The 543,515-nt window shown below is 29.1% G+C and overlaps 16 protein-coding genes across 28 annotated transcripts; 4 read left to right on the forward strand and 12 right to left on the reverse strand.

Annotated features, from left to right (window-relative positions):
• Positions 1 to 8,386: 8,386 nt before the first annotated feature.
• Positions 8,387 to 147,977, reverse strand: LOC119601847 (voltage-dependent calcium channel type A subunit alpha-1). Of its 3 annotated transcripts, none has more exons than XM_037953039.1 (35): positions 147,260 to 147,977; positions 123,045 to 123,363; positions 122,647 to 122,786; positions 121,271 to 121,371; positions 117,341 to 117,496; positions 117,001 to 117,221; positions 112,546 to 112,649; positions 112,181 to 112,296; positions 108,120 to 108,179; positions 107,951 to 108,055; positions 107,337 to 107,393; positions 99,073 to 99,240; positions 98,372 to 98,885; positions 88,821 to 89,156; positions 85,006 to 85,569; positions 75,186 to 75,329; positions 74,791 to 74,992; positions 71,763 to 71,927; positions 69,726 to 69,836; positions 67,534 to 67,617; positions 66,039 to 66,044; positions 62,002 to 62,109; positions 55,073 to 55,075; positions 48,886 to 49,068; positions 43,830 to 43,924; positions 37,971 to 38,249; positions 35,684 to 35,886; positions 33,277 to 33,488; positions 32,724 to 32,738; positions 17,726 to 17,847; positions 17,511 to 17,653; positions 14,092 to 14,292; positions 12,533 to 12,681; positions 8,804 to 9,021; positions 8,387 to 8,652 (listed from the first exon to the last, which is right to left on the reverse strand). In XM_037953039.1, exons 2-35 carry the CDS (start codon positions 123,261 to 123,263, stop codon positions 8,502 to 8,504), a joined length of 5,655 nt encoding a protein of 1,884 aa, XP_037808967.1. In that variant the 5' UTR covers positions 123,264 to 123,363; positions 147,260 to 147,977; the 3' UTR covers positions 8,387 to 8,501. The 3 variants fall into 3 exon arrangements, with proteins under 3 accessions (XP_037808967.1, XP_037808965.1, XP_037808966.1); XM_037953037.1 differs by lacking the exon at positions 32,724 to 32,738 and adding an exon at positions 31,771 to 31,833 and having other exon boundaries at positions 147,260 to 147,976; XM_037953038.1 differs by lacking the exons at positions 32,724 to 32,738; positions 107,337 to 107,393; positions 121,271 to 121,371 and adding exons at positions 31,771 to 31,833; positions 117,784 to 117,884 and having other exon boundaries at positions 8,502 to 8,652; positions 99,073 to 99,270.
• Positions 126,576 to 399,937, forward strand: LOC119601849 (alpha-protein kinase 1). Of its 5 annotated transcripts, none has more exons than XM_037953042.1 (8): positions 126,576 to 127,232; positions 158,371 to 158,391; positions 300,202 to 300,225; positions 393,829 to 395,230; positions 398,646 to 398,772; positions 398,835 to 399,004; positions 399,069 to 399,424; positions 399,509 to 399,790. In XM_037953042.1, exons 4-8 carry the CDS (start codon positions 394,019 to 394,021, stop codon positions 399,675 to 399,677), a joined length of 2,034 nt encoding a protein of 677 aa, XP_037808970.1. In that variant the 5' UTR covers positions 126,576 to 127,232; positions 158,371 to 158,391; positions 300,202 to 300,225; positions 393,829 to 394,018; the 3' UTR covers positions 399,678 to 399,790. The 5 variants fall into 5 exon arrangements, with proteins under 5 accessions (XP_037808970.1, XP_037808975.1, XP_037808971.1 ...); XM_037953047.1 differs by having other exon boundaries at positions 398,838 to 399,004; XM_037953043.1 differs by having other exon boundaries at positions 393,832 to 395,230.
• On the reverse strand, positions 167,684 to 196,215 carry LOC119601853 (voltage-dependent calcium channel type A subunit alpha-1-like). Its single transcript, XM_037953051.1, has 2 exons — positions 196,086 to 196,215; positions 167,684 to 167,936 (listed from the first exon to the last, which is right to left on the reverse strand). Exon 2 carries the CDS (start codon positions 167,933 to 167,935, stop codon positions 167,684 to 167,686), a length of 252 nt encoding a protein of 83 aa, XP_037808979.1. The 5' UTR covers position 167,936; positions 196,086 to 196,215.
• Positions 239,723 to 245,387, forward strand: LOC119601850 (serine protease gd). Its single transcript, XM_037953048.1, has 5 exons — positions 239,723 to 240,105; positions 242,183 to 242,333; positions 242,827 to 243,094; positions 243,317 to 244,030; positions 244,682 to 245,387. Exons 1-5 carry the CDS (start codon positions 239,893 to 239,895, stop codon positions 245,226 to 245,228), a joined length of 1,893 nt encoding a protein of 630 aa, XP_037808976.1. The 5' UTR covers positions 239,723 to 239,892; the 3' UTR covers positions 245,229 to 245,387.
• LOC119601851 (41 kDa spicule matrix protein-like) lies at positions 247,244 to 248,127 on the reverse strand. Its single transcript, XM_037953049.1, has one exon. The coding sequence runs from the start codon at positions 248,040 to 248,042 to the stop codon at positions 247,326 to 247,328; it is 717 nt and encodes a 238-aa protein (XP_037808977.1). The 5' UTR covers positions 248,043 to 248,127; the 3' UTR covers positions 247,244 to 247,325.
• LOC119601842 (ribosomal RNA processing protein 1 homolog A-like) lies at positions 251,433 to 252,161 on the reverse strand. The gene has a single exon (XM_037953032.1). It carries the CDS (start codon positions 252,159 to 252,161, stop codon positions 251,433 to 251,435), a length of 729 nt encoding a protein of 242 aa, XP_037808960.1.
• On the reverse strand, positions 258,726 to 259,313 carry LOC119601844 (cyclic AMP-dependent transcription factor ATF-4-like). Its single transcript, XM_037953033.1, has one exon. The coding sequence runs from the start codon at positions 259,311 to 259,313 to the stop codon at positions 258,726 to 258,728; it is 588 nt and encodes a 195-aa protein (XP_037808961.1).
• On the reverse strand, positions 264,594 to 280,086 carry LOC119601845 (nucleolar protein dao-5-like). The gene is made up of 7 exons (XM_037953034.1): positions 279,433 to 280,086; positions 277,002 to 277,604; positions 276,191 to 276,290; positions 273,907 to 274,499; positions 272,900 to 272,960; positions 271,618 to 272,187; positions 264,594 to 265,255 (listed from the first exon to the last, which is right to left on the reverse strand). Exons 1-7 carry the CDS (start codon positions 280,013 to 280,015, stop codon positions 264,664 to 264,666), a joined length of 3,102 nt encoding a protein of 1,033 aa, XP_037808962.1. The 5' UTR covers positions 280,016 to 280,086; the 3' UTR covers positions 264,594 to 264,663.
• LOC119601846 (protein twisted gastrulation) lies at positions 292,955 to 293,810 on the reverse strand. Its single transcript, XM_037953035.1, has 2 exons — positions 293,259 to 293,810; positions 292,955 to 293,182 (listed from the first exon to the last, which is right to left on the reverse strand). The coding sequence occupies exons 1-2, from the start codon at positions 293,808 to 293,810 to the stop codon at positions 292,955 to 292,957; spliced, it is 780 nt and encodes a 259-aa protein (XP_037808963.1).
• Positions 298,493 to 299,196, reverse strand: LOC119601852. The gene has a single exon (XM_037953050.1). It carries the CDS (start codon positions 299,081 to 299,083, stop codon positions 298,682 to 298,684), a length of 402 nt encoding a protein of 133 aa, XP_037808978.1. The 5' UTR covers positions 299,084 to 299,196; the 3' UTR covers positions 298,493 to 298,681.
• LOC119601848 (sushi, von Willebrand factor type A, EGF and pentraxin domain-containing protein 1) lies at positions 302,997 to 355,956 on the reverse strand. Of its 2 annotated transcripts, none has more exons than XM_037953040.1 (14): positions 355,681 to 355,956; positions 351,019 to 351,401; positions 313,207 to 313,944; positions 310,656 to 310,808; positions 309,714 to 309,863; positions 306,565 to 306,741; positions 306,145 to 306,440; positions 305,675 to 306,083; positions 305,428 to 305,607; positions 305,245 to 305,371; positions 304,609 to 304,721; positions 304,193 to 304,546; positions 303,644 to 304,132; positions 302,997 to 303,576 (listed from the first exon to the last, which is right to left on the reverse strand). In XM_037953040.1, exons 2-14 carry the CDS (start codon positions 351,299 to 351,301, stop codon positions 303,443 to 303,445), a joined length of 3,603 nt encoding a protein of 1,200 aa, XP_037808968.1. In that variant the 5' UTR covers positions 351,302 to 351,401; positions 355,681 to 355,956; the 3' UTR covers positions 302,997 to 303,442. The 2 variants fall into 2 exon arrangements, with proteins under 2 accessions (XP_037808968.1, XP_037808969.1); XM_037953041.1 differs by having other exon boundaries at positions 351,019 to 351,273; positions 355,681 to 355,948.
• A 583-nt stretch (positions 399,938 to 400,520) lies between the features above and the next one.
• On the reverse strand, positions 400,521 to 430,150 carry LOC119601840. Of its 4 annotated transcripts, none has more exons than XM_037953027.1 (10): positions 429,994 to 430,150; positions 429,346 to 429,475; positions 411,737 to 412,596; positions 404,251 to 406,551; positions 404,096 to 404,192; positions 403,532 to 403,658; positions 402,725 to 403,464; positions 402,520 to 402,654; positions 401,931 to 402,454; positions 400,521 to 400,958 (listed from the first exon to the last, which is right to left on the reverse strand). In XM_037953027.1, exons 3-10 carry the CDS (start codon positions 412,588 to 412,590, stop codon positions 400,823 to 400,825), a joined length of 4,914 nt encoding a protein of 1,637 aa, XP_037808955.1. In that variant the 5' UTR covers positions 412,591 to 412,596; positions 429,346 to 429,475; positions 429,994 to 430,150; the 3' UTR covers positions 400,521 to 400,822. The 4 variants fall into 4 exon arrangements, with proteins under 4 accessions (XP_037808955.1, XP_037808954.1, XP_037808957.1 ...); XM_037953026.1 differs by having other exon boundaries at positions 429,586 to 430,150; XM_037953029.1 differs by having other exon boundaries at positions 411,860 to 412,596; positions 429,346 to 430,150.
• Positions 412,420 to 433,720, reverse strand: LOC119601841 (GATOR complex protein NPRL2). Of its 2 annotated transcripts, XM_037953031.1 has the most exons (6): positions 433,485 to 433,720; positions 433,174 to 433,425; positions 432,993 to 433,113; positions 432,776 to 432,912; positions 432,159 to 432,717; positions 412,420 to 412,596 (listed from the first exon to the last, which is right to left on the reverse strand). In XM_037953031.1, exons 1-5 carry the CDS (start codon positions 433,593 to 433,595, stop codon positions 432,163 to 432,165), a joined length of 1,176 nt encoding a protein of 391 aa, XP_037808959.1. In that variant the 5' UTR covers positions 433,596 to 433,720; the 3' UTR covers positions 412,420 to 412,596; positions 432,159 to 432,162. The 2 variants fall into 2 exon arrangements, with proteins under 2 accessions (XP_037808959.1, XP_037808958.1); XM_037953030.1 differs by lacking the exon at positions 412,420 to 412,596 and having other exon boundaries at positions 431,939 to 432,717.
• A 4,916-nt stretch (positions 433,721 to 438,636) lies between these two features.
• On the forward strand, positions 438,637 to 439,518 carry LOC119601854 (density-regulated protein homolog). Its single transcript, XM_037953053.1, has 3 exons — positions 438,637 to 438,883; positions 438,951 to 439,203; positions 439,268 to 439,518. The coding sequence occupies exons 1-3, from the start codon at positions 438,770 to 438,772 to the stop codon at positions 439,450 to 439,452; spliced, it is 552 nt and encodes a 183-aa protein (XP_037808981.1). The 5' UTR covers positions 438,637 to 438,769; the 3' UTR covers positions 439,453 to 439,518.
• LOC119601855 (DNA-directed RNA polymerase III subunit RPC9) lies at positions 439,503 to 440,154 on the reverse strand. 2 transcript variants are annotated; one of them, XM_037953054.1, is made up of 3 exons: positions 440,034 to 440,154; positions 439,703 to 439,970; positions 439,503 to 439,633 (listed from the first exon to the last, which is right to left on the reverse strand). In XM_037953054.1, exons 1-3 carry the CDS (start codon positions 440,039 to 440,041, stop codon positions 439,532 to 439,534), a joined length of 378 nt encoding a protein of 125 aa, XP_037808982.1. In that variant the 5' UTR covers positions 440,042 to 440,154; the 3' UTR covers positions 439,503 to 439,531. The 2 variants fall into 2 exon arrangements, with proteins under 2 accessions (XP_037808982.1, XP_037808983.1); XM_037953055.1 differs by lacking the exon at positions 440,034 to 440,154 and having other exon boundaries at positions 439,703 to 439,978.
• Positions 440,155 to 441,138: 984 nt separating this feature from the next.
• LOC119601856 lies at positions 441,139 to 443,964 on the forward strand. Its single transcript, XM_037953056.1, has 2 exons — positions 441,139 to 441,422; positions 442,851 to 443,964. The coding sequence occupies exons 1-2, from the start codon at positions 441,327 to 441,329 to the stop codon at positions 443,799 to 443,801; spliced, it is 1,047 nt and encodes a 348-aa protein (XP_037808984.1). The 5' UTR covers positions 441,139 to 441,326; the 3' UTR covers positions 443,802 to 443,964.
• Positions 443,965 to 543,515: the final 99,551 nt, after the last annotated feature.

Genomic DNA, 543,515 nt, shown 5'->3' on the forward strand with positions numbered 1-543,515 from the left:
AAAAATAACTCTTAAGATTTTCTCCTTAGTAGTTCTTAGACGGTATTTAAATTTCCTCAATACGATCCCCCAATTGAGTTGTACCTGTTTGGATATTGCGAGCTCTGAAGAAACTATGGATTTTGTTGAGAGAAAACCCGAAAACCGATATTACCAAATTTTAAGAAAATATATTTTTTAAGAAGTGTTCTAATCTTAGTTTATATATATTATATATTATTCATATCAGTGATATCCATATCACTTAGATCAGCAAAGAGCAATTTTCTCTCAAGTAAGCTCTCTTGTAGTCTTCCATTAACGCATATTAACGTATGCTCACACATATACTAAAACAAACAAACAAAACTAGTCAGAGAGCTAATTGCTAGACACCCTGCCTTTCGCTCAAAATTCTCTTGATCTCTTTACCGTTACTGCATATATAGCCGAATTCGAATCTTCTTTAACACTGTCGCTCACGGCTACATTAGCGAGAACGTGCACTTTATAGCGAGATATTCAACCAAAATTTATTGAACATATTTCTAATAGTGATCTCTGAAGGACGAATTTAGCAATATTATAAAGTAGAGGATACATTTCTTTACGGATTTTATGTTTAAATTGATTCGGCTCTATGTAAACTATATCTTTAACTCTTAACAATGGCCTCAAAAGGACGTTTATAGTGATATTACAAATTTTACGAAATACCTAATCCGTTTTATATGAAATTCTGTATAAAAGTAGTAGATGAGTATTCAAGTTTAGACTTAAAGGATGTGGTCTAAAGTAACTGCTCAATGGGTGCTTAAAATAGGGCATCTAAGATCTTTTAAACAGCTAGCAATTGAATTTTGAGAACATTTTTTATATTTTTACAAAACAACGGGTAGTCATCCTTGTTGGTTAGAAACTTTTAATATCAAGGATCTTATATAAGTTTGAATTTTCTAAATAACTAAAAAAATAACTTTCCAGACATTTAAGAGTTTTTTTTCACTATTAAAGACTAAAAATATTAAAAAAAAAATTAATTTTGATTAAAACTTTAAAAAACTAATTCAAACAAAACAATTTCATAAGTATATAATTTACATTACAACTACCACCTCTGTCTGCATACAAACGGCTGCCTTTCCCTTTCCTTACACTTTTTGCCAAAATGCAAATTTCTTCTATTTTTATTATTTTATGTTCTTAAATTTTGAATTAAAAATTTCTATTTAATTAGTACTCGTATCTATCGTATTAATTAGTAATTTTTCTTTCTTATATATTGTTTAAATTTCATTTTTCTATATATTTATATATATAATTTTTGTTAATTTATTTAACCTACTATTAGGTCTACAGAGGTTTTTGTTCTATGCCTAATAATGGGGGGGAGGAGGAGGAAAAGTAGAAGTTGAAGAAGGGGTTCTTTGGGGCGGAGTAGGATATTTACGATTTCGAATGTAATTTCTTGTGCGCTCTCGTCTTAAAAAAATTGTATTTTATTTTTTAGTTTTTTCTATAAATTTATTATTAATATTTTTTTCTTCTGTTTGTTTGTTTTTATGAATATTAATAACTATTATAAGAAAATGTCCTCGTTCTGAGAGTAAGTTGTTAGTGTTTATTTGTATGATGTCGCTTAAGATGTTTTGACATTTTACTGCATATGTATGTATGTATGTATGTTACGAGTATAATTTGTTAATGTTTTTTAATAATTTTTTTTTAATGATTTATTCGTTTTTTTTATTTATGTATATTGTAGTGTGTTATGTGTTTTAATTATTTACATTAAAATAATTTTAATAAAATTAAAATATTGTTGAAAGTTGTTGTTTTTTTTTATATGAAATTATTAGGCCCTTGATGTTTTTTTAGTTTTTTTTAATTAATGTTTGTATTTTTAATGTTTATGTTAATGCTTTTTGTTATTGTTTTATTATAAAGTACTAGTATGTATGTTAATCTTAATTTATTTATTTTAATTTTATTGAGTTTGTGTTTATGTTTTCTTTCTAATAAAGAAAGAGCGTAAGAGAGAGAGAGTGAGATGGGTTGGGAATTTGTTTATTTTGTTCAATTAAATATTGCGATCGCTGGCTGTAAATTTCAGTTTCCTTTTCCTTTATTTGTTATTACCAATTGTTCTAGTTATTTAGTGTTTCAATAAAAAATTGTTTTTCTATTGTGATATTTTTTTTATATATTTTTTTTATTTTGTTGTTTATTTTCTTTTTATTAAATATATAAATTGTCTAACTACTGTGTGTTGTATGTGTCTGGGATTGTTGTTGTTACTGTTGTTATTTATTTAATATTTAATGATTTTATTTTCAATTTTTTTCTGTATTGTTAATACGATGAGTATAAAGTTATAAATGTTTATCTTTTTTTATATATTTATTTAATATGGTTTTATATTGGATTGATTATTTTTGTTCTTTATTATTTATAATGATAAAATTGTTTCTCTATTCTGTTGATTTTTGCTTGTTTCCATGTAAATTTTTCTAACTAATATTTTTGTCTAATAAAATGTAAAAAAAAATTAGAAAATAAATAATAATTCCTTTAAAAAATAACAATTTTACCAAATTAAGCACTTTTATCGCTGTGTTTATTATTAGCAAATATTTAAGTACATTTTTTTAAAAATGCTTTATTATTCCTTTATTTTTTTACGCGTTTTATAAATAATTCTATGTTAAGTTTATTAAAAAAAGGCAAACACTTGATATAATTTAAAAAGGTTTTAACAAAAGCTTTAGCTTACCAGTAAGCTGATTTGTAATGCTGAAAGAAGGCCTGATTAGTAATCGTTTGTGTCTTACGGTAGTTTTTAATACGTAATGATCTTTTCAAGCCTTTTCCCTTTCCCAGACGGAGCCAAAAAGTACTTCTTTCAAGCTTTGTTAACAGTTCAGATTGTGAGAAGGGCTGAGTTTTATTCAGAGGAATTTGTCTACTATATCAGACAGTTTCTCGAGAAATCATGACATACATTTCGTTAGGTTGATCATCTGAGTCCCTTTTCATTTGTTTTTTAATGGGCCATATAGCGAGCCGGTAAAGAAAGGTCTCTTGGTTCTTAAATTCATTTTCCCAAACAACAAAGTTGTCCCTGAGTTGTAACAGGGAGCGAATGCAGTTGATAAAACATTTTGACTTTATTATGTTGTTGGAAATTGTGGAGATCGGAAAGACATGTGATCACGATCACATTCCCTGTACCAATTGCCACCATCTCATTCGGAGTATATAAAGATCATCCTTAAATTGAATATATGTACGTTTATTATGTAAGATACGTGAGGTTTATAAAATCGTTAGATTTTATACTCCGATCTATTCCCTTCGTTCACCATCACCATCTGTTCCCTCCGATCACACGATCGATATCAAACCCTTGGATTCCAACAATTCTCATTTTACTGATCAGAGCGACGTGATCATAACCTATACTGTTGTTTGAAAAATGGCCTGATGTACAACCCAGATCGCTTCCTTTTAATCCCGAGATCGTAAACAAAGGCTTTGCTAGCATCAATTCTCTTAGTTTACATCGGAGTGGGTCACCTTTTGGCTTAAAGCATTTCTTTCCGTTCTTAGAATTAAATAAAATAGTTTATAGCAGGCCCAGATATAAAGCGAACTGTCATACATGTAAAAAAGAATAAAATATTAAACACTCTTCTATTTAGCACCGATATCTTCTGCAATGGCGTTGATATAAACGTCTTTTTGGCAATAAAATTCGGGATAAAATCGCGAATCTCTTTATTCTAACTCTTTTAAGAAAAATCCTAGAATTTTATGAAAATCGTTTCTATTTAGCACCGATATCGTGATAAAATCGCGAATCTTTTTATTTTAACTCTTTTGAAAGAAATCTTAGAATTTTATAAAAATCTTTTCTATTTAGCACCGATTACTTCTTTAATGGCGTGGATATAAATGGTTTTGCGTGAATAAGATTCGTGATAATAACACGAATCTTTTTATTTTAACTCTTTTAAGAAAAATTTTAGAATTTTATAAAAATCTTTATTATTTAGCACCGATTTCTTCTTCAATGACGTGGATATAAATGGTTTTGCGTAAATAAGATTCGTGATAACATCGAGAATCTTTTTTTATTCTAACTCTTTTAAGAAAAATCTTAAATTTTTGTAAAAATCTTTCAGTGTTTGCCTTCTACATAACTTACTACTTCTTCCTTATCCATTGAGATCATATCTTTAGTAATAATCTTGTTACGTTATATAACTTTAATATTTTATAATAAATTCGTGTTTTTTTCTTGTTAAAAAAATTAAGCAATAACTACAGGAATCTAAAAAGTTTCATAACAGGCTGGATGGTATTTTCTTTTAAAGTTAAATTATTAAAATAGTTTTTTTTTTAATATGTATATTGCATTCGTTTTAATTAATATTAAAATTAAATATAGCATAAATTTAACAAATTTAATAAAAAGAATTTAACACAACAAGAGATCCATAAGTTACTTTAGTGTTTCATTTAATAATGTAAAATTTCTACATTCTATTATTCACTTACTTTAAGCAAAAATTTGCTAACACGCTTTAAGAGCCAATATTTCAAAAAACTACTATCCTCTAGGGTTTGGTTAAAATTAGCAAGTGCTTAATTTGGTAGGTTTTATATTTTCTATATCGTTTAGCAAAATTAGTTTCTTTATAAAATTTAAAATTAAATTATTGTAAGCTTTTTATAGGTTTTTCCTTTCATTTAAATATAGAGAAGCTAAAATCTTTAAATATTTTCTTTTTTTTTATGAAAAATAATAATTATCGTCATAATAATTTAAGTATAATAATAATAAATAGCTTAAAAATAAATCTAAAAACAATTCTTTGGCCTTGTTTTAATTCTTGCTAGAGGTAAAAATCTTGATTTTCTTTAACGTTTTATTATTATTTATTTTTTTATAATTTTTGTTGTTTAAAAACTTGTAATAAATTTGTTATTATAACATTTTTATTATTTAGGTTTTGTTATTTATTTTGTTCAAGGTACATACTTAAAAATCTTTTAAAGCTTGGTTTACAATATTAAAAAACTAAAATGAAGCTAAGGTTTTTTTTGTATTCAGTTAATGATTGCGAGGGGAAATTGTTTGTCTTAACAACAATTTTGGTTAAAGTTTTCGATTTAGTGTAGCTGATTTTGTAGTTAGGCTACAAAATATTGTCTCAAGATCGCTTATTTCGTTTGCCAAAAGCCTTCATCAACCACATTATTTAGAAAGAATAGAAGATCTATTCTTCTCAGAACTATGTTATTTAAATGCCTTTATATTTGATCTTGCTAGATCTTGTTACTTCTGATCTTGCTAGATCTTGCTACTTCGGATCTTGCTAGATGTTGTTCTTAAGGGTCGTGTATTGCAGATTTTGTATTTGGAAATCAGTCACCTTGAATCTTGCGAGACTTCTTTGATTTATATTAAATCGTATTTGTACATTTACATTTTTTGTACTGATTGTATATCAGAAACCATATCTCCGGACCTGAAATTTATAAATTTCTGTGATCGATCGTGTTTTATGAGTTTTGTATTTGAAAATCATACATCTTAAAATGTTGCAATGTTTGCATAAAACGACAGTAGATCATTGCAGAAAGGATCCTATTTAGTTTCCGTTAGATCTGATCTAGCTAGACTGAGTTTTGCAAATTCTGACAGAGACACGATCACTCTAAACCTACAATTTAAACAAAAAATTCTATAGAATGATCTAATCCATTGAATAACCATTACATCCGATCTTGCTAGAAATAATTTTGTATTTTAAAATGATCCAATTGCCATCTCGAAAATATTTCTACACATGATCGTGATAAACATCTAAGATATTTTCTTCACTAACTGTGACTGATCCATAATCATTCTATTGAATCGTATTTGTACTAACTATTCCTCGATCACTCTACAAATGATCCAATTGTATGACTTGTTGTCATCTCGAAAAAATTTCTACACCTGATCGTGATAAACATCTAAGACATGTTCGTCACTAACTGTGACTGATCCAGGATCATTCTATTGAATCGTATTTGTACTAACTATTCATCGATCACTCTACAATTATTCTTTTTTTTAATTTTTCATTGTAAAAAAATAGTGGTTCATTGCATATCATTTAAATGCCATTTTGTATTTGTTGCGATTATAATGGACCTAATGTTGATAGATATCTTTAATCGATCGTGTTTGTTTATCAAAATGTTGCAATGAGTGCATAAACAACAGTAGAACATTGCATAAATGATCCCATTTAGATGCCGTTAGATCTGATCTTGGTAGACTATGTTTTGAGAGTTCTGAGAGAGATACGATCACTCTATACCTACAATTTTTTAAACAATTTTATTGTATAAAACATCTTAGAATGATTTAACCCATTTGAAAACCTTTATATCTGATCTTGTATTCCAAAATGAACCAATTGTAACACTACAAGTCATCTCGAAAATCTAAGTCTAAATCTGCTCGTGATAAACATCTTAGACATCTTCGTCATTGCATATCAGAATGATCGCATTTAAAGCCTTTTTATATTTGAAAATCAAACATCTCAAAATCTTGCAATTATAAAGGACCTGATGATGATAGATATCTTTGAGCGATCGTGTTTTATGAATTTTGTATATCAAAATGTTGCAATGAGTTGCCATTTGATCTGATCTTGCTAGACTGTATTTTGGGAATTCTACAGAGACACGATCACTCTATATCTACAACTTTTTAAAAATGGTATTGTATAAAACATCTTAGAATGATTTAACCCATTTGAAAACCCTTTTTTGTCATCTTCAAAAAAATTCTAAACCTGATCGTAATAAACATCTTAGTCACTAACTGTGACTGATCCATGATCATTCTTTTTAAATGAAACTCTTTTCTGTTGGCAGGTAGATACGATTAAAGCCTCTCAATTATTTAATTCGTTTGCGCTATTATATTGCAATAGCTTTCTTGAAAATTGATCTTACTATAGATTTCTGGGTTAGAATTAAGTTGTATCCGTACAATCCGTGGCAAATACTTCGTGATTCCAGTTCAATGGGGATCTTTTCATAATCAATGTGATCTCTATTTTCATTTAAAAAATTCCCCAATTTCATGAGTTATCAAAATATCATGAAGATCTATTCACAAAATGGCAACAGAAAAGATTCTCGCAGATCCATTACGATCAGTTTTTATCTTCTTTCTACAAAAGATCAAAATATCAAGGAGATCAATGCCGATCTTCATCTTTGTTCATAAAATGAAATAAGAGCAAATCAGAGCGATCAAACATTACTTCTCTATTTCTTTGCTACAGATATCTAGGGTCAACAGCAGGTATCGAAAGTTTAGCAATCAGAATCGTGGCGTTCTAAATCAGTAAAACTTGAAAATGCGTTACGGAGAGCAACTAAGAAATGTTTAAAATCTCATATTTGTAATTATAATGTTCCTTTCTCCATTAACTCCGAGGCTTTAACAAGATTTTGTTGTGACAAACAATTCCCTCATTATCATTATCTTTAATAATCATGATTTTTTTTTTAAATTTAAAAAACTATTTTTAAAAAGTCTTTGTTTAATTTATATGCAATATTAAAAATAAATAAGATTAACAAAACATTTCATTGCTGTTGATGATAATTTTTACTATTCTATCTTATGGAGGAGTTCAACTGGGGGGAGATGTACAAAATTTCTTTATGATATTTCTGTATAGTTAATGTTTGTTGTTGCAGTTATTGTTGTTGTTATCATTTTGACTATGATTTCAGTTATACGTTTTTTTTTATAATGTATGATAAAGATGTTGTTCTTGTTTATGTTGTTGATCTGCTGCTGTCATACTAATCATTTGATTAGAAATTGGTGGTTCCTCGAAACCACTTGCGGGTGAATCTATTGTGGCGATAGTTGTTGGTAGTTGTGTTGTTATTGTTGTTGTAGTTAAAGTGCTGCTATTGTTGTTATCGATTGTTGTTGGCGGTGTTGTTGTTACTGTAATTATTGGTGTGTCATTGGTCTCATGATATCTACTCGAATAATAATTTATTTCATGATCTGAATAGACTTTTGTTGTTGCAATATTTGGTTGCATGAATGAAGTCTCTGCAATAATTGCTTCAATGTCAATATCGTCGTCATCATCATCAATATGATAATTATGCCTTAAGATGGTTGTTGGTAGTTGTTGTAGTAGTAGTGGTGTTGTTGTAGTTGTTGGTGTAGTTGGTGGTGGCGGCGTTATAAGTCTTTGGTTGTTGTTATTATTATACTGTAATAATGTTAATAAATCATTATGTGACATGGCGGCTGGTATTGTTCTTCCTGTTGCTGTTGGTTTTATTGTTTTATCAAAATGTTGCATTGGTATTGTATCAAAATTATGATCTAAGTCTGGTGCGGATAGTGTGGTTTGTAAAATGGCCTGATGCTATACCCAGATCTGTTCCCTTCGATCACGCGATCGCAATCAAAGCCTTTGCTAGCACCAATCCTCTTCGTCTGAATCGGAGTGGCGTGCATGAAGGCCACCCTTTGGCTTATAGCCATTCATAACGGGTGAGGGTAAAACTCTCCCCGTTCTGCCCATAGCTACCGCCTGCTCAAAGGACAAGGGTGCTACGTATTCCAGTCTGTAAATGGAGAGAATATTTTAAAGAAAGAAAGACAGAAAAATGGAAAACATTTTATAAGTATTATTTGCTTCTTAAAAAAACTTTCTAAATACATTTTAAAACATATATATATATATAATTTATTGCTTATTTTGTTTAGGTTTGTTACCTTTCTCTTTCATACTCCAACTCACGATCTCGTTCTCGTTCATATAACTCACGCTCTCGATCCCGATATTCATATCGTGGATCGATGCATAAGCGGTCCCTATAACGAGCGCGATCACGCTCACGTTCTCTACTACTATAATACAGATCTCTAGGGTCCCGCAACAGATCGCGGTGGTGTGGCAACGAGTGAACACTATGAGGTGTTGAATGATGTGTCTGCAACAAAAAAACCATAAACAAAATGCAAGTTTATCGAAATTATAAAAAAAATAAAACTCAAAATCTTTTGTTTTGTTGGTCTTTGTAAGAAACGGAACATGCTTGGTAGTAGTTGATGGTGATTAGGTAAATGGGTGGTGAATGGTTGTACGAATTTGTTAATGATACTGATCACTCGTATGTATGATTTTGTTTGGTTTGTGGTTTTAGGAGGTAGAAGTAAAATTGTGTGTTAATTTAAATATTAATTTTGTTATAATAATATTTTGTTATATTATATCATATATCTTTATATGCTATTGCCCGGTTTATTACTTTTTTAATTGTGTGCTTTAAGAAAGAAAATGATCCTTTTATATTTGTATTTTATGAATGTTTTCAATGTCGTTATGATTTAACTTAAGAAAATCTAAACGTTTAAATTAACCAATTCCTATAAAAATAAGCTGCAGGTAACATGCAGTCATCGATGATGATGAATTCATTCATTTTGCATGCACTTTGAAACTTTAGCAGTTCACGCGTTTCGTTAGGAGGTTTCAACGAGTAAATATTTTGTTTTAATTGTTTTGCTTAAAAGTGTTGCAGTACCGATATATCGAGGGAAATATTTAGTATTTGTTTTCTTTAATTTCGATTGCATTTTATGAAACTATTGTACAACTCGTATGACAGTGGATTCTATAACGTTTGCTGCTGGTATATAAAATCAAATTTAAATACTTATGTTCTTTCAAAACCGAATGTTCTCCAGCAAAAATAAAACGAAGTACTTCTAGAGGAAGAACATTTATCACCACTTCTAAAGTAGCACTAAGTGATTTTTTTTACCTTCTGTGGAAGCTCTGTTTAATGACTTCCGAAGAAGCGAAAATAATCTAATTCTATAAATGCTGAATATATATTTTTGTTGTTCTTGCACTTTTATCAGTTAAAAATTTTATTTTTAGACTTTTGTATTAAATGTGTCTATTTCCCTTATTAATGTTAATATTATTTAAGTCAAATTAGTTGTATTCTATAATATTACAATTTCACTTCCGAATAACTTCCAAAAAAGAGCATTAAAATTACTTCTTGAGAATGACTTCAGAAGTAGTGAATTTGGATTCAAATAAAAAGGCCATCTCACCTATTACAAGCCTGTGTTAAAATCGTCATATCTTCAGGTCTTTTTCAGTACGTCCATGGAGTAAATTCTACTTCTTTTTCGCTTCTTTGGAAGTTCTTTTTTGGTGGGTTCAGGTCGTCTTGTGTGGTCCTAACGGCTTCAATGATTTCGAAGATTGGTCATGAAAGAGGATTGTATTAAGATACCCCAGATTCAGATCTTTTATCGAGTTCTTTTGAGATTAAGCTACAAGGTTATCTAGGGACGATCGTTAATTGGGCAATTTCAATTCTCAGAATGTTGTCTGAGTTGAGTTAGGAAATTCGTGGAAATTGCTATTATTACGTGGGACTCGGAAGTCCAGATATATTCTTCTTACGATCGTAAATTTTCGGTTTATCTATTAGATAATGTGAGGATAATCCAACACAGAAACTTCTGGCGCTAAAAAATATTCTGGGTGGCACGTATCCATAATGTCCAATTTTCCATAAATCAAAATTAATTGAAAGAAAGGAGAGGTATGTTATGTTGGCTTTGATGGCCTATAATTTTTGGCTTATTAACATAGGTCTGTAACTTAATCTCGTGATCATGGTTCACATCACTTTCAAGTGAGATGCCCATACCCTTAAATCCCTCGTACAAAATGTCAAATGTTGTTAATTGTTGTTGTCCATATCATCCAATTTCGGTCAAAGGAACTTATCAAACATCGATCTACAATGCTATCCGTTGACAGCGATATCCAGTCTAACATCGTACCCAAAAATATGGGCAATTTCTGGTCGAACAACCTAATGTTTAAAATGGTGTCTTCTATTTTGGATGAAATTTCCAAGATTGGTACTATTGGATAGAAGCCAAATTTAAAAATTTACAGCTTTATCGATCAAGAACTGCCGGAGTTAGAGGGGATCAAGGTTGGACATTTTGTTCATGTAGGGTTTTTTCAAATGAGTGTAACTTTTCAGCTATAGCTAAAATTGTCCAAAGGCCTTTACGCAGAGAAAAAAGAAATATACACGCCTGGTACCAAATTGACACCAAACTGTTTATAATTTTTCAATAGCATCCGTTGTCAAAGTATATACATACGTACGACAACACTGTAATGTTGACAACATTGCAACAAATCGTTGTCGAAATCTAAATTTTATACACATTCGTTGTCTAAATGTTAACAAACGTAGTAGCTCACTATTGACAGACAATCCGTTGCCAATAGTGAGCTTACCACGTTTGTTAACATTTAGACAACGGATGTTGTTGCAATTTTTGCAATGTTGACAACGTTACGTTGTCAACATAACATAGTGTTGTCGTATGTATGTATACTTTGACAACGGATGTTATTGAAAAATTATAAACTCTTTGTTGTCAATTTGATACCAGGCGTATAAGTTTCCTTTTCCCTCTGTGTAGATATCCATTTCATAAATCCAAGTTGCCAGGTTAGCATTTTGAAGGCCTCGAAATTATTGTTATAGCTTGTGACTTTTTCTAGCCTTTTTTCCGTTTTCTTTAAAAGGCTAAAATTTTAGAATTTTTACTCCAGTTTTAAGAGCTTATGATAAGAATATTAAGAAAATTTTTCAGATTTAAAAAATGTATATTAAGTAGTATCATCTTCTGATTACAATTACCACTACGTGATAAAAGACAAAAAAAAAAAAAAAAAAAAAACAAACACGTGTCTCAAAGTTTTTTCCAAAGTCATGCACTTTTGTATATGCCCCCAAAAATTAGGGGTCTCGGTGGCATTTTTGCAAAAAAGGTAATTTTCTCAGGCTCATATCTTTCAAACCGTTCGGAATATTGATTTACTCTCTGAGGCTAAGTTGTAGTAGCTCTTGGCATAAAGAAAACAAATCGTGAACATATAGAATAATAAAAAAGTCGCCTTCATTTTTTTCACTTAATGTGGAAAGTTTTACATTGTGAAATTGCACTGTTTTTATTGACGACACCTGTACGTATACGTGTTAATGATTTATCGATATTACAAATATTAAGTATACGCCTAATTTAGAGAAGCACTTAAAGTATTTTTTTAACTCATAAAAAATCAAATCTTTTAAAGATTTTTTGTGATTTTGATCTTGAATGAATCGTTTATTTTTTTACAAATTCTGTGAGAATTTGTAATTTTGGCTCTAGTGCCATTCTAGAAGTTTCAAATTTCATAACTTTTATGTCAAGAAAAACACCTTTATCAATAAAAATCCATCAGATTTATTTTGTAAAATATAATCCTAACACTAACAACGTGTTCACATCCTAAAAAATATCTTCATCCATCGCGTACGTTATAAGAACCTTTTAAATTTAGCCAGTTATTGTTATTATGCCAATAAAACTAAATATTATCATATTCACTTGACAAATTATACTTACATGTGTTGGACTTGCATTTAATTTTGGAAAATTAATATTTGTTGGCTTTAGCTGCAGTGTCGATGGTTTACTTGGTGTCGGTGGTAGACGTCGACCTCCACCACGACGATGGTTTAAATTTGGGTAACTATGTTGGCCATGGGGTCCACCTAAGAGCGTGAGAGCGAGAAAAGAAAATACAAATGAAAAAACAATGTTCAAATTAAAATAAATAAATATTTGCCATGAATGAGAAAATATGCAAATATGTTGTTTTTTTTAATATTTTATAAATAATAGTATATGACATAAATTTGAATGAATTTATTAATAACACACATTTAATGTAGAGTTTTATTAGTTTAATACTGATAAATGTATATAGCATTTTGTTGTAGCTTGTGTGATTATTGTATTTAATGAAATCGCAGTTATACAAAAATTTAGACATCAATTAATTAAAAATTAAACAGTTAGAAAAAAGAGAGACAAAGTGCTCTAAAACCAAAGGAAAGAAAAAAATTACCAAATGATAGACATGCATGACATTTAATAAAAAAAATAATATTTTTTAAAACAATAAATTAAAAAAAAAGTAATTTTTTTGAAAATTATATTCAACTAAAGAAAGCCAAACTAATGGCCTTAAAAAAAGCCATACAAAATTATCTGTCCAAAAGAAATTTTAAAGAAACTAATTAAAACGAAAGTAATTCAACTAAAAAAAAACACAAATTTGTTAGTAACGCATAAACCCACTTAATAAAACGTTATGATGACATGTTATGACATGAGGGCGCACATTGACATTGACATAATTTTGTTAATTAAATGTTGACATTTTAGATGACATTTAACACATAACAAGACGACGATTGTAGTTTGTTTTTTAAGAGCGAGAGAAAGAGAAAACAAAACATATGTATGATAAAGATGGATTGATCAAAAACTTTTGAGATGATTTGTTGTTTTTAAAGCTATTTAAGTAAAATGAGAAATATGAGTCCTAAACGATAATGATGACTGCAACTGACTGAAGACTTTTGTTTAAACATGACACGATCAAAACTATTTTCAAACCAAAAAAAAAAAATGCATGACTCTAAGAAAAAGACAACAATGACTGTAACAAATGATGCTCTAAATTGTTGTTGTTTGATTAATTGACTTGATTCTAGTGTTTTATTGTTGTTGTAGTGAAATTGACAGCTAGTGTGGAATGATAACAGTCCTCAGAAGGACCAACATTTTCTAATACTGAAACAGTGTTTTAATGTAAGTTTCATTTAACAAAGCAAAAATTTAGTTAAATTTGATTTTTTCTAACACAAGTTGTAATTTAGAGCAATTTTTTTGTTCTGTAATTCCAAACTGATTAAAAGCTAAAAATAATATTGTTTTATATTGTTGTTGTTGTTATTTGTGGGTGATTGATTAGTCTGTCAAAGTGTTGTTGTTGTTTTAATATATATGAGAGAAAAAACAAGTTATACTGAGTATAATTGGCGAGAAAGAGAGATAGATATAGAGAAAGAGTATAACAGTGAAAAATTAATATAGAGAGTGTGTATAGAGAGTACCCATATCAATCCCATAGCCAAGTCTATCTCTTTCACGCATCTCCTGTAGTCTAGCAGGACTTGGTGATCGTGATCTTTGACATAGACTTGTTGTCCCATATGTGGGATAAGGCAGTTCAGGGCGTCTGGTGCGCGGTAAATGGCCACCATAACGTGAAGGTGAAGGCGAGCGGGCCGGACTTGTCGATGCTGACCATGAACCTGTTAGTTGGTATACATTAATATTTGAAAAAAAAAATAAAATAAACAATAATTGAAAAAAACGAACAACAACAAATAGGCAATAAATAATAGAGAAGGGGAAAAAAGTATATTGTAAATTTTCTTTTTCTTGAAATTTTTTTTTTTTTTTTGTAAAATTATTTATTTTTATGTAAAATATGGCAAAATATTTTTAGAAATATTATTATTTTTTTTAATATAATGAGCAATTTAAATTTAAATAAATTATAAATTAAAAAAAAAAATGGCTTAAAAAGCTTATTTACAAAAACAACGAAAGAGTTTTAAACAAAATCTAAGACATTAATTAAATATTAAAATGTTTTTATTATTAGTTTATATAAAAATTGTAAAAAATGTTTTTAAAATATTGTGTAAGTGTATGGTAAAAATATGTAAAAATAAATTTTGCCCCCCTCAGAAAATCACATAACAGCTTAATAAAACGAAATTAAAAAGACCCGTAGATTTATAATTGACCCTACTCTCCCTATATATGATAGACGGAATTCAACAATGGGGATTGATCCAATATTGATCCAACCTCCCATACAAAATTTTGAAAGTCCACAGAAACTAGTTTTATATAAATTTAAAATTTTCGAATATAATTGACCACATATAACATTTCTAACTGAAATTATGGAATTAAAATAAAATAAATTCGACAAAAAAAATACTTTTTGGACATTTTTTTTTAGAATTTTCCATTCTGTAGAGTATATTCCATAACTGAATCAAGCCTCCATTAAGCATCTAAGATATATGTAAGTATGGTCACCTTCTTTGATGGTGTGTATATAAGATTCGGTACAAAAGACAAATTTTTTAAAGGAGACCTTATATAGAGTCAATAATGATAATCATACGGCAGCAAAAAGTGGCCTATATTTGGATCCAAACATTTCCAGTCAATTCACACCTTCGGATTTTAAAACTAATATTAAACTCTAGGTTAAAAACAATCAATTGGATGTTTTAAAGTTTGTTTTTGTTGCGTTGATATTTTTGACCTGTTTTGATCTCGGTGCCATGGGTATCGATGTTTTTGACATTTTTAAACTTTATGATCTAAAAATGTATCTGATAAATCTCGAACGCCTAACACTATTTATTAATTAACAAATGGGAGATCGAAATAAAATGTTTAATATTATTATAAATTAACGTTTCTATAAATACATATGGGCAATTTCGTGTCAAGTGTACCAATTTTGAAAATCGATGTCTTCCGATTTAAATATAAACGTTATTAATTAAAGTAGGAGAGCAGCCACTTCCATATAAAAAATGAGTTTTAAACGTCGCATATCAGAGAAACTGCTATAATATTTGCGTGGACAACTCTAACATCCATATAAACACTTGGGTATAAAATGGGCGGTCTAGGTACAGTGGGTGTGGCACATAATAAAAAAAGTAATCCATTTTTTTAACCACTTTAGTAGTAATATGAATATTTAAGTCAGTTAGGTTAGGTTATGTGGATTGCTTGCTAGTTAGCGAGTTCACTTGGAGGCCTTGTGGCCAATTGTGATACCCTTGGTATTACCATTCTATTATGTTGAGGTAATGGCTTCCCCTCCCTAATTTCGTTGACTATTTGGTTCTTGCGGTCCCCGTGAAAACCAGTCGGTATTTCAAAACCGATCAAGTTTACTAGTAACACATCTCTAAGACAGTCCAGATCATGGAAAGAGCTGTATCTAAATATAGTAGTCTGGGCTCTTGAAAGGTTTGCGCTACAAACTTTTCAGAGTGAAAGCGAAGCTTAATGCGCGAAAACAGATCGCATCACTTGTAGCGCCCACTCTGACATCAGCCTAAGGCTTCTACAGTAGCTACAGAGTGGGCCAGAGCAGTATCGATATTCTGACCAACTGAGTTCCGTCTCTCTTAAAGCCCAGTCATCTATCAATTTTTATAGGGTCACCAGAAGAGTATGAATATCTCTTTGTGCAATAGTTAAATAAGTCTAGTAATGACCCTTTGGTTGCGCATTCATCAGATATTTCATTTCCCCGGTTGCCCTCATTTCCTGAACTCATATCAACTCAACGAGATATTGTGTCAATTGTGCCAATGATTGAATACAATTAAGAAGACATTTCGACTTAATAACATTGGAGTTAAGAGCCTTGATTTTCGAGATTCAATTCCCGGATCAATCACGCTACTATATCGTTGGCATATATCTCTGCCTGAAAGACACGTGCACGGTCAGGTAGTGGAAGAGATAGCAGAAGATTCAGTTGTTCGAAGAAGATTCACGATCTCGTGCCCTTTTCTGTCAGTGAACCATCAGTGTAGATTGAGATCACGTAGTCCCTTAGGTCTGTGTCCGCGGCCCAATCATACCTTGTCGGCAGCATTTATGTAAAAATGGGCGCACTAACAATAAGGGGCGTGATACCTCTCATGAGAATTAATTACAAAACTTCGAATATCTGGGAAACTATTCGATCTAGAATCTTCAAATTTTATACGAAAATCTTTTACACTCATGTGAGTGAAACTGGACGGACTAGCAATCGGACAATATGGTTATCGAGTTAATTAGATCAATTATGTCATAAAATATTAAATTTGCTTGATATGTTATGCTTTCTCCAATAAGTAAGCTACTTGTCAGCTACTACTTATTACATAGTAATCTGTATAATAAGAAGTATCCATTAAAAAGTATATAAAAGTTTAATGTATTCCAAGTAATGTATTTTCTTTTGTGCTGTATATTAAAAATAAATTTATTAAAATTTACAATAAGTTAAACAACAATTATTGACACTTTTATTAAACTTTTCCAAAAGTGGTTAAATAAAAACAATTGTTTGTTTTGATTTTCGATTTCATACAAACAACATTTAACAGTGTCATGCAATTGTTTTATTTATTTATTATTTTTTTTTTTTTTTTTTGTCATTTTAACATTTGTTGTTGTAGGTTTTCTGGTGTTTTATGTATATTGTTTATACAATAAATAAAAAAAATTTAAGAAAACAAATAAAAATTATAAAACTTATAATAAACCAAATACAATTAGCATGCCTTTCTTCTGTCTTGAAAAAAGTATAAAGTTTTTTCGTAAAATATTTATTTTGGAATTATAAAAAGCTTAAGGTAATAAAAAATAAAGTTTAAAAATTATATATAAAAAAGTATTTGAGTAATGAAGAAAATAAAAGAAAATTACATACCTCTTGGATAACGCGTATGATGACCGTAACCACGAGGATGACGGGTCTCCTTGACCATCTCTACAACATTAGATACAGTATCCGAAAACCCAATATCATGATGTTGATATGGATGGCCACGCCGTCTACTTGGACTAGGTGATCTGTAAGGAAATTTAAGGATACAAGTTTTTAAGAAAATTTTAGAAATATGGTAAACAACAAGATTTAATTACCTTAAACTAGGTGATCTTCTATGACCATTTTGATAAGCGTGTCCAGGATGTAAATGACCAGCATCGGCACCGGTTAATGATTCCTGAGATGGATGTCTGGGCGCATCCCGCAGTTCCAACATCTATATCAAGATTATTGTTTGTAAAATAAATTAAAGTTTAATTTTAATAATTTTTCTTTAAAAACAACTATAGGTTTAATGTAATAAACATTTGCAAATTACTTTTTTTTTTTTGTAAATTTAAATAAAAGTTACAAAACTTTAATAGGGGGGGTCTAGTATATAAATATTTGTTTTTTTTTTTTTTTTTTTGTTTAATAAAGGTTGGGATACAATGCAGGAGGGTTTTTAATAAAAATATTTAATATATATATTTTAAATGTATATTTTTATTATAAATATATATATGTAAGTATAGTTGTATGTATAATAAAATAAATAAATCACATTTAATTAAAACATTTTTAACATTTCTACTTAAAAATAGTAACTTTATGTTAAAGAAAAAAACCCCTACTAATAAACAATTCAATTCAAATCAAATCAATTTCAATTGTAAACTGTTTACTCTAATAAATTAATTTGAACACTCTAATTCTTAATTAAATTTTCAGTAATTATTCTTTTCAATTGTCATTAAAATTGTAATTTATTTTTGTTTTTGCAATTTGTCCTATATTTATGAAATATTTTTTAAACTAAATTTTTTATAAAGAAAAATTAATTAAAAAAAATAAAAACTAAAATATTTCTAAATAATTAAAAAAAAAACACATAAAAAAGTGCTACGTTTAATTTTAACTATTTCAACCAATTTTTACAAAAAATATATTTTAATTAAAATATTTTACTCATGCATTTTAGTAAATTTTTTGCTACATGATTTGCTCTATAAAATGGTGAATTACTTACCCCTGTTTGAATTTTAAAATTAAAATTAAAAATAAATTTACCAAAAATCTCAAAAATTTTAACACAAAATATGATATAATGATTGATTTTAATTATATACAGTGTTTTATGTACAGTGTGGTGCAAAAATGAATGTATGAATTTTACGTGTTGGTATTTTAACATTTACTAAATATTTGTTTTTCTAAACGAAGAAGTAAATATTTTCAAGTTTTACACGGTAGTTAGACGAGACGCGTATCACATTATTTTTTTGTTATTTAGGACACAGCAAACGTATATATTTTTATATGGTCTTAGGGGAGTTGAACAACGATTTTGAAGCACAATATACAATATATTATACATAGCATAGAACATTTATTACACATCTTGATTACAATAAATAATTGTCATTTAACCTGAATTTTATAAAACCTTAATAATAAAAGGAAGCTAAGAATAGTTTCAGTCTGTTATAAGAACTTTTTCGCCTTACAATTAAAGTTGAAAATGTACGATATTTAACATATCTTATCTCTGTCCTGCTATTTAATAGTAGTAATAGTATTTTTCTTCAATGATTATATATTATTTCATTCATCTCGCACACTCGACGCACTCACTACACGCAGAGAAAAAACATTAACCGACATGGTTGCAACAACTAAAGTATGTTCATCGTAACAGTATGTTATGGTTGTAAACAAATAATTGTTATTTTGATATGATACGAACAATATGTTTACGGTAAGTAAACATTTATATGTTCATTGAAATTATAAATTTTAGTATGATTCACTGAAACAGAATTATTTTTACATCAACTAAAGAATGGTAACTATGCAAACATATTAAGTTATTTATAATCGTTTAAGCTTGTAAATAACCGTTAAATTTTATATTACGATCTTTTTGAATCATAATATGATCATTTTTGATCAAGAAGCGAACTATATTTTGATCATATTATGATTACAACTGTATTTTATCATAATATGATAATTATAGTAGTATAATAATCAGCATATGGTTAGAGAACAACATTAAATCTAACCATAATATGTTGCTCTTAGAATATGGTTGCAGTAGTTATGGTTTTTCTGCGTGCTGCGATCAATATTCACATATCTGTCTCAAAGGATACAGAAATTTTTATACTTTCCGAAAAATGGAAAATTTTAACTTTTTCATGACGTTTAAAAAACTAAAATCGGATCTCAGATATTTGAGATGTAAATTTTTAAGTCCAAAAACAATTAAGTATAGGGGTTTTTTTGTGTTATGAACTGCTATACTAGACTTTGAACTGCAATAGGGCTCTTGTCACGCCGCGTGACAATAATAACTGAAACTGATTCTGTTATTGGGTTATATAGTCGACATTAGTTCAATGAAAGTTTCTGGATTAAGTGTTTTCAAGTGACAAACACTTTCGAAACTGGTCGATCGATACAATTAGAATCGGACCAAGTCCTTATAATCAAAACGACTTTTAGAATATATCGTTAAATCCCAATAATTTCAAATTTGAGATATTAAATAAGTAAGAAAGTATAGTCGAATTATCTCCAAAATTAAGACATGTAGTTTGATTAAAAGTTTTACATGGACAGACAGACAGACGGATATAATTTTTTGAGCCGATTGGTATACTTATAGACCATTTGTTAATTTTAATCAGAGCTTTGCTGATGTACCACTTTGGGTACATAATCGTGGCGTACCTTAGATGATGTGCATTTATTTAATTGTTCATCAAATGTACAACATTTTTAGTTATACTCGAATACGTGGATTTTCTGCAATTTGTAAGAATTAATAAACATGACTTTACCACCATATTTTTCATTCACTCAGAAGTAGGGTTCTATAAATCGCCTTTCGAATAATCAAACAATCCACTTTTTGTCGAAAACAATCAAAGGCGACTATTTTGTTCCAAAAAAGTCGATAACTCGACTATCGTCTATTGAAAACGTCCAATTTGTAAATAAAATCGAAAAATCGAAAATTTTATGTTTTTTCCAACAGTTTAAATTAAGTTAAATATTTTTATATTTTTAAGTTAAATATTAAATATTTTTATATATTATTTTTCCTTTCGGAAAAAGTCGAATTTTCATAAAACGAAAAAAGTGGACTTTTCATAAATCGTTTTTTGTTTCAACTACATAACCCTACTCAGAAGTTATGGTTCTATAGTTTAAACGAATAGCCGACTTTTCGACTTTTAGCATTTTTTGAAAAGTCGATTTTTAAACTTTTCGACTTTCGTCTTTAATTAAAAGTCGACTTTTCGGCTTTTAGTATTTTATAAATAGTCGACCTTTTGACTTTTTCCGACCTTTAGACTTTTTCGAATTTTCGAGTTTTTTCGACTTTTTCCGACTTAATTTCGACTTTTCGATTTTTCGACTATTTTCGACTTATTATCGACTTTTTTCGAATATTTTTTGACTTTTTTCGACAATTTTCGAGTTTTTCCGACTTTTTTCTAGTTTTTGACTTTTTTAACTTTTTTTCCGACTTTTCGACTTTTGACGACTTTTCGACTATTTTCGACTTTTTATCGACTTTTTTCGAATATTTTATTACTATTTATTTACAAAGTCGACTTTTCGACTTTTTTCATAGACGATAGTCGATTTATCGACTTTTTTGGAACAAAATAGTCGACTTTTTTTCGAATATTTTTTTTTTACTTTTTTCGACTATTTTCGATTTTTTCCGACTATTTTCGAGTTTTTGACTTTTTTCCGATTTTTTTAACTTTTTTTCCGACATTTGGACTTCTTCCGAGTTTTCGACTATTTTCGACTTTTTATCGACTATATTCAAATATTTTTTACTTTTTGACTTTTCGACTATTTTTCGACTATTTATTTACAAAGTCGACTTTTCGAATTTTTTTTTAGATGATAGTCGAGTCATCGACTTTTTTGGAACAAAATTTTTTTTCGACAAAAAGTCGATTGTTCGATTAATCAAAAGTCGATTTACTCAGAAGATCTTCATAAAATTTTCGAAGGAACTTTAGCAATATATTGAGTTACTCGTATATAGTACATCTATGAAAGTCGAATTTCTAGTTTAACTTGTCAAAGTATCATTTATTCAGTACTGTACAAAACAATTTGTATTAATTCTTTAAAAGAGTATGAAAGTCAGTTTTATCGATGTCGGATTTAACGATATAACTACCATAACATGACAGCAGTGTTCCAGAGAACTAGTTCTTAAAGTGCTGGCAATATTACTCATTCCAAAGCTGCTAATCAAGAATCTGAGATGGTTCTGTTTGCTTTTGTTCTAGAACCAGTTATTTTGGAAAAAAGTTCAAAATGTTTTCTGGTTTATATTTTACAAGTTTTCTTGAATGTATATTAAGTGAAAAACGATTAAACCGATCTCTTAGAATCTTCGTCTATTAAATAAATCTCGATTCTCAACAAAACTCTAAGGCCCGTTATCTCAAATTCCAGTTATCGTTTAGCCAGTAGATGTCTGTCAGTTAAAACAAAATTTTATAAGAAAGCTTTTAACTTAACGTTAGGATAAAAACTAACCAGACTTTGAGATAAAGGGAATAAATCTATATAAACTTAAAATAAGATCTAAAAATCCTATTAGATTTTAAACTATGAAATATAAAATAACTAATTTAAACGTGTGTCGTTAATGTTTTATTATTTAACATTAAACTACAACAAGCTCTATACGGTGTCAAAATTAAATTGAAAATAACTTTTTCGACTCCACTAAAAAAACTGATATGAGTCTATTGAAAAATTATATATACACAAAACTATAGCTTCGTTTCTAAGTTCTTTTTTTTTGGCAATTAAAAGGATTTTTTTTATACGAAACACAATTAAGAAATTAAACAACATTAAATTTTTCATTAGATGAATAATTACAATTAAGATAAGAAAACATAAAATACAGGACACACAGATATTAAGAGTAAGTAAGTAGTAGTACGATTATAGTATACATAGTTATAGTAAGTAACCACATCGATTTTTTTTTAATATTATTTTTTACACACACACACACTTATTATTGTTTAATTAATTAATTAGTTTAATATACGTTTTAAGAGGACTTTTAATATTGTTTTATTTTTAAAACATTTTTTTTTTGTGTTACCATTTGCTGTTTAATACAATTATTCACCTTTTTGTTTCTGAAATTTGAGAAAAATTATATAAATTTAAAATGTGAAAAATTTTTTTGGGGGGGAATTTTTTGGGATTTTGTTTCTGGTGAAGTGAAGTGTACAATGATGCGGAGTGTTCGATAAATGATTGTAATTTTGGATAATTAAAGTTTTTATTTAGGTATAAAAATGTTAGAGACATAAAACTGTGATGTACAGTAATCTTAGGTTATATGAATCGCTCACAATTTAACGAGTACTACTATCGAATGTTATTTGGGATATAGTGAAACCCCTAAAAGGGTCCAATTAAAACATAGTCAGCTTTGTGGTAGATACTGAGAGCATCCGGTACTCTTAGCAAATTTTGTAGGATTCTGTGTTCCTGTTAAAGTCAGAACTAGTGAACTATGTTTCCGAATGGTGGTTCCGCATATAGCGTTCGTGATTGTCCAAAGTTTGAGACGAGGTTTTCAGCTTTGTACAAAAGTGTCTGTAGTTTTAGTGTTTAAATATAGAAGATTGAGTCCATAAAACCGATCTAGTTGGACCCGATTTTTAGAAAATTACAGGCACAATAACCCAAACTTCGAAATTCCAATTGAGAAATGTTTAACTAAAAAATTATCTTCAATAGTACAACATGACGACTGATACATCACAATTAAATTCTTCAAACATTTTCAGAATCTATTACAAAACAAGTATGAAATTATAGTCGGGCGAGGCCGACCATATAATACCCTACACCTTTGACAAAAATATAATGTGATTTATTTGCCATAATAAAGCATTTAAATTGAATTGTAACTTGCCTCAGATATACATACTTAAGCCGTTCATTGTTGAATAAAATTGTGGACATTTAAGTGAAATTTTGATGGGTGCTTTTCATAGGGACTAGGGTCATATGAGGACCTATTATTATGGAATTCGTGAGGGTCATCAATTCTTGTATAGAACTTGGTTTTTGCAGCTTTTTTTCGAGATATGAGTATGTTAAACATAATTATGAACTTAAAAGCCCTATTCGGCGGGTTCAGTTGTATGGGGGCTAGGTGAAATAATGGACCGATGTAAACCATTTTAAACAGGCTTCGTTTACGGTACCATAAAAGATCAAGTGCCAAATTTCATTGAATTATCTCCAAAAATTGCGACCTGTAGTTTGATTACAAAGTTTAAAAGCCCTATTCGGGGGTTCAGTTGTATGGGGTCCGTCAGACGGACAGACGGACAGACGGAAGGACGGACGGACATAGCTAAATCGACTCAGAAAATGATTCTGAGCCGATTGGTATACTTTAAGGTGGGTATAGGACCAATATCATTGTGCGTTACAAAAATCAGCACAAACCCAATATACCCTCCCCACTGAAGTGGTGTAGGGTATAATGATCATGAACGATAATGGAAAAATCAAAATAATTCTTAAGGAGTATTAGTGACTAAATGATCTGATGTTAAAGTGTCATAATGAGTGATAAAGGGGTGAGAAAAGAGTGAGAGAGAGAGAAAAATATTACCTAACAGAACGTTTTCTCATTGTACTCCGACGAGCCAGTGTTGCCAAACTACCATGTTCAGCATCACCATTTGCATGACCATTATTTGCTAATAAATGCGTTTGTGAATTGGCAGCATCAGTACCATTTGGCTCATAACTGATGGAACCCTGACGCGATCCACCTTTATCGAGGGCAGCCATATCGAGCAAACAATCAAAGAATGATTGCTTCTAGGCGCAATCATAAATTGTTATTGTTTGATTTTTGTTATTTTTAATAAAGTTGTTTTTTTTTTTTTTGATATTTTGATGACATTATTGTAGACATTGTTGTTATTTATTAAAAATTTACAAAAATTTTAACGATTTTTTTTTCACATAGTGTTTGATTTTTAAGAGCATTATTTTGTACAGTGCATTTAATAGAAAATATTTCATTGTTAATTTTAGTTGTCAAGTGATGCGTGATTTTTTTTTTTATTTATTTGAATCCAAGTGATGAATTTTTGTTTTTGTAATTTTTGAGATTTTATGATTTTAAATTATTATTTTACAGAGTGTTGTTTTGAGATTTTGTTAACGCGTTCGTACCAAAAAAAAAGTTTATTGAATGAAGAAAAATAAACATGATTAATATGAGTAAAATTGTTGTTTTCGTTTTAAAAAAATTTTAAGTTTATAAAATTATATATAATTATGCTTAAAAATTGTATAAATTAACAAATATGTTTTTACGATTATGTATAAGAAAAAAGAAAGTAGCGTCTGTTTTAGTTTATAAATATTAAAGAAGAAATTTACAAAATTTTACAAAATAAAAGATTAGCTAGATACGTTTAAGTTTATATTATAAAATCTAATTTAGTTTAGTTGTTTGTTTAATATACAAGCAATTTTAAGAAAAAAACAAATTCTATTTATGATTTTCTTTATTTAGTTTATATTTTATTATTTAATACTAAGAGATCTTGTTAGGTGCAGTTTTATTTTTGAAATTTGAAAATACAATATCAGGTTTTTATTATTTTTTAAAAAGTTTTCGAAGAATATCATAAGATTACTATTTGAGGATTAAAAGTACTAAATGATGTATTTATTAGTCTATGGTCTAGTATATGTACTATTCTCTAGATTTGTGCTTTACTAGTCTTTGGAGTGATTAAGGGACTTGTCTATAGTCAATTCTACTGATTAATCCATGGACTAGTTTATAGACTAATCTTTTAAACAGTCAATTTACTGTGGACTATTTAAATGAGTGGTGTATTGGATAGTCTATTGACTAATCTGTGAAATTATGAATTAATTGATATATTATAGTCTATGGAACGGCGTTTGACAAGTCTTGATCAGTCTGTTGGCTAGACTATGGACTATATTGACTAGCGTACACCGAGGGAAAAAAGACGTTTTAAAATTATACACGCCTGGTATCAAATTGACAACAATGTGTTTATAATTTTTCAATAACATCCGTTGTCAAATTATGTACGGATAGTTGTCAAATGAATAACAGAAATATAAAAAATACACGACGTTATCAAAAAAAACAAAAAATAATGTAATGTGTTACCAATGACAACGCTATGTTGTTAAACAGAACGTTGTGTTGTCAAAATGACAACTATTTGTTATCGAAATAACAACAATGCGTTGTTGCAATAACAACGATGCGTTGTCAAAATTACAACGGTGATTGTCAAAATGATAACTAAGTGTTATTTACATTTCATACACATACATACATTGTCTAAATATTAACAAACGTGATAAGGTCACTATTGACAACGGATTATATCAATTTCATTACTATTCTACCGGTTCCCTCTGTGTACTGACTAGTCTATTGAATAGTCTATGAACTATAATATTGGATAGTCTATGGACTATGGATGAATTAGTTAAATGGGTGGTCTACTAGAACTGATCCATGAGTTAGAAATTTTGCTAGTTTATGGACTAGTCTTTAGTATAGTCTATTGACTTGACTACGTATAAGTCAATGCATTCGAATATTGATCAGTCTGTTGATTCGATCAATATGGAATAGTCTTTTAACTATTCTATTTATTAGTCTATTAACTAGAATATGGTTTAGTCTAATAATTAACCTGCTGACTAGTCTTTGGACTAGCCTATTGTATTATATATAAACTAGTTAAATGACTGTTCTACTGGATAGTTTATTTACTAATCTAGAAGCTTGTCTTTGAACTGATCTAGCCTATACAACTGGTAAGCCTGTGAACTAGCCTATTTTATAGTCCATTGACTAAACTATAGACAAGACTATTGACAAATCTTTGGACTAGAATATCAATCAGTCGCTTGACTACACTGTTAACTATGAAGTCTAGAATGGTCGTTTGACTAATCTGTGAACTAGTCTATCGAATGTACAATAGACTACATAGACGGAAGACCCGCTAGAAAAGTACCGAAGTACTTACGTTTGTTAGCATTTAGACAACGGATATGCACACAATAAAATTTAGTTATCATTTTAACAATTCGTAATTTTGACAACGCATCGTTGTCATTTCAACAACGGATTGTTGTCATTTCTGCAATGCATCATTGAGATTTCGACAACCAATCGTTTTACGAAAAAAAAACCCATATAAATAAACAAATATTATAGATCGAATTTGCATTTATGATTTGACAACGTTAAATATTATTTTGTTGTTGATTTGATAAAGTCGTTTACTTTTTATATTTTTGTTGTTGATTTGACAACTATCCATACATACTTTGACAACAGATGTTATTGAAAAATTATAATTGGTTAGACTAAGAACAAGACTAGACTTTTGATTACATTATGAAGTAATTTGTTGACTAGTCTACGGACTAGACTGGACTGGCTTATAGACTAGCCTATGGGCTATATAATAGACTAATCTGATCTAGTTAATTGACTAATTATTGGCATTAATTAAAAATTAAGTATCGATCCTGACAATAATAAGTAGTGCGATGTCTAATAATAAGGAGGTCAAGGAGGTAATAGAAAATTAATTCTATTTAGGAATAAAAAATTTTGACAGAACGACGGAAAACGTTATGTTGACTTAATTTTAATTTGTCGATATTGTATTTTCATTTTACTTTATATTTTTATTTATAATTCACTATTTGTTTTAAAAGATTTCTAAAGAAATTTAAAGATTTAAAAGTTTTTTATTTTAGAAAGTAGAAAAAAGAAAACATGCGGAAGACTAAAAAAATTTTAATTTTTACAAAGGACTTAAAAAAGAGTAAGACAAAGGATTTGGAATAAAAGACAAACAAGGTGTTCGTAAAAAACAATAATAAAAATAATTACAAAAATAAAGAAAATCATAAATAATTTTCCATAAAAAATATAAAACCAAAACATGCGTTTTCTTTAAAAACAAAAAAATTAAACAAACATTATTTACATGCCTATAAAGTAAAACAAATAAATAAAAACTTATAAGAAATAATTAAAAAAAATATTAAAAGTTAAAAAATATTAAAACTAAAATAATTTTATAAATTAATAATAAAAACTGAAAAACTTATTAAATATAGGACACATTTATTCCTTTTTTTGGTAAATATTATTATCTAAATTTGTTTGTTGGTATTACTAATTGTTTGATATTTTTTTAAAAATTTCAATTATTTTTTTAAAATATTTTTTGGTGTAAATTTAGTTAAACTATAGTATTTTGTTTGATAAAATAAAATTGTAAATACATTTACTCTAGTAATAAATATTATTTTTTTTTGTATATATGTATATAACTAATTTAAAACAATGAGACCATAGCTTTGTTTTTTAACATTTAATTAAGAAATTTAAATAACGTCTAATATTGTATAAAAATGTGCTTAAGTGTTAAAAGTAAAAATATAAAATGGTGCATAATTAATTAATAAATGTTTTTATCAGTAACTGTTAATGAGGTTTAAGATTTATTTTTTGTTATTATTTTTGCAGAGGGTTGTTTGTTTCCACGCAAATTCTTTTTAAAACCAATTTTTTTGAAATGTTGTATTTTTGTAGTTTTTATATGCCGAATATAAAGTTTTGAGTTAAATGCCAAAAATATGTATGTTTTGTCAATTTTGTATTGTTTTTTTGTTGAGGAAAATTTGCGTTGAAATTTTCTGTTTATTGTTGGTTTTATACATGATTTACACATAATTGGGAAATGATTGATTTTGTTTGATTTTTATTAAAAAATTAACCGTTGATTTATTAAATATTTTTTTTAAAGATCTATGCTCATAGTGCTAAAACATTTTAAATTTTATATTTTTTTTATTAAAGAGGAAATATTGGTCAGCGATCCGTACAAAATGTTCTTTTCTATTTAAATACCCAATATTAGGAGTGGATGGATTATTGAGTACAATTGTACTTTTCTACAAAAGTTTTGAGAAAGATGAATACTGCAGTTTTGCTACTAGTCCATGGATGCCACAAAGTACTAATTCATCGATAATCAATGGACCTGTAAATAGACTAGTCAATAGACTAGAGAATTGACTATCCCAGAAATAAGTAGACTGTCTACAACTCAGACTAGACCATAGATTAGTAAATAAACTTCTCAAGAGGCTAGTGAACTGACTAGTCCATAAGCTAGTCGACTGACTTTTTCATATATAACTCGCCTGACTAGTCAATAGGCTTATTATTTGACTAGTCAAAAGACAGGTTAATAGACTAGTTAAAGGACTAGTCACCGAAGAAGTCAATAGTCTATTCAATTGATTAGTCTAGAAAATAGTCCTTAGACTAGTAGTCGACCGTCAATAGACTGGTCCTCAGGCCATTTCATAGTTTAGGTCGTTATACTAGAAATATACTAGTTAATCAGTACTTTTTTGAAAAAGTAATCTTTTTGCAAAAATTTAGTAATATTTAGAATTTTTCTCTCTAGAAACATTATTTTAAAAGCTTTGGATTATAAACTCGAACCAGTATCATATGCTTCAATCTATTGAAACCTGACGAAGCCGTATAACACTACCATCCCATCTACACTGCCATATCTCCAAAACACATGCGCTCAACACAAACTCTCCTTCCTTCACACTCAATCCATCCAAATTCCTATCATTCAACAATTCCTACACAATCATATCAAGCTCCCTTTTTAAACTAGAGGTAATGCAATAATGTATCACTTGGAGGTCCAGGGGAGGGGTTCCTGCATTGCCTGCGTATAGACTGTACGTTACATGGGAATATACCCTAACTATATAGCCCTCTGATACCACAGTATCTTACGATACCCTACAATCGACCAGAATACACGGCGCCATATCGCGGCAGAATGTCGAAGCGCTTTACGTGAGTACCTGCCGTGTTGGCCTATCTCACGGTGGTCTTTTCCAACCACTGGGTGAGCTTTTGTGACGATTCACCACCGCCCATTGTGCTTCTTACACGCAGGTGGCAATTTACGTATATGGAATTTCAGGTCCATTATACGTGGACTTTGCTCAAGTACTTGAACTATCTATTCTCTGACCATTGCTGTCCCGTTGCTTAACTTCCGAGATGCAAAAACATCGCTTCCGGTTACAACCACGCAGATGGGATGGCCTCTGTTGAGTCGGCAATAGCACCTAGAGACGTAACCGGTAGACCGAAGTACGAATCCATCAAATAACCCGAGACTTTGTTCTTACTTACAGTTTTGAACATATCTGTACAAGGAAGGAAAATTTAATGGTATCATTTGTATATGATACCTTTCATCCATCATCATTCAACCCAGCACACACTTTTCATTCATCCGACATTTTCATAAGAGAAAAATATACGACACACTTATTCTAGGTAAATGGATGGGTGAGGCCCGCATACCCCACATTCATCCCGTACCATATAGAATTAACACCAACTCATTTCCAACGCTTAGTCCCACAGTCGCTCCTCTGTGGGGTATCTGTTGTTCTCGGCAACTGCACCGAACTTATCCCAAAATATTGACTTTACCTTACATAAGTCTTTTAACAGCCACATACTATTCCCGCGAATTTGGGTTTAAACCACAGCCATTACGTGGATCCCGAAGGAACCTCAACCAACTGACCAGTCAGGACATAGTCCTGCGGGCAACTGGCCACCACGTAGTACCAGATTATGTGGTTCTCTGGTTAAAACCCATGTCACATCATACCAAGGACTAGCCGAGGAGTGAAGTGACATCACCAGTTTATAGTCCCGGCAGACTAGAGTTATTGGTAGCACCTCTCTCCCTCCGGATGGCAATACACTATCATCAAGGAAACATGCCCGGGGATCCCCCATACCGCGGCACAATAAGTTTCACAAGCAACAGTCCCTCGTATATATGGCGTAAAGCATGTCTACTGAGGCCCCATTCACTGCTCAAATTCCGTTGAACACACCCTACTACACCAACAATCTTACCATGCACACGATACAGATGCGGCGAAATTTCATCCTCAAACACAACTGCACCCTTAGATAAACGACCGACCTTAGTCACATATCTGAGAGGAGTTTCGGTTATTATAATGGCCTAGGGTCAAATATAAACCGATTTCCCCAATTCTGTAATTTCTTAATAATGTCTCGATTGCTCCATTGATAACATATTTAGGAGCTTTTTATTAGGACCCATAATATATGTAGAACTGTCATAGCAAGCATACAATACAATTCCCATTTAGTTAAGATTAAAGACATTTCTTTCTCCTAATGACGAGTTTTAAGAGGTTTAACAAATAGAGCATAGATCTTAACTTAATATTTCTTTAAATATTTAAAACCAAATAAACATGCGATTTTTTTGAAATTTATTTTTAATTATGTGATTTTTAAATGGTTAAACTTTACGTAAGTTATTTTTAAAAAATATACCATGATCTTATTCATGCCTTTTTAGAAGCGTACACTTTGTAACGTGCAAAATTGCTCTTTAAACTTAAAAGATATTTTCATCCAGCTATTTTGTACTAAAACACTTTTTAAAGCAAATATTTTTTCTCTTATATCTTTACAGATATCATCTTTAAATATCACTTACTGGTGAGTAGAGCATCACTATACAATAATACATCAATCATAACCCTTTTTATAAATGAAAATTTATTTAAGTATTTTTTTATTATTTAATTTAAAAGGGGGATGCAGTTTTATTTATAACATTCCTTTGACAAAAAAAAAGTTGTTTTTTTATCAATAAAAGCGCAAGAAAGTATTAAAATAGTTGTGTGTGGTTTGTTTGTTGTTTTTTGGTTCCATTTAGCAATAAAAAATATTTAGGCATAATAAGTTAAAGTAAAGAGGTTTATCTTCAGTGGAAGTTTGTTTTTTTATAAGGGATTTGTTGACGTTTATTAAAAAAAAAAACAGAAAAAACGAGCATTATTTTTGGAAGGGCAATTTTTTTTGTTTATACATTCTCTCTAGCAATTGTTTGTTTCTATTTAGAAAGGAAGGAGGAAAAAATAAAATTCTTTTGTATACCGGTTCATCATCAGCTGTTGGACTATGTAAGGGTTCTTCCTCTTCATCATCTTCACGCTTCCGCTGAGTTTTTATCGTTTTCGATTTTCATTTGAATTAGTTTTGTTTGTTGGGTTTTTATTTTATTATTTGTTTGGTATTGATTTGGTTTTTGGTTACGTTTTTTTTTAATTTATATAAAAAATAAAAATAAAATATGTATGAACATTTTTGATGAATTTTGAACAACATTTAATTGATTTAATTAATATATTTCATTAAGCTTAGAAAATGTTTAATTAAATTAAAAAAGTTTTAATATTAAAAGGATTCAAACATTGAGGATTTTGAATTTCATATTCAATCACTTTTTACATATATTTTGCTTTTAAATATTATCAAATCTGTTATTACAATTTTATCAAAATTTTATTTAAATCCTTTTAAATTTTTAAAAAACTAAATAAAAATCAAACTAATAAATAACCTTAAGAAATATTTCAATTCTAAAAAAATAAACCAATTAACATTAATTAACTAAATTAAAATAAATAATGGCATGCCATAATAAATATGTTATACCATTAATAATCAATTAATAGTTTAATTAATACGAATATAACTAATATTTAAAATGATTATTTAATCATTTAATAACTGTTACACGCTATGGTCTTAACGCAGAAAATGTTAATTATGTTAACTTTTCAAAAAGAAACCTAAAATACTAAAACACTTTTCAAGAAAATATCAAATGCTATAAAATACTTCAAACTTTTATATAAAAATTGATTAAATTTTTAATTGAATAATATTAAACTCATTTGATTAAATATATAAATAACAAAAAAATTTTAATACAACGTAGTAATTGAACGGAAATAAATTCTTTGTATTTTTTTTTATAATAAGGAGTTTTGGCAAGAATTTTTTGTTTTTAATTAAAGGGGACTGGTTAAGAGAGTAATAAGTACCTCTTTCCAATTCTGCTATAATTATGAATCGAATTTCATAATCATAATTAAAGACATTTTTTAAACAGTTTAACGTGTAAGAAAAAGTTGAAATAATATATTAAAATTAAATTATTTTTTAAATTATTGAAATTATTCTAAATTAAATTACTTTATATATAGTAGAATCTGCTGTTAGAAAGTGTTATAGTTACTACCAATTAATTGTTTTTTTTTTTTAAATAAATAATTTTTGTGCTTTTTAAACTTTTTTTACTAAGTGTTTGTTTAATATGTTTTTAAATTAATTAACGCTAATTTAGTTTTAAAAAACCAATAAAATTTATTACTTGTACTAAATTTCTTTAAATTACATTTCAATAAAATTTTCGACTTCTGTAGTTATTAAAATTAGTTAAAATTAAAATGTTCTGTATACCTATTAAGAATTTTTTTTAAATTATATAAAAAAGTATTTTTTTCAGTTAGTTTTTAAATACCTAAATTGTTTTATAAGACATATACATATATAGGTTTCTTTATGTTGTGTAAAATTTTTATCATGATAACTTACCCCCATGCCTCCTTGTGGCTGTCCTCCTTCTCGTCTAATGCGATATGCTTCATATATTAACAGTCCCGCATAGACTTTACCCACTGTCAATTTGCCCTTATTCAATTGATCATTGGGTGGCACCAGTAGATTCAGCATTTTCTTGGCCTGCAATGGCCATATATTTGTAATAGTATCCCTAAGTTCGGAATCGGCTTGGTCCATTTCTTCCGCTAAATTGGGGAGGAAGAAGAATGAAATCAATTAATATTTTTTTGTTAAAAAAAATTTAAGGCGGAAAAAGTTTAGGTCTGAGTTGTTCAAACATTTTGCGAATTTTAGAATTCCTTGGGTTTTATAAGAGCGTCTTTGCCGGTCCGTTAAGATTATATAAATACTATCTTCTTCTGGAATAACCATTTCATTCCTAAATAGGGGCTAATTCTATGATGTTGCAAAAAATATATTAACACTTTTCTTATATTCGTGGTAAGTTACTTATTTTGGAAGGTTCTGAATGTAGTTTCATAGAAATCAGTATTTCGAAAACCAGTTCTTCACAAAATGCCTTTTTTTCATCAAAAACCCGTTTTTTTCATCAAAAGCCAGATTTTTCATTTAATACCAGTTTTTTCATTAAAAACCAGTTTTTTCATCAAAAACCAGTTTTTTCACCAAAAACCAGTTTGTTCATCAAAAACCAGTTTTTTCATCAAAAACCAGTTTTTTCATCAAAAACCAGTTTTTTTCATCAAAAACACATTTTTTTATCAAAAACTAGTTTTTTCATCAAAACCCATTTTTTCATGAAATATCAGTATTTTCATCAAAAAGCTGATTTGTCAAAAAAAAATTTTCGTCAAAAAGTTTTTTAATTTTTAAACCCACCATCAAAAGGGGTATGTTGATTTTAACATTCCGTTTGTAACACATCGAAATATTGGTCTTAAACCCACAACACTAATATATTCTGGGTCCTTATTAAAATCTAAGACGATCTAGCCAAGTCCGTCCGTCCGTATGTCTGTTGAAAACACGATAGAGTCCGAACGGATTGAGCTAGAGGGTTGAAATTTTCCAGAAATATTCTCTATATGTATAAGGTTTGTTTGGTATTGAAAATGGGCATTAAATGCTCCAGGTTTTCGGATAGACCCCATACAAGTGGATAACCGAAAAACAGCTTTAACGGGCATATATGTTTTAAAAGTGTAACTATAGCGATGAAATTCAACAATAATAAGTTTCATATGGACCAAAAACTCCCTGCCAAATTTTATGAGGATCGGTCCATAATTAACCCTACCCCCCATATAAGGTCCCCTTCTGAAAATGACTGTAAAGCTCATTATTCTCTTAAAAATACGACTACAGCAATGAAATTTGACATAATTAAGTGTCTTACTATCCAAAATCTCTCTACCACATTTTATGTGGATCGGTCAATAATTGACCATACCAACCATATAAGATCCCCATCAGAAAATTACTTTAACGCTTATTACTGGCGTAAAAATACGAGTATAGTGATGAAATTTTACATAAGTAAGTTACTTTCAAGCCATAACCTCTCTACCAAATTTTATGTGGATCGGTCCACAATTGACCCAAACCCTTTCAGAAAATGACTTTAAAGTTCATTACAGGCTTAAAAATACGAGTAAAGCGATGAAATTCGACACACATAAGTTTTATACGAGTGAAAATCTCCCGCATATAAGGTCCCCTTCAGAAAATTACTTTGATATAAGAAAATTTTATAGAAACTTAAATCTTCCTATCGAATTTCATGCGGAAAGTATCGGTACCTTACCCTACCCGCCCATATAAGCCTGCCTCCAGAAAATTACTTTAGCGCTAATTACTGACATACAGCGATGCTATTCGATTTAAACATGTTTATATGAACCAAAATCGGTCTGAAAAATTTTATGAAAAACTGTCAGTTAATTTGATGAGTGATCATGATGATAGTGCAGCATTCCTTTTATGGCATACGGTTTGATGGTGAATATTTGAGATTTGGCACAACCGAATATAACACTCTCACTTGTTTTTGTTAACATTTTTTGGTTTTTATCAAAATCCAATTTTTTTATTATCGTGTTTTCAACCGAAAGACGGACGGACATGACTAGGTGGTCTTAGAATCTGATATGGGTCCAGAATATTTAACTTTTATTGGTCTACTAGCAATATTTTAAGTGCTACAAACTAAAAGACAAAATGGTGGATATAAAAAGAAAAATAAAAGAGAGAGAAAAGTCGACACCTTCTGACATTTCATTAAACTTATAGGGAATATGTAACTTCTAACTAATATTATTTTTTGATCCATTAATCCAACACTTAGACCACATTTCAAAACAGTCACTTACTTAACTATTTTTTTTTTTAATACCCATAGAAAATTAGATTTCGTACTTACCCGCTCTCATTTTAATACTAAGATTTTCACGTATCAATGCAAATAGTGTGGTGGTAAATTGTACTCTCATCTCATCGTCCAGGGGCATATTCATACGTATCAGTTTCTTAAAGGCGAGGCGATTGGGACATTTGTTACCGAACCCCAACGGAGGATCCATATTTTTTAACATATCATACATTTCCGTATAATGGATTCGGCCACTATACAGTCAGTAACGTACAATTGCGATATATAGACGAATTTTTCGAATCGTTGTGAAGTTCAATTTTGAAGATAAAATAAAATAATTAAATTTTTAGAATTATATAAAATTCAGAGAATTTCAAATTTGCAATTATCGAGTTTAGCAAAATACACACACACACATATATATAAAACAATGAAAATAATTAGAGTAACAACGTTTACTTTTAAAGTTTTTTTTTGTTAAAGTGATTGATTTTTTGTTTATATTTTGGTGGTACATTTAGGTGTACAATTATAATAAAATAATGATAATTTAATTATTAACAATTAATATAAAGGAAATTATTTATTTAGTAAATGTGTTTTGTTTTTTTTTTTTTGCGAGTTTTTCTGTTAAAAGGAACAGTGTTTGGTTTGGCAGCTTTAAGTTTTTCTTTTGCTAATAAAGAGCTTTAGTCATAAAAAAGCTTTAAGAAAATAGTAAAAGGTTTTAAATATTTTTATGAAAATTATGGCTTGAGAAAAAAAAAACTTAATTTAAGTATATGGTTTTCATTAAGCTTTTAAGTATAGCTAGCTTTACTTGTTTAAATATTTATTGTTATATAGGCTTAGGTGAAAAAAGAGCTTTAAGCTCAAATTATTATTAAATTTGCTTTAAAATTAGTTTACCTTTTGTGTTGGCAACGTGTAACGTTTTCGTTTTTTTTATATATATATATGAAACAAATACGATCAAATAATAATCATTTAATATAAAAGCTTTAAAGCTTTGTGCGTAGAGCTATTTCGTTTGTTTTTTAGCTTGTTTTATTGTATCTTATTGCTTTTTTTATTTTGTTTTTGTGTAATTTAACTTAAATGTGTATTAGTTTAGAAAAAAGCATACAAAAATTTATTAACAACAAATTTTAACTACATACTTTAAATCAAAAATAGAACTTAAAAGGAAGAAAAAATAAAAGTTTATCAAAATTTCTTTTCAACACATTAACAATCAAACTACAATCACAATACCAATTATTTTACAGCAAAAAGGGAAAAAGGTTAGATTTGTCGTTAATTCTGGTGGTGTAAGCTTTTAAAGAATATAATTTAATGTCGTTTTAGAGCTTAAAGCTTAAATGTTTCTTCAGTTTCTGTGTAAAGATTTAAAAAATACTATTGAATGAAATTTACTTGTTTGAACTTATAAAAAGTATTTTTAGAACAAGCTTTTAAAAGCTTAAAACATAAAGCTTTAAGATTTGAAATTTGTAGGAAAGCTTTTAAAAGCTTTCAATTTGTACAGTTTTTAATATTATGATATAGTTACACTTGATATGCTAAAGTTTCAACGTTTCATTTCATTTTAGTAAAAAGCTTTAACAGACAACTTTTCATACACAGTTTGTTCTACAAAGCTTTCATAAAATTGTTACGAATAAGTTATTATATATTTAACCTTTTAGATTTCAAGAATCCAAGCTTTTTAACGCTTTTAGTAATATGTTTTTAATTAGTATATTTTAAGTTCATTTATTGAAAAAAGTTTAAAGAGTTTAAAGCTGAAGCTTTCAGTTTTTAAAATAATGAAATAACTAAAAATTTAGCTTTCAGGTTTATTTCTTTAGTGTGCATTATAAAACCGACCCTTAGGGCTTAGAAGTAAGCTTTCAATAAGCTGAACTTTTATGTTGTTTAAATTTATAAGCTTTAAGCTCTGAATTCTTGTAAGCATTTTGAAGACATTATTCTTATAAGCTCCACCATTTCTTTGAGTCTATTTTATATAAAATCAATAACAAATCTACCTTAAAAGTAAAACTTAAAAACTTTTATAAATTTAAACTTTTCAAATTTCAACATTTAAAAAACCCAAAATATGCAACATATTAAATAAATACAAACACAATAATAAAAAAATTTTAGTTAAACAAATTATTAGCAAACTAAAAATCACAGTAACCAATTAGTTAATTAATTTTTTTACAAAAAACACATTTAAATAGAAAATAATAACAGTAGAAGTAGTAGTAGTAATAGTAGTAGTAGTTTAAGAAATATATAACATATATAGAAATAATTTTGTTTTGAATTATATTAAATTGATAATTACGTCGCATTTGGATCATATTCAGCCCATATCCGTACAAATTCATCTAAATGATGTGCCCCCAATATACTGGAATCTCTTGTTAAATAATCAAAATTATCCATAATAACAGCCACGAATAAATTCAACATTAGAAATGAACAAAAGAATATAAATGATACAAAATAGGCATAGGCCAATGTCGAGCCACAAGTCTCATCGCCCTTTTCGGCTTCGTCATCGCATGGCCTCCCCTTAAGGCACGCCAGCATAATGTTCGGCCACGCCTCGCCCGTTGCACATCTAAAATAATACATTATTAGTATCGTCTATTCCAAATAGAATTTTCATTATAATAAATACAATATTTCAAATTTTAAATAAATATAAAATAAAATGTTTTTTTTTTTCAAAAACTATTTAAAGTTTGTACTAAATATTTTAAATATAAGAAAATTAAAAATGTTATATATATTTAAATCTAATTTTAAAATATTTAGTAAATATATATAAGAAAATTTTTAAGATTTTCTTTTATTAACTTTTTTTGGTTAATAGATTTTTTTCTCTACGAAAAAAATTATTCAAAATTTATACTACACAATTTGTTTATTTTTCTATATACTATAATTTGATATTTTTTTATGTTAAATAAAAGTTTAGTTTTTTTTTAATTAAATATATTTATATATTTATCGAACAATATTGAAAACTCAAATTATCTACTTGAAAAATATTTAGTTATTTACACTATAAATATTTAGAAAACAATTTTTACCAATTTTTTTTTTTATTATTTTTTTAACAAAATTATTATTTTTTTAGCCTAATTGTAAAACCTAAATGATAATGTTAATGAATTTGGAAGAAAAAAGTAGAATTTTGAATAGAAAACTAAAACAGAAAACTAATTTCTCTATTTATTTAACTAATTGCCAATTGTTTTGAAAAAGGTTTGGAACTGAAAAATGTTGCAGTAAAAATTGCCGAGAAAATAATAAAAAAGAAAAAGTCCACAAAAGAAAATTAATAAGTTTACTGAAGAAAGTTTAAATTTTTTTAATAAAAAAATAGTACAGGCATTTTTACAGTTTTTTTTTTTTAATTTTAAAATATAAAATCGTTTATTTTTCGATCCACAACTGATATTGATCTCAACTTCTTTGTATGTTGTTGGTAATTTAGTTGTCTAACTCTATTCAGTTTAAAATTACGCCCAATATTTAAACACAAGCGGACCAAGGTACTGCAAAATCTTATCTGGAACCAACTATTTAGCAATGCCAGATCTATTCAAAAGAATGATATTCTGGCCCACTCTAAGTCTAGTCTAATGGTCGAATCTATAGTCTAGTGTATAACCAAGTCTACAATAAAATCTGTAGCCAAGTCTATAATCTAGTCTATAGTCTAGTCCATAGTCTAGTCTATAGTCTAGTCTATAGTCTAGTCTATAGTTTAGTCTATAGTCTAGTCCATAGTCTAGTCTATAGTCTAGTCTATAGTCTAGTCTATAGTTTAGTCTATAGTCTAGTCCATAGTCTAGTCTATAGTCTAGTCTATAGTCTAGTCTATAGTTTAGTCTATAGTCTAGTCTATAGTCTAGTCTATAGTCTAGTCTATAGTCTAGTCTATAGTCTAGTCTATAGTCTAGTCTATAGTCTAGTCTATAGTCTAGTCTATAGTCTAGTCTATAGTCTAGTCTATAGTCTAGTCTATAGTCTAGTCTATAGTCTAGTCTATAGTCTAGTCTATAGTCTAGTCTATAGTCTAGTCTATAGTCTAGTCTATAGTCTAGTCTATAGTCTAGTCTATAGTCTAGTCTATAGTCTAGTCTATAGTCTAGTCTATAGTCTAGTCTATAGTCTAGTCTATAGTCTAGTCTATAGTCTAGTCTATAGTCTAGTCTATAGTTCTAGTCTATAGTCCTAGTCCTATAGTCTGAGTCCTTATAGTCTAGTCCTATAGTCTAGTTCGATAGTGTCTAGGTCTATAGTCTAGTCTATAGGTCCTATCTATAGTCCTAGTCTATAGTCTAGTCTATAGTCCTAGTCTTATGCTAGTCTATAGTCTAGTCTATAGTCTAGTCTATAGTCAGTCTATAGTCCTAGGTCTATAGTTAGTCTATAGTCTAGTCTATAGTACTAGTCTATAGTCTAGTCTATAGTCTAGTCTATAGTCTAGTCTATAGTCTAGTCTATAGTCTAGTCTATAGTCTAGTCCTATAGTCTAGTTCTATAGGCTAGAAATCAATATAGTCTAGTCTATAGTCTAGTCTATAGTCCTAGTCTATAGTCCTAGTCTAATAGTCTAGTCTATAGTCGTCTATAGGTCTAGTCTATAGTCTAGTCTATAGTCCTAGTCTATAGTCAGTCTATAGTCCTAGGTCTATAGTCCTAGTCTATAGTGCCTAGTCCTATAGTCTAGGTCTATAGTCCTCGTCTATCGTCTAGTCTAGAGTCTAGTCTAGTCTATAGTCTAGTCTATAGTCTAGTCTATCAGTCTAGTCATAGTCTAAGTCTCGTCTAGTCTATAGTCAGTCATAGTCTAGTCTTATAGTCTAGTCTATAGTCTAAGTCTATAGTCTAGTCTATAGTCATAGTCTTATAGTCTAGTCTAAGTCTAGTCTATAGTCTAGTCTATAGCTCTAGTCTATAGTCTCGTCTATAGTCTAGTCTATAGTCTAGTCTATAGTCTAGTCTATAGTCTAGTCTATAGTCTAGTTATAGTCTATTCTATAGTCTAGTCTATAGTCTAGTCTATAGTTATAGTCTCATAGTCTAGTCTATAGTCTAGTCTATAGTCTAGTCTATAGTCTAGTCTAGTCTAGTCAGTTAGTCTATAGTCTAGTCTATAGTCTAGTCTATAGTCTAGTCTATAGTCTAGTCTATAGTCTATGTCTATAGTCTAGTCTATAGTCTAGTCTATAGTCTAGTCTATAGTCTAGTCTATAGTCTAGTCTATAGTCTAGTCTATAGTCTAGTCTATAGTCTAGTCTATAGTCTAGTCTATAGTCTAGTCTATAGTCTAGTCTATAGTCTAGTCTATAGTCTAGTCTATAGCTAGTCTATAGTCTAGTCTATAGTCTAGTCTATAGTCTAGTCTATAGTCTAGTCTATAGTCTAGTCTATAGTCTAGTCTATAGTCTAGTCTATAGTCTAGTCTATAGTCTAGTCTATAGTCTAGTCTAGTCTAGTCTATAGTCTAGTATAATCTAGTCTATAGTCTATAGTCTAGTGTATAACCAAGTCTACAATAAAATCTGTAGCCAAGTCTATAGTCTAGTCTATAGTCTAGTCTATAGTCTAGTCTATAGTCTAGTCTATAGTCTAGTCTATAGTCTAGTCTATCTCTAGTCTAGTCTATAGTCTAGTCTATAGTCTAGTCTATAGTCTAGTCTATAGTCTAGTCTATAGTCTAGTCTATAGTCTAGTCTATAGTCTAGTCTATAGTCTAGTCTATAGTCTAGTCTATAGTCTAGTCTATAGTCTAGTCTATAGTCTAGTCTATAGTCTAGTCTATAGTCTAGTCTATAGTCTAGTCTATAGTCTAGTCTATAGTCTAGTCTATAGTCTAGTCTATAGTCTAGTCTATAGTCTAGTCTATAGTCTAGTCTATAGTCTAGTCTATAGTCTAGTCTAGTCTAGTCTATAGGTCTAGTCTATAGTCTAGTCTATAGTCTAGTCTATAGTCTAGTCTATAGTCTAGTCTATATCTAGTCTATAAGTCTAGTCTATAGTCTAGTCTATAGTCTAGTCTATAGTCTAGTCTATAGTCTATCCTATAGTCTAGTCTATAGTCTAGTCTATAGTCTAGTCTATAGTCCTAGTCTATAGTCCTAGTCTATAGTCTAGTCTATAGTCTAGTCTATAGTCTAGTCTATAGTCTAGTCTATAGTCTAGTCTATAGTCTAGTCTATAGTCTAGTCTATAGTCTAGTCTATAGTCTAGTCTATAGTCTAGTCTATAGTCTAGTCTATAGGCTAGTCTATAGTCTAGTCTATAGTCTAGTCTATAGTCTAGTCTATAGTCTAGTCTATAGTCTAGTCTATAGTCTAGTCTATAGTCTAGTCTATAGTCTAGTCTATAGTCTAGTCTATAGTCTAGTCTATAGTCTAGTCTATAGTCTAGTCTATAGTCTAGTCTATAGTCTAGTCTATAGTCTAGTCTATAGTCTAGTCTATAGTCTAGTCTATAGTCTAGTCTATAGTCTAGTCTATAGTCTAGTCTATAGTCTAGTCTATAGTCTAGTCTATAGTCTAGTCTATAGTCTAGTCTATAGTCTAGTCTATAGTCTAGTCTATAGTCTAGTCTATAGTCTAGTCTATAGTCTAGTCTATAGTCTAGTCTATAGTCTAGTCTATAGTCTAGTCTATAGTCTAGTCTATAGTCTAGTCTATAGTCTAGTCTATAGTCTAGTCTATAGTCTAGTCTATAGTCTAGTCTATAGTCTAGTCTATAGTCTAGTCTATAGTCTAGTCATAGTCTAGTCTATAGTCTAGTCTATAGTCTAGTCTATAGTCTAGTCTATAGTCTAGTCTATAGTCTAGTCTATAGTCTAGTCTATAGTCTAGTCTATAGTCTAGTCTATAGTCTAGTCTATAGTCTAGTCTATAGTCTAGTCTATAGTCTAGTCTATAGTCTAGTCTATAGTCTAGTCTATAGTCTAGTCTATAGTCTAGTCTATAGTCTAGTCTATAGTCTAGTCTATAGTCTAGTCTATAGTCTAGTCTATAGTCTAGTCTATATAGTCTAGTCTAGTCTCTATCTAGTCTATAGTCTAGTCTATATCTAGTCATAGTCTAGTCTATCTATTCTAGTCTATTAGTCTAGTCTATAGTCTAGTCTATAGTCTAGTCTATAGTCTAGTCTATAGTCTAGTCTATAGTCTAGTCTAGTCTATAGTCTAGTCTATAGTCTAGTCTATAGTCTAGTCTATAGTCTAGTCTATAGTCTAGTCTGCAGTGAGTTTACCAGTGAGAATATGGTCGAAATTTGGGCTATAATTTGAATTTTATTCGAGTCAAAGACATTCCACGAAAAAAATATATTATTAAGTAGTAAAAAATAAATTAATAAATTAATCTTAATTCTATTAATATTTTTCTCAACATTTTACTGCAACATTGACTACAAATGAATAATATGAATAAAAAAATTTTGAATTTTTAGAACGAACCAAAATTTGAAACGAAAATAATAAACTATTTTTTTTTCAACTATAGTAACAAATAAAGTGCAAATTTTGTTAAAATTATTTTCATATATTTTTTTTTAGTTTTTCAATATTTAGTATTTTAACCACCATATTAAAACCACAAATTAACTCTTAATTAACAATGCAAGCTTTTAATTAACAAATCAACTGAACAGATTTTCAAGTGACAATTATAACTAAAGGGAAAATAGAAATAAAATAAATTAAAAAAATATGCATTTAAATGATGAATGCGATAAGAGTGTGAGTTTAGTGTAGTTTTTTTATTATTTGATTCGTAAGTAAAAGAAAACAGCTAAGAATTTCAGTTTGTTTTAAACTATAAGATGTAGAAACTAATTTGTTGGGTGTGGTGTTGACCTTTTGGCTAAGACATTTATTTAAAACCTAGAAATAACATGTATGTAGTTAATTAACAAATTGTATCCTAGAAAATATGTTTAAAGCCTAAAGCTTTAAGCTAAAAATTTATTAAAACTTTTGTATCGTCTAGTTAAAATTTTTACTCGTGTTAAACTAATTTTTAATAATTTTTTACGAACTTAAGAAAAAAACATAATTTTAAATTTCGATTTTTTAGTTTTATCATTTCGTGATTTTTGTTTTTAATATAAAATTTCAAAGTAGATAATTTTAGAGTTTCATTGTTAAAACATGATTACATACCTGAATAGGAGCATGACACCTTGTATAAATGATTGGAAGTTGTTGTGCCTAGTAATGGAATTTTCCACTGTACCTAGTTTGATATTTCCAAATACCTATTTGCGATACAATACATACAGACATACACGAAGTGGCGAATGTCATAGAAGTTTTAGTTTTTTGATATGTGATTTTTTGGTTTTAATTTTTTAAAAAATTGTTTGTTATTAATTAAAAAGTATTTTAAATAAAAATGGTGTTTTGTTAGAAAAATAAAATTAATAAAAAACAAATTAAAATTTTGAAAAATAAAACATTGTAACTGAAAATTTAAAATTAGGCCAATTGTTTTTTTCGTACTAAAGTGTTTTTTGAATGTTTTATGTAAATGATTAGAACGAAATTATTATCAAAAGCGTTCTAAAATTTTAAATACATTTAAAAATCAAATTATAACAATAATAATAAATATTCAATTTTATTAACTACAAAGAACAACTGTTTATTAACTCTGGTTTTTTATTTAATCAAAATAACTAAGGTTTTTTGGTTTTGGTTTGATTTTTGAGGGAGGCTCTATATATAAATAAAATACTAGATAAAATGTTCTGCAAATTCGAAATAAATATTGTTTTGTTATTAATTTATTGTATTCCATTTTTGAACACTATTTTAACTATTCAATTAATTTTATGCATTAAGCCATTAACTGCTTAGTATTTGGTATATCTGTTCAAAATGGAAATATTTTATAAATTTTATAAAATTACATACATATACAGAAATAGGATTGAAACGAAAATGACATATTTTTTGTTTTTTTGCATAAACATGTTTATATTAATAAAATTTTGGTCCGACTTTCATTATTTTGGTTCTTGTATCATTTTGTTAAATGCTATTCCATAGTATGTATTTGTTAAAAATATAAATCAGAGATGTGAGAACTGAACTACAATACTCTGAACTAGAACAGAACTAGAAGAGAACAAGAATAGAACTAGAACAGAACTAGAACGGAACTAGAGCAGAACTAGAACTAGAACAGAACTAGAACAGAACTAGAACAGAACTAGAACAGAACTAGAACAGAACTAGAACAGAACTAGAACAGAACTAGAACAGAACTAGAACAGAACTAGAACAGAACTAGAGCAGAACTAGAACAGAACTAGAACAGAACTAGAACAGAACTAGAACAGAACTAGACATAACTAGACAGAACTAGAACAGAACTAGAAACAGAACTAGAACAGAACTAGAACAGAACAGAACAGAACTAGAACAGAACTAGAACAGAACTAGAACAGAACTAGAACAGAACTAGAACAGAACTAGAACAGAACTAGAACAGAACTAGAACAGAACTAGAACAGAACTAGAACAGAACTAGAACAGAACTAGAACAGAACTAGAACAGAACTAGAACAGAACTAGAACGAACTAGAACAGAACTAGAACAGAATTAGAACAGAACTAGAACAGAACTAGAACAGAACTAGAACAGAACTAGAACAGAACTAGAACAGGAACTAGACAGAACTAGAACAGAACTAGAACACGAACTAGAACAGAACTAGAACAGAACTAGAACAGAACTAGAACAGAACTACGAATAGAACAGAACAGCACTAGCAGACTAGACAGAACTAGAACAGAACTAGAACAGAACTAGACAGACTAGACAGAACTAGAAACAGAACTAGAACATAACTAGAACAGAACTAGAAACAGAACTAACGACTAGAACGACTAGAACATACTGAACAGAACTAGGCAGACTAGACAGAACTAGAACCATAACTAGAACGAACTAGAACAGACTAAACAGAACTAGAACAGAAACAGAACGAACTAGAACAGAAACTAGATGCAGAACTAGAACAGAACTAGAACATAACTAGAACAGAACTAAAACAGAACTAAAACAGAACTAGAACAGAAACTAGAACAGAACAGAACTAGAAACAGAGACTAGAACAGAAGCTAGCGAAAAATAAGAAAAGATATTTTTGAGAAAAACAATCAAATATAAAATCTCTGATAAATATTTTCACCAAATAGTTAATAATTTATTATATATTTAATTTTGTATTATCTTACAAAAATAATTAGTTAATAAGTTAATCAATTTTCATATAAACTCTATACTAAAATAAATATACTTTTGTTTTAATAGGGAGGAAATAATTTTAGACTATTACTCAAAAATAGGGATAGTAAAAAGCTAAATCCAATTTCAAGGGGCTGAGGAGTAGGAAAAAATGTGATTTATTTTTTCAATTCTATATTTAAAAATACAAATAAAATACGTTTATACAAAAACAAATTATTTTTATAAAATAAAACAAACAATAAAAGAACTCAACAAAATCTAAATATTTATACGAGTAGTTAAACTCTATTTGCTGATTTTTTTATACACATATAAAATTAAATTAATTAAAAAGAAGATAAACCATAATAAAATGAAATATATAATTAACTAGCATTCAAGTAAAATCAACAACGTTTATGTTTTTTTTTTCAAGTATCCAACAATATATATAAAACTTTTTCCAAAGTAAAATAATTGTTTAAATCTCTAACTACTTTTAAAAGATAATAAACCCTGCAAAAATATATATTGTATTTATAGTTGGTTTTTTTTCCAAAAAATTTTATAAACAAATTCTAAAACATTTACTTTTTTTTATTAAATATATATGTATAATATATAGTATATAGTTAATAATATGTATAGTATATAAATTTCAAATTTTTACTTTTTTTGGTTAAAATTTTAATTAAAAAAAGTTTTCTTGCAAATTATTGTTTTGTTAATTTAATTAATTTGTTTTTGGTTTTGGATTACGAAAAATACTTTTTTAAAAAAATAATTACTTTGTTTTGCAAATACTTGTTCAAAATCAACAATGGTTTTTACCGAAAAAGCAGCATGATTCCTCCGGAGAATGATTGAAAATTATTGTGCCGGTTAAGTTGCGTATCCGGATCGTATTTTATATTGCCAAAAACCTTTTCAGTTTTCGTATGGTTTGATTTTTTCAGAAGGATTTATTTGTATACGTTTTGATTTTGTTTGGTTGGGTTTTAAAATCGTTTCGTTTAGATATTTTTGAGGAATTGTTTGATTTTTGTTTGTTAAAATATAGTAGTAGTAGTAGGATTTTTTGATAAACAATAAACAAGTATACACGAATTAAGATTAATAGTTTTGTTAGAAACAATTATAAAAATGACTAAAAGTTTACATAAGTGGTTATAATAAAAAGAACTAGATTTTTTTTAGAAAATGGGAAGGAATCGTCGTGTGAGTTTCTAGAAATTTGTCATGTTTGATCTCCCACTACTTTATTAATATAAAATGTAAAATATCCATTACAAAGGAGTTTTATGAAAGTGACACTATGTTTAACTCTGATGTGAATACACAATATCGATAACATCGATAACATTTGAAAAACACTCCAATATTGGCCGATCTATCAAAATGGTTTTGATTTGCGGTAATTAGCTAAAATAGAATTAAACTTTTCGGAAGAATCTTACAATAGATTAATTATATCAGAATTAAATACCCAAGTAAACAAGAACTGAACTAGAACTGAACTAGAACAGAACTAGAACTGAACTAGAACTGAACTAGAACTGAACTAGAACTGAACTAGAACTGAACTAGAAACTGAACTAGAACTGAACTAGAACTGAACTAGAACTGAACTAGAACTGAACTAGAACTGAACTAGAACTGAACTAGAACTGAACTAGAAATGACTAGAACTGAACTAGAACTGAACTAGAACTGAACTAGAACTGAACTCTAACTGAACTAGAACTGAACTAGAACTGAACTAGAACTGAACTAGAACTGAACTAGAACTGAACTAGAACTGAACTAGAACTGAACTAGAACTGAACTAGAACTGAACTAGAACTGAACTAGAAACTGAACTAGAACTGAACTAGAACTGAACTAGAACTGAACTAGAACTGAACTAGAACTGAACTAGAACTGAACTAGAAACTGAACTAGAACTGAACTACAACGAACTGAACTGAACAGAACTGACAGAACTGAACTAGAACTGAACTAGAACTGAACTAGAACTGAACTAGAACTGAACTAGAACTGAACTAGAACTGAACTAGAACTGAAACTAGCAACTGAACTAGAACTGAACTAGAACTGAACTAGAACTGAACTAGAACTGAACTAGAACTGAACTAGAACTGAACTAGAACTGAACTAGAACGAACTAGAACTGAACTAGAACTGAACTAGAACTGAACTAGAACTGAACTAGAACTGAACTAGAACTGAACTAGAACTGAACTAGAACTGAACTAGAACTGAACTAGAACTGAACTAGAACTGAACTAGAACTAAACTAGAACTGAACTAGAACTGAACTAGAACTGAACTAGAACTGAACTAGAACTGAACTAGAACTGAACTAGAACGAGATATCATTTTTCATTTTTGATTCCTTCCCATTTTCATACTTTTTATACTTAATTTTACATATTTTAAATAATTGTTATAAATATAGCTAAAGTAAATGTGATACTATAAACTAACATTTTTAGATAAGTCTAAGACTTAATACTAACTCCTCCTTCAGAGACTAATAAACTCTAAACCCTAAACAAAATAAAAACTTAAAATCAGTAATGAAATCAAAAATAACAACATATTACCTAATTTTTAAATAAAAAACACCTGTTAAACAGTATTAAGAAAATCTATAAACCTAGACCTTAACTTTGGTTTAACTAAATCTCTATTAAACTAATTAAAATCTGTATTTGAACTATTTTCGTTTTATTCAAAAAAATTGAAAAGTGTTAAAAAATCAAAAAGTGTTTAAAAAACTCAATGTTATAAAAGAAACAAATATAAAAAAAGTTGTGTGTGATTATTTTGGGTTCTTTTATAATAATAAATATTTTTAATAAATTATAAATAGTTTGATATTTTAATATTAAAAAAAGCGTTATTTTGTTAAGGATTTTCTTTTTTTTATCAAAAATATAAAATATGTTCGGTAATTTGGAACGTATTTTTTTGACTTACCTGCATGCCAATAATGGCATAGATAAAAAATAGCATGGCTATCAGTAGACAGACATATGGAAGTGCTTTAAATGATTGTACAAATGTCCACAGCAGAATACGTATCGTGTATCCTTGACGCAGTAATTTAATTAAACGCGCCGCACGAAATAAACGCAGGAAGCCAACGTTGATTGAGTTCGACTGTAAAATATTTTTGGTCAAACAACAATATGAATGTGATGAACGGAGGGCGAGAGGGGGAGAGAGAGATAAAGAAATAGAGAGAGAAAAAACAAAAAACAAACAAACAGAGACAAACAAATAAACAAACAAAATTCATCAAATTAGCAGAGTTTTTGTTGTAATTGTTGTTAATGTTAAAGTTATTATTTTTTAGAAAATTTTTGTTGTTGTTTGTAATTGTTGTTTATTTTTTACAGTAAAAAATAATAAATGTTAATACATTTTATAATTTATTATTTTTTTAATACAATAAAATAAAATAGTTATTTTTTTTAATTTAAATTTGTTAGTAAAAGTTAGGTAGAGTATTTAGTAGTAGTAAGTTGAAATAAAGATGTGAGTTCATTTTATAAAAATTAGTCCGAATTTTTTAAACACGGTGCCGCAGAACTATAACATAACTAGAACAGAACTAGAACAGAACCAGAACAGAACTAGAACAGAACTAGAACAGAACTAGAACAGAACTAGAACAGAACTAGAACAGAACTAGAACAGAACTAGAACAGAACTAGAACAGAACTAGAACAGAACTAGAACAGAACTAGAACAGAAATAGAACAGAACTAGAACAGAACTAGAACAGAACTAGAACAGAACTAGAACAGAACTAGAACAGAACTAGAACAGAACTAGAACAGAACTAGAACAGAACTAGAACAGAACTAGAACAGAACTAGAACAGAACTAGAACAGAACTAGAACAGAACTAGAACAGAACTAGAACAGAACTAGAACAGAACTAGAACAGAACTAGAACAGAACTAGAACAGAACTAGAATAGAACTAGAACAGAACTAGAACAGAACTAGAACAGAACTAGAACAGAACTAGAACAGAACTAGAACAGAACTAGAACAGAACTAGAACAGCACTAGACAGAACTAGAACAGAACTAGAACAGAACTAGAACAGAACTAGAACAGAACTAGAACAGAACTTAGAACAGAACTAGAACAGAACTAGAACAGAACTAGAACAGAACTAGAACGGAACTAGAACAGAACTAGAACAGAACTAGAACAGAACTAGAACAGAACTAGAACAGAACTAGAACAGAACTAGAACAGAACTAGAACAGAACTAGAACAGAACTAGAACAGAACTAGAACAGAACTAGAACAGAACTAGAACAGAACTAGAACAGAACTAGAACAGAACTAGAACAGAACTAGAACAGAACTAGAACAGAACTAGAACAGAACTAGAACAGAACTAGAACAGAACTAGAACAGAACTAGAACAGAACTAGAACAGAACTAGAACAGAACTAGAACAGAACTAGAACAGAACTAGAACAGAACTAGAACAGAACTAGAACAGAACTAGAACAGAACTAGAACAGAACTAGAACAGAACTAGAACAGAACTAGAACAGAACTAGAACAGAACTAGAACAGAACTAGAACAGAACTAGACTAGAACAGAACTAGAACAGAACTAGAACAGAACTAGACAGAACTAGAACAGAACTAAAACTGAACTAGAACTTGAACAGAACTTAATAATATCTTCGAGTTATTTGGTGTTGGATACCGATTAAAGAATTGTAGTACTCAAGGATATTTTGTTTCAAAGCTGTTCATTTAATAAGACAAGGAACAGGGAAATATTCCCAAATAATTCAATTACAAATTCTGCGACTTAGTGTTATTGTGGTACTGTTTTGTCCTCTAAAGTCGTCTGAACTAATGTAAGGCATAACAATTATACAAAAATTAAAATTATTTACTTTAAATTTTTTAGCATAAATTATTTTTTAATATTTTCGAACAAAAGTAATGCGCAAAAAACTAACTTTGGGGAATTTTTAGAAAAAAGTAGAAAAAAATATTTTTTTAACTAATATTACATACAAACACCAATTAATTTAATATTTAAAAAAATAAAAAAAAAATAAATTAAAATTTGTTACATATCACAAAAAAAAAAAACTAAAAATTTCAAACTGAAAAATTCAGAAAGTAATTTCATTTTTACAAGTCGAAATTTATTGTAAAATCAAAAATAATAAGTTTTCAGTTCTTAGCAAATTTTACAGTATTTTATATTTTGATATTTATAAAATTAATTTTGCATTTCATTACAGCAAGAGAAATTGGGTGAAGAAAGAAGGGTGTTAGTCGACAGTCAATAGTTTTATTTATATATTTGTTGGTTTCTTTTATGTTATAAATTATAGTTATTCAATTAATTAAGCTTTTTTTTTAAATAAAGATCAAATCAAAATTTAAGCCAATCCAAGACATTTCATAATAATTATATATTACAAATAATATTTGGTAAGAAAATAAAATCAAAAAAATTATAATAAAATTATTTATACAAGTTATAAAAAATTATAATTTGTTTTTAAATACACCTAATATGTTTAAGGCTTTAGTAAAATTTTAAATATGCCAATTAATTTTATTTCATATAAACTAAAAATAATTTAGACTCTAATTTTAATTTAGACAGATTTGTTTTAATTTTGGAAATTTTAATGAATTTTTAAGGAAGTTGTTTTTATTTGATAAATTTTGTAATATTTTGTTAAAAATATTTTTATGGTTAATTTTTCATTATCCTTAAAAATTCACCTTTAATTTTCATAATTTAGCTAAATAAATTAATTTTTTAATTAAACTAAAAATAAATTTTATAATTTTGTTTATTTCTATACAATTTGGGATTTTAAAAATAAGGAAAACAAACACACTTTATTTTGTAATAATATAAAATTTTACGAGTTTAACTAAAATAAATGTTAATGGAGGAATAGTAAACTTATTTTTTTTTTTTTTAATTTCTAATGCCAAATAAAAATTGAAAATTCAAACGTTTTATAAACGTTGGATTTTTAAAAGACATTAAAAATTCATTTAAATGACCAAAATATTTTACGACACATCAGTTGTGGAGTTGGAGAAAGAAGAACAACCGATGTAAAGACGCATACCGCCTCGCAGTGTGGCCTCACAGCTTTATTTTTATATTTTCTTTTCACTTTTTTATAGTAAACTCTTAATAGTTTTGTTAAAAGGGTTAAACTTATATTTAAACGTTTTTTTTTATAATATTAGAAATAGGTTTATATTTAGTTAAATTTGTGTTCTATACTAAACTACTTAAGATTCTATAGATAAGAGAAAATTAAAATACTTAAATGTTAAGAGTTATAATAGTTAGAGATACATTAGCAATAGGTAGTAAACTATTTAAGAGCTAATAAATAAAAAATTCAAGTGAAATCTAAAATACTAGATATAAATATAGTAAAAAAATATAGTAAAATAAAAAATAGCATAGTGTTAAAGAGACCTAATTGGTCTATTGGTTCAGTTTTTATACATACAGAATTGTTATAACTATTCTTGTAAATCTGTTCGTTAATTGCACAATACGCTCACGTAGACAGTAAGTTTCTGTGATGAATCTGGTGATTCGTTATTGGATTAAGCCTGTGCCTCTTACAAAAACTTTGGCTGTTAGAAATGACCACTTCTAATATTGCTGATCTGTCCGTTTTATGCTCTAAATATCTATTATAACTTTTGTATCTATTGCTAGTCCGCCAAATTCTTACCCAAATGTTCACATAGATACCAAAGTTATTCTTGCAAAATTGGAAGATTTTAGCTCTAATAGTTTCTCAGATATACGAATTTTTGTATTTAATACATATGGAAGGTGCCACGTCCCTATTTCAAGTCCGATAATTTGTTCTTTAGCAACTTAAAGTCGTTCCGAAAAAATTTGAGGACTCTTACTGTTATATTTTCTCAGCTATACTAATTTAACATTTTCTTAATACGGGAGGTGCCACGTCCACTACAGCTATGCCATTTGTTCATATAGATATCAATGTTGTCCAAGCTAAATTTGAGGACTCTAGCTGTGTTTTTTTTTCTGAGATATGCGAATTTTAATAAAATACAAGAAGGCACTGTGAAAATTTTTAGAAAATCGGGTTAGGCAATTCGCCATTTATAGACTTCAAACAAATAACCCATATTAATTTTTATATATATAGAAGATGGAAATCTGTTGTTGTACGGAAATTTAAATCAGCTGCCTAGTAGAATCTCCGTGCTATAAAGGAATGCGTAAACTAGATTTTAATGAATATGACGCCAACAGACGTTATATTTTCCGAAAGCCAGAAGAAAATTAGGGCTAGATTAGTTTAGATTTAAGGGACACAAAGAACTGCGATCTATGTGCGGATCTTTTGTGCAGCCCATTGGCTCATCATACAAGTTTTGTTCACGAAGGTAACTGGTATAGTTGGTGAGAGGTTTATTTTTGGGTTGGAAAGGCAGCACCCAAGATCTTAGCTCTGCGGGACCCTAATGTTGGGAAGTTACATATTTGATATGTTCTGAGGTTTCCTTTTATAGGCCACAGAATCTGCATAGATTCGTTGAAGTGTTGCCTAGAATGAATTGATGGTATCTGAGACCACAATATTCAGTAAGTAATCCCGTTAGTACTCTGAGATCGCTTTTATTGAGAGCTAGTATAAGACCATATTGGATGATCTATATAGACAGCAACAATAGGATACGATTTCAGTTGGGAATTATGAGACATTGATTCCAGATAAGAGATCGCGATCCAGGCAAATATTAAAGCAAACTATTTCGGAAATGTGTCATTAAACTGTCATTAAACACCGAGTATTTACTGAAAACCCGGAAACCAGGCAAGTCCGTGCTTTCAGAGAATATATAAAATTGTTTAGATTTAATAAGGCGCTTTTCCTTCGACAGGAAGAAAGTATCCTATGTTGTTTTGCAGAAAATATTCCAGTCGAGTTATATCTTCAACTGGAAACTTCGAACACCTAGAAAAAAGTTCATTTTTAATGGTACTCCACTAAAAGATTCCAGAGTTCTCAACCTGTATAAAGACTGAGTATTTCGATATCCACTAGTCAAAACCTAGCCTCACTTTGAGATAAAACGAAAGCACGCGGTAATGATGATAGAAGTAGAAGTTGGAAAAGTTATATATACTAATACAGCCAAAGAACAGTTATCGTGATTGTCTTCAACTTAAGTATAAATTGAGACTGGCTTGACTAGACTACTTCTATGTTATCAGCACGATATAAAGTAGTGATTGAAAAGTATGTTAATAGGTTAGGATTAGGAAAGAAAAATCCAGCCTTAATGTTTTAATATTTTTATAACCGCCATCAAAAAAGATGGGGGTATATTGATTTTGTCTTTCCGTTTGTTACACATTGAAATATTGATCATAGACCCACAAAAGTATAAATATTCTGGGTTCATATTGAATTTTAAGACGATCTAGTCATGTCTGTCCGTCCGTCCGTCCGTCCGTCTGTCTGTCTGTCTGTCTGTCTGTCTGTCTGTCTGTCTGTCTGTCTGTGTGTCTATCTGTCTGTCTGTTTGTCTGTCTGTCTGTCTGTCTGTCTGTCTGTCTATCAACCTGATGTTTATAGGGGAGAATCCATTTTGCGGAATACAGTTTGATGGTGGGTATATCAGACTCTCACTTGTTTTGAATTGAAAACAATTCTGTATGTTTAAATTTTTGTCCAAAAACCAAGGTAATTTCGCTAAAAAAATAATATTAATAAGAACTAAAATGGTTTAAGGCCTATTAAATCAACCTCCGGTTATCTTTTAAACGATAGATATTCTGCCTGTATTAAAGAAAACTAGCAATATATCGTTACGATAACAAAATAAACCAGATATTGAGAAAATGGCGGAAAAAATAATCATTTAAAATTAACTAAATTAAAGGCTATTTTAAAAGTAAACACATTAAAGCGTAATTATACAGGATGGCATATAATTTTAATTAGTAAAATATTAGAATATGTATGTTAGTAGTTAAGCAAAAAAGTATAAATATTTTTAAATATTTTAAGAAATAGTAAATAAACCACAAGTAAGTAAGTATGAGTATATACAACAATTAGATTTGTTAAACTACCAGTACTTACATCCTGTGTGTTAAAAGAGATTTTGTAATATTTTTAGTTTGAATTTTTTTTTATTTATTAATATTTTACGTATTGATTTTGTTTTTTTCAATAATATTTTTTTTGTGGTGGTTGGTGTTTTGTAATTGTTTGTTTTTTTTTTTCAATAATTTTACAATTAAATGCAAATTGATGTTAAAAATTTTACCATTTCATAAATTGGCATTTAACAAGTTGATTTGGTTGGTTGGTGGTGGTGATGGTGGTAGTAGTATAAGAGAGAGAGAGAGTAACGGTATCGGTAGTGGGTGGTGGTGATAGGTGGTGTTTGTTATATTGTACATTGATATTTTTTATGGTTAAATTAATGGTGTTTTATATATCATTATTATTGTTTATAATAATTGTTTTATTTAGAGAAATTTCAAAATATTATTGCAAGCATTTTAATATTTTTTATATTTCATTTTTTATATATCCCATAATGACGTTATAAAAAAAACACAATGCAGTATAAATTGTTTATTTTTGTTTTTTTTTTTTTCATAATTAAAAAAGTATAACGTTTAAAAGATAAACACAATCATTCACATTTTGTTTTAATTGTTTGTTATTGTAAAAAAAATATATTTTTGTTTTTTGGTGGTTTGTCAATTATTAACAAAAATTCAAGTTGCCATACGCGCACATAAGCCCCACAGTTGATTGTTTAGTTTTTGATTCAAATTTTTGTTTTTTTGACGATTTTTGTGATTTTTTAATCAAGATGTTGCAGTTGTTTTGTTCAAAAATTCATTTTTTTTTTTTTAATTTTAGAAAAAAAGAAGAAGAAAAATATAGAAAATTTTTATTTTAAAAATTTGTTCTTATTAAAATGGCTAATTAAATTTGTCAACAAAAAGGAGGGTTTTTTTTGGAGTTTATAGTTTGGTTTGCGCAAATTATAATTGTAATAACAACAACAATTGTAGGTAAATTGTAATAAAAGCTTTTTTGAACATCAAAAGTAATAGTACATTTAGTGTGGTCTCTGGTAAATAACAAGAACAAGCAGCAACATTTTGTAACCAATACAACATTATTATTATTTAATTATGCTTTATTTTAGTTGTTTATTTAATCGATTAATGGATATTGACTAAATAAATATTACCATATAATTTGTTTTTACTAAGTAATTTGATAGTTTTATATGTTACAGTTTTAAATTTGGTTTAACTGATTTTTACTTTTTTTGTCTTTGGGTATTTATTGGTAATAAAGCTAGGGGTATGGTACAACTTTGTTTTTTTGGTTTAGTTTTATATTTTTTTGGAAAATAGTATAGAGTTGTGTGCTAGAGTTTGGTAAGCAGTTTCTTTTTTAATTTATTTTTAAATACAAATACTAAAAAAATACATATAGAGTTAAGAATTACTATAGTGAATGCTTTGATAATGTTATTAATTTTTAATGTTTGATAATTTAAAACTAATCCCAATTTGTATATTTTATAAAACACTTATTTAAGATGATTAAGTTGAGATTATGACACGATTACCTACGTTATATTTTTAACATAATTTTTCTGAGTGTATTTTGTTTATGAATTAAAATTGAGAAACTAAAAGCTTTTTTAAAAATCTTCATATAAAAGGAAATCTTCTTTATAAAGAAAATTATGTCAAAATTTTCTCATAAACACATTTATATCAATGATTTTTTCATCAACAAATTTATATGAGCTTTTTTAACAAATATTTATGAAAGTTTTTATATAAAATATATAGGAGTTTTCCAAAAAATATATTTCATTAAAAGCTTTAATACAAAAAAATTTAAATGAAAATTTCTTCGCAAACAAGAACTAATTTTAATTATTAGGTACCTAACAATCCTATTACGTAGAAGCTTTTATAAAAGCTTTTAATGTAAAATATTAAACTTTTTTAAACAGATACATATTTTTATAAAAATGCGTTTAAAAAACTTTTATCAAAAGCTTTTTTAGAAAATTTTATAAAAAGCTTTCACGAAAAAGTTGTTTAAAAAGCTTTCTTCTTAAAAAACTTTTTGTAAAATAATTTTTATGAAAAAGCATCTTCTTAAATAACTTTTTCTAAAATCATTCTTATAAAATTTGCTAATAAAAAAGCTTTATTATAAAATTTACTAATAAAAAGGCTTTCACAAATAAAAAAAAAAATACACTTTTTTAGACGCGCAACTGATTAATCAACAACTGATTAATTAAAATTTAAATTTTATAAACAGAAGCATATTTTTATAAAAAGGATTCTTTCAAATTTTTCATCAAAAGCTTTCATTAGAAAATTTTATAAAAAGCTTTCACGAAAAAGTTGTATAAAGAGCCTTCTTCTTAAAGAACTTTTTATGAAAGCATTTTATAAAAAGGTTTCGTATAAAATAAAAAAAGCTTTCATAAACATATAGGCGTTATTTCATAAAACTTTATACGAAAGCTTTTCCCAAAAAAAATATTTTTTATTAAAAGCTTTAATGCAGAAAATTTTAAAAGAAAGCTTTTTTCAAACAAATTTTAAAAGTTTAACTGAAGAATCTTAAACAAATTTTATGTTAAAGCTGTTTTTAAGTATTTTTTATAAATAGCTTTTTTTGAAAAATTTAGAAAGTTATTATATAAGACATTTTCCTGAAAAGCTTTATGTAAAACTTTTTTTTTACAAAAACCTTCAAATGAAAGTTTTTTTTATGAATATTAATATCAATCAATTTTCACATATAAATAATTACTTGAAAGTTTTATTAATTTAAAGCTTTATATAAAAGGTGTTTTTTAATGAAAAGCTTTTTTATTATAAAAGTTTATGTGAATGCATGTTAGAACAAACATTGTTATATAAACTCTTTTTTCATAAAAGATTTTAAAGAAAAGAAATTTTTTATTAAAAGCTTAACATGAAAAAGACATTTTAGTTATACAAAAAAGCTTTATATAATATTTTTCCACAAAAAAATTTTATGTTATGACTTTTCTCTTTGAAAAATTACTTTTAATAAAATGGGTATAAAAGCTTTTTGTTATTTTTTTTGCAAAAGCTTTATCATAAAACGTTTTTAAGGGCTCTTTTATACACAGTTTCATAAAATGTTTTTTATAAAAGCTTTTTCATAAAAAGTTTTTTTTAGAAAAACGTTTTCATAAAAATGAAACTTTTAGCAGATGTTTTTAATAAAAAGTTTTCTTTTTAAGTAATAAAAAGCTTCAAGAAAAACTTTTTTCATAAAATGCTTTAAAAAACTTATTTGTTAAAGCTTCTTTCAGGTATCAAGTTGTCATTGATATAAAAGATTCTAGTTAAGATATTTTATACAAAAAATTAAATTAAATACACTCAGAAAATAATATGTTTTTTTTTTTAAAGTGATACCCCCTAATGGATAGAATAACTACAAACATACATACATTAAATACATGATAAAATTATTTATGTTTTAAATGCGCTATAATACCATGATTATTAATTGTTACATGTTAACCCATCAAAGTTTTATTTAAATTATTTTATATTCTTCACTTTTATTAAGTTATCATTATTTAATTTACTTTATGTATTATATTACAATAAATAATAGAAAATTATTAAAGAGAAATTATAAGAAAATACTTTTAAAAATTAATACTCTTAAATAAGTTTCAATAATTAATAACAAGTGTTTTTATTTTTAGTAGCAGTGTTAAAAGTTAGAAAGGAGCTTAAGGAGGGAGATTAGTAAGATATTTTCTTTAAAAAAAGTGTGTAGTTTGAAAAGAATATTTATAAAAATGTATAAAAATGAATAATTTAAAAAAAAAGGGAATTGAATGAATAAATAAAACATGCCTTATTTTAATACTCAATATGAATAACTACTATGGTGCTTTTTTTAGAATTTATGTGTTTTGCTGCAGATAACAAGTGTTCAATTCATACATTCATAAAATTGGTGGTGATGTTTAAGTAAAAAATATTGTTGTTTTTATCATAATGCTTAAAAATATTATTAAATGGTGATATTTTAAAAAAAAAAAAATAAGAATTTTTTGAAAGCACTTTTTGAAATAAATTTGGTTGTTTTGTTATTTGTAAAAATAGAAAATTAACCTTTAGATTACTTCAGGATTATTAAAAAAATATATAATTAAAACTGTTAGGGATCTTCTACTATCACATTCGATTTTTTTCTCATAATTTCCTTTGATATAAATTTTTACGATATAACAGTGGCGTATGAGTAATTTATAATTATTATTTTAATATATATTGATTATACGTTAAGTATTGCCATTAAGTAATTTTAATTATATAATTTTCTGTAGCATACTTTAGGGAGCTTGAAAATAATTGTTGAGTATGAGTGATATTATTGTGTAAAATTAAATATTAAGTATACGACTTACGTTATACAATCAGTAACGAAAGTAGTATGTTTTTTGAAATTTTTTATACATTCGTGTCATTTATGTATGAAATCTTTTAATATGAGGAGTTAGTTATGTGTTCTGTCATATTCCGATCATAAATTATACTTTTGTCGCAAGAGAATACTACTCTATCAGCGACTCTTCTTTCGATTAATTTTTGCTTTTGCTATATTATACACATTACTATGGATCATTTTCGAGCCTTTTTAAAAAGCGCAACTGATTAATCTGTTTTCTGTCATAAAAAAATTGCAAAAAAAAATAATTTTGGTGATTAGGTATCTAACAATCTTATTACGTAGAAGCTTTTGTAAAAGCTTTTAATACAAAATATTAAACCTTATTACATATATATTTAAAAAAAAAAACATATTTAAAAAAAAAAATTCTGAAAAACTTTTCATCAAAAGCTTTCATTAGAAGATTTTATAAAAAGCTTTTTCATAAAAGTTTTTTTTTTTTAAACGTTTTTATAAAAAGTTCCTTTAGCAGATATTTTTCATAAAAAGTTTTCTTTTTAAGAAAACGCGCAACTGATTAATCCATTTTTTGTCATTAAAAAATGTCACAGAAAACTAATTTTTCTGATAAGGTACCCAACAATCTTATTACGTAGAAACTTTTGTAAAAGCTTTTAATGCAAAATATTAAACTTTTATAAACAGTTACATATTTTTATAAAAAAGTTTCTTAAAAACTTTTCATCAAAAGTTTTCATTAGAAGATTTTATAAAAAGCATTCACGAAAAAGTTGTATAACATGCTTTCTTCTTAAAGAACTTTTTCTAAAATTATTTTTATGAACAAAGCTTCTTCTTAAAGAACTTTTTATAAAATAATTTTTATGAAAGCTTTTTACAAAAAGCTTTCGTATAAAATGTTCTAATAAAAAAGCTTTCATAAATAAACAAAACGTTACTGAGCCTTTTTTAAACGCGCAATTGTCGCAAAAAACTAATCTTGGTGATAAGGTACTTAACAATCTTATTACGTAGAAGCTTTTGTAAAAGATTTTAAAACAAAATCTTAAACTTTTATAAACAGTTACATATTTTTATAAAAATGTTTCTTAAAAAATTTTCATCAAAAGCTTTCATTAAAAGATTTCATAAAAAGTTTTTTATAAAAGCTTTTTCATAAAAGGTTTATTTAGAAAACGTTTTTATAAAAAGTTCCTTTAGCAGATATTTTTCATAAAGTTTTCTTTTTAAGTAAACGCGCAACTGATTAATCCGTTTTTGTCATAAAAACAGTCACAGAAAACTAATTTTGATGATTAGGTACCTAAAAATCCTTTTACGTAGAAGCTTTTGCAAAAGCTTTTAATATTTTTATAAATAATCATATTTTTATAAATAAACTTCTTAAAAACTTTTATCAAAAGCTTTCATTAGAAGATTTTATAAAAAGCTTTCAGGAAAAAATTGTATGAAAAGCTTTCTTCTTAAAGAAATTTTTACAAAATTAGAAAAGTTAAGAAATTAAGAAAGCTTTTTTTAAAAAGTTTTCGTATAAAATTTTCTAATAAAAAAGCTTTCACAAAAAATTTTAAGAAAACATTTAATAAAAAAGACGTTACTAAAAAGTTTTTTATATAAAATCGTTTATAAAAAGTTTTCTATTAAATGATTTGTATACAACAAATCTTATATAAAGCTTTGTATAACCCATGTTTTTACTCAAAACCGCTTCAGTAAAAAATCTTTCATGAAAAGCTTTTTTATATGAGACAAAAACCATCCTTAAACAAATCAAACAGATTTTTTAATGAAATTATTTTTTTATTCTATTAAAAAAAGTATGCTTTAAAAAGCTTTCTTAAGAGCTTTTTTCAAAAAAGCTTTTTTAACAATTTTTTTAGAAAGCTTTGTTATTTTATAAATTCTTAAAAAAGCATTTTATAAAAACAACGAAAGCTTTTATTTAGAACTCTTTATTAAGAAAATTATTAAATATTTTTTGAAAAGCTTTTCGAGATAAGAAACTTTAATTAAAACACTTTTCAAGAAATAGAGTATATTTTTACGAAATGTTAAAATTGTTGATAAAAATTTTTAAAATAAATCCTGAACAATCACAAAGCTAATAATCGAAATATCAGTAACCAAAGTCATTTCAAACAGTGCTTTTTTGGTACCAAATTAATAAAGTGTTTAATTATGTGAAAGTAGAAAAAAGAAGCCAAACTAAAATGCAATTTAAGTTGGTTTTCAAAAACGCAAATTAAGAATTAATAAGTTTTATACAAATATTTAAGCCAACTTAATAGAGTTTACAATTCTTTTTTTTTCATCAAATGCAACTAATTAGAAAAAACTTTAAATTATTTAATTTATTTTTTTGGTAAAAGGTTTCAATAGTACAAGTACTTAAATCTTGTGACAGCAAATCACAAAATTATACAAAAAAATTTGTAAATTATTTTCAATATAGATTTTTTTTTTTTTTTTTTTTTGATAAATATTTAGCAATTATTATTTTGTAAATTTATTCAATTAAATTGATTTGGTAAATTCTTACTTACAGTTAAAGTTTGCTGATGATTAATATGGACTGTAAATTGCCTGGCGGTGTTATTTGAACTGATATAGTGGTTGTAGGTGTAATGGTATTGTATAACTGGTGGAGTTTGCTGGTGGTTGTTTTAGTTTAATATTTCAATATATATATATTGTTAAGTTTTGAAAAAGGATTTAAAATGTTTTGGTAGTGGTTGGTTGGTTGTTTGATAGTAGTAGTAGTAGTATTTTTAGTTTGGTGGTGGTAGTTTTTGATGGTGGGGTGTACATTCAAGAGTTCAAGCATGTTGTTTATTTTGATATTTTATTTAAGGTTGAAGTAGTAGATAGTAGTTAGAGTTAATTGCCATTCAATAGATTTATAGTTGAATTTGTTTGATGTTTGAGTATTTAAGATGATGATTAGTAGTTTGTATAGGTTTTTTTTTTTGTTTTTGGTTATAATGAGTGTTTATTTCAGTTTCAATTTTTAGCCATTTGTAGCGATTTTTTGCCAGTGTTTCAATTCAATTGTTAAAATTTTTGTTTTTAAGGTGTTGTTTGGTTTTTTGTGTGTATTGATTGTTTTCAATTTGTTTTGAATTTAAATTTGCATTCGCATTTTGTTAGAAGTATATGGGAGTAGTCGCATAGAGATCACAGGATTTTAAATAATAATTTAATATATATTTTTTTTAGGTTTTTTTTTTTTGTTGTCATAGTTGCAGTTGAGAAACATTTAGTATTTGTTGGTGTGTTGTGGTTGGGAATTGTTTTGATTTTTATTTAAAAATTATTTCAGTGTTTGGTTTTAATGAATAAATTGTAAAAAAACGTAATAAGTAAGTAAGGTGTTAAAAATTATATTTTTTAAATTAAATAGTTATAAAAAGGACTTGTTAAGGGTTGAGTGTTAAAACAGGAGAAAAAAATTTAAAATTAGGAAAGTGGGTGAAAAGTGTTTCTTTAATCAAAAAAAGTGTTTTGTTAGTGATAAGAAATTAAAAAAATAATATATAAAAAAGCCAAAAACTTAAAATAAAAAGTAATTGGAAACTTTTCCAAAATTAAAATCTTCTTTAGATGGGTTTACATATTTTTTGTAGTTTATGCCAATTTTGTTACTACTTAATAAGAGAAAAATAATGCTTAAAAATAAATGTTAGAATATGTTTTTTTTTTATTTTTTGTTTGATTGATAAAATAGCATTCCATGTTAAGAAATTTGTTTACAATAAATAATTTTTTTTTTAAGAAACTCAACATTTAGAGACATTCTAAAAGCGTTATGTTAAAATTTTGTTTAGTTTATATTGATAATTATAAGTTATGTTTTCGATTTGATTTTGTTAAATGTTAGTGTTTCTTGATGTAATTTTTTCTTGAAATAATGAGGATTTAATGTTAAACATAAAGATTTAAAAACATATAATAGTTAAGGATTATTACAACAAAACTCTATGAGAATTTTTCTTAAAGTTGTAAAAAGTTTTTGATGTAATTTATATTACTATAAACATTTATTCTAGTTTATGAACTAAAATATTAATATTCATTTGGAAATATGAAGAACTACTTTAGACAAACGTTGTTTTATAATTATACATTTAAAGCCTTCTTAGTAAGTTATGCTAAGACCCCTTTATAATCTGCTAGAGCACTAATCAGCTTCACATTCTATTCATCAAACTATGACAGCCAAAGTATCTATGACATATCTTATGTATAATAAATCAAGTAAGAATTTATAGTCGGGCATGGCCGACCATATGATACTCTACACGAGTGATTATGTTACAAATTTTTATTGTTTTTTTTAATAATAAAGTATTTAATTTCATGTTTACCTTAATTCAGAAATATTTTAATAGTTTGTTGACAAAAAAAGGGATTTTATAAACGAGGAGTTATAAAAATTTTGGTAGAGGGATTTACACCTACATCAATTATTTATGCAGAATATCATCATAGTGATATTAGTGTTTATAAGTGAATTTTGACCATCTGAAGGGGACTTAGTAGGGGGGATAATGTCAAATGAGGCCCGATCATTATGAAAATCAGCAATATCATTAAGGCTTACATACATCTAAATTTTTGTAGAGTGTAGAGTGCTCACAAGGTTTATATGGACACACAGACGGACGGAAAGACAAACAGACCGACAGACAGACAGACAGACAGACGGACAGACAGACAGACGGACAGACAGACAGACAGACAGACAGACAGACAGACAGACAGACAGACAGACAGACAGACAGACGGACGGACGGACAGACGGAAAACAGAAAGTGGTTCTGAGCCGATTGGTATACTTTTGGGTGTGAGAAACATCAGCACAGACGAATAATACCGTTTTCAGCCGTTAACTTTTTGGGTATTAAAAACAATATATAACAACATATAACAGTGAAGCTGCGTGTTTTTGTTGTTTTCACAGTGTTCAGCAAGAGATGGTTTGTGCAATTCGGAAGTAGTGACATAGAAAACAAAGATAGTTCAACTCAGCCAAAAAAGTATAAAGTCAAGAATTGGAGGCATTACTCCAGGAATGAAGTAGAGAAAATGGTGTGAGAGGTGAGTGATAGCATAGCTACACTACCAGTTACATAGAAAAGACTTTCTGGAGCACAGAGAAGGAAGTTGAAAAAGATTGCTCAGGAAATCCCACGACACTCCCAAGGAAAAATCAGTCTCTCTCACATGATCTGAGGCAAAGAGGATCAGGTTTCTCAAGGAGTTTACAACTGAGAATAAACATAAGAAGAAAAAGAGCTCCCCGTCATCCAATATACAACGCCAAGGTAGTGTATCTCAAAAGAAGCCGAAAAAGCTAGGAAGGAGAAGCTAGGCGGTGGAAAAGGAAAAGAGCCGCCATTTTACGCCAAATTTGCCAGAAGAAGACACCAGTTTACGATGCCGGTAATCCGGAACAAAGTAAAATAGAAGACCTGGTCAACAATACGCAATACGGAGTACGCAATCGCTTCATAGGGCAAACAACCCAGAGAGAGCGTAAGCTAGTTTTACCATGGGGGTGATATTGATGCTACAACTCACCAATGTTTTAGCATTTGGTGAAAAGTATCCCTCTTCCCTGGGAGAGTGGTAAGCTGGGACTGGCAAAGAAGAACGAGCTTCCAGTGCTCTTAAAGTCTAGACTTAAAAGGATGAGGCAATAAACTGGCTAATGAACGTATACTGGAAATTCTTGGTGGTCAAAATGCTGAGCTGGTCGTGGAGGGATGTCTTTTACAGGAAAGAAGAATGGGAGGGAACTTTATTTGTAATAGGTATCGACCAGAACTCCATGGCTCATCAATACAACAAGTCTCGAAAAGGACACTAAAAAACCTAAGAAAACAGCATCAGTAGCCCCTACTGATACTGAATATTTAACAGCTCATAGTAAAATTGTTTTTTATTTTATTATATTCTATTTATTATTATTATTTTAAAAATACTACTGGCTAAACATTTAAATAATTTACCAAAAATTACACCAAAAAATTTTGTTAACACTAAAATTCTCATAGAATTTGGTTTTTTGAACTAAACATAAAACACATGAATAATATAAAAATAACACCGAAACTAAACAATTATAATTTAAAAAAAAGACATTTAAATAAATAGATTTTTTTAATTTTTTCCCAATAAATAAAGACAACAATAAAATGCAATTATACAAAGTTGGGGAATGTTATTTCACATGTATTAATAAGTATCAATTAAAAAGGGTATTAGTAAAGATTTCAATTGTTAATATGAGAGTTAGATAGAAAGAGAGAGAGATAGATAGTTTTCAATAAATTTTGAAAAAAAGGAAAAGGATATTGAAAGTTTTTTTTTTGTAATTTTTAATTTAAGTTTAAATTTTAAAAAGTGGTTTAATTAAAATTTTTATCAAATTAATTAAATTGTTTGTTTAAAGCTCAATAACCTTTTCCTTTTGTTTAAATGTTTATGTATGTAAGTGTTAAGTATTATAGGAGCGATCGAGAGAGAGATAGAGATAGATAGAAATTGAGATAGTGTTTTAAAGTGTTTTTGTACTTACATCGTGCTGTTGTTGTTGTTGAATTGAGAATAGAGTACGTGATGAAATTTAGTTGGTGTTTTTATTTATTGGTTGATGATGAGTTTTATTTTTTTTTATTTCAATAATTGTAGAAGAAAATTGTTGTTTTTTTTATTTAAAATTTTGATGAGATGATATAATTGTTTATTGTTGTTGTTAGAGAATTTTAAGAAGAAATTGGAGAAAATTTCAGATTGGCAAAAAATTTGTTTTTTTTTTATTTTTTGGTTTAACGAAAGATTTGATGATGTTGGATAAATGGAATTTGTTTGTATTTATTTGTATTTTCATGAGTGTTTTAGTGTTTTAAATTGTTAGTTTGAAAAGGTGTTGTTGGTTTGGTTTGGTTGATTTGTTGTTGGAGTTGTTGCATGTTTTAGGTTTAATTTTATATAGTTTAATAGTATAATATATTTATAGAGTATGTAGATATAGAGAGTTGTATATAGTTTATTTTTATATATTGTTTTTTTTTTATCATATATGAGTTGCATATAGATTTAAGGTGTTTTGTAGGGATTTGTTGTTGTTTTGGTGTTGGTGGTTGTTGCCAGTGTTTTCAAATTTGTTGGGTGTTGTTTTTGATCATATTTTTGATATTTGTTTATAGTTTTTTTTTTAGTAAAATTTTGTTTTTTCAGACCCCATTTTCGTAATTGGTTAACAGTTTTTTTTGAATTGATTTTGTATTGATTTGATTTTTTTTGTGGTACACATAAACAAATTATGAAAAAAAAGGAAATTAAAAAAAAGAAATATATGAGATTAATAATATTCAATGACTTATGATTAAAATGAGTATATAATATTTTTATAATAAATAGTATTTTATATATATATTTTTATAATAAAGTAATAATATCAATAAACATAATCATATCATATTCATAATAAATAGTAACGTTAATAATAATATTATTATTATAATAATTTTAAAAAATATTTATGTATATATTTTGAATATTTGCTGTGTAAATATTTATGTTTTTTTTAGTAATATTTATATATATATTTATTAAACTGTCACCTATTCAAGTTCTTAAAGTTTTACTAAAGCTTTAAGTTAAATTAGTGATATTTTTCTTGTCTGTTATTTAAATATTTTTCATTTTGCCATAAACTGTAAATTAAACTTTAGTTTCTTAAAAGTTTAAAAACCCTAAGTTTTTTTTTTAAACAAAATTAAATAAAGTTAATAAATAATTAAATACATAACACATACATTCCAACGAAAAAAATTAAAATATTTTTTTTCTCTCAATAAACATGACAAAAAAAGATAGTTTTGCTTAAAACAAAACTCTTTTAAAAGTTAATATAAATGTTAAAGTTATTTTATTAAAATATCTTTTTTCTTTCTTTTTTGTCCTCCTTAAGTTTACACAATCTCGTTTATTTTTTGTATACAATTAAATAGTTAAATAAAATACTTATGAAATAGGTTTAAAAAAGATAAAAAATTTTCAATAATTACCCCAAATTCCATCCATAAGGCATCCACTATACTGCCCAAGACTGTGATTAAATCAAAGATATTCCAGGGATCTTTAAAGAAATTCTAGAAATAAATTTACCACAAATGATTAATTTCATAGAAAACAATTCTTTCAATTCAAAAACTGAAATTTGCAATGTTTTTTTTTCTGTTTGCTCCTTTTCTAACCTACCGTTATGCCAAATGCTATAACTTTTAAAATTGTTTCCGTTAAAAAGAACAAGGTAAATATTTGATTCATATTCGCTAAGGTCTCGCTGTGTACGCTGGGTGCATCGTGGAACTTTTAATTTTAGTTAATGAATTTGACAGACAAAGTGAGGAAAAAGTTAAATGAGATAGAAAGAGAGAGAGAAAGAGGAAAAAGTATATGCCAGTTTTGTAATAATTTGTTGAATTATTAAAATGTCTAAAATGTTTATGCCTTTTGGATTTCATTAATGCATTGAATCTTAAATAAAATAAGGATTTAAATAAAAAACTGAAATTTTTCTAAAAAAGTTTTTGTGTTAATGTACAGTGTTTAATTGAAGTGTATTCAGATAATTACATATCGGCCGAAAGTGCAGAATTAAAGCGAACATTCCAAATCTCTTAAAACATTCGAGAACTAATAGTCCTTGATCTTAGAATCTACTTCTAAAGACCTCAGAACCCGATTTTTGTCTTAATTTATACATATGTCATTTTGAAGAGTACATATCTGTCATTTATTCTCTCTTAGCTATTAAACATTATAGTGTTTTTTTGCATATGAGTGCGACTGAAGCACAGCATCGGTTTCAATGTCCCAGAGGCAAATTTTGCGGTTCAGAAAATCTCACAGGCCGGTCAAAAAAAAATTGAAGTCCAAGAATCGGAATATTGTTGTCAAACTCCTCCAGAGCATGCAAAGTCATAGGAATCTATTCACGTAGCAATTTCAAAACATTAGTGAGAAACAAGATTCACGAGATGAGTTGAAAGACGATTTTGCTCGAAGAACCAGCAATTAAACAAGTAGTAAAGTAAAATATAGGAGTTAGGGTCAAATTTGGGCCGATCCTCAAAAAATTGGGAGGAAGGATGTATTTTTATATAAATGTTAGTTATGTTGAATTTCATAGCGATACTAATGTCAATTTTTGGACGTTTAAGATATTTTCCAAAGGGCGGTTTGTATAGGGACTAGGGTCAAACGAAGGCCGATCATTATAAAAATCGGCATGGTCATTTTGCATATATAAAACTTAATTGTGTTAATTTTTGTAGAGATAGTAGTATATTTGACGTAGTTCTGACTTTAAAACCCCAAATCCGAAGGTCAGGGGCTAGGTGAAATAATGGACCGATTAAAATAGACATCATTCTTGTGCAGAAAAACGCACATCGTAAAAACTACATATTTTAAGAAAAATAGCAGGGAAGTTTATAGTACAGCCGCTTGTCCGTCTATCTACTATTTGTTTCGATCCGGGATACGCTTCACTTTAGAACAGGGTACCCGAAATGGTCTTAAGTTATACCTTCTCCGTCCGTCATCTTATGATCACAAATATTTTATATTCAAATGGGCTAAATTGAACAATTTGAAAAATATTTTTAAAGAAAATGTCCGCCTGTAATTTGATTTTCGGGATATTTATATAAAAACTCTAGCTGTTAAAGACGCCTGACATACGATTTTTCATATTTTTTTGTATGGCAGGTACCACGCCCACCATTGCTTGGATGGTTATTTGTTCTTGTGAAATCTTTGGTTGAGGTGCCACGCCCACTATTGTTAGTTTAGCATTTTTGATCTAATATTTTTAAACTTTTGTACGATTATCTTACAATAGTTAGTATCTTACTATAAAAGCAGCTTTATTTTAATGCTGAAACCTATTTGATTCCTTTGCAGATAATTGGTGCTCAAATATACTTAGAAAAATATCATGCTCCAATGCAATATTAATAATTAAAAAAAAATCTGTGACTTGTATTAAAACTTACAAAAGCTGTTCTTAAAACTCATGCTTAATAAAGCTTTACACAATTTACCATATTCACTTACTTATTCACTTTTTAAGCCCCAAAAAAAAACATTCCACATTTCGAGACAAAAAAAAAAACATTGCAAATTTCAACGTTTACTTTTTTAATTTTAAATAATCTACTTTTTACAAATATTTATAATTAATAACACTTACCTTTACACCAAATCCAATTATTTTCAGTACAGTTTCAACACTGAACATTCCTGTGAATCCCATGTTGATATACTTCAGCGATTTCTCATACATTTCACCTTGATTATGGTACTAATTTTTGAGGGGGAGGGAGTGTTTTTTTTTTATTAAAAATATTTTATTTTTTAAAAATTAAAATCTTTTATTTCAAAAAAGATTTTATATACTAGACATTTAAATACTAAACTGTAGCAGCAGTTTGTTTAGTAGACAAAGTTTTTACATTGATTGAGCTTTAAAAATAATAATGATTGTTTAAAGGAAAAGGACATAATTTTTTAAAGAGTTGGGAAAAAAAAGGAAAACTATCGAAGGGGGTTTAATTTTAGGAAATTTTATTAAAACCAGAATTAATATTAAGATATATAATATCAAAATTATACCTTTTATTTTGAGTAAACAAATCGAAAATGGATCTTTCTTTTGATCAATACTCTTGCCGCTTTTAATAATTTAAAATACTTTTTGTATATCGAGGAATATGAAATTAGCTTTTAGTGATTTTTCATTGGAGAATATGATAATGTCAGATTCCTTTTATATTCTGTGACGGCTCTTACTGATTTGAAAGAGACATGGAACATTAAATACTACATATTGTACATTTTGTCATCACGTTGTATATGTATATACTTTGACAACGGATGTTATTGAAAAATTTGGTACTAGGCGTGTATATTTCTTTTTCCCTCTGTGTAGGTATCAAAATTACCAATAGGCAAGTGCACGGACCATTCCATAGAATAGTCAGTCGAAAATTTCATACACTAGTCAATCGACTAGTATATAGATTAGTCCATGGAAAGGTCAATAAGTAAGAGCAGAGACTAGTCCATAGAATAGTTTATAAGTAGTCCATAGACTAGTTTATGCAATAGAATATTTAAAAAAATAGTCAATCGACTAGTCAATGGAGAATAAAATAATCTCATTAACAGATAATTGAAGAGACTAGGCAAGTGCAAAGATTAGTCCATAAAATAGTCAGTCGGCTAGTTTATGGAATAGTAAATCGAATAGTCAATTGACAAACCAACAGACTAGTTGCCAATAACCTTGTCAATAGGCAAGTGAAATGACTAGTCCCTAAAATAGTCAGTAGACTAGTTCATAGAATAGTCCAAATAATAGTGAACAAACTATTCAATAGATAAGTGCTTAGACTAAAATAGCCCATAAAATAGTTAGTCGACTAAGTAATCCATCGAATAGACAATCGACTAGACTATAGAGTAGTCAACAAACTTGTCAAAAAACAGTCAATCGACTAGTCAATAAATTTTATAAGACTAGTCCATAGATATACATACTTATGTAAATCTGGACTAGCCCATGGACTATTTCAAAGTCTAGTTCATAGACTTAAGCATGTACTATAGACTGGTTAGTAGACTCGTCCATAGATTTGTTTACTCCAGAAATATTTTCATGAGATAAAAAACGAAAAGTAACTTAGTACTTTTTGATAGAAGTTCGGTCTATTTGGGATAAATATCATAGTTGATGAGCCCTATTAAATAAGATTACTAAAGGCGGTACTATATTCCTATAGTTATTATACCCTTAATAGTTTAAAAACATTTTAAGAAGTTTGGAGATAAATTTTATTTTAATTTATATCCATCAAACTTTCTTAAATTTCTTAAAATATGAAATAATTTTTCAAATTAATAGATTTTACACAAAAAAATACACAACATGCTAAATTAAGAAGAAATATGAAATTTAATTATGAGTTATAATTACTTTAAAAGGCCGTTAAAATAAACATAAAGCACAGATTTTTGTATAGAATTTTGTTTAGCAAAATATAAACAGTCTAAACCAATAATAATAGTGCTTTTTTGAGTATTGAAATAGTTTTTTCGGGAAATTTGGAAAAACAAAAATGTAATAATTTAAATTAAACTAAATAAAATGCATTTTTAAAATCCATTTTTATATAACTCTGTATATAATAAAAATTAAAATTATATATTTTTTCATAAAAATACTTACCTTCATCATTAATAATAAGGTATTGAACACAATTAGCATCATTATAAAATATTCGAATGGTGTCGATACGACAATACGCCATACTTTATATTTAAATGTATTACGATTTTTGGGCATGTAACGTTCTAATGGTCGTGCTCCTATTGTAAAGTCTATACATGATTTCTGTAAAATATATATTTATATTTTTAAATATTAATTAAATTTGTTTTTGTAATTAAAATAAAATAAGTGCTTGTTATTTTTTATTTTAGGTTAGTTACACATATAGTTTACATATACTATTTTTTTTTTTTATTTTTTTGTTAGCTGATTTTATGGAAATAATATTTTTTTGGTATATATGTAAGTATATAAATGACATCTAAAGCAGAGTTAGTTGTTAGATATTTAGTATAATTTTTTATAATTATATATAATCTATATAATATTTTTATATTTTCTAATTATAATGTGTTTTAAAGTAAATTAGATGTGGTTCAGGGATTTATTTCAAACCCTAAATGTTTAAGGAAGGATTTTCACACAGTTCTGAAAGTACTTTTCGAAAGTGTATTAGTAAGGGTTACTTTGTTAAGATTTGACATCACTAAGATAACCCTTCAAAAAATGTGGGCAGTAATAACATGACCACGCCCACTTTATTTGCCGATTTTGATTTTATGTTTTACGAATTCTCTTTTGATTACTATTTAAAACAAAAGTTTACGAATATAAGAATTTACTTTAATAATCAGAACTTAAATATCTGTATGGACCACGCCCACTTTTAGAAATTTAACAAATATATGTATATACAATACATTTAAAAAATTCCTTTTAAATTTGACTCACAAGGACCCTTACCGTGAAAGGACATAGGCCTGTCTGCTATGCAGACGATGTCGTAATAATTTTAAAGGGAAAGGATCCAAATTATCTGTATAGAAGAGCTGAAGAGGCTCTGAACACGGCCTTGAGCTGGGCTCAACCGAGAGTTCTCGTTGTTAACCCGGCGAAGACGGAAATCTGTATGATCACAACTTTGCTTCCTAGACAAGAAGATACCGGTGAAGGACAAAGTTAAGATGTAGTCCTTGACCGGAAATTATAATGGATGACTAACACAAAACCATTCGACGCAACAAAAACTGAATTCAAAATATGGGTGAGAGAATCCCAAAGATCCTATGGGGTGGCCCTGATGAGAGCAAGACGAGAAATCTCCTCAAACTAAGCAAGTCTGAGGTACGTATTCTAAGTGGACACACATGATTAGGAGCACATCTACACAAAGTTGGACGTGAGGATTCAGACGAATGTAGAATGTAGGCATTCGTCCAGGAAACAGAGTTTCTGAACATTGAAAAATAATACATTCAGTGAACAAATTTTTTTTCATGAAAAGAAGCGCACAACAGGCCCTTTAGTGGCCTAGGTGTATTTCTTCAGATTTGATGTAGTATACATCCTCTTATTAACCTAAACGAATAAATATTCTATATAAAAAGTAGGCGTGTCCTTATTATAACTACGCCTACTTATTTAAAGCATTTTCTTATAAGTCTTGATTCAGTTTATTAGTTTTTAAGTTATTGCTTTGTACTCAATAATACCGAAAATTGCACTAACACACGAAGTGTACGTGGGCATGATATAACCGCCCTTATTTTGATGGGGTTATTCTAATTCTTATTATGAACATATGTAGGTAATATGAAGTATATACTTCTAAATTTAGACTTTTGTGATTGCAGTTAAAATCGTACAATTTCTTAGAAGTGTTTGGAATATCAGCCAACGTGAAGTTCGTACTATTTACGTGGAGGTAAAAAGCCTTATTCGTGGAGTATGCTTGTATAGAGGCTCACCGACTTCAAGCACAGAAGCGTCCGCGCCAAATTCAATCAAAATTGCGACTTGTAGCGTGCGCATAAGATTTACATGGAGACACAGACGGACATACTGACGGACAGACCGATGGACATAGCTTAAACGACTTAGAAAGTGATTCTAAACCGATTAATGTATAATATTTTAAGGTGGATATAGGACCAATATTTTTGGTTATAATATCCTTTCCACTATAATGGTATTATGAATAGTTTCTTACCAACATCTAATTACTTCAAAAACACATTAATTAAATGATGTTTGCTCTATTTATTTTAATTATGTTTCTATAAAAAATAATAAGCATTTTAAAATAAAAAAATAAAAAAAAAATATTTAAGTTTAAAAGCAGCTCACTATAAAGCAACATACAAACCTGTTTCAATAATATGTTATTTTTTCATTTTTTTTTTTTTTTTTTGTTCGATAAAGAAGCGATTCTATCAAAAACATTTTATTTTGAAAGTGTTTTTTTTAAGCAAAATAAAATGTCTCAGATAAAATATATTTTAAACAAATTTATACACTGAAAAGTACATAAACTTAATGAACTTCCGGAAAATGTTCAACATTTATACACATTAAAAATGAAAATATTTAAAAAAAATTAAAAATTTTTTTAACGAAATAAACATATATGAAATGTAGTGATAGTTGACCGTAAAGGTCTTAAATCTAAAAGATTTGGAAAAAGGTTGTGAAAGATTTTTGGAAATTTTTATTTGCAAAAGGAGAGACTAAAAACTAGCAAATTTTAGTTATTATTATTTTTTTTTTTTTTGCAGCTAAATTTAAGTTCAGCTAATTGTTTTTATACATGAGACTATAAACTAAACTTGAAAATGTTTAAGTTTGATTTTTTTTTTTTGGAATTTTTTTTAGCAAATTTGGAAATATTTTTTTGTAATATTAGTAAAAGCAGTTTTAATTTACACTAAAGGCTAAATTTTTTTTGTAATATATGATTAAGACAAACATTTATGGTACAACAAACACATCTATTATTAGTTTTTTGGTTAATAATTATTACAATCAATTAAGTTTTCTGGCAATACCAATTATTTTGATTTTTTTTTTCGATAGTTAATAAATTTAGATAATTTGTTTTTTTTTTGTTAAGTTGGTTTTAATTGTGACATAAAGTTCTTAATCTCACCTGATTTTTATCAATTTCACCGTCTTGTAATTCAGCTTCGCCTTGTTCTTGGAATGTAATGATAATCAAGGCCACGAATATGTTTACAAAGAAGAATGGAAATACAATAAAATATACGATATAAAATATGGACATTTCGATCCGGAAATTTTGTATTGGACCCCTATCTTCATAAGTGGCAGCCATGGAGTGTTGCAGTACTCTAAATTAGTTTTTGTAATACAAAATTGTTGATTTTGTTTGGTTGGGTGAATATATATTTTTTTAAATTTTTTTTAATAAATCAATTAAGGTGTTAAGATTAAGTGTCAAGTGTTTTAAGTTAATTAATAATTAGTAATAGTAGAAATAAAAATATATTTATAAAATAAAACTTAGTAAACAAATGATCTTACTGTGGCCATCCTTCGCCCGTTTGTACTGCAAATAGTGTTAACATCGCTGCTGCCACATTGTCGTAGTGAAAGCTACGTGGTTTCCAAATGCGTAACTCCGGTCTGGGCAGCAGTTCTCCTTCTTCATATTTAAAATATGAACCCCTTTTTTTATGGTTTGATTTAAAGTTGTGTGTTTGTTTTTTTTTTCAAAAGTTAAAGTTGAGTTTGGTTTTTAAATTTTGTTTTATAAAAAATTTTTATAATAAAATTAAATTTTTTAAAAAAAAATTAAAACTACAAAAATCATAAAATTGTTAGCTATTTTTTAAAATAAAATAAAAAAATGAAAATCTTCTACAAAATGGTTTATGTTAAAATGGCTTTTTAATGGTTGTGTAAGTGTTGGGTTTGAGTTTTGTTTGTTGGTGGTGGTGGGGTGTGAAATAAAGCTGTTTTCTTAAAACTTAATTTACAGTTTTATTTTTTTCAAATAATTAGAAAGATAGTTAGAGAGACAAATAGATGTTACACAAATAAGGCGTAAAAAATAGCAAATGTTACAAAATCGATACATAAAAAAGCATTTTGGTTGATAGGAGTATTTTAGCTGTTGTTAAAAGAAAATATTTTTTAAAAATATTTCAAAATTATAAAATTAAAAAAGCTTTAACTTAAAATGTTTTCATAATGAAATATATGAGTTTTTGTATGTAGACTGTTTCAAATGTTTTAGAAGAGTATATTTGTGGAGTTTTTTTTGGTTTTTTGTAGACCTAGTTTATTTTTAATTTTTTTAAGGAAATTATGTTTCAATATTGTGAGCATTCTTTTTAAATTTAAGCGTTATTTATTTTTTTTTTTAGAAAGTATGAAAGTTTTATTACGTTTTACAAAAAGTTTAAATGATACAGTGTTTTTGTTGCGGGTTGAGCAAAGACTTTATGAAATTGTAAAATTTTGTTTAAAACCTAAATTAATACCTCTGGCAAGTAAAGCAAATGGTTTTAATATTATTTTTTTCTTTTTATTTTACAGATAAATTCTTCAAATCCGAAAAGGTAAGCAATATATATATTTTATTACATTTTTCCAAAAATGTTTTATTTTTTCTTACTTATAGCTGTATTATGACAGGGTTTTATAATGAATTTGGGAAGTTTTTTTAATTTTCTTTAGAAAATTTTCTTTTTAAACTTTATACACGCTTTATAGCAAAAGCTTTTTTTAAGAACTTGAAATATCTTGTTTAAAATTCCTTATCTCTTTCACATATATAAGAACCCTTAGTCCCATGGATATTTTAAAGTTTTTTTGAGGGTTAAAAAGCTTTTTCTGAAAAAAAATTTTTTGTTTAAATTTTTACTTACTTTTATGGTATAACAGTTTGAGAAAAGTATTTTACAATGACTTAGTAAATTTATTTATTTTTAAAAAGCTTTTAAAAAACGAATTCAAAGCTGTGTAAAGAATGTTAAGCAAAAACGTCCACTTCTTAAAAGCTTTTAAAAACCCTTATAAGTGTAGACGTCTTTGCTTAACATTCTTTACACAGCTTTCAAAATATTTATAAAAAAATCTGTTAAACAGAAAGTTTTTCAAACAATTATAAAAAAGCTGTTTTAAAAAAGCTTACATTTGCTTCGAATACACTTTTTTAAAAGTTTTGTTAGTAGAATTTTCTTTAATAAAAATCTTTATAAAGTTGTTTAATATTTGTAAAAAAAAGCTTTTTATTTGGAATATTAAAAAAAAGCTTTTACAAAGAAAAGTTTTTTATATATATTTTTACTTTAAGAAATGTACTTTTTGAAAGCTTTTTTAGAAAAGCTTTTTCAAAAGAAGTGGAGGTTTTTCTTTTTATAAAAAAGTGGTTTTAGAAAAAAGCTTTTTTTTAATGGATGTTGGGTGAGGCTTTTGTTAAATATTATTTAAAATATTTTCAAAAGTGTTGAAAATCTTTGTAAAAAAGTTGTTTTAAAAAAAGCTTTTGGTCATAATTGCATTAGCATGTTATTTTCCAATAGGATTTAAATTGCTTTGTTTAATAGCTTTCAAAAGCTTTTAAGAAAACTGTTATTTTGGAAGCAAAGCAATATAAGTTTTAAAGTCTTAGATTTTCATTAGAAAATGTTTTTCAAATTCTTGGGAAAACCATTCCGAAATACATATTTATGAAAGGCTGTTTTATAAAAAACCTTTTGAGAAAATGTACTTTTTGAAAACTTTTAAAATTCTTTAAAAGCTGTTTAACACTTTCTACAAAAAGCTTTTGAAATATTTCAAAGAAAGCTATGTTTGAAAAAATAGCTAATGCTTTCTTCACAGCTTGCAGCCTGATATAACAATAAATTGATAAAAACTTCTTTTCGTAGTTTTTGAGATATCGTGCGTTGAACTTGACGGACGGACAGCATCGTTAAGTGGAATGAGAAAGTGATTTTGTGTCTATTTAAACATCCTCAGATAGGTGTGGATTCTGAATTTTTATTCGTTTTAAACAATATTTACAAAACATAATACCATCCGCACTATAGTAGTATAGGTTATAAATGCCATAAATATACCGAAAACCCAGAGTTTTCAGGATTTAGGTGAAGTTATTTCAAAGAAGAAAAAAGATATGTCAGATATTAGGCCTTTATTTTAAAGCTTATAGAATAGAGTTTCAGATGGCATACACTTTTGGATTGGCGCGGTTATAATGTCTCAAAATTCCGTTTTCAGGACACGATATCTCAAATTTTAGACGTCATGGTGATGTAGATTCGGATTCAGCTCAATCTTTTAGAAACGTTTAACTTAGTCTCATGTTTTCGACTTTTTTCAAATGTTATCGACCTGTGTAATTCCTTTTACAGAGGAGTATTTTTCTCATAGCGTCTGAGTTTCACTAAAGTAGTATATAATGGTTCTTTTCCTTAATTCTGGTACTTTTTCCTCATTATGGTACTTCTGCTTATATATGTATATTTAAATACATATTTTGAAGTCATATGCTTTTATAAAGTGGATTCCTTTTTAAAAATCTTTGCCAAAAAAAAACACTGTATCATTTTATAATCAGTAATTAATAAATAAATTCTTTTTGTAAAAGTTTCATTGCACACGAAGGCAAACAATCAAAAGATTTAAAATCTTTTTATTTTGTTTAAAAAAATGTTTCTTGTGGAAAAAAAACGTTTCTTTTGTATTATATTTACAAAAACAAGTAATGAGTGTGTTGTAAGATTATTAGATTTTGTTTTTTTTTTAACTTTTTAGAACATTTATAACAAATAAGAAATAAAACAGATAGGAATGGTTTATTGTTTTTTTCAAAAATTAAATTTTTTAACTAAAAAAAAATGCTAAATATTATATCTTCGATTTTTTTATGAGTTTTGGTTAACAACTAATGAAGCTAAAATGTTTATATATAATAATTTTGTTTTGTTTACGTTTAGCTTTAACTATTTGCTAAAATTTTAAGCTTTTTTTTTCTTTTGGAAAATTAACTAATTTAAGAAAAATTTTTTTAACACTAATTGTTTAATAGTTTTAGAATTTTTAACTAATTAAATATATATATTTTTGGATATATTGTTGCTAGCAGCTTTAAAGTTGGGCAATTATGTTATTTAATTTTAATTAAAAAAAAAACAAGGTAATTCAACTAATTAAAAATGAGCAGTAATATTGTTGTAGTTGCTGTTTTGTAGTGTTTTATTATTTCTTTTTTACTAATAAATCCAGACTTGAGAATTTCCTGCGTTTTTTTTTCATTACTTTAGAAATATGCAAAATCAAAGGCATATCTCTAAGTTTATGGTTTGTTTTTAACAAATTGCTTTAAGTGAATTGGAATTTAGAGCGCGTGTAATTTTTTTAGTTTTAAAAAGCTTATTAAGAAATCTTCTGGCAGTAGTATGGACTCTTTGGTATTTTAACAAAAAATAAAATACCCAATTCACAAGTCAGAAAAAAAAATTAAAAATTAACGCAGTTAATAGTTTATTTAATGTGATATGATTTAAAAATTATCATTACTTTAAGTTCAAGTCCTTTTACTACTCAAAATGCAAAATTTATTTAAATGTCAAGGCAATTCTCAAATAAAAATTCCTCATTAGCTGAATTTTCTTTCTTATACGAGTTTTGTTACAATATTATGGATCTTTTGTTAGTTACTCTTTTTGAAGCCAGTGTTTTGATTTTCAATTTGTTGAATTTTTGTTGATCATATTTTTGTTTAAACTTTCCATTTTTTGGGGGGATATTTTTTTGATTTAGTTTAGTTTTTTTCATTTTCAGCATTGTTTGCTTGCATGATTTTATTTACTGGTTGCAGTGCAGCAGCAGCAGTAATCAGGCAAATAAACAAGCGGGGAAACTTTAAAATGCTACTCTTACATTCTGTAAAATCTGTGCACGCATTTTGTTAAAATTTTCTTAATCAACTAAAAAAAAATGTCTGCAAAATTAAAAGAAAAGAAAACTATTCATTTAAGTCTTTTTTTATATATATATACATTTATGGGAAATTTAGAACTTTTTATTGCACGTTAAAATACCGTTTGTCTATTATTGCATGATTCCAGGCGGGCCAAAGTTGTACTTTCGTAAGAGTGTGATCTTGTTTTGAATGTTATTTGGTTTGAATGTGTGCAAGTTTCAGTGTGTTCTTGTTGTTTGATTTTGAAAGTGTTTCAATTGTTTATTTGTGTACAGACTTTCAGTGCAATTAAAAGTAATTATTTTAAAGTCGTCTTCTTCTTTTTTTTACATGGAACTTTAAAATTTTATTTAATATTTATTTCTTTTTAAGTTTTATTGATTTTACTTTTAACACTTGGCGTCATCGATGGTCATTGCTTTCATTTTAAAATAGAAATATTAGAAGAAACAAAAAAAAAACATCCTGAAGTTTAAATTGTTTTCATTTGAAATATCTAAAAAATGCGCTCTTTTCACAGAATCTGGTAGAATTCATCAAATCTGATTTCGTTTGCTAATTTCCTATAACTTTGCGAATGATGGTAGTTTCTAAATTAAGTTTTTTTTTTAGTTTTAATTGTGTTGAAAGATTATAACTGTTATAAAGAAATTGTAATTTAGGCCATAAGTCCATTTTATGGCATAGAGTCTCTGACGAAAATCAAACTTTTATCTTATAGATTAAAGGGCCAATTCATTCTTTACTTCTATTAATTTTATAGTATATACATACACAGAGGAAAAAGAGTTATACACGCCTGGTACCAAATTGACAACAAACTGTTTATAATTTTTCAATAACATTCGTTGTCAAAGTATATACATACGTACGACAATACTATTTAATGTCGACAACTTTGCAACAATTCGTTGTCGAAATCTAAATTTTATACACATCCGTTGTCTAAAGCTCACTGTTGACAAACAATCCGTTGCCAATAGTGAGCTTACCACGTTTTTTAACATTTAGACAACGGATGTGTATAAAATTTAGATTTCGACAACGAATTGTTGCAATGTTGACAACGTTGCGTTGTCAACATTACATAGTGTTATCGTACGTATGTATAAACTTTGACAACGGATGTTATTGAAAAAATATAAACTCTTTGGTGTCAATTTGGTACCAGGCGTGTATAATTCCTTTTCCCTTTGTGTAGATATTTGTTTAGAAAATGTTTAAGTTTACCAATATCATTAAAACAAATTTGTCTGGAAAACATCAGTCGCCGATTTCGCAAATTTTTACTTGCGGCTGTTAAAATCTTAAATGGGTTCTTAGAAATTCTGCTTTTTTATAATAAAGCGGAAATTGCATGATTGAATTTATCAATCTGATTTAAAATTTTCATAACAAAAATTCCAACTTAGTACAAATAAAGAACAATGTCTAATAGACTTTTGGCCTTATAAGTTTAGCAAAATTATCACTTTATAATCTTTCGTTTTTCCACAATCAAAATCTGGCTAGCTAATTAAACTCCATCATTAAATATTTAAAATATACATAGATACTTATTTAACACTTTATATTTCTATATTATTAACCTAGTTTTAGTGATGACATTTTTCAACTTTTTAATATTATTCGAATAATATTTTGATTTACTGTAACATCTAGCAAACGTTATCTAATATTAACATTGAATACAACATTTAGTGACTAACGGCTCTGCAGCAAAATTGATTTATATATAATATATTGCTAATTGTGTGATGACTGCAAAACTATATCAAAATTATTCGAATAATATTGGAATACTTTAGTTGAAAGTTAACACATACGTAAATTTATTCGAATTAAATTCCTTTAAAGATTTTATAGTTGCTTCTCTTGCACTTTTGGACGAGGTGGTCTACTGGCGCCATAAGACAGACATGTCTTGTGACATTTTTAGTGTGTTCTCTAGCAGCTAGAGCTAGAGTGGGCGTGGCACCTCCCATATAAGGAAAATCCTAAATTAATATATCTGAGAAAATATAACAGTTAGAGTCTTAATTTTTTTCGGAGTCACTTTAGTATTAACATCAATGTTTAGGACAAAAAATGGGCGGACCAGAATGGGGGGCGTGTCACCTCCTATATGAATTAAATACTAAAATTCGTTTATATGGAAAACTATTGGAGATAGAATCTTAAAATTTTTTTTTCATAAGGAGATCTTGGCACCTGCCATATGAATTAAATATAAAAATTTGGTATATCTGAGAAACTATTACAGCTGAATTTCTAAAATTTTGCAAGGACAACTTTGACATTCTTGTGAATATTTGGATAATAAATTGGCGGACTAGATTTTATTGGCGTGATATTTCCCATATAAATTAAATGCAAAATTTCGTTTTTATAGGGAACTATTGGAGCTTAAATTTAATAGGGGCTTGGCACCATCCATATGAATGAAATAGAAAAATTCTTATATCTGGAAAACTGTTACAGCTAGAATTTTCAAAAATTGGTAAAGTAGGGTTTCCATTATATTGATTTTAAGGTAACAAAGCAGTCTGATGTGTAACTTTCTGAACTTCACGACTTCAACACAGCATCAGTCCTATCAATATCTGCAAGGCAATTTTTTTCTTCCTGATCCTGGTTTTAATCTAATATTCAAATTTTCTTTTTCTCGTAGTCCATTTTGACCGAAATACCAGTTGAAAATTAATGATTAGCAAAGATAATTTCTAGCATACGTTTTGAAGCTATCAAAAAAACTATATAATAAGACCAATGATATTTTGGCTAAAAGAGTTTTTTTTTTACTCATAGGAGTGGTTCAGAACTGAGGTCAGAGAAACCTATAAAATCTATTAGATAGTATAATAATTTTGGAGCTTCATGGTGCACTGTTTCGGAATATATACCACTTTGCATAATTTTAACTGACATGTCAGTCTGGAACCAATGGCGCTTATACATTTGTGATTTTCTACTAAATCGTGGCTTAGACTCAGAGAGTCCTGCGCAAAACATCATCCAATTGCAAATATAATGGTTGTCTATAGAGCAGAAAATAGACTCGAAATCAGATTACCGACAAGGGATAGTCATCTTTTGTATGCTAATACTGCTCTTTAAGACTATGCGTTCTAAAACCTGGATTGTCTTATTGTAATAGGTTTGAATGACTTATCAATAATTAGAGTTACTCTCTGTCAACTCCTCTGCAAAAATTGAGACAACTCCGCAAACGCATGTAAAGAGTACTCCTCAAAGGACTGGTCCAAAGCTATACCAAATATAATGAAAAATCATAGTCCTTTTAACATTGAGATGTCCTAGGTGAGGTCCACGTAATCCATCAATGCATTACATCGGAGTAATCCCAAAACAAGTCCCTTACTGAAATTTTTGTTGTACATGAACCACAACATGGTCCTATGTAATGCCCGGCCATGGATCATGTTGTTTTCAAAAATAATAAACATGATCCATACCTGAATTACATACAGGATTACTAAACGGATCATGTAATACAATAAAGTTTACAGGCGAGTAGTTTTTGGATTAGGTACACCAATGATTTTTGCAGGATCAGACTTCACTTTATCGAATTGATATTGGTTCTTAGTTATGAGGTGAATTACTACTGACAAGGAATATTCAATTATAAAAATGTTCATAGTGGAAACTTTTCACAACAGAATGCTCACATTCCTCTGGCCACAGAAACTAACATGATCTATGAATGAACGATAGGAAAATCGAAAATTAGAATGCTGTACAACACCAATTTTACAACAGCACAGTTTGAACTCAAAACTGTGTCGCTAATGAATCTAATCAAATTCATTAGTAGCAGTTGGTTTCCTCGGGAACAATGTTCCTTGTGAGCTTCCCATGTAACCCCAATATCAAAGCAATTTTCTATAAATTCATATTTTGGAATATTGATAGTACCAAGTTCTGGACTATATCCTAGTTATATAAATGATGCTTAAACAGTTTACTTAAATAATTTGACAGAAATTACGGAAGGGATTCAAGTTAAGTCTAAACATTTTTTATTAAAATTCCAATAAATGTACTCAGATCAACAAATGAATGCCTCGCAAAGGCTTACCCCCTTATTTTGTAAAACACTTCACCTTGCGTTGAAAATATTTTCATACAAATTTTTTAAAATACAAAAACAATTTATATGAAAAATGAAATAAAGTGAGGGGAAGGGATTTACAAAATAACCCCCTTAATCTCTGCATTGAAATATTTATCTAAAATAGTTCGGAAATTGATTTGCACATCATTGATAAGTTTATGCGACTATTTATAATAAAAAGTTATTAATATCGAGATATTAAAATATGTACATATATGTATTTCTATAAAATTACCTTTTATGCTGAAAAAAATTCATGTATGTGTTAATAAAATTAAGATATTCTCTAAAATATTCTAAAGTTTTAAATGTCATCACTAAATTTGTAAATTTGTTTGCTGCTATTTAGCAAAACAACACAAATAATATGAAATACACTAAATGTATTTACAAGAAATGAAAATCATCTAAAAATATTGGAAAAACTAAATAAATGAAAAATTAACATTTAACATTTAATAATGAAAATCATAAACATAAATATTGACTAGAGCCAAAACTATACATATAGTTAGTCAATATGGGGAAACGGAAATAAGTACATGTATAAATAAACAGGAAAAGAGCGAGCGTACTAAAAAGGAAATCTCAGAAAGAAAAAAAAAACATAGAAGTAGTAGAGAAATAGCAAAATTAATATTTCTTTGTTTCTTTAGTTGTTGTAGTAGTTTGTTTTCTTTGTAATTAAATCATGGAAAATATGGACTAGGTTCGAGACAAAAGATATTCGCGAATCTAGTACGTTGCGTAAAATTATTGAAATGAAAACGAAGTCAATACAAATGAGTTTGAGAAGAAATAAGTAGAAAACTGAGTGTAACCGTGTGTGTGTGTATGTTTCATTTAGCTGTAATTGTAGCTGTTGTAAATTATTATTATTATTATTAGTATTGGTAAAATTAAACACTACTTTGTAACTGTTTAAAAGTTTTTACATTTGTATTTGGAAAAAATAACGACATTAACTCATCTAGCTGTTTTAGAAACGTTTTAGTATTGAAATGAAGATTTGTTTTTGACAACAAAAAAATATAGACACATGTTAAATTAGTTTGTTACTAGCACTCTAAGTTAAATGATGTTTGAAAATAATAAAAAAAATATAATTTGTTTTCCTAAGACAAAACAGAAAACTAAAAATGAATTTTTAAAGAAATTTTGTAATACTGAATTTGGTTAAAAACAAAAAATAACAACAATTTCGAATAAAATTTAAATTAAAAATTAAAAAAAAAATAAGAATTAAAATTTGTTTTTCTTTTACTTACTGGCACTCTTCGGCAGTATGTTTACTTTCGTCCGTACAATAAAAAAATTTCCCATTGAATAATTGTACACCAATGACAGAAAATATAAATTGAAATAATATGTACACGATTAGAATGTTAACAACATTTTTCAATGAATTTACTACACAATCGAAGACGGCTTTCAATTTGGGTACACGTTTGATTGTTTTTAATGGTCGCAGGACACGTAGGACACGCAACGATTTGATTGTTGATAAATTTTGTCCAGCACTGCTACCGCTCATATCGAAACCAAAACTAACAGCAGCGCATATAACGACCACAGCATCCATAATATTCCAGAATTCTCTTAAATAGCTGCCAGGATGTAATATAACACCTAAATCTACAATTTTCAGTAACATTTCTATTGTGAATACGCCGGTAAATGCATAATCGAAATAATTTAAAATTTTATTTCGTGGTGAATTCTCACGAACGGGATCTTCGGCCGCTAACGCTATCGATGACAATGAGATGACGACCATAATGAAAAAATCAAAGTAACGTAAATTAACAACCCAATGGGCGCCACGTCGTATGCTGTGTTTTTTGATTTTTTTTTTTTTTTTGAGAATTATTTTCAATATCCAATTTTCAAATTTTATTTTGATATAGATTTTTGTGTTTTTTTTTTTCAATCCAATTTTTAGGGCGCGGCGCATTATTTTTGAATTTGGTGTTTTTTTATTTAATTTTCAAGTTGATGGGTGTTTTTTGTTGTTGTTTTTTTGAAAATGTTCATGATTTTGAATTTGTTTGTTGAATGATTTTTGATTTTTAGCAATAATGATTTTGTTTGTAGTGGTGTTTGATTGATTGATTGGTTGGTTGGTGGTTGTTACGTGCATCATGCAAGCATTATGGAGCGTTTGATTTTTGAAATTATAATTTAAAATCATAATTTTAAGTTAATCAAAAAGGCAAATAATAAATGTTTACCATAAAAATTAAAAATGGAAAATATAAAAGAGAAAAATTGTTTACATTAATCATTTGTTACGTTTACCTTGTTCAATAAAATGTTTTTATCTTTTTTGTTTTTTTCTTTTTTAAGAAAATAATCTTAATAACTAACTTAGAAAGTTTAGATATTAGTTTAAATAATTTTTAAAGTTTTAAGAGATATTTTGTAAATTATAAAATTAATAAATATTTCGGCAGAAAAAAAAGGATCTGGAAAAAGTAAGAGTAAAAACAAACCATTACGTTTTTCACTTTCCTAAGGAACTGCGAGAGAAACTGAACTAAATATAGTCTTTGTATTGGTATTGGGACTATAAGTAGTCCTATTTCTTAAAAATGGCTTAAAAAAGATACAACAACAACATGTAACTTTGTCAACATTGCAACAATTCGTTGTCGCAATCTAAATTTTATGCACATCCGTTGTCTAAATGTTAACACACGTGGTAAGCCCACTTTTGGCAACACATTTTGAGATTGCCACGTTCGTTAACTTTTAGACGTTCATAAAGTTTAGATTGCGACAACGAATTGTTGCAACGTTTACAAAGTTGCGTGGTCTACGTTACATGTTGTTGTTGTATGTATGTATGTATATACTTCGCAATGGATGTTATTGAAAATTTTGGTGTTAATATGGTACCAGACGCGTATATTTATTTTTCCCTCTGTTGGCAGAACTTTACTCTCTCAGGTAAACTAGAGATTGTCAGTTCACTGTAACTTGGTTCAAACTTTAGGCAGAGTCATATGTATTGCCTTAGTAATCCAGATATTAATATATTTTCCTTATATATTTCCCTTACATAAATCAACTTTAGCCAATAATGTCTTTTCTGATTTAAAATTATCTATCGCCACTTACGATCCCTGATAGCCAATAAAGTGATAAGTTTGAAATGTTTTCATGCTAGAGTAGTACTGTTTTCTAAAAAGGAGTTTATACAAAACATGATTTATATAAAAATATTCAGATATCTCTAGACTTCAAATTATCTTACGTTGGTTCACCGTATTGTCTCTTAGTAGTTAGAAGTGTGGACATCTTACTATAAAAGGATTTTAAAATATTTCAGCAAATACCTTTTTGTGTTTATAGGGTAGAAGGGGGATCATGCGCCATTGAGGCACATCTGTCCCCCTTCTACCCTTCAATTTAACGTTCCAATATTATGTGTTTTTCCCCTGCACATATTATGTTTTTCTTCTGTAATCTACTGTAAATATCACACGCCCCTTTACTATTCCTTAGTGCCCGTCTACACTAGGAAAATGTTTTTTTGGGAAACTTTTGATTTTGCGTGAGAGAAAAAAGAAGGAAATATCATTCATCTTCCTCGCGGTACGAAGGTTCGCGTATTCGGAAACTTGTTTTGTTATTCTTCTCATTCGTACAATAAGAAATCAATGCAATTAACACGTAGTTTCTGAAACAAAAGTTTATTTGTGTAGACATCAACTTAAGATTCCTAGTGTGGACCAGCACTTAGTAGTCAAGAGTGTAAGTCGGTTGGTATTTATTGTTGCTTTTAAAGATGAATTTTATCTTTCATTTTCATTCAATAGATAAAAGACCCTATGGGGGAGGTATTAACAGGAATACTGTATATATTATAACTTTTGGTGCTATTTATACCCTACACCACTATAGTATTATAGCTATTATGCGTTTGTGCTGATGTTTGTAACACCCAAAAATACCTACCTTAAAGTATACCTATCGGCTAAGAATCACTTTCTGAGTCGATCTACCTATGTCCGTCTGTGTGTCCATGTAAACCTTACGCCCGCTACAGGTCGTAATTTTCATTACAAGATATGACAAGGCCTATTGAAAATTGTTAAAATCGGTCGATTATTTCGTACCGTATTCCCCGAATAGGACTTTTGGGTTATAAATATGTTAAATGTTCTTGTATCACTTCAAAAATCAGCAAAAATTAGTTTCATCTAAATGATACTGCTGATTTTCGTAATTAACCGGCCTCATTTGACCCTATCCCTCATACAAAGTCCCCTTCAGAAAATAACTTGATGTTAAAAATTCACTTATAAACACTAATATCACGCTAATATTCTGCATAAATAACTTATATAGACGTAAATGGTCCTTTATAAAGATAGGACCATATTAACCCCCCTACCCCCATATAACCCCTCTTTTAGAAAATCCATTTTTTGTCAACAAATTGTTAAAATGTTTCTGAATTAAGGTAAAAATTCAATTAAATACTTTATTATTAAAAAAATAATAAAAATTTTAAACATAATTACTGGTGTAGGGTATAAAATGGTCGTATATGTCCAACTATAAATTTCTACTTGTTTTATCTTTGATACTTTTAAATTATACTAAAACTCGAAAACTTTTCCTATAAGTACTTTTTACACTAGTGTTTTAGTACTTTATTTACTTTAAATCATATTTAAAATAGATCAATTCTTCTTGAATCAATGAACTACCTGAGTAAAGAATGAGTACAATGATATCTCTAAATTAAAGAAACTGACCAATTATATACCCCGTCAAATAAGAGGTCAAAATAAAGGACATAAAAATACTTATTATATCCCTAAATGGTACATTTTAACAATAATGCTAAAAGACAACCTATTTTTTTTAATAACAATTTCCAGATCCTTTTTTTCCCCTAAGAACACTTAAAAAATACATTATATACTTAAATTCTTAAAATACAGATACACACATATATATAAAAAAGATCAAGAGAGATTATTTCTAAAATTAATTTTTCTTCAGAGAGAGAAATATATATAAAAAAAAATATATGATAAATTAAAGAGAGAAATAAAAAAAGAGTATTTACGGATTTGTTGGTGATAATATAAACATTGATGAGTATGGCAACATTGGTTTTGGACCCTCCGTAACTTCTTCCTCTTCTTTCTTTTCCTCCTCTTTCTTTTTGCTTTTCTTAACGGCCGCCGTGGAACCATCACCGCCATTCTCCACATGGCTACCATCACCTTGTAGCGCTTCCATTTCTTTTTCTAATTCTTGTAATTGTTTCTCTTTATCTTCTTCGACTTGTTCCTCTTCGGCAGCAGTTAATTCTTGAGCATTTGCCAAATTATCGACGGCGATAGCCAAGAACACGTTTAGCAATGTATAATTACCGAAGAGTACCAAAACGATAAAGTAACTGCTCGATACAGGATCGTAATTGTTTGTTTGATCGTTTGGCATTTGAAGTAGTAATTGTTGTTGTTGTTGTTAAGAATTCATGCAGAAGAAGATATAAATCGTTATGGTTTTTTGTTTTGGTATTTAAACGTTGATGTTGGAAATATTTTAATTTTGATTTATTTTATTTTTTTTTATTTGATTTGGTGTTTTTTTATGATGAGAGAGAGAGTCAGAGAGTAAGATAGTGTGTTGTGTTGGTTGAAAGAGAAAAATATTTGTGGGGAAAGAGAGAAATATATAACATTTCGGTATGAGGATTAAAATTGCTTATATGTTTAAGTTTAACATGTTTTCATTATTTCTTTAAAAGTTTAAAAAAGTTATAGTTTAAAATAAAGAAGGGGATAGAGATTTTAGTTTTTTTTTGTTTTTTATAAAAAAAAAATTAAAAATAAATTTGCTTTAAGCTAAACTTTAAATTTAAAGCTAAAATAGTTTAATACACTTGAGTTTTATTTTTAAAAAAGTAAATTAAAATTGATTATTTATACATTAAATTGTAATAAATGTTACAAATGAAACTGATAACTAATGAGAGGAAAGCTTTAAAGATGAATAGTTTGTAGGTTAGAAAAGGTTAAATGATTTTTTGTTTTAATTTTAAGAAATTTTAAGAACATCTATTTATTAAAGTGGTGAACAATAATAAAATAGATTTTCTTAAATTTCCTAATTGAAGACATCAAAAAGTTATTGTTTGTTAATTTTTATAACAAAAATTTAAACAAAACTTTTTTTTGAATAAAATTCTCTGTTGCTCGTTAACGTTAGTCTTGCCAAGTGAGAAAAAAGCTCCCGTAAATTCAACGTTTTTTTTTTAAACATCAAAAGAAATTGTTAGTTAGAGAAATAAGGTTAAGTAAATATTTAGAAATTTTTTTGTATAATAAGTAATATTGTTAAATATTTATAAAATTAAGCAGTTATGTATATACATTAAAAATATGTTTAAAATAATATAATTAAATTTATTATTACTGGGAAATATCAGTAAAATTACAAGAGAATTAGACATTTTTTTAAAGAGAGAGTTAGTGATAGCAGGATTTTTGAGAGTTATAAAGGTTTAGCTGTAAAACTTTTTTTCAATAAGCTTTAAAATACTAATCCGTTTAATAGGTAGAAAAAAACAAGCTGCAAAAATTACATAGAAATATTAGTTAAAAAGTATAAAGAATTAAGTTTTTTATAAAATAAATTTGATTTTTCGCTAGAACTCGATTAAAATCCATCACCTAATTTCATAAGTAAACTTTTTTTTGTAAAAGCTTTAAGCAAGCTTTTCTTTTTATTTCAATTTGCTGAGAGTAGTAGAGAGTATTTACATGAAATTATATTTTTTTGCAACATTTTTATAATCTTTTTCTTTTGATGTTTTTTTTTGAAAGTTTTGAAAATTTAACTTTAAATTTTACATTTTGTAAAATAAAATTGTGAGTTAAATTTTCTTGTTTGTGGGAAAAGATTATAAAAATGTTTAATTTTATATTGTTCCCTACAATTCTTTGTTTAAAGTTTTCATTTATTTTTTTATTTTTCTGGATAAAAGTTCAAATTTTGTTTCATGCATCTCGTTTCGAACATGCCTCTAAAAATTTTGCATTTAAGTGTTTTATTATTTGCTTTTTGTTAAAATTTCTGTGTAATTCTAGCTGTGTAATTAGTTGCGTATTTTATTTAAATATTTGACCGATAAATGACATTAAAAAAATTTATTGGATTTGGATTGATTTGATATCGAATTTTTAATGAAGAAATAGCATTCTAAACTCCTTTGGACAATTTTTACTAGGACCAATAGGTGCAAAGTTACACTCATTTGAATAAAACCCTGTATGACCAAAATGTCCAATTTTGACCCCCTCTAAGTCCGGCAGTTTTTGACCGATAGAGCTGAAAATTTGTGTCTGGCCTACTATCCAATAGTACTAACCTTGAAGAAAATTTCCTCAAAATTGATTTTTTGAGTTGGGTCACTTGACATGAAATTGCCTTTACTTTGTTATTACGTTTAATATGTTTTAACTCAATTTCAGTTCTACTTATTATACATATATCAGAACTATCATATTATAATGCCGAAGTTCTATAATGGTATCAATCGACAGTTTTTGCATTCTGTTAAGGTGTGTATTTCAACAAGTATATAAGGCACTGAAGCTTTTTGTTGGACCCACATCCTTTTTCCACTATCATTTTAATCTATTATTACTACTTGCTGCATCAGCCTTCTTAAAAACTATTCTGAACTACAATTAGTACTTACATAAGTATCTGAAGTAGTTTTCCATTGGCTCTTCTTTTAAAAATCTTGGAAAAATAACTAAAATTATTATTATTATTATTTATCATTGATATAGAAATGAAAATTATAAAAATTTCTTACAGTTTACAACTCTGTGTCATTTATCGGTCAAATATGATTTTGTACGTAACGTAAGCAATTAACTCATGCAATTTTAGGTTAAAGCGGTCGTAAATCGTACACCACTTGAAATGATTCTGCTAATTAACAGTCTGCTTTTATTAAAAAGATCGTGGTAGTATATAAGAACATCCTGATCGAAATTATTAAATATAATAAGATTTTCAGATTTTATATTGAAGCTTTTCTTTAAGAAAATATTGAAAAATTTTCAAGCTGAGAATTCTGTTGATTGTATGATATGAGGGTCTCAAATCGGGGTTTCCATTACATTGCGACCAATTAAGGAACGCTAAACGTCCCTAAAATAGGCATTCGAGTTCTTTGATCATGACGACCGTATTGTCTCAATTAATTTCCCTCGAGCATATCACCTTGATTGATTTGTAATTGCCATCCCAGGGTAAATAGATGCTAGCAATACCTCTGCCGGGACTAAAAATTTGTGATGTCTAATGTATCTTCAGCCTTTTTTTGGAAATGATTTGACCTGGGATCCAAACCATAGCAACTATCTTATCTGGTATTACCGAACCGGAAGGCCGCAGGTCAGGGTTTCGAACTTTGTCTTGTCCCGGTTATTGGAGTGGTACACGTGGCGGCTGTGGTTTAAACCCAATGTTGGTTAATAGTGTAATATATACCAGTCTGGATGCCTCATTGATGCTGTTGCCAATTCAACAGAAGTCTTTGGAAGATGTGACAGTGTTCTGGAATAGCCTTAAACCATTGGGTATATCTTAATCTTTGTGTAGTATGGCCTCAGTATATGTATGTTTGTGAAATTCAGTCAGGTTGACACTTGGTTGTTGCTTGTCACTCCGTAGATGATCTTTATGATCAGAGAATGGAACTAATGTAAAATTGGTAAAATTTCGGGAAGTGTCATCCACTTCCTGGTAGATTACTACTTGCTTAGTACCTGGTACCAAATTGACACCAAACTGTCTATAATTTTTCAATACCATCCGTTGTCAAAGTATATACTATGTACTGTTGTCAACATTGCAACAATTCGTTGTCGAAATCTAAATTGTATACACATCCGTTGTCTAAATGTTAACAAACGTGGTAAGCTCACTATTGACAAACAATCCGTTGCCAATACGATACGGTATCGCTCATGAAAATGTTGTATTAGAATTGGTCCATCTCTGATGATAAAGTAATACAACAGATGCGTTTTTAGGGCTTGAGGAAGCCCCTCGCTGTTGATCGGGCTGGTAATTGTCTTCTACACAGAAGGAAAAAGAAATATACACGCCTGGTACCAAATTGACACCAAACTGTTTATAATTTTTCAATACCATCCGTTGTCAACAATGTCAACTGTTGTCAACATTGCAACAATTCGTCGACAAACAATCCGTTGCCAATAGTAAGCTTACCACGTTTGTTAACATTTAGACAACGGATGTGTATAAAATTTAGATTTCGACAACGAATTGTTGCAATGTTAACATTACATAGTATTGTCGTACGTATTCCGCAACGTTGACACTTGGAGAGAGTTAAGATAACTCGATTACTGCAGCAAAGCTCTAGCACATGATGCCGGCAGAGTTATGTACAAAAGTTGCCACCTCAGTGTTTTTTACTGAAGTCACTCAAGAGCTACCGACGAACCGGACAAAGTCCTCAGGACACTGTCATGTTAAGCCCTAATGAAAGGAACTCATTTAAAGCACATTGACATTCTTGTCTCAATTTAATATCTGTTAGATCAATTACTACATTATTATCCCGTAGTAATTAGTAATGTAGTCGATTATTTTTCTTCAATTTTTTTTAAATCATTCTGAAAATTATCATTTTGTAGAATCTATCATTCATAGAGAGATTAATTACACATACACTTTAGTGTAAATTACCCCTGATCTTTTCGATCCAAGGTATCCGCAAGATGTCCCGATTTTCTTACTTAAGATCTTATAGTTCCAGTTGCAAAAGCACCTCTAGATCGGATTTTAACACTCCGTTGTTCGGATGCGAAGAATTGTCGATAAAAGTGACCCCACATTTTGGATTTGTTTTGGACCAAAAATAGATAAATATAATTTTTAACACATTTTCAAGTGGCGTAGGTTAGACAAATACAAACCAACCGCTTTAAATATTTATAGAAAATTCTCTAAATTGCAGTTAAAATTTGTTGATTTAAAAAAAAGCACTTGTGTTAAATTTGTAAGCAATGGATATATAAACAAAACTTTTAAGCTTTTGTAAATTTAAATAAAGCTTTTAAAATTTTCTTTAAAACTTAAAAAAATCAAAATTTAGAATATTTCAAAAGCGGTGTAGCGTTGTTAAGAAATCTTTTTTTATAGATTTAAGTGCTTTAAATTATAAACGTGCAAAGTTATTAATATTTTTAGTTAAGTACTTTATTAAAATTTAAAGTTATTTTTTTTTAATTTAATGCCTTCAATTTTAATATTTATTTATTTTTAATGATTAGGTGTAAAATTTGTTTATTAAACTAAATATTGCTTTTAAACATGCAACTAAAAATTTACTCTAAAAGGCATAAAATTTAAATATTGCCAACTAAATAAAAAAGGAAATTATTTTTTTAATTGTTTTCATTACTATTAAAAATATGGCAACGCTACTTGGTTTAAATACATTTGATACAAAATTGAACTAGTTATAGTAATTAAATATTTGAATGTTTGTAAATGTTTTATTTCAGAAAGAACTACTACGGTTTGTTTTTTTATTTGTTATTAAAGTATTATTAACAAGTATTTATGTAAGGTGAGAAAAAAGCTTTTGTTTGGCTTCTTCAACTAAGTTTATGTTTGAATGAGAGTTTATGTTTGTAAGATTAAGTTTAAAGTTTAAATTGGAAAGTAACGAAAAGCTATCTAAATTAAAATGAACTTTTAAGTTTTGTAACGAGAAACTTGAACAAAATATTTATATAACTTGTAAGTTATGTAAGTTGTAATTGTTGTAGTATTTATTTTTTTATTAAATAGTTTATAAGTAATTAATATGAAATCAAGCTATTTAATACCTGAACGAACGATTAAACGATTGATTTAGCGAACTATTAAAAGTTTGTTAATTTATTAACTCTGGACGAAAACAATTTCAGTTTAAGAAATTGCTGGTTTATAAAATTTGTAAAAATGGTCAATAAATTGTAACAAACTTTTAATGGTTTTGGTTAGATTTTCAATTATTTTGAATATTGTTGTAATAAGGATTAATAATTTGTTTGAACAGGAAGCAGTTTAAATGATGTTTGTTTATATTGATTTTATTACTTATCCTTATTTTGATTTGAATTAGCACATGGATTGTACACATTAATGGTTCGACGTTCTAAACATCATTATCAATTGTATGAAATTTTGATTTGAATTAAATGATTGATTGTTTGATTGATTTATTTACAACAAATATTTTTGACAACTTAACAAGTAATCAGTACCCTTCGAAGCTTTTTTTTCGTTTTGTAAGTTATGTTTTCTTGTTATTGTTGTTTTTTGAATTTTTAATGATTTTTGATTGGATTTTCTTTTGGTTACAAATTATTTTTGTTTTTTTTTTTTCATTTGTTACAAAGCTCTATTTGACACTAATTTTATGTTTGAAATAAAAAAGTATTAAATAGTGCTTTTTTATCCTTGAATTAAGGGTATGGAAGGGATTAAGGGGTGAAATGCTGTTACTATTGTTTATTAAATTTTTTGTGGGTTTATAAAATGTTTAAGGAAAATACACAAGAGCAAACATTTGGATATGAGGGGCACGCTATGAAGGTATTTAGTATATGAGATTTGGAATTGATAGTGACTATAACTAGTAATGGATTTTTAATTGTTTTTGTAACTGTTTTGGGAAAATTGCTGTTTTGAAACTATAAATTTGTATTTTATAGTTAATCTAGTAATTTTTTAACTAAAACACCAATTAGACTATAGAAGAGATTTATGAAGATCTATAATTTTAAGGTTTATAAGGGTCCTAATTAAATCCAAATAATACTTCGTTTTAACATCAGGCTCGGATCTTTATAAAAAGGCTGTAAGCTAAATTACAACTCTTGTTGGTATGTAACGTTTGGTATATGGGGAATTTCGCGTCAAGTGACCCAACTTTAGAAATCGATGTCTTCCGATTTGGATGAAATTTGGACCAGGATGTTAGTACTATGCGATAGTAGGCCAGACACAAATTGTCAGCTCTATCGGTCAAGAACTGCCAGAGTCAGAGGGGGTCAAAGATGGACATTTTGGTCATACCGGTTTTTACTCAAATGAGTTTAACTTTTCACCTATCGGTCCTAGCAAAATTTGTCCAAAGTAGTTCAGAACGCATAACTCTTCACAAAAAAAATTATTTTTTTATTTTGTTTTTTAATAATTTTCGTATAGAAAAAGTCTGTTTTCGTAGACAAAAAGTCTTCCTAAGGAAGACTGGAAAAAATAAAGTGCCAGATATTGAAAAAAATGTTATTCTTGAGTTAAAAATAATTTTCTTTGGTAGATATCCCACTCGCATCCCATTATGGGACTATAAAGACCTTCAAGGAAATTGTTTGAGCTTTCTTTTGAGCAAAAAAAAAAAAAAAATTATTTTTAAAATTTATAATTTTTTTTAAATGAAGTTATGAAGTAATAGCAATGTGAACTCCTTTGAACAATTTTTACTAGGACCAATAGATGAAAAGTTACACACATTTGAATAAAACCCTGTATGACAAAAATGTCCAACTTTGACCCCCCTCTAAGTGCGGCAGTTCTTGACCGATAGAGCTGAAAATTTATATCTGACCTACTATCCAATAGTACTAATCTTAGTGCAAATTTCGTCAAAATCGATTTTTTTTTTGTTGGGTCACTTGACATGAAATTCGACACTTTGTAGTCTTGATAATAGTTCCCTCTGTAATCTTGACTATAAATTATTCTACAGAGTGGTCTAGATTATAAACTATATAAATCAATCCGTAGTCATAGACCACTCTGTGGTTTCAGTGTATATCAGATGTATAGTCTTGACTATACATCAATTCAAGATCTTGCCTACTGATCCACAGTCTTTACTATAGATCAATCTATAGTATTGACTACTGATCAATCTTTAGCCTTGACTATATATCGATCCACAGTCTTTGCTATAAATCAACCTATAGTATTGACTACTGATCAGTATAGTCTTGTCTATAATTCAGTCTATTTTCTTGACTATAGATCAGTTAACAGTCTTCATTGTTTATTAAATTGACTATCGATCAGCTTATAGTCTAGACATTATATGGTAGTATCGACAATAGATCCGTTCACAGATTATATTGTTCAAAAACTAATTATAAGACTTTATATGAGTGCAATGGGATAATTGATCCGATTCTACTATTAAGACTTTTTGTATATGAAATCACTTTTTCGTTGATAAATCACTGAAATCTTGTGCCATTGTTGCTCATTCATCAAAGTTTTGTTCAGAATCGGTCCTATATTTTTCAAATATTGATCAAAAAATTTCGATCTTTTAATGTAGACTGATTAAGGACCTTCTTTTAACTCGATTTCTTTTAAAAATTCTGAATAGTTTCTTTCTTTATGATATTTTTTCATAAATGTCGTGTCGGTTAATTTTTTTAGTTTAACTTAACCAATAAGTGATTCCCAGATATTTGAAGTTTTCAAACTTCAAAACCAATCTGGTGCAAATATTTCAAAATTGTTATACAACATTAAGTTTATAATTAAAATTGTTGATATCACCTCTTTAGCAACATTATCTTTATCAAAAAATAATCTTTATCAAATAGTTCGTTTGCAAAAAGCACTCACATCAAATTTGAAGCTTTCACGGCCGGCAGAATTTAAAAAGCTTTATAAAGCAATATTAAGCAGTTTTATTTTAGAAAAATAACATTAAGCATAAAAACAGCAATTTTTAAATAACAAATTTGAATTCAAAACCAATTAAAAACATAAAACTAAAAAATTCTAAACTAAAATCAAAATGATTGCTCCTGTGTAGATCCCTTATTTTAAAAACGACGTTAAACTAAGTTAGAAAGAGAGAGAGAGAGTTCTAAAACTTTTTTACTAGCCCAATGAGATACTTCTGGTTTTGTTGGGTGTAAAAATTAAATTATATAAAATATATATAATAATGATAGTTTGAAAACTCTAAAAATATTAGGAAAGTTGAACTACAATTAAGAAATTCGATTAAATTTTTTTGTATGTAATTTTTTTTTTTTTTTTTTTTGATAAAAGATGATGATAGTACATCAAAGGTATCTGAAGAAGGAAAGATTCGTATCAAAAAACTAAACTAATAATATCCTAGTAAGAGTTTTTTTTGGTTTTTGTTAATTAAAAAAGCGATACCACATTTAGTTAAATAAATTAAAAAGTACAAACACAAGAAGACATAAAATTATACAAAACTTAAAAGATTTAAACAAAAAAACACAAAAAAAGCTACAAAAATCTTCAGACTTTTCTCATCATACCGATCTAAACTAATTAGTAATTTAAAAAAATTTTTATATTTTTTGTTTTCAATTCTGAAGAAAAGGGTTTTAAAAAAAGCTTTAGCAATAATCAATCACAATTCTTGTGTTTAATTTGAATTTGTATATTTTTACAAGGAGAAAATTTTCAAAAATTCAACTTAAAATTTAAATAGAATAACTTAAAAATAAAATAAATAAAAATAAAAGATAGAAAGAAAATGAAGAAATAAAATAAAACTGAATCAAAATTAAAACTTACACAGAGTAAATCATTCCTCTTTTAGCGCCACCTTGTGATATAATACCCTGATACATAACTTCATTCCAATCTTCACCGGTTAGAATTTGAAAGACAGTCAATAAGGCTATAGGGAATGTGTTGAAATTTGTTTCGGGGGTACCGCTACTAAAATTAAATTGCCCACCAAATAATTGCATGCCAAGTAGGGCAAATATCAGTATGAACAAGAAGAGCAGGAACAACAATGAAATGATGGATCTCATCGAGTTCAATAACGAAATCACAAGATTTCGCAACGATGACCAATATTTGGTCACTTTAAATATACGCAGCAAACGTAAAGCTCTCAAAACGGATAAACCGAATGAGCCACCCTTAACTTCAGACCATATAACTTCGAATATCGAACCACTAATGACGACACAATCGAAACGATTAAACGATGATTCGAAATAAATCCTTGGACTCATCGCATACATTTTTATGAACATTTCAGACATGAAAAGACCCAAAAATACATATTCAGCATAGTCTGTAAATAGAAATACAAAAAATAGAGAGACAGAGAGAAAAAGAAAACGAAATCAAATTAGTTATTTTATGGGATTATAAGAGAGACTTACACGTTTTAGTTGAAATTTTTGGAACATATTAAATGTCCTTTTGTTATGTTTACAGGGAGATTTATTTTTATTATTTTTTTCGAAATGATAACTTACATAAAAAATCTGACAGATATTTGGGTTGACCATAATGTTCCACCGCCACACATACGGTATTCAGAAACACCAGCACAATGACAAACCAATAGAACCATTGTTTCTTCACGGTCTTACGGATCCAATAGCGAAAACTTTTCTCTTTGCGCCAGAAACCCGTACAACTTCCTTGAGGTTTTGAACGAGTTTTCAAATAACCTAAATAAAAAAGTGAAGAAAATGAAATATTTGTATTATAAATATTACAGTTAAATAGAGAATAGAGAGAGAAATTTTTAGAAAAAAATTAAGCTGTAAAAATTATTACAATTAGTTTCTAATACTAATGCATTTTATGTTATAATTTTTATTGGTTTTGATTTACTGGTTTCGATTTTTTTCGAATCTGTTGGTTTTAATGTTCGATTTTGATAAATGTTAAAAATTTTATTTTAAAGGTTTTAGCGAGAGGGTGTTCTAAAATGCTAGCGGTTTTTCTTTTTAATGTATTGTATGAGTGTAAAGGTGCTTTTTTTGGTTTGTTGTAATATTTTATAAATGATTTGGTTTGATCTTATAGGAATGTAAGTCGTTTTCTATATTTTTGTGACTAATTTATACGATTAAGAGGTTTTTGTTTTCAGTTTTACTTAGATATTGAAATTTTATGATCTATAATTTTGAAGTTAAATTATGATATAGAAAATTATATTAAAATAGAAAATTATATTTAAAAAATGGTATGTTGGAGAAAAACTAAAATGGATTTATTGATTGTTAAGCGACCAAAGTAAGAGGTTTGATTAAAGTTGAGCTTCTTTCAATCGACTAGGTTTACGATCGAAAAAGCTCTCAAACCGTTATTAGAATAGTGTACAACGGTTATGTATGTGGTTTACTAAAATATTGCAATATACATGGGTGTACTAGATGGAAAGGGAGATTAACTCCAGTTTACAGGGATAAAACTTTAGCAAACATGAAACTGCTAATCAGACGTGAAATTATTAAGGATCATGTATTCAAAATTCAACACTACTTAAAGTAAAAGTCTTAAAACTTTGATAGTCTTAAAACTTTGATAGAGATAAAACTTTGGTAGGATATTGAAGAGATAATGCCAGTAGAAAATATCCTAGAACAGGCTCAAAGAATTGAAAAACTCCAGGGAGGTATCTCCCAAATTACTTGTGTAGAAGAGCCGAGGAGGCTCTGAATACGGCCTTGAGCTGGGCTCAACCGAGAGGCCTCAATGTTAACCCGGCGAAGACGGAAATCTGTCTTTTCACAAGAAAGACAAAAATTTCTACATATACTGAACCTTGCTTCTTGGGCAAGAAGATACCGGTGACAGACAAAGTTAAGTACTTAGGTGTAATACTTGACCGGAAATTAAAATGGAAGCACCAAATAGAGGATAGGATCAACAAGGCACATCGGTGCTGGGCGATATGTAGGAGAACCATAGGCATGAAATGGGGTCTTAGTCCTACTATGACAAATTGGCTTTATAAAAGTGTAATTAGACCAATTCTAGCTTATGCTTCAATAATCTGGTGGACTGCTTTGGACAAAAAGTGTAATATCAAACTACTACAGGGAGTTCAGCGTACATGCTGCTTGGGTATAAGTGGTGCCATGTGTACTACTTCAACCAAGGCTCTGGAAACGTTGCTAGATATTCCACCCATTGAAACATATATAAGATATGAGGCGGCGCTTACAGCCGAACGGCTCTTTACTTTAGGCGAACTGGCCAAAAACGGTTATAGGACACGTCATCAATGTATACTGGACACATTGGAAGGTTATACACATTCATCGGACGTGCCTGATCGCATACCAGACACTGAATATGTCGGAAACTTTGAAACGCTAATCCTAAGAAACGCTAAGATAGAATGTCTTGGTCAAGCGGAACATTAGAGCAAATACCAGTAGGAATCCGTTGCTACACGGATGGCTCTAAATTAGGGGACAAAGTGGGTCTGGGGTTCTATATTGAAGACCCAGAAACAGAAATATACCACCGTTTACCTAATCATAACACAAGCTTCCAGGCAGAAGTACGAGCAATAACGGAATGTGTAAATTGGATTAGAATAAATATGGCGCCCACAGGGCTTAATATATTTACCGACAGCCAGAAGGCAATTTGTGCGATATCAGGTGATAGAATTAAATCTAAGACCGTATTGGATTGTAAGAAAGCTTTAACTGAATACTCTCCCAGAGGTAAGGTTCACATCATATGGGTACCAGGCCACTCGGGAGTAATCGGCAACGAAAGGGCGAATGTAATAGCTTTAAAGGGAAGGGAGCTCGATGTAGTTAACCTGACAAACGCAAAACCATTCGACGCAACAAAAGCTGAATTAAAAATATGGATGAGAGAATCCCATAAGGCCTCTTGGAATAATGAAACGGTGGGTAGAACCACAATATTTCTATGGGGTGACCCTGATGAGAGCAAGACGAGAAATCTTCTCAAAATGAGCAAGTCTGAGGTTAGTATGATGGTACGTATTCTCAGTGGACACACAGGATTACGAGCACATCTATACAAAATTGGACGTGCGAATTCAGACGAATGTAGAGCATGTGGAGAGGACAGTGAAACTCTGGAGCACTTTCTTTGCCATTGTCAGGCATTCGTCGAAGTTAGATCCAAGTATCTTGGAAGTGATGTTATTCCGGAAATAACATTCTTAACCAACACCGATTGGAAGATTCTTAGGAATTACGTCCAGGAAACTGAGTTTCTGAACATGGAAAAATAATACATTCAGTGAACAATTTTTTTTTTCTTGAATTGGAGCGCACAACAGGCCCGATAGTGGCCTAGGTGTATTTCTTCGGATTTGATGTAGTATACATCCTCCTATCAACCTAACCTAACCTATCTCCTTAAGGACATATTAATCTATGACCCTTCTTTCATTACATTATTGCAACCTTGATTTATATTTGTCCTATATGAAGGATACAAGCTATCCCATCTTTTTTCTCATATAGTACATTACCGTACCTTCCACTCTGCTACTGAGTCATATTAAGACGGAGGTATACATTGATCAAATTCGCCTTTTACGGTAACACTAAATGGGAAAACCGCTCCTTAGTCATATTCAGGTGGAGGCTACACCTTTAAGTTCCATTGAGTATCCTACTTGGACGATGAGGGGGACCTGTTCATGATATTCTCCCTCTGTCTTCTGAGGAATAGCACATGAAGCTAAGACCTATGTATATCTATAACTTAAGGAAGTGTAAGGAAATACCAAATACTACCATTAATAAGGTCAAGCAAATACGTACAGGAACCGATCAGAAGCCAAAAAGACATACATATAATTACACATGACTGCATCTCAACAATCCAACTCTAGACCAAAGTTAGTTCAGAATCCCTTACAGAAAAAACACGAAGAAACATCTAAAGGCTTAAGAAATGGACAAATTAATCTGATCTGACGAGGTGTTCCAAAAATACCCCTTGCTATTTTATAATACTTATGGCTAACCGGCAGCACAACAGGCCCTATAGTGGCCTAGGTATGTTTCTTCGGATTTGATGTACTATACATCCTCCTATCAAACTAACCTATGGCTAATTTCGTGTCAAGTGAACTGACTTTTAAAATCGATGTCTTCCGATTTCGATGAACCAATGTTAGTAAAAATTTTCAGTTCTATCGGTCAAGAGCTGCATAGGGCATGACCACAAAGCTCTGCCTAAGGCTGATGTCAGAGTGGGCGCTATAAGCGATGCGAAGCTTTGAGCTACAAACTTTTGCTTGTGTTTTCTTGCATCAAACTTCGCTCTCACTCTGACATGACACATAGGAAAACACAAGCAAAGGTTTGTAGCGCAAAACTTCGCATCGCTTATAGCGCCCACTCTGACATCAGCCTAAGCTGTGAAATGTTACACTTATTTGAATAAAACACTGAATGACCAAAATGTCTAACTTTGAATCCCTTTAACTCCGGCAGTTTTTGACCTATAGAGCTGAAAATTTGTCTCTGGCCTATTATCCAGTACTACAAATGTCATCAAAATCGATTTTTTGAGTTGGGTCAGTTGACATGAAATTGCCCACATAAATATTTTTAAACACTTGGATATACCCACAAAGAAAGTCCACAAGTTTTCGTCATTACTGAAACCTACTTGTGTAACTACTGTTTTAGTCTGTTAGACCGAACAAAAAAGCAGAGCACAACAGACACGTTGGAGGACGGATTTGATGTATCATACACCCTTCTTTCAAACTAACTAACAGAAAACTGCTTTAGTTAAATCTAACGATCTGTGGTGGGATAACACACTATTTTACTTTTTTAAAAATATCGAAAAATTTCTTCAGAATTGGATCAAACATTTAAATTTATTAATTTCTTAAAATTGATGAGACTAAGTGAATTGTTTTAGCTGATTTATTGAGGAATGAAATTTTTAAATTAATTCTTCAATCATTGAACTATTTTCCCTAACGAACAACTAATGAATAAAATTTGAAATAAAAACCATAATAAATAAAACAATGTCTTATTACAACTCAGATGTCTTCTACAAATTATGAAAATGATTTGCCAAAAGCCATTTTTATAATATGACCAAATTCTAAAATTTGCAATTTCTTTCAATTTCAAATTTGTGTAAATTATACTATAAAATGTTTTTAAAGTGATACAATTTCATTGTTGAATTTTTGATAAAAAACAAATTGTTAAATGATTCTTAGAAAAAAATTACTTACACAATTGATAAAAAAAAGTTTCGTTGTTTTTTTTTTTTATAAAAGAAATTAAATAAAATTATAGCATTAATATAAGATTTAATAACTCGAGAAAAAAGAAATATATATATATTTTTTTTTTAAATATTTAATAATATTTTTACATTGTTTTGTAACAAACAACACATTTAGAAGGAAACAGGAATTAATAAAAAAAAATTATTTAACAAATACCATAAAACAAAGAAATACAAATACAAAATTAACAGAGAGTTTAAAAAACAGGACAATATAAAATAAATTATTAAATATTTTATTTAATAACGAATAATTTAATACTACAAAAACCATAAAATAACACTGTCCAAAATATATATGTACGTTTATTTTAATATTAACATATAATTGTATTCTTCAAAAACTTTGACTAATCTAGGGACATTTTTTTCACTTTATTTAATTAAAAACTTTTTTTTTAACTTTTTATACAAATAATAAAGAATAAATTAGGTTTTAAAATAAAAATTCAAGCTTTAAAATATAAAAGGATTTATAATTTTAAGTATTGAAAGGTTTTAATAAATGTGTATTAATCTTAAAAGTCATTTAAAAGGATTAAAGTTGTATATCGGCGGAGAAGCTTTCTTCTACAATACGAACTATAATATGTACTAGTTCTTGTTTTTTGCTACTTCGCTCCGGATCAGGGTCCGGTAAATATCTGAATATTAACCAAAGAAGTGCTTAATACATAGTTGAAAAGGAATACATTTTTGCTTAAAATCATAGATCTCACGGCTATATTTCATTACTGAACAATAAAAGTCTTCAATGGAAAAAATTACATCGAAAATCTAAGTTGAAGAAATCCATTAATGTAATTCTGAAAAAGCAACCCATTAAGGAAATGCTCAGCAAAAGCAAAAACCTACATAAGATCGAGTAAATTTTAAGTAAAGGCTCTAAGAGAGCAACAAGATTTAACGAGAGCCAAATATATGTAGTTCCACAGAGACACTACAATATAATGTAGAGAATCCACTGCTCTAGACTTAGAAATAACTCCTTTGAAAAATGCAAAACGCATTCGCGATATAAAAAAGCTTTTACATGGTCCTTCGAGCCAGATTAGTGCCATGGTAAGTGACTAACAACCACTTGGATGTGAAGAAACTTTTTTCATTATCAATTATTCTCTATTTATCGCCCCTATGATTTTTGATTGTTTATCTAAACTTCTACGAAGTATAGAACAATCACCACTAACTACATTTTTAAAATATTTTTTGAAGACAATGTGATTTTAAAAAGTGGTCCTTAAATAAGACGAATTATGGTTCGATTATCATAAAAAATCTAACCCGATCTGTGCAGTATAAGTAGATCTGTGTCTTAGAAACAAGTAAGAGGATGTACAACTCCTAGAAATACATATCTCTTATGGAAATTCATAAATTATTCAACCTCACAATAACGCTTGTATATGGTCCTTCGAACCAGATCAGTGAAACTTTAAATTCATTAAAAGGATTTCAAAGTGATTTATTGGGGTTAGAGTAATATTAAGAAGTGATTATTAAATGTCTTACTATTGAATTTTATTTGGAAAATTAAAATTCCAAGAGAGAGAGAGAGTTATAGGGATTATTTTTAATCTTTTAAAATACGTATTCAAAGGATGGTTATTAAGAATATTTAACTTAAAGACAGACTTATGTGGCTTTAGAGAATATATTTTCTGTTCTCTGTATAGCATCTATGACCAGAGAGAATAATTCTGGTTTCTGTAGTGATAAATTAAGCTTCTGACTAATTTTGCTTGTTTTTAATAAGGGGGCGAGTTCTTAAGCCCGTGAATTTTTGAATTTCGAGGTTATTAAATGACATCTGTCAAATAACTTTTGTAAAAATTCGATCAAAGTGTTTCATTTAGTTTGTGTTTGACAGCTATTGATAAGGTGATATGAAAAGAACCATCACATACCAAGGCTAAGCTTGATAATAATATGGGAACTGTAAACCATCAATTACAATACACTGAAAGTGGTGACTTCGCAGACTCGGAAGATATCGAACGTCCTGTACGACTAGTCGGTCGGATATTCAAAGTATGAAAGATTTTCGATGCCATAGGCATCTCACATGGCTCTACGAATTAAAAAATTTAAATGATCACATGATAATTTAAATGAAGAAGCTTTCCGCTATATGGGTGCTGCATTTAATCACCATCAATGCAAGAAATAGGTGAACGCATGAGAAGTTTTCATGACAAAAATTCATGATTTTTTTATATTATTCTGCGGATTTAGACCCGAGTGACTATTTCTTGTTTCCAAAACTGAATAAATAGCTCTGCGGAAAGAGATACGTATATCGAAGTGCTTTACGTGAGCAAATGCCCTGAGGGCCTTATTTCACGATGGAATTTTTCATCCACTGGGTAACCTTGTGAACGGTTTACCACCGCGCCTTTACATGAACCGGCTGAGCCGGTTCATGTAAAAGCACTTTGCTGAAGTACTCGAGCGATCTAATCCCTTGCCATAACAGGTGTAATGAGACAAGCTCTAACTAGATCTAACTAGATCTAACCCCGACAAAGGAGAACGCAATCATTGGTTAGAGTCGATAGAAGCAGCGGACCCAACATCAGGTGAAAACACCCTATTTATGTTATGAGAAATGCTCTGTCCCTACAAACATTCTCATCATCTAAAGACTCACCCCAGTTCATTCCTGGACCTCTTAAAGTCGACCAACCACACTACTGAGATGAATTTTGTTGGTTTTGCAACAGCACCTAGAAATCTATTCTGTAGCCCGAAATCCCATGATCACTCGAATGGAAGGCAATCACTGAAAGCTAACCTGACAATTCTCCAGCATATACCGGCTCCCTACTACACGACCGGTAAGAAATACCGATCGGGTTCAGGAATCCAGCATATGCTTCTTTATACACAGACCTGTGTCATTTGAAAAGAGAATTAACCAACGAATTATGTATAGGATATATCAGCCCTTAAACCTTAAAGAGACCAAAAAAAAGAAATCATCGCACAAAAAATTACTTTTTTGATGGCCTGTACAAATCTTGTTTTTTTTTTTGAATACGCAGATTTATTGACTCGCCTTCGTAAATGTGTAAGCTTACAGTCATGTGAAAGAGAACAAAAGAGAGCTCTTTACCTATACTTGATATAGAGATAACAAAAATAGAGTTAAAGCTTCAAATATTATGAAATATTTGACCAGATAAGCTTCCCTAAGTTACCATTCTGTTGCAATAAAAATTTTACGTAAGTGATTTACACTGAACATAGAAAACTAAATTTGATCATGAAAATATTACTTAAAAATTACTTTTAAGTTAAATACACTGAACGCATTTAACAAATATTAACAAACTAACAACTCTTGGAAAAAACAACTCAATTTAAACACAAAAGGGAAAAAAATTAACAAAATTAAAAACCAAGAACATTATTAAAACTAAAGTTTTGGCAAAAACAAATTGGAACTTAAATAAAAAGAAATTACCTGCTTCGCCTTTTTCGCCACCTTCTGTAGACATATTAGCGAGTTTTATTAAATAAACAATTTCACAAAAAATAAAAAAATAATTAAAGATAAAAAAATTACACAAAAATGTTTAAAACAATGGAATGAAATAAAAATTGTTAGAAAAAAAAACATAACTCAAAAGAAATAAAATCATACAAATTAAATACATTTGAAAATGTGATAAAAATTAAATAATAAAGTTTTCCAAAAACAACATTTATGTACAAACAATTTGTATTAAAATTAATTTGTTTATAATAGAAACTTTTTCATTGGTTAGTAAAGTAATGCCTGATAATAATTATTTCTGTGTAAAATTTATGTCACATGTGCTTTTTTCAGTATTTGAAAAGTTTTAGTACTCTGGTTTTTTCAGGTTTTGTTTTTCTCATTTGCAAATTTATTTTGTTAAGTGTAGTTTTGGTAGTAACGAATTTAAATGTTTTTTCTTGAACTGGTTTTGGTTTTTGAAAAAACAAATAGTAATACAATAATTGAATTGATTTTTACACAATTTATACAAAAGTTTTGTATGTGTTTTAAATTGAATTTGACATATGACAAATGAAAATCAATAAATTGAAACATACCATCATCACCATAGTCCTCTTCACCCTCCTCCTCTTCGGTATCTGTGGACTTGGATTTACCCAGACTTTTCAGTTTTTTTCTTTTGGCAGCATTACGACGTCGTGCTGGAATGTAAATGGAAAATATATTTAATATAATTTTATAAAATTAAGAACACGATTTTAATACCCTCCATAATGTGCATTCTTTCCTCTTCGGTTGTACGCTCTTCGGCTAATATCACTTCCTCTGTGTAAACATTAAGAGAGAGAAAGAGAAAACAATATTAATAACAAATTCTCTTAAGCATATTTAATTAAATATGTTAATAATAATTTAATTAAATTATTAATTAATTTTAGTGTTTGTTATATTTTTTTATATGGTTTTAAACATTTCACAATAAAAGTGTATGTGTTAGTGTTAAGGATTAGTAAGAGTTTAAGTTTATTTTAAGTATAAATTAATTGAGTTTTATTTTGATTTTTAACAAAATACTATACCAGCTCTACATATCCACTGAACATAGCCGTTTAATTCTCTTTCTAGTTGCTGTTGTCTTCTAAGTTTAAGAAACTCTTGTCTATTTTCTACTTTTTCACGTTCTTTTGCGAATTCACTACAAACAAAAATATTTTTCGTTTTGGTTTTTATGTTGTATATTTTACAAATGAACATAAAATTATATAAAAAAAAATTAAACATTTACATTCACAGAGTTTTATGAGAAAGAGTTTAAAATTAAAATATTTAAATTTAAATAATAATTAAAATCTAAACAAGGAAATAAATAATAATTTTAGAAAAAACGCAACTAAACTAAAAGGGAAATGAAATGTTAATGTTTTCGGTTTAAAGCTTAAATAAATAGACTTATAAAACTTAGTAGACAGAAATGAATTATTAACTAAAATTAAACTTAATTCTGAAAGTTAATTATTCAAATATTTTTGTATTTCTTTTATGTATTTTAATTATGAATTATTTGACGAGGATGAGTTAGTTTTTACCAGGTTACTAAAGATCAACTTCTAGTTTTGGAATGTTAAATTTAGGTATTTATTAGTTAACGGGATAACGAGCGAAATACTTTTTCATTCAAATGTTTGTTAACGTTAGGACTAAAATCAACTTTCTTAACTATTAAAAGGATTTAGGAAGATAAGTACATACAATGTTTTCCTTGTGTGGGGATATCGGTTTACTATTTGCATAGTATTGACCAGAACTTCACTATGTGATTTGCGAAGTTTAAAAAAGGTTTTCTGATTCTGAAGACGTTTCCAAACCACAGAATCAAATGCTTAACGTATTCGAGGACTTACAATATAGTATAACACATACACTGGGGTCTTAAAACAGCCCACCACCACCCCCTAGGGTTACAAGGAACAGGTGATCGGATCAAGTTCAACTGTTTGCTTAAAAGCTTGAGCTATCTAATCTTTTGCGCCCCGCTGATCCGACAAATGAAGAGTCAAATACTGACTTCTAGTGAGGATCCAGCGTATCGCTAGAGACCGTAATGGCTCCGGAGACATTAATACAAATGCTCAGCGATACTTCTGAGGTGACATCCCTTCATTCGGCAAAATTAACTAGAGACATATTAAGTAGCTATAAATATGTCACTAGTCCATATATCAGACCTTTTCATCTACAGCGACAATAGGACTGGACAAGTCCAGCTGGCAACTGCTTTTCACTGTACTATTGTATACCAGTTAGCAGTGAGTTTATAAACTGCTTAAGCTCTCGTAAACATACGGTGAGAATGCAATATAAATGAGCTTTTAATGAAGGAATAGCTATGAAGATTATTGATCACAGTCGGTGGAAATCCTTGATTTTCCCCAGATTGAGACAGCCAAAAACCCAAAGTATTGCGAACATTTTTTGAACTGAAGGCACTAAGGAAAACCAACGTAGCAAGTCTCTAACAAGGCATGTCGGATTCTTTTGGAATAGTAGAACTCTGATGACGCAAAATGTAGCATTGATTCGAATACTAACGATCCCGGTCGATATAAACAACTGCTTTATGATATAATTTCTGTTAAAACGAGACAAGGAGATTTCTTAGTAAAATTGTAATACTACTTCATAGATTATCGTTAGATCATGAGCTATAGTTGACGCAGAAAGTAGTTTTGATGTTTCAGCTGTAATAAAAATGTAGGAATAGATTCGAAGACTAAAGATCCCGGGCGGTGGAAACAACTGCTTAATTACATGATTTCTGTTATAACGTTAATCCACAAGGAGTAAAATTGTAATATGATTTCATGGTTTGACCTTAGATCATAAGTCATATTTTTCCAAAATTTAGGTTTTAAAAACAATGTAGTAATGATTTGTTTAGTCTTAGGCTGATGTCAGAGTGGGCGCTACAAGCGATGCGAAGTTTTGCGCTACAAACTTTTGCTTGTGTTTTCTCGCATCAAGCATAGCTTTCACTCGGACATGAAACATAGGAAAACACATTGAAAGGTTTGCTGCGCAAAGCTGACATCAGCCTTACTTGATACGCCAACCTGATATTTGACGACTCCTTGGTCTGACTCTAGAAGTTTTATGGTTCATCATCTAAAGACAAGGAATGCATTTAACTACCCCATCTTATGGAAATGTCAAATACAAAACCCCTTCATGCCACTGGAACTAATATGATCATAACTAATCAAACATTAGCTATTATTGGGGTCACAGACTGACTAGACAAACAAATTTCCACTCCAATACTTCATTGATATGAATGAATATGAAACTTTGTGAGACCGAGGTTAACAACCTTCTAATGGTAACTTCTGGTTTCGTAGATCATTCCCACGACAATAACATCTTCGGTCTGGAATGAAACGAATCATACAGTGCATAACAGTAGAGCCACATGATCGTAGAGGTGGTATAATTAATATAATAGCCACCTAGTGTTCGTGCTAAAATCCAAGCGTCCTATACAAAATTTCAGCATTTGAAGTCGGACTGCCCAACAGATTGATGCCTCAAACGCGGCCATGTATTAATTATACATTCCGAGTACCAACACTACGAATAATATTAGTAAGAGAGATCATCTGAAATGTCAACGACTAGGGTGAAAGTGATTCCCACAATTAAAAGTCAGACTGCCCAACTGACTGAAAAGATCTTCTGCAGATTATTTCTCTGACGCTGCCATGTATTAGTCATACATTCCGAGTACCAACACCACGAACTATATTTGAAAGGAAAATCACCTGAAATGCCAACGACTAGAACGAACGTAGTTTCCACAAGTTCACTTTTGTTAAATTGATCGAAAAATGTGAAATAGAAATGTATGCGATCGATGATTTGAAAATAATTGAGTGAGTCCATAATTTTTCAAGTGTATTGATTGACAGTGCATTTACAATTATTCAGAATAATAGTAGTTGTATTTATTATTTAGTTATTTGTTTGTTGATTTGTTGTAGCAAATAGACTTGTGGTGCATAAGTGTAGGTATTTTATTATCTTGTAGCTTATTGTATTGTTATTGGTAACATATTTTATAATATTACGATGATTTTTTACTTTTTTCTTATATTTTATATAGAAACTTGCAATCAAAACACCATCACAGAAATACAAATGATCCATCCAATGTAAAAAAATATATCATTATTAATATTTTTATATGTATATGTTTTTTTTTTTTAATATAGAACAACGTATAGACATACAAACGTATTTGCATCAGCTGGTATAATTTATTAATAACTAAATGACTAAAAAACACTGAGAGCATACACTCTAAATACTAAAGATATTTATAAGATTTGTGTTGTTTTAGGAAAGGAGAAACAAAAAAACAAAAGACACTTGATAGTAAGCGGAGAAAATTGTTTTAACATTTAAGCCATTGAGAGTGATCAAATATTAAAAGCTTTTAAGCTTATTAGGTTTCAATAATCTTAAACTCTTTTTGACTCAAGTGTTTTTTATTTTTTAGGGGTTAACTAACTAATTTTTTGGATTTGAAAAAAAAAATTACATGATTTGAAGAAAGAATTTTGTAATATTTATAGAAAAAATGTTTTGTTTTAGTTTGATTAAATTAACATGTTTTTTTTTTTTTTTTGAAAAGGGGAAATAGTAAATTGTATATAACTCAGAGGAGGACTTTTAGCAATAATTGCTTTGATTTTGGTTTCTAAAACCAAATGTGTAACTGATTGTTTTGTTGGGAAACTGATTTGGTTTTATTTTTGAAAGTGTATATAAACCTGCTTGTGTTATCCAATCAAGATATGATACCATGGCCGTTTGAAACATTGCACGAAAACGACATTTTTGAAATTCCATACGACGTTCAACGCGATTACGTTCATTGGAAAATTCACTTGAAAAATTTCATAAGAAAATAAAATAAATAAACAAAAATTAAAAATTTTTTTGTTGGCTAACAGAAAAACAAACTAAATAAATAGAAAGAAACTTAGTAGTAGAAAGTTAATTGAGAGTAAATTATTAGAAATAATAAATTAAGTTAGAGTTTAAATAAATTATATTATTAAAATAGCAGAAATTTGTTGATAACTTTAAAATACATATATGTAATAGGAAAATTAACAAAGTCTTGCAAACTTACCCGCTAAGAACACCAAGAACTAAGTTGAGCATAAAAAATGAGCCTATAACTATAAGAGGCACAAAATATATCCAATTAAATTGTGAACCTAAAGCGTCGTTGGTCTGGAAAAAGATGTATGGCATATTGGTTGATTTTAATTAAATTATTTTTTTTTCAAATAGAAAAATAAGAGAATAATTATTAGATTATTAATATTGTTTAAGTTACAGGTTAGATTGAAAGATTTATTAAAGAGATTGAAAATAAAAGCTTTTAAAAGCTCTGCTACACAAAATGTTCTAATTTTAAAAGAAGTTCGATTAACAACTGGAACAATTGTTAAAGCTTTTGAGTTATTAGTTTTCTGTTAATAAAGAAATGGATTAAAAAGCTTTCACTTTATAAAAGTTCAGCTTGAACTTTGAAGAAAGCTTTTTTGATACATGTTTAAATGACATATTTAGAAATAAATATAATTTCAAGATTTGTTTAGAATAACGAATTTCCTTGAAATCATAAAGAAAGCTCGTATATAAAAAAGCTTACATTTGCTAAACTTTAATTTACTATTAAATTTTACAAGATTTCAAAAAAACTCTTACAAATATTAAAAGCTAAACAAATTTCATACATATTTTGATTTTATAAAACGAAAACTTTAAAAGTTTACTGCTGGGACATAAGGCTGATGTCATAGTGCCTGCTACAAGCGATGCGAAGCTTTGCGCTACAAACTTTTGCTTGTGTTTTCTCGCATCAAGCTTCGCTTTCACTCTGACATGACACATAGGAAAACTATGACATCAGCCTAAGGCTTGTGCTTTAAGAATTTCATATGTTGGGCACAGAAAAGCTTTTATATACAAAAGTTCATAAGAAAATATAAAATTAAGCTTTTTTTCTTTCAATAAATATTTAATCTCTATAAGAACTCATAAATTAAAAGCTCAATGTAAGCTTTTAACTTATATATTACCAGCTTTTAAAATATTTTCAATCTCTTTAAATAATTCTCATATTAAAAATGATATTACATAATATCACGACAACATTGTTATTATTTACAAATAGTGTTTAAAATATTAAATATTTTTTAACTATAATATTTAGATACTTGTATACATTTTAACAATGCAATGATGCCTTATAGTTATGTCATGAAATTAATGAAAAATGTCAGTATGTTTAAGCCATATTTAAAGCATTTGATTTTTTATAAATTTTTGATTTAAATTTTTAATTATTATTTTCAATTTTAGCATAAACATTAAAGTAATTGTAATAAGCTCAGATTATAAGCCTAATTATTATAACTTTTTTTTGCCAAGCATTTTATTATAAATTTGTATTTTTTGTGTGCGCTGAGTGTTTTATTTATTATTTTAGAAATATGAATAAAATTTAGTTTTAAATAATTTACCAATTCAGAATGATTTTACTACTTTAAAAGTTATACATTTACGAGCAAAACTACTTACACATTTAGATATTTTAGAGAGTTACATTTATATTAAGAGATATATTGTATTTTTATATGTATTTAAGATACAAGTTCAATTGATGATGCATTTTGCTTTTCAAAAATGAATTCTTTTAAGTTTTTGTTAAGAATTTTGTTAACTAATTGTTTTTATAATTAATGGAAGTTTAACTTAACATCCTGTCTGGATTATTTACCAATTGTGGTATAAATCGTAATCAGAATAATATTAGTTCTAAGATCAGACTTTCTCCCCGCGACCCTATTAGACAGATGATTTTTAGCGCAAACTTTATAGCCAAGTTACAAATAGAGTGTTAATTCATTGTGCCAACCCACTACATTCATAGAATAAACTGCAAAATGGAATGTCGGACATTCCATAACAACAATATTTGCATCCAAAGTAGAAGGTACGATCGCCAAAGTTCGAGAATATTCCTTGAAATTTTTTTGATCTATTTATTGTAAAGTCGTTTTCGGTATAACTCATCATCATTCGACTATTGCAATCCTAAATTTATTCTGATACAAAACAGAGATCATATGTCATCCGAAACCACTAGACTGATAGTCAAATTAAAAATCAAAAAAAATTGAGGCAGTCGGCCATTTGACCGACTCACTTGCGTCCTAGTGGTCCCGTTGGGATACCCTATAACGGATATTATAAGGAAGACATTACATGTGCGTGATTGACATGGTATTAAACCAGCCAGAGGCACGATTGAACGATTCTATCTTATATTAGATAGAGCCGCAAGTTCATGCAATGTTGGACTGTTTAGAAACTCAGTCCTGATATTTGCCAGGGCCGGACAGAGGCAGCGGAAGTGTTCTACGGTTTACTCTTCATCCTCACTTTGACAACTCCTGCAATAGTCATTGTATGGAAGATTTAATCTTCTTGCATGCGCACTTATAATACAGTGCCCTATAAGGATGGCTACCAATATACGCAGTCTCATCCTGGAAAGCCCCATCAAACAAAAAATCCATCGTTTATAATATAGAGGCCAGGTCATTCTTGATGTTGAGCAGTATGTCAGTGATGACCATCTGGTCTGAACAGACCCATAAAGTTCATGCTGAATAAAGGCTTTACAGCATGAAATCGGAACACAAACTAATGTATCAGTATCCCTTATGTGAAGGCGGGAACCAGTTTTTACCAGTTCGTCCGCTTTTCTATTTCCGGGAATATTAGAGTGACCCGGTACCCAGTGTAGTTCTAGGCACGAATGATTCGCCATCTCGTCAAGAGACACCCAACATTCGCGAACCAGTCTGGATGTCGTGTAGACACCAGATAAAGATTATTCCATTGCATATCCTATAGTACCTCATCAATTAACCGCTCTTTTTATAGCTGAGATTTCAGCCTGTAAGACGCTACAGTAGTTGTCTAGCCTAAAACACACCGCCTTATTTAAGCGGGGGATAAAGAAATCACCATCCACGCCTGAAGAGGACTTAGATCCATCAGTATAGATGTGAAGTGTTGCACCCTCTGAGAAGGATGGATCGTTCAAGAATATTCCGAGAATTTTTTTCATCTATTTGTTTTTATCTGAATAGATCTGAAAAAAGTATTACATCAAAAGAATAATCTACTATAACTGCTGTTGGAGAATATTCCTAGAACTTTTGTTGTAAAGCCATTTTTAATATTTTAATTAATAACCAGAATATTTGACTATTAAAAACATGTCTTAAAACTATTCTACCCTCCTTTGGCTGTACAGATTTGATACACGACAATAACAGTAACAGTGATATTATTAAATTCGGGCCAAAGTTTTGAATATTATGTTCCAGAGGCAAAATTGTAAATCTTTATCTAAACAGATTTGAGACAATTATCTCGGGCAACAGATCGTTCATGATGAGAATTATTACTTTCTGTTTGTTATAAAGCCTTTTCTAAGTAAAATTTAAATGAAAATTATTGCATACCACTATAAACCCTAAAATTTTTGATTCACTAATTGATATTACAAATCTTATTACATATAATTCATGTTTTCATTGAAAATGCATCAAAATAGAACTTTCATTAAAATTGTTTTCATAAATATGGATTTGTAAATGAAATGAAAGAAAATAAGTTATTTTTGTCTATTCTTTGTTTTTTTAGCAATAAAAAATTAGAGCGCTACCGATAAACGATAGGCAATTCTGTATTAGGTAAATTATTATACACACACACACATACGCACGAGAAATGGTTCAAGTCAGAGAGAGAGAGAGTAGAAATATGTTACAAAAAGGAACTCAGCTTATATTTTTTTATTAAATTTTTCTTCAGAAAATAGCACACTTTTATCGTATAAAAAAAATTTTATGGAAAACAACGATATCATTTAACAATAATAGAAAATGTTTTAACAAAAAGTAGAAAGATCAACGTTGTTTGAATGTTTTTGAATATTTAAAGAAACATTTATACAATTAAGAGAAAAATACAACAACATGCGTTTTTTGTTAACAAATTAGTAGTAGAAATGAAGTTATTTTTTTACAAAGTTTTACTAGAAATTAGAAAAATTAGCAAATATTTAAGAAAAGTTTTTAAAAAGCTTTAAGTGACAGCTTTTAAAAGACTTTATCTTGAAAATAGCTTAACTTTCTATTTCTGGTTGTAAACTTTTAAAGAGAAATAGCACTGAAGTTTGTAAAAGCACTAAAGCTTTATATTACAAGTGATAGTGTTGTATTAGAAATTTTTTTAACATTAGCTTTAAGTTCTCCCTTAATTATATTTATATAGCTTATGGTATTTTCTCTTATATATCAATAATTATACAAATTCAACAAAAGCAATGAAAGTTTTATAATTTTAGCATTAGAAGTTTTAGAAACATAATGAAGCTTAAATGATTTTTTTATGTAGATCATATACAGCTTTCACGATTATTAGATAGAAGAAGTATTTTTTATTTGTTTGTAGTTTTAAAAATTTAGAAAATATTTGGCCTATTATTGGCATTTACCCAATACAGTATTGCTGTCCAGCCTTCCATAGTGATACATTGGAATACAGTCAACATGGCAAAACCGATATTGTCAAAACTAGTTATGCCAGAATTTGGTCCATCCCATTTTTCCAAACACATACTCGTCGTATAATTACACATATATGCACCACCGCCTTTATCTGTTAGAGTATCCGTATTACACGGTGTTTCTGATTCACCTTCTTTCACAGGTTTATCTGTAATAATGAAGAAAATCATATTAAGTTTTTTCTTAATAGTTCTATGACGTAAGCATGGAAAAAGGATTAAAGCTTTTTTTTTATTAAGTTTGTTTTAATATTGGAGCGATAAATACTTGGATCTTCTAAACTATAACAAGTCTTATGTAAAGCACCCGAATAGAACTCGAGTCCAATGATGGCAAATATAACGATCGCAAACAACACCAAGAGACCAATTTGTAGTAACGGTGCCATTGCTTTTATAATGGACTTTAAAACTACTTGTAAACCTGTGAATGAAATTCAAATTTTGCATAACACACAAGAAAGAGATAAAAAGAAAAAAATATATTAGTAAAAATTTCTTTCAAAATGTGGAAATATTAAAATTTTAACTACTGTTTTAAATAAACTAGTTATGGCTAGTAAACTACTATTTTTGATAAAATATTTAAATATTTATATTTTTTTTAATATACTACAACTAAAAACCAAATTATAATTTAAATTTACTCTAATTATTTAGTTTAAAAAAAAAAATAAAAATGATATATGTTATTACTAATTAACTACTCACTAGGAATTCCAGAGACTAATTTTAAGGGCCTTAGCACACGTATGGCCCTAAGAGTTCTTAGATCTACTTCGGGCCCTAATTGTGGGAATTGTGTCATGAATCTGCTCATATGACGTTTTTAATATTTTGATATTTATTTATTTTGATTTTAGCAATAGTTTCAAAATATTTTTTTTTTTGATTGGTTTTAAATAAAAAAAAGAAATTAAAAAAATACAAATATATTTATTTAATAAATATAATTCAACTGGCATTAAATTTTCTAATTAAAGAAAAAAAATGTTTACACATTAATTTGTTAATAATCAAATGAGTAGAAAATGAAAACATAAATTATAAAATTAAAATTAAATTTAATGAAGCTACATTTAAAGCAAAAGTTGAAATTAAAAGAAGTTGAAATCAAAAAGAAATTCCACACGTTTTTTTTCGTTAACAAAAAATAGACCCAAGCAGCTAAAGCTAAATATTTTTGAAATTAAAGTTTTTATAATGAAAACTAAAATAATGATTTCTAAATTTATATTTGGTTTAACCACTAGTAATAAAATGTTTTTGTTTTCACACAAAAAAATTATAATTATAAATATATTTTTCTTTACTACCTCTAGGTTCGTTTGTAATTTAAGTTTTTTGACAGTTTTATGCTTCTTTATAACTCCTCAGTTTCTGAGTTATATGCTTAAATCTAAGAAACTATATTTTTTATAACTAATGAATGAAAGTAGTGAAACAGTTTTTAATAAGTCATTATTGTTGTATCTTTAGCTTTAATGCTACAGAGAAACTGTTTATTTGTATTCTTACCGTCATTATTTGAAACGACAAAAAGAAACCGTTCTACCAAAACAATTAAGAACTCTGATTAACTTGTTTGACTTGAGGCCAACAACTGAAAATTTGACTGAATTCGACTGCAAAAAGCATTAAAACAGATATAAAGTTCATATCTTGAAAGACTTTCACATTGTACCCCGTAAGTCTACTAGGATCTACATACGACGAAAAAATACGAGATATCGTTTCCTGATAGAGTACTTAGGTTAAATCATATTCTGCATTTAGACTTTCGTTAAGCATGAATTCATTGATCAGATTCAATACAAATGATTTATGGTTTAGTTGCTTTCAAAAGCGCTGGCACGAGTGAATACTTCGTAATGTCTGGCCGCATATTAAGGGCGTTTTTTTGGCGCATACTCGCTTCAAAAGAATCAGTTGCATTTGGTACAGGGTGCATGTGATGTTCTGGCTAGATTTAAGCAGCTTTTACTTAAATGAGACATTGATTTTTGGCTTTGATATCAAATTGGTTGGTGGGGCAAAATGGATGCATTATTCGTAGCAAATAATGATTCGTTACAGAAGTATTTCGTACATGCATATCTTTCAAGGTCTCTTTTTTTCAATATAGTATATGGTATATAATATCTCTGCTTTTGGATGAATGCAGCTGATCTCAAAAGTTTTGGAATTGCTGTCTAAATAGCTTTTGTTGCGTCGAATGGTTTTGCGTTCGTCAGGTTAACTACCTTGAGCTTCCTTCCCTTTAAAGCTATTATATTCGCCCTTTCGTTGCCGACGACTCCCGAGTGGTCTGGTACCCACATGATGCAAACCTTATCTCTGGGAGAGTATTCAGTTAAAGCTTTTTTACAAATCAATATGATCTTAGATTTAATTCTATCACCTGATATCGCCCTAATTGCCTTCTGGTTGTCGGTAAATATATTAAGCCCTGTGAGCGCCATATTTATTCTAATCCAATTTACACATTCCGTTATTGCTTGTGTTATGTTTAGGTTAACGGTGGTATATTTCTGTTTCTGGGTATCCCAGGGCCACTTTATCCCCCACTATCCACTATAATTTAGAGCCATCCGTGTAACAAACGATTCCTACTGGTATTTGCTCTAGTTTCCCGCTTAACCAAGACATTCTATCTGGGATTAGCGTTTCAAAGTTTCCGACATATTCTGTGTCTGGTATGCGATCAGGCACGTCCGATGATTGTGTACAACCTTCCAATGTGTCTTGTGTACATTGATGACGTGTCCTATAACCGCTTTTGGCCAGTTCGCCTAAAATAAAGAGCCGTTCGGCTGTAAGCGCCGCCTTATATCTTAAATATGTTTCAATAGGTGGAATATCTAGCAATTGACAATAAACTTCATAGAGTAATGCTTCTAATTCTAGGTCTTTCAACTTTTTGCAAAGCAAAATCTTCACACTACATTAGAGGGAATAAATTTTATTTATGTATCCTTAAAAATAACATCAAATAAAGATGACAATCAGGTTCAGGTATTTTGAAGTTTTACTACACCCAATGTTTTTCAGCAATCTTTTAAGATCACGGGGAAAAAATTTTAGAGCATTTCTTAAAAACGCGGTTCCTCGAGACACTCTAGTATACATATGTATGTATATAGGTTGAAAACCTCGTTCCTTTAAATAATATTCTTTCGTAAATATACTGTATTTGTACACGACTAAAAGTTGTTTCAGCTCAACTTTCTTCAATATTATTATGTACTAGTATAAATATCAATATGACCGCTTAGTTGACAAGTTGATACAGGTCTGTTGTCAAGTTGAAACCAGTGCGTGGACAATTTTCTGTTGTCGAATTAAGTACGGCATGGTGATAACGTGATTCACACAGTAATAGTGTCTTTTGTTAAAAAGTGAAAAAGTTCTTCTTTTTTTCGTAACTTATATCGCATTGATGTCCAAGGATATACCTTTCTAAGTGGATATTTAAGTCTAAAGTTTTCTTTTAATAATAAACTTATAAAAACTGTTTCAAATTATTTATTTATTCAACTACAAAATTAAAAATTTTATTAATAAAAATTAAGACACATTTAATGATACATATATTTATTACACACACACACACACACGTTAAAAAGAAGTTATCTAAATTCTTCGCAGTTTTTCTAAAAATAAGAGATTATTATAAAAAAATATGTTTTAAAAAATTAACGGCTACTCATAGTCTTAATATGAAGTGTTAGAAAATATTTATTTTCAAAATTTAAAACAGACTTTTAGGAAATTATTTATTTTCTATATTTTATTGTCAAAAAAATAATAACCTAAAAGTAAGTCTCTTAGACAAAAATGAACTTTCATATAAAGATCTAGGAAGCCGGGAAATATTTATTTTAGTTAGCACGGCTAAAGAGACACATTTATTTTTTATTTAACCAATTACTAAACTAATTTTAGACCATAAAGTTTTTATTAAAACTACTAGTTTTTGATAAATTAAAAAAAAAAATAATGAGACCCTAGCGGTTACTAGAAAAAAATTTAGATTGTTTTTTTTTATTGGAAAATGTTTATAGTATTAAACTAGCCTAATAAATACGATATCAGTTGGTAATAATTTTGCGCTAATTTTAATATGATCTCTAGATATTTAAACCTACGTAATGTATTATTGCGTTAAAGAAACTTTTATGAAAGAGGAAAATCTTACTTGGAATTCTTGAAACAAGTTTTAACGGCCTTAAAACACGAAATGATCTTAACATTCGTAGATCGACATCTATATTGGCCTCGGCAAAGATTGTCATGGCACTAATTACGTAACAATTATCGGGGTTTCAATAACAAAAACACGATCGTTTGATCACACGAGATAAAGTTGTAAAACCGTGAATTGGTAGATAGTATTTTTTTTTTATTAAAAAAAAAAATAATTTCGGTTGCGCAAATCAAAAAAAAAAGAAAATAAAATTAAAATAGAAATTAAAAACTCAAATCAAAATTTAAAAATTTACAAAAAAGAAAAAAAACGGAATGCAGGATATTAAAGTTCAAATAAAAGATAGTAATAGATGAAAGAGAGAAAAACAAGATGTTAGAAAAAGGAAAAACAGCACAATATTTGCAAATAAAATAAGTAAAAAAACCATATATAAACAATTTAATAAAACATAACCAAAAACAACTAGTCATTAAAAGAAAATTAAAAAAAAGGAATGTAAAAAAATATAAAGAAATTGTTGGTTTCCTTTTTTCGAATATAGACTTAAAGCTGTAGAGAGTTTTGTTGTTAAAAAAAGAGAAATACATTTGCACATACACTCACAAATACATACAAATTTCCACACACAAACACATACACACATACACACACACACATAATGAAATGAAAAATAAAGAAAATTGAAATGAAAACATTAAAATAAAAAAATAACATTAAGTCGTTAAGGACCGACTTTATGTGATACCCTACACCAATATAAAGTAATTTTAGAAAACTTATAATCGGTTTTTTTTTTCGTCTTAACGGATTTGATCTAGTTTACGTGATTTTAGGAGCTCGGATATGGAAGTTATGGTTTGATCCAAATATGTCTTCATTGCTACTGTTAATTGTTCTGAAAATTCTATGAGATTTAAAAGTGATTTCCGAAAGAAAACTTTATAATGGGGCCGATCCGCCTACTATTTTAATGTTTTCTTTCTAGTTAGAAAAACCACAACATTTTTAAAATTTTGTATGAATTTCTTACAGTTGGCATCTTGCGTCTAATCTCAGAGGACCGAGAAATGAAACGATTTCAACCATTTCGAAATATCTTCATAATTGAGACATACAATTTATCTACAGACAGATGGACGGACATTGCCTAATACTTCAAATGAAAAACAATGGTGTAGGGTAACCTAATTAAAGTCATATTCACACACAAATTGAACGCTTTTCAGAAAAGTGTCAAAAGAACTTTAAATATTTTCCAAATTCATTTAACACTTTCAAACCACCCCATCAATTTGTGTGTGTGTGTGAAAGAAAAATTTAAAGTCTTCGAAAAAACCAAAAAAGAAATTAGAATTAATATTTACCCCGTTACTACTACGAAGAAATCCATGATGTTCCAAATATTCCTGAGGTAGGAGTGTTTATGCAAAACTAGACCTAAGGCAAGGATCTTGAGCGATGCTTCTACACAGAAAATGCATAAAAAATAGGTCTCCGTTTTTTCCTAAATAACAAACAAAATTTCCATACATTAGTTACACTTTTACGTGGTTAAGCATAACAGTTGTTGGCCGTTGTTGGCTATTGAAATTAAATATTAATTGAAAACAATTGCCAACAGTTTGAGATTAAATATTCCACACTATATAGTAATTATGTTAAGCTGTTTCACATTTCTAATTGTTTTATTTTGTATGTGTTTTTTTTTTTTTTGGCAAATCAAGTTTTTTTCTTTTAGTTTGTTTTGTGTTTTTGTACTTACCAGCTTTTGGGCCAATACCGTTTTATCACACTCAGGCAAATGTTCTTCTAATGCCAACACAACACAGTTGGCAATGATTGTCAATAACACAGTGTACTCGAAGGGCGGCCATTCTATTATGAAACGTGTGTATTTTCTAATTGGATTATCCTCGGTGAGGATAAATAATGATGTGGGACCACCACCAGGTGGTGTTTCCTCTTTCTTTGGGCCACCCATTCTATCAGCTAAGCGATGGGCTCCCCTTCGACCCGAGTGCCCCCCGCTTGTGGAGCCCTGTTGATGCCCTGCTAGCGCCGCTTCCTGAGCCGCTGCCAACCTGCAAATGAAATGAGAAAGTAAATTAAGATTTTAATAAAAATTTAATTTTAATTAAAATAAAATTTTTATTATTTCCTACAAAAATTTACTAAATTTCTAAGTTCTAGAACAGATGCAAACAGAAGCATATCAGATTCATGAACAGCACCAATCTTTGCCATGTGGCCATTACTTCTGGAACTTAATACTTTTAAGATGTAGGTATTCAAGCAACCAGTTCTTTTTTTTTAAAAAAATCACAAATTTAATTTTTAATAAGAATTTTCTGCCTTAATTAATTTCCATTAAAATACAAAATGTTATAAAACAATTAACAGTTATATATTCGTCTGTGCCGAATGTAATATATGTATATACCCTTTTCCATGGTGTGTTAAAAAACAATCGACTTTTACAAAAAAGTACCACAAAGTCCCCTACTATAATTTTTTTTAATCAAGTTTAAATTAAAAAAAATCAAAAATCATCAACGAAAAAGTACTTAAAAGTTTATTCTTATAAATTTTCATTTCATCAGGATCCTATATGAATGCTACTATTCAAAAAAGTACCACTTGAATGACAGAAAAGTACCTTATATAAATTTTAATTCATTTTATTTAAACACTCAGCATGTTTAATTTTGCGTTTTTTAGGTTAAATATTATAAGTACCAAAAAATACACTCTTCTATCATAATAGAAAACTTATCAAGTACCCTTTGAAGATCGAAAGAGTACCTAAAAGTCCCTTTTCATAGGTTCTCCTTTATTCCGAACTCTACATGCTTTATTTTTCATGTTTCTAGGTTCAATATTAGAGAAATTTCAAAAAGTACCTTTTGAAGAACGAAAAGTAACAAAAAGTCCCTTTTCATAGGTTCTTACTTATTCCGAACTCTACATGATTAATTTCATGTTTCTAGGTTCAATATTATAGCAAATTCAAAAAGTACCTTTTGCGGAACGTAAAAGTACCCAAAAGTCGCCTTTTATAGATTCTCATTTACTCCGAGCTCTATATGATTAATTTCATGTTTTTAGGTTCAATATTATAGGAAATTCAAAAAGAACCTTTTGAACAATGTAAAAGTACCAAAAAGTCCCCTTTTGTAGATTTTCATTTACTCCGAGCTCTACATAATTAATTGTATGTTTCTAGGTTCAATATTATAGAAATTCCAAAAAGTACCTTTTGAAGAACGAAAAAGTACTAAAAAGTCCCCTTTTAACTCACTCGGGCTTACATTCTTAATTTCATGTTTCTGGGTTCAATATTATTGAAAATTAAAAAAGTGTCTTTTGAAGAACGTAAAAGTACCATAACGTCTCCTTTTATAGATTTCAATTTACTCTGAGCTCAACATGATAAATTTCATGTTTCTAGGTTCAATTATAGAAAATTAAAAAAGTACCTTTTGAAGAACGAAAATGTACTTATAAGTCCCCTTATATGGGTTCTCAACTCATCCGTGCTCTACATACTTAAGTTCATGTTTCTGGGTTCAATATTGTTGACAATTAAAAAAGGACCTTTTAAAGAATGAAAACATACAAAATGGTGTCCTTTAAAATGTTCTCACCTACTCTGGGCTCTACATGTTTCATGCTTCTAGATTCAATATTATAGAAAATTCAAAAAGTGCTTTTTGATGATCGACTCCGGGCTCTTCATGCTTAATTATGTTTTTAGACAATAACGACACACAGCTTCATTCGTAACGTGTTGTTCTTGCTCTGTTTTATTTTTGTTTATAAACAAAGTACAGGAACAAAATTTACCATTTAAAGCTTTATGTTGATGTGTTTTTTTTTTTTTTCTTTATGTCAAGGCATGTACAACAAATTCTGATTGATGAAATTTTCAGAGGTTTTCTCGCATTTTTGCTTAAATATCCGTTATTTATGGACCGATTTCTCGAAAGAAATGTCTGGCAGAATTGATGAAGATTTGTCTTCATAAAATTGTTTTCGACAAATATACAAACGGACAGACAAACGGACATAGGGCATTTGGGCAATTTCATATCAAGTGACCCAACAAAAGTCGATTGTGATGAAATTTGCACCACGGTTAGTTATCGGTCTATTTGTTTCGCTCTATCGGTTAAGAACTGCCGGGAGTGAGGGAGTCAAAGTTGGACATTTGGGTCATACAGGGTTTTAATCAAATGAGAGTTCACTTGACACGAAATTGCTCATATGTCTATATTTTATAGGATCGGAAAATCATATTATAGAAATTATAAAGGCGAAAGTTATAAGTCAATTATGGACGTGTAAGTCATTTTCTAAAGGTGAGCTTGTATGGGGACTGGGGTCAATTGAGGTCCGATCCTTACAAAAGACACCAGTGTCATTTACGTTTATATAGCACTTACTTGAGCCGATTTGTGTGGATTTGGGCTAAAAACCTCAAATCGGAAGGTCCGATTGTTTGGGGTCTAGGTGAAATAAGGGACCGATTTCAACTATTTACTATGGGCTTCGCCTTGGTAGAAATTTCATTAAAATATTTTGATAATTGCTGCCTGTACCTTGCTCACAAGATTAACATGGAAAGCCAGACTGCCGGACGAACAGACGGACTTGTGTTAATCGATCCAGCAAGTGATTCTAAGGTGGGTGTAAGTTCAATATTTTTGTGCGATAGAAACATCAGCACAAACTTATACTACCATCCCCACTATGTAGGTGTAGGGTATAAAAAATACCAAAAACTCAGATGTGATTTTATAGGGCAGGAATATATCTATATATGTATGTAACTAAATTACAATAATCAAATATTAACCCCCTAAACTTTCCGATTTCCTATAAACCCATAACCAATTTTATATCACCATTTACTTTTTCTATAATCAAATTATATTAAAATTTTCTATAATTACTTTACTTGAAATATTATCCCGTTATTGCTACTATGCACATAAAAGAGAATCCTGACTGTATTCCATTAATATTTCTTATTTTGCTAAATCATAATAATACTCAAATTTACATATTAACTCATTGATGACGTCACACACTCAACATTGGTATTCAATCAATTCAAACACTCAACAATTCATGTAGTGGTTGTTATTGTTTTACAATTAACAAAACAAACAAACAAAAAAATAGAGATCATGATCTCTTACTCTCAATTTTACACGAGAACTCATTAAAAACAAATTCAAGCATGAAATCGATATTTTCTTTTCTTTTTAATTAGTTTATTTTTGCATTTGCAAAAGCGTGGTTTAAATTCGTTGATCTCAAGTAAGTGTTTTAAAAAAAGTGTTTTAAAATGTAAAAGTGTGCTAATATTAAATTTAAAATAAATAAATTTTAATAAACTATAAAAAATATTAATTTATGTGAATGTTAAATATAATATACATCCTTGTATCGTGATTTTAATACGTGTCGTGAATAGTGTCGGAAAATGTTTGTTAGTTTAGTAGAAGTAATCAGCAGTGCAATAATTTTCTTTAAATATTAATAATTTTATAAAAAAAATTAAGTAAAAGTAATAATTTATATGAAATTATAATAAAGGAACCCCTTTTTGTTTTATTATAATAAATTTAAATAGAACTTTTTGTGTATGTAATAATTTTTTTAAATGTCTATTTACTGCGATTATGTACGTGTTGTTGTAATACACAATTTCATGTCAATGCTTGCTTTCGTCGATTCCTTTTTGATATTTCGTCTTTTGTGTTTTTTGCAAAAACAAATTTATGTAAATAAGAATCATAAGAGAGTATTGCTTTTATTAGAGAGTTTTTTTGAGAGAGCTTTAAATAGAGATTATTCAAAAACATGTAAACAAGTACAAGTAATAAAAAAGTGTAAATAATATCAATGTTAAATCGCTGCTACATATTTTTCTTCTATTTTAAAGGTGAGTGTAGTTTTGTTCAATAATTTATTTAGGGAATTAGTTTATTTAATATACATACATATTTAAAACATTTTGCATTATATTTGTTGTAATAAATTATTACACTAAATCATAATTTATTATACATATTAATTTTGCAATTTTGATATTTCCTGCCTTTTGAAATTAAAATAGACCTTAAAGGGAATAAGCTAATTGGAACTTTTTTCACAAATAAGCTTTCTCTGTTGATAAGGTTGATCTGGTATTAAAAATAAGTATATGGAAAAAGTAATGCCGATATATGTATGTATACACATGTCATATGTATATTGATATTAATATGAACGTGAAGGATATTTTCAGCAAAAGTAATTTTTATTGGGGCTTAAGTGAATTGTGGACCAAACCCTATATAAATCAAAACCGTCTTTAATTTCTTACAAGAAATCATTTTTGTCGATTTTCTTATATATTTAATTATGGACTGATATTTGATACAGACACTTGGTTTACATAGAACTTGAATTTGGGTTCTTATAAAACTTGTTTATACTAAAGTACATGGTTATACCTGTAATTTTAAACTAAGTAGATATGAATGTTAAGGAGATGCAACATGTAAACCCGTAATTTGGTACTTTTTTATAACCCATGTATGTTTTTAACCAGTGAACGTAGAAATTTAGAGAATAGAAATTTTTAATTCGTTTGTAACTTATCGAAAAAAAGGAATATAAATTAAGTACTTTTTTGAATTCCAACGTTTAAGGGGTGAAAATTGTACCTATTTTTATACCTTTATCATAAAATATTGTTTTCTGTTTATTATCTTATACTAGCACATGAATACTGACTTCCACTACAACTTTCTGGAACAGAAATTTTATTTCGTTAATGGGGAGGGAAAAAGTACAAAAAGGGGTAAAAACGTAAAATTCGGTTTTTTTTTAAACTCAATTAGCCAAATTTGCTAAAATTTTTAAAATTGGTATATTTAATAACACTTAGGGACGTTATCTCAACCTACGGTCATCGTTTAACCGGTGCATACTCCGCTAGTTAAATTAATTTTTATATGAAAACTATCAATCTATGGTTTCTATAAAATATAACCAGACAATGAGAATGCTAATCCGGTACCAATTGCTAATTTGGTACATTTTTGTTCTTAAAATGGCACTTTTTGAGTTTTCTTTAATATTAAACCTAGAAACATGAAATTAATCATGTAGGCCCCGGAATTATGTATATGAGAACCTATAAAAGGGTTTGTTTTTTTTTTTTTTTTGTTTTTCAAAAAGTAATTTTTGTATTTTCTATAATATTGAACCTAGAAACATGAAATTATACCCGGAATTTTGATACTTTTTCTTTCTTCAAAAGGAACGTTTTTAACTTTCTATAATATTAAAAATAGAAACATGAAATTAAGCATGTAGAGACCGGAGTAAGTGAGAACCTGTAAAATGGCACTTTATGATACTTTTTCGCTCTTCAAAAGGTACTTTTTAATTTTTCTCTAATTTTGAAACTGGAAAATGTGAAATTAAGCATGCAAAGCTCGGAGTATCCGGAGGATCCAGAAAAGGGAACCTTTTGGTACTTTTTCATACTTCAAAATAGAATTTTTAAATTTTCTGATAGAAGGAAAATTTATAAAAGGGTACTCTTTGGTACTTTTTCGTTCTTCAACTGGTACTTTTTGAATTTTTTTATAATATTAAACCTAGAAACTCATAACTTAATAATGAGCTTTTTGGTACTTTTTCATCTTTCTACTGATACTTTTTTGATATTCTGAATTATTGAACCTAGAATAATAAAATCGAACACATAAGATCCTGATGAAATGAAAATCTAATCTTTGGTACTTTTTCGTTTCAAGATTTTTACCTTTTTTTCAAAAGAGTTTTAAATCAAATATTTGTTTTGTACTTATTTATAACAAATTAATGTATCTAACAACCACTTAGGCTAACAGAACGTTCACACCTATTAAATATTTGAAGAAAAATACGTAACCAACGGTTTTTTGTATCTTACATGATATTTAAAATGTCAAAACACACAATAACATCTAAGGTATTAAATTTAAATCAAAATGTGTATGTATATTTTAGGGGTCACGTAATTTTCGTCTAATATTTGTTAGATGAGAACGTATGAGAACGTTTACATTAACAAACAAATATTTTATTTATTCCCATTGGTGTATTTATAAACACATGTACATAATCAAAACCTTTTCATTTATTTATAAATAGCATTTACTAGGATATCTAAAACTTTTACAATAATTACAAGGATTCAAATAAATCTAATATAGTTTCAAATATACAATACATATGTACATATGTATGTATTTAGAAAGAAACAGGTGAATAAACTATTAAAATTAAATGTTCCAAAATACTTATTTACATATAGATCAATGGTGCCCAAAATCACTGTTCCCTATCACGCGAGATAGGGCAAGAATATTCTGCTGACGTTGCGTTGACTCACCTACACTATAAGCTTACTTGTGTATTTTCTTATTTGAGCATGTGCTAGTTGATTATCTCTCAACTTGCAAAACAAAATCAACTCAGTTGCTGATCAGCATTTGTCGAAGTAAGATCTGTACGCAACTTTTTTAAAATCCACACAGAAATACAACAACAAAATTTTGAGAAAGCCGAATTTATGTAGGTGAATGAGAGAGCACAGCTGATAGTTTTTTATATATGAACTTTAATGTGCGCTGTCTGTCAAAATCCATAATATCAATTTGACAGTTAGAATATACTTTTTAGTATGCAGTCATTTTATTAGTACAGTTTTATTTTGGGTTACATTTTGTTCTCTGCTGCTTTACCAATACAAATGAATGTGTAACAGTGTGTGTATGGGCAACACTGATATAGATACATACAGACACACATATATTTGATTTTTTACGGGTCGCTAACGATTTGTAATACTTTTGTAAGTTTTTATATACATAGGAACTTAGGGCAACATATTACACATTCTGATTTCAACGTCTATGTTAACACAAAAATAGTAATTTTTTAAAGTGCTTTAATTTCGTTTTGAAGTAAAAATAAAAAAAAATCTTTCATTTCAAAATTAACAAACAAAACCATAAAAAAGGACCCCAAATACATACATAGTTGTATATTTATTTATGTTTCTATTTCAAGTTCATAAAATTTAATCCAGCTGTAGACAATACTACTCGTCATTTTCCCTGTTTACTTTATTATTTGTTTGTTTTTGCTAATATATTGACGTGTTTTTTTTTCTTTCATTCAGTCATATCGACATTATGACGTCAATGTTTGATTAAATGTCCTAAAACACAACTACAATAAATTAGACACGCTGAATGAAAATTTTTAGTCATGGAGCTTTTATATTTACCAGCCCCATAAAATGTTACACGTTAAAGTAAACAACGAGTAAACAAACAATCTATAAAATTTTCGAGATTACGTTGAAATCAAAATAATATTTTATGAAAAAGTACTAAGCAAAAAATAAAATATATGACTAGTGTTTATAAAAAACCGACTTTTGGAAAAACCGGTTTTTCGGTTAACCGAAAATTGACCATTTCTAGAAAACCGGTTTGTCGGTTAACCGAGTATAAAAAAACCGGTTAAACCGGTTAACCGAAATGTTTGGAAATCTTTAAAATATTATAATATTTAGTTGAAAAAGTCATTATTATGAATTACTTAATAAGATATTTGCACTTTTTAGTATAGATATGCACATTAATATATCATAAGAAAACAAACTTATATAGATCTGAAGATATTATTGATTCGTTAGGTATATGGAAGTTGCCATAGGAGGGATAAATTGACCTTTGAATATATAATCCATCTATATCAATAGCAAAAATTATGTCCAGAACTATCAAGGCTCGCGACGATTTATCGGGAACGGAAGTAGACGACGACTGTCTCGACATAGACAGTGACCTCCCTTCGCTCGCTACGCCTGTGGTTGTTCAAATTACTGTGAATGACTCTTAGGAATATTGACAGGTGTCATTCTGACTTCCTGTCAATCAACCTAAGCGCCATTACAGTTTGTGAAAAACCCCAGCAGCATAAGTTCTCGGACGGCAACAACAATCCTTATGTTTCGATAAATAAAGTCCGTTTTGAGAACGTTTGTGAAACTTCTCGATTTTTATTATACTCACGCAGTAAACAAGTAAGTGCATCCTGAATTTTACCATCAATGTTATTTATCCGTCTTAATAAATAACAAATTTCTTCATATAATGGTTGGAATTTGTTTAAATAGTTAATTTTTTATTGGTTTAAATGCCAACTTTTTACTAATTTCCTGATTATCTGAAATTGTAAATCTCCATTTTATATACATAACATTTGTTTAACAATCTTAGGTCTGTTTTCATATGCACAAACGGAAATAATGTTTAGAATTATCTATCCAAAATGTTTAAAAACCACAATAAAAAATCAGAGAAAACATACAATTTTGTACCAAAAATTTGTTTTTTTTTGGAACCGGTTAACCGAGACTTAAAACCCGGATAACCCGGTTAACCGAAAACCAATGTTTTAAAAAAACCGGTTTGCGAAAAACCGAAATATGCAATAAAAACCGGTTTTTCGGTTATCCGGTTAACCGGTTTATAAACCCTATATATGACAGTTTTTTTGTTATTGTTTTGTAGAATTTTCTTTAGAACAATCAGCGATTTTGGGGTTTTAAGCGATTCCTCGAAGTTCTTTGTAAAATATGATAGTTTCAGGACGTTGTAGGATAGCTACTATTTGTATATGTTGAACAAAATTTGTAAGTGCTTTGTAGAGGAAATTTTTACAGAAATCTGATATGTAATAGAAAACATTGCTAGACATTTCAGTTTTTTTTTTTTTTGTATGTCATTGAGAAAGGTTTAGAATCTCTTAATTGTATTTTTTTTAATTAAATTACAAATTATATTATCACTTAATTTGAAGAGCAGGGTGACTATAACCGTAATTCCGTTATCGTCAAACATACCTGAATATCAAGAGCAATTCGAACCAACGACTCCCAAACTTATGGAACTAATCTTAAATTGCTATGTTTTTTAACGTCTGGGAGATCTTTTTAATTCTTAAGGGAAAGTATTTCGATATTTGAACCATCATTGCTTTTGTTAAACAAAGAAATATTGATCGTTCCGAGTCCTTATTAGATTCTAAGTCGATCTAGCCATCTCCGTCCGTCTGTCTGTTGAAACGGTAGGAATAAGATAACAGAAATTTTAAACAATTTTTATAACACATTGCATTGAAAATAGGCAAAATCGGTCCACATGTGTCCATAGCCCTCAAATAAGCCCTCAAATAAGCCCTTAACGTTTATTTCTGGCTTAAAAATGAAAGTAGAATGATTAAATTGGACATAACCAAATCCTGTAAATCTCTTATAACAACCGGTTCAAAATTTGGTCTATTCCTCATACATACATATATAGATAAAATAAGTTATTATACGAAATTCTACAAAAATGATTTCTTATTAGAAAATAATGACTCTTTCGAACTCTTAAGAGTTTCGGTCCATATTCTAATATAACATTCACACCTGCTTTTAACAAATTTTTGAATTTGGCTTTTTTAGTAACACTGGACCAGATATACTTTCCAATTCCCATTTTTACAAAATTCAAATTTTCACTAAAATTCACATCTCACCCAAAATAAATTGTTTTACTTAGAAATTCCAATTATTCTAGAAATTCAAATTTCTCTAAAAATTAAAATTTCCCTAAAACTAAAAAATGAAAATTTCACTAAAAATTGAAATTTCACCAAAATTAAATGTCACTAAAAGGGCAAACGCAAAAATGGCAAGGGAGCACGAAAAAGGCAAAGGGCGAAAAAGGCAAAGGGCACGAAAAGGAAAAGGGCACCAAAAAGGCAAAGGGCACGAAAAATACAAAGTTTTCACTAAAATTCAAATTTTACAAAACGAAAAACACTAAAATAAAAGTTTCACGAAAAACAAATTTTTACTAAAAATAAAAATTTTCACTAAAAATTCAAATTTTTATTAAAAATAAAAATTTTCACTAAAACTTCAAATTTTCACTAAAATTCAAATTTTCACCAAAAATTCTAATTTTCACTAAAAATACAAATTTTCACTAAAAATTCAATTTTCACTAAAAATTCAAATTTTCACTAAAATTAAAAATTTTCACTAAAACTTAAAATTTTCACTAAAAATAAAAATTTTCACTAAAACTTCAAATACTAAAATACAAATTTTTACTAAAACTTCAAATTTTCACTAAAAATTTTAATTTTCACTAAGAAATTAAAATTTTCACTAAAAATTTAAATTTTCACCAAAAATTTAAATTTTCACTAAAAAAATCTAATTTTCACTAAAAATTAAATTCTTTACTATTAGTTTAATTTCTAAAACTTTCTTGCAAAATTCGAATTTCTAAAAAACTGTTGAGGAATTGAGAAAACCTAATAGATACTTTAATTTGACCCTTTCCCAACAACTGTCAATACTGTTGGTGACTAAAAAAAGCTATTCAAGTTAAAATTTAACTGTATTCTCCCCATATGTTTCAAGTTTTGGTGGTAAGCAATAAATACTGCTCCTAATTTAAATTAAGTAGTCTACAATCTGACCTAATTTTTTATTAAAAAATATATAATTAAAAGACGCAGTCTACTTTTGAAAATCCCTAAATTATGACTTGATATAAAAAATCAACTTATAATTAATCATAAATATCATATTTGTTACTAACTTTTGCGGTTGTTTAACGTATTAAAGATAAAAAGAAATATGTGATATCGGCAGCAAATATCTTAAAAAGCCAGCTTGTTAAAGTGAAATTGTTTTGGACTCTTTTTTTTTTTTTTGCTAAATTCTGCCTCTAAACTTCAAATAACATGGGAGATGGCACATGTTTTAATACTAAAATAAATTTATAATCAAAAAGCGTCATGATGTCGAGTAACACTGGCGCTAAGCCATTGACAAAAATACGAAAAATTTTCTTTAAAGGAGGTTAAAGATTTTGTGGAACACTCACACACTTATACATACTCATCAAAGTTAAGGGAAAATAATATTTATGTATCTCAGTGTATAAGTTCCAGAGTGTATGTGTGTGTCTTTAAGTAGAAGTAAATAGGAATGTCAGTTGGGTTTGTGTTGAAACTAGGAGCCGGAATGTCTAAAAACATCATACTACTTAACTATTCAGTTGCGTATACGTACATATGTACATATATATATAAATAACTATAGAACGCCGCAGCATCACTAACAGCAAAAACCATTCTTTCTCAAAGATTTTCGGTAAGGGAAAGTGTTAGTGTGTGATATTGCGTTTACTTGTATGCGTACTATCTGAGTCACACAGTTAGTTACAATAAAACCAAACATCTTAAAGGGATAGATATGTATATTTCAATATAATATAATTACATATATCGCTATCCTTTGTACTTATTTACTCCCTTTTTCTTCCTTTTATGCAAAAGTTCAAGTTATAGTTCTATAAAATCCTTCAGTTTAAAGATTTTTCCGGAAATTTTATAATTTCTATTATATTCATACTTTTGTTTGTATGGCAACCAAAAATATCCCATAAACCTAAATTTGTCATTGTTTGTTTATTTATTTGTTTGTTGTTTGGTGTTTTTTTTTTTTTTTTGCTTTGGCAAACATTGATATAATCCTGCCATCCATTGTGCATTGTAAGTGAGAGTAACCAGCATTGTAGGCTCATAAACAATGACATTGTTGTCACCATCATCGTCGTCGTCATCATCACCAGCATCATCCGTAGTAGTACTAAAAGCAAGAACAGCATGAGGTGCTACATCATCAGTATCATCATAAATGGTTACAGTAAATAAAAACATTATACATATTTGTATGTGTTTGCAAGCTGTAACGAGGGTTATACAAAAATTTCTTGAAATATTTCATTATTTGATTTCTTTTGTTATTCAGTTTTTAACACATGGAAATACAGGTCGTAGACCCTCAAAAGTTTGTATGTAAATGTGTATTCATACAAACCTTCCTTTCTGTTAGAAGCGATAGAAAGAGAGAGGAGAAGCGATGAGTAGAATACTAAATTGAACTTTATTTTTCGCAACACATTTCTTTCATTCCAAAAACTTATTCATTCGCAACTTAACATATAATTCCCATATAGTTAAGAATAATTTTACAATAAGTAGTTTTTGAAAAATGATATCATCATATTTAAATGTTAATGAATTCTAAAATCAAGTACGAGTCGAGCTTAAATTAAGCCTATTTGGGATTAATTCAATCTTTTGCATTCATAAATCAACCATATTTTGTTATCAAATCTGGGACCTTGTCAACAAGCACTCTTTAACATGCATTATCATGTCGATATTAAAAAAATTTTATAATAAATAACAACCTAGACCCTTAAAATATATCCAGCAATAGTTTTAGTAGGTTTAAAAAACAGATCTTAAAAAATATAAGCTTTCAAAAAATGGTGTCTGGTAAAATAGTTAAGAAAAATCTTAATCAAACAGTTTGATCCAAAAAAGGCTTAAATAAAGTTTTTCAAAAATTTTATACTTGCTTCAAGGAAAATCGTACTTATTGTGCTTCTGAAACCGCTCTGGAGAGCGATTGAGTCAGGATTACTAACTTCATTTTTGTGTAGAAGAATGACAAGTTCCCAAAGTTGGCAACCCTTTCGTTACTGTGAAAAGATATGCTGCGGAGCTCAATCCTTTAAAAATGTATACTTTTCTTTGTGGATTTCTATTTTTTTTACTCTTTTAGATTCTAAAAATCTCATGTAATAATTGATTCAAGCTCTCTTTAAAAGCCATATACACAGAATCATCCCAATGCTTCTGAAATTCACCTAAAATTTAAGGGCACATGTGTTAATGGTGGTATCGTAGATGTCCAATGTCATAGTTCCAATAGACACTGTGACACTCTTTATACAGAAATGTATCGGAATATTTGTTTATGATTTCAGAAAGAGATACTCTTTTCCTGTATAGAATTGGTCCTAACATTGGTGCATGTTAAATTTTGGATTCCCTCAAAAATAAGTGTCTTATAGAGGCGGAGTTTGTGCAAGGGTTTTAAATTCTGGGGAATTTTGAGCACCGGATTTTTCTAATCTAACTCCAAGAGGATCGGCAATGGCTATAATAACGAATTTGTTTCCATTACTTCTAAACAGGTTTGGGGAGTAATGATTACATTTTCAATTACAATTACATTTGAAGTAATTGTAATTAAAACATTACCAATTACAATTACTTGTAATTGAAATTTTACCAATTGTAATTACATACTTGTAATTGTTAAACTTAAATTACAATTACAAGTAATTGGTCAATTCCACATTACAAATAATCATAACTGGAAAAACATCAACTATAATTACTTGTAATTGGTTATTGCTCAATTACACTTTATATGTAATTGACAATTATAATGAATTACTTTGTGTAATCATTACCTCCAAACCTGCTTCTAAAAGACTGTTGCTGCTACCATCGTACATAAATATAAAACGTGTGTATTTGTGTTTATTATTTGCGTAAAATTGCATATTTTATGCACATGTCACTGATTCATGAGGATTTTAGCACTTTTTTAGACGTGTTTTTTTCCTTATTTCTACTCTTGGTTTAGTTTTATGTATATGTCGTTATATTTACATTAGTATGTACTATGTATATGAATAAAACGTTTATAAACTCATACTAATAAATATTTAAACATACATACATACTTATGTATATGAGAATGTATGGGTATATTTGTATTTCCCTATAACTTGGCATAAAATGATGATAAACAAAAGGATTTTTTTTTGTTTTGAAACATATTCTTTTCTCTCTAGTGTGCAATTAACAATGATTTATTGTCAAATGATGTAATTTTTATTTTATTTGTTTCAGTTTTTATTCTTAAAAGCAATACAACAATTGCAACAAAAAAAATATGCCAAAATTTTTTTTATTTAACAAATAACCACATAATGCATTATATATTTACATTTACATTCATATATACATTATATGTTTATATTTGTGTATGTAAATATGTATAATTTTTATTGTTTTCATATCTATGTCATTCATTCTATGCACATACATATGTGTGTATGTACATATGTATGTTATTTATTTAAATAAATAACTTTTTATATACATTTATAAAAATCTGATAAATATTAAATTGTATTCAATTTTTTTTTTGCTCATTCGATCTTTTTAGTACTATTTTATATCAATAAATTCTATATTTAATATTTTTTAAAATATGAAAATTTGTTGATTTGTAGATAATATTTTTGGTTTCTATAAAAATTTATTCATTGTCTTACGCCTTTTGTATAACAAATTAAAATTTATTATATTAAAATTTTGCAACTTGCGTCATTTAGACGCATATTTGGTAATCAAATTTTATTCTACTTATAAGTACCAAAAATATATATATATATATTTTTTAAACATATACATATAAAACATTGTTGATAATGTGATGCTGACTAATTTTTTTTTCTAAGGCCTCAAGGACATTTGTAAAAATTTTATTTTATTTATGAATCTTAAACAATAGTTAATATTGTTGAAAGCATTTTATTTTGTAGAGGGGTAAACTAAATATAGTCATATTTAGAAATATATATTTATATACATGTGTATGTATTCTAATTTTGATAGTTAGAAAATTACAAAATTCTTTTGTAAGGAACATTATCGTTTTGAGAAGAGTTTCTTTATGTTTAATTTTAATGGTTAATTTGGAAGACTGTATATGCAATCTGTGAAGTATATTAAATATTACTAATAACTTGTCAGTAGTCTTGTAAATATATAGATTAGCCAATAGACTAATCCCAAGACCAATTGCTTTTTTAGCGAACTAAACCATGTATGTCAATAGGCTGCTAATTCACTAGTGAATATGCTAGTCCATGTATTAGCTAATGGACTAAACAATATATTGGGCCATGGGTTAGTCAATAGACTAGTTAATATACTAGTCCATAGAGTAGTTGATAGTTAAGTCTGTAAACTAGACATTAGACTAGTTCATAGTATTATTTTTCACTTTTATTAAAAACATTACTTTTTATGGATTAAAAGTACTAAACAATTTTTCTTCTTTTTTTTCTATTAAATAATTTACTTTCTAATCTATCGAGCATTTGGACAAGATATGGATTAAAAGTACTAAATTGTTTTTCTTCTTTTTTTCTATTGAATAATTTACTTTCTAATCTATCGAGCATTTGGACAAGATAATGGACGATAATCTGTGGACTAGACTTTTGAATATTATATAAACTAGTCTTCGTACTAGTCTTTAGAGTAGTTAATTGACTACTTAACACTGAGAGAAAAACCCGGTAGAAAAGTACAGAAATCAATACAATCCGTTGTCAGAAGCGAGCACGTTTGTTAACATTTAGACAACGGATGTGTATAAAATTTATAACACCCAGTTATCATTTCGGCAATGACAACAATGACAATGCATCGTTGTCATTGCAACAACGCATTCTTGTCATTTCAATTACGCTTTGTGTCATTTCGGCAATCCTTCGTTGTGATTTCGACAACGAATCATTGTCATTTCAACAACGCAACGTTTCGGTTTGACAACGAATTATAATTTTTTGCTGATTTGATAACGTTGTGTATTGTTTATATTTTTGTTTGACAACTATCCGTACATACTTTGACAACGTTCTTGAAAAATTATAAACACTTTGGTGTCAATTTTATACCAGACATGTATAATTTTATAACGTCTTTTTTCCCTCTGTGTACAGTAAGTTCCCAATTATAAAAAATACTTAATCAGTCGCGAAGTATTGCAGTATTTTTCTATGTCCAAAAAGTACAATAAATAGTACTGAACTTTCCATGCCTGATATGCAATAGACTACTCCATAGACTAGCCAATATACTGGTCCATTGTTAACAGAATTGGATGTAGACTAGCCTATAGACTAGGTCGACGAATTATACAATAGACTAGTTGTAGACTAAACAATTCTATAGAATCGTCAATAGACTAGTTTGTATGCTAGTTATTAGATAAAAAATTTTGAAATTATTTATTAGTTTCGACTGAATGTACTCTTTTGGTGAAGTTTGAATTTGCATTCATACAGCAAAAAACATAAAATTGAGCAACCCGTATTCAAATTAATCCGGAGCCGTTTCAGAAGTACGATAAGTACGGTACAAAATACTTGATTCAAGAACGAAAGTACTAAAAACATGATTTAGCCTTTTTTTGGGTCAAAGTAATTTTACAATGTACTTATTTTGTAAAATTTCTGTTTCATTTAGTCTTAGATGCTCAAAGAGCTCAATTAACACTTGTAAAACAGAGTATATGGGAATTGAACCCTAGACCTCCAGAACGATAGACTATGATCAATATATTGATTATAGAATAATCCTCAACTAAGCAGATTCAGAATAAGTGTCATTCTAATAGCAACAGCTTACAGTTAGAACCAAAATCATAAAACCACCATCTCTACCTTATCATTAGAACAGTGCAGTTACGTTTGTTTATTTATATGTAGTATTCGGCCATGTTAAAGGGTTTTAAAATTGCGTAAAGCTACTAAATACTTTGATTGAATCTCAAAAAGATAATTCTTTTATTTAAATGAGACACATTTACATTACCCCCAAGTTAGTTTTATAAAAATGATTGCCAACTGAAGTCCATAGAAATAAATCTTTTGATTTTATGCTTATGTTTTATTTAATGATTTTTTTTTCATATTTCTGCATAAATATTAATCAAAGGTAAATTAAGTATGAATGTTTGTGGCGAAAATGCAAACAAAAATACAAGAAAAAAATATTGTGTTTTTTATATTTTTTAATGGATTTATAAAACGTTTATCATTTATGTATATTTTCCTGTTTGCAGTTGTTTTGTTTTTCTTCTTCTCTATTTTTAATATAAGAAAAATATCGGTCAAATACGGAAAGTGACCTCATTTCTTATTTTGCTAATATTGTTGTTATTGTTTCTGTTGTTTAAGTCTTTTTTTTTTTTTCTTTTCTTCTTAATTGTTGACCATTAAGGGCAATGTTTTCTGCCTTGAGTTTTCATGTCATAGAAGAAAAACTAAAAAAAAAAAAAAAAACGAAAAGAAAAACGAACACGTATTTTGTACAGCAACATAGTAATAAATTAATATGTACATTTTCAAACAAGACAAACCTATACATATATTTTCCATATACCCCGGTTTTCTCTAAAGTACATACAATTTAAGTTTTGTTGAATTCCATAATGCAAAAAAAATATAAAAGAAGAAAGAAAGCAAAAATAAACAGCAGCATACTTTTGCTGTCGTTATTTTTTAAATCTACTAAGACCCTGCGACCCTTGCGCAATGTATATACATATGACTTTAGTAGGCAAAATGTAGACTTTTTTTACTTCATAGGAATTTGTATCTCATACATTGCTATTTCTTGCTATTTTGATATCACATGCACGATATATAACCAACAATATTGTTGTTGCTTGATACATGCTAACATTACAAAACATTAAACTTCTTACTCCTCGTGAATATAAAGTTCTTTGCAATATAATTTTATTGGTTACAACAACAATAAGGGTTCAGTCCAGCTAAAAAAAAATAAATAAACTGAAGTAAAATTTCAAAATTTATTGTGGAATGAGTGAAGAGAGCACAAACAAGAAATAGCAAAAACAATGTAGAATAAAAACAAGTAAAAATATATAAAAATAAACTGTGTCACTACTAACACACATTTATTTCAACATACATACATACACGTACTTATATATCTGAACACTTGTTCATAATACAATAATGGGGATGTGATACGATTGCGTCGAGCAAACTTGAGTCCACCACCACCATCATCATCATCGTCACCACCAAACAGCCAACTAAACAATCAAATATTGAACCAACCACCACAGCATTAAACGGCAATAATACCATTACAAATATACACTTGTATTATGGTAACTGTGGAACTGAAACTATTGAAAGTTTTGGTTTTAAAACGTATCAAAAGCTTTTGAAGATGTTAGCTATTGTTTGCTAGACCTTTAGAACCGGTTTAACCCTGTCCGTCCGTTCTTCTTTGTTTCTATTCATGTAAAACTTGTAATCAGACTAAAATGTTTAAAATAATTTGATAAAAATCTTAGACTACACATGGTTTAGTCCAATGAGTAATCCTTAGACCAAGCAATACATTAGTCACCTGACTTGTCCATAGAATTGTCACTAGTCATAGACCAGTGAGAAAACTAGTTTTTTTTAGCTATTCAATTAACTAGTCAATAGACCAATCAATGGACTAGTCAGTATATCACATCATAGACAAGTTAACAGACTACTCAGTAGGATAGTAAATAGCCTCGTCAATGAACAAGTCAATCAACTGGTCCACAGATAAGGTGACACAATAGCCCAGAGACCTATTCATCGATTAGTTAATAAACCTGCTAACAGACCTAGTCAAAAGACCAGTCAATAGACTAATTTATGTACTAGTTAATAGACTACTCAAAAGACTAGTCAATAGTCCAGAAAGGTTAATATATCTTCTTGATCGTTCCTGCTGAAAATTTTTGTCTAAACTTTTATTCAGTAGGACTAACATCACGATCGGAAGACATCCCCCATATACATGTAATTAACATTTTTGCAAAAATATTCAGATCACTTTGATCAGATTGTAAGATCACTTTGACCAAATAGTCCAATTAAGACCTAAATTAGGTGGTTCGTACTTTAGGGATCCGTACTTGAATCAAGTATTTTGTACTTGGTTTAAGGACCATACCTTTTACGTACTTCGAAAATCAATCTTATTTTTTCTAAAATCAATCTTATTTTTATCTCAAATTAAGTATGCAGTTCAGATTGTAAGATCACTTAAATGAAATAGTCAAATTAAGCCCTTAATTAGGTAGTTCGTACTTTACGAATCCATACTTGAATCAAGTATTTTGTACTTGGTTTAAGTACCCATACCTTAACGTACTTCTGATTTGAGTACGGATCACTCAATTATTTTTATTATGTATACTGGATAGAATAATCAATAAACTGTACAGACAGATCCTTATACTAGTCAATAATTCGAGAGACAAGTCTACAGATTATTCCATAGAAAGTCAATATGCTACTTAAGAGACCAGTCAATAGACTACTAAATATACAATTCAATTTGTTAGTCAGTTGTTCAGTCAATGGACTAGTTAAAAGACTAGTAATCAGTCTACTAGAAGGACTAATCAATTAACTGGTCCAAGGACTAGTCCATATACTTGTTAACAGACCAGTAAATAGACAACTCAATGGTCTAATTCACAGACTAAGTACTCAATAGATTAGTCAATGAACTACTTAGTCAATATAATTTGACTAGTTAATAAAATAATAAAAATAATTAATACGCTATTCAAAACCAGTCCATGAGCTGGTCCAGAGAATAGTCTCTTGCCCCATTTTAGTAAAACTTTCAGAATTTCAGTTTTATACCAAATGTCAACCTGCAAAACATTTTGTGGAAAAAATCTTCTTTTTTAACCACTGTATGGCATATGTACTTGTAAATCTATGCCTATGTTTATATGTTGCATGCAATTTAGTTGAAAACTAAAGTTTAAAAAAAAGCATATACACACCATAACTTAACATTAGTCTCGTTTGAACCATGGCATACTTTCACTTTGATACAGTTTGTGCGTGCGTGTGTGTCTTTAAGCATGTTTGAGTGTAAGTTTATTTATTTATTTTTTCTACTTCTTCATTTTTTTACTCTTTATTTAATACAACTCAGAATGTGTATATGCAAGTTTAAAAAAAGTGTATCTTTTATACCATAAAAAAGGATATATGTTTGTTTGTATATATGTTCCAGCTAAATGTCTCCTATGTTTATGCACAATACTGTAAGAAGGCTGTTGCTATAATTGTACAATGTACATACATGTATGTAAAAAGTATATAAAAGTCATTTATTAACAACATTGAAACCATAAATACTGCATGTTTTAGTACTTGCTATTGGTATTCATACCAGGATATAGAGACCCCTTCCCTTTAGGTTCGAAAAAAAGGAGCCACGAATACAAACCAGCATGAGTAACTAGTGTTATTTTTTCTTTACACTGCATGTTGCATGTTGTTAGTTGTTTTTAAAGGAAAATAAACACATGCGTATTTTTTTTATTATTGTTGTAGTATTTTTAATAATAATACGAGAAAAAAAAAACTTTGACTTTTGTATGACAAAAACAGACAAAAATATATAAAGCAGGCAAAACGACAACGATTGAAAAAATTGTGTATGTATGTATATAAAAAAGGACACAACAACTTTACAGGACATGTGACTGCAGTAAATTTTTTCACTATAATAATTGAAATTAATTAAAATGCACATGAATGTATGTCGGTATATATAAAGTATGTGCATATAAGAAAAACAAGTAAGAAAGTATTGTCGGGCGTGACCGACCATATGATACCCTACACCAGTTATGAATATTAAATGTGATTTATTTTTCATAATAGAGCATTTATCTTCAATGTGTTCTGTTGTATGGGGGCTAGGTGAAATAATGGACTGATTTTAACCATTTTAACCATAAATAGGCTTCGTCCTTGAGCCAAAAATAGCGTGTGTGCCAAATTTCATCCAATTATCTTTAAAATTGCAATCTGTACTTGTGCACAAGGTTTACATGTACAGCCCGCCAGACGGACGGACAGACGGACATAGCTTAATCGACTCAGAAAACAATTCTAAGCCGATTGGTAAACTTTAAGGTGGTAAAGTTTTGTATGTTACAAACATCGGCACAAACCCAATATACCCACCCCACTAAAGTGGTGTAGGGTATAAATATAGACTATAACTATACTAGAACATTTGCTTTAACTAAAAATTTTTTCAATTTTCTGATGAGTACTTTGGGGAAATTTAATTTTATGTTCTTCATATATAATCGAACAAATTAGATCATTTTAGTAGAATATATACAGTCAGCAAGTGATACATACTCAAATCGATTCGGAGCGGTTTTCCTTAAACTAAGTACAAAATACTTGATTCCATTTTTTTTTTTTTTGGGTCAAAGTGATCTTACAATGTACTTATTTTGGGAATTTTAGGTTTGATTTAAGCTCAAATGCATACTTAATGTGAAACAAATATAAGATTGATTTAAGAATATAAAAGAATAAATTAATCACTATATGGGCTTGATTTGAGCTCGATTTGTACTTGATTTCAGAATTTAAAACATTTCAACAAAAATATTAATTCTAACAAATAGATAACTTCTAATTTAAGTTCAAATTCATACTTAATTTGAAATAAAAATAAGTATGATTTAAGAATGTGAAAAATTTAATTAATTAATGGGCTTGATTTGGACCCGATTCGTACGTTACTTAAGAATTCAGAAAATTTGAGGAAAAATGTTATTTACAAAATAACACAGTGCTAACTCAATTTAAAAAATAGTAATAGTAAATTTTCTTAAAACTGTATTCTTTACTTACTACACTCTTGCACTAAATGAACGATATAGTATAAGTTTTTGTGTCTATATATTTATATAAATTTTAAAAAGATTAATTTTAAAATAGTTCGCTTGCAATTGCTAAGTGCCCCAGATTGATGGGAAATGTAATGAAATAAAACAGTTATTGCCCATTTAGTTGCTAAATAATTTGAAAAAATATATTTATTGTCCATTCGCATAAAAATTAATGTATAATTTAGTGAACTATTAACAGAAACAATTATCACTGGATATTTATAACACTTTCTGAGTCTTTCCAGAGAAATTAAATAAATGTTCCTAAAATTATAATAAACCAATATATTGTTTTTTGCAATATTACATTTTATTATGAACCGATATATAGAAGTTTACAAATTTGATTGAATTTTAATTGAACCAATTAATTTTTTAATTGACTCAACGGGTTTTTACAGCCTACTTTTTTATTTTGGTTTTTGTTTCATATTTTCTTTGTTTATAATGCATAAAATGTTTATAATTATTAAATAGTCAATAATATTTTAGGCTTCAATGGAACTTCACAGCTATAGTTGTACAAAAGTTGTTTATGTCTAAACTATTATGATGCTTTTAAACAAATTATATATGTTAAAGTAATTTTCTGAAAGGGGTCTGACATGGGGCATCAATTATCAACCGATCATAACATTTGGTAGAGAGACTTTGGTTCTTCTAAAGAGAGTTTGTGGTAAATTTCACAGTCATATTTGTATTTTTAGGCCAATTGTGAACTATAAACTCTTTATATAAAGCGAATGGTCAATTATTGACCGATCTTTTGTGTAAAACTTGCTTTTAAAGAATTTCATCGTTATACTGGAATTTTAAAGCCAGTAATGAGGGGGGTAGGGTCAGATATCGAATGATCTTCAATAAATTTGATAGGGAGATTATTTAGAAAGTAGTTTGTGTTGAATTTTATAGCTGTACTCGCATTTTTAATCCAGTAATGAGCTTTAAACGCATTTTATAAAGGGGAGCTTATTTGGGAAGTCGGTTCAATTATGAAACGATCCTCAAAAAACTTGGAAGATATATTTCGTTTCTTATAAAATAACCATATATAGAGAATTTCATCGCTATACATGCTTTTTAAGAGTGTTATAAAAGAAAGTCATTTCTGAAGGGAACTTTCTATAGGATTAATTATGGACCTGTGCTCACCATAATTTCTGGGTACTTAAAACAAACTTTAACAAAATTTCGTTACAATTGCTACCTAATGTTTAAGTTGTATACCGCGGTTTCACTTATATGGGGGACAGGTGAAATCTTAGACATATTTTGTTTATTTCAATACCAACACTTCAACAATACAATTTCAGCTCTCTAGCTGCTTCGTTGTGGCCTCTATCGTGTTTTCAACAGACAGACGGACATTGATACATCGTCTTAGAACGGAGCTGGCCTTGTGGTCAGATCATACCATGATCAATGGTTGTTTACAAAATACGAAGGACATTGATCAGGCGAGATAATGTTAGAATTGAGTGGCGTTATGTAGCATAAGGCGACAGCAAAAATTTTATTTATAAAAATTTACCTATCAGTTGGCCTTCAAGATCAAGGGATTTAACAACACTCGATTATTTCTTCTGAGGTCACCAGCAACCCCCACGATAGAATCAATATAGGTGCATATACATACCGTTCTAATTAAAGCCCCCTTTACACGAGCACATAAGTAATATGGTCTGTCAAAATTTTGTGTAGAAGAGTACGATGGAATCGTCTAAACGCAATATGTAATGAAACCATCACACATTGAGAGAAAATACGGATGCAAAACTTGACAGTCGTATGGCTCTTGAAATGATTCAAAAAACAAGCAAGTCGCATTGATCAGGGATGTATTTCTATGTAAACACATACAAAAAAAGTGAAACATCTTTTTCCATCTTAATTTGTTATTGTTTTATAACAACCGTGTAAACACAAAAATATAAATGATACGACTTTTATTCTCTATTTTGTCATACGAATAGAATTTCATTTTACTTTTTCATTAGACTTTACATACGTAAAGTGTGATCATGTAGAGGGCTCTTATATAACCTTTTGGATTTTTGATCAAGATCAACAGAACTGGACTTTCGGAGCAAAATTGCATAGCAAAGTAGACGTTTAAAGCAAACATTTTATCGAACTTTTATAACGCCACTTTATGATATATTAAAATATCATAACTTGTAGTCTATTCGTAAATTGCTAGCTCTGATTTGGTGATATGACAAAGATAAGTTCTGAAAAATATATTTCAAAGTTCCTCCGATTTTTTTTCTTTTAAATCATATATAAAATGAGCGGATTTTTTGCAACTTATAACATAGAAATTCAGTTAAAATTTAGTTTAAATTTGATTCAAATTTCAATTAAAAAAAGTTAATAAAAAAACCTACCGTCAATATATCCAATTTCTGATAATTATAGGACGACCGCTCGGCCATAATTGTGTTACACCAGATGTACGGCAACACACATTTGTGTAGATTGACACGTCATACACATGGCATGTAATCAACGATGTCAAACTATTAATTTATTTAATATTTATTTTTATATAGATTTTTGTTTTTGGTTGTGTTTATTATTATTTGTTGTTATTGTTATTATTATAGTTGTTGCTATTATTTGTAGTTTTCTTGTTGTTGATATTTGTTTAAACAATTTTAATGGCCTCAGACGGCGACGTTGTGTAGAACACTCACGCACTTTTTTTCACTCACAAACACAATCCTTTGTGTGTATGTGTAACGAAATAGAAACAGGACTAAGTAGGAATGAATATATAGATTTACAGGTTATAAGTAGTGAATAAATACAGCGGAACGACTGAACAATTTGTTGTTTGGTTTAAGAGTTTTTTTCTTGTTAAAAAAAACTTTTTTTGTTTTCTTTTTTTTAAGTATTAAAAGCGGTTTTATTAAATTTTCTTTTTCTATTTTTTTTGTTTTGTTTTAAGGAAACTGGACGCGTTTTAAAATTTTTTCATACTAGTAATTATTGATTTTTCTTTTTTATTTTATTAATTAATTTTATCATTAATATTTATACATATTTTTTTGTTTTTTAATGATGTGATTGATTTTTGTTATATACAGATGATTATTTTTTGAATATATTTCATTTCTTGTTAATATTTTTTTTTGTATTTGTGTTTTAATTTTTTTCAAACTTTTTTTTATTTTGCACGAGGAGAGAGAAGAAGAAAAATTAATTTTAAAATAAATCACAAAAATCACAGATTATTTTTTTATTACTTTTATTTTTAATTATTATTTTTTTTTTAATTAAAGATGGAAATTAATTTTTTTTAAAGTGGAGTTAGAAAGACAGAGATCTGTTTTATTTGAGTATTTTTTACGAGTTTATTTAATTTATATGATTTTTTTAGTTAGCTGGTATTTACATATGATGCTGTTGAAAATGATGAATTTATTGCAGATAATTTTCTTTGATCGTTTGCGTATTTTCTTAGGATTCTTTCTTTTCTTGGAAGGCCTTGAAAAGGCACCTCTTTAAATACGTTTTTTACACTTTATACAGTTGTGTTTTTTGTGTTAATTTATTGCACAAGTTTATTTTTGTTATTTTCATTCTTTTAATAATTTTTAGATTTAATTGGTTTTTTCCCATTCGTTTTCCAAACTTTATGTCCAGACTTTTTGTTATTTTTTTAGTTTAATTTTTTTTCACTCAATTAACAATTTCTGGCTTCCAAAACGAACCTTTAATAGGTAGATAATTTACCAATTTAATTTGATGTTTTATTTCATGATTTTTATTGATGTTACAGTATCTCAAAAAAGTATTCATATGTATTGATCATATATTTTTTTGGTAGAAACTCTTAAAATGATTTAAATTTAACTTCAACAAAAAGTAGAGAGTTTTAATGAAAAATCAAATTTTGTTGGAAAATAATATAACTTTTAGTCAAAATTCGAACATTTTGAGATTTTTTTTCTATTTTTTTTTAAATTTGAAAGTTTAAGTAAAATATCAAAATTTTGGTTCTTTAATACAAAAATGAAATTTTTAGTTAGAATTTGAAAAAAAGTCGAATTTTTAGTGAATTTTCTAATTCCTAACGAAATTGTTATAAAACTTGGAATACTTAGTCAATTTTGGTTTCTTTAGTGAAAAACTAAATTTAAATTAATTAAAAAAAAAAAAATATTGAATAATCGAATTCTTAGTGAAATTGAAATTTTTATTCAAAAATCTAATTCTTAGTGAAATTAAAATTTTTAAGTCAATTTCAAATTTTTATGAAATTTCAAATTTTTATAAAAATAAAATTTTTTATAAAATGTATTATTTAAGAAATTTCGATTTGTTTTTGAAATTTCAAGTATTTAGCTTGTGAAAATTACATTTTAAATGAAATTTAAAATTTTTAATGAAAAATTGAAAAATAAAATTTTTAATAAAAATTCGAATTTTAAGTAAAAAATTTAGTGAAAAGTCTAGTAAAGTTTTAGTGAAAAAACCAATATTGAAAGATAGAATTTTTAGTGAAACTTTTTTTTTCTATTGAATTTAGAATTTTATATTGAATTTCGAATTTTTATTTAAGTTCGAATTCTTATAAATTTTAAATTTTTTTATGATATTTTGATTTGTTTTTGAAATTTCAAATGTTTTGTAAGTGAAAAATTAATTGTTAGTTTGATTTAAATTCTTTTAGTGAAAAGTCGAATTTTAAGTGCAAAATGTAAATTTTAATTAAAAGTCTAAGTTTTATGAAAAATAAAATTTTTAATAAAAATTCAAATTTTAAGTAACAAATTTAATTTTTATTATAAAATCGAATTCTTGGTGAAAATTCAATTCTGTCTATTGAATTTAAAATTTTTCTGAAATTTTAAATTTTTATAAAAAATTTTTTTTTATGAAATTTCAATTTGTTTTTGAAATTTCAAATATTTTGTGAAATTTTCTAAACTTAACCTATTTTTTATAATTATAAATATTTAATATTAAGGGAATATTTTAGGCCCGTACTGTGGGCCTAGACATAGCTCGATTGCCTTAAGATCCGTTCCATAAAATTACGTAATAGGAATAGAGAGAGAGAGAGAGTATAGCACAAAATCGTCAAGAGAAATATGCTCTATCCAGATGTAGCGTATTTTGTGATACATGGTAATTCAAATAGAATCAGTTAGCCTTACTAAATATGAAATAATTAATAATAACACCCTGTAACAATTTTATAATCAGCTCTTTTGTCCTAATAAAAGGACTTCAAAATTTAAAGGACTTACAATTTCAAACGAATATTTAAAATATTTATATGTATTTTATGATGCTAATATTGGTATGAAATAAAAGCTGGGAATCTATACATTCTATCTATATTATTATCGAAAAAGAAATTAAATTTGAAATAGGTCTCATTTTCGAAACAAAAATGTTAAACTACTTTTTTGTAACAAATGATCTAAGCTTCCATTTCTTTTTTAATCCTAATGAATTGAAATAAATCATATTATTTTGAAGCAGAGGTTCTTAGCTGCATTTGATATTAATATTAATACCAAAATTTTTATATAAATTTGGAATTCCATCTTTTGAAATCGCATGCCCTTTAAATTTTAAAGTCCTTTTACAGGAGCATAAGAGCTGATTATGAAAAACTGAGTACACAGAGTTAGTACTAATGGTCCACAGTTTCCTGTGCACATAGATTTTTTCATGTATGGAAATGACTGTTGCACGGTGTAATAGCATTATACTAATGTCGATATTATAAGGTTATTTTTCAGAAGAGAGTTTAAAGGTTTGGGCCAAATATAACCGAAATGTTGGTTGAAATAGATTTAAAGGGACTTCGTTTTGACAAGACAACATCTGCAAGTCTGCTTAGTATCCAATGTCCAGTTATTACTGCAAGAAACCTTGGATTGATGATGATTCATCAATCGTCATCATTCTGTCATTGACATCCAAGGAATTGATGACGATTCATCTAATTTGTATTTTAGTTCTTATAATAAGAATATTTAAGAGATTTCAAGAATGTTATTTATAGTTTCTGAAATTTAAAAGCTCCTCGTGAGATAAAAGTTTAACATGATTTGAAAATTTATGAATAAAACATTCTACAGAATAAAACTGTGTGTCCTACCAATTTCAAAATATTCCTTACTTTGTACAAAACTCTCTCAAGGAGATATAAGATTCGTTGTTGTAACTGAATCGATTTAGGCAACAAAATTTGAATAGTTCTTGTTACTAAATTTTAATTTGATTGCTTATATTCTGTTGTTGTAACTAAAAAATTGATTTACTGACATCGAATCATGTCATTTGATGAAAATTACTTTGTTACAACTGATCTAACTACTGCAGGTCTTCAGAATATCGTTTTCAGAGTTGGAGCTTGTAAAATTATAAATTTTATCAAACTAATGCCAATTTTAAGCAATAATAACAAAACTAAGATTAAAATCCCTCTGGGGGTTTATGAGCCATTTGACCTTGTTTTATACTTCAATGGAGACAGCCAGACTGGATGTTGTTAACTCTAAAGGCAAAATTATAAGGCAGAGTTTATATAGAATATTTTATTTTAATATTTATTTTTCTTAACTTCATATAACTAATTAAAACAAATTAGAAAATGCTTTAATTATTTAAATTTTATTAAATACTTTTTTCAGAATTGTCACTTAATATTGTACATAAATTTCGATTTCTTTTTATTACTATTATTTTTCGAATTTTGTTTAATTCGTTTGCTTTTTAAAATACTTTATACGTTTACTTTTTTAAGACACTGTTTTAATTATTTAATTAAGATTTTCTAAATGGAAAAAATTAGCAAAAATATAAAAATTTATTAAATTATAAATTAATTATTAGATATTAGTTAAACATTCTTTTATTTTTTAATTTTATTTTTATATATTTGAACACTTTTGTTTATATATTTTTATTATTTTGTTATTTATATATATTTTTTATTTAATTGTAATACAAATTTTACACTAAAATTGTTTTTATAGATAAAATTTCTTTTATAATTTTTTTGTTTATTATTTTTATATTATTGCTTTTCTTTAAAAAACTAAAACATTTCTATTATAATTTCCAAATTTATTTATTTTTTTTTTTTAATTTACTTATTTTTTCAATTTAATTGTTCCCTTGTAAATTACTAATTAGATTTTAACATTTCTCTATTTGTAAACGAAATGAAAATGTTTGTGCTGAAAACTCAACGGAAAACCCCAGTGATTGTTTGTTATGCTGTCATTTCAGCCTCTTTTTTCAATTTCGTTATGTTTTTTCTATTCTTCAAAATTCGTTTTTTATGTTTTATTCTCCTTTCGGTTTTACGCATTTCCACTCTCATTCGTGTGTAGTTGTACGTATACTCATGCATAAATAAGTACATATTTTTGTATGTGTAAGTTTGTATATGTTTAGCACGTGTGTCAAAAAAAAAAGATGAAAAGAAAATGTATTAAAAGAGACTAGAAAAAAGTTTCGTTAAGTTTTATTTTTACTCCATTATTATTTTATTTGATTTCCTTTCGTTACAGTTTGTTTTTCATTCATTCTTTCCTTTCGTGTATGTATTATTTTTTTCTTTGACTTTCCAGGCCAAATTTTGATTTTTTTTTTTTCATTGCTCATTGTTTATTTTTTTGTTTCTTTCTTACATTTATAATCATTGAATTAATTTATAAACTCTCACATACAGACTTGTACAAATTCACTTCATACATAAGGGTACATAACAGGGCAAAAGTAAAGAAAAAAAACTCAAAAATTACCATATTTCGTGTATTTGTATGGGTGCTTCTCCACCTTTCATTTTGTGTTGAGCATGCATAAGCATGTTTATGTTTCATAGTTTATTTTCTAGCTGATTTGTTTGTTCGGTAAGGAATAATATCAGTGAAACTTTGACAACTATGCTATGGTCCATTTTTGAAATAGTATATATACGTCCTTTATTGGGAGTTTTAAATCAATTCTTTAGCTGTCAATAACAAAAAAGTTATTGAAATAACATTCCAAGAGCTTTTTAATCTCTTCGGAAGTTTTAAAAAAAGAACATGTCACCTTACCAAAATGCTGCAGAAAAACGAAAGCTGGTTAAATTTATTCATTTCAACAGTAATACCATGTGTAAATTACAGGGCTTTTTCTTAGAAAGTACTAGAGGTAGAGCAACTACAATCCACAAATTGTATAAAAAATATTTAATTGTTTGTGCCACAGTATTTAAGAAAATTCCGATTAGTTGATCTTAGATTAATTAAGAATGGTGCATACCAAACGGGTTCATTGTGTTTCCTTTCAGAATAAAGTAAAGAGAAAAAGGAAAATAAAAAGAAGATAAAAGGTAAATCTATCATTTGAAATAGAATGAAAAATGAGAATGAGAATCCTAGCCAAAATATACCATTCAAAAAGCCGAAACATTCCCCTGATAAATCTTTTCATTTTGCACGATTTTTGTATGATATTCAGTATTCTATTTTCTAAAGCTATTCAGCATCCTCTAATAACCCAGCAATGACTTGTACTAACACAACATGTTGCTTTTCAATGAATACTACATATCGTCTGCATTACTCTTAAGTAATCTAATAACCGAGGTTCGAACTCCCTAATGACTTATTTAAGTACTTACTTGTAATTGTCAATGTAAGTTTTTGCTGGGAATCTGATATCATCCAACTTATTGGATGAAAATCTAATTAAACGATGACCAGTTAATTTAATATCAAAGTCCTTAGAACACTTTTGTCTTTGAATCAAATCCAGACCATAAAGCATAAGACACTTTGGTGTCCAACTTACTCTTCCAGAACCGATTTAGAGTGCCGCGGAATGTATCAGAGATCACAATATAGTTATAACAAGTGGAACGTAGTCTTTTTCTACAACAGCGTGAGCTAGAGGCTACTCACCATAGCCCCTCTCTGTGACTTGTAAAGAACACGCTAGTGGCGATTTTGTATATGGTTTCGCCAGTCCATATACAAACATTTTATTCGAATACTTGAGCTTTCTAATCTCTGACCATCGCTCACACGTTGCTTAACTTCCGAGATTCGAAAACATCACTTTCGTTTACAATCACGCAAATGCAATGGTCTCTGTTGATTCGACAACAACACCTAGAGACGTAATGGGTAGACCTATATACGAATCCTTGAAATAAGGCAAAGACAAGTTCTTCAACCCAGTACATTTTTCATTTCGATACATTCATTCTAGGTATACAGGTTGAGTGAGGTCCGTATACCTCTTCATTCATTCACTTAACATCAACTGATTCCCAACATTTAGCCACACAGTCAGACTTATGTGGGGTGGCAACACCACCGAACTATTCACCTTACATCATTCATTTAACCAACATTCTCTTTCCGCATTTTGGGTCTATCCACCGGAAAAAGACAAAGTCCAAAACTATGTGCAGAGGGCTACCAGTTCCCGTGGTACCAGCTAAGTCTTCTGGCCCGAGCCAAGGAAAGAAAAGACCGAGGATACATTTGGCGCCACCAGTTTATAGTCCAGGCAGACTAGAGGTACTGGTAGCAAGACTTTTACCCCGAGAATGCAATCACACCAAGATATGAAAAGTTCAACAAGGTGTCATCCACCTCCAGTTATAGTACTGATAGCACCTCTTTTATCCCGGAATTGTAATCACTCTGAGATATGGAAAGTTGATCTACCGAAATTGTGACTTTTTCTTAAAAGAGCAAATTTTCAAGAATCGGAGGAAAGCCTTAAAGCCAATATAGAGACCACTTCTTTCCGAAGTACATAACAGTTAATTGTGTGGAATTTTATTGCGATAATAATTCAATTTCGGTTTATGTCATGATATTTTCGGAAGCTTATAACTTCTACGTAAATTGCAATCTGTAATTTGATTACAAGGTTTTTGTGGAAGAATCGGCGGACTGGAACTCTGACAGTCATTCTGGGCGGTATATAATATTCCTTTATAATTGCTCCATTGGCATTAGATTAACTAATCACAGTCCTTATAAAAATACCAATGTTTAAGTATTATAGCTGCGTGTTTAAAATGCATTTCAAATTGTATGTAAATTTTTGTTATAATTTTTTTTTTTTTCATTCGTTGTTGCCTTTAGTTCTTTAGATTATAAGTATTACAAGTGTTTTTTATGTCTGTTACAACTGTCTAAAATTGAATTATATTTATGTATGAATTTGTGGTTCTTTTTCATACTTTTCTTTTCTGTTTTTAATTTCTAGTTTCTTTATTATATGAACATACAAACACACACACACACACACTTGACTGCTTCTGAAAGGTGTAGTGTATTGTATCTGTGTTTAATTGTTTATAATTGAATTATTAGGAAGTGAAAATATAATATTGTTTTATAAGTGTTATTGTTTCGAATGGTTGGCTGTCTTATTGGATTTTTTTGTTTTCTTTTTTTGTAAATTGATTTTGACATTGCTCATGAACTTTTAGGTCATAAAATGTAACAATGAATAAGAAACTAACAAGACACAGTAGATACATATTGTAAATTTTAAGTTATCTAAACATACATAACCAAAAGTCAATTGAATTTCACAACTTTTAAATTGTTTTTAATATAACAATTTTTACATTTCTAGTTGTTCTATATATATATTTTATTTATTTTTTGTTTTTCTATTAAATTTTGTATGAAATCAATGTTTGTTATTAGTCATCCGACCACTATCATCGCCGCCTACACACACACAAAAAAAAAACAGTCAACTGAATTTTTTTGTTTGTAATTCTAAAAGAGAGAGTTGTTTGTTGTTGTTTTTTTTTATTGCAAAAACTACAACGACAAGAACAAATTAATTTTTGTAAAGCTTCTTTTTTTATTGTCAATACATTTTATAGTATAAAGTTATTCTTATTATCCCTTAAGGGTAAAAAATATCACATACAATTTCGTCAAGAAATCTACAGTTTAGTTGAAAGTAGAAGTTTTTTTAGAAGATGATGTCCGTTGAATTCTAGAAAATTTTCTTCAAATTATACAATATTTTTGTAATAGAATTATAGAGTATATGTAAACGGCTACTTAATATTATTGGTGTAGGTGGATTGTATCTTACATCAGAGTTGTAAAATTATCTTTAAGAAAAAGATGGGGTTTCCTTTAGCAACTTTTATTTAAAATCTTGTTAAGTATACAGCTTTTTTTATTCTTAAATAAAAACTAGCTTTTTTCGAAAAATTTTGCTCAAATTCTAAAATTTGTAATAAATTCCTTTTTAAGAAATATTTTAAAAATTTTCTTTAAATACAGAATTATTGATATATGAATTTTCTTTCTATGGATACGTTTTTATAACTTTATAATAGAAAATTTTTTGTGAATTTTTTTTTACGCAGACATTTTATAGTGAAAAATGCTCTAATTAATGAATACTAAACACAATTGGAAAATTTCAGCACAATAGTTCAACAATCGGGCATACATCTGAGAATCTTAAAAAGCTCGATAATATACAGGGTGAATTAATCACTGGTATCTTTTAAAATCATTTTTCGATTTGAAATATTGTCACACTTACTCGGACTAAAAGGATCACTTTACACGCAAACAGCTTTTCAATAGTTTATTGCAAATTTATGACTGTTGTGTGTAAAATATTCGTGAGTCAGGTTTCCTTGTATTCAACTGTAATAAACCCCGATTTGGCACGAAATTTGTACCAACGGGCAGCATTGCCTACTTTTAAAGGCTGAAGTATAAGATGAAAACTTGGCAAATTTTTGGTTTATATTGTAAGTTGTTCCCTCGGGGACAAGTAAGCTTGATGAAAGACCTCATCTTGATGTCATTGCAATCCCGGAGAAAAGAGGTGCTATTAGTACTTTTAGTCTGCCGGGACTATAACTACTGATGATTAAATGTATCCTCTGCCTTTCCTTGGAATGATTTGACATGGGGTGGAACCAGAGCACCACGCAATCTGGTACCACGGAAAACGGTAGCAAGTTTGGTGCTGATAACCCACAGACAACAGATACCCCATAGAGGAGAGACTGTGGGAATAAGCTTTGGAAAAGAGTTGGTGTTAAGTTTATATGATACGGTATGGATGTAGGGTATATGGAACTTACGCATTCGTTTACTAAGAGTGAATGTGTCGGGTGTTGTTCTCTAAGAGTGTGTCAAATTAATGAAAATTATCTGGTTTGAATGGTCATGGATGAAAGGTATCTTATACACGTGATATTAGTGCTGTAGCCGACTCAATCCATCCCATCTGCGTGGTTGTAAACGGAAGTGATGGGTTTGCATCTCGGAAGTTAAGCAACGGGCGGCAATGGTCAGAGATTAGATAGCTCGAGTACTTGAGCAAAGTGTTTGTACATGGACCGGCAGAACCAAAAGTCGTCAAACTCTTCCAGCACATCCCAACCACTCCATTTTTTCATGGAAAACTATCGAGCGCATTGCTAGGCGTCACAGCGTCAATCCCAACACTATGGAGCTTCCAGAAATAGTCTATATTGTAGGACAAAAGTCTTCTGGTGCGGCGAAATTGTATTGATTATCCCGCCAAAATAGAATTAGATAAGGTGAGGTGCGAAATCTGAGGAGGAGCCTTCAAATTTTCTTTCTCAACAGCCGACAACTTAACGTCCCAAATTGTCAACGTTAATATACCTTTTTTGTAAACATTTCGATGTTGTAGGAAGTTCTTCCCTGGTGAAAAATATATACATATATATATATATGTATATATGAGTTGACTATCTTTAGCCGATTGGGATCGAAAATTCTATTGTTATGGGAACGTTATTAGATCATTTAATGAGTTTTCTAAAAATCCACTGATAAGGACTAATGAACATAGAATCAACGACGGAGCCTTAAATGGGGGTAACATTCATTACAAATTTCTGAGAGTCTATTGGAAGATTTTGTCGTCTCCAAAACGTCATCTAGATGATGTCAAAAAAGCTGCAGACTTTTTCTTTAAAAGCCACACATTTAAGTCTAATATAGTCAAAGGCAGTGATATAGAACCAGAATAGTATTGGATAATTAGACTGAATGGATAATCTTCTGTAACCATGTGTCAACCATATTAATGTAATTGTGTTTTATAAATAATAAAAATATTTCCTTTTACGAATAAACCTCTAATTTACCGAAATAAAGTTCACTTCCATTTATCTCATTTAACTTTACTCGTGAATCACCTTTGTGAGAAGGGTATTTATAAATTTGTCATTCCGTTTGTAATTTCCACAATATAATTTTCCTATCCTATAAAGTATTGTGGATCCTTATAGATAGCGGAGTCGATTAAGTTATGTCGGTCTGTCTGCCTGCTAAAATCAATTTTCTCCCTCTATTTGGAGAATTTCCCCTAAACTTCCTCTTTTAACAGAATTTTTGAAAAATTTCTTATTTATAGAAAATTTTTCATATTTATTATTTCACTTTTACCAAATTATAAGCTTTCAACTAATTTTACCATTTCCTCTCTTTTGCAGATAACACCAAAGATATAATCGGTAAGTTTATTTATCATACTTTACAATTGGTACAACTTACATACAAAATAGTATTTTACAAAATACTTAAAAATATATTTGTATAACCTCTAAATCTTAACATAGTTTACATCTCAATGCATTCACAGAGCAAAAAATCTTTTGCCAAATAAATATACCCAAGAAGTATGTTATAATACTTTTTAAAAGCACTTTAAAAGGAAACCCGCATTAAGAAAATGTCACAACTACAATAAACTGCATACATACTTAAAAATACATCAAATGTAAAAATGTTTCTAATCTTTAAAGTCATAAAATGTAGGACAAACATTTCACATGAAAAGAATAATAATATTGCGAATGTCAGCTTTTATCAGGAAATTATTGTGAAAAACAAAACATAAAAGAAACTACTTATTTTAATCGTTATTAAATGGAATCAAATGTAAAAACATGCTATAAATTTGAAAAGAATAACTTCCCTTTTATAGTTCTTATATAACTATACTTAATTATAGTAATCGTTTGATAGAGAAAATCTCTAAAAATGTTTTTCTCATATTAACTTTTTCATAGAAATTGATAAGAAAATGGATTTTCTTAATAAGGATTTACATGTATATAAATAATATTTTGCTCAAATAATTTTGGCATAAATAGTTTTTTTCTTCTATTTTAAAGTTTTTCAACCGAAAAATTTAACACCGTACGCGACAGGTCAATGAATTTGGTATTTTTGTATTGATTTAATGAACTATTTCTATTGCAGTTGTTGTTATTGTTGTTAAATATAAACAACTAAACATGAATAAACAAAAACAAAACAATAGATACATTCTTCACAAACACTTGAACTATAAAGATAAACAAACAAACACATGTATATGAATAGAACAATAAAAAATGAAGTGTATTTTTTACATACAAAATTGTATCTGTGAGACATTTTGAAAAAAAAATATTTTTATCAAAACGAATTTGAGTTAAATATTTGCTTTCAATATTCATTATAATTTTGACACCTGATAATTTCCTGATCGAAATTTAAATGTAATAGAAGTAGAAAAATAGCTTCTACCTAAAACAAAAACAAAAAAATCGCATAAATTTACTTTATTTGCCTCAACATTAGTCTAAAACTGTAATTATATTTTCTCTAAATTGTTCAGATGATTTCAGAAATCAGGTACGAATCGAGCTCAAATCGAGCCGTCTATATTGTAGTACCCCCAATATGCTAACCTCAAGAATAAAATCACTTATTTGATTTCACAGAGAACTATAAAATGTTCTTCATTATGCACAGTGGGACATAATCACATTTTTGGAAATTATTCTGGTTCGACCGAAATTTCTGGTTCGATCAGGACCAGGCGTAATTAAGGAGTATATCAGTTAAATTTTGAAAATAGACCCCATAACTTCTCCAGGAGCGGTGAAATGGGGGCTCAAATTACCTTTAACATGTATATTTTTTAAGCTGGTGTCAATTCTTTGTTTTCCATCCGATTTTAAAAATTTTATTTTTTGAAAGTGCTCAGAAAGATTATGATACATGCTTACGCGTGCTAATTATCTCGTATAATTTTCAAGTCATAGTCATTTTAAAATTTAATCATCTTTCCATACCTTGGCCAACTTCTCTTTAAAATATCGGACGTAATTTTATTCCAATATCTTTAGTGGATTAAAAAAAACGATTTTGAATTTGAAAGTACTATCCAATACGAATAACATTGTTTAATACCGATCGGAAGACATCGGTTACAAAAGTTAGGTTACTTGCCATGAAATCTCGCATATTTTAGTCGATTTATTGACAATAAATCTGAATGTTAGTACAGAAATTTCTGTTCAATGTTCGCCATACTTTGCGGTACAATTTCTCGTTTTATAAAATTAACTTGTGCTGTCACGATCACCGTTTAATCTACATATTAACATGTAAAAGCATTGTTGTTGTTGCTTTTTCCTGACAAACCATGCAAAAAAAACTCAGAGGTTGTATAGGTTTTTTCACATACAATGCAATATATATTTTTGGAAAGGTGGTTAATTAGCAATTTTTATTTTTGCCTATACATCGAAATTTTGAGATAAAGTGGTTTTCATTTACCATCCCAGCAAAAAATCTGAAATTTTGGTAATATCCAGTAGTTATTTCATACATTACTTGGTAATGAGTGTTCATTATCATCCACATTATTTCATTTAGCTGAATAGGTTATTACTGGTAAAGAACAAAACAATTTGGATTTTTTATGGCTCAATTGTCTAGGTCGTTCATTTAACAAACAGGGGGTTCGTGGTTCGAGCTCTGCTGGAACCACATAGTTCATTTCTTACATTCTCATTTATACTTTTTTCGAAAAACTCTTGGAAATGTGAGTGATAAAAATGGCATCTATTCACCAAGATTAAAGATCACTGCAACGGAATTTTTAATATTTTTGAAACAGGAATCCTTTGTTAGAGTGTTTAGAGAAAGACCAGTCAAATTTTGTATGTAAAATATAACTGCAACTCTAAATATTAAATTTTTTCCCTACTAACCATTTTTTAGCATTTTCCTTCTCTATGAATAATTCAAAAATTTCACGTCCTAAATTTTTTTAAATATTTTTTTTGGACTTAGATACCCAAAATAAAGTTATCCATATAGGATTTATATCATGAACAGATCGTTGTAAACTAGTCTTATTGATTGTTTCACAGTCAAAAAAAGATCTTCCAAAGAAGCGAAAAAGAAGTAGAATTTACTCCATGGAAGTACTGACCTGAATAAGTAAGAAAAGACCTGAATATGTTATGATTTTAACACGGGCTTGTCATAGGAAGGATGTCCTTTTTATTTGATTGCAAATTCACTACTTCTGAAGTCATTCTCAAGAAGTAATTTGTATGCTCTTTTTTTTGGAAGTTATTTGGAAGTGAAATTATAGTATTATGGAATACAACTAATTTTACTTGAATAATATTAACATTAATAAGGGTAATAACTTTGGAAGTACTTCGTTTTATTTTTGCTGGGTTTATTTTCAAATATCGATTTCTTTTTTAATTTAAATTTTAATTGAAATGATTTTTTAATAAATCCAAACTTCCATCCATCCAAACGATTTGAATCATTTGATTAATAACTTAAGTCTGATCTTGTCTTAATACCGCTGTATTTAAATGATTTATTGATGAAAATTCTCTTATAAAGTTGTTATGAGATTTCTAGAACGAATTATGAACTGTTTCTCATATATATATCATACATATTTGTATGAATGTTAAATATAGCTATAGATGAACCGATTTTAATCATACCCAATTCATCAGTGGATTTGATTACAAGGTTTAGCAAGGTATTATAGAACCAAATTAGAACTAATTCCTAGGGAATTGGTATATCTTTAGATGGGTGTAGGTTCAATATTTGTGTATTACAAACACTATCATATTTACACATATAAATTTAAAATAAGATCGCAAATATAAATTCCTTAAATGTTATTAATTCAGATTACTGAAGGAGATATTTTCCAAGGGTATACCCTTGGAAAATATCTTGATTTTACGAATTTCGTGATAGGTCCTATTTTAGTAAAAAAAATACTTGGCTTTATGAATTTTTTGTTTGATTTTGAAATCCATTTTTGTCTGTGTAATTACTCAGCCTCTTCAAACTGACATATAATCTGATTTGTAAGTACTTATTTTAGGATTTTGTCAGTTTGTGTTAACAACTGTTTTATAAGCATTTCCATGCGAGAGTTGTAATGACTTATTTAACTCCCTATTTGTAAGCGTGTGTGGTTACAAATAGGGAGTCAAATTATTGATTTCTGCTGAAATGCCAATGTGTAAGTAGCATTTTAACTGAATTTAAGTCTATGTTGGGAGATTTGTATTTTTTGGGTTAGTAAAAGATTTGTGCCTTTTTAGAGTGTCTATACATATATGTATGTATGTAGTTAAACATCAGCAAAAATCTCTTCATTTACGGAAGTTTCAATTTTATATTCGCAAACACTATAACCACTTTTCATAGCCTATTTTCCTAGTAAAAGCACATTGAACTGTCTGATAACAACTTACTTTATAATGCTGATACATTGAAAAATAAACCAAAAGCAAATTGAACAAATAAGAAAGTATAGTCGGGCGTGACTGACCATATGATACCCTACACCAGTTATGAATATTAAATGTGATTTGTTTTTCATAATTAAGCATTTATATTAAATATTACCTTGTTCCGATACATTTGAGCAATTTATGGATGAAAAACTAATTTTCTGAAAAAGGCTTTATATGGGGGGCTAAGGGCATATATGGACCAAACCCGATAAAGTTTTGTGAATGTATTTATATTTATATAATATTTATTTAATATTTATTTGTGCTGAATTTCATCGCGATATTTGTGTTTATAAGTTCATTTTGGTCATTGAAGCAATTTTCTGAAGGGGACTTTGTATGGGAGCTAGGGTCAAATGAGGCCCGATCTTTATGAAATTTGGCGAGGTCATCAAGTATATTTAACTAATTATGAGTTCAGAAGACCTTTTCGGGGGGTTCTGTTGTATAGGCTTCGTCCTTGGGCCGAAAAAAAGCATGTGTGCCAAATTTCATCCAATTATCTTGAAAATTGCGACCTGTACCTTGTGCACAAAGTTTACATGGACTGCCAGCCAACCAGCCAGACGGACGGACGGACATAGCTTAATCGACTCAGAAAACGATTCTAAGCCGATTGGTATACTTTTATAGGGCGAATATTTTCGTATGTTACAAACATCAGCACAAACCCAATATACCCTCCCCACTCAAATGGTGTAGGGTATAAATAGATATACCTAGTATAAGTATTTGTTAAAATATCGGAAAAATTTTTGTGAATTATTCACACATGTAATAATTATTTTAAGATTTAATATTTACTTTTAGAAAATATATGTATTTTTTCCTTGCACTTTCTAAAGGGTCACTAGCATTTTAATTCACATAAACTTAAAAACAATAGAAACCCACTTAATTTTAATTTCGAGGGGGTTGTAAAATGTTCTATTTATTTATTTTTTTCCTTTTTCTATTGTGTATGTGTTGAATGATTTTATTTCTTTTATATATGTATGTGTGAGTGTGCGTGCATGTGTGTTAGAATATCTGTGTGAGTTCAAACAATTAAAATCAGCTGTGTTGGGGATACAACGACCTGTCAAGTTATAACAAAAACAACAACCAAATTAAAGTAAGGAAATACGAATACGAAGTAAAATAAAAATAACAACAAAAATTCTTGTTTTTTCACTTTATCTTGTTCTTATTCTATATGAGAGAGAATAGTATTTGTAATAAAACAAAATTTAACGAAACTTTGTTGATGATTTCCTTTTTGATTTTACTTTTTGTTGTGTTTTTTTTTCTATTAACATATACACCACATGGTAAATTTCTCCCAGAAAACAAAAAGAGAGCTAGAATGAAAACCAAAAGAAACCCGAGTATTTGACAATGTAAAGTGAAAAAATACAATATGATAAATGCAAAACACCGCTAACGAATACACCATATATACAATTATAAGGATAAAGGAATGCACTAATCAAGTGTTTCTTTCTAGCACGAATTTCTAAGGATATTTGGAATCGAAAAAGGATCAAAGAAAACTGGGAATAACTTGACAAGAATAGAAATAAACGCACTTTTTTTAGATTATTAAGCATTTAAGAATTTAATTTTTTTTTATCAATTCTTAATTATTTTAAATGTTTATAGTAAATAAAATATTAAAAATTTTGACACACACACATATAGAGGGAGCGAGTTATACAAATACACTTACAAACTTTTGCATAGCTATACATATGTGTACAACATACATACATATACACGCATGATTATGTTCAAGGAAAATTTGACCGAATTTTTCCGTTTCTTGTGTTCGTTTAACTAACGACCACGATTGTGTTGGTTACGGCGACGATATGTCGTTTATATGTAAAAATAAAAAAAGATTTTTCTGCTTGTTTTTTTTTTCTTCTATTTTTTCTAAAGGGAATGGGTCCTTTTTTCAAATTCTGGGCATCAAGAATTCTTAATTACTGATTTATATTACACACTCTAAATAAGTTTAATAAAAACTTTATAAAATATTTGTTTTTTAATTAACTAAAATTTTTTAACATTTAACATTATTTAACTTTGTTTGAAATGTTTTAATTTTCATACACTTTCAGCACTTTTCATTTCATGTTTAAAGCCAGAAAAAAATGGTTGCCCCTAAAATTAGGTTAAACTTTACTTGAGATATTTTCTTTCATTTCGGGGCTTTTAACCTTAATTCTCTACTTAAACCCGGGTATTTGTTGTAATTCTTTTTAGGTATTTATTTAGTTGTAATTTTAAAATCGAGATTTTTCTTCTTCATTTGGGGAAAAAAATTAAATTTTCACACTTGCTCCACTTTTTTCTTCATTATTATTTTTTTTTAGAATTTCATGTAGGTATAAGGATTTTGCCTCAACCTCAGTTTAGACCGCGCACACCCGCTCTTGTTCACTTTTCATAGATTCACTTGTATCAGCACCAGCCCCCTGACCCAAAAACCTGCATACATGTGTATTGAATTTTCCGTAAGCATAGAAAAGAAAAAATTTGTCTTCACAATTCTTTTCACATCACGCTGTTACGTTTTCCCAAAACGAAACACTTTTTTCAAATCAACTTTTAACACTCGAAATCCATGTTTTTCTTGATAATTTTCATACAACTAGTTTCATTACTCTAAATACTTTGATTTTTTCACAATTTTTAATTAATTTATTAGGATTTTACCAATTTATTTTCAATTTTTCACAGAGCTTCTAACGATTTAAGTCTAACCATTTGGGGAAAAAATTCAACGAACCTTACACTTAAACTTGGTCACAATGTATTTTACAGCTTTAAAACACCAATACATTCACACGCAACGACCAAAATTTTCACTTCATTTTCCCTGTATGGGTGACGATTTCAGGTTAGAAATGTCAAAACGAAAAGAAATGTCCATAGACTACCAGAGAGTAAAAATAAATTGGCGATGGCAAAGAGTAAATAAGAAAAATATATGAATTTAACACATTTTGGGGGTTGTATAGTTGTCTTTTTTACGAGGCCTATAGTCGTTTCGCATGTGGTCGAAAAACAACCCCCTCTTCATTCACACGTACACAAAAATTCAATGTATATGTAAATGTACTTAAATGAAGTTATGTATTGTTGTTGTTGGATTGGTTGTATTCCCTCTTAAAGCACAATAATAACTTTTTTGTAATTGTCAAAATAAAAGCTTTCGTAAATACAACTGTGAGCTGTCAACATTTGTTAGAGCAAAATTTATAACTGAAATATTTAATGAGTAATTATTAACATTGAGTTTTTTTATGGCCTTTTAATTAGCATATATGTAGCTTTTTTGTAGTTTTGTTTTGTTTTGTTTTGGTTTTTTTTTTTTTTTTTTTGAAAAAGTAACCTTTCCACCTAAAGGTTTTTGTCCATACTAAAGCTTTTTTCAAGGGTTGTTTTTATTTTTAGGAAGCTTAATTTAATGTACAAATATTAGATTTGTAGCACAAATTTGCTTCTATATTCAACAGGTGTTTTCTGGTACTGACCCCAGTAGTTGTCTGGAAGTCAATGTATCCTTTATAAACAATTTTGCCAAATATCTTAATACCTGTTCTTAATTTTTTTGGTTATTTGTTTATTTATATTCATTGTCATACCCATAATATGCTATAGACTGTACTATAGACTGCATTATAGACTTGTCTATAGACTATATGCTAGATTATAGACTAGACTATAGATTAAAGTATAAACTATACACTAGACTATAGACAATACTGTAGACTATACTATAGACTACACTATAGCCTAGACTATAACCTAGACTATAGCCTAGACTATAGACTAGACTATAGACTAGACTATAGACTAGACTAGACTAGACTAGACTACTATAGACTGGACTATAGACTAGACTATAGACTAGATTATAGACTAGACTATAGACTAGACTATAGACTAGACTATAGACTAGACTATAGACTAAACTATAGGCTAGACTATAGACTAGACTATATCCTAGACTATAGACTAGACTATAGACTAAAATATAGACTATACACTAGACTAGACTATAGACAATACTGTAGACTATACTATAGACTACACTATAGCCTAGACTATAGCCTAGACTATAGACTAGACTATAGACTAGACTATAGACTAGACTATAGACTGTACTATAGACTAGACTATAGACTAGACTATAGACTAGTCTATAGACTAGACTATAGACTAGACTATAGACTGACTATCGACTAGACTATAGACTAGACTATAGACTAGACTATAGACTGGACTATAGACTAGACTATAGACTAGACTATAGACTAGACTATCGACTAGACTATAGACTAGACTATAGACTAGACTATAGACTGGACTATAGACTAGACTATAGACTAGACTATAGACTAGACTATAGACTAGACTATAGACTAGACTATAGACAAGACTATTGACTAGACTATTGACTAGACTATTGACTAGACTATTGACTAGACTATAGACTAGACTATAGGCTAGACTATAGACTAGACTATAGCCTAGACTATAGACTAGACTATAGCCTAGACTATAGACTAGACTATAGACTAGACTATAGACTAGACTATAGACTAGACTATAGACTAGACTGTAGACTAGACTATAGACTAGACTATAGACTAGACTATAGACTAGACTATAGACTAGACTATAGACTAGACTATAGACTAGACTATAGACTAGACTATAGACTAGACTATAGACTAGACTATAGACTAGACTATAGACTAGACTAGACTATAGACTAGACTATAGACTAGACTATATACTAGACAATAGACTAGACTATAGACTAGATTATAGACTAGATTATAGACTAGATTATAGACTAGACTATAGACTAGACTATAGACTAGACTATAGACTAGACTATAGACTAGACTATAGACTATAGGCTTTACTATAGACTAGATTATAGACTAGACTATAGACTAGATTATAGACTAGACTATAGACTTGACTATAGACTTGACTATAGACTAGACTATACACCATATATTTTAGAGTATTTTTTTTTTTTTTTTTGTTAGAATTTCTTTCAACCGATCTACCTAAAGTTTAACTTTATATCTATTAATATGCAATTGTGAAAATATTTCCTAAATATAAAGAAAACTAGTCAAAATTTAGTTGTATATTATTAGCATTAAAATCTATATACTCACATGATATCCCCCAATTTCAGTCTAGTTTGTATAAGAGCACAACTTTTGTGATCACTAGTAGTAACGGCTCGTCGACGTCTGGGTGGTATTTTCGGTATATACGGAGAATTCATACCTCCACTACCACCCTCACCACCAATGCTGCCATCTATGCTGCCAGCATTTACTACAGTGCCGCTCAAGCGCACCATTGGTGATGAACCACGTCGACGATTCGACATGTGTCGACCTGCTACACCGCCCAGCATGCTGCAACAAAAAAAATATATTTTGTTAAAAAATAAATCATTTTAAAGAAATCTATTGAAAACAATATAAATTTAAATATATTTACAACATTACGCCTGTTGTAATTGATTTATCTTTTGTAAGTGTGTAACTATTCATATACAGTTGTTAGTAGTATAAAATAGCTTTAAGTCATGTGGCTGTTGCAAGTATGTAAAATTACATTAACTGTTGCTTTTGTTTTTATATAAGTTTAAGTGGCAATTATCTTTGTACTTGTAAAATTGTAATTGTAAAGTTGTTAGTTTTTTATATATGTACATATGTATATGATATTATTTCAAGTATAGGCATAAGTGTACTACACTGTTTTGTATTAAAGTTTTTCCACATAATTTCAGTAAAAAGCAATAAACAATTTAATTACAACGATTTATTGCAACAACAACAGTAATATAAAGTTTAAAAAATATATAAACGAGTTTTTATTACCTTTAGCAATAATACATCGAATAATAGTCAAACTAACCATTAAATAATCATGTGTTTTTCAAAGACATAAAGAGTTTATCCCTTTTTTAATTAAATTTAAGGATTTTATTGAATTTTATTTTTAAGTTTTAAAATCTTTCTTTTTGGATGACTAAACATCCAAGGAAAAAATATTAAGAATTTTTTTAAATGAATAACAACAAAACAACAAGTAATTTAATGCATTATGTTGTAAATGTTTTCTTTGATTTATTTTTGAAACTTTTAGCCACTGGCGTCATGTATTTTCTTCAAAAGAAGACATTTTGGGCTATTACTTAGTTATAAAGTTTTGTAAATAAAAAATTTAATTATTTCAATATTTTCCAAGTTAATTGGAAAAATCCAAAAATTATCACTGAAATAAGCTAGCTGAGGAAAAATAGGGAAAATTCTAAGATCTGCTATAGAATCATAATTAACAAACCAACCAAGAGAATAGATTAAGCTTAATAGAATTGTTTCGCATTTTAAGGCTTTTTGTTATGTATTGTTATAGAATGAAGTGGAAATAGGAAAAATAAATTAAAATTTGTTTGCAAATTTTTTGCTGAAAACTCATATTTTCCATCAGAGATCAGTTTTAAATCAACAACCTAAAATCGGCTCTAAAGCCTTTAATAAATATCTAATCATGAAAATGTTAAAAATGTTTTATAAATCCTTAAATAAAACTCAAATCAAATCAATATTTTCTATCAAATATCGACTTTTGTATAAAAACATAAACTGGCTGTAGATTGTTAAATGACGTTTCAATTGAGAAGCGAATTATGTGATCAGTCACAAAAAAAATTAAATAGGCTGCAAATCCGCACATAAAGCTAGGCTATACTAAAGACTACAATTAGGTTAGGTTCATAGGAGTGTTAGTCAAGAATGTTATTTCCCGAAAAACATTACTTCCAAGATACTTTGATCTAACTTCGACGAATGCCTGACAGTGGCAAAGATAGTGCTCCAGAGTTTCACTGTCCTCTCCACATGCTCTACATTCATCTGAAACCGCACATCCAATTTTGCATAGATATGCTCGTAATCCTGTGTGTTCACTCAAACTACGAACCATCATAATAACTTCAGACTTGCTCATTTTGAGGAGATTTCTCGTATTGCTGCCATCAGGGTCACCCCATAGGATCTTTGTGGTTCTACTCACCGTTTCATAATTTTAGGAGGCCTTATGGGATTCTCTCACCCAATATTTATGTGTAAATACAAAGAAATCTATGGTCACTCTTATTTATCATAAAAACAAGTAGGAAAGTATAGTCGGACATGGCCGACTATATGATATATTTTGAAAATTATTCATTTTAAATAAAGAAACTTTTATGTTGGATTTTACCTTAATTCCGATGTATTTAAGCAATTTGTTGATGAAAAACTAAATTTCTAAAAGAGGCTTTATATGGGAGTTAGGATCAAATATAGGCCTATCCTCAATAAATTGGGAAGAGGGATGTAATTTTATATAAATTTTAGTTATGCTAAATTTCATAGCGATACTAATGGTCATAAGAAAATTTTTGTAGTTAAGTTATTTTTTAAATGGGGTTTTGTATGGGGGTCTAGGGTCAAACGACGGCCGATCGTTATAAAAATTATCACGGTCATTTATGCCTATATAAAACTTGGTTGTGTAAGGTTATATGGGGGCTAGGTGAAAATTCTATCAAAATATCTTGAAAATTGTGGCCTATAGCTTGCACCCAAGGTTTACATAGACAGCCAGCCAGCCGGACAGACGGACGGACGGACATGTCTCAATCGACTCAGACAGTGATGAGTCGATCGGTATACTTTAAGGTGGGTGTAGGACCAATATTTTTATGCGTTACAAATATCTGCACAAACGTATAATACCCTCCCCACTATAGTGGTGTAGGGTATAAATAGAGTTTTATATGAAAACCGACAATTTTTCTGTACCTCCTTACATAACGCTTCAATTGAAAAGTAACGAAAATCTATAGGTTTTGATCAAAAATATATGAACACTGAAAATCGGCTCCATATCAATAATCCCTTGTCCATTCCGTTAAAAAAAATTGTTTTATGTAAAAAATCTTAAATCGGCTATAGATCGATATAAAACGACCATATTTAGAAAATACCAAAAATCTGTGATGACATATAAGTATTTCCGATCAAGTATCTCAAATGGACTCTAGATTCTTAAATAACACTCAAATTAATAACATAAAGAGAATCTATGATGTTGATATATATCAAAATCGATCAAAATATTAATTGGTCGTAAATCCTGTGAAAAAATCTAGTAAAAGTTTCGATAGGAAAATATGATATTCTGTACAGTGTTGAATAAAATTATTTAATTTATTAATATGTATTTCACCCCATTTTATTGTCACAATCAAATTGCAATAAAATATTCATAAAATAGCTATTTATAATTTACATATCTACAGGTGTAAACGCATCAAGCAGTTGTTATCTTAACTTGTCAAATAAGTACATATATATTTTCAAAAAAGGCCTAAAATATTTATTACTAATATAATAATTATGTAAATTATTAAACAAATCAATCAAGAATAATATTTCCCTTTAAGCGTAATAAGAATTTTAGTTTAGTTAATAAAAATTTACACCTTAATAGAACTTTAAACATATTTTCAAGAAAACACACACATATACTATCTATTTAAAATATTAAAAACCTATTTTTAAATAAATTTAATAATATCTTTCATTTAATAACGTATCTATAACTACTTTATTATAAATTTAATTATAAATTATTTCAATTATTTAATTATGGTTTGTCTGGTTATTCAAGCAAACTTTTTTTCTCATTTCTTTTTGGCTTTCTGTGTACATGGGTCTTGCTAAAATATTATTTCTTGTATTTGTTCGTTTCTCATTAATTTTATTCAAGATACTGGTCATTCATTGTTAGTTGAGTTTAGTTTTCAATTTATTTTAATTTTCTTTCTTTTTAATTTTATTATAATTTCATAAATTCATGTATATGTCATTTTTATTAAAAAATAATAAAAATGTCTTCATACTATGTTTAACCGCATGCATAACCCAGGTGTCCATATAATCGAGAGGGTATTATGAAAAAATTTATACATTGTTTTCAGAACAAGAAAATACTTAAATTTGAAATCAAGAAAATATCCTTAAATAACGCTTCAATTGAAAAAAATGGCAAAAGTCTGTGATCTCTCGTGTTTCGTTGTCACTACGCGCAAACAGCGAAGTAGAGGGACTCCGTTCATATTTTTATTACAAATTGATTTTTGCTTGAAGAAGCTAAAATCGACTATATATCATAATTTGATCTAATTGTTAAAATAACAAAAATCGTTGATAACTTCGATTTTTCATTGAAATTTGGATTTTTATATGAAAAACCTCAAATCAGCTTTAGGTCATTTAATAACGAAGTGATAATGGTGATATTCTCAGCAAAAATCGATTTTTATATAAAAAAAAACCTAAAATCGGCTGCAGATCATTAAATAACGCTCCAATTGAGGTAATAGTGAAAACCTGTCACTCATATTTCCCACCATAAATCGATTTATATATATAAAACTAAAATCACCTGTAGATCCTTAAATAACGCTTCATTGAGAAAATTGTGAAAATCTGACAGAAAATCGGGCGTAGATCATTCAATAATGCGCCAAATCCTGAAAATTTGTGATCTCCCATATTTAATACCAAAAATCGATTTTTATATAAAATCGTCTGTAGATCCTCCTGTAACACTTAAAATCAGAAAATAGCAAAATCTCATATTTTCTATTGAAAATTGATTTTGTCACAAAACAATTGTAGATTCTTAAATAATGCTCCAAAAATTTGTTATCATTATACCCTACACCACTATAGTGTGGAGGTCCTACACCCACCTTAAAGTATACCGATCGTCTCAGAATCACTTTCTCAGTCGATTAAGGCATGTCCGTATGTCCGGCTGGCTGGCTGCCCATGTAAACTTTGTGCATAAGCTACAGGCCACAATCTTCAAGATATTTTGATAAAATTTCGACCATACGAGTTTTTCGACACAAGGTCGTTCATTATTTCACCTAGCCCCCATACAACCTGACCTTTCGAATTGGGGTTTTTAACTCATAACTCCGTCAAATATACTACTATCTCTCCAAAAATTAACACAACTAAGTTAAGCATAAATGACCATGCCTATATTTATATGATCGGCCGTCGTTTGATCCTAGCCCCCATACAAACCTCCCTTTAAAAAATATCCTAAACGTCCAAAAAATTCAGCATAGCTAACCTTTACATAAAAATACATCGCTCCTCCCAATTTGTGGAGGATCGGCCCATATTTGACCTCAACTCCCATATAAAGCCTCTTTTAGAAATTTTGTTTTTCATCAACAAATTGCTTGAATACATCAGAATTAAGGTAAACTTCAACATGAAAATTTCTTTATGAAAAATAAATAATTTTTAAAATATACTAAATATCATAAGTCGGCCAAGCCCGGCTAAACTTTCCTACTTGTTTTAATTACATAGATTCCTAAGTAACGATTGAATTGAAAGAAGTTAAAGTCCGTGATCGCTTTAAAACAAATTTTTAAATAAAAATCTAATATCTGAAGTCTTGATGATCAAAGAAATTTAATTTTCTATTAAAACCTAAAATTCTATCAAATTGTAAGAATGCGTAGATAGGAAAATTTGTAATAAATTTTAAACATTTATTTAAATGTTTTGCTGGGTTATATTCATGCTTATAATATGACACATTCAACACCTTCAAGTCATTTGCAAACACACTCTTTATTTTATACATATTAATTATTTAAACCCTACATCAGCATAATAAAAAACTCAAAAATTTTGATCGAACATCCATTCTAAGATATATCAATCAATCTGCTCAGATAGAGACAAGTCAGTCTAAATAAATTTTGAAATAATATAAGAGTTCATAATTATGAAACCTATCCGAACTGCCCTAATTATATATGATCGGATTATAACTAATTTTAAACCTTTAAATACATGTAGTCAACCTTTTACCTTATTTGATAGTAAGCTTCATAAAAAAATGTCCATTGATGTACCCCGATGAAGGGCTTATAAAATTCGTTAAATATTAATTTAATAATTGAACTCGTTTTCATCACAAATTATTTTTACTTTTTACATAGAATGGTTATTTGCCACAACATTTTTTTTCCTAGTGACCATGAAGGGAGGTGTCTGGTTAAAAGAATGAAAAAATGATTGACACAACAAAAAATATGTAAATTCATTGTTTGAAGTGTTCGTAGTGTGAGGTTTATTAAAGTTTTTTTTCCCTAAAATAAATACAAATAAATTTTCACAAGTAGTGTGTGAGGTTTTCGATAAAATTGGGAAAAGCATTCCCATGACATTTACTGAAAAAAAAATAATATTCAATTTAAGAAAATGTCAAAGTATATTTTAAGTAATTTTGAAAGTTATTTAAGGAAATTTACTTAGAGAGGAAATAATAATGAGAAAAAACTTTATATTTATTTTAATAAACCTTAAACAATTGCAGTAGGATATATAAAAGCTTTAGCATATCTTTTCAGTATCAATTCGTGAAGAAAATTTTGACCTACTCCTTAATTCCTTTCCAAAATTACTTCAAACGTACTCATATCTAATGTAGGGAATCATTTATGTTTTCCAATTCATAAAAATTTCTTATCCCTAACAACTTTTACTAATGTTAACATAAAATACATAAAAAAATTGAAAAACAAAAAAAAACTTATCGTTCAGGGATTATCTAAATAGCGCATTAACAACAAAATTATTTTAATTTCTAATATCATGTTATAAAGCATTAACAACGGGCGTTATCAAGAATATATTAAAATTTCTTTACCGTTAATTTATAACCACCTTCCATTTACCTGTCATAAATTAAATTATAAAACTAACGATATACCGTATTAAATATGGGGTCTCATTTTAATCTATAAAAATCATATTACTACGAACCCTTTTACCAAAAACACCCTCCTCATTATAATGTGTAAATAAGCACACACACACACTTCATAAGGAGTTTACTAAACAGGGATGGGAAAAAACTTTAATCAAAAAGTACTAAATATGTTCTAGATTTTGTACCAAACATTAGGACAAAATTAAAAAAGTCCATCAGTTGTCAGTTGCAGCTAAATTCCTTTAGAATTGAGAGAGTTTTTGATTTAAAAACATGCAAAATTTACAATAATATGTACAAAATATATGTATGTATATATCATCATCGGTTTCTAGTATAGGTGAGCTAAGTAGTAAAATAATCCTAAAGCTCTGTCATCTAATACTCATATCGTTTCTAAAAGTAATTATTTTCAATATTCATAGCTGTCATTTGCCAAAAATCGTATACATATACAAAAATGGTATGTAACCAAACACTTTGATTCTTTGCTCTCGATATTGTTGTTGTTGTTGCCAACATCGATGTTGCTGCTATTGAAGTCATTCGTTGTTATTATTGCTGTAACTGTTTGGAAAATGATTATTATACTCTTACACTCAACTCAGTCACTCATTTTATGTTTAAAACTTTATTAGAAAATATTGTTTATAAAACCACAAAAATGTGTTGATAAAATTTTACTACCTGTTAAGTGTGACTGATATACAGTTAAACATACATACATGCATATATATTAGGGTTGTTCATGTACACAATTCCTAAAACAAGTAAGAATTTATAGTGTGGCATGGCTTTGAAACACGCTATTGACTAGAATATGGACATGTCTGTTAACTGATCTCTATAATCTACAATATTATGAAACTCTGACTCACTTCTCATACCAAAAAGCTAAATTTTTATACCCAACATCAAAAAAGATATTGATTTTGTTATTCCTATTGTAACACGTCGAAATATTGGTCATAGACCCACAAATGTATATATATTCTGGGTCCATCAAAGCCCTCGAATGAGCATACCTCGAATGACACATACCTAAAAAAGGAAGAATTTATAGTCGGAAATGGTCTACTATATGATACCCTACATCAGTGATTATGTTAAAAATGTTTATTATTTTTTTTAATAATAAAATATTTAATTTCATTTTTCCTTAATTCAGAAATATTTTTGTTAACAAAAAAGGGATTTTCGAAATGAGGAGTTATTTGGGAGCAGGGGCTTAATATGGTCCTATCCTTATAAATTTTAGTAGAGGGATTTAGGTTAGTTTAGTTATTTATGAAAAATATCATCATGATATTATTGTTTATAAGTGTATTTTGACCATCAAGTCATTTTCTGAAAGGGACTTTGTATGGGGGATAGAGTCAAATGAGGTCCGATCATTACGAAAATCAGCAGTATTATTAAGACTTATATAAAACTAAGTTTTGCCGACTTTTGAAGTGATACAAGAACATTTAACAAATTTATGAGCTCAAAAGCTCTATTCGGAGGGGACGGGGCTATACGAAATAATGGAACCATTTGGAAACATTTTCAATAGGCTTCCTTGGGAAGCAATGTGCTAAATTTCATCAAATTATCTTGAAAATTGTGACCTGTAGAGTGCGCACAAGGTTTACATGTACAGACAGACGGATAGGCAGACATAAATCGACTCAAAAAGTGATTCTGAGCCGATTGGTATACTTTAAGGTGTAGGACCAATATTTTTGGGTGTTACAAACATCAGCACAAACGCATAATACCCTTCCCACTATAGTGGTGTAGAGTATAATAAAAAATCAGACAGCACATTTGCAACTTTCTGCCGATCACTAATCTAAAATAACAAAGTGTGAACATAGACCAGTCCATAGAATAGTCACCAAACTAGTTAATAGACTTGACAATGAAATATATAATAAATAGAACAGACAATTAACTAGAATTCAGACTAGCCAAAATACTAGACAATAGTCCTTAGATTTGTCCATTGTAAAAAAATGTTTGGCTCAAATACTCTGAATTCTGAAATCAAGTACAAATCGAGCTTAAGTCAAGCATATTTTGGGATTAAAAACATAGTAAAATCACTTTTACTCGAAAAAACTTTAAATTAGTTTTTATTACATAACCGATCCGTACTTAAATCAAGTACGCTCTGGATTGATTTGAGTACCGATTTCTCAATTTATTTTTTGATTGTAAACTTGTCAATAGACTAGTGAATAGTCTATCCACTAGACTAGTCAATGGTGTAGACAATATATTAAGCCATAGATTATTCAATCAGTATATTGCGCTAAAAAATTTAAAAAATGGAGTCCCCCTAGTTCAATACATACCTTAAAAATTAATTTTAAGTGAACGTATCTATATGCGAGCTCTATAACAATATGGTAATGAAAGTAATGGGTAAAACACATTTAAGTGGTGTGATAAGTAAGTCTATACAACAAAAAATTTGGGTTAAATAAATAAATGAATCAAAGTGTCAATTGTTTTCTGTACGTGAAAACTTAAGTGAAAAAGAGGGTTAGTTTGTATATGATTTTAGGCTTAAAGAGTCCTTAATAAACATTGAAAACTATATTTATTTTATGGATATACATATAACGATAAAACTAAGTTTCTTAAAATTTAAATTTATGACTTCTTGAGAAATTTTTGAAACACTTAAAACCTTTTTTTAGAAATTTTTAATGTTTGTCTGTAAAAATTTGCATAATTTTTATTGTATATTTTTAAAAACGTGTCATATTTTGATTGATATTAATCAGTTTGAGGTCGACATAACGGTTAATGAATCATTGGAGGAGCGTTGTGTAAAGTAATTCTGAATCGTCTGGTATACATTAGATTCAACACATTAAAAACTTCTCTATGTAGTGATGTACACTATAAAATTGTTCAATGTAAGTTCTTGCATAAAAGATTAAAAAGAGAGATCGTTTTCATACATAATTCATTACAATATGCTGAATGAAATGTTAAAACAAGTATTATTCATAACATTAAATTTTGTTATTATGATATGAAAATGACCATCAATTGATTGCAAAACTATTTGAATGTATTCAATCAAAAGTTTGCAGAAAATGCATAAAATTTAGAATTAAAATCTAATATTTTGCAAAAGCAACTCTATGTAAATTTTTATGAAATTTGTTTTGCATAAATAAAAATAATAATAAAAATCGATTTAATCTCTAATAAAATTCTTAAAACAACATGTACATACATATGTATGTATGTATAAGAGCGAGTATGTGTTAGTTGAAATAAAATGCAATAAATGATTTTAAGAAAAAATATATGAAAATATAAGTGGTGGGTGTATGGGTATCATATATAACCCAGTATCTCTCCTGATCTAGTAATTTTAAATATCATTTAAAGATGACATTCGTAAAAATACTTAGACTTGTCTATTTTCATATATGGACTAATCTATCTATATAAGGACTAGTCTATGGACTTGTCAAGACTAGTCTTTAGAGTATTGTATGGACTAGTGTATGTAATAGTCTATGTAGTTGTTTATTGACTGTTGTCTAGTCTATTGGCTAGTCTGTGAAATACTTCATTGACTAATCTGTGGGAAGTCTATTGACAAGTCTGTTGACTAGTGTATTGACTAGTCTGTGCACTAGTCTTTTGACCAGTCTCTTGAATAGTCTATAGTCTCTGGACTAGACTAGATACATATAATCTACAACATTATGAAACTCTGACTCACTCTTTCATCTCATAACAAAAAGCTACATTTTTATACCCACCATCATAAAAGATGGGGGGTATATTGATTTTGTTATTCCTATTCTAACATATCGAAATATTGGTCATAGACCCACAAAAGTATATATATTCTGGGTCCATATTAAATTCTAAGACGATCTAGCCATGTCCGTCCTTCTGTCCGTCCGTCTGCCTGTTGAAATCATTATAGGGACCACATGGGAGGAGCTAGATAGTTGAAATTTTGCATAAATATTCTCTATTGCTAAGGTTTGTTTGGTGTTGATATCGGTCCACGTTTTCGGATAGCCTCCATACAAGGGGACCTTCAAAAAACAGTTTTTACGGGCATAACTGTTTTAGAAGTACACGTATAGAGATGACATTTTACATAAACAAGTTCTATACAACACATAATTTATATACAAAATTTTATGAGTATCGGATCATAATTGACGCGTATAAGGTTCTCTTCAGAAAATTACTCATACGCTCATACGGTTTAAAAATTGAATAAAATTTTTTTGTTTTTAAAAATTAATATTTTGTTAGTTTAAAAGATCTCGGTCCATAATTGACTTAAGCCATATTCCAAATATCACTCTGATGTTTACAAGCGAGCATTCCTTTTTAAATTAAATACTAAATACTTAGGATCCCTTAACTCCTTACGTAAACTACTGGGTTTAAAATCGAATTAAAACTGAACTCATACAATAAAAATCATTTTTCTCGACTCCATTAATATAAAACCTCAAGAAGAAATCATATTTTTTTATATGCAACCATATTTACTCGTACTCAAAACTATGGTTTACGATGATGTATGTGGTTTCCTGAGTTGTTTGAGTAGAAACTATAATAATTTTCTATATATATTTTTTTATTTCCATAGTCTGCTTTATCCATCAAGTTATCTTTTTTTTCAAGTACTCTACAGTACATACACACATACATACATACATATTAGTGGCTTAAGATTTAAATATTTTTATTTTTAATTTAAATAAACAAACAAATCAAAAAATTTATATAAAATATTCTTTATAAATCTTTAGCAAAATTTAAAATTAGATTTATATTTATATAATTTTCTTTAATTTAATTTTCAAAGACATATAAGGTATGTCTTTTTCTAACCCTTTTCGCTTATATGCCTTTTATTGAATTTATTTTGTAAAGAGTTTTAAAAATGATAAATAAAACTAAACTATTGTGTCCCTTTACCCTTTTAGTTTAGTTTAAAAAATAGAAAATTTAAAATGAAAGACCATAAAAGGTTTCTTGATTTGCAAATAAAGAATGTAGTTTACATACAAAAAAACTGAAATTATGATTTACACTTTTCAAACGGAAGGGAATAAAATTTTGAAAAAATGTAAATTTTAATACCGTCTTTAAAATTTCCATTGAAATTTTCGGTTAAATCTAGTAGATATGATAAGCTCATTGTGTTAGTATCCGTTTATATTCGACTAATTCTTCTTGTTTATCACTATTAATCGTGTTAATTTTCTATACTCCTCTATTTTGCTCTAAAAGTACATAAAGCATAAAAAACTAAACTACCAAAGCCATTAGTAATATATTTTTTTTAATTTTTTCCTTTTCTTTATTATTTTGAATTCAATATAGTGTAATGTATGTAATGTATATACATTATTTTGTGCACATTCATAAAGTTAAGTACTCATACGTACACAGCTACACCTATTTTTCACAGCAGATATATACATTAGGGTAGCCCCAAAATGGAAGTTGCTGATGTTCCCACAGAAAATGAAAAATTAGACCATTCTAAGATACCACTTCTCAAAATGTTTGTTCTGAAGTGAATATTTGGTGAGCTGGATCAAAGGATAAAAATGAAATTTTTAAAAGTTTTTATAACTTTTCTCAAAGAAACCATATGCAAATTTAGTATCACATGAAAGGCATTTCAGAGACGATTTCAATGACATAACACAATTTTATATACGCCCAGCAAAAATTTTCATTACCTAGTAATCTAGAAAGTAATATTGGAATCTCGTGGAAACTAATTACTTTTGGGGTGAATAACTAATTATTTTTGTTCGACGAGGTTCAAATAATATGTACCTACCTTAAACAAATTAATAAATGGTTACTAATTTGATTACAAAAACTTTGCGAAATAACTAGTTACAAATAAACCTACAAATATGTTATGTGATAGCTAGTTATTTTGGGCCGACTTTGTATGTAGAAAACAAAAAATAAAAATATAAAATTCTCGGCCGGGATTTGAACCCAGGCATTCAGTTGTTTTCTGTGTTTCTCACTCCAGCCGCTTACTCGATGCTCCATTAACATGTTGCTTTTTGTAATTTTGAGAACGGCATTTTAGAAAAATATATAAATGAATGTCATTTTGAAAAAAAATAAACAGTATCCAGCAGGGCTCGAACCACGAACCCCCTGTTTGTTAAATAAACGACCTAGACAATTGAGCCATAACAAATCCAAATTGTTTTGTTCTTTACCAGTAATAACCTATTCAGCTAAATAAAATAATGTGGATGATAATGAACACTCATTACCAAGTAATGTATGAAATAACTACTGGCTATTACCAAAAATTTCAGATTTTTTGCTGGGCGACTCCAAAATTATTACAAATGTTGTAATTTTTCGGAAAATTTTTAGAATTTTAAAAATTTTTAGAATTTTAAAATTTGTTTCATAGAATTATTTAATGTAATTAATTGAAATGGTAACATTATAAACCTCAGTCCACAATCAGTCCACGTGAAATAACGGACCGATATGAACCATTTTCAATAGGTTTCGTCCCTTGGATAATAAAAGTCCATATACCAAATTTTATTGAATTATCTTAAAATCGCTACATGGATGGACGGACAGAAGGTCAGATGGACGGAGGGACGGACGGACGAACATAGCTAAATCGACACAGAAAATGATTCTAAGTAGAATTTAGGTGGCTGTAGGATCAATATTATTGTGCGTTACAAACATAAGCACAAACCCAAATTATCCTCACCACTAAAGTGTTGTAGGGTATAAAAATTTACAACAAAATGTAATGTTTACCTTTTTAAGATTCATAAATGTTGTGATAAGTAAAAAAGAATCATTATTTTAACAATATCCTCAAATCTCTATTTACCTACTCTAAAACATTTTGTCAAAAAGATTAAAAAAAAATAAGAATATAATTTTTTATAGATATAAGTATTGAATATAAAAATAATGATCTCAATACTTTTCATAGTTTTGCCGTAACTGCCATTTGAAATTGTAGTAAAAAATTATATTATTCCAAATTTCTAATTTTGACCTAAATTCCTATTCAGAGAGTTAAAATCGAGATCAAAATCCAATTTCCTATATTTGATAGTCTTTATTTTTATCCGAGATTGTATTCGACCAATCTTAATGTATATGGGTCATTTCGTGTCAAGTGACCCACTTTAGAAATCAATGACTTCCAATTTGGGTAATTAATTAAAAAAAAAAACTTGGAAACATTGAAGAAATATCTATCTGAACTCCTTTGGACAATTTTTCCTGGGACCAATAGGTGATAAGTTACACACATTTGAATAAAACCCTATATGACCAAAATGTCCAACTTTGACCCCCTCTAAGTCTGGCAGTTCTGGACCGATAGCGCTGATTGGTGCAAATTTCATTAAAATCGATTTTTTTAGTTGAAATTGCCCATATATAAATAAAAACAAATATATTCGACTGTGTATATACCCTTTACCATAGTATGTTAAAAATATGTTAAAATATTTACAAATTTTTCATTGGTTTTTAATTAAATCTGAAAGTAAATTATTTTTTGTGGATCTACGTCCAGTATATGTTACAAATGGGTTGAAAAAAATCAAAAATCAACCCTCGATGTCTTTTAATGGTGGGTACAAAGAATATAGTGTATTAACACTATATTTTTTCCGTTGTATGTATTGTATATATTTTCCACTTTATAAATATGCAATTTAAAAGAGTATATAAAATATTTATTCTTTTACACAGACTTTTACCTCAATATTTATACATTCTTCATTTGCATAGTAATAGAAACAATTTTATACAAGCACATTCATATTATTTAATTAACTTTACATGCATGTATCCAGCAGTTTTACAAGGACTCACCAATGTATCCTTTTAGAGCGTATTTTAGGTGACTCACTGTAGGGAAGAAAGGGAGCCAATTGTCACTTGGATGTAATATAGGGAGGACATACTTTAAAGTTTAAACTATTTTTTTGTTTTGTTATAGAAGTAATCTATTGCAAAGGCTTTTGTTCATTTGTAATCGAAATAAATTGTCAAATCTATTGACATTCTCCTAGAACAGGCACTTATATATTACTTTGAAAACTACAGGGTATACTAACATCATCACCATAAAAAAATGTTAAAATCTCTAGTAATTTAATATGAAAAAGTTTTTCCTATCATCCATGATTGTTTCTATATAGAACAATTGAATTAAACATTTTTACACCTTTTTTTGTTTGGTGCAAATTCCAGGTGAAAATTGGTTTTATAAACAAAAATGTGAACATATGCATGCATGCTGTTCCTGAATAGGAAACCAATTTATCATTACGAACAATAGTTATATTTTTATCGCAACCACATTTTTTATAACAATCACTATTAGCAACTGTAGGAGTATGCGGCTTTTTTTTTAACCAAATACATATATACAAAAAAATGATAAATAAGTGAAATTATGAAAAAAAAAAATACTAATATCAATAAAAATATTGTGACAATGATTTATTACTATTAACAACAACTGCTACTACTAATATTGTTATTTTGAATGTTATACAATAGATAACAGGGATTTAGATTTTTGTCTGGTTATATACTTCAAAGGAAAGTTTAATACTTAATCGTTTTTAGTATATGTACAGTGTTTATCATTATTTCTGAAAAAATCAGCTGATTGAAATCCAAAATTAGTTTTTTTTTTAATAAACATTAAACTGTAATTCAAAAGAAGTCCATAAAATTAAATAAAGGGATTATAATATCAATGCAATTTCTGATACGGGTTTAAAAAGTTTCCTATTTAAATTTAGCAAAACTGCTCCATAAATAACGAAGTTATGTTTGATTATATTTAATTTATTTATATTTAAAAAATGCAATGTTCAAAAACATCATACAATAATATACATAAATATTCATACATAAGTATATATATACATTAGGTTGGCCCCGTTTGTATGGAGGAAAAATAAGGTGTCAATGTTCCCAACTAAAATTAAAGTTTAATTGATTCTAAGATACCATTTCTCAAAATGTTTGTCCTGGCATCAATATTTGGTGAGCTGGATTAAAGGATAAAAAGGTCCTTTTTTGAGATTTTTATGATTTTTTCATATTTCTTCCAAAGGAAAGATATGAAATATTGGTATCATTAGAAAGGTCCTTGAGAGACGCTTTAAATTCTATATTAGAAATTTTTTCGTAACAACAAAAGTATTCGAATTTTTTTATTTTTTTCGGGAAATTTTCAGATTTTTTGCATTTTAACACAAATGAATTTAATATAAACAAGTAAGAAATTATAGTCGGGCGAGGCCGACCATATAATACCCTAAACCTGTTACAAAAATAAAATGTGATTTATTTTTCATAATAAAACATTTAAATTTAATTGTACCTTGTCTCAGATATACATACTTAAGCCATTTATTGTTGAATAAAATTGTGGACATTTAAGTCAAATTTTGAAGGGGGCTTTTTATAGTGGTTAGGGTCATATGAGGCCCTATAATTATAAAATTCATGGGGGTTATTAAGGCTAGTATAGAACTTGGTTTTAAAGCTTTTTGTCGAGATAGGAGTTTATTAAACTTAATTATGAACTAAAAAGGTCTATTCGGCGAGTTCAGTTGTATGGGGGCTAGGTGAAAAAATGAACCGATGCTAACCATTTTCAATATGCTTTGTCTCCGGTACAATAGAAGATTATGTACCAAATTTCGTTGAATTATCTCCAAAATTGCAACCTGTAGTTTGATTACAAGGTTTACAAGCCCTATTCGGGGGTTCAGTTGTATGGGGACTAGGTGAAATAATGGACCGATCTTAACCATTTTCAATAAGCTTCGTCCCTGTGACAATTGAAGATCATGTACGAATTTTATTGAATTATCTTCAAAATTGCGACCTGTAGTTTGATTACAAGGTTTACATGGACGGACGGACATAGCTAAATCGACTCAGAAAATTATTCTAAGCCGATTGGTATACTTAAGGTAGACTCCACTAAAGTGGTGTAGGGTATAAAAATAGCTAACATAATACCGAGGAGAAAATCCTATTTAAATAAAATACAAAACATATCGAATTTCAAAAAACAGAAAAAATCATTTCGGTGAAGTTATATGTGGTTTATAATGAAATAATTTCAATTAATTACATTAAATAATTCTATGTAAAAATTTGAAAAACTTAAAAATTTTCCGAAAATATACGATATTTGTAATAATTGTGGAATTGTATACAAAATTGTGTTTTGTCATTGAAATCGCCTCCCATAGACCTTTTATACGATATTAAATATGGTTTATTTGCAAAAAAATATGATAAAAATCATAAAAACCTTAAAAAGGGACCTTTTTATCCGTTGATCCAGCTCACCAAATATTGACGTCAGGACAACAATTTTGAGAAATGGTAACTTAGAATTAACTAAATTTTCATTTTCGGTGGGAATATCAGCAACTTCCATTTTGGGGTCACCCTAATATACAAAGATATTTTTCAATTCATCAATTATTTATTAATTTATGTACATTATTTTTTCTAAAAGCCATATGGTAAATATGTATATTAGAGTGTCCCGAAGAACTGCATCTTTAAGAGTCTCATATAGGAATACTTCTCCATTAATGTACTACACACGAGAAAAATAAAATATTTTTTTGAAAGTTCCCCACCAGCGATTGAAAATCTTGATCTCAGTACAATATGTTCAAATATATTTTCTGAAATCTTTTCCAAATGGGTCTCAAAATTCTCTTATTTTGAGCTGATTACGGAAAATTTTTTATTTATTTCCTTAGAGTATTTAGTCCACGAAATGATTTTAGTGGGTTCGAAGGACACATTGTTTTCGCTTTTTATCGAAATAGGTGACAAAATTGTCATAACTTTTAGCTTATACAGAAAAATATTTAAGAAATTATTTGACATTTGTTTTGATGAATTTCAGAATTTTTTAGATTTGGAATTTATATGCAGTAAAAGTCCTTTTGTGGATCAAAAATACACTAACAAAAAATTTAATTATTTTTCTCATATCTAGTACCTTAATACGCATCGTTTGAGAGCTATTGCTAAAAAAAAGTGGTTTACGGGACACCCTAACATTATATATGATTATAAATTTCTTAAAATTTTGATAAAAAATACAATTTATTATACTTTTAATAATTTATTAATTAATTTTCATCAAATATCAAATTATTTGTAGAACATAAATTTCATACAATCCAGTTGACATTAAACATGAAAAATATGCATGACTAGAATAATAATTTTTTTGCAAAAAGTACACACTTTTAACTACAATTTCATAAATATTCAAAATACACACACACACACAAATTTATATAAAATACCATACAAATATAAATATTTGCTTGGTCAGGCTTTATAAATACTTTTAAATAATTTTATGGTCATACACATAAACACAATGAAAATATTTGGAAAAATTTTTATTATACAATTCGAAATAATTTGCAACAAAATAAATTTAAAATAACTTTTCAAATGTTTTTGTTGAAATAAAAAAAAGAATAAAGAAAAAAATAAAACTACAAACAAATGTCATCGTACTTGCTGGTACATAGTATTGTTGTATTGTGATATAATTTTATTTCACTTCATTTTTTTTACATAAATATGTATGTATTGGCAGTCTCTTGATAATGTTAAATTCATAGTAAATAAATATGTATGTATATCACAAAAGTCAGTTTAGCGTAAAGATACCCAAATCAAATAAAATTATACTGAAACTGAAATATACCTATACAAAAGTGGAAGGGGCGATGCCTGTCAGAGGAAAGAAAGGAATAAGAAGATAATAGAACTAAAGCTACAAATAATGGTCACACAACAGGACCTCGACCTAAACACAAACATCAAAACAACTACATTAATACCCGGCAGTTCGAATGGCTGATTTGAACTAGTGATTCCAGTTATCGTTTAGGGTAAACTCTAGTTATAGGATATTGAACTGCTTTTAGCATATTTAAGGTTCAAATTAACTTCTCTTTATATTATTTACTTAGGGAGCACCAATTGACCTTTTGTACCAAAAGAAACTTACTATTGAATTAATGCAATACAAATAAGAAACATCATAGATTTACTTTGTGATGAACAAAAAGATGAAAAAATTAACATCAACAATGTTAAATTATATCCCAAAATAGCACAAACCCAAAAATACTACATAAGAGCATAAAAAATATGTAGTCAAAAATGACTGTCAATGTAACAAAAAACAAGTAAGAATATATAATCGATCATATCCGACTATACGATGAGCTATGAAATTTTAAAAATCCGTCTTATGTATCAAACCAAATGCAACAATACCAACATGTATTTTGTTATTGCAAAAGTTAACGGTTGAGTCAGGGATGGAAGATTTCCTATCTTTAAAAATTAAAATAATTAAATTCTTTAAAAAATACAAAACTAATTTATTAAATTATTTTTTAATATTTTTTGTAATACAATTCTAATTAACTTTTTTTAAAACACACTATGGTCAAGGTTATAACAAATAGTTGTACTTTAAGTAGTGTCTTTATTTTTTGGGTGTTACAAGCAGCAGCTTAAAAGCATAATGCTTTCCTAAACACTGTAGCAGTCTAGAGTGAAAAAAATAAAAGTATTTTTCCAAACCAATTGGGTATTGTCTTCCCTTTGTTCACAAGTACAACGGCTATAGTTCATATATTGGTATTAAATTGCACACCATACACAACTGTAATATATTCACTATTGTAAACAGTGTGTTGTTAAATTTGGCAAATCGTTGCTGTTAAACAAGGGTAAAGCGATTTTTATCACAATTTCAAGCACTTCATTCGGACAACCAATAAGAAGCATTATTCCATCGCCAAAAAAATGGAAATGCGTTTGGTCCTTAATTCCGGGTTTAACACATACAATTTTGGGTGAATTACATTAAATTATAGATCATAATTTTACATAAAATCAATAAAAAAAAACTATTGATATTAATTAGGGTTCGAAACACTCACCTCTTGATTGTTAGATAGGTGCCCTACATAATAATGAGGTTAATAACAACCACTCATTACCAAGTAATGTATGAAAAAACTACTTTGTTGGGAACATTAACTTGTAAATAAAAGTTTAAATAAACGTTAATAATTTTGCATTATTAAATTTAGGACAACTTGTTCGTCTGTCTCTTCTTTAAAAAAAAGTTAACTACTGAATATTGATTTTAATAATTTAAACTTTTTGAGAAAGGAGGGTCCTTTACTATATTTTTATGTATTCTTCAATAATTTTCCCAGGATCAGCAAGACAGTCGTTTAAAATATTTCAGACATTTGGAGGTAAAGTAATTTTACCTTCAACTCTTGCCACTGTGAGATTCTCTATTATAGATTTAAATAATTTCATCCACAACTGAATCAAAAAGACTAAAAAGAAACAAATTTTAAAAAAATTTCATACAAAATACAAGCCATCTCGTTGTCCTATAATAGACAATTTCCGCTACATTAAATTAAGACGAAAAGGCGGTCAGCAGCCACAACATTAAAGCAACACCATAGAAACATACTAAATAAAAGGACAAAAGATAAAAAATCCTGCACATAAAAAAGGGCGAATAAAATACACCCTTCTTAGCATAATAATTTACGGCAAAAGAATATTTCAAAAATAACAAACAAATTTGAGCAACAAATATTTAAGGTGATTAGATTTAATTATAGCAAGAAAATTTAAATTACTAGCCGTACCAAAAAAAAAATTACAATTTGTATAAAAATATTAAAAAAATCTAAATATTCCTAGAGATATATTATAAAAAAGATATTAATATAATTTTTGTTTTCATTTGAAATAAGTTTACTTTTGTACCCAGAAAAACAAGGCAATGACTTGTACTTATTTTACTTTTTCATGACTGCTACATACAGTCTGTATTACTTAAAAGTAGCCTAGTAATGACTTACATATAACTATATACGTACAAACTTACTTTTTAGCTTGTAAGTGAGCATAGTAAATACTTGCCTCCAATATAATCACCATATTAAAATAATGACTTAAAATGCTATTGTGAAAGTACATGATTGCATTTTAATGCAAGTTTTTGCTGGGTATGACAGCATTCAGCTGTCTAACAAACTTAGTAGACTTCCTTAATATTTCATTGTGGTTTAGTTGGTTAAACTCTGGTCATAATCAAACATCACCATCACATTAACACTTGTACTTTTATCCATTTAAACTTGGAAATATAAATAGAGAAAATCTCTTAATAAAATATTAAGTGTTTTCGAGGTTTTGTCTTGGTTTTGCAAAGATTTCTTTATTTTATGTGTATGCTGTCTTTTTGTTTTTGGCTGCTTTACATAAAAATAGAATATTTTGCAGTCCTAAATGTTAAGAGTCACGTGCTTGATAGAGCATAAGTAATGTGTAGAATTTGGTCTCCAACATATATAAATATTTATAAGAAAACGAATGGAAATATTGTTAAAAAACGAAAATAATTACTTCTTTAAGACGTTAAAAAAATATAGGCCAGACTACAGACTACACTATAGCACGACAGAACTAATAGACTAGACTATAGACTAGACTATAGACTAGACTATAGACTAGACTATAGACTAGACTATAGACTAGACCTATAGACAGACTATAGACTAGACTATAGACTAGACTATAGACCTAGACTATAGACTAGACTAATAGACTAGACTATAGACTAGACTATAGACTAGACTTAGACTAGACTATAACTAGACTATAGACTAGACTATAGACGAGACTATAGACTAGACTATAGACCTAGACTATAGACTAGACTATAGACCTAGACTATAGACTAGACTATAGACCTAGACTATAGGACTAGACCTAGAAGACTAGACTATAGACTAGACTATAGACTAGACTATAGACTAGACTATATACTAGACTATAGACTAGACTATAGACTAGACTATAGACTAGACTATAGACTAGACTATAGACTAGACTATAGACTAGACTATAGACTAGAATATTACTAACGAGAACTGAATATGCTAGACTATAGACTAGACTATAGACTAGACTATAAGACTAGGACTATAGACTAGACTATAGACTAGATCTATAGACTAGACTAATAGACCTAGACCTATAGACTAGACTATAGACCTAGACTATAGACTAGACTATAGACTAGACTATAGACTAGACTAGACTAGACTATAGACTAGACTATAGACTAGACTATAGACTAGACTATAGACTAGACTATAGACTAGACTATAGACTAGACTATAGACTAGACTATAGACTAGACTATAGACTAGACTATAGACTAGACTATAGACTAGACTATAGACTAGACTATAGACTAGACTATAGACTAGACTATAGACTAGACTATAGACTAGACTATAGACTAGACTATAGACTAGACTATAGACTAGACTATAGACTAGACTATAGACTAGACTATAGACTAGACTATAGACTAGACTATAGACTAGACTATAGACTAGACTATAGACTAGACTATAGACTAGACTATAGACTAGACTATAGACTAGACTATAGACTAGACTATAGACTAGACTATAGACTAGACTATAGACTAGACTATAGACTAGACTATAGACTAGACTATAGACTAGACTATATACTAGACTATAGACTAGACTATAGACTAGACTATAGACTAGACTATAGACTAGACTATAGACTAGACTATAGACTAGACTATAGACTAGACTATAGACTAGACTATAGACTAGACTATAGACTAGACTATAGACTAGACTATAGACTAGACTATAGACTAGACTATAGACTAGACTATAGACTAGACTATAGACTAGACTATAGACTAGACTATAGATTAGACTATAGACTAGACTATAGACTAGACTATAGACTAGACTATAGACTAGACTATAGACTAGACTATAGACTAGACTATAGACTAGACTATAGACTAGACTATAGACTAGACTATAGACTAGACTATAGACTAGACTATAGACTAGACTATAGACTAGACTATAGACTAGACTATAGACTAGACTATAGACTAGACTATAGACTAGACTATAGACTAGACTATAGATAGACTAGACTATAGACTAGACTATAGACTAGACTATAGACTAGACTATAGACTAGACTATAGACTAGACTATAGACTAGACTACTAGACTAGACTATAGACTAGACTATAGACTAGACTATAGACTAGACTATAGACTAGACTATAGACTAGACTATAGACTAGACTATAGACTAGACTATAGACTAGACTATAGACTAGACTAGACTAGACTATAGACTAGACTATAGACTAGACTATAGACTAGACTATAGACTAGACTAGACTATAGACTAGACTATAGACTAGACTATAGGCTATGGGTTTAGACTATAGACTATGTTTTTAGACTATAGACTAGACAATACACTTTTGAATTTTTCTTATTAAAATTTATACCAAGAAAGCTAATTTATTAACTTGGAATACAAATACATACATTATGTATGCTGATACTTTTTAAATAAGGAAAATACATATATATTAAAGTGAATAGATTTATTTTCATTTTATCTTACTTGTTGGCTACAGGGCTAAAAACATAATGAACCTACCAAAATGTTATACTTAAGAAACTTAAATTATTATTGGGTTTCAGACACAATTTTAGTTTTCTTAATTTTTGCAAACTTATTTGATATTATCCTTAGAGAATTTCAACGAGAGCAAGAAACCCCTTAAAGAGTTAAATAAATATCCAGAAAATCTACGAACAATCAAAAAGCTTGAAAAATATATCCTTTCTTAATTTTTAAGCGAAAGAAAAAAATTTAAACTTCAGAGAATAGAAAGTTTTGAAAAAAAAGATTTAAGTTTTAGTAAATTTAACAATACACATATACAATAAAAATAATACCCATTGCAAACAAACAAAACAAGTAGTACAACAATAAAAGGAAAATGGACAAATTGAAAATTTGAAGTTTTGAAAAAAAAAAACGGAATAATGGAAACAAGAAAACACATTTCATACAAAATGCTAAAGTTAAATAGGCCCTTTACTTTTACTACTTACTTATGAAAAGCCAAAAGGAAGATGTTTAAGAAAAAAGACTTTTAAATAAAAAATGGAAACACTTTAACTATTGTTGTCATCTAATAAAAGGATTATAGAAAGGGACTTCATTCCCTTCAGTGCATATAGAAAACTTGTATGTATTTGTGTTGATATTTATCATTAGTAGCAAATTTATTTTCTTAGAAAACTTTCAATGTTTTATGGGTGACATATGAATATGTCAAATACCTTATATTGTTAGATTTCAAATATAAAAATTTGTTAATTCTTAATTGTGACTTTAACTGGTTATAACCTTCATATAAAACTTAACCTCTTCCGATATAATAATGTAGGGCACTATAAGTTCGCATTTGACCGACTGTAGTTTTTTCTTATTCAATTTTAAAGATAGCTAATCCAACAACAAGTTTGAACTGATAAATTATAACAAATTGTGGTCGTTATTTTTCACCTAAACAATAGAAATGTGTTTGTATTTCTTAGAAATTTCTTCATTGTATTTAAGAAAAGAGGAATTTATACAAAAGTATACAAAGACGTTAGTCTAGCTTCAAATGTTAAGGAAGATTTCTATGGAAAAAGTTTTTTTTTTAACAAAGGTGAGAAATGTGAAATAGTCAACATGTTGATTTAATTTTTTTAATTATATTTTTGTCTATAGAAAACTTTGTCTATTTAAGTTTAAATTGAAACTAATGCCATTATTAGCGGTTAAAGTTTAAAGAATTTTGAAATGAAAATTATTATTTTTGTTTAGATTATATTAATTTAGAAATAAGTTAATTTGTATGTATTTGTTAATTTCAGAAAAAAATATCTTCAGTTTGCGAGGTGGTGTATTAAGGAGACCTTGCGATCTGTTAATAAAAATCGTTTCTACATGTTTTCTACAGAAATTATTTTAACAAATTATATTATAAAATATCAAATTTAAACGTCAAATTTACTATAGCGAAACTATTTTAACTGATTTTTTCGAAAATATTTGTAAATATTTTTAAAAGTAACATTTCAACTTGTTTTACATATTATATAGATAGATTTTATAGAAGATGTTTTTATAAATTTTCCAAAAGAAACATTTCGACAAGTTTTATGTAGAAAACATTTCGACATTTCCTATAGAAAACACTTCTTCTTTATTTCCTTTTAAAGAAAACATTTCGACAAGTTTTCTACAGAAAAGTTTTAGAAAAGTTTTCTGTAGAAAATAGTTCGACGAGTTTCCTTTAGAACTAATTTTGACAAATTTGCTATAGTAAAAGTATTTTAATTGATTTTGTAGAAACTATTTTATATATTTCTCAAAAGTAACATTTCGACTAGTTTTACATAGAAAACGTTGCAACAAGTTTCTTATATAAAAAAACTTCTTCTTTACTTCTTTCTATAAAAAGTATTTTGATTAGTTTCCCTCAAATAAAAATAAAGAAAACTTTTCGACAAGTGTTCCATGGAAGTAGTTCCTAAAACTATTCAAATTTTCAATATAAAACATTTCGACATGTTTCCTATAGAAAACATTTCATCTTTATCTCCTTCTTCAGAAAACATTTCTACAAGTTTTCTACAGAAAACATTTCGACAAGTTTTCTATAGAAAACAATTCGACAAGTTTCCTTTAGAACTAATTTCGACAAATTTACTATAGAAAAAGTATTTTACCTGATTTTGTAAAAACTAAACTAAAAAACTTTTCATTTCTTCTTTCTATAGAAAGTATTTTGATTAGTTTCTCTCAAATAAAAATTAAGAAAACTTTTCGATAAGTTTTCTATAGAAGTAAATATAAGATAATAATTTCGACCAGTATTTTGTAAGAAACATTTGGATCAGTTTTTCAGAAAAAGTTTTGAGAACGTTTTTAAACCAAACTTTTCTAAATAAAAGTAGTGATTTTCTTAGTTACTCTTGTAATCATTACGATAAGAATCCTTAAAATCCTTAGACACTAATTAAAATTATTAAAAAAATTTTTAAATTTCCTGCAAAGATTATCGGTCATTATAGTTTTGTAATGTTTTACATTAAAAAATAAATTCCCTTAAAATAAACATTTAACTACATAAATATGATAAGAATTCTTTAAAAGTTTTCTTTTTCAAAACTTTATAATTAATTTGCACTGAAAAAAATACCAGATTCATCATTTCAGCTTTATTCTACACCACCAAAACAGTAATATTTAATGATGCTGCTACTTTACGTTTTTTTTTTTTTTCATACAGCATTTTTTCACTCTGATAATTTTCTAAAACTTTATCATATTATTCAAAATGAAATGAGAAAATACTGTATATAATCTTTTTCTATTTTCTTTTCATTTTGTAAATTTTAAAGTGGATTTTCATACAAGAAACAAAAATATACTCAAATCATTTTATTATTTCATTTTTTTTTTTTTGTGTTCTCACAGCAACAACCTGATAAATTCACGTAAATTTGCATAACTTTTAAATAAACAACATCAGCAGTGTTAGCAATAACAACAACAACAACGGCGTCATCGTTGGCAACAACATCATCATTGAAAATCATTTAATGGTAATAATACGTCGTGGCAAGTAATAATAATGCGAGTAAAACATGTTATAGTCAGTCCGTCCGTCCGTGTGTCTGTCTGTCTTTTTGTTGTATGGAAGAATATAAATTTAGTTGTTGGTGATGTTGTTGCTGCTGTTGATGTGTTGATTTGTTATTGTTCTTGTGTTTAAGCACAAATACACACACCCACCTAAAATTTAGACAATAAATGTACTTATAAAAGGGTGGTCCCGTTTATAAGGAGAAATTATTAAGAATCAATGTTTCCGACTGCGTTTTAGAAGGACCGTTTCCCTTTCAATCGAAGGACTAGTTTTTTGGCTAGTCTGTCAACTAGTTCTGACTTATCAGAGGACTGGTCAGTGACTAGATCTTTGAATATTCTATGAACTAGTCTATTGGCTAGTCTATGAACTAATCTATTGAACAGTCTAAGAAAGAATTGATTGACTAGTCAACGGTACGGTATATTGACCAGTTTGTTGACTAGTCTATTGACTATACTTTGGACTTGTATATTGACAAGTCACGGTCTATTGACCAGTATATTGACTAGTCTGCTCACTAATCTATTGACTAGACTATGAACTAGTATATTGACAAGTCAATGGACAAGTCCGTTAAATAGTCTATGAACTAGTATATTGACTAGTATGTAAACTGGTCCATTGAATAATCTATAGACCAATCTATGAACAAGTATGGAAGAATCCATTCACTAGTCTATAAACTAATCAATGCTGCGGTCTATTGACCAGTTAATGAAGTAGTCTATTGACTACGGACTAGTTAATTGACAAGTTAATGGAATACATAGTCTATGAACTAATATGTATATTGACTAGTCTATGAACTAGTCTATTGACTAATCTATGAACCAGTATATTGACCAGTCTATGTAAGAATCCATTCACTAGTCCATAAACTACTCTGTGATGCAGTATATTGGCCAGTTAATGAATTAGTCAATTGGTTAGTCTATTTACAAGTCAATGTACTACTCCATTGACTACGTATTAATCTAATCATTAGCCTATGCACTAGTCTATTGATTAATCTAGTCAATTGACAAGTCAATATGTAGACTAATCTATCGATTAATCTTTGAACAAGTCTAATATCTATAAACTAGTCTATGGACTAGTATAAATATGGAATAATCTATTAACTAGTCTATTAATTAGTATATTGTCTAATCTATCAACTAGATTATTGAATTTTCTATGGACAAGTCTATTGACAAGTTCCTTTCATTAGTTTCCGACAAAATAAAAACACATTGAGTCACCTCATTTCATCTCACAGCAGAAATTGTAGGAATAACTGGAACATTTTCGATTCAGTTAGGAAAAATGATTATATTTAGGAAGCACCTTAATATTTATATAAAACTCAAATAGGGTGTTTATTTATTTATTTAGCTTAAGCTACTTTATGAACATCAGCAACAACAACAAATCTAAATCGAGAAAAAAAAGAAAAACCTTTTTCCATTTTTTCCCTACGTTCTTTGTTTACAGTGTTCTGATGGAAATTTAAACTCAGTCGCACAAAAAAAAAACAGGCATATGGTGTATAAACAAATAAACAAGAGGAAAATATAAATGAAAAAGTGGCACAGTGGTAGCGAATAATAATATTACAAAGAAATAAAATAACTAAATAACGCTATAAAGAAAAATACAACATTTCCTTTTCGTAGCCTTGACTCCACTGTTAAATGTTGAACAATAATACACCCACTAGTTTATAGGTTTTAACATAAATTCTAGAAAAAAAAACAAAAACATTCAATAAAGCGGCAATAGCAAGAAAATAAAAATTAAAAGTTATATGTTTTTTTACTAACGTTTTTCCAAATGCCATTGCATGATATATGATTTAATGTTTTTTTTTCACTCACAATTCATTTAGATCAAATGAACAATAATGTTTTTAAAACGTGCATAAAAATACAAATATTTCATAGAGGGCGAGAGTTAAAAAATGGCTACCATTAATACAATAGAAAATAAAATAAACACTTACCTTTTAAATTGACTGAGGATAATCCGTATTATATCCAATTGTCAACTGTGACACAATTTTTCTTTTAGTTTTATACATTTACTATACAGCATGATTTACTGTAAAAATATTGATTGGAACATTTTAAAGTAGAAGAAAACGACGACGACATTACTTGATTTCCTCTTGTAGTTTATATCTTTATTTGTATAGCTTTACTTTATATTTATTTATTTAGGATACTTTTAGGACCTTTAATTTTTTTATTTCTTATTTTCTTTTCTTTTGTATATGTATTGTAGGTTATCATTAATTTTAATTTGTTTTAATAAATTAATTTTTGTTATATGTATTTTATTAGATTTTTAATTGAACACATTTTTTTAATTTATTTATTCTGATTTTTGTAGCATTTTTTTGTGTATATTTTCTTTTTAAATTTCAATTAAAATATTTATTAATATTTAAATTTAATTACCTTTGAATTGATTTTTTATATAAAATATTTTTATTATTGTTTTTTTCTACGTTTTGATTTGTATTACATAAAATAATCTCTTTATATAAATAATTATTTTGGGGATTTATGGAGTATTAATAAAATTTGTTTAATAATTAAAATTACTCATACGCGGTGATGTACGTTAGAGGGGTTCAATATAAAAATTAATTAGAAAAATTTTTTGATTGTAATTATTGCTCTGTATATCCGCTCATATGGTCGTCTATGTGTATGTTTGTCCTTATAAACATATGTCTGTCTGCCTGTCTGTCTGTCTGTCTGTCTGTCTGTCTGTCTGTCTGTTTGTCTGTTTCTCTGTCTGTCTGTCTGTCTGTCTGTTTGTCTGTCTGTTTGTCTGTCTATCTAACTGTCTATCTGTCTTTCTGTCTGTCCGTCTTTTTATCTGTCTGCATATCTGCTATCTGTCTGTATGTGTATAAGTCTGTCTGCCTGACTCAGACCATTAGACAGCTATTTACATCATTAACTTGTCTATCCGTCCTTTTGTCTATGTGTCACATTGGCGATTGGCTTTTGATCCATCTAGAGCGATATAGCGATATATTTTCAGTTTGTAATGCTTATTTGGTTTTAAAAATGGGAAGTATTGTTCTCTGACTTCACCCAGATGCCATACAAATGTCCTCCCTAAAATTTTTTTGCTCAAAAAAAAAAAAAAAGTCTCATATGATGAAGATTTCATTTTAAGCAGGTTGACCCACATATTTTGTTATGTATCAGACAATATGAATTCTTGTGAAGTTTTCTAATGTTATGATTTTGGATTAAAAATTACTCATACGCATTTATGTATATCATATGTTGACACCTCGTAATATCTCACGTTCAAAAACATTTTTTTTTTAATTTTATTAAAATCAGATTTAATTATTAGTTATTAAACAAAGAATTTGTTTAGTATAATTATTAATTGGTTTTGTCTACATATAGTTATTTGTTGACCACAAACATTTAAAAAAAATTATAAATAAAATCAATACTTTAAAGGCTAAACTTCTTATTTGAAGCCAAACATATGAACGTATAACACGAAATACAAATTTAATGAAAATATTAATTATGTTTACATCACATACAGTCATTACATTTACATTTTTCTATTGTAAAAATATATATTTGAATTTCTATTTTGATTCGACAAACTCCATTCCCCATCCTCCTTACTCGTGCCAAAACGTTCTTTCCCACCGTAGGCATGATTTATTTTTAACAAAAAATAATTAGTAGCAAATTTTCTTAAATTCCTTTTTCACATGTTTACACATGATGGAAATAAAAACAAGAGGAAACGAACGAAACAAAAATAATATATAAAAAAATACCCAGTAATGAAGGCAACGAAATATTTATTTTTTAATTAGTACAATGAAGCAAAAACTCAAAGAATTTTTTGTTGATTAATAAGAATTATAATGAAAATTTCGTATCTGTTTGTGTGAGTAGAATAAATATTAGGTTAAAGTAAATTTTAAATACAAACATATTATGTTACGTTACTTTTGATAATTTTGTTTAATAACAAATAATTTAGGGGATTTTCTTTTTCAAAGTTTACATACGAATTTAGGAATTTTGTTTAGCAATTAAATACAAATATTAAAGAAATTAATACAGTTATTACCAGAGAGTTTTTAATATGTATGTATATGTTATGGGTAAGTTTGCCAAATTTGTTACCAACGTCACAAACAACTAGAATTTTCTCGAATCTGGATGTTCTAGAAAATTAAGTCTGAATCGATTTAATGACATCCATTTATGCTTGATAGATCAGTTTAATATTTTGTAAAACTTATATATATGTATGTCTTTCTAAAAAGTAACGAATACCCCTATTTGTTATTTATATTTGATAAAGTAGAATTTTCTCTTCCAATTAAAATGCATTTCCGTTTTGTATGTATGAACATGATTGGTCTTTCCAAACGTTTGTTAAGAAGTCTGTATTCGACGTTAAATGCATTACAAAGACCTTAAGAGTAAAATATCAAGACTGAAAGATTATTACGCACAGCAAGTATTGAATTGTATTCAATTTAATCTATTTTTTCTATAAAAATGTTTAAATCTCTGTCATATAAAGAAATTAATGGAATAAACATTGAGAGTTTATAAGTATTTATTTTAAATATTATAACTCGATTTCTGTACAAATATTAGGGAGGTTAATATCTAACAAAAAGGAGGCTCATATTAACCGATCATGTCATACAAACGATCAATAAAAGCATACTTTTTGGTTGAACCGAACTAGGAATGCATTATCCAAATATGACTCCACATGAGGTTTTTGAGATATACTAGCTATACTCTGATATCTGGGTAAAAAATTTGTTTGGCTATCGTACCAAAGATTGAACTTATCCATTTCTACAATATTATTGCCGTTTGTGTGTTAAAATCGATTTTCTGAAGGCCCCAAATATCTTCTTGGTCTAAAAGGTTGAAGTAATTGTCTTTCTATTGCCTTTTCAAAAAATTTTAATCGGATTAAAGAAGTTAAAAATGATTTTTGGGGGGTTTCTCCGAAAAACTTGTTTATATATTGAGTCAATTTTAGCTGTCACACAGTGTTATTAGTTAAGAAAAAGTAATTATTTTCACCCACTTTTTCTTCATTTTGTCACAATCGGATTAATTTTTCGAAAGAAAAATATCGACTATTGACGCTACCAATTAAAGGTCTAACAAAAAGACAGGAATACAAAGAGAGTTGTAATGTATATTGATATATTAGCATTAAAATTAGCCTTTTCTGCTCCTATAATATATAAACGCTATCACATATACGTATAAGTAATTTATTCAAACTCATACGCACTGATGTTCATTCATTAATTTTGCTTTTTTGGACATTTTTAAAAAGTATAAAAGTTTTTAGTTTTTCCGTTTAGTTTAAGGCGATTGTAAGTAATATAAATTTTCTAAAATCAGATCAAACTTCATTTAATTTTAATTTAAACAATTTCTTTTACCAAACTTTACATTACAACACATGATTATTTTTGCTGATTTTTCAACCACACTTTTACATATTTAAGCAGTTTTTTGTGATGCCAAATAAAACTTAATACTACCTTTAACAAACTGTCATATAGTAGAAGGACAAGTATTTTATAAGGACTCTTGATTTTTGCATAAAAATAACCACGACTGGCAAGTTGTTCTACTCAAAAAAAAAAAAAAAATACAAATGAAATGCATAACAGACATTTCCGTTGAAAAAAATTTACATTTTCCACAATTTAAGAATTCTGCGACAAATATGTATATAATTATTATAACAATTGTAAAACGACTTTCGAGCAACAGGTGTAAAATGTATTTATTTCAATTTAATTTAAATTTTGCAAAGAAATATGAAATTCCAATGGATGTCATCCATTGAGAAGGGGAGGTGCTTGTTTCTTTTAGCTTGCTGAGTTATTTAATGGCAACAACAAAATTCTTATTTGTAGTAAGCGTTAATTTTTGAAATATGTATATAAGTATTAAATAACAAATAGGAAAATAATTTGTTTAATGTTAATGTAAACATATGTTAACAATATTTTGTTCATGTAAAATGTGTAATTTAATTTTACTTAATATAGATGTTTACCATAAGTACAAATGTTTACATGTATATGTATATATTTGCTGAGTAGATATTATACAATAAGTTTTTGTACTAATGTACATATCACAGTTTTGTAATAAAAATAGCTTAACTCAATAATTTTACTTATTTTTTTACAAAACTCGACTCTTTGTTAGCGTTGAATCTAAAGCCACACACTATAATGGGGAGGTTATTATGCGTTTGTTTTCTTAGTTTCGTACAAATTTCAATGATTCTGATTTTCGTGATCGGGCCTCATATGACCGTAGCCCCCATACAAAGTCTCCATCAGAAAATGACTCAATATTCACTTTTAAATACTAATATCACAATGAAGTACTCCAAAAATAACTTTAATGCCAATGTAAATCGCTCTACCAAAATTTATACGGATAAGACCATATTTTCATTTGCCCAGGGGTTATATTCTGAGTAGACTTAGCTGTGTCCGTCCATCTGTCCGTCCGTCCGTCGCATTTTTGAAGCTAATTCAATAAAATTTGGCACATGATCTTCTATTGGTTAAAGTATATCTGAGACAAGGTACAATTCAACTTAAATGCTTTATTATGGACACTAAATCACATTTTATTTTTATAACTGGTGTAGGGCCCGCCCGACTATAACTTCTTACTTGTTTTTAATTTGGTTTACAATTTTAAATTTATATAAAAATTCTAATTTCGATTTATTTCAAAAATGAAGTGTCATTATTTAGTTTAAGTTGTGACTGTTTTGTGGCAAATGCAAGATATGCAAATTTTTATATTCAATCAAGTGTAAACTACTTCTAGTACTTATGTCTATAGTAACATATTTTTTAATAAATAATTTTCAATATAAATGTTAAATTAACCATGAAATATATACATACATACTTTAATATTTCATGGTATAAAAATTAAAGTCGAAGTTTTAGATAATCATCGCGATTTCATAATAAATACAAGGAAAGTGAACTAAGCAACAGATTAGTCACTAGACTAGGCTGTAGACTAGGGAAAGGACTAGTTAAAAAAATAATCATTAGGCTATGTAATAGACTAGTCAATAAACTAGTCATTAGGCTAAGGAAAAGAATGGTCAATAGTCTAGTTAATAGATTAGTCAATAGGCAAGGCAATATACTAAACAATGACTAAATACTATACATTAGTCAATAGAGTCAATCGATTAGGCAATATAATAGTAAATAGAGTAATGCGTAAACTAGACAATAGACTAATCAATGAACTAGTCATTAGATTGGTGAATAGACTAGTGAATAGTAAATCGACTAGACAATAGACTAGTCAATTGGTCAATAGACTATTCAACAGATATATTAACAGACTGGTTAGTAGACTATTCAATAAACTGTTAAAAATACAAGTCAGAATAAAATTTGTTCGTAGATTTATCAAATTAATTGACTGGTCAGTAACCTAGTTCATAGACTAATTAATAGACCACTTCATAAACTATTGACATTTGAAAGAAGGAAGTTAATATATTACCTTTTTGTAAAACTTCCGATATATACATAATTCCCTAAAATTTAAAAATTAAATTGTAAACTAAAACTCAATAAAATTCAGTTTTTTACTCTATGACAACCAGCTTTGTGTCCCTTTTTTTATAACACTTGAAAAGGAAACGGTAGACATGTTTCATATTAACAGAGAAAATAAAAAGAAAATTAACCAAAATGATTTTTTCACAAATAAAGTTCGTTTTACACCCTTCACCTAAGCGAGAAGGGTAAATATAAGTTTTTCATTCCGTTTGTAACTTCTATAGAAGTATACAATATAAATTTTCGACCCTACACGCAGAGAAAAGACAGGGTTCGACAACTATTTTATGTTTTTTGTAACAATATTTTGTTGTCATAACCAAACAATTTTTATTTTTATTAAATTTCATCAATATTTTAGTTACTGTAAATATTTATATTTTTATGACAATTATAAATTTGAGAATTATTCTTTGAAAAATAATTATTTTTACAACAAATAAATAATGATAACTATGTAAAAATGTTATATTATTTAGAACGATTTAAACTTTCAAACAACCATTAAATGATAGGTTTTTAATGTTTAATGTTTAATATATAAGCAAAATACGTTTACTATTAAAAATATTTCTGTGTCGTCATTTTTATACCAGTGCTTAGAAGTTTTGTGTTTGTTTAAAAGAAAACTAAAAATATAATTATAATTTATGCCGAACACATTAGATTAAACATATTATGTTTAATATGTAACCATAATATGGTTACTTGAAGCCACGTAATTAATTGAAACAATAATATGATTACTTGAAACCATTATATGATTACATGAAACCATAATATGGTTACTTGAAACTGTAATATGATGCTACAACATCACACTACGATTAATAAAACAATATTATGATGCAATATATCTTATTATACTAATAATGATCGTAATAATAATATAATATGTTTTAAGTTTAACCATAATATGTTGCTCTTATATTATGATTACCACAACCATTTTCTCTGCTTGTATAAAGTGTGTATAATATGGAAACTTATAGATAGCGAAATCGATGATATGTTCGTCTATCTATTTGCTGAATTCAATTTTCTATAGACCCTAGATGTCTTAATTCTATCAGATATGCTTTCGAGGAGTTTTCTATTCAAAATTAGCAAAACTGTGACAATATTTTCACAGTTAACAGCAGGGAAGGGAAACACTTTTTTTGGAAAAGTTAAAGAAAACATTACTTACTTATAATTTTTTAAAATTTAAAAAATTGCACTTTTGTATAAGCTATATAAGATTCAGCATAGTCGAATATTGCTCACTTTCTTGTTTTCATTGCAAATATTGCAATTCAAACTAAAAGTATGTACTTTATTAAAAAAAATATATGAAAAAACTAACGCACACTACAAAGTTGCCGGAAAAAGTAATTAAAAGTTATTTTTAATAAAAATTTTAGATTTTATTATTAATAATTAAAATTTAATTTATTGAAAAAAAAAATTTGCTTATGACTGTGGGTATGAATGGTATGGTAAACAAAAAAATATATACATATAATACAAATGACCTTTCTATGCTATAACCACTACTGTGACATTTTAACATTTGTTTCATTCTTTTTTTTCTTCTTCTAGAAGAAAATATAGAAAACTACAATTTTCTGTTTTAAAATTTTTTTCGATATTTCTTTTTACACTATTTTGCACACTCTCAGATACTTTAAGTGAAGTGCAAATGTATGGAGCAAAAAAAAAAAGTTATATGAATAGTATGTTTCGAATATAAAAGCATAAAACGTAAAGTTAGTTTTTTTTTATCCTGCTGGTTGTTTACTTTTTTCAGTACATTTTTATTTCCTTTAAATATGTCAAGTGTTAAACGATGGTGCATCGATTTTTGTTTCTAGATTTTTTTTTGGTATTTTAAATTATAATTTAAATAAAAATCTCATAAATAAATACAATCCACTATGGACTGATATTCATACAATTAACTCAGAAAGTAGAGATTTATATAGAGCCTGATAATATATATATAATAAATAACTTAATGTAATATTTAACCTCAAGGATGTGTGTTACAAAGAGAATGACAAAATCGTATATAGAACTTTATTGATGGTCGATATAAAAAGAATTTAATTATAAAATTGTTCTACTTTTGTCATTTAGTATATTGTTTAATTTTTCAGTAAATTTAAACAGTTATTTTGTTTTCGCATTTCACCATGATGGCATCTATGTACCACAATAATACTGTTTATATTTTCATTAAATACATTTTAATTACAATTTGTTTTTATAAACAATTGCTGTTGCTACTTTAGCTTGTTTTCCATTTCATATTTTTTAATTGCAAACTCTAAGAATTTCTCGAAATTCCCAGTAAAATTAAGATGAAATAGAAAAATGAAGCAACAATATTTTCCATTAAAATATTTAATAGAATATGATTGTTCTAAAAAGCCATAAAATTTAATTTAATTTATGTACGAGTTATTTAATTCACTAAATGCTTTATGGTTGGTTGGTTGATTTGTTTTCATGTCTTTTGGTTACCACCGCCCCCCCAAAAAAAACAACAAATGTTTGGGGTTTGTATAGCAATTTAACCAAATGAATGTGAAAATAAACTCTCAGATTCATATTGGAGAAAAAATTGGAAATTGAAGCAAAAAAATCCACTACCACAGCTAGTACGAGGACTATCACAACTATAGTTGTTATAATTTTATAGCAAAATGTGAAATGTTCATTTCCACTTGACGAGTATACTTCCGGAATTTTGTCAGTTTTTCCTTTTTTGTTTTTCCTGTGTGTGCGGGTGTATACAATTAATGTGCAAGTACGTGTGTGCGTAAGAGAATAACCCAGCAGTTCGGTCGGACAGTCCCGAACTGCTACCACATAGGGTTACACCTAGCCACCGACTGTCCAGGTGACTACCTATTTTAACATGTGCTTGTCCTACGAGGAAGTCAATCGTCACCCCGTAGGTTACGAAGAGGCAGACAAGTGCTTTGTAAGTGTCCCCTCTCTCGCTTACAAAGGGAACACTAAAGTGACGATTATCTTCACCCTCGTTTACAAAGAGTACATCCGTGACGAAAGACGAATTAGAGTCAACCAGGTGGTTAAACTTTATTGGAAATCACTATCTTTTTCGGATGCATTGACTCTTTGTCGAACTGCAGGGAACTTTTTGTATGAGTTTGTGTTATAAAGTAGTAATCCTGCAGTTCTGATTGGCAAGCGAGATCTAATGATTTTATCCCTGTTACAGATTTCGCTATGATACAGATTTTGTCCTCTAACGAAAATGACCTATTGACTTCGAAATAGACTACCAAGAGGCATATCAGTAGCGGGTGACATCCTCTTTTCACTACCTATGCAATTAAATAATCAAATAATTAGACATTTGTGTAAACTATTATATAAATAAGATACTTGTCAAACTTCAGGATAAGGATAAGTTTAGGTTTATGTGTATGCGTGTTTTTTTATATTTATTGTGGCATTTAACTTTTATCCTATTAGTTGTTGTAGTTTGTTGATTTTCTCTGTTTTAACTACTATAGCTTCACTTTTAAGCTGGTTTATCCTTGTTTTATTCTGTTCTTAGCTTAGTTGTTGTTGTTGTTGTTTTTTTTGTAATTTTGTGCACTTGTCTGCTTTTGTCAGTTTTGCTAAATGTGGTTGCATGTATTGGGCTATGCACTTATTCCCAACAGTTTAACAAGGACTCAATGTATCCTTTTTAGAGAGCATTTTCCTTAAATGCAATTAATTTGATTCTTTTATAGTTTTGAGAAATTTAAAACTCTTTTTGAATCGTTTAAGATGTTTGTATTGTTAAAATAGGAGTTTATGAAAATTTACATTATGTAAACAATTTATAGTTATTATTACATTTATTAATAAAAACATTTGTAATCCAGAGAACACTTTGGTGTCACTTAGTAATGTACAAAGAAGATTAAAAGTCATTTTAGTATTCCTAATTCGGCTCAACCACCTCAAACTGCCGGGTATATAAACGTACATATGTGTGCGTGTCTCTGTCTATGAGACTACACATTGTCTATTGTAAAAAGTTGGACTTTCAACAGGTCCTTTTTTGTTATTTTTGTTTGCAACTTTTAGTATTATAAAGTTTTTTAACTCAACTTTAGTATTTTTTTCTAACTATTAAAGTTAATTAGTCATTTTGGTGTTTATATTTGCTGAAATTAGAGTTTTAGTTTTTACTTTTTTTTTTTGCTTAAGTCAACTTAGTAAACGGTAAAGTTTAAGTTGTTTTGAAAAAATGCAAACTATTTAATCTGTTAAATATTGTCTAAAGATGTTGACTACATAATTATACAGGCACATATAGTTGCATTTAATTATAAACAAATTAATAAATATTTTAAATTTTTTGAAAAATTTGTAGCAAAAAAAAATCATTGGTTTTTCTCTTTTTACAAAGAAAAGTTTATTGTAAAAACATTTTTTTTTTTTCTATAGAAAATTGTATTCGAACTGTATTAGTACTTTTTTCTTTACAAATCTGCACTCGAACTGTTCGAATTTATTAAAGTTAAATAAATATTTATGTAAATGAACCCTTAATAGAAATTTAATAATATTAGACAAAAAACTTTAACTTGCGAATATCATTTCCCTATCTTATAAATAATTTTATATTAATTCTGCATAAATAACAAATATTTAAAAAAAGACTCCCCTTCAACAGAAGATACTCATCAAATACCAATATTCAATGAATCGAACTCGAAAACATTGATGAACTTTCATTTCAATAAAAAAAATTTGTTTATATAAAAATGCATTTATAGCTATACATTAGGAAAGCCCAAATAAATATCTTTCCTAGAAGGTGAAAGCTATAGAATTACAAAAACCTACAAAAAGGACCTTTTATTCATTGATCCAGCTCATTAAATATTGACGATAAGGCAGTTATTTCAAGAAAAGTATTCGTATATTAAACTTGTATATTAGATTTTAGAACACATTTCTTCTCGGATCCCCTTACTATATATGTATACAGTTTTATTACCCTCTTTTTATTCATTATACCAAATAAAATAACAAACTTTTGAAGCATATTTCTGATATTTCTTGTCATATTTGAAGTAGTTACTTAGATAATTAAACCAAAAATTTATAATATTTTATTTTGCGAAAAAAAATCTACTCTGGTTAATAAAGTAATAACAAAAGTTTTATAAATTTATATATTTTTCAATACAACTACGTAAACTAGAGTAATCTTACACAGTAACCTTTTCATTACAAAAAAAAGAGAAAAACACAAAACTTTATACAATAATAACAATTCAAACAAAAATATCTAATAATAAAAATATTTCATCTAGTATCTGTTATAATACTTCAATTGACGGAAAAGACACTTGAAAGTCACTTCATTTCTTTGCTATAGTTTGTTTGTTTCTTTTATTTTTCCCTTATTTCTTCATTTAGCTTTTTGCAGTTTAGCGTAAAATTTTAGTTTATTGTTTTTCACATTTTATTTATCTTACTTTGGTATATTTGTTTTACTACTTAGTAGAGAAAAAAGGGAACAGGAAATAAAAAATTATGGTAATATTTGTAATGTTACACAGACAGTTCAATGATGTGTAAATTCTTTTTTTTTCTATACAGGTAGTATTCATACATATTGCTATGTTTTTAACAAAAGATTAACTGTGGTTTAACTAGCAAAAATTTAAATAATTTTATACTATTTTGCCCCTAAAACTGTAAGAAATTGTATTTTAAATTCTTCCAATATCAATTTAAAAATGTTGCTCTTATCATTGGTAAAGAAGTAAAATTAAAATTAAATTAAAATTAAATAAGTGAAACGTGTTAAATTTCACTAGAACAGAATTTTTGCAAAGTATTGAATATAATAATACATTTTTAGCGAAATAATAAATACAAAGTATATAATACATAATAAAGAAAATAATTAAAGTTTTAGTTAGAGTGTTTTTGGTTCGAAAAACGACTTTTATTGTATTATAAGGGGCATATAAATTTCAAAAAAAATTTAAAAAAATCTGAAACAGACTAAACTATTTATACCCTACACCACCTTAGTGGGGAGGGTATATTGGGTTTGTGCTGATGTTTGTTACGCACAATAATATTGGTCCTATACCCACCTTAAAGTATACCAATCGGCTTAGAATCATTTTCTGAGTCGATTTAGCTATGTCCGTCCGTCTGTCCGTCCGTCTGTCCGTCCGTCCATGTAAACTTTGTAATCAAACTACAGGTCGCAATTTTAAAGATAATTCAATAAAATTTGGTACATGATCTTCTATTGTCATAGGGATGAAGCCTTTTGAAAATGGTTAAGATCAGTCCATTATTTCACCTAGCCCCCATTCAACTGAACCTCCGAATAGGGCTTGTAAACATTGTAATCAAACTACAGGTCGCAATTTTGAATATAATTCAATGAACACGATCTTCTATGGTATCGGAGACGAAGCCTATTGAAAATGGTTAATATCGGTCCATTATTTCACTTAGCCCCCAAAGAACTGAACCCGCCGAATAAGGCTCCTAAGTTCATAATTATGATTAATATACTCGTATCTCGACAAAAAGCTGCAAAACCAAGTTCTATACTAGCCTTGATGACGCTCAAAAATTTTATAGTTATAGGGTCTCATTTGACCATAGCCCCTATACAAAGCCTTCTTCCAAATTTGACTTAAATGTCCACAATTTTATTCAACAATAGGCTTAAGTATATCTGAGGCAATTCAACTTAAATGCTTTATTATGAAAACTAAATCACATTTTAATTTTGTAACAGGTATAGGGTATTATATGGTCGGCCTCGCCCGACTATAATTTCTTACTTGTTTTTAAATATTTTTCTGTATGACCTAAAAATTACGACAATTTTGGCACCCATTGTGTTAAAAAGCGAAAACAATATGGCTCACCAACCCACTAAAAATCATTTTGTGGACTAAAAATATTGTACAAAAATTTAAAAATTATTTTTCCCGTAATCAGCTCAAAATTGCAGAATTTTTGAAACCCATTTCGAAAAAATCGGAAATATTTTATTTTTCAAAAATTATACTGAGGTCAGGATTTTTAGTAGCTGGTAGGAAACTCAGGATCATTCCAAAAAAAAAAAATATTATTAAAAATTCCTATATGAAATTCTTTAAAAGGCTGTTCATCGGAACACTCTAATGTATATATTTAAAAAAGAAACTTTTTTATTTTTTAATTTTTGAAATTTTAATTTTTTTTTATAAACTTAAAATTTTCTTTTAGATTTAAAAATTTTTATTCTTTTTTTAAATTTTGATTTTTAAATAATTTTGTTCTAATTTATTTCTTTTAATTAAAAAAAAACAAAAAAAAATCATAAAATATGTCCATCCCTGATTTCAGCCGTTAACTGTGACAAATTTTGTGTATAATAAAATCAAAAGTATACAAACATATGTTATATATTTTTGTTGTTTTTATCCATTAACTTATTGTGTATAAAAACTAAATACAACAACATATAATGAAAATGTATGTTGTTGTTTTTCTTATATCTTCCTATGTCAATAATTACTCCAAAGCATATCTGATGGGATTATTTGATTTGAACCTTAAGATATCTAGCATCTTCAAAAAATTGATTGCAACAAACATACTGATTGACAGACAGATATAGCTTATATGACTCAATTATAATAACATGTTATTTTACGCATCCTTTTTATTTATTTAGCTCGTTATAAAGTTCCTAGAGTATCTGTCTTGACGACCTTATCGACTAAGCACTTGGTTAGTTTTGTGACTTTCAAAGAACACGATTTTACAAGCACTTTGCTGAAGTATTCAAGCTATTTAATCTCAAGCTATTTTTAAACAATGAAAGGAATACACCTCGATTCCAACACCTGCACACCCTCTATTAACTTTGCATATTTTCCGTTTGATATCAACTCATTTCCATCATATAGTCCCCACAGTCATTCCTCTGCGGGGCCCTTCATTCACTTCCCGCGATTTGGCTTTCACTCCCAACAGCCACGTGTACCCTGTGGTTTAGGACCTCTATACTCTGAGTTTCTTATAACACCAAATTGAGGGAAGTTCACTAAGGTAACATGATTGCCTTAAATTTGAAACATGTCTTCCCTATTTGTAACTTAAAGACAGATCAAAGACTGGTTATTATACTAAAAAATAATTTTGTATGTAAAAATCATCTGAATTTTAATGTGAGGCTTCAATTTTCAATAAAGAAATGTATAATCAAAAAAACATAATATATTCTTTGACTGGAAAATTATTTATCATTTGATGACATCAATACGTCAACAATTTTCATGTTTAAATGGGCAAAATATAACAAAACACCAATATATTTTACCACTAAATTTATTAGTAGTACATTTGGTACTACTAATAATACTTTACGAAATAAAACACAATAAATATTAATCATACGCACCCTGAGTTATATCTGTTTATATCGTATAAGCAATATTTTATATGACCATTTATCAATTTGAATAAAAAGTTTCGAAATTAGTCTGCCTTTGATTTGGAGATGATCCTTTTCGTTTGAAAAAGTTTCTCTGAAGTCTGTCGTCTTAGGTTGACTACAGAGTGGGCGCTACAAGCAATGCGAAGCTTTGCGCTACAAACCTTTCCTTGTGTTTTTCTATGTGTCATGTCAGAGTGAAATCGAAGCTTGTAGTGCTTGTAGTGCCCACTCTGACATCAGCCTAACACATTACAGTTTGCTTTGGCTTTGACTTAAGATGTAAAATTTTCATATTATAAACCACTGTGCAAATAAGATTACAGCGATGGTGTTTTTGATCTCTCTTACAAACTTTACAATCAATTCCCCTCCGCCATACTTTCCACCTTCCACAACTTCGTATTTTGTTTTTGTTTGTTTTATTGCAGTCATTGAATTGTCGTTGATGTCTTTAAATGTTTTACTGAACGAATACCAAATTGGTAACTGGAATTATGTGGTGAATGAAGTCAATTTTCAATTTTTTTTTTTTAAATTTTTCTCAACGTTGTTCCTTTGTATAGAAGTTGTAAATGTATGTAAGTATGCTTGTGTGCACCAAGTGTGGCTGAGTATGTGTATTTATCTACATGTAGTATTGTGAAAACAATACCAGGATAATCTTATAAATTCAATGAAAACAACAATAATAAAAAAATAAAGCGAATGAAAACTTTAAGGAAAAAGTTTAAGTAAACTGGTAGATTTTTGACATTTTCATTTAAGTTGAGAATAAAATATGTAGAAAGTATGTAAGAGTAAAAAGAAGTGATTTGAGTTGTATTTTTCCTATTTAGCCAGAAGTTGAATACAAAAAAACTAAAGGGAAAAAAATATAATAAATGAATTTCGATGTTTTATATTGTTAAATATTGAGGCAATAGCTGGTGGTATTTTATTAAGTGTTTTACAACAAAAACCAAACCGTACACTTGTTTACAAGGACCAGAAGAAATGATGTATTATTTGTAGTTTTAATAGACTTTGGGGATAACAGAAATACATGTACACTTTCTTATATTCTCACATGTAAAACTGATGATGATCAGTTTAATAAAGTTGTAACAAAAGCTACAACTATAAATAAAAAAAATATAATAAAATGTTTACCATGTTTTCTATGGGTAAAAGTCCTTTTTAGCTCATAGTTATGGTTGTCATGTGATTGTCATTTATCAAAATCTAAAAGCAATTTCTCTACAGAAATATGCAGCAGTCGGTAGTAGTTTTTTTTTTTTTTGTGTTTTTGTGTATGTAACAAGTTGTTGTCTAAAATATTATGTCAGAAAAAACATTCATACAGCTCCAATATGACCCTAAATTATGATTTAGCAAAAAATGAAAAATTGATTATTTCTTTATTAGGTGGTATTAAGTTATCAGCTACGATTGTGCATTAATCGATTTATATAAAAAGAATATAATTTTATATACTTCTAAAGCTTTCTTTTTTACATGCATTGAATTAAAATATTTTTGAAATTAATCTGCTTTTTATAAATGATGGATCAGATTGGAATAAAATTTTAAAAGATAGAAAAAGAGAAGTTTGAAGTTCAAGTTAAGATGAAGATTTTAATCTAAATAAAAACATTTAAATATAAATTCAAAATAAAAAAGCCACTTTTTAATGATTTTTTAAAATTATTTGAGAGTGAATGATGAAACAGAACACGACTGCAACTTCAAGCAAAAACGTTGTCAAAACGACATAAGCCCATAATTAAGTTTTTAATAAAAAAATGTATAATATAAGAAGCATAATATATTCTTTGACTGGAAAATTATTTTTCTTTGATGACGCTATTTCTTCATTGTTTCCAAAAACATTTTTTTAATTTAATTTTTTTTTATATTTTTTAAAAAAAACTCCTATTTTTTTCCTCAAAGAAAGCTTATAGTTTCAGAATGTGAGGCGAGTGGGATAACTATGAAAAAAAATTATTTCTTAACTAAGGAATAAGATTTTTTTCAATACTTATTTGGCATTTAATTTTCCCCAATTTTTTCAAAATGGAAGTTTTTGTTGTATTTTTTTACATAATAGAAAGCTGAGTAACAAAATACAACAAAAACGTAAATTTTGAAAAAATTGGGGAACATTAAGTTCAAAATATTGAAAAAATCTTATTCTTAAGTTAAAAAATTATTTTTTTTTTGATAGATATCCCATTCTGGGACTATAAAGCCCTTAAAGTAAATTGTCTAAGCTGTTGAGCAAAAAAATTAAAAAAAAAAATATTAAAAAAAATTTTTCCAAACAATGAAGAAATAGCTATCGGAACTCCTTTGGACAATTTTTGCTAAGACCAATAGTTGAAAAGTTACACTCATTTGAATAAAATCCTGTATGACCAAAATGTCCAACTTTGACCCCCTCTAACTCCGGCAGGGCTGAAAATTTGTGACTGGCCTACTATACAATAGTACTAACCTTGATGAAAATTTCATCCAAATCGGAAGACATCGATTTTAAAAGTTGGGTCACTTGACATGAAATTACCCATAAGCAATATTTTATCTAGAAATATGACCAGTTAAAGTCGATTTGAAAAAAATGTTTAGAAAATTTTCTGCCTTTGATTTCGAGATGATCCCTTCTTTGACAATTTTAATGAATTGTTTTCAAATTCCGTCCTGTGTGTAGTTTGATTACAAAGTTTACATGGACGGATGGACTGAAGGATAGACGGACGGACATTGCTAAATCGACACAGAAAATGACTCTAAGCCGATTGGTATACATTCAGGTGGGTGTTCGACAAATGTTATTGTATCAAAAATGTAATTAAAAATGTTTTATAGAATTTGTTGCAAAGAAACAACCAGACCAGATTCATATCATTCATGGAACTAGCAATATCGTCATTACAGCTGGAATTCATTCTCAGAAGCATTGCTGTTATTATAAAGAACCACTTTCTAATTTTTCATGGATTATATTCAAAACATTTATTATAACTATTATACAGCTTTTCACTACTTATTCATTGGCCAAGCGATGCAGATTAAGTACGGGAAAATAAAAAAAAATATATTTCTTTGTTTTGAAAGTGCCCTTAGTTTCAGCTATTGAAATCTTGATCTCAGTACAAATGTTTAAAATATGTCCAAAAAATTCTCTAACATTGAACTTTGAAATAATTAACAAGTAGGAAAGTATAGACGGGCATGGCCGACCATATAATACCCTACAACATGAGTATATTTTAAAAATTTTTATTTTTCATAAAGAAACTTTTATTTTACCTTAATTTCAAAGTATTTAAGCAAATTATTGATAAAAAACTAATTTACTAAATGAGGCTTTATATAGGGATATAGGTCAAACATGGGCCGATCCTCATTAAATTTGGGAAAGGGACATATTTTTAAATAACAGTCAGTTATGTTGAGTTTCATTGCGATACAAACGGTTTAGACGTTTAAAAAATTGTTTTGAAGGGGGGTTTGTATAGGGGCTAGGTTCAAATAAGGGCGGATCATTACGAAAATCTGCAGTATCATTTATACGTATATAAAACTGATTTGTGCCAATTTTTGGAGAGCTAATAGTATATTTGACGTAATAATGGCATAAGAAGCCCAAATCGGGAGGTATGGTTGTATGGGTGATAGGTGAAATAATGGACCAATTTCAACCATTTTCAATAGGCTTCGTCCCTGTACGAAAAAACATGTTTGATCCAAATTTCATAAAATTACCTTGAAAATTGTGGCCTGTAACTTGCGGACAGCCAGCCAGACGGATGGACGGTCATGTCTTAATCGACTCAAAATCGATCGATATACTTTAAGGTGGGTGTAGGACCAATATTTTTGTGTGTTACAAACATCAGCACAAACGTATAATACCCTCCCCACTATAGTGGTGTAGAGTATAAAAATTTTTGTAAGATTATCTTTGGTTTGCAAAACGACTTTTTGTGCATTATAAGGGGCATATCAATTCCAAAATAATCTAATTTCTGAAATAGACCAAATCAAATGCCAAACAATTTTATACAAATTTTTCTGCGTAATATGCCTCTCAAACCCACTTAAAACAATTTTTGGTCTGAAAATACATTTATTTTTTGAAATAATTTTTCCAATAATCAGCTCAAAATTATGTGAAAAACAGTTGGAGATATTTTTTCACAAATTATATTGATGTCAAGATTTTAGCTCATGAGTGATTACGATCGATTACAAAAGTTTGTTATGTACTCTTCCGTTTAATAAAACGATTTTGTTCAAAAAGGGTGACAAAGCTCCAACATTGCATATGGCACCACTTTGTCTTCATCTTCACACCGTTTGTCGATGAAAAAGAATTTGGAAATACCATTTAAATGATTTTAAATGATATATTACGAATACAAAAATTCTGTAATTCAAAATATGTTTCGAAAATTTGCAACACATTTCTACTGTAAATACTTAAATTTTCAGGGTATAAACAGAAACTATTATTAGATTCATTCAAACAACTTATACTTAATTTTGTAAAAAAAATCCCAACAGCCTGCAGATTTTAACATTGAAATGTTATATAAAAAAGTATTTCCTGGTAAATCTCACAAAGATCGAAAAGTCAACTACAAATAAAGTTTATTCTTATAATTTCACAATAATTCCCAGAACAGAAGAAATAAAAAGTAAAAGCACAATTTGTGGTTTTACTCAAAAGTGCAGCAGCAGCAATCAAACAGTTTGAACTAAAAGAAATAGCTTTAGAATGTTTGATCTGGTTATTTTCCATTCATACAGTTTTATGTTTATTTGAAGAACTGGCACTACACAACGTATGAGTAATTTAAAATATTTATTCAAAAATCACTTTATATATAAATTGCTTTCTCTTATTATATTCTTGGGTTTTATTTGCATATAATATTACATTTTTTTTTGTCACATAGAAACCAGAAAAATACATATTTTTTATGATACCATTATGTATTGAAATAGAGAATTATTATTTTATATACATTTATCTTGTTCTTTTTTTTTTCTTTTTTATAAATAGAAAATTAAATTGTCTTGAGTTACACTTAATAATATTTTTAAAATGAATGACAAAGCAAAAATATATATTTTTTTTATATTTTAAATTTAATTATATTTTATGTTATTATTCAACTTTTTTAACTAATGCTTAAAGACACTAGCAAGTGCACTTCTTTTCTATTAAAAACTTTTTTTAATTTTTCTTTTATTTTTTTAAAAACTTATTTTTGTAATATATTTTCCAGAACTTTTTACTTATTTAGGTATTTTCATACAAGTAGCTTGTATGTATACATATTTTTCTTTCTATAATTTCTATTAATTAACTTTTTCACTATAATTTTCCTTCTATTTTAATCTTCTTACAACTTTTCAGCATATTTTTTCTCACAATTTTTCTTTTAATTTTCTAAAAAAAAAATTAATTTTTTCAAATTTCTAAAGACGCCGATCTATTCACACTCACACACAGACGTACACGCACACAGGAAAATACACACGCGCCTGCTGTGTTCAGTGTTAAAACTTTCTTTATTTCCTTCTTGCTTTTTATTTCCCGTTTTTCTTTTTTTTTCAAAATTTTCTACGAATTTCTCGTACATTTACGCGCTTTCGTTAATGCGTGCGTACGTTCAGCACTACGTTCGTTTAGAACTGAAAAATACTGTAAATGTTAAAATAAAAGACAAAAACGTACGTGTTGCAGACGTGATGGAGTGTTTGAGGAGGTCGGGTGGTTGGTTGTAGCAACATTAAATGTGGGTGGTTGACTGACTGGTTGTTGATTGCCAACATATGGCAACAGTAACTTTTCATCGAAAAGTTCGAATGTCTACATCATCACATTCTTAAATCATACAAAAACAACAACTACAACAACATCATTGACTGTTTGAATACTTATCGTTGTTGTTGTGAAGCAACAATTGTGTAGCCGTGCGGTATTTTTTGGCGGGAACAGGAAATTCCTGAATTCGCCGCACCATTGGAAAATAGGGGTATATTGTGTTATTCGCCTTGTATGCAAATGGAAAAATTAGAACAACAAGAAAACATTAAATTGATAAGATTCAATGCAAACATATGTTATATACGAGTGGTATTTGAATATTTAAAATGAAATGTTTGTATAATTTATGGCAAAAATATGATTGAGGTTTAAGCTTTTTGATTATTACTGAAAACTCATATATTGGCATTTTCAAGGGAGCTATATTGGCATTGTATGTGTTGATGTTACAAATTTTAGTAAAATCTTTGTAATTTAATATTTTTCTTTTTCTTATCGAGCTAAATTAAAATCAAATATAATGAAAAGTGTTTTGATTTCAAATTAAAAGTTTATACATGTTATTTTTTTGCATATAAAATTTCATATGAAAATAAGTTTTTACAAATTAATTTTCTAATTAAAATGTATCTTCAAAATTAACCTTTAACCTCTGTTTTATCTTATGGGGAATGGTAATGGTGAAATATAAAAAATCGAATTTTAGATTAATATATAAGTATCAAAGGATGAACAATAGATAACATAGATTAAACCTTAAATTTAAAACCACGAAACTAAACGCAATAACTGAGAAATCTCTTTCTCTTTATACCCTACACTACTATAGTGGGGAGAGTATTATGCGTTTGTGCTGATGTTTGTAACACTCAAAATCATTGGTTCCACATATACCTTAAAAAGCTACCTATCTAGAAATACTTTCTGAGCCGATTTAGCTATGTCTATCTGTCCTTCCGTCCGTCTGCCTGTCTGTTTGTCTACGTAAACCTTGTACGCACGCTACTGGTTGCAATTTTCAAGGACGAAGCCTATTAAAAATAGTTAAAATCGAACCATTATTTCAACTAACTCCCATACAACCGTAACCGTAAGTTCCTATAAAACTTTTTTATGCCAAATTTTATTGCTATATATGCTTGTCATTTCAGATATGAGCATTAAAGAAGCCATTTTCTGAAAGGGACCTTATATGGGGGGTAGGGTCAATTATGGACCGATCCTTACAAAATTTTACAAAGAGACTTAAGTTCCTATTAAATATGTTCCTGTCGAATTTCACCGCTATAGATGTTTCTTTTAGACAGTTATGAGCGTTAAAGTCATTTCCTGAAGGGGACTTTATATGAGGGGTAGGGCCTATCCTTGTTTTAACATTTATTTTTTTTTTTAATATCTACAATATTTCATGATATTAAACAACGGTTCTAAATGCGTTGTACCACATTTTTGGTCTTCAAATGATACATTTTGATTATTGTACAACAAAACCGTTCAAATTCATAAAAGGAATAGGATAGGTTTTTTTCTAATGGAACTTTTAGAATTTCCCATAATATTAAGCCTTACGAAATTTAACGTTTAAATGTATGTAATAAACTATACCACAAAATAAGTATGTACTATACATATGTATGTATAGTATCTCCAATATGCAAGCAATTTTCAACCTAAACACAATTATTTAACACATATAACCGCAAGCAATCAACCCAAAATATAACACACAAAATTGATTACATATCCGAGTACTTTGAACAATTTGTATGGGGAATTGATAGGCATAACATAATTGAAGAAGATTTTATATGTTTTTTTTTTTTTATTTTACATAAAGTTGTACATTTTTAACGTATTATGAAAATATCTAGAATATTTCTCACTATTATATTCGCATAGTAGATTAATTATGAACGGTTATATTACATATGTAATTATTGATTTCTAACTATCTAACATGAACATAATAATAAATTTATAAAGAACTCATTTGTTGCACAATGTGAACATCAACAAGTATGAAAGTATATTTAAGCAAGGCCAACCATAAGGTGCCTTACACCACTTATGAATATAACTAAAATATGATTTATTTTTAATAAAATTTTATATTTATACATATATTCCAAATATATTGAATTTGTCGTTAATTATAAAAATATAGCTATTTTAAGAAGTTATTGATAATTTTCTGAAACAGCCTATATATGGGTCCTAGAGTCTAATATGAACCAATCCTATCGATGGATTAAGCTATATCCGTCCCGTCTTACAGAATATTATTCAACCGTGTATGTTAAATAATAATGTGTTTTGAATTCATATTATAGAATGTACAAAGAGTATCATTTGAAGAAATAAAAAGTACCTAAAGTGAAATTAATTCTACCTTAGTGGAAAGTATAATAAAAATAGTACAATTTTTCCCATTTTCGCTTAGAAATATACTTTTTTGAGAATTAAGTTTACAAAATGATCCGTATTTAAATCTATATATCAGAGATAAAACTCAAACGATTCAAATCTGCTTTCATTTGTTCCAGAAAAATTGTGCTTTCAAAAAGTACCAAACAATTTACTCGAATTTGGTCCTATATAGCCCTTAATACTCGAATTCTAAAGTAATATATCAATAGCTTATTTTGTGTGAATAAATAAACTACTTTTTCAAATTTTATAAAAATTGGGTCAATGAGTTTGAATAAAATTAAATTTCCCATTTTCCCCTTTTTGGTACTTTTTTCCCCAGTGAAATAGAAAAATTTTTTTTTAATAAATATTACAGAGTTAGTCCGTAATTTAATAGGAATACTTAAATAAATCGAAAAAGTTTTCTTAATGTGCTAAAAAAAAGTACCAAAAATACAGTTTTCTCAGTCCAAAAGGACTGAAATTTAAAAAAGTACAAAACAGGTGTCTCCTAATTTTGGGATATATATTCAAAATATTTACAAAAATGTTATTTTGTTTATTAGTTAAAAAGTTATAAAGTTATAAAGGGCCAAAAAGGGTACCAAAATCACCTTTGTTACACATTTTCACCCCTTTAAAGTATGAATTTCAAAAAAGTACCAGCAACCCATCTGCTTAGTTTAAGAGTAGATACGGGTGCATTTAAAAATTTTCTTGTATCACTAATATTAGGTAAGATAATTAAGAAAACCTGTTTTACCCGTTTTTCCCTTTCTTACCCCTAAATGTAAAAATTTCCAAAAATCCCTCCTTAGTGGATATACTGTCAAAATTTCATGATTCTAGGTTCAGCCGTTTGGGCTATGCGATGATAAATCAGTCAGTCAGTAACGCTACTCTTTTATATATGTATATAGATTGTATATAGTTATTGGAAATGATGTCCATGTTTTGATATATTTATGAACTTGTCTAATGTATGTATATTTCTAATAAAATGTTTAACTAAAAGATACTCTCACAATAAACCATAATACTATTAATAACATGGCAATTAGTAATATTTTAACAAAAGATAACCCAGCAAATACTATAGCATCAATCTTTATTTAATATTTCGATATATAATGACAAAAAACAAATCATATGTATATGGGGTCTTCAGTCAATTTGTTGATAATTATTTTTGTTTTTAAATTTTAGAACACTAATAAACTATATAAATATACATACATGTATGTATGTACATTGTACATATATGATTTTTACACTTCATCTTTTTAGAAATATCGTTCGTTTACCCCAACCAATGTTTACCACCAAAATTTATTATGTCAAATGTTTTTCGGGAGTTATAAAAGATTTAGAACAACGAAATATGTTCCCTAGTTTGATCATTTATTTTGCTTTTTAATTTCCCTAGGTCTTAAGTAAATTTTTTAAATCAGACATAAACCATATAACCTATGAATGTTAACGGGGCTATGTAATGCTAATATAGACATAAAACTACTGTTTTGTGTTTTTATGATAAAATACAATGACAATATTGAAATTTATCAACAGATATTGTTCAATATATGTACGTAGACACCACACGTATAAAAATTCCAACACACAGAGTAAAGAAATACACCAATGTTGCCCAACAGTTTTAAATGAGTCAGTATATCGCTTTAGTCTGGAGTTTTGATCAAATGAATTTCTTAAGTTTCATGGCTGTCACTAATATATATCAGCTTTTTGACCTTTTTATATCACTAAGTAATATAGCGGGAAGCCAGTCGCTATCTTAGGGTTCTCAAGTAATCTTGAGAGAAGTGACCTGTATTATAAAAAAAACTTTTTCATCCACCAAAAGTATTTTTTATTTGTCACCCCAAACTGCAGGGTAAACAAGTAGAAACGCACATACCAACGTATAAGAATCATTAATGTAAATTTATTCATGCAAACACATCAGATGGTTTATAACATTCAATTAGAATACCCACAATTAATTAAAATCAAATAATTTTACAAATGCACAGCCAGACACAGCAACTACAGCTGGGCGACTTAAGTCAAAAGATACATTATTTTATGTAATGAAGATAGTATGTAGTAGTAGTTGTGTCAGGCATAAGATAGAACATTAAAACCACGCACTTGTTCAGTGACTTTTCTACTCGAGCCGGAATGGTATGACTGAGCCACAGTTAAAGAAACTATAAGAAAAAGGAAAAAAACGAAAAATGGCATCAAACATTGTCATCATCCACTAAGAAGTCATAACAACGGGATACTAATAATAATAACTACGATGAACAACAACTAACTAAGTATAATATAACTAACTAACTATCTACAATATTATAACATATTTTAGTTGTACTCATTGCCTTTAGTACTGTTAAAACCATGATGTAACAATTTACTTAAGTTAAAATATGGACTGAGACAAACACGCTTACCTACATATTTAAAAGAGATATAAAGCCCTGTCGTTTGGGGTGGATATCGCGAAAAAAACTTCTATTGAAAAGTAATGAGTTAATAAGCTATTAAAACTTCTTTATTTTAACACAGCGTTATCATTGGAGGCAAGCACTTACCACGCTCGATTACAAACAACTACTTAAATAAGTACTTATGAATAGGGAGTGTAGAAATTGTTTTTCTTTTTTTAATTTTGTGAGTGTAAAAAACAGTTGCTAGTGCGCTATCAAATAAAATTTGAAAACTCGAAATAAGTACTTACGTACTGATAATATGTAAGTCATAATTAAAGTACTTAAAAGTTAGACAGGCGGTATGTATTAGTCGCTGAAAAGTAAGTTGTTGTGTAAGTGCAAAACATTACCAAGTTTTTGGTGGATATTTTGATATGGATATCATCTTTTCTATTATTATATATTTATTTTGTTTAGTTGTCGTCAATTGATCCTGTACAATCAACTCTGGAATAGAATACTTTTAGTCAACTTTAACTTCTTTCTAAGATACAGTCGCGGTATTGGAATACAAAATTGATTATTGACAAACTTTTATAAAGTAAAAATGTGTCATTGATCCAAAAAATAGTGCATAAAAATTTGTAGCAACAGTAATTTGGGATACATTGACTACCTATAAAACTGTCGGATGGCTAAAACATTTACATTCCTTAATTATGCTGTAGTTGAGAACTGACTGACTGACTGATTCTCCTGTACCTTGCCTTTCTCTGTCTTCTAATAATAAAGTAGTGTCACTGTTAAATAGTTTAGTTTATTTACTATAGACAACTGCGAAAAAAGAAATGGTTTCATAAATGACGACAGGGACTGCTACTCCAGTTGGGTTTTTTTCTAGTTTTTTGCCATTACCATCCCCTGAGACAATTAAAAATTAAATAAATGTTTTTGCTTTTTCATTAAAATTAAAATAAAATTACATTTGCGAATGGAAAAACTATTTAGGCCATAAGTTAATGTAATTTTTATTTGATTGTTACTAAAAATTCTGATATACTAGGGAGCATAAAAAAGATAGGTATAGTCAGATGGTCTAGTAGAATTTTTTTTTTTTTTTTTAAATTTTTAAAGGTGAATTTTTGAAGACATTTTAAAATATAACAGAAATGTTTTGAAATCGATTTTCCATAATTTTTATTATTTTATTATAATTACGTTACATTAATGATTAAATTTTATCATATATTTACATAACAGACTGTTATTTACGCTTATTATTTTTGTGGTAAAAATATTAAACTTTTGAACCTTTTATATTAAATGAAAATAGGTTAATATCAGGCGAAGAAAACAAATTAATCTATTTTCATTATATTTTTCAACCCTATAGAAGGATATTTGATGCCCCGCCTCTTTTTACTGCCACTTTTTGCAAAACAGTTATGGTACTAAATACATTTCAGTATAAAAGCCAAAAAAATGGAATTAATTTAATGTCCTTCTAAAGTTCTAAAAATGAGTTGTCCAGTAAATAATTCTGAAATCAAATTAAGAAAGTAATGAGTTAACAAATATTACTTTCGTATTAATTACGCCAGAATTTGTATAATTTTATACTTTAAAATCCAAAAGAGAAGATAAAAATTACTTTAGTAAGAATCGAAAATTACTGGAGTAAGAATCGAAAAAGGATGTCTATCCTATGATAAGATTGTATTGTAACCGATTTGTTTGAAAGCTCACCTCAGTAGGAAGGGTATAAATAAGTTTGTTATTCCGTTTATAATTTGTCCTTCTGTGTGTCCGTCTTTCTGTTGAAATAAATTTTCTAAAGACCTCAGATATTTTCAATATTAACAAGTAAGAAATTATAGTCGGGCGAGGCCGACCATATAATACTCTACACCTGTCACAAAAATGAAATGTGATTTTATTTTCATAATAAAGCATTGTAGTTGAATTGTAATTGAATTGTATTTTTGCCTCAGATATACTTAAGCCATTTATTGTTGAATAAAATTGTGGACATTTAAGTCAAATTTTGAAGGGGGCTTTGTATAGGTGGTATGGTCAAATGAGACCCTATAATTATAAAATTCATGAGAGTCATCAAGGCCATTTTTAATAGGCTTTGTCTCCGGTACCATAGAAGATCATGTGCCAAATTTCATTGAATTATCTTTAAAATTGCGACCTGTAGTTTGATTAAAAGGTTTACAAGCCCTATTCAGGGGTTCAGTTGTATGGGGGCTAGGTGAAATAATGGACCGATGTTAACCATTTTCAATAGGCTTTGTATCCGGTACTATAAAGGATTATGTGCCAAATTTCATTGAATTATCATCAAAATTGCGACCTGTAGTTTGATTACAAGGTTTACAAGCCCTATTCAGGGGTTCAGTTGTATGGGTGCTAGGTGAAATAATGGACCGATGTTAACCATTTTCAATAGGCTTTATCTCCGGTACTATAGAAGATCATGTGCCAAATATCATTGTATTATCATCAAAATTGCGACCTGTAGTTTGATTACAAGATTTACAATCCCTATTCAGGGGCTTGTAATCCATCTTAACCATTTTCAATAGGCTTCGTCCCTGGGACAATAGAAGATCATGTACCAAATTTCATTGAATTATCTTAAAAATTGCGACCTATAGTTTGATTACAAGGTTTACATGGACGGACAGACGGACGGACATAGCTAAATCGATTCAGAAAATGATTCTAAGCCGATTTGTATACTTTAAGGTGGGTATAGGACCAATATTATTGTGCGTTACAAACATCAGTACAAACCCAATATACCCTCCCCACTAAAGTGGTGTAGGGTATAAAAATCTAAAATAATTGTATTAGACAAGCTTTCGAGAAGTTTGCTATTTAATATCAACAAAATCTGACCATAATTAACGCCGATATAAGCAAAATTATGAAACAATCCCCCGATTTACCTAATTCAGTACCTTCAAATAACATAATATTATTTTCTTAATTAGTTTAGCTTGCCTGCAGTTTAACTACATCCCTCGATTAACACCATAAATGAAAAAGTGGTGTTAAACCAAAATCGTGTAAAACGCGTATAGTGTAAATCAAGGGATAGATGTACAACTAGAATAACAAGTAACATATTAAGAAGCACATACATATGTTGTACAGACGGACGGACATAGCTAAATCGATTCAGAAAATGATTCTAAGCCGATTTGTATACTTTAAGGTGGGATTAGGACCAATATTATTGTGCGTTACAAACATCAGCACAAACCCAATATACCCTCCCCCCTAAAGTGGTGTAGGGTATAAAAATCTAAAATAATTGTATTAGACAAGCTTTCGAGAAGTTTGCTATTTAATATCAACAAAATCTGACCATAATTAACGCCGATATAAGCAAAATTATGAAACAATCCCCCGATTTACCTAATTCAGTACCTTCAAATAACATAATATTATTTTCTTAATTAGTTTAGCTTGCCTGCAGTTTAACTACATCCCTCGATTAACACCATAAATGAAAAAGTGGTGTTAAACCAAAATCGTGTAAAACGCGTATGGTGTAAATCAAGGGATAGATGTACAACTAGAATAACAAGTAACATATTAAGAAGCACATACATATGTTGTTGTTATTGTTAATTTTTTTTTAAGTTTTAAGGTAGAGTCATGGTTGCAAGAATTAAATTTAATTCCTAAAAAATTGTTAAAAATAAAAACAATTAAATTAGTTTTGTTTTTTAACAGTCCAATGCCAACTGTAGTTCCTTAAATATGCTTGCAATCCCGTAAGGTTTATTAAATATATATTTTAAATATCTCAGTAATACTTTAAAGAATTACCAAACTCTTCTTTTCATTTATTTATTTGTAGTTTATTTATTTTTTTTTTTTTGCATTTTCCTCTCTAAAGGATCTAAAACGGATTTATATCTATTTCTATTTCACTTCATGTTTATTCCATGTATTTCTATGCTTTCACATACTCAAATAAATTTTTAGTTTAGTTTATTTTTTCTATGGCAACTGCAAAATATTTCTATGTATGTATATGTATTGGATTTTCCATAGTTTTGCATACATTTGAACATCATAAACTTTGTAACAAAGTAAAAACATACAACTGTTGAAGCAGATTGTTTTGCTGGCATAAATCGGCTGGCATGAATATGCAACAAATAGAAGTGATGCAATGCAATAAAAATAAAAGAGTATTAGACAGATATACTTGAAATATGATCACTATATTGACACAGGACCTAATAACTAATAGGCCTTGTCTATTGTCGCAGTTACACAGTAGTTATTGTATTTTTAACATTTGAGCATTTTTCTTGTCAAAATTGTTGAAATTTATGTTCAAATCAATTTTATAAATTGTTTAGGTTTAAGTCCTTAGATTTTTTAAGTTTTCTTTGTTTACTAATTTTTATTTTTCTTTTTATTCTTTTCAGGTAAGTCATCTTGATTTCCTTCTAATGGTAAGATATAAAAAAGTTTCTTAAATATAAAATCGTCGACAAAAAAGAAATTCCTTAAGGTCTAGTGTAGTTGAATGGTCGTTGGAGTAAAAAGTAGTTATTCATACAGGCCCTTCCATACCCCATAATATGTACTACCCTGTTTCAAAAGTTTATTGCTGTTGGTTAGTTAAAGTTTTCAACGCGCAAACATATACTGCTAACACGTTAATAACAAGATAAACTTAAAAACTTGAACCTCCAAAAAAAGTTGAAAACTTTCAACAAATGTTGTAAATTGATTTAAATTCACAGACAACAACGATTCACACTAAAAGTCATGCATTTATGTACATACATATGTATGTATGAATGTCACTTTTTTGTTAGTATTTTCTCGTGATGTGACTCAGATTACCTTGAATACTAACTAGGAAATCATGATGGTAGCATTTAAAAAAGGAAAAACACTGAAAATAGGTTACTATAACCCGCATTCGAACAAGTGTGTAGTCACACACACGCCCGCATTTGCTAACAAATTTCTTTCTAACGTGTTCAATTTCATTAAAATGCAAATGATTTAAGTTACTTGTCATCAGTATGAGTGCCTTGCTATAAATGTGTCTAAATTTGTATAGTTCATTGCAAAAAAAAAATAAACTAAAAAATAAATTTATGAAAAATAATGCAAAAAATAAAAAAGAAATCAACAGTAGTCTGCTAGTAAGATAGAGTGATTGACTGTATGAAGGAATGAATGGCAGTTGGTGTGTGCAAACAAATACTCCTACACATAAACACACATGTGTAAACAAATGCCTTTATATGTTTGTTGCTTATGACTGGGTTCTTTGGTTTCCGTTTCCTGTTTAAATATATATTTCCTAGTATATTTTTGGGCGTGTATGTTTATTTATAAGCTGTCAAGCATAAATTTACCATACACTTTTTTTGTGGTTTGGTTTTTTTTTCTGTGCCTAACAAATTTACAAAATTTGTTACACTTTTTTTTGGGAGGAAAATTTTAAAAATATTGACTACATTTTTCAAACTGTACACGCTTATGATTGTTTATATATATTACATAGGGTATGTAATAAATATACGTATATGTTAATATTTGAGTTAAAACCCTTTTCATCTTCAATATATCATATTCACAAATCATTATTCTCATTTGATTCCATTGAAAGTTTTTCCTCTCTTTTTTGGTATTTCGAACTAATTTGAAATATAATTCTATTGATTTTACTTAGTTGCAATCTTAATAAACAGCGATAAATAGGAATGTATTTAAAGTTAACAGATTGCAGATTTTCCCTTTCTGATTTGCCTTTATTCATTTTTGAGAGGTATTTAAGCGATCGCAAGTTTTAACTATTTTTTCGATTTCAGCGACAGTCAATTTTAGATTTGTCATATAAAAATTTATTTTAGTTAAAAAATTTTATTTAATGAAATTTTGATGTGTTTTTTATTGATTCAGTTTGTTTGATATTGAAAATAGGCCATATCGATTCATGTTTTCACATAGCCCCCATACAAGTGGCCCCCCGAAAAATAGTGTAAACACTCATAGCTGATTTAAAAACATCACTATGTCAATGAAATTCCACATAAACAAATTTTATATGTATCAAAATCTCTCTACCAAATTTTATGAGAATCGGTCCATAATTGACCCTACACCTCATATAAGGCCCCGCTCAGAAAACGACTATAACGCTCATTACTTGTTTCAAAATGATAGCAATGCCACGAAATTCCACATGAACAAGTTTTAGGGGATCTAAAATCTCTCTGCCAAATTTTATGGAGATCGGAACATTATTCTAACTGTTTTTTGAGGATAGGTCCTTAATTGAGCTTAAATGAACTTTCTCATAGAATGATATAAACGGCCATAACCGACTTCAAAATACCAGTATAGCGATTAAATTCGTCATGAACAAGTTTTATAGGATCTAAAATCTTTCTGTCAAATATTATGATATTTAACCGTTTTTAAATTTTTCATAAATTTCTAATGGATCAGAGAGTTCTGCTATTTTCCCATTTGGACAATTTATCAAGAAGGTACAGCCTTTTTCAAGATTTTTATATAAAAAGGCATTTTTAATGGAAAATATGAATTTTCTCAGGTTTTTGCTATTTTGCGTTTTTAAGAATCTACAGCTCATTATAGCTTTTGATAAAAAATATGTAATTTTTTTATGAAAAATATGAGTGAGCCTTAAGAAACCGATTTGTACAATCATATAAAAAAAAACAATTTTTAATAAAAAATGTGATTGATCACAATTTTTTGTTGCTTAATGACCTAAAGCCGATTTAGATTTTTCAAAAAAAAATATAATTTTCAATGGAAATCATGAGTGATTCCAGTTATTTGCTATTAACCCATTTGGAAGAACATTTAATGATATACAGCAGATTTTAGGGTTTTCATACAAAAATGTATTTTCAGTGGAAAATCTGAGTGAACCCAAATTTTTGCAATTTTCCCATTTGGAGCATTGTGAAATTACACTGCTTTTATTAACGACACCTGTACGTATACGAATTAATGATTTATTGATATTAAAATATTAAGTATACGCCTAATTTAGAGAAGTACCTGAAATGTTTTTTAACATGTAAAATATCGATTTTTTTAAGTTTCTTTGCGATTTTGGTCATGAAGATTTATATGAATATTCAAAATTTTTATACTTTGCGACAGGAGCTACAATCAAAATTGCATATGGGATATATGAGTCCCAGTAGTTTTCAGCATGAAATCCGTTCAAGATCTTATAAAGCATATAGTTCTTTCCGAGAATAAACTTATCATCGTATCAAATATCATGTAAATCAATTATCATCTTTTATTAGTATTTTATGCAAATTGCTTCAGAAATTTGATGTGAAAGTGTAACAAATAAATACACAAACAGTTTATATAAGTGACATAGGGTATGAAATGATTGAACATGTCTGACTTTAATATCTTACTCTTTTTAACTTTTTGTGGTTTCTTTCAGACATTATTTTTTTTTACTAACCATTGGTGAACATCTGACAATAATGCTTTTATCATTTTATAAACTTTTCAATACATACACAAAAACATCATAATCATAAAATATTACACACAAAATTACATAAAAGTGTTAAAGAAAATAAATATTCAATATTACTCTTACATCAATACTTCATCCATCAATATCACAATATCGAATTTTGTCGTAAAACAAATACAACAATATGTACTTCTTTATTCATAGAAACAAAATATATGCTTAAACTTAAAAATCGAAAGTGATTGTTGAAATAAGCATCTAGTTTCCACATCAGTAGTTAAATATTTACAGTATGTTCACCTTTTTACCCCAGAGTATACTACTTATACGTACTTTACAAATGTATGTATGTACGTAGTAATACTACATTGTAGTATGTGTAAGTTCTAAGTAGACTTTGGCCCAGGTATTTGTACTTAGTTTTGCACTTTAAGAAATAATGAAATATTTTGTGGCATGAAATAATTTTGAGACAAATATATTTAAGTGGATAAAATTCTAAGTCTTTTGAATTTTTCTTTCAGTGTATTGCATAAATTTTCTATTTAAACTCATAAACGTACAAACACGTAAATATACTAATAAGAACCCCAAAGTTTAAAAACAATCTCCCAATGAAGACACCCCACACATGCACAAATTACTTGGCAATTTTTTGGTTTGGGGTTTATGGTAAAATCAAAAATTTGTATTGCTAATAAACGCACATATTTTATTTGCGTCTAGTACATACATGTATACATACTACGACGTTAGTGCTTGGAGCACTATTAATGTCTTTACCCAGTGACACTTGGGTATACATATACATACATGTGTATGTATTATACTCGTGTAGTGACACAAGCCCAAAACCATTGATTCATTCATTGGTTCAACATTGTTCAGTTCATTAACTTTTTTCGAAGGGATCTTTAGCTCAAACTAAAACAAGTCAACAATTTCCTAAATCAATGGAAAAACATATTCAATATTTAGTGGGGTATTCAATCGTTTAACTGTCGTTCGATTAATCGAATAATTTTTGTCGATTAATTGCTTGAAAAATATATGGGTGATTAATTTTTTTATTTAATTTAAAGTTATTTTAACGAATAACACAACAACTTTCAACGACTACTATATACCGTCTGCATTACTCTTAAGTACTTTAATAATGACTTACATATAATCATACATGTAAGTATGTACTTATTTTGAGATTTGCCATTTTACTTTTTTACTGCACAAATGATGCTCGAACTTAAAAAAAGAAATCGATTTTACTCTGAATTATCCAATGTACATATATATTTTCTTTTGCAGATGAAAACCGGCCAAAGAGCCAAATCGACATCAAAACCATACATTCATGGCACTTAGGCAATGAATGCTCTATATTAGGTGGAAGCTCTATTATGACATGGCGAAATCTGCCTTGAAGTTTTTGGGAAGTTTTGCTCCAATCTTTATCAGGTCCGACTACCTTTTGTTTCCAACAATGTTGTATCTGAGATACGTTTCACTCTAGAATATTGTCCGATATTGGCTTAATTCGTTCTTGGTCTTATAAAAGAAATTTTCATATAAAAGTTCGCCCATTTTTTTCCAAATGTTTCCCGATATAGGTTTTTTATTCGATTTATATAAACACCCATAGTTTGAGGATTGTACTTCTAATAAGTACACATCCAAGAGATCCATGGTGAACTTACGGCATAGCATGTAGGAGGCTGCCTTGACATGATGTAAGTTCACCTGGAGGCACTTTCGTTTGCATTATCGTTTGCAGGTTTTTCGCCATTTTCCGGCCTCCAGGGGATCCAACATCCCTTTATCACAGCTTCTTCTGCAGAATCACTGTGCCTTTTTTTGGGTCTGCTGCCACCGTCATTTTTATTACGCATTTGGAGGCAGTGGCTGGCTTTTTCGCCGAGGGAGTCATAATCGGGCTCGAAATTCAGGGTTTAACAGGAGACTTTTTGGGACAGTTAGAGTCCTTGGCCTTCTGCGCTGACAACCGAAAATTACGGGTTTTTATCGAGTGTCCACTCTAGATCCGCCATGTTTGTTATGCAGAGATACCTCGTGCAGGATGTGGCTCTTCATCACGCATGGTCGGTCATGGGGATATTAAGAGGCTTTGGTATTATCGACAGATTTGCTTTATTGCGCGTTCAAACCCCTGCAGAACACGTTGCTTCAACTCACAGATAAACTAGTTTATGTATTTTTAATATGAGGTGTGCCACGCCTCCCATTGATAATCCGCCCATTTTTTTTTTCATAAATACTCATATTGACACTAAAGTGGTTCCGACAAAATTTTGAAACTCTAACTCTTATATTTTCTCAGATATACTAATTTAAGATTTTCTTTATATGGATCAAAGTCTTTGATTAAGCGAATAATTTTAAATTATCCGATTATCAACCGATTTAGAATTATTCTATTAATACATAACCTTAATAATTGAATACCCTAGTGTTAAGTGTTTTTTTTAATTTACCTATAAGCAAAGTATAAAATTGAGTTTGCTGTTTAAATGTTAAATTTAAAATTTTTAAAAAATGCTTAAAATTTGTTCAATAAAATCTCTATGCCTTAAAAAAAAAATATTAAAATTTATATTTTAGAATATATAAATTAAATTCCCTTTTAGTCGACAAAACAAATATTTCAATAAAAAATTCTGTCATCTTGCGTATCAATATTTCTTTGTAATATCCTTGCCTCTCTTATGGACATAAACCTACTAAAAATCAGTATAACAGATATCCATTAAGTAGCATATTGGAAAACTTTTGCTAAAATAAGTATTTATGTTAAGGGCAATTACTTCAAAAGTCTCTCTTTTGAGGTTTTTTTAAGCAAAAAAAAGCAATAATAAATTCTCAAGATTTTTGTTGTCTTTATCTCTAGACAATTGTTACAAACCTTTAGCGGTTTACCTGGCTGATTTTCTTTGTGTCAATATTGGCAAACATTTAGAAAAGCTGAAAATCTTAGACACACTCACAGTCACACCTTTACACTTCCGTGCAAAAATAAACAAATAAAAGCAAACATTATAGGAAAATATTGACAATTCGACTCACGATTGTATGTCAAGCATGAAATTGATGAATTCAAGTAATTAATTCACATCGTACAATAATTTTACAAAGATAAAGCCAACGAAGCGTAATATGTACCAGCTTACTAGCCGAAGAGAGAAAATATAAAAAAAAATTAAAAGTCAGTGTTTCTCAATTTTGAGCAATAAAGGTCTGGAAAATAGCAACACTGAAAATGAAAGTAAAATTGTTTTTATATAAATAAAGATAAATATTTAAGAATCACTGGTTTATGTAAATTTTACATATCAGTACTGGTAGAAACATCATGTAAAACGCCTACTTACGTGAGTAATTACACAAAAATATACGATACAAACATTTAAACATATTATGTATATATTTACATTAAATCTGCCCTTCTTGTCATGGACAATTTCAAAAACAAGATTTTTAAAAACTATAGCTGCTTTCAAGTAACTAAAAGTAATTGATAACAAACGCAAAATTGACACTCCATTATATGTATGTTGTTTCTTTATAAATTACTGTCCTTTATTTTTCAAAAGGACCAGGCTAATATACACACACATCGTCAATATTGATTGCAAGTAAACACCAGAGTAGTTGTTAGTAACTGTGATTTTTAGGACGAGTCTACAGGAAATGAAAAAAATATGTATTACTTTGGTGATTATACCCATTACATGCTCATACACATATTTGTATATACAACTCATTTCTACAGTCATACTTTTTTGTACATAAATAAAATTGACTGCAAAATTATTTAAATATTACACGTTTATTACGATTTAAATGCTTAAAACGTACGATTAATAAATAATTCAGTGTAGAACTGTTTGTTGGCTTTTTTGTATTATTCATGCTTTACAAATGAAAAAATGGTAGAGAAAAATTAATTGATATTAAATGCATTTTTTTATAAAGTTAAAATAATTTAATTATAATAAGAATATGAACTAATTAGTTGTTTTCAATTTTTTAATAAAATATGTAACTCGGTATGCCACTAAATAAAAATATTGAGAATTCCGAAAAAAATTTTGAAAAATTCAAAAATTATATGAAATTTGTATAAAAAAACTGTATATTTTGCTCTATATAAAATAATGATATTAAAGTTTTATGAAAATATTTTCGATAAGATATATGGTAGTGCAATTAGCTCATAAAATCAGTTTTCGATAACGAGTTGTTTAACATGTTACTGCAATAATCCTTTCAATTAAATTTCAGAAATTTCCAATTATATTCGGAAACTTTCTAACTGAACTAGAACTGAACTAGAACTGAACTAGAACTGAACTAGAACTGAACTAGAACTGAACTAGAACTGAACTAGAACTGAACTAGAACTGAACTAGAACTGAACTAGAACTGAACTAGAACTGAACTAGAACTGAACTAGAACTGAACTAGAACTGAACTAGAACTGAACTAGAACTGAACTAGAACTGAACTAGAACTGAACTAGAACTGAACTAGAACTGAACTAGAACTGAACTAGAACTGAACTAGAACTGAACTAGAACTGAACTAGAACTGAACTAGAACTGAACTAGAACTGAACTAGAACTGAACTAGAACTGAACTAGAACTGAACTAGAACTGAACTAGAACTGAACTAGAACTGAACTAGAACTGAACTAGAACTGAACTAGAACTGAACTAGAACTGAACTAGAACTGAACTAGAACTGAACTAGAACTGAACTAGAACTGAACTAGAACTGAACTAGAACTGAACTAGAACTGATGAACTGAACTAGAACTGAACTAGAACTAGAACTGAACTAGAACTGAACTAGAACTGAACTAGAACTGAACTAGAACTGAACTAGAACTGAACTAGAACTGAACTAGAACTGAACTAGAACTGAACTAGAACTGAACTAGAACTGAACTAGAACTGAACTAGAATTGAACTAGAACTGAACTAGAACTGAATTAGAAATGAACTAGAACTGAACTTAACTTTGTGAAATATAATTGGAAATTTCTGAAATATAATTAAAATTTTCTGATATCTGATATATAATTAAAATTTTCTGAAATTAAATTATGTACAAATGTTTGGAATACTATTGAAAATTTTTAAAAATTTATTATTTAATGTAAAAAGAATCTTTTTTTAAAAAGAAAGTGTTTTTGCAACTTCTTTCTTACATTTGCATTTATAAACCTTAAAATGTCATTTTGTTGTGTAATGTAGAAAGAAGTCTATTTGTCACCCCAGATGCAAATACATTTATATTTAAATATGAAAAGAAATAGTTTTATATTTTACAAACATACAGTCTTATGCATTTAGAAACTTGTGTCTGAGTATAATAACTATTACTATTTCAAAAAACAAATATTTTTTTTTTTTTTTCAGTAAAAATCCCATTTAGCCAACGGAAATCCTTTTCCTACCACACCAACACTGACAACATCATCACCATAAACTAGTTTTGTTACTAAATATAAGTATTTGTGCATTAGCTAAAGTAGTAAAAACAGTTAACTGGAGTTTTTAACGGTTTTTTGAATCAACCAAAAAAAATCTGTTATAAATTTTGATTAAATTTCAGTTATTACAAAAAGATTTTAAAATGGAAAAAACCTTTAATATAAAAGCTATGGTGGTTTTTTATCGATTATTTTATTAGCCCAGTCTTACGGTATCTATATCATTTTATAAAACGTGAGTGAAAAATTAACATTTAATGTTACATATTGGCAGTATTGTTTTTTTTATTATGGTTTTATATTAATGATCCTTTGCACTTTGTTTTTAAATTTAATGAAAATCTTTACAAAAAAATTCCAAACTGTAGTTGTGTCCTTTTACCTTTTAAGTGTTTTCGTTACAGCCGTCAGTAGAAATTACAGTTCAATGCGGAAATAACAGTAAAAATTGTGTTGAAAATTTAAATTTATTTTTCCCTTCTAATGTTTACATTCAGGTACGTGTTCAAATTATATTTCCTTTACAAGTATTAAAGTCCGTTGTGTACATCAAGGTGGTGGAGGTCTAAAAAATTAAATGACGTTTGTTTTAGGTGAAGTTTTCTATTTTTCTTCTGTTTTTTTTTTTTTTTCTGTGTGAGCCAAATATGTTTTCAAATTCTATTTAGTCTATTTTCGAGGTTATTATAAGTTGAAAGTTCACTGGTTTTACTATTTCATCTATAAAGGTGGTTGTGGATTGCTGTTTGTAATAAATTATACAATTCTTTAACAAATTTTAGGAAAATAAATTAGATTTTCCCATCACATAACTGTGTTAAAATAATTTCTACCAAATTTCAGCTCTCAAAGGTTTATTATCTTAATCCCAATTCTATTTTCCATGTTTTTTGATATACATACATACTTACATATACATATTGGCAATTTCGTGTCAAGTGACCCAACTCTTAACCAATATTAGTACTATTAGATAGTAGGACAGACAGACACAAATTTTCTACTCTATCGATCAAGAACTTCGGGAGTTCGAGGGGGTCAAAGTTGGACATTTTGGTCATTCACCCGAAAAAGTGGTCCACGGGACATTCTATTGTACATATCAGGATTAAAAATTATAGCTGAACATTGAATACTTATTAGAAAATAAAATTTATTATTTTTAAACAAATATAAGTATATATGTACATAGATGTAAATAAAATCAATTCTCAATAAAAAAATACATATTTACACAAACCATGCAGTAGTATGTGTAATTAATTCGATACAGAAAATGTAACAAAATATTTATTTATCTAAAAAACTCTTACAATCTACTAAATAAATAATAATTTTATGCAGATGATCATTTGATTGGCAACGCATAATTGTTTTATATCACTACACTCTCTCTCTCTCTCTCCCCTTTTCTATTTCAGCCTTAAAGTATACCTAAAAATTTTCTTAGGTTCACCCATTGTTAAGTTTACAGTAAATTTATTTAAAATATAAATATACAACAAAAATTGTAGACTTAATAAAAATTAAATAATTTTTTCTCTTTTATGTTCAACAAAAATAAATTGTTTCTCTTTGTGGACATGAATATTAATGACGTTTACGCCTAAATACTACATGTTTCAGGTATACAACAATAAATATAAAAGTATAAAAGGAATACAACAAAGAACAAAAAATATTTAATAATAGATTCAACGTTTTTTGTTAAATGTTGACAATATTATTTAAAGATAAATATATAATAATTCTTCCTGCTATAGTTTACACAAAGCTGAAGTTTAATTTCAACTTTAAAATTATTTGCAACTTGTAGAAATTAACCCATAAATGAGTTTTTTTTTTTTTTTGTAAGGAAAATTCTATATTGTTAACCCATCTAAAATCGGATAATTTAGTATAATTTAACATTTACTAGGAGAATAGCATCATTTTTGGACTTCTTTAAAAGTAAATATTAAGACGCATTGCTACGTTCAGTAATTTATTTTCCTTGGGTCATATTGTACCAATATATCTCACAAAGGGTTAAATTCAATGTATGACAATAAATTCCAAAATATTTACAAAATGCAGTTTTATTATAATACGTATTCTTGAGAAAAAAAATTAAGCAACAACTACAATTATAGCAAGAAAGTTGTTAAAATTTACAAATGTTTACAATATTGCAACATATGTGTTGCTTGCCATAAGAGGTAGACAAATAAATATACAAACGTACAATTTTACGCACACAAATTTTCCGATAGTTCTGTAGGAAACAAAGAAACTCTCAAACAGAACTATACTGGGTGTTAATGTACTAAATATGAGAAAAATAATAAATAATTTTTTGAATAGGATCTCAGTTCCGTACCAGTGCACTGTTACGGATTAGTTAGTTAGTTAGTTAGTTAGTTAGGTAGTTAGTTAGTTAGTAGTTAGTAGTTAGTTAGTTAGTTAGTTAGTTAGTTAGTAGTTAGTTAGTTAGTTAGTTAGTTAGTTAGTTAGTTAGTAGTAGTTAGTTAGTTAGTTAGTTAGTTAGTTAGTTAGTTAGTTAGTTAGTAGTTAAGTTAGTTAGTTAGTTAGTTAGTTAGTTAGTTTAGTTAGTTAGTTAGTTAGTTAGTTAGTTAGTTAGTTAGTTAGTTTAGTTAGTTAGTTAGTTAGTTAGTTAGTTAGTTAGTTAGTAGTTAGTTAGTTAGTTAGTAGTTAGTTAGAGTTAGTTAGTTAGTTAGTTAGTTAGTTAGTTAGTTAGTTAGTTAGTAGTAGTTAGTTAGTAGTTAGTTAGTTAGTTAGTAGTTAGTTAGTAGTTAGTTAGTTAGTTAGTTAGTTAGTTAGTTAGTTAGTTAGTTAGTTAGTTAGTTAGTTAGTTAGTTAGTTAGTTAGTTAGTTAGTTAGTTAGTTAGTTAGTTAGTTAGTAGTTAGTTAGTTAGTTAGTTAGTTAGTTAGTTAGTTAGTTAGTTAGTTAGTTAGTTAGTTAGTTAGTTAGTTAGTTAGTTAGTTAGTTAGTTAGTTAGTTAGTTAGTTAGTTAGTTAGTTAGTTAGTTAGTTAGTTAGTTAGTTAGTTAGTTAGTTAGTAGTTAGTTAGTTAGTTAGTAGTTAGTTAGTTAGTTAGTTAGTTAGTTAGTTAGTTAGTTAGTTAGTTAGTTAGTTAGTTAGTTAGTTAGTTAGTTAGTTAGTTAGTTAGTTAGTTAGTTAGTTAGTTAGTTAGTTAGTTAGTTAGTTAGTTAGTTAGTTAGTTAGTTAGTTAGTTAGTTAGTTAGTTAGTTAGTTAGTTAGTAGTTAGTTAGTTAGTTAGTTAGTTAGTTAGTTAGTAGTTAGTTAGTTAGTTAGTTAGTTAGTTAGTTAGTTAGTTAGTTAGTTAGTTAGTTAGTTAGTTAGTTAGTTAGTTAGTTAGTTAGTTAGTTAGTTAGTTAGTTAGTTAGTTAGTTAGTTAGTTAGTTAGTTAGTTAGTTAGTTAGTTAGTTAGTTAGTTAGTTAGTAGTTAGTTAGTTAGTTAGTTAGTTAGTTAGTTAGTTAGTTAGTTAGTTAGTTAGTTAGTAGTTAGTTAGTAGTTAGTTAGTTAGTTAGTTAGTTAGTTAGTTAGTTAGTTAGTTAGTTAGTTAGTAGTTAGTTTAGTTAGTTAGTTAGTTAGTTAGTTAGTTAGTTAGTTAGTTAGTTAGTTAGGTTAGTTAGTTAGTTAGTTAGTAGTTAGTTAGTTAGTTAGTTAGTTAGTTAGTTAGTTAGTTAGTTAGTTAGTTAGTAGTTAGTAGTTAGTTAGTTAGTAGTTAGTTAGTAGTTAGTAGTTAGTTAGTTAGTAGTTAGTTAGTAGTTAGTAGTTAGTTAGTTAGTTAGTTAGTTAGTTAGTTAGTTAGTTAGTTAGTTAGTTAGTTAGTTAGTTAGTAGTTAGTTAGTAGTTAGTTAGTTAGTTAGTAGTTAGTTAGTTAGTAGTTAGTTAGTTAGTTAGTTAGTTAGTTAGTTAGTTAGTTAGTTAGTTAGTTAGTAGTTAGTTAGTTAGTTAGTTAGTTAGTTAGTTAGTAGTTAGTTAGTTAGTTAGTTAGTTAGTTAGTTAGTTAGTTAGTTAGTTAGTTAGTTAGTTAGTTAGTTAGTTAGTTAGTTAGTTAGTTAGTTAGTTAGTAGTTAGTTAGTTAGTTAGTTAGACTAGAACACTAACCACTTACCTAGATTTTTCTCTGTATAAGCTAAATATTAGAACAATTTCGACTTCTATTTCGATAAAATGCGAAAATAATATGCCTCCCAAAACTACTAAAAATCAAAAACAAAAACATTTAAATAATTTTTCCCGTAATTTGCTCAAAATTTGAGACAAATTTGAAAAAGTGGGGGTATTTTTTTACAAATTCTACTCAGGTCAATATTTTCAATCGCAAGCGGAGAACTAAGGACCATTACAACGATCATATTATTTCATCTAAATAGGTATAAATAAATTTTGTAAATATTAAGGAATCAGAATATTTTGTTATTCTTGGCTGGGCGCTGTTTGTTTTCCTGATTTTATCCCAAAACTATAGGGTTACTACAGATTTTATTGTAAAACTATTGTTGTTCTTTCTTCATATTTTTTTTTATTTCTTTGCTGCCGCTGTCGTTATGGCAGTATAAAGTTAAAGAACGTGATAAAAAACTTTAGTGAAGAGTAGATGTCTTGAGGGTATGATACAAAAAAAAAAGAATTACATTTATAAAATTATACTTACAACATTTTATGTACAAAATTTAAAAAAAAAAAAGAACGAAGAAAGCAGAATACAATGAAACAAAATTTTAAGGTGCAAAAAAAACTCTAAGAAACCCTACAAGCATCATAATATCTTATAATATTTTTTAAGGTAAAAATTTTCAAAACACGAAAAACTTTTTTATTAAGTGTTAAAATACATTAAACCAAGTAACAAACCAGAAAAAAAACCAACGAAAAAAATTCCACCTACAATATCACAACCATAAAGAAACTCATTATATGTGTTTTTTGTTAATGTGGATCATATTTTACTGGTTTCCAACAACAGCAACAACAACAACTGAAATGAAAATATTTGTTATAACAGCAACAAACAAACAAATTGGTTTAAATTTTAAATTAAATTTTTAAAAAGTGTATATTATAGTATTTTTGTATATAATTTTTATGAAAATGTAGTTAGCACACTAGTATATACAACAGGTTACAACTTGTTGCATGCAACAAACAAAAGTAATAACAACATACTACTGAAAAATAACCTCCACTAACCGTTACTCTAACATTTAAATTCGCCTTAACTTAAAATAGGGGAAATTTGGTATTTTAAGCGCAAGCGCATTAAAATATTCCAATAACGCCAAAAGAGAGATAAGAATTTGTTTTTACTTTGAAATTATTATTATTAGTACCTACCTGTTGGCTGTTTGTTAATCCTTTTCGACTGATTTCTTAACGAATGGACTTAATTAAAAACCCTTAAACTGTTGTTCTTTTTTAAATTTTCCTTAATTACTTTATGATCCGTAATGTTTAATCATTAAAGAGCAACAGCTGCTTATAAAACACTAATTACTCTTATTTAATTTCTCACTCTTTCAAGTACTTATCATTTAAGGGAATTTCCCTTAATGATCATTATTCACTCACTGCACAATTGCATTTCATTCATTCACACTTGCTTTATATTTTTATGATTCTGTTGTTTGTGTTTGGTTTCTTTTTATGATCCCCATAATTTTTAGCGGATTTTTATTTCTTTTTATCATCTTCTTTTATTATTGCTTAATGCTAAACAAATATTTTATTTTTTCACATTTGACATTCTCAGTGGTAAATGTCATAATAAAATCAGTTGTTTTTGAACGCTCTCGCAATTGAGTTGCATGCGTTCTATGTACATATAAGAAAATAAATGAATTTGAAAATAAAACAAAAACCTATAAAAAATAATAAACAAAATAAGTGCAAAATAGTGAAAAAGTGGAAAAAAAAATTGCAAAAGAAATAAAATTTAAATAATGCATTTACACATCACCACCATCATGTTTATCATATTCGAACATATAAATAAAATCTTTACACAAGGTATACCCATAAGTCCTTGTCCGAAAATGTTTCAATATCGTTTTGATGGCGCGGAATGGTTTGGCATATTATCGGTGCGTAATCCAGATTTTGGTCAAGCTCTACATTTGCGTGTCACCCTCTCGATGAGAGGGAAACCGACAACGGTAAGTATTTTACTTTAATTATTTATAGGTATTTTGAAATAGTGTATGAAGTGCTTATAAAGAACTTTCTGGTATATTTGTAACCAGAAAAATGGGTGATAGATTGTCATGTTGTCATTTAACCAGATCTTGGACCTGTTTGTTTTCAAATCCTTTCCGTTCAAAGAAAACTTAAGGAATAACTATTTTTTTAATATTTAGCTACTGACGTTTAAGGAATCATAAATCTCAGTGGAGACATATTCATAGAGCCAACATTTCGCCTTCAGTTTTTGTATATTTCGTACAGTTTCATAATTTCATGAGAAACAAAATTGTGTCAACAGAAGTCTATCGATAAATTTTAACGATGGATTTATAACAACCAATTTCATTGCCAGGAAGTTTGATCTACAAAATTTTTTAATGCGAGTTTCACGATTGTTAATTTAAACGAGTTCGCGGGAAATCAGTAGCATTTAGACTTTAATCTATCACATGTATGTATATTGGCAATTTTGTATCAAGTGACCCAACTAAAAAAATCGATTTGGATAAAATCTGCACCAAGGTTAGTATCAGGCACAAATTTCTTTATCGCCCAAGATCTGACGGAGTTAGAGGTCTCCAAAGTTGGACATTTTGGTTATACAGTTTCAAATGAATGGTCCCAGAAAAAAAGTTGGGTCACTTGACACGAAATTATTCATATGTGTATGGGTGTAGTAGAGAAATGGACTCGGTATGCATTGTTCCCGAGAATTTTTCAAACGATAGAAAGCTTATGACATTAGCATAGCCAAGGAGTATTTGAGTTTAAGCTAAAAAAATGGACCCCTGAAATCCTCCATAAAGCGCTATGAGGGCTCTAAGTGTTTCTTCTTCAAACAAAGAATTGGGGTTTTTCAGTTTTCCATTTCCGAACTGACCAACGTGAGGTTTTAGAAAAGTTCTATACAAATTTTTTTCTCAAAGATTTTAGATATTCTTAAAAAATCTAAAGAAACTCAATACAAGATTTTTGCAAAAAAAGTCTTACATGAATTTTGGAATGTTTTAAACATGTAGTTTAAAGTTTTTCACCTTTCTGAGATGTGGCATTTAAAATTTTATGAGGGTATTATACGTTTGTGCTGATGTTTGTAACACACAAAAATATAGGTCCTACACCCACCTTAAAGTATACTGATCGATTCAGAATCACTTTTTGAGTCGATCAAGATAATTTGATGAAATTTGTACCAAACATGTTTTTTGGCACAGAGACGAAGCCTAAAATGGTTGAAATCGGTCCATTATTTCACCTTGCCCCCATACAATCGTACCTCCCGATTTGGGCTTTTTATGTCATAATTACGACAAATATAATATTATCTCTCCAAAAAATGGCACAAATAAGTTTTATATAAGTATAAATGATACGATCGGCCTTTATTTGACCCTAGCCCCCATACAAAACCCCTTTTAAAAATTGTTTTTAAACGTCAAAAATTGACTTGTAACCATTTGTATCGCAATGAAACTCAACATAACTAACTGTTATTTTCCAAATTTAATCAGCATCGGGCCATGTTTGACCTATACTCCTACATATAAAGCCTCATTAAGAAAATTTGTATTTTATCAATAAATTGCTTATTTGGAATTAAGATAAAACTCAACATAAAAGTTTCTTTAAGAAAAATAAAATTTTTAAAATATACTCATGGTGTAGGGTATTATATGGTTTTACAATTTTTTTGATTAGTCCAATTTTGTCCATGTTTAATGCTATAATTTGGATCTAAGAAATATTTTTGTAAAAGGTTTATCACTCTTTCCTTCTTCCCTCTAGGACATCTTTTTCGTTATATTTCAAATAAATTTTATATTTAATTGTAACTTTTACAATCTACAATTTTTCACCAGGAAGTTCTTATTAATCATATACACAAAATATCCTTAAAACGACTTACAAAGTCCAGCACACTTTTGCACTTAACACTATTTCATAATAGATATAAAATTATACTTACGATAACATGTTTTCTTAAATGTAATCCTTTTTTATATCCTTTATCTATATCCTGTATCTTTTGGGAACAATAAATAACAACAGAATTATTTGGGCGAAATTGAGTTGTTAACACGTGGACAATTCTTAAGCGACACACCGGTATTGTATAAAATTAAATTTCCGAAAAATCACTTTCCACCTAAATTGTTACAAATCACAACGAATAATCAAGTTGTTTGTCTAGGAGCACAAGGTAAAGTATAAAGAAAACCAAAACAAAAAATTTAAAAGAAATCTTAAAACTTTACAACCAACAAAAGAAATGAAAACCAACAAAAAACAAAAGTAAAAATCAATGTTTCTTTTAAGAATTTGTTAAAAGTATTTAAAGAAAATCTGTAATACATATTTATAAAATCAAATATTAAATACCATTATTTTTTTTCTTTTCTCCTTTTTTATATTTTTTACACTTTGGCATTAAATGTTGTTTTTGTTATGATGAACATTTTACTTGACACTATGTGTGTGTGTACTTGGTACCCAACACAAAACATAATGTCTATTGGTGATGTGTTGATATGATGCATCCATCAAAAACTGGAAAAAATAATAATAAAAAACATTGAAAACATCTACAACAACCAAACACCACTCACTCACTCATTCATTCATCCATCAATATACCATTCATGCAACATGTTGCGTTTAACTACATGTGTGTGTGACATTATCTATAAAAACAGATCACAGTATCTTTGTGACACAAATACAATTGGAACACACTAGAAAGTTTACATTTCTACCCGATGAAATACCACCACCTATACAAACATCATCATCATCCTCCTCGTCATCATCAGCCTCATCTTCTACAGCTACAATGGGCCTGGGGGGAGGTCACTCAGCTTCTATATCAGCATTGCCCATAACAACAGGCATGAAGGAATCATCAATACTACCAACTAACATTGCATTTGGTACTAAACATTTGCCTTTAACCAATATGGAAAAGTAAGTTCAAAATCTTTTACAAACATACTACAAACATACAAAATTATACCAATCAATAGATGGACAGACGTACAATCAAATGGTTTGGCATATGGACAGACTACAGCCTTAAATCAATGTTAACAAAGAATTTGAAAAATTATTTCCTCTTTTTTTTTTGTTTTTGCTCTGCTTTTTCTTATAATTTTTCCTTTTTGGTTTCTTTTTCTTAATTTTCTCCAGGAATCCCATGCGCCTTTCAAAGGATATTTGTGGCACTATCGATGACCGTATACGTTTTCAAGTTTTGCATGCATTAAAACAAACTACAACTTCTATAGTTTCTTCTTCCTCCTTTTCCTCTTCCTCGAGTACAACATTTAAAAACCAAGCAGATAGTGTAGGTTCGTTATTGTTGTCAGCAATATTGCCACGTCCAAATGATGAAATCTCTACGGGTGGTAGTAAAACGGCAACTGTCGCTACAAAAGCCAGAGGACAAGAAGGAGATGAACATGATGAGGATGATGGTGATGACAGTTTACCTCCCTTAGTTACCAGTGACACTGATTTGAATTCTGATTTTATGTTGGATGATGCTGCCTCAACTGATGGTTCAATGACCATCAATGAGTTGCCTTCGATTACTCGTGGAGCCTGGCCCTGGCTGGCAGCTGTTTATGTTAATAATTTAACATCTCTGGCTTATCAGTGTGGCGGTACACTGGTATCGCCACGCATTGTTATCAGTGCAGCACACTGTTTTCAGTTGTTCAAGAAACGTTATACTGCCAATGAGGTCTTGGTGTTTTTAGGACGTCACAACTTGAAAAATTGGAATGAAGAAGGTTCATTAGCGGCTCCAGTTGATGATATTTTTATACATCCCGATTATAATCAACATTTGAATTCATATGATGCTGATATTGCTGTAGTGGTGCTGAAGAATGAAGTTCGGTAGGTAGAATAAATGAGATAGCAGGAACATTTTCCTGCCCTGCTTTGCACTGATCTTACCAATCATCTCAGAATCACTTTCTGAATCGACTTAATAATGATCGTTCGTCTGATCGTCCATGTAAACCTTCAATTTTTGAAGATAATTAAATTTGAAAAAAGGTTAATTTGGAATTGAATATCATTTCATATAGCTCTTATTTAATCCACACATTTGTTAGTCCATAATTGACCCTATAACGTTAAAAAAAATTGTGTGACGCCAATTAAACCGAACTAAATTGTTCGGTATAATGATTCGAAAATCAATAAAATTTTCATATATTTCATAACATCTATATGTAGTAATAAAATAATCATAAGACTCCGTCAAATTTCATAACGACCGGTCCATTAAAATATCTCAACCATCGGCTCATAATTGACTATTGGCCCTTTACAAGACCTTCTCAAACAAAAAAATCTGACTTCATCAAACCGATTAAAGATTTTGGCCCATAATATACCCAAGCTCTCCTCCTCCCCTCAAATTCTTTCACATTCAATTAAGAAATCAAAAATTTTGATTCATTAAAGTGGATCGAGCAACCAATAGTCCGATTTATTTAAATTTTTAAGATTATAAATTTAAAGTTATTTATCTACTTACAGCTTTAATACTTTCATACGTCCAGCATGTATGTGGTCTGGTTCCACAAAGACACAATACATCGAAGGAGAGCATGGCATTGTTGTGGGTTGGGGTCTTGGAGGCTTCAATACTTCCAAACATACCTCCACCACTAGTACAGTGCCGAAAATTGTCAGTACCCCCATTGTTTCGAACGATATTTGTTTTAAGGCGAATCCCAAATATCGAAGTCTCTCATCGAATCGGACTTTTTGTGCTGGGATTATGTTGCAAGCCTCAGCGGCAACAACTAAAAGTGAAGTTAGTGGTAAGCCATTAAATTTTCAACAACAACTACATCAGGGACCCTGTACTGGTGACTCTGGTGCGGGTTTAATGATTTTCAAAAACAATCGTTGGATGTTAAGGGGTACCGTATCGGGTGTATTGCCCATGCAAGCAGCTGTTGTCGAGGGTTCTACCTCATCTACAACTTCTCGAACCAGCCAGAGTTGTAGTATAAATCAATATGTGATTTATACAGATGTGGCAAAATTTCTAGATTGGATTTTTGCATTTATTATATAAATGCAAACAGAAGGACAGAAACAAATGTAAAAGGACTTTTAAGGTAAAACAAATATTACAAAAAGGGTGTGTATGTGTAAGTAATCAAATTTAATATTTTTAGTTAAATATATAGCTGTGCTTAGCACAGTTATTTCTATTTTATTTATTATAAGTTATGTAAATAATTTAATTAAGTTTTTTTATATTTAAATTAAATATTTAATTATCGTTTTAACTGTGATAGTTTTACAAAAGAAGAAAAAACTGTATGTATACAAATTTGTATGTTCGAATTAGTAGTTTACAATTTTATTTAATAAAAATGAAGAAGAGTTGTTCGAAATCAAAGTAATGTGCGTTTTTGTCGATCTAGAAAGGTGATGCGGCGACTAATCAGCTCCCTTTCTCACTTGTACCTAAAAAAAGAGAGAAAGGAGAGCTCATTTGTCTGCCGAAACCTGTTCTAGCTCAAAATTAAATAGTTATAGTGTTAGTAGCAATTATATTGGACTTTTAAAACTGTAACCGTGTCCTGGTTTCTTATTAAATATTATACATATTTTTCTTTAAAGAAATAATAATAATTTACAAAAAATTGTATATTCAAAAAATAATTTGTGAAAAAATCGGTGAATCGTTTTTTTTTTAATTTTCTGAATTTTATAAATTCTTTCAAAAAAGCTTTATAACGCATATGTATCGGTTATGACTCAATTATAAGAATTATGAAGTAGAATCTGACTATAATAGCAACAACAAAATTGGTAGGCTTATTATTTATTTACTAAATAGAAATGTTTTTTATTGATACAAAAAAAGTTCAAATATTGTTTTTAGAGCTTAAACAATACACAATTTCTATGTACACAAAAAATTTTCAGTCGAGTTGTTATTTAAACAGCTTGTCTTTTTTCACACAGAATTCAATATTTTGAACCGAATTTTATTGATTTTAATTTCCTACACCACTATAGTGGGGAGGGTATTATGCGTTTGTGCTGATGATTGTAACAGCCAAAAATCCCACACCCATCTTAAAGCATACCAATCGGCTCCGAATCACTTTCTGATTCGATTTGGCTATGTCTGTCTGTCTGTCTGTCTGTCTGTCTGTCTGTCTGTCTGTCTGTCTGTCTGTCTGTCTGTCTGTCTGTCTATCTATCTATCTATCTATCTATCTACCTATCTATCAGTCAGTCAGTCAGTCAGTCAGTCTGTCTGTCCGTCTGTATATCCATGCAATCGTACCGCCCAAATAGGGCTTCAGAAAATTACTTAAGGATAGGACCATATTAACTCGTGCCCCTATATAACCTCTCTTTTAGATTTTTTTCAACAGATTGTTAAAATATTTCGGTATTATGGTCAAAAACAAATTAAATGCTTTATTATTAAAACAATACTTCACATTTTCAACATACTCACTAGTGTAGGGTATTACGTGTTAGACATGACCGACTATATATTCTTACTTGTTTATGTTGGAACTTCAATTCCAATTGTATTTAGGAACTTTCTCATTGTTTTCAATTATTTTTCAGTATTCTAAAATTAAATTTTACAAACTTTAAAACTTTTCTACTGACCATAGTTACAAGCGAAATTATTCTGAAATACACTTGAAAATGATAAACCATTTATAAAGCCTTAAATATGGCCAAAAAGCTGAGGTAATGGAGAAAACTGAGATTTGAGTTCAGAGCAGCTTAACCCTATAGAAAAGAATACTTTGGTCTCTGGGTTTCGACATTTTTAAAATTGTGTGGGCATCTAAGTATAATTAGCTTCCATAAGTTCCTCATATTAAAATCGCTTTGATACTCAGTTACATGGTAATACAATTAGGGATTAATTCACTTTGAATTCTCGAGACATGAATATAACTTTCACCTAATTACTGCTCCGAATTTTTCGTTCTGAAAGTTCTTATACACCTACATATAATTCAATATTTTTAAAAAGCAACCTAAAGTTTTTGCCAAAACTGTAATATTTTCTAATTCATTAACTGGGACCACTTGAATAAATTAATATTTGTTTTTTAACTATAACATCATTTATTGAACAATTAAGTATAACATCTATTCATAATTGTAATTTCGGAAAATTTTAAAATTAACCTTGTCTATTTGGTACCTTTTGTTTATTGCCACCAGCTTTTTGTTTATTAGCTCCTGGTTTTGGTCTATTAGCTCCATTACGGTTATTTTGCATCTTGAGTGCTTGCTGTTGCTTCATAATAAGCTGTCTCCTTTTCATCATGTTCTGTTTCCTTTTCAAAATAAACTCTTGCCTCTTCTTAATCATTTGATGTCTCTTTTTGATTTGTTCACGTCTCTTCTTATTGGCCTGTTGTTGTTTTTTAAGCTGCTGCTTCATTTTCTTAATATTCTGGCGATTTTTCTTGATTTGTTGACGTCTTTTTTGGTTGGCCTTTTTCAAGGGGTTTTTATTAGCAGCGGGTTTCTTGCCTCCAGCTGGTTTATTTCCTCCAGCGGCGGGTTTATTTCCTCCAGCGGCGGGTTTATTACCACCAGCAGCTGGTTTATTGGAGCCAGCAGGTTTATTACCACCGGCAGCTGGTTTATCACCTCCAGCAGGTGGAGAACCACCTTCGTCTTTACCCTTGTCATCACCTCCATCGCCTTTGTCATCACCACCTTCGTCTTTTTTGTCATCGTCACCTTCACCTTTATCTTCATCGCCTTCTTCCTTTTTATCTTCGTCTCCTTCTTCAGCCTTTTCCTCCTCACCACCTCCTTCTGGTGTCTCTTCTTCGGCTAGCGCCAAAGCTAGTACTAGGCCAAAAATGAAAATTGTAAAAAGTTTCATGTTCCTTTTTAGTTCTCTTTCCTTATGTTGTTCTTAAGTGAATCAACTCTTGAGTTAAACTGTAATTACTTCTCAGCTATAGATCCACTATTTATGGCAAAATTTTGAAACTCTTTTTTTCAATAAGTCTTATATAAAAATGCGTAGCAGCAGTTAAAACAAATATTTATTTTTGACTTTCTAAATGTGTTGTGTATCTCACTATATTAAGCAAATAATTATATGTATATTAGCAAATTAGCAGTTAAATAAATATTAACTTGTATGGAAAGAAATTCGTTAAAAATTTGCTAATAATTATTATTATTATTAAAGCACAAGTCAAGGTCAACTATTTTTTTAATTTTTAGTAAAAATAAAAATGTGTTAAAGAAATGAGCGTGTTTTCTTCAGGCCGAGAATGTAACAATATCGATTTATAATTCTATAAAGAGGGTTCGAAATATAATCGGATATATATGGTAATTTCTAAACTTTTAATATCTAAACTAAATAGGCATGTACGAACGAAAATATTAACTTTAAAATTTTATAAGGATCTCGCTCGACCACTTCATAACTGAAAGTAACCCTGTAGGTACACAGAAAAAATTAATTTTAAAAAAATTTCAATTAAACGATTAATCGACAACTTTAAAAGGGTTCAATTCATTTTGTATTTGAATCATAAAAATATATAATCAAATACATTTTTAATAACAACAAAAATATAAAAAAATAAAAATTTTTTATACGAAATCAATTATAAGTAGTAATTGAATATACAATTTTTGTTATAGGTTGAACTTCAATAAACAAAATAATTGAAAACGAGGTTTTGGTAATTGAAATCGTTTTTCAGTTTTTTCTGTGTAGGATAATGTTAGTTAAAGATCTCAATTTTATTTTATATTAAAAATTAAATTATTTTATTATTTATTTATTTAATTATTTTATTATTTTGTGTTTTTTTTTTTTTTTTTTTTTTTTTGAAATCTCACATAAATTAATTATTATATAATAATAAAAATATTTTCATAGATAACTTGATAATAATATTACTGTTACAATTTATAAATTACAAAGTATGTATCCACAAACCCATGCATACATCACAGAAAAAACTAAAAATATGTTTCAATTATCAAAATAATTGTATCAAGCAAGTTTTGCACCTATCACCAAAATGATGATATCAATTATCAAATTTGTAAAAATATTAAAAAAATACTTTTTTTTTTCCAAATAACGAATTAATCAGAACAATTAATATCAATAATTGAGACAAAATTTAAAATTGATTAATTCATTAATTGTATAAATTAAATATTTAATAAAAATAAAATCTAATTTTTATTAATTTATTAATCAAATGAATTAGTTTGTTTGGTAGAAAATGTACTAAAAACCAATTAAGTTGATGATTAAAACAATCAAATTATTAATTGATTACTCACAATGTTAAAGGAATGCTTGACCTTTAACAATGCGTTGAGCATTTACAAAAAATATCACTTTATTATCAAATTTGAACATATAAAGTGTTTTATAAATTGTCAGGAAAATTGAATATTATATGCCTAAAATCGTATTGACTATTTAAGAATTATAAACATTGTTAGCATAAGAAATCAAAATAAAATATTAAAAAAAAAAACAAAAATAGAAAAGTTGGCCCGAAAATTTTTTTCAATCAATTAAAAAACTAATTGAATCAATTAAAAATTTAATCAAATTTGTAAACTTAGGTTTTAAACAACGAGATAATTACGACAAATAAAAAATTGCTTAAAGTAATATTAAAGAAAGAGAAAAACATGTTAATTGAAAATAAACTACTGATAATTTTTTCTGTGATACATACATCGAAATATTAGTCCTAGACCCACAAAAGTACATGTATGTACTGGGTCCTTATTATACCCTACACCACTTTAGTGGGGAGGTTTGTGCTGATGTTTGTAACGCACAATAACATTGGTCCTATACCCATCTTAAAGTATACCAATTGACTTAGAATCATTCTGTGAGTCGATTTAGCTATGTCCGTCCGTCCATGTAAACATTGTAATCAAACTACAGGTCGCAATTTTGAAGATAATTCAATGAAATTTTGCATACGATCTTCTATTATACTAGAGACGTTCCTATTAAAAATGGGAAATCGGTCCAATATTTGACCTAGCCCCCATACAATTGAACCACCCGAATAGGGCTTTTAAGTTCATAATTATGTTCAGTATACTCGTATCTCGACAAAATGCTGCAAAACCAAGTTCTATACTAGCCATCATTTAGCCTGATGAATTTTATTGATGATAGGGCCTCATTTGACCCTAGCCCCTATATAAAGCCCCCTTCGAAATATAACTTAAATTTACACTATTTTATTCAACAAAAAATGGCTAAAGTATATCTAAGACAAGATACAATTCAATTTAAATGCTAAATAACTGGTGTAGGGTATTATATGGTCGGCCTCGTCCGACTATAACTTCTTACATGTTATATACTGATACGGATCTAGTCGATTCGTCTGTTCGGTTCGTCTGTCTGTTAAAAATACAATAGTGTCCGATCGGAAGCAGATAGATGGATAAAATTAGCCATAAATATTCTTTATTGATAATGTTTGTTTTGAATTGGAAATGGGAAAGATCCTTACAAGTGATCAGTAAAGACAAGTAAACTCTCTTAGCCAAAAAATATAATTATATTTTAAGATGATCCTTCCATCTGTTTGTCTGTTGAATGAAATTGTGCTAAAATTGTATAAAAAATATCAATCCACAATTTCACCAAAGTCCCAAACATACATGGGAATACATTTTCCACAAGTAAGTCTACTGCCCAAATTAATACTCAGGAGTTAGGTTAATATTATACCATATTTGAATCTAGCAACCATATAAGGGCCCCTTCAGGAAATTATTTTATCGTATGCCATTATGTAGCTTTCAGATAACTGTATAAAGATGATAATAGATATAAATAAGTTTCATAACATTTTTATCAAATATCATGAGGAATGGTCAATAATTGACATAACCTGCATATAAACACTTTTACTTAAAATCTTTGATCAATAAAGTGTTCAAAAATATGAAATTAATACAAATTTCAACAAAAACTATTTTATTCGAGATATTAATGTTTCAAATTATGTTGGTCCCGGATCCCTCATTAATGCCCCTAATCACATAATTAGTCTAATTAAGTGAGGCTCTTGTCAGAATAAAAACATTTGTATTCAATTCCATTTTTTTATTGTTTTTTGCTATTATATTAAAACCTAATTTTCTTTAAAATAATAAAACAACTAAAAAATTTATTTTTTTTTTCTTTAGAATCTGCTTAAGCAAGCATATTTATTTTTGCAACAATTTCACAATTTTAAAATTCTATTCTATTTTAACCTTGTCTGTTGGGAACCTTTGGTCTGTTTGCTCCAACCTTTTGATTTTGTTTGTTTTTATTTTTATTTGCAGCAGTTTTCTTCTTATTAGCAGCGGCCTTTTGTCTTTGAGCTTGTAATCTCTTCATGTTAGACTGTTGGATCTTAAAGTTAGCCTGTTGCCTTTTCAGATTTCTTAATTGTTGGTCAATCATAACCTGTTGTCTCTTCATCATGGCCTGTTGTCTTTTTCTAATAGCTTGCATTCTTTTCCTCTTGGCTTGTTGTTTCTTCATGATGGCTTGTTGTCTTTTCAAAAGGGCCTGTTGTTTTTTCCTAATTTGTTTTCTTTTTTGAACTAGATTTTGCTTATTATTGGCTGGTTTCTTAGATCCAGCAGGTTTATTTCCACCTGCAGCAGGTTTGTTTGAGGAACCGCCACCAGCTGGTTTTTTACCTGGAGCCGGAGCAGGGGAGGCTGATCCACCACCAGCTGGTTTAGAACCACCTTTGTCGCCATCGCCTTTATCATCACCATCCTTGTCATCACCTCCATCGCCTTTGTCATCACCACCTTCGTCTTTTTTGTCTTCGTCACCTCCTTCACCCTTGTCGTCACCACCTTCTCCACCCTTGTCATCATCACCAGGTTCATCACCCTTGTCCTCAGCACCATCTCCTTCTGCTTCTTCGGCTAAAGCCAAAGCCAAAACAAGGCCAAAAATTAAAATTGTAAAAAGTTTCATGATACGATCGTTTTTTTTTTCTTTCTCCCGTAAACTTGTTCTTAATCCAATAAACTCTTGAATTAAACTGTAATTACTACTCTGCCGTAGTTCCACTATTTATGGTAAAAATTTTGAAACTCTTTTTTCATACGCTAAAAATAAACACGCATAAAAATTGTCGCTAATAAAATATTTATTTTAAAACTTTCTATAGATGTTGACTCTTTCAATAGCGATTAAACAAAGGAAATATATTATAAAATTATTAAGTAAATATTTATTGAAATAGAAATTAATTTGCAAATTAAATTAAATTTGGCATTGATGAAAAACAAGTGTTTTCAAAAAAGAATTTAAACTGAAAATAAAAGGAAATGTGATTTTTGTCAAAAGAAGTGTACTATTCTAATCAAGAACTTTAAAGACAATAGACTTCATTACTTAAAACACCGTCTGACACTCAAAATTAGACACGAACACGATGATATACGTCGGAAACTATAATTTTTTTCATTTCGTGATCCTGTGTCCTTTTTAAAGGACAAAACACATTTTAAAATACTTCTACTGATCAAACAATGTCAAATTTGATGTCAAGCGAACAAGAGGAGTTGTAAAATGTTTTGTGTTATTTTTATTTTATTCTATCAGGATCAAAAGATGTAAAAAATGTCTTTCAAAAATTGTTTGAAAAAATGAAATTGAAAACATAAATGTTTTAAAAAGCATTTTTGATATCTTTTTATCCTGACAGTATAAAATAAAAATAATACCAAATATTTCCCTACTCATCTTGTTTGCTTGACATCAAATTCGACATTGTTTGATCAGTAGAAGTATATTTTTTACTTTTCAAAACTTTAAAGTCCTTTAAAAAGTACACTGGATAAGGAAATAAAAAACCAAAAAATTCAATGAAAAACTCAACCATGAAATTTATAGTTTCTGACGTACATATATCATCCGGTTCGTGTCTAACGAATTTTTTCCCTTTTTGTTGGACGATGTAATAAACAGTTTACATCTGTTTATAAATAAATATAGTAAATTTTAAAAATTTTTCAAAAAATTTATGTCCAAATTCAGAAAAAAGAAAAGAAAAAATTTATTTTTTTATGAAAACTACTCAGTTTTTGTTAGTGTTTATACCCTACACCACTATAGTGGGGAGGGCATTATACGTTTGTGCTGATGTTTGTAACACACAAAAATATTGGTCCTACACCCACCTTAAAGTATACCGATCGATTCAGAATCATTTTTTGAGTCGATTAAGACATGTCCGTCCGTCTGTCCGGCTGGCTGGCTGGCTGGCTGTCCATGTAAACTTTGTGCGCAAGGTACAGGCCGCAATTTTCAAGATAATTTGATGAAATTTGGACCAAGCATGTTTGACCTATACTCCTATATGAAGCCTCATTTAGAAAATTAGTTTTTTATCAAAAAATTACATACTTTGCAATTAAGGTAAAATTCAACATAAAAGTTTCGTTATGAAAAATAAAAATTTTTAAAATATACTCATGGTGTAGGGTATTATATGGTCGGCCATGCCCGACTATACTTTCCTACTTGTTTTCATATAAAATTTTAAATACTGTTTTTCATTCTTCTTTCTGAATACGGGCCTTAAGCTTTTATAAAACTTGTTTATGTGAAATTTCATCTCTATATATAATTATTTAATTTTAGCGAAATTTCAATTCTCTACAGACAGACGGACAGACATGGCTAGATGGTCTTAGAAATTCATAAGTAGCTTTTATGGGTCTTAGGCAAATATTTTGATGTATTACAAACGGAATGACAAAATCAATATACACCACCCACCCCCCATCTTAATTAATTCCTTATAATTGTTTCTTAAATTATTACAAAATTTTAACATAAATAGTACCCCAAATGACAAAGATTGAATTAAAAATATAATTACAACAAAGTTTAACGGTTTGTATTGAAAAATGAAATTCCTAACAATTTTTATTTTTGTCTTAATGATGAAACAGAACACGACTCTAACTTCAAGCAAAAACGTCGTCAAAACGATATAGTAACTATAAATTGTCTGATATTTCTATTTATTTTCTTTTGTTTTTATTTTTCGTTGCCTATTTACATGGTTTTGTTTATAAAATGTATGAAAATATTTCAAAAGTATGGTAATGCTGTTGAGAGAATGAGTACCTAAAAATATTAGCATAAAAATAAACGTTCTCAAAATAAAATAAAATCTATTTTTACAAGCGCACTTTACGACTTCAAAAAATTCCAATTTGTATGGAAAGAACAATGACTCTGGCCCAGGATGCAATAACCGAAGGCCCTGCTGCTGATGAAGATAAAACAACTGCTAGTCCTCCAGCTGATGGCGATAAAACAACTCAAAAACCTAAAGATAAACCCGTCAACAAACCAGCTGGTGGCGATAAACCTGCAGGAGGAAATAAACCATCATCAACAAGTCCACCCTTCTAAAAAACCTGCTGAGACCACCAAGAAACCCGCTCAAAATAACAACTTACAAAAGGAAAATCAAAAGAGACGCAAACGAATTAAGAAACAACAAAAAGAAATCAAGAAAATGAAAACCTTGATCATAAAGCGACACCAGGCTAATCAAAAGAGACGAGCAGCTATCCAGAATAGAGCCGCTGAAAATAAGAAGAAACAACAGACGATTAAGAAGAGAGACGAAGTCATGAAGAAAAGAAGTGAAACTGTTAAAAAACAAAAGGAATATCTCTAGAAGCTATTGGCCATCAATACTGCTGCTAAAAAGAAGTTGAATGCTAGTAGAGCTCCTTATAGAGGTTAAATTTTTTTAAAATAACAATTTAATAAAGGTTTTATTATTTATATTTAAAAAGAAGTAAGAAATTATAATCGGGTGAAGCCGACCATATAGCACCCTACACCTTTTACAAAAATAAAATGTGATTTAGTTTTAATTTATGTTGAATTGTACCTTGCCTCAGATATACTTAAGTCATTTATTGTTTAATAAAATTGTGGACATTTAAGTAAAATTTTGAAGGGGGCTTTGTATAGGGGCTACGGTCAAATGAGACCCTAGTATAGAACTTGGTTTTGCAGCTTTTTGTCGAGATACGAGTATATTAAACATAATTATGAACTTAAAAGCCCTATTCGTCGGGTTCAGTTGTATGGGGGCTATTTGAAATAATGGACCGATGTTAATCATTTTCAATAGGCTTCGTTTCCGGTACCATTGAAGATCATGTACCAAATTTCATTGAATTATTTTCAAAATTGCGACCTGTAGTTTGATTACAAAGTTTACATGGACGGACGGACTGATTCTAAGCCTATTGGTATACTTTAAGGTGGCTTTAACGCTCATTACTGGATTCAAAATACAAGTATAGCGATGAAATTGACATATGTAAGTAGGTCTTTTACGAACCAAAATCTATGTACCAAATTTTCTGTTCCTTGCGAGCCAAAATCTCATAACCAAATTTTATGTGAATCGGTCTATAATTGATCCTACCCCGATATAAGGTCCCTTTCAGAAAATTACTCTAACGCTCATTACTGGCATAAAAGTACGAGTATTAAGATAAAATTCGACATAAGTAAGTTTCTTATGAATCGGCATATGATTGATCCTCATATAAGCTCCCCTTCAGAAAATGACCTTAAAGCGAGTTAAAATCTCTCTACCAAATTTAGTGCTGATCGGTCCACAATTGACCCTACCCCCCTATATAAAGTCCCCTTAAGAAAATTACATTAACGAACATTTCTGGTTTAAAAATGTGGATCGGTCTATAATTGATCCTACCCCGATATAAGGTCCCTTTCAGAAAATTAGTCTAACGCTCATTACTGGCTTAAAAGTACGAGTATTAAGATAAAATTCGACATAAGTAAGTTTCTTATGAATCGGCATATGATTGATCCTCATATAAGCTCCCCTTCAGAAAATGACCTTAAAGCGAGTTAAAATCTCTCTACCAAATTTAGTGCGGATCGGTCCATCAAACATACGGTTTGATGGTGGGTATATGAGATTCGAAATACATATTGAAAAATCGATAGTGATGAAAATTTGTGCCTGGCCTACTATAGATAATAGCAAATTTCATAGACATCGATTTTTTTAGGTTTGGTCACTTGACATGGAATGGCCCATATGTATATACTGTAGATGCGGAAATTGTGTACATTTCAAAAACTAAGTTAACATAAATATAATATGTTAAATACAAATTCCTTCTATAAAGAAAAATAATAATAATTATTAGTTAGTACTGTCTGACTAAACAGGATATTTATTTATAAACACATTAAAATAATATTATTAATTATAATATCTTATCCACGTCTGTTTTGTTGCTTCAACAAAGCGTCTAATCTTTTCTTTTCAGCTAAAGCTTTCTTTATCTGGGTTTGGAGTTTTTTCATGTTATTCTCTTGAATTTTGAAATTGTCATTTTGTTTCCTAACATATGCAAATTGTTTCTTACGAATGGTTTCCTGATTCTTAATTTTGGCCAATTGCTTCTTCTTAATGGCTTGTTGCTTCTTTCTTTTAGCGTTTTGTTTCCTGATAATAGCTTGTTGTTTTTTCATAAAGGCTAATTGTTTTTTCTTAATTTCTTGGCGTTGTTTATTGACGTTTTGTTGATTAGGTTTTTTATTGGGTTTTTTGTTGGGCTTATTAGCTGGTTTATTATTGGCAGGTTTATTTGAACCACCAGCTGGTTTTTTGCCACCAGATGGTTTATCTCCACCAGCTGGTTTGTCGGCAGGTTTATCACCACCTGCTGGCTTATCAGCCGATTTTTCAGTTGTTTCATCGCCACCAGCTGGAGCAGCTTGGGTTGTTTTATCTCCCCCTTCAGTAGTCGATTCCTCGCCAATAGTCATTGCCAATATTAAGCCAAATATAAAAATTGTTAAGAATTTCATTGTCCTTTAATATTTGGATGTTTTTGGTTACGATTTAAATTATATTATTAATTCAATGAACACTTGAATTAAACTATAAATCTTTGCCATTAATCTTACTATTTATGGTAAAAATTTGTAATAATTTCTTAGGCAAATATTAACACGTGTAAAAATTTTTCAGCAGATTATTATAGTAATTAATCATTCTTGTTTGTTTAGTTGTTTTCGAATTAAATAAATATTTATTTGATTTCTTGTATAACTTATCCAAGTGTAAATATTGTTCTAGTTGTATATTAATTGTTGTTTTTACTAAAATCTCAACTGAAACAAAAACTTAACTTATATTGACATTTCTAAGATTATAGTCTTCTGATTTACCTTTGCTTTTATACGATAAAAAAAATTAGTTTCGGAATACAAACAAAATAACCCAGGAATATTCATTAGAGATTATACGAAAAAAATATAAAAGATTTTTTTGATAGAGGCCTCAGTAAAAATTTTGATCGAAGTAAAATTTGTTGAAAAAAAATCAGCAAACTTTATCACGCTCGCATCCCATTAAGCGACCCTTAAAGGAAATTGTATAGCAAAAAAAGGGCCCAGAAAAATAAAAAAAAAATTGTTAAAAATAATGTTTTTTGGAAACAGTAAAAAAATAGCTATCAAAATTCCTTTTGACAATTTTTGCTAGGACCAATAGGTAAAAAGTTACTCTCACTTAGAAAAACCATGTATGACCAAAATGTCCAAATTTGACCCCCTCTAACACCGGTAGTTCTTGACCGATAAAGCTAAAAATGTGTATCTGGCCTACTATCGAATAGTGATAACCTTGGTGCAAATTTCATCCAAATCTATTTTTTGAGTTGGGTCACTTGACACAAAGTTGTCCATATATTTTATACAAATTTTGTTTAGTAATTGCAGATTTTTCGATCCTTTTTCATTATAAACATGAATCCAGGGGTTTGAATTTTAAAATCTCTTTTATTTCCTCAGATTGACTTTTTGCCGTAAATACAAGACAATATATTTTTATTTTAATTTATCGTTGTTTTAAACTTTATGTTAATATATCTCGAAAAATGGAGATGATAAACATCTTTGACATCTTTGTTATAGCAAGAAGATGACGTTTAAAACGTCTTAGATATCGTGAATATCTGCAAAGTTTTTTTGTTACATGTAATCATTCGATTTTTTTAGTTTGTAGTAAAGGTGGAAGTACACATCACGCGTTGAGGCGGCAACGCTTTTCAAACTTTTCGCGCCTTACAAGCAGCAAGTTAGACTCCACGCGTCATTTTGATCTTTCTTTTAATGTTTTTAAGACTATTACTGTTTCAAAAATCAAAATTTTAAGTTTTTGTTTATTTTTAAATATTTTTCTTTCATTGTTGGTGAAATTTATTTCATTTTAGTTTATTCTTATTCTTCACAAAACAAAATACAACCCTGATCAGCTGTCAACGCGTCAAAAGTTGCTTAACTTTTTGCGGAAAATTCTTAAATTTGTTAACTAAGTTTATGTGAATTTTAAAATTGTGCCTAAGTTTCATGACTGAGATATAATAAAAGATTTTCTTTTTAAGTAGAAAAAATAAAAACTTTATTTATTAAATCACAAAGAATAAAAATATTATTCTAAATTAAAAAATATTAACCTCTGTTAGGAGCTCTACCAGCATTCAACTTCTTTCTAGCAGCAGCATTACTGGCCAATAACTTCTTAAGATATTCCCTTTGTTTATTAACGGTTTCACTTCTTTTCTTCATGACTTCGTTTCTCTTCTTAATCAACTGTTGTCTCTTCTTATTTTCAGCAGCCCTTTTCTGGATAGCTTCGCGTCTCTTTTGGTTAGCCTGATGTTCCTTCATGATCAATTTTTTCATGTTCTTGATTTGTTCTTGTTGTTTCTTAATTTGTTGGCGTCTCTTTTCATTTTCCTTTTTTAGATTGTTATTTTGAACAGGTTTCTTGGTGGCTGGTTTTTTAGTAGCGGCTGGTGAATCACCTTTAGAAGGACTATCTGCTGGTGGTTTATTTCCTCCCGCAGGCTTATTGCCACCAGCTGGCTTTTCAGCGGGTTTATCTGCTGGTTTATCTGCAGGTTTATCAGTTGGTTTATCGCCATCTGCTGGAGCTGCAGTTGTTTTATCTCCATCTGCAGGATCTTCGGTTGTTGTATCCTGGGCAAGAGTCGTAGCTAATATTAAACCAAAAATAAAAATTGTTAGGAATTTCATTGTGCTTTAATAATTCAATATAAACTGAAAAGTTTAGTTTGTAATTATATTATTAATTCAATGAACTCTTGAATTAAACTATAAATCTTTTTCATTTCGCTTACTATTTATGGTAAAATTTTGTAATAATTTCAGAGTTAATAATTAACACGTGTAAAGTTTTTTCTGTTTGTTTTTAATTCGTATTTGCTTAGCTGTTGTCTGTTTTCGTTTTAATATTTGTTTGATTTCTTGTACAAAATTGATCCACATATACTATACAAATTATTTATTTTTTGTTGTTTTTCCAAAATCTTAACTAAAAGAAAAATTGGGAAATTTGGCTTTTGAGAAAAGTATGCATCTAGTATGTACATATTGTTATTAGAAGCAATCGGTCTTAATTAATAAAAAATAATTTTCAATTTAATCATTTTGGAATCGATACAGAATATTGATACGCCACTCTAATCTTTCTAGGATATCTAAGAATTTTAGTGCATGTTGAAGTTTTAAGCAATTTTAATTTTTTTATTTGTATAACCACCCTCAAAAAAGTTAGGGGGTATATTGATTTTATCATTCCGTTTGTAACATGAGTCCTTACTTAATTCTAAGACGATCTAGCCATGTCCGTCCGTCTAACTGTGTGTCTGTTGAAAGCACGAACAGAAAGAGGATTGAAATTTCACACAAATACATATTCCCTATATATGTAAGATTTGTTTGGTATTGAATATCGGTAAACGTTTTCGCTTTCGCCCCCATACAAGCTCATTACAGGCTTAAAACTATAAGTACAGCGATAAAACTCGATTTCATTAGGAAACTCGACGTGACAGAAAGAAGTATGATGTAGGTTTTGTTTATTAATATTTTCAATTCAGTTACAATTTTTCAATTATTGAAGGATTTTATTGCAGACCAATATTATTAGTATAGTTTCAAGAATAATGAAGGAAATGTTATAAAATATTCCGTAGAATTGTTAGGATCGTCCCATTTCATTTTATATCCATATTGAAATAGTAAGGCAACTACAAATATTTAATAAAAATTGTATACCCTATACCAATTTAGTGGGCTCAAAAAGGGCTTTCGAAAAAAATGGATCAACTAAGTTTTATATACGCATTGTTGAACTTGCCAAATTTCGTAATAATCGGACCTCGTTCGACCTTAGACCCCATACAAAGTCCTCTTTCGAAAATAACTTGAATATTCACAATTCACTTTTAAACACTAACAACGTGATGAAATTTAGCATAAATAAATTTTATGTTAACATAAATCTATATTAATGCCCTAAAGTAGGCTATGAAATGTAACGCTTAACACACTGTTTTGATATGTTACATTTAATTATATGAATGTTTCTTTGTGACTGAACATTTTGTGTAAATTAAGACGTATTATTACAATAGCTTATTTACTTACTATGGAGATTGTTTCAACAGTTTTTGGAAATAATTTTCAAAAATTTTCAATATTAGAATTTTTAAATTGATTACAACTTCCGATAAGCTAAGAGAAAAAATTCGTTAGACAAGAATCGGCTGATATATGTGAAAACGCAGTTTTACTCCATTAAATTTATAGTTTCAAACGTATATCATCCTGTTCGTGTCTAATTTTGAGTGTCGGACGGTGTAATATCTACAATCTGTTTAAGTTGAAATGTATTAAAGTAATTATGAAATATTGTTAAACTTAAATTTATTAATGAAATACTTTATAGAGTTTAAAGAAAATAAGAAGTAAGAAAGTATAGTCGGGCTTGGCCGACTATATGATACACCAGTTATGAATATTAAATGTGATTTTTTTTTCATAATAAAGCATTTATCTTGAATATTACCTTGATTCCGATTAATTTAAGAAATTTATTGACGAAAAACTTATTTTCTAAAAGAGGCTTTATATGGGGGATAGGATCAAATGTGGAAAGATCCCGATAAAATGGGATGGATAGATTTGTATTTATATAATATTTATATAATATATATAATATTTGTCTGCACTAAATTTCATTGCAATAGCAATAGCTAATAAATGAATTGCAGATATTCAAGTCACTTTCTGAAGGGGGCTTTCTTGGGTCAAAACAAACGTGTATTCCAAATTTCATCAAATTATCTTGAAAATTGCGACCTGTACTTTGATAACAACGTTTACATGGACACACGGACGGTCGGACGGACGGACGGACGGACGGACGGACGGACGGACATCGTTAAATCGACTCAGAAAGTGATTCTAAGTAGATCGCTATATTTTAAGGTGGGTATAGTACTAATATTTTAATGCGTTACAAACATCAGCACAAACGTGTAATACCCTTTCCACTATAGTGGTGTAGGGTATAATGAGTAATGACTAGTAATCATTCATGTTTCCCTAATTATTTTCTTTTTTAATTGAAAAAATCTCAGGCGGTTATACGATTATCCATAGATACTCTGACACTGGGCACTATAATATTATCTTATAAAACTTACAAAAATATTTCTTTATTTAAAGTGTCGCAGAGCCCAAAAACTTTATGCCACTAGATACTATGACAAAACATGAAAACTAACTAAAAACAATTAATATTGATTATTAATTTGTACTGTCTGACTTAACAGAATATTTATTAGATAATAAAAAAAATTAAAATATTTTGAACCTCAAAATTTTATCCCCGATTGTTTTGTTGCTTCAACAAGGCATCTAATCTTTTCTTCTCCGCTAAAGCTTTCTTTATCTCAGCTTGAAGTCTCTTCATATTGTTCTCTTGAATTTTGAAATTTTCGTCCTGTTTCTTCATGTATGCAAGTTGTTTCTTACGGATATTATTTTGCTTCTTAATTATGGCCAATTGCTTTTGCTTGATGGCTTGTTGCTTCTTCCTTTTAGCGTTTTGTTTCTTAATAATAGCTTGTTGTTTCTTCAAAATAGCCAATTGTTTTTTCTTAATTTCTTCGCGTTGCTTATTGACGTTTTGTTGATTAGGTTTGTTATTGGGTTTATTTTCAGTGGGTTTACTAGCTGGTTTATCGGCAGGTTTATCTGAACCGCCAGCAGGTTTATCACCACCAGCCGGTTTATCGGCAGGTTTATCACCTCCAGCAGGCTTATCAGCTGGCTTTTCAGTTGTTTTATCTCCATCAGCTGGAGCAGCTTCGGTTGTTTTATCTCCATCAGCAGGAGCTTCGGTTGTTGCATCCTGGGCAAGAGTCGTTGCCAATATTAAGCCAAATATAAAAACTGTTAGAAATTTCATTGTTTTACGGCTAGTTGTAAGTTCAATCACCTATGGAATTGAAATATAACTTCTGGCAGATTAATTCACTATTTATTGCAAATTTTTTAATTTTTTTTTTTCTTGTATATGTAAATATTTTTGTAAATAAAAATTGTCTTTTTTATTGATATAGTTGTTGCCTTATGCTAATATTTAATTTAACATCAAAACATTTACAAATCTAAATAAAATAAATTTGTTTCTATTTTGTTGTTAAGTAAAATGCCGAATTACAGTTGTGTTTGTTTAGCTTAATAAAAAAATATATTTATTAGTCTGACTCACTTAATTTAGAGATCATGTTTTCTATGTAGTTAGTCTAGAATGGTATAGAAGCCTCGTTATAACAAAATAAAAGACTTAACAGAAGCACATTTTTCTGTGAGTCGGTCTAATGTTTATGTGCTTAAGGCTTAAAAAGTTTAAATTGTTTAAAGAAATGTTATGATAAAAGTGTCAGACATTTCCATATTTGGCAGAATTCTTCAATACATGCAATATGTATAAATTAAAATTATTTTAATAATTTTACACAATTCAAGTGCCTTATGAAATTTTTATTATTAAATGTACTTGTTATTTGTTTCCATATATAATCTCATTGTTGATTCCCCGATAGAATAATTAGTTGGTGAATTTATCTATCAGGTTGTGGGTCATGGGTACGATTCCTACCAGAGACTCTGGAGCAAATACCAGTAGGAATCCGTTGCTACACGGATGGCTCCAAATTGAGGTAAAAGGTGGGCCTGGGGTTCTATATTGAAGGTCCAGAAATAGAACTACACCACCGTTTACCTAATCATAATACAAGTTTACAGGCAGAAGTCCGAGCAATAACGGAATGTGTAAATTGGATTAAAATAATTTATTGATATATATTTGCCTTCTGGCAATTAGGATGATAGCAGGTGATAGAATTAAATCTAAGATCGTATTGGATTGTAAGAAAGTTTTAACTGAATATTCTCCCAAAGATAAGGTTTGCATCATATGCTTCAAGGGAAAAGAGCTCGAGGTAATTAACCTGACAAACGCAAAAACATTCGACGCAACAAAAGCTGAACTGAAAATATGGGCGAGAGAATCCTTCTTCGAATAATGAAAAGGTGGGTAAAACCACAAAGATCCTATGGGGTTACCCTGATGAGAACAAGACGAGAAATCTCCTCAAAAAAAGTCCGAGGTTAGTATGATACTACGTATTCTGAGTGGACACACAGGATTACGAGCACATCTATACAATATTGGACGTGCGGACTCAGATGAATGTAGATCATGTGAAGAGGACAGTGAAACTTTGGAGCACTTTCATTGCCACTGTCAGGAATTCGTCGAAGTTCGATCCAAGTATCTTGGAAGTGATATTATTCCGGAAATAACATTCCAGACTAACACGGATATTCTTAGGAATTACATCCAGGAAACTGAGTTTCTGAACATTTAAAAATTATACATTCAGTGAAATTTTTTCATGAAAAGGAGCGCACAACAGGCCCGATAGAGGCCTAACAACCTAAACTTGACTTTTGTGAGATGAGTATATGTATGAAATTTGCCGTTTCTACAATATACTTTTCCGACATATAAAGCATAAATTCAGAATCCTTATGGATAGTGAAGTTGATTTTGTGAAGACCGTCTGTGTGTTCGTATGTTTTAAAAAGAAAATTCTGAAGACCCCAGATATCTTCGGCAATATGTTCATACATAAAATAAGATTTCCGAAAATTCTTTCATTTGATATGATAGAAAAGTAATTGCATGATCATATGTCCAAAAAGGGGAGCATAAAAAAATTCAAAAAAAAAAAATTTTAAAAAATTCTAGAAAGAAAAAAATAAAAATATATTATGAATATATTATAAGCATTCTTTATAGGCTAATTTAGCACTTGTTTTTATAAATAATACAAATTGAAACTATTATGGAAAACTTTCTACCTACTTTAAAACTGTGCCTACTTACATTTTACATCTGATATTTTAATAAAAACTATAATTTATTTACAAATTAGAAATAAAAATGTTTATTTATAAAATTATATAGAATACAAATGTTATTCCAAATTAAAAATAAATATTTTTAACCTCTGTTAGGAGCTCTACCAGCATTTAACTTCTTTCTAGCAGCAGCATTGCTGGCCAATAACTTCTTGAGATATTCCCTTTGTTTATTAACGGTTTCACTTCTTTTCTTCATGACTTCGTTTCTCTTCTTAATCAACTGTTGTCTCTTCTTATTTTCAGCAGCCCTTTTCTGGATAGCTTCGCGTCTCTTTTGGTTAGCCTGATGTTCCTTCATGATCAATTTTTTCATGTTCTTGATTTGTTCTTGTTGTTTCTTAATTTGTTGGCGTCTCTTTTCATTTTCCTTTTTTAGGTTGTTATTTTGAGCAGGTTTCTTGGTGGCAGGTTTTTTAGTAGCGGCGGGTGAATCACCTTTGGAAGGACTATCTGCTGGTGGTTTATTTCCTCCTGCAGGCTTATCGCCACCAGCTGGTTTATCAGCGGGTTTTTCTGCTGGTTTGTCCGCAGGTTTATCAGTTGGTTTATCGCCATCAGCTGGAGCTGCAGTTGTTTTATCTCCATCAGCAGGATCTTCGGTTGTTGTATCCTGGGCAAGAGTCGTAGCTAATATTAAACCAAAAATAAAAATTGTTAGGAATTTCATTGTGCTTTAGTAATTCAATATAAACTGAAAAGTTTAGTTTGTAATTATATTATTAATTCAATGAACTCTTGAATTAAACTATAAATCTTTGTCATTTGGTTTACTATTTATGGTAAAATTTTGTAACAATTTCGGAGTTAATTATTAACACGTGTAAACTTTTTTTAAATACTACATAAATATGTACTAAAATAGTTGTAGTTCTATGTTTGTTTTCAATTCATATTTGTTTAGTTGTTATATGTTTACGAATTAAAAAAATATTTATTTAATTTCTTGTTAAATTAACTACTTTATTATTTTTGGTAATTCGCTTTGATAATGTTTTTTGCCTATATTAGATAAACAAACATTATATTTTATTATTATATAATTTATTTTTTTATAGAATTTTCTATTCAAAATGGGCAGATACAAAGAAGATTTAACATAAAACCCCATCATAGGGTGAAAACACAAAAGTCCTAATTCTGGCTGAACTAAAGTAGCTAGGGCAAAAAGAAAAAATTCTGTGATAACTTTAATTTTTCGCCAAAACTGAATTTTTAGTCCATTTCTGGCCAAACTAGAGTCGCTGGGGCAAAAGCTGAATTTTTTTAGCGAAATCATAAAAGTCCAAAAATAAAGAAAATCTGTGATAATTTCCCACCAAAAATCACTTTAAAAGTCCATTTTCTGGCGTTAGATCAAAAATAAAGAAAGACTGTGATCACTTTAATTTCTCGCCACAAACTGAATTTTAGCGTGAACACATAAAAGTAAATTTTCTGGCTAAACCAGAGGCGCTAGGGCAAAAAGAAAACAAATCTGTGATCACTTTAATTTTCCATCAATCTGAATTATTGATTGAAAACACAAAAATCCATTTTCTGGCTAAACTAGACGCGCTATGACAAAAAGAAAGATAATCTGTGATTACTTTAACTTATCGCCAAAAACCGAATTTTTGTGTGAAAACATAAAAGTCCATTTTCTGGCTAAACTAGAGGCGCTACGGCAAAACGAAAGATAATCTGTGATCACTTTAATTTCCCACCAAAAACCGAATTTATGAGTCAAAGCAAAAAACCCATTTTCTGGCTAAACTACAGGCGCCAGGGCAAAAAGAAAGATAATATGTGATCACTTCAGTTTTTCACCAAAAAGAAATGAAATCTGTGATCACTTTAGTTTTCCACCAAAAATCTATTTTCTGAATGAAAACATAAAAGTCTATTTTCTGGCTAAACTAGAGGCGCTAGGGCAAAAAGAAAGGAAATCTATGAACACTTTAGTTTTCCACCAAAAATCGATTTTTTGGATGAAAACATAAAAGTCAATTTTCTGGCTACACTAGAGGAGCTAGGGCAAAAAGAAAGATAATCTGTGATCACTTTAGTTTTCCATCAAAAACCGAATTTTTGAATAAAAACATAAAAGTCCATTTTCTGGCTAAACTAGAAGCGCTAGGGCAAAACGAAAGATAATCTGTGATCACTTTAGTTTTCCATCAAAATTTGAATTTTTTAGTGAAAACATAAAAGTCTATTTTCTGGCTAAACTAGGGGCGCTAGGGCAAAAAGAAAGATAATATGTGATCACTTTAGTTTTCCAACAAAAACCGAATTTTTGTGTGAAAACATAAAAGTCCATTTTCTGGCTAAACTAGAGGCGCTAGGGCAAAAAGAAAGGTAATCTGTGATCACTTTAGTTTTCCATCAAAATTTGAATTTTTTAGTGAAAACATAAAAGTCTATTTTCTGGATAAACTAGAGGCGCTAGGGCAAAAAGAAAGATAATCTGAGATCACTTTAGTTTTCCACCAAAAACTGAATTTTTGAGTGAAAACATAAAAGCCTATTTTCTGCTTAAACTAGAGGCGCTAGGGCAAAAAGAAAGATAATATGTGATCACTTTAGTTTTCACCAAAAACTGAGTTTTTGAATGAAAACATAAAAGTCTATTTTCTGGCTAAACCAGAGGCGCTAGGGCAAAACGAAGATAATCTGTGATCACTTTAGTTTTCCACCAAAAACCGAATTTTTGAATGAAAACATAAAAGTCCATTTTCTGGCTAAACTAGAGGCGCTAGGGCAAAAAGAAAGATAATCATAATGTGATCACTTTAGTTTTCCACCAAAAACCGAATTTTTGAGTGAAAACATAAAAGTCCATTTACTGGCTAAACTAGAGGCGCTAGGGCAAAAAGAAAGATAATCTGTGATCAATTTAGTTTTCCACCAAAAACCGAATTTTTTAATGAAAACATAAAAGTCCATTTTCTGGCTAAACCAGAGGCGCTAGGGCAAAAAGAAAGATAATCTGTGATCACTTTAGTTTTTTACCAAAAAACTAATTTTTGAGTGAAAACATAAAAGTCCATTTTCTGGCTAAACTAGAGGCGCTAGGGCATAAAGAAAGATAATCTGTGTTACTTTAGTTGTCCATCAAAATTTGAATTTTTGAGTGAAAACATGAAAGTCTATTTTCTGGCTAAACTAGAGGCGCTAGGGCAAAAAGAAAGATAATCATAATGTGATCACTTTAGTTTTCCACCATAAACCGAATTTTTGAGTGAAAACATAAAAGTCCATTTACTGGCTAAACTAGAAAGATAATCTGTGATCAATTTAGTTTTCCACCAAAAACCGAATTTTTTAATGAAAACATAAAAGTCCATTTTCTGGCTAAACCAGAGGCGCTAGGGCAAAAAGAAAGATAATCTGTGATCACTTTAGTTTTTTACCAAAAAACTAATTTTTGAGTGAAAACATAAAAGTCCATTTTCTGGCTAAACTAGAGGCGCTAGGGCATAAAGAAAGATAATCTGTGTTACTTTAGTTGTCCATCAAAATTTGAATTTTTGAGTGAAAACATAAAAGTCTATTTTCTGGCTAAACTAGAGGCGCTAGGGCTAAAAGAAAGATAATCTGTGATCACTTTGGTTTTCCACCTAAACTAGAGGCGCTAGGGCAAAAAGAAAGATAATCTGTGATCACTTTGGTTTTCCACCAAAAACCGAATTTTTGTGTGAAAACATAAAAGTCCATTTTCCACCTAAACTAGAGGCGCTAGGGCAAAAAGAAAGATAATCTGTGATCACTTTGGTTTTCCACCAAAAACCGAATTTTTGAATGAAAACATAAAATTCTATTTTCTGGCTAAACTAGAGGCGCTAGGGCAAAAAGAAAGATAATCTGTGATCACTTTAGTTCTCCATCAAAAACCGAATTTTTGAATGAAAACATAAAAGTTTATTTTCTGGCTAAACTAGAGGCGCTAGGGCAAAAAGAAAGATAATCTGTGATCACTTTAGTTTTCCATCAAAATTTAAATTGTTGAGTGAAAACATAAAAGTCTATATTTTGGCTAAACTAGAGGCGCTAGGGCAAAAAGAAAGATAATTTGTGATCACTTTAATTTCCTATCAAAAACTTAATTTTTGAGCGAAAACATAAAAGTCCACTTTGTGGCTAAACTAGAACCGCTAGGGCAAAAAGAAAGATAATCTGTGATCACTTTAGTTTTTCATCAAAATTTGAATTTTTTAGTGAAAACATAAAAGTCTATTTTCTGGCTAAACTAGAGGCGCTAGGGCAAAAAGAAAGATAATTTGTGATCGCTTTTGTTTTCCACCAAAACCGATGTTTTGAAAAAAGACATAAAAGTCCATTTTCTGGCTAAACTAGAGGCTCTAGGGCAAAACGAAAGATAATCTGTGATCACTTTAATTTCCTATCAAAAACTTAATTTTTGAGCGAAAACATAAAAGTCTATTTTCTGACTAAACTAGAGGCGCTAGGGCAAAAAGAAAGATAATCTGTGATCACTTTAGTTTTCCACCAAAAACCGAATTTTCGAATGAAAACATAAAAGTCTATTTTCTGGCTAAACTAGAGGCGCTAGGGCAAAAAGAAAGATAATCTGTGATCACTTTAATTTTCCACCAAAAACCGAATTTTTGAGTGAAAACATAAAAGTCTATTTTCTGGGTAAACTAGAGGCGCTAGGGCAAAAAGAAAGATAATCTGTGATCACTTTGGTTTTCCACCAAAAACCGAATTTTCGAATGAAAACATAAAAGTCTATTTTCTGGCTAAACTAGAGGCGCTAGGGCAAAAAGAAAGATAATCTGTGATCACTTTAGTTTTCCACCAAAACCCAAATTCTTGAATGAAAACATAAAAGTCCATTTTCTGGCTAAACTAGAAGCGCTAGGGCAAAAAGAAAGATAATCTGTTATCACTTTAATTTCCTATCAAAAACTTAATTTTTGAGCGAAAACATAAAAGTCCATTTTCTGGCTAAACTAGAGGGGCTAGGGCAAAAGGAAGGGTAATCTGTGATCACTTTAGTTTTCCACCAAAAACCCAATTTTTGAGTGAAAACATAAAAGTCTACTTTCTGGCTAAACTAGAGGCGCTAGGGCAAAAAGAAAGATAATCTGGGATCACTTTAGTTTTCCACCAAAAACCGAATTTTTGAATGAAAACATAAAAGTCCATTTTCTGGCTAAACTAGAACCGCTAGGGCAAAAAGAAAGATAATCTGTGATCACTTTAGTTTTCAATCAAAAACCGAATTTTTGAGTGAAAACATAAAAGTCTATTTTCTGGGTAAACTAGAGGCGCTAGGGCAAAAAGAAAGATAATCTGTGATCACTTTGGTTTTCCACCAAAAACCGAATTTTCGAATGAAAACATAAAAGTCTATTTTCTGGCTAAACTAGAGGCGCTAGGGCAAAAAGAAAGATAATCTGTGATCACTTTAGTTTTCCACCAAAACCCAAATTCTTGAATGAAAACATAAAAGTCCATTTTCTGGCTAAACTAGAAGCGCTAGGGCAAAAAGAAAGATAATCTGTTATCACTTTAATTTCCTATCAAAAACTTAATTTTTGAGCGAAAACATAAAAGTCCATTTTCTGGCTAAACTAGAGGGGCTAGGGCAAAAGGAAGGGTAATCTGTGATCACTTTAGTTTTCCACCAAAAACCCAATTTTTGAGTGAAAACATAAAAGTCTACTTTCTGGCTAAACTAGAGGCGCTAGGGCAAAAAGAAAGATAATCTGGGATCACTTTAGTTTTCCACCAAAAACCGAATTTTTGAATGAAAACATAAAAGTCCATTTTCTGGCTAAACTATAGGCGCTAGGGCAAAAGGAAGGGTAATCTGTGATCACTTTAGTTTTCCATCAATAATTGAATTTTTGAGTGAAAACATAAAAGTCTATTTTCTGGCTAAACTAGAGGCGCTAGGGCAAAAAGAAAGATAATCTGTGATCACTTTAGTTTTCCACCAAAAACCGAATTTTTGAGTGAAAACATAAAAGTCCATTTTCTGGCTAAACTATAGGCGCTAGGGCAAAAGGAAGGGTAATCTGTGATCACTTTAGTTTTCCATCAATAATTGAATTTTTGCGCTAGGGCAAAAAGAAAGATTATCTGTGATCACTTTAGTTTTCCACCAAAATTTGAATTTTTGAGTGAAAACATAAAAGTCCATTTTCGGGCTAAACTATAGGCGCTATGGCAAAAAGAAAGATAATCTGTTATCACTTTAATTTCCTATCAAAAACTTAATTTTTGAGCGAAAACATAAAAGTCCATTTTCTGGCTAAACTAGAGGGGCTAGGGCAAAAGGAAGGGTAATCTGTGATCACTTTAGTTTTCCATCAATAATTGAATTTTTGCGCTAGGGCAAAAAGAAAGATTATCTGTGATCACTTTAGTTTTCCACCAAAATTTGAATTTTTGAGTGAAAACATAAAAGTCCATTTTCTGGCTAAACTAAAGGCGCTAGGGCAAAAAGAAAGATAATCTGTGATCACTTTAGTTTTCCACCAAAAACCGAATTTTTGAATGAAAACATAAAAGTCCATTTTCTGGCTAAACTAGAGGGGCTAGGGCAAAAAGAAAGATAATCTGTGATCACTTTAGCTTTCCACCAAAAACCGAATTTTTGAGTGGAAACATAAAAGTCCATTTTCTGGCTAAACTATAGGCAAAAAGAAAGATAATCTGTGATCAATTTAATTTCCTATCAAAAACTGATTTTTTGAGTGAAAACATAAAAGTCCATTTTCTGGTTAAACTAGAGGCTCTAGGGCAAAAAGAAAGATAATCTGTGATCACTTTAGTTTTCCACCAAAAACCAAATTTTTGAGTGAAAACATAAAAGTCCATTTTCTGGCTAAAGTGTGTTAAAAATTAAGCGAATAATTAATTCACATTTGCATATGCAAAAGCGAGCATTTGTTACATCCCTATAATTAACAAAAATTATTAATTTGTACTGTATAACAAAACAGAATCTTTATTTATATAAAAATTTAACATAATATTCTTAACTTTAATTTTTTATCCACGTCTGTTTTGTTGCTTCAACAAGGCATCTAATCTTTTCTTTTCGGCTAAAGCTTTCTTTATCTCGGCTTGTAGTCTCTTCATATTGTTCTCTTGTATTTTGAAGTTCTCGTCCTGTTTCTTCATGTATGCAAGTTGTTTCTTGCGGATATTATTTTGCTTTTTAATTATGGCCAATTGTTTTTGCTTGATGGCTTGTTGCTTCTTCCTTTTAGCGTTTTGTTTCTTGATAATAGCTTGTTGTTTCTTCAAAATAGCCAATTGTTTTTTCTTAATTTCTTCGCGTTGCTTATTGACGTTTTGCTGATTGGGTTTGTTATTGGGTTTATTGGTGTTTTCAGTGGGTTTATTAGCTGGTTTATCGGCAGGTTTATCTGAACCGCCAGCAGGTTTATCACCACCAGCCGGTTTATCGGCAGGTTTATCACCACCAGCAGGCTTATCAGCTGGCTTTTCAGTTGTTTTATCGCCATCATCTGGAGGAGCTGCAGTTGTTTTATCTCCATCAGCAGGAGCTTCGGTTGTTGCATCCTGAGCAAGAGTCATTGCCAGCATTAAGCCAAATATAAAAATTGTTAGGAATTTCATTGTCCTTTAATATTTAAATGAGTTCAGTTTCTTTGCAAATCGTATTAGTAATTCAATGAACTCTTGAATCAAACTATAAATCTTTGCAATTTAACTTACTATTTATGGTAAAATTTTGTAATAATTTCGTAGGCAAATATTAACACGTGTAAGAATTAATTGAAATATTTAAAAAAATAGTAGTTATTTGTTTGTTTGGTTTTTCTTTGTATTAGTTTAGTTGTGTTCTGTTTTCGTGTTAAATAAATATTTGTTTGTTTCTTATATGCTAATTAAAATTTTGTATGAATTGTAAAATATTACTGGCTGTTATATTACTGAATATAACAGCCAATGGACGGATATTTTTTCAATTGGTCTGTTGGTAGACCAATTTTACTAAATATTGCTGATAATCACTCATCCCCACGTACTACTGTATATCTTCTCGGGATGTGTTTTGAACTCTCACGAATTTCTAAATTACACAAAAATCATTATTATCTAACTAGAAATAATACTGTAAATGTCGGTCAAAGGCGGAGCATTGCCTTTTAATTACAAAGGCCAAAACCCAAGATATCGTGTCATAAATATTACAAATTTCTCATTTTTGGCCATATTTGAGGCGTTATAACTGCGCGAAGACATCTTTATTGATAAAATTTGTTATGTCGTCTGAAAATAAAGTTTTAACCTCTGATATCTTCTTTCTTTTCTCCGTACTTTGGACTCACTCTGGCTTAAAAATTTGTTGGCCTATATCATTATTATAATTTGAGTTGCAAAATAGCTTAACTTTAAAGTTTTATTTTGTACAAATAGGTTCTCGAAAAGATAACCAAAAATTACACCAAAACGTGTAAATAAACGTGTGCAGAAACATCGATATATCTCTAAAATTAGAATTTTTAGCTATTTTTATTCAAAAGGCATTTGGTTTTATTAAAATACATACATATATACATGTATTGATTGCTCTGAAATTCGACATAAACAAGTTGTGAGTTAATTTAAATTCCTTTATTGTTATATCAAGATTTAGGTAAAGATATCTCGAAGAATAAAAAAGATATGTCAGATGTTAAGCCTTTATTTTAAAGTTGACAGAATAGACTTTCAGATGGCAACCAACATTTTATGAATAAAGTTGTCTTGGCACAGTTATAACGTATCAAAATGGGCCAAAAATTACGTCTTTTTAAAATTTCAGGACACGATATCTCAAATCTCTGGTCATATTCCGATTTAGCACAGCCCAATCGTCTTACCTGGTCTCAGGGTTTCGAATTTTTTCAATTTTTGTCGGCCTGTATAATTAGTATTGATCTTCTGAATTCCTAATAATTTACAAATCATTTTAATTAACCAAAAAGTGAACCAACCAAGGTGAATCTTAAATGTTTTGTTAAAGTTTGGAGGCCTTATAAAATGCGTTCACTTCTATATAGAAAAAGTTTTTAAAAAATATATTCAATTAATAAACTAATTAGTTCAAATTAAGTTTTAATTAGGAAAATATAGTTCATTGTAAGAAGCAAAATTTTAATCACTGAAACGAAATTTAACTTTTTTCTATGGATCAAAATCGGAAACTGAAAATTTTAAAATTATGTCTATACCTCTCACCACTAACATTTAATTAAAAATTTTATTTTTATTAAACAGAAATAATAAAACCTTTATTTATTGAATCATCAAGAACAAACATATTTTTTTAAATTTAAATAAATGTTTTTTTAACCTCTGTTAGGAGCTCTACCAGCATTTAACTTCTTTCTAGCAGCTGCATTGCTGGCCAACAACTTCTTGAGATATTCCCTTTGTTTATTAACGGTTTCACTTCTTTTCTTCATGACTTCGTTTCTCTTCTTAATCAACTGTTGTCTCTTCTTATTTTCAGCGGCTGTTTTCTGGATAGCTTCGCGTCTCTTTTGGTTAGCCTGATGTCCCTTCATGATCAATTTTTTCATGTTCTTGATTTGTTCTTGTTGTTTCTTAATTTGTTGGCGTCTCTTTTCATTTTCCTTTTTTAGGTTGTTATTTTGAGCAGGTTTCTTGGTGGCAGGTTTTTTAGTGGTAGCGGGTGAATCACCTTTGGAAGGACTATCTGCTGGTGGCTTACTTCCGCCTGCAGGTTTATCGCCACCAGCTGGTTTATCGCCACCAGCAGGTTTATCTGCTGGTTTGTCCGCAGGTTTATCAGTTGGTTTATCGCCATCAGCTGGAGCTGCAGTTGTTTTATCTCCATCATCAGGAGCTTGGGTTGTTGCATCCTGGGCAAGAGTCGTTGCCAATATTAAGCCAAAAATAAAAATAGTTAAGAATTTCATTGTCCTTTAATATTTCAAATAATTCAAAATGGAAATTTTATTATAATTATATTATTAATACAATGAACTCTTGAATTAAACTATAAATCTTCGTAATTTTGCTTACTATTTATGGTAAAATTTTGTAATAATTTTACCATTAAACAAAAGAGCCAAATATTAACATGTGACAGAATTTGTTGATATATTATTTAAATTACTGTAGTTATTTATTTGTTTTTTTATATATATTTGTTTAGTTGTTGTATATTTTCGAGTTGTATAAATATTTATTCGATTTCTTGTATTACTATTTAAAATGTGCTGTTTTAATTATATAATCTAAGACTGTTTTGATGTAAAGACATTTTGATTTATGTATACGACTATACGATTACTCGTACAGTTGTGTAGGAACTACTTTCTAAAAGTTTATTCATTCTGCAGCTCAAGGAAAAATTTTCCAGAATAGTATAAAACGCTAAATCCGAATCTGGCCTCAGCATTTATCCATCACATCAGGAATTTAAAAAAAAAACCTTTCAAAAGTCCAATCGGTAGAAAGCTCTGTCATATTTTATTCCTTCTTCGAGGTATCTTAGCCTAAAGCTTGGTGAATTTTTATTTCATTTCGTCCTTATTTTATGAAAAACGTATATAGGCAATTTCGTGTCAAATGACCCAACTCAAGAAATCGATTTGGATGAAATTTACACCAATGTTAGTACTATTAGATAGTAGGCCAGACACCAATTTTCAGCTCTATCAATCAAGAACTGCCGGACTTAGAGTGTGTCAAATTTGGACATTTTGTTTATACAGGGTTTTTTTTGAAAAAAATTAAAAATTTATATATTTCTTAAAACAAATTTTAAAAAAAAAATTCCAAAATTTTTTTGGAAACAATGAAGAAATACCTATCTGAACTCCTTTGGAAAATTTTTGTTAGGACCAATAGGAGAAGAGTTATAGATATTTGAATAAAACCCTGTATGAACAAAATATCCAACTTTGACCCCTTCTAAGTCCGGCAGTTCTTGCCGATAGAGCTGAAAATTTGTGTCTGGCCTACTATCCAAATCGGAAGACATAGATTTTTAAAGTTGGATCACTTGACACGAAATTGACCATATGTCAAAATGTATCATAATTTTAATTAAAAATCTCTTGTATCTGCTGAGATATCGACATTTGAAGTTTTTGCTTCAAAATATCTCGAAGATTAAAATCGATAAATTAGTCCAATCGTGCTTTTGAACATGTTTATATCGTTTTAGAATGTAATAAGGACCCAAAATATGTATATGCACTCTCCGACATGTTTATAAGATCAAAATACTTTTTGTCATAAGTCGGGAATTATTGGTGCTATCATCGATTATATTATACTTTTTGCAATAAGTCGGGACCCAGTAAAAAATTTTTAGACTTTAGGAAGCTAAAAAGGGAAGTAACTGCATCTATATTCGCTTACTATTAAGCCTTACTGAGAAGCAGGAAATAAGGGAATACCAATGATAGGAGTAATTTTATAATGTAAGCTGAAAAAAATTAAAAGCTTACTACTATCCCTTACAGAGAAGCAGATTGTAAGTGAAATATTTAAATAATATTTAAGCTTACTAGTGGGAATGCTTCCAAGTGGGAATTCGCTATATAAAAATCATGCCTTATCGAAGCAGGTTTGTAAGGGAGAAAATAGCTTCGTTCCCTTACAAACCTGCTTGCATGTAAGCTCCAATTTTTACTGGGGAATTATTTGTGCTATCATCGATTATATTAGCAAGAGTTTTCGTTGTTGAAAACACGATGCGGTCTGAACAGAAAGAGATATGGGGCTTAAATTATCTACAAATATTGTCTATAGATAATGATTGTTTGGTATTGGAAAAAGCCAAAAGCTAGAATCCAAACAAGTGATCCCGTACATCTATCCATATTTTAGCCTAACCTAAATATAAGATCCTTTTAAAAGATTATTTTAACATTCATAACTGGCTTGAAAATATAAGTACAGCGATCAAATTCAATACAAATAAGTTTTTAAAGAATATTTTTTTCTAACAAATTTTATGATAAAATCCTGCCAGAAAATAAAATAAACAGAAAATCTGTTTATTATTTTAAAAAATATCAAAAACTGATCAAATACTATAAAGGGTTTGTGATGAGGTTTGTACCCACCATGAAATAAAGTGTTTCTAACTCGATCGGTATACATTAAGGTGGGCGTAGGACCAATTTTTTTGAGCATTACACAAATGCGTAATACATACTATCGCTCTTTTAACTGGCGTATGTTATCATATCGTCGCCCACGCCCCTATTGCTTATATCGCTCTAAGTTCTAAAATAGTTTCCGCTTAATTTACAAAAAAATAAATTTGCAAGCTAATATTTTAAACTTAAATTCTTCAAATGAATAAAAACCAAAAATAATTATTAATATCTATTAATTTGTACTGTCTTACTAAACAGGATATTTATTTATAAACAAATTAAAAATTTTCTAACTTATTTGTTTAACCACGATTGTTTTGTTGTTTCAACAAAGCGTCTAATCTTTTCTTTTCGGCTAAAGCTTTCTTTATCTCGGCTTGGAGTCTCTTCATATTGTTCTCTTGTATTTTGAAATTCTCGTCCTGTTTCTTCATGTAAGCAAGTTGTTTCTTGCGGATATTGTTTTGCTTCTTAATTATGGCCAATTGCTTTTGCTTGATGGCTTGTTGCTTCTTCCTTTTAGCGTTTTGTTTCTTGATAATAGCTTGTTGTTTCTTCAAAATAGCCAATTGTTTTTTCTTAATTTCTTCGCGTTGCTTATTAACGTTTTGTTGATTGGGTTTGTTATTGGGTTTATTGTTGTTTTCAGTGGGTTTACTAGCTGGTTTATCGGCAGGTTTATCTGAACCGCCAGCTGGTTTATCACCACCAGCCGGTTTATCGGCAGGTTTATCACCTCCCGCAGGCTTATCATCCGATTTTTCAGTTGTTTTATCTCCATCAGCTGGAGCAGCTTCGGTTGTTTTATCTCCATCAGCAGGAGCTTCGGTTGTAGCATCCTGTGCAAAGGTCGTTGCCAATATTAAGCCAAATATAAAAAGTGTAAGGAATTTCATTTTTCTACTGATAGCTGTAAGTTCAATCACCTATGAAATTGAAATATAATTTCTTACAGGTGAACTCGCGCTATTTATTGCAAGATTTTTGGAATTATTTCTTGAAAATGTGAACATTATTTTGTAAATAAACTATTGTCTTTAGTTTTATGCCTTAAGCTAATATTTAGTTAACAACACAAAACTAATTTGAAAACTAAAAAATGTAGAAAATTAAATAAATTACAATATATTGTCGTGTGTAAATTTTTAAATTACAGTTGTATTTATTTAAATTAAACAAAATTGTTTATTTATTTTAAGACCAAAAAATAGCAATTTAAATACCTTTTATTGACTTTTATTTTTAAACACTTCTTTGATAATAAAGTATATGGATCGATCCTTTTGAAATTTTCTAGAGATACTGGTTCCTAAAAAACTTGTTTTTGTTAAATTTCATCACTCTACTTGTATTTTTAAGTCATATATAAATATTACTTATAGGGTCTAATTTGGACCGATTTAGCATATTTTCAATACCAAGCTAAGATTACTTAAAGATTTGCCAATTTTTCAATATCAAATATCAATAGGGAATGTTTGTGTAAAATTTCAGCCCTTTAGCTCCCTCCGTTTAGGACATAAAAATATATGTAGATCGTTTAAAAGTGTTACAAAAACCCAGTTTATATAGGTTGGAGTCATATAGCCAATATTTCGGTGATATGTATCTTTTAATTGTTACCACTTACTTACCTATTACTTACCTATCTCTCCTACATAGAAGTAATCTAATGATGTCTTATTAATAATTTGTTATATAACTACTTTCTAATTCATCAGTTATCTGCTCCATGAAGCTAGTATATGAGCTATATACGTTTTTTTATACGATTTACATTGACTAATTACTTGTAAGCAATTGATGTAAGTAGTTGACTTCAAGGGTAATCACCGTTCTAAAGTAATAACTCAAATTGCTTGTTTGTAATTAAATATTAGTATCTTAATCGGTGGCGTGTCATAATGTCCAGTGTCATAATACCTTATGACACACTAAATTGAGTTATGGACGTTATGACAATTTCGAAAGTGTCACAATGTCCATGAGCAATGCGACATAAAGTCCGTGGACTTCAAAAAGTCCCTTTGTCAAATAAAGGCTTAATTTAGCGAAGCCGGTATTCGAAATATCCCAAAGTTTAAAACCCCCGCGCCCGGCCGAAGGCCTGCTATCCAGGACACTTTAAAAGGAAACCAAAATGCTACATATACCTGGACATTATGTCGCTTTATAGTGTGTCATAAGGTCTATGGACATTATGACACGCCACCTCTTAACCCCTTAAACCCATTGTTTTCGGGTTTCATTAATCTATTCTCTTACTTAATGCTTAATTAATAAATTAAGTATTTGGAATGGGAGTATTTTGAAAAAAAAATTTAAGAGTTTTTTGGAAACAGTGAAGAAATACCTATCTAAAAACCTTTTGAATGCTAGGACCAATAGGTGAAAAATTACACTAATATGAAAAAAACCCTGTATGACCAAAATGTCAAACTTCGACTAACTCCGGCAGTTTTTGACCAATAGTGCTGAAAATTTGTGTGTGGGTACTAACCTTGGTGCAAATTTCGAAATCAAAATTGCCCATGGTGTGTATCTTGCGTCAATAGTTTTGACAATACAGTTAGTTCTTTCTATGAATCAGTTATCAATAACTGACAATTTTAAAATTATGTCTATATGAAATGCATAACTGACATTAAAAAGCAATTAGTTTTACTAAACAGAAATTATAGAACCTTTATTAAATTATAAAGATAAAAATCTAAATTTATATAGATAAAAATTTTAACCTCTGTTAGGAGCTCTACCAGCATTCAACTTCTTTCTAGCAGCAGCATTGCTGGCCAATAACTTCTTGAGATATTCCCTTTGTTTATTAACGGTTTCACTTCTTTTCTTCATGACTTCGTTTCTCTTCTTAATCAACTGTTGTCTCTTTTTATTTTCAGCAGCCCTTTTCTGGATAGCTTCGCGTCTTTTTTGATTAGCCTGGTGTTCTTTCATGATCAATTTTTTCATGTTCTTGATTTGTTCTTGTTGTTTCTTAATTTGTTGGCGTCTCTTTTCATTTTCCTTTTTTAGGTTGTTATTTTGAGCAGGTTTCTTGGTAGCAGGTTTTTTAGTGGTAGCGGGTGAATCACCTTTAGAAGGACTATCTGCTGGTGGTTTCTTTCCTCCTGCAGGCTTATCGCCACCAGCTGGTTTATCAGCGGGTTTATCTGCTGGTTTATCTGCAGGTTTATCAGTTGGTTTATCACCATCAGCTGGAGCTGCAGTTGTTTTATCACCATCAGCAGGAGCTTCGGTTGTTGCATCCTGGGCAAGAGTCGTTGCCAATATTAAACCAAAGATAAAAATTGTTAGGAATTTCATTGTTCTTCAAATAATTCAAACTGAAAACTTTAGTTGTAATTATATTATTAATTCAATGAACTCTTGAATTAAACTATAAATCTTTGTTATTTTGCTTACTATTTATGGTAAAATTTTGTAATAACATTACCATAAAAGCAAATATGGCAAATATGTATTAACCTATGACGGAATTTGTTGAAATATTATAAACATTTTTATCGTTTGTTTTTTTTTATTCGTATTTGTTTAGTTGTTGTCTGTTTTCAATTTAAATAAATATTTGTTTAATTTCTTATACATACAAATGTATTTATAACTAATTCAAAAGTTCGGTTTCAATATTACAATTATGATTGGTTTTATTGAACTTTCAATTGAAACATATAAATGGGAACGATGTTTTGATTTTCATAGAATAAATTCTTAGAAGTAAATTTGCTATTTTTATGGCGCCAGAGGGCGCTAAACTGAAAGAAATTTTAGCCGAAGTTTGAGGGGGTCAAAGCTGGATATTTTGTTATACATGGTTTTTTTTTCAAATTAAATTTTTTCCTCATGTCTGTTAGTCTAATTAAGAAAATTTTTAAATTTCAAAATCGGTGCTAGGACTCGTCTACCTTACATATAACCTAATACTACATTTATTATAGGAATACATTCAAAATTAGAGTGTATGTCCTGAATTTCTTATGCATCAGAATGTGTGTCTGAATCTGAATAAAGCGTTCCAAGGACACACTCATCTCTCATATAACCTAAGGGTTAAAAACGACGTAACTATATTTTTCATCAAAATACATCCAAAATAACATTTGATAGAATAATTAACAAAAATTTTGTATTTCAAAAAAGTCGGTACACGGACAGGCCCTCCTCCCATATATGGACAATTTCGTGTCAAGTGGCCCAACTTAAAAAATCGATTTGTATGAACACAAATTTTCAGTTTTATCAGTCAAGAACTGCCGGAGTTAGAGGCGATCAAAGTTAGACAAAAATTGTCCAAAGTACTTTACATAATTATTTATTCCATAAACTAGACTAGAAGACACTAAAATCTTTTCAGAAGTATTTAAAAAAAAAGAAATTATCTGATACAAATCATCTAAAATTTAGGAATAATTAAAATATTATTCTTCTCTATGAAACTTATTACCTATTGTTCGTGGTAAAGGTTGAGTTGGGTGTCTTATAAGATCATTATCAAATTTATATTAGCATACATATACAAAATCAAAGATACCCAGCAAAAACTAGGTAATGGATTTAAATTGTAATTATTACTTACCTAACAGCATACATAGTTAGTTAATTAGTTGGTAGTTAGTTAGTTAGTTAGTTAGTTAGTTGTAGTTAGTTAGTTAGTTAGTAGTAGTTAGTTAGTTAGTTAGTTAGTTAGTTAGTAGTTAGTTAGTTAGTTAGTTAGTAGTAGTTAGTTAGTTAGTTAGTTAGTTAGTTAGTTAGTTAGTTAGTAGTTAGTTAGTTAGTAGTTAGTTAGTTAGTTAGTTAGTAGTTAGTTAGTTAGTTAGTTAGTTAGTTAGTTAGTTAGTTAGTTAGTTAGTTAGTAGTTAGTAGTTAGTTAGTTAGTTAGTTAGTTAGTTAGTTAGTTAGTTAGTAGTTAGTTAGTTAGTTAGTTAGTTAGTAGTTAGTTAGTTAGTAGTTAGTTAGTTAGTTAGTAGTTAGTTAGTTAGTAGTTAGTTAGTTAGTTAGTAGTAGTTAGTTAGTTAGTTAGTTAGTTAGTTTAGTTAGTTAGTTAGTAGTTAGTTAGTTAGTTAGTTAGTTAGTTAGTTAGTTAGTTAGTTAGTTAGTTTTAGTTAGTTAGTTAGTTAGTAGTTAGTTAGTTCGTTAGTTAGTTAGTTAGTTAGTTAGTTAGTTAGTTAGTTAGTAGTTAGTTAGTTAGTTAGTTAGTAGTTAGTTAGTTAGTTAGTTAGTTAGTTAGTTAGTTAGTTAGTAGTTAGTTAGTTAGTTAGTTAGTTAGTTAGTTAGTTAGTTAGTTAGTTAGTTAGTTAGTTAGTTAGTAGTTTAGTTAGTTAGTTAGTTAGTTAGTAGTAGTTTGTTAGTAGTTAGTTAGTTAGTTAGTTAGTTAGTTAGTAGTGCGCTCCTTAACCAGTGCCTCAGGTGGGAATCGAACCCACCACCTCCGGTCTACCAGACTAGAACACTAAACACTAACCTACCGGAGACCTACTCCTTACATGGTAAAGAAAGTTTTACTGGGTAATATTTAAACACATATTCTGATAATAAAGAAAATCATAGGGTATTCATAACAATTATTTATTTGTACTATCTGACTAAACAGAATATTTATTTAGTTATTCATAAAAAAATAAAAACAACATTTTTAAATTTAATATTTTATCCCCGATTGTTTTGTTGTTTCAACAAAGCGTCTAACCTTTTCTTTTCGGCTAAAGCTTTCTTTATCTCGGCTTGGAGTCTCTTCATATTGTTCTCTTGTATTTTGAAATTCTCGTCCTGTTTCTTCATGTAAGCAAGTTGTTTCTTGCGGATATTATTTTGCTTCTTAATTATGGCCAATTGCTTTTGCTTGATGGCTTGTTGCTTCTTCCTTTTAGCGTTTTGTTTCTTAATAATAGCTTGTTGTTTCTTCAAAATAGCCAATTGTTTTTTCTTAATTTCTTCGCGTTGCTTATTGACGTTTTGTTGATTAGGTTTGTTATTGGGTTTATTGTTGTTTTCAGTGGGTTTACTAGCGGGTTTATCGGCAGGTTTATCTGAACCTCCAGCTGGTTTATCGCCACCAGCCGGTTTATCGGCAGGTTTATCACCTCCTGCAGGCTTATCAGCCGACTTTTCGGTTGTTTTATCGCCATCATCTGGAGGAGCTGCAGTTGTTTTATCTCCATCAGCAGGAGCTTCGGTTGTTGCATCCTGGGCAAGAGTCACTGCCAATATAAGGCCAAATATAAAAACTGTTAGGAATTTCATTGTGCTAACGATGGTTCTGAATTGAAACACCTATGGAATTGAAATATAACTTCCAATAGCAAAATTCACTATTTATTGCAAAATTTTTAATTATTTCTTCAAAATGTAAACATTTTCTGCAAATAAAGTTGTTGTCTTATGTTAATGTTTATTTTAACATCAAAACATTTACAAATCTAAAAGCAAGATATTTATTTAGATAATAAATAAAATATTTAGTTGTGTAAAAAATTAGAATTACAGTTGTGTTTATTTAATTTTATTTAAATATATTTGTATTTTTAAGCACAAAAATATAGCCTTTAATAAGAAGTATTTTCATTTTAAGAAGTTTTAATTTTATTCAAATATGAAATTTTGAATTATATTCTTAAATCAGTAACAGAATCATAAAAGAATTAAGGCTATTTTTCAAAAATTTTAACAAAAAAATTTTCTCCGAAATCCTCTATCGATCTAATTTCTATAATATTTTATTCCCATCTTTATTGTCTATAAGTTACATGGAGATTTTCTCAAAATTTTAAAATTTGTTTAACAAAATTGTAAAAAATTTGAAATTTGAGTTTTGCCGTCTGAAGGATTATCCATTTATAGTCATAAGCACCAAATGAGGTTGCGAATATATTTAATGTAGACATAATTTTATTAGAATATTTTCCAAAATCTGTTCAATTTTTTGAAATATTTCTAGTTTAAATGTTTTGTGACACTAATGAATATTCGTCCTAGACCCACTTTAAAGTATACCAATCGGCTTAGAATCGTTTTCTGAGTCGATTAAGCTATGTCCGTCCGTCTGTCCGTCTGGCTGGCTGGCTGTCCATGTAAACATTGTGCGCAAGGTACAGGTCGCAATTTTAAAGATAATTGGATGAAATTTGGCACTCATGTTTTATTTGACCCAAGGGCGAAGCCTATTGAAAATGGTTAAAATCGGTCCATTATTTCACCCAGCCCCCCTAGAACAGAACCCCCCGAAAAGGGCTTCTGAGCTCATAATTATGTTAAATATACAGATATATCGATAAAATACGGCACAACTAATTTTATAGAAGTCTTGATGACCCTGCCAAATTTCATAAAGATCGGGCCCCATTTGACCCTAGCTCCCATACAAAGTCCCTAATTAACTTATAAAATATTATGTAAATATAAATATGTATATTCAAAAAATTTTATCGGGCTTGGTCCATATTTGCCCCCGGCCCCCATATAAAGCCTCTTTCAGAAAATTAGTTTTTCATCCATAAATTGCTTAAATGTATCGGAACAAGGGAATATTGAAGATAAATGCTTTTTTATGAAAAATAAATCACATTTAATATTCATAACTGGTGTAGGGTATCATATGGTCGGCCACTTCTTACTTTCTATACTTTCTTACTTGTTCTATAATGGACTTTTATAACTTAATGTTTTAGTCTAGAAGCAGAGAGAGTCAATATTCGTATCTTCTGTAAAATTAAAGAATTGAAAATTTTAGGCACAAGTACACAGTCTTGATGGTGACCCCCATAAATAAAATTTTTATATTTGGAATTGACCAAAAATACTCTACAAAATATTTAAGATTATTTTTCCGGTAATCAGCTCAAAATTACGGAATTTTTGAAACCCATTTCGAAAAAATCAAAGATATTTTAACGGGGACTTATATGGGGGTAGAGTCAATTATGGACCGATCCTCATAAATTTATTTTTAGAGATTTTTGCTCGTAAGAAACTTTCTTATATGGGGAGTAGGGTCAATTATGGACCGATCCTCATAAATTTTGGTAAAGAGTTTTTGTCTCATATGGAACTTCTTTATGTCGAATTTCATCGATATACATATTCGTATTTTTTAGACAGTTAATGTAATTAAAGTAATTTTCTGAAGGGGACCTTATATGGGGGGTAGAGTCAATTATGGACCGTTATTCATAAAATTTGGTAGAGAGCTTTTGGTTCATTTGTACCGAATTTTATTGTTATACTCTTATTTTTAAAGCAGTTAAACTGTTAAAACTGTTTTTTGGGGGCCACTTGTATAGGGGCTATGAGAACACGTGCACCGATATTGCTCAGTTTCAATACCAAACAAACCTTACCTATAAGGAATATTTGTTCAACAGACAGACGGACGGACATGACTAGATCGTCTTATAATTTAATAAGGACCCGGAATATATACACTTTTGTGGTTTCATGACCAATATTTTGATGTGTTACAAACGGAATGACAAAAACAATATACCCTTCATCTCTTTTGATGGTGGGTAAACAAATTGGTTCCGAAACGACGCTCCATAAAAAGCATGTACATGCATATTTTTGTTTCCCTTCTCATGAGTAATCTATCAACTAAAACAGGAGTAATTTTTTTTGGCGAAAGGCCTTAATGTTTCTGTTTTTACTTCAAAAAATGTTAAATCAACGTTTCCTTTGTAAGCTTGAAAAACTTTACTGCTCGTAAAATTAAAATATTCGAAAAGTCGACTTTTCATAAATTGCATAAAGTTGAAAATTTAACTTAATTTTTCAACTACAGAACCCTAGATACAAATGTCGAATACCCCATACTCCTAATATAAAAATACAGTTATAATTTTAGTTCTCCTTTAACCAAACACATTTTTATTATTATCATTTTAATGAACCATTTTTACAAATCGTAGAAAATGTTGTCAATTCTAACCGCGCCTGATAGCACGAGATCTCTTCTGTAAACCTTTTCTTGTAGCTCTAACCTTCTTCAATTTAGCCTTGAGTTTCTTCATATTAGCCTCTTGACGTTTAAAAGTAGACTGTTGTCTTTTAATATAAGCTTTTTGTCTTTTCTCAAAAGCTTTTTGCTTTTTAATAATATTCAATTGCCTTTTCTTGATAGCTTCTTGGCGCCTCTTCCTGGTTTTTTCTTTTTTCAAAATTTCCTTTTGCTTTTTCGCAATAGCCAATTGCTTTTTCTTAATGGCTTGTTGCTTCTTTGCTTCTTTATTTTGAGCTGGTTTCTTATTGGGTGATGCAGCAGGTTTATTTGAGCCTACGACAGGCTTCTTAGTTGCTGGTTTCTTATTAGCTGGGGGTTTGTTTGAGCCACCAGCTGGTGGTTTTTTACCTCCATCGGCTGGTTTATCGCCTCCTGCTGGTGCTTTGTCATCTTTGTCCTTAGGAGGAGCTTCTGTAGCATCGCCGTCTTTAGGAGGATCTGTAGGTGGTGCTTCCGTCGTTTCGTCAGCGTCCTCGGCCATAACGACGACTGCTGCAAATACACAGCCAATAATAAAGATGGTTAATAATTTCATTTTCCTTTAATGTTTGTGTCAATATTCTATTTCGTTCCGAATTCAATGAAATATTGAATGACACTATATATTTTCATCATTTAATTTAGTATTTATTGTAAATTGTTGTAATAATTTTTGATGTAAGAAACAGAAACACTTGTAACCTATTGTTTAAATATTTATTTGTGCCAGACTCTACAAATAGTTTTTGTAACACGAGTGCAAACAACAAATGTTAGTTTAATCTAGTTGTAATATTTTTCTTTAATTTAAACAAATTCTGAATAACTTACATTTGTAAGACAGTAAGAAGTTACTTATAATAAAAAACGAATTTATAACTGAACTTTAGAATCAAACATATGTAACCTTTAATTAAGCACCGAATAAAATATATATATGAAATATGTATATACCTAACAAAATGCATCAAACCTATTTTGTTTTTATACTGACATATGTAGTATATCGATGGAAGAGGCCTTATAAGGCGGCATGTTCAATTATGCCCGATTTAAAGTAATGAAATGTAATTTGTGTGTATACTAGGGTAGTTTTAATCGATTTAATTAACAAATAATTAAACCCAATCCATTAATGTTACCCCCGTACACGGTATCTTGGATTTTATTTTTAAATTCCGTATGGAAAACATTAAACAATTTATACAAATCGAAATTATATTCCGAGAAGGAGATTCATAATAAAGTAAAATTGAAGTCATTATATGGGCTCTAGAGTCAAATATGGTCCGATGTTCTCCATTCATTTGCTGTGAATGTCTATTTACATATAACTAAGTCGTTTAGCTATGTCCGTCTGTCGGTCTGTCTGTCTGTCTGTCTGTCTGTCTGTCTGTCAGTCTGTCGGCCTGTCTGTCCGCCAGTGTGACCATGTAAACCTTGTGCGCACTCTACAGGTCGCAATTTTCGGTCCATTATATCGTATAGCCCCCATACAATCGTACCCCCGAATAGGGCTTTTGAGCTCATTAATATTTTAAATGTTCTTGTTTCACTCCAAAAATCCACAAAACTTAGTTCTATATAAATCTTAATGATACTGCTGATTTTCGTAATGATCGGGCCTCATTTGACCCTATCCCACAAAAAAAAGAGAATTTCTACAAAAGGGCTCATATAAGGGTAGGGCTTAATAAATCCTTATACATTTTTGTAGAGAAATTTACGTCTACGTCAAGGATATTAATGTACAATTTAATCGTGTTATTAGTATTTATAGGTGAATTTTGACCTTCAAGTCATTTTTTGAAGGGAAGTTTGTATCGAGCAAATGAGGCCTGATCATTACAAATATCGGAAGTGTCATTTCAAGTTCTTTAACACTAAGTTTAGCTGATTTTTGTTGACATTTTTGAACATTTATCAAAATTATGAACCTAAAAGCCCTATTCGGGGGTAGGGTTGTATGGGGGCTAGGTGAAATAATGGACCGATTTCAACCATTTTCAATAGCGTTCGTCCTTAGGCTAAAAGAAGAGTATGTGCCAAATTATCTTGAAAATTGCGGCCTGTAGCGTGCGCATAAAGCTTTACATGGACACACAGAAAGACAGACAGACGGATGGACGGATATAGAAAGTGATTCTGAGCGGATTGGTATACTTTAAGATAGTTGTAGGAACAATATTTTTGAGTGTTACAAACATAAGCATAAAGACATTATACCTTCCCTAATATAGTGGTGTAGGATATAAAAAGAATCAAAATTTGCAACATAATCGCTGGTGTATGATATCATATGGTCTTCCTGTGACTTATGGACAATGAAGAAGAGTACAAAATAGTAAAGAAATTAGGTGGATATCTCCCACAGATTAGCGATAACTGAGATTTGAATTTTGAGGATTTAGGAGAACACAATTCTTTGGTAATATTTTTGAAAATTAGATTAAATTCCTTACTATCATGCATTTTATATATAAAACCCTTTCTAAATATAAAATTCCAGATAAGAGGAAATATAAATCTGAAGTTTTAATAAAATAAACTAATGTTAACCCATAAACTGTGAAGACCAAACTTAAACCATGCAATATTGTGGCATTATCTTGAAACCATATTGAAATATTATCTAATTTTCAACCGATTGAAATTAATCTTAGGAAATATATAAAGTGAAGAGCCATTTTTAATATAACATCAAAATAATAGATATTAAACCTTAACCGTAAATACAAGAATTTTTATAATTATATAAAATAGTAAACCTATTAAATGATTAAAAAACAAATGTTTTAATGCAATAAAATTCCTCAATTTATTTATTTATTTTTTTATGTAATCATTATAAAACTTTTCAGATTTTATTAGCTTTGAGATAAATCCTTCAAAACGATCAATTTTTATCCGCGTCTATTGGCACGACGTTTCTTCTTATTTTGAAACTGTAACTTTCTAAGTTCCCTTTTTTGTTTCAATATAGTTTGTCTTCTTTTCTTCATGATATTTTTTCTCTTCTTAATTAGCGCCGACCTCTTCTTATCACCTTGCTTTCTTTTTTTGATTTCTTTTTGACGCTTTTTATTAGCTTGTTCTTCTTTTTTAATCTGTTGTTTAATCCTTTTGATTTCCCTTTGTCTTTTCTTAATTTGCTTTTGTCTCTTTGGATTTTCTTTTTTAATATTCTTGTTGCTGTTGTTGTTTCCGTTAGACGGCTTATTATTGGAATTTACAGGTTTTTTAGGAGGGCTTGCTGGCTTCTTGTTAACTGCTGGTTTCTTTGTAGGTTTTGCAGCGGGCTTAGCGGGTGGTTTGGAACCTGCTGCTGGTGGTCCATCCTTTGGAGGATTTTTTGGAGGTGCTTCCGTGACGTCACCATCTTTAGGAGGATCTTTTGTTGTGACATCATCGTCAGCAGCTTCTGTTGCGGCATCTTCTGCCGAAACCATGACCAATAGGAGGCCTAATAAAAAGAGTGTAAAAAACTTCATAGTCCTCTTGTTTAATGGATTTAACAGTCGCAGTAGTTGTGTTACAAGTCAAATCAACTGTTGATTTGAACTGTTATTTGTTGTGCTTAAAACGAGTATTTATGTACAAATTTGAAATAAACTTATTAGAGCTGAATGTAATATTACAAGTTGTAACATAATTAAAACATTTGGATTCTTGCTTTTATTTATTTTTTAATTAAATAAATATTTGTTGACAAAATATTAACTATTACAAAAGTTTATTTCTGTTTGAGAACGTTTTAAATAAAGTCACCTTTCATTTACAACTGTTTTGAAGAAGTTTATAATATTCTGTCTGTCCACAAATAGTCTCTTTTGATAAGGTTTGTTTAGTATTGAAAATGGACAATATCGGTACATACATGTGTCTCCCTCGGTATACAGTTAAAATATTCATAATTTTTTTTCACTATTCTTTTAGTGATTAAATTCGGCACAAGTTACACTGCAAATTATGGTGAATATTGAGACATATTTCACTCTAGCCTGCCTCTAAAGTTCTCCTCAGCAAATTTCAGCGATGAAATTTGACATAAACACGTAATATTTAAGTAACGAATATCCGTCTATCAAATTTCATGAGTATCGGTCCATAGTTAGCCGTACCCTCTATATAACCCATTTTCATTTTCAGCTAGCCCTCATAGAACAGAAATCCAAAAATTAGTCTTTGGAGCTCATAATTATGCCAATTACACCCAGCAAAAACTTACATTGAAAAGTAATGAGTAAATAAGCTAAAAAGGCCATTTTTCACTACTTATCCATTAGCATTTTATCACATTATTTTAACACGGTGATGACATTGGAGGCAAGTACTTACCACGCTCACTTACTTAAATAAGTACTTACAAATAGAAGTTTCTGTGTGAGTAAAACAGTTGCTAGGTCGCGATACATGTGTAAGCCATTATAAGAGTACTTAAAAGTAATACAGACAGTATGTTGTAGTCATTGAAAGTAAGTGGTTATATAAGTGCAATTCATTACCGAGTTTTTGCTGGGATACTTATATCTCGACAAAAAGGCACATCTACGTTTCATATAAGTATAAATAATACTGCCAAATTTCAAAATAATCGAACCTTATTTGACCCTAGTTTCTCTACAAAGTCCCCTCCTGAAAATGCTTTAACGTCGTTAATTCCCTTATAAACACGTGTATTTCAATGAAATTCGGCACAACTACGTTTCATATAAGTTTAAATATTACTGCCAAATTTCAAAATAATCGAACCTTATTTGACCCTAGTTTCTCTTCAAAGTCCCCTCCTGAAAATGCTTTAACGTCGTTAATTCCCTTATAAACACGTGTATTTCAATGAAATTCGGCACAACAAACTTTCATGTCACCATAAATATGCTCGGATCGGTTAATATTTGACCCATAGTCCCCATGTATAGCCTCATTCAAAAATCAGTTTTCCATAAAAATATATCGAAATTAAGGTAAAATTCAATTAAAGATTATACATGTTTTAGTTATACTCATAACTGGTGTAGAGTATCATATGGTCGGCCTTGACCGACTATACTTTATTAATTGTTTTTAATTGAATTTTTTCCTTGCAAGAAAAAATCAATTTTAACAAGATCTTTAAAAATTATACCGGCACCACTATTTTTAAAAATATCTACTGCTTTATCATCATTTGCATCACTAGGAGGGCAATCGGTAATTGGTCTTTTAGTTTTAGCAGTGTCATATCCTACTGTGGTCTCATCATAACCCCATGGTGCATCTTCACCATCATTTGGGGCATCACCACCAGCTTCTGGGGCATATTCATAATCTACAGGTGCTTCTTCAGCACCTCCTTCGTAAGCAGCATCTTCAGCACCTCCCTCGTAAGCAGCATCTTCAGCTAAAGCCAAGGATATACTAAAGGCAATAAGTAAAAGTTTCAAAATTTGCATTTCGTTATAACTTATTAAATACTATACATATGTATGTATAATTAAAACAAAATTTCGCACTAAGTATTTATAGTAGAAATTTAAAGATGAAAACTAACTCTTTTTTAGAAATTTAATTGAGATTTTATTTTCAGTAAATATTAGCTTTTAAACAATTAGTTAATTAGAAAGTTTTCAAAATAATAAAACATATGTTAATTAATAAATTGTTTAACTATATGAAGATTAACATTTCAGTTATTCTGGGAAAGAATCCTCATATACATAAGTCTGTCATGCTGAAATTTGTTTTCAAACACTAATATATCGATGAAATAAACAAAAATTATTTGAACCAGAATCCTCCACTGAATTTCATGGTTCCATACATGACCCTACTCCAATCTAACTCTTTACTCAAAAAATGTCTTTAAAAGACGTTATGTAGCCATCCTAATGACACCAAAATGGAAATTTCTTATGTTCCCATCGAAATAGTTTATTCTAAGATACCATTTCTCATAATTGTTTCTCTTACGTCAATAGCTGGTTAACTGGATCAAAAGATAAAGCAGTCCTTTTGGGGTTTCATGATTTTTTGCTCCTTTTTTTTCTGAAAAAAAGTCCAGTAAAAATTTAATATTTCAAAAAATAAATTAAATTTTGATTTCACGGAGAGAGTGAGGGCATTAAACTCCATGTATATTTTCATTTAATTTTTGGAACAAAGTTTTATAAATTACTAGCTATACCCAGTGTGCTTTGCTACCCTAAAAGGAATATTATTTTATATTATTTAGATTTATTATATGTTACATATGAAAGAAGTCAAGCAAATTATTGCAAGTTCGCCATTTTCTATCTATCGCCAATTTATATCTATCTATAAAAAATTTGAATAATATAAGAGTTTCCAAGATGCACGAAATTTTGTATTTAATTCATATATGTTGTGCCAAGCCACCCATTGAAAGTCCGCCTGTTATGCTCTAAATGTTCACATGAATTTCAAAGTTCTCCATGTAAAATTTGAAGATTCTAGCTCTAATAGTTTCTCAGATATAAGAATTTTTCTATTTGATTCATGTGGGGGCTTCAAGACCCCCCAGATGAAAGTCCGTTTTTTTTTTCCTCCAAAATGTTCAGATGAATATTTAAGTTCTTCGTGCGAAATTTGAAGAATTTAGTTTTCCAGATAAACGAATTTTTGTCTTTAATTAATATGGGAGGTGCCGCTCCCCTCATGGGTAGTCCGCCAATTTATTACCCAAAATGTTTAGATGGATGTTAAAGTTTTTCGTGCAAAATTTGAAGATTCTAAATGTAATAGTTTCCAAGATAAACGTATTTTTGTATTTAATTTATATGGGAGGTACCACGCCCCTAATGATAGTCCGCCTACTTTTTGTCCTAAATAATTATATTGACACTAAAGTTGCTCCGACAAAATTTTAGGACTCTAACTGTTATATTATCTAAAATATACGGATTTAATATTTTCCTAATATAGGCGTGGCTCCTCGCCCACTTGGAATTTCAAAATAAAAAGTAGCATATTACCTATTACAGACATACAGGAATACGCTGTGAAAATTTGAATAAAATCGGTTCAGCCGTTTAGTAGTCTATAACGTTCAAACATACAAACAAACACACATTCATTTTTCTATATATAGATATAAAATACATAGTTTTATTTGAAGCAAAACTAAACATAATTTTATAAAATAGATAGATACACTTAAATCCAACTAACACTGGTTCCATTTCTTTAACACTATAAAAACTTATTTCTATTATTTTAATTTACAAATTTACAGTCAATATTTTTGTTACTAGCTAGTTTGTTCTAATTTAGTTTTTTTAATTATAATTCATTTCATCTTCGCCATAATCCCAAGACATATCCTCCTCATTCTCTCCATAATCAGCATCATCGTCCATGTTCTCACCATTTAAATCTTCATCGTCCTCCTCCTCATCATCATCAGGACATGAAGTGCAACGACTTTCATTGATGCCATAATTGTAGCAATTGGCACCAACACATTCACAACAGCCATCATGAAACCAACGATAACTATTTGAACCCTATAACAATAAAATAAATTACAAATTATTAACATTTATTTCGATTTAGTGTAGAAAATTTCCAGTGCACACTCACCATGCTCTCACAATACTGTGAACACTTTTTGCCAGTGGTACAAGTATTCAAATAGATGACCGTACAATTGACAGTATCGGTTAATTGTTGTTTGTGGGCAAAGGCATCCTCATCAATGTCATCGCCAAAACCAAATGATCCGGTGGCCATATTATAGTGACGCTGTAAAGTATTGCGCATGGGAAAGCGTATAGTCGACCATTGATCTTCATCCTCTTCAGCCGTAAGGGTATCGAAAAGTTCTGGTACTCCCTCGAAATCACCAATTTGTGATTTTGGCGCCATGGCACTTAAAGTGTCATTGTGTTTTGGACACATATCCAAACAGCTGCAGCACTCTGTATACAATTCCCCCAAACAATTAAGACAATCCTTGCAACAGTAGCAATCAGAAAGTTTACATTGACAACTTTGTGTCAAGAGACACTTGGAGACTACTGAACCACATACGAATTCGTTGCAACCTTCGCCTCTAATACTGGGAGTTATAACTATGACACACAATAGAACGAACGTATACAGCAAATACTTTACAGAAACTAATGTACACATTTCAATTAGTTTGTTAAACAAGTCACAATGAAAACAAAAACAATTTTATTAAAAATCACTGCATATGTATGTGCGTATATATCCTTGATATCCTTTAAAAGTTGATTGTTTTAAATTTTCCTTAGTTACCGAGGGAAAGTAAGCAACACAAGTAAGTGTGTTCGCTTTTAAAGTTTTTAAACAACTAATATTATTTTTCCAAAAACCCATTCTTAAATAAAATGGGAAATCCATATGACAACTATGATTGACCCAACAACAAGAAAAAGGTCACAAACAAATTAGTTTGTCAACATACACACACAGAGATTTACACAGTATATATTCTACCTTTTTCCTTATTTTAGGGATAAATTAAAGCAACAGGTAGCTGACTTCAACATAATTTGTTTGATGTTTTTGTTGTTTTTTTCTACTAGACCTCTCCTGTTTTTCCTTGTTATTAATTTTGTTTTTGGTAACGACAATTTTGTAATCTGAGTCATATTAACTATTAGAATTTAAATTGCCTAAATTTGTAGTTGTAATAAGAATTAATTTCTAGTGTTTCTGTGTGTATAATAAGAATTTTGTCGCTACGGTCGTAAACCACCCAGGTCCTCAGCTCGCCTATCTATAGTTTTTCTAATTACAGGTAGATTTAAACAAATCTTGTTCTCTTTTACGACTCTTTAGTATTTTGTTTTGAGCACATATTGTCTGTCAGCTGCATGTTTTTCGGCTTAATAAGAAAGCATGTTTTTATAACGTTTTAGATAAATCCTTAAGATACATACATACTTAGTGTATTTGACATTTTACTAATGATTAAAGATTTTCAAATATCTTTTGCATTTGATGTGTGTACCTAGTTTAAAGTAGAGATTTAATGATTTACTAAATACATATTTTCCAATAAGATTTTTTTCTGTTTCAACTAGTTAAATCGTTATTTGTAACAAATTAATTTGGAAATGTAAAATACAGTTCAGGAATGAAAAATAGAGACATATTCCTGGTTTAAGCGATTTATAAATATAATACTACGATTTAATATGGGCAATTTCGTGTTAAGTGACCAAACTTAAAAAATCGATTTGGATGAAATTTGTACCATGGTTAATACAAAATTGGCTCTATCGGCCAAGAACTGCCGGAGTTAGAGGGGTTCAAAGTTGAACATTTTGGTCATACTGGGTTTTTTTCAAATCAGTGTAACTTTTCGCCTATTGGTCCTAGCAGAAATTGTCCAATAATATATAATATATATTTTTTTTGAAAAGGTCCTCAGTTTCGTACCAGCGATTGAAAATCATAATCTTTTTTTAAGTATCAAGAATCTCATATAGAAATACCACTCAAATTTCTATATGAGATTCCTGTAAAGGCTGTTTCTCAGGACACTCTAGTTTTTAACTATGTAAATACAAATATGTACAGCGGGCTGGACATTAAAGGGTTATGTAGTCTGGAAATTGTGTTCTATAGACTGATCATAAATTTATCAGAATTTCAGAAAATTTATTTCAACAGACGCACAGACAGATGGACGTGGCTTAATCGACTCCTCTATCTATAAGGATCCAGAAAATATATATTATTGTAAAAATTACAAACGGAATATTAAACATGTTTCCTTGGTGATAGACCCACCTTGGCTATAGACCCTCAGGGCTAAAGAGGTGCTACCAGTACCTCTAATCTGCCAGAACTATTAACTGGTGATGTTAATTCACTCCTCGGACTTACCTTGGAATGTTTTGACATGGTGTCGAAATAGAGAGCCACATATTCTGGTATTACGGGTGGCCAGTTGGTAGTGACGTAGTGACTGTGGTTTAAACCCAAATTCGCTAGAAGAGAAAGTGTCGGGTAAAAGACTGATGCACGGCGAAATCTGTGATTCGGGATAAGTTCGGTGTTGTTGCCGAATGACAACAGATACCCCACAGAGGAATGACTGTGGGACTAAACGTTGGAAATGAGTTGGTGTTAAATGTATATAATACAGGATGAATGTAGGCGTAAACGGATCTTACTCGCTTGTTCTCTATGAGTGTGTAGGATAAATGAGAAGGGTGCTGTGATGTTTTTGCATCTCGGAGCAATGGTCAGAGATTATATAGTTGAAGTACTGGAGCAAAGCTCACGTATACTGGACCAGACATTCCATATACGAGAACTGCCACCAGCGCGTAAGATACGCAATGGGGCGGTGGTGAGTCGTCGCAGAAGCTCACCCAGTGGTTGAGAAATAGGCCAACACGGCAGGTGTTCACGTAAAGCACTCGACATTCATTCATACCCTTCTCGCGAACATAAATGGTATAAACATACGATCTGTACATAATTACAATGTTCATCTGGGCAGACTAAATGACACGGCTTTTCGACTCAGAAAATGATTGTAAGAAGATTGGTATAGTTTATTTTTGTGCATACCCACCGCAGTGGTATATGGTATAAAAATCTGTGCTCAAATTTTAAAACAACAAAAAATTTTTTTTTAAAAAAATTTGAATATTATTTTATCGAAGAAATGCGCATATATTTAATGAAAGTCTTCATCGTATATATGAAAATCAATCCGGCAGATGGTACACCATCGAAATAAGTTTATAATTTTATTATTTTCTAAACGAAAAAAATTTCCCAAGAATTACCGGGAATGTTTTTTCGGAATTTTCGGGAATTCCATTTAACGATTTCTAAGAAATTCGATTTCAGTGTGAATACTTGAAATACATATAACTCCTTATTCATCAACAACATTTTATTTTATAAAAGGTTTATAAACCATGTGAGATATTTGTTATTCAAACAACGGAATGGTCCGTCGTTATAATTTCATGGAAAGTCCCTGGAATGAAAAAAGTCCGGGAAATTATAAATCATATAAATCTAAAATATTTTACGATCGACTCATTTAAGATAATTATAGGACTGTTGAATCATAATTTGGCATGTTGATAAATAGTCATAGCTAAAATGCATCATCTCGGTAAAATAAATCTAATTAGACGTATATTTCTTAATTGTACTTTTTCAACAATTAATTTAACAAAATCACTTTCGTTTTTTATTAAGACGCATTTTTACCAGTATTTATGTAGTCTGTATTGTTGACGGAAATTAAAGAATTATTTAAAAATCTAGAACAATAAATACATACGACAGTGACAAAAACAAGCACCAATTAAAATAAATTTTTAAACTGCAGATCACTTTTGTTTGATCAGTCGATAAACAAACCCTCTATAGACGTATTAAATTTCAATCTTAAGCAAGTAAGAAAGTATAGTCGGGCGTGGCCGACCATATGATACCCTACACCAGTTATGAATATTATTTCATAATAAAGCATTTATCTTCAATATTCCCTTGTTCCGATATATTTAAGCAATTTATGGATGAAAAACTAATTTTCTGAAAAAGGCTTTATATGGGGGCTAGGGGCAAATATGGACCAAGCCCGATAAAATTTTGTGAATATATTTATATTTACATAATATTTTATTTTGCTGAATTTCATCGCGATATTTGTGTTTATAAGTTAATTTTGTACATTCAAGTAATTTTCTGAAGGGGACTTTGTATGGGAGCTACGGTCAAATGGGGCCCGATCTTTATGAAATTTGGCAGGGTCATCCGGACTTCTATAAAACTTAGTTGTGCCGCATTTTATCGATATATCTGTATATTTAACATAATTATGAGCTCAGGGGGGTTCTGTTCTATGGGGGCTAGGTGAAATAATGGACCGATTTTAACCATTTTCAATAGGCTTCGTCAAATAAAACGTCCAATTATCTTGAAAATTGCGACCTGTACCTTGCGCACAAGGTTTACATGGACAGCCAGCCAGACAGACGGACGGACATAGCTTAATCGACTCAGAAAACGATTCTAAGCCGATTGGTATACATTGGTGGGTCTAGGATGAATATTTTTGTATGTTACAAACATCAGCACAAATCCAATATACCCTCCCCACTAAAGTGGTGTAGGGTATAAAAACCTGATACATTGAAGAACACAATATGAAGTTAAAATGTGTGTATTGCTGAAATCGTAGACTTGGAGAAATTCGAAATTTTTCTTAATGATCAGATTTAGCAGAACATAATTTAGTGAATATAAGGAAAACTGCCATATATTACCAAAAATTATATATTATAAAAATTATATAACATTTATAATTCCAATATTTTTAACCTCATTAGAAAAACGCCTTCTGTAAGATCTTTTAAATACCAGACAATCATAATTAATCTTAGATCTTACACACTTATTAGAAAAATAAATATTTTTAGAACATTCTGTTTTTAAATTATTTTTGTTTTATTGACATTTCAAACACTTGCCAAACGTCAGAGCCAAAAAACGGAAATGTCAATAATAATCACAATTATTTCATTTAACGTTACGTCTGTTGATGTTAAATAATTTATTTAACATTTTTTTCTAAAATAAACAATATAAATTTGGTAAAAAAAAGGAAACGAAATCTATAAAACAGATCTTTATATTTTTGTTTTCTTGAAAATTTACAAAACGTATAACATTTAATACAAAATAAACTAATAACAATAGAATACAGTTTTGTATTTAAATCGAAATTAAGAATTAAGCGTTTCAAATTAAATACGGTCTTAGACATTTGTTTAATATTTAATATAAATTTAGTTTTCAGCTTTTAGTTGTTTTGTAATTGAGTTTCTCCGCAATGCGATTAATTTAAATTAAACATTTCTTTGTATTAACTATGCACAGAAGGGAGAAATATTTATGAACTTTATTGAAAATGAAGAGGTACATAGTAAAATTGTCAAACATTCGTTCTGTATTAAATGACCAAACGTTTGTTTATTTCGGGGCTTTCCCCACTGAAACTAATTAGGATTGAGTTTAACTTCAGCAACGGCCGCATTTAAGCGAGCTTTCGAGGTGTGTTGTTTGCGTTGTTTTTCCTCGACGAACATTTGATAGTGACCCTCACCGTAACCGAAATTGCGCATAGTTTTGCGCATGGCCAATGGTATCAGACGAAGACCTTTCACTTGGGGTTTAGGCGACTGAGGTGGCGTAATGGTAGAGGGCGCTGCTGGCAGAGGAGCTGAGACAGTATTCGGTTTACAGCGATCGTCACAACGATTGTTGGCAGAGCAATTGGCATTATTGCAGGCCTTCTCTTCAATTATACAGAAGACTTGTATAAACTTCTGTACGACATAGATGATGAAAAAGAAAATGATGTTGGTAGCAAAGAGATGTTTACGTGCTGCCAAAATCATGTTTATCAAACAGTTTTCTAATAACAACTGATTGAATATTTTTTTATATTTTTAAAATATTTCACTGGGATAAAAAGAAACTTTTGCTTTTGAGTTGCAATGAATTGCAAATTGAACTGATTTGCTGCATCAACTTATGACAGTATTTATAGCTGTGTATCACACTGTACCTGCCATGCAATCAGGTAGTTTTTAAAACGTTTAGCGATATTAAGTGCATAATTCGCGCCAAAAATTTTATTTATCATCTGGTTAGCAAATAGAGTACAACAGTACCTGATGGAAAATGCCACTCCTTTAGGTATTAAAAGTGTCTTCCATCATGGTGGACAAGCATGCCAAATAAAGTACCACTGCACATATTTTCCCAGAAGATGCTAAAAGGACATAAACTTATATTACTCAAATCCATTTAGAAATCCCATGTAAATTACTTGGCAAACATTTGCTTTATCATAAATCCTTAAGTTTGTACTTGGAATTTTTACAATCTGCTGTTTAGTTTTTCATCAGCAGTTGTTGGAATAGGTAATAGCAACCATTTTAGCGCTATAATTTTATTCATAATATAAGTAAATGTTTCTACGAAGGAGTGTAAATTGTATTAGTTTTTACAGATGTTTATTTTTTGCGATAACCATTTTCAAGATATAGACAAAATTTATAAATTTCCATATACAAACATACTATGGGTACATGACTTTGGACACGATTCAGTTATTTGTAGCATTATATTTAAATATTTCTGTATAATCATAGAAAACATTGTAAATTGTATTTTTAAATATGCTTCAAATCACGCCAAATTGTTATACATTTAATTTCTATTTTATAACATTTTATATACAAACTTATTATCTTTAAAAGATATTGGAAATATGATCCATTTCGATCCAAAAAATCTATGTTTATTTATATATTGTTATACATTTAATTTTTATTTCATAACATTTTATATACAAACTTAATATCCTTAAAAGATATTGGAAATATGATCCATTTCGATCCAAAAAATCTATGTTTATTTATATATGGGAAAACATTCTATATACATTTTTAAATTTAAAACATTAATTTAATAACTTTTCTAATTATTTAAAATACTTTTTTTATTTCAGATGATGATTATGTCTTTATTATTGGTAAGTTTCTAAAAATATCAAGTATATATAACCTTTTCTGTTAAAAATCTACATAAAATATCAATTTCAAATTTTTTATATATGATCTTTAAGAATTGATCCATAACATGATGATATTCGGAATATGGCCTAAAATGAGTGGGTAATGGGCCAAGCTCTATAGAATTTAAAATTGTGACTAATGTTTTAAAACAAATAATTTTTGTTGATTTTTAACAAAAATTTTGATTCATAACAAGTCTATAGGGGACCTTATATGGGAGTAGGTTCAATTACGGACAGATCCCCAAAAAATTAGTTTGAGAGATTTTTGTTCGTAAGAAATTTTCTTATGTCGAATAATTAATTCGATAAAGATAATTTTCTGAAGGGGACCATATATAGGGTATGGTCAATTATGGACCGATCTCCATAAAATTTGGTACAGAGATTTTGACTCGTAGGAAACTTACTTATGTCGAATATCATCGCTGTACTAGTGTTTTCTAGCCAGTAATGGGCTTTAAAGTAGTTTTCTGAAGGGGGCCTTATATGAGAGGCAGGGTTAATTATGGACCGATCCCCATAAAATTTGGTACAGAGATTTTGCCTCATAGGAATCTTATTTATGTTGAATTTCATCGCTATACTCATACTTTTAAGTCATTAATGGGCGTTAACGTCATTTTCTGAAGCGCACTTTATATGGGAGGTAGAGTAAATTATGGACCGATCTCTATAAAATTTGGTACAAAGATTTTGGCTCGTAGGAAACTTACTTATGTCGAATTTTATCGCTATACTCGTGTTTTCTAGCCAGTAATGAGCGTTAAAGTAGTTTTCTGAAGGGGGCCTTATATGAGGGGCAGGGTCAATTATGGACCGATCCCCATAAAATTTGGTACAGAGATTATGGCTCATAGTTTATGTTGAATTTCATCGCTATACTCGTACTTTTAAGCCAGTAATGGGCATTAACGTCATTTTCTGAAGGGCACTTTTTATGAGAGGTAGGGTAAATTATGGAACGTTATTCATAAAATTTGATAGCGAACTTCTTTCGCATATAAAACTTATTTATGCTGAAATTCATTGATATACTCTTATTTTTAAAACAGTTATGACTATTAAAGTTTTTTTTCGGGGGGCCACTTTTATGGGCTATGCAAAAATGTCGACCTATATTACCCATTTTCAATACCAAACAAACCTACCTATAGGGAAAATTTGTGTATCGTGTTATCAACAAACGGACGGACATGGCTAGATCGTCTTAGAATTTAATAACGGCCCGGAATATACATATATACTTTTGTGGGTCTATGACCAATATTTCGAAGAATGGTATGACAAAAACAATTTACCGCCCATCATTTTTAATGGTGGGTATAAAAACTTGAAATAAATCGGTTTATATTAGAAATTTCTGTTTGTGCGTAATGTTTCCAAAATTAGTTATTTATTTCCCTAATGTACATACATTTTACATTATTTGTTATTTAACTAGAGTTTACTGTACACAATAAACTTTCATGTTAAAATTTTTTCTACAGTACTTTTCAAACTGTTATCAAGATAGTTTTTTTTGTAAGCTTTTTTATATGGTTGCCAGAAGTTTCTTTTACAAATATTTCGAAGACATTTAAAATTATTTATGGGAAAATTTTTTAAATTGTTATTTAGTAATAATTCGAACTTTTAAAATAAAAGAGAAATTTTCTTTAGAACACATTTTTTTATAAAATTTCACATTTTTTATAAAAATTTGTATTTTTATGAACATTTAATTATTATAATGAAATTTAAATTTTTTTAGTAAAATTATATTTTTTTATGAAAATTAAATAGTTTTAGTTGTTTTTTAAAAATTATTCGTATAAGTTTCGATTCATTACGAAATCAGAAATAAATGTTATTTGTTTTTTCGAGCCGTTGGGAGCTTTAACCATTGTTTTGGGGAAAATTGTATATCTAACCAAATTTTCCAAAAAATTCTATTTAAATTGGATGGACCCGTCCATCCGTCCGGACGAATTTAGCATAACAAAATTGTTATTTATGAACCCTTTCTTCAATAATAATATTTAAAAATCAATGCTTTAGAATTCTACTAATATTTTTAGAATTTTACGACCTTAAATTAAGTCTTTCCACATTATCAGTGTCAATTTCGCATAGTTATAGTGCAACTGAAATATGTTTTTTTCCAAAAAAAATATATATACTTAAAATAAAAAATCTACTTTTAAAATTTGGTGCATATTTTTATAAATTTTTCTTTAAATTAAATTTTTTTCGAAATTGTCACTTTCGGAACTAGTTCTGTTGAAGCGTTATGGATTTGACACTCGTTATATGAAATGGTTCTGAAACTAGTTATTTGATCAATGATCTTATCGAATTAACTAACTCTTAGAACAAGTTCTAAGAAGTTTTAGAAAACACTTTTAGAAAATAGTATTTTTCTGTCGAAATAAGTGAAATCTGTTTCAAATTAGTGAGATTAGGATCGATTTTGAAAAACTGTTGAAGAATTATCATATGACTAGTGCAAAGAACTGGTTCCTTGAAAACTTTTTGGAAGTACTGTATTCCACAGAGAGTATTACAGAATTAATCGCGATATCTCCAGTTGAAAGGTTGCTATTTAAGAAAAAATACGCAGCTATTAATTAATATTCAATAGTATACAAATAAACTATAATAAAAAATGACAACACTAATTATTAAAAGCTCATAAAAAGCTTTCTCCCATTAAATAGTTGCCATAACGATTAAAAATTCAAATTTATAAGTTATTTATTACTTTTTTATTACTATTATTATATTTTTAACATAAGTACTAAATTTTTTTTTGTTTTCATTAGGTAAATAATTAGTTAAAGGCCAAAATAAATATGTATATAAATTTAAGTATTTATATATTATAACAAATCACATACTCACTAATTATATATTTACATGTACACATACAATAAAACTTTAATCTAAAACAAAAAAAAAATACTTAATAAACTAAATAATTATAATTAAGTTTTCTTTATACAAAATCTACAAAACATAAGTTTTAAATTTGTTTTTTATTTTTTAGAACACTTAAGGAATAAAGTTATATTTCAATCAAATTTTGATAATAATACAGTCATTTGTTTTTCATTACTTTAAATAAAACAATTTTGGAATATAGCTGTTCAAGTAAACTACCAAATCTTATAAACAAAATAAGATCTATAAAAGTTTATCTAACAGATATACCATTAATAGTAATGACATTTCCAGCTGTAGGTTCGGGTTCATAGACTTCATCATTCGTGCGCATTTCATAGGGGGCATCGTAAAATTGTTCGTTGGGTATTTGATCGTAAATGTTTTCTGAAAGAGTATATAAAATAACAGTAAATTTGTAGTTTAATTTTGAATGGATTAAGTATAAACTTACCAGATCGGCCTACTGTGCCATTACCATTCATACCTCTACCACCATGAAATGTATTAAAAGTAGCGGGAGGACCATTATCGAGATGCATATTTCTATTATTGGCTTCTAGCGTTGAATAAGACATTACGGCGGCACTTCTTTCATCTTTAGTTTCGGCGGCCTGTATATTTTCCGTATTCTTTACTGGTCGGGCTTTATTGCGGTGTATAAATATTAAACCGATCAATATGAGTAGAGCTATAATAACTGTGGCACCTATAGCTATGCCTGTTCCTAAGCTACCACTTTCTTGCGCTTCTGTAGCGGTCAATTCACAACGGGGCTCATCACCACTCCACATACCATCTTCGGTACATTTACGTAAATATTGGCCTATACGATTAAAACCGGGTATACAATGGTATTCAGCTGAGCCACCATACAAAGTAGATTCGTTAACCACAATTACACGACCATTTTCAATGGGCAAGGGGCGTCCGCAATCAACAGCTTTAAAAAATTTTTCCAATTAAAAATTGGATTTTAATTTTGATATTTAAATATACTTACGTTTACAAACTGGACTTTTACCGGTCCATTTTCCAGATTTCTGACACACCCTCGTATCATTACCAATCAAATTACGTCCTCTCTGACATCTAAATTTAGCTAATGAACCCACTGATCTTTCACCAGCCTCTACTATCAAACTTTCGCCTAAATCTGGTTCATCACAGGTGATTTCCACACAATGTGGGGCCTCATGACTCCAAGTACCATCTTCGGTACATAAACGTCTTGAAACACCATCTAATTTGAAATTATTATCACATTCATAGAGAGCAGCTGCTCCATAATAGGTGGCATTTGTGGCCAAGGTGACTTTACCAAAGGTAATATTCATAGGTGGACCACATTCAACATCTTTAAAATGGTAATAAATTATTAAAAATTCTTCACATTGATATTATTTAATGGAAACTTACAAACACATTCGGGAACATTACCACTCCATTGTCCATTATCTTCGCAGGTCACTAAAGCTTCACCTACCATTTTGTAACCACGTTCACAGCGATATTTAGCCAAAGCTCCGATTCTGCAAAGAAAAAAATATATTTTAGACGGGTCCTATTAAAAATTTAAATTTCTACAAGCTTTTGTTAACCTGTAAGGGTCAAAACTTTCACTTGAAGGTTTGGTTGGTGATAGGGGTTCGAATATTCGAATTATATATTCGTAAAATACTGTTCAATGTATTGGTAAATTTAACTCACATAAGTTTGATTATCCCAGCAAAAACTGGGTAATGGCTTTCAATTGTAATTACTTACATAACAACATACTTTTCAATGACTACTATATATGGTCTGGATTACATAGAAGTAGTCTAATAAGGTCTTACTAATAATGTGTTATATAAATACTTTCTAATTCATTAGTCATCTTGCCAGTGAAGATACAGATGAACGACTACTTTTTCTAATTACTTGTAAATTAGATAAAAATATGTTGAAAAAATTCGATCTTAGGTTCGAAACATTTAAAAACTTTGAAAAATAATCTCTAAAGCGTAAGGTTTCGAATATTCGAAATTTTAAATAAACATAATTCTGATTTACCTATAATTTTGAGCTGAGTTCGTTGCAGACTCTGCAGTCCTTATCAAAGTACGACCATACATACGATCATTGCCAGTTACAGACAGCAAACTATGTGGAGCCAAAGCTGGTTCAGTGCAACGTATTTCTGTAAAATTTTGATGAGATATTACTCTTTTCATAAAGTAACTTTTTCTTTCATACCTTCACATTTTGGCGAGGAATCACTCCATATTCCCGATTCTAGACATGTGCGTTTGGGAACCCCACTTAACTTATGAGACTGAGAACAGCTAAAGGTTACCTCAGATCCTACATAGGTGGTATTAGTAGTGTATTTATGACTGCCATAAGGTATGGGAGTTATAGTACCGCAGTCAATATCTATAAATATTCAGAGAAAATTACAAGTTTCTATCCACTTAATAGTATCTTCAACCATATTTCTTACATTCACAGAATGGAGCTTCTGTACTCCAATCACCGGTATCTAAACATTCTAAAATAGGATTTCCTCTCAAAACATGGCCAGGATCGCAATTATAGGTAATTTTAGAGTGAACATTATAATCATAACCCACAACAAAAGAACCGGGAGGTACATGGGGAGTATCGCAAGTAACTAATTCACATACAGGAGCATCACCAGACCATTTGCCTTCTTTAGTACAATACAGATCCGAAGGACCATCTAGCCAATAATCATCTTCACATTCATATTTAACCATAGAGCCCACAGTGGTAGAAGCATTTATCAAAACTGCCACACCATGATCCGGTCTAGCTGGTGAACCGCAATCCACAAAACGACAAGAAGGAGCTTTGCTAGACCATTCACCACCCAAGCCGCAAGATATAACCTTAAAGATAAAATCGTTAATTTACTACTTTATAGACAATTTAAAAAGTTCAATAACCTACCGGTTCTCCCACTAAGACATAACCCGTTTCACATTCATAGGTGGCCGTAGAGCCTGCTCTTTTATCGGTTACTACCACCGAGCCTCCTTGTATCTCTGGTGGCTCGGGACACCAATCAACCAAACATTCTGGCTGTTTACCCGTCCAACCCTCCAAACCGCAAGTTCTATTTTCATTACCAATCAATGTGTAATTCTCATGACAACTATAAGTGGCTTGAACACCATAACTGGTACGCTGTTCGGACATAAACACTGAACCGTGCTCTAATTCAGGTAATGGACCGCAATCGACATCTGTTTATAAAAAAAATTAGAATGCATTATTTAAGTCATATATAGAACATAATTTTAACCAACAAAACATAATCACTTTTAACAATAACAATTGTTTTTTCCGTGATTTATTTATTTTACATACATTTACAAGTGGGTGCCTTTCCGCTCCATGTGCCATCGGTGCGACATGTACGTTCTGCATCACCAATTAATGAATGACCCTTGGGGCATTGGTATTGTATCGTACTGTCAATTGTATAGTTTTTACCAACAATTGTTGTATTTTGTTGGGAATCTGGTGAGCCGCAAGATAGTGGAGCTGCAACAATTTTTTTTTTTTGTTTTTTTAATAAATATATTAAGTAGCATGAGTTTTTTAGAGGAAGTTGGTTGAAAAAATACTTGTGTAGTGTTTAGAAAGATTAACACTTTGTTGAACAAATTGAAAAAAATATGTATTACTAGGTTGAATTAGTTATTAGTTATACTTTTGTTAACAAAAAGGGTTTAAATATTAAACCATAACAATTTAAAACAATCGTTAACATGTGATTAATGAATAGTACTTTAAAGTGCAAACTATTATGCACTCCAAAGTATTATTCATTGATCACACATTTATATCTGACATTCAAGTTCTCTACTTTTTATACTGTAACCAGTTAGGTACTTCGCTGTCAGTCCACATCGATTATGAACTCTTATTAAAGTACCTCACCTAGCGCAGGTTTAAGATTGTGTATTTTTTAATTTCATGAATTTTATACTCTTTTCAATGTTTCCAAACAAAATTCGAAAATTCCAACTTATATTCGAAAAATTTTTAGAATTGTTTAAATAATCTCTAAATCCTAAGGATTCATAAAAATTTAAAAAAAATCAAAATACATGTACATATGTATATGTAAGTCCTTTAAGGCAGTTTGAAAAAATTTTGATGATTCGATCATATGTTCGAAAATTTTTTAAATCATTTAGAATAATTCCTTCATATAAATGCAATTTTAATCTTATTTGAAAAATTTTTAACTTAACCCATTTTCGAACTTAAATCTTTTGAATATATGTAATTTTAAAATTTTAATGAAATTTAAGATTCAGAATATGTATAACATTTTCATTATATGTTTGTTTTTCATAATATTCTTCCAAATTCGAAACATTGCATTTCTAAGTCACGGTGATTTCAATTTCGAACTTTTTTTATAAAATATCAAAATTTTTATGAATATTGTAATATTTTCAATGTAGATTCGAAATATAAATTTTTTATATAAGTTCGAATAACTTATGTTCGAAAAAATTTTCAATTTTTAAAATAATCTCTAAATCGTAGCAATCCAAAAACAAGTAAGAGTGTTATATCTCACTTTGCAGAATCTTATATACCCACCATCAAACCATATGGAATGCTCCCCTATAAACATTAGGTTGATATTTGAAATAGGACTTAAGTCAATTATGGACACATTCCTTTCGGATTACCACAATATAAATTTTTAAAAACAAAATATTTTTATCCAACGTTTAAACCTGAGATTTTGGCTTGTAAGAAACTTACTTCTGTAGATCGATTTTTATAGCTATACTCGCATTTTTAAGCCAATAATGTGCATTAAACTCATTTTCTGAGGGTTTTTTATATGGGGGATAGGGTCAATTATGGAACAATTATAATAAAAGAGATTTTTGATCGTAAGAAACTTACTTACGTCTAATTTCAGCACTATACTCGTATTTTTAAGCCAATAGTGAGCGTTAAAGTCATTTTCTGAGGGGGGTCTTATATGGGGAGTAGAGTCAATTGTGGACTGATCCTAATAAAATTTAGTAGAGACATTTTAATTCATAAAAAACTTGCCTATGTCGAATTTTTTTTTTTTTTATTTTATTTAACAATATTCAATAACCTAGCCTATAGGCCATAAGCGGTTACAAATTTCTACTTCACAATAATTCCTCCAATACAAAATACATAATTATATATAAATAAAATTACACCTAATTTTTTTTTAAAAGATAATATACTATATAAAATAACGATAGGGCAATTAAAATGTACCGCATTGATCATAAATAAATTCCTACATAATTTGCAATCAAACAAATGTAATTCAAAGAAGCAAAACAGGTTAAAATAAAGAAAAGTATATGTAGAAATCATAAACAATCCCAAAAATGAACTCACAGAACCAATCAATATGTCATACAGGAACTATATGGCAAATAACACTCCAGACTGTAAAGGACATAGGTAATACAAATCAGACAGAAACATAAAGCTATGAAGAATTTCATCGTTATAATCTTATTATTAAGGAAGTAATGAACGTTAAGGGGACCTTATATGGGGGTAGGGTAAATTAGGGATCGATCCTTATAAAATTCATTAGATAGATTTTTGATCTTGAGAAACTTATTTATATCGATTTTCAACGCTAGACTGGTATTTTTAAGTCAGTAATGGTCATTAAAGTAATTTTTTTGGATGGGACCATATATGAGGGGTAGGGTCATTTATGAACCGTTCCTCATAAAATTTGATAGAGATAATTTGTTTCATATGAAACTTATTTATGTCGAATGTCATGGCTATACTCGCATTTTTAAAACAGTTATGACTGTTTAAGCTGTTTTTCGGTGGGCCACTTGTATGGGAGCTATACGAAAACGTGAACCAATATTGCCCATTTTCAATGTCAAACAAACCTTACCTTTAAGAAATATTTGTGGAAACTCTCTAGCTCTATCGTGCTTTTAACAGAAAGACAGACGGACGAACGGACAGAATCCAGACAGATCCAGAATATATACACTTTTGTGGGTCTATGATCAATCGATGTGTTACAAATGGAATGAAAAAATCAATATACCCCCCATCTTTTTTGATGGTGGGTATAAAAATAGTTTTAGTTTTATTTGAAAATGTTTCGCAAATAATTTTAATATTTTCATGGCCTTTCAAGAAGTTTCAGAATATGTATTTTTGAAAATTGGACTCTAAATTCCAATAAGTTTTTTTTCAACATTATTGTCAATAGTTGTTGAAATAATTTTAAAGCCATGAATTTTGAACTTAAAATAGGTATTTGAGAATTTTTCGAAAACTCAAACATAAGGCCCAAAACTACTTAAATAATCCATCTTAAGGATTCATAAAAATTTGTCTTTTATTCGAGTTGGTCAAACTTTTAAATATATGTTCAATCAAATATAATTTTAGTTAATTATTTAATAAAATTCTTCTTTAAAGTATTTATAAATATTTACTATAAACTAAGCAAAACTCACCATGTTGACATATGAAATGCAAATAATCCAGATTACAACCCACATCATTCCACAGCCAATTGCGGCCACCATCTAAAACCACGCAATTTTGTTCACCATTATAATTATTAGGTTGATCTTTACCCCAAGCTGGTTTCTGTACTATTTCACCTGTAAACAAAACACAATAAGAAAATCATTAATATTAAAAAATGTTAAACAATTAAAAATAATATTAAAAAAAATAATAATAAAAAACTCGTAATACTTAAAATAACTTTCATTTTTCAAACAAAAAGAATGTTTTTTTTGAATTGAAACCCAGTCTACAACCATATTTGGCTACCACCAGCACTCAAAAGAAAAAATATGAATTTAAAAAAAATTCCAATATTGATTAAAAAGAAACAAATATGGCCAATGGTATTGATAATTATTTATTAAATATTGTATGTTTCTAGCATTATTAATTTGTTAGTGAACCTTTCAATGGTAAATTACTATAAAGACGGTGTTAGTTTTTTGTAAAAAAAACATTCAACACTCATTAAATACTTTCTTTTTTCGACATTAAAATTTCAGGGTTATTAAAAAATTGCCTTAATAATAGTTAAATCAAGTTTTTATTATCGAATAAATAATAAACTTGTTTTAATTATGACATTTTGGCCAGTTATTTAAATTATGTTTTGGTAGACAAAAAAAAACCCAGCAAATTATTTTGGCAATAGTTTGAAGGTTTTGCTTTAAAATTTGCATTAGACCTGAACATTCAAATTAGAATTTAAAATATTATTGTATGAAAAATTTTTAGTCACTTTTAACCAGACTACTTAATTTTAACTTTTAACACTTGTTAATTGAAGTAGAAAATTGTTTTGAAACATTTAATTATTTTTTTCACAAATTAAATTGCACGAGTTTATTTATTTACTTCAACAATTTTTCATAAAAATAACTCACCATTCACCCATTTCCATGTGCGTGATGTTATTCCCGGTTCCTTTTGTGCACCTATCCATACCAGTTGTGTTTTCAATTCCGATTTACGTCGTTCCAATTCAGCAAGTATATAATCGTTGGCAGCTCCACGAAAATCGTGCACCAAATTGCCACCTTAAATGAGTTCGAAAATATTTGTTTAATAATAAATAAAAATTTTACAAAAAAATGCAAATAAATATTGCATTAATGTTGTTAATTCTTAGGCGACACCATTCGGTTACAATGAACTTTAACTTTATTTCTTGAATTTAAAGTCAAATTGTTTAAAGTGAGTAAATTGACCACAATTTTAATGTGGATTAATTTTTTTATGTAAATAAAATGTAATTTTAAATTGCAGAACTTCATAGTTTTAAGAGAGATATAAATCACTGTTTGAATATTAGTTTTATAAAAATATAATTCATGGGCTTTGTTTAAATTTTAATTTAGCTATAAAGCAATGAGAACCAAAAACAGCTCCAGGGCTCGAAAAATAATCGGCTTATCATGCAATCAAAATACGAATACGTTGCAAGTAACTGCTATCAATGCATTCTTATTTGAAGGCATTATACATAATTATTTATAAACGGTTTGTAAAATAAATTTTGAATGAATATTTGTTTTATAAATCTTCGATAAAACCTTATTAAGATCCTTATTACTTATATAAAGAATTTATCATATAGTTCATAAACTATCTGCTATACATTTACTTTCCAAATTGTTTCTCTAATGGGAGAAAGCTGTTGCTTGGAACACCTAATGATCAGATAAGGTATCTTCTTAACAAAATTTTGTTGAAAAACTGCTTCTAATAATCTCAAGGTTATCTAAATTGGAGATGTACATATATAAAAATGTTCATCATTTGTTCTAACTGTGGAATAAGTAGAAATGCTATAATGGAAATCCTTCTATTTGTCAGCCATTCATATGTTCATATGTGAATCAAACTTCCTGCAGAAGTGATTTTCCTAGTTCCAGCACAATGAACTGCATGAGTAAGGGTCATCCCCTGAGGAGTGCTGGTCCAAAAAAAAAATTATCTTCAATATTATAACTATGAACACAAGATTTATAAATGGACATAGGTAGAATGTAATTGGGAATCCATTTAATCAGCATTTCATCCATTACAAACATAAGCATAATGTGAAAAAATTCTAATTTTCATAGAGTTTGACTAGTTCCAATGATCAGATCGACTTTAAGTTACTACAACGATTTTCATATCTACTGGCCCCTACGAGTTTGTAGCAACAAAGTAGTGAAACGTTTGATCGCCGGTTATACATATAAAGCTTTGTCTGTCCTTGGTAGATAATTCCGCAGAATCTGAAATCTGCTCTATATTTACTTCAGATTTGATATCAGTAGAAAGTAGAAACTGAGCTCTCTCTCTGACTGGCAAAGTCTGATCTGCTGGTATCAGTTAAAACACGCAAAGCGAAACTCTCTCTCTCTCTCTGATAGTGTCTAACACACACTTGAACTTACGTACTTGTGAAAACAAGAGAATAATAAAGCTGATGAGAGAGTTCTTTGCCGATACCTACATTAAATTGACTTTGATTACAAGATTTATATGGACGGATGAATTCAGAAAATGATTATGAGCCGATTGATACACTTTAAGGTGGGTGTAGAGACAATCGGAATTTTCGAAATTTTAAATAAAAAACGTCTACGACAACGACTTTACCTACAACAACGGCACTCGTAATAAGGGAGATTATTTGATCTCATTATCGAAGGAATACACCTAGGCCACTATCGTGCCTATAGTACTCTTCATTCATAGGAAATATGCAAAATAAGTATTAAAATAGTGTTTACTAAAGTTTTATTGACTTTCGGTTTCCTAAAGATCTCATACAGATTGTATATAGAAGGTTATGTTTGAATAAACCCTGAAACTAATCGAATTAGTTAAATTATTTTAAAACTGTGTTAATTAAAACTTAATTTAACATTGCACTTTAGCAATTAAACTAAAACCTATTTAATGATATGCTTAATACACAAAAATAAAAAACCTTGATCTAAACTATAAAAAGCTAAGTATTTAGTAACGATCTACAATTAGCCGTTAATGATCATTATCAATAAACCTGGTTTTAACATGGAAGTCAAAACTATTCCCAAAATAAATATTGGGAACCAAAAAGAAATGTTTCCGTTATAAAGAATTAAAAAGCTTTTTATCTTATGAATAGTTTATTAACCCATTTGCTCAAGGTCTTTTCAAAATGTTTAGAATTATTTTCTACAAATGTTTGCAAACGATTTTTCTAATGCCACAACAGCCAAAGACTACAATTGTATTAAAAAATTCTTATTAAGTTAAGTTAACAAATATACAAAATAATAATTCTATTGTGCAAAAAAGTTCACTTGCAGATTATTTGTTGAACGAAAAGAAACAAAACTATTTGACTTCAAGGTCGCTAAAACTATTTGACATATTTCACAAGATTTAAAATAAAATAAATAAATTGATATATTTAAAACTTAAGTCACTTACCCGTCGTCTCACACATCTGTTGAGCCTTTTCGAAATTCTCTCCCTTTGTTACGTGAAACTCATAACACGTCTTAGAGAAAGTCGTTAAAACAGTGTCCACTGCCAAGTTTGAGCTTAAACAACGATCTACAGAGAATTCATCGTTGGTAAAAACCTCCACTTCACACAAGCTAAGACTGCCTTCGACACCCACTAATTGTATGGCCACATATTGACCCACCAAGGGACGAGCACAAGTAAAGGTCTTGGTAATGCCCTCATCTAAAGTGCCTGGATACCAGGCACACAAAGGATTTCTCTGTAAATCGGCACTACTATTGCCCACTCTTATTTCCAAATCTTGTAAAGGTTGATGACCACAACAGCCTCTGGTAGTAATGCGAACCACTCTTACAGCTTGTGGAGTTAAAAGATCTACTCGCCACCAGGGAGAGGGTTCTTTTTGTGTTTCGGAGCATTGTTGGCCATCAGGATTTTTATTACCCGGTTGACCATCATTGGCATAATGGGCGGGACCAGCCCTTGTATAGGAGCTTTGATTAACGGGCTTTCGATAAGCCACATTTGTGCCACAGAAAGGTAATTCTTTTTCCCAACCTGTACGGGAATCACATTTAATAGATGTCGGCCCGAATAGCTCATAACCTGAATCACATTCATATTTTGCTTCTAAAATCGAGGTACCATCTGATACTGTTTGCACTTTAGCATTTAAAGGAACTGCGGGAGGACCACAAACTGGAAATGAAAAGAAAATTATACAAATTAATATTAAATTAAACTAAAACTGTTCTATTTTAATATATTTTAAATTAACTGATTAATTAATTTGAAATTAAATTATTAATTTTTTTAACTACCCATATTAACCAATTATATAAATTTTAAATCATTTTAGTTATAAATTTAATTTTATAAATTCATCAATATTAACACTAACCACTAACTATGACTTGACAAATAAAATAATAAATTTGTCTATTTCACAATTTAACAATAACAAAACAAAGTGTTAATTGCAAACAATTACTAGCATTTTATTTATCTATTTATTTTACCACAATAACGCCTATTTTCTTCGTTATTTTTCTTTTCATATTGTTTGAAAAAAATAAAGATTCCGCATTTATGTATCTTAAAGTTTATTGAACTTAATTATTGTTGAGACAAACAAACTATTTATACATATATGGTACATACATACATATGTACTCAAATCCCAATACGGTAAAGCATCTTAGCATCATTTCTTTAAATAAATTGAAAATCAGCGACAACTAAAGTGTCGTCGCCGTAGTTGACGTATGCATCATCATTTTCGTGTGGTACTGTTATTTGCTCTAAAAATTGATTCAGTGCATAACCCACATATAAATTTTAAATAAATTATTTAGTTTAATTTATTTTTTTTGCCAAAATGTCATTAATCTTTAAATAGTTGTGAGAATCTATTAAATATAGGGTGTTTATTTAAAGAGTGTTAGATTTAGAAAATCAATCTTAAAGGTCTCAAGGAACTATTGGGGTATCTTCTAAAGAGTTTTCAAGGAACTTGTTATTTATTGTTATATTCCGATGTATGTTAAGTACGAAATTTTAATTTTATCAAAAATTCATTTGGTTTTCCGGGATTTTGATCATATATCCGGTATTAATGGATTATGCTAGTCTTGTAGTAAATGGGCTATTTGTACAATAGGGTTATAACATTTATACAATTTTTAAAAATTTAAAATTGACCCTATCCATTCCACATCTTATTCTATATATATAAAAGTCTCAATATGATTAGTTAGGATAAAAAGTGGACGGACTAGCAGCAGGGGGCGTGGCACCTCCCATATTAATTAAATACACAAATTCGTTTATCTTGGAAACTATTAGAGTTAAAAGCTTTAAATTTTGCACGAAGAACTTTAGCATTCATGTAAATATCTTGGGTAATAAATTGGCGGACTACCAATGGGGGTGCGGCACCATCCATATGAATTAAATACAATAAAATATTTTATCTAAGAAACTAATTGAAACAGATTCCTAAAATTTTGAAAAAAAAAAAAACTTTCATATTCATCTAAACATTTTGGGGAAAAAAAGAGGACTTTCATCAGGGGGTGGCTTGGAACACCCATATGAATTATATAGAACAAATTGTATATCTGAGATACTGTAGAAGCTAGAATCTTCAAATTTTACATGAAGAGCTTTGACATTCATGTGAACATTTAGAGAAAAATGGGCGGACTTTCAATGGGGGGATTGGCCCCTCCCATATGAATTAAATACAATACAATATTATTTACATTTTTCATAGCTTACATTAAAATCCTTATTAGCGTTCGGAAAAATTGGCGAACTTGCAATAATTTGAGTGGCATATCCCATGTGTACGTGGGTTTTTTTTTTCTTTTAGGGTAGCAAAGCACACTGGGTATAGCTAGTATAAAAAAAGTGTATCACTTTTTCCCTAACACTAAAAAAGCTTCCGCGGCAAAAGCTTTTAAGTTTATGATATTTAGACTAAACTAAATTTTAAAATTTATTTATGGGCAATTTCGTGTCAAGAGACCCAACTCTAAAAATCAATTTGGATAAAATTTGCACCAAGGTTAGTACTATTGGATAGTAGGGGTCAAAGTTGGACATTTTGGTCATACCGGGTTTTATTCAAATAAGTGTTACTTTTCGCCTATTGGACCTAGAAAAAAATTGTTCAAAGGAGTTCAGATAGTTATTTTTTCATTGTTTCCAAATCGGAAGAGATCGTTTTTTGACCCACGAATTATATAAGGAGTATAAGTAACGTAAGAAACTGCGGTTTATCTCTCTTCCGAATATGTCGCAGAATCGGAGCTATGTCTGTCTATCCATCTTTATCTTTATATATGATACAATCAATTATACGAAGACTCCAGATATCTTCAGCAAAAAAAATTTTCAATAATTCTATCAGGCATCTTCTCGAAAGAGTTTTATTTAAAAGCACCAAAATCGGCTATTTAATAACGAAATTGTAAACAAAACTCCGAAAACTAATAGTAGACACAGTAGACGTATCCTTGTAGACAAGTTTTTTAGAAACAAAACTACTTAACACCTTATTTGCAGGCGATCGTTTTAAGTACTATCATAACTCCCTATTCGTAAGCGAACGTAGTTAGTACTTGACTTCAATGCCATCAAAATGACTTACATTTGAACCCCTTATTTTTCAATGTAAGTTTTTGCTGGGCACTACTATCTGAGTGTAATTTGATTACTAATTTCTTAAAACAGATTCGACTTTTTTAAAATATTGAAAAATTTTAAAGACAAAAATAAAACAAAATGTTTCTTCACCTGTTAATACAAAAAGTATTAATATTATACATTATTTAAGAAATCAAATTTTGACTCAAACTTTTACTGCTGAACTAAATAAGAGCACTGTCTCCTTAACAAAATTTCACCTATTTTTTTTTTTTAAGTAAACTCTATAAAGTTTTTTATATTTAATATAATTGCTAAAAAAAACTAATTGTTGTAATTTCCATATTAAGTACAACATATTTAGTTATTTCTTATATTTTATTATTTTTTATTTTCAAAATCTCTTAAACTTAACACAGAATTCTCATGAGTTCTCATATTTCAAAAACAATCTACGACTAGTATTTATTTGTAATTGCTTTCGTATATAATTTGCATTTATTTAGTAGAGGTTCTTAAAAAAAAACAAACAATGTATAATTATGAGAAATATTTAATTAATGTTAATAATAATTGTAAATTCCAAACAATTTACATTTAAAGTATATAATTTTCATATAAAACATTATAATAGTTTTATGAGATAAATTTACTACATTAAGTAAGTTTTTTTTTTATAAATATTAACAGAGATTTGTATTTAACTTTATTTACGAAAGAAAAAAAAAGAGAAAATAGTTTTTATGTTATTACAGATGACTTTTTGTGGTTATGGACAATTAAAATTTTATTATTTCATTTTTGCATTATATAGTTTTAAATGTAGTTTTTAGAATTTTTTATGCTTTTTTATGTTTATTATAATGTTTATATTTTTTAATAGTTTTTTCCACGCCTTGAAATAAATAGAATACACCTGCATTTAATTTGCATTAAATTTTCATTTCATATTTATTATAAATATTAAAGACATTTTTATAAATTATTCATTATCCTTTGAGTGTATTAAGCAACAAGTGTTGGTGTTTAATTTTTTGGTGGATTTTCATTTTTTTTAGCTTTAATATATGCCTACATTTATAAAATTTATTAAAGTCGATTTTATTAAACCCATAAGGAAATACAGTTTACATATTACAACATATTAAGCTTTATATTGAACCGTTTTGTATATAGAGCTTTTCTTCAAGTCAATCATTTTTGTGTAATTGTGGGTTTTATAAAGCAATTTATATTAGATTTATTTTTAACATTTTCAGTTATATAAATTTATTCAAAAACTTTTAGTTATCTATTTGATAGATTTATAAAGTTTACATTTATAAACGAATTTATTGTGTATGATTCATTAGAAAATTCCCTCTGCTATACATGTTTGAAAGTCCTATATTAAAAACTTGAGTGGTGTATTGATTTTGTCTTCCATTTGTAACACATTGAAATGCATATTTATTAAAAAATATATAGTTTAATATTGCAAATTAAAAAAATAAATATTTGTAATAATATTTAATGATTATTTCAACATTTCTTAATTATAAAAATCTTAAAAGACTTAGGTTTTTTTTATACTGAACCGCCTGCTTCCTGGGCAAGAAGATACCGGTGACTGACAAATTGAAGTACTTAGGTGTAATCCTTGACTGGAAATTAAAGTGGAGACAGGATAGGATCAATAAGGCACATCGGTGCTGGGTGATATATAGGAGGTCCTTAGTCCTTCAATGACAAATTGGCTTTATAAAAGTGTAATAAGACCAATTCTAGCTTATTCTTCAATAATCTGGTGCTAATTTAACCAAGGCTCTGGAAACGTTGCTAGATATTCCACCCATTGAAACATATTTAAGATATGAGGAGGAGCTTACAGCCGAACGGCTCTTTACTTTAGGCAAACTGGCTAAAAGCGGTTATAGGGCACGTCATCAATAGGGCACGGTTATAGGGCACGTCACATTGGAAGGTTATACATAATCATCGGACGTGCCTGATCTAACGCTGATCTAATAACGTATTGGATTGTAAGAAAGCTTTAACTGAATATTCTTCCAGAGGTAAGATTTGCATCATATGGGTAACAGTCCACTCGTTAATAGTCGGCAACGATAGGGCGAATGTAATAGTTTTAAAGAGACGGGAGCTCGAGGTAGTTAACCGAACAAAAGAGCATATGAAGAGGACAGTAAAAGTCTGGAGGACTTTCTTTGACACTGTCAGGCATTCGTAGAAGTTAGATCCAAGTATCTTGCAAGTGATATTATTCCGGAAATAATATTACTGACTAATACTGATTGGAAAATTCTTAGGAATTACTTTCAGAAAACTGAATTTCTGAACACCGAAAAATAATAATACATTCAGTGAACATTTTATTTTTCATAAAAAAATATTTTTTCTTAAATTTTTAAATATTTTTAATGATTCTTTTTTAAATTTCCAAAATTATTAGATTTTTAAAAAATTTTATTTTAAAATTTTCCAAATTATATAATAATTTATTCATAAATTATTTCCATTCCTGATTTCAGCCGGTAATTGCGGAAAATCTTGCTCATAATTAAAACAATCAAAATGTTTACTATAGTTGTTGTTGTTTTTATTGTATTTTGAGACCCGGCCAAGACTTAATTGTTTCTCTCCTCACAAGTAAGGCGTTATTGAAGTGCTTACTATGATCGCCTACAAATAAGTAAGTTCGAGTAAATAGCCTAGGATACAATCACTACGTCTACTATTAGTATTGATTTTATTGTATTTTGAGACCCGGCCAAGACTTAATTGTTACGCTCGTTTACAAGTAAGGGGTTATTTAAGTGCTTACTATGATCACCTACAAGTAAGTAAGTTTGAGTAAATAGCCTAGGATACATTTACTACGTCTACTATTAGTATTGACAAACTAATTTAATTGTTTTTCGTTTTTGTAAATACACAATATCAAGGCTATAAAGTAAGTGCTTACATAAATAGTTATTTGTAAGTCATTAATTGACACATTCTAAGTAATGCAGGCGGTATATATGTATCTAGTTATCACTGAAATGTAAGTTCTTGGGATAATTGTTTTCAACAGATAGACAGATAGGCCGACAAACTGTCAGATAGATAGATGACATAGCTTAATCGACTCCACTATCTGTGAGGTGAAGGGTATAAAAAGAAGTAAAACATGTTCCTAATAAGATCATGAAATTCGTATATTTGAGAGATTTCATATCAAATGGCCGAACTTTTAACCCAAGAGTTTTTCAACAAAATCGGTCAAAGACTTTCTGAGTAACAGTTTGACATTATTGCCAATCTTTTATCTATGTATCTTGTAACCTGCACAAACATTTATGAAAAATATGTTCCAAAAAATTAAAAAAAAAAATTTGATTTTTTTTTTTTTTTGCAAAATTAAAACTTGTTTCCAATTTGGTCCATTTAAGTGCTTTTCGATCGCTTAGTAATAAAATCTCCCATTATAGTACAGTAAAAGTGCGAAGTGTTCCTGCAGAGTTTTAAATTTGCCCGTCAGGTCATTTTTAATTTCAAACCATTACATTTTATAGTTTCAGGATTTAGCTCCTTACGTGAAGAGTGCTGCACGAACTGGACTTAGTTTGATGTTTCTAATTATTCCTTCAAGCGCCAGATATAATGATGTCTTTTAAAAGTACTAACAGGTGGCGCAAAAGTAAACTTCCTATCAGAAAATTCTATAAATTTTGCGAGGCCCCTAATGCCAGTTTACTACACAAATGTCAAAACAGAACTGACATTAGGGGCCTCGCAAAATTTATAGCATTATGATAGGAGGATTACTTTTACGCCACCTGTTATAAGTATAACATTGTAGAGTGTCTTATAGACTGACTTGAACCAAAATATGATATTATTTTTTCAAAACCCTATATAAACATACATATATACATACAAAATTTACTGTATTGCAATTCAAATACACAGTTTTTTCTAACTCTTATCAAGGCTTTGGTGTTAAATAACGAAACCGTTAAAACATTAGATAGATAGTTTGTTGGTTGGTTGGATGGATGGATGGATGGAATGGATGACGGTGTTTGAATGGGGTTTTTATTTATTTTTCTATTAACCAATTTATTGAATTCCAATTTTAAACACGTTTTCATGTTAAACATTTTTTTTTAAATATTTATTTTATTTATATATAAATTTAACTTAAATATTACAAGCAGGTGGGGTCATTGTTCTCTTTTTTACTATTTTTTTTTTCAATTTCAAATAAAATGTTTATGGTATTGTTATTATGCAAAAAAACATTAAAAACCGAATAATAAAATACACAAATAAAGAAACTAGTACAAAGCAATTAGGTGTGGTTTATAAAATAAATAAATGCAGTTATTGTAGTAAATAATACATCAATTTAACAAAAATAAACAAATGCAATTTAAAGAAATTAACAATAATATTTATTTATTCTAGCCATAACATCTTTTAAATAAGTTATTTAAAAGTTTTTCTCTTATTTGGTCTAATTTATGCATGAATTTCAAATATTTTTCATTAAAATTAAAAACACAAATTGTTTTATTTTTCTCCTCTTATGACTTTGTATGTCATAATTACATATTTTGTTTTGCCCAAATACACCAAAAACTAAAAGAAATGATGTAATAGTAATAGCAATAGCAATGGTAATGATGTTAGTAATGTGTAACACTTTTATGGTAATAATAACTCTAACCTTATATAGATAGATTAATGAAGAAAAATTACTTTATGTTTGTGTACAAAAACAAATACTATATAATCTGACGTCAAAACACGTGAGTGACTGAATGACTGTCTAACTGACTATAAGTCTTACACCTTTTCTTTATATGTTTTTAAAGATTTGTTTAACTTATTTCTTTAATGTTTCTTTATGAAAGGTATTTTCATACATATTTACATGCTTGAGTTTTTTATATGTTTTTTTCTTTCAACTTTTTTAATATTTCTTGTAAATATTTTACGCCTTGTTGCACTTTCATATTTTAGTGTTTTTTTTTTTTTTTTCTCCTAACAAACATAAATTCACAACACCATTAGATGTAGTTTAGTTTGTTTTAATCTTAAATTTAATAATATGTTTATTAAACGTTTGTTTAACAATATCAATTTAAATGGGATTTGTTTGCACTCATACTAAATTAAATGTTTTGAATTAAAAAACAAAAGACTTAAGACACAAGCACGGTTGTTATTTGGGAGTTAATGAAATATTGAAAAAAAAAAATATTTTGAAATATTTGCACGCGCTCTATAGGAGTTATTTTGAGGTTGATTGCAACTTAGTTAATAACAAAAATCTCTCTAACTTTTTAGGCTTAAGATATGTTTTATACCCTTTTCCTTTGGGAGAAGGGTTTGTCGCCCTTACTACACGTTGGAATTTTTGAACCACAGGGAGAGCTAAAGATGAGCCATAACCACCCTTTTGTACAACTGATTAAGCCTTTCATATCCCAGATTCATTTGACATCCCAACATTTAGCTACACAGATAACGATATCCGTCCGTCCGTCCGACTATCCATCTGTCCGTCTGTATGTTTGCTGAAATAAACTTTTTGTAAATTCCAAATATCTTGGAAATCTAAACATTGTATCATTATATATATATTGTATACATATATAAGGAATATGTATATCAAAAGAAAGACATTTCGAACACCCTTCCTTTCATATACAAGTCTATAGGAAAAGAAATGTGTCTAAAAATATGTCTTTTTAAATATTTTACTCTTATTTCAAACATTTATTTACAGAATTTGAAATATTTTTAATAATTAAATAAATATAATTGAAAAAATATTTAATAGGTTTCGTCCTTGTGCCCAAAAAGAACTTATTAGCTAAATTCCAAAAAAATTATCTTGTGCATCTATCCATCTGTCCGTCTGTATGTTTGCTGAAATAAACTTTTTGTAAATTCCAAATATCTTGGAAATCTAAACATTGTATCATTATATATATATTGTATACATATATAAGGAATATGTATATCAAAAGAAAGACATTTCGAACACCCTTCCTTTCATATACAAGTCTATAGGAAAAGAAATGTGTCTAAAAATATGTCTTTTTAAATATTTTACTCTTATTTCAAACATTTATTTACAGAATTTGAAATATTTTTAATAATTAAATAAATATAATTGAAAAAATATTTAATAGGTTTCGTCCTTGTGCCCAAAAAGAACTTATTAGCTAAATTCCAAAAAAATTATCTTGTGCATAAGGTTTACTACAATATGAGGTCGGACAGACAGACACAGCTAAATCTGAGCCGATTTTGATTACAACTAAGGTTTAATGGCGGATCTAGGACTTTAATAGTTTTCATTTAAATATGCACAAAAACGCCTATACCACCCCCTCATACAACTGATAAGGATATCCGTCCGTCCATCCATCTATTCGTCTGTATGTTTACTGAAATAAACTTTTTGCAATCTCCAAATATCTTGGAGATCAAAACTTTGGATCATTCTATATATTGTATACATATTTGAAACATTTTGTTCTTTATATTAGAAATATGTATATCAAAAGAAAGACATTTCATACACCTTTCCTTTCGCGTCTTTTTAGGTAAAAGAACTTATTAGCTAAATTTCATAAAATTATCTTGCTCATAAGGTTTACTTGAATATGAAGTCGGACAGACGGACACAGCTAAATCTATGCCGATATTGATTTTGATCTCAGGAAAGTTTAAAAGCGGATCCTACAACTTTAATGATTTTCATTTAAATCTGCACAAAAACGCCTAAACAAGCTAATTTAATGTAAATTATTTTTTCATGAAAAAAAACATAATAATTTAACACTAACCAAAACGGAAATAATATTTTTACTCTAATCACTCTGGTTTTTTTTTATATTAATATTTTACATCATACCAGAAAAACAAAATCACCATCCAACAAACAACTTTCATAAACCATTACACCTACTTAAGACAGCATTTGACAAGATAACAGACAGAAAAAAAAAACAACAACAATATAAAATAGTTTATTTTCTTATTTAACGGCATACAAATTGTTAAACAATTGATTAACTAATTATCTATTATTGTTGTTTCATGTCAAAAACCTATAATTTTCTCAAGCAAAATTAAAGAAAAAAACTAACAAACTGATATTAATACATAAATGAAGTCAAATATTTATCTAACCACTGCGACATGTAATCTTAAACGTCTAATAGACAGGAAGTTTTTTTTTTCTCTATGTTATTTACTATTTTTTTTTCTTTCCAATAAATATTGACAAATACATAATTTCATTCATGCATTCATTTTATTTAATCATGTTAATAATATGACAATTTACAGCAATTATTGTTGTACCGACATAATAAATTAATTCATACAATAATTCACTTTCATTTTTAGCATTTCTTCAGAGATTAAAGAGTTACAAATAACATTTTGCTTAAAAAAAAATAAAAATAAAACAAATGTTTAAATTTCTATAGAAATTGTAACAAATAGAGAGAAAAAAGTTCCAGTAATTCACCATATCAGCCAATCAACTGTAACATTTGCGATTTGAAAATTATGTTTAAAGGAAAATGTCAAACATTTAAAAATGCAGGGGGCCTTTGATGCTATCTTTACTCATTTCTACTTAAATATTTAAAATATTAATTATAAAATTATTAACATAAATCAAAAACAAGGAATTGAAGAGATGCGAACAAAAATTCGATAATGTAAGTAACTAGCTATACCCAGTGTGCTTTGCTACCCTAGTCAATATAAATAAAAACCCCATTTTACGCTTTTTGAAGATTCTAGCTCTAACAGATTCCCCGATATACGAATTTTTGTATTTAATTCATATGGGAGGTACCAAGCCCCCCTAATGAAAGTCCGCCCATTCTTCCGGAAAATGTTCACATGGATGTTGGTGCCACGCCCTCTATTGCTAGTCCGCCCATTTTTTGCCCTAAATATACATGTTGATACTAAAGCTGATACTAAGTAATATTTCCTCAGATACATTATGTATTCACATGGATGTCAAAGTTGTCTATAAAAAATTTGAGACACTAGATTTTTCAGTTTCTGAGATATTCGACTTTTAATACTGCCATCTATCTGTATATAAAGTAATTAACTTTTTTATTAAAACTAATTTTAAAATTCTCTCAGTATGAAGTGGAAATATAATATTACAATTTTCAAAACTAACTTAAGAAAGATCGCACAGATTTTTTATTTAAATTTTTAGATATTGAAGATATGTGAAATAATTTGTATGAAAGATAAAACAAATTATTAATAAATTTTCTCCTTTTGAGGATGAGGAACCCTTGGTTTTTTGGGAGAAAATGAATAATTTTAATCACTCAGAAAGTGATTTTAATTATTGGAGTTAATTATGAGGGAAATAAGAGATAGTGTTATTAGACAAATATATCGTGACCCTATATTCAAAAAGTGCGAACTCAATTTTGGGCAAAGTGAGTTTTTGATGCAAAAGGATTCCTCAATGCATGATCCACGTCTGGTATAAATTTGAAACCAAAAAAGTAATTGTTGCACTTTAAACAACAATTTTTGTTAATAGTCTATCTTAAAGTTAAATTTTTATAGAAGAAAATAAGTGCTAACTTCCATACAAATTTTACAACATTTTTTAAAACTTCAAATTTATTTAAAATTTATTTTGTATATTAACAAGATAAACATGCTGAACACAAAACAGGTGAAGATTAATAAATTGAATGTATAGTTTTTAAGATATGATCATTTATATATTTGTATATAAAGCCAGTTTTAGACTTTAAATTATGTTTTTCCGAAAAATTTAAAGTTATTTCAGAAATCCTTTATAACACTAAGATCTATAATATTCTATGGTTCCAATTTAGAATTTTGATTATAAAAAAGTCTTTAAATGTGCAAATTATGGAGTATTATTCAAAAAATATTGTTACTTTTTATATTCAAAAACATTTTATAATTTAAAATATTTGTACTGAGACTAAGGAATAGTAAACAAGCAGATATGCCATGAGTTTTTCTACTTAAATGGTGTAAATGCATCTTATTGGACTTACTGGTTTGACTTATATCCTTAAAAAAAAAAAAACATTTCATAAAATTATAAAATAACGCATATTATTAGAAGAAATTTTTGTTCTATTCTTTGAACAAAACATGCTAACTTAGAACAAATATTTGTTTTTTTGTCGACCAAAAAGTGCTATCTTAAATAAGTCGCTAAAATGTGCAAAATATTAAAATTTTTTCATAGGTAAGAATTAGTAAGGATGTTAAAAACGTATTCTGGAAGAAATATTGTATTTTAGTGCAATATTTCACGAATTAAATAGTTTTTTTACTTTCCTGAAAACTAGACTTTTTTGATTTAGCACTTTTTGAATATAGGGTATCGATATATATTTATGGTTTAGAGGAGTATGTGTTCGCTTTTTTTCTTTTTACTTTACCTTGTTGTATGTGTGATTTTGTATTTACCAATTTGAGGAAAAGAGTTTAAAAGTTCTTTTTTTCTAAAAACGTTATAAATGTTTCAAGTTTATTGGGTTGTTGTGGATGAAATGAACTGAATAGTTCTGTTGCCAAGCAAGAAGTGACAGATTACAAATTCTATTTTTATAATTACACCTAACTTCTTTTCCAAAACCCGAACAGTTGGTTGGAAATCTTTTATCTTCTTAAAAAAAACCGTTAGCAACATTATTTGTTATCTACTTAATTATTAACATCTTTTAGTTAATGATCATTATAATTTATATTAATTATATTAAGGTAGTACTTATTTTCAATTCATTTTATATTAGATACTAACCATTAATTTACTAATATATAAAATTCAAATAGTACTTAATTTTGTATAATTCAATTTTACAATTCAGTTAATACAATTAAACTTAATCTACTAATAATGCTTTAATTCAAATTCAAAATACAATTCATAACTTAATACTAATTTTAATAATAATTCATTGATTAATATATATAAAAAACAATTAAATATTGGTTTCAACAATATGTATTAAGTTAAGAAATTTCCCAAATTTTTATAAAATTTGTCTACAAAACAATAACTACCAAACGCTAGATGGCGCTAGTTTATAAATGCAGACCTCTCAGTTGAAAAATTTGAAGGACCTCTTAAATAAATATTTTTTAGATCAAAAAGTCTATTTAAAAGAGATTTTTTTATTTTTTTTAACTCTTCCCAAGAAAAAATCTTAAATTGTTAAAATCGCCATTTTGTAATATATATTTTGATACACCTCGAATACATAGTTCTTCTCCAAGACACTATGTCCATGATCTTTGAAATGCGTTTATTTGATTTTTAATTTATATCTCCGTTATTTATAAGCCGATTTTGCTAGTTTCATATGGCAAGTTTCTCGAAAGCATTTCTACTAAAATTATAAAAGTCTTAGATCCCTAAGATATCTGGCAACTTCAGACAAGTATTTCAACTAGAGGAGATCAGCCCGCTTTGCAGACCTTTGATTGGACATGTGTACTCTCCAGGTAAAGATCTATATACCACTCAATAATCAGCTCGCCGGTTTAAGTGTAATTGGCTAAAATTTAATACCATCTAACGGATAGTTTCAAAACTTAACAAAATCGCTCCTCACGACCTCTTCAATACTCAAAAAATCGATTTTGATGAAATTTGCAACAAGGTTAGTACTATTAGCGTAAGAGGGGTCAAATTTGGACATTTGGTTCATACAGAGTTTTTATCACATTAATGTAACTTTTCACCTTGAGTTTATCGATTACTAACAAACATTAACAAAGAACATAATACATGGTGTAGCGTATAAACATTTCATTGAAATCCTTGACGCACCTAAACTTTCACAATTCTGGGTTAAAAATCAACAACAAATTTTAAACAAATTTATAGTCGTATATACAAAAAATAGTTACATGTTTGATGTTCAACTGATAAAATGTCACTATATGGGGGTACCAACAAAATCTGACTAAAGTTCAGTACAAAGGTTGTACACATAACAGTCATTGTCTTTTGGTATTTTGTTGTCTTTTTACTAATTTTATAAATAAATTAACTAACAGAAAAACACATCTCATATGAACATACAGAGAAAAAAATAATTCATAGCTGGAATGAATTTTGTAATAAATAATATGAAACGCAAATAATTTTCGTTCAGGATAAGAATAAGAGTTCATAAATTTCTTTAATATTTTATTAAAAAATATAATGATTAGTCATTATATATTAATCTGAATCTATAGTTCATCTATATATAAGCGAATCTTTTAGATAAATATGAAACAATAGAAATGCTGGAAAAAACTAAATATGAAAAAATTCATACTATTTAAGAAATTATTCTTCAAATATTATTAACTTTAGTCAATGAAAACAGTTCATAATATTTTGAAACTTTTTTTTTCTGTGTAAATATAAAATAAGACAAATGTTACAAACTGTAATTTAATATTTACTATACAATGAAGTATCTTTGTATCTTACTACTCATGTACGTACATATAGATGCAATTTTCCAAGGAAGTGGTTACATGTTAGGGAAATTACATATTTTAAGTGCGGTGGCTGGTGGTAATACACAGCAGATAAACAAAAAGTGAAAATAAGGAAGTTTTTTCTCTCTGGTATTACGGATAATGTCAATCAGTTTGTAATTTTACATATTCACATAATTTCTTACCATCAAAAACTGTTTTGCATCTCTGTCCCAAAAACATAAGGAAAACAAAATGCAAAATTGAGTTTGTATGATAGTTTCAGGTTTATTCTCAAGAAAACGTGACAATTCAATTAGTGTCATACATTTTATATAGAAAAAGTTATTGTTGTTGTTGTAGTAGTTTTTGTATATGTATTTTTGTTTTATTGTTGATGAAATTGTGTCATCATTTGAAGTCAAAAAACGTTTGGTGTGTTAAACAAATATTCAAGACATCAAAAGCTAGAGACTCTAGCAACTACTATATAAATGAATTATTAGTTATTTAGTATTCATAGTGATGCTAACACTATTTATGCCTCTTCTTGGGCCCAACATGACGGTACGAATATACTATGCAAGTGTGTCGTCTTAGGGAATGTCTCAAAATATTTCTGTTTACCTAAAAGTGTGGGTAAAGAATGTGTTGCTTTTTTATGTTGAAGTAATTTACATTAAGTTTTATTGTTATTTTGTTTTCAATATATATAGTTCTTTAAGCATATTCGATTGACAGTAAAAAATGGACTTGCTGACATATTAAGTGATTTTAAATTAATTTTGTTTAATTTTTGTTGCTGTGAATTACTTGGGTTTGTTTTAATTACATCTCACTTAAAATATTCAGTAATAGTTCTTAACATATTGAATTAGTTCTTTACATTTTAAATTATTTTGATATCATACTTGATCAAGTACTATGCACTATGTAAAAATGGCAGATCTCTTTAAGGGGAACTCTTTTTTTAGATTTATATTTTTAGACCATCTTATAGATTTTAAAGTCTATTTAATTTTGTTAGGCATGGCCGACCATATGATACCCTACACCAGTGTGTAGTAAGTAAAAAATGTCAATTATTTAAAATAATAAATAATTTGAATTGTTTATTGTCTTAATTCCGAATCCATCAAATAAGCCGAGACTTTGTTCTTACTCACAGTGACGTGCATTTTGCTCAAGTACTTGCATCTCGGCTTAACTTCCGAGATGCAAAAACATCACTTCCGTTTACAACCCCACAGATGGGATGGCCTCTGTTGAGTCGGCAACACCGCCTAGAGACATAACCAGTAGACCGAAGTACGAATCCATCAAATAAGCCGAAACTGTGTTGTTACTCACAGTGACACACTGTGGTAAATCTGATATGAACAGAGTTTACTCTGAACATACCTGGACAAGGAAGGAAAATTCAATGGTATCACATGTATAAGATATCTTTCATATATCACGATTTAACCCAGCACACTTCTCATTTATACGACACACTCATAACAACATACGCGGGCTCATTCTAGGTATATGGGAGGATGAGTTCCGTATATACAATTAACACCAACTCATGTCCAACGCTTATACAACAGCACTGAACTTATCCCGAAATATAGATTTCACCGTGCATCAGACTTTTAACCGCAACTTACACTTCCCGCGAATTTGTTTTAAACTACAGCCACTACATGGATTCCGAAGAATCTCAACCAACTGATTAGCCAAGTCCTGCGGGCAACTAGCCACTTGTAGTACTAGATTATGTGGTTCTCTGATTCGACCACATGTCAAATTATTCCAATGACTAGCCGAGGTGTAAATTAACATCATCAGTTTATAGTCCCGGCAAGCTAGAGGTACAGGTAGCACCTCTTTACCCCGGGATTGCAATACACCTAGATGAGGTTCTTTCATCAAGGAAGAAAAAATGAGGCCCGATCATTACAGTATCATTTGGACTTTTATAAAACTATGTTTTTCCGATTTTTATGTACAAATGCACTATTCTGGGTGTCCGACCTATTGACCAATTTCAACCATTTTCAATAGCGTTCGCCCATAGACCAAAAGAGGCTGACGTGCAAAATTTAGTCAAATTATCTTAAAAATTGAGACCCGTAGCGTGCGCACAAGGTTTACATAGACACAACGATGGACGGACATAGTTAAATCGACTCAGAAAATGATTCTGGGTGGGTTTAGCACCAATATTTTTGGACGTTACAAACATCACCACTAAATCATAAGAACCTACCCACTATAGTGGTGTAGGGTATAAACAAAACATTAAAAACATATAATTTCCCATGAAAAAAAAAACTTCCGAAGAAGCGAAAAAGATGTAGAATTTACTCTATAGTTTTTTATAGTTTTAACACAGCCTTGTCATAGAAGGGATGTTCTTTTTATTTGATTCCAAATTCACAACTTCTGAAGTCATTCTCAAGAATTAATTTTTGTGTTCTTTTTTTGGAAGTTATTTGCAAGTGAAATTGTAGTATTATAGAACACAACTAATTTTATTTTTAATAGTAAACTTCTTGAAAGAATGTTTGAAAGAATTGTTGATGATTTGGATTCCCAATATATGCTGGATCTTCAGAAAATTTATGTCCAACATACGGACGGACAATTTAGAGTCGAAACAAAAATTAAATTTTTTTAAAATATACAGTGATGAAGGGTATAAATGATTCGGAGTACTCTTACTTATACACCATAATATTATTCCTTTTCGTTTGATTGACAGATGTACCCTTAAAGTTTCTCTTAATAAAAAAATTGTGATATTTCGAAAAAATCTAAACAAATTTATAAATTATTCATAAATCTAACATTGAAACACTACAATATGATTAATAGGTTTCTAAATTATTCAAACCAAGACATTCGATAATTTAATAAAAAATTTTAAAATATTAACACGTTTTTATGTTACATAAAATTTCTATAAATTAAAATTTCAACACAATTAGGCTTTCTACGATATCTCGAGAAAGTCTTGCCATATAACAATTTATTCTAAAGCATAAAAACATTTTTTTTTTTTTTCTAAACCAAATATCTATACTTTAAACTATAGATAATTATTCTCTACTTGTTGCCTAGTTTAATTAATAAACAAACAATATAATTATTAATAAATTCAAATTAATTTATAGCTTTGTTATGATGACCTCTTCAGAAATACCTGTAGACTAATAAACCATTTGTGGGGCTTGTTTATACAATATTTCAAAGAAAACAAAAAAAAACCTAATTGTAATTCTAACAATGTACCTTGAACACACATCAAGTCAAGTGCAAAGTTAAATTGAAACATTGGAACACTATGTATTTGTTATAGAAATATTTGATTGTTAAAAGACCTGCATTTGTATGCAGGTCTTAACAATATTTACCAATACACACAACAACAACAAAAATATTCAATACATATTATTGAACACAAAAAAAAAAAAAAAAACTTTCATTTCGTCATTAATTTAATTAAACCTTATCATTTCGGGCTTAGACATAAGAAAAAAAGCCTCAAAGTTTAACTAACGCCAATCACTTTAGATGTAAAAACAGAAACCTTCAAAAAAACCTAACACATTGAGTTTTACAATATAATTTGTAGTGAACTTTTTGATCTCTAGTTTTGGTATAAAATTAAGGAAAACAAAAACTCAACAGCTCAATGAAATTTGTATTCGAGATAAAAACAAATCTTGTTTAAATAAAAGAAATTGTTCTTTTGGAAAGTTTATTTTGAAATTTTTATTTTTATGTTAATTACAAAATTATATGTTTAAAGATGTATATTTTTCTTCAAAATTCTCTGTATTGTTGTCTAAATAAAGTGTGTCATCTAAATGTTTTTTAATAATAATTCCAGTTGGCAGTAGTAGTAGCACAGGTCATAAGATCATTCAACTGTTACTTAAAATTATTGTTCCATTAAATTAACAAAACAAACTTAAACTGATGTATTTTTTGTTAACTACTTTTACATGATGTCACGTTTAGACCAGTTTTTTTTTTCTTTTGTTTTTATAGTTAAGTGGAGTTTGTTTTAAACAATTTATATTTATTGTTATTAATATTTATGGAATTTAATAGCACAACAACTATTAAGACGTCTATATCTGTAGTTGGTTATTAAATTAAAACAAAATGTATGCCACTGTGGTAAGTAAATGGCTTAAAGCGTTTTGAGAAATATATCTTTTAAAAGTATTGGGCAATTGTTTCATATTTTTATTTTGTTTTTCTCTATTTTTGTATCTTTCTCTTTTCAGTTTAAAATTAGGTATGATTAATTATATTTATTTTTTCATACTTATTAAAATTTTGAAATAATACATTAATAGTTACTACTGAGATGTGGTTTATTTATATGGAGATCATTTTCAACTAATTTCTATACACAAGTGGTGGCCAAAAAGTGAATGCTTTTCACTGATTTGTGATTTTTGGTAAAATATTTGGAATACATATTAATATAAATTTACTGCCTTGTTCATAACAATTTATCAAATGTTAATAGAACAAACGTACCCCCGTTAACACCAGCTCAGTTTATCGTTTAAGCGGTAGACATCCTGCCGGTTAAAATAATGTTTGGGGAAAACCCGCAAGGAAAGATGAACCAGACAAGGGAGAAGGGGGGGGAGGAGACAAAGGGGGAGGGAGCGGGGAGGGAAGGACGGAGGGGGAACGAACGAACGAACGAACGAACGAACGAACGAACGAACGAACGAACGAAAACGAACGAAACGAACGAACGAACGAACGAACGAACGAACGAACGAACGAACGAAACGAACGAACGAACGAACGAACGAACAACGAACGAACGAACGAACGAACGAACGAACGAACGAACGAACGAACGAACGAACAACGAACGAAACGAACGAACGAACGAACGAACGAACGAAACGAACGAACGAACGAACGAACAAACGAACGAACGAACGAACGAAAAACGACAACGAACGAACGAACGAACGAACGAACGAACGAACGAACGAACGAACGAACGAACGAACGAACGAAACGAACGAACGAACGAAACGAACGAACAAACAACGAACGAACGAACGAACGAACGAACAACGAACGAAACGAACGAACGAACGAAACGAACGAACGAACGAAAACGAACGAACGAACGAACGAACGAACGAAAAAGAACGAACGAACGAACGAACGACGAACGAACGAACGAACGAACGAAGAACGAACGAACGAACGAACGAACGAACGAACGAACGACGAACGAACGAACGAACGAACGAACGAACGAAAACGACGAAACGAACGAACGAACGAACGAACGAACGAACGAACGAACGAACGAACACGAACGAACGAACGAACGAACGAAAACGAACGAAAAACGAACGAAACGAACGAACGAAACGAAAACGAACGAACGAACGAACGAACGAACGAACGAACGAACGAACGAAAAACGAACGAACGAACGAACGAACGAACGAACGAACGAACGAACGAACGAACGAACGAACGAACGAACGAACGAACGAACGAACGAACGAACGAACGAACGAAAACGAACGAACGAACTAAACGAACGAACGAACGAACGAACGAACGAACGAACGAACGAACGAAAACGAACTAACAACGAACGAACTAACGAACGAACTACAAAACTAACGAACTAACGAACGAAACACTAAAACGAAACTAACTAACTAACTAACGAACTAACGAACGAACGAACGAACTAACGAACTAACTAACGAACTAACTAACTAACGAACGAAAACTAACTAACTAACTAACTAACTAACTACGAAACTAACTAAAAGAACTAAACTAACTAAACTAACTAACTAACGAACTAACGAAAACTAACTAACTAACTAACGAACTAACAACTAACTAACTAAAACTAACTAACACGAACTAACTAACTAACTAACTAACTAACTAACAAAAACTAACTAACTAACTAACTAACTAACTAACTCACTAACTGACTAACTAACTAACTAACTAACTAACTAACGAAGAAGAATATGTGCCAAATTTCATGAAATTATATGGAAAATTGCGACCTGTAGCGTGCGCACAAGATTTACATGGACACACAGACAAACAAACAGACGAATGGACGGACGGACAGACAGACATAGCTTAGAGTGTGATTCTGAGCCGATTGGTATACTTTAGGGTTTATGTTGGACCAATATTTTTGGGTGTTACAAACATCAGTACAAACGCATAATACCCTCCCCACTATAGTGGCGTAGGGTATAAATATCGTACATTGTACAAATATTTCGTTGTTTCGCACTACGATTTTATTTCGTAATATATGGGCATTACACATTAATTGACAATATCTTAAGACCATTCCTTTTGATTGGCCCTTACTTTATCCTATGTATAAAGCTATTAGAGCTCTACATAAAAATATAAATAATTTAAATATATATAAATATTTTCCCTAGATATAGGCAGTTAATGGTGCGTGACGTGATGTGACAAAAGTAGAGTTTTCGGTGGAAATACCCATATACGAAATTGTACGAAATATAGTTTTGCCAAATATAATAAAATCAATCCTATTATGTTTAATTTCGCTTAAAGTTACGAAAACAATATTAAAAGGCTTTTCGTACTTCCGTAAAATTAGAAAAAAGTTTGATTAAATAAAATTTCGTATTATATATGAAATTTTCGTAAATATTAGGAAAAAAGTAGTTACGAAATCTTTTCGATATTCGTACACTGAATATATATTTTCAGTGTACAATAATCGCGCCAAACGAAAGACTTAAGACAAAAACTTTATTTTAATTTTCAGAAATAAAAAAACAAAAATATTACACACAAAACAATAAATCCATTTGTTTATTCCGAATTTCCCAGCAATAGAAATAAAATAAAAAACTAATTAACAAATTTAGAATTTATTCGTGAACACAACATTAAACACATGATTTATGTAGAAAAAAAAATATTAAAATTTTTATGTAAATTGTTGTAAACTTTAGACTTTTCACAACACAAACAAAATGACTGTGACTATTCTCAACACATAAAACCAAAGAATTTATTATTAAATTAGAAAAACTGAAAACATGGTGAAATATTTGCTGAAGCTTAACAAATTTATTCAAAAGCCTATTTTTTTGATTACAATTAATATTCTCCAAATAAACTAAAACCAAAAAAATTTGTTACATTTTATTATAATTAGTTTAACTTTCTAACAGTAGTTGGTGGTAGTATTTGATGTAATTTAATAAATTCTTTTAAAACAAAACGTTGAGAAATTTGTTAAAGAATAGATTTCAACAAAATCAAACTTGTCACTTAAAGTAGTTTATTATGATTTAAGCTTTCTTTTTTTGCTTGTAGCTTCTAAAAGTTTGAATTGTTTAAACATTTTATGAGCTTCCTCTTGTTTATCTTTTCTCACCATATAAGTGAAGAAAAAAAGCAATGACCCTCTTTACCTATTCATTCATTGTTAATGCCGGCCAGTGGTAGAGAATTTAATACAAATTATAGTTAAGTTTTTTTTAAATTCAATTTTCTTTTCTTTTGTTGTTTAAAAAAATTATAATTATTTATCAACATTTGACCATCTTTATGATAGTTTATAATTTAGTTTCTTCTTCTGGTTGTCGTTATTTTTTTTTTTTTTTGTTTCTTAATCATACCTTGAGACACACACCGCAGCTAGTAAAAGATGACGAATATCTTAAAGCGTTTTAAAAATTATTGACTCTTTTTTTGTGCGTTTACACAGCACAACATATTTTGGTACTTATACCAACAACAACTACAACTAAAACTAATTTTACAAAAAAAAAAAAAAAAAACTTTCTCTAAATGGAAACTTAAATACCAGGTTTTTACGATACGAAAAAAATCAGTTTTTGTTAATGTTCCAAACACATACAAAAATTCACTTTTATTTTCAAGTTGATCTCATATTGAAAATATTACTCGTACTACTGTTAGAAACATTTTATAAAAGCAGTTTTAAAGTTAAAAAAAAATATTCTTGTCATTAATTATGTTAATTGTGTTGAGTTTGGCAGCGGGAATCTATGAAATTATTAGCTCATTTCTATTTACCATAGATATGGATATCAATATCCACATAAGCTTTGGAATGACGTTTTATTTATGGAAATATGGTTTGCTTTGCTTTGCTTTGCTTTGGTCTGGTCATGTTTTTGTTTCCCTTATGAATCACGTGGTGACAGCTGACTAAGTCATTTTAAAGTTTTGTATGTTTTTTTGATTTGGTGTTTTATATAAAAAACAAAATTATGATTAAATAATATAAAAATTTTATGGAATTTTTGTGCATTTATATAGTTTTACAAAAGATTTAAAAAATGTCATTAAATGTGTGGATTTTTTATTGTAATTGTTATGCATATTTCGTTTTATTCATTGGGTATTATTAAAATCATTTCTTTTATTAAAAGGAAAAATTGTCATAAAAGTTTATTTACCATGATTATGCAGCTTCTTTTGTTATCTTTATAAAATGTTTAATAAGTTTTCGATTCATTTACGGAATTTTTTTTAGAGAAAAATATTAGGTCTATTTTCTAATTACAGAAAAATTTTAATCAATTTGTTTTGTTGGGAAAATTTTCAATAAATTGTTTTTAGAAAATTTTAGGTTAAATTTCCTTTAAATAAAACATTTGTCCATTTCATAATCGGTGTTGTAAAGTTGTATAACCTTTTTATAACTTTTACCACTATAGTGTTTGTACTGATGTTTGTAGCACCCATATATATGTATTGGTCCTAGACCCACCTTAAAGTATACCAATCGATTTAGCTATGTCCTTCTATCCGTCCGTCTGTCCGTATGTCTGTATGTCTGTCTGTCTATCTATCTATCAAATTTCCTTTAAATAAAACGTTTTTCCAATTCATAATCGGTGTTATAAAGTTGTATAACGTTTTATAACCTTCACCACTATAGTGTTTGTACTGATGTTTGAAGCACCCATAAATATTGGTCCTACACCCACCTTGAAGTATACCAATCGATCTATCTAGCTATGTCCGTCTATCCGTCCGTCTGTCTGTCTGCCCGTCTGTCTGTCTATCTATCTATCTATCTATCTATCTATCTATCTATCTATCTATCTATCTATCTATCTATCTATCTATCTATCTATCTATCTATCTATCTATCTATCTATCTATCTATCTATCTATCTATCTATCTATCTATCTATCTATCTATCTATCTATCTATCTATCTATCTATCTATCTATCTATCTATCTATCTATCTATCTATCTATCTATCTATCTATCTATCTATCTATCTATCTATCTATCTATCTATCTATCTATCTATCTATCTATCTATCTATCTATCTATCTATCTATCTGTCTGCCTAAATGATACTGGACTCATTTGACCCTAGCCGCCATACAACCTCCCTCTAGAAAATGACTTGGTCAGACACAAGTTTTCAACTCGTATCAGTCAAGAACTGACGCCGTTAGAGGGAGTCAAAGTTGGACTTATCACCTATTGGTCCTAGGAAAAATTTTCAAAATTGCTGTTGAAGTTTTGCCAATTAAAAGCACATACTTGTAGTTGTAAAAGTACTTGTAATTGTTATTTTCCCCTCATAATTACATTTAATTGTTATGTTAATACCTAAATTACAATTTCAAGTGATTGAAAATAAACAATTACGAATAATTATAATTGATTATTATTCAATTACACATTACAAATAATTGTAAATGGTTATTGCTCAATTACACATTACAAGTAATTGTTATTGATCGAGTACCGAATTACTTTATGTAATCATTACTCACCAAACCTGCTATTTAGAATAGAATTTCCTGCTTACGATAACTTATTTATGGAAAATTTTTGATAAATTCTAATTTATCTTTTAATTCCTTTAAAAAAACATTTGTCACTTAAAAAAATCTCAAATCCAAATAAAGACTTAAACCATTTCTCTAAACATAACAAATATCAAAGTGTTATTAACATTTAACCAATAGCAATTTTATAACACATATTTCAAACCCACACATACATATATAATAAGCAATATCAAACTCAAACATTTAACTACGTAGTTCGATTATTTTTATAATTTAAAAAAAATAATTGCAGAATTGTCTGCACTAGTTGCAAGCAAGCAAGTAAATATGTATGAGTATGTAAATGTCTATAATTAAATTACTTTCATTTTTTATAGTTTTTTTTTCTGTTGTTGTTTTCTATCCACTACTATTTCCTTTAAATTTTATTTTTTTTATTATTTAAACATTTTCCTACCGTTTTTGGGGTTGGCTAGCTAAAAGTGGCTTAGTGAGAGTTTGTTTGTGATACAAATTTGACCGGTTATATGAAATTAAAAAAAAAAACTCAAAAGCTCAAGTATTACAAAATGTTTATAAATAAGTTGTATTTATATTTTTCCATTTGTTTAGTTAGTAGACGGTCTGTATGTAAATGTTAGCAGCAGTAACAATTTTCGTAACAAACAAAAATTCTCATGACTTAAGTCAAAACGAGGTTCTTAAAGCAGGTTAATACACCTTTAACAGCAATTTTAATTAAATGCTGGTTTTAAAGCGTTCAAATACACTAGCTACTCAGGGTAATTACAAAATTGCACTTTGTATAAAAGTTAGTTGTTTTGCGTTTTTTTTTTTTCAACAAATTCCAAGAATATACTGCCACTACTTAATAACTGCAACAAATTTCTATTAACATTTTTACACAATAAGTAGTTTATAAAGTTTATTATTGACTTTTTTTGAAAATATTTAGAATTTTTCAGATTTATTCCATATAAAGAATGTTTTTAGTTCAGTTGATATTTGTTAAAAAGAAGTTTTAAAAAACATTATTAAAATCCAGTTTTTGAAGTATGAATTTTTTTACATTTTCTTTTGTTTAATAAATTTTTTATCTTTGCAAAATTTTCGTAAAAGTTCTTTTTTTAGAAAATTTCGATAAATATTTCTTTTTATAGAAAATTTTCTTTTTATAGACAAATTATTATATTTTTTTATAGAAATTTTTTGATAAATTTTTTTAAAGAAATTTTTTGATAAATTTTTTAAAGAAATTTTTTCATAAATTTTTTAATAAATTTTTTATAGAAATTTTTGGATAATTTTTTTTTTATAAAAATTTTTTGATCAATTTTTCTTTTTACAGAAATTTTTATATTTATAGAAAATTTTCTATCAATTTTTATGTTTCTTAGAAAATGTTCAATAAATTTTATATTTTTAGAAAAATTCTCCTTTTCATAGAAAATGTTTGATAACTTTTTCTTTTTATATAAATTTTTTCATAAATTTCCTTTTTATAGAAAATTTTTGATCGATTTTCTTCCTATAGAAAATTTTTAATTTTCTCTTTATAGAAATTTTTGATAAATTTTTTACAAATTTCTTTTTTATAGAAATTTATAATATAAAATTTTTATAGAATTTTTTTGATAAATTTCCTTTTTATAGAAAATTTTTGATAAATTTTTTTTCTATAGAAAACTTTCTACAAATTTTCATGTTTCTTAGAAAATGTTCAATAAATTTTAAATTTTTAGAATTTTAGATAAATTTTCCATTCTACAGAAAATTTTTGATAAATATTTTTAAAGAAATTTTTTGATAAATTGTTCCTTTTACATAAAATTTTCTATCAATTTTCATGTTTCTTAGAAAATGTCCTATAAATTTTCTATTTTTAGAACATTTTTTTTAAATTTTCTATTTTAAAACATTTTCTCTAAATTTTCTATTTTTAAAACATTTTCTATAAATTTTTTTATTTTTAGAAAATTTTCTATAAATTTTCTATTTTTAGGAAATTTTTAAAATTGTTTTCTTTTTATAGAAGTTTTTTGAACAATTTTATTAGATGTTAAAGGTCTGTGTGAAAAAGTTTAAGATTCTATCTCCAATAGTTTTCCATATAAACGAGTTTTAATGTTTAATTCATATGGGAAGTGCCACGCCCACTATTGATAATCTGCCCATTTTTTGTCCTAAATATTCATGTTGATACTAAAGTGGCTCTGAAAAAAATTAAAACTCTAGCTGTTATATTTTCTCTTTATATGGTAGGTGGAATTTTAGGACTTTAGCTCTTGCAGTTTATAAGATATGCGACTCTTAATAATTATTTTGTAAGTGGGCGTGGTGTCGCCCACGTGAAATTTTGAAGGAAGAAGTATTCTGTAGTTCCTTCCAGACATACAGGTAGACACTGTGAAAATTTCAGAAAATTTCGTACAAAATTTTAAGTATCTAGCTCCAATAGTGTCCTAGATAAAAGAATTTTTTAATTTAGTTTATATGGGAGGTACCATGCCTCTAAAATTTAGTCCTCCATTTTAGCCCAGATATACGAATTTTAATATTCAATCTGTATGGGAGGTATCAAGACCCCCTTATGAAAGTCCGCCCATATTTAAAGTTTTTGTGGAAAACTTTAAGTTTCTATCTCAAATAGGTTGTGAGTGAAAGGAATTTTAAAATTTAATTCATATATGAGGTGACACGCCCCCTTTTTCTAGTTTGCCCATTTTCTATACTAAACATTCATGATGATACTAAAAATGAGGACTCTAACTGTTATATTTCCTCAGATATATCAATTTAAGGTGTGCCACGCCCACTGTAGCTAGGCTGCCCATTTCATTTCCAAGTATTTATATGAATGTCAAAGTTGTCCATACCAAATTATAGAAGACAGAAGTAGATAGAAGATAGATTGACGATCATTTTCTTCATATAGAAAATTTTCGATCCTTTTTATAAAAAAAATTTCAATTAATTTTCTTTTTATATAAAAATTTTGATTATTTTTTATAGTAAATTTTCAACAAATGTTTCTCAAAAATTTTAAAATAAATTTTAATTTTTTAGACAATTTTCAATAATTTTCTTTGTTTTACAAAAATGTTCTTTATATAAAATTTCGTTCAATATTCTTCTTATAGAAAATGGTTGATAATTTTAAGCAAAATTTTCGATGAAATACATATTTATAGAAAATTTTATATTTATAGACGATTTTTGTTAAATTTTCAAATTTAAAATTTTTTAAATTTTCGTAAATTTTCCGTTTTTACAATTTTTTTAATAAAAATGTTCGATAAGATTTGTTAGAAAATATTTGATAAATAAATTCTAACAAAATTTTCCATTTTTTTAATTTTTAATATATAAAATATCAAAATTTAATAAAATTGCTTAATTTAATCAACAAATTTCGAAAAAAAAAATAATTTTTAGAAATTTTTATATTTTTTTTAATATCCCATTATAATTACTTATAAATTCAATTTTAACAGATAAAGTTTTAGATGAACCACACTTCTCTTCATCAAACATTAAGACAATTTGCAAGAACCTTAACACCATTTGAAATAATATTTTATCAAAAATTTAACAAATTTCCTCTTTTACCAAATAAATCTTAATTTTGAATATAAAGGTTATTTATTCTTAATTCCCCTTTGTTTCAAATTATTGATTGCAAAATCTTATTTTAACTTCTACAATATAAAGTTAAAAAAAAAACTGTATAATATTTTGATTTATTAATTTTTTAGTTTATAAATTTTATTACACTTTTTATATTTATTTTATTTTTTTAGTTATAAATTTCTTGGTCAATGTCTACTACATTCAAAATACCTAAGAAGCATCTAATAAAATTTAATCGCAATCTTTTTTTCTTCATATTTTAATGTTCATATTCATATGTATAAATATGTATTTTTTTATTTCAAATGTAATTCAAGTTAAATTTCAAAGGTTATCAAGTTCTGTGCATATTGACAAACCAAAAACAAAACTATTCATAGTTGGTTTGTTTGTAGCCGTGTACTCGTTGCTTTTTTTTTTTGTTTTGTTCATTTGCTGTTTCATTATGCAAATTTTTTTTTTATTAAACATTTTTAAAAATTGAGTTTAAAAGCATCAAATGACGTAAATTAACTCAAGTGCTAAGTGATTTTTTGCAATGTTTATTCTTGTTGTTTTATTTTTAATTTTTATTATAAACTATTATTATATATTTTTTATGTTTGTATTTTTGCATAAATTATAAATAAAAATGCACAAAACCAGATTCAGACAAAGTAAAATGATCTATACAAAAAGTAGCATACATTTTTAAACCGGTTTCCTGTTCTCTCTTAAACCGGTGCAACAATACCGTTTTTTTTTAATTATTTTAAAATTAAATTTAAAATAAATGAAAAGAATATTACCCTCTGGGGCTAATAGTCGGTAATTACTATTATACTACTTTCAAATTAATTTAGTTAAAACAAACAAGCAATCCTCTATGAAGTATTAGAACTATCCCGAAGAAAGACCAGGGACCGAAATAACGAATACGTGACATAAAAAGCTGTCGCATCGAAAACCCATTTCGATTTTCGATATCGAATGCCATCATCTCAAAAAGTACAATCAGTTTTACTCGATCACAGGGGCGGTAATTCGGTTCCTGAACTTTTTTTTATTTTTTACTAAAGAATTAAGAAATTTTCAAAAGTTTTCTATAAGAAACAAAACTTTTTAACATCTAGTTGATCGATAAAGATTATAATATTGTTATAGCTTAAACCATACATACATATATCGAATCGTTACTTAAAAAAAACTTCTAATATCCGTTTGAAACTAATATTTAAACTTTGTTCTCACTTAACGAAAATTTCGAAATCAAGGCGTAATATCTTTACTTAATTAATTATTTAAAATTTTATTAGATCGCATAATAAAATTTGGAATTTATAGCAATGATTTTATCTACTTAAATTTAAAATTTATATACTTCTCCAAAATTTATTAATTATCGAAAAACCTTTAAAGATTAAAATCTGCTCATAAATACATATATGTATATATTTTTTATTTATTAAATATATTAGATATTTTATTAGCAAATTTACATTTTTTACCTGAACATCTTTTAATACAACCTCTCAATGTAAAATACAAATATAACATTGTTTTTAATTAAACAATTTTATTGCAAATAGCTTTAAATATTATACATTATCAACTACACCCAGTATGCTTCGCTACCCTAAAAAATATAAACAAAAAAACTAACTTTGTATTTAATTCATATGGGATCAATCAATAGGAGGAATGCTATTGATTGATCGTTTATTTTCCCAAATGTTCACATGAATGTCATAGTTGTTCGTATAAAATTTAAGGATTGTATCTGTTAGAGTTTCCTAGATAAATAAATTTTTCTATATAGTTCATATGAGAGGAGACACGCCCACTACAGCTAGTCTAACTATTCACATGAATGTCAAAATTATTCGTACAAAATTTGATAATTCTATCTCTAATAGTTTCTCAGATATTCGATTTTATTATTGATTTCATATGGGAGGTGCCACGCCTCCTATTTCTAATTTTTACATTTTTATAATATAATTTTTAGTAGTTTCTATAATATAATTTTTATACCCTACACCACTATAGTGAGGAGGGTATTATGCATTTGTGCTGATGTTTTTAACACCCAAAAATATAGGTCCTACGCCCTACATTAAAGTATACCAACCGGCACAGAATCGATTTAGCTATGTCCGTCCGTCCGTCTGTCTGTCTGTCTGTCTGTCTGTCTGTGTGTCTATGTAAACCATACATACTCTTCTTTTGTCCTAAGGACGAAGACTATTGAAAATGGTTAAAATCGGTCCATTATTTCGTATAGCTTACATGCAACCGTACTCCCGAATGGGGCTTTTAAGCTCATAAATATGTTAAATATTCTTGTATCACTCCAAAAATCGGCAAAAAATTTGTTTTATATAAGTCCTAATGATATTGCTGATTTTCGTAATGATCGGGCCTCTAAGTCCCCTTCAGAAAATGACTTGATGGTCAAAATTCACTTACTTATAAACACTAATATCACATAATCTGCATAAATAACTGATGTAGGCGTAAATCCCTCCAACAAAACTTATAAGGATAGGACCATATTAACCCCCTGCCTCCTTATTGCCCTTCTTTTGTCAACAAACTGTATATTTCTGAATTAAGGTAAAAATGAAATTAAATACTTTATTGTTAAAAAAATAATCAAAATTTGTAACTTAATCACTGGTGTAGGGTATCATATGGTCGGCCATGCCCGGCTATAAATTCTTACTTGCTTCTATATATGTATATTTCGAGTCCTTTAAGTCCTAGCGGGGTCGATTAAGCTATGTCCATCTTCCTGTCTGTCTGTCTGTCTGTCTGTGTGTCCGTCCGTCTGTCTGTTCGTCTGTATGTTTGTTGAAATCAATTTTCTGAAGACCCCAGATATTTTCGGGACCCAAATCTTATTGCCTATATATAGCGGAGTCGATTAAGCTATGTCCGTCTTCATGTCTGTCTGTGTCTCCGTCCGTCTGTCTGTCCGTCCGTCTGTCTGTCTGTCCGTCCGTCTGTATGTTTGTTGAAATCAATTTTCTGAAGACCTCAGATATTTTCGGGACCCAAATCTTATTGCCTAGAAACATGAAATTAAGTATTTGGAGTCCGGATTAAGTGAGAACCTATAAAAGGCGACTTTTTGAATTTTCTATAATATTGAACCTTGGAACATGAAATTAAGCATGTAGAGCCAGGATTAAGTGAGAACATATAAAAAGGGACTTTTTGGAACTTTTTCGTTCTTCAAAAGGTACTTTTTGTTTTTTCTATAAAAGTGGACTTTTTGGTACTTTTTCGTTGTTCAAAAGTTACTTTTTGAATTTTCTTTAATATTCAACCTAGAAACAGAATGTAGAGCCAGGATTAAGTGAGAACCTATAAAAGGGGAATTTTTCGTACTTTTTTGTTCTTCAAGAGGTACTTTTTTAATTTTCTATAATATTGAACCTAGAAACATGAAATTAAGCATGTAGAGCCCGGAGTATATGAGAACATATAAAATGACCTTTTTCTGTTCTTCAAAAAGTACTTTTTGAATTTGCTATAATAACGAACCTAAAAACATAAAATTAAGGTGTAGAGCCCGGGGTAATTGAGAACCAAGGGGAATTATTTATGGAAGGTGCCAGTCCCGCTATTTATCTCCAAATGTTCATATGGATGTCAAAGTTGTCCGTACAAAATTTTAAAACTTGCAGTTTCCGAGATATGCGACTTTTATTACGTATTTGTATGTGGGCGTGGCGTTACAAAAATTAAAATTGAGAATTAAATAATAATAAATTTAAATAAATTACTTTTCCTGCAATTATGAACAAGTTCATTTAAAAAACCTTAAACCACTTGCTTTCATATTTCAATAACAATTGAAATTTTTCCATAAAATCGATTACAATCAACATACAAAACAATAAAAACTACGTCAAAACCAAATCACAACAACTAGTTTCGCTTTCGTTTAAAATAAAATTAAGTTTTTGAATTTAAATTTTCTTACAGATCTCTCACAAAAACCGTTATTAAAATCAAGTCAACAAAAGAAAACAGACTGAAAAAAATAATAACAAAAAAACAGGTTAAACCACTTAAAGCATTTAACAATCCTTTTGTAGGCAATTATGAACACGAAACACTCATACAAAAACCACCAAAAAAACACATAAAACCTCCACAATTTCGAAATAAAAGTCATAGCAAAAAACAACGTAATCTAGAAACTAAATTCTAGACTATTTTTACTTTTTGCTATTGGATATTGATTCATTCATATTTGGAAAAAATAATAGACAAGTCATTGTAAATTTGTTAACATTTACTTTTATGTTTTGTTTTTTTTTTAACTATATAATGAATAATTTATTATTTTTTTTGCATCTTTTGGCCACTGAGTTTTTTTTTCTCTTTCCCAAAAAACTATAAAGAAATTTTGGCATCATAATATTTAAGTTGATTAACATGTTTTGATTTAGCAGGTTAATTTATCTTTTTTTTTCGATTATAAAAGAGTAAGTTAGTTATTGTCTGTTTTTGACGTTGCAAAAAAAAACTGAAAATAAAAGTTATAAATTTAAATAAATTACTAAATTTTGTCTGATAACCAAAAGTCAGCTTACAAATACAGTTAAGATACGTTGCTAAAGTTAAAAGTTGTTAATATTGAATATGCCGTATAAATAAATATTATGAAATATATTGGCTGAAGACTTTTTGACATTTTTAAACTGGTTTTAACATGTTTTGGTTTATTGTTTTTATTGCTGTCGTCATTGTGTTGTGCTTTGGAAAAAAAATACTCAATTCAATACAAAATCATATATTGGCTGCATCAGAAACAGAGTCAATTATTCCTAAAGAGCGCTTTTTATTGAATAAGAACGAAAGATTTATGTAAAAGGTTACACAATATTTTACTGGTGGTGGTATGTAACAGAAAATAAGGTTGAGGAATTTAGATTTCAAATACGTATGGAATTGCCTAGCAGATTTCATATACAGTTTAGTTTTTTGTCCCATATTACCGTAATAAACTTCCTCCATCTTGGTGTGATTGAAAACCGGCGAAAAGGGGTGTTTCCATTACCTCTAATCTGCCGGGACTATAAAGTAGCAATGTCAAAAGTATCCTCGGCTTTACTTGGAATGTTTTGAGCTGTGGTCGAACCAGAGAGCCATATAATCAAACCGGGGATAGAAGTGTTACCATTACCTCTAGTCTGCCGGGACTGTAAACTAGCAATGTCAAATGTATCCTCGGCCTTTACTTCGAATGATTTGAGCTGTGGTCGAACCAGAGAGCCATGTAATCTGTTACCTTGGGAATCTGTAGCGAACGGGACAGAGTTTCGGACTTTGTCTTGTCCCGTTTAATGGCGAGATTACTTTAGAGTTCACGTGGTGACTATGTTTTAACCCAAACTCGCGAGAAGAAAATGTTGGTTAAAAAGATGAAATCTATATTTTCAGATAAGTTCGGTGCGGTTGACTCACAGAGGAGTGAGTTTGGGACTAAAAGTTAGGAATGAGTATGTAGATGCTGTTGTCTAATCAACAGACACCCTGCGTGATTTTAAACGGAAGTGATGTATTTGCATCTTGCATGTTAAGCAACAGTAATGGTCAGAGATTAGATAGCTCAAGTACTTAAGCAAAATGCTAATGAATGTACCGTTTTCAATATTTTACATACTTGAAGTGTCTCAAAGTCCCGCTCCTCTGGGGCCCATGGATTCCAAGCTTTATAATTTAGATGAAATTTATTGTAATCTTTATCAGAATCATTATATTTAGTACTATTTTATAAATTGAATCAAAAACAAAAAGTTAGGATCGTTCTCTATAATTTACATACCCGAGGTATTCTGTATTAGAAACCTCAGCTCCGCCCGCTCCGTAAATCCATGAGGTCTAAATTCCAAACATTAAAATTACAACACTTTCCTTTTAGGACCATAGGACCATTCGTTCAGAAATTAAAAATATTGGACTTAAAGTGTACCAATCGGCTCAGAATCATTTTCTGAGTCGATTATGCTATATCCATACGTCGGTCCGTCTGTCTGTCTGTGTGTCTGTCTGTCTGTCTGTCTGTCTGTCTGTCTGTCTGTCTGTCTGTCTATCTGTCTATCTGCCTGTCTGTCCTTCTGTGTATTCACTGCAACTCATTTTTGGAATAGTTCAGTAGGGAGTTCTGTGTAGGGTTTATAAAATTCGCCTTAAGCATTACATATTTTAAAAAAAAATTTAACAAAACAAATGTTTTCTCAAATAAAAATTCCCATAATTTAAACAAAAAAACAGTAAAATACATGGATTTTTAAATTGGCAATTTTGTTAACCATATTTGCGCAAACCATAACAGTTTAAATCATATTTTGGGTTTCATACAAAATTTCAATAAACAAAATATTAAGATAGAGTATTTCCGTTTTAGTTCTTAGATAAAATTAAAAGAAAAAACTAAAATATATTAAAGCTTAAAGAAGACTAAGAGATCTAATAAAAAATATATTATAAATGAAACAAAACTAACTAACCATGAAGGTCATTAATGATAAAAAAAACCATTGTGTGAGAGATTTTTTTTTAATTTTACAAGCTTCTCTAAATAAATTTTCTTCTTAAGAAATCTTTTTATTAATGATTGCTAATTGAATTATTTATAAGAAATAATTTTAATGCATTAACATTTTTTTATATTATTAAAAATTAATTTCAATTTAATTGTTATTTACTTATTTTTGATTTTTTTTAACCATTAATTAATTATATTGTAATATTTATTTTTGTTATGATTCATTTTTGGTTGCTGTCTATTAGACAATTATTTCAAATAATCAGACAAGTTAATACTTCCGTTTGATTTTTTTTATTTCGTTACAATTTTTTCTTCATTTTTTTTTTTTTGCAAAAATATTAAACACGCAAAAACTTGAAACGAATTATGCAGTGTTGTGCGATAAATTGCGTGAAAATGGGTGTTACTGTAGGCCGGATGTAGGGGTATTAAGTTGAGATATGTATTTAGCTAGTTTTTTTAACTAGTAGCTAACTCATCAAATCTTTCATAAACCAGACATCTAAAAAGATATTTTATGGTTTAAATCTGTAATTTAATTTAGATTGAAAACTCATATTTGAGTGAGAATAGTTTGATCTCTTCTAGGTCAGTTAAATATTTATATGTTTTTTAGTGGTGTTAGTTTGATCTTCATATTATTCTAGGTCAGTAAAACATTTTTCTATAATTTTATTTGTTTGATCAATATTAAGCATGTTTTCAACTAAAACTGATTTTTTGGACATTGTTAGGTATGGCCCTTTCCCTTCTTTGTGGAAACATGTGAATTCCATGCCAAAAGACATATTCATATTTTGAGGACAAGCACGACTTAAGATAGTTTTAATATGTATTGCAACATGTAGCCGATATATGACCCTTTCCCCTCTTTCTGGGAACATATGGATTCCACGCCAAAACAACTATTCATCTTTTGATACCAAGCACGACTTAAGAGAATTCAACTTCTTTCAAAATTGTTTCAATATGCATTGCAACAAATAACCGAGTTTTGTCATGATAAAACAATATACTTTTAAGCCAGGCCGCATATTCTGTTAGTATGGTGCATTCAGTAAAAGTTCCCTGTGATGGTCTGGCCTGATTTCAGCTCATAATAGAAAGGATCCCCCAAATACAGAGCATCGTCTTATAGCCAAGAATATTTGGTGTTGTTGTAATAGCGGAGATACTATTGTCGTGGAAACGCGGTTTTGCTGTCAATTCGGCTCGATTTTTGGGCTTCTCACACATTTGCTTCGCAGTATTCATCGCAAGTAATGACCCAACGGCGCAGGCTACCTTAATGATCCTCCCCATCATCGTGTAATTTCAATTCGGGGGAATAGAGGACCTACCATTACCTTGGAGTGATTTGACCTGGGGTAGAACCAGGGAGCCTTATAATCTGTCACCACGTGAACTGATAGCGCACAGGCCATAGTTTCGGACTTTGTCTTGTCCCGGTTATTGGAGATGTCCCTTCGGAGTGCATGTGCTAGCTGTGATATAAAACTCAAACTCTCGGAAATATATTGTTCGTTGAAAGACTTATACACAATAAAGTCCATCCGTATATCTAGATTGAGTATGTTGGATGAATGAGAAGTGTACTGGATTGAATGGTTATGTATGTAAGGTATCTTATACAAGTCATACCAGATTTGCCTCCAATTCTTTGTCCTCAAACTATCACGTGCATGTTAAAAACTGTGAAATACATACATTCACCCTAAGCTTCGGTGAGCATTTAGTATGCTTCTACAACACCTGCTGATATTCGTCTGTTTGATCGCCCAATAATATTCGAAAAATGAGAATCTGATCACAATTTTGCAAAAAAAAAACATCGATGGCTGATTTTCAGTTTATACAGCAACAACTTTGTAATGAGTTGTACTTACTATTCTTTACTTTCACTACTTACTACACTACTTCTGCAATATTTATAAGAACACTAATAATGACTTACATATAATCATATACGTAAGTACTTACTTTGTCAAAGAATACGGATCATTAGTGTCAAAAAGTGACCTAGTAAAACAAACTTGATAATGACTTGTACACATACAAGAAAATTACTTTTCAATGACCACTACATACCGTTCACATTACTTTTAAGTACTTTAATAATGACTTATAATAATATACACAAGTACTTATTTTGAGTTTTAACTATTATTTGGTCACTTTATCTAGTACAATTAACTTGATAAAACGAAATCAAGACCCTGGTTCGTATTCTGTATAGCAATTTTGTTTGTACGTAAAACAAAAGAGCTTTTAAAGCTATTTTGTTTTATTGTAATGACTTATTTATGTTCTTGTTTGTAAGCGAACGTATTAAGTACTTGCCTCCAATGAAATAGCGGTGTTAAAGTAATGAGTTAAAATGCCAATAAGTAAATACTGAAAAGTCGTTTAATTATCTGTTTTACTCATTAATTTTTAATGTTATGCTTTGCTGTGGAAACTCGAAATTGCTATCAAATATGTTCATAAAGTAAAATTCCTGTCAATTAAGGCTACGGAAGATGGTTCAAAATTCAATTAACATTTTGAACTAACATATCTTTACAAGTACAATAAAAGCTTTTACAAATAAGCAGTTATTCTTCCTAAAACTCGATCTATTACTAATCTCTTCAAAAACAAGCACTTTATTCCACTTGTATTCCAATTTAGCTCCCACTTATGTATAATGAAGACAATAAAACAGAATTAAATCTAAAAACTTAATTTCAAAAGACTCTAGACATCATTTATTAGAACTTTAGCTATTATTTGTTAATACAATACGCCTCTGTCTTTTAATTATTTCTTTAACCAAAAAACAAATCATTAAGAAATTTTGTACAATTTAACCACCAACAATTAATAATAATTGTTTTAAATATTTTTATAATTTTACCAGTTTTTTTGGTTAAGTAATAACATAAAAATTAATTTATTGTAAAATATTTTTTTTATGCAATAAAAATAATAATTTAATTTATTCAAACTTTGCAAACAAAATTAAAATTTGAAAAAATAAAAAACATAAAATAAAATAAGAAACAAAAAAACTTATTGTAACAAAATAACACTTACCTTGACTGTAAGTTACACGCAATGTACAAATTATTAACAGCGACCACAGCCAAACTGCGCTTATATTTTTAAACTTTTTCGATTTCACAGTTGCTGTTTTAGCCGCTACTGCTGTTGCTGTTGTTGCCGTTATAGACTGTGACAGTTTTTTGTTAACAAACATTTTTCTTTTATGCCCACCACCAGTTGGTGTTAATTTTGATGTTGTTATTAAAGTTGCTGCTGCTCTTGTTGTTGTTGACGATCTTGTTGTTGCTGTTATAGTAGGTAAGGCTGTTAACATTATTATATCTTGTATATAAAGATACAATTTTTATTTTATGTTATACTTGTATGATTATTGGTTTAATATTATTATTTATAATTTCCAGTGAAAATTTTCACTATAAATAAATTTAAAAAAACAACAACAAAAATATATATAAATTTATAAATTATGTAAATTCGTTTATTTGAAAAACATTTGTTGCATATTGCTGTAAAACACGACACAAATGTTGTTGAACTAAGGCAGCAGCTGTTGGTTGCTTAATGCTTACCAACAGTTGGCAAATATAGTTTTTTTTTAGATTTATTTATTTTTTTTTTTTAAAGATAAATTTTCTTTTTATCTTTTCAAACAAGTTGATGGATTCGTGATTTTAATAGATTTTTATAAATTTTTGAAAAAAATTTTTTTTTGTTGTTAAATAATGATGGATTTTTCTTGTTTTTCTATGCTCTTCAATTACAATTCATTTCAATTTTTCAAAAAAATATGCATGAGAATAAACTGTGGTGTTGATTATGTTGTTATTGTTGTTGTTGTTGTTCGCATGTGTTTTTCTTTGCGGTTTTCAATTGCTGTTAGACTCACTTAAGTTTTTTTTTTAGTTATGCTAAAATTTATGTTTAAACATTTTTTTCTTCTCTACTCATTGTAGTTATTTTATGCATTTTTATTGTTAATTCAATTGCATATGATTGTCTAGTAATTAATCACATAAAGAAAAAAAAACGCGTAAAAAATGTTTAAATCATCGTTGGAAATCTGTAAAAAAAACGTATTTTGTATGAAGGCTATTCTTTCTCACGTTTTTTTTTTTTTTTATTTATGTCATTTCTGTATATTTCTTTTAATTTATTATACTTTTTAAGTTTTGCAGCTGTTTTAGGAAATTTTGTTTAAAGTTTAGGTCTTAAGTCTTTCGTTTTTGTGTGTGTGTTGGTCTTTTTTGTTTTTGGGGAGGGTGAGTTGCATAATTTTCAGTTTTTGTTTTGTCAAATATTCGCTTTTATACCATATTGTTGTTTACAAAATAAAAGCTTAACTTTAGTTAAAATAATTTTATAATTTAATTAAAGCGTTTAAAGCTACTAAATATATGCGTTTAAAGGGAAAGTTTAAAAAATAACATAATTAAAACATACAATGTCTTAATTAGTTTTTTAAATAAATATTCAGGATTCGATTTAATTGGTTTACATTAATTAATAGCATTTCTAATAGCCAGCTTTTAACTTAAAAATTTTTAAAAATTATTTAAAGAAATTTAATTTCGAAATTGGAAATGTAAGAAATTTATAGTTTTATGAAAACTTTGATAAATAGATTTTTGTAATGGAATTTATTTTTTTTTTTCGAAAATTAATTCAAAATTTCAATAAAAAACTGTTCACTTTCAAATTTATGAAAATTTTCAAATTATTGTCACATTATTTAAGTTCGAAATTGGAAAATATATGAAATTTGCCTCCAAAAAATCTAATTATATAGAAATTATTTTAAAAGTTTATTTTAATTTAATAAGAAAGCTTAAACTCTGAAATTTAAAATACGTAAAAATTTGTTTTTAATTTTTTATTTCAAAATAGAAACATATATAAAATTGGTTTCAAATAAACATAAATTTCGAACATAATTAATTTTCGAAAATTAAAAAAAATATTTAAAATTCATGAAATTATTGCTACTCAGGCAATAATTTCAAAAGAAAAAAAGAAAACACGATTTTGCATGTCCGAACTGCTGCTTGAACTCTATAAAGGAAATCCTTTTTTGTACCGAATCATAACATGTCAATCAGTCGAATCGACAACAAAGTCAAATAGCCATCTCTATTTGACAACGACCAATACCTATAAAAACTATTAAGAAAGAAGTTAATAGAAAGTTTTCCACGCCCGGCTTATAGTGCAGACCTTGCCCCTTCTGAAATCTGTAAAATCCATAAATAATGGAGATATGGTCAAAATTTCGAAACAACCCATGAAAATATTATCGAAAAATACGATAACGGAAAAATTATACTCCTCAATAGAGGGGAGGGTATTATGCGTCTGTGCTGATGTGTTTAACACTCAAAAATATTGTTCCTAAAGACACCTTTAAGTATAACAATTGGCTCAGAATCTCTTTCTGAATCGATTTAGGTCTGTCCGTCCGTTCATCCGTATACCCGTCTGTATGTCCATGTAAACCTTGTGCGCACGCTACAGTTCGCAATTTTCAAAATAATTTGAAGAAATTTGGCACATACTCTTCTTTTGAAGAGACTATTGAAAATAGTTAAAATCGGTCTATTATAGGGCCGAATAGGGCTTTTGAGCTCATAATTATGTTAAATGTTCTTCTATATCTAAAAAAAATTAGCAAGACTTAGTTTTATGTAAATACTCCTTCAGAAAATGACTTAAAGGTCAAAGGTAATATTGGGTGCGACGGTAGGCTAGTTGGTAGTGTGCTGACTGGTCAGTCTGGGGTTATGGGTTCGATTCCCACCAAAGACTCTGGTCTGCTACACTACAACGGGCGTATGGTCATTGTCACCCTCGGTAAATTAGGTTAGAATATAATTTGTAATTGTATTGTAATGAACAAATAAATAAAATAAATAATCTTTAATGTAGATTCTTGGTAGAGGGATAGGCCCATATTTTCCCTTGACCCCGTATAATCCCTGTTTCAGAAATTCACTCTTTTGTGAATTAAATGTTTTATTATTTAAAATAACTTAAATAGTTTACCTACTACTCACTGGTGTAGGGTATCATATGGTCAGCCATGATCTTACTTGTTTTCTTATTGATACAGATATTTTCGAAAGATTCTCAGAAAGGGAAAATCCATTGCTATAGGGTATTAAACATTTCGTTTCGTGATTTTTAACATTTTAATTATTATTTTTGTTTACCCTTAACCTATTAACGCCCAAAATTCAAATCTTATTGAAATTAATTTTATCATTTTACGCCAAATAAAGCAAAAACTTATAAAATCATCTAACGAACTAAACCAAATTTCTATGGAAATTTTATTGATCTTTAAAATGAATATTAGTTTATTTTAGTGTTAATTGAAAAAGCACACAAAATGAATATTTTAAATTTGATTTAAATTTAATGTAGATTTTGCAAAATTAATACTGCTTCACTTTTGAGACATATAATATTCGAACAGTTCGAATGCTAATAAACTAGAATATGATGTATAGATTCTGAATCTTTACAAGATTCCTAAGTTTTTTTTTAGCTTTTACACAAATTTTATAGTTTATTCTAAAGAATTACTTAAAAATGTTTAACATTTTTGTAAAATTTAGAACTTTATAAGAAAAAATCCTCGTTTTTAAGAACAAACAACAATTTACTTTAAAACTTATTTAAAACAAACCCTTCAAATTTCCTCAGAATAAACACAAACCGCAAAAAGTTTGGATAATAACTTGTAAAAACAAAAACAATTGAGTATTTCAAACAACAATAATAACAACAACCACAATAATAAAAATTAAAATAACAACAAAAAATTCATATTTTAACATTTCAAAATAAACAAGTTTGTTTTTTAAGTCTTTCGTTTTTTTAACACATTTCGCAATTCAAGAACTTTTTTCAAGTTTTTTTCTTATATTTTGTTATATTTTGTTTTTTTTTTTGTAAATTTATTGCAAATTAGTTTAAACCGGAATTTAATTAAACAAATTTTTAACACTTTTTATATAACTTCTAGAACACTTTTTTTTTAAAGGCAGTTTAAAACCCACGATTATAGCACTTAAATTAAAGGCAGTTTTGTATTTACTTATTTATTGTGTTTTTAATTTTTTAGTACATTCATTATATTCTTTATTCAATAAATTCGCTTTTTAACGTAATAGCTTTAAATAGTAATAATAACAACAACACAAAATCCTTTCTCTTTACTTTATTGCATTAATTTGCTTTTGCTGTTTTACTACAGACAGCCATAGACTTTTGACTGCTGGCATATGGTGGCTATAAACATGTTAGCCACTAGCTGGCGTTTAAAGTCTTGTTGTTTTTTTCTTATTAGCCCAAAAAAAAAGTGAATTAAAAACAATTGTAGAAACGACCAAGTTGATAGCTTAAAACCGATAACCAGCTAGTAACAACAAAGTTAATAAATAACACTAGCAAGTCACAACAGCTCGGTATACAACTGGCTGACCTCGCTTTGTTTTTATTTTTATTTTTTTTAGTATTTTTATATATATATTTTTTTTTATTTAACCAACATTATTAACTAGACTAAACTTTAGATTTGTTTTAGAATTAGTATATTCAATACCAATTATATCTTTCATTTGAAATAACTAGTTACTTTTTTAATTCTTTCTCTAAACAATATATAATTTTTTTTTGTTGTTTAATTATTCACACCTTTCTTTTCTTATTTCGTAGATAAAAAACACTGTCACTGTCATCACCTCTTTAGATTTTACTTTTTATTTATTTAACAAATTTCTTTTAAATGCCAAAGTGTTTTTAAACATTTTATTTTTCAAATTTAAAAAAAACAACCGACACAATAACACGACGTAAAACTCGCTGAAGAAAAAAAAAAAAAGAAAAATATTCAAACTTTAACCGCTTCTCGACGCGTTCAGTTGTTGTTCGTTCGAAACGTCAGCACGTAATGAAAGTTGTCTCATAACTGGTTTAAGTTTTGCGCATGTTTGTTCATTGTGGCTCCGTCGACGAGAGCTTATTCATTATTATTTCTTTGTAGATTTTCCACACACAAACACAGCGCAATCGCAAAAGTTTTAGTTGCTTTTGTGTATTTTGTCGATACATTTTAAGTCGTTTTTTTGGACTTGTTCACATATTCATACGTATGAGGATATTGCTCATGTAGCGTGTTTTAGAAGAAAATTTGGAATTTTAACCTTAGTGTTTCGCAGTATTTTTAGACTAAATATTTTGAGCATATTTTTATACTTTATATCAGTTTGTTCTTCCTTTTTGTTCTTTTTATAGCGAACTTTGTTTCAAACAAGTATGCAGTGTTGTCAATGTTCATAAAAACCGCTAAAACAGTTAGATTTAAATTTTTGCAGAGGCGCTAGAAAACGTCAAATTTAATAAATAGCTGACTATATAGACCAGTCCATAGTCTAGTCTATAGTCTAGTCTATAGTCTAGTCTATAGTCTATAGTACTATAGTCTACTCTATAGTCTACTCTATAGTCTACTCTATAGTCTAGTCTATAGTCTAGTCTATAGTCTAGTCTATAGTCTAGTCTATAGTCTAGTCTATAGTCTAGTCTATAGTCTAGTCTATAGTCTAGTCTATAGTCTAGTCTATAGTCTAGTCTATAGTCTAGTCTATAGTCTAGTCTATAGTCTAGTCTATAGTCTAGTCTATAGTCTAGTCTATAGTCTAGTCTATAGTCTAGTCTATAGTCTAGTCTATAGTCTAGTCTATAGTCTAGTCTATAGTCTAGTCTATAGTCTAGTCTATAGTCTAGTCTATAGTCTAGTCTATAGTCTAGTCTAGTCTAGTCTATAGTCTAGTCTATAGTCTAGTCTATAGTCTAGTCTATAGTCTAGTCTATAGTCTAGTCTATAGTCTAGTCTATAGTCTAGTCTATAGTCTAGTCTATAGTCTAGTCTATAGTCTAGTCTATAGTCTAGTCTATAGTCTAGTCTATAGTCTAGTCTATAGTCTAGTCTATAGTCTAGTCCAGGGGTCGGCAAACTACGGCTCGCGAGCCAAATGCGGCTCTTTCGATGTGGAGCTATGGCTCTTTAGTTTCATACGCAATTTTTTTATTTTATAAAAAAATATAAATCTTTCTGAATAGATTAACGAGCAGTGTTTGTTAAAACTAACAAAACAATTCGCAAACGTTTCTACAATATACACAACATTTCAACTTTGTTTAATCGTTCTGTATGTGAGACAACTAACAAATGAAAGTTTAGAGTCGTTTGTGAAACTTTAAACAACACGTTATGATCCAAACTTTCTAAAGCTATACAAACCTATCTCTCCTATTGAATTTGTTTCATGTACAAGTTAGTATTGTAAGAAAATGTTTAATTCTTTAAATTTTTAGTTGAAAAGTTCCCTATAAACGATGGGGTATCATGAGCGCTCCTACGATGTGCCATTAGATAAAATGTAAAACATGATCATACATTCCGAAGAGCCAACTAGAGTACGAACCAGGGACTTCGATTTTTTAGTAAAATGTTCTACACACTGTACCACTGCTTAGCTATTTTATTGCGCATCAAATAATGGTTTTCACAATCAAAATTAATTTTGTTTTATTTTTTGTAAAACACAATTCTTAAAATGCAATTAAATAAAATGTGCAAACAAAATGACAAAGCCGAAAATAAAGTACTTCTATATCAGATAATAAGAAAGTCATTACTAGAGTACTTCTAAGTAATGCAGACGGTAAGTAGTAGTCATTGAAAAGTAAGTGTTATAGAAGTACAACCCATTACCGAGTTTTTGCTGGGTAAATACTAAAAACTTGTTCTATTTAATATTTAAATATTGCTCGTTTTAGAAATGTTTTTCACTGTACTTGTATTTTTCGTCGTTTTCGAAAGTGGACACTATATGGGTGGGTATACAATTCTGAATCCATCCTTATTGAATTTGGTACATATATTTTTGTTCCTATAAACTTGTTTATGACGAATTTCAACACTATGATGGTATTATTAAGCATGTTATGAGCGTTAAAGTCATTTCCTGAAGAGGAATTTATATGGGGGTATGGTCAACAATGAACTGATCCTTACAAAATTTTGGAGAGAGATTTTCGTTCCTATAATACTTGTTTGTGTCGAATTGCGTCGCTATACTAATATGTATTATTAAATCAGTTATGAACGTTAAAGTTATTTTCCGAAGTAGACCTTTTAAAAGGGGATTGTCAATTATGTTTGTTGTCAATTATGTTTGTTGTCAATTATGTTTATGTTATGTTTGTGTTGAATTTTGTCATAATACTGCTATTATTAAGACAGTTATGAACGTTAAAATCAAATTTGGAAGATTGATTTTTGTTGTTATAAAAGTTGTATATTTTGAATTTCGCCGCTATATTGCTACTGTTAAGTCAATTATGATCGTTAGTCATTTTCTGAAAAGGACCTAATATTGGGGTTGGTAAAATACTTATCTCGATTGCCGCCAAATTAATATATTACTTTATACTGTATTAGCTGCGTCATCAATTTTCGTGATTTTTACATTTCCTGATATGTTTCCAAATGCCTTTTAAATGATAACACTGTCGCCCTACTCTAATAAACTTCTATATTTTTATATAACGAGTGTTAAAAAATGCATTCGAATGACCCAATAAACATTCAAAAGATATTTGTAGTCAAAAATCTATAAGAAAGATTCCTTGCAGAATTTTATTTATTTATTGATTGTATTTATTTATTTATTATGTTTTTTTTGAAGTGATTTTCATAAAGATTTGTAAAGTTTTTAATAAACAACCAATCTGTTGTGCTCTTTTTTAAAACATATGTTTTGTAAACTGTAAATTCTTGGCCTCTTCCGGACTCAAAAGTTTGCCGACCCCTGTGTCTAGTCTATAGTCTAGTCTATAGTCTAGTCGATAGTATAGTCTATAGTCTAGTCTATAGTCTAGTCTATAGTCTAGTCTATAGTCTATTCTATAGTTAGTCTATAGCTGTCTATGTCTAGTCTTATGTCTAGTCTATGTTAGTATATAGTTGTCTAGAGTCTAGTCTATGTCTAGTCTATAGTCTTAGTCTATAGTCTAGGTATTAGTCTAGTCTATAGTCTAGTCATAGTCTAGGCTAGAGTCTAGTCTATGTCTAGTATATCGTCTAGTTCTATAGTCCGTCTATAGTCTCGTCTATAGTCTAGTCTATAGTCTAGTCTATAGTCTAGTCTATAGTCTAGTCTATAGTCTAGTCTATAGTCTAGTCTATAGTCTAGTCTATAGTCTAGTCTATAGTCTAGTCTATAGTCTAGTCTATAGTCTAGTCTATAGTCTAGTCTATAGTCTAGTCTATAGTCTAGTCTATAGTCTAGTCTATAGTCTAGTCTATAGTCTAGTCTATAGTCTAGTCTATAGTCTAGTCTATAGTCTAGTCTATAGTCTAGTCTATAGTCTAGTCTATAGTCTAGTCTATAGTCTAGTCTATAGTCTAGTCTATAGTCTAGTCTATAGTCTAGTCTATAGTCTAGTCTATAGTCTAGTCTATAGTCTAGTCTATAGTCTAGTCTATAGTCTAGTCTATAGTCTAGTCTATAGTCTAGTCTATAGTCTAGTCTATAGTCTAGTCTATAGTCTAGTCTATAGTCTAGTCTATAGTCTAGTCTATAGTCTAGTCTATAGTCTAGTCTATAGTCTAGTCTATAGTCTAGTCTATAGTCTAGTCTATAGTCTAGTCTATAGTCTAGTCTATGTCTAGTCTATAGTCTAGTCTATAGTCTAGTCTATAGTCTAGTCTATAGTCTAGTCTATAGTCTAGTCTATAGTCCTAGTCTATAGTCTAGTCTATAGTCTAGTCTATAGTCTAGTCTATAGTCTATTCTATAGTCTAGTCTATAGTCTAGTCTATAGTCTAGTCTATAGTCTAGTCTATAGTCTAGTCTATAGTCTAGTCTATAGTCTAGTCTATAGTCTAGTCTATAGTCTAGTCTATAGTCTAGTCATAGTCTAGTCTATAGTCTGGTGCTTTTATCCCACAATCATTTGACATCACTTTTTGTACGTAAAACTTTTGTTGATAGTATATTTCTGTAAAATCTAGTGTTAAATACTGGCAGCAGGAGTTGATTTTTGTTTTACAGTTTTAATTGGTTTAAATTTCCCATAATACGAGTATGAGTATAAACTTTTGTAGGGTTATTGTGTAAAAATAACGACAATAATAACAGCAACAATACAAAAACAAGGTTGCCAGTATCTACTGTTAATTAAAAACAGAACGAACTTAAGAACTTTTAATATGATTTTGTTTATTTTTTACCGTTAAAGAACTTGACGCTTATAAATAAAATAAGTACTATATCATTCTATATGTTGTAAATTAGTTTTCTGAAATTATGTTATTCATGTCGTGTTACAGTTTTGGCATAATAAACGATGGGAACAATAGTGAAGTTGTGAAAATGTACACGCACTATTTTTGTTAAGAAATTATTTTTCTATACATTTGTAACGGTTTCATTTGAGAATGCAACAATGTTTTTTCTGGGCGACTGTTGGCAGATTTATTTGTCTTATTTATATCTTATCTGTGTGCTATAAATTCAAAATAAAAACTTTGAAAAATTAAAATTTTATTCTTTTTCAGTATTTTATTTTTGATTTGTATAATAACAAAACCATCTAATGTTATAATTTTTAATTAAAGATTATTAAAATAAAAATAAAAAATTTATTTTTTAAGTTGTTTTTTAATAAAATATTTTTTATTTTCTTAATGTGTTGGTAGTCATTGTATAACAAATATTTGAATACCTTGGTAACCCTATGTATTTGTAACTAATATTATTTTTTGCAAAAAAAAAAACAATCAACTATTTTACAGTCTTTACATCAATGATATTTAATACCATTTAATCATTTATTTTCTACTGAAAAGAAAATAATTGAATGAAAAAGAAAGATACATTCGTACATATCTATGTTTGTAATTACTTAACTTCTTAAAAGCCCCTTCTTCTGTCAACTGTAATTCTATACACCAACACACACGTCCATCAATTACATGCATACGTACATACATTCATACAAACATTAGAGATGTTCATCATATGGTAATATTGTTATATAATTTAATCCTACAAAGAACTGATTCCCACCGCATATTGGGTTTGTGCTGATACTTGTAACGCACAATAATATTACTCCCTTTTTGAAGTATACTAATCAGCATAGAACAATTTTGTGAGTCGATTTAGCAATGTCCGTCGTCTGACCGTCCGTTCATGTAAACTTTGTATCAAAATACAATTTTGAAAATTCAATGAAATTGGTGCATGATCTTCTACGAAGCCTATTGAAAATCAGTCCAATGTTTCACCCAGCCCCCATATAACTGAACCCCGATTACGATTTTTGTGGTCAGAAATTTTAATAGAGTAGTATCTTAGCAACAGTTAGTTAGTAGTTAGTTAGTTAGTTAGTTAGTTAGTTAGTAGTTAGTTAGTTAGTAGTTAGTTAGTTAGTTATAGTTAGTAGTTAGTAGTAGTTAGTTAGTTAGTTAGTTAGTTAGTTAGTTAGTTAGTTAGTTAGTAGTTAGTAGTTAGTTAGTTAGTTAGTTAGTTAGTTAGTTAGTAGGTAGTTAGTTAGTTAGTAGTTAGTAGTTAGTTAGTTAGTTAGTTAGTTAGTTAGTTAGTTAGTAGTAGTTAGTTAGTTAGTTAGTAGTAGTTAGTTAGTTAGTAGTTAGTTAGTTAGTTAGTTAGTGTAGTTAGTTAGTTAGTTAGTTAGTTAGTAGTAGTTAGTTAGTTAGTAGTTAGTTAGTTAGTTAGTTAGTAGTTAGTTAGTTTAGTTAGTTAGTTAGTTAGTGTTAGTTAGTAGTTAGTTAGTTAGTAGTTAGTTAGGTAGTTAGTTAGTAGTAGTTAGTTAGTTAGTTGTAGTAGTTAGTAGTTAGTAGTTAGTTAGTTAGTTAGTTAGTTAGTAGTTAGTTAGTTAGTTAGTAGTTAGTTAGTTAGTTAGTAGTTAGTTAGTTAGTTAGTAGTTAGTTAGTTAGTTAGTTAGTTAGTAGTTAGTTAGTTAGTTAGTTAGTTAGTAGTTAGTTAGTTAGTTAGTTAGTTAGTTAGTGAGTAGTTAGTTAGTTAGTTAGTTAGTTAGTTAGTAGTTAGTTAGGTAGTAGTAGTTAGTTAGTTAGTTAGTTAGTTAGTTAGTAGTTAGTTAGTAGTTAGTTAGTTAGTTAGTAGTTAGAGTAGTTAGTTAGTTAGTTAGTTAGTTAGTTAGTTAGTAGTTAGTTAGTTAGTTAGTAGTTAGTTAGTTAGTTAGTTAGTTAGTAGTTAGTTAGTTAGTTAGTAGTTAGTTAGTTAGTTAGTTAGTTAGTTAGTTAGTTAGTTAGTTAGTTAGTTAGTTAGTTAGTTAGTTAGTTAGTTAGTTAGTTAGTTAGTTAGTTAGTTAGTAGTTAGTTAGTTAGTTAGTTAGTAGTTAGTTAGTTAGTAGTAGTTAGTTAGTTAGTAGTTAGTTAGTTAGTTAGTTAGTTAGTTAGTTAGTAGTTAGTTAGTTAGTTAGTTAGTTAGTTAGTAGTTAGTTAGTTAGTTAGTTAGTTAGTTAGTTAGTTAGTTAGTTAGTTAGTTAGTTAGTTAGTTAGTTAGTTAGTTAGTTAGTTAGTTAGTTAGTTAGTTAGTTAGTTAGTTAGTTAGTTAGTTAGTTAGTTAGTTAGTTAGTTAGTTAGTTAGTTAGTTAGTTAGTAGTTAGTTAGTTAGTTAGTTAGTTAGTAGTTAGTTAGTTAGTTAGTTAGTTAGTTAGTTAGTTAGTTAGTTAGTTAGTTAGTTAGTAGTTAGTTAGTTAGTAGTTAGTTAGTTAGTTAGTTAGTTAGTTAGTTAGTTAGTTAGTTAGTTAGTTAGTTAGTTAGTTAGTTAGTTAGTTAGTTAGTAGTAGTTAGTTAGTTAGTTAGTAGTTAGTTAGTAGTTAGTTAGTTAGTTAGTTAGTTAGTTAGTTAGTTAGTTAGTTAGTTAGTTAGTTAGTTAGTAGTTAGTTAGTTAGTTAGTTAGTTAGTTAGTTAGTTAGTTAGTTAGTTAGTTAGTAGTTAGTTAGTTAGTTAGTTAGTTAGTTAGTTAGTTAGTTAGTTAGTTAGTTAGTTAGTTAGTTAGTTAGTTAGTTAGTTAGTTAGTAGTAGTTAGTTAGTTAGTTAGTTAGTTAGTTAGTTAGTTAGTTAGTTAGTTAGTTAGTTAGTTAGTTAGTTAGTTAGTTAGTTAGTTAGTTAGTTAGTTAGTTAGTTAGTTAGTTAGTTAGTTAGTTAGTTAGTTAGTTAGTTAGTTAGTTAGTTAGTTAGTTAGTTAGTTAGTTAGTTAGTTAGTAGTTAGTTAGTTAGTTAGTTAGTTAGTTAGTTAGTTAGTTAGTAGTTAGTTAGTTAGTTAGTTAGTTAGTTAGTTAGTTAGTTAGTTAGTTAGTTAGTTAGTTAGTTAGTTAGTTAGTAGTTAGTTAGTTAGTTAGTAGTTAGTTAGTTAGTTAGTTAGTTAGTTAGTTAGTTAGTTAGTTAGTTAGTTAGTTAGTTAGTTAGTTAGTTAGTTAGTTAGTTAGTTAGTTAGTTAGTTAGTTAGTTAGTTAGTTAGTTAGTTAGTTAGTTAGTTAGTTAGTTAGTTAGTTAGTTAGTTAGTTAGTTAGTAGTTAGTTAGTTAGTAGTTAGTTAGTTAGTTAGTTAGTTAGTTAGTTAGTTAGTTAGTTAGTTAGTTAGTTAGTTAGTTAGTTAGTAGTTAGTTAGTTAGTTAGTTAGTTAGTTAGTTAGTTAGTTAGTTAGTTAGTTAGTTAGTTAGTTAGTAGTTAGTTAGTTAGTTAGTTAGTTAGTTAGTTAGTTAGTTAGTTAGTTAGTTAGTTAGTTAGTTAGTTAGTTAGTTAGTTAGTTAGTTAGTTAGTTAGTTAGTTAGTTAGTTAGTTAGTTAGTTAGTTAGTTAGTTAGTTAGTTAGTTAGTTAGTTAGTTAGTTAGTTAGTTAGTTAGTTAGTTAGTTAGTTAGTTAGTTAGTTAGTTAGTTAGTAGTTAGTTAGTTAGTTAGTTAGTTAGTTAGTTAGTTAGTTAGTTAGTTAGTTAGTTAGTTAGTTAGTTAGTTAGTTAGTTAGTTAGTAGTTAGTTAGTTAGTTAGTTAGTTAGTTAGTTAGTTAGTTAGTTAGTTAGTTAGTTAGTTAGTTAGTTAGTTAGTTAGTAGTTAGTTAGTAGTTAGTTAGTTAGTTAGTTAGTTAGTTAGTTAGTTAGTTAGTTAGTTAGTTAGTTAGTTAGTTAGTTAGTTAGTTAGTTAGTTAGTTAGTTAGTTAGTTAGTTAGTTAGTTAGTTAGTTAGTTAGTTAGTAGTTAGTTAGTTAGTTAGTTAGTTAGTTAGTTAGTTAGTTAGTTAGTTAGTTAGTTAGTTAGTTAGTTAGTTAGTTAGTTAGTTAGTTAGTTAGTTAGTTAGTAGTTAGTTAGTTAGTTAGTTAGTAGTTAGTTAGTTAGTTAGTTAGTTAGTTAGTTAGTAGTTAGTTAGTTAGTTAGTTAGTTAGTTAGTTAGTAGTTAGTTAGTAGTTAGTTAGTTAGTTAGTTAGTTAGTTAGTTAGTTAGTTAGTTAGTTAGTTAGTTAGTTAGTTAGTAGTTAGTTAGTTAGTTAGTTAGTAGTTAGTTAGTTAGTTAGTTAGTTAGTTAGTTAGTAGTTAGTTAGTTAGTTAGTTAGTTAGTTAGTTAGTTAGTTAGTTAGTTAGTTAGTTAGTTAGTTAGTTAGTTAGTTAGTTAGTTAGTTAGTTAGTTAGTAGTTAGTTAGTTAGTTAGTTAGTTAGTTAGTTAGTTAGTTAGTTAGTTAGTTAGTTAGTAGTTAGTTAGTTAGTTAGTAGTTAGTTAGTTAGTTAGTTAGTTAGTTAGTTAGTTAGTTAGTTAGTAGTTAGTTAGTTAGTTAGTTAGTTAGTTAGTTAGTTAGTAGTTAGTTAGTTAGTTAGTTAGTTAGTTAGTTAGTTAGTTAGTTAGTTAGTTAGTTAGTTAGTTAGTTAGTTAGTTAGTTAGTTAGTTAGTTAGTTAGTTAGTTAGTTAGTTAGTTAGTTAGTTAGTTAGTTAGTTAGTTAGTTAGTTAGTTAGTTAGTTAGTTAGTTAGTTAGTTAGTTAGTTAGTTAGTTAGTTAGTTAGTTAGTAGTTAGTTAGTTAGTTAGTTAGTTAGTTAGTTAGTTAGTTAGTTAGTTAGTTAGTTAGTTAGTTAGTTAGTTAGTTAGTTAGTTAGTTAGTTAGTTAGTTAGTTAGTTAGTTAGTTAGTTAGTTAGTTAGTTAGTTAGTTAGTTAGTTAGTTAGTTAGTTAGTTAGTGAGTTAGTTTGCTTTACCCTTTCTAATAATTTTTTGTAAAGATTAGCGATTACAAATTTGAACCCCTCTAATACTCAGGTATATGCATACGTATTGTATCAGTACATGTCATGATCCAATATACCGAAAAAATATAATAATAAACGAATTCAAGGGAGTTTTTTGCAATGCGACAGTTAAAAACCAGTTTTTTTAAAAAGACAAAACTTTAAAAAGCCAAAAACATACATACAGAATAACAATTACTTTATTTTACAACAAGTAAATGCGAACATACAAATAATGTAAAAAACAACAAAAAAATAACAAGTACGACAAAAACAACAATATCATACATATGCGACATAAATATAGAAAAAACTAATAATAGGGTAGAGTAGAAAAAGTAACTTAATAAGTGTACAATTGTACAGACATTCAACATACTGTTTCATACATTCTCATAGACTTCATTCAAAAGAACAAGAACTTGTTTTATTAAAAAAGAGCAAAAAATTAAGAACAAAAATAATAAAAAAGTACAACTAAAACAACCGCTACTGCTAAAATAAAAAATACAACTAATTTCAAGAAAAAAATACAACGTTAACAATTGCAACATTATTTCAATTTTACAATAAGGCGGAAATTTTTCTATTTAAAAAAAAGTTAAACAAAAGAAAAACAAAACATTTTCCTTAATAAAAATAAATCGTTTGTAAGAAAAACTAAACATAAAAACGTTTTCAAGTGTCATAAACTTTTAATCAAAGAAGTTGTGAAAATGAGCATCATCATTCTTGTCAAGCAAAAGTTAAATTGAAAGACCTCCATAACAATGGTTGGAAGAAGCAAGCATGGCATGGTCTAGTATTTATGACTGGGAACTGAAAATGGGTCACTCGTGGCAAAGCACGAAATGCAATTGATGGTTTATTGTTTAAAATTAGTACAAACATTGGCAGCAGCAACAACAACAAGAAAAAAGTAGAAAATTGCAAATTGCCAACAAAGAAGATCAGCAGCATTAACATGTCTTTTTATAGAGAAAAAAGAACAACTGCATTTTTAAGCTAAAAACAACAACAATTGTGGTTAATGGTTAGATGATGGATGCTAAAAATGCAGACACAAAAAAAACTAACCTAAGACAAACATGTTGAGTTGTTTGTTTATTTTATTTTCTCTATGTTTTGTTCTTTTTTTTTGGCATCCGTAAACGATCTCCATTGATGTTTTTGTAGACTGGTGGGGCTAGTTTTTGTTGTTTTTATTGTATAAAAGCTTTTTACTCTCGCTCTCTATATTTATACATTGTATTTTGGTAAAGCTTCGTAAAAGTTTTTGTAGAATTATGTTTAACTTTATAAACTAAAAGCTTTTGTGGAGACAAACTTTATGTTATAAAAGTTATGTAAACTTTAAACTGTAGATAACATTATGATTTTTTAACATTTGTTGCTGGTATCGTTTGAAAGTTGTTAAAATCCACCTCTCGTGTGTTGCCAGACAAATGAAACATATTTTAACTTGTGTGGCTTTTTCATCGTAAAAGATTAATAAGACTTTTAATTCTAAATACATATAAAAAAATCGTGAAAATTTATAAATCCCAATTTTCTAAAATTTATCTTAATGGAAAGTATTGACCTAGTTCTTCACCCCCATATTCTTAACTTCTAGTTATTATTTTATCCAATTTTCACACCAAAATTATTTTAACTGGAAAATATCTACCGGTTGAACGATAGTCGGAGGTTAATAAGATGGATGTCGCAGAGACCAAAAAATTACGACAATTTTGACACCTATTTTGATAAAAGGCGAAAATAGTAACTTAAAACCACTACAAATCATTTTATGGACCAAAAATTTTCTAAAAAAAATTTATATTATTTTTCCCGTAATCAGCTTAAAATGGCGCTTTTCGAAAAAAATTTGTAGATATGTATTTTGATTTCACAAATTATAATGAGGTCAGTATTTTCAATCACTGGTAGGAAACTGAGGACCGTTCCAAATTTTTTATTATTCAGTACATTAGATTCATAAAAAGGTGGAAAGGGCAAGGTCTGGACTATAATATGGACTAAGCTAAACTTGCCAAGTATTTCTTTCTAAATAGTTTTGAAGAAGTATTGCATATTTTGGGCCAATGCTACTTCACACGAACCAGTTGTAATCGCTACAGGTTCCTTGTGAAGGTCTGTCCAGATTTCAGCAGACCTTGGTTGCACCAAATATAGAGCATTTGCATTACCGTCAAGGATATTTGGCTTTGCAGTTTGACTGAACTTCATATTAGGGTTCTATAGTTGAAACAAAAAGTCGACTTTTTACGATATCTGAAAAGTTGACTTTTCGACTTTTTACGATTTATGAAAAGTCGATTTTTCGACTGTTTGCGATTTATGAAAAGTCCATTTTTCGACTTTCTTTAGTTTTATGAAAAGTCTACTTTTTCCGACTTTTACACTTTTTTCGACTTTTTTCAACTTTTCAAAGTCGACTTCATATTAGGGTTCTGTAGTTGAAACAAAAAGTCGACTTTTTACGATTTATGAAAAGTTGACTTTTCGACTTTCTACGATTTATGAAAAGTCGATTTTTCGACTTTTCGACTGTTTGCGATTTATGAAAAGTCCATTTTTCGACTTTCTTTAGTTTTATGAAAAGTCGACTTTTACACTTTTTTCGACTTTTTTCAACTTTTCGTTTTTTATCGACTTTTTTTACTTTTATTTACAAAGTCGACTTTGAGACTTTTTTCATAGACGATAGTCGAACTACCGACTTTTTTCGATAAAAAGTCGATTCTTCGATTATTCGAAAGTCGATTTATAGAACCCTTCTTCACATACGATATCTTATGCAATCCAATTACAATACTGTGAATTATATTGGAAATCGGAATTCCTTACCAATATCCAGTGCTGAATAATACAAAGATTCTGGTTTGAATTTATTTTCGATTTATTTTATAGAAAATAAATCAAATTTCGATCAAGCAGATGGACTCCATGGATGGAGCTATGGAGCTTGTCGTTACTAATATAATAATAGCGCCATCTTCTATTGTTTTCTCAAATATGTTTTTGACAGAAAATGTTAATGGTTTATGGCGTAAATGTTTCTGGAAATAATAATGGCTTGGATAAGATATTCATTATTCTCGAAATTTTGTTTCAAGAAACATCCGATGGGTTAAATGGCCTTGATTAACAGTTCATTACCCTCTTATTAACAGTTTATTAACTTGCAAGTTAGTTTCATAAAATTCAGTTCAATATGTTAACCTACATGTGTAACTAAATTTTAAACCAGTTCCTATAGAGGTTATGATTTTATAATAATTTAGAGTATGTAAGACCCCTCCGACAACTGCCGAAATTACAAAAAGAAAACTTAAAATATTGTTGAAACAAGTGCCCCCATAAATCACAATTAATTTTTGCAGTGTAGTATTATTATTTTCATACCTGAAATCTCTTACTCCATTAATTTGTTTATTACATACGATTCTCTCATTTCATTACAACTTTAAATTCAAACAACAACAAAATTGCACAACAAACACACCTTTATAACTATTCTCTCTCACAAAACAAATGAAATCAGCAATGGCAGCTGTTGCTGCAGCAGCAACAACAAAAACCACCACAAGAAAACAATAAAAATTAAACGTAAAATAATGGGGAGCTTTATGATCAGTGGAGTGTGTACAATAGCAGCAGAAGTGATCAACATAAACAGCAACAGCAGCAGCACTACATAGCAAAAGTATTGTATGGATGCCGCTTTTTCATTCAGTTATTGTTTAGCTTTTCGTTGCGTGAGTTCGTGAAAAAGTTTTCAGATCGCATTTTAAACAAAAAATTTTTGAAAATTATAAAAAACAAACACAGTGAAGAAGAAAAAATTAACAAACCAAAAAAAATAAACACAACAACTGGAAAAATATCACACGAAGAAATAGAAAAAACAAGAGTAAAAACAAGTTTTGTTGTTTCGTTCATAACAAAAATATTTTTTAACAATAATAAACGTTTTTTTCCTACAACTTACTCACTTGGATTATTATTCTACATAAATACCTACTTTTTTTTTGGGAAGGTATGGCAGATCGTCATCACATAAACAAAACGTGAGCGCAAATAAAATCGCGTGTGAGTGTTAAACTAATAATTATATACTTATACACATTATTTTGGAAAAAATTTAAGTAGAAATAAAAAAATATTAAAAATCAATTAATGTAAAAATGTTACATGTATAGCCATCTTTAAAATTACAGAACAGCCTATGTAAATTTGAATATTTTTATTGTTTATTTTTCAATTTTCTGTTTCTCGAAATATTTCACAATTCTTTTATTGTTTTTTTATGTCTTGATTTTTTTAAGCTGAGAAAGCAAATATGTTGTTAAGTACCTATTCGTGCATTCCTACTCGTAGCATTATTTAACAAAATAATAATTTGGCTTTTGTTACATTATTAGGAGACTTTTTTGGTACCCATATATAGAAACAGTGTACCATGTTTAAAGTAATTAACTTACATCTGCATATTTCTGTTTGAAATTTTACGATGTTCACATTAATCAAACATTTGTTCCAAAAGTTTTTTCAAACAATTTTTTAGATAGTAAATCATATCAAAATAGCAAGCAAATGGTCCCATTTTCTATCAAATATTTCATTAGTGTGAACGTACTACATCCAAGTAATACACAATTGTTACCTGTCATTAGATTTTTTCTTCTTGGATTTTCTATTAAATGTAGTTTCTAAACAAAAAAAGTACCAGTGCAAATAGTACCTTCGATTATATACTTAGTTCGTACAATACAAACCATTACAAATTATGTTGTCATCATTCATTTATTTTTTTTTTTTCTTTAGTGTAACAAACATGACTTTTTCTTACTAGAAACGTTAATGTAGTATAATTAACTTAAAGGTTGGCCTTTTCTTCTTCTATACAATTGTATTTAATAAACTGTTTATGCTGGTTAATTATCATGCTGACACTAAAATTTACAATAACAAATGAAAAGTATAAAATGAGAAAAATATGTGAAAAAAACTATAAAATAAAACTTGAAAATAAAAACATCACATTTAAAAGCACAAAAATGTTTTCATACAAAAAGTGTGTGCCAGAAGTGAGTGCACATAAGTGATATAAAAAAAGAATTGAAATCCAGACATATTTTCAAATTTCTGAACCATAGCTCAACATATAGACTACACTATAGTCAACTTTAGACTAGACTATACTATAGACTAGTCTATAGGCCAAACTATAGACAATACTATAATCCAGACTATAGACTAGAATATATTCCAGACTATAAACCAGACTGTAGTCCAGATTATAGCCTAGACTATAGTAAAGATTATATACTAAACTTTAATCCAGACTATATACTAGACTACAGTCCAGACTTGACTATAATCCATACTATAGTCCAAACTATAGATTAGGCTATAGTCCATACTATTGACTAGACTCTAGTCGAGACTATAGACTAGACTGTAGTACAGACTATGGACTAGACTATAGTCCAGACTATAGACTAGACTATAGTCCAGACTATAGACTATAGTCCAGACTATAGACTATAGTCCAGACTATAGACTAGACTATAGTCCAGGCTATAGGCTAGACTATAGTCCAGACTATAGGCTAGACTATAGTCCAGACTATAGACTAGACTATAGTCCAGACTATAGACTAGACTATAGTCCAGACTATAGACTATAGTTCAGACTATCGGCTAGACTATAGTCCAGACTATAGACTAGACTATAGTCCAGACTATAGACTATAGACTAGACTATAGTCCAGACTATAGACTAGACTATAGTCCAGACTATAGACTAGACTATAGTCCAGACTATAGACTAGACTATAGTCCAGACTATAGACTAGACTATAGTCCAGACTATAGACTAGACTATAGTCCAGACTATAGACTAGACTATAGTCCAGACTATAGACTAGACTATAGTCCAGACTATAGACAAGACCATAGTCCAGACTATAGACTAGACTATAGTCCAAACTATAGACTAGACAATAGTCCAGACTATAGACTAGATAATAGTCCAGACTATAGACTAGACTATAGTCCAGACTATAGTCCAGACTATAGTCCAGACTATAGTCCAGACTATAGTCCAGACTATAGTCCAGACTATAGTCCAGACTATAGTCCAGACTATAGTCCAGACTGTAGTTCAGACTGTAGTTCAGACTATAGACTAGACTATAGTCAGGACTATAGTCCAGAATATAGACTAGACTAAAGTCCAGACTATAGACTAGACTATAGTCCAGACTATAGACTAGACTATAGTCCAGACTATAGACTAGACTATAGACTAGACTATAGTCCAGACAATAGAATAAACAATAGTCCAGACTATAGACTAGACAATAGTCCATATTATAGACTAGATTATACTCCGGTCCGGTGGTCCAGACCACAGACTGTAGACTGTAGTTCAGACCGTAGACTAGACTATAGTCCATTCTATAATCCAGAATATAGACTAGGCTGTAATCCAGATTAATGACTAGACTATAGTCCAGATTAAAGATTTAATCTTTATATAGTCTTTTTATAGTTCTTTATATAGTTCAGATTATACACTTGACTATAGTCTAGACAACAGACTAAACTACAGTTCAGACTAGTATCCCAACTATAGACTTGACTGGACTATATTTCACACTGTTGATTAGACTATAGTCAATAGTATTGACTAGACTGTAATCGAGAGTTTTAGTCTAAACTATATACTAGACTCTTTACTATAGAGGAAACTATCAACTAGACTGTACTTCGAACTATTTTTGGCATTTTAATACTTTCCTTCTTAAACTATGCGAAAATCACCCAAATCACCAAACTATAAAGTAATGCCATCATAATAATACCTTAAATTTTATTCAGCAATATAAATTTAAGTACAGACAAGGCCTTTTCAGTATTTGTTTAAGCACACGAAGGAACCAGTTATAACAAGTTTAATGGTTAAAATAAAAATATAATTACTTGTAAGCACCAGTCTGAAGGTTTTCTTTATGTTTTATTAAGTTATAAACATTTTTGCAAAAATACTAAAATATATTTTCACTTTGTATATTTCATTAACAATTTTGTCCATCAACTTTAATAACCACGTGTAACAGTTAACAGTAACTTTGTACTCGAGTCCATACTATTGTAAATTACAATGTTAACACTCAAACATGAACTCATTCAACTATCCAGTTTCATGTAGTACTTCTTTTGGATTTTTTTTATTTTATAGCTCAGATTTCCAAAGAAAAATAAATTAATATCTAATTGCAATGAAGTAATTGTAAATTTGCATATAACACATAGATTCATATACGTATGCATATGTACGTCAGATTTACCTCTAGTGAACTAGTATTGTAATAATACACATTTTACATATTGTTAGAAAATTACAAAATTCCACCTTTAATAATATTCACACCAGACTTCAAGATTTTCTCAAGTATTAAGATAAATTCACATTGATCAAATATTTGAAAGTTTTACGAGTTGACTTTTGTGGCATAAAAAAATTACAAAACTAAATCAAAATTATTTCAACAATGTGATTATTATTCACCTATATAAGTAGTTAAAAGCCTTATTAGATATACTTCCATAATATTGAACCAATTTAAATAAGAATTTATATTAAAATGTTTCTAACTTTAATTGGCCATCAATTACAAGATTATCTTTAGTAATTTATTTAATATGCTGTGTAATTGAATTTAATTTGTTTGTGGAAAATTATCGGGTTGACAGTTTTTTATTGCCATTTCTTTTTTTAATTCATTCCGGATTAAAAAATACATTTAATACTTTCTACAGATATACATATATATGAATAGATCTAAACAATAAATTAAAACGCAAAATTAGAACAAACCTGTTCCGTGTGGTTGGAAACCGTACACCACTATAGCGGTATCCAAAATTATAGTTCCACATCGTTTACTTTTCGAGTGTAATAAGTATGTATCAAATTTACACTATGAAGTCAATAGTATCGACCATAGTCCAGCATATAGACTTATTATATTCTGTTTATAGTCTGGATAGTCTATTCTGTAGTCTCAACTATAATATAGTCCCGTTTAATATCTGGACCATAATCTCGTATTTAGTTTCGTCTATAGTGTCGACTATAGTTTCATCTATAATCTCGCCTATAGTATATTCTAAAGTTTAGACTACAATCTAGTATAAAATCTTGACTAAGATCTAGCTGGACTATAGTCTAGTCCATATTTTCTACTACAGTCTGTATTCTGAATTATTGTTTAGTATACAGTCTGTAATATTATCTAGTCTAAAGACAAGACTATAGTATGAGTGATAGTCCAGTCTATAGTCTAGATTATAGTTCTAGGATTATAATCTAGTCTGTTGTCTGCACTATAGTGTAATCTATAATTTGGACTATGTAGATATATGTATATGGACTATGTAGATATATGTATGGACTATGTAGATATATGTATATAAAATGTAGTCCACAGTCTGGACTATTGTCTGGTGTATAGTCTGGACTATCGTCTAGTCGATAATCTGGACTATAATGTAGCCTATAGTGTGGACAGTAGTGTAGTCTATAGTCTGGACTATGGTTTAGTCTATAGTCTGGATTATATTGTAGTCCTTAGTCTGAACTGTAGTGTAGCATAGATATATATAAAGTCTAGTATGGTCTATAGTCTGGACTATAGTGTAGTCTATATTATGGAGTTTAGTGTAGTCTATATTATGGACTATAGTATAGTCTATAGTCTGGACTATAGTATAGTCTATAGTCTGGACTATAGTATAGTATATAGTCTGGACTATAGTATTGTCTATAGTCTGAACTATAGTATAGTCTATAGTGTGGACTATAGTATAGTCTATAGTGTGGACTATAGTATAGTCTATAGTGTGGACTATAGTATAGTCTATAGTGTGGACTATAGTATAGTCTATAGTGTGGACTATAGTATAGTCTATAGTGTGGACTATAGTATAGTCTATAGTGTGGACTATAGTATAGTCTATAGTGTGGACTATAGTATAGTCTATAGTGTGGACTATAGTATAGTCTATAGTGTGGACTATAGTATAGTCTATAGTGTGGACTATAGTATAGTCTATAGTGTGACTATAGTAGTCTAGTCTAGACTATAGTGTATTCTATAGTCTGGGCTATAGTGTAGTCTATAATCTGGGCTATAGTGTAGTCTATAGTCTGGGTTATAGTATAGTCTGGGCTATAGTGTAGCCTAAAGTCTGAACTATAATGCAGTTATAGTCTGAATTATAGTGTAGTCTATACACTGGACTAAAGTAAAGTCTATAGCATGGACTATAGTGTAGCATTTAGTCTGTATTCTATAGTCTGGACTATAATATAGTCCATAGTCTATAGTCTGCACTATATATAGTATAGACTTTAGTCTGGATTTTAGTGTAGTCTATAGTCTCGACTATCGTGTAATCTATAGTCTCGACTATAGTGTAGTCTATAGTCTCGACTATAGTGTAGTCTATAGTCTGAACTAAAGTATAGCCTATAAGGTGAACTGAAGTGTAGTCTATAATGTGGACTCTAGTGTAGTCTATAGTCTGGACTCAAATGTAATCTTTAGTCTGGAGTGTAGTCTACTTTATAGTCTGATCTATAGTGTAGTTTATGTCTTTAGGCTGGACTATATCCAATTCAATAGTATGAACTATTATATAGTCAATAATTTGCGCTAGAATCTATTCTATAACCTTGTATTTAGTCTAGTCTATTATATGGACTATAAGACTTGTCTATAAAAAAATGAAACTTAAAAAATGTTAGATGTCAAAACATAGTCCGGTATATTTAAATCAAATCAAAACTTCTTTCTCTTCAACATTAAAGTCATAAAAAATATATATACATAAAAATGCATATATTCACCCGGCATTGTCATCATTAAAACAAAAAACACATGATCATCGACATCATTATCAAACGTCTAACCATTTATTTTACTAATGCATTTTCTCCAAAAATTTCTCTAAGCAAATGTGTGCGTCTGCATCTTCTTGACAAGACACTACTCAAATTTCCCGTCTTTTATTAATTAAGATCTGTTTACATTTGATAGATTACATGCTCCAATTTTTTATATTCAATAAAAATGTTTTATTTTTCACCCAACACAAGTGAATTTTAAATAACCAGACGTGGTCAGACGTTTGCTCGATTGTATACGTTCCCACATTAGTTTTGGTTATTTAAACAAAATAAAAAGTTTTCTTCCCGTTTTTCTTCTTGGTCTGGGGTTTCTGTTGTACACATTATATACCATGTCTAAAATATTTTCTCTAATAAATAATTTTTTTCTTAAATGTTTTCGATGTTTTTTTAAAAAAATAAAACAAAACAACAAGTGTTTGGCATTTTATTGGTTTTCATTCGTTGTAGTTGTTTTTATTGTTCTGTGGCATATCAATGACGCCGCATAATCTATATTTAGTTACGCATTTGTTGTTTATATTTATTTTTCAAATTGTTAAATGAATGGAAAACTTGAGGGAAATACATTTTATTATATTTTAAACTGCAAATAATTTTCCTCAAAATCTTCGAACACTTTAATTAGTTTCAAGTTGCAATAACTTGTTAATTGTTGTTTGTGGCTACATGACTGACTGATTTATTCAATACTTTTTCATATTTCTACATTAAAAGGTCTTTATTTATTATTTCTCTGGGCGTCTTTCACTTTTTGGTATACAGGTTGCTCTGCTCGTTTATTTGTTTAGTTGCTTTATTGTATTTTAAAAATAAATTAACAAATATTTTCTTAATATGTCCGGTTTAACACTTTGATGTTTCCGTTTGAATTTTAAAGCTAAAAAAAAACAATTGCAAATAAAACATATTTTTGTTTGTTTTTGTTTCTCTCTCTCCTTTTAAATTGGCCTTATGTATAAATGGGCCAGTCTACACATGTTGGCTTCTAAATTTAGAGAACCTTGAATTGTCATCAATATGTTTTATTTGTATATTTATTGAATTTATTGTGTGCAAATTGAAAAGTATTACAATTATTAATTAAAATAATAAAAACACTTTTTTCTTTTGTTATTTAAAGTGAGTAGGAAAAATGTATAAAATTTAGTTTTATTTTTTTTAATATAATTTATGAATAATTCGGAAAATTTATATTTTATATAAAATTTTAGATTAAAAGTGGTTTTGGTAAAAAACTAAGATTTTCATAGAAGATGGAGTTTTTGATGAAAATTAAGGTTTTTATTGAAAAACTGAGTTTTTAGTGGAAAAACTAGGTTTTTAGTGAAAAACTAGGTTTTTAGTAAAAAACTAGGTTTTTAGTAAAAAACTGAGTTTTTAGTAAAAAACTGAGTTTTTAGTAAAAAACTGAGTTTTTAGTGAAAAACTGAGGTTTTAGTGAAAAACTGAGTTTTTAGTGAAAAACTGAGGTTTTAGTGAAAAACTGAGTTTTTAGTGAAAAACTAGGTTTTTAGTGAAAAACTAAGTTTTTAGTGAAAAACTGAGTTTTTAGTGAAAAACTAGGTTTTAGTGAAAAACTAGGTTTTTAGTGAAAACTAGTTTTTTAGTGAAAAACTGAGTTTTTAGTGAAAAACTGAGTTTTTAGTGAAAAACTGAGTTTTTAGTGAAAAACTGAGTTTTTAGTGAAAAACTGAGTTTTTAGTGAAAAACTGAGTTTTTAGTGAAAAACTGAGTTTTTAGTGAAAAACTGAGTTTTAGTGAAAAACTGAGTTTTTAAGGAAAAACTGAGTTTTTAGTGAAAAACTGAGTTTTTAGTGAAAAACTGAGTTTTTAGTGAAAAACTTAGTCTATAGTCTAGTCTATAGTCTAGTCTATAGTCTAGTCTATAGTCTAGTCTATAGTCTAGTCTATAGTCTAGTCTATAGTCTAGTCTATAGTCTAGTCTAGTCTAGTCTAGTCTAGCTAGTTAGTCTATAGTCTAGTCTATAGTCTAGTCTATAGTCTAGTCTAGTATAGTCTAGTCTATAGTCTAGTCTATAGTCTAGTCTATAGTCTAGTCTATAGTCTAGTCTATAGTCTAGTCTATAGTCTAGTCTATAGTCTAGTCTATAGTCTAGTCTATAGTCTAGTCTATAGTCTAGTCTATAGTCTATAGTCTAGTCATAGTCTAGTCTATAGTCTAGTCTATAGTCTAGTCTATAGTCTAGTCTATAGTCTAGTCTATAGTCTAGTCTATAGTCTAGTCTATAGTCTAGTCTATAGTCTAGTCTATAGTCTAGTCTATAGTCTAGTCTATAGTCTAGTCTATAGTCTAGTCTATAGTCTAGTCTATAGTCTAGTCTATAGTCTAGTCTATAGTCTAGTCTATAGTCTAGTCTATAGTCTAGTCTATAGTCTAGTCTATAGTCTAGTCTATAGTCTAGTCTATAGTCTAGTCTATAGTCTAGTCTATAGTCTAGTCTATAGTCTAGTCTATAGTCTAGTCTATAGTCTAGTCTATAGTATAGTCTATAGTCTAGTCTATAGTATAGTCTATAGTCTAGTCTATAGTATAGTCTAGTCTAGTCTATAGTCTAGTCTATAGTATAGTCTATAGTCTAGTCTATAGTCTAGTCTATAGTCTAGCCTCCCCCATACATTTTATCCAGATCACACTCTGTCAGTGATATAAGGTGCCTCAAAAGCAAAAATTGTGTCCATTATGGTCATAAGCGTTACATATGCAAAATTTTCAGATAATCCGATTTAGAACCACCACTGCATTTCTAAATTTGTTGTTCCGATATTTATGTGGATGTAGGGATGGATTCTATCAGTTATTGGGCAGATGAAACTCTAAATATAAAATTCATATAATCTTTAAAATTTGTTGTTATTTTTGTGCGTAAAATTACTCACGATTCTTTTGTCTTTCTGGGGATTCCCTTAAATTTAATTGTGAATTAGGGATTTCTACTTTTCCAGTAATATTATCACTGTTGCCAACTTTTTTCCCAAAAATATCGCTAAAGTCGACTGAAAAATAGCTAGAAAATAGCTAAATTCAAGACATTTTGAAAAATTTAGCGATAAATCGTCAAAATAATATTTATTATATGATTCTGAAAAGAAATAGCTAAAAAAACTAGCTAAATTTTTCAGATTTTGTATATTATTCTAAAAAGTCAGCGATTTATCGCTAAAATCTATATACATTCGTAGGAATGGGATGGTGATACAAACACATCTTATAACAAACACATAAGAGAATCTTTTTTTATGTTAAATATTTTCACTTTGGGTTAGGAAAAATGTCAAGTTGAGGTTAATTTCGATATGCGACCCTATACAGATTGCTTTAGAAATGTTGTAAAGATAAATTGAATTTCGAAATGCTGGCCTTTATGGATCGATCCTTTATTTTCGGCATAAGAGTATTATTTATTTTTCCATTACAATACAATTACAAATTATATTCTAACCTAATATACCGAGCAGGGTGACGATAACCATACGACCGTTGTAGTGTAGCAGACCAGGATCTCTGCTGGGAATCGAACCCACAACTCCCAGACTGACAGGCTAGCACACTACCAACTAGCCTACCGGGGCACCCAAGATTATTATTATACACTCCTTTTGTGAGAAGTTTATCTGCAATATCGATATGCGGCCCTATACGCCTTAGAAATGTTGTAAATTTTTAGGACTTTATGGATCGATCCTTTCGTCACTTATTTCTAATGTTCACTAATTTTTAGAATTATGGTAAATTTTATTATCATATCACTCATTTACTAAAAGACTAGAATAATTAAATATTCGTTTTTTAATTGAGTACAACAAAATATACCCCTTTTAAAGTTTTTCGTATAACTTTACCTGTACGCACAAATATGTGCTCCTAATTATGTTCTTCAGAACATTCAAAATAAGTATAATACACACAGCTAAAACTCAAATAATTTACATTGAATGCATATTTTTATATACATACATATATGTAAATATCGTCATTCGTAGCAACTTTTAAGCGATATTATCAAAATATAAATGAATAAAAAATGTCTTAAAATCTAAAGAAAAATCGCTAGTTTTCCCGCTAATAGCTAAATCATATTTTTCCCCGCAAAATGGGATTAAAAATCGCTAGATTTGACGAGAAAATAGCTAAATTGGCAACAGTGAATATTATCCATAACAAGGCAATACAAATGGGATTTACCATTAAAAAAATATAATCTTATGATAATGTTTTAATAAAATTACTCATTAACCCTTAATTAGTAATTAGTCGGACCAATCAAAATTTTATAACTTAAGATTTTAGATTTTGATTTATTTGTCATTGAAATTTTGTTTACAAAATCAAAATAACATTATATTATTTATTGCTATTATTTTTTTAAATTTATATTCAAGACTCGCCTGCATTAATCTTCATTTAAATATTGCATGTTTGCTAAAATTGCACCCAACATTAGAAAAAAATACATACTCTTAAAAATAAATACTAAAAAACAGTAATAAATGTACATATTTAAAATTTACAATATTTTCACACTAAAATAATGCCTCTCATTATGAATTAAACGAAACAAAAAAAAGTTTGAAAAAAACTCATAAAAAACATTAAAGAAATCAAATGTCTACAAAATGTTTTGCAAATTGTTTGTTCGCTTCGTCGGTTAAATTGTTGCTTAAAATCACGTAAAATCGTTTATCACATTTTTGCAGTGAAAAAATAAGAAATAAATATAAAAAATATATATTTTTTTAATAATTATCGCATAAATGAACATAATAAATTCCAAAGAGGAAATCCACAAATAATTATGATGTGATTATAAACTTTACTTTTTTTTATATAATAATTGTTGAAAATAAACAATTGAAAAAAATGTAAAAAAAGTACGAACAAAAAAATAAAAGTTAATTAAGTTAAACAAACAATTGAATATAAACTACAATATAGGTCAGGTGGCGGAACAAATTTTTTAAAATAATTTTATTGTCATAATTGTATATTTAACAATTTTATAGAGTACTTTATTTCTATTAATTAATAAAAAAATGAAATAATTATTCCAAAATTCATTTTTATGTTTAATGATTTATAATATCAACTGAGATTTAACACCTCCAACTTATTTATCATTTGTTTTAAGTTTTCTAAAAATATTTTATTTCTATATCTATTTCAAGACATTCCTGAATGACTCATTATTTGTTGAACTTGTTTTTGAACTGAGATTTTTTTATTTGGCTTTTTTTATTTCATTTACTAGACATCACGATTTCAACTGTTTTTTTTATTATTTATTTTTATTGAGAATATTCACTTATTATTTCTCAGAATTCTCTGAAAATTACTGCATAATATTGAAATTTATGCAAATATGTATTTTGTGAGTATAAGCCAAGTTTTAAACAATTTTTTTCTACGAATTAGTTAACAAAAGAGAATACCACAGAGTAAAAATGTTGGTTAGCATAAGTTAGGTTGCAACGAATTTAAAATACTTTATGAACTTTATTTCAACAAAAGATAAATAATCTATTCTGGAGTATTAATAAGAAAAGAAAACTATTTTTCTTTCGGTTTACTAAAATTAAAGGTTTGAGACTTTACTATATTGAAGAATTTTCTTCAAATATCTACTTCAGTTTGTCAAAAGGCTATTCCGTAGACTACTCAACACTTTACTAAATAGACTACTTAATATAAAAGCCCATACTCTAGTCAAAAGACTAGTCAATAGACTAGTCCATAAACAAGTTAATGAACTATTTCATTACATTACCTTTTTAATTTATATGGGAATACCTTACTCCTGAGCCAACACTTTAAATAACACTGAGATCACTGTTATCGACAGATCGAAATTGTCAATAATATTAATACATATATCTTAATATAAGTGACAAACCTACATACATATGTATATAGTAAAGATCAATTCAGAAATTATTCCTGGACTCATACTCTAGCCTGACTACAAAGATCATTCAAATGGGATCTCTTAATGCCATTGTATTTGTTTAAAAGAAAGTTCTCACAACTCTAGGTTTACAGGGTGTCAAAAATACATTCACTTAATGTACCAATCGATAAAGATAGGTTTTGTCGTAACATCAGCTTTAGAACTTGTTCGATTTATATTGGAATACCTTGCGCCTGAGCCAACACTTTGAGTAACACTGAGATCACTATTATCGACAGTTCGAAATATAAGTGACAGACCTATATATGTATATTTATTGTGATCAATACTGACTGATATGATGAGAAAATCAATATAAAGAAAAATAAGTCTGAATAAAAAGATTATTCAACTGATTTCCTTATGCCATTGTATTTTCTTAAAAGAAAGTTCTCACAACTCCAGATTTAGAGGGCATCTATACTATATATCAATCGATAATCAAACTACAGACCACAGCCTAAGAACAAACCCTTTTGATTTTGTTTAGGTTCACCATGCTCCATACAAAGGTTCTCAAGAATATCGTTCGATACTAATCCTAATTAATTATACAGTTCATATTATTTCATACGTTCATATCTGACTTATTATTATTAACATCGAGGATGCACTCTATGAAAAACGATCGGTCCAACATTGACCGTAGTTTGATCCCAACGATCAATGAAGAAATTTTAAACATTAACACATTTTCGGCCTAGGAACGAACCCTTTTGGTTTTCGTTAGGTTTACCTTGCTCCATACAAAGGTTCTTCAAGAGTTCAAACGCTCATAAGTTTACCCTAAAATTATATAGTTCATTTCAAAAGTTCATATCTATTACAGATATTAACATCGAGATAAAAATTTTATGAAAATGATGATCGGTCCGCAATTGACCGTAGCCGCCTTATGAAAACTGAAGGCCCTAATAGGAATTTTTCCCAAAGATCATACATCGAGTAGTAATATCGGTATGATTTTAAATTCGACTTAAGTCGAAAGTCCCTATACGGTGTCATATTTTACAATATCAAAATAGGATCGACCTCTATTTCATAATGGTACCAATGCTTCTAAAAGATCTGCAAAGATTGTTAATAATGATCAATATATGATCGTTAACAAGATAATTTTTATCAAAACATGGATCTAATGAATTAAATTTCGAATATCCAAAAGCAAGAATTAAATGATTGTGAAAAATTTCGACCATATGGTCTTGTTGCATCAAGTTCATGTAATCTCCATAATGTTTCTTATTATATTTAGTTATAAAATCTTGTTCTGAAACGGTCGATAATTCTGAAAATGGAGAAAACATTGGATTGATTGCGATCTTAGGACGTCTCCAGTAATAGCTACCGTCATCGTTGCAATATTTAAATCCTTGGGCCCTTAGATATCATTAATTTACTAAACGTATTTTATTGTGGAAGCTAGCGAAATAAGAACGTATGATCTTTAAGATAATGGACCGTGTTAATTCAAATGTGATAATTTTGCAGCTTTAATTTTAAATGACAATGGAAATATGTAGGCAAATAAAAATTATTTATTCTCAAAATCTGTTTAAATTATTTTTATATTGTTTTTGATAAAATAAAAACTTGAAGAATCATTAAAATGACAAATTAGAACAACTCTTTCAAAACATTAAATAAAACAGTAAATAACTTCCAGAAGCTTACGTAATTTTAAAATGCTTTTAAAGCTTGAATAACTTTTAAGCCGTTGCTTAATAAGGGTTTATCCGGAACTATTTAATTGTAGACAGCTGTTGCTCTTATTACTTTTTTTTTAATACATCCTCTAATAAAAATTCTTTCAAATAGAGTCATAAAACAGTGAGGCCCTTTCAAACTCTAAATAACACGGTAAACGTTGTCTGATGTGTTAAACTGACTCCACACCTTAAGGGTAGGGTATTTTAATAACATACAGTTAACTTAACCGCAAATTGTACTCAGAACAGAAAGAAAACAAATTATCCAACAACGTTTATTATTGAAATGCATCGAATGTTCTTTGGTAAAGAGGTACAAAATTTTCCATGAAAATAATGACCCAAGTATTTGGCACAAAACAATTGTGATGAAGAAAAAAAAAAAAAAACAAGAAAAAATCTGGAAAGGAATGTTGTTTGGCTGTTCATAACAACAAAACAAAATCAGCCGTTTTCAAATGCAAACGATATTATTAAAGAGGCATTTAAGTTAAGACAAGATATTGAAATGAATTACAAAAAAAAAGTTGTACAAAAATTTAACGACCTAAATATTATTAACAGAAAGAAACGGTTGTATAAGTGTGTTTTAAAATAATCACCGCTGGCTAAACTCATAAAAAATACTTATACATGCATATTTTAAGATAGTTATGGTTCAATAATTTAAATATATTTATTTATAGACACTTTATACCTTAACATACCACAATCAAAAATGCTGATTTTCATGTTACACTGTTATGGTCAACCGATAATTTTGTTTTTATCGGTGTGGGAAGTGCTTTTGAATAAACTTCAAAACTTTTTAATTGAACTTGGCTGTTTGTTTATGTTTTTATGTATTATTTCTTCCACTATTAAGTATTCATTTCTGGTTTTAATTTATTGATTACAGCAAAAAAAAAAAACTATTTAAGCTTCATTTGCGTTTGTTTGTTTTTGGTGTCTGAAATGAACGTAAAATTTATTTATTCCGTAATAAAAAATGAAAAAATAGTAAAGAAAAATAACTAAAAAATCTACTTACTTAAATTGCACTTGCGTGTGGGAGCCTTTTTAAAAATTGTGTATGAAGCATTAAGTTATGAGTAGTTAAGTAGACAACATTCATACAACAAAATGCTCATTCAACACTACCGCTTCACAAAAATTTTGGTTTGAAAAACATGTTAAAAAAACGAGTTGTTAGTAAAGATATGGTTGCCAAGTGTTTAAAGATATTTTTACATCTGGGTTAATAAACTGCCCAACTAACATTTAGATGATCAATCAGTGAACAAAGTTTTTAACTCCTTTTGATGACCTAAAAGTTTTTAAAACGTTATTCGAAAATGATCCCTAATATGAATGAAAACTGGTTATTTGAAACACACAATAACAATATATACAGCAATCTTAAAGTAATCATCATTGTGTTTAAAATAAGATGGTTTTCAAAATTATATGGTGATCATATTTCACGCACTTGGAAGATCTAAAATTGTTTCTTATGTAATTATTTTTGTTTGTATGGAACAGCAATACTTACACTTAAAAATTAATCAAAATCGATTTAAAATTTAGTCGAAACTGATTAGAAAAGGGGCTCATAAAATACTCTTTTAGAAGAGTTGGCAAAAAATTGTGTTTTATTCGAAAAACAATAACAAATATACAACAATCATAAATAGATCATTCAGGTGTTCGAAATTTTATTGTTTATACATTTATTTTTGTAATTATATTTCGCTCAGTCGGAAGATCAAAAGTAGTTTTTGTTTTTAACAGATATAAAAATAACTCAGAAAAGACTCAAAAGTTACTAAAATATGATTCGAAAAATATTCTAAAACAACCAGTAAGTCGACTCACTAATAACTCAAAAAAGACTTATAAATGAGTCGGAACTAATCAAAAGAAGTACTCATAAAAGACTCTTTTAGAAGAGTCGTGGCTAGGGTACTATTTTCTACCAACGAAAGTATCATTTATGATCAGAAAATGAGCGCATATGGGGTCATTTTAATCATGCAGAAGTGTCATATATGATTCTAACTAGATAATTCTAACTAGATACATACAAGTTAATGTCGTCAAACTTTTATAATGCAGTATATAAAGGCTTTAAGTTTATATAAGTACCCAGCATAAATGTACATAGTCAAAAACTTACTTTTCAATGACAACTACATACTGTCTGAATTACTTACAAGGAGTCTTGTTATGACTTACAAATAAAATAATATGTAATACCTGATATAACCCCTCTAACAGTAAATCAGTCAATCAATTCCTCATGTTTAATAGAGTTCGGCCTTAATTGACCCGAGTCTCCAAAGTTGTCCTAATGCTCATTTAATATCAAATCAGCATAAATTTGGTAATGTCTTATAATTGTAACCACTAACCTAGTAACATATATTTCAAATGTCTGATTACATAGTAGTCTAATAACGTCTTATTAATAATGTGTTAATTAAATACTTCACAATTCATTAGTAATCTTGTCTGTGAAGCTATAGAAACCGTCTATATTACTTGCAAGGAGTCTTGTTATGACTTACAAATAAAATATTATGTAATACATGATATAACCCCTCTAACAGTAAATCAGTCAATCAATCCCTCTGGTTTAATAGAGTTTGGCCATAATTGACTCGACTCTCCAAAGTTGTCCTAATGCTTACCTAGTAATATACTTTTCAAATGTCTACTACATATCGCCCTGATTACATAGAATTAGTCTAATAACGTCTTATTAATAATGTGTTATATAAAGACTTTATAATTAATTAGTAATCTTGTCTGTGAAACTATAGAAACTGTATATGGGCAATTCCATACGATTGTATGGGACATTCGCACGCCTTCAGAGTGGTATAGATTTTGTAAAATTAGGAGTATTTGGAAAACAATTTTGTCATTCTGTTCCATTTAAAGAATACTATATTTGCAAAAGGAATCATCCCATTCGGAACCTTGTTTTCTAAAATATGGATTAAAATATGGCGATATCATACGTGACAAAAAACGGAAGTGTTTTTAAAGTACATGTAAATATTTACGAAAATCTGCGAATTCTGTAGGTGTATCTTTTTTGTTTTAATTTCTTACACTATGGGAAATATTTTTCATTAGTAATCCATAATTTTTAAATAAAAAAAGAAATTAATATAATTTTATAATGAACATATTTAAATATCGTACGTGACACATTGTATGTGACAGATTTTTCTCCTGATTTTTTTTAGGTTATAAAATATATATATTGGAAATATATGCATACACACACTTCAACAAATCAAAAGGAGTAGGAAAGTGCAGTCGAACATGACCGACCTATATACATGTTTAAGCAATTTATAGATAAACATAAAAAACTGGAGTTATATGCCGACTAGGGTCAAATATGGACCGATCCTTATAAAATTCTAGGGTGTGATTTTAATTCATATTAAACTTATTTGTGCCAAATTTTATCATAATACTAGTGATTAGAGGTGAGTTACGGACGTTTAAGTGTTTTTCTGAAATTAAACTTTGAATGAAACTAGGGTCAAATAGGTCCAATCGTTATGAAAATCGGCACAAAGGTTTAGGCTTATAAACATTTTAGATCTGCCGATTTTTGAATTATGAGCTAAAAATATTATAAAAATATTTTCGGTTCTGTTTGTATGGCGGCGAGGTATAAAAATAGACCGATTTCAAAAATTTTCACCAGTCTTCGTCTTTGGTGCTACAAAAGATCATATACTAAATTTTGTTGAATTATCTTCAAAAATGCAGAAGTTATAAGGGTTTTATTTTTTCAGTCGTGGTTTACCTTTTCATGTAATTGCCCATATGTTTTTCATACGAAAATGTTCACATTACTGTTTTGGTCGGATCAACGACGATATTTCCAAACACTTGGCAACCCTAAATGCATTTTTAAAACAACAAATGCGCGCCGGCGCAAAACACATTAAACTACATAGTTTTTTATTTAATAAAGCAACAACAACATCTAAACTCGTTTAAATTATGTGCGTGCACAATTAATGTCAAAAAATAGAAACTTTTGTTCATATTATGATTGACTTCCGCCAAATACTCTATGACTGTCTGACAGACTACAAATGCAGACGTAATAAATACAAAAAAAAACATAAAAACACCTTAATGCAATTGAATAGATACATTTAATGAATGTATTTAAGTACAACATATGTATGTACATAAGCGTGTATAATTTTGCAGTCATTAGTACTGAAAGTTCTCATAAACTTGAAACAAATCAAAGAATTAAAAAAAAAACAACAATATTATATGGGCGGATATTTAGTTGTTTTATTCATTTTTATATTACTGACTGTCAGTCTTCATCATCCAACGAAAAAAAAGTAAAATTTAATAACAAAAACACAACATCATAAAAACACCTACACTTTTATTTTTTGAAAATTTTTACTTTGCTAACTGGTCTTTTGTAAAAGTTGTTGAACTTTATTTTTTCCAGCTTTTAAAATTAAACTTAAACCTTTAAAAAATACGTAGGTTTTGGTTTTTTTTCTTTTTTTAATGAATATTTTTTTTGAAAACTTCTTCAGTAAAATTTTAAATATTGTATTTTAATATCTTATCGTTCGTTTACATTTAATCAAAACACTATTTTATGTTTATGCGTGTTTTGAAAAATGCCTATATTGATAATATAGTTGGAAACTATAAAAAATTGTTTCAGAAAAACAAAACACCATCATTTAAACTACTATTGATTGTTTATGTTATTTTGATATTTTTATGGACTACATGTAGTCTCAAGGTTTTAGTTCATATACATACATTATTTAAAAAATAAAACGCCTACTAAACCCCCAAATTTAAACAATGTAAACAAATTCGGCACGCACCATGTGTGTAAGACAACAGAAATTTAAATAATAAAACATTTATTTAAGTAAAATAAATTGTTTATATTTTATGTCATATGTGTTTTTTTCTTTAATAAAAAATAAAACATTTTTTGCAACATGTATAAGTTTTGTCAGCAACATGTTTATTTTGATTGAGTTAAGGTTTTAATAGATTTTGTCCAGTTAAATTATTTTTTGCCAATATGAATAAAAATTCTAGACGATAAAACAATTCAATTAAATTGCCTTCCCTTTGCCTTGGCAAAAGCACCCGATTGTTAATCATGTTTCTAGCAACATGTTGGTGAGCTAAACCGCAATACATACTTATACTTATGTCCCAATATTAATATCAAACTATTTATTTCAAAATAATAAGAAAATTTAAAACAAATTACATGTTAAAATTAATCTTTTTTGTCAAAAAATATTTTCCAATTTATATGGACAGCAACATGTTGTCATACAATAATAATATTAATACACAACAACAATTACTATTGAAAAATGTTTTTAGGAACATGTTACCAAAAATCGAAACTTTAAATCTATACATTATTATGTTTGTGATTAAACAGTGCAATTTATAGCAAAATCATCCAAATCGTCTGAAATGTTTCAAATGACCAAAGTGTCCTACTTTGGAATCTCTGATTGGTCTATGAAATTACAATATACATACATAACTATAAACTTACCGATATCAAAGGGGGTGTGAGTTGTTACTGAAATCGAATCAAATGTTTAAGATTCAGATTTTTCCGAAATTCCTTTTTTATCTTTACCTTTCTCTGTAAGAATATCAATAAAAAAAGTTTGCCCCGTTAAAAGCAGACAACTTTCGAACATAAGTCGAAGTGCTCTACGTGAAAACTTGCCACGTTGTGCTTATCGGTAGATAGATTTTTGATCGTGAGAAACTTACTTATATCGAATTTCAGCGCTAGACGCGTATTTTTAAACCAGTAATGGGCGTTAGTCATTTTTTGGAGGGGACCATATATGAGGGGTAGGGTCATATATGGGCCGATCCTCATGAAAGTGGTAGAGAGAATTTGGCTCATATGAAACTTATTTATGTCAAATTTCATCGCTATACTCGTATTTTTAAAACAGTTATGACTGTTAAAGCTGTTTTTTGGGGCGCCAATTATATGGGTGCTATGCGAAAACATGGACCGAAAGTGCTTATTTTCAATACCAAACAAACTTTACCTATAAGAAAATGTCAACTCTCTAGCTCTTTCCGTTCGGACTCTATCGTGCTTTCAACAGACAGACGGAAAGGCATGACTAAATCGTCATAAGGACCCAGAATATATATAATTTTATGATCAATATTTCGATGCGTTACAAACAGAATGACAAAATCAATATACGCCCCCATCTTTTTTGATAGTGGATATAAAAACATCACTCCCGTTTACAACCACGCAAATGGGATGGCCTCTGATGATTCTGTAACAACACCTAAAGACGTTATCGGTATCCATCAAATAAGACTTGTTCTTACTCATAGATAACTCACTGTGCCAAATTTTATATGAACAAAGTACCCTAACAAGGAAGGAAAATTCAGTGCTATCACTTACCATAAGATACCTTAGGTATATAAGATACCTTACATCAATCACCATCCAACCCAGCAAACTTCTCATTTATCTGATACATTTATTGAGAAAAATATGATAGTGATGCCCTCATACATTCATTCCATATCCATATACAATTGACACCAACACATATCGAAAGCTTAGTAGGGTTCCATAAATCAACTTTCGAATAATCGAACAATCGACTTTTTGTCGAAAAAAGTCGAAGTCGACTATTTTGTTCCAAAAAAGTCGATAACTCGACTATCGTTTGTGGAAAAAGTCGAAAAGTCGACTTTGTAAATAAAAGTCGAAAAAAGTCGAAGAAAGTCGAAAAGTGGTAAAAAGTCGAAAAAATTCGGAAAAAGTCGAAAATAGTAGAAAAAAGTCAAAAATAGTCGAAAAATTTTAAAAAGTGGGAAAAAAGTCAAAAAATAGTCGGAAAAACTCGAAAAAAGTCAAAAAATAGTCGAAAGAAGTCGAAAATAGTCAAAAAGTCGAAAAGTCGACTATTTATAAAATACTTAAAGTCGAAAAGTCTAAAAGTCGACTTTTAATTAAATAAAATAAGTCGAAAAGTCTACAAATCGACTTTTCATAAAATGCAAAAAGTCGACTTTTAACTAAATAAAAAAGTCGACTTTTCGTTTCAACTATAGAACGCTAAAGCATAGTCCCACAGTTATTCCTCTGAGGGATATCTGTTGTCTCGGCAACAGCACCGAACTTAACCCGAATTATATACTTCACCATGCATCAGTCTTTTAACCAACATTCTCTTCCCACGCAGAGACCACTTAAAGGTCCATTAAAAGCGTGAACAGTGTTTATAGAGCTAATTGAAGCCCTGATTTGAATTTAATTAAATTCTGGGAAATTAACATTTAATTTAAATTCTTATTTTCAAGTTAGGGTTTATCAAGTTTAAGCATTAAGCGCTTCAATTAAATACCAACATTGGAAATTAAATTGTTGTAATACCATGAGTGCATACTGTGACTTCTATATAATTTAAAACCCATTTAATTTACAAAAAATTAATATTATAAACATGTTTCAGATTTCTAACTAAACAATGTTGCTGACAACTTGTTGCGTTAAAAAAAAAACTAGAGCAATGTTTAAATAAATTAATTAAACGATAAAACAAAAAAGAATTAGTCACTTTTTTTTTGCAAAATGCGTAGTAGAGGTAAAACTTTTTTGGCAACCTGTTGTTGTCTTAAAAAAAAGACACAAAAACACAATTTTACAGTTGCAAACAAACACCTGTCTTAATAAGTATTATCTATAAAACGAAACACACCTAAAAGTTTATTTTTATAAAAATTATTTTTAAAAGATAATATACAAATACTAAACAAATATAGTTAATTTTATGCAAAATCATAATTTTTTGTGGTTAAATTTATTGTTGTTTTCGTAATACTATGCGGTGGTAGTTGCAGTTCATTAACCACAGGCAAAAATCAGCACAAAAAAAGACATTAACGCTATATAAACAAAATTTTGTAAAAATATTAAATTTAGTTATTTTAAAGTTTTATGTATTAAATACAGCCGGTAATGGCCGAAATAAACTAAATGTATTTTTAAAATGTTCTAAAAAAATGTCTTGGATACTAAAGGTACTTTCATTACTTGCATACAAAGTATGTACATCATGTCTAGTTTTAAAACAAAGTATTTTTGGCTAACAAAAAATAAAGCCAAAAAACACTAACGCGTTGGTTCATTGTTCATGAGTACAATTACAATTAAAAGTAGAACACTTTTGTTTTGTCATTATTTGTTTTCAAAAGTAAACTAAAGTAAGAAAAAATGTATTTTCAAACAAAACTAAATTTACTTGGCATAGATAAAACAATAAATAGAATATGTTGCAGTTACAAATACACTCTCACTCTTAAGTTTTATTCAAATAGAAAATTTTGATTTAATGAGGTTTTTATTTAAATTTTTTATTTTATTTATATTTCATAAACAAAAACCACTTTTATTCATTCATAAAAAAACAAGTAAGAAATTATAGTCGGGGGAGGCCGACCATATAATACCCTACACCTTTGACAAAAATATAATGTGATTTATTTGCCATAATAAAGCATTTAAATTGAATTGTACCTTGCCTCAGATATACATACTTAAGCCGTTTATTGTTGAATAAAATTGTGGACATTTAAGTGAAATTTTGATGGGGGCTTTTCATAGCGGCTAGGGTCATATGAGGACCTATTATTATGGAATTCGTGAGGGTCATCAAATCTTGTATAGAACTTGGTTTTTGCAGCTTTTTTTCTAGATATGAGTATATTAAACATAATTATGAACTTAAAAGCCCTATTCGGCGGGTTCAGTTGTATGGGGGCTAGGTGAAATAATGGACCGATGTAAACCATTTTCAACTGGCTTCGTTTACGGTACCATAAAAGATCATGTGCCAAATTTTATTGAATTATCTAAAAAATTGCTACCTGTAGTTTGATTACAAAGTTTAAAAGCCCTATTCGGGGGTTCAGTTGTATGGGGGCTAGGTGAAATGATGGACCGATGTTAACCATTTTTAATAGACTTTGTCTACGGTACCATGAAAGATCATGTGCCAAATTTCATTGAATTATCTCCAAAATTGCTACCTGTAGTTTGATTACAAAGTTTAAAAGCCCTATTCGAGGGTTCAGTTGTATGGGGCTAGGTGAAATGATGGACCGATGTTAACCATTTTTAATAGACTTTGTCTATGGTACCATGAAAGATCATGTGCCAAATTTCATTGAATTATCTCCAAAATTGCGACCTGTAGTTTGATTACAAAGTTTAAAAGCCCTATTCGGGGGTTCAGTTGTATGTGGGCTAGGTGAAATGATGGACCGATGTTAACCATTTTTTAAAGACTATGTCTACAGTACCATGAAAGATCATGTGCCAAATTTCATTGAATTATCTCCAAAATTGCGACCTGTAGTTTGATTACAAAGTTTAAAGGCCCTATTTGGGGGTTCAGTTGAATGGGGGCTGGGTGAAAAAATTGACCGATGTTAACCATTTTCAATAGGCTTTGTCTACGGTACTATAAAAGATCATGTGCCAAATTTCATTGAATTATCTCCAAAATTGCGACTTGTAGTTTGATTACAAGGTTTACAAGCTCTATTGGAGGGTTCAGTTGTATGGGGGCTAGGTGAAATAATGGAACGATCTCAAGGCTTCGTCCCTGGAACAATAGATGATTATGTAGCAAATTTCATTGAATTATCTTCAAAATTGCGACCTGTAGTTTGATTACAAGGTTTACATGGACGGACGGACGGACGGACAGACGGACGGACATAGCTAAATCGACTCAGAAAATGATTCTGAGCCGATTGGTATACTTTAAGGTGGGTATAGGACCAATATTATTGCGCGTTACAAACATCAGCACAAACCCAATATACCCTCCCCACTGAAGTGGTGTAGGGTATAACAAACTATTTTATTAAGATTTTGTTTTAATATTTTGTTCGTTCGTTTTAAATGTTTATGGTTAATGTAAACACAAGCATGTGTTTTTAGTTATTTTTTTAAGAACTACTCGAAACAGCAGCCTACCTACGTACAAATACTTATAATTATTATTACCAACTTGTGATAATGATGTTTGGATACATTTTTTTTAATTTGGGGCCATATGTGTGTGTTTGTATGTCAGTGGGCATTGCCAAGCAAACAACTTCACATGAAGATTTATTTGCTTGCATAAAACGTCATTTCTTTTTATAAATATTTGTTTTTATTATGTTGTCTTTTATCAAATGTCTTCAGTTGTTGTTGACAGTTTTATGTGTTATTTAATTTAATTTGAAATTTTTACCAGGCCCCCACACAATTTAAGGATAGATAAGGGGTTTTTTAAATCTTTTTACTTTTTCTCGGAAATTTTCCATGAAAAGAAATTTTTTTGGAAATTTTCTGTAAAATATAATTTATAGAAAATTTTCTATAGAAAGAGAAAATAATCAAAAAATAACATAAAATTTATCGATTTCTATGAAAATAGAAAATTATTGAAAATATTTTCAAAAAAGAGAAATTTATGGAAAATTTTCTATAAAACTAGAAAATTTATAAAAACTCTCTATAAAAAAATAAAATTTTTGGAGAATTTTTTATAAAAATTAATGTTTATAGAATATTTTCTATAAAAAAGAAAATTTATCGTAAAATTTCTATAAAAAATGTTGACAATTTTCTATAAAAATAGAAAATTTATCGAAAATTGTCTGTAAACATAGACATTTTCTTATTTTCCTTTCTTTTATTAAAGTTTAATTTTGATATTTTAACTAATTGAGAACATTCATCAAATTACAATAATAAATATTTTATTTTTTTATTTATTTTTAGCAGTTTTAATATGAATGGCAATGAATCAGTGAATACAGCTTATACTGTTTAGATAAAAATATTAATCGTAGTTTTACATCACTTACAACTTAATCGGGTTGTATAAAAATTACCGAGAGAGAGGGAGAGTGAGAAAAAAAATCCAAGCAAACACAATTACAAAAGTATTAATACAAATATTTTTAACGTCATGATTAATACCCCTAATACCAATAGTATTAATATTAATGGCATAATGGAAACATATGATGATAGACCGATAAGTATGTATGACAATCTAAATAATATGACCACAAATATGAATGCAACAACAACGACGGCGGTGGCGGCGATAAACAGTAGCACACCTAAAATAACAAAAGCGCCAACAATGGCAAACACAAATGCAACAACGGTAACAACATTAACAGCAACACCACCACCAGCACCATCAACGTCATCGAAAACAAATGGAGCAGCACATTCAACGCCCTTTACAGATATTACATTTAAATTTAATGAAAACAATAATATACCGCAATTGAAACTACAGCAACAACAACAACAACAACAATTGCCAATAAATGGCAATCGGAACTTGAATGAAATACCTCCCAATACAGGTAATAATGCAGCTGTATATGCGACACCATATAAAACATCAGCTGCTATAAAGCCAGTAATAACCACCGCATCACCAACACCTCTAACAGCACAGCAACAACAACAAACACAGCACTCTCCAGCAGAAATAACAACAACCATAACAAATACTTTAACGTCATCACCTTCGTTATTACATACGAATGCAACAATACCAGCAACAACAACAACATTAACACCACCAACATCAGCAACAGTAGCTATAATAAACTCAGATACATTCAATAGTTTTAATCGACCGCTTAGTCAACATTCACAATCGGAACTAAACGATACAAGTCATAGCATTGCTGCAGTGAAAGCAGCTCTAAATGAAGCTAAATCAAAATTCTTTGGCTTAAATGGTTATGCCGCATCACAGTTACAAGATCATCAACATAATAATTACGACGACGATAACTACGCTGAAGAATCTCCAAATCATCAATTACTGCCATTGGATGATCAACAACAATCAATTCCGTTCACACATCAAGTTCAACAGCAACAACATCATCAACAACAAGTACAAAAACCCCAACCAAAATATCAAAACATACCAGAAAATAGTGCAATATTTCGTAATCAAAGTACAGGAGTACCGGCTGCTCCTCCTCCAGAACTGCCACCAAAACCCATTGAATATCAAAATCTACAACAGCCCACAGCATCAACAAGTTTACACACTACACCCGATCATTTTAGAAAAATGCCTGCTGGAACCGCGAGCTATAATCAAATATCGTTGAACGATATAGATACTTCAGCTTCCCGATCACAGGTAAGTTATAAATTGAAATTTGGTGGATAGATAGGTAGGTAGATAGATAGATAGATAGATAGATAGATAGATAGATAGATAGATAGATAGATAGATAGATAGATAGATAGATAGATAGATAGATAGATAGATAGATAGATAGATAGATAGATAGATAGATAGATAGATAGATAGATAGATAGATAGATAGATAGATAGATAGAGATAGATAGAGATAGATAGATATAGATAGATAGATAGATAGTAGATAGATAGATAGATAGATAGATAGATAGATAGATAGATAGATAGATAGATAGATAGATAGATAGATAGATAGATAGATAGATAGATAGATAGATAGATAGATAGATAGATAGATAGATAGATAGATAGATAGATAGATAGATGATAGATAGATAGATAGATAGGTAGATAGATAGATAGATAATAGATAGATAGATAGTAGATAGATAGATAGATAGATAGATAGATAGATAGATAGATAGATAGATAGATAGATAGATAGATTGATTGATAGATAGATAGATAGATAGATAGATAGATATAGATAGATAGATAGATAGATAGATAGATAGATAGATAGATAGATAGATAGATAGATAGATAGATAGATAGATAGATAGATAGATAGATAGATAGATAGATAGATAGATAGATAGATAGATAGATAGATAGATAGATAGATAGATAGATAGATAGATAGATAGATAGATAGATAGATAGATAGATAGATAGATAGATAGATAGATAGATAGATAGATAGATAGATAGATATAGATAGATAGATAGATAGATAGATAGATAGATAGATAGATAGATAGATAGATAGATAGATAGATAGATAGATAGATAGATAGATAGATAGAGATAGATAGATAGATAGATAGAGATAGATAGATAGATAGAGATAGATAGATAGATAGATAGATAGATAGATAGATAGATAGATAGATGATAGATAGATAGATAGATAGATAGATATAATAAACCTTAATTGATAGTAGAAAAAAATTTTTTTTTTCTTTAATTTTACCACGAAGTCATTTTTTAAAACCGGTTATTGTAAAATTATCAAAGATCAAATTTATTAAAAAGTAAATAATGAAATAAAAACGTCATATGAGATGAAAATTACAGTTTTGAACTATAAATGCTCATGCTTGCGGAAATGAGCACTATGATTTTTTTAGGTAACATGCGAGCGCAATTATTAAGTAATAATCAAAGTATTTATCAATAAATATATCGATATAAATTTTTAAATCAATTTGATATGTATGTTGAGCAAAATTAATACATATTATTTGTAACACGAGTATATAATTTAAAAGCAATTACAAAATCATATTTATAAATTATTGCAAAAAAAAAAACTATTTACTTAATGTCGTAATTAAAATGAAAAGTATTAACAATTGTTAGTAAACATTATTATTATTATTGTTTCTATATAACTATTATATACGAATCATTATATATCGCTCACTGCACCAGATATTACAAAATACCAAAATGGACATTAACAAGTAAAGCTATAACCGGAGATTGAGATAGTGTTTTCTTAAATAAAAAAAAACTCTGATTATTTTTTTAATTTACAACAAAATGCATAATTGGTTGAAATATACATAAGATAAATCCCAAAACCCCATATTTTCAGATATACATATGTATGTATGAATCTAGAACTCATACACAGTTTCTTCGTAAACATAATGTATATCAAATGAAAGGTCTTGCGAATGTCGTTCATTTGTTGTACATGTAAAGTTTTCCAACAGATTTCTGTGTTTAAAAAAAATGCAAATTAGTTTTAATTTTAAATTACAAACATTAAGTTGTGACGTTTTGGTGCTTAATGAACGATATGTTTGTATAAATCAAAGGTGAAAAGTGCAGACAATTAAAATCTTTACAATTTTTATTACTTGCTTATTATACCGATTAACTAGTGAGAGCTTTAAATGTGTTTTTATAGCTCAGAAATATTAGTCTTATACCTAAAAGTATATCAATATATTCAGATTTCATAAGATTCCTAAATAGATAACACGCCTATTATGTAGCGCAATTGAAATTAAAACGTTCTAGATAGTCACAGAAAGCAGAAAATGTTTAAGAATTACACAGGTAAACAAATTTTTAACCCAGACACCAAAGTATACTTGTCTGAAGGATTGAGTAGTCTTCCGAATCTGAATCCTTATAATTTATCCATCAGATCACGTTTTTTTAGATACCGTGACATTAATTTTTAAAATCCCCGTTTTTGGCCATATTTATTTGAGATTTTATAACATGAAGATGAGACCTTTATTCATAAATTTTGTTCTATCATCTAAAAGTCTAATCTGTCAAACATTTACGAAGATTTTTTTTAGAATTTTCGCCATATACTTTTTTCGCCAATATTGTCCATTAAAATAAATTTGTTTGGAATTTATATTTGTAGGTTAGGATATCTCAAGGATGGAAGAAGATATTACAGAGGTTAAAGTTATATTTTGAAGTCGATGGATTAGACTTTCAGATGACATAACAAAATTTATAAATAAAGGTGTCCTCACTCTGTTAAAACATCTCAAATTGTCCATAAACGTTCTTTTTTTAACTTTATGAAAACCTGATCTGAATCCAGATTTGGAATCAGCGCAAGTCAATTTGGAAAAGCATACATTGGTCGTTGGGTTTTGACTTTTGTTCAAATTTTGTTGGCCTGTGTTATTTAAATATAAACTATTCATAGTATGAACTTAATACTGAATACAAAATTTATGTGAACGTTTCTAGAAATTTTTATTAAAATAAATTTATAAAAATGCATACATACATCTAACCCTTGAATTACAAGATTGAGTTCTAAGTCGGAATTTAGTATTAGGACTAATGTCTATGTATTAGAAGGATAAAAAACCTAGAAACTCGAAATTTCTAGTTTTTCGGCTCAAGACGTGAAAATTGAGTTCAGCGAACATGGGTTGAAACCCATATTAGAAGCAAATCGTTTCTTTAACTAACCCTTAAGTATTTTAATTGAATGAAACCCAATGTGAAACATCCAGGGCTTAAGTGGGCCAAACCCACAAAATTCTTAAGATTAAAAGATATTACAACACATTTTCTTCCATTGTTCTATAAAGAAACGAAATGTCTTGGTAATAGGTTTACAATAGACTGAAAGTTACATACATATATGCAGCTGTGACTTAGGAAACGATTACGATTTCGACTATAGCAATGACACTCGTAATAAGGAGATGATTCTACAGTTATCGTAGACAAAGTCGGTAAAAATCTTAGTAAATCCAAATCTACAACGATCATCATTTCTTATTTATGTAATCTTCTTTATATTCTTTGTTCCTGGACATAAATTAAAAAATCTCATAAATTTTTATTTTTCTCTTTGCAGACCGTCTATATGGCCACAACAGTACCACAAAATATTAAAGGTAATAAAATCGCTGGACGACATACACCGACAAGAAGCAGTTTGCGACATAGTCGAATGCTGGTGGTAAACAATAAAAGTTATGAAGGTAAATATCTGAATTTTACAATCAAATTAAAGAAAACTTACCAACACATATCATTCTTCCAGCAGAAGTACAACATCCCAATCCCATGGGTTTTCAACAGCCAAATCTTGCCCGTTGGTTATTAATATTACAAATTATCATTGGTATTTTATTGTTAAGTTTATCGACATGGATATTTTTCCTAACACCAAATACACCAGTACAAGATAACCCCTATTGGTGTGGTTTAGTGGTAAGTGAAAGGAATCGTATATATTTTGTAAGAAAATTAAAAATTATTTACTTTTCTATTACAGTTGTTAATAACGGGTATTATAGGCTTAATAGTGATACGTTATCAACGTATTAAACGAGCTAAAACTCGAGAGCATTGCTTTATGTTTTTACGTATGGATTCCTATGTACTTTCATTGCTGTCCGTTTTACTCTGCTGTGTGGCTTTAATATTTGCCGCCATACATTATTGTCGCCTCACTGCAGCGGATACAAAATGTAAAAGTATGAATCTTTTACTGGAACATGGTTCATGTATTTGCACTTTTAATGCCCCAACGCCAACAGTAAATGCAACAGAACCCTTGTTAAACGAAACTTCCTACGAAGAAGATGACGAAGAGGAAATAACGGATAATAGTTATAATGTGGAATATCGGTAAGTTTGTTAATGAATTATTTTCATAATTTCACACACTTTAAACAGGCAACTTATTTTTAAACAACATGTTTACTATTTTAGTGACTTAAGTTGCCAAGAAGTTACCGGACCTTGGACCTCTATATTGGGTCTATCTTTTATACTTAATTGTTTGGGCTTTGTTATTTCTTTAGCTTATATTATTTTATTAGCCTGTTGTCGAAAGTCTTCGAAACGTATTTATACAACCGTCCGTACAAGTACCTTTTAAGTTTAATTTTAACACAGACATACACACACACAAACATTATTAATTTAGTTTTACAAAAATTGAATTTAATTTAAAACAGAAATGATTTTAATATTTATAATTTTGTTTTTATAATGGTGTTTTAAATATAAGTTTTTATTTTAGTACTTAATTGAAAATAAATTTAACAATTAAATTGTATTTTAACAGAAAAAAATCAAATTTGTATTAATTTTTTAATAAACAAAACATAAATAAATAAAATATTACACTAAAAACTGGAAAAATTGTCTTTTATTCTTTAAAATAATCAAATTTGTAATAAAAACTGTTTTAAAAACCGTTAAAAACATTTGAAAATTTCATAAAACTTGGCAGCACTGTTACAATGTGTTGAAAGCGCCATCTATTGTTAAAGTTAAAGTCATGTGAAAAATCAAAAAATCGATGTGGCAACATTCCTTCAATTTTGCTAGGCCACTATCTCCGGGTGGCAACTCTGAACCAAAATTCTGCAAATTTTTGCAGTGTTACCAGATCGTTTTTCATAGTGGCCTACCAAAATTGCAGAAATGTTGCCACATCGATTTTTTGATTTTTCACATGACTTTAACTTTAACAATAGATGGCGCTTTCAACACATTGTAACAGTGCTGCCAAGTTTTTTGAAATTCAAATGATATTTAACGTATGTTTTGGCCATTTTTAAATAAAATTCTGATATTTATTGATTTTCAGTTAATAAAAATTTAATTGTATTTAAAAAAAAATTATATTTATAATTTATAAATTGTATTTTAAAGGATATTTATAAAATAATATATACTTAGTACTTAATTTAAACAAAATTTAACAAAAATACATTTTAAAAAATCTAATTTTTTCAATAAAAAGTCTTCAGCATGTTTTTAAAAATATACTAAAACATTGTATATACATATATACAAAAGCAATTTTGAATAGTAAGTTCCAGACTTTTTTTTGTATTTTTTAATTCAAATAATTATTGGAAATTTAATTTGAACACCTTAAATTGCTAAAAAATGCATTCATTTAAAACATTTTAAAATGTTCTTTTTAGACATAAAAAATACTACTTATTTTTACTTACATTTAGTTAAATGACATGTTCTGTATATGAATAATGATGTTATTAAATTTTAAACTTATTTTATAATAATTTCTGCTGGTGGCAATATACTATCGCCATATAAACAGTACCATATGCTAGAATACCAAATAGTACGATCCACCCATTCACAACCGGCTAAAACATGTCCTATGTAGGGTGAGTCTCGGGATCTAAAGTAAAATGTAAATGAAATGGTTTAATGATTGAAATAAAAGTCTCGATTTAAGTTAGGACTATAGTTTAGAGTCTAAACTTTAGACTATAGTTCAGACTATTGTCTCGCCTATTTTCAACTAGAGTTCAGACTATAGTCAGGACTATAGTCTAGAGTATATTATAGGCTATAGTTTAGACTACAGTCTGGACTATAGCTTAGACTATAGTCTGAACTATAGTTCAGGTAATAGTCTGGACTATAAATTTTCTGAACTATAATTAAGACTATACTCTGGACTATAGTTAAGAATATAGCCTGGCTTATAGTTAAGACTATATTATGGACTATAGTTTAGATTATTGTCAAGATTATATATTAGACAACTGGGCAAGAGTTTAGTCTTTAATATAAACTATGGTTTAGACTGTCTGGACTAATGTTTAAACTATAACATGTACTATAGATTAAATTTTGGATTTCAAAATATATTCTGGTCTTTAGTTAAAAGTATTGTAGAGTTTAGACTATAGTCTGGACATTGTACACTTTTGACTATAGTCTGGATTATTGCTTAGAATATGGTCCTGTCTATAGTAAGTTCTAAAGGTTATACTATAGTCTGATTGTTGTAGTTGAAACAATAGTTGGAGCTATAGCCCGAACTTTAATAGTCTGAACTGTAGTTTTGACTATAATCTGGACTGTAGTTTTGACTATAGTCTGGACTGTAGTTTTGACCATTGCCTAAATTATACTTTAGTGTAGTAAGGTCTATAGTCTGGACCATATAGTCTGAACTATATTTTAGACTATAGTATGCACTATAGTTTAGAATTTATTCTAGACTGTAGTTTATACTAAACTTTGACTATAGTTTAGACTATAGTCTGGACTATAGTTTAGTCTGAACTAAATTTGAGACTATAATCAGGTCTCTTATTTAAGTAATCAATCAATCTTTCACTCTTCAAAAACAACCACTCACCTTAAAATCTGAGTTTTTGTTTTTTCCACAAACGTAATGGCCCAACTCCAGGGAAAATCTCTTTTCTTCTCACAGCCCAAATAGGCTGTCGTATTATGCAAGAATATCTCTCTTATTATTGTAGTCTTATCGTTTTTATCCTTTTTCGATATAACAATCTTCCCATCACGCAATTCACACTGATATGCCTTAAACGATTTCGTTTTATTATCGGCAAATTTCAATTCTTTACCCGGTGTTACGGTGGCTAAATTTTTCACTGCCCTCTGTACTTCATTGAGAATTTCGATAGGTTTAGCGACGAGTACATTATTCTTACGATCATCTTCTGGCCAATATGACCAATTGAGAACAACTTCGAAAACTTTACTGTCATGGTGTAGGGGTCGTTCTAAAGTACCATTTAGTATGACTTCATGTAAGGTGACCTGATGAGTGGAGAGTTTCATTTTAGGTGCTAACTCTTGGCAAACTTCATAAGCCGTTTTGGTGGGTGAAATAGTGACATTAATCTGAGTCTTTTCCTGAAAATGTAACGAAATATTTTAGACAAATCTTAACGATTTAAAAGTCAAAGAATAATAACTACCTCTGTGGTATTTTCGGGATTGGGATTAAGAGTAATCCATACTTTTAAATCCCCTGACTTTTTAACTGTATCGGATAAGGTTTCGGCGGCAGCATAGTACTTTTGCAAACATATTAACATTTCTTGTTCTTTTTTCTGAAGAGATTTAAAAGAATGTTTTAATTTATGAAATTTTTCAACTGAAGTTATATTGGTTGTTACTTACAATTTCATCTGCTGATAAGGGGAATAAATTCTTATACAAATTTATTAAATCACACAGGACATCCGCCTCTTTTTGTGAGTAAACCATTTCCTCGGTTTGGTGACTTTGCATTAAGGTAGGTCCCCAAATCATGGTTAAGTTTTGTATGCTCATTTTATTTTTTGTCTTTTGCGAACTGATAAATGCCAAATGACCCACAATTTTCTTAAGTGTTTCACGTTCAATCACACTTAAACGTGCCAATAATTCTTTATACAAAGTTATCTTTTCGGCAGCCGTTGTTAGCTCCGATACACATATAAAACTTTCCGATAATTTACCCATTAAACGTTCAGGCAAATCACGCATAAAACGTTTCAAAACATTTGCCACATCATGTTCATTGTATTCATTGCGTGTTATTTCCACATTAAAAGCATCCGAACGAAATGCGGACATTAGTTTAAGTATGGAATTTTCAGAACCCGATTTCCGATAAATACCCTCTGACATGGAACCATGTATGTAAACGAAATTTATACATTTGTCGACAATAACGGGTACATTGAATTTCGTTAATTGTTGATCGCCTAAAGTGAAACCGTTATTGTGTGCTACTTCACGAATAATATGACGCCATATTTTTGTTTCTCGGGGAGAACTCATTATCATGTAGACAGTAAATGGTGGGGCATCTATCATAAGCATAGGTCCTGATTCGACATGCAAATTCTTTACACTATCATCGCTATCTTTGAGTACTATTAGGGGAGAAATATTGAACATAAACAGGACTGTTTGAATTAGATCTTGCTATTTTATTTTTACCTATACAACGGGCTTTTCTTAGATCCATTTTTTCCACATTACCAGTTGCTTCAGTTACAAATATGAGACGTCTTTGTGTTTTCTTTAATACCAACCAAGTGCCACTCCATTCTGAAGTTATAGAATTCTAGAAAAAATATAAAAATTAATTCCAGAAATATTTAAGAATTGGATAATTAAATTCGTTTTTCAAAATCCTTAATTTAGGACCTAAGTATTTTAATATTTTGTGGAAAACATTCATATTTTGCCAATAAATGGGACTTAATTTCGCTTACATTTTAAAAAGACTATATTCTGGAACATTGAAAGTTTATTAAACACTTTATCCAGAATTTCCTATAAAAAGAAATTTGTCGAAAATTTTCTATAAAAATACAAAATTTATCAGAATTTTATCCAAAAAGCCTATAAAAAGAAATTTTGTTTCTTGGGAATATCATGAAAAACAAGAATGGAGGTTAACAATACTCGAATACAAGTTCGAATTAAAAAAAAAAAACTCATTGAGAAAAACTGCTTCATATTATTTTAAAATTCCTATTTAGTTTTCTAAATCCTTACCTTCAAATAACACCAACCAGCTCTGTAATAATGACATGTATACTTGGTAGGTATGGCGTTAGTCAAACTCTCTAATATTTTCTGCATCCAAATACCCCTGGAAAATATAAAAAATCCATATAAAAATTCAATACAAATATTTAAATAAAACTCACCTTTCCGACTCCTTACCCACACCATACAAATGAGCAATTCTCTGCTGCTTAACGTTACCCGATGAACCTGAAGTCATTATTAAATTGGGATTTGACAAATGTAGATTAGAGGAAGAATTGCCATTTTTCGGCACTGCAGTAGTAATTTCAAAACAATAGAAATGTGTTGAATTATCCGTGACTCTACTATTGCTGACACATTGTATGGTGGTGATATATTCCAAGGGTATGGCTTCTTTAGGTGTTTTCATTTCCTGGTCGAGGTATGTCTGAAATTGACGATCCCTTAAGATGGCCTTACGATTTTGCATTTCTTTTAGAATATCCTCTACAACACCGGAGGGAAAACGTATAAGAGGACCCTCATAGCGTACCAATAACGGGGAGAGGCTAGGACGTGGTATCATTTGTAGGGTGACCTTGACTTCGCTGGGTTTTGATGGATTCTTAAAACTCGCTTTGCGTTTTAAAGCATCCATGCGTATTTTAACATTGGAAAAAACGTTCATTGTATTATTCATAAAACGGGAAGTACCCGTGCGAGTATTTGTGTTTTGTTTTTGTGCACAATCCGTTGACTTTTCATTAGCACCGCTAATAGCTTCCAGGTAGGAGGGAGGACTTTCGCCATCTTCAATGTTTTGTTCTTTATTAAAGGGATTATATCGTTTGCCGGAATTTCCTGGCTGTGTTTCTTCACTCACAAACCATTGTGAGCGAGTTTGTGAGGGTTTTGCTAAATCTACGTTAGATGATGTAATGGGGTTTTCTTCTAAGCGACTTAAGTAGGGTTTGACTCTGGCTTCAAAGTCATTATCTAAGATATTTTCTTTACTATCAGACAATAGCTGGGCATTTTGATGTACAATTTGCATTGGTTTAGAAGAGGAGGTTGGTAATGATGATGATGTTGCGGTCTGCTCTAATGTTTGTGTAGAAGGTGTGGGCAGTACTTTAACATTGGGTGTTTTAGGTTCTGCTTGCAGATTATCTTCCTCTGAAGTACACATACTAATATCATCATCGGATTTGGAATGTTCTCCTTTAACACTGCCATAGGTATCTTCTTCGAGAAGATGTTCCAGCAGTAAAAGTTGATTGCTTTTATCTGTTTTACTCAAATTTAAAGTTTTCCTCGCTAATAAAGGATCAAATTCTTCTATAATCTCTTTAGGAGGTCTTAGTACTCCGCCCACTGCTCCCATATCGCATTCATCTAATGACTCATCTTCTTCGGATATATTGATTAAAGCATTACGTGGTGTTAATATATCTTTATTGCCGGAAGCCAATTCGAAAACGTTGCCATACGTCTGTTCCTGATTGGCATATAAAGGTTCATCCATCGAGGAGGAACTATCTCGTTCTTCATGATATTCCCAAGAGTCACTACGATCTGGTTGGGAAGTTTTCATTTCTTCCTCTTTAATTTTTTCTCTTAAAATTAAAGATTCTTCACGCTCTTGCAATGCGGCCGCCTTATTTAATTCATGCAGTTCAGCAGAGTCCACATTCATGCGTAATGGTTTGCTTGATTCCTCCTCGTTTTCAATAGCTGGTGATCCTTTTCTGAGTTCAATTTCTTCATAATTTTTGCGTCTTTTTTGTCGTGCTGGCGGTTGTATGAGATTTATTTTGCCATAAGCTGGTTCATCCTCAAATTCTTTAGGCAAAGCAGGAGCTGGTATGGTGGGCATGGGTGGTGAGGGTAAGTCTAAAGAATTAATGGAACTTCGTTCAGAACTGTTGGTAGTTAAACCTTCTGCCAGTTTACTTTTCTGCTGCTGTTTGAGTAAAACCCTATTGGCTGCTTCCAAAGCCAAGGGATTGGTTTTAATGTTTGGTTTTTCCTCTGTATTCGTTTTTAAAACATCTTCATATGAGGGTGGTTCACCCAGCTCTTCGTTTCTTTTTGTTATTTTTATACTTTTAGGTACTTCATAAGAATTATCCAATTCTTGTGATCTTAAGTCATACATACCTCTTGCTTTATTACTCAGAGGACTGGTAAATGTTATGCCATTGAAGACTTGATCATTTGGCGGTAATGTTTGCGGTCTATCCACATTAAATTGTGCTGTAGCCATGTTTTCCTTATTACGATTTTTAGTTAAAGAAAAATTCGAGCCCAATTTCTTTAGACGCTGTGTAGTTTCAGTGCCAATATTCGTTAGAGCTTCGGAGGAGGTTTTAAAATTTTTATCAAATTTATGTTTGGCGCCCTTGGCTTTTAAGGCCATACGTTCTCCTATAGATTCGGTTAATAACTTTGATGTAGTACCCAACGATTTCAAGAGGTCACTAGAGTTGGCGAGAACAAAACAACAAATAATAAATACGATAATACACAATTATTTCATTTCAGTAAATATTTAATTCCAATTATGAATCACATATTATATAGTTAAAATATGATTACATTTTTTTTATTTTATTATAATACAATATTAAGTTTAAATACACAACACCACAGAAAATATTTTTTGTATTTTTACATTAGTACTCGCTTGCGACGTACATTGATGATAATGATGTGATGTTGTTTACACCACTAACAAATCAAGAATGAAAGTCCCTTTAGTTTGTGTTCTAGACACAGCACAACAGAGTCATTTACATTGTACGGGTATCCATGGAGTATTATCGCTTTAATTCTGTAATATAAAGGAAAAAAATACCCCCACTACAGTGGTTCCCAAATACAAATTATAAATGCTACATCGAATTTAATAATTTCCCAAAATTGATCATTTGTTTTAGAATAAATTCCATTTTAAAACGATATTTAAAATTCCATACTAAACGCGGTTCTAAAAGAAAAGCTTTTAAAACATATAATCTCAACACTCAGAGTATTCCAATTGTATATTTATAGACGAGACTGTAGACTAGATTATAAACTATGATATAGACTAGACTATAGACTAGACTATAGACTAGACTATAGACTAGACTATAGACTAGACTATAGACTAGACTAGACTAGACTATAGACTAGACTATAGACTAGACTATAGACTAGACTATAGACTAGACTATAGACTAGACTATAGACTAGACTATAGACTAGACTATAGACTAGACTATAGACTAGACTATAGACTAGACTATAGACTAGACTATAGACTAGACTATAGACTAGACTATAGACTAGACTATAGACTAGACTATAGACTAGACTATAGACTAGACTATAGACTAGACTATAGACTAGACTATAGACTAGACTATAGACAAGATACAGACTAGACTATAGACTAGACTATAGACTAGACTATAGACTAGACTATAGACTAGACTATAGACTAGACTATAGACTAGACTATAGACTAGACTATAGACTAGACTATAGACTAGACTATAGACTAGACTATAGACTAGACTATAGACTAGACTATAGACTAGACTATAGACTAGACTATAGACTAGACTATAGACTAGACTATAGACTAGACTATAGACTAGACTATAGACTAGACTAGGATAGACTAGACTATAGACTAGACTATAGACTAGACTATAGACTAGACTATAGACTAGACTATAGACTAGACTATAGACTAGACTATAGACTAGACTATAGACTAGACTATAGACTAGACTATAGACTAGACTATAGACTAGACTATAGACTAGACTATAGACTAGACTATAGACTAGACTATAGACTAGACTATAGACTAGACTATAGACTAGACTATAGACTAGACTATAGACTAGACTATAGACTAGACTATAGACTAGACTATAGACTAGACTATAGACTAGACTATAGACTAGACTATAGACTAGACTATAGACTAGACTATAGACTAGACTATAGACTAGACTATAGACTAGACTATAGACTAGACTATAGACTAGACTATAGACTAGACTATAGACTAGACTATAGACTAGACTATAGACTAGACTATAGACTAGACTATAGACTAGACTATAGACTAGACTATAGACTAGACTATAGACTAGACTATAGACTAGACTATAGACTAGACTATAGACTAGACTATAGACTAGACTATAGACTAGACTATAGACTAGACTATAGACTAGACTATAGACTAGACTATAGACTAGATAGACTAGACTATAGACTAGACTATAGACTAGACTATAGACTAGACTATAGACTAGACTATAGACTAGACTATAGACTAGACTATAGACTAGACTATAGACTAGACTATAGACTAGACAGACTATAGACTAGACTATAGACTAGACTATAGACTAGACTATAGACTAGACTATAGACTAGACTATAGACTAGACTATAGACTAGACTATAGACTAGACTATAGACTAGACTATAGACTAGACTATAGACTAGACTATAGACTAGACTAGACTAGACTATAGACTAGACTATAGACTAGACTATAGACTAGACTATAGACTAGACTATAGACTAGACTATAGACTAGACTAGATAGATAGACTAGACTATAGACTAGACTATAGACTAGACTATAGACTAGACTATAGACTAGACTATAGACTAGACTATAGACTAGACTATAGACTAGACTATAGACTAGACTATAGACAAGACTATAGACAAGACTATAGACTAGACTATAGACTAGACTATAGACTAGACTATAGACTAGACTATAGACTAGACTATAGACTAGACTATAGACTAGACTATAGACTAGACTATAGACTAGACTATAGACTAGACTATAGACTAGACTATAGACTAGACTATAGACTAGACTATAGACTAGACTATAGACTAGACTATAGACTAGACTATAGACTAGACTATAGACTAGACTATAGACTAGACTATAGACTAGACTATAGACTAGACTATAGACTAGACTATAGACTAGACTATAGACTAGACTATAGACTAGACTATAGACTAGACTATAGATTAGACTATAGACTAGACTATAGACTAGACTATAGACTAGACAATAGACTAGACAATAGACTAGACTATAGACTAGACTATAGACTAGACTATAGACTAGACTATAGACTAGACTACAGATTAGACTATAGACTAGACTATAGATTAGACTATAGACTAGACTATAGACTAGACTATAGACTAGAATATAGACTAGAATATAGACTAGAATATAGACTAGAATATAGACTAGAATATAGACTAGAATATAGACTAGAATATAGACTAGACTATAGACTAGACTATAGACTAGAATATAGACTAGAATATAGACTAGACTATAGACTAGACTATAGACTAGACTATAGACTAGACTATAGACTAGACTATAGACTAGACTATAGACTAGACTATAGACTAGACTATAGACTAGACTATAGACTAGACTATAGACTAGACTATAGACTAGACTATAGACTAGACTATAGACTAGACTATAGACTAGACTATAGACTAGACTATAGACTAGACTATAGACTAGACTATAGACTAGACTATAGACTAGACTATAGACTAGACTATAGACTAGACTATAGACTAGACTATAGACTAGACTATAGACTACACTATAGACTAGACTATAGACTAGACTATAGACTAGACTATAGACTAGACTATAGACTAGACTATAGACTAGACTATAGACTAGACTATAGACTAGACTATAGACTAGACTATAGACTAGACTATAGACTAGACTATAGACTAGACTATAGACTAGACTATAGACTAGACTATAGACTAGACTATAGACTAGACTATAGACTAGACTATAGACTAGACTATAGATTAGACTATAGACTAGACTATAGACTAGACTATAGATTAGACTATAGACTAGACTATAGACTAGACTATAGACTAGACTATAGATTAGACTATAGACTAGACTATAGACTAGACTATAGACTAGACTATAGACTAGACTATAGATTAGACTATAGACTAGACTATAGACTAGACTATAGACTAGACTATAGACTAGATTATAGACTAGACTATAGACTAGATTACAGACTAGACTATAGACTAGACTATAGACTAGACTATAGACTAGACTATAGACTAGACTATAAACTAGACTATAGACTAGACTATAGACTAGACTAAACTATAGCCTAATATATTATCTAGTGTCCAATTTGCTAATAATACACACACTCTTGGCACCGTTTGAGAACCTCTGTCTGTTCTTCAACTAAAATACTACAATACGACTATTGTTTAAAGTCAATTTAATTAATGTTTTCATTTCTTCCCCAAAAAAATTAAATTAATTGCATGCAGCAACTATATCACATACACTCTTGCTTGTTCTTATAGAAATTTTTTCTCGATCTAAATTTAGTACATCCCCATTTAAACGAATATTCCTTTAGCATTACAATGATATTTCTAGTGTTACATCTTAGTGTCAATGACTAACAGTTGCTTCGTAAATCGCGTGCCCTTAGTAAACAAATTTTTAGTGAAAATGAGATTTCAAGATCATCATCTGTTTTATATTATCCAGAAGTTTGTGTGTGTTTGCTAGTTGCAGTAAAGAAATTGTCATTTATTTTTAGATTATTTTTTCGAAGTTATTTTAGTTTATATATGTATGTAGGAAGACACTTTTACTGCTTCCGCTTTTGTGTCTGTTATATTTTTAAATATTTGATTGCACATATTTTATGAACACATCACATTTATCTAATGAATTTATGGTTGCGTTGGGGTAATTGTAAAAAAAATCTTTGGCTTAAGAGTTTATGCAGTGAAATGATTTACTGCTTACTTTTGGAGATGCCGTTGCAGTTGAGATTGGTTAATAATTTTCCAATTGGATTTTTAGTTGTGTGAACAATTTATCAAAGCGTAGATTTATACATATTTAAAAAGGATATATTTTCTGAAACTTTATCAAAAATACTTTAAAATCTATTTTTAAAATAGAATACATTCGAAATTGGAAAATGCAAAAAACTGGCATCAAACAAAATTGATATGGCTTGACATTAGAGTTGGTCTACTACATGCATATTTCTTCAATCTATATATCGAGAGACTATATTCTATAGTCGCTATCTCTCATTTTCATGAAAATGAGATGTTAATGGCAAAATATTGTTTTTTTAATACAAAACTCTCTATCTTTTCCAGAATTTACTTTAAACTCTATTATTTTGGATCACTTTCTGTTGCAAAATAAGTTTTGTTATTTATTTGGACATGCTCATCATATGCGCCTTATTAATAATTTTTTATTTTTTACTTTTAATTGCATAAAATATAATATTTATTTATATTAAATCAAAATATAACAAATTAAAGTCTTGTGTTATTTACGATATAACCTCTTGAATATAGTCCCTCGATATTTAAATTTTCAATTATATTGACACACATTTATAAACCCAATTAATTATAATTAGTCAAAAAAGTTAGTCAATTATTTATAACATTAAATTATTAAAATAAAAACCCTAGACCAATGTTGTAAGTTATATACCAAATCAAACCAAATCAATACTACATGCCAATTAACTAAAAAAAACAACAAAAATGTAATTAATATATTACTTGTGAGAAGAGGTTGTGAAATTATGTTCATCCTCATTATTAACATGATTAAAAGCATCATCATCATCAATGTCGTCAGCATCATCATCATGATAATCTGTGTCATTATGATCCTTTACATACCCGGGTGATGGTGATTTATATTTTGAATTTTCCGAACTTTCAATGGAATCGGCTAAAGATGAACTTGATGATTTATAACTTGCATAGGATTTATTAAATTTATCACGTTTAAAATTTGTATCTTTTGCATCGAATGGTGAGGATGTATTATGAATACTACTGGTGGTGGAAAATTCACTTGATATGGAATAATTACTACGTCTTCGCTCATTATCACGTTCAAAATTTAAATAGGTTTTTGGTGGTAATTCAGGAGCTTTACGTAAAGTTTTATTTACTGCTCCAGTTGAGGTCTCAGGCGATGAGGTTTGTGTTGTTGCGGACTCCGTTACTGGTGGTGGTGTTATTACAGTATTTTCATAATTTTGTATATCTGTATTTTGTGGTTTACGGGGACGAGGTGCTGGTCTGGGTGTACTATATATTGGCACATTTTCATTAGCATCTGGTCCATATAAATCATTCGTTTCGGTTAGTATAGATTTTTGTGTAGTTAAGGAATTTATGGACAATCTATCCACATCTTCAGGCAATGTGGGATACAATAAAAATACTTTATTATTCGGAACTTTTTCATTACTATTCGCATTATTTTGTATATTTTCGGAATTGATATTTAGATTCTTATTAATTAATTCGACTTTAACATTTTCATATTCAGATTTACGTAGTTCAGGATAAAGACGACGTGGTGCTGGTACCGGTCGACAAGTTGTTTGATCGTCTTCCATGTCCAACTGTAAGAAAGAATAAAAAATTATTAATAAAAATTATATAATTTTCTAAAAAATATGTTTAACATCCTCTTAAATAATCTTAATTAGGAATTTCCCCTACTTAAAAAAATTGCTAAATATTTCAAACTTTCAAATATTCTTACTGACTTTTACCTAAATCTTTCCACGAAAAAAGGAAATTTTCTAATAGTACAATAAAAAGTCAATGCACATTTTTTACAACACTTCCCGGGTTTATAAAATCAATTTATTAGTTTACAATCGGATCAATTAGTATTTTTCAAAATATTCAACCTATCATCTGTTCATTGAAGTACTTTTATACCTGAGACCTACGAAGACGACTACCTAGTAAGAATTTGTATAAATATAAAGAAAATCAAACAGCTGGCATCTATCATTCACTTACAAAACTTAAGAGTAGTAGTTGTCTACGGCATCCAAAGTTATGAATACTATTGTTAAAAAAGCTTCCTCATCTGTAGAATCAGAAAATCCTATAGACGCGAAAACTTTGGTTAAAAAATTATCACCAGAAAAAGACGCAACAGTAAACACAATTGCTTTTATTATTGATATTATCCTGTTGCTAATAAAAATATTTAAAATGTTCCTGGAAATCCTTAACCTAGCTGCTCATAACAATCTTGATTTATCTTATAAAGATAAATCCAGGAGTCGCATAACAATTACAGCAGCCAATACTGAAACATCCACTACTATCGTAAAGTATCAAAGTAAACCAGATGATGTACAGTTGGAAACGTTAAATAAACCCAAACAGAAGAAAGTACGTTTTCAACTACAAGAATCGGAAACTAGCAGCACAACAGTTGAGCAACTAACTACAAAATCCAGAAGTCATATAACTATTACAGCAGTCAAAACAGAAACATCTTCTATTTTAAAGTGCCAGACTAAACAAGATGACAAACAATTAGAAACCTTAAATAAATCAAAAAAGGAAGAAGTTAATTTTCAATTAATCAAATCGGAAACCAGCAACAAAACCTTTGAGCATGTAGAGATTACAGCAGCCGAAACCGAAACATCCTCTATCCTAAAGTGTCAAACGAAACAAGAAACCTTAAATAAATCAAAAAAGGAAGAAGTTAATTTTCAATTAAACGTATCGGAAACCAGCAACAAACCTGTGGAACAGCAAATTACAGCTGCCGAAACCAAAACTAAACAAGAAATCAAACAACTGGAAACCCTAACAAAATCTAAAAAGGAAAAAGTTAATTTTCAATTAAACGAATTGGAAACCAGCCATAAGCAACAAATTACAAAATCGGCGCCCTCAAGCCCAACTATTGTCAGCTCCGAATCCTGTAAAATGATCTATACCGAACATCTACATTCAAACTACAGCTCTAAACAAAGCAAAATTAATAAGATTCATATTAAAAATTCTGAATCTTCAAAAATCAAAGTTGAACTTTATCGTATTGAATTATTGCACTATTTGCTGACCATGCATCATCGACAGGCCAAGCCAACTCCACCACGTTTTGGTTCAACTCGCCGACGTTTAGAATATTAAAAATATTCGAATTGTTTTAGTTAAATTAATTAATAGTTTTACATTTAAGAAATGTATTTAGGTTAAGATATTGTTAAACAATAAATAAATTTGTTAAACAAATAAATGTATTGAAATAAAATGAAACAAAATTCACATTTTTAATTAAATTATTAAAAACTAGCAAGACCGAAATTAAACTTATCATAGTTTTTAACATAAAAATATGTTTCGAATTGCTTTTACATCTCTTCTATTTACTGAGATATCGTCCGTTTATATTAGGATATCTCAAAGAAGGAACAATATATAACAGAGAAGCCATCGGAAAGGACTTTCAGGCAATATGCGCTGTTATATGGCAAAATCATTTTGAAATCTCTAAAACCGAATGTGCCGGAGAAATTCTCAAATTTGCTGCTCAGAAAACTTCTCTGATCACATCTTACTAAACCTATAAATGGTAGTATATAATAATTTAATATTTCTAGATCTAGTTAAGGCAATTCTCATTCAATTCTTCATGATTTGCAAGTTTCTTATTAAACTTTGCGCAACCTTTGAAATACTACTAATGTCATTTGTAAACCGATGCAGATATGAACTATCTGCACTATTCAATAGGTAAAAACTAGTTGAAACAGATGAAATTAGTGTATCTTATTTCCAATTTCGAAAAGCCCAATATACATAAATTTTAAAAATCATTTAAGCACTTCGAAAATGATTGAAGTACATGAGATAAGATAAGGTAATCACAAAACTACTTCACTGAAAACATTTTTGGAATATATGATCCGTTTAGTCTATAATCTGACTTACATATGACCATTCTGTGGATCATGTACTTCCATAATTTTAGCAAAGGAGTAGTTTTGGGATTAGTCTGATGTAATGCATGTGTGGATTACGTGGTCTTTACCTATGATATCGCCACATTAAATGGAACATGTTTTTATTATATGTTTGTATATTTGGATTAGTTTTGGACCAGTCCTAGTCTTTTGAGGAGTACACTTTGCACGCATGTGAGGACTAGTCTCAAATTTTGCAGGGAATTTCTGAAAAGCCGAAAAAGCTATTTCATTTTCAATTGTTCTTTCCGAATTCTAAATGAAAAAAATCTAAATTTAAATTGGGAATTTTCCGAATTTCGAATACAGAATCTCATGTCTAAATGTTTACGACTTCAAAATCAATAACATAAATTTCAGTTTTTCGCAATTCGAAATAAATACTCTCAAATTTCAGTCATTCTTTTTCGAATATCTCCCCAGCAAAAACTCGGTAATGTGTTGTACTTCCATAACCACTTACTTTTCAATGACTACTACTTACCGTCTGCATTACTTTGAAGTACTCTAGTAATGACTTTCTTATAATCTGATATAGAAGTACTTTATTTTCGGCTGTGTCATTTTGTTTGCTCATTTTATTTAATTGCGTTTTAAGAATTGTATTTTACAAAAAATAAAACAAAATTAGTTTTGTCTGTGAAAACCATTATTTGACGCGCAATAAAATAGCTAAGCAGTGGTGCAGTGTGTAGAACACTTTATTATTAAAAAACAAAACAACTTACTCAACAACTGTTTTGTAAGAGAAATTGCAAGTACTTCTTTAACTCCCTATTTGTAAGCGTGTGTAGAAGTACTTGCCTCCAATGACATCACCGTGTTAAAATAATGACTTAAAATGCTAATGAAGAAGTAGTGAAAAGAGGTTTTATTAGCTTTTTAACTCATTACTTTTCAATGTAAGTTTTTCATGGGTCATTATCAATTGATCTTTTCTGAATACATATAAAGTGAAAGATCTTATTTACAATTGGGTATTTCTTAATTACTATAGAAAATGAAAATCTTAATTACAAGGCAATTTACTGGTACAAAGGAAGAAGTTGGCACAAAATTACAAATTTCCATAAATTTTTCCAAAAAGTCGAAAATTTTTAGTTTTTAAAATCCATAAATTATAAATTTCATAAATAGAGCAGTTCTCTTAAAAAGTTTACGAGAAGTCACTTGATAAAAATCAGAAAAATTGCATTAAATTTAATTATATGATCCCTTTCAAAAAGTACCCTGTTATATGATCACTTCCCAAAAAATTTTACGCTACTCATTACTGACTTCCAATAGAATTTTGATATATTGGAATTATGCAAAAATTACATACTTTTTAAACAACCATAAAATAGTTTATGATCAATATCCTTTAAAATATCCATTTAATTAGGATTTCCCCATCTTTAAGCATCGATTTTCCAATTTTATCTTAATAATTCTTTCAAATATCCAATAGTATTTCCAAAATTTTAAGACAAAAATATAAAATTGACTTTTACCTAAATCATTCCAAGAATAAAGGAAACTTAGAAAATGCACATAAAGAGAGTCAAAACAAACTCTTATAAACTAGTTACTTCCAGGGATTAAAAAAAAAACAATTTATTAGTTTACAATCGGATCAATTAGTAGTTCATTGAACATATGATGTACCTGGTCTAAAAAAAAGAAAAACTACCTGTTAAGAATTTGCATATAAATATAAACGCTTGGAAGTAGTTGACAAGCAGCATTTACCGTCCAAACGCAGAGTCAAGCACAACTCATCCAGAACAAAATTCTTAAATTTTCAATAGTTTTATTTGAAATAACGATAATGGATTCGAAAAGTATTGTCAAAAGAAATACCTCCAAAAGCGAAAAAAATCAAAGTATTAAAATAATTGGCTTAATTATTGATATAATCTTGTTGGCAATAAAAATATTTAGGCTATTCACGGAAATCCTAAATGTAACTGACTATAGTGAAAATGATAAATTGTGTTATAAAGAAAAATCTACAAATCGTATAAAAATTAAAGCGACCGCCAAAACTACAACTATTCTGAAGAGCCCTGGTAAACAAGAGGTTAAACAATCATCACAAAAGAAAGTTCGTTTTCAATTACATGAATCGGAAACTTACACCAAAACAAGAGCCTTTACAACTACAAAATCACTGGACTCATGTCTTATTGCTGAGAAAACTGTTCTGAGCTCTGAAGCAAATGTTATGATCTATACGGATTTAAAATACAACTCTAAGTTAACTAAAATGGATAAGGTGAACATTAATAGTTTTCTATCTTCAAAAATCAAAATGGAACTTTATCGAGTTGAATTATTGGATTCTTTGCCAGCTCAAAAAAGTTTCGGTTCAACCGATAATCGTTTAGAATATTAAAATTAGTTATTAGTACATTTTAATAGTTAAGATACAAAATAAATTCCTTAGATTTAAGTATTGTCAAACAATAAAAATATAAATATAATTAAACGCAAGCAATAAAGAAACTTATTTAAATGTGTTTAAGGAGCTTCAAAACTTTTAATCAAATTTAACCTTTTAAGACCATTTTTGGAAAAATGGTTATTAAAAACATTTTTCCAAAAATAAAACATTGTGAGTTTGTGGAAACTACACAGGGGATTAAGTATGTTAAGGATGTGGACTAGGTTAGGTTACGTGGGTTGCTCGCTAGTAAGCGAGTTCACTCGGAGGCCTTGTGGCCCATTGTGATAACCTTAGAATTGCCATTCCTTAATATTGAGTGAATGGTTTCCCTCTCTAATTTCGTTCACTACTTGGTTCGTTCGTGAAAACCAGCCGGTGCTTGTAATAAAACCGACCATCTGAGACAGTCCAGATCATGGAAGAGAGTTCAACCAAGGCAGAGTAGTCTGTGCTCTTGTAAGGCTGGGTAATCACATAGAAGATGTTGTACTGATTCCACTTCTTCTTCATCCAAGCAGCTTCTACAGTAGCTATAACGTGGGTAGCCCATACGTTCCGACATACATATGTCCAATCATACAGTGCCTAGTAATTATACCAGTTAGCTGTCCAATCGAGTTCTTACTAAGAGACAAGAGGGTCATAGTCCTATCTGTTGTCAGAGTGGACCAGAGCAGTCTCGATATTATACAAGTGGTGATGTTTGACCACCCGAATTTCGTCTCATTCAAAGCTCATTCATCCATCAATTTTGATAGGGTCGTCAGGGGACGGTGAATATCCTTTTGCGCAAGGGTTAAGTCTAGGGACGACGCTTTGGTTACGCATTCATCAGATATTTCATTTCCCCGGATGCCCTCATTCATCAGATATTTCACGGTGAGAATGTGGACCCCTCTTCCAATTTCATAAGATAAAGCAACACCAACACATACTAAACTTCAGAATAAGGGTATTTGATCAATATCCTATATCTCTCTCAAATTGTAATCAATATAGGCTGAATTTCGATCAAAGAGAAACGCAATGTAGCATCTAAAAGGCCTAAGTGTAGGGTAAATTAATCTTTATCACTAGGAAAAGATGATTTGCTTCGTTTGGTCAAGAAAGAAGTAAAAATTCTTTCTTTTATTCAAATACATCTCGTGAAATTTAACGGTACTACCCGGCCGAGAGCCATTTATTTATTTATCTTATCAAATTATCTTTAAAGTTTGAAAACCAATCAGATTCCGAATATACTAGTCAGCTCTGAGGTAAAGTAGACTTCTGCATACCCTGGACAGATTAGGTGGACCCCGGATAGAAACTAGAACATGCATCATATTTGTTATTAAATGATACGAGTCCAGTATTCTCCTTCGAAGCTACATTTTTTATTTCTAAATAAATTGCAAGTTAAATAAACTTTGAAACTCCCGAAATACATCTGATCATAAACAATAACTGATTGTATCAAAAAAGTGATAAGAATTCCTAGGTAATACCAAATATTTTCTAGTGGATTTTATTAGTAATCGATTTTTTTACTCTACATATAATTTATTTGCAATTAAGGTTTGGTTCAGAGTGTATTGTGTTTGGGTTCCCTTTAAACACTCAGAAAGTGATTCATTCAATTAAAATTTTCAACTACATACACAAGGTACTATAAATATGTATAATGAATTAAATTGCGAAAAAGAAATTAAGTATTAGTTTTCATTAGAGAGGAAGCATGGTTAATTAAACTTGTGTAATTTTATAACAATTAAACATTTTTTATATCCAAAATTTGGGGCCAGCAATATTATAATAATACATATTAATGTTTATAATGGAAAATAAATATTTTTGGCAAATTTCTCTCTTTAGCATAGAGGAGTTTAATTGAGACGTTATGTATTTTTAAAGACAATAATACACTGAGAAAAAAGTTCTTAATATGGACAATATCATTGACATTTGTGTACACATGGTGTTAAAGGTTGGGGGACATAGGTCTCAGCACAAAAAATTTGTTTACTCGTAATCGATATCACATAATCGAACTATTCCCTACTAAAATCGTTTATTTATACAATTTATTCTTACTGATAATGAATCATAACAATAAATCATTTTATTTATTTAATAAATAATGCAATATTTATAACAACATCCCACAGAATATGTTCATGTTAATGTTCAAAAAAAAATCTTGGTGCTACGGATATTTAAATTTCAATTAAAAATGTCCATTTCTTTATTGTTCTCTCGCGCTCACTGCATTATACATATTAATACATATTTGGTTCAATGTCTTTAAATATTTATTTTTTTGTAATTTAAATCACTTTTTTTTTTCGAAAACACATTCATTATAATTGCAAATTTTTTATATGAACAAAAAATTTATGAAGAAAGTAGTATTTATATCTGACGCTATAGCTGTTAATAGACTTTTGTACTCGTATGTATTTGTATTTTAATTTTAATTCAGGAAAAATGTGTTTGTTATATTTTTGCTGATAGTGCACTGTTATTGTTTACATTTTACTTCTGTTTTTGTTTTGATAAAAACAAAACTAAACTCATATTCTTATAAATCTTAACAGAAAAATGTGCTTTAATTGTTACAGTAATAAATAAGTAGTGAGTCAAAACAATTTATTTTTGAAAAATCAGCAACTGTATAAAAAAAAGAGATTTAGTTTAAAATCATGAAATTTTCTTGTGATAAATTTAATGGGTCGGTCAGAGGTTCAAAGACCCTTTTATAATGTGAACTAAATTATCCAATTATGCATTTAAGAGTAATGTTCTTTTGTTAATTAGGGGTATTCAGGTTAAAGAGTACATATAGTAAAAATTTGTAATTTGGTGAAGTTTTTTCACTACCATTCACTAATATTTGTTTTATTCATTTATATTATTAATAGATATATAGAAGTATTCTGGATCCTACACAGAGAGAAAAAAAATATACACGCCTTGGTGCCCAACATCATGTTATGTTGGTCACACAACGTTGTCAACATAGCAACAATTCGTTGACGCAATCTAAATATTATGCACATCCGTTGTCTAAAAGTTAAGAAACGTGGTAAGCTCACTATTGACAACGGATTTTGAGCTTACCACGTTTGTTGACTTTTAGACAATGGATGTGCATAAAAATTAGATTGTGACAACGAAATGTTGCAATGTTGACAACGTTGCGTGGTCAACATTACATGTTGTTGTATGTATGTACATATATACTTGACAACGAATGTTATTGAAAAATTTTGTGTCAATTTTGTATCAGGCGTGTAAATTTTTTCTCTCTGTGTAATAAAATTCCAACTGCTTTCAACCCTTGGCTTGTCTGTTAAATGCATGATGGACTATTGGCACTAGTAACAAGTAAGAAAGTATAGTCGGGAGTTGCCGACCATATGATACCTTACACCAGTTATGAATATTAAATGTGATTTATTTTTCATAATAAAACATTTATCTTCAATAATCCCTTGTTCCGATACATTTAAGCAATTTATGGATGAAAAACTAATTTTCTGAAAGAGGCTTTATATGGGGGCTAGGGGCAAATATGGACCAAGCCCGATAAAATTTTGTGAATATATTTATATTTACATAATATTTTATTGTGCTGAATTTCATCGCGATATTTGTGTTTTTAAGTTAATTTGGGACATTCAATTAATTTTCTGAAGGGGACTTTGTATGGGAGCTAGGGTCAAATGGGGCCCGATCTTTATGAAATTTGGCAGGGTCATCAAGACTTCTATAAAAGTTAGTTGTGCCGTATTTTATCGATATATCTGTATATTTAACATTATGAGCTCAGAAGCCTCAGGGGTTCTGTTCTATGGGGGCTAGGTGAAATAATGGACCGATTTTTCATCCAATTATCTTGAAAATTGCGACCTGTACCTTGTGCACAAGGTTTACTTACATGGACAGACGGACGGACGGATGGACATAGCTTAATCGACTCAGAAAACGATTCTAAGCCGATTGGTATACTTTAAGGTGGGTCTAGGACGAATATTTTTGTGTTACAAACATCAGCACAAATCCAATATAACCTCCCCACTAAAGTGGTGTAGGGTATAAAAAGTTAAAATTTTTTCCGTAATATATTATCACCGAATAAAATATTGTTAGGTACTTGTTTTTGACGTAACTCCTTTTAACGCCGATTTCTTCCTAAAAAGTCAATTCAGTTTAAAATTAACTACAACCAAATGATGGCAAAGTAGTAGCTCAACAAGTAAGAGTTTTATTGTTAACTAGACCTTGTCAAAATCCTTGTCACATATCGAGCATCCGAGTGATTTTCGGAAGAGGACATACATTCATGGTAACCAACGACAATTATGAATTTCTAATAACAAATAATTTCTCTGTTCCATTTCTTATTCTGCCTTGATTAAATAGAGGAGTTATATGGGCATAGGGTCAATTATTTGGTAAAAATATTTTTTTTTTTACAATTCAAAATTTCAAATTTTTGCTCCACCATTTGAATACCCATTATTTTTTGATTCCACTTCAATTTGTGTATCTGGCAGATGTTGCGGCTATTAAATACACTTCATTCAAAGTGTATTTTACTCGCTTTCATTAAGTAGTTTTATAAACATAAAACATTTATAAGGCTCCATAAGACTTTGTGCAATATTCACTTTATCATTTTATTTGCAACATATAGATTGTTTTTATTTTGATTCCTTTTAGAATCATTTAATAGTATTTTTGAAATCAATAAATCATTTATTTTATCACCATTCCCAAATAACTCTTCATACCAAGTCTATTGGAACTTAAGATTTCTATAAACCATCATAAAATCTATCAGGCCTGTCACAGAATTACATTCCGATCGAAAGTGGAATTATCTTTCCTAATTTTCTTCTTCAAAAAAGGAAAATGACAACATTTTCAGAGTGAAACTACTTCACATTTTCAACGTGGAATTAAAACGTTGAGTTTGAAACGAGGTTTTAAGTATTTTATATCAAATCCGAAGAAATACACCTAGGTATCCATCGGGTCTTTTGTGAGCTTCTTTATCAGTGCCTCCAGTACGACAGACTAGAACACTAATAGCATACTTTTTTAGTTTTTTTTTAATTTTTTTTTTAATTTTCGTTGATGAATTGAAAGTGTAGCGATTGTAAGCCCATTTTGCCAAGTTATTTCATAAAATGAAGATAAATTAATTTATTTTTTTATAACAATTTATAGTTATTACAAGATTACTCATTCATTGTTGTGATAATTTCCCAGAACTACATAAGTATATAGAACAAATATTATATTAACACTAATAAAGGGTGTTCCAAAATTAAAAAAAAAAATGTAACCCATATAAACAATTTTGACAGCTAGGGTTAGTATAAATAAAGCCTGAGAATAAAGCGATTCAATTTTTGAATATTTCAAAAAGAAACAGTTTAAGAATTTTGTACAAAATATGGAAAATTATACCATAAAGTTTCTAAGAACCCACAAAATTATATTGAAGAAAAATTATAATATAACTGATTGTCAAACACATGATTTAGTACCAGCGATTAACTTTTACCATGATGTATTCGAATCTTTCGATTGGTTGCAAATTCAGTTGATATATCCGAAATTTGTCTCTATAAAAATTTGAAAACTCAAAGGTACTATTTATTTGCACATTTCTATACTTAACGTTCTACAGTTTGATGTCTCATTTTATTATTTGTAGATACAAATATTATTTATACTTTATAATTTTCTTATCAATAGTTCTATTTGAAGTAATAAACTTGCATGATTTATGTATATAAAAAAATTGTAAAGCAGACAGTAAATGTATTTTTAAGAAAATTTTAAAGAATAATAAGAAAAATTAAATTAATTAAGATTCAATCAAGAAATTTTTTTCTTTTGCAAATTTTCATTGTTTTATTTGGAGTACGTTTAAGGATTTGATATTCACAAATTTTTATTCAAAACAGTTTAATGTTTAAGATTACAGAGAATAACAAACTATGTGGTACAATTTTCTGAAAGATTCCGCTGCGATGAATCCGCATTTGATTTCAGAATTTAATAATCATATTTTCAATAAACCTTAACATAAAGATTAAATCCCCCATTTTTAAACAATATTCCATATATTGTTCCGTTTTTGAGATATCTTATATGTATGGATACAAGCAGTCCACCAGATTATTGAAGCATAAGCTAGAATTGGTCTAATTAAACTTTTATAAAGCCAATTTGTCATAGTAGGACTAAGACCCCATTTCATGCCTATAGTTCTCCTACATATCGGCCAGCACCGATGTACCTTGCTGATCCTATCCTCTATGTGGTGTCTCCATTTTAATTGCCGGTCGAGGATAACACCTAAGTACTTAACTTTGTCTGTTACCGGTATTTTCTTGCCCAGGAAGCAGTGCTCAGTATACGTAGAAATTTTTGTTTTTCTTGAGAAAAGACAGATTTCCGCCTTCGCCGGGTTAACATTGAGGCCTATCGGTTGAGCCCAGCTCAAGGCCGTATTCAGAGCCTTCTCAGCTCTTCTACGCAAGTAATTTGGATTGTTTCCTTTTAAAAGTATTACGACATCGTCTGCATAGCAGACAGGTCCTTTAAGTACTTTATCAGTTAGAGTCCTTAGGAGGTTATTAATCGTGGTAACCCAGAGTAAAGGAGATAAAATGCCACCTTGGGGTATACCGTACATCTCGCAGTTTATCCATCTGTTCCTTAGCATGTAGTTGATCCAGTTACGGAGCACCCGGTCAACATAAAAGTGGTTTAGGGATTGGATAAGAGTATCAGTGTGCACGTTATTCAAGGCGCCTTCGATGTCAATGCATACCGCCAGTGTATACAGTTTGCTATCGAAGGATTCACCTATATAGTGGACAACTTCGTTCAAAGCGGTTTCTACCGACCGTCCCTTTACATAAGCATGCTGCTTATATACTGCTTTTAACCATACTATCGACTATCCGTTCCAAGGTTTTAAGTAGGAAGGACGTAAGACTTATTGGTCGATATTACTTAGGTGTCGCATCTGTTACCCTCACAAATGCGAGCATAAATGGTCTTGTGGAAGAAGATCTTGTGTCAACTGAATCTTGTGGGCAAAGTTGTTCTTTGAAGATCAAGCTCCGGCATCAAATTGAAGTTGATGGATTGTTTTGAACACTTTCTTGAGTTACAGTAATCTTTTCAGTCGTTCTTTCAGTACGACCCTCAGGTTGTTTCTCCCAAAAAATCCACGTAACTTTCTCATCGTCACAGTAATCGATGATTGATTGTTTATAAAACGTGTCTACTTCACAACTGCCAAATATTAACTGTGAAAACTAATATTTACCGAAATGGCGGAAAAACAAAGTATACCTTTCCAGCGCTAAGTCTGACTATTTCGGTCGAAAATACCAATTTTTAACGGTATTTGTATTGAATTCTGTGGTCGCAAGATTTCCACTGGAAGATCTCTCCCCTGTCTCCGTTTCCCAAAATTTTAGTAATTATGAATTACACGAATTTGGCCTCAAATTTTCAGAATCTGAAACTCAGAATTGTTCCATTTTTGAGATATTGTGTCCAAAAGTTTGAAACAAAAATATTTGTATGCCAAATCTGAGCCCGAAAACACCTTTATTTTTAAAATCTGTTAACTAAAAGTCCATCCAAATGTGTTACTGAGCAATAAAAATTAACTAAATTTTATTTTCAATTTTCTACATGAAAATTCCAAAAAACTTTTCGTATAAACCTCGTATATACAGTAAATTGTTTTTCATAAATATTTGAACTCGTGTAACATGTTTTTATAAATTAGCATCTCAATACCAATATAAATACATATGTACAATGAAAGAGGGCAGAAAAGAGTGTGAAAAAAAATTACCAAACCCATTTCAAATTGGAAGCTAATACCGTTTAAAATCGTGCAATCTTAACATAAAAACATATTGGAAAATGACAATAAAAAAATATTTTTATAGTGTTTTATAAATCGTATTTATATTTCTATAAAATGCTCTATTGACTACATATAAATAACTACTAAAAACAACAAAAACCTAAGTTGGGTGTAACTTTTATTGTTATTGCAAGTATTTTGTACTCGTATTGAAAATTCAATGTTTTACAGTAATCCGAACCAAGGTACTTAACAAACCCTTTTTATTTGCTTTATTAGAAATATTTCTAAGAATGGTTTTGAAACGTGTTTAGATTGTATAATTAATTCTATGTCATATGTCTAACTAAATATAATTGTTGGGCAATGTCTCAAACATTGGTTTTGTTCGTACAAGTTTGTGAACCTGAATCTTTGTATCCACAAACTTATGATCCAAGAGCATTATTGTTACGATCAGGTGTGTTTGTTATCATATTGTTTTTTTTATTTTCCTTTGAATTTTGTCTCTCACTCACGGAGAAGTGTTAAAGATGTATGTAGTTAGGAAATATGTTGTCAAACCACTTTGATTTTTTATTGTTTTGAATTTTTTTCCATATTTTCGATTACCCACATTTGTTACATGCTTTGTTTTCATTGTCTGAGTGTTGCATTGTATCTGAAATCTTTCATCTATTATATAACTTTCTTGGGATTAATATTTGTGAACTTTAAATTGTTGCGAAAATTATGTTTTCAATGTTGTTTAAAATCAATTTCGTTTTCATCACCCAAAGGGTCAATTTAAAAATTCAATACTTTTAATAAATTACATTTTAAACAATATGATAGACTTTCTATAAAAAGAAAATAATAGATGTCGAAAATTAATGAATATGCAAGATCATAATCATTATGATCATTTAGCATTTTAATTATTAATATTAATAAAATAACTGTTTAAATCACCTGACTTTAAGAGTCTTTTAAAGATTTTTCACAATTTAGTATTTGTATAGTTTCTATTTATACGAGAAAAGTGTTATGTTAAAAAAGTTAGAGAATGTATATTGATTTGGTCATTCCGTTTCTAAAACAGTCAAATATATGTTTTAGATCTATAAAATTATATGGTATTTTATTCAATCTGTCTGACTTTTGAATGCCCAAAGTGGGAAAATCTGTCAATGGAAATTCTAAGGTTTAGAAAACATATATGACCGAAAAAGTTTAAGATAGGAAAAAGTCGGAAGGACGTACGATATAACCTATTTAAACTTCAGGCACGGAAAACCTTTGTTATATCGGTCCAGGTAAGACCAAAGACTGCATATTGGTCAAAACAAACATAAAGCAGTTATTCTCTCTGATTTCAGCGATATTATTACTGAAAATAAAGGCGAATAGTATGGTTCATGGACTGCTACATCATGTGTAGATGCCAATGTACACCACAGAATGTGGACATAAATTAAAGAGGTGGTTCACTTCTCATCTTTATGGTAGAAAACTAAAAATCAGCAGCTAATAGGGGTAATGAACCCACTGTTAACTGAAGCGTGACTCGTTTTTAAGATCGATTTATGACATTTCTTAAATTTTGTAATTATAAGGATCGTGACCTTTAAGTTTTACCTAAAAATTTGTAAAACAAATAAAGATCTGAACTAAAAAACATCTTAGCATTCAAAAGAATTATAGAATTGAATTCTGTAAGTCTCGAGAAGAGGTCAATTTTACAATATGTTAAATTTTTCTTTATGAAATTTCAAGAATATATAAAATTTTTATGAAATTGAAAATAAATATAGAAATTTAACAGAAGCAATATGGCCTAAAGTTTTTCTAGTCGCTTAATAGTTAATTGACTCCAAAGATTTTTTATTTTTTAAAGGAAAGGAAACAAGTATTCAATGAAATTTTTGAAAAAGGAGTGGAATATAGAATAATAAGAGATTTTATAAAAAAGATTATGGTGGACATTTTTTTAGTCTCTGGATATTAAACGCCAAAAAGGGATATTTGAAAAAAAATAAAAGAAATAGGAAATAGGATTCAGATTTATATTCTCCTATTTCAACAAATCATATCGTAATTTCACCAAACATAGCTAAATCGTCTGAAAAATTTATAATTACCACTTCGATCTCTACAATCGTCATTTCATTGTGTTACAAATGGTATAATATAACCAATATATTTATCTATTTGGTGCACCCTATAAAATATCATGACAATAAAATAGTTCAATGTAAATATTTTCGTTCTAAATAAATTTGTTACAATAAAAGTTGTAAAACAAAATGAACACTGGAATAAAGCAAAACACTTTAGTTCAATAAATCAACAGGTGCGGTGGACTCAATTCTTTAACATGTTCTATGATAAGAGATAGACAAATACGTCAGATAAAACGTAATTGCATTCATTCATTCATGACTAAAAAACAATCGGGAAAAAATTACTAAACATATGTATAAACAATAGGAATAAGTACATACATATGTATATAGCTGAACATGTATATACATATGTAGATAATATAGATAATATCACGTTCTATATGTTTTTTTTATATTCAAATAAAAATTTAAACTGGGTATATAGTTTCATTTCAAATAAATGTTAAACAAAAATTCTCTAATCAAGGCAAGTGTGGCAAATAAATCTATAATCAAAATTTTTTAATCAAGGCCAATGAGCAATATATAGAATTACTCTAGCATGAAGAATTTCCTGAAATAAAGTGCGATCAATACTAAATAATATATGAATATGAAAGGGGGGCGAGGGGGGCAAGACACAGGCGAGAACAAAGAAGGGCAACGCCAGCGGCGGAAGGGGAGAAAGGCGGAAGAGGGAGGGAAAGGAGGGGGAGAAGAAAAGGGGGGGAGAGCGCAGGGAAGGGAGGGACACGAGAGAGGGGAGAGAAGGGGAGGGGCAAGAAGGCGGGGCGGGAGGACGGCGAGAGAAACGAGCGAGCGAGCGAGCGAAGCGAGGAGCGAGCGAGCGAGCGAGCGAGCGAGCGAGCGAGCGAGCGAGAGAGCGAGCGAGCGAGCGAGCGAGCGAGCGAGCGAGCGAGCGAGCTAGCGAGCGAGCGAGCGAGCGAGCGAGCGAGCGAGAGCTAGCGAGCGATATCTATCTAGCTATCTATCTATCTATCTAGCTATCTATCTATCTATCTATCTATCTATCTATCTATCTATCTATCTATCTATCTATCTATCTATCTATCTATCTATATATCTATCTATCTATCTATCTATCTATCTATCTATCTATCTATCTATCTATCTATCTATCTATCTATCTATCTATCTATCTATCTATCTATCTATCTATCTATCTATCTGTCTTGGGATTTAAATAATTCTCTACATAATTTGAGGAATCTATGTGTTTTTACTACAAACACTTAAAAACTTTTTAGTGATTTCTTTTAAAAAGTTAAAAAAATTTTAATTAAAAAAATCCAAAAATTGTTCCATTATACCGAATCCTTCTTTGAAAAAACCAATCGTGTTATATGTAAGTATCTCGAAAGAATATAAAAACAATAAAGAACCAACCCAATCATTACTATGTGAGTTCAGCTAGTTTTAACAATTCTCTCAATTACAATTAAAACTTTAGCATCAATTTTTCAAATTAGTTTTTAATTAAATAAAAGTTATCCTCACGAAATTTGAATATTGACAATTTTTAGAAACTGAAAACAAAACAATCAACCAACTAAATACTTACTGTTAATGTAAGTAATCGAATTTCTAAAACACAATAAACAAACACAAATACTAAAAACAGATGACAAAGTGTAATCGAGTATAGAATGAATGCGGGTGTGTGCAGTGTTGTAATGCATGTTGTTTATTTGTCTTTTAATAAAATTCAATGTCTGTCTGAGTACTTAACACAATAGAAGAGATTGAATGATTAATGTGTATTTTAGAGTTTTAACAATAGAAGAAAAAAAAGCGAACCCATAAAAATGTTTATTACACTAGACTAGACCCTATACAAGTACAAAAAATAATAATGTATGAAAATTAAAAATAAAATATTTAATTACCTTATTTTTTTCTATGACAATTACGATTTTTTTGCTTAATTAATCATAAAATCTATTATGATTTTCGTTATTAATAAATGGGAAAATTAACACAAGAAAAGAAATATTTATAAAGACATTTCAACTGACTCTAAGAGAAAAAAGAGAAATGGTAGATTTCACCTTAGACAGTTTGGCTAAATATTTAAATACAAAATTAGTTATGCTTTTTGCATAGATATAATTGATATATTTATTTACACTTTGTTTAGGTTTGTTTGTTACTTTAGAAATTTCTCCAAAATGTTTAAATAAATAATTGTTGGCAAAATTTATTTTTTCACATATATTTTTATTCCATTATCTTTCTTTTTTTTAAATTTTTGTTTATTTTATAAAGGTTTTGTTTAATATTTTTTTCCCATTTGTTTTCAACAGATGATTCACAACACAACAGAATATTTATTACATAGACACATTATCACAAATACTTTGAAAAGTAGTAGTAGTGTTTTTCATTTTATTTTAGTATATTTTATTTTAATTTTTGTATTTTCTGTCTATATGACCAGTGCTCAAGAAGAATATACAACACATTCGATCGTATTTCGATCTTGTTTTCATTTAGAAAACATCGCACAAAAACAAGAAAGGCAACAACAATCATACCCGAATATAAACTCTTATACAGTTTAACAATTAAAAGCAAAAAGTGTATAAGTATTTAGCTCTCATTTTTTCTTTAAACAAACAAACCGGCCTTTTAAATTATTACTACCACCGTTTTTTGTGAGGTTTAACTATCCGAGCACATGCTATCCGACCGAACGTTACTAAAAGACTGAATAAAAGTTTAAATAACATATTCATCGAATGCCTTATTCATATCTCTTTGGTTTTTTATAGTAATTTATACTATATAAACACTTTAGAGTAATTGCTATTTTTTTGTTTATTACAATCATTTTAAATTTGCTCTGGGTATTATTTTCTCTTTTATTAAACAGAAAAGTGTAGTATTTTTGCCGAGAGTGTGTCTATGAGTCTTCTGTTTTTGTAGATACAATAAATTAAAGTTATAAACTCTCATTTTCTTGTTGTTGAAAATGTCACAAATTGATATTCAGCCAGTATTTCAATTTTCTTTGTTTTATCTTTTTTTTTTTTGTTAAAAGTTCAATTTATCGTATTTTCAATAAGATGATATTAAGTGTATGAGTATTTAAAGAATCGTAACAACTATGTATAGTAGTGTGATCCAAATATTGTTTTCTGGGAACATTTTTTTCATATTTACAAAGTCTTGAAAGGAAATAAAATACTGTTTTAGAGTTCAACTTAAGAGACAAAGTAATACTTAAGACTTGAAAATTATGGGCCACCTAAACTAAACCCTAACTTACAAAGTTTTTTTCAAAATAAATTTTATCCTCATAATTTTGAGATTATTTTAGCTACTTTCGCAGATTCTCCGTATCGAAGTTACAAATATTGATCCATCACCACAAAACCAATTAACTGTTGGCGGAATATATCATTCTCATTTTATTCTAAAATAGTCCCTCGATATATATATAATATAGATATTTTAAAATTCAAAATATTGTAGTTATGTCAAGATATGGAAGATGTACTTGTTCTCTTTAATAAATACATTTAAGATGAACCACTCTAATGTAAATTCTTATCAACATATGCAAACCCCATTTGTAGCAATTAAGTGGATGATACTTCGTCAATCATAGAATTTTATGATCAAATATGAAGTAGAACAATGTAAAGATGAACATTTGTAAACATTGAAATTGACAGTAATGTAAATGAATGATTTTTTGGATTTTGAAAGCAATTTAAATTTAAACTGTTGCTGATATCAGGAAAATCCTTTTTAAAATTTTTAATCATTGTTCAATCCTTAAGAAAAGAATACTTTATTCTCTAGGCTAAGAATCTGTTAGCCTGGGTTATTAATCTTCAGAAATTAATTTCATTGGCCAAAATTCCAAATGTGTGCGAACTGAATTATTTCGATATTACGTAAAATACAGATGCTTTTAACTATTTTAAAAGCTTTAATTAATTCTAATTAAAAGATAAAATTTTTAAACTTATCGATGGTTTAAACATCATATGTTCTTGAATGTTTGTACTAGTAAAGTGTTCATTTACTTTTTACTAATTCCGATAGAAATTTGGTAAATTTAGATTTTACTCTCTCGTTGCATGTATTTACTGGAAAAGATCTTAACTTGGATCGTAGTGCTTGGTGCCTCTTGATAAATCAATCGTTCTATTTTGGGGAGCTATATTTTTGTTCGAAGTTTTAACCTTAGAAACTGGAGTGTGTTTTAGATTCCAAGTTAAAAAAGACAATCAATAGTCGGTCAAACCCGACCTTTCCCTACACTAATACAAAGTATAAGCCCATCTACAAAAAACTTTACATTTTTGTTTCCTGCAGTACCTATTGTGTATATTTCAGACACTACTAACAACTAATGTTACATTCCAAAATCCTTCATTTTCTTAATTTAAATCTTAAAGGCAGATAATATCCTGTTCCAATATGAAATGTAAGATCATCTACAAAAAAAAATCATTTTTGTTTTCTGCAGTAATTATTTTATTGTCTGTATTTCAGACACTAATCTTGATACATGATAAATTATTTATCAATTGACACTTATTAAAGATCATTATAATTTTATTATAAATATTTTCATTATAACTATTTTTTACACTAAATTCTACAAAAATATTCATGCAAATTACACTACATTCTAATTGCTACAACTACTTTATTTCAAACTACTTAAAATTTAAATCATACAAACCACTTTATTTCCATATAACTGTAACATTTGTATCCTTATCGATATCCTTTTCAATACACGACGGCGATAAACCTGTTTTACAACATATTTCATCAAAATTCGAAAGTCCGGTGTACATTTTCTGTTTACCCGACGGAACGGATCCTGTAAAAACTGGATACTTGTGTATACAACGTATAAACTTATGCTGCAAGCCAAAAATCACTAGTTTTCTTTCATCAATATTATGATTTTGTGGTGAAAGTCTTTGACATATTGCCCTCAAGGTGACACCATGCGTCATAGAAGCATAAAATTGAAATATTTTCTGTATGGTAGGTTTTGCTTTATCGGGATTTAAAGCAACATATTTACGGCAGGCATTAGTAAGGGAAGTACTTTGTATTAGGCTTTTAAGATTTTGTGTCATATAGACATTGCTGTATTTTAGTATGGGTAAAAGTTGTACAACACCATAGTAGACTAAATTCTGGACACATGATTTTACTAAATTTGTTTCCACATCCGCTTCGGCGGCAATGCGAGCTATGTGATTAATGCCGTTTATATAGGGAAGAATCTGAAATTATTGATATTTTGTTGATATGATATACGTATTTTGTTTCTAATGCACTTACTTGTTGTGTGGTTAAGTCCCAATTTTCCAAGGGTGTGTTTTTATAGTCTACTAAAAGTAAAGGCACCATATGATCTTTAACTACCGGAGGATCAGGTTTATGTGTAACAATTTTAAGATAAATGGTAGTATCGCCCTCTATATTTTGGGAATTGGAATGATATACATATTTAAAATTTGTACATATATAGTTTTGCAGGTTTTCACTTTAGACTTACCCACAATTGTGGTAACTTTCTTTTCATTTAAATCATTTATCACGGTTTCAAAAATCTTTTTCAATTTAAGTTTATTATCATCCTCTTTAGATAGAAAGCAACTTTCCTCTTCCATCATAATCTGAAAAGAATAAAGTGTTTATGACGTGAATGTAAATTCGTCTTTTGTGCCAATAATTACCAAATATTCTGACAACTTTTTAACCACCGGCTCATACTGCACCGAACGTGCCCAGGAATCACAAACAAAACATAAATTGAATAAAAAAGCATTACGGGCATATTTTTGCTGATCCTCAATACCTACTGGATAGCCGACAATCTTCATATCCATGGCATTAACAGTTAGTATACATCTTTGCAAATGTGGTTTGGGTATTATATAAACATTGATAGCATCAAATATATCTTTAGGCACATAGTCAGGAGGAACCTGGGTAGAAAATAAACTTCATAAAGCTGTCAAGAAATTGATTTGTAGGAGGGACTTACCTGACAACTTATTTTGGAGCCAGCCGTGGCATGAAACTCACTTAAAAATATACAACGTATTTGTCCTTCTTTGCCACATCCTTCATAATATTGTTTATTGTTGGATTGCATTTTTTTATTTGTTTTAATATTTAATTTGTTATTTTACTAAACATTATTCTCTTATCAGTAAAATTCGTTCTAAAGATTCTAATAAACAATTTGCAGACAACAGCAGAGCCCTGCGCCGACAAATATCAACGGCGGCGGCGACTGACACTAAATATGTCGGCGGCGGCTTAAAAACGACTGTAAGCCGGCTAAGTTTTCAAATACGTTTAGTTTTTAATTTTTCAACGATTTTAAATAAAAACGGAATCCGAGAGATCAGAAAGTAGGATTTTGGAAACAAATATATTGTTTATAACAACAAAACAAATCCTTTCTCCAAGTTTTACTAGGATCTGCCGATATTTAACCCTATCTTCCATATAAAACATCTTGCAGAAAATCAGTTTCTAAAAAATTTTGCATTAAGAAAATGATCAATAACGTAAAAACAAAGATATTTTATTTGTTTATTTACTAGCTATACCCAGTGTGCTGTGCTAGCCTAAAAGCAATATAAATAAGAAACCTACTTAACAATTTTGATGATTCTAACTACAATGGTTTTCCAGATATACAATTTGTTACATATGGGAGATTCCACGCAAATTATTGCAATTTCGCCAATTATTCCGAACGTTAAGATTTTAATTTAATCTATGAAAAATTTGAATAATCTAATAGTTTCCAGATATACAAAATTTTGTATTTAATTCATATGGTAAGTGCCAAGCCCCCCATTGAAAGTCCGCCCGTTATTCTCTAAATGTTCTTCAGTAAAATTTGAAGATTGTAGCTCTAATAGTTTCTCAGATATACGAATTTTTCTATTTAATTCATATGGGAGCTCCAAGCCCCCCAGATGAAAGTCCGCCCTTTTTTCTCCAAAATGTTCAGATGAATATTAAAGTTGTTCGTGCAAAATTTGAAGAATTTAGTTATATTAGTTTCCCAGATAAACGAATTTTTGTATTTAATTCATATGGGAGGTTCCGCTCCCCTCATTGGTAGTCCCCCAGTTTATTACTCAAAATGTTTACATGGATATTAAAGTTCTTCCAGAACAACATCATTTAAAGGGATCACAAAGAGATTGAAAAATATTCCAAAAGTTTCACTTTAAAAACATTATTAGAATGTATGAAAACTCGCAACTCTAAAGGAAGACTATTCCTATTTTAGTGGTATTTTATGATTAAAATAAGTAAGAAGTAAGAGTTATATTCGGCAAATCATATGTCGTAAAAAAGCAAATTTCGGAAGTGGTCCGATCATTAGATTAATAAGAACGTCACCGTGATTTTCGGATTAGGGACTTAAATGTGGAATTGGATCAATAATATATATAATTTAAAGTATTTTTTTTTAATTCTACCATAATTCTATCATAATGATAACTTTTGGAATGATGTATTAGCTATAAACTGATTTTCTGTAAGAGGGTTATATTGGCGGACCGATCCTCATAATTTTATTTTTCATAAATGTAGGTTTCGGTTCCTAAAAATGTTTATTTCGTCGACATCGACATTTGAAAGCCATTTTTATGTGCGTTTAAGTCATTTTCTGAAGAAGATTTCATTACATATTTTCATTCCAACAAAAATTGTTTTATTATGGTATTATTAAGTACGTAGAAAACGTTAAAATTAATTATTGAAGGGGGCAGGGTCAACTATGGCCTATAGAGATTTCGATTGATATCGAGCCCTTTTTGCAAAATGGACGTAAGCGAGTTAAATTTTCGTTCCATTAGGATACTGCGTGTTTAATTTTATGTTTATATATTCAATATTTTAGAAAATTCAAAAAGTACCAGTTAAAGAACGAAAAATTACCAGAAATACTCCATTTTAAATTTTCATTCACTCAAGTCCCTGATTGCTCAGTTTTATGTTTTTAGGTTCATTATAAAAGAAAATCCAAATAGTACAAGTTGAAGAACGAAAAAGTACCAAAAAGTCCCGTTTTATATGTTCTCACTTACTCCATGTTCAATATTATAGAAAATTCAAAAAATTCCTTTTGAAGAACGAAAAAGTACCAAAAAGTTCCCTTTTATATGTTATTACTTAATCCGGGCTGTACATTCCTAAATTCATGTTGCTAGGTTCAATATTATAAAAAATTCAAAAAGTACCAGTCGAAGAACGAAAAATAGAAAAACCCAAAAAGTACCTTTTGAAGAACGAAAAAGTACCAAAAAGTCCACTTTTATAGATTCTCAAGTGCTTAATTACATGTTTCTAAGTTCTAAGTCAAAAAAGTACCAGTGCAACATCGTATTGGGAGCCCGTTATTATGTATTCATATGTATAAGTTAATAAACCAAAAACAATGTTTTATAAAAAAGTACCAAAAATAGGTACAATTTTCACCGCTTAAACGTCCGAATATCCAAAAAGTACTAAATTCATATTTTTATTTGTTCGTCAAGTTCGTCAAGTCTGGTTTAAAAAAAAGATACATGGGGTGCAAAAGAAGTACCAAATTTGAAAAAAGTACCAGACACCTGCCCGCTTATTTTTTAAATGAACGACGATACGCTTTAAACTGTTTTTGTATCTTTTAAAGTTTAGGAGATATGAGGTTACCGAATTTACCCGTTTTTACCATTTTTAACCCCCTAATCATTCGAATTTCCAAAAATCCCGTCTAAGTGGATCTATTTGGTGGGAGACCAACCTCTTGTCTAAATTTCAGCTCTTTAGCTAAAACCGTTTAGGCTCTACGATGATGAATCAGTCAGTCAGTCAGTAACGTTAGAATTTTATATATGTATGTATGTATATAGATTTCGTGCATTGAATTATACTGTAAAAACATTGTAATGTTCGACTTGAATTCAAGTTTCGTTTTCACTGGAGAATGCTATTGAATTAAAGTGTATTTCAACACTTGAAATTTGAATGTTTGACTGGAATTAAACTTGTTTTAAACTTTAATTCCAGCAAGAATGCTTATTTGGTATAGTGTGACAACTATAAGGGACCTAAAGTCGACATAAAGCCCACAATGGTTAGTACCAATATTTTGCCCAAACAACATCTACATACCTAGCCAGGTTATATCCTCTAGGTCGTGAAGACATTCTCTACAAAGCTATAAATTTGTATAAAAGGCGGCTTAACAATTGTTTCTTGTAAATATTCGGCCACCATAGTGTTTGGAGACAAGAGCTTCACTGAAAGGCACACCAGACAGACATCGCGCTCTATTATGGGTGTATGGTAGTGATTCTGCTGAGATCAATGGTATAATAATAAGTATGTATCCCAAGGATACCCCCTGAATACGGCAATCAGCTTCCGTCCATTGCCTCTAGGTGATAATATACCATGTCACCACTAGCCGACCGACCACCACCCGCCTAGGTGACTAGGGAGGTATATAATTGCCACTCTCTTGTGGGCATTCTTCCAGGAGACCATCATGATGCCTCCTCTTTCTTGAAAAGAAAGACGTTCTTTATAGACAAATAAATAATTAATTATCACCATTACTTACATTTTTTAATCTTCTAGATCTCACAAATATGCCAAATATAGATTTCGATAAACACTTTTGGGTATTAAACGAAAACAAACCCCGCCTTAAAAAAATTTCATCATAATTATTAACAATTTAACTAAATTCAACCCAACACTAGCTGTTTCTTTGTACAATGACCCTCGGTATAGTAGTATAGCATACAATCTTATTAATTTCAATTTTTAGTAAAAAATTATTTTTTTATTTAAAGAATATCATTTCTGTCATTTTAGATTTTTGCACACACACAACAACAGATTTTTTGTGGCAAATAAAAAAATGCAGAAAACAGCTTGGCGCGAAAAATTCTAGCAGAATTTCTTTTCGCAGTCGGCAGAATTGACATCAACTGCACTTCCTATTTGAAATACACATGTTCGATACCCTAGCCCTTTACGGTATGACATACCAGCAATGTAAAAAGGTGTAGCTCCGTTGACGTCAACGAAGCTGGTTTGAAGTCAAAGCAGCGACTCGAATTAGGCGCGAAAACACGAAAATATCTGAGGCGAAGCATATACATCGAACGTTGAGCAAAGTTCTACACCGGCCAAATTTCAATGAGCGGCTTATTATTAGACAAAAGAAAACTTGCTTAAATGAAAACAAATTAATTTTATATTGTAAAATTCCACAAATTTAGCGAAAGTATTCTGTAAATTGTACAAAATATGGCGAAATTTTCAAGCCGTATTAAGCTGAAAAATTTTCGGCGGTGGCGGCTTTGACATTTTGTTCGGCGGCTAGGCTTAGTCGGCTTAAGCCGAATCAGCGCAAGTCTCTGGACAACAGCTGACTTTGGCGCTGTTTTATTATATACAAAAGGAAATTGTTATAAAATTCTGATGACATATCGTAAAATTTATTATGATATCAGTGTTCCCAAAATGGTGGCATTCCCGATAGATTAAAAAAAATCAATATTTCGAAAAAATCCGTTGAGTTTTTAAATTGCAAAATATTTTTGTCCCCACTATAAAGGGGAAGCTTTTATGCTAAGGTTTTTAATACCCTAAAAAAATGGCCTAAACCCAGGGTTCAGAATCACTTTTCGCGTGTGTGGCATTGTGCGTGCGTTACAGGTTTCAGTTGTAATGATTATTTGATGAAATTTAACACATACTCTTGCCTTGGGGAAAATTTTATATAAGTTGACAATAAAATTAAAATTTAGTGAAAAACTGGTTAAAATATAATAATAATTACAAATAAATAATTACACTCTTTCATATTATCAAACAAATATCGTAAAAACGAGTTGCCAATTTAAAGACATATACAGAACCTGAAATTTATGTAAATAGTAACGTGTGCACTAAAGACAGAGCTGCCTAATCCAATTGTAAATAAATCGTAAATTTACCGATAAATTTAAATTAATCCTAATTTTTTGTTTTAACTATTCAGAAAGCAAAGAAATAATTTAAAAATGTTTACTCTTTATTTAAATAAAGAAGAAAAATACAACAAAATAAATATTCAACATTATGTAGAATTAAAAAAATACCGGTAAAATCGCCACTTTCCTATTTTTGAAACAAAAAAATCGGCATATCTGGCAGCTATGACAACAGCTGTTAAAAATTACTTATTTTAGAGATTTTTGCAAAATCTATTTTTATTAGAGAAAATTAAATTATTTTTAAAGTAATAAAGCACAAATAAACATGACAGAAGTAGAAGTGAATCCTGTAGCTGAACGTCTTAAGTTGGGACCTCGTGAGGGTGTTACCTATCCCTTGGTAGTAAACTATTGTGGTAATTGTTCCATGCCCATAGAGGTAAGTGCATGAAATGCAAATGTAATTGCAATAAAAATGAAAAATCAATCATTTTCTTTTTCCAAAGTATTGTGAATATTATCCCGAGTATGAGAAATGTAAGACATGGTTGGAAAAGAATTTACCTACAGAATTTGAGCGAGTTAAATTGGAGGAAGAAGCCGGCGATGGTGATGATGACAAGAAAAGACAAAAACGTGGCGGTAAAGGTTTGTTGAAAATCAAAAAGAAAGAGGAGGTCACCAAAAGAATTACAGTGTCTAGAGCTCCTAGAGGTAAAAAGAAGTCAGTGACGGTGGTCACCGGTTTAAGCACTTTTGGTAAGTTTGAGTGTGTTATTAAAAATTGTAATATTACAAATATTATGGAATTTTTATTGCACAGAAATCGATTTGAAAGTGGCAGCCAAATTCTTTGGTTCGAAATTTGCTTGCGGCTCTTCGGTAACCGGTGAAGATGAAATTGTTATTCAAGGTGATGTCAAAGATGATCTATTCGATGTTATACCCGACAAATGGCCATCAATTGATGCCGATTATATTGAGGATTTGGGTGATCAGAAGCGTTAAATTTGTTGGTTTTAATAAAACTAACGAGAAAATAATAAATTAAAAAAGCATTTTAAATAAATAGTATTTTATTTATATTTTAATTAGTTTCTTGTGGAGGTCCGGGAAAGTGGGTTTTGGCTATTTCTATGATTTGGGCAACTTGTTCCTCCGTTAAACGTTCTTCACTGTCCTCAATTAGCTGGAAGTTAAAGCAAATATTTACTTAATTAACAAATAACGTATGTATGTAAATGAATTTACTACATACCAGTTGTATATGTAAAGCACTGGAAGGTGGATCATTGACCATCATTAGACACTCATTTGTTGTTAATTTATAGGGCTGCATATCATTAATAAAGGCCACAATGGCTTCACGATTTTGATGTTTACTGGGAGAATCTTCCAAAAATTGCAAAGTTTCATAGGCAATTGTGGCCAAATTTCTCAAACCATATTTCTTTTTAGTATCTTTGATATTTTTAAGAGACTCCATTACCTCGTAATTGGACAACACCGAGAAGCAGGGATTAACACTAAACATTTTAAGGAATACTAATTAAAAGACTTGTAATTATTTAACTTTAATAAAAACTTACATTTCCATTTTAATTTATTAGTTTTTATTTATTTAGCAATTGTTTACAATTTTGTCTTAAAAAACTATCTCGTGTAAACAAATGCTTTTTAATGGCAACATTTCTAGAGTTACCGTTCCTTTGATATTTTACTTAGAAATGTGGCAGCTTTTTTCCATTTAGCCGCTTAATGTAGGGTTCTATAAATCGACTTTCGAATAATCGAACAATCGACTTTTTGTCGAAAAAAGTCGAAAAGTAGAAGTCGACTATTTTGTTCCAAAAAAGTCGATAACTCGACTATCGTCTATGAAAAAAGTCGAAAAGTCGACTTTGTAAATAAAAGTCGAAAAGTCAAAAAATCGGAAAGTTGAAAAAAGTCGAAAAGTCGAAAAGTCGGAAAGAGTCGAAAAGTCGGAAAGAGTCGAAAAGAGTCGAAAATTTTAAAAAAGTGGAAAAGAGGTAAAAAACTCTAAAATAGTCGGAAAAACTCGAAAAAAGTAAAAAAATAGTCGAAAATAGTCGAAAAAAAAGTCGAAATAAATCGAAAATAGTCAAAATGTCGTAAAAAATCAAAAAGTCGAAAAAAGTCGAAAAGTCGAAAAAAGTCGGAAAAAGTCGAAAAGTCGGAAAAAGTCGACCATTAAAATACTAAAAGTCGAAAAGTCTAAAAGTCGACTTTTAAATAAATGAAAAGGTCGAAAAGTCGAAAAATCGACTTTTCATAAAATGGAAAAAATCGAAAGGTCGAAAAGTCGACTTTTAACTAAATACAAAAGTCGAAAAGTCGACTTTTCGTTTCAACTATAGAACCCTAGCTTAATGTATGTAGTATGGCAAGGCGAATTCACATAAGGTGGTGTTATTCAATCAGCTGATTATTTTTTTCTTCACTTGGCTGGTACGCACTGATGTCAGAGTTTGTTATTGTTTACACTTTTATATTTAAATATTTCCGTTAAAATTCACACAACTTTTGAGCTTGATCTGCTTTGTTGTTATAAACAATATATTTGCTTCCAAAATCCTACTTTCTGATCTCTCGGATTCCGTTTTTATTTAAAATCGTTGAAAAATTAAAAACTAAACGTAGTTGAAAACTTAGCCGGCTTACAGTCGATTTTAAGCCGCCGCCGACATATTTAGTGTCAGTCGCCGCCGCCGTTAATATTTGTCGGCGCAGGGCTCTGGCATATAACGCGCCAATTCTTATTTGCATTTGTTTAGTTGTCTGCTGGAAATTGTTTAGTTTTTGTGTAAAATTGTGAAAATTAAAATAAATTAATTAAAAGTGTAATATAAATTTTAGAAATAATGGATATAGACAACACATTAAATGAAGATACATTGATGGATTGTGATATAGACGATGAAACATTACAAATCATTGGCCCCAGCAAAAGTATAGAGGTTGGTACAAAAATTGTTTTATATTAAAAAAAGGATTCCTTTGTTTAGGTTATGTTGAATTGAGCCACATATTTGCTGCAGATTTATTAGATGGCTTAGGAATTAAGAATGTACTCTAAATAGTTGCTCAATCATAAGTAATAAGTAAAACAAGCAGTCCTTGTAAAATCCTAGTCCATGATAATTCTTTCTGTTAAATCTCTGCAGACTGAAGAATGAAATTTCCAAAAATTTTTAGTGTTAATCAGAATTTATTGATATCGAAAATTAAATTCAAAACAAAATATCCGCTGCCCAAAAGAGGAAACAAATATGAAACGGGACCAAAAAAAAAATCATTTAAAAAGCATGAAGATTGGCTACCAAATCAGAACAAATTGGACCGGTAAAACGTATTCTGTATAAATGTACGGTTTTAGGCATGATAGAGACTGGTGGATAGGTCACTGGGTATGACAATGATAAATAGTACAAAATGTTCAGTAAATCTACACTCCGGCAAAAAAAATCTAAAACAACTAAAAATATCTATGACACCTTACACCAGGGTGTCTGTGCATGACCTCCTTCAACAGGAAGTATGTTAAAAATTGACTATTTTTTATAATTTGTATCTTAATTCCGAAATAACAAATTTGATTTTCTGAACGAGGGATTATATGGGGGCAAGTTTAAATATGGGTATATCCTTATAAATTCTGCAGTTAAAGATATTTGTGCATCGTGATACTAGTGTTCGTAAGTGAATTATTAACTTTTAAACCACCTTCTAAAGAGCCCATTGTATGAGGTCTTGGGTCAAATAAGGCCCGATCATTACGAAAATTGGGTTATATACTCCTAGTTTTACTAAATGTTTCGGACGAAGATAATTGATTGATAAAACGTAAGATAATAAGTAGAACTCCAGCATTACTATTTATTTTTTTTTTAAATTTTGCGAAATAGGATTCAATGCGATTGGACAGTGTGACACCCCCGACAATAGCATCGAAGATTTACTGTAAACAACGATAATTATTTTAAAAACAAAATATATTTTTTCTGCAAAAAGCATTAGAGGACAATTAGACGAGAGGTAAAACCAAACGAATCTCATAGTGAAAGAGATAATAGTCGTGTTCTCGATTAAAATTTGCCATTAACAATATTAATTTATAGAACAAGTCTTTTGTTAAAAAAGTATAAAGTTTTTGATGAGCGAAAACGAAAAAGTGATGAAAGTAGCTTAATATTGCAATTAAATGCTAAGAAGAATAGCAGTAGTTATAAGTAGAAAAGTGAAGATATAAATTAGGAAAAACTTTTAGAAATCCGCAGAAGATATGGAAACAAATCATGGCAAAAGAGGTCTAACACTAGCCAAATAGAAAATTCTAAAAAAATTTAAAACAAACCATTTTTCCTCCACAACAACTATTATTTCAGAAGCCCAAAACGCACAAACGTAAAAAACTACGACGATTAGTAGATACCGGAGATATGGATAAAAATAAACGATCATCCCACAAATGTAAACGTATTTTAATAATTACAGCCTTAATAACATTCACTATTGCCCTGCTAATGGGTCATTATTTTACACAAAATAATTCCAATACAAAACAAATACTCAAAGAGTTCCTTAAAAATTATCGCAACCAATACACGGAAATAGTACATGGTAAAAACAATTATTGTGATCAAAAACAACCACTTGACACTGCAACATTATTTGCACGTATAAAACAAAATCATATATTGCATCAAGAACAGGCAATGCAACAAATTGAGGTGGCATTAAGAAATGAAAGTGATTTAAATGCCATTGCTTTGGTGGGACCAACAGGTGTGGGAAAAACACTTTTTATGGGAGCATTACAGGAAAATTTCCCCTGGCAAGAAAATGTACACACTTACGCTTGGAATACGTATGTTAAAGATGAAGCTGAAAAATTCCATTTAATAAGAATACTCATAGAAAATCTCTCAGAATGTGGACAAAATTTGTTGGTCATTGAGAATTTGCAAGCCTGTGATCATGGTGTAATACCCATAATCAATCAGTTATTGATTGAAGCTAATAAAAAACAACATAAACGTGTTGTAATATTTTATGTATTTAATTTAAATACAATGTTGACTGCAGAAACATATGTTACACAAAGAGATTTATTGCAATCCTTGCCCGATTGTCAAGTAATAAATTTTAAATCCTTTAAACAGGCTGAATTAAGAGATTGTATAAAACGTGAGGCAGAAATAGAGCATGTGACATTAAGGAAACAAGATTATGACGAAATTGTGGACACAATTGACCCCCTTAAATCTGGCTGTAAGAATGTCAATGCCAAAGTATTAATGTATCACACAATAAAGAACCAAAAGGATAATATTTAATAAACCTAAATTCCTTATTAAAATTTATACCAAAATTTAAAGGACGACTGACATTTTAGTTGTTAAGTATGTTTAGTTAATTTTTTATGTTATATAAATTTATTTATTCGTTAATTATTAATTTGTAAAATATATTTTTAAACTGATATTAAAATAAAAAGCCCAAAAGAACTTTATATAAAATATCAAAAGAAATGAAAAAACACCAAATAAAGAAAACGGAGTAAAATAATATTTGCAATTTAAAACCTTTCGTTTTGTTTTCAAACATGCTAACAATGTTTCATAGATGACAAGCATTCTATGCACAAATAACGAATGCGTAATATTCCACCGATGTTTTTAGGTTTGTTTGTTGGTTGGTTGGTAACATCATGTTTTCAAATGTCATGATATCAAATTATTAGATTTCATTCAGTTTTAGCATTTTTGTTTGTTCCACTTTTTTTGAGATGTTAAAACATAAAAAACCCTTTAAGCGTTTATGTGTATTGTTTTTTATTGTGGTTGCCACTGGTTGCGTACATTTACATACAGTGTAAAGGAAGAACAACGGTTTATTAAATAACTTATTAAAAATTCACACACTTATTGAAATATGTATAAAATGTACATTTATATTTGCGAAACTTCCATTATTTGATTGAAATCTGCAAGTATAATAAAGTACACATTCATACATATACTTTCCAGACAATGAAATATCAATAGAATATATAATGCATAAATATTTCAACTTACAGAATTCAATGTTTATAAACATCACACAATACCTTTGCATACTTTACGGCTAGAAATAAAATTGGCTAATTTTATTTAATTTAATGCCGATTTTATTCCTTTATAAAAATTCAATTTATAAAGGCCTAAAGGATTACATTTATTTTGTCGACTGGAGGCTTATTTAAGCAGTTAGAGCTGATTTTAGTTTTTCATATAAAACATTGATTTTTTTGGAAATAAAAGTGAGAACAGATTTTCAATATATTGTCGATTGGAGGCTTATTTAAGGACCTACATCCGATTTTAGTTTTTCATATAAAAAAATTGATTTTGGTAGGAAATAAAAGTGATCACAGATTTTCAATATTTTGTCAATTGGAGGCTTATTAAGGGAGCTAGAGCCGATTATAGTTTTTCATATAAAAAAAATAGATTTTTGGTAGGAAATACAAGTGATCATAGATTTTCAATGTTTTGTCGATTGGAGGCTTATTTAAGGAGCTAGAGCCGATTTAAGTTTTTCATATATTTTATTTATTTATTTATTAACTTAAACCTAAGAATAAATTCTAAGTCTAAGAAAAATAGCATAGAGCACCAGCATCTGCGGCCATCAGCTCGTAATTGTACAAGTGAGTTATACTTTCAGTTTTGTTAGTTTGATGAAATCGTATATTTTGTCTATGTTTTGAGTAGAAGGTTCTCTGAGAAATACAATGGCAGGATTATTTTGGAAAAGTCTAGTTCTCTGGCTGGCGAAAAGCTGACATTCATCAAGGACATGACAAATCGTAAAACGTCTGTTACAAGTATTACAGTTTGGTGCAGTGTTTAGGCTTCTGAGAATCCACTCGTGAGAGAACGAAGCATGACCTAATCGGAGTCTTGAAAATACTCTGATTTTGTCCCTCTCCATACTTATTGGATACTTAGGCGGTTTGTTGTTGAGGTTCACATTAGAGTAGTGAGAATGTTGAAGACGAGTTTTTTGTTGTTTGTTTTTAACGTGGTTTGCAATATAACGACGAATATCAATTTTCTCCGTTATTGCATCCATAATTACTGGGGCACTAGACGCATATTTAGCAGCCAAATCTGCATTTTCGTTGCCAGGGATGCCAATGTGGCTTGGGAGCCAATAAATTTTTACCTTATTCTCGTTTCCTATAAGTAACTCGCGTATTTTGATGATAATGTTCCATTTGTAGTTGAAAGTACTTAAAATAGCTTTCATCACTGACAGGCTGTCAGTGAAAATAATACATTTCATTTTTTCAGCTAAGACGAGACGAATCGCCTGGTATATGGCACAAGCTTCCGCCGTAAAAACAGATGAGTAGTCTTGAAGAGTTTTTAAGATGAGGTTCCTACCGTCTTCGCCTACAACGGCATATGCCGGAAGGGTGTCTTGCGATTTGGTGGCATCCGTATATAAAAAGTGCCATCCTTCAGTTTTTAGTTTATCTTTCTGTTCTGCGAATAAGAGTTTTTCATATAAAAAATTGACTTTTGGTAGGAAATAAAAGTGATCACAGATTTTCAATATTTTGTCGATTTGGTAGGAAATAAATATGATCACAGATTTTCAATATTTTATCGATTGGAGGCTTAATTAAGGGAGCTAGAGCCGATTATAGTTTTTCATATAAAAAAATCGACTTTTTGTAGGAAATAAATATGATCACAGATTTTCAATATTTTGTCGATTGGAGGCTTATTTAAGGAGCTAGGGAAATAAAAGTGATCACAAATTTTCAATATTTTGTCGATTGGAGGCTTATTTAAGGAGCTAGAGCCGATTTAAATTTATCATATAAAAAATCGATTTTTGGTAGGAAATAAAAGTGATCACAGATTTTCAATATTTTGTCTATTAGAGGCTTATTTAAGGAGCTAGAGCCGATTTTAGTTTTTCATATAAAAAATCGATTATTGGTGGGAAATAAAATTGCTCACAGATTTTCAATATTTTGTCTATTAGAGGCTTATTTAAGGAGCTAGAGGCGATTTTAGTTTTTCATATAAAAAATCGATTTTTGTAAGGAAATAAAAGTGATCACAGATTTTTAATGTTTTGTCGATTGGAGGCTTATTTAAGGAGCTAGAGCCGATTTTAGTTTTTCATATAAAAAATCGATTTTTGGTAGGAAATAAAAGTGATCACAGATTTTCAATATTTTGTCGATTGGAGGCTTACTTATTAAGCTAGAGCCGATTTAAGTTTTTCATTATTATTTAAGGAGCTAGAGTGATTTTAGTTTTCATATAAAAAATCGATTTCTGGTAGGAAATAAAAGTGATCACAGATTTTCAATATTTTGTCGGAGCTAGAGCCGATTTTAGGAGCTAGAGCCGATTTAAGTTTTTCATATAAAAAATCGATTTTTGGTAGGAAATAAAAGTGATCACAGATTTTCTATATTTTGTCGATTGGAGGGTTATTTAAGGAGCTAGAGCCGATTTAAGTTTTTCATATAAAAAATCGATTTTTGTAAGGAAATAATAAGTTTTTCATATAAAAAATCGATTATTGGTGGGAAATAAAAGTGATCACAGATTTTCAATATTTTGTCGATTGGAGGCTTATTTAAGGAGCTAGAGCCGTTTTAAGTTTTTCATATAAAAAATCGATTTTTGTAAGGAAATAATAGTGATCACAGATTTTCAATATTTTGTCTATTAGAGGCTTATTTAAGGAGCCAGAGCCGATTTAAGTTTTTCATATAAAAAATCGATTTTTGTAAGGAAATAATAGTGATCACAGATTTTCAATATTTTGTCGATTGGAGGGTTATTTAGGGAGCTAGAGCCGATTTTAGTTTTTCATATAAAAAATCGATTTTTGTAAGGAAATAAAAGTGATCACAGATTTTCAATATTTTGTCGATTGGAGGCTTATTTAAGGAGCTAGAGCCGATTTAAGTTTTTCATATAAAAAATCGATTTTTGGTAGGAAATAAAAGTGATCACAGATTTTCAATATTTTGTCGATTTAGGGAGCTGGAGCCGATTTTAGTTTCTCATATAAAAAGTCGATTTTTGTAAGGAAATAATAGTGATCACAGATTTTCTATATTTTGTCGATTGGAGGGTTATTTAAGGAGCTAGAGCCGATTTAAGTTTTTCATATAAAAAATCGATTTTTGGTAGGAAATAAAAGTGATCACAGATTTTCAATATTTTGTCGATTGGAGGCTTATTTAAGGAGCTGGAGCCGATTTTAGTTTCTCATATAAAAAATCGATTTTTGTAAGGAAATAAAAGTGATCACAGATTTTCAATATTTTGTCGATTGGAGGCTTAATTAAGGAGCTAGAGCCGATTTAAGTTTTTCATATAAAAAATCGATTTTTGGTAGGAAATAAAAGTGATCACAGATTTTCAATATTTTGTCGATTGGAGGCTTATTTAAGGAGCTAGAGCCCATTTTAGTTTCTCATATAAAAAATCGATTTTTGTAAGGAAATAAAAGTGATCACAGATTTTCAATATTTTGTCGATTGGAGGCTTAGTTAAGGAGCTAGAGCCGATTACAGTTTTTCATATAAAAAATCGATTTTTGGTAGGAAATAAATGTGATCACAGATTTTCAATATTTTGTCGATTGGAGGCTTATTTAAGGAGCTAGAGCCGATTTAAGTTTCTCATATAAAAAATCGATTTTTGGTAGGAAATAAAAGTTATCACAGATTTTCAATATTTTGTCGATTGGAGGCTTATTTAAGGAGCTAGAGCCGATTTAAGTTTTTCATATAAAAAATCATATAAGAAATCGAATAAAAGTGATCACAGATTTTCAATATTTTGTCGATTGGAGGCTTAATTAAGGAGCTAGAGCCGATTTAAGTTTTTCATATAAAAAATCGATTTTTGGTAGGAAATAAAAGTGATCACAGATTTTCAATATTTTGTCGATTGGAGGCTTATATAAGGAGCTGGAGCCGATTTTAGCTTCTCATATAAAAAATCGATTTTTGTAAGGAAATAAAAGTGATCACAGATTTTCAATATTTTGTCGATTGGAGGCTTATTTAAGGAGCTGGAGCCGATTTTAGTTTCTCATATAAAAAATCGATTTTTGTAAGGAAATAAAAGTGATCACAGATTTTCAATATTTTGTCCATTGTAGGCTTATTTAAGGAGCTAGAGCCGATTTTAGTTTTTCATATAAAAAATCGATTTTTGTAAGGGAATAAAAGTGATCACAGATTTTCAATATTTTGTCGATTGGAGGCTTATTTAAGGAGCTAGAGCCGGATAAAAGTGATCACAGATTTTCAATATTTTGTCGATTGGAGGCTTATTTATTAAGCTAGAGCCGATTTAAGTTTTTCATTATTATTTAAGGAGCTAGAGCCGATTTTAGTTTTTCATATAAAAAATCGATTTTTGGTAGGAAACAAAAGTGATCACAGATTTTCAATATTTTGTCGATTGGAGGCTTATTTAAGGAGCTAGAGCCGATTTAAGTTTTTCATATAAAAAATCGATTTTTGGTAGGAAATAAAAGTGATCACAGATTTTCAATATTTTGTCGATTGGAGGCTTAATTAAGGAGCTAGAGCCGATTTTAGTTTTTCATATAAAAAATCGATTTTTGGTAGGAAATAAAAGTGATCACAGATTTTCAATATTTTGTCGATTGGAGGCTTTTTAAGGGAGCTAGAACCGATTTAAGTTTTTCATATAAAAAATCGATTTTTGGTAGGAAATAAAAGTGATCACAGATTTTCAATATTTTGTCGATTGGAGCTAGAGCCGATTTAAGTTTTTCATATAAAAAATCGATTTTTGGTAGGAAATAAAAGTGATCACAGATTTTCAATATTTTGTCGATTGGAGGCTTATTTAAGGAGCTAGAGCCGATTTTAGTTTTTCATATAAAAAATCGATTTTTGGTAGGAAATAAAAGTGATCACAGATTTTCAATATTTTGTCGATTGGAGGCTTATTAAAGGAGCTAGAGCCGATTAAAGTTTTTCATATAAAAAATCGATTTTTGGTAGGAAATAAAAGTGATCACAGATTTTCAATATTTTGTCGATTGGAGGCTTAATTAAGGAGCTAGGGCCGATTTTAGTTTTTCATATAAAAAATCTAATTTTGTAAGGAAATAAAAGTGATCACAGATTTTCAATATTTTGTCGATTGGAGGCTTATTTAAGGAGCTAGAGCCGATTTTTGGTGGGAAATAAAAGTGATCACAGATTTTCAATATTTTGTCGATTGGAGGCTTATTTAAGGAGCTAGAGCCGATTTTAGTTTTTCATATAAAAAATCGATTTTTGTTAGGAAATAAAAGTGATCACAGATTGTCAATATTTTGTCGATTGGAGGCTTATTTAAGGAGCTAGAGCCGATTTTAGTTTTACATATAAAAAAATCGATTTTTGGTAGGAAATAAAAGTGATCACAGATTTTCAATATTTTGTCGATTGGAAGCTTAATTAAGGAGCTAGAGCCGATTTTAGTTTTTCATATAAAAAATCGATTATTGGTGGGAAATAAAAGTGATCACAGATTTTCAATACTTTGTCGATTGGAGGCTTATTTAAGGAGCTAGAGCCGATTTTAGTTTTTCATATAAAAAATCGATGTTTGGTAGGAAATAAAAGTGATCACAGAGTTTCAATATTTTGTCGATTGGAGGCTTATTTAAGGAGCTAGAGCCGATTTAAGTTTTTCATATAAAAAATCGATTTTTGGTAGGAAATAAAAGTGATCACAGATTTTCAATATTTTGTCGATTGGAGGCTTAATTAAGGAGCTAGAGCCTATTTTAGTTTTTCATATAAAAAATCGATTTTTGGTAGGAAATAAAAGTGATCACAGATTTTCAATATTTTGTCGATTGGAGGCTTATTTAAGGAGCTGGAGCCGATTTTAGTTTCTCATATAAAAAGTCGATTTTTGGTAGGAAATAAAAGTGATCACAGATTTTCAATATTTTGTCGATTGGAGGCTTAATTAAGGAGCTAGAGCCAATTTAAGTTTTTCATATAAAAAATCGATTTTTGGTAGGAAAAAAGTGATCACAGATTTTCAATATTTTGTCGATTGGAGGCTTATTTAAGGAGCTGGAGCCGATTTTAGTTTCTCATATAAAAAATCAATTTTTGTAAGGAAATAAAAGTGATCACAGATTTTCAATATTTTGTCGATTGGAGGCTTATTTAAGGAGCTAGAGCCGATTTAAGTTTTTCATATAAAAAATCGATTTTTGTAAGGAAATAAAAGTGATCACAGATTTTCTATATTTTGTCGATTGGAGGGTTATTTAAGGAGCTAGAGCCGATTTAAGTTTTTCATATAAAAAATCGATTTTTGGTAGGAAATAAAAGTGATCACAGATTTTCAATATTTTGTCGATTGGAGGGTTATTTAATGAGCTAGAGCCGATTTTAGTTTTTCATATAAAAAATCGATTTTTGGTAGGAAATAAAAGTGATCACAGATTTTCAATATTTTGTCGATTGGAGGCTTATTTAAGGAGCTAGAGCCGATTTAAGTTTTTCATATAAAAAATCGATTTTTGTAAGGAAATAATAGTGATCACAGATTTTCAATATTTTGTCTATTAGAGGCTTATTCAAGGAGCTAGAGCCGATTTAAGTTTTTCATATAAAAAATCGATTTTTGTAAGGAAATAATAGTGATCACAGATTTTCAATATTTTGTCGATTGGAGGCTTATTTAAGGAGCTAGAGCCGATTTTAGTTTTTCATATAAAAAATCGATTTTTGTAAGGAAATAATAGTGATCACAGATTTTCAATATTTTGTCGATTGGAGGGTTATTTAGGGAGCTAGAGCCGATTTTAGTTTTTCATATAAAAAATCGATTTTTGTATGGAAATAAAAGTGATCACAGATTTTCAATATTTTGTCGATTGGAGGCTTATTTAAGGAGCTAGAGCCGATTTAAGCTTTTCATATAAAAATCGATTTTTGTAAGGAAATAAAAGTGATCACAGATTTTCAATATTTTGTCGCTTGGAGGCTTAATTAAGGAGCTAGAGCCGATTTAAGTTTTTCATATAAAAAATCATATAAGAAATCGAATAAAAGTGATCACAGATTTTCAATATTTTGTCGATTGGAGGCTTATTTAAGGAGCTAGAGCCGATTTAAGTTTCTCATATAAAAAATCGATTTTTGGTAGGAAATAAAAGTTATCACAGATTTTCAATATTTTGTCGATTGGAGGCTTATTTAAGGAGCTAGAGCCGATTTAAGTTTTTCATATAAAAAATCATATAAGAAATCGAATAAAAGTGATCACAGATTTTCAATATTTTGTCGATTGGAGGCTTAATTAAGGAGCTAGAGCCGATTTAAGTTTTTCATATAAAAAATCGATTTTTGGTAGGAAATAAAAGTGATCACAGATTTTCAATATTTTGTCGATTGGAGGCTTATATAAGGAGCTGGAGCCGATTTTAGTTCCTCATATAAAAAATCGATTTTTGTAAGGAAATAAAAGTGATCACAGATTTTCAATATTTTGTCGATTGGAGGCTTATTTAAGGAGCTGGAGCCGATTTTAGTTTCTCATATAAAAAATCGATTTTTGTAAGGAAATAAAAGTGATCACAGATTTTCAATATTTTGTCGATTGGAGGCTTAGTTAAGGAGCTAGAGCCGATTACAGTTTTTCATATAAAAAATCGATTTTTGGTAGGAAATAAATGTGATCACAGATTTTCAATATTTTGTCGATTGGAGGCTTATTTAAGGAGCTAGAGCCGATTTAAGTTTTTCATATAAAAAATCGATTTTTGTAAGGAAAGAAAAGTGATCACAGAGTTTCAATATTTTGTCGATTGGAGGCTTATTTAAGGAGCTAGAGCCGATTTAAGTTTTTCATATAAAAAATCGATTTTTGGTAGGAAATAAAAGTGATCACAGATTTTCAATATTTTGTCGATTGGAGGCTTAATTAAGGAGCTAGAGCCGATTTAAGTTTTTCATATAAAAAATCGATTTTTGGTAGGAAATAAAAGTGATCACAGATTTTCAATATTTTGTCGATTGGAGGCTTATTTAAGGAGCTAGAGCCGATTTAAGTTTTTCATATAAAAAATCGATTTTTGGTAGGAAATAAAAGTGATCACAGTGATTTAAGGAGCTAGAGCCGATTTAAGTTTTTCATATAAAAAATCGATTTTTGGTAGGAAATAAAAGTGATCACAGATTTTCAATATTTTGTCGATTGGAGGCTTATTTAAGGAGCTAGAGCCGATTTAAGTTTTTCATATAAAAAATCGATTTTTGGTAGGAAATAAAAGTGATCACAGTGATTTAAGGAGCTAGAGCCGATTTTAGTTTTTCATATAAAAAATCGATGTTTGGTAGGAAATAAAAGTGATCACAGAGTTTCAATATTTTGTCGATTGGAGGCTTATTTAAGGAGCTAGAGCCGATTTAAGTTTTTCATATAAAAAATCGATTTTTGGTAGGAAATAAAAGTGATCACAGTGATTTAAGGAGCTAGAGCCGATTTAAGTTTTTCATATAAAAAATCGATTTTTGGTAGGAAATAAAAGTGATCACAGATTTTTCAATATTTTGTCGATTGGAGGCTTATTTAAGGAGCTAGAGCCGATTTAAGTTTTTCATATAAAAAATCGATTTTTGGTAGGAAATAAAAGTGATCACAGATTTTCAATATTTTGTCGATTGGAGGCTTAATTAAGGAGCTAGAGCCGATTTTAGTTTTTCATATAAAAAATCGATTTTTGGGAGCTAGAGCCGATTTAAGTTTTTCATATAAAAAATCGATTTTTGGTAGGAAATAAAAGTGATCACAGATTTTCAATATTTTGTCGATTGGAGCTAGAGCCGATTTAAGTGTTTCATATAAAAAATCGATTTTTGGTAGGAAATAAAAGTGATCACAGATTTTCAATATTTTGTCGATTGGAGGCTTATTTAAGGAGCTAGAGCCGATTTAAGTTTTTCATATAAAAAATCGATTTTTGGTAGGAAATAAAAGTGATCACAGTGATTTAAGGAGCTAGAGCCGATTTTAGTTTTTCATATAAAAAATCGATGTTTGGTAGGAAATAAAAGTGATCACAGAGTTTCAATATTTTGTCGATTGGAGGCTTATTTAAGGAGCTAGAGCCGATTTAAGTTTTTCATATAAAAAATCGATTTTTGGTAGGAAATAAAAGTGATCACAGTGATTTAAGGAGCTAGAGCCGATTTAAGTTTTTCATATAAAAAATCGATTTTTGGTAGGAAATAAAAGTGATCACAGATTTTTCAATATTTTGTCGATTGGAGGCTTATTTAAGGAGCTAGAGCCGATTTAAGTTTTTCATATAAAAAATCGATTTTTGGTAGGAAATAAAAGTGATCACAGATTTTCAATATTTTGTCGATTGGAGGCTTAATTAAGGAGCTAGAGCCGATTTTAGTTTTTCATATAAAAAATCGATTTTTGGGAGCTAGAGCCGATTTAAGTTTTTCATATAAAAAATCGATTTTTGGTAGGAAATAAAAGTGATCACAGATTTTCAATATTTTGTCGATTGGAGCTAGAGCCGATTTAAGTGTTTCATATAAAAAATCGATTTTTGGTAGGAAATAAAAGTGATCACAGATTTTCAATATTTTGTCGATTGGAGGCTTATTTAAGGAGCTAGAGCCGATTTTAGTTTTTCATATAAAAAATCGATTTTTGGTAGGAAATAAAAGTGATCACAGATTTTCAATATTTTGTCGATTGGAGGCTTATTAAAGGAGCTAGAGCCGATTAAAGTTTTTCATATAAAAAATCGATTTTTGGTAGGAAATAAAAGTGATCACAGATTGTCAATATTGGAGGCTTAATTAAGGAGCTAGGGCCGATTTTAGTTTTTCATATAAAAAATCTAATTTTGTAAGGAAATAAAAGTGATCACAGATTTTCAATATTTTGTCGATTGGAGGCTTATTTAAGGAGCTAGAGCCGATTTTAGTTTTTCATATAAAAAATCGATTTTTGTTAGGAAATAAAAGTGATCACAGATTGTCAATATTTTGTCGATTGGAGGCTTATTTAAGGAGCTAGAGCTGATTTTAGTTTTACATATAAAAAATCAATTTTTGTTAGGAAATAAAAGTGATCACAGATTTTCAATATTTTGTCGATTGGAGGCTTATTTAAGGAGCTAGAGCCGATTTTAGTTTTTCATATAAAAAAATCGATTTTTGGTAGGAAATAAAAGTGATCACAGATTTTCAATATTTTGTCGATTGGAAGCTTAATTAAGGAGCTAGAGCCGATTTTAGTTTTTCATATAAAAAATCGATTATTGGTGGGAAATAAAAGTGATCACAGATTTTCAATACTTTGGCGATTGGAGGCTTATTTAAGGAGCTAGAGCCGATTTAGTTTTTTTAAGGAAGCTATAGCCGATTATAGTTTTTCATATAAAAATCGACTTTTGTTAGGAAATAAAAGTGATCACAGATTTTCAATATTTTGTCGCTTGGAGGCTTATTTAAGGAGCTATAGCCGATTATAGTTTTTCATATAAAAATCGACTTTTGTTAGGAAATAAAAGTGATCACAGATTTTCAATATTTTGTCGCTTGGAGGCTTATTTAAGGAGCTAGAGCCGATTTAAGTTTTTCATAGAAAAAATCGATTTTTGGTAGGAAATAAAAGTGATCACAGATTTTCAATATTTTGTCGATTGGAGGCTTAATTAAGGAGCTAGAGCCGATTTAAGTTTTTCATATAAAAAATCGATTTTTGGTAGGAAATAAAAGTGATCACAGATTTTCAATATTTTGTCGATTGGAGGCTTATTTAAGGAGCTAGAGCCGATTTAAGTTTTTCATATAAAAAATCGATTTTTGGTAGGAAATAAAAGTGATCACAGTGATTTAAGGAGCTAGAGCCGATTTAAGTTTTTCATATAAAAAATCGATTTTTGGTAGGAAATAAAAGTGATCACAGATTTTCAATATTTTGTCGATTGGAGGCTTATTTAAGGAGCTAGAGCCGATTTTAGTTTTTCATATAAAAAATCGATGTTTGGTAGGAAATAAAAGTGATCACAGAGTTTCAATATTTTGTCGATTGGAGGCTTATTTAAGGAGCTAGAGCCGATTTAAGTTTTTCATATAAAAAATCGATTTTTGGTAGGAAATAAAAGTGATCACAGTGATTTAAGGAGCTAGAGCCGATTTAAGTTTTTCATATAAAAAATCGATTTTTGGTAGGAAATAAAAGTGATCACAGATTTTTCAATATTTTGTCGATTGGAGGCTTATTTAAGGAGCTAGAGCCGATTTAAGTTTTTCATATAAAAAATCGATTTTTGGTAGGAAATAAAAGTGATCACAGATTTTCAATATTTTGTCGATTGGAGGCTTAATTAAGGAGCTAGAGCCGATTTTAGTTTTTCATATAAAAAATCGATTTTTGGGAGCTAGAGCCGATTTAAGTTTTTCATATAAAAAATCGATTTTTGGTAGGAAATAAAATTGATCACAGATTTTCAATATTTTGTCGATTGGAGCTAGAGCCGATTTAAGTGTTTCATATAAAAAATCGATTTTTGTAAGGAAATAAAAGTGATCACAGATTTTCAATATTTTGTCGATTGGAGGCTTATTTAAGGAGCTAGAGCCGATTTTAGTTTTTCATATAAAAAATCGATTTTTGGTAGGAAATAAAAGTGATCACAGATTTTCAATATTTTGTCGATTGGAGGCTTATTAAAGGAGCTAGAGCCGATTAAAGTTTTTCATATAAAAAATCGATTTTTGGTAGGAAATAAAAGTGATCACAGATTGTCAATATTGGAGGCTTAATTAAGGAGCTAGGGCCGATTTTAGTTTTTCATATAAAAAATCTAATTTTGTAAGGAAATAAAAGTGATCACAGATTTTCAATATTTTGTCGATTGGAGGCTTATTTAAGGAGCTAGAGCCGATTTTTGGTGGGAAATAAAAGTGATCACAGATTTTCAATATTTTGTCGATTGGAGGCTTATTTAAGGAGCTAGAGCCGATTTTAGTTTTTCATATAAAAAATCGATTTTTGTTAGGAAATAAAAGTGATCACAGATTGTCAATATTTTGTCGATTGGAGGCTTATTTAAGGAGCTAGAGCCGATTTTAGTTTTACATATAAAAAATCGATTTTTGTTAGGAAATAAAAGTGATCACAGATTTTCAATATTTTGTCGATTGGAGGCTTAATTAAGGAGCTAGAGCCGATTTTAGTTTTTCATATAAAAAATCGATTATTGGTGGGAAATAAAAGTGATCACAGATTTTCAATACTTTGTCGATTGGAGGCTTATTTAAGGAGCTAGAGCCGATTTTAGTTTTTCATATAAAAAATCGATGTTTGGTAGGAAATAAAAGTGATCACAGATTTTCAATATTTTGTCGATTGGAGGCTTATTAAGGAAGCTAGAGTCGATTATAGTTTTTCATATAAAAATCGACTTTTGTAAGGAAATAAAAGTGATCACAGATTTTCAATATTTTGTCGATTGGAGGCTTATTAAGGGAGCTATAGCCGATTATAGTTTTTCATATAAAAATCGACTTTTGTTAGGAAATAAAAGTGATCACAGATTTTCAATATTTTGTCGCTTGGAGGCTTATTTAAGGAGCTATAGCCGATTATAGTTTTTCATATAAAAATCGACTTTTGTTAGGAAATAAAAGTGATCACAGATTTTCAATATTTTGTCGCTTGGAGGCTTAATTAAGGAGCTAGAGCCGATTTTAGTTTTTCATATAAAAAATCGATTTTTGGTAGGAAATAAAAGTGATCACAGATTTTCAATATTTTGACGATTGGAGGCTTATTAAGGGAGCTAAAGCCGATTTAAGTTTTTCATATAAAAAATCGATTTTTGTTAGGAAATAAAAATGATCACAGATTTTCAATATTTTGTCGATTGGAGGCTTAATTAAGGAGCTAGAGCCGATTTTAGTTTTTCATATAAAAAATCGATTTTTGGTAGGAAATAAAAGTGATCACAGATTTTCAATATTTTGACGATTGGAGGCTTATTAAGGGAGCTAAAGCCGATTTAAGTTTTTCATATAAAAAATCGATTTTTGGTAGGAAATAAAAGTGATCACAGATTTTCAATATTTTGTCGATTGGAGGCTTATTAAGGGAGCTGGAGCCGATTTAAGTTTTTCATATAAAAAATCGATTTTTGTAAGGAAATAAAAGTGATCACAGATTTTCAATATTTTGTCGATTGGAGGCTTAATTAACGAGCTAGAGCCGATTTTAGTTTTTCATATAAAAAATCGATTTTTGGTAGGAAATAAAAGTGATCACAGATTTTCAATATTTTGTCGATTGGAAGCTTATTAAGGGAGCTAGAGCCGGTTTAAGTTTTTCATATAAAAAATCAATTATTGGTGGGAAATAAAATTGATCACAGATTTTCAATATTTTGTTGATTGGAGGCTTATTTAAGGAGCTATAGCCGATTTAAGTTTTTCAATAAAAAATCGATTATTGGTGGGAAATAAAAGTGATTACAGATTTTCAATATTTTGTCGATTGGAGGCTTATTTAAGGAGCTAGAGCCGATTTTAGTTTTTAATATAAAAAATCGATTTTTGTAAGGAAATAATAGTGATCACAGATTTTCAATATTTTGTCGATTGGAGGGTTATTTAGGGAGCTAGAGCCGATTTTAGTTTTTCATATAAAAAATCGATTTTTGTATGGAAATAAAAGTGATCACAGATTTTCAATATTTTGTCGATTGGAGGCTTATTTAAGGAGCTAGAGCCGATTTAAGTTTTTCATATAAAAAATCGATTTTTGTAAGGAAATAATAGTGATCACAGATTTTCAATATTTTGTCTATTAGAGGCTTATTTAAGGAGCTAGAGCCGATTTAAGTTTTTCATATAAAAAATCGATTTTTGTAAGGAAATAATAGTGATCACAGATTTTCAATATTTTGTCGATTGGAGGCTTATTTAAGGAGCTAGAGCCGATTTTAGTTTTTCATATAAAAAATCGATTTTTGTAAGGAAATAATAGTGATCACAGATTTTCAATATTTTGTCGATTGGAGGGTTATTTAGGGAGCTAGAGCCGATTTTAGTTTTTCATATAAAAAATCGATTTTTGTATGGAAATAAAAGTGATCACAGATTTTCAATATTTTGTCGATTGGAGGCTTATTTAAGGAGCTAGAGCCGATTTAAGCTTTTCATATAAAAAATCGATTTTTGTAAGGAAATAAAACTGATCACAGATTTTCAATATTTTGTCGATTGGAGGCTTAGTTAAGGAGCTAGAGCCGATTACAGTTTTTCATATAAAAAATCGATTTTTGGTAGGAAATAAATGTGATCACAGATTTTCAATATTTTGTCGATTGGAGGCTTATTTAAGGAGCTAGAGCCGATTTAAGTTTCTCATATAAAAAATCGATTTTTGGTAGGAAATAAAAGTTATCACAGATTTTCAATATTTTGTCGATTGGAGGCTTATTTAAGGAGCTAGAGCCGATTTAAGTTTTTCATATAAAAAATCATATAAGAAATCGAATAAAAGTGATCACAGATTTTCAATATTTTGTCGATTGGAGGCTTAATTAAGGAGCTAGAGCCGATTTAAGTTTTTCATATAAAAAATCGATTTTTGGTAGGAAATAAAAGTGATCACAGATTTTCAATATTTTGTCGATTGGAGGCTTATATAAGGAGCTGGAGCCGATTTTAGTTCCTCATATAAAAAATCGATTTTTGTAAGGAAATAAAAGTGATCACAGATTTTCAATATTTTGTCGATTGGAGGCTTATTTAAGGAGCTGGAGCCGATTTTAGTTTCTCATATAAAAAATCGATTTTTGTAAGGAAATAAAAGTGATCACAGATTTTCAATATTTTGTCGATTGGAGGCTTAGTTAAGGAGCTAGAGCCGATTACAGTTTTTCATATAAAAAATCGATTTTTGGTAGGAAATAAATGTGATCACAGATTTTCAATATTTTGTCGATTGGAGGCTTATTTAAGGAGCTAGAGCCGATTTAAGTTTTTCATATAAAAAATCGATTTTTGTAAGGAAAGAAAAGTGATCACAGAGTTTCAATATTTTGTCGATTGGAGGCTTATTTAAGGAGCTAGAGCCGATTTAAGTTTTTCATATAAAAAATCGATTTTTGGTAGGAAATAAAAGTGATCACAGATTTTCAATATTTTGTCGATTGGAGGCTTAATTAAGGAGCTAGAGCCGATTTAAGTTTTTCATATAAAAAATCGATTTTTGGTAGGAAATAAAAGTGATCACAGTGATTTAAGGAGCTAGAGCCGATTTAAGTTTTTCATATAAAAAATCGATTTTTGGTAGGAAATAAAAGTGATCACAGATTTTCAATATTTTGTCGATTGGAGGCTTATTTAAGGAGCTAGAGCCGATTTTAGTTTTTCATATAAAAAATCGATGTTTGGTAGGAAATAAAAGTGATCACAGAGTTTCAATATTTTGTCGATTGGAGGCTTATTTAAGGAGCTAGAGCCGATTTAAGTTTTTCATATAAAAAATCGATTTTTGGTAGGAAATAAAAGTGATCACAGTGATTTAAGGAGCTAGAGCCGATTTAAGTTTTTCATATAAAAAATCGATTTTTGGTAGGAAATAAAAGTGATCACAGATTTTTCAATATTTTGTCGATTGGAGGCTTATTTAAGGAGCTAGAGCCGATTTAAGTTTTTCATATAAAAAATCGATTTTTGGTAGGAAATAAAAGTGATCACAGATTTTCAATATTTTGTCGATTGGAGGCTTAATTAAGGAGCTAGAGCCGATTTTAGTTTTTCATATAAAAAATCGATTTTTGGGAGCTAGAGCCGATTTAAGTTTTTCATATAAAAAATCGATTTTTGGTAGGAAATAAAAGTGATCACAGATTTTCAATATTTTGTCGATTGGAGCTAGAGCCGATTTAAGTGTTTCATATAAAAAATCGATTTTTGGTAGGAAATAAAAGTGATCACAGATTTTCAATATTTTGTCGATTGGAGGCTTATTTAAGGAGCTAGAGCCGATTTTAGTTTTTCATATAAAAAATCGATTTTTGGTAGGAAATAAAAGTGATCACAGATTTTCAATATTTTGTCGATTGGAGGCTTATTAAAGGAGCTAGAGCCGATTAAAGTTTTTCATATAAAAAATCGATTTTTGGTAGGAAATAAAAGTGATCACAGATTGTCAATATTGGAGGCTTAATTAAGGAGCTAGGGCCGATTTTAGTTTTTCATATAAAAAATCTAATTTTGTAAGGAAATAAAAGTGATCACAGATTTTCAATATTTTGTCGATTGGAGGCTTATTTAAGGAGCTAGAGCCGATTTTTGGTGGGAAATAAAAGTGATCACAGATTTTCAATATTTTGTCGATTGGAGGCTTATTTAAGGAGCTAGAGCCGATTTTAGTTTTTCATATAAAAAATCGATTTTTGTTAGGAAATAAAAGTGATCACAGATTGTCAATATTTTGTCGATTGGAGGCTTATTTAAGGAGCTAGAGCCGATTTTAGTTTTACATATAAAAAATCGATTTTTGTTAGGAAATAAAAGTGATCACAGATTTTCAATATTTTGTCGATTGGAGGCTTATTTAAGGAGCTAGAGCCGATTTTAGTTTTTCATATAAAAAATCGATTTTTGTTAGGAAATAAAAGTGATCACAGATTGTCAATATTTTGTCGATTGGAGGCTTATTTAAGGAGCTAGAGCTGATTTTAGTTTTACATATAAAAAATCAATTTTTGTTAGGAAATAAAAGTGATCACAGATTTTTAATATTTTGTCGATTGGAGGCTTATTTAAGGAGCTAGAGCCGATTTTAGTTTTTCATATAAAAAAATCGATTTTTGGTAGGAAATAAAAGTGATCACAGATTTTCAATATTTTGTCGAGCCGATTTTAGTTTTTCATATAAAAAATCGATTATTGGTGGGAAATAAAAGTGATCACAGATTTTCAATACTTTGGCGATTGGAGGCTTATTTAAGGAGCTAGAGCCGATTTAGTTTTTTTAAGGAAGCTATAGCCGATTATAGTTTTTCATATAAAAATCGACTTTTGTTAGGAAATAAAAGTGATCACAGATTTTCAATATTTTGTCGCTTGGAGGCTTATTTAAGGAGCTATAGCCGATTATAGTTTTTCATATAAAAATCGACTTTTGTTAGGAAATAAAAGTGATCACAGATTTTCAATATTTTGTCGCTTGGAGGCTTATTTAAGGAGCTAGAGCCGATTTAAGTTTTTCATAGAAAAAATCGATTTTTGGTAGGAAATAAAAGTGATCACAGATTTTCAATATTTTGTCGATTGGAGGCTTAATTAAGGAGCTAGAGCCGATTTAAGTTTTTCATATAAAAAATCGATTTTTGGTAGGAAATAAAAGTGATCACAGATTTTCAATATTTTGTCGATTGGAGGCTTATTTAAGGAGCTAGAGCCGATTTAAGTTTTTCATATAAAAAATCGATTTTTGGTAGGAAATAAAAGTGATCACAGTGATTTAAGGAGCTAGAGCCGATTTAAGTTTTTCATATAAAAAATCGATTTTTGGTAGGAAATAAAAGTGATCACAGATTTTCAATATTTTGTCGATTGGAGGCTTAATTAAGGAGCTAGAGCCGATTTTAGTTTTTCATATAAAAAATCGATTTTTGGGAGCTAGAGCCGATTTAAGTTTTTCATATAAAAAATCGATTTTTGGCAGGAAATAAAATTGATCACAGATTTTCAATATTTTGTCGATTGGAGCTAGAGCCGATTTAAGTGTTTCCTATAAAAAATCGATTTTTGTAAGGAAATAAAAGTGATCACAGATTTTCAATATTTTGTCGATTGGAGGCTTATTTAAGGAGCTAGAGCCGATTTTAGTTTTTCATATAAAAAATCGATTTTTGGTAGGAAATAAAAGTGATCACAGATTTTCAATATTTTGTCGATTGGAGGCTTATTAAAGGAGCTAGAGCCGATTAAAGTTTTTCATATAAAAAATCGATTTTTGGTAGGAAATAAAAGTGATCACAGATTGTCAATATTGGAGGCTTAATTAAGGAGCTAGGGCCGATTTTAGTTTTTCATATAAAAAATCTAATTTTGTAAGGAAATAAAAGTGATCACAGATTTTCAATATTTTGTCGATTGGAGGCTTATTTAAGGAGCTAGAGCCGATTTTTGGTGGGAAATAAAAGTGATCACAGATTTTCAATATTTTGTCGATTGGAGGCTTATTTAAGGAGCTAGAGCCGATTTTAGTTTTTCATATAAAAAATCGATTTTTGTTAGGAAATAAAAGTGATCACAGATTGTCAATATTTTGTCGATTGGAGGCTTATTTAAGGAGCTAGAGCCAATTTTAGTTTTACATATAAAAAATCGATTTTTGTTAGGAAATAAAAGTGATCACAGATTTTCAATATTTTGTCGATTGGAGGCTTATTTAAGGAGCTAGAGCCGATTTTAGTTTTTCGTATAAAAAAATCGATTTTTGGTAGGAAATAAAAGTGATCACAGATTTTCAATATTTTGTCGATTGGAAGCTTAATTAAGGAGCTAGAGCCGATTTTAGTTTTTCATATAAAAAATCGATTATTGGTGGGAAATAAAAGTGATCACAGATTTTCAATACTTTGTCGATTGGAGGCTTATTTAAGGAGCTAGAGCCGATTTTAGTTTTTCATATAAAAAATCGATGTTTGGTAGGAAATAAAAGTGATCACAGATTTTCAATATTTTGTCGATTGGAGGCTTATTAAGGAAGCTAGAGTCGATTATAGTTTTTCATATAAAAATCGACTTTTGTAAGGAAATAAAAGTGATCACAGATTTTCAATATTTTGTCGATTGGAGGCTTATTAAGGGAGCTATAGCCGATTATAGTTTTTCATATAAAAATCGACTTTTGTTAGGAAATAAAAGTGATCACAGATTTTCAATATTTTGTCGCTTGGAGGCTTATTTAAGGAGCTATAGCCGATTATAGTTTTTCATATAAAAATCGACTTTTGTTAGGAAATAAAAGTGATCACAGATTTTCAATATTTTGTCGCTTGGAGGCTTAATTAAGGAGCTAGAGCCGATTTTAGTTTTTCATATAAAAAATCGATTTTTGGTAGGAAATAAAAGTGATCACAGATTTTCAATATTTTGACGATTGGAGGCTTATTAAGGGAGCTAAAGCCGATTTAAGTTTTTCATATAAAAAATCGATTTTTGTTAGGAAATAAAAATGATCACAGATTTTCAATATTTTGTCGATTGGAGGCTTAATTAAGGAGCTAGAGCCGATTTTAGTTTTTCATATAAAAAATCGATTTTTGGTAGGAAATAAAAGTGATCACAGATTTTCAATATTTTGACGATTGGAGGCTTATTAAGGGAGCTAAAGCCGATTTAAGTTTTTCATATAAAAAATCGATTTTTGTTAGGAAATAAAAATGATCACAGATTTTCAATATTTTGTCGATTGGAGGCTTATTAAGGGAGCTGGAGCCGATTTAAGTTTTTCATATAAAAAATCGATTTTTGTAAGGAAATAAAAGTGATCACAGATTTTCAATATTTTGTCGATTGGAGGCTTAATTAACGAGCTAGAGCCGATTTTAGTTTTTCATATAAAAAATCGATTTTTGGTAGGAAATAAAAGTGATCACAGATTTTCAATATTTTGTCGATTGGAAGCTTATTAAGGGAGCTAGAGCCGATTTAAGTTTTTCATATAAAAAATCAATTATTGGTGGGAAATAAAATTGATCACAGATTTTCAATATTTTGTTGATTGGAGGCTTATTTAAGGAGCTATAGCCGATTTAAGTTTTTCAATAAAAAATCGATTATTGGTGGGAAATAAAAGTGATTACAGATTTTCAATATTTTGTCGATTGGAGGCTTATTTAAGGAGCTAGAGCCGATTTTAGTTTTTAAATAAAAAAATTGACTTTTGTTAGGAAATAAAAGTTCGGTTGACAAATTTGTTTGTAAATATGTTGTTACTGTGTATGTTAATATGCTGTAACTGTTTCGTTTGTTTTATTTTCGTATGTTTTTTTTTTTAATATTTGTAGATGATTTCCTGCATAATGTTGTCATTGTAAAACTTTCATAATCTCTGCAGTTTTTCAATTTCTTTTTTGTCTGTCTTTACTTCTTTTGGAATTGCAACAATGAAAAGCATACATACGTACATATTTGGTTAAATTGTTGCTGACACTTTGATGTTTGTTTCAATTACATTTAATGTCAAAACTATCAAAATTGACAACGTGATTTCAAAATTTCAATAAGACCAACAAATACAGAATACAAATGAACATAAGAAAAGGTCGGTCTCTAACCACTATAAAATTGTACACATACACAAGGATAATACATATAGTGTATAAGTAAATATATGGATGAGTATATAGAGTGTAGTGTAACAATTAAACCAAAAACCTGTCTAAACACACATCAGACATACAAATAGTATTAAGAAAGGACACTTGTTGATTCCTTGTGGTACATTTCACAAAAAAAAGAGGTACAAGTCCTTTCGTTCAACAAAATTGAGTGGCTTAGTTACTAAAGCAATAATAAGAATAATAAATAGAAAGTAGTTGTATTATTTTTAAACATTTACAAACTCAAATCACAGCTAACAACAATAATAAAACACTCAACTTGTTGCATGCGAAGGAAACTGCGCATAATCCTAAAAAAACAGAGATTGAGTGATTGTGATGAACACACAAGCATCCTTTATCCTTTAGGAAAATAGCAACAAATTGTTAACTCAATGAATGCTGCAGAAGTAGCACAGGATAAACACAACACGTGCATTTGATATTGTTTTACCACATTTCTGTGCAGTCTAACTTTGTTTGTTGACTGGTTGGTCTCTTATCATTCGAGAGTCTTTCAGATACAGCGTAAAAGGAATGAATGAATGGTCTTTTGTTGTTGTCTTATCTTGCGATTATAAATGTTTATATGTACTTAAACGTGAATATCGTAGAAAGTTGTTAGAAAACTTTTTGTGGTTCCACAGTGGGTCAGTACGTGGTTGGTAAAACAAATCTGTTTATCTTAATGATTTGAAATAAAAACTTAATTTAAGTTTCTCATATAAAAAATGGATTTTTGGTTGGGAAATAAAATTAATTCTGGATTGGAAACTTATTTAAGGATCTATATCCAATTTAAGATTGTCACATCGATTGGGATCTATTATATATCAACATATTATTGGTGGGAAATAAAAGACATCACAGAGGTACGACAGACCCTGGCTTCCTCATAAATCAAGCTTAAAGAACTTACTTTAGTTTTTATTAGCCATCAGTCCCACTGTACTATTGTTTTATAACGTTGTAAAATTAAAAAGGATGTAAATCTGTATGCATATGTGTTTTTGTGTAAATATAAAAACAAAATCAACCGCTATTTAAAATTAAAAATGAGATTTTGTTTTATTATTCCTTTTTTTTTTTTTTGGAATCCACTTCAGTTTATGCTAAAAGTTTTTCACGCATATCATAAGTTGAAAATGTTGGCTAATTTATATTTTCTCGCGGTAATATGATGATGATGAGCATAATTTTACATCCACATTAATAACAACATAAATTTATTAGATTGGCACCAAAAAACAAAATTTCCAAAAGTTTGGCGTAGGCAACACAAATTTTTTTTTGGCAAAGGACGGCCTATTTAAAGAGCCATCCTAAGTAACATTTATACATGTCTATACAAAGTTTCTAGAGTTATATTAAATGTATGTGTGAATATTTATGTGAAAATGAATGATACATGGGCATGTTATAAAGTTTTAATTGGCTAACTTTTATACTTACTCACATACATATAGACACGTATTATTTTTGTGTTAACAATTACTTCTGAAGATGCAAATTTACTTCTATATGTAGATGAAAGTAACCCATACATATGTAAACATGTATATTTGTGGCATATGCGTTAAATATTTAATATATACAGATGTATGTATGTATGTATGTATGTATGTATGTATGTATGTATGTATGTATGTATGTATGTATGTATGTATGTATGTATGTATGTATGTATGTATGTATGTATGTATGTATGTATGTATGTATGTATGTATGTATGTATGTATGTATGTATGTATGTATGTATGTATGTATGTATGTATGTATGTATGTATGTATGTATGTATGTATGTATGTATGTATGATGATTATGGCTTAAAAGTTAAATGTTCGGTTAGGGATTTTGAATTTATAATTTGTATTACTATAATTGATTTTAACCCTTATCTGTTCAAATCTAAAATTTATCATAAATGTTCTGAATAAATGATTAATTATATCTTATTTGATCTATTCTAGACAGCATGCCTTTGCTGGGTTTCGATTGCGATGAATCACTAACATATTTTTATACCCTACACAACTATAGTGTGGAGGGAATTATGCGTTTGTGCTGATGTTTGTAACACCAAAAATTTTTGGTCCTACAGCCACCTTAAAGTACACCAATCGGCTCAGAATCACTTTCAGAGTAGATTTAGCTATGTCCGTCTGTGTGTCCATGTTAACCTTGTACGCACGCTACATGTCACAATTTTCAAGATAATTTCATGAAATTTATTAAAAATGGTTAAAATCGGTTCATTATTTCGCATAGCCCCCATAGGACTTTTTTTCAAAAATTGGCAAAAGTTAGTTTTATATTAGTCTTAATGATACAGCTGATTTTCGTAATGACCGGGCCTCATTTGACCCTATCCCCCATACAAAGTCCCCTTCAGAAAATTACTTGATGGTAAAAAATTCACTTATAAACACTAATGTCACGATGATATTCTGCATAAATAACTGCTTGCATCAGTTATCCCTCTACCATATTAACCCCATACCCCCATATAACCTCTCTTTTACAAAATCCCTTTTTTTGTCAACAAATTGTTAAAATATTCCTGAATTAAGGTAAAAATTAAATTAAATACTTTATTATTATTATTAAAAAATAATCAAAATTTGTAACATAATCACTGGTGTAGGGTATCATATGGTCGGCCATGCCCGACTATAAATTCTTATTTGTTTTTATATAGGTAAAGTTCTCAGTACACACAATTAAAACTAAACATTTTGCTTTAAACCGGAGTAAATTAATCAAAACTGATTAAGATGTATGATCATTATAAAATAACATGAAGCGATCATGCTAAAATCTTTATAGTGTTGAACTCTACAGGTTATTTTCTATACCTTTCCAAACTTTCAGTGGCTGCATATGATTTTTGTTAAAACCTAGTTCTGGGAAGTCTTTAAAGAAAAAATTCGCCTCGTTTGAATATCCTGAAATGCATCACTTTTTGAAGTTGATTTTTCGCTGAACTGTGAGATCTATAGGATCGTTCAACTTCTTTTTGATTAAACTGGATATTGGAGATACAAAGTCCCACATAGCTCATGAAACGTTAGTCATTTCGCAATTTCAGACTTAAGTGTCCACCAAGATCATGCGGTTTGACCCTGTTAGATTTTTTGGTGAAGTTTTTTTGGGCTTGCCGGGATTTCATCCTCAACTGCTAGTGGAAAAGCTCAATCCAAATGAATTGAATATAGATACCAACATTGGAGGTTTCAACAGGACGACACACTGTACCATACAACTCTTGACACATTGGACATTCCTTCCGAGTAATTTGAGAATTAAGATCACCGAGGTTGTGCGATTTCACATCTTCTTGTGAAAGTTTTATGCGAATAAATCAGTCTACATACTTATTTATGCGCCAGAGTCATAGAAAGTTAGACATTTCGATGAATCACTACACGTTTTCGGAGAATGGGTTCTAAACAATATTCGATATCGCAGAGTTTAAGGGTTGTAATTTGAGAATCTAAATTTGTTTACAGTTATTTTAAAATAAATTCCAAACAAATGTTTTGGGACGATACCAATCGACTTGAGATACAATAGCGACCAATAACTATTATCCCATTAAACTTTTTCACTGCAAGGTTTCAGAGAACGAGTTCTGGAATTAATGACGATATCTGGGGTTATTATTTGAGAATCTGAAATTGTTCGTTCTAGAACCAGTTATTAAATAAATTTAAAAACTGCTATCCTTTTCCCTTAAAATGCTTTTTTAAATGTAATATAACTGTATAATTATAAATTCCCTGTATATTGGCATCCCTATAGCATAAACAACACTCAACTAAAAAATGCCGCTTATTTCACTCAACGAACAGCATTGAAAGCACTCAATTAACTAGTAACGTACTCATTGGTAAAACACACTAGTACTCAGTTGTAATTTGTGTTTCGTTGTGAGAATGTCGTAGACGGGTAAATGGCGGCAGACGGTTAAATAAATATTTCATGTTTTTTCTATAACACATTTCTCAACAAAAGTGTTAAGAAAAATTGGCACAAAATCTAAAATAATAATACCTAGTGATTAATGGAAAAGTAAACAAATAATATATTTAATAATTCAAAAATAAAAGTCTTTGAAATGTGTTCTTTGTGCGTCTGCAATTAAGAAAATTGAAATTAAAAGAAAATTAAGAAAGAAGAGGAATGTGCATTAGTTTGTAATTATTGTTGTGTCATTACACTAACAACAACCACAAGAAAAGTTGTTAAACCACTTTTAGTAAACAACAACGATCGACCATTTCAAGTATTAATCATACAACAACAAAAGAAAATGTTAAAATTTTGTGAGAAAAAAAATAATTAAATAAATTTTTGTATACAAATTGTAAAATGTCGAATTTTGTGTAAAAATATCAATTAAAATTTGTGGCAATTGGAAAAATTTATATAGAAAATTTCTTCATTAAAAAATTTTTCATCGAAAAGAAGCAAAAAAGAAACAACAAAAAACCGAAGCCTTTTTTCCAATACATGTTTTCAGTATTTCAAGTCTTATTGTTATTATCTTCGTGGTGTTAGTTCTTCTTTACCTTGTTTCTTTACCTTTGTTTTTATTGTAAGAAAACGAAATATACAAAAATAAATAAAAATAATTGAGCGCGAGGCAGGTGTGTTTACCAGTGAGAGAAAGAGAGTCAAAAGCGAAACAAACAAGATCATTTTTTAACTCTTTTACTCAAAAAGTTATTGTTGCTGCTATGGCTTGATCAAATGTAATACAAAAATGCTTTTAATATAGAAAAATTTTAAGAAAAATATAATTTTTACTAAAATAACAAAAGAATAATTAAGTGAGTTAATAGCGATCATATCCTTATTAAATTTATCGCCTAACAAAAAATAATGGAAGAACTTGAAAGGCGATTTAATGAAAATTTCTTCAAAAGCTGCCATAATTGCAAGTGTTCAACTACAACAATGCTATCGAAATCAAAGATTAATTTGTGGATTATTTTAACAATCTTTGCGGTGCTGCTACAAATCAACAGCTGTCATTCTTTAGGTAAGCAAAAATTAATTTGCATTGTTTTTTAATTTACGGAATGTGTTATTGTAGTTCTTGGAAATAGAAACAAATTTATTCATCATTTTCTTATTTGATGATTAAAATTTTAAGTTTTTTTTTGGTTCTCACCGTGTAATATGAGTGTTTTTAAAATTGTGTGTTAGAGCTGCCAGACTGAGTTTATGAAAGTTTATAAATGATTTTGCTATGAAATAGGAAATTAAAAAATTTTAATTCCACTTAGTTACGAATCATCTGAAAGAGTTTCTAAAACTTGTGAATTAAACAGATGTTGTTTATAAGTATTTGAGCCAAATACGATAACGCTAGGTCCCTCCATTTTTAAATTTCATGGGCATGCAAAAAATATATCTACGGGGCTTTTGGATACTATATGCTATGTATAACGAGATAATATTTGTGTCGGATGTCGGTCAATAAAATGCATATATTTGCTTTATGTTTAAAACATTGTTCTGAACACTCAAACCTAATATAGTATTTGACTGTAGAGTTATCGGTTATGCACATTAGTGCCCAGATTTCTAAACTCTAAAGAAGGTCTGCTAATTGTTCTGCTGGGATTGCCCGCCATCTGTAAATGTAATGACAAGACTTATTGCAGCGCTTCTACGACAAGAAATGTTTGATCAAAGCTTGTCAATTCTGACCTTTTATCTGCAAAAGGTTTGCAAATTATTCTATCGAGATTTGTCGAGCAATCTCGACATCTCTGCATGTGATGAAGAGGCTTATTCTTGCGTTTCCACAATGATTGGATTTTCGATCTGGGACATAATATAGTTGACCAAATATTGCCAACAAAGCTGTATTGTGTAAATTTGCTGTATTGTAAAAATGTCTGCAAATTGTTCTGCTGGGATTGCCCTTCATCTCACCATGTAACACTTATTCTCGGATTTTTGCTCTGAAACAATCAGACTTTTTATCTCAATAGAATTTTAATAGAGATTTAGATCGATATCGTATGTCGTAATATGGACATACGATATCGCCGTGTCGATCACGAACAGGTAAATTTTGAAACAAGTCTGCAAGTTCTGCATGTAAAGGCGTGACTTTTTCTTTGCGTTTTTGGATCAAACTCTAGAACTGTTATCGAGTGTCAATCGGAACAGATAAATTGTAAAACATGCCACTTTGCATGTACGAACAATACTTATTCTTGCGTCCCTACACTAATAGAATCCTTGCTCTGGAACAATTCAATAAACATTTGACCAAATGTTGTCAACTAAGTTATACTTAGTTAGGAACCGGTATACCAAAATGTCTTTATTTGAAAATTATACGACCAACGATTGTGAGCAAATGATATGACTTCTTTAAATTTCCTGTGCGAAGGCAAGGACAATGTGATCTAAATATGACTATCTTCGTAGAGCAGCATGGATGGCAGTGTTTGAAGTCTTCCAATGACTAAGTGGAGGAGATGGAAACTCAGAGTCAATAAGTTGCCTACTATACCTGTCGTAAGATGTTTGGAATGAAATAGGGACATAGTTAAATGGATGTACACAGTTATAGTACGTTATATTCCTATTTATGAATCTCTAGTATGGTGGACTTCAACTAAGAAGAAATTTGTTGTAGATCAGCTATACAAAGTTCAGAGATCAACATGCATTGGGATAACAGGTGCTCTAAGAACTAGTCCTTCAGAAGCTCTGAACACTATATTGCAAATCTTACCTATAGATCTGCATAATATGGCCATATCTGCTTGCAGCGTAGCGAGGCTTAACTCATCCTGAAGTTGGAAATCAAGAACATATGGACACGCTAAGATTTTAAGCCAATTACCTCCAATCTTGAACCAACCATCCAATTATATTACCCCACACACGGATTTTGATAAAGTTTTCAAAGTCAGAATTCCTTCCTGGAGCGAGTGGTGTAGGGGTAAACTACCGAGCAAATATATTACCGGAATCTTTACAGATGGTTATAAAATGAACTGTGGTATTGGTTCTGGTGTCTTCTGTGAAGAAGCTGGGATAAGTATATCTCAACGTCTCCCAAACAACAGTAGTGTCTTTCTGGCTGAAATATTCGCGATAATGTCGGCTTGTAGGATACTACATGACCACGGTAACCAACGCACCAACCAAGTGGATGATATAAGAATAGGGTGTGTACTCCATTACTCTTCTAGACGGTGTCTAAATGTGGAAATTGCTGTATTCTTTTCTATCCTAACTAGCCAGGCATCACGAAGGATCTATGGGCAACTCAACAGACATTTCCTAAACGAATATTTTCTCTAACCCTTAGAGAGTTCTTCAGAATCCAAACTATGAATATCCTAACACAAACAATTCCATTGCTCCATTGCTTATAGATTGAATATCTAATTTAACTAGTTCTACAGAATTCACTCCACATAAGACAGGAATTGTTCTTTTCTTCTCGATTCTAATTATTCAGACATCACAACGAATCTATGGAAAACACAAATGTTCGATACTAGTTTCCTCATAAACATTACGTCATAAATCTGGCAACACTCCTTCATTTTTTGTTAACTGACCATACCAGTTCTCTAGTTCTCTTATACAAAATTCAAATAAACGGATTGATATAAAATATTTCCATTTTATTTTGCTATTTTCTGTAACGTGAGTAATTAAAACGGAAAATATTTATGTAATAATTTTGTTTATTATGCATATTTTTGGTTGTTCTCATTCTTTTCATTATTTCTGATCCACATTATATTTCGTTACCGTTTGAGTGTTATTTTAATAAACACGTTCTACTCATAATAACCAGAAAACGATATACAATATAAACATCCATTCATGGGCGATTTATCGCACATGTCTTATAAACAGTTTGTATATTAAATAATAAACAATAAGTGCAAAATAAAACCAACATGCATTCATATAAACAAAAATAAATCTCATACAATGAATAACAATAATTTATTCTGCTTTAAGATGAGTTTTTCTTTTGGAATATTCTTTTTGCTGGTATATTTTTTAATATTCATAAACAATTACGATTATTTGAATTACAAAGGTAGAGTAAAAGAGGTCTATACAGAATCAATTATTTTGGTTTTACAAAAGTCGTTTTGTTAACACTGATATTTTTTCATTGTTGTACATTGAATTTGTAAAGCTTTGTGTTAAAATGTGACCATCACATTTTCAACTACAAACAGAAAACTTAAAAACTTGCATGTAAAACACTTAAATAAAAGCACGTGAATTGTCAATTGATTTTTATAACCATTAGCACAAAATATGAGGGTATATTGATTATGTTATTCCGTTTGTAATACATAGAAATATTGTTACGTAGAACCACAAAAGCATATATATTCTGGGTCCTTTTTAGATTTTAAGACGATCTGTCTGCGATAGGTTCCAAATGAGAGGAGTTAGAGGGATTTAAATTTCATTAACATCGGCCCAAAATTGACTGTATCACTACATAACCCCTTTCTTATAAGAAATTAATTATACCCTCGAATTCATTGGAGTCCGGTGCATAAATGACTTAAACTCTAATAAAAGGCCCTCTTCCGGAATTCGCCCTGATGCTCTGATGTTTTGATGTTGGGTATATAAGATTCGGCTTAGTCACATACAGCACTTTTGTGTTTTCATTCATTCCTTTATTCATTTGTTATTTTCCAATTTTTAGTTGTTCATCCATTCGTTTGCCGGGTTCTTCTTATTGAGTGTCAACAATTTTGTAAAAAAATCAATTTGTATACAATCACTGTCGTTTTGGTTTCTCCTCTTAAATTTTTTCCAGTTAGTTTTTTTTTTTTATACGAATCGTTTGCTTTTTTATCTATTTCTTCCAATTGTTGCTCTGTATAATTGGCAAATTGTATAAATGACGGTTATAATTTAAAAAAATAAACGTTTAATTTATTGTCATTCAATATTATTATGCTTAATGGTTTCACTTAAAGGAAATTGCAAATGTTAGAAATTTATATAAATAAATATTTAAATTTTAATTTGGAACCACTAATTAACCTTCAAAATATTTGAAAAAAAAAGCTTTTTTGTTGAATATGCAAAATTTGTGAAAACAAAATATTAGCACAATAAAACCAAATATTTTGTTATTGAAATAAACAATTTTCCATTATTAATGATGTTTATAATTGCTGTATACATATTTAATTAAAACTTTAGTTAAATTATTAAATTGATTTAATACATAAGCGGTGACGCCAAAATATTCCTAGTTTTTATGCAATTTTGAGTAAAATAACATGAATTATTTAATAGTTAAAATTTTATTGTATTTTCTCTGGTAAATGTTAATTAAAAGGAAATATTATATAAAGATAAGATAATTTATCAGGCATCATTCTAAAGGGTTTCCTAGTTAAAAGAGGGAGAGAGAGAGAGAGAAAGATTTAATCTCGTGAAGCATTTTCACGCGATTGTCAAGCTTTGCGCGTGATAAGTTCTTGATCATTGGGTTTTTCTCAAACGTTCAACGAACTCTTCACCTTATAAGTTTAATTAAGGAATGTGGATCTCGAACCAAAGTCCTACTGGGATATTTCATATCTACAAGGCGGCTTTAGTAGCACTTAATTGTTGTTGTCACGTTACCATTGAATAAAAAAGAGCAGGTCTATTCTGAATAATAAACTTCCGGGCAATTTGTTCCATCTTCTATACTTACAGCTTGCAAAGGAAATCCCTTGGAACCCCTAGTCTATAAACTTAAGAGTTCTCTAAGTCTCCATATAAGTAAAAGAGAGAACTAATCAAACATTTGATATGTTCTTTCCCTTTGTTTTTCTCGATATCAAAAAAGAGAGAACTTATCACACGGATAATTTCCAAAAGTTCATCGAACTCTTCGCCTGATCGAATAAGCTTTTGTATCGACAACAAGTTTCAATATTGAAATTGTTCTAAAATGTATTAGATTTTTGCCATCATCTCAAAATGGAAAATAACGATCAATTTTACACGATCACGTATGCAAAAATATTGAATTCAAGAACCCCAAAGCTTCTATATTTTACAACTTTAATTTTGAATTCGAAGTAAAAATTTATTCTGAAACGAATTCTGTTAGACAATCAAATTCTGTAATACGATCCGTTAATCTCACTAATCATAATTTCCGTTCTGTCAGTATCGAGTTGTGATACTCTTGTCATAATTCCTTAACTTGCGTCAAACAAAACTTACGGATCATATGATTTTTATCAGCTAAAGAATATTAAAAAAACTATTTCCTATATTACTTTTTATTGATTTCTTGCCTGTCTCCAACTATTCTACTGTCGATTATTTAAATTTCAACAAACACCATAAAATATTTATTTTTCATTAATTGAGTGTGCAAATATATACAAAAATCTAAACTCAAAACACTTCAATCAATTAACATTGCTATTCTTTAATTCATCGCATAGCAATCATATGGTTTACAAAAGTATTTTAATAAATCGCCATCCTTTCTAAAACGCCCCTTTGGCGCCGGGTTTGAACTTAAATTACTAACAATTATCACTTCCTAACTCATTAATAATTACAAATTTAGAATTGTTGTGGTTTTAAATGGAAAACTTTTTATTGTTGTTGTTATTATGGTTATAAAACTCAATGGGAAGTTTTTCTTTTTTACTCTTCTGTTTTTTTTTTTTTTTTTGTAAATACCGTTAACTAATTAGCCCACCATATTTGTTGCTGCTGTTAAGTTTTAACTGTTTTTTCAAATTAACTTAAACATTTTCAATTTATGGTTTAATTGCATTGTAATGCATTTTTAAGGCAATTTAAAACAATGATTAAAATTCAATACGTACTCTCTAGTATTCACTTGTTCGTATGCCTGCCTGCTGTCTAATGTATGTAAATCAAATATTAATTTAACGGCTTTAGTTATTATTATTGTTATTATTATAAACTTTATAAATGTTTTGCATCTGTGTGTGTTTTGAACTATTTGTACGTGTATTGTATTTTATATTGTTTTGTTGCTCATTCTATGCATTTGTGGGGATTTATACAGGCAACACATCTAACAAATTATTCACACTTAACAATATTCTGCAGTTCGTGGTGAAAGTCGCAAACCTAGTGATTCTACCTATCATTTGGAACTAGCTAAGTGACTAGTTGCTTTAACTTTTGTATATCTTTGCGTAAAACATTAGAACAGCACGTTTTGATTCGACTACTAATGGTTGATTGAGTCTGTAATATAGATTACTTTCGGTAGGAAATAAGGTTCAGTGAGACTGCATTCTTAATTACTTCGAGACACCAAAATGATGATTGATTTCCCCGCTAGTCAACCAAACTTTTAGACATTTGAGAAATATACTGAACCCTTATCAAACTGTTGGGTAATTTATAGACCGCACGCACATACATGTACTTATTGTATTCATACTAATACATACATATATTCAATGTTAGCTGCATCTAGTACAAAGATTTCGGGAACTACGTAACAATTGAATGGATATGTAAATTGATATGGGCAAACTTTGTGACAAATTTCTTAAATTTTTTTTTGGAATTTCGGGAGCAACAAAATAGGTTATAGGTATTAAATTAAGTATGTTCGTGGTTACGAATCTTAAACTTCTCTCTGGTATGTCGTAAAGAGTTTGGATAGTGATAACGTGTTAAATTATCATTAAGTTCTGTATAAAGGAATATAAACTGCAAAATATCGGTAGTATTATAACTATTGTCGTGCTTAACACAAGATATGTTATCCGTCTTTGGTTTTCTCGAAGTCTGAATGGTGACAACTTATCACAGGGAACCTTTTCAAAATTTTTTTGAACTCTTCGTGTGATAAGTTCAATTAATGAATCTGGATCGCAAACTAAAGTCTTACTGATATATTGTATCTATAAGGTGACTTTAGTACCTTTCCTGTGTATAATCGAATCACTTGGTTATTTTAGCTATTCTATAATCTATAGATCTTTTAGGAATATAGCCTCCAAAGTATCGGTAGCCGTAAAAATTATAAAATATAACGAATGTCGATTCTATAATAAAGCTTTGAAAGAACCACTTGTGAAGATGACAATTTCGAAAAACTGTAATTTGGTTTATGTGTTCACTAAAGCTTCTAGTTCCAAAAGAATAAATGTCGAGTCAATAACGATTCTACTGTCAAAGTAGACAAATTTTAGAATTCGTTCTATACAATAAATGTCAACTCTTTAATGACTCTTTCAACGACAAACCTTGCAAATATTGAGACAATTCCGCACACGCATTTAAATAGTACTCCGAAAAGGTCTAGGGCTGGTCCAAACGAATCCAAATACATGAAAATCCCTTTAACATTGCGATGTCCTACTTGAAGACCACGTAATCCTCACATGTATTACATCGGACTTATCTCAAAACTACTCCTTTGCTAAAATTATGAGAATGCATGAGATGGCCCAGGCCTGCATTATATAGAACTACTAAACGGATCATGTAGTCCAATAATGTTTAGGGATTACTTAAATCGATCATGTACTCCAATAAGTTTTGCATGGAGCAGTATAGAATAAACAAGTCTATTTTAGACATTTTTTTCCTAGCATTTCGGATTTCCCACAAATTTCTCAGCCAATATAATTTTGGTATCTGTATCCCGAACTAATGCCCCACCCAGAATATTCAACTAACTTGATTGTTTTCATAAAATCTATCAAAACATATGAGAAATCCTAGATTGAAGCCCTTGGATCCAATGAACTCTGAAGGGGTTTTGCCCCAGGCCATCCGAAAGTTATTAGATCTATGTGTGGATCTCAAGTGCAAAGTTTTTAGCTATTGTGGGTTGTATTTGATCCAAGTCAATCGTTGTTTAACCAAAGATGAAGCATTTATCTCTTTTGGAAAAATAGCAATAGTACATTATAAAGCCGGTTTCGATCTTTTTATCGGAAATATTTATAATAATTTTGAAGGTTGGTCTCTCCGGTATTATTTACTATTATTTAATTGGAAAATTTCTCAATGAAACCTAAATCTATACACACTGTTCCACAAAACCAAGTAATTCCAGTAAGTAATTGTATTGTTGGAATAAACATAAAGCATAAATAATGCAAGCATGGATGTATTTATGTATAAATGATTGTTTATAAATCTATGTATGCATAAAATCGATGCAAAATCGTTCGACAACATAGAAACAAACAACATTATGTTGGATAAAGGAGGATGAGAGCTCGATGTTGCCATCCTCGAAACAAACCAAAAAACAAATACAAAATCGAACTGCCAGCAAAGGAACTCATTAAATAACAAAACCCACTGTGACATTTGCCAGCCTAACAGCTAAACAACGCGCGGTTTGCATATTTGATTGTCAATGACTTTAGAAAACAGAAACAACAACAACATAAACTAATAACGAACAACGGAACAACAGGCACATTGTTGTAATATCCTTTTAATATCGTATGGAATCGAAAATAAAGCGAAAGTGTGAGTTAGAGAGAGAAAGCTTGAGTGTCAGGAGATGAAAAAGACCAAAACTCTTGTTATTATTATGGTCCTTTATGCATATTGACAGTTTGGGTGGCATAAGCGTATGAATGAAGGCCACACATGTACAACAAACATCCATAAATGCATTACGAGGGTGATGTGATAAGTGTATTTGAAATCTTAAAGGATTTTAAAATAATGTTTTGAACGGCCGTTTAAGTGTTTCTTAGTAATGTAGAGAGAAAATCTATTGTCATATAATAAAGTAGAGATAAGATACTTTGAACGATGATCCAAAGGGCTTTACTGCTTATTTAGATTCGAAAGAAAGAACGTTCGAAACGCCTTGTAATCTCTAGTTTGGGACCTAAAGTTGAGGAATTGTAATATGTTTTTTGTATTGTTTCTGTTTTTGAACTCATGAAATTTGACATGGTGCTTAAACTATTTGAAGTTATTTCCGAACTAACCTTGTATTTAACATTTTTTCACTATTTTAAAAACATTTTTAGTTTTTGCATATTATTTTCATTGTTTTTGCTATATATTTTTTTCTGATTTTTGAAAATATAGTTTGTTGTTGGTAGAAGTGGTGTCATGGTGGTGTTTAAGATTTTTTTTTCACTTTCCACATGTTAGTTTTAAAAATGGTTTGGTTTTTAAAAAGCATTATGGATTCTGAATTTCCTGCTGCAAAATATATACTCACAAACAAACATAGGACACGTTCGAAAAATCCACAGTTTAGCATAAAATGCACATGTTTTTACATCAAGTGGTTGGTTGTGCTGCATCTATCGTTCGAGTGTATTCATACATGTGTAATATGATATTTTATTGTAATTTATTTAGGATCATGCATTTGTTGCGGGCTTTTATTTTTTTTTATTTTGTGTTTTTAGTTTTGCGGTCTTTTGATGTTGAGCTCCCGAAAATTTATAATACATTATCAATAATTTTAAAATGCAGTTTTTTTGTTGGTCTCATCCACAATGAGAGCCCATGAAAACTAAACTAAGCTAAACTAAATTCACCTGCATATATTATTAACAAACTATAGCTCTAGTATTTAATAGTAGTTGAATAATTTATACATTATTGTTGCACTAATGTTTAACATAAATAAAATTTGTAGTAATAGGGTTTTTGATGAAGTTTTTTTTTGCAAATTTATCCTTTAAAGTCAATTTGGGTTTAAACTCTATTTGAAAAATGTATTTTATTCATGATGAATGTATAGTTCTAAGTATTTTTAACTAGAGTCCTTACTATCCACCTTATTTTGCGGCCTGAAGGACTTCTTATCTTATTGCAAAAGTACTTTGTTAAGCGCTATTAGAAGAACAATCATATGTTAAGGACCTTTTCCTCATAGAAGGCAATTCGAATCATATAAATATACACTTTCTTTAAAATTTTAAGGAACACCAGAATATGTTCTCGTAAAGTGATCATAACACAATCGTGGAATTGATATCTAAGGCTATCTTCTATTAAAACATAATATAATGAGGAGTTAGTCTCCATGATTCGAAACATTTAAACATACTCTTCACCTATGTGTAACATTTTGGAGGAAACCATGAATATGTGTTTGTAAAGTTAAGTGATCGTACAACGATCGTGAAATAAATAACTAGGGTTGTTTAAATATCATAGTTTTCTTAGAATTCCTTTTTGCAGGAGTATTGATTTTTTATGGCAGAATATGATCAAAATTGCATCAGTTTCTTTGGTTAAATTATTCAGTATCTTTTATGAAATTTGTATGGCTCTATTAAAAGTGTGATCATGTGTTGAAAACAGTTTCCTTCTCATACAAGGATATGTCAACTTCTAAAACAGAATGTAATGAAAAATTTGTCTGTGTAAAATGGTTAGGAACCCAAGAATATGTTTTCGTAAAGTAAGGTGATCATACAACGATAGTGGAATTATTAACTAAGGTTTAAATATCATAGATTTTCTAAGGATTTCTTTTTGCAGAAGTATTCGATCTTGATGGCAGAGTATGACCAGAACTGGATCAGTTTCTTTGACAAAATTATTCAGCGATGTTTTCAGAAATTTATCAATTTGTATCGCTCTGTTAAAAGGGTGAGCATGCGTTGAAAGCATTTTCCAAGGATTTTCTCTCTCATAGAAGTAAATGTCAACTTCTGTTAAGAAAATGTAATGAGAAATTTTTGTCATTGATCTTTTCTGATTCGATCTTTTCATTTGATGCGATCTTTTCGTTTGATATTCCTTGATTCAAATGATATACTTTAATATTTCATAGTTCTGAAATATCCTTCATCCTTCGAAAACATATTCTTTCTTTCGAAACGTTTGATTGCGAGAGAAACTCTTTCATTAACAATCTACAGAAATGGATGTTAAATTAGTGTGAAGGAGAAAACACAGACCAACCAAATTTTAACCCAGATACCAGTGTATACTTTTGTAAAGGTTTAATTTGCGTTGAATGTTTTAATCGCATCCGGTTTTTGGCCCTATTTTAAGAGCGTTAAGACATCTGTTATGTCATCTGAAAGTCCAACCTGTCGACTTTAATATAAAGGCACGTATATCTGCTTTTATCTTCGAGATATATTTTTCTTGACCTGTATCTGAATGTTCCAAAGTTAATGTTTGCATTCAAAGATTAATGGCAATTAAATGTGGAATGTAAGCTCAAAAATTTTTCCAAAAATCCTCTAGAGTTCATGGATTGAATTTTGATTACCAGCGATTTCGGTTCTATTAGCCCCAGAGAAGTATTTTCCCGAGTAGATCTTTAATTTTACATTTTTTTACTTCTCATAAAAACGCCTGCACCTTCTTCAGCAAAAACGTAGTTTGACATTTAAACATTTTATATAATTTACCTGTAGTGATAAGGGTACATCAATACGTCAGTCACTATTAATTTGTTAACATAATAAATTTACAACTAATGCATATTGAACCTTATAATAATCTAAAGAAATAAAGGTGAAATAGCAATATGCAAAATGTACTCGCAGTCATCCCAAGACTCTTTATAATTTCCTTATACAGAAACCCTTCTGTTTTATATTATTGTGTTTGCAATATTTTAGCTTGACATTGTAAATATAATCGACCTTTTTTTGTAAATACGCATGTTAAAGTTATAGTTATTTTAATAATAATTATTATTTGCATACGTTTGGCAATTTTCGTTTAGTAGTGGCCAGTGAGTCATACTGTTATATGTATTTAAGGCTCATGTTTAAATTATGAAATGTTAAATGAAAATAAATCAGGGAAAGAATATTTAAAAAAGGGACTTTTCTATAAAATCATTAGTACCAAATTGAGAGATTTTAAAAACAATTTTCAAAGTTTAAAATGTAATATTAAAATGGGTACTAGAGAAATATATATGTATTAGGGAACAGCTTTTCCAGAGATAAATTTATTATAAGTTCCTCGAAAATTGTTAAAAAAGTACCAAAAATTTCCCAAATATGCATTCAATCCATCTCTCATCAAACTACAATATATGCCCATATATGAATATTTAAAAAATTGTGCTTTTAAAATGTTGGCAATGATTCAGTGATCGATTTGTTTTTTGTGTTAATTTTGAAATTTGTATTGTTCGTTTATTAAACTGTTTGGTAATTCTGGTTGGTTGATGGTTCATCTTTTGTTGGGTCATTTTAAAATAGTAGAACCAAAAAAAAAATGCAAGAGAAAAAAAAATAACCAACAATTTCTAATTAAAAATCATTTTCATGGAAAAATCCATAGTGTTTTAATGAGTATTTTAAATTAACGCTCAGGTTTAATGGTTATACACACAATCAAACTAAACCATACACATACAAAATGCATTTACTATATACATGTGTATGTATGTGTATTTACTCTTTTGTTAAAGGATTTTATTCAATTATATTTTAATTTGAATAATAAAATTTATAACGATATAAACTCTCTAAACACAAAATCTATTGAGAATATATTTGGCGTCTGTCTGTATTGACGTTTACTGCGTACGGTTAACCTCATAATAACAATTGAGCACCCAAAGCGTGTGTACTACAGCTAGAGTACGAGTAATAGTACTTTTATTTAGCAATGAAAATGCTATGAATGCCTGCTTGTTAATTGTACTTAAAACGTTCATCATGGCAATGACACGTACATAGGAGTCGTCATTGTCCTTTCTTGAAACTTTTCTACTTTTTTTTGGTTCCTGTTTCTTGTTTTGTTTTCTTTTTCTTAAGATTGTTGTCGCTCTTGGTGTTAGTGGTGGTTGGTATTGTTGTCTAATTGTCTGCGAGTGAGTACCGTCTTGTATTGTGTTTGTCAGTTCACCTTTTCCTATTTCACTTCATTGCATTCTTCATTTTGCCTACTTGGGAATACACTTATGTTCTTAATTTCCCTTTTTATTTTTGTTGTATTTCATTACATTTTTTCTTGGTTGACAGTGGTTGAAGAAAGTGTTGGATTTTCATTGTGGAAAGGAATGAAAAATACTTCAAAACATTCAAAGAATTGTAGGGCAGGATCTAGGTTAGATTGGAGGGATGAGACCTCTAACGTCTCTTACATTTAAAGCACACCACATAGATCACATAGGAAGTTTTTGTCGTCGTTGAGTTATTTATGGTAAAATTTAGTTCGAACAATTTTGGCATCTTAATCGAGAGAATGATTAAGATCCCACCGAACCTACACCGCATAAATGCCCTTGTGAGTTTGAGAGTCCCGTCACAACGGCAATATTACAAAAATCCCATACTTTCAATTTAGATTTTAAATTCTGAATTGGCTTTGGAGTTTCTCTCTTTGTTTGGAAGGGTTTCCATCTAAAAAAACTAAACTTAAATATATGCATGTTGGTTGGGCTCTGGAAATTCTACACTTCTATCTCATATTTCCATCCTTCCATCTTTATATTTCCATGAGTACCTGATTCAAAATCCCACTTGACCAGAATTGTTGGTTTCCATTTCTTCTTTCGCATTTCAGACCGGTTTAATCCTTTCCTGTGCTAGGCTCCTTAAAAGGTTGTGAATTTGTCATGACTTTGATATACATTGTACTTTTTCTCTCAGGTTTGTTATATGGTCGTAGTTTCGGCTTAGAATGACATCTACCTAAGTACTTTGCCGTCTAAGCTTGGTTTAGCTCCTCGCTTGGGCTCCTCAAGAGACTTTTTGTATGTGATTACGCAAGCGGGAGGTAAATGGGCGAATACAACTAGTCGATTTACTCACTTCCGGACAATTTGAACTGATCTATTGTTTAGATGATTTTTCAGATTCATACATTATTAAAGGCGTCTTTTACTCGCCTACAGTAAGGGCAGCAACAAAGCTTTTATAATTTTCTTATCGTCTGTGTGTTGCCTTAAATTGGAAAATGTTTTTATGTGCCATTATATTACATATGTAATGACCAAAGTTCCTTTTAAACATTTAACCACTTCTACACCATATCCCATTGTCCCCTCGCCACCAAAGCAAACAAATTCATTAACAGTTTTACGCCATTACTTTATTTACACCCCGTTCGCAAACAATCACCTTTATAATTCTCAGCAATTTGCAAAGTAAAAAGTAAAGAAAATGAACTTTTCTATATTTCAAATGCAATTGCTTAGCGCTGAACTGAACTGTCAGCTGTGTGTGTCGTTTACTCAAGACGACATTTTCCAAATGAAAACAAACACATCGTTACAAAGATTATATGACATTCTCCTAAAACCAAAAGATATTTTTTTTCCACTTTTTTATTCATTCGTTCGTCGTTCACTCATTTGTTTATCTTTATATCCTGGCAGCCCATTTTAGAGCTGCAGTTGAAAAGGTGCAAAATATTTGCCAGTTAGTGTCGTTATTTGGTTGGTTTTGTTGCCTTGTATGCCTGTCTGTCTGTTCGTTTCTTGGGTAGTAGTCGTTGTCGTTGGTCGGTGTCTTTCAAGCAATCATTAGACATTTCCGGTGCTTGTTGTATAACGCTGTGTATATTTTATTCCACAAGACCCTTAGCTTTCAAAACAACAACAACTTGGGTTGTGTGAGTTTGTGTATTCATGTTAAGGGTAATTTAGCTTTGTTTAAGTCTTTTCAGAGATACCCACCAAGACGAGTGTAAAAGGGATACTTGGTTTTGATTATTGATAGAGTTATCGAAGATTGTGAAATGATCTGATTAAAGTTATACCTGATCGTAGAGATCATTATTTCTTAAAGTACCTAATTGTTGTTTAAAAAGTACTTTTTGGTGATCGGTACAGTTAATGCAAATGGTACCAAGATGTGTGTAAAAGATACCTTTTGGGTTTTGATTATTGATAGAGATATTGAAAACTATGAAATGTTCTGATTAAAATTATACTAGATCGTAGATATCGTTATTTCTCAAAGTACCTAATTGTTGTTTAAAAAGTACTTTTTGGTGATTGGTACAGTTAATGCAAATGGTACCAAAATGTGTGTAAATGGTACCTTTTGGGTTTTGATCATTGACAGAGATATCGAAAACTATGAAATGATCTGATAAAAGTTATACTTGATTGTTGAGATCGTTATTTCTCAAAGTACCTAATTGTTGTTAAAAATGTACTTTTTTATGATTGTGATACGAAAGAAACCAATTGCATTCAAAAAACATCAAAAAGTAACAATTCTTACGATGACTGCTATACCTTTCGTAAGAGAATTGTGGATTTTTTTATAATTTTTTTTATTTTATTTTATGTGTATTTTTGCAATGTTTTGTTTATATGACGTTTAATTTTTTGTTTGTCTTTTGTTTTGTTTTTAATTGTTAGGCATTCATTCATTTATTCATTTGTGCTTTTATATCAAAACACACGAAATCCTCCCCTCCTCCCTTACCACTTAGCACACTCTCTCTCTTGATCAACTCAAAGCGAACCTTTTACAATGCCTATAAAATATTTATATGCATGAATATACGAATGTGCATGTGAAACTTGTCGTTCATTTGTTTTATGAATAACTTACATTACATTTTATATGTTAAGGTATGTTGTTGTACATACGTTTAAAGGGTTCCATGGTTGAATGTACAAGTTTAAATGAATGTCTTTTGCCTGAGAATTATATTAAGAATTCTTAAAGTTGAAGTTGATAAAGTACCATCACACGGTGTACTTCGTTAACTGGGTAATAAGTAAGCAAAGACGTTTTATAACTTTGGGGCCACTGTCTAAGTGGAATAAAGAACTCTTTTTTTTGGGTTGTTGTGAACGAGGAGAAAATACTTTAAATGCAATATTTATGTATGTTGGATAAAATCTGAATATTTTTTATTCTTTAAAGAAAAATGTTATAGAGTGACTGAGTTATTCGGGATCGTGGTGATCGATGTTGAATTTAACATTTAAAATAATATGTAAGTAAGGATTTATCCGCTGTAGAAATAATTGAATCACAAATACCAAATCTGTATCTTATAGAGTTCTATCGACTATGGAATAGATCACCAATGAATTTTTAATAAAAAAAATAAAACTTAAATTAATCATGCAACAGCAAGGCAACTAATTAAGCCTTGCTATTACAATTTCTACCAGAAACCCTGGTCTGAGGCAAACCTTTCTTTCTTATAATGAAACTTTTTTCATTCTTTCACACAGTTCAACTCTTTTCTTCCCTTTTTTTAATTTGACAACACATTATTTTCTTTCAATTATAAGAAATATAATAAAAAAAATAAACACTTTAATCTAATTATTACTTATGTTTTAATACCTACCTTTATTATCTATTTGCCACACTTTTATAGGAGTATTAATGACATCATCATTATTAGTATGTATTTCTTTGTTATTAAATTGTTACAAATACAAAAATAAACACAAAACTTTGGTAAAATAAACGTGTGAGCTTTTTATATGCTTATCAAGCCAAACATTGACTTTTGTTGAAAAGCCCTTGCTCAATATTACCTTTATTTACCCATCTATTTTAGTTTTATACTCTTTACTGGAATAAGTAAAGAAGGTGCTATAAGTTTGTTATTACGTTTGTTACATAGTGGAATATCAGTTAGTAGGTCCTATATTATGATTCCTTGTTAAATGTCTGCCGATAACGGAGAATCTACCGATAACGAAGGGAGGATAACGAAGGGAGGTTCCGGCAAGCCTAGACTATAGACTAGACTATAGACTAGACTACAGACTAGACTATAGACTAGACTATAGACTAGACTATAGACTAGACTATAGACTAGACTATAGACTAGACTATAGACTAGACTATAGACTAGACTATAGACTAGACTATAGACTAGGCTATAGACTAGACTATAGACTAGACTATAGACTAGACTATAGACTAGACTATAGACTAGGCTAGACTAGACTAGACTATAGACTAGGACTATAGACTAGACTATAGACTAGACTAGACTAGACTATAGACTAGACTATAGACTAGACTATAGACTAGACTATAGACTAGACTATAGACTAGACTATAGACTAGACTATAGACTAGACTATAGACTAGACTATAGACTAGACTATAGACTAGACTATAGACTAGACTATAGACTAGACTATAGACTAGACTATAGACTAGACTATAGACTAGACTATAGACTAGACTATAGACTAGACTATAGACTAGACTATAGACTAGACTATAGACTAGACTATAGACTAGACTATAGACTAGACTATAGACTAGACTATAGACTAGACTATAGACTAGACTATAGACTAGACTATAGACTAGACTATAGACTAGACTATAGACTAGACTATAGACTAGACTATAGACTAGACTATAGACTAGACTATAGACTAGACTATAGACTAGACTATAGACTAGACTATAGACTAGACTATAGACTAGACTATAGACTAGACTATAGACTAGACTATAGACTAGACTATAGACTAGACTATAGACTAGACTATAGACTAGACTATAGACTAGACTATAGACAGACTATAGACTAGACTATAGACTAGACTATAGACTAGACGATAGACTAGACTATAGACTAGACTATAGACTAGACTATAGACTAGACTATAGACTAGACTATAGACTAGACTATAGACTAGACTATAGACTAGACTATAGACTAGACTATAGACTAGACTATAGACTAGACTATAGACTAGACTATAGACTAGACTATAGACTAGACTATAGACTAGACTATAGACTAGACCTATAGACTAGACTATAGACTAGACTATAGACTAGACTATAGACTAGACTATAGACTAGACTATAGACTGACTATAGACTAGACTATAGACTAGACTATAGACTAGACTATAGACTAGACTATAGACTAGACTATAGACTAGACTATAGACTAGACTATAGACTAACTGAGAAGGGCTATAGACTAGACTATAGACTAGACTATAGACTAGACTATAGACTAGACTATAGACTAGACTATAGACTAGACTACTAGACTATAGACTAGACTATAGACTAGACTATAGACTAGACTATAGACTAGACTATAGACTAGACTATAGACTAGACTATAGACTAGACTATAGACTAGACTATAGACTAGACTATAGACTAGACTATAGACTAGACTATAGACTAGACTATAGACTAGACTATAGACTAGACTATAGACTAGACTATAGACTAGACTATAGACTGGACTATAGACTAGACTATAGACTAGACTATAGACTAGACTATAGACTAGACTATAGACTAGACTATAGACTAGACTATAGACTAGACTATAGACTAGACTATAGACTAGACTATAGACTTGACTATAGACTAGACTAAACTATAGTCCAGACTATAGACTTGACTATAGACTAGACTATAGACTAGACCAGACTATAGTCTAGACTATAGACTAGATTATGAACTAGACTATAGACTAGATTGTAAACTGGACTATAGTCCAGACTATAATATAGACTATATTCCAGTAAGTCATTACTGAAGTACTTCAATGTAATGCTGATGATATGAATTAGTCATTGAAAAGTGATTTGGAGGAATAAAATTTCCGAATCAAAATTTTTATTGAAAGGTATAAAAAATTCGTTATAGCCCAGTTATTGTTTTTATAACGGTTGCTCTTTGTTTTGGTTTTCTTTTGTATTTTATTTCATAATTTATACAAAAATATCAACAAGAATAAAAAAGAAAAAAATAAAAAAAAAACATTTATTAATAATAATAACTTTCGCATACATAATAGTGTTTTTTGTTCATCAATTTTTATGCTTGACTTTTTCGTGAAATTAGTTTTTTTTTCATTTTGTTGTGAGACCCCAACAGCTTTTTTGTTACCATTATCTGGTCTTATCTATTAATATTATTAAATCAATAATGACATAAAAAAAACTAAAAATACAATATGTTAAATTAATGAAAAAATACACTTATACTAATTTGCTATATTTGTTAAAAAAATGCAAAAATATTAAAAAACAGATTTTAATCAATACAAATGTTGCATTTAAAAGCTTAAAATAGAAAAAATTGCAGAATTTAAAGTTAAAATATGATTTATAAAATATGTAACTAAAAATTAAAATGCAAAAGAAAAGCTTATTATAGTAAATTGATAAGCCACAAAACCATAATACGTATTAAAAAAGGAATTTCAAAATATTGAAAATTATGTATTAAGAAATTTAAAAAAATAAATTTTTTTCGTATAGAAAATAATTAAAATTGTTTAAGTTATCAGGTCACTGCAATAAAGCCCTTCATTTATATAGAATAGTAGATTGCTATCCTAAATGACTTTTTGCTTTTGAATTAAATTTTTTAAAGAACTATAACTTTTTTACGATTATTATAATTTTGTTTATAAAAAAGTGTCAAATATAATTGTTAAGGGCTTTAGTTTTAAATTATACCAAAATAAAAATTCCCATATTACAACATTTTTTCCCAGCAATGAATGGTTTAATTGAATGTAATTTTTTTTATCTCTCTCTCTCCCTCCCTTAACTTACACACTCGTTCAATCATCAGGTGACATTTTATGAAATTTCTTGTCAACGCCATTTTTATGAATATATTATAAAGTGACAATGACAGTAACACAGCAAAATAACAAACAAAATTTCAAATTAATTTAATAGCTAAAGAAAAAAAAGTTTCAACACAAAAAGTAAAATGTACTTACTAACAGCAAAATAAACCCCGACCTCAGCTGTGGCAAGTACTCTAACGATTATTAAGTAAATTAATGAAATACACATACATACACATTTAATGTATACATGCATATTATGTAGGAATAAATGAAAGTGTATGTGTATGTAGTTAAGGATTAATTAAAAAGATTAAATACAATTTTCATAATTAAATTGTTACTAGAACCCATTACATGTCTACATATGTAATATACGTAAAAAGTTATTTATTAACGAGGTTAGTTTGAAAAGGTTTCTGAATGAAGCTAATAATTGTTCCGTTTCCATTTCATTCTGAATTTAAATTTTCAAGTTTTATTCATGACTATCGATTAAATTATAGTTAAGACTTTACACTGATTTGTGATCAATATTATAGACACACCTATAGTTAAAACTATATATCGGTAGTCAAGACTATACACAGAGGAAAAAGGAAATATACACGTCTGGTACGAAAATGATACCAAATAGTTTATAATTTTTCAATATAATCCGTTGTCAAAGTATATACATACGTACGACAATACTATGAAATGGCAACGGATTGTTTGTCAATAGTGAGCTTACCACGTTTGTTAACATTTAGACAACGGATGTGTATAAAATTTAGATTTCGACAACGAATTGTTGCAATGTTGTGAACATTACATAGTGTTTGACAACGGATGGTATTGACAAATCATAAACAGTTTGGTGTCAATTTGGTACCAGACGTGTATATTTCCTTTTTCCCTTTGTGTATTGGTCTATATTTGAGACTATGAAGTTATTTAGGAACGAGGGGAGTTTGAAAAGGTATCTCATCTCATCCATCTCATTTTGAAACACTGATCTATAGTCAATATTATAGGCTGATCAAGACTAAGGGCAGATCTATAGTTAAGACTTAAGATCGATCGACTAGATCAATATAGTCTTGACTACAAAACTAAAGACCGATATTTCAATTAAAAATATTAAACACAATTTTATAAAAAAAATATTACTTTCACTCTCATCGAAATTAAATTCTTAAATCTAACTCTAATTCGTTTAAATTTTATCGTAAAGTTAAACCATGATAACCGTTGAGATAACGGGCCTAAATAATGGGGGTATGTCTACTTCCATCTTAAACTAGTAAAACTTATCGGAATCTTCCACTTTAGATGATGAAATGTATCTTCGATTCGTGAGCTTATTCGATCACGTACAAAGTAAGATTCGGAATAATCTAAAACCTAAAAGAATTTAACTCTCACATTTCTTGTCAAATAATTTGTCTGCGCTTAACCGGATTTAAAAATTCTGAGTCCATGTCTAGTAATTTTTGAAATTGGATGGTTCGGATCGGATGCTGTTAATTCAAAATTTTTTCTGATGTTCCATATTAGAGAGTCCAACAACAGTTGAGACTTAATCGAATCTAAAGAAGTGAGACAATGTGCGATGAACGGTTTTACAGGAAAATTAGTAACAAATTCCGAATAAGACTTAATATATAATTTCATAGTACGGGTGCCCCGGTTGGCTCTTTGGAAGTTTGATATTGTGTATGTTCAATTAATTATAAATTACAGTTAATCATTATAATATAATATGTGACAGTTTTGTAATAGACTAATAAATAATTTCTAGATGTCCTATGCTCTTTCCAAAACTATCTAAAGCCATCTGATGATATAGAAATGTCGGTCTGTGGCTTTTCGGCTAGTGGTTTTATGAAGTTCAAAGAACTTTTCTGTTCTAGTCTGTTCTAGTCTGTGAACATGACATTTCCCAGCAAAAAATACATCACATTTTATAAAAATTCTAAATATCATAAAATTTTTTTTTTACATAAATCACAATATTCTCGAAAAATAACAAAAAAATATTATTACATTACATTATTATTACATAAATTACATTATTATTACATAAATTAGAATCGAATGTTTTGAAAACGTTTTAAAAATTTAGAACACAATCCTTGTCTGTTACGGACTGAAATACTTAGTCCAAGTTATCCAACGCCTCATACTACTTATGACAAATAAGGTCTCTGAAACTATTTACCTATATCTGCTTTGGTAGTTCACACTTATTTTGCTTGGTTCTGTATTATTCTGCGAGTAGGTGTATATGTGATTATACATATATGCGTCTGTTTTGCGGTATGCAACCACATACAAAGCTTTATTTAAATTTTTTTATTAAAACATGACATTAATTACTTAACACAAAAAATTAAAAATATCGTACAACATTTTTATTCCTCTACAAAATTTAGTTAAACTTTTTTCTTGTTTTCTTTTTTTTGGTTTGTTTACAAATTGGGTCAATTTTGTTTTACACTGGCGATTTTTTTTCCAACCTTTAATAGAACACAATTTCAGACAAGAAAAAAAGTATATACCACTCTGTTTTTTTTTTGCAAATCATTTAAATATTTGTGTTAATTGAAAAACATAATTATCCTATTGAGACCATTGTTGTTGTTATTATAAAAAGTCGTAAATGTGTGTGCATGCATACAATTAGTAATTGTTTAGTTCTTATTTGTTATATACTTTTACCTCTTGGTCTACCCACCGCCTTCCCTTTCCACTTTCTACTATTAAATGAAGTAATTTTGTTTTCTGTAGAGTATTTTATAAAACAAATTTGTTTTGTAGTTGTTGGTGACAACTTTAGAAATAACAAAAACTAACAACAATAAATATGTTATAATGTACAAAAGATTCAAGTCATTTTTGTGTTACGTACTATTATTTTTTGCTGTTTACAAGTATTGTATTTTGTTTTCGACCTCTTTTAGTATATGTACCTTAGTTTTGTTGTAAGTCAATTTTCATAACATGTTTATTACAAATTATTTTGTTATATTGTGGTGAATGACGCAGTTTTCTTAGAATGAGTTTGAGTGGGAATTTTTTTCGTCCTTAGCAATTTTTATAAAATGTGGGTCATATTCTGTAAATCGATCTAAATCAAATGGCTCGAAAAGACTGAACTATAGTCAAGTCTATAAACTGATCTATGGTCAATACTGATCTGTAGTCAAGATTATAGACTGATCTGACTGAACAGACTATAAACTAATCTACGGTTAAAACTATAGACTAAAGACTGATCTATAGTAATGGCTACTGACTAATCTATAGTTAATGCTATAGACTAATCTATAGTCTAGGATATAGACTGATCTATAAACAATACTGATCTGTAGTTAATACTGTAGACTTATCTGTTAATGACACTATAAACTAATCTATAGTCATAACTATAAACTGATCTATAGACCATTCTATAGCCCGATCCCTGGTCAACATTATAGAATGAAATATAGTCAAGATTATAGAATTACATACATAAAACTATATACTAATCTATACTCAATATTATAGACTGATCTATAGCCAATACCGATCTAAGTTAACACTATAGACTGATCTATATTTACGACTTCAGACTGAACTATAGCAAAGACTGTAGACTGATCTATCGACAAGACAATATAGCAAATACTATATACTGAATCGTAGAATGATCTGTAGTGAAGAATGTAGAAATATTTACTGATAAAACTATAAACTAATCTATGGACAAGACTGATCGAAAGTCCATATTATAGATGGATCTCTGGTCAAGACTGTAGACCGATCTATAGTCAAGATTTTAAAACAATCTATTATGAAACACAAAGACTGATCTATAGCCACTACTGATCAATAGTTAAGACTATAGACTGACCTATAGTTACAACTATAGACTGATCTATAGTTAAAACTATAGACTGATCTATAGTTACAACTATAGACTGATCTATAGTTGCAACTATAGACTTATCTATAGTTGCAACTATAGACTGAACTAAAGCCAAGACTATTCATTGTACTATAGTCAATAATAAAGACTGATCTGTAGTCAAGGCTATAGACTGATCTTTTGTCGAGATTGTACACTGATTTGTCGTTAGGACTGCCATATCCAATACTATAGACTGATCCGTATTTAAGACTAAGACTGATCTATAGTTAAAACAATAAACTGATCTAGAGTCAACACTATAGACCGATCTGTAGTTAGGACTTAGGCGTATATGTGATTTAAAGTCATAAATGTTGTAGACTGATCTATGGTCAGTACTTTTTTTTACTAATTTTAAACAAACTTTTAATTGATTAAACGAATTTTGTAATGAAAACTTTCTCATAAATTCTCACTAAATGAATATCTCTTTTCTTCCTTTTTAGGTAAGTGGACTAAGTACTTATTGATTCATAAAAGTTATTACAGGTAATTAAAAAAAATATATTACAAACTTTTAATAAAATAATCTTAAAACTTTAAAGTGTGGTTACATAAAAATTTAATATTATTTAAAAAAGGAGGTTACTGTACACAATTTATAAAGTTCATAGACATTTAAAAAATTTAACTTTTTTAATATTACATGACATGCACGCACAGTTATAATATTTATAAAACTTTGTAACCTCAAATTTATTTCTTTAAGTTAACTCCCCTCTTTTATACGACTAATTGAACATCAATTAAAAAAATGTAAATTTAAAATAAATTTACATACAATTGATACTAAATACAACCACAATTTAGTCGAAACACAAGTGAGTTATTAAGAAAAAAAAAATACAGATATATAATATACATAGATACCCAAAGATATGGATGGTCACATGCATACATATACAACAATTATTGAGTATTATCTGGAGTCTTGATGTTCTGGTACTCATCTGTATAGTTACATACAAGCAAACAAAACTTTTTTTTTGCATACTCAATGTTGACTTTTTGAAATTTTTATAAATTTTGTTTATAAAAACCTAAATGAAAAGAATTATCAGAGAATAGTAAGACTGACAGACCGACACATAGACAGACGGACACATATGGGAATGAATCATTTATTCAGTTCTTTGAAGTCATATGTTAGTGTGTGAATGAATGAACCTCAATGGCTTTAAGGCTCATGCACCAGGCTGCCATGGCATCTTCATAAAAACATAAATCATATTTCTTGTAAGTAAAATAGAATAGAATATTTGTATAGTACGTTCATATGTATACAAAAGACCAGAAAGCATATGAACAATGTTTTTACGAATGCAAAAAAAAAATGGGTAAAAAAGGAAGACAAGAAGAACTAAAGTTAAATATTTTAATTGAACGGGGGCAATAAGTTGAATGACAAATTTATAACTCAGACTCAACATACACAAGTGGACACAAGCCCAAGTACTTACGACAGACTATACAAATCGTTTTTAAATACATACATATGTATTTTATAGACTTGATATGGAAAAAAGAAAAACTTTTAAATATTTAAATGTTGGACTTGTTACTAAACAACAAAAAAGTGTCTGTAAAGTGTTGCTGCTGCTGTTTTTTTGTTATTTTAGTTAGAAAAACATTTCCAAATAGTAATTAAGTATTTATGCCACAATGGGAAAAACTTTTGTTTTCACATTTTTATATTTTTATTTTCATTTATTATTTTTATTGTGTATATGTGTTAGTTTTATAATGTAAGTCGAAAATGTTTAATTCTGTTATAAATTTTATTCAACTAAGTTTTACTTTCACTGCATTTAAAAAAATACATACACACAAACACGCATACTCATGCTCAGGTAACATAAATAGAAAATAAACACGCATAGAGGGTAACATATATTTTGTATATATAATATTATACTATTATGTACTAGTCTTACTATATGTTTAATGACCAAAGCCGATTTTTGTAAACCCTGCAGCAAATTACAGGTTTTAATGACAAATAATTAATATTTAATGTAATACTAATAGATGTACTTAAAAGAATTTTAATTTACGAGGGTTGTTTTGGGAAGAAACTGGACTTCTACCAATTTTCTATTGTGATTCGAATTTCGTAATTATAATTAATACAACATTTCTGCGATTCGAACTGTAGACTTATCTATAGCTAATACAATAGACTGATCTGTACTCAAGACTACAGACTGATCAATACTGATAGACAAGACTATATATTGTTCTATGATCAAATCTATACTGAACTACTGAATTATGTTTAAAACTATAAAATTATCCATAGACAAAAAATAAGGACTGATCAGTTGTCAAGACTATCAAATTTATATAAACCTACAGATTGATCTGTAGTCAAAACAACAAACTGATCTGTAGTAAATATTTTGTAGTAATATATTTTAAAGGACTATAGATCATTAGACAAGACTATAGAATGATGAGACTATTGTCAAGATAATAGTCAGGTCTATGATCATGATTGTAGACTGATCCATAGTCAAGACTACACACTGATATGTAGTCAAAACTAAAGATGAGTGATCTATAGACAAGACTTTATACTGATCTACAGTCAAGACTATAGACTGTTCTAAAGTCAAGACGAAATACTATAGTTAGGAATACAGGCTGATCAATAGGCAAGTCTACATAAAGAGAATAGACTATAGACTGATCTGTAGTCAATGCAAACTGATCTATAATCAACACTACAGACTGATCTATAGTCAGAGCTATAGACTGATCTAGACAATAGACTGATCTATCTATAGTCAAAACTGCAAACTGATCTGTAGTCAAGGCTATAGGCTGATCTATAGTCAAGACTATAGGCTGATCTTCTATAGACAAGACTATAGACTGATCTTTAGACAAGACTATAGACTGATCTATAGACAAGACTATAGACTGATCTATAGTCAAGGCTAATGGCTGATCTGTAGTCAAGCCTATAGGCTGATCTATAGTCAAGACTATAGGCTGATCTATAGTCAAGACTATAGGCTGATCTAAAGTTAAGACTATATGCTGATCTATAGACAAGACTATAGGCAGGTCTATAGACTGATAAATAAAACCGGGTTATATACTCATTTATAGTCAAAACTTTACACAGATCTGTATTCCTAATTTAATTGTCATCCCTCAAACCTGATTTTCGTCTAATTATGTACATAGCTGCCCAAGGACTAAGTTTACCTTAACAAAAGTAGAGAAGATTGTTTAAATAAATACTAAAAAAATAAAATTGTTACATTTGAGTGATTCACAACCAACCGTATTTCTAAAGCCAAAGCTTTTTGGAAAATTTTACAAAAAAAAACACAAAGTTTTTCTTTGCCAAGCTTGCAGTATTATTCATATAAAGCCAAGGTAATATATATAAAAAACAACAACAAACGACCAACCAACAACACAAAAAACCTTGACTTTCTTTTTCCACACTCTGGTAAATTGTTCTAAAGGTTCTAACTAATTTCAAATTTATTTACAAGTATGTATGTATGTCTAAAGAGTTTGTAGGAAAAAAAAAATAAGAATAACTTTGTGGCTTTTGAAATCAAACATTTAAAAGTTTATTAATAACAATTTAAAGTTTATTAAACTTCTTATATAAAAACAATATACAAATAATTCAATTAACAACAAATATTTGCTTTGTGCATATTCAATTTTTTTTTTTGTAAAATTATTAATATCTATTTCAATTGCAACAATTGCCCTTAATGATCTAAAGTGTCATTAGCATCACCACTACATAATGTAGAGGCATTTTGTTAGAAGTGACTGACTGGAAATTTTATAAAATTTAAGTTTAAACTCATTTACATATGTAGTCAAAGATACATACAAGTAAAATGTTGTTGAACGTTTGCCAAACTAATTTCTATTTTACTACTATTTTAGACAATTTAGTTATATTGATTAGAAAGGATTAAGAATTTTAATTAAATAACAAGTAGTAATTAAACTTTATGACAATTACAATATTAGTTAGTTATATAAAATACTTAATTAAACAACTTTTTCTAGAAATCTTTAAGCAATTTTATGGACTAATTGTCAGGCTCAACAGCACATGGAACACATTTCAAAATCATATTATACATTAAAATAAACTTTTAACAAAGTCAATATATAATTTGGGTGTAAAATTTAAAGATTTATTCAAACATACATTCATGCATATTCTATCAACTCTCTCACATACATAAATAATTAAGAGCATAAATGTCAATTAATATGAAATTTAAAAGGCTCTTCTTGTACAACAAATTATTAAATGCTTTTAGGCGATAGTAATTAATTTTTATTAAATGCTATGAAAATTAAATGAAATGAATAAGTTAAACTCGATTTAACTTTAAATTCAATTATATAACATCATTATCTTTATTAAAACATAAACAATATTATAATCATACTCCACTTTATCATTATCATCATTATCATCGTAGTGGTGGTCATTAAATGTTAATGTAATATATATTTAATTAAAGAGGGGAATATTAAATATTTTAATTTCACATTTATTAATATTTAACATTATTATGGAAACAGTAACATTCCCTCTAAAGAAAAACAAATATATTTCCAAGAAGAAGGGTGTAAATGATATTCGTTGTAATCGCATTAATTTTTTTCGTTGGTCAATAATAATGATTGATCTTGGTTTTAATTAAATTATATATTAATTTCTTTTGGTTGTGAAAAAAAAAAACAAAAAATTCTTTGTAAATTTTGTAAGCTGTCAACATTTTTAATAGTTCTTAAAATTTCAATCATTAACTCGAACAGACTTATTAATTTTAAAAGCCACACACTAGACTTTATAAGTCAAATATTAAATATATAATTTAGCCCGCAGATAGTCAATAATTGTGGCCAACCAGTCATATTTAAATGTACAGGTCAACTAAGGGTTCAAAAACAAGTAGACAAAAATGAAAAAAAATATATATGAAATTAATGAATGTTTTTCACACACACACACATAGTTAATAATAGAGTCTATCTATGGTGTTTCTCTTTAGTTTGGTGTTATGGTTCAAATGTGTGGGTCGCTTATCAAGATTGATTTGTTTTTTGGTATACAAAATTATTTTCATATTCATTTATCCATATTTTTGTTTCTTAAAAAAATAATTTCCAAGTTCTTGAAGATTTTTATAAAGAGTTGAAGGAAGTTTTCTTTGGAATTTTGTTTACAGTAGTGGTCGTAAAAAAGGTTTCTATATAAATTTATAATTCAATCGTATTTGCATGTGTTATTACTATAGAAAAAATCTCGAATGGGAGCCTCACAATTTCTAAAGGAAAATTTCTCAATGAGAGAATCTTTTTCTAAAGAAAAACTCTCTTAATGAGAGACACTTTTTCCAAAGTAAAACTCTTTCAATGAGAGACCCTTTTTCTAAAGAAAAACTCTCTCAATGAGAGCCATTTTTTCTAAAGAAAACACTCTCAATGAGAGACACTTCTTCCAAAGAAAATCTCTCTTAATAAGAGACACTTTTCTGAAGAAACAAGTCTCTCAATGAGAGACACTTTTTCTAAAGAAAAAGCGAGACTTTTTTAAAAGAGATTATCTCTCAGTGAGTGACTCATTTTCTAAAGAAATACTCTTTCAAAGAGATACACTTTTTAAAGAAAAATTCTCTCAATGAGGCGCATATTTTCTAAAGAACTCTTTCAATGGGAGACATTTTCTAAAAAAACTCTCTCAATGAGAGACACTTTTTTTTGAAGAAAAACTTTTTGAATTAGAGACACTTTTTCTAAAGAAAAACTCTCTCAATGAGAAATACTTCTTCTAAAGAAAACTCTTAATGATAGAGACTTTTCTAACGAAACAAGTCTCCCAATGAGAGACACTTTTTCTAATGAAAAACTCTTCTAAAGCGAGACTTTTTTTAAAAGAATGTCTCTCAATGAGTGACTCATTTTCTAAAAAAATACCCTTTCAAAGAGATACACTTTTTTAAAGAAAAATTCTTTTTTTTTGAACAAAAACTGTCTCAATTAGAGACACTTTTTTTAAAGAAATACTCTCTCAATGTAAGACGCTTTTTCAAAAGAAAAATTCATTCTCATTAAACACACTTTTCTAAAGAAACAAATCTCTCAATGAGACACTTTTTAAAGAAAAATTATTTTTAAGCGACACTTTAACTGAAGAAAAACTCTTTCAATGGAAAACATTTATTCCAAAGAAAATGAAAAACAATTTTTCTATAGAAAAACTCGAGATGAGATATATTTTTTTAAGAACAAATTTTTCCCTAATTTATTTAAATATCCCCACAATTCTGTTCCACACTGTAAAATTGTACATGTGAATGAATAGTTTTTGTCATTAATCGAGTCTGAGTTTTCTGTTGGTTTCTTTTTCGTTCAACTTTCATAATGCGTTGATGATTCACTGAATTGAAATACTATTAAAACTTCTTTTGATCATATCAGTTCTTTGTCTGTTGTATATTCTTTATTATTTATTACTAAATTCTTTATATCCTTTACTACTACTGCTACTTCTTCTACTTCTGATTCTCCTTTGTCCATCAACATTACCATTTATTTACGGTTTTTTTATAGGAAAAAACACACAAACAACAACAACACAAGCAAGAAAACATAAAGAAATATGTATTTAATATTCTCAAAGCGTAAATTGAAGTTTTTATTTTTAAAAAATGCAAAAATCCTTTGGGTGTTTTTTGTCTACTATTTATACATATGTGTGAATGTATAAATAAGAAGAAAAAAATTATTTAAACACATGGATGTGTACAATGACCAAACACAGATATACACGCATACAAACAACATACATATTTGTATTAAATATGTCTGCTTGATTTAAATGTTTGAACAGGAAACAGGTTGCATGTCTTTTACCTTGTTTTTTTTTTTCGTATTTCTACTGTAGTTGTTAAAATTTGTTTTAAAACATTGTCAATCAGACAATTTGTTTATTTTTTTTATGTGTGGATAGTTGCTTGTATATGATGTATGTTTGTTGCATATCTACTTAAGTTTGCTTATCTCTGAGTAAATGCGACTTTATGGTTTACTTTAGAGTTTTTTTCCCAACTTAAGACCTCTTTATTTTTTTTACATTTTTAAGTTTTATATCTCATCATCTATGTGAAGTTGTTTTAAGTTAAGAATTTTAATATTATTTTAGTGTATAAAAATTACCCCTTCTCTCACACTCTTCATTATGTCTTTGGCTATGCGACCATTCCATTATTAGCTTGTTTCTGTTTTACTTCTACTGTAGTCACATTTGACATGTGTAAGAGTAGTAAGTTGTATAATCATTTCAAGTTTAACTTTATTATTTTGTTGTTTTTTTTTTCGTTCTTTTTGTCATATAAAATATTTTGTTAGTACTACTGTTTTTTCTTCTTGTTATTGCAGTAAGTAACGCTGTGTATTTAAACTAAAAAACAACGTCTGGGGTTTAACTTTGATTTGTATCAACACTTATTCATGGCAGTAGTAAAAGCTTAAAAAAGGGTACAGGGATTCACAATTTAAAAGGTTTTTAAAACGACAGAAATCTCAAAATGAGAGACACGTTTTCTCCCAAAGAAGTCTCACTGTAAGAGACACTTTTTCTAAAACAAAAATTTCTCTAAAGCAAAAATCTCTTAAAGAGAGACACATTTTCTTAAACTGTCAATGGAAGACACTTTTTCTAAAAGAAATTCTCTAAATAACACTTCTTCAAAAGAGTAAGTCTCTGAAAGAGTGACACTTATTTAAAGAAGGTCATTCAATGAAATACACTTTTTTAAGAAAAGTCTCAATGAGTGGCACTTTTGAAAGAAAATGTGTTTCAATGAGATACATTTTTGCTAAAGAAAGTTTCTTTCAGTGTCTCTTAGTTTCGAAAGAAAAAGTCTTACATTGACAGACACTTTTTCTAAAGCAATAAGCTCTTTTTCTGAAGTAAAGCTCTCTAAATGATAAATATTTTTTCTAAAGCAAAAATCTCTTTTTTCTAGAGGAAAAATCTATAAATGAGACAAACTCAATGAGAGGCACTTTTTCTACAGAAAATTTTCCCATCAAAGACACTTTCTCCAAAGCAATAATCTCTCAATTGACACTTTTGCTAAGGAAATAATCTCTCAGTGGGTAAACTCTTTCTAAAGAAAAACTTTCTGAATGAGAGACACTTATTCTAAATAAAAAGAGAAATATTTTTAATAAAAAGTATTATTTTCTGAAGACAACTTTTCTCAATAAAAGATATTTTTTCTTAAGCAATCATCTCTCAGTGAGAAACACTTTTTCTAAAGAAAAACTCTATAAATGATAAACACGTTTTCTAACGAAAAGGTCTCTCAATGAAAGTCTCTCAATAACTAGAGGCACTATTTCTAAAGAATAATTCTCCTGATGAGACAATTTTTAAAGAAAAAGTCTCTCAATCAGAGACAGTTTCTCCAAAGCAATAATACCTCAATAGGAGAATGAGCGACACTTACTCCAAATAAAAAGACTCTCAAAGAGAGACAATTTTCTCAGTGGGAAACACTGTTTCTAAATGAAAACTATCTAAACAATAAACACTTTTTCTAAAGAAAAGATCTCTCAATGAAAAACAAATTCTAATGTAATAATCTCTCAATGGGTTATACTTTTCTAAAGGAAAAGTCTCTGAATCTTCTTAATAAAAAGTTTCCAAAAAAGAGAAGATTTTTCTAAAAAAAAAATTACTCGATGAGAGACACATTTTCCTAAAGGATAATTTTATAAATGAAGACGAAATCTGAAGACGAAATCTCTTAATGAGAGACACTTTTTCTAATGAGAGAATGTCTTTCAATGAGGGACGCCTTTACTAAAGAAAAAGTCTCTCAGTGAGAGACTTTTTCTTTTTTCAAAAACTTTATTTATAACTGAAAATAAGTGTTAGTTTCTAACATTTGTATTAGTGGACAAGTTATTTTTGGACCCCTGTTTATTAAACATATTTAATATTTATTTTAATACATTTTTATTAATAAATTTAATTAAAAAATTTACACTTTTCGTACATTTAAGAAAGAAAAAAACTCATTATGATTTCAAAATGCTAATATTATTTGTCATGGTCTAATGATTAGCAGCATAATGTAAAAAAATAATTAAATCATTGCAAATACTATAAATCTTTCAAATGTTTAAATATAATTCATAAAATGTACATAAAAAAACAAATACATATAATTAATAATTAAAATTTTTAATCAAATCTTAAAATAGTTAAAATATTTTTACATTAGTTTAAAGACAATAATATAAACTCTAACAAAAAATGAATAATTTCAAAATAATTTTTTAATTAACTTTTGCTTAAAAAAACCATTCAAACCAAAATCTAATAAATTATTTCTTCTAACAACAAAATTCATCAGAAAAGGGCTTGACTATAGGCGTTTGGGAATCCCCTCTTCATTTTTTAAATACGTTTTTACTTTTTTTTTCACTTAATGGTCAAACTACAACATTGTTAATGTTAATAATGATGGTGGTGTTACGGAAGATGATGACGTTGTTGATAATCATGATGATGACGACGACTACGACGAAGATGTTGATGATGATGAAAACAAAGATAGCTACCAAAAACCAACAACACCACCACTATTAGCACTCTTACGACGACTACTTTGTCGTCTACTCTTTGGGGAGTTTTAAACCACTAGATGACTGGTGTGACGCTATGACGAGTTCTCGTTGGGTCTGGCATGCTTCTTGCCATGAAGCTGGTTTGTTGATATTAAGTAATGCCTTAACTGGTTCTTTTTTTACTATTTATTTATTATTTTTGTGTTGTCTACCATGTGTGTGCTGTTAGTAGTTTAAAGATGATTCTAGGAGATCGTCGTACTTTTGTTGTTGTTTTTTATATTTATATAGTTACTTAAAAGTATAAAATATTTTTGTTTGTAGTATTTTAAATTTTTTTTCCTTCTTTGGATTTATATTTAACCATGTAGTGTTAACAAAAGAGCTCATCGCTTTAAGTTACTATAAGCTGTTTAAATGATTATACATATAAAATCTGGTTAAATAGTTTTAAATGAGAAAAACATGATGTATTTTAAAGGATCATAACATAACAAATTAGAGTTGAGAAAATATTTTTAACTTTTTCTGATGGTAGAAATCAAAAATAAAAATTTCTTTAATTTTTGAAATGCACTTCTTTTGTGCTTCTATGGAAGTACATTTCTTGAAGAGATGTTTTTGACAAACTCTTCCGTAAGAGCGTTTTACATGCCGCATTTTAAATATTTATTTAAAACGGACATCTTTTGACAGGCAGCTCGCTTGTATCAAAATTCTTATTATTTCTGAAAAACTAATCGAAAATTGTTTGAATGACCTAGGTATAAAACATGGGTTAATTTAAAGTTAAAACAATAGTGAAATAAAATTGCCTTGGTCAGTTTTCTATCAGAGATGGCCTTAAAGTATAAATAACTAACAATGTTGGCTGTTGACGTTAAAGTCAAGTCATAGAACTCATGTCATCTTTCATTATGTACGTTTATATGAACTCACGTATTTCTCTAAAAGAAATACTACAAAGATATATACATATGTATGTAGTTGTATCTCTTTAGACCCTGCAGTTTTGATGGTAAATAGCAATATTGCTGCCTAGTCTGATCTTTATAGGGAATGTTAGGTGGACCTGAAAAACTGATTTTTTGTTTTTACTGAAGAACATACGGAAACAGTAATACGTATTCTTTATATTGTCGTTAAAGCTTTCAGATCCTGTGTCTTTCTATATATAGACATGAGACCTCTTTAAACCCCTAAAAACTCATCAATCGGGAGTTCTTTTACTACTACAGTTTGAAAGGTTCTAATGGACAACTTTCTCTTTAAAAGCTTTCAGATTCTGTGTCTTTCTATATATACTGAACTGTCCCTTGGAAACTGCAGATGTAAAGTTTGGACAATTTTGCGTTAGAAGAGTATGGATCCTTCTCTGTGAAGATTTGTAAACATTTCAAAGTTGAAAGTTTTTAAATAATTCACATAAAACTTTGGTCGATTAATTCCACATCTTTTGGCGAATAGACTAAATAAAAAACTCCAACGAAATAACTCTTTCCCTTATGTGTCAGATCCGTGAGTAGTTTCTCAGTTTCATTAGATTCACCTTCATCCGGTTTAGAAGTTCGTGAACATACTAAAAATAATAGCGTTTTATGACTTGTCAATTTGCATTCTGTAACTGTTAACAACGAAGACCAATCGGCTTTTCACACAACACGAACATTCAATGTATTTTGAACTTGTATATTTAACGATTAATTTTACTCTCTCTGCTTGCTTATGACTGCTTTAGATCAAGCATCGGCAGAGAGCTACAAAAAGATCTCTGACCGGGTTTCTTTGTTTTTCTGAGAGAGCAGCTATTTGTCTATGTCTGCTTAAAATACATCAAAACAAAGCTTATACCTTGTAAAAAACTTTGAGATAAAGAGATAACATTTGGAATTTCGGAGATATTAGAATATAACAAGTGAACACCATTCGCTAGTATTTTCCCTAGTTTTCTAAAAGTACAAAAATTTTTAAAAATTTGGAAATTGAAAAGTTAAAAATAAAGTAAGGAACTAAATATGTCTGCATATGTTACCAAGTGACCACCATTCGCTAGTATTTTCCCTAGTTTTCTAAAACTAACACATTGACGAATACTTTCCTGGTTCCATGGATTGCAGGTTTTGCCCGTGAGTGGATGTATAGGCTGCAATTTACAATAGACTATGGTGCTATATGCCTTTACTATAGACTACTACTACTACTGCTGATGATGTTGCTTTTAACTTTACTAGCCGGCCCATCATTCCGGTTGTCTGACTCGTTCATTTGTTTTATACTTTGTGCTTGTGTAATTTTTTATTCCCCTCTTTTTACTGCTTTTTGTTTTTATTTTTGTTTTCTATATAAAGTCAACTATTTTAAAAAAGGTATTTGTTATTGTTGCGCTGTTTGCGTTTTTTTTTCCTCTTTTCAACTTAAATAGCGAATTTTCTGCAAACAAGTTTAATTTTTCTTACTCATTCTTGGTGGATGATGTTTTTTTTCATAAAATTTTATTTTATTTGTAATTTCTATGCGATTTTCATGATTTCTCATCGTCATCTGATATAACTTCATTATGATGTTATGATAATAAACATAATGATGTTGACGTTGATGATTATCATCATGAGAGAGCAGAGGCATGCTTCCATAATTGGTATAAACAATGCACCATTTAGGGCATAATTCCTTATTGTAACAAGTTGAAAATGTTAAATAACAACAACAACAACAACAGCAGTAGCAGTAACAGCAGTGGAATTAGTTGTTGTAGTAGTGAAAAAAAAGGTTCTGAGAAAATGTTTATTCTTAACCTTAAATAACTGACGACAAGCCGGTAGGAAATGAGGTTTTATTTGTAAAATAAACTTTAGACAAAAGAGATCTGAGTGATTTCTAAAATAAAGGGAGACTTAAATCACCGAGATATTACTAATTGAGTAAAATGTTTGATCTTGTCATCAGTGTTTTGCTTAAGAAAGTAAGTTTTTGGATACATAAAATTTCCTACTGGGGTTTTAGTTCACTAAACCACAACCATCTTTTGAATGTGTATATTCGAGCCGTATTTTTTTCTTTTTAATGTTTGTACGCGAATGTATGTATTTTTTGTATTGTTCTTATTTTTCTCCCGTATATAATTCTATGAAAATTTATTATCTTGGGACTACCTTAAACTATCACTATTAAAATGTATATTTTTTTAGGTTTTTATATTTTACTTTGTTAAATTATAGGTTTCACGTTATGTGTATAATTTTACTTTAATATAACAGGTAGATATTATAATGTAGAGCTGTATTTTTATTTTTTCTGAAGCCTATAGCATTAAGGTTTATTTTAACATAAAAAAGTACTTACTTAGGTTGAAATACAATCACATGAAGTGAACTCAAAAAAAGGCATGAGAAATATTTTTGAAAGCATTTGTTAATTTCAATTCAGAAAAATAAAGTAATATTGGGTTGTATACTTCTTAAGAGTTGTTAAAACTGTCTCACAAATTTATATCGAAAACTGGATTTTAATTTTTTTCTAAAAATTTTAATTGCGCTCCAAAAGAACTGCACATTTTTTAATATCAAAAACGAATCGATTTAAAGAAACAGCGTTCTACATCGGTCGTAACAACTGGCAATCGGGTGGGGTAATGTCTAGACTATAATGAGACAGGTGAAGCAAAACTTGCCAACCACTTCTTAGGTCGAGAGTTATCATGACGTAATATTATGCTTTCATGTCTGGCTGCATTCGTCCAATACTGGCTTTAGTTTCAGCAACTCATAATAGGTTAGGTTAGCAGACGTCTTCACTGGGGACACACTTGACTCCAGTAAATTAATTTCCTTGTGATATCTGAAACCAGATAAAGCGGTCAGCGTATTAGTACACTTCGACCTAAGTACTCCGGTTATTTAAACCAAACCAGTTTGTCGCACGAGCCTATCTCCCGGATATCAACCTCCGATAGATCCATTAAGTCATGCTAGAAATATCTACCTAGCAGACACATTCTAAGATCTTCTAGGGCGGGGAACTGAGTAATACTCTCTTCTTCCTCTTCATCCTGGCAGCTACTGCGGAAGTCATTACTGCGTAAGTTTAGTCTTCTTGCATGGAGCCCACTGCCGTTAAGTACCGTAGATTAACTCTCGGAATATAAAGAAGGGATCGAGATCCTTTTCGGTTGAAAGATGGCCACCTGTCTGCAGGCGTATAGAACGTTTGCAGGTTGAGAGCGGTATGCCGACGAAATGGTCGGTGTGCTCTCTTGCTAGTGAGGAACCTACCTTGGCAAGAAAATCCGCGATGGTATTACCAGGAATTTGATGATGTCCTAGAATCCAGAACAGTCCTATTGTGGAATGTTTCGCTATCTCCTTTAGGGATGCCCGGCATTCTAGGAATAAGTTTGACAAAATTTCTCTCGCAATTTTCTGTATAAAGTTGTCCGACACAAATTTCTTAAGAAATCTATTTTCTATAGGAAATTTCTTTGGAAACTGTCTCCCTCAAGTTTAAATAGAGGATTGCCTCTCTCCTATTACTTTTTCCACAGAATTTCAATTTCAATCAATGTCAGTGTTCAGCATAACTCCCCTAAAACGAATTCATATTTAATTTAAGCTAAAAATTAAAAAAAAAATCATTCTTAACGAATGTATTGTCATTATATACATATGTTTTCTCATTTATTTGACAAATTAAGTAAGTCAATCATTAAAAAATATATGTATTTATATATAAATTTGCGTTGATTGAAAAGAATTTCTCATTGAAATTATTTAACATATAATATAACTTGTTATAGACCTAAATAACGTAAAAGTATTTTAAACTTTTAGCTCCTGCTTATGCTTCAACCTAAACATAAGATAAAGGCAAAAATGACATTGATATATCCTTCCATTAACAAACTGGAAAAAAAAACAAAATTCGTAAGATAACAGCAACAAGAAAAAAATTCATATCAAATTTCAATATCACTTAGATTATAATAATGACAACATATTTTTTTGTTTTGTTTTCTTCCTTCTGACACTGACAACATGTGCTACAGACTCCTTCATCTAAATGCAGCTACCACCACTACCACCTACACAAGAATAAACAAGATTTCAACTGTAACATGAGATTTATCTATAGTCGAACTTTTTTTAAAAATTTTTTTTGGTGCCAAAGGAAGCAAATAAAATCGGTCAAAAAAAAAAAGTGTATTAATTTTTTGTTGTTCTTGTTTCACTAAAAATACATGAACATGCAGATCAGATTTTTGATAAAATCAAGAACACACTCATACATACACAGCAGTAGCAGCAGAACAATGACAGCGAACACCCATTCATACATGACAAGGATATGAATATTAAGGAAGCATAAATATAACAACAAAATTTTATTTTTGAAAATGAAAACTCTTGTTTTATGTATAAATGAATGAATCGTTTTTCGTTTTCTCCCTGTCGTTTTGCCACTGAAATGCTATAAACAGTTTTATATATGAAAAAATGAACAAAGGACTAGGCAGAAGTACAAAAATAAAGAGCACAAGATGAAAAACATTTTGCAAAAAACAAAATTACAAAAAACACAAGAAGGATCTAAAAGTAGGAACGCATTTCAACAGGAACATGCAAATAAGATTTAATTGTTTCCACCATTTTGCATACTTCCGGTTAGACAAAGAAACTGTTTTTATTATTATTGTTTTGTATTTTTTAAAAATTTTTGTTATTGTTGTTGTTAAATACTCATATTCATAATTTTTTGTTGCTTCAATCTCTTTTTCGTTTATAATACCTTTATAGCAGCAAAAAAGAAGAAAAATTGTTGCAAAAAAAAAATCTTAAAAATTAAGGATGATGCCAAGAACAATAACAACATCTTTATTATCATCATATACAAAAGTCATTGTAATAATTAAAGCATTTTTTACAATTTTATTTTTATGATGGTATTTTAAAGGTTTTTTTTTTACCGTGATATAAGTATGAACATTTTTCATGCTGCTAAAAAATTCGCAATGCTACCAACATTCCAGCGCAGCAATAACAAAATAAAGGGTATTTTGAAAAGAGTAAGGATTTCTTATACTTTAAAAACGGACAGTGTCCTTTCCCTTAGAATATCACTTTCCTAGAAACACACTCTCAACAACAGCAAAACGTCTCTTACTTCTCAATTCCAGCTAATTATCAACTAACACCCCTCTCCTGCAACACCCTATTACCTCATTCATATTATCATTATTTTCACTTACATATTTATATGAAAACGACTGTTTAACTTACATTTGTTTTGAAGAAATTTTATACATGTGCAAACACACGTACACACCTGCTAGAGAAAATCATGGTAAAAAGAGGAATTTTAATTTCAGGAAGAAAATACAATAAACGAAATAAAGAATCCTAGATAGTATATACAGAGTAGTATAAAAAGTAAATTGAAATAAAACACTGTGTACAGACAGCAGGCACTTATGTCTATATGAATTGAAATAAACGTGACATTGCAACACATTTTACCAATGGCAACCAGCAGATTTTTTTCTTTTCCTTTGTCATACATCATATAAGGAGTTTTTTTTTTAGTTTTTGTATTGTTATTTTAAAAAGGACTGCCAACATTAATAGCTATATAATAAGCGTGATAATTTTAAGGAGAATTTGTTATCACAATTTCCTATAAAACTCTGCCTCTCAAGGAAACTCTCACAATTGTCTATGGAAAACTGTCTTCTAACTGTCTCTTTTCCCCAGAAAACATTATCTTCCACACAATTTTCTATAGAAAACTTGTCTCCACACAATTTTCTATAGCAAACTTGTCTCCCCACAATTTTCTATAGAAAACTTGTCTCCACACAATTTTCTATAGAAAACTTGTCTCCACACAATTTTCTATAGAAAACTTGTCTCCACACAATTTTCTATAGAAAACTTGTCTCCACACAATTTTCTATAGAAAACTTGTCTCCACACAATTTTCTATAGAAAACTTGTCTCCACACAATTTTCTATAGAAAACTTGTCTCCACACAATTTTCTATAGAAAACTTGTCTCCACACAATTTTCTATAGAAAACTTGTCTCCACACAATTTTCTATAGAAAACTTGTCTCCACACAATTTTCTATAGAAAACTTGTCTCCACAAAACTTTTTATAAAAAACTTGTCTCTATAAAACTTGCCTCCAAACAATTTTCTCTATAAAACTTGTCTCCAAACAATTTTCTATAGAAAACTTGTCTCCAAACAATTGTCCATAGAAAACTTGTCTCCAAACAATTTTGTATAGAAAACTGTCTCCAAACAATTTTGTATAGAAAACTTGTCTCCCACGATTTTCTTTAGAAAACTTGTCTCCATACAAATTTATATAGAAAACTTCTCTCCATACAAATTTATATAGAAAACTTCTCTCCACACAATTTTCTATAGAAAACTTGTCTCCCACGATTTTCTATAGAAAACTTGTCTCCTACCATTTTCTATAGACATTTCTTTTCTCACGATTTTTTATAGAAATCTTTCTTAACACAACTTTCTATAAAAAACTGTCCTCTCACATTTTGCTATAGAAAGCTGTCTCGTGCAATTGAAAGTGTTTTTGTAGAAAATTTTTCTGTTCACAACTTGTTATAATTTCTAAGATTCTGTCCCAATTTCATGCTTCAATTATAAAATTACATGTACATTGTAATAGATCATTTCATTACTATTCCCCTGAGTGTCCTTCAGAGTTTAATGTAGTACATATATATTTTGTTTGCCATTTGGCAACCATTAATTTAAAACTCATATGAATTTTTTTCAAACTTTTTTTTTGTTATTTTACTATGTTGTAATAAGGCAAATAAATATGTATGAAGAAAGTGAGAATATAAACATACTTACACATATAAAATTACAAGTACAGATGCAAAAATATAATGCAGTGGCAGAGCACCTCTATTACTTTTACATTTAACTCATCCATCATTATTAAATGAAAAGATGCAGGCATCAACTGAGATATACACACATTTGCATACATATTTAATCGTATATTTATAAGCATGGAAAAACACTAAGGTTTATAATTATAGGTGAACTGAAATTAGCCAAAATTTTAATTAAGGCCAGGTATTAAACATTTTTCTAGATCAGGCTGAAATTTTCAAAATATCCCATTTCTCTCAATATGAAATTCGCGAGTTCTCCAAAGGACTTACTTATTATTATTTTTATTGTTTTTACTGTAATGCTGCGCTATTTTTTAAGCTTTTGTCTTTTTTTTTGCTGCATGCATCTTTTAAGTATGCTGCAGCTTGCTACCTTAATACAATCTCACACAAAAATTTATTTGTAGAAGTTTTTTTTCTCGTATTTCCTTTCAACTAAAAGTATTACGAGTATATGATGAATACAAAAATGTTCATACTATATTCATATGCTCCTGTTCGTAATTAAGACTGTCATTTACTCAAGCATGAAAGGCATGCTCTGAACTCATGCCTAAAACTTAAGTTAAGTTGCACATACCATTTTAAGCAACTTGTACAAATACCTTTCTTGAACTAGTTCGTTCTACTATGATTACAATTTCTGTTGCATACTTATTTTACTTACTTATGGTATGAAAATGAAGTTGAACTTTTTCATCAACGTTGAACTCATCTTCTTCTTCTTTGCTATTTTCCTTTATTATTCAAACAACACTTTATTTTCTGTGTTTTTGTTGTTTTATTTTGAATTGTTGCTGCTGCTGTCTTAATGTGTGTACATTTGATTTATCCATGAGTTGCAGCTGTGAATTTGTTCTTTTAAGCTCGATTAAGTGCCTGAACATCCATTTCATACCTTTGTAATTTTTGTTATTTTTTTGTTTTTCTTATAAATTGTAAATTTGTATTTTTTCCACTGCTGATTTCTATAAGTCTTACTGTTGTGATTTTTCCTACTTCTTAAGTGCTGACTGTAATAAAGAGTTAAGTGTTGAAATGAAAAAAGCACAATTAAATAATTGTAGAAGAAAATGCGTATTGTTTGTAGGAAAACAAAAAAAAAAAAAGAGATAAGGGAGTTAATTAGCTGAATGTTTGTAACGATTTAGGGAATACACTACATATATGTGTAGTTCAGTTTAGCGGTAATTTGTTGGCTTAATTATGTGTGTAATATTTTAAGAAAATTCGGCGGCTTTTGTCATTCATACGTAGACCATGAAATGTTAATTACAAATATTAAACTTGATTATTAACAAAGATCGAGTTAAAAATAGTTAATTTCCCATTTTCTCCATAAAAACTGCTCTTAAGAATTTTCTATAGAAAACGTACACTCAAAACTTTTCAAAGAAAACTCTCTCTTATATATTTGTCTATAGAGATCTTCCTCACTCACAAATTTTTGAAGAAAGCTCTCAATTTCTCTCAATTTTCTATAACCAACTGCCTCCTCACAATTTACTATAGAAGGCTAGTCTCCCCACAATTTTCTATAGAAAAACTTGTCTCCACACAATTTTCTATAGAATACTAGTCTCCACACAATTTTCTATAGAATACTAGTCTTTACACAATTTTCTATAGAAAACTTGTCTCCACACAATTTTCTAGAGAAAACTTGTCTCCTCACAATTTTCTATAGAAAAACTTGTCTCCACACAATTTTCTATAGAATACTAGTCTCCACACAATTTTCTATAGAATACTAGTCTCCACACAATTTTCTATAGAATACTATTTTCTATAATTTTCTAGAGAAAACTTGTCTCCACACAATTTTCTAGAGAAAACTTGTCTCCACACAATTTTCTATAGAAAACTTGTCTCTAACAAAAGTTGTCTCACAATTTTCTATAGAAAACTTGTCTCTCACAATTTTCTATAGAAAACTTGTCTCTCACAATTTTCTATAGAAAACTTGTCTCTCATTTTCTATAGAAAACTTGTCTCTCACAATTTTCTATAGAAAACTTGTCTCTCACAATTTTCTATAGAAAACTTGTCTCTCACAATTTTCTATAGAAAACTTGTCTCTCACAATTTTCTATAGAAAACTTGTCTCTCACAATTTTCTATAGAAAACTTGTCTCTCACAATTTTCTATAGAAAACTTGTCTCTCACAATTTTCTATAGAAAACTTGTCTCTCACAATTTTCTATAGAAAACTTGTCTCTCACAATTTTCTATAGAAAACTTGTCTCTCACAATTTTCTATAGAAAACTTGTCTCTCACAATTTTCTATAGAAAACTTGTCTCCACACAATTTTCTATAGAAAACTTGTCTCCTCACAATTTTCTATAGAAAACATGTCTCTCAGAATTTTCTATAGAAAACTTGTCTCTCACAATTTTCTATAGAAAACTTGTCTCTCACAATTTTCTATAGAAAACTTGTCTCTCACAATTTTCTATAGAAAACTTGTCTCTCAAAATTTTCTATAGAAAACATGTCTTCACAATTTTCTATAGAAAACTTGTCTCTTATAATTTTCTATAGAAAACTTGTCTCCACACAATTTTCTATAGAAAACTTGTCTCCACACAATTTTCTATAGAAAACTTGTCTCCACACAATTTTCTATAGAAAACTTGTCTCCACACAATTTTCTATAGAAAACTTGTCTCCACACAATTTTCTATAGAAAACTTGTCTCCACACAATTTTCTATAGAAAACTTGTCTCCACACAATTTTCTATAGAAAACTTGTCTCCACACAATTTTCTATAGAAAACTTGTCTCCACACAATTTTCTATAGAAAACTTGTTTCCACACAATTTTCTATAGAAAACTTGTTTCCACACAATTTTCTATAGAAAACTTGTCTCTCACAATTTTCTATGGAAAACATGTCTCTCACAATTTTCTGTAGAAAACTTTTCCTCATAATTTTCTATAGAAAAGTGTTTCCTCACAAACTGCCTCCTTCTCTTGAAAACCTGTTCTTTCTCTTCGTCTTAATAGTGTTTGAATATTATAGAGTGCATTCAAATCCATGGAGAGAGAGCAAAGCTAGAAAACAATTGTTTAGTTCAAGTGTAATTGTAAAATTGTGTAAAGTCAAGTTTATCTAGCAATAAAAAGGATAATAAGAGATCTTTTTTTTCTTGTTGTAAAAATACACCCATGGCAAAGTAAAAACAATCCGAACTAAATTACAAAAAGTGTTTAATGAACAATATTCATGATGACATGATGCCATTAAACTTTTGTATATCTTTCCCTTTAATTTTAGCGTGGAAGATTGTAGAAAAAACGGAGTAAATTGGAAAAAGTAGTTGTAAATAGTTGTTACTTCAGAAACTTGAAACACTTGCGGCTGTTTTTTCTCCAATTTTTTTTTTTTGATAAATAAAGAGTTTACAAAATAATTTTTTGTTTCGTGTTTTTTGTACTTTATATCTTTTACTTTTATAAAGTTTTACAATTCATTTATTAAGAGAAAAAATATAAAAAACAGTAAGAAAAACAGCATAATAAAATAATAGTATTGTTAAAAAATGGCAAAAAAAGTTATAAACGTTTAACAACTTGTTTGCCAATAAACCTGTTTTAATCAATTGCAATTTGTTGTTATTTTTTTCCTCCTTGGGTCTTGTTCTTGTAGTTGGATTTCAAAAAAAAAGTGGAGAAAAATACAATTCCTTTCACCTTCTTTTTGTACTACTGCAATGTTATACACTTGCATTCTACATACACATTTTTTTATACCTGTGGTGGTATAATTGCTTACCCAGTTGGCCATAACTTCTAGACAAGCTTGAAAAGAAAATATTGTCAATGCCTCACAGAATATCCCTCATCCTGTCAATAATAATGTTGACTAATTTTTTGGTTTTCTTAAATATCAAATACTTGGCCAACTGGGTATACATTCTCGTTAATACCTACTCATATGAGGTTTATAAAGTTTTTAACTTTATTTTCTATGCGTTTTTATTATTGTGTTGTATTTTTATTATTAAAATTCCTTGTGTATAAGAGTGTTGTGATAAAAGTTTTCCGTTTTTTTTTGTGTGGCGGAAAAGTTCAAGTTAAATTTTATATATTTAAGCCGCCAGTGTTGCACGTTTCTCCACTAACTATTAATAACTACTAGTGAAATTGAATATGTGCGTTAATGTGTATACATACGTGCAGCAATAACATTTAGCCACTAATAGATTTTTATGGCATTTAAATGCAGCAGTAGAACAACAAAACCAAGCTATATCTATGTATATTCATTGTACTGCAATTTGTATTGCTGTATTGCTGCTGCTGTGTATACAATTTGGTGCATTTAATGCCATGTTTGACCATCAATAGTTATGCAAATGTATAGAGTTTTTCTTGAATTTTAATAGTATTCGAAAGGATGATAGAGGATATTATGATAATTGAAAGGAATTTATTGTGAAAAATAGGGAGACTAAAGAAAAAGCATACAATTTTATTACCGCGTAATTAAAATGCCTTAAATTAGGAAATTTTTAATTATTGAGTAGTTTTAGTTTAGAAAGCTTTATTTTCTATAGAAATCTGTCTCTCAAAACTTGTATCCACACAATTTTCTATGGAAAACTTGTCTCTACACAATTTTCTATAGAAAACTTGTCTGCACACAATTCTCTTTAGAAAATTGTCTCCACACAATTTTGTATAGAAAACTTGTCTCCACACAAATTTGTATAGAAAACTTGCCTTCACACAATTTTCTATAGAATACTTGTCTCCACATAATTTTCCATAGAAAACTTGTCTCTCACAATTTTCTATAGAAAACTTATCTCTCACAATTTTCTATAGAAAGTTTGTCTCTCACAATCTTCTATAGAAAGTTTGTCTCCCACAATTTTCTATAGAAAGTTTGTCTCTTTTGTATAGAAAACTTGCCTTCACACAATTTTCTATAGAATACTTGTCTCCACTTAATTTTCCATAGAAAACTTGTCTCTCACAATTTTCTATAGAAAACTTATCTCTTACAATTTTCTATAGAAAGTTTGTCTCTCACAATCTTCTGTAGAAAGTGTGTCTCCCACAATTTTCTTAGAAAGTTTGTCTCTCACAATTTTCTATAGAAAACTTGTCTCTCACAACTTTCTATAGAAAACTTGTCTCTCACAATTTTCTATAGAAAACTTGTCTCTCACAATTTTCTATAGAAAACTTGTCTCTCACAATTTTCTATAGAAAACTTGTCTCTCACAATTTTCTATAGAAAACTTGTCTCTCGCAATTTTCTATAGAAAACTTGTCTCCACACAATTTTCTAAAGAAAACTTGTCTCTCGCAATTTTCTATAGAAAACTTGTCTCTCACAATTTTCTAAAGAAAACTTGTCGCTCACAATTTTCTATAGAAAACTTGTCTCACAATTTTCTATAGAAAACTTGTCTCACAATTTTCTATAGAAAACTTGTCTCACAATTTTCTATAGAAAACTTGTCTCTCACAATTTTTTGTAGAAAACTTGTCTCTCACAATTTTCTATAGAAAACATGTCTCTCACAATTTTCTATGGAAAACTTCTCTCATAATTTTCTATAGAAAAGTTGATCCTTACAATATTCTTCAGAAATGTTGATTCTAAAAATTTTCTGTTGAATATTATCACTCACAATTTTCTATTTCTACAGTATTTTTACTCTCAAAATTTTGTATAGAAAAATGTTGCTCTCTTAATTTTGTGATTTTTGTTTTTTGACAATTATTGAAATTTTTGCCTTATTAATATTAAACAAAAAATTTCAACATTATATTTGAAAATCTGCAAACATATTTTTTCTCACCCACAATTGTTTTCGTTAACCTTGGGCTGGCTCTCTTTATCCCACACTCACACACTCACATAATTAATACCATTTTTAAAAACAATGATAAATATCGACAAAAACATTTTGTTAAAATAATTCAACCATTTTGTTTATTTAGGGTATCATGTTAACAACAGCAATAATAAAACATCTATAATTAAAATTCAATAACTATTTAACCAACAAAACAAATGAAATGAACCCTAAAAACAAAAATTGAAATTTACAAAGCGCCAATAATTGTTATTATTTTTTTGTTGTTTTTTCTTGTTCTTTTTTTTCTCTGGCCCTAAATATTTATGAATGTGTGTGTGAGTGTGTTTGAGATTCCGATTACAAGTTTACAAATATGATTTCAATATAAAAGTCAATAATTGTACAAAAAGCATGAGGCAATTAAAAGATCATATCTGTTTACTGCTTTTGCCTGCTTGCAGCAGACATAATTGTAATTGAGAAAGAGAATATTTGGGGTGAGAAAAAAGGATTTTTTTTTGCCTTAATATTTTTGTTATTGTGGTTTGTGTATGTGGTATAAAATCGATTGAGTGCAACAAAAACAAATGAAAGAAGGAAAACACAATCATACTTACAAAATGCTCAACAAAAATTATACATATTTGGAATTAAAGCAGTCAGAGTAGTGCTTATCATTTACAAAATACTGGTTGCTAGGTTTTAGTGATGAACATTTAGCGATTTTTTTATTAAAAAAAAAAAATATTTTTAAAAGTTGCTTATAAAATTTAGTGAAATAAATTCGTAAATATTGTTATAACAAGAGCCTGGCATCAACTTTTAGTCAGTATAATAAATAAGAAACATTTTGATTAAGATAAGTTAGCAACACTTTAACACTTTTCAGCTTCAAAGGATAATATACTTACATTAAAATTTATCACAAAAAAATAACAAAACAAGTAACAGTATTCAAACCAAAAAAAAAAAAAACAAACAAATATTTTCATCTTATTACAAGTATTTTCTTTTCCTACTTACCTTAAAATACAACTTGCAACCATGCACCATAAATACCTACAACAAACAAGTTTAACTAGTTTTTTATTTGCTGCAACAGAATAAAAGGGGAGAAAAACATTTCAAACATTTTTAAGATTTACACATTTGGCCATTTTTTCTGTTTATTCCCCGTTTTTTGCTTAAGAACTTTCAAAATATTGTAACCCAGCATCACTAGCAAAAACAAAATAAATGGTCATTATTGTAATCCAACCTTTACTCCAGTATAGCTGGAAGCAGTCACCATCATCACTACCAGCCAGTAAGCCAACCAGCCATAGCAAAGGCAGGCAGGCAAGCAAGCAAGTCAATAGCTCTCATGCACACTAAAGTCATTGGGGTTTACTGCAATGCAACATAATCTGCTTACAAAACTCTCTATCATACTGCCAGCAAAGAAATAACAAAAAAGAGAACGAAATCAAACCAAGTTTTATTTTAATCCATTATTTGTTGTTAAGTTCACCCAGAAAAAAAAAAAGAAATTTTGTGACTTTTGTTTCTTGGGGGCCCTTTGGGAAAACCGGGTCAGACACAATTGTATATTTAAGAAATTTTGTAAATATTATTTAGGTTTAATTTACATGATTTATTTATATTATTCAGTTATGAAAAAATAAGTGTTTTTAAAATTGGTACGACTTATAGAAAACTTAGTCCTCTATTTATATGACATTGTGGTCATGTTCATTTAATAGTTTTCTCGAGATAACTTGATCAAGTGAGAAACTTGTAGACAAATTTTTTGATAGAAAACATGTTTATCCGACAAATTCTGTAAAGAAAATTTTTTTATTCCACTAATTTTCTAAAGAAAACTGTTTATCAGTCAAATTTTAAGCTTTATTTTAAATTTCTATAAAAAACTCAATTTTAAGACAAATTTTCTAAAGAAAACAAGCTTTTCCGATAAATTTTCTATAGAAAATAGTTTATCTAACAAATTTTTTATGGAAAACATGTTAATCCGACAAAATTTCTAAAAAGACCTTTTATCCGAAAACTTTAATGCGACAAATTTTCAAAGAAAACATGTTTTTCCAACAAACTTGTTTATTCTATGTGTTTATCAGACAAATTTTGTAAAGAAACTTAACTTAATTTTGTATAGTAAAGTTATTATCCGACATATTTTCCATAGAAAACTTGTTTATCCGAAAAATTTTCTATAGAAATCTTATTTATCTGACAAATTTTCTATACAAAACTTGTTTATCAGATACATTTTGTATAGGAAACTTATTTATCCGAAAAATTTTCTATACAAAACTTGTTTATCTGAATAATTTTCTATAGAAGACTTGTTTATCCGACAAATTTTCTGTAGAAGACTTGTTTATCCGACAAATTTTCTATAGAAAACTTATTTATCCGACAATCTTTAGAAAACTTGTTTATCAGCCAAATTTTCTATAGAAAACTTGTTTATCAGATAAATTTTGTGTATAAAACTTGCTTATCCGATAAATTTTCTATAGAAAACTTGTTTATCCGCAAAATTTTCTATTGAAAACTTGTTAATCCGTAAAATTTTCTACTGAAAACCTGTTTATCCGAGAAATTTTCTATAGAAAATTTGTTTATCCGACAAATTTTCTATTGAAAAAATGTTTATCCGAAAAATATTTTAAAGAAAAAATGTTTATCCGACAAATTTTCTAAAGAAAACTTGTTTATCCAACAAATTTTCTATAGAAAACTTGTTTATCAGATAAATTTTGTATAGAAAATTTGTTTATCCGAAAAAATTTCTTTAGAAAACTTGTTTATCAGCCAAATTTTTATAGAAAACTTGTATATCAGATAAATTTTGTGTATAAAACTTGTTTATAAGACAATTTTTGTATAGAAAACTTGTTTATCCGAAAAATTTTCTATAGAAAACATATTTATTCGGCAAATTTTCTATTGAAAACCTGTTTATTCGAGAAATTTTCTATAGAAAACTTGTTTATAAGCAAATTTTGTATAGAAAAATTGTTTATAAGACAAATTTGGAATAGAAATTTTGTTTATCCGACAAATTTTCTATAGAAAACTGATTTATCCGACAAATTTTCTAAAGAAAACTAGTTTTTCGGAGAAATTTTCTATAGAAAACTTGTTTATCCGACAAATTTTCTATAGAAAAGATATTTATCCGACAAATTCTCTAAAGAAAACTTGATTATCCAACAAATTTTCTATAGAAAACTTGTTTATACGTAAAATTTTTTAAAGAAAACTTGTTTATCAGATAAATTTTGTATATAAAACTGGTTTATAAGACATTTTTTGTATAGGAAACTTGTTTATCCGAAACATTTTCTATAGAAAACTTGATTATCCGCAAAATATTCTATTGAAAACTTGTTTATCCGTCAAATTTTCTATAGAAAACATGTTTATCCGTCAAAATTTTCTATAAAAAACATTTTTTTTAAACGTTTTTTATCCGAAAAAAATTTTGAGTCAAATTTTTAAAGAAAACTGGTTTATCCGGAAAATTTTTGAAGAAAATTAGTTTATCAGACAAATTATCTACATTTTTATAGACACTTTTTATCCGAAAAGTTATCTTTAGAAAACCTGTTCGTCAAATACTATAGAATTTTTTTTCATTAAATAGTTTTTTATGGAAAATTGCTTCATTCACAAATTTTTTGTAAAAATTTATTAAATATTTATTAAAAATTCTGGTAAGAAAAAGTAAGGCCCTTAATTGAATTTTAAACAAATCTTCTTACCAACATACTTTCTATAGAAAAAAACTTTAAATTGACAGCGATTACTCACTAAGGCAATACGACAATAAAAACTATTAAAAATAACAACAACAACTACAAAAATTGTTTCGATTCGATACAATTCGATTTAAAACACGTTTTTCATTTTTTGTTTTTTTTTTCTTGCTGCTGATGTTGTTTGCTGACTGGCTGGCTTTCTTGGTTATTTGATTTGATTGCAAGGTAGTTTTTGTAGTTGTTGTTGCAACTAAGGAATGAGAAAAATCCCTAAACGATCAATTGCCTGGCAGCATATTACCCAAGTATGTTTGAATGTCTGTCTGTACAATTGTATCTAAATATAAAATGAATCTCTCTATGTATGTATGTGTCTGTAACTGAGTGTTGTAAGCTGGTTGCATTTTAAGGCAGCCAAAGTGTTTTGGCTTTTAACGCTTTACCAGCGATTGATGGTAGTTATTTTCATTTATTTTCTACTAGTTGTTGTTTGTTGCTGCTGCTTAAGTCGTTGCTGTCAATAGTATTGCTTTTTCTTGCTATTGTTGCTGCTACAGATTTACATTTACAATCAATTGCTGCATCAGCAGCTTTCAAGTTATTGTCGTTATTTTTTTTCTACCAATTTTCCTTTATTGTTGGCTTATTTTTTTCTCTTTTTGATGTTTTTTTGGGGACCTCGAGTGCATTTCACACTCGCGTGCGCTCGCTGTTCTCTTGCTGTGTCTGCTGTATCTTTTGCTTGCTATTGTGTGGTTGTGGTTGGTTTCCTTGTCGTTGAGGTTGTTTTGGGGTATGTGTGTGCAAGAGATAAACAATTACTTGCTGCTGCAAGTAGTTGTTGTTATTGTTTATATATTGAAAGCGGTTTTTTGGGTAAAAAAAAATAACCAAAAACTTGACGTACATAAAACATATTGCCATTGTTTACGAATATGCATCAATAAAAGAGCAACAAAAACAAGAATCAGCGACAGCAGAAACAAAATAAAAATAAATTGAACTACAACAAAACCACTCTAAACATTTTTAACTTGAAGAAGATGAAGTACAAAAAATAACATGGAAAAAATATTGTTTATAAACTGAAAATAAGTGAAAAAAAAATCATGAGTAAATTTAGGTTAACACAAAGTATTGTTGTTTTTACACAAATACATACATTCTATTAGCCCACAAATACACGAATATAATACATATGTACTTGTATGTATGGCACTCCGCGCTGTTTCTCAAGGAATCTATGTATACTGCACAAGGGAAGCCAATCGTTTCATAAATGTTTCCAAGTAATCTATAGAGGAAACACTTGAAGAAAAAACTACCCTAAATTATAGATAAAATTACAAGTTTGAGACAGCCTCCACGAACTGCTGGGTCTTATACAAACATTTGTACACTTGTTTGGATACTACCAATACATTGATATTTGTATATACGTATTTAACAATTGTTAAACAAATGGCAAACAAATAGAACTCTACTCTAAACAACTGAACTCTACCCTCTCTCCTTCACTCTTTCCCCCCACACACACATACACAGTCAATCACTTATTCATTCACTTAAACAATGTCTGCACGTTAGAGAGAAAAAAAGGTCAAATCTCAATATTTGCACTACATAAATGTACATGTACAATATTTCTCTTGGCCAATTGTTGCTATTACTGCCAACTCTACAATATAGCTGCACAATGGGAGTTTAATATAGATATTTGGAAGAATTACAAAATTTATTCCAACATTAATCGTATATAGAAAACTTGAATATCTTAATTTTTTCTTGTTTATCCGATAAATTTTCTATAGAGAACTTTGTTTATCCGATAAATTTTCTATAGAAAACTTGTTTATCCGACAAAATTTTTATAGAAAACGTGTTTATCCGACAAATTTAAAAAAACTCGTTTACCCGATAAATTTTTTATAGAAAACTTGTTTATCCGACAAATTTTCTATAAAAAACTTTTTTATCGGACAAATTTTCTATAGAAAACTTTTTATCCGACTATAGAAAACTTGTTTATACGAACAATTTTCTATAGAAAACTTGTTTATACGACAAATTTTCTATAGAAAATTTGTTTATACGACAAATATTCTATAGAAAATTTGTTTATACGACAAATATTCTATAGAAAACTTGTTTATCCGACAAATTTTCTATAGAAAACTTGGTTATACGACAAATTTTCTATAGAAAACTTGTTTATACTACAAATTTTCTATAGAAAACTTGTTTATACGACAAATTTTCTATAGAAAACTTGTTTATACGACAAATTTTTTATAGAAAATTTGTTTATACGACAAATATTCTATAGAAAACTTGTTTATACGAACAATTTTCTATAGAAAACTTGTTTATTCGAACAATTTTCTATAGAAAACTTGTTTATTCGAACAATTTTCTATAGAAAACTTGTTTATACGACAAATTTTCTATAGAAAATTTGTTTATACGACAAATTTTCTATAGAAAACTTGTTTATACGACAAATTTTCTATAGAAAACTTGTTTATACGACAAATTTTCTATAGAAAACTTGTTTATACGACAAATTTTCTATAGAAAACTTGTTTATACGACAAATTTTCTATAGAAAACTTGTTTATACGACAAATTTTCTATAGAAAAATTGTTTATTCGAAAAATTTTCTACAGAAAAATTGTTTATTCGAAAAATTTTCTACAGAAAACTTGTTTATTCGAAAAATTTTCTACAGAAAACTTGTTTATTCGAAAAATTTTCTACAGAAAACTTGTTTATACGACAAATTTTCTATAGAAAACTTGTTTATACGACAAATTTTCTATAGAAAACTTGTTTATACGAAAAATGTTCTATAGAAAACTTGTTTATTCGACAAATGTTCTATAGAAAACTTGTTTATACGACAAATTTTCTATAGTAAACTTGTTTATCCGACAAATGTTCTATAGAAAACTTGTTTATCCGAAAAATTTTCTATAGAAAACGCGTTTATCCGAAAAATTTTCTATAGAAAACTTGATTATCCGAAAAATTTTCTATAGAAAACTTGTTTATCCGAAAAATTTTCTATAGAAAACTTGTTAATCTGAAAAACTTTCTGTAGAAAACTTGTTTATACGACAAATTTTCTAAAGAAAACTTGTTTATCCGATAAATTTTCTATAAAAAACTTGTTTATGCGACAAATTTTCTATAGAAAAAATTTTTATCTGACAAATTTTCTATAGAAAACGCGTTTATCCGAAAAATTTTCTATAGAAAACTTGTTTATCCGAAAAATTTTCTATAGAAAACTTATTTATCCGACAAATTTTCTATAGAAAACTTGTTTACCTGACAATTTTTCTATAGAAAACTTCTAACAATGTTTTTATAAATTATTTGTTTATCCGAAATCTGTTGGATAAATAATTTTTTTTATAGAAAATTTTCTTTCTCAATTTAATGGTTTTCATTCCCATAGTAATTTTTCATTACTATTATTTTTGTTATATTGTATTAAGTTTCTAAATTTGCTTTTGGCATGGCCTTACAAGTTTATTGTTATTTAAAATTTTTAATAAAATATAGAAAAAAATTGTAAAACAAAGATTTCAAAATATTTACTACTCATACATTTTAGAGTTCAACCATACTTTTTTCGCGTTGTTTTAATACTGTTCGTGGTATAGTTTTATTGTTGTTGAAGTTTTTTTTTTCCGTTTTTTCAACCACTGATGGAATGCTTCTCTATATTTTTTCCTTAAACAACCCACCAAGTAACAAAAATAATATACGAGTATGACTGTTGAAATAAGTCAACATTTAACTTGCAGTCAATTTTTTCTTAACCGTTATCGACAGATATTTTGGCAAATTTGTTGGTGGCAGCAGGTTTTTTGTTTTATTTAATGGTTTTACAACTGCTATAGCTGATGAGTTAGTCAATTGGAATGCAACTTTTAGAAATATGTAATGTATAGACCGTTTGAAGAATATACAAATTATACACTTCTAACTTCGAGATATAACATTATTTAACTATATTGACCCTTTTGTGGGGTGTATTAACCCTTCTTAATAGGCCTCTAGTATAAATACCACAATGCATAAGTTTTTTTTTAGAATTTTAGCAGTATCGACCCATTTTAGGTCCTAGCTGACAGATCTTACGAAATTATGGATGAAGGGTATCCTATGGTCGGTCATGTCGCACTATAATTTCTTACTTGTTTCTGTTTTTATTGCATTAAATATTAACTGTGTTACAATATTTGTGGCAAACAACGATTTTTTGGGGTTAAATAGAGGAACTAAATTTTTAATGATCTTGTGAACAATTGCTTTTTTTGTGGGCATTGATTGAAGATTGAAAACATGTTTTCAACATTAAAAACTAATTTATGGCAAATTGGGCTGCTCACTCCTTAATAGTTTAATAAATAGGATATTGTTGAAATTAGTTTAATTGTCGTGATTTAGTAAAACACTTTGTATTCGGAGTAAAAACTATTTACGTATATAATTTACAGGTTTATAATTTGTTAGCAGTCGGCTTAAAATCAGAACCGAACTAGACTATAGACTAGGCTATAGACTAGACTATAGACTAGAGGGTGTTTAATATAAATATTTGGAAGTATTACAAAATTTATTCCAACATTAATTATATATAGAAAACTTGAATATCTTAATTTTTTATTTATCCGACAAATTTTCTATAGAGAACTTCGTTTATCCGACAAATTTTCTATAGAAAAATTGTTTATCCGACAAATTTTCTATAGAAAAATTGTTTATCCGACAAATTTTCTATAGAAAAATTGTTTATACGACAAATTTTCTATAGAAAAATTGTTTATCCGACAAATTTTCTATAGAAAACTTGATTATCCGACAAATTTTCAATAGAAAACTGGTCTATACAAAAAATTTTCTATAGAAAACTTGTTTATAAAAAAAATTTTCTATAGAAAACTTGTTTATACGACAAATTTTCTATAGAAAAATTGTTTATAAGACAAAATTTTCTATAAAAAACATGTTTATACGACAAATTTTCAATAAAAAACTTATTTATACGAACAATTTTCTATAGAAAACCTGTTTATACGACAAATTAGACTATAGCCTAGACTATAGACTAGACTATAGACTAGACTATAGACTAGACTATAGACTAGACTATAGACTAGACTATAGACTAGACTATAGACTAGACTATAGACTAGACTATAGACTAGACTAGACTAGACTAGACTATAGACTAGACTATAGACTAGACTATAGACTAGACTATAGACTAGACTATAGACTAGACTATAGACTAGACTATAGACTAGACTATAGACTAGACTATAGACTAGACTATAGACTAGACTATAGACTAGACTATAGACTAGACTATAGACTAGACTATAGACTAGACTATAGACTAGACTATAGACTAGACTATAGACTAGACTATAGACTAGACTATAGACTAGACTATAGACTAGACTATAGACTAGACTATAGACTAGACTATAGACTAGACTATAGACTAGACTATAGACTAGACTATAGACTAGACTATAGACTAGACTATAGACTAGACTATAGACTAGACTATAGACTAGACTATAGACTAGACTATAGACTAGACTATAGACTAGACTATAGACTAGACTATAGACTAGACTATAGACTAGACTATAGACTAGACTATAGACTAGACTATAGACTAGACTATAGACTAGACTATAGACTAGACTATAGACTAGACTATAGACTAGACTATAGACTAGACTATAGACTAGACTATAGACTAGACTATAGACTAGACTATAGACTAGACTATAGACTAGACTATAGACTAGACTATAGACTAGACTATAGACTAGACTATAGACTAGACTATAGACTAGACTATAGACTAGACTATAGACTAGACTATAGACTAGACTATAGACTAGACTATAGACTAGACTATAGACTAGACTATAGATTAGACTATAGACTAGACTTTGACTAAACTTTAGACTAGACTTTAGACTGGATTATAGACTAGTATCTTGATTAAACTATAGCATCGGTCCGGAACTACCAGATCTCCTTCGGGTTCATAATTCTCTTTCCCTCTTCATTTCTGAAAATGTCATGTTATACACTTTATTGTCTGCCACGACAGCCAAGGTACGCACATCCATGCTCATGTTTGCAGAATGACGAAGACTTACGAGTAGACATGGTCTCAGTAGAGTAATCGAAGAAAGGGTTATATACCAATATTAATATAGAGGACATAAGATTTGAGGAAATGCTTAGTTCTCATCATTAGTATGCTTAAGCCTCTGCACTCTATCTACTGTATACTGTTTATCGCTTTAAATAAAATATTTGTCAAAATACTTAAAAATAATAAACCGTTATGTCAAATTAGTTTTAGAACTTTAAAATTTATTTAAAAATTTTCCTAATTCAAATTTTCTATTTTTATCTTTTTAGGTAAGTGACGATTTTCTATTACACCAATTATAAAGAACTTGGAAAATGCAATTCCTTTAATACATTAACATACAAACTCCTTATTTGACTTATTTAAGAACTTATTTGTAAGCGAGCCTGGTAAGTGGTGATTTTGTATTACAACAAATGAAAGAACGTGGAAAATTCAATTGCTTTAACATATTGATATATAAACTACTTTTTGGTAATGACATTACTTTTTAAGTCAAGTAAGCCTTTCCTGGGAGACTATTAAAATTATTTTATTTAAGTAAAGTTTGAAAATTATTCTTAATGCTGAGTTAATGCCTAAATGGAATAATAATAATTGCAATGGAGTTTCAATTTACAATTTTAATTACATTTTCCATACAACATCATTTTAAGTTTTATGTGTTTTGTTCACTTTTCAAAACTTTGAAGTGGCTTTGTAACAAAAATTTACCGCCAAGTGTTGATTTTCAGCTCTTTTTTTCCCTAATTGAACTCTCTACTCAAGATTTATATGTTTATTTTGTTTAGAAAACAAATTTCAATTCAATAGAAAAATAACAACAATTTATACATTAATTTTCAACGTCAATGATATAAATGTTTGAAAAATTATTATTGTTTTTTTATTGTAATGTTATTCATATGCTCAATCAATAGCAGCAACAATTCATAAAAAAAATATTGTTTATTTTCTAACATTAAAAGTGCGTGTTGCTGCTGCATTATTTATGTGTGTTTTTACGTTTATAAATTTTGATGTTCTCGTTGTTGTTGAAGTTGTCTTAATATATATTGACTGTTAAATCGTAAAATGGTGATTTAAGATCCATGTGTTGTGAAAAATTTACAAATGTGTGGAACAGACTTTCTTATAGAATATTCAGAAATGGAAAAAAACACGCACAACATGTGTGTAAAATGCATTTAAACATTATTTCCCTTTAAATAAGAAAATTAGGGAGGTTTTTACTTTGATTTTTTATTGTAGAGTAATAAATCTTAGAGTGATTTAGTTGAAAGAAGTTTAGGTCAAAAGGTTGTCTATTAAAATTATTTTAAAGCTGAAATTTTAAGACTTTTGAGTCTATAGAGTTAATTTAATTGGAAATTAATTCAGTTGTTTAGTTTGATTTATAACTTTCTTGAGCTAATCAGCTGTTTGTTAAAGGGATTTGGAAAAATATATAAACTGTACCTGAGAATGTCTCTATTAACTCTCTTTTTTGCGAATTATTTCCAGAGAAGTTTGAACTAAACTATTTCTATTACTTATGAAGTATTGATAAACTTATTGCTTTGTAAGCACTTAGTTATATTCTACTTAAATACTAAGAGGTTCAATTTAAAATTTGTCTTTTGTATTTTGCTTAAATGTTATTTTTTTATGGAAAAAATTTAATACATTATTTTATTTCCTGAAAATGTCCTTGTCTAGTTTTCACCCTATTGCACGTATTCGCTTTTTTATGCATTTCTTTTCAAAACATTTTTTGTTATTATTATTTCATAAATTTTCAATATAAACAGATCTTTATGAAGTACATTTCATTTCTATTGGCGGCTATAAACTTTTGCTGGTTGGCAGTTTTTTTTAATTTTTTTCTATTTATGACTTAAAATGCACTTTCACAACTAGTTTTAGTTATTGTCCTTAAACGGATTGTTGCAAGGAAATGTATGAAGGATATACAAAAAAAAAACTTTTAAAGTGTTTTTTAAGTATTTAAGGAAGTACAATTTTTGTTTGAAGATAATTTTTTTGTGGGGAAATTATTTAAATGTCTGAGTTAGTCTGAAATTGGATCAAATATACAGAACAAATTTGTTGTCATTATAAACTTACTCCTTGCTTTACATAGACATATAAAAGTTATGACTGATTTATAACCAGCTTCTACTTGTTCCATACTTGCACTATCATACACAGTTATCATTTTGACAACCACCTTTGTAATTTTGACAGCGCATCGTTGTCATTGCAACAACGCATTGTTGCCATTTAGATTACGCGTATTATCATTTCGACAATGCATCGTTGTGATTTCGACAACGAATCAGTGTCATTTTCACAACGCACCGTTGTCATTTCGACAAAGCAACGATCTGTTTGACAACATAGCGTTGTCATTTTGGTAACACATTATTATTTTTATTTTTTGGTTTGATAATGTCACATATTTTTTATATTTTTTTGTTGGTTTAACAACTATCCATACATACTTTGACAACGGATGTTATTGAAAAACTATAAACACTTTGGGGTCCGTTGTCAAAAGTGAGCGTACCACGTTTGTTACAACGGATGTGTATACAATTTAAATAACACCCAGTTAGAATTTTGACAAACACCGTTGTAATTTTGACAACGCATCGTTGTCATTGCATCAACGCATTTTTGTCATTTAGATAACACTTTGTATCATTTCGGCAATCCATCGTTGTGATTTCGACAACGAATTTGTGTCATTTCCGCAACGCACCGTTGTCATTTCGACAAAGCAACGTTCTGTTTGACAACATAGCGTTGTCATTTTGGTAACACATTATTATTTTTTTGTTGGTTTGATAACGTCGCATATTTTTTATATTTTTTGTGGTTTGCCAACTATCCATACATACTTTGACAACGGATGTTATTGAAAAACTATAAATACTTTGGTATCTATTTGGTACCAGGCGTGTATAATTTTATAACGTCTTTTTTCCACTCTTTTTAAGTAAATAATAAACACAGTTTTCTTCACTAATTTTAATTCTTAAATATTGTGAAAAATATTTATTACCAATTATTTTCCGAAATAATATAAATTAACTCTTTTTCCTTCTGTTTGTAAAAGAAAATTGTATTAAATTGATTTTATCTATAAAATTCATAAAACCAATTTTGTTTCCCACTATTTGAGTATGAAAAAATAAAACTATTTCTTTTCACTTATACTTAACTGTAACTATTTTTTATTACATATTTTAAAGTTTATGTATATATGATGTTATAGAGCATTTTTTTGCTATTATCTTTTTTTTTTGTTAGTCTGATGTGAAAATAATAAATAATACCGAAAAATATAAACTTATATTGTTGAAATTTATGCATTTTTAGTTCAAATTGCCTGCCATCCATAATACGAATATAAACTTTACACAAAAACAAGACTGAAATGCAACAATAAAAAAAATAGTGGAACTAAATTTATCGACCAAAAACTACTACTAACTGGTGAAAAAAGAAACTAAAATTGGGTAAATTATTAATGTTGTATATATTGTTTAATTAAAACAAGGCCGCAGTACTAGTAGTAGTAGTAGTAGTAGCAATATTTCTAACATTCATAATTTACATTTTTAATTTTAGTTGTAACTGAAACTACATTTTATTGCAATTTCGAAAAAAAACAAACAACAAATAAATCTAACAGGAATAAACAGAAAATAACAAAACGCCAAAAATTTATGACCAACATTTTGTAGCAGCCTCACATAATTGTTTGTTAACTTTTTCTAAATTACAATAATATGATATTTTATAATTTTTCTATTTAAATAGCTTTAAATTGTTTAGATTTTGTAAAACAAAATAATGAAAAATTTGAATTATTATTTGGTCACTTTTGAGTATATAATTTAAATCATTATCTTAAAATTTTTTTATAAAAAAGTATATTTAATCTACCTCAAGATTTTATACACAAATCTTAAGATTTACACATAACTACACAATGCAGATGTTTTGAACATGTATGCCACATTTATAATACAAAAAGTCATTTATGGTTTATAAAATTACAGAGAAGAACTAAAAAAAATCCAAAAAGATTCTACCATTTTACCACATTTATTTTTAAAGCTTTTTCTGTACACCCTACATTACCTCAAAAACTATCTGGATTGTTTTAATCGTGTCTTTTCAAACTGATAGAAATCGGTTACTTTTGTCTCTTAGTTCTCGTTCAAATCTCTTCCAGAATTTGTACGTTAGAGGTCATATAACTTCAAAATAATAACTTATTCCCTAACACTGAATGATTTTATTTTAATTGAAAGCAAAATTTTAAATGTTTTCAATGGATCGATCAATGATTGTGTATATAGTTCTCCCGTAAGGCTCTATTCCGATAATTACTTAAATAGTGTTTGAAATTAAATAGTGGTTTGATCCAAAAATATAAAAACTGAACTTTAAATTTCATTAAGAACTTATAATTTGAAAGGATATTAAATTTTTCTAAAAAAGTACTTTTTTGTTACTTTTAAAAAAACACAGACTTCTACCTAAATTGTTAAAAATTAATTCTCAATTGTATTAAAAAACAATTTCCAACATTTTTAAAAAAGTACTATTTTTGGTACTTTTTGAAAATTGCAATATCTTCGTAATTTCATTCAAAATTTCTGTTTTCTGAAAAATTTTAAAGAAGTGCTTTTGGTTCTTTTTGAAAATTAATCAATTAACTTCACAATTTATAGAAAAAGAAAAATTTTTGAACATTTTTAAAAAAAGTACTTTTTTTATATAGATATATTTTTTTTTAATTTTCTCTATTTCAAAGAAATTTTGCCTAAATTCTAAAAATATCACGAATATTTTACATATTAGGAAATCACTTTTATTATAAAAGTTCCAGTTGTTAATTTTTTTAAAGGTACCTTTAACAGTACCTAACAGGTACCTAAAACAGATGGTCGCGACCATGAAAGAGACTTGTACATAGACATTTACATATATAGAAGTTCTTGTAAAGATTTTTCAATCATATTAGATGTTCCCGCAAGGGGAATGTAATTGATTTTTCCGCCTCAGTTTTTTTTAAAGTTTGTACGAATTGGAACAGAGATATAATGTAAAATTAGGAAACATCTTTATACGAGAGAGTTTAAAGTTTGTCCTCTTTTATACAGTAGACGGCTCGAGATAATATTCACCGATTCTGCTCTTGATCGTATCGATGGCGTAAATTTCCACCTGCAAAAGGGACTAAGCTCATCAGTGGGTATTTCTTGGTTGGTCTGGTCAGGTTAAGGTACTCAACATGTATAGTCCATTTGTTGCCTCAAATCCGATCTTCGTACGGTGCTGTAACAAGTCAAAAGTAGATCAGAATAGGTCAAATTACCAACAATAAAAATATTATAAATACACGACCTTATCAGAACAACGATTCATTGTCGAAATCATAACGATGCATTGCTGAAATGACACAAAGCGTTGTCAAAATTACAACGGTGGTTGTCAAAATGATAATTGGGTATTATCATTTCATATCATAAATGTTAACAAACGTGGTGAGCTCACTTTTGACAACGGATTGTATCAATTTCCGTACTTTCCTACCGAGTTTTCCCTCTGTGCACATATGTATATATAGCTGTAGTCTATCATCTGGTCGACCTTGATTGTTTATAATTTTTTAAATTATTTTCACTAAAAGTAAGTCAGTATATATTAGATGTGAATATAAGTATACCATTTAGGGAGCTTAAAATATTAAAAGCAATCAAGTTGTGATTTTCTAGAAAATATTTTACTTAACTTTAATATGTCGTCTTTAAAAATGACACAAATACCTAGAATGTAGAAAACACGCTCACAACAAACCAACTCACAAACACATAATTACATACATATATAGGAGTATTGCAATTAAATACAAACCATTTAGTACAACATATCAAGGGTATTTATTAACTATTAAAGTCATACATGCTTTCATACAAACATACATACATACCACTCTTGTATAAATGACAGCAAAGTCTAACTTAAATACACTCAAATACTTACGCATAAGAGTCCTTATAGTGGACCTACGAATAGATGTATATTTTAGCAAAAATAAGCTTTTGTATATGTTTGTGTATGCATATGTTTTATATATACTGTATGTATTTACAATTATGTAGTAAGTATTTATATAACTTACTGTTTGGTGAATAAGCAAGCGTGTGCAAATAATAACTACTAAAAGGCTCAAAACTCATCAGGATTATAATCTTTAAAGAGCATCACGTTTTACACAGATTTTCTCCTCGAAAGCTTAACACTCGTATATATACATACGTACAGAAAATTTGTTCGAACAAATAAGATTCGAACACAAACATACACTCACTTATGGACATTAACATACACAGACAAACATACAGATGTACACATGTATTAAAGCATGCAGACATTGTTGCATGTATACTAAATACCCTGCAGTTTGAGGTGTCCTTGACTCTATGCAGATTATAATCATACATAATTTCGATTCAAAATTTTTGCACGAAAAAGTGTTTTTTAGAAAATATAAAATCAAAAGCCTTGTAAGCTTTCTTCATAAAAGCTTTCTTATAAAAGGCTTTCCTCTTAAGAGATTTTTCGGAAAACACTTTTTTATGAAAAGTGTTTTTATACAAAAACCTTTTTATAATAAGTTTTTTTCACAAGAGCAGTTCTATGAAAAGCTTTTTTATAAAAAGCATCTTTATAAGCTTTTCCGTAAATACTTTAAATAAAGCTATTGATACATCACTTTGATTATAAATGAACAATAGACTCTGCAATAGAGTAATTCTTATTTAGAGACTATAAAATAAAGATTGGAATACTTGGAGACACTAAAGAAGCGATTGAATTTTCTTCCCATTACAAAGCGTCCAACAAGTATTGATATATTTTTAAAAAAATACTCTCCAAATGCTTTCCTTATAAAACTACTGGGTAATTTGTTCATATATTTGCTTATATGTGTTTATGTATTACAATACACTTGATACTTGATATTTCAATTAAGGCTCATAATCTCAAAGGACTTTTCATAACAGATCTTTTCTACCAAAATGTGCATAAAAAGGTAATAATAACAACAGCAGTAGAGCAGCAGCAACAACAACAACAACACATAACCAACCAACCAACATATACAAATACGTTTTTTGGTTTATAAATGTACAATGTACCAGTAGTGGACAGAAAGACCGACAGACAGGCAGAAACATTCAATTTATGAAAAATCTCTCTTTACCAAAACTTTTTTTGTATTTCAACTATATAAACAAATTTGTAATGCTTGTATCAGTGTGTGTACTCACACATTTATAAGGGTAAACCTTTTTATATGTGTGTGCGTATGTATGTGGGAAAAAAAGTAACAAGAAGTTACTTGCCAAAGCATTAAGCATCAATTAATCCCAAAAGTTCGCATATAAAAGCTTTATATTACAACAACAAAAACTATGTATTTATGTATACATATACGTGCATTAACTTTCATACATTTATACATAAAGTCATACACATTTAAACTTACTTATACATATTTATCTTGAGGGAATATTAGAGTTATATTTGACATTTCAAAGGGCCTCAAATCAAATCAAAGGAAATAAAATTCTTTTATTTTGCTGAAAGTAAATACCAATTAAAGATCATTAATCATTTCGTTAAAAGCTTTCTAGTAGTGCTTTCTGAAAATAACATTTAAGGCTTTTTATTGTGTTAAAAGCTCTATTTAAAGTTTTTACTTTGTTTACATTATTGCTTTAGGAAAATAACAGTCCATCAATTAAAATAAAAAATAACATTCAAAGCTTTTTATTTTGTTAATAGCTTTTTTAGAGTCAAGAAAACCTTTTCACTTAAAATCTACATCCCATTGTCGTTAAAGTATTTTTACAAAAGCTTTCTATATAAAGTGCTTTTTCATAAAAAGCCTTTCAATATAAGAAGGCTTTTTCATAGGAATCTTTTTATTAAAAAGCTTTTTTTATTTATAACTTTTTTATAAAAAAAACTTATTTCTTAATTTTTTCCATAAAAAGCTTACCACAAAGGTTTTCTATTAAGAGCTTTTCTATTAATTTTTTGTAAAAAGCTTTTTCATAAAAAGCTTTTCAATATAAGAAGGAATCTTTTTATTAAAAAGCTTGTTTATTTATAACCTTTTTATAAAAAACTTATTTCTTAATTTTTTCCATAAAAGCTTTTTAATATAAGAAGGCTTTTCCATAGGAATCTTTTTATTAAAAAGCTTGTTTATTTATAACCTTTTTATAAAAAACTTATTTCTTAATTTTTTTCCATAAAAAGCTTTCCACGAAAAGGTTTTCTATTAAGATCTTTTCTATTAATTTTTTTATGAACAAAAAGCTGTTTAAATAAAATTTCTATTTCTTAAAAATCTTTTTTTGAGAAAAAGCTTTTCCATTAATCTTTTTTGTAAAAACCTTATTTGCTAAAAATATTTTCAATGTAACGATTTTCCTAAAGATATTTTCCGTAAAAAGCTTCTTTTATTTAAAACTTTTCAAAACAAAAGCTTATATCTTAATTTTTATCATAAAAGCTTTTCGTGAAAATGTTTTCTATTAATATTTTTATCAAAAACTTTACCATAAAAAGTTTATTTCTTAAAAAGCTTTTCCATTAATATTTTCTTATAAAAAGCTTATTTCGTAAAAAGTTGTTTATGAAAGCTTTTCCATAAAAATCTTTTTAATAAATAGCTTTTCCATAAAAAGCTTTGCAGGAAAAGTTTTCCTATAAAAAGCTTTAATTTTTTCATAAAAAAGTTCTTTTATAGTTAAAATAGATTTCTTCAAATACAAACTTATGCAAATAATCGTGTCAAGCTTTTATCGTATGTCAGAATCATAAGAGCTTTTTTACGAAGAATCAGATTAACTTTATAACTGTTCAATAAGGCCTTTCAGTAGGGCTCATATTATTTCTTCCTACCTTTTATTTGATTCTGTGTTAAAAAAAAATGTCTGCATATGCCTTTTATGATTGTATTGTGGATATTTTGATTGTAAGTTTATATTTTTCTGGTCACAACCAAAGAAAACTTGTCGATAATAATCCCGTATAAAATATTTGTTTAAGTAGTGTTATAGGTCGTTCGGTCGGTCGTTCATAAGGTTGTGTAATTTCAACTGACACACAGGAGAGACAGTAAAAAAAAGGAAAACAAAAATTATATATGGATGACTAATTTTATTATTTGGGTTTTATATAAACCACTTACCTGCTTTGACAGACAAAGAATGTGGTCTTTAGCCTACTTAAAGCTTAAATCAAAAAAAAAAAAAAATCCTAAGTTTACAAGCGGAAAATTATTTAAATATTTCAATTTTATTAAAAAAAAAACATTTAAAGCTGTTAAAATTAAATAATAAACAAATAAATCTTAAAAGTATAGGATTAAATTAAAAATGAGGAAATAACATATAAAAAAATAATGAAATAATGTAATTTTTAGGAGATTATTTGTGTGTAGGTTTCAAAATTTTATGATTATCCGCAATTTAACTTTTTGTATATGACATTTTCTATATATAGAAGTTAATAAAATTTTCTAAAATTTATTTAGCATGGCTCTTAACAATAAAGTCTTTCTAATTTTAAATAATCTTATAAATTTTTTATTAAGTTTTATTTTTGTATTTTTTACAATTTCTTAAATAACAATATCTTTAAAATTTTTTTATACCCACATGTATAAAAATGTTCTTAGTTGAAAAACACACATTAAAAAGTAAATATTTTTGGCCAAATATAGAATGTAGGTCGTTTACCAAAAGGTAAACAAAACTTTACAACAAAAGATATGAAATAACTTTAATATGAAAATATTTTGGGTACGAACCAGAAAAAATAAGTAAAACACTTTTCAAAGTAGCATAAAGTAAAAGTTTTTACAGGGACACAACATATGTAACTATAAATGCTTTTTTTTTGTTTATCCTTTTTACACAAACGTATGCAGATATTCGACACCTATAAACTCTTAAATATTGTCCATGTGTACAAATATTTATTATACATAAATAATTGTTGTAAATATTGCCCTGTGTATCTATATGATTAAGGCAATAAAAACTATAAAAGAAAAAAGTAAAAATAATAATAATACTGGTCAAAAATAAATATAAGTATTAAATACCTTCTCTTGTATTTAAATTACAAATAAGAATAAACACAAGAATTTATGAAAGTATCTGAAGGGGACTTTAGATACACTAGGGCATATATAAAGAGGTGTGTGCTTTAGTTTCAAGTAATAGAAATTGAAAAAAAAAACTTCGAAAAGGAAAACTGCTTTGTTATTTGGATTCACAAAGTTTATAACTAAAAGTTCTTTAACAAAGGCTCATAAACGTTTTCTCGCAAAACAGCTTTTATCCCATAAATTTATACATGTTACTTTTTCCATTAAAATCGAACAAAAGTTCTTCTGTAGAGCCATTTTCTTATTTTTTTCATAAATGAAGCTTTTTTACAAAAATCCTTTTTCAATAGCGTTTTTTATGAAAGCTTTCTGTATTAAAAGTATTTTAAAGCTTTTAAAGGTTATTTTTGTAGTAAGTTTTTTATAGAAGTTTTTTTTATAACCAAAATTTTTATAAATATCCTTTTCTAAAAGCTTTTTTATGACAAGTTTTTTTATAAGAGCTTTCATATAATAAGATGTTTTATAAAAGCTTTTTTTCTATATTATTATTTTTAAAAAGTACACATTTCTTCAAGGTTTTTATAAAATAAAAATAGTTTTTGTTAAAGCTTTATTCAGAAAGCTCTTTTCATAACGTTAAAAATTTTTTCTGTATTAAGTATTTTATAAAAATTTATTAAAAAAAAAAATATTTTTTTTTAAATTTTATTTTTAAAGCTTTTCTGTAAAAAGTTTTTTATAAAAACGTTCATACAATAAGCTTTTTTACAAAACCATTTCTATAATAATTTTTTTATAACGGCTTTTCTATAATAAGCTTTTTCGTAATAAATTTTTTATTTTTTTTTATAGAAGCTAAAGTCTTCGTAAAAAAGTGTTTTATATAGGGCTTTTTTATAAGCTTTAAAACAAATTATAAATACATATTCTTTTAAAGCTTTTCTATAATAAGTTTTTATATCAACTTTCATACAACAAACTTTTTTATAAAACCATTTCTATAATAAGTTTTTTTTATAAAAGCTTTTCTGTAATAATCTTTTTTATTAAGCTGTTTTTATAATAAGCTTTTTCATAATAAAGTTTTTAATTTTTTTATAGAAGCTTTATCCTCTAAAGTCTTTTCGTAAAAAAGTATCTTAAGTAGAACTTTTTATATTTTTTTTACAAAAGCTTTTCTTGAATTAGTTTTTTCAAAAGCTTTTCTAAACTAAGCTTTTTTAAAACTTAACTATTATTTTTGTAAAAGTTGTTTATAATGTAAAAACCTTTTCATTCATAAAATTTATCTTGAAAATATAAATTTTTTAAAATTTTCTATTTTAAATATTGTTTTAAAGATTTTTAACAAAAACTTGTTCATAAAATTTTTCTTAAAAAAGCCTTTTTTCTCATGAAAATCGTTTTACAATGTTATCAAAGATTTTGCTTACAGATCGTTTACTTACCCATTGCACCTATTTTTCTCTACCCCTGTGTATACAACAAATATTAAGTTGATTTTTATTGTCCAACAGACAAGAAACAATTTAAAATTTTTATGGTTTTATTAAAAATTTCCAACTATTTTAGTTTCTAAACATACATATTAGATTAAGAACTTTTTTTCTCTCTCTCGCTCCAAACAAAGAAAACAATAATAAAAAATAATAAAAACTTTATAGAACACAAGAAAATAAAAGAATTTTTAATTGAATTGACTAAAAGTACAACACAACAAAAAAATAAATATTAAAACATAAACTTTCTTTCTAACACACAAATTCACAGATACAAAAATACGGAAATATTTACAAACTTCTCATATGCAAGTGAATATAATAGAAAATATACTTAGAATAAAAATATAATAAAATACAATAATATCGTTTGTTAACAATTGTAAAAATACATTTTAATATAACCAACAATAATAGCATCTCTTATAAGTAGTAGATACATCTGTACATATGGTAGACCTTAACGTTCAAGTTAAACAAATGAATAGCTAGACAAGTAAATATCTATATAGATACTACGACGAGTATACATAATAATGGTCATTTAATGTGGGCAAAAAAATAAAGAAAAATATCGAGAGTATGCAAATGCATATCTTTGAATTGTACCCCCTTTTACAATTTATATTTATGCAATCATATAGGGTTAGCATAGGTTGCAAAATGAGTTCCATTCATTTTTTTAACTTATTTTGCAGGAGGTATAAGTTAGGAACTTTTACCTTTTCTTCTATGCATATATTTTGTAGTTTTTTCTTATTAGTTTAAGTTTTACTGCTTTATTTTCAAATTATAAAGTTTTCCTTTATAATGAAAATTTTCCTTAAAAGCGGACTTAACACTTTTGACCTCTAAGCTAACGTTATTCGAGAGGATATAAAGTAGAGACAGTAAGCTGCAATTTCATGTTTAAATTTTTGAAAACTTTAAAGTGCCCTTCAAACCTTAAAGATTGGACTTAGCATATTTCCCCGCTAAACTAATAACCACATTCGATAGAAGAAAACCATAGAGAGTAAGTTGTAAATTTAATTGTTAGTTAATTATATTGTGAGAGTAAAGTTTAAAACGGCTTGTAAAGGGCCTTGATATTACTAATTACTAATATAAATTCCAGCAAAATGTTCTATTACTTCGTTACTTTTTAGATTCAAAATTGTTAAAAGAGTGTCATTCCCTTCGAAATTTTTATAATATTATAAAAGATATTATTCTGGATCATTATAGATAGCGGAGTCGATTAAATTTGAAGACCCAAATTTACCAAAAGTTCTTGTTTTTTTGTGTTATTTTTATAGTTTTGAATAATTGACGTTTTAATTCTTTTATCTCTTTCAATTTCCATTAGTTTTTCATTTAAACTTTCCCTTTAAAATTTATCGATTACACAAAAGTATTTACTTTCACTTTTCAAAAAGTGGCTTTTCATATCCTGTTGCCCTTGCTAACATTTTTAACAAAAGTTTTTTTTACCTTTTTTACAACACTTTACAAATGTACAACTACTGCGGTTTATTTTCTTGTTCAACTTACTGTACGTAACGTACAGGCATTAAAACTGTCACAACTAATAATTATTAATATTGGAGAAGTAGGTATGTATGTATCTGTATGGAGGAGTGTGATAACATTTCCTACTTAAAGTACTCTATATATTTCCGACAGTTCAGGGTGACTGTCCCGTGTTAGCCTTGAATATAAGTTATTTTAATATTAGTGGCACTAATCGATTGTAAAAAGACTGCACTGTAAATATAAATAAATAATTATAAATAATAATGACTACCCATTAGTTTACTTAGAGGCCCTAAAATGTCAACTGACTACTCACTAGATTACTTGGATCATCGAAAATAACGAATCATGGAATATAAAATGGAACCAAATAGTTAGAACTTTTGAAAAAAAAATGGGATTTAAAAAGAATAAAATGGCTCCTTGTGTAAACGTTTGGGTTGTTATCAGCGTGTATATGTTGCAGTGTTTGTATAGGTATGAATATTGTTGCAACAATTTATGGTTTACCACAATTTACAAAATACTTTCAAAAGAGAAAATTTATTGTAATAATTGTCAATTAAATGCACAAAACTAATATTCTTAAAACCTTTACCACAAAATACTCAATGTAGAGTTTGCTAGCAATTTATAAATATGTAAAAGCTAAGGCAGAGTTGTAAAAGTATTATATTTTAAAATATGATTTAATATGAAATGTAAAAAAGTTTATGTTTCTTAGTTCTGTTCTGTAAAGAATTTTTTATATTTTTAAAACAAAAAATAATCAATGCATTATTATTTTGTTTGATGAATTTATACTTTTAATGTTTTATATGTTTTACTAATACTAGGAATTATATTATAAGTAAATGCAGAATGTTTTAATTTCTCTATATAAAAGTTTACTTGATATTGTAGTAGTATATTGCTTATTTTCAATATAGTCCTTTCTGATTATACAGTATGGAGAAGAAGTATGATAACAAAGATAGTCTAGACTATAGACTAGACTATAGACTAGACTATAGACTAGACTATAGACTAGACTATAGACTAGACCATAGACTAGACTATAGACTAGACTATAGACTAGACTATAGACTAGACCATAGACTAGACTATAGACTAGACTATAGACTAGACTATAGACTAGACTGTAGACTAGACTATAGACTAGACTATAGACTAGACTATAGACTAGACTATAGACTAGACTATAGACTAGACTATAGACTAGACTATAGACTAGACTATAGACTAGACTATAGACTAGACTATAGACTAGACTATAGACTAGACTATAGACTAGACTATAGACTAGACTATAGACTAGACTATAGACTAGACTATAGACTAGACTATAGACTAGACTATAGACTAGACTATAGACTAGACTATAGACTAGACTATAGACTAGACTATAGACTAGACTATAGACTAGACTATAGACTAGACTATAGACTAGACTATAGACTAGACTATAGACTAGACTATAGACTAGACTATAGACTAGACTATAGACTAGACTATAGACTAGACTATAGACTAGACTATAGACTAGACTATAGACTAGACTAGACTATAGACTAGACTAGACTATAGACAATAGACTAGACTATAGACTAGGACTATAGACATAGACTAGACTAGAGACTAGACTATAGACTAGACTATAGACTAGACTATAGACTAGACTATATAGACTAGACTAATAGACTAGACTATAGACTAGACTATAGACTAGACTAGACTATAGACTAGACTATAGACTAGACTAGACTAGACTATAGACTAGACTAGACTATAGACTAGACTATAGACTAGACTATAGACTAGACTATTAGACTAGACTATAGACTAGACTATAGACTAGACTATAGACTAGACTATAGACTAGACTAGGACTAGACTATATACTAGACTATAGACTAGACTATAGACTAGACTATAGACTAGACTATAGACTAGACGATAGACTAGACTATAGACTATGACTATAGACTGGACTATAGACTATAGACTAGACTATAGACTATAGACTAGACTATAGACTATTGACTATAGACTTGACTATAGACTAGACTATAGACTAGATTTCATTTGTTGTTTTACTTTCACCTCACACTGTAAACAATATATTTGATATTGAAATACAAATATAATATTTTGTCTTATTATGTACGTATGTAAGTTGTAAAATGTACAAATAAACTAGACGATGCAGGTTATAAATAGTTCTAGATACCTATTTTACTCTATGATTGGCTTAAAGGTATTTTTAAAACTTTATTCTTAATAAAAATTTATTGTGCAATTTCTAGAAACTAAACTTATATAAATTCTATATTAAACTAAGCAAAACAAAACAACAACAACTTCAGCTTCAATATTTTAAAAGGATCTGTTCTTAGAAAGCTTAAAATAAAAATACCTGAATAAGTATCTATATAAGAAAGATTTTCATAAACTGTTTTGTAAAGAATAAAAAAAAATATTAAAAAAGAAAACAAAAATATTTGTTTTATTGTAACAGGTAATAATAGTTTAAACAAGATAATAAACTAAAACAGATCTAAATTGAAAAAAAAAAAAACTGAGCAAAAGGGTTTATGTAATAAAACCTAAAAACAATAAACATTTATAAAAAAATTAAAAGCCAAATGAATAAACGATTTTAATAACAAATAAATGAATTGATTATATGAATACTAAAAAATGTAGTTTTGCCAGAGAATAATTGAAAATTTTTTAAAAAATACCCATTTAATAAAACACAACAAAAACTTGTTAAAAGATACAATTTATTTAAATGTTTGTTATACATATATATATTTTTTTAAAATGTATAAATTTCAAACTAAATTCATTTTAATTTTTCATATTCATATTTTTAACGAAATAAAATGTTTATATAAATAAATTCTGAATTTATGTTTTGTAAATTTAAACATTTATTTATTTTTACCGCGTTGTCGTTTAATATTTACATTTATTAATTTTTTATTTACAAAATTTTTGTATGTATGCATGTGTGTAACAGAATATTTTTATATTATTTTTATAAAAAAATTTCAACAAATATTTACCATTATTAGTCATTGTGTATTTTTGTATGATTTTTTATTTTACATCAACATTTGAACGTTACTTTTTAGTCACTGCTAAAGTATTTAGAGAAATTTTAAATTGGCTACAGCAGTCTGCTGTTTTAAGCCAAGTTAGTAAGAGTAAAATATTTATGTGCAAAGATGATTCTTTTTTATTATTAATTTGCCAAGATGAGCAAATGAGTTTAGGAATTCATGGAATTTGAAAGTTTTTTTCTTTACCTTTAAGTAGTCACACTTTTCTGAGCTATAGGGAGATTAAATAATTTAAACACGCTTTAATTAATTTAAATTATTCAGATTTAAACTTTTAAGACGTTTATATAAATACACATTTTTATGGAATTAATGTAAAAAAAATGTTGACTAAAGTTCAAGGTTTTTGGTGACATTTTTAAGATTTTTTTTGAACTGAAGTTTCGTTTTTTAGAATTCGATCTATAATTTCATAAAATATCTAAAAATTTATCGAAACGCTTTACTGACAACTAATAATTCAATAAGAAA

The sequence above is a fragment of the Lucilia sericata genome, unplaced genomic scaffold (genome assembly GCF_015586225.1).
Source record: "Lucilia sericata isolate MDLA Ls3-8-SP2 unplaced genomic scaffold, ASM1558622v1 Contig000193F_arrow, whole genome shotgun sequence".
Lineage (NCBI taxonomy): Eukaryota > Metazoa > Arthropoda > Insecta > Diptera > Calliphoridae > Lucilia > Lucilia sericata.

Coding starts and splice junctions, on each gene's coding strand:
- LOC119601844 (XM_037953033.1), bottom strand. CDS start 259,313: ATGAAATTCCTAACAATTTTTATTTTTGGTTTAATATTAGCTACGACT.
- LOC119601846 (XM_037953035.1), bottom strand. CDS start 293,810: ATGTGTACATTAGTTTCTGTAAAGTATTTGCTGTATACGTTCGTTCTA. Junction 293,183..293,258: donor CACAGTATTGTGAGAGCATG/GTGAGTGTGCAC, acceptor TTATTGTTATAG/GGTTCAAATAGTTATCGTTG.
- LOC119601850 (XM_037953048.1), top strand. CDS start 239,893: ATGCATTTACACATCACCACCATCATGTTTATCATATTCGAACATATA. Junction 240,106..242,182: donor TGAGAGGGAAACCGACAACG/GTAAGTATTTTA, acceptor AAATAACAACAG/AATTATTTGGGCGAAATTGA. Junction 243,095..243,316: donor CCTTTAACCAATATGGAAAA/GTAAGTTCAAAA, acceptor AATTTTCTCCAG/GAATCCCATGCGCCTTTCAA.
- LOC119601849 (XM_037953042.1), top strand. CDS start 394,019: ATGATTAATACCCCTAATACCAATAGTATTAATATTAATGGCATAATG. Junction 395,231..398,645: donor CTTCAGCTTCCCGATCACAG/GTAAGTTATAAA, acceptor TTCTCTTTGCAG/ACCGTCTATATGGCCACAAC. Junction 398,773..398,834: donor AAACAATAAAAGTTATGAAG/GTAAATATCTGA, acceptor TCATTCTTCCAG/CAGAAGTACAACATCCCAAT.
- LOC119601856 (XM_037953056.1), top strand. CDS start 441,327: ATGGATATAGACAACACATTAAATGAAGATACATTGATGGATTGTGAT. Junction 441,423..442,850: donor GCCCCAGCAAAAGTATAGAG/GTTGGTACAAAA, acceptor CTATTATTTCAG/AAGCCCAAAACGCACAAACG.
- LOC119601845 (XM_037953034.1), bottom strand. CDS start 280,015: ATGAAATTCCTAACAATTTTTATCTTTGGTTTAATATTGGCAACGACT. Junction 277,605..279,432: donor TGGTAGAGCTCCTAACAGAG/GTTAAAATTTTT, acceptor TTGAACTTACAG/CTATCAGTAGAAAAATGAAA. Junction 274,500..276,190: donor GCTTACATGCAAGCAGGTTT/GTAAGGGAACGA, acceptor GAAATATTAAAG/GACAATGAAATTCTTAACTA.
- LOC119601847 (XM_037953037.1), bottom strand. CDS start 123,263: ATGGGTGGCCCAAAGAAAGAGGAAACACCACCTGGTGGTGGTCCCACA. Junction 108,056..108,119: donor AAGAATGCACATTATGGAGG/GTATTAAAATCG, acceptor TTTACATTCCAG/CACGACGTCGTAATGCTGCC. Junction 69,837..71,762: donor CCTTATTATTAATGATGAAG/GTAAGTATTTTT, acceptor CTCAAAAATTAG/TACCATAATCAAGGTGAAAT.
- LOC119601841 (XM_037953031.1), bottom strand. CDS start 433,595: ATGCAATCCAACAATAAACAATATTATGAAGGATGTGGCAAAGAAGGA. Junction 433,426..433,484: donor GCTCCAAAATAAGTTGTCAG/GTAAGTCCCTCC, acceptor TTTTCTACCCAG/GTTCCTCCTGACTATGTGCC. Junction 432,913..432,992: donor GAAAGTTACCACAATTGTGG/GTAAGTCTAAAG, acceptor CCCAAAATATAG/AGGGCGATACTACCATTTAT.
- LOC119601842 (XM_037953032.1), bottom strand. CDS start 252,161: ATGAAACTTTTTACAATTTTAATTTTTGGCCTTGTTTTGGCTTTGGCT.
- LOC119601852 (XM_037953050.1), bottom strand. CDS start 299,083: ATGATTTTGGCAGCACGTAAACATCTCTTTGCTACCAACATCATTTTC.
- LOC119601851 (XM_037953049.1), bottom strand. CDS start 248,042: ATGAAACTTTTTACAATTTTCATTTTTGGCCTAGTACTAGCTTTGGCG.
- LOC119601853 (XM_037953051.1), bottom strand. CDS start 167,935: ATGCTGGGCGGTGTAGCAGGTCGACACATGTCGAATCGTCGACGTGGT.
- LOC119601855 (XM_037953054.1), bottom strand. Junction 439,634..439,702: donor GTGCTTTACATATACAACTG/GTATGTAGTAAA, acceptor TTTAACTTCCAG/CTAATTGAGGACAGTGAAGA.
- LOC119601848 (XM_037953040.1), bottom strand. CDS start 351,301: ATGTTAACAGCCTTACCTACTATAACAGCAACAACAAGATCGTCAACA. Junction 306,441..306,564: donor AAAGGCACCCACTTGTAAAT/GTATGTAAAATA, acceptor TTTTATAAACAG/ATGTCGATTGCGGTCCATTA. Junction 304,133..304,192: donor TAAAAGTCCAGTTTGTAAAC/GTAAGTATATTT, acceptor AATTTTTTAAAG/CTGTTGATTGCGGACGCCCC.
- LOC119601840 (XM_037953027.1), bottom strand. CDS start 412,590: ATGGAAGACGATCAAACAACTTGTCGACCGGTACCAGCACCACGTCGT. Junction 403,465..403,531: donor AAGAAAAGCCCGTTGTATAG/GTAAAAATAAAA, acceptor CTCCCCTAATAG/TACTCAAAGATAGCGATGAT. Junction 402,455..402,519: donor ATCCCGAAAATACCACAGAG/GTAGTTATTATT, acceptor TTACATTTTCAG/GAAAAGACTCAGATTAATGT.
- LOC119601854 (XM_037953053.1), top strand. CDS start 438,770: ATGACAGAAGTAGAAGTGAATCCTGTAGCTGAACGTCTTAAGTTGGGA. Junction 438,884..438,950: donor ATTGTTCCATGCCCATAGAG/GTAAGTGCATGA, acceptor CTTTTTCCAAAG/TATTGTGAATATTATCCCGA. Junction 439,204..439,267: donor CACCGGTTTAAGCACTTTTG/GTAAGTTTGAGT, acceptor TTTATTGCACAG/AAATCGATTTGAAAGTGGCA.